At 43.1% G+C, this 557,217-nt stretch overlaps 11 protein-coding genes, 1 long non-coding RNA gene and 1 other non-coding gene across 19 annotated transcripts; 4 read left to right on the top strand and 9 right to left on the bottom strand.

Annotated features, from left to right (window-relative positions):
• Positions 1-1,973: 1,973 nt before the first annotated feature.
• On the bottom strand, positions 1,974-4,993 carry nrm (nurim). The gene is made up of 4 exons (XM_047605426.1): positions 4,804-4,993; positions 3,939-4,132; positions 3,687-3,863; positions 1,974-3,081 (listed from the first exon to the last, which is right to left on the bottom strand). Exons 1-4 carry the CDS (start codon positions 4,952-4,954, stop codon positions 2,773-2,775), a joined length of 831 nt encoding a protein of 276 aa, XP_047461382.1. The 5' UTR covers positions 4,955-4,993; the 3' UTR covers positions 1,974-2,772.
• On the bottom strand, positions 4,511-4,583 carry trnak-cuu. Its single transcript has one exon. It is a non-coding gene; the product is annotated as a tRNA-Lys (tRNA).
• Positions 4,994-5,993: 1,000 nt separating the features above from the next.
• limd1b (LIM domains containing 1b) lies at positions 5,994-7,927 on the bottom strand. 2 transcript variants are annotated; one of them, XM_047605589.1, is made up of 7 exons: positions 7,849-7,927; positions 7,616-7,720; positions 7,269-7,336; positions 6,692-6,754; positions 6,479-6,609; positions 6,257-6,308; positions 5,994-6,164 (listed from the first exon to the last, which is right to left on the bottom strand). In XM_047605589.1, the coding sequence occupies exons 1-7, from the start codon at positions 7,880-7,882 to the stop codon at positions 6,081-6,083; spliced, it is 537 nt and encodes a 178-aa protein (XP_047461545.1). In that variant the 5' UTR covers positions 7,883-7,927; the 3' UTR covers positions 5,994-6,080. The 2 variants fall into 2 exon arrangements, with proteins under 2 accessions (XP_047461545.1, XP_047461546.1); XM_047605590.1 differs by lacking the exon at positions 6,692-6,754 and having other exon boundaries at positions 6,479-6,639.
• A 2,777-nt stretch (positions 7,928-10,704) lies between these two features.
• cdcp1b (CUB domain containing protein 1b) lies at positions 10,705-26,433 on the top strand. Its single transcript, XM_047605730.1, has 14 exons — positions 10,705-10,773; positions 10,939-11,027; positions 13,699-13,923; positions 15,549-15,884; positions 16,098-16,313; positions 16,654-17,004; positions 18,254-18,469; positions 18,560-18,916; positions 19,909-20,268; positions 20,400-20,594; positions 22,028-22,384; positions 24,048-24,395; positions 24,494-24,575; positions 24,857-26,433. Exons 2-14 carry the CDS (start codon positions 10,973-10,975, stop codon positions 25,353-25,355), a joined length of 3,597 nt encoding a protein of 1,198 aa, XP_047461686.1. The 5' UTR covers positions 10,705-10,773; positions 10,939-10,972; the 3' UTR covers positions 25,356-26,433.
• Positions 26,434-26,889: 456 nt separating this feature from the next.
• On the bottom strand, positions 26,890-29,182 carry clec3bb (C-type lectin domain family 3, member Bb). The gene is made up of 3 exons (XM_047605729.1): positions 29,012-29,182; positions 28,727-28,831; positions 26,890-27,943 (listed from the first exon to the last, which is right to left on the bottom strand). Exons 1-3 carry the CDS (start codon positions 29,106-29,108, stop codon positions 27,540-27,542), a joined length of 606 nt encoding a protein of 201 aa, XP_047461685.1. The 5' UTR covers positions 29,109-29,182; the 3' UTR covers positions 26,890-27,539.
• Positions 29,183-30,970: 1,788 nt separating this feature from the next.
• On the bottom strand, positions 30,971-33,867 carry exosc7 (exosome component 7). The gene is made up of 8 exons (XM_047605623.1): positions 33,714-33,867; positions 33,461-33,562; positions 33,148-33,242; positions 32,456-32,621; positions 31,787-31,857; positions 31,542-31,665; positions 31,301-31,456; positions 30,971-31,132 (listed from the first exon to the last, which is right to left on the bottom strand). The coding sequence occupies exons 1-8, from the start codon at positions 33,768-33,770 to the stop codon at positions 31,028-31,030; spliced, it is 876 nt and encodes a 291-aa protein (XP_047461579.1). The 5' UTR covers positions 33,771-33,867; the 3' UTR covers positions 30,971-31,027.
• On the top strand, positions 32,621-49,374 carry zdhhc3b (zinc finger DHHC-type palmitoyltransferase 3b). Of its 2 annotated transcripts, none has more exons than XM_047605622.1 (7): positions 32,621-32,663; positions 40,273-40,604; positions 42,843-42,967; positions 43,682-43,778; positions 44,551-44,632; positions 44,824-44,954; positions 47,053-49,374. In XM_047605622.1, the coding sequence occupies exons 2-7, from the start codon at positions 40,302-40,304 to the stop codon at positions 47,209-47,211; spliced, it is 897 nt and encodes a 298-aa protein (XP_047461578.1). In that variant the 5' UTR covers positions 32,621-32,663; positions 40,273-40,301; the 3' UTR covers positions 47,212-49,374. The 2 variants fall into 2 exon arrangements, with proteins under 2 accessions (XP_047461578.1, XP_047461577.1); XM_047605621.1 differs by lacking the exon at positions 32,621-32,663 and adding an exon at positions 35,461-35,835.
• A 5,071-nt stretch (positions 49,375-54,445) lies between these two features.
• Positions 54,446-57,658, bottom strand: LOC125020535 (transmembrane protein 42). The gene is made up of 3 exons (XM_047605923.1): positions 57,329-57,658; positions 55,970-56,116; positions 54,446-55,680 (listed from the first exon to the last, which is right to left on the bottom strand). The coding sequence occupies exons 1-3, from the start codon at positions 57,503-57,505 to the stop codon at positions 55,534-55,536; spliced, it is 471 nt and encodes a 156-aa protein (XP_047461879.1). The 5' UTR covers positions 57,506-57,658; the 3' UTR covers positions 54,446-55,533.
• A 10,872-nt stretch (positions 57,659-68,530) lies between these two features.
• Positions 68,531-145,165, top strand: LOC125020161 (oxysterol-binding protein-related protein 10). The gene is made up of 13 exons (XM_047605455.1): positions 68,531-69,474; positions 83,701-83,876; positions 93,815-93,894; positions 99,219-99,287; positions 105,172-105,369; positions 116,526-116,757; positions 121,639-121,769; positions 136,498-136,647; positions 136,719-137,220; positions 139,709-139,895; positions 140,909-141,091; positions 141,203-141,356; positions 143,654-145,165. The coding sequence occupies exons 1-13, from the start codon at positions 69,185-69,187 to the stop codon at positions 143,696-143,698; spliced, it is 2,397 nt and encodes a 798-aa protein (XP_047461411.1). The 5' UTR covers positions 68,531-69,184; the 3' UTR covers positions 143,699-145,165.
• Positions 145,166-147,303: 2,138 nt separating this feature from the next.
• LOC125020030 (dolichyl-diphosphooligosaccharide--protein glycosyltransferase subunit STT3B) lies at positions 147,304-228,053 on the bottom strand. Its single transcript, XM_047605230.1, has 16 exons — positions 227,519-228,053; positions 193,283-193,391; positions 185,736-186,023; positions 177,649-177,714; positions 170,741-170,840; positions 168,151-168,249; positions 166,189-166,335; positions 161,726-161,774; positions 160,838-160,992; positions 158,718-158,929; positions 157,601-157,788; positions 156,021-156,192; positions 154,809-154,982; positions 153,370-153,483; positions 150,823-151,029; positions 147,304-150,364 (listed from the first exon to the last, which is right to left on the bottom strand). Exons 1-16 carry the CDS (start codon positions 227,806-227,808, stop codon positions 150,287-150,289), a joined length of 2,448 nt encoding a protein of 815 aa, XP_047461186.1. The 5' UTR covers positions 227,809-228,053; the 3' UTR covers positions 147,304-150,286.
• Positions 228,054-237,803: 9,750 nt separating this feature from the next.
• LOC125020371 (TGF-beta receptor type-2-like) lies at positions 237,804-256,671 on the bottom strand. 2 transcript variants are annotated; one of them, XM_047605696.1, is made up of 7 exons: positions 256,515-256,671; positions 253,716-253,860; positions 252,727-252,917; positions 247,121-247,887; positions 246,332-246,473; positions 240,050-240,174; positions 237,804-238,821 (listed from the first exon to the last, which is right to left on the bottom strand). In XM_047605696.1, the coding sequence occupies exons 1-7, from the start codon at positions 256,636-256,638 to the stop codon at positions 238,642-238,644; spliced, it is 1,674 nt and encodes a 557-aa protein (XP_047461652.1). In that variant the 5' UTR covers positions 256,639-256,671; the 3' UTR covers positions 237,804-238,641. The 2 variants fall into 2 exon arrangements, with proteins under 2 accessions (XP_047461652.1, XP_047461653.1); XM_047605697.1 differs by lacking the exon at positions 256,515-256,671 and adding an exon at positions 256,262-256,476.
• A 21,123-nt stretch (positions 256,672-277,794) lies between these two features.
• On the bottom strand, positions 277,795-531,252 carry rbms3 (RNA binding motif, single stranded interacting protein). 4 transcript variants are annotated; one of them, XM_047604581.1, is made up of 16 exons: positions 530,667-531,252; positions 528,730-528,918; positions 475,724-475,948; positions 422,147-422,304; positions 408,294-408,352; positions 394,815-394,906; positions 349,764-349,921; positions 343,489-343,568; positions 321,243-321,349; positions 313,370-313,413; positions 309,895-309,991; positions 306,780-306,830; positions 294,733-294,843; positions 287,487-287,576; positions 285,852-285,976; positions 277,795-284,555 (listed from the first exon to the last, which is right to left on the bottom strand). In XM_047604581.1, the coding sequence occupies exons 2-16, from the start codon at positions 528,901-528,903 to the stop codon at positions 284,552-284,554; spliced, it is 1,575 nt and encodes a 524-aa protein (XP_047460537.1). In that variant the 5' UTR covers positions 528,904-528,918; positions 530,667-531,252; the 3' UTR covers positions 277,795-284,551. The 4 variants fall into 4 exon arrangements, with proteins under 4 accessions (XP_047460537.1, XP_047460541.1, XP_047460538.1 ...); XM_047604585.1 differs by lacking the exons at positions 475,724-475,948; positions 528,730-528,918; positions 530,667-531,252 and adding an exon at positions 454,216-455,934 and having other exon boundaries at positions 422,147-422,301; XM_047604582.1 differs by lacking the exons at positions 475,724-475,948; positions 528,730-528,918; positions 530,667-531,252 and adding an exon at positions 454,216-455,928.
• On the top strand, positions 427,958-435,632 carry LOC125019667. The gene is made up of 3 exons (XR_007114106.1): positions 427,958-428,014; positions 428,952-428,956; positions 434,673-435,632. It is a non-coding gene; the product is annotated as an uncharacterized LOC125019667 (long non-coding RNA).
• Positions 531,253-557,217: the final 25,965 nt, after the last annotated feature.

The raw sequence follows: 557,217 nt of genomic DNA, 5'->3' as shown, positions 1-557,217 counted from the left end.
ATTAGTCACCTGAAAGTGATGAAATAATGTGAGTCACTTCTGGAGGCTTTAAACTGGCTTCTACTTTTGTTTTATTTAACATAAGTTGTCTAATTGATTCAGACTTTTTTTGTCCTGTAGTCTTTGTATGTTTCTTATATATTGAGCCAACAAATATGACAACCAAATGCGTTTATGCATTTATTTACTCATTATATTTTAATGAGTTCAACATCTCATATAAACACCACCTTTTCAAATATGAATATTCTCCTGTGACATTTTAGTTTTAAAGTAAAAGAACACATGAAATAACAAAAAAAAAACTTATTGTTGAGTTGGAACCCGGAGTTATATTAATAATAATTATTATAATAATAATGTAAATATCAGCACAAGTAAATCCTCACTACTTACTGATGCCAAGGTTCACCACTAGTTAAGAAGACATCCTTTGGTGGTGGTGAACCTGCAGGTGAGGGTCCTGGCTGTAGCGTTTCACCAGGTGAAGGCCCTGGCTGCTGTTCTTGGATGCACTGAGGCAGGGAGCGAACTGGAAGGCTACAGGTTCACAGACAAGATAAAAAAAAAAAAAAAAAATTGTAATACAACAGAATTCAACACCAGCACGTCATAAGAGACTTCAGATACCTTCTTTGCATGAAAACCACATTTACAGCTCTGTGCACCTCCAAACAGCGACATCTGTCCCCTCAGCTGCATTGGGCATTTCTCAATCTCTATGTTTGACAGCGAATAAGAAGGTGTTCCCTTTAAATATGTCATAGCTTTACATTTAATATGATGCACATATCACTCTGTCCAGGTTTACCTTCAGACATAGATCATGCCACTTCTTCTGCCGAGGTGCTGGTCTGTTTCCTGCCTCAGAGGCCAAACGCCTGAGGCAGCAAATCTTCGCAGGGATGTTTTTTTTGGTTTTGTTTGGAAGCCATCTGCTATTAACAGGAAAATGTTATTTATACCAATACAGCTTATATTTGCTCATAACACAAATATGAACAATGTGCACACTTTTGTAACTTGTTAATACACACGTTCTTACTTTGCATGCAGTCACACAAACAAACAGCTAATTATAAACTAACAGCAGTAGCCTACATATTATATATTTATGACAACAGAAGTGAATACTAGCTTATTATCAACTAGTAACAGCGGTGCATATTGAAGACTTTGGTTACAACAGAAGTGAATGTAGACAGTAGACAGATTTACTGCCTAACGTTACTGTTGCTTATTATTAACTGGTAAAAGTGCACATTCAAGACTATTGTGACAACAGAAGTGAAAACTATACAGATTTCATTCATACCGTTATGCTAAAAGTACATAAGAACATACACTCATACTATGACGTCATACTGGCATACTGGTAAGCAGTACGTTACAGTGATAGAGCGTAACTGTACGTTACCGGGGGTTACAGTAACGTATGTTGCTGCCGGAGCAAAACGGTCACGTTTGAACTACAGACTGTAGGTTTGAACACGCTGACGCGATGCAACGTCAAAGTCGTTTCTTTTAATAGTTATTTCTCTCTTTAATATATCATTAATATCTGCCTAGCTACCCGATAGTTTATTTTAGCGGTAACTTTGAAATTACAGTAAAGGTCTTCTGCGCATGCGCACGGGCCGGCCGGCTGAATTTTGGACAATGGCTACGGGGATTGGCCGAGAGCAAAGATGGAGACGGCGGGCGGCGATTGGTTCGCCCCGGCAATTTTGGACAATGGCTACGGTGATTGGCCGAGAGCAAAGATGGAGAAAGATGGACACGGGGCGACGTGATTGGAGGGGAAGATACAGACTCTACCTATGTTATTACAACGTAGTTTATAACGGGACTGTTATATTATAGATTACTATATAGTTTCACATCATTATTATCGCATATTTTATATTATATACATATGTATGTGTTTATAACTACGTATCGTACATGTTGAGCCAACAAATATGACAACCGAATGCGTTTATGCATTTATTTACTCATTATATTTTAATGAGTTCAACATCTCATATAAACACCACCTTTTCAAATATGAATATTCTCCTGTGACATTTTAGTTTTAAAGTAAAACAACACATGAAATAACAAAAAAAAAAAAAAATACTTAACGTTGAGTCGTATTTACACTTAGACCACAATGCTGACCTGAAATGAAATATTACAGTACTTTAAGTTGAAAACGGAATATGTATCTTGAAAAAAATATTGGCTGCCATGCCAGTGAGCTACTACGAGAACGACCAAGGTCTACGAACATAAGGCAGTCGGGAAAAAACCCACCCAGTTTGTTTGCATGTTCAAGTCCGACGTCACTACTGATGTTCACAGAAGAGGGAAAATAACTGAGGAAATACATTCAAAGTTTTTGTCAGTGTAAAATCTCAGCTCAAAGACAATTAAATCTGAAATTGGAGGAATACAGTGTATATGTACTTGGCACATGGAATGTAACAGTATATAATATTATTACAGTAGATATAAGAAAGGGTTCATTGTTGATGCATAAAAAAGGAACACCTGGAGAGTGTTGCTGTAAAACTTAGTGTATAAAATGAGTCTTAAACATATATTTACTCCCAGTTTGAAACCATTTTAAAAGCATCATTCGCAGGTAAATAAAATAAATTTCCCTTTTCTAACCACATTCAAAAAGAAACAGAAAACATCAGAGCTCAAGTTCACAGAAGTTCAGCTTTTAAAAACAGTATTTCTTGTGAATATTGAGGCAGAAATTCCCAGAGAACAGAGACGTGGACGTCACTTCTCCTTATGGTTGTCAGCCGCGGTGTCTCCGCTGCCTCGGTGTGGCTCGGCCAGGAGCTGCACCTTGCTGTTAAGCTGCACACAGAGGTACGCTAAATCCTGTTTGTCCAGAGAGTGCGCCAGGGCCAGGTAGGTCGACAGAGTCCCCGCCAGCAGGAGCCTGTCCAGGGTTAAGGCCGGCAGGAGCCACAGCACGACGCCCAGCTCCAGACACACTGGGTGGCGGAGGTGAGACAGGAGCCGCTGGGCGTGGGGAGACTTGTGAGACAAGGGGTCTCCTAAACCCAGACACTCGTAATACACCTGAGAGAGGAGAGTACGGATTTATGATTTATTCTATTTTCTTACTTTTTTTTTTATTTTTATGCAACAAACACCAAGGCAAATTCCTTATATGTACGAATGTGCTTGGAAATAAAGTCTTTTCTGACTGTGATTCAGACGATTAGACACTCCACCCATTTTCTCTTTCTATCAAAAGTCGAGGTCACAGTTCTTACAAAGGTAAACACATGTGACACTCTGCTCATTAGAAACTATATGGAATGTAATCTCACATAAAACACAGTTTATTGTTACTATCCTTTAATGTGCTTTTAGTGTAATTAATGCTGAAAGAGTATTAAAAAGAATCTGTGAACATAACTCTTGGAATTTCCCTCCTCATGATCACACCAGATCTGGTTGAGTAATCAGTCTAATTCCAGTACGTGTCATAGCATCATGCATGCTGTGTGGACTTTCTGGTTTGTTTAGTGTACTTATTTGCCACTCATTATAAACGAGAAAAAACAACAACAACATTTTCATAATGAATGAATGATAGTCATAGGATATTCAATGGCTTTTCAATCCCAAACGTACCTCTATTAAATACAAAACTACGCCCTTTAACCTGTGCTTCTTACCTGCTTTATGCCCAGCAGTTCTGGGTAATCGAAGATCATGAAGATGCTGAAGATGATGGCCCAGCAGAGGAAGTGCAGCGTGAAGCAGAGCAGAGGGAACCAGATACTCCAGGGCACATGACGCACCGACCACAGGCAGGGGGCGCCAGTCACCGGCTGCCAGCAGCGCATCAAGACCTAACACGGGTATGAGTGGTGAAATAACTAGTGGAGCTAAACCTTGCATATTTTCAGAGTGAGCTGTTGCAGTACCTGGAGGGCTAATGCTGTAGTGAAGCAGTACGCCGTCCTATTCAGGGGGCCCAGCACTGTCTGGAGGGCCTCTTTGACAGGCGACCAGGCGAGGAGACTGTGCTGCGTGGTGAAGAGGGCCAGCAGCCCCAGATCCACAGCAAGAGAGCTGAGGACGGAGCTGTCCCGTAAGGCTACGGACCATGGTACGGAGTCTTAGGAGAGGACGAATAAAGCAGAGAAAGACACATTACATTGCAGAAAGCAGTGTAATTATGCATTATAACAAGGGAGAAAACTAGTTTGACTACAGTATTGTTATGAATGGAGCCACTAAGGACACGCAAGTAGTGTTCACAAGCACTCGAGCGTTAAACACACACCACAGTGCTTATCATAGACATGAATGTGCGTCACTACAAGTATTAAAATAGAATAAAAAGGAATCTGAGCTTCTTGTGTTTCACACACTGTGACTATGCGGTCGCCTCCAAACGCTGCCTAGTTGATTGCACATATTTGTGTATAAAAATAGGTTTAAAATGCAAAAACGAAAAGAATTATGATCTTGAATCAATAATAAAAAGTGATGACGCCCAACGTGGGGCTCGAACCCACGACCCTGAGATTAAGAGTCTCATGCTCTACCGACTGAGCTAGCCGGGCGATATTCCTATGTTATTACAACATTATTAATAACGGTACTGTTATTACATAGGTTACTGTATAGTTTCACCTCATTATTATCGCATATTTTATATTATATACATATGTATGTGTTTATAACTAATCAGCATACTACATTTATTGGCTTTATTGATAACTCCTCCACCAAAGTTAGCTAACTTCTCCTGGCCGCCTGCCAGCACCAGTTACGGTTACTTACCTTCACACAGTGTCGTCTCCCCGGTTATGTTATGGTAAATGGCCCGAAACGACAGAAACCGGACGAAGTCTGCACCGGATATGAAAACAAACGCAACGTTTAGCAGGGACACGGTGCAGAGAGCGCAGCCACGTACAGTGAGTGACGCCATTTCAATCAGCTTATCTTCATTGACTACCACACAGTTCCGGGAGAGGGGCTGGTTGTAGTACCGGAAGGCGACACGTGGAGGCGCTGCAACCAGCAGGAGGAAGAGGACAGCCGCAGTAGGTGAGGAGGTCGTCCGATAACCGAAAGGTTGGCGGTTCGATTCCGCCCTGTCCCTTGTCTGTCAGTTGTGTCCTTGGACAAGACTTTGCACTTTGAGCATCTTAAAATGTAAAAGCGCAGTATAAAACCAATGTTTTATTATTATTAAGTTTCTGTGGGTCAGGATTTAGTCATCCCGTAGGAAACAGCATGATCTCTGGAGTTTGTGTTTTTCACAGATTATATGATAGGATTGTATTATAAAACACCTGTTTAAAAGTCCTACGCACCACAGTAGAAAGTAAAAATATGACACTGGAATCAAAGGAGCAGGAGATGCACCAGATTATAGTAACAAAAACACAGTAGGAATAATAACCAGGGTTGTTGGGATGGTGAAAAGAAGCGTTAAGGTGGAGCAAATTGCAAAAATGCAAATATATATATATATATGTATAAAGTATACAGTTACATAATTATCTCTCCATATAATTTTGCATCTGCATTAAAGCATTTTTTAAATACAAATTTTTGCCTTTTAACTCTTAATACAGGCAGCACAATAAACTTCTCATATGCACAGATAACTGTTTCTTTCTTTAATGGATTTGTTTTGCAAATTCACTCATACTGATGCTCACAACTTGTCCTCTGTACTTCTCCACACTATTTTCCTGGTCACGCCAGCTCATCAGACCCAGTTCAGTCAGTTTTTCTTGACCCCTGCAAAGGTCCAGGTTGTGCGCAATTTGCCCAAAAACTGCATGAAGTCTTCTGGCATTTTTGACAGTCAAATGAAAACCATGGTTTCCTTAAGCTAATCACCATTAATCTCATAATGTGGACCAAGCCCTTCACTTGATTTTCTTAATAAAAACAAGGCCTTCCATCATTGGTCATGGGTGTGAAACTCATTAAATGACTGAATCACACGACTTATATGAGAGAGAAAGCATTTAGGATTTTTTAAATCACTTTATTAAGATAAAAAAAAATGTGCAAAAACGTTACAGAGTGATAATATGTCTTTAAGTGAGGTTGACCTCCCCGTTGTAGCACTCTACATGGTAATTTCTGTTCAGTGATACCACTCGAATAGCTTCTGCAGACCCCTGGAACAGCAAGAAAGGGAGGAAAAACGTTACAAATGTTTGATATTCGGACAGTTGGTGTTGTTAAATGTATTTATGTATTTGAAGCTCACTTCAGTTGGCAGAATGGGCATCTTGCAGGCGGCACAGCGGTGGGCCTGGACCCTGAAACCGTGCAGACGCCTCAGTGAGAGGAGACAGAAACTGAAACATGAAGTCGTGTGGGTGTGACTCGTGTAGCCTGTTTGGCAGGGACTCACCCCCTTTTTCCCACGGGTGAGAACTAAAGACCACGGCTCGCTGTGATTTCTCCAGGCCCCGCGAGAGACACTCACCTGTGGAAGTCGCTGACGCAGTAAACCCTGGAGTCTGAGTCTACGGCGAAAGGCTGACCCTCCAGACTCCGTCTGCAGACGACACAGCGAAAGCAGGACGGGTGGTAAGGCTTCCCACGAGCCTGCAGGACCTGAAGAAACACACGCAGCGAGCTCACACGCTGTGTCACAAAACACACACACACAACAACAAATGCACAAATGAACACGTACCAAGTCTGTGATTAAATGCCCGCAGATGTCACACACTTCTGGGGACGGATGAGCTCCACAGAACTGAAGGAAACAACAAAAGTATTCACAAAGTACCTGAATGAGAATTACATGTTTCTAAGTTACAATTAGTCCAATAAAAAAAAAAAAAAAAAACAATGACACAAATTGTGACTTATCTGTTTGTCAGTGGCTAAAAACTCCATATCATATATTTGAGTAGAGCTACATGTTTAAATACTATACAACTATATGTTTTTCTATATTAAACTTGGGTCTTGTGCCATTTATAAATGTACATTATTATTATCATTTTGCATTCAATATTCAATATTACCCCTTATCTCCTTACTAAAATTATGTTATATTCATGTGAATGTGTATTTAACGTACTTTAAATTTGTGCTGTAAATTAAAAAATTATATACAAAAATGCCTAATCAACCAAAGGACCCCCTGTTGAAGACCTGTACATTAAAATCAAAGAGTCTGCGCTTCGAGCCGATGTTCATCATATTTGGGTAAACAGCTAAAATAACAATATTTTATATAACTCATTTAAACGTGGCATACTCACCAAAAAGTCTTCCTCACAGTAGATTAGTCCAGACAATATGTAAAACGTCTTTCCGCTCAGATTTTTATCTGACACAACACAAATTGTAAACCAAAAATCAAAACGTGTGGAGAGTAATGTGGATTTTGGAAATGTGTTAATATTTTAGACATGTTTAGATCCATGAAGCTTTACAAGAACAAGAAACATAAAGAACAAACAGAAAATTGTTAAAAAAATAAATAAATAAACATGACAACATGATGAGTCAAGGTAGAAGTAGAACAAAATATTGCAAAACGCCACTCACAGAAAATGATAAAGAGGTTTTTTGCGCAAGTGTGCACTTCCACATCCAGACGACTCACCGCAGACGCTGCAGGTGAAGCATGTGTTGTGGTATAAACATCCCATCGCCCGGCAGCCTCTGCCCGCACCACCGTGCACCGCTTTGCTGCATCTTGTACAACTTCCTGGAGACACACACACATGGACAAAACAGTGAGAAAGGTGACTCAGTCTGGAAACACAGCGTAGAGACTGACGCAGGCCGGATGATGATGATCTCTGACTAAAGATACTTTAAAGTTTACGTCCTCACCGAAGTAAAGAGTGGTGCTGTAGCTGGGCTCCATCTCCTGAAACACTTTCCCCTCTTGTCTGGAGTGAAGACTACGACCGGCCGGGGTCTAATTATATGTGCAGGGCAGACAGCTGTAAGGGGAGCCGCTGCTGTCTGGCCCCTCCGTCTCCTCTGAGGGGGCTGCTGAGTGAGGGGGGGCAACAGACAAGAACAACTGTGCTTAGTTTAGTCTCTATTATATGATACCTGCGTTATAATTATCAATTTTTTATGAAAAGAGTAGCACGTTAGCTGTAAGTTCTCAGTGTTAGATGCTTTAAATAGTGCTGCTTATCTAAATGGTGAAGCACCCACCATGAACTTATAGGAATCATATGTTTCTTATGTAAAATCACTTTTGTTTTACACTTTAGGTTTTTATTAAGATCTAAATCTCTATAGTCTTGAATTTCAATTTCAATTTCAGTCTTGAATATCGTCCATTTCATCCATTTTTCTTTGAATTGAGCTTCCTGTATCTTCTACAGTCTGTGTCTATTGATCCTGTGTAGGAGTGTGGGTAATAGTAATAGCTTTGTTTGTTTGTTTGTTTTTGACCAGCTATTAGTAATATCTTTACCAAGTATCTGTCCTTTCATTGTGTATTTTCTTCACAAATGTTGCATAGACACAGTACTGTACAAGACATAGACATCTTATAGCTGAGTATTTTCAGTAGTGAATCATTTAACATTCTCCAGAATTGTGTTGTTTTGTAAAATCACATTTAACAATTATACCAAAATAAAATTACTTCACTCACAACTGCATAAAACACTAAGTTAAAGCACCTTGAAATAGCAACGAAATATAATATTTGCGTAAGTGTGGTGTAAGTTTAGTGTCTGTGTCAATTAACTCTTAGAATCTAAATATAATTTTAGTTCTGTCAACAGGCTTTATTTCAAAATAACAAAATTATCCATAAAAATCTGAGCACGCTCTTAAAGGTTTTTAGATCATCTGATCTTTTTACTTGATAATCAAAACGTGTGATGTTTCCCAACGGCAGAGGAGAGGTGTAAACGTGGCGGAGAGTCGATAAACTTCGGCACATTTACCGTCAGCCGTGCGTATCTTAATTCAGTTTGAGGCTTCGCATTTTGAGGAGGATGGTTTAAACTTGTTAGTTCACTACGTTTATTTACAAATCACAGGATCGGTTCTTAAGAAGCCAATTATAGTTTTCCTACAGATTAAACAAAGGACACAATAAAAGAAAACTGGTGGAAAAGTACGTCCTAATCAACCACATGCGAGGAAAACATCGGTATTAAGCATTGATTTTAATTTTTAATCATTCTTCACATTGTATTTGTGAACCTGTTTCAACCACTGAAGGCAAAAGAACATTTGAAATGAATCAAATAGACAAAAAAATGGAATAAAATAAGAAAAACACAGATTCATTTGAATGTGACACTTTATTTATTGTACCTCAGCATCCACAGATTTCACAACCAGCTCAGGGTTAAAGGAACAACAACATCTGCCTTTGGACCAGTCAGTTTGAATTATGAGGTTATTAAATGAGAGCATGTATTTGTTTACTCTTTGTTCGTGTTTGAAATATTGGGCGGGAGCCATAAGACCTTTGCTCCTGGACGTCTCTCTTGAGTTGCTGCCATGCGACAGTGTAATAAAGTTCATCAAGCTACCAGATAACAGTGATAAACCGTTTAAAAGACATTTACATTTTAATGTCTGGTTCCTTGTCTTCTATCGTGGCTTGACTTTTATGTCTCCAAAGCAGGGAAGAAGAAAAAAACATTTTCAAAGTCCTATTAAGTCTTTAGACGTCCACAGTTTGACTCCATGAAGTGTTTAGAGTTTAAAGTGTCTCTATTAACTCTACCCTGTTCATAAAAGAAACCCCCTGCAGCACATGTTTGTCTCCACTGGAGCTACAGTTACATTGTGGGGTGGGGCGGTGGTGGTGGTGGTGGGGGCCCTGACAGCTGTTGATTCTCCACTGAGGTCCCTTGTTAATAAGGCACACTGAATGGTGCTGTCTGATTTCAACTCACCGCCCACTCCGCATGCTGTCAGACTGGTTCAACCAAAAAAAAAGTCACTTGTGTGTTTGGTCGTAAAGGTGTGTACGTGTTAATCATGCGGGGGACTGACACTGGCACTTACAAAAGCAGAGGGATAAGAAAGTTGCATGTAGGGTGAAAAAGTCTTAAGCCTTTGGATTTGACGTGAACTTTAGGCCCTTTGGATGTGAATAGGAGTCAAATATTCATTTAAAGCTTCGAAGCAGTGTTTCGCCACTGAGTTTGAGTTTGTGAGTGTTGCAGCCCTCAGGTATGTTTCTGTGGAGGAATGTTTGTGCAATGAGACATGTGGAGGCAGGAGAGAACCACTGCAAAGTCGTGACAGATGCACATAGTTTAGAAAGAGAGAGATACACAACTGACCTGGAACGGTCACATTTTTTTAAACATAAACACATGTTTTCATCTCTCATTAATGTTCCTCAAAGTGTCTGTAGTTCAGATTCAATTTAACATTATTGGTATGAAATGACCAATTTTGTATTATGCTAAAAGACAGATTCTTATATTTATTTGTATTTTTTCAAGCTGTGAGTTTAAAGCATTAAAATCTCTTCTTCTTCTTCTTCTTCTGAGATCTCTTTCCACACCCTTCATCTGCTCCGTTTTGGGGATCCTCAGCGCGGTGCCAACAATCCTCGGCATGTTTGACTGCTTATAAATAGGGCACCCATTGTGCCACACGCAGCAAGGGGAGTCTCACAAGGACTCGCGTTTCATCAACTGTACTGTACTGTATTGTACTGTACTTTACGCAGCGGCGGCGGCGGCAGCGGCAGCAACTCCGCGTCATTTCGACTCAAAGGCACACCGGCAGGGTCCGGTTCCTCCCGTCAAGTTTGGACAGGTAACCGTCACACCTGCGGTCCACGCCCTCCGCTGCGCGCAAGTAAAGTAGAGCAGGAAGTGTCTGTCAAGCGCCCTTGCTATTGTTGTGAGGCGATTGTAAAATGCAGCCGAGGTTTTGACAGAAAACCAAGTTTAATTTTTTTGCTTTTTCCATTAAAAACAGGGAACGGGGACTGTTTTTTTTTTCTTCAGTGAACATGCTGCTCTGCGCGCTCCTCGGACTTCTGTTTTGTGCTTTCCTGGACTCATCAGGTGAGAAAACAACCTACATACGTACACTTGCTGTTTGTTTTTACCTGCTTTCTTTGTTGTTTTCACGTGGGCTATATATTTATCTATACATAAAAAGCAATGTCCTAAAACGTCACAGCGCGTTCTCACATTGACGGCTTTATTTCCTTCTCAGTAGTTCCGTTTAAGTGCACGTTGAGCTCAGTCGAAAGCTAATTCAAAGATGCACTCTGGGTAAAACGAGCTGTTCTCGGGGCTGCGCGTCAATAAATTAGAAGATAATTGAGAACATGAATGCAACATTACGCATGATTGACTGAGCCACAGATGCAGGCTGGAGTGCATTTTCACCCAGAGTGGAGTAAGTCTCAGGCCTGACTTCTAGACCTCCATTTTCAAAAGGTTTATGAGGCATTTATGGAGCTTCCCGGAGGCTTGAATTCATCATCCGCAACTTCATTAATGATTGACCAGCAATCTGCCGCCGAGCTATGAATCTTATCATTCTTTGTGTTGCACATATATCGCCCATTTCCCCTTATTTTATCTCAACCGTGTTGGGGGAGAAAACCAGCAGAAAAAGAAGCTGTAGATTTAAACCACCTTTTCTTTGGTAGTGGTTGTAAAAAAATAACATCTAAAAACGTCTTGTGCATTGACTAATCTTTGAGCCTTGTGACATCCTCCACACCCCAGTTGACAAGAAGCCCTCTAGCCTGCATTTTATCTGCTGCTCTGTGTCAAGTTCTTGCAAGCTCAGGTTGAGAATTCCTCCTTTCTGAGCCTGTCTCTTGTAATGTTTTGACAGCAGGCATCATGATCATTGCTTTATGTCAGATTTATTGCAAGAAAAGAACACAAATATTATATTTTATGGTTTTATTTTGTGATTTAAATGCAAAACTACGTGTTGAGGGCCAGCTTTATTTTGAGCACCAGAAAATATCCAGAGGTTGTTCATTCCTCGGACTGATTGAACCGTTTCTGCAGTGACATTGACGTCACTTTCAAGAAAGAAATAAAGGTCCACAAATGTAGGTTAGCAGGGCAGTAAACATTTGTTTATGGAGGTATACAGTGTCTGTTGTTGGCATCCGTTTGCATGCAGGTGTGTGTGTGTGTGTGTATACAGTGTAATGTGTGGGCAGGTGGATGTTTCTCCGCTATACTTCCATTTGCTCATTTTCTGCTCATCTATCGAACTGACCAGTCAAGTGGCTACATGGAAGTACGGGTCTGGTGCTTCAGTTGATGTTCATAAGCGTAAAAATGCGACTCTGAGTCCAGATGAGCTGGTTTCGAGTGTTTGTGAAATTGCTAATCTCCTGTGAGTTTTACGTCTCTGGAGTTTACTCAGAGTGTAATGCCTTGTTGAGAGGAGACTAGCTCAGGCTTAAGTAAACATTTTTTTTTTGTAGAGAACAGAAAAGCATCCCAGGAAAAGCTTAAGATGGACGGACTCTATCATTAGAAGGTCGCATCCTCTCGTTGTGGCTGTTTGATCATCCAGTAATCGTCTTTATTTCTGCTAAGATTCTTGAGCTGCTATCAGCAAGAATCCTGGCTGCAGGCGTGGGAACGTTTTCTGAGCACACTTTTGGTCCCTTATTTTCAACCTGTCCTTATTTGAATGCCACGGCCTATCTGGGTGCGCATCTCTTTAAGGAGAGACTCTAATCATCTTGTATACATCTAAAACTGTTTTCACGAAACACAACGGCGTCCTTCACTAATCTCCGCAGCCTCCTCCGCAGGGTGACAGATTCGTCGGAGGTGCGTTGCTGCACTCCTGTCAACGTGAAATTTTCCAAAACATCTCATAGTAACAGTGATACAGTGATGCCCACCGAGAACGGTGGATTCTGGCTGAGATAAGACAGAAAATTTGTGTAACCGCTGATCCCCTGTGAGGGGGAAATGCAAATTGATGCAGCAGCAGCAGCAGCAGCACAGGGAGGTGATATTAAAAACCTTCTGTCGAATTAAGATAGTAGAAAGAACATATGTGGTATAGTATAAAAGCAGTAGCAATAAAAATTGAAATCTGTGCAGAAATACAGTTTATATATTATGTTCAACATCTTAGTGGGACACCTTCCTCAGTGGTACCAGGGTGTTTGTAATAAAATGGGAATCGACTGTGGACAGATAACATAGCAAATTTAATGTATATACATTTAAATAATAAGATTATAGCTTGGTATTACTCTTCCTCGCAATAGATGTGAATTAAAGCAGGAACAAACGCGTGAAGCCAACAGCAACGTCACAGAGGAAGACCTGAAACCATTTAGATCAGTGGTTGTAAAAAGGCATTGGTCTCTCAGCTGGAGAAGTTGCATAATCCCCAGGCAAGTGAGAAATTATTCACATCGAGTTCAGTTCCTCTTCGCTCACTCGATGACTCAGAATAATGAGATTAATTTTGGTCGGCGCACGGGAACAGGTGTGTCAAGTGTCCACAACACTCTGCCTGATCGGCTGAGTTTGTTTCTCTTGTAGGTTCCTAGGTGTGCATGTATCAGTTTTATTCAACTTCTGCCGAGCGTGAGCGTGCAGTATTTTCAGTTAACCCAATAAATGCTTCTGATGACACCATCACCATCCTCATAGCTGTAAACCGAATTAAAAAAAATAATCATGCGGAGATTAGTTTACAGCATATTCACACTCTTCGGTCTGTTTCCCTCAGAATGCCTGCAGGTGGTGGTCCGACCAGACAAAGGCTCGACGGTGACGGTGTCCACGGTGGGGTCCCCGGATCGGTGCGCCGTGTGCACGGTCAGCGGGGTGAATGACACCGACAAGTCCTGCCAGCCCTCTCTCTCTCTGGTGCCTGAAGTGGAGGTCAAGCTGCTGTTCAACTGCTCTGAGCCCCTCGAAAAGTCTTTCACCGTGACGGTTTCACGCGTCATTGGTGAGTTTACAGATGCTGAGTATTTGCTCCCAGCTCTCATTTGTTTTGAGAAAAATCAATTAGTGAGCTCCTTAAAGTGAGTGCTCACGCACATAAACCACAGCTTGATTAGTGCAAGGAGGTTTATCGGGAGACGGGACCTAAAGGAAACGGATGGAGGCACGAGATGTGTTGGGGTTAAGTGCAGAGATGGAAGATGACGCAAAGAGAGAGTGAGTTCCTGTAATAAAATACACCTTCATGGGTAAGCGTGGGAAACTAGACGGCATGGCAAGGTGTGATCTTGTCCCTGAACTTGTGCTGTAATAACTTTATTTATTCTTCTGACTCATAGCTAAGTAGGTTTGCCACAGCTCTGATCATATGCTGTAGTCTGATGTGCCACATCCTCACAAATGCCATGCCAGTCATGGAGCCACACATAATTATCCCCTCTGCTTAATGGACTTTTTATAGCTCATCAATTTTCAACCTGACTCATATTGTTTTCGCTGCAGCAGTCAGAGTCTGAAAGGAAAATGTACACAAGCTAATTCAGTAGCAAACAGCAGAAAAACACAGTTAAGAGACTAATGGGTGAACGCAGCGGATCATTTAGCAACTGACCAGCTGGATATGCAAACTAATAAATGCAGAACTAAAAGAGAGTGGACGTTGCACTCGCCGTAAACAAATCTCCGAGTGAGTGAATTAGATGCTGCATTCACGACTTGTTAACCACCTAATTCAAGACTGATCTTGAGTAATATATTAGGATTCTTCTTTCCACCCTCTTCTGAAGTTTTTAATAGACATGACTTTGTGATATTTGTCACAGCCTTGAGATAAAAAAATTAAACTGTAATTCCTGCCAAGGCATGATTAATATACACTCACATGCCACTTTATTAGGTACACCAAATAACTTTTCAGCCACATGGCTGCAGTTCAGTGCATTTGGGCATGTAGAGGTGATCGAGATGACTTCCTGAAGTTTAAACTGAGCATCAGAATATGGAAGAACAGAAAGAGGATTTAAGTGACTTTGAACGTGGTATGGTTGTTGGTCCGAGTAGTTCAGAAACTGCTGATCTACTGGGATTTTCACGCACAACCATATCTGGGGTTTACAGAGAATGGTCCAAAAAAGGGGAGGTTTCCAGTGAGTGGCAGCTGTGTGGATGAAAATGCCTTGTTGATGTGAGAGGTCAGAGGAGAATGGGCAGACTGGTTGGAGATGATAGAAAGACAACAGTAACACAAATAACCACACAGGCTCACCAAAATTGGACAATAGAAGACTGGAAAAACGTTGCCTGGTCTGATGAGTCTCGATTTCAGCTGCCACATTCGGATGGCATGGTCATAATTTTGCATAAACAACATGAAAGCAGTACAGTGGTGGATCCACCAGATCTCAATCTAATGGAGCACCTTTGGGATGTGGCAACTGCGTGATGCTATCATGTCAATATGGACCAAAATCTCTGAGGAATGTTTCCAACATCTTAGTTGTTGAAAGTATGCCACGAAGAATTAAGGCTGTTCTGCCACTTTACTAGCAAGGTGTACCCAATAAATTGGCTGGTGAGGGTATGTGCAGAGTTTTAAAATCATCTGTGCATCTTTTCTGTCTTGTAATCCAGAGTGCACTAAAGATGCCTGCAGTCCTGCAACGGTGGAAACTCCGTCCATCCTGACAGAGTTCAGCAGAACCTTCACCTGGGAGGTGCGGGCCCCTGAGAAGACCGTCGTGAGCCTGAACATCCTCGGGGAGGGACTGATGGAGACGTCTCAGCTGTGCTCTAAAGGTTTCCAGTATTCGGTGGCCACATCCAAAACCAGCAGCAAGGCTCCGACTCTGTACTGTCAGGGCGGTTCTGTGACGCAGTTTGACCTGCCCAGTCAAGGTGTCGTGTCCTTGCTGGTGAAACCAACGGCTAAGGTGGCTCCTGTGTTTCAGGCCAGCGCCGGACCACTGAGTAAGAACTTCTTTTTGCTCGGAAAGTTCTTAATAACAATGATACACGCTGGAGATGAAATAGAGATGAGTTGTTGATGCACTTTCAAGAGAAATTTGATGCTAAGCTAAAGAGACAGCAGTTATGTCTGTGGCTCTAAGAGAGACTTAAGTCTTCACACAACTGCTGGTGCAACCCTGGTTTATGACTAACTCTGAGTCTCACGTTGTTTAGAGGGACGAACAGTGGTCGTAACGGTTGACTCCAGCACGACGGTGGTCCTCAACCGGGACCTGGGTGAAACGGAGTGTGAAGTGTGCACCGCTGACGGCCCCACTCCCACCTGTAGCCTAAAAGAAAAGACGCTGACCAGCGCTAAGAAACTCGAAGTGGAGTTCAGCTGCCAGAAACCTGAGGACGTGTACAGTGTGAAGATACAAAAGAAAATAGGTGAGAGCTGCTACGTTGCAATACTTTGGATGATCTACAAACTTAACAGTCATTTAATCTGTGTCTGTTAACCATATATATATTTATGTATACATTTATTCATTTATATATACATAAACAAATAAAAATAGCCATTTAGAAGTGAATTGCCTACTTGGTTTAGTTATTATTTAGTTAGTACAAAATTTATAAAGTTAATCATTTCTTGATTTTCTAGATTTCACCACTTATTTATTTATTTTTTTAATTCTTCATAGGCGGAAGTCTTGGCTCTTTCCCTTGTTACTTTTGTGGAAAAAAAGCAGAGTTAATTTCTTCTTTCTTTCTCTCTTTTTCCAAGAATGCACCGAGAACTCCTGCACTCCCGCCGCAGCAGAAGTTGACCCCAACCTCTTCCTCGACTTCATAAGATCCCTAACGTGGCTCATCGGTGTCCCACAGAGGACTGTACTCACTTTAGAGTTTCCCGGTGGAGGAGTGAAGGAACTTTCTGCAGCAGAAAAGTGTAAAGATGGCTCTCAGTACTCGGTGAGCACGACTAAAAGTGATGGAAGTATCAAAACTAGCAACTACTGCAAAGGCGGGGAGGTGACCCGTGTGGAAGTGTTTGGATCCACAGCCGTGACTGCAGAAGTGCCCAAAGGAGGAGAAATGGACCAGACTGCATTCAGTGTAAAAGCAGCAAAAAGAGGTCTGTTTTAACTATTTATTTAAACCACATATAAAGACATATAGCAAGTTTGTTACTAAAAATCTTTATTTTGTTGCTTAGCTGCTTGCTAGTGTTTTTAGCTTCATTTAACATTGAATAAAATGCAGAAAAACTTCTTTAATTGCTCTAGACGTTAGCATAAAATCTAACTATCCGGTTAAATAACAGTAGTTTGAGAACAAAGACACAATAAATTTGTTTTCTAAGTTCATAAATGATGTCATAGGCCTACTAATATTTGTTAAAGTGCTGGGGAAACTATCTCAAAAACATTCATTTTCTTTTGGTAAGATAAAAGGGGATGGGTAAATACCCAACAGGCCTTCTTCAGGTAGAAGTGACGTTTTAAAGCGTCGTTTTAAGAAGGTGTTCATCACCTCACCTTTTCTTCCTGATCTCGATGGCTTGAATTTGTTATTTTCTGACTTAGTGACTCTAGCTCCGGTCCAGTTCTTAATGTGATTATTGATAAGGACAATTTTAGGTTTTGTTCTTTTCTTTTTGTGTTCTTGTGAGTCGACCTGATGTTTCCTTTTCGGGTATCTCGTAAATGACGTTGCATTTTTTTGAAGGGTTCAACTGCAGTGTGTGTGTGTTTTGTTTTTTGAAGGCTCTCTGTGTCGGTTCTGTAACTCCCCGTATACACGAGATGGTTGTGGTGTCCTTCTTTGTCTTTGTTTTTTTCCTTTTTTGATGGCCCATAGTGGGGGTTGGCAATGGATGAGTGTGTGTTGGATGTATTGTTATAATCTTCTTGTCTGTCCTTTGATACTGGCCCATTCATACAGACTTTTCACCACTGACAGTTTGTGGGCTGTGGTTTTATTCTCCTCTTCTCCGTGTGTGAATTTTAAATGGTCTGTTAGCTCTTGTTTGTGTCCTTTTTTTTTTTTTTTTTTTCCTCAAGAATCTCGTCCACATATCTTATCCAGGTATTTAAAGATCTTACCTATCCCCCTTTTGTCTTACCAGAAGAATCAATGAAAATGTGTGTATGTATTGGTAATTTTTCTACTTTACTTCTACTATATTTGCCCTCATGTTATTATCATGTGTAACTTAGGTGCTGCACACGTGTTTACTGTAATCAAATGTTTCTTCTTTATCCAGACACTTACTAGGTTGAGTTTCATTCTATTTATTACCAGAGACGCTGAATTCATAGAACCGTGGTTACATCTGTAACTTTGGTGTAAGCTAGATCCGCTAACTTCTCTCTTTTCTGTAGGTGGCAGAATGATGTCTGTGACCCCTGACCCCGACACCATCATTATAATCAAAAGGATGAACAAAGAGTCAGATTGTAGTGTTTGTGAGGGCAAACCACCCCAACAGAAATGCACCCCACAAATTCTGAGACTGACTTTGGCTAAAAACACCTCATTGGAGTTTACCTGTCCTCGGCCTCAGGACGTCTTCAGTGTGGAGATCAACAGAGAAATTGGTATGAAAATCTAAAATATATCTCTCAAAAGATGCGTAGTTGTTGGATCTCTTTGCGAAAACCAGTTTAAATGTGTTGCGTGTTCTCCAGACTGCACAGAGACCACCTGCTCTGGTGACATCGTTCAGGGCGAGTATTCGCTTTTCCCGGACTTCAACCGGACCTTCACATGGGACCTGAAAGTCGTCTCCAGTCGAGCTTTTCAACTGGACTTCCCTGAATCAGGAATGAGACAGATTTCCAAAGAGGAGACATGTCCAGACGAACACACATATTCTCTTATTACCTACCTGCGCACCGGGCCAGCTCACATCGGTACCTTTTGCAGAGGTGGAACCGTGACCACGATCCTGGCTCGCTACAAGGGTCGTGTTTCCCTTCAGGTGCCTTGGGACAGAAAACTGGACCCTGTTGACTTCAAACTTAAAGTTGGGCCTGAGACAAGCAGTAAGTTATTATTATTATTATTATTATTATTATTATTATTATTATTATTATTATTATTATTATTATTATTATTATACTTCAGTGTCACACCAAATATTTGTATTGCGCATATTCTATAACACAAAGTCTTCTCATAACACAACCGCAAAAATGAATTAATTAGTTCATTTGCCAGATAACACTGGATTACGTAAAACACTTTGGTTGTTGAACACTCTGAATTTAGCTTGGAGTTAGATTTTGGTCTGTTTAAAGATACCTACCATCATTTGTATAGTTCCTAGACTGTGATAGGAAAATTTGAAAAAAAACATAACAAAAACACAACAACAGCACAATAACAACACAACAAGAACCACAATAACAGCACAACAAGAACCAAACCAACAGCACCACAACACAACAACAACAATAACAGCACAACAAGAACCAAACCAACAGCACCACAACACAACAACAACAATAACAACACAACAAAACAACAGCACCACAACAACAATAAAAACACAACAAGAAGCACAACAATAATACAACAACAAAACTAGAACAGCACAACAACAATAACAGCACAACAACAAGAACCACAACAACAACAACAACAAAACAAAAACAATAACAACACGACAACAGCATCACAACAAAAATAACTAATAATAATTTGTGGAAGGCGTGGTCAGAGCGCTTCTATTTCACCCGGCAACAACAAATGCTACTTTCTGATTGGCTGATTGGTTGCTGATCTTTTTTTAAGCAGAACAGACTGTCTTCTCCTCATCTATTCATACTTTACTTATCTCTTTTAAAGTCTATTTGCGGCGAGTTTTATAATTTTTCCGTGTGAGAAATGTTTGTTTGTGGTGTAAGAGCTTATTGAAATGTGTGTGACTCGAGAACCCTGCTTAAGTAATTGACCAAGGACGTGAACCTCGTGATGGTGCTTTAAGGTCATTGCTAATGAAAATGTCTGTGTTCTGTCCTGGTTTTCTTTTCAGTGGTGGCCATAGTGAAAGTCAACCTGCCGAAAGGCGTCTCAGAAACGAGCTTCATCACAGCCAACTACCCGAAGGACTTCCCTGACAAGCAGCAGATGCAGTGGAGCTTCACTGTGCCCGACAAGCACAACTACACCGTGCACTTTCATGATCACACGGCCCCAGAGTGCCTCAGTGACGAAGTGGTGGTGAAGTACGAGAAGGAGAACAAGAAGGCGACCACACTGAGTCTGACAGATCCTCAGCCGCAGCATCAGCAGGGAAACTTCCAGATGATGCTGACGAACTGTGAAACCAACCGGACGCTACAGGGACTCACTTTGAATTACACGGTCTCTGTAGAGAGGAGTGGCATTCCGGGTAAGGTCCTTTTACCGTCCCTATATGTTAGTATGTAAAGTTGTGGTTGCATTATTACTGGAGGGAAAGCGATAAATGACAAAAATAAGAAGAGATGGAAACGTTCTATGTTGTCTTTCTTTCCCCTACAGTTCTCTGTAATGTGGACCTCACCAAACACAAAGGAGTGTCCCTGCAGATTGAGAAGGTGGGTTCTGACGAGTACTGTGAGATCAGCATGAACTCTGAGGTCAAAGACGTAATAAACATGGCTGCAGGAACTACAGCCCGTCTCTCCTTTCTTGAATGTGATAATATGACACGCCTGACTGCCAGCGAAGTTATTGGTAAGCCGCTTTTATTTTTTACTTGTTTTCTTATTACTGAAAAGACACTGTCACAGTTAACTCATTACTAGGACTGGGCGGTATGACAAAAAAATGTTTATCACGGTATATCACTGTATTTATTTTGTTGTTGTTGTTGTTGACAACATTTTCTACTAGTTAAGAAAGGGATTAATGCAGTAGATTGACTGATGATGGACTATTTTACTGTGATGATGAGTTAGTATTGTAGAATAATCAAACAGTAGTAGTAAAACAGGTTTGCATGGCCCCGTGTTAGCACTGAGCACTCCCTGCTGATGTGGAAATTTACAGCTCGGAGATAAAAAAAAAAGAATTAAATGACATATTTTGACGTATTTATTCATATTTAAACTGCTGTGTCTGTAATATCAATAGCAGCACGACCGGCTACTGTAATAACTGTACTCAGTGCGCAACATTTTTACTGTCATTCACAAAAGCTAAGTTAGGGATATTTTCGGGGACATCTGTGGCGGGTGCCAGGTAATCCAAAACGGGGACTGTCCCCAGAGATTGGGGACAACTAACACGGCACCTTTTTTTTTTTTTTTTTTTTTTTTTTTTTGCCACGTGTCATCTCGTTCTGCTGCCTCAGTTTTCTTTCCATCTTCGGCACGCCTCGCAGTGGCACAGTCGCACCATGCGTGTTTAGAAGCACTACGTTGAAAATGATCTGGTCTATTAAAAACATATTAAAATTCAAATCATAACGAAAAAACAAAAATACTGGTAATCGGTATGAACTGGTTTAACACCCAGCCCTACTCGTGAGAGAGAGAGACGTTAAAGCTTAGCAGCTAAGCATAAAGACTAATACAGGGTTTCTCAAAAAGTCTGAAATGTGATAACCATAATATAGGGCCTTAAAAAGTCTTAAATATAAGCATATTTTGCATTGTAGTTCTTAGAGTACATTTAATCACGTCATAAATCCTGACATCCATTTACCGCTTCATTTGCAGTATGACCTCGTCTGGCCTTGGCTTATTGTGTTTCTGTCCTGAGTTGATAGTTGAATTTAGTCCGTGCTTCGTGTAGGTCTTAAATTTAACCCATAATGGTCTTAAAAATAAGGAAACCCTGCTAATTGAGTACCAAATGACATGTTATATCTCCTTTTTTGGGACCAGTAGTTGCAACTTCCTGTCGGTCTTATTGTCACCACGCCCAACCAAGAATTAGCCCAGGGCTTATACTATTGTTAAAATACAATTCAAGGCTTTTATAGTTTTTGTATGGATCCATTCTTGGCGCTAAGCTAAGCTAATAATCTGTGAGCTTCAGGAACTTACAGTATTAACTATTCAAATGTCAGACATATCAGAGTAGTAATAAATAAATAAAGCCCATTTTAAACAACTATATCTTTGTATCACATCTGTGTGATTCTGCGTCTTTTAATTAAACAGGTTGTCAGAATGTGGCGTCCTGCTCTGCGAATGTAATCTCCCTCCCCAAACTGGCTTCCTGTCTGCCGATGCCACTGCACAGCTTCACCTGGCACGTCAACATCCCCAAGGATGCCACGGTGGATCTGGTGTCGCGCACAGGGAGTTTCCGACAGTCCCTGCCGGGCCAGGAGTGTAATCAGTCTGTTTTGCTGCACGTGGCCGAAGGCGACGGGTTTTCCGTTGGAGATTTCTGCTCTAACGGTAATATCGAGACAATTCAAGTCCACACCAACGTCTCGGTCACAGCCACAGCCCGGGACTTCAGCAAGATCGAGGAGCTTCTCTTCAATGCCAGCGTCAGTCAGGAGATCCGAGGTAAAAACATTATGAAATGATTATGAAATACTCACTAACATTACATTATGCAACTGTTGATCTCAGTTTACTGAATAATTATTCAGTTATAAAAAAATTGCTAAAGGCTCCAATCAGAATATTATGGCTTAAAATGTCTAAAACAAGATTTTAGTCAATTTACAATTTGATTTATCAGCAGATTATTTAATCTCTAAACTGCTTCTTTCTTTACAGTTTTAATGAATAGTAAGGTTATCTTACGTAAAGTTTGTATTGTGAAGTAAAATTAACTTGAGTGGATCCGAAGGTACAGTGGCATTAAATGGAGGGAAATCGAATTAAAAATCATCACATATAAAGGAGAAACTGCCACGTGAAACATGTTAACAGTTTCCTAAACTGGTGGTAAAGAACCGCAGCAGTTAAATAATGAAACAAAACCAAATTAGTTTATTCAGTGCAGTCCATTCTAACCACTTGACATTGACAAAAGACATTTTTCCACCGAACACACTTACCTTTCAAACACACACGTGTCTGATACAAACTGCCCTGACCTGCAGTAGTTGCAGTCGCTAAGGTCATTTGTAATGTTTGTGTTGTTCTGCTTTAACAAATCAAGAGATATGGTTGGATGTGTGACTTTTCCCCCCAATTCAAACACCTAGCATTTCTTTCCCAATATGCAACAACCACTCTTTGAAGGAGCCTTGAAGCAGCAGTAATGTTTGTTGAAACAGAGTATGTTGTGAAACTTATCACATTATCACACAACTTCTCAATACTAGAGAATTTAGTGTCTCTTAGATAATTTTATTTTTTTATATGGTTCGGTGAAGGGAGGTGCCCACTTGAAAACCCCAACACTGCCTACTGCTGTTGGCTACGCTAGTTAGCTGGTGTCTTCTTGTTGGTTGCTAGTTGGTAGCTGACGGCTAGCCTGCTAGTCGGCTTTTTTTTTTTTTCTTTTCAGTTGGACTGGGCTTCCATATGTGTCTTGCCCCAAATCTGGGTGTAAGGGAGAAGTCTTGGCTGACATGCAGTCGCATATCCCATCACTACTTAACCACTGCTGTTGGCTAGGCTATTTAGCTGGTATCTTCTTGTCGGTGGCTAATTGGTAGATCTTGGCACAAGAGATTGCAACATCTCATCCTGTGTAATAATTAACAGCTGTCGTCACTGTCGTTTTTGATAAAAAGAGGAATGATAAGTTATATCTCTACCTGCTGAGAGGCAAATGTCAAATTTATCAGTGGCTCCAAATGAAAGCTAACATTGCTAACACATTTCATAACGTCACAATACTCCAGTGTTGAGCTTAACAGACCATAATATAATATAGGTAACAGATCATGTTTGTTTCATTTGGTTATACATTCCTCTCCTTCACCTGACACCTGAATGCAACATGTTCAAACTTGCTCCCTGGCTGTTTGTTGGTATTGTCGTCATTCTAGGTTGGAAATCAAAAACAGTGCAGAGGATGAGAAGTTTTTAAGTTTGGAATAATAGTTGGGTAAACAAATAAATAACGTGCATGTTACTTAGTGGTAAGTGTAGGATTATTATGTTGACACTTTTAAATTCCACACAGGGGCACTATAGTACCATGGATAAATTTGAAATTATAAACCAGCACAGAGATGAGAGACTCAATGTTGTTTCCATCCCTTTTCAGAGACCATAATTTACAGAGTAAATCCCAAGACCTCTCAAACCCTGTTGGCCACCCCCAACTGGCCCGAGGGTATGAAGCCGTTCTCCACCATATCCTGGATCGTCACTCTGCCGAGCCAGTACCAGGCTCACCTCAGGTTCAACGTCAGCAACCCCAAATGCGGAGACAGGCACACCTGCGTGAAGGTGATGATGCTGGGGTACGAGGAGGAGATGATGAGCCGCAGGGAGGACGAGGAGGTGGAGGATTTAATGGTGCCATATAGTTTCTATCTCAACCTGTCCAACTGTCTGCCAGAGGAGGGACACTTTGGTGCAGTGACCACAATTGTTCTTGAGAAGAAGTCTAGTAAGCAACCATTTCTTTAAGGCATTCATGTAGTTAAAAAACAAAACAAAAAAAAAATGTAAGATGTAACTCTTCTGTGGTTCTTTTTCTCTTCGCAGACATCTTGGCCATCGCGCTCGGGATAGCAGGAGCTCTTTTGTTTTTGCTCATAGTGCTGGCTGTTGTTTGTTTTATTACAAAGTGAGTACACCTGCAGTGCAACTCATTTCACCCTGGAGATCCCTGTACTGGGACCAGACTTTGAGAAGGAGTGTGGAGAATCAGTGCTGTGATTAAAATAGACGTGGAAGTGTTGTGGATGGAGTTGAAAAGTTTGTTAAAACCGTTATTTACTGACCCATTTACTTGAATTAATGTAATGTAATGTAATGTTATTGTAAAAGTATTTCATAGAAGCCTAATGGGCATTGTTTATATTCTCTTGACTTTTTCTTACTGTTTGTTGTCATCTTTTTAAACAGGAAAAAGAAAAAAGGAAAGATGAACACAGAGTCGTCCATCTACATCGGCAAAGGGAATATCTTCCGACCGGGTGACGCACACTTCACCAAAACCCGATCTAACAACGAATCCCACGTCTACGACTCCATAGATGAGACGATGGTCTGCGGCCACCTGTTGGACAACTCCAACATCTACGGCAACAATGACCACTTTAATGGGATGCAGGTGGACTCCTATCAGACTTTCGTGGGACCCACTGACGGAGCTCTGCCGGTCATCAAAGAACCGGACCCGGAGCCTGAGATGGATCAGTTCATGTTCTTGGACCCCTCGGAGACATTCATCCCGTCCCGTCCGCGCACTCCAATCGACAGGCAGGACAGCCTCGGCTTCCAGGACCGCAGGATGGTCGACAATGAGCTGTACACGTTCAAGAGCATGGGGGACATGAACAACATCCGACTCTCTGGTGTCGATTTGGAGCCACAGCCGCCGATAACAGATGAGTCCTTGTAGCGCGTGAGAAATGTCTACACGATGGACTGCTGTTACTAAATCCACGTCGCAACACAAGCGTCTGTCCGCGGTACAGATGTGAACTTTCTGTGTCTCGATTACACTCGGGGAATCTGAGGTGTAATGCTTTTTAATGTGATGTATGTATGTTGTCCGAACTCGGAGCTTCGATAGTAGAAGTGATGAGCCGTTTTCTTCAAAGATTTGAGGCTATAATTGGATTCTTATTTACAAGAGCCAGAGGAGAAGATTGAAACCACTCTCATGTCCGTCTGAGAAAAATGAAGCTACAGACAAGAGCTAGTTAATCATGCAATTAAGCTTAATTTAAAAAAAAGAAACTGTAAATGAAATGAGCTAGTGTGGCACTATCCGTGTAATGACTTCCTGCAACCTTGTCGTGTCCAGGAAGTCAAATATTCTGGTACGTAACCTCCTGTAACCTCCTGTAAAACCTTAAAACATTGTGTCTATGTTATATTTTATCATCTATTAAACACACATGATGTATAACAGGGTAATTAATGAGCTGCAGAGTTGCTGTTACATGCTAGCTAGAGTTTCCCGTTTTCTTCAGGTTTTATCACGTTGTGCTAAGCTAAGCTAACCACATTCTGGCTGCAGCTAAAAGTGTGCAAACAGGACAGAGGTATCAATCTTCTCCTCTAACGTTTGATTAATTTTATTCAGCCTCAGGAGCAGGGACTATGGAGAAAATGAGCTAGCATCTCAGATTCTTGTTTTTAAGGTGTTTTTATATTGTTTACTTGTCTTTTTTCTGTACCTGTAAATACAATTTAGTTGTTCAAGGAAATGGTTTTGGTAAGGAAACAGTTTGAGGTAATGGCTGCCATAACACACTAAAGCTGTGACATTCAATTTTCCCTCTTACACTTAAACAGTGGCCTTTTGCCGTCTGGACACGGAAAACTATTTCAACCACAGGATTTCAAGCCATGAAAAACAGTGTGGAGGAACTGCACAGTGGCAGCCAGTGTTTCCCATGCAGTAGTGTGTTGTATAGGCCAGGTTTACATAATTGTGTCCCATTTCTAAATAAAATTTGCGTTTCTTTCAACAGTTTTGAACATTTCAATCAATAACACTTGTCTGCTTTCTCACCTAGAGGCTTGGTTCCATTTTCATGTCTTTATAGCTGCTTAGCTTAGCTTAGCAGCTAGCGTTTCCCATACAAAATGTAGCAACTAGCACCTCTAAATGTGGTTCTTAAATCCATACCATAAGGATAAACTTTGATTTTATGTGTTATTCGTGCTGTCTGTTACGTAAATATATATATTCTTTACATTTTTATTGATTAAATAAACCAAATGTAACATGTAAGGTCTCAGATAGTGAGCTTCAGAGGCGCTAATATATTGGTTTTAGCCAGCTTTATTGCACTGTTTCTATATTTTATGTTATGTTACTCTAAGCTAAGCTAAGCGAAGTTACATTAGGTGTTATAAATCTTCTCTAACATTCGGTTAAAAAAAATTCCCTCAGTGTTTCCTTAAAGAAATGACAAAAGAAGAATGGGTAATCATAGTTTATTAATGATATTGTTACAGGTTACATCAGGTGAAAGAGTGCAAGGTTACTCAACTGAAGATATATTGTTAAAACAAATGCAGTATCAGACATGATTGTAGCTTCATGTGAACCTTGTACTTGAGATATATAAGTTGTGAAGTTTATGCCAGTGGTTCTCAACCTGCGAGTCATGGGACTGAGATGTGGAAATAATGGAAAATTACTCCCAATTTTTACATTTGTGGACGGTGCATGTACCTGCACATACCCTTATTACAGGATTGTTTCATTCTGTCCAATATATCTATTTTGATATGATTGGAAAATTTGTTTTAAAGAAAAGATGTTGAAAAGCTTATACAATCACTGCAGGCTGATCGTCTCCAAAACTCTAATTTACTCTAAACAGTTCCTCTCGGTTGCAGTTGTGACCACAAGGAATGCTGCAAATGACACACCAGCAGGTCACTTTTGTCAAAGACTAACATCTTCCCATGGGATTGAGTGAGATTTCCAGATTAGGCAAAAACCAGCAGGGAACCAGTGGCTTAAACTCCTTTTGGAATAGCAGGCAAAGTGGCATCGCAGCAGGAGTACACACACAAAAAGCAGCTATAATCAATCGCAGAGTCTGTGATGAGACAAATGTGATCAGACGATGTTGAACTGGCAGATGGACGGCTTCTCATCACGACAATTCTCATCAAACCACTTCCCGTTCGAGGCCCCGGACAGGACGACACAATTTTGGGACATGCCGCCGTCCGGCTGGGTCTTGCCGTTGGACTTGTCCCAGTTTTTGTACGTGATGACGGAGTTGGTCTGATCCACCCAGCTGCCTTCGGTCATCATGTCGTTGATGCCCATCCAGACCTCCCCGTCCGGGCCGATGGTCTGGCGGATGTAGTCTCTGAGCTGGTCGTTCTCAGCACTGGTCGTGGGGGAACCGAGGACGCCGCCGAGGGAGTTACAGTCTTCACTGGCAGTGTGGTAACGCTTCCTCACAGGGTCGACCAAGAAACACTTGCCGTGGATCTTCACGCCTTTTAAACAGACTGAAGGCAAAAGGAGGAGCACATGGTTAGTCAGGAAATTGTAAAACAAGCTCTTCATTCATCATGATCCACATGATAAATAGGAGGCTTTGTATTTGTTGAGAGGGTTCTCGTTTGCCAGGAACAACTGGATACCATTTAATGTTCTGGACGACAGGTCACACATGGGTTTGCCATGTGGCATCCAGATTCAAAAGAGTACACATGTGTCCCCTCTGTCCTGATTTTGGCAACGAGCATAACTCAGACAACTCACTCCAGCTTGAATTCATATTTTGTTCCGTGAATTGTAATCCACAAGCTGGACTTCAGTGAAGTAAAGAACCTGGCTTATATATGTTGAACCAGGGGACAGAAAGCCAATGCTGGGCCCTAGTTGACTCCCTACATGCTCCAGTACCTCAATACATGCTGATCCTTAGCAGCAAATGCTAAGTGTATAACAAAACCACAATGCATAGTAAATACACACCACAAATGTCAAACCCAAGGCAGTGCACTTTAGAAATTATTAAGTCTAACAATAGCTTGTGCATACTTAAAGAATTGGCATGGAGTGTTCATTTAAGATGTGCGAAAGCCAATTAATATAATAAAAGTTTTAATGTAGATTTTGAGAAAAGGCCCCGCTGTAAGACAGGGACATGACATCATCTTTCTTTGACTGATAAGATACTTTTGGTGTTCAGTCACAGAAATAATTCATCTAACAACACGGTCCAGGTTTTGGGAAATCTTTCGAGGAATCCTTCACTCGTTGAATTTCACATCTGCTGTGTTTACCTGTTTGCAGGGCCTGTTGTTCTTTCAGAAGGTTTAACTCCTGGACGATGTCATTAATCTGCTTCTGCAGGTCCTCAATTGCGGTATCCTTTGTTGCTTCTGTTGCTAAACAAACACACGAAATAAAATAAAAAAAAATAAAAATTTAAAACCCAGTTCACATCTTATCTAATGTTGGAAAGATGCATTTCCCCCCAAGGAAACGTAAGTCCATGATGTTTAAATAATGTGTTGTTCTTACTACGAGTTGTGATGATATATATAAAAACATTTTCCTCCATCTACCTTTCTTCACTGGCTTCCTCCTGGTTGAACTCTGCTGAAGCGAGCAGCTCACGAGCAGCAGGACTCCCAGCAGCACGCACGCTCCTCTGAACTCCATGGTGTGACCTTGTTGAATGAGGCTGCTCCAACGTGGACGCTCACATTTATCCGCCTCCCTCTCACACCCTCCCTCTCATCTCTCTGAACAGGGGAAAAATTCAGACGACCAAAACTGCTGTTTGTGTGGAATAACAGTCCAACAGGTGGAGACCAGCAGACAGGGCGAGGCATTGTAAAAGCAGCCATGACGTAACTCCTCTGCAGCTCATCCAGGTGACGCCGACTCCTCTGTTGCATAAAAGCCTAAATAACTTGGTTACAGTTTGTTTTTTTGGCTCACAAGAAACTTTCTTTCCGAAAAGTTGGCCAGAAACGTTTTGAGAAGTCTTGAGCTTTGAGAAGCTAAGATTTTTTTAATTTTCCAAGTGTTTTTGGCAAAGACGAGACTTAAAAATCTCTCTCTTATTTATTATCAGTGCATAAAACAGATGAAGAGCTTTTTCAGTTTCAAACTCTGCGCCCGAAACTTAGGCCATAAATAGGAGTTTGTTTTGGACCGGTTTCCTCTCCGTCTCTGCACACACCCTGCTACAGACCGAGGAAAGAGTGGACACGATCCAGAGTCACATCTGGACTTTCTTTAAGACTTCCACTTCACACAATTGTCTCGGCTGACACGTGGCAAACACAACTGACCAGGCTGTTGCAGTGCTGCAGTGATAGTACACAACTGATTTCGGGTCTGGAAAGTCACCACTTTCAAGTCTATAAAATCAGTTTACTGAAATATAAAAAACATTATGAGAGAACACCAGGATACTGTGAAGTTTTACAAAATTGTAGGTTAAAATATGGAATTTGGTGTAAATATATAGTTTCTGTTAATAATAATAGGTGTTACCCAACTTTAATAGACCCCTTCACGGTTCAATGTGCTGTTTTTTTGAGGGGCAGGGCTTAACTGGATGCAACATATCTGAAACACTATAGCCTGTAAACAGCGGTTACCATATTTCAATGGACTGTTTGGTCAAGTATAAATAAAACGCATATTTTAGAGAATACACTCACTCCCTGAGACCGTGAGCGTTATTTCAAAAAGTTGACTCTGACTGATGAGACTGTATTCACTGACCCCTACACTCTCACTCACTGGATGGAAGATTTGACCAAAAGATTTGACAGAGGGGACGAAATCTGGTCTGTCTTTATCAAGTGAAGCCTCTCCAACAAAGATATCACAAGATGTAAGTGGAGCCACTGTGGAGGGAAACGTAGTAAATGCAACTTCTGCTTGGACACCCCTGAAACATGCAACCAATGTTGCGTTACCTAGTGGTTAGCATTAGCATATACATATGACAAGAATCCCCTAAATAAGGATTAACTTAACGTAACTGATGATGCATTACATATTAATCTGACCTGATATGAAGTGTGCTCGTTGTTGATGTCTGACTCTCAATCCTTTCTTTTAATCAGTGTTTTTAGTGTTTCTGATTTTTTCGGTTTTAGCACCGAAAATGTGGCAAGACGACATTTTCACAGTTAAAACTGAGTGTTAGCCTTTAGCGTCCCTCTGTTTTGCCTCCAGCTAACATTGTGACGTCACAGTGACATAGGCCATGAAGGGGTCTAGAATGAATATGTCTAAAATCATTGAGATGATACAGCTAAAACTTTTCCCATACAAGATATTTACACCCGACTCATTTAAGAACAAGGGTGCACTGTAAGGACAGGGAAACCAAGTAACTGTTGGGGGCGTCATTGAATAAAAATAATAAAGGGGGTTCCCTTTAGATGACTACCTACCTTTTGGGATAACGACGACTATAAACCCCCTTAAATCTATGCAGACTGTACAGTGTATTGACAGTACCCCCCACCCCAATTAAAAACACACAGACTCACATGGTGTACAAATTAAACACTTTATTAGAAAATTATACATGTAAACACTAGCTGTAAAATCAGCTAACCAAGAAAGCCGACTTTCTGTCTCTTGTTCCCCAGACTCTCTTCCTGCTGCAGCAGCTTCATGAGCGGAGCGTGAAGGGCCTTCCCGACTCGTTTTCCCGCCTGCAGACAAAGAAATACTGTCTGCAGCTTTTTCTCCAGATGAGATAACAACCTTTGTCTCTATTAGGTCAAAGTCAAATGCGTCTGTTTTTCAGTTAAGGTGACAAAAATAAAATCGTGCACGCGGTGAGAGGAGGCCAGATGGCTGAGGAGGAGGCCCCGACTCACCTCTGTCATTTCAAAGATGCTCTCCGGATCCAGGCTGCCTCCGCCCACCTTCCTCGTGCAGGTGACCGTGCCCTTGTGCGTGACAGAGATGATGAGGCTCGCCACAGAGCAGGCTTTCTCCTGCAGAGTCGCGTCCACCACGTGCCGGTGACCCACCTGCACGAAAAGCAGTAAGCCCATATGTGTTTCTCTTTGTGTTTCATAACAGTCTTCACTTCAGAGTATTGGCAACCGAGCTCACCTTGCACAAGGTCACAATACAGGGAACGTTTTCTACGTTGAGCCTCATGCAGTCGTAAGGGTCGTCGGACAGCTCGATTTCCTTCCCTCCTTCCTCGTCAGCTGATATGTGGACTCTGGGAATCCTGTCGGATCACAATTTCAGATCACAGAATAATTTAGTGTTTAAATACAACAAGCCATTCAGAGGAATGAAGGGACAGCTTTGATTTAGAGAGACAATCATACAACCAAACAAATACTGACTTTGTGTTGAAGAGAGCCGCCTTGATAGCGACCGAGATGGCATCGTACAAGTTTCCGTCGCACTGCAGGAGCTGCGGAAGCGTGACAACGTGAGAGTTATTTCAGATGAGTTAACATTTCTTATCATACAAGCTGTCATGTGTTGTATATATTTTCTTGTGAATTCTATATGTCTCATAGATAATCTAGGGATACAACTAATTAATATTATGGTACATTAATCTGTCAATTAGGCTCTCTGTCAATTAATAAGCACTGTGTTAATTCCCAGAGACTTAGGTTATGTCTTAAAATGTCTTATTTTAGCATCCTAAACAGAGATATATCACATTTATTACAGTAGAAGGAAAAAGACATTAAGGAGATGAAAACAGAATCTTTGGTTTGAGTTGAAAATCAAAATAACTTTAGATTAATTTTCTGTTTAATCAACCAACTGTTTTTGATGCCCTTAAAGGCCACGCTGAATTTATGATAAGCCTGGCATCATACAGTGAAGTGAAATTAAACAAACGATTCAAAAGGAAAATCACTTTTGATAGGTCATTCCTCAAATTCGTTCATGTATTTAAACGAACAAGAAGCAATAGTCAATATGTGCAGCATATACACAAAAAATGAGAGTGGGATTGTAGCTTTGTGAAGCCAGAATCAGATGCTACCGCTCACCAGTACATCCACGTACAGCACCCAGCAGTGCTCTCCAGCACTGATACAGAGGCTCTTCAGATCCACACTGTGTTTGTTGTTGAAGACTTTGTAGAGGGTGTTACTCAGCTCCGTCCCCAGCTCCTCGCCTCCTCTGCCTTCAAACTCGGGGGTTGCATTGGCCGAACTAGCGACAGAACGAGGGAAAGCAAGACGACCAACTTGTGAGGTGAGAGAGGATCATTTTGAAAAAACACATTTCTTCTTGCTGTAATGGGAGAGAAGTGAGGTAGAGGAGGTGGGGAAAAATAATCATGTTTTTTTGTAGTATCATAATATTTACTCCAACAAGGAGTCCACACCTAGTGGGATAGGTCGAGGCTTATACAGAGGAGACAATACAACAGCACCTCCTAGTGGCAGGGTATCCAATAAAAAAGTAGCACAACAAAGTCACTACAGTAGATGTGATTTTTACAACACTCTATTTTTTTGGACATTAGCGAAAATGTGGAAAATGTGGAAAATATCATCATACATCATGATCATAGATCACGTCAACACTAGAAAGTAATATTTATTATCACTAACTAGTTGTATACAAGAGTGCAAGTTGTTTTGATAACACATTTATGGCCAAGCCTATAAACTAAGCCCAGTTTCTTAAATCTACTCATTCTTATTTGACACAAGACAATAAACAAAACACCTACCAGTCAACAAAGAACTCCAAGTAGCCTTCGTTTGGCAGCATGGGCCTCGGTTTTCCAATCTCAGCCTTAATCCCAACTAAAACTGCCGTGTGCCCCTTTAAGAAATTAAAAGTTAGTCTGTCAGTCCTAATTATTTCACAATAAAGGACCCAGTAGACATTAAACAGGCTCGTATAAGTAATAATTCAGTGTATGTGTGTGCAGCAGGAGGCGTTTGACATGATGTGACAGATGTTTTTGAGCATCTTCTTTGACTGAAAACAAGCCAACATGTTGCAGGACTTCTTCTGCATATGCTGACGCTTGTCATTACCAGAGTGACTTTGGCTGATCCGTCTGTGTTGGACACCACATCAGTCTCTATTTCCATGTGTCTGTAGTCCTCGCAGCCCCTTCCATCCACTCGTAAGTCGTCCTGATGACCAGGAAAAACATACTGACACAGGATGCTAGTGCGAACGGAGCTAGCTTGGCACTAGCCTTAGCTGGAAGCTAAATGACTCCGGTGACATTTATAGAGAAAATTCAACAACCATCACTGGGTGGAGTATTTGTTAAAAACTTACCCTTATGCCATGTAAGATGTAGACTTTCTCTGCCTCGCTAACTTGCACTGTTGCCATATTGTATTAACACTTTTCCCACGCGTGTGTCTGTCGCTCGACTTCTACGTCATCAAAAGTAGACGACACAAAACAATCGTCTCCCGGTAGTTTTATTTAAAAATACACACTCGTTTTTATTGTTTTTAAATTAAACATAACTTATTCTGGCATATTTCTCTTCAAACATTCTACGTTTACATTTTCTTCCTCTAAAATACTGTCTGTCAATTTTATCTACGTGCATCTTGTACTGATGTATAAAGGGGGTTTGTTTGCTGCTAATATTGTTCTTTCACAGACCCTGGGCCAGTTTTAACAGATCATATACTACTTTCTGTCTTAAATATGATGGATTTAAGTGTGATGCTGCAGTGCTGCGATAACTGTGCATTGAATTATAAGTAAGATTCTGGGGATTAGCCCTCAGTTTAGACTTTCAGGAAGTTTTGACCATATAATAATTATAATAATAAGATTTTTTACAGATTTAATCCCCAAGGGGAAAGTATGTTCCCACTGTATGACCCGTCCATTCCTTCACGCAGTAGCATGTACAGTTGGGGTAGTGGGCTGCAGCCTTCGAGCAGACCATGCCTGGACGTGTTGTATATTTTGAGCAAGCAGAACTTAACTTGGTTATCGTGTGTCAAAAAGAGAAGCCCTGGTCTCATAATTGAACCCCGTCTGGTCATAAATCAATCAAATTTTGTCATACAACTACAGATTGTACCAGTGGCATAAATAAATAAATAATAACACAGGCCATGCTGATTGACTGAATAGGCCACACAGTGTGTCTAATTTTGTTTTTCTGACATTTCTCTGATAATGAAAACGTTTATTTTTCTTTTTTGCTGGTTTGAAGACCTTCCCAGGATACTTAATGCCTCCTTTAACAGTCAGACTAACAAAAAGACAACTGGACGGGTAAAATTAATAAATAATACAATAATAACAATCACAGGTTTTGATATGATTTGATTTGAAAGTAATGAAAGTATTAACATATGTTTATATTTAATAGAGCTTTTACCTCATAGCAAAACTACAGAAGTACATTGCTGCCACATCAGAAAAAAATTGTAATAATAATATATACACAATCATATTGATGGATAAGACCCAATACACAGATACCACACTATTTAGATTCCTTAGAAAATTATTATTATAGATAAATAAATGAATGAAAGAACCGTTAAAGAAACAGAATGATTTGGTATTGGCAAACGAAAACTACACCAACACACCCTTGCACATTTTGAAAGACATGATTGATTGATATGATAAGATTTTTATTCATCAACAAGCTACAACAGAAATGTGTTGTACACATTTCCTCGTGACCTCTACGTGTAAGTCTCAAAGCAAAAAAAAAAAAAAAAAGGTGAAGCAGATGGATAATCACCTCTAAGGATACAACTAACTCATATTATTGTGTGTAATGGCATAAGAGTTAATTCTGTGATATTTTATCTTGAGAATCATGGGCTGTCTCCAGCACCCCTAATATATATATTTATATTTTTTAAAGGTTTCTTTATGATAAGATGATATAAACATTCACATGTTGAGAATATTATGTTATGCTTGCTTTTTAGAAGTGGTGCAAAGAAGAAGAAAACAAGAGTAGTATGTTGGCTCATTGTGCAGTTTAATTGAAGCGCCTGAATGAAAGTGTACCTGACAGACCAGACTCAGGGCTTCAGCCTCCCTCAGACAGAAGGTGGTATCTTACTTCCTGGTTGGATCTGCGTTGTGTTGTCCTGCCGCCTGCAGAGCTTTCTGGATCTAACCGAGTACTAGCAACCACCGGAGCACAGTGCCAAGCCTCACCCGTCCCCCCCCCCCTCCGGCTTTAGTTAGCATCTTATTAAGCGAATTAACACCTCGTCGAAACCGAAGCGAAAGCGGAACCCTCGAGAGCGGCTGCCCGGATATCAGTGCGGTTAGCCGGGATTGAGCTAACCGAAGGCAGCGGAGGGGCGGACAGGAGCTCCCAGGTCCCTGAGTTTGAACTCCCTTAGGCTCAAAACTACGTGAGGACTTCAAGAAACTTTGGTTGACAGGCGGAGAGAGCGAGGTAGGCTGTCTAAACCAGTGGGAAAATGACTCTGGTTGTGTGTGTGTATATATATATATGTATAAGTGTTTTATTATGAGCATTTAAAGTGTTTCCAGCTGCCACCTACAAACATCCTGCTCTGCTCCAGCTGCCTGAGTCAACTTCCTGGTAGGCTTCATGACTTCTACAGTACACCTTCCTCCGGTTAATTTATTACGTCCACTTAATTAATGTTATAATAACTGCCTGTCATTGTGTTGACCCATCTTTAAGGAGGGAAGCTTAAAACCAGGCTCCTTAAAACTGAGTCCTGGACACATGTGCACAGACGCAGATCAAGTTATTCAACATATTCTTGTCTTCTTCTTGTTTGTGTGTTAAACTAAACCAACAACAACCACAATGAGTGATCTATTAATAACCTACACTGGGAACGAATCAGCTGCCATCTTTTGTGTCTTTCATCTGCCGATATTTGTCCAAGATTCTTTGTCTTCTGTGATCACAGCTCATTAACCTCTGATTTTAGATATTAGATTAGAGAAATCAAGACATTTTAGGATGTAAACATAGACTTTGTAGAATTATATGAGTATTTTTTACAATCTAAACTGTTTCAAACAATAGAATAGATTGTTAGTTACTGGTAAACCTAACTTAAAAATATTGTGTAACTAGTAGGAACCGATATATCTTTAATGAAACAGATGCGTCTAAACACTACAATTATATGTACAAAATAATGTATACATACATAAGTGTTTGATGCATCCGAAGCTATATTGGCAAAGGTTGAGGGTTGTACTGTGCTTTTAACATAATTCAAGACATATGAACTAACTTTTAGATATCTGTATAGAAATCTGTATATTTATACAGAATTTGCAGATAAGTAGCATTGAAATAAACCTTAACTCAAGTCACTTGTGAGTCGTTGCTATTCTAAGTTAATTTGTTTTGTGCAGTTGTATCACTTTAGACATTAAATTATTAAATAGATTGGCCTGAACAGATCTTAGATTTTAAATAGTTTAAATATTAATCGATCAATTAGGTTGATTGATAGTTAAAATTATCATTTGCTCACTAAAAATGACTCCAGGGCCGCAGCCAAAGATGATTTCTGGATTTTCTCTAAACATGTTTTTTATTGAATATCAAAAAATCTAAACGTTAGATGAATTAATTTACAGATTCGGCTCATATCTGTGTCTTCACTCACCATTAAATCAAATCACTTTCAGGTTTGGGCACCGGTTGCTCGTTTAACTTCCTGGTGATCTGGTTACGCAATAAATTCCTCTACCTGTTCAGAAGTTTCAGTCTCATTTCAAACTAAATGGTGGAAGAGTATCATTCATATCCATGTCAATCTGTGCCTTTTGTTGATTATCCTGTAGAGGAATTAACCGATCAAGATTAGCGCCAAAGTTAAACCACAGTATCTCCCTCACCGCTTATCTCAACAGGAGGTCAGATCAGATCTGTCCACACCTCATGCTGCCATCAGTTGCTGCCACCGCTCGCTCACTTCTCAAAGCAGCAGGGTATTGAACATACCCATAAATGATTGATTGAACGCGCTGCGTACATTTTACACCGAGCTCGCGGATACATTTTCACGTCTGTAATCTTAGATCGCCGTGAGGCCAGAACCTCTTCCACTTGTACCCTTTTTCTTTCAGTTGACTCATTTAGAGAAGGCGTTGCTCTGTGTATCTAAGCACAATCAAGTCAGACAGTGGGTTTCATTGTGGAAAAAAAAAAAAAAACAGTCATTCATTGGGATAAATCGTAAGAGTCGCTCTAAAAAAGAAGCCATTGACTTAATGAGGTCTGGTTCAGCAGTTAGTTTCACTCCAGGCCTTTCTTTAATATACATTCACTCTGGTTTCTATCTGCATTTATTGGTTAACACTGTTGCAGTTAACAATGACACTAGCAGCTTTTTTATCAAGCGCCGACCCCCCCACCGAAACTAGTTCGACTTGATCTCGGATGTGATGAGTCAGATGCGTACTAGATACAAACTGCGGGCGAAGACTTCAAAGTAAACACGACTTCAGTTTGTGCACCAACGGGCTGAGGGGGCTTCAGGTTATGGTCATTAACCATCCCACCAGCCTATAGGAAATAAAAAATGTGATCAAAAGCTACACGAAAACAGATTTTTTTTTTTTTTTTAACTTCACAAAAACTGACAGGAAAATCTTGTCATGTAAACATTATATTTTTCTGTTACCATATATTAATGTGAATATATTCTACTGTCAGGACTATTAATAGCTATCCTTTAAATTGTCTATCTAAATATATTAAATACATACACTATTTTCAAGAGGTACAGGGATGATGGAGGTGTTGGGTAGAACTAAATGTTAGGAGGACATTGCATTTATTTTTATTTATAATGCCCCTTCTTTTTTTTTTTGTTTTTTGTCTGTGTATGGGTGTACGTACTGTATGTGAAGTTGTACGTTTATATTACACATATATTTGTATATGTTTGTATACACTTATATATATTTGTATGTGTGTTTGTTTTATGGGTGGGCATTAGCAAGGACTTCACGATACGATGCGTATCACGATACTTGAGTCACGATACGATACATTATTGTGATATTATGATATCGCAATATTCTACTTAGTTCACAGAGAAATTTGAAATGCAGCTTACATGTACATCAGATGACAGTGGACAAACTGAGTAAAAAAAACAATAATAATCCAAATGATCCACTTCCAATTTATTGCACTTGTACAGAAAAAGTGGTGGTGGAGGTCCGGTCGTTTGCGATATGTTGCCATATCGATATTTCTTCCCACTCCTATTTGATATTATTGTGTTATGTGAATATGTAAATTAGATTTATCTTTATTCAATTCAACGTATGAAACTAAATCTAAGTCAAAATCAAAGTATCAGGCATTGTGTCTAGATATATTTAGACACGGAGAAGGCTTGGAAGTTTATAAATTATACTTCGTCCCACTCCTTCATATTTAAAATAAACTTAAAATCATGCAAAAAAACCCCCCAAAAATCAGTTATATTCATATATTCCTAGCCAGGATGTAATTATTTACTGTAGTGTTAAGAGATGCATAAATAAACAGCAATTTATGGAGGAGGAGCTCATTAGAAATACTGTATTTTTATTTATTGTCACATCAGACACTAATATAACAAAATAACAGAATAAAATAAGATTATATGTAAACAGACGGGGCATAAAGAGGCACCTGAACAATGCACTGACTGGAGAAAAACACACGTCCTGCAGTAATCCCTGATGAAAGTGGATCTCCAACATGGCCTCCCATGGCCTCCTCCCAACTCCCACGGTGCTTGATGGTGACAAGCGTAGCGAAAAAAGGTCAAGAAGCTACGCAGCAGTGTTCACGTTCACGCTCTACGTTAAGACATTAATCCATATAAAGGCTTCTCTCTCCCGGTTGTATTCATTTATTTTTGACTTCTTTCACTGATGGATATTCCCAGTTGCCACTGAATGCAGCACACTTAGCATGCAGGTATACGTACGTGATGCTGAACATTAGTTTTATGACGTCACATTGTTTTCATCCTGATGAAGCTCATGTCCTCTGGGACCACCACAGTCGTTGGCCGAGCCCTAATTTATGCAGACGCACTAGTGAAAGTGAGACTCATGAATGTGTTTCAGTAGAGAGAGTGGCGCCCGGGTCTAACCATCCTGCAGGAAGGAGCTGATTTTATTCCAGTCTGTTTTATGTGCACATAATACTCAGACCTTTTTTGTTTTTTTTTTTTTTTTTCCTGACATTTTGGCCCCTTTGAAGTCACATCATCTTTTTATCTACACTCGCTCAGACCTGCTCCATTGCTTATTCATGAGCCTCGTCTCCAGACAGAGGTGGATACACTCAATCCCAGTACAGTTCAGGACTGTTGCGTGGGGTGTTTTGTTGAATTTTTTTTTCTCCACTTTTAAGGCCGGATGGTGAATTACTCTCTCATGTCTTTAATGCGAGAGGAATCCAGGTGGATTGTTTGAACTTACGGGATCCGACCAGTCGTGTTCGTTCCTCCTCCCGAGAATTCACCCGAACCTTATTTGCTGATTCATCCCGTCTTATTAGGTTCTGTGTTTCTTTTTATTCCTTGAGGATCATGTAGTTGCTTCTGTTGGTGCGTTTACACCGACTCTTAATTGTTGTGGGACTCCGCTCTAGCTGCTATCAAAGCAACGCAGGCCGAGCTCTTATGTATCAGCCAAAATAAATCAATTAAGACATTTTCGAGGATATTTTCTGACGTTTTATGAACTGAATTTATAAACTGCAAGGTGACAACAACCCACGCACGATTTGGATCCTTATTCTCTAAATCCTTTTTTTCCGTCTTTCATTTTCTTCCCATCGCTGCGCCCCCCCTCCACCTCTCCATCTGCCTCTCGTCTCCCCTCGCAGCATGCGGTTGGAGCCACGGCCGCTGTAGGATGAAGAGCCCGGCGCAACGCACCAGGGACATCGAGCGGCAAGCTGGCTACCTGAGGCCCGAGCACTGCGCCCCCCCTCCGCCCCGCACCGGCGCCGACACCATGTGGTTCATCCGCGACAGCTGCGGCATCGTGTGCGGCATCATCACCTGGTTCCTGGTCTTCTACGCCGAGTTCGTGGTGGTGTTCGTCATGCTGCTGCCCGCCAAGAACGTGGTCTACAGCCTCTTCAACGGCGTCATCTTCAACGGCCTCGCCTTCCTCGCCCTCGCCTCGCACGCCAAGGCCATGTGCACAGACCCGGTCAGTCAGACTTTAACTAGCGACGGCGCACAGGCCGTGACACGTCTTTGCACAAACTGTTTGTTCATTTCACAATCTGTTCCTGCAGGTATTATCTCGGTATGATAGTGTTTCATTAACAGGTGTAGTTCAAAATTGCTGCTGCATGAAGTTCGTATAAACTGCAATGCATTTTTTTTTTGCAGCGATTTCAGTAAAAACTGTTTGTCAGCATTTATCAGCTCCAACTCTAACGTGAGCCATAATTAGAGACGATGGGAACACACCAGCAATCAAGTATAATTTAGTCACTTTAGTTCAAGAAACGTTGCTTTTGAGCCTCTGTCAACACCCATATAATATATGTCAACACCCATATAAGAAAACAAAGTGGACGCCGTGACGAATAAATGACATAGATCAATACGGATTAAGTATAAAGGGAGGAGCTGGGTGGTACCGTGGCTAAATATACTTTCATGAGACGCCTTGAATGACATAGAATAACTATGAGCTGCTGAATCCGGGCTTGTGAGTTTCTGAGTTTTGTTTTTCTGAGTGACTAAACAACAGCTCTGCTGGATGTGTACACCTATCTTGAGGTTTATCTTTTGGGAGATGACCGGATCACTAGGATTAAACAGTAGGGGTGGGAAAAATACCGAAATGGCACTATATCACGATACTTTTTCTTCCAATACACTGTTGGTTTTGAAAGTTTTAATAACAATTTTAAAAGAGAGGAGGAAAGGAAAAACCGGCATCACCACTTTTTCTGTACAAATGCAATAAATTGGAAATGTAGTGGTGCTTTTGATTACATAAAGGATCTCATTATTTCTCTTCATTTTTGCTCTTTGACTTGTTAGGTCTGCAGTTTATCTCTTCAGAAATGTACACTCACTGGCCACTTTATTAGGTACACCTTGCTAGTAAAAGGTTCCACCCCCTTTTGACTTCAGAACTGCCTTAATTCTTCGTGGCATACTTTCAACAGGGTGTTGGAAACATTCCTCAGAGATTTTGGTCCATATTGACATGATAGCATCACATAGTGGCTGCACATCTATGATGCAAATCTCTCGTTCCACCACATACCAAAGCTGCTATATTGGACTGAGATCTGGAGACTGTGGAGGCCATTGGAGTACAGTGAACTCATTGTCACGTTCAAGAAGCCAGTTTGAGATGATATGAGCTTTTGTGACATGGTGCATTATCCTGCTGGAAGTAGCCGTCAGAAGACGGGGACACTGTGCTCTGATCTCTGACATCAACAAGACATTTTCATCCACACACAACTAGATCAGCAGTTTATGAAATACTCAGACCAGCCTGTCTGGCACCAACAACCATACCACGTTTAAAGTCACTTACATCCCCTTTTCTTCCCCATTCTGATGCTCGGTTTGAACTTCAGCAAGTTGTGTTGATCATCACTACATGACTAAATGCATTGAATTGCAGTCATGTGATTAGCTATTAGCAATTGAACAGGTGTACCTAATAAAGTGGCCAGTGAGTGTATATGTCAGATTCTAGGTATTATTCTCCGCTTGGAGCCAGCACTTGTATGTAAGTTCTGACAGTATAACAGACAGAAAATTCAAACTTTTAACTGAGAATCCTGCCTCTAATGGCATAAAATATATATGTTTATCGCAGAGAAAATCACAGCAAGACTCCAGCTGTAAACAGATCTTCTTGTTAAAAGATTTTTCTTTTCTCCTGACACTTGTGAAGGACTTTTGCCAAGGTTGATGCAGGTCAAGGTTATGAGGAGCCGACTATGGGACATATGTTGTACATGTATAATACCAAGTGTAACTCTATACGTTATGCATCTCCTCTATGTATGTGTTTATGTCAAATAAAAAAAATTTGGTATATGTCAATATACATTTTCCTAAATTTCGACCCAGTCATATTAAAGTCTCAATTCCAAATCCAATTTTATTACCTTCAGTATTTGCGTTATTCTCTGCTGTTCTACCACGGGACCTTGTGCAAATTAAAGTAGAGCCATTCCAGTGTCATAAGTTTTCCACGCTGCTAGATTAATCCTGACTCTGTTATTAGTTTACTTTATGTTTTTTCTTTTTTTGTCTGATGAAGCTAAATGATGCATCGCACCAAGCTATTTCCATTTATAAGGACTCCCACGGCCAAACCGAGTGAAAAGCAAACGGTGTAAAGCATCTGTAGTGACAGAAGGCGCATCTTAATTCCTCATCGGCTTTTCTTTTCTCTCTCCTCCAGGGAGCCGTGCCTAAAGGGAACGCGACCAAAGAATTCATCGAGAGTCTGCAGCTCAAACCGGGACAGGTGGTGTACAAATGCCCCAAGTGCTGCAGCATCAAGCCGGACAGAGCTCACCACTGCAGGTACGGCGCAACGTGGGAAAGAGTGCACACTCCACACATTTTAATACGCTGAAGTCTGCTCCTTACGGGAGGAGAGTCCTGCAGCGAACCTCCCGCTGGGAACTTCTGTGTTTGTTCCTGCGCCGGCTCTCCTGCCTCCCCCCCCAGTGTGTGTGTTTTTTTGTGCCTTTTTTTAAAACGGCTTTTCCCTGCAGACTCTGCAGCTTGATAATAAGGAGTTCCCTCTGTGGCTGCTCGGTGGTTTCACTGGGATCTCTAGACAATGAAAAGTGCAAAAACACCGTGGAGTAATTGAATTGAAAAAACCAAGTGACTCACTTTGTCTCACAGCCACGCATGGGTGTCAGTTTGAATGAAACAGATGATTTATTTTTTTCTTTTTGCTGAATATCATGACTCATTCAGATAATACAATGCAGTGACACTTATCTGCAAAGGCTCGTAAGATCAATATTTTTTTTGGCACTGGCGGGTGGATTGTGGCTTTCTGCTTCGCTTCGTCATCGGATAAATTACAAGTTGTCTTTCTTTACTTGAGTTGTTAAACTGCTGCGGTTCTTCTAGATAAATACTCAGTGAATCATGCCGCTAGGAGCTGGTGTCCCATCTTTTTACGGCTGCGTGTTGTCACTTACTCGCTATATTACAGTATATTGGTGCACCTCTCTTTACACTTTTCCTGTTTGCCTTCATTGTGCGTCTGTTTCCTCACAGTGTCTGTAAGCGCTGCATCAAAAAGATGGACCACCACTGCCCCTGGGTGAACAACTGTGTCGGAGAGAACAACCAGAAATACTTTGTGCTCTTCACAGTAAGTCATGATCATATCTTATTATATAGAATAATGAGGTCAACACATGTGGGCGATTGCGTAAACTTGTTGATTTGCGTGGATTATATCGCAGGCACAGTAGCTTCATGGCACGTAAAAGTAACACTCTTAAAAACCACAATGGTTAACGAGAAGAAGTGGAAATGCGGCCACTCTGTGAGCTACCAGATGCTAATATTCGCAGCTAATCGCTAATCTCTCCCGGGTAGAGATGTGCATACTGTGTGTGGGTGTGTATCTGGACTGTTACACAAAGTTTTGTCTGATTCTTTTGGTGGTGTTCAGTTCCTGAGGGTCATCGAAGTCAACAAAGACTCTTTAGAGCCGTGCCTAATGGCTGCTTTGGCAACGCTGCTCTCCAGTTTGCTTTCCAACCTATTGATTCATAAAGTAAAAGACTATTTTAACATGTTTTAAGTGGATGAAACAAACCTCTGCAGATAAATAACACACCCGCTTTTCCAATTACAATCCACACAAGCCACTTAAGTTAAAAAATACTCACACACACTGTCTTTTATAATCATTTTTTTTTTTCATTCATAGATTTCAACGCCCAATATTTTGTTGGTTTAATAGTAAATATTGTGTAGATATTATGTGTTGCAGTCTTAACTATCAGGCTATCTTGTTTATATTTTACATAAGCATGAGAACAGTGACTTAATACTGTCTGACTTAAAAATAAGAGCCATTGCAGTTATGTATGAGGACTATACTAATGAGCATTTTGCTGTTTGCTTATTTCCAGATGTACATTGCACTGATATCCTTGCACGCGTTAATCTTGGTGGCCTTCCATTTCGTTTTCTGCTTTGAAGAAGACTGGACAAGTGAGTATCATCCTGTATTATAGCAGTTAGTTTAGTGTAGAGACCAGAGGTTGCTGTATTCCCTGTTCCTGTTTGTTTCTTTTTGTGTGACACCTAATTTTAATTTTTGCTTTGACCTGTAATACATTTGTTTTATTAGTGTTATAATGTTTTGTAGCTTCTATTAAATATATAATCTCTTCCTCCTCCAGAGTGCAGTAACTTCTCTCCACCAGCAACCGTCATCCTCCTCATCCTCCTCAGCTTTGAGGGTCTCCTCTTCCTCATCTTCACCGCCGTCATGTTTGGGACCCAGGTCCACTCCATCTGCTCCGATGAAACGGTGAGTACACGCAGCGTCGCACCTCTGTTCACCTCCTGAAAACTGAAAGTCAGGTGCATGAAAACCATTCCACCCCTACTACTGATTGCCTCTAAGCAAGTATGCTGGATAACTAACGGCTTTGTGGAAAATGTGCGGATAAGGACATTTTAGTTTTATCATCACACAAGCAACCGCTATTAATGATTTAATGGTGAAGTTTGTCTTGAAATTCGTCTATCTTTTTAACCATCTCGTTCAGGGAGGTTACATTTTGAAGTTTCAGATTGGTCTGTAGGTTGTGTGATGCAGCTGGAGCAGAAAACCAAAAAGCTGAATTTCCTAATTCAGATCATAGCTTAGGGACAACAAATTGTTGTATGCATGAATGGAAACTGATGGAATGATACTTATGTGGGGCAGAGACGCCGTAGCCTACGTATGTAGCTTAGCAGGTGTGAACCATTTATACTTGTCAGTTCCTTTGGTTTGGCTCGTTCTGTAAAAACTCTAGTAGGTGCTGTGTCTTTTTTGCCATTCGGGTTATTTTTTGTTTCTGCTTCCTGCTTCACTTTCAACAATGGCGAACAAAACTGACGCCTAAATTTCACCAAAGTCGAGTCTATTACTGCTTTCACATCGAAAATGCAGAGTTGACGAAGGATTTTCAAATTCTGGTCGACCCGCCTTTGGTGTGCTTTCACATCGACAGCAGTCCCGGGTCTGACCTCCTGTGTTTTCCTCCCTCTCATCGTTTTGACAATGTCATCATCACACATTTAAGTACGCCAAATCTCCTCTTCTCCATAGATGCAGAGTGGCTCGCAGATTTCACGGTTTTGCCAGTGCGTTGCCATGGTTGATAAATGCCATATCGCTATAGAAGCTGTATATAAATGCAACTGCGGGTGTGCAGTTCATATCATGATTCATAGGGCTAATTCACCTATGCGCTTCCATTAGCGATTTGTTTGATTGAAAGTGGACAAAAGAGATCGGTCTCTTATGGGAGTAAAGCAGAACGTTGCTTCTACAATGACACAGTCTGCCAGGTTGTCCAGTGACAAAATCAGAAAGTGAGAGGCGGGTACATCAACGTCATAAATGTAAATTAGGGGGTCGATGCGGCATTAATGTTGACATTGAAGCTGAGCCGATAAAATCCCAGGTCGATTGAAAGGTGTTTTGTGAATGAGCTGTAACTGTCGTCATGCGATACTTCACTTTGAGGAAGATGAACTTCAAACTCCTTCATCTGCGGTGACAGGGAATTGAAAAAAGTGTTTCCATTGCACTTTTGCAATAATCTTTTATATCTAGAGAGCGTGAAAGTGTTTTAGCATTAGATATTTGAAAGGTTTTTAGAAACGTAGGCGTTTCCGTTTCCTTTTTTTCTTTTTTTAATTGCGATATTTCGGTTTCGTGCATTTCTAGGGGTAATGGAAACGCAAGACGTGACAGCTCTTGCGCTCTCTGTTGCCATAGCTATGACGTCAAATTGACACAGAAGCATAAACCGTCTATCAGAGACTAACCACGTTGAGGAATCCAGTGGTTGATATAAATGAACTTCCAACTTCATCTACAATCAGTGCTTTTAAATGGAAAAAAAAAACGTGAAATTGGATTCCTTTTTTTTTTTTTAAATACTAAAGGATTTCCCAAAATAAAATTGTAATGATGAAGGATGACGGCTCTCAGATGGCGCTTGCTATTGTTCACCTAATCAGAGCACAGATATAAGTAGGAGCAGGTAATTCACTTACAGTCCCCCAGGTGGGATGAGATTAGTGCGCTTTCTGCTCAAACCACCCACGGCCATGACTCACCGTGTTATAACGTTCACTACAAAGATCATCTATTTCAGTCAATTTCAGTCTAATGGGGCCTGCAGCTATCGACCCTGTCAGTGTACATATTGTTTGTTTGTGTGTAGAGCTCATACTGAACATCAGGAAATGAGTCACAGATTAAGACCCGTGAGAAGAAAACTAAAGAATTCAAAGCATTAATCTTTTTTTTTTTTATCCCGTTGTTGTTGTTGTTGTTGGCACATTAATATTTAAAGGCAGCTATGTGCTCCCAGCTGACGCAGCCCATCGACTCTCCTTTGTTGCAGGGTATTGAACAGCTGAAGAAGGAGGAGAGAAGATGGGCCAAGAAGTCTAAATGGATGAATATGAAGGTGGTGTTCGGCCACCCGTTCTCTATAGCCTGGCTGAGCCCCTTCGCGACGCCCGAGCACGGCAAGGCCGACAAGTACCAGTACATCGTGTGAGCGAAAGCTGGAAACTAAGCTGAACTCTGCAGCTGCGAACACAGACTGATCAATCCCACTGTGGATCAGGAACTCCTCTTTACCACTCCTCCTAATTCCTTTCTGAATTCTTGATATTTCAGGGTGTTTTCATGTAAAGTTGTTTCTCTTCTTTCTTTCTTTTTTTTTTTTAAATGTTGTAATCTTATTTTCATTTTCCTCTCTTGGTGCTGCGCGAGATTACCTACGTGTAGCTGTGGAACAATCTCGACAACTCGACAAGAAGCACTTAACAAGAGTTGGCAAATACTACACACACACACAAACACACACAGAGACTGAGCTCTGCCATCACTGGAGAGAAAATTCCTGCAGTATGTCTGATCATTTCTGTACTTCCAAGACTTAACGTCGCACAAAAAGCGGCACAGCTTTCCGGTGCCAATACGGACGCCTGCCGTTGTCTTCCTCTAAACCCTGTCACGTGCTACGCTTCGTTTTTTTTGCCGTATTGTTGCAGTAGTATTTTTCAGATTTGCCTTAGAACAGTGCATTAGCGAACAGTGCTTTTCTTTTTCTATTTCTATTTATTTGCCTTAATGACATTTTGAGTTTGTTTCATCCTTTTTTTTTTTTTGATGCCAGACAGGTGGATTTGTTCAGGTCTCGGTTGTTTTGTGTCGATTGTAGTAAACCCCCGATTTATCTGGCAACACAAAGGACGCGAGAACAAATCGGGTATCAGGACAGTTTGAGACACAGAGAGCAGCGATAACGTCGCAGAGGCCAGTTTGAGTTATAATCCTGAAGATTTAATTTAATTGATGACTTACTGGCTACATTTAGCAGCTTTTCTTTTTAATCTGCAGCTGGACAAATAACCTAAAACATGAATCAAACTAACTACAGTCAGCTTCAGTGTCAAGAAATGACAGGAAATGACGTGATCATTATTCATACAGGTCACAGAAAGTCAAAGAGAAAGGCAGTTGTGTAACTGTTTACGATAAGACCGCCTACGTGGTTTTTCCCCTGGAGGAAACGTTGCATTAGGAGTAATTTAACACGCCACTGATTCAGCATCGGAGGAGTAAACAGGCTGATATCAGTGTGATAAAAGTGCATTATTGTACATTACACAGATGCATCATTTCCTGTGAATCCCTCATAAATGCATAAATTGATCTGAAGCTCCACCACCAGTCCTCTCTGATATTAATACTTGAGTTTATAGTGAATTTGGTGGAAAATTGCACGGGTGAACCAAATAATGGTTTACTGATAACACTTAGACCATATAAAATATATAAGAGATCATAGAAATCTTAAGGATTATAACTTTAAATCTCCAATTTTACACTTGTCCGGTAACCAAGATTTAACTTTTAGGCTCCGTCAGAGTTAAAACCAGCCTCTTTTACTTTTTTTTTTTTTTTTTTTTTGACAGCTGTTCATGTTGTTGTTCGTGCTTGACGACCGTCACCAGCTCCGACTGAACGTCAGGGAATAAAGCAATACAGCATTGCTCTCTGAATGCACTGACCCCAAGTGCAATTCACTTGCTGTCAATTGATGGAATCGACTCGTGCGTAATTCACTCCGTCACAGGTTTCCAGTTTTGAGCCTGACTGGTGGCAGGATGACGCCTTACAGGGTAAAAAAAAAAAGAAAGAGATGATTCACGTTAAATGTTTTAATGTTCAAGAGACCTGAAAGACTAGAAATGCATGTTTGGACAATAAAAGGCTTACGTTGGTTGAAACTACGCCTCTTCTGAGCAATTAACACTAAAAATGCCTTTGTCCTAATGTGTTTGGAAGCCTTAGTAGTTAATGACATGTTTATTTAGACAGTGAAAGGACTTGTTGCCAAATTTAAATCTTAACAAAGGGAGAGTTTGAAGGAGCCGTTTCAAGAGTGAAACACTGTAAAGACGGATGTTTTCTGAGGCTTTTATATGTTTTTAAATCATGACCGTCACGTGGGGATGCTACAGGTTTACACACACAGTGCACCAGCTTTCTTCTTCTTCCTCTTCTTTTGTTTAATGTGTTCTGCTCGGTCAGGTATGAAAAGTATGTGTTTGAATTGCTATCACCACATAACTTCTTTATTTTATTTTATTTTTTTCTCTTCTGCTTGGGTATTTCTTGAAAGGTGAATAAAATGAATTTATGAATATGACACAATGTTTGGTTTAGATTATATCAGGACATTTCCTTTTTTACTATGAATGAAATCTTAATTTATCAAAAACGGGAATGATACAATTTTGATTTGTCAGATTGAAAGAATAATGGATATTCCTCATTGTGGAAACATACCCTTATTATTGTTATAAAAAGAAGAAAATAAAGTCCAGTGTTACCATTAAATTAGAACAAATAATATATCCTATAATAAAATCTAAGGACGATTAAACCATATATTTGAAAAGATACTTTTACTTTTGTAGAACTACCATATTTGTCTTGATTTAATATTTTGCCAGTTACCATTAACTTAACCATAAAATCTAATTGTTCTGTGTATACCCTCTATAATTTACAGATCAGTGTCAGGAGAAATATTTTCACCATTAAATTCAAAATGTGCAAATTGCGCAAATGTGTCTTTTGTAATGTAGAAAATATATATACAAAGAAAAGTTGAAAGAATTAAAATTTAGATTCAGCATCTTTTTTTGAGAATATTTTTATAAATCCTGGATATTCATATATTTACTGTTAAAAATTTTGATTAACTTCCCTCTATACTTATATAGATTTTAATAACAGACTTTATCCATAATGTTAAAACACTGCAAGTACGGCATTGATGCCTTTTAATTTCTTCGTTATAAGGACAGCGTGTTCCTTCGATAGAAAGTTGAACATCCTCATCTAAATGTATCAATTTAACTCAATAGTATGGAATAAAAAGCCTTTAATGGACAACATTATATCCATTATTATCCTCCATGTAATGTTTCAGCCTGACTCCTTTTGTTTTTTTCATTTTAATGGAAGGCAGCGAGTCTAATGGAGTGTAAGGTTCACTGTAGATGGAGGAGCTTGAGGCCAACTTATATACAGTAAGCACCCTCTTCATTAGACGTTAGACTAGATGAGAACAACGTCTCCGCTTGTAGGAAAACACAGACCTCTTCATATACTCTGAACATCTTCCCACAACAACACCACAACAACATGATCGATGGACACGATGTTTGTCACATGAGCTTTTTATTTAATAATTTAACAGTGTTTCCTCTCTTCGTTGGAGATGGCAATTTACGCATCCTTTTAAAGTGTTTCCTATTAACAGAGTATATGTACACGTTTACACAAGTTCATTTCACACGATCTATAAGACATTTTATGAATAATTTATATCACAGCAAACAAAGTCTCATCAAACTGTCTCAATTTGCGTTTAAAAGAGTTTAAGTGACAAACTGCGCTATTATTTCCACTGTTTGCGAGCTCTTCTGATTTAATTTTCAAACTCTTAACACTGAAAAAACATCGTTCTCTTCTACCAATTTGAATAGTATTGATTTAAAACACGTTCTGATACATTTACAGATGTTTTTCCTCTCGTAAACGTGACAGGTCGAGATCTACATGACATTTCAGGGGTTTTCTAATGTCTCTGTGTACACCACATCTTACAGTTTATGTGCACGCACACAGAAATACATCACGCTCAGTGCCATGCTGCTATTGCAGAAGCTCTGACAGGTCACGTTACAGTGAGACTGGGTTCACAGGTGGGTAGTTTACTCTCGTATCATGCCATCAGCCGGAGAGAAGCCAGGCACCGAAACTTTTTCAGAGTCATAAGCAAACAGTGTAGATATTAAGTTTTTAGATATTAAAACGTCAGCATTCACTTTCTTGTTTAGAGTTAAATGAGAAGAACAATACCATTTGCGTCTCTATGGTTAATATAAACGCTAACAAACAGTTAGCTTAGTATAATAACTGAGCCATTGAACTATAAGTCAAAAATGTAGGTAGCTTTGTGCCCGATTAGTAAATGTTTTCCAGTTAGCTTAGCTTAGCACAAAGGCTGAAAACAACTGGAAACAGTGAGCCTGGCTCTGTGTGAAGAACCACCTCTAAAACTCACTGTAATTCACCAAAAATCAAGCTAGCTGTCTAGCTGTTTCCCCCAGTTTCCATGTTTAAGCTAAGCTAACTGCTAGCTCCGGAGCTAGCGTGAGAGGGTTTTGGTTTTAAATATTTACACACTAGCCTGGAAGCCAACCCAAATTTTCCCAAACTGGTCTGGAGTCGCTCCATTGGGAACTGAGAAGCTAAGAGTGATATTAATTGTCTCATCTAACTCTTGTCAAAAAAGTGAAGCAAACTTTCCCAAAGTATGTTACTGTTCTTTACAGTAATGCAACACACCAAAGGGAGTCTATAACATGGAGGCACAGTAACTGAATTCACATATGTTGCCGCGTGTACAGCCCTGCCATGAAACATCACCCAGCCGGCCTTCAATATGATATATCTTTATGGTGCAACCTCATTGTCACTGCAGTCACATTAACAGGGATGCATGTAAATTACATGATGCAAAACCTTCACAGCAGCAGTTGGAAGGACATCTCATATATTTGTGTGTTGCCGCCATGGGATATTAGAGCCAGGCTTTGTAGCTACCATTATGCATTTATATCATGATATGTATCAATACAAAGTGTCATCTCAAAACACTGTCCATTAAAGCAGCCTTAGATCTCATCTTAAGTCAAATCCCTGCATGCATACTCGGTTGATGTATGCGAACAGAAACATCCCTACTCATAGCATCGATTGACATTATTCATGTTCAATTATTAATGCTCCCTTTCTGTTAAACACATCACAGTGTTATGAGAAAATACAACGTTATTGCAGACTGAAACCTCCAGGGGATGTTGAGGGGAATTAAGCTAGGTGTCTGCGAAGACCAGAGAAATGGTGATGGATTATTATTCATAACGTGCAGCAGAGTAATATGAGATTGGAAATTCGGGGCACACGAAGCTCGACAGGCAATCACAAAGCCGTGAGATGTGTCTGACGCCGGAAAGTCAGCGGGGAGCCTCATAAGTCCCGAGTTTAATGAAGCAGTTCACAGGGATGTCGGTGCGATGTGAACGGATGCTTCGCAGTGATTTAGGCTTTGGTAGTGATATAATAAACACAGCTATCGTGAAATGGAAGATCATCAGCTGCCTCTGAATCAAAATATGTGTCGTGCTCATATCTTGAGGTTAAGGTTCAGGCGATCGCGAAAGGCAAATATAAAAAGTAAACCCAGGCAGAGAGCTCATCCCTATATGAGATGAGCCTTTCAGCGCTACATTAGTTGGATTATTACTTCTGAAAATTCAGTCTGATTACACTTGGTTAGCTAAGCGCCTCAGTCCAAACGTCGCCTTGAGCGTGCATAAAATGATATGTCAGTGTAGGATGTTTGCAGTGAGTGTTGTAATAACAAAAGGGGATGTGAGGGGGGATGCATACAGAGTGCACGGGCTGTCTGGTGGTGGCATCATGCACATGTGATGTTTGCTCATGAACAAAACCAAAAGCCCTCAGATCAGTCTAAAAATATATATATGTATATATATATATACATACACACATACAGTGGGGGAAAAAAGTATTTGATCCCCTGCTGAATTTGTAAGTTTGCCCACTTCCATAGAAATGATCAGACTCTGGTTTTTATGGTTGTTTACTGGTTATGGGTATAGACAGAATATCAATCGAAAATGCATAAAAAACACACAATCTAAAAGTTATAAATTGTTATGTATTTTATTAAGGGAAATAAGTATTTGATCCCCAACAATTCACTTAGAATTCAGGCTCCTACAGATTGGCTGGTGCGCATGTGGCACACAGCTATGCTCAGTCAACTAATTACCAATACTCCTGATCTTAACTCGTCATGTATATAAAGCACACCTGCTCTAAGAATCAGTTTCTTACATTCCAACTTCTACAGCACCATGGGCAAGACCAAAGAGCTGTCAAAAGATGTCAGGGACAAGATTGTAGACCTGCACAAGGCTGGTATAGGTTACAAAACCATCAGCAAAAGGCTTGGTGAGAAGGTGACAACTATTGGTGCCATTATTCGCAAGTGGAAGACCCATAAAAGGACCATCAACTGTCCTCGGTCTGGAGCTCCCCGCAAAATCTCGCCTCATGGAGTGAGGATGATGATGAGAAAGGTGAGGGAGCAGCCTAAAACAACACGGCAGGAGCTTGTTAATGATCTGGAAGCAGTTGGGACCTCCGTCACCAAGAAAACAGTTGGCAACACACTGCGCCGTTATGGATTGAACTCTTGCAGTGCCCGCAAGGTCCCCCTGCTCAAGAAGGCACATGTACAGGCCCGCCTTAAGTTTGCCAGTGAACATCTAAATGACTCAGAGAAGGCTTGGGAGAAAGTGCTGTGGTCTGACGAAACCAAAGTTGAGCTATTTGGCATTAACTCGACCCGCCGTGTTTGGAGGATGAAAAAACGTGAGTATGACCCAAAGAACACCATACCCACGGTTAAGCATGGAGGTGGAAACATCATGTTTTGGGGCTGTTTTTCAGCAAAGGGTACAGGGCAACTTCACCGCATTATGGGGCCAATGAATGCAGCCATGTACTGTAACATCTTGGACAAAAACCTTCTTTCCTCAGCAAGAACACTGAAGATGCCTCGTGGGTGGGTTTTCCAACATGACAATGACCCAAAACATACTGCCAGGACAACAAAGGAGTGGCTCAAGAAGAAGCATATTAAGGTCATGGAGTGGCCTAGTCAGTCTCCAGACCTTAACCCGATCGAAAACCTGTGGAGGGAGCTGAAGCTCCGAGTTTCCAAGAGGCAGCCAAGAAACTTGAAGGATTTAGAGACTGTCTGTAAAGATGAATGGGCCAAAATCCCTCCTGCGCTGTGTGCAAACCTGGTGACCAACTACAAGAAACGTCTCATCGCTGTGCTTGCCAACAAAGGTTTCTCTACAAAGTACTGACTTGTGTTGTGCTTGGGGATCAAATACTTATTTCCCTTAATAAAATACATAACAATTTATAACTTTTAGATTGTGTGTTTTTTATGCATTTTCGACTGATATTCTGTCTATACCCATAACCAGTAAACAACCATAAAAACCAGAGTCTGATCATTTCTATGGAAGTGGGCAAACTTACAAATTCAGCAGGGGATCAAATACTTATTTCCCCCACTGTATATATATATATATCCACTGTATTATCAGGCTCTTCCTTAAAAGGTTGTAGTTCCATATTTGAAGAAATGTGCTGTTTTTTCCGTTGTTGCTGAGAGTAGGATAAAAATATCGACATCCATCTCAAGTCTGTACAGAAAATATGAATCAGGACCCACAAGACAATTAGCTAAAATAGAATAAACAAAGAAAATGGGAGAATAGCTACCCCTGCTTTGTCCAAAGGCAACAAATGTCTTTGTTTTATCTGCACAAACAAAACAGAAATTGTGGTTTTACGGTTTTAAGATTTAAAGAAGTATACACACAGCCCCATAAAACCATACACTATCACTAGATTTCTATCTTTAGACAATATTATACATAAATCAGGTAGGTTTAATTGTGCATAAAAGCTGACTTTGTTCCCCTGAACAGAGCCAGGCTAATTATCCTCTGTGTTTGCAGTCTTCATGCTAAGCTAAGCTAAGCTAGTGGGTTACAGGGCTTCCCATTTACTGCACAGACATGAGACTGGCATCGCCTCTTTTATCTAGCATCAGACAAAGGAAGCAAAGAGATGTATTTCTCAAAATATCAAACTAACGCATTTCAACAAACCCCACATATTTTCTCTTAGCTCACGAGTTGTTGTGCTATTGTTGAAGTAACGTAAAGCTAGCGTTGTTTTTGCTTCTTTGTAAGCCTGTGGTCGGAGATGATTTCAGAGCATCTGGGAGGCTCGACCCAGGCTTCCATAAGCTCGTCTCCACGAGCCCGACTGTCGGACTGGCTAAAGGCCGACACCTCCTCTGATTTTTATAACAGGGCTGAAAAAAGGCTGCAACACCAGCTGAGCCTGCAGGCTTTTTGCAGACTGCATGGCGAGAGATTTTTCAGAGGAACTCAATTTTAGTTCAACTGATTTATTTATTTTTTTTTAACATGACTGGAAGACAATTTCTTCTTGTTCTTTAGCTACAGAGCATGGACACATTATTAATTCAGTATCTGTTCCACAGTTAAAGAACAAAGTACTTTTCAGTTTTCTTTACCCTCGCAAAAATCTGAGGAGACGTCAGCCGAAGAAACGCCACACACCGCAGCCCAGCCAGTGGAGACGAGGCATATTATTCATCCCTCTTGGCGGCTGCGTTCTGATTTCCATCCTGTGGCGAAACCCTCTGCAGTACCAACAGACCAGAGAAGGTCAAAGAGATCCCAACCCACCACAAGGTCATCTGGGCTTCTCCGAAAATCAGCTGGCCCAGGAAAGCCTACAGGAGGAGTGTGCAAAAGTTTAGACCAGAAAATCAACATTTTAACAGAGACAATTAGAACTATCAGACGTGGAGTTTAACAAGGAAGAAGAAGAAGAAAAAATCACAAGTTATTTCTGAATATAGTCCAGCCTATTCTCTAAAAATAAAGGAGCTTATGTAAGGGAGACAGGATGTAAGGTCACCCTGAAAGTAATTTCACTGAACGGCACTCTTGGCTCAGAGCACAAGAACTAATGCTAGAAATAAAAAAGAGACGAGGGAGTAGAACCGGGCCGCTACTTACGGAAGATACGAAGTTGGAGGCAGTGGTGGTCACAGTGGTTCGGGTGGAGGACGAGGAATACCTGAGTGCTTTGGCGAGGAAGGTCCACATCACAGCGTTGCAGGTGAAGAGCAGCCCGCCACACAGCAGCCTCAGAGGGATATGGAGCTGGAAAACCAGCAGCAGAAACTCATTAAAAGAACGGTCGGACAGACGGCGGAGACTATTTACATGAATCCAATCCCAGTTAGTGCCATCTGAGATTCCACCACACGTACTTACATTTGTGCACGCTTTACCTACACGGAAGCATAAATCTTGCTTTACAGCTGGATTTATGCGTTCGTGGAGGCAGATATTTGCAGAAACAACCACAAACAGCCTAACTTAAAAGCTCTGCAATCAGTGATGGATAATTGGTGGAAGAAGGAAAATTAGAGGTAGCACAAATCACAGTTACAGCCTACTATTATGAATGCTGTTTTAACAAGAAAGCAGCATTTTAATAGAGTAGCGGGTCACGCCTTCAGCTCATTAACTATTTGTGATTTTTTATGATGTAGTATGAACTAGCTTCAGTAAAATAAAACACAGAAAGGAAACAAACAAGTACCTAACACTAATTAATTGGAATACATTGTATTACTTTTATGACAGCCTGTAATATAGAAGTGGGACTGTTCTCACTGAAGATGGTTTATATACTCTGACAAAAGAGAAAACACACTGTAGAGCAATTCAATGCACCACCACCGAAATCTACAACCTCAGCAATCACACAGACACGTGACTGCACGTAAGGCTCCTTGTTTCGTCTTAAATCACATGTGCTCGCAATACAAAACGACATTTAAGTTGAACCTGAGCTAATATACCGAGAGCTTCTACTTCTAGATTTCGCATCCACCTGCATCTACTGTGACGCTTCCATCCTCTCAGGCTACACACAGCTGCCTGCAGATGTTTTGTGACATCACCGCATGACGTGTAGCGGACGGCGTGAAGGTCGTTCATAGAAACCTGACCCTTTTTGAGAAGGCTGCCAGCCTTTCTGTTCCAACAGGACACGCACCGAGCCAAGTTTCACGCCTTCAACACAGCGCGATAGCTCAACTCGTGCGAGCTGCGATGTCCTTCAGCACGCGGACAAGGCAGCAGCTGCACGGGGCTCCCCCGCGTGATGCTGCAAATGGTGCTGATGCTGAGGGAGTCGAGGAAGAGAGGAGAGGGGAGGATAGGAGAGGGGAGGCGGGCCGGGATCACCCCCTAACTTCCTCTGTGAGAAACCACCCCACACGCAGGCATGCACGTCGGCGCATGCATTAGTCACGGCCGGCCTCGCTGCGTTAATAATTCACTTCAACTGCGGAGATGCCTCACCCGGTCACACGCGGTAGTTTCGTCCGCTTGTCTAAATTTCCGCTGCTCTCCCCACGTCCGGAGTCCGGTTTCACAGACTCCCTTCAGGTAGTCGGCTCCGAGGGACAGTTTGGCCGACGACGACGCCACGGCCCCGAGGAAACCCGCCAGCAGTGCATAGAAAACTCCCGGGAACATGATGAAGACGGTGACAGCCGAGGCACATTATCCTCTAATCCATCCTTTTCTTACATGTCTGCTGCTGCCGGCCCGGGTCGAGCTGTCTGCATGGTTGTGCGTGCGTGTGTGTGTGTGTGTTGTCACTGAGCACGTTTTCCTGCAATTTCTACAGACAGCCGTCCGGTGGCAGTCACACAATACATGGTCAAGGTCCTGTGGCATTCTGGGTATTGTAGTCCCATGAATATTCCAACCTTGCATAAGTGAAAAGCATATAAAGTGAACTGAAACGAAACGACAATTTGAATCAGCTTATTAATTAGATATGCAATATACACCCAGGAATATAATGTTTTACAATATTTAGATTAAAACAGAGTGAGATTAACTTTTAAATGAAGTCCCCCCCCGAGCTATTATTAGTGGGTGGAGTAGGGGACAATCAATACTAATGTAATGTCCTTGAGTGTGGGTGGAGAGCTCCGTATGACTCCACTTTATCCAAGACTACTTGAACTGCAGGGACGGACCTCTGTTTCCCCTCGGCATACTGATGAGCTGCACTGATGCTCATTACATTAAAGCACGCTGGGGATAAGTTAAATAGACAGGAGGAGTTTGTGTGTGTTGGTCACACATGATCCTTCCGTGCCCTTTATTGGGAGATGGGTCCTGTCAGACCGGCGGAGCCAGAACAAGACTGAATTATTCTCCTAATTAGAGGTAGAAAGTGCAGTCAGCGTCTTCAGCGTAGAAGTCCGTAATGAGAGTATTTATCAGAGCGGCGTTGTAATGAAGACGGGGGACGTCCATCTCTTTATCAGACTCTGCGGCTGAATTTTGTTTGCAGGCAGAGCGGACAATGAAGAGTGAATGGCGGCAGCATTGCAACTGACTTAAAAACGTATTAAAGGGACGAGCATTAATCACTGCCACATACCAAAGCATTAAAGCCCACAATAGTCCGCAGTGCACGTCCCCGTGGGCCTTCTTTCCAAGAGACAAGATTCAATATGGTAAAAGACAAACAAAACACGAGTAAAGATACAATTAAATTATTTTTAGATGAAAACATTTTGCTTTTACAAATGATTGATTGCAGTAACTAAAAACAAATTTTGCACTTATTTGGGATAATCAGGTCAAAACAGCAGGATAAATAACCCAATTGAAGAAAGACGCTTTTGATTAAGGTAGTTTATCTAGCTTTATATGACATATACATTGTAAGAGAAAATAATAAATTAAACACAAATTAATTTGTTTATACAGATACCACACCCAGTCTAAAGAATGAGCAGATGACTGCTAAGCTAGGCTAGTAGAGGCTATGCTAGCTAAGCCTACAACTGTAATTTCTGATCAGAGGAAGCTTCTGTATTATAAGATAAGAAACTTAAATTAGAAGTTTCTTATAAAACATTACAAAATCATTACAAAGAGGAAACCATAAAAAGGGAGGGAAATGATAACTAACTTATCTTTAGCAGAGGCTAGCTGTCACTTTGTTAGCCGTAATCTGCCTGGCGAGCTTTATGTTTTATTTATTTACTTATTTTTGTCTTTCAAATTATTTTTGGCCCCTTCAAACAATCTGCAAACACTACCTACTTTTACTCAAACTAAACAAAACATTTTGGTGAACATGATATCTAACGTTGGCTAATTTGCTTTACTTATATTTCTATATAGATATATTCAACAAATAAACTGCGATGTGCTATCGTAGGTTAAGATAAGACAATACTTTATCGATCCCTGGCATTAATTCACAAACCACCCTCCACAGTAACTGGGTAGCCTAAGAAAAAGTCATTAATTTTATTTAATGGGATTTTCCCACATGTTTCTACGACATGACTCACGGCCTGCAACATAAGGCTTAGACAGTCCACATGAGTTTACAAAAATATGGGTTTAATACATCAAAAAGGCAGAAAGTAGGCAGCACTACTAAACACGATGTGCTTGAGCTTTATCTTGATGAAGGCAGTCAAGTTCATGTACCTCTATTTGTCTGGTACGAACATTTGCTCTGGTCCTTCAAAGCCAGTGGGGATGCAGAAGTGTTTATCCTGACATTTGCACTGCTTCAGGCTTTCGATCTCGCATTACCTAGTGTGTTTAACCCTCAGGCATCAGTTTAATTTACTACCCTCTTGAGTCATTAAGGCCAAAAACGCCCATTTCCAGATACTGCTTGAAAAACTGATTAAAGATTTTTTTTCTGCTTTTTTTTCAGAATAAATCTCTTAAACCACTTTAGCGCTTTACAAAACTACCAACAATTCAACCATTTTGAGGATTTTCAACCTTAAATTTTGTGCTTGTGTTTTTGAACGTAGCTCAGTCATTCAGTCAGTGTTCTGTTGACTTATTAGATTTATTTATTTATTTTTATTTCAAACTTTATGTAGATAGAGACGTTGTTACAAGAAATTGCCCCACAGTCAAATACATGGCTGGATGAAGATGAAAAAAACGACCTAATGGAGTAAAATGTCTCTATCCATGAGGGTTAAATGCAGTGGTGTAAAATAAAAAAAAAAAATATTTGTTCCTGTTTAGGAACAAATTTAAATATAAGACAAAGAAAACACAAGTAAACACAAAAGGTTTTTATTATTAAGGAGGAAAAAAAATCCAAATCTACATGGCCTTGTGTGAAAAAGTGTTAAAACTTAACTGTGGTTTATCAAACCTAATTTGTTTCAGTTCCTCTAACCACATCCAGGCCTGATTAAGAAATCTATCAAGAAATCACTTCAATAGGACCCGTCTGACAAAGTGAAGTAGACCAAAAGATCCTCAAAAGCTAGACGCCATGCCAAGATCCACAGAAACTCAGGGACAAATGAGAAAGAACGTAATTGAGATCTATGAGTCTGGGAAGGGTTATAAGGCCATTTCTAAAGCTTTGGGATTCCAGCGAACCACACTCAGAGCCATTATCCACAAATGGTGAAAACACAGAACAGCCGTGAACCTTCCCAGGAGCGGCCGGCCGAGCATAAATTACTCCCAAAAGAACAGACGACGACTCATCCGAGATGTCACAAAAGACCCCACAAGAACATCCAAGGAACTGCAGGCCTCACTTGCCTTAATAATGCAAACATTCATTTAAAACTGTATTTTGGGTTTACTTGTTGTATTCAAACGTGTTAAGATTATCTGAAACATTTTAGTGTTACAAACATGCAAAAAAAACAAAAAAATGAAATCAGGAAGGCGGATCCGCACTTTTTTACACCGCTGTAGTTGTCTGACTCTGCAGCGCACAGTCCTGACATTTTATTTTGGTTTTGTGTCTGCGCAGATTATCTGAGCTCCTCCTTCAAAAATAACTTGACATAATTGCATCAGCCAGCAGATGTCTCTAGTGTGCTTCAGAGCCGGAGACGCGTCCACACCACACCACCTGCCGTGGAGACGGTCTAAATCGGTACCTGCGGCCTGCAGATAGTTGGTTTGTGGCGACAATTAGTGTGAAACACAATCTGTTTTTCCTGCTGATGCTTTGGATGACTTGTTGCTACAGCTCCATATGGCTTTTCCATCTTGACATTTGCAAGCAATAAAAATTTAATTAGTCCATAAAGAAGCCATAATAGTATAATCACTGCTTTTAATGCATTTGTGCGCCAGGTTATAGTCTGAAGTGATTTAACTGAGAGGGAGTTCTTAGGCACGACAACAAGGAAGGTAATATAATGTGTGTGTTCGTATGGAAGCGGATACTAGAGGGGCAAGGAAATGGTAGAGGAGCAGTAAGGTGTCCTCTGCTGTGATCTCAGTGAAACAAGCTCCAGGGAAACGTTCGTCCTCCACCCGTCATATTTTGACACCGCTATCTGTAAATCCTAAAAATCAAGGGGAGCTGTTACCTTCTCCTCACTCCGAGTTTCCGGCCTGAAGCTCCTCTGACAAACACAAGTGTCAAGTTAAAGCACTAATTGGGGTCCTGCTACTGCTATTCAATTGGGCGATAATTGAGCCCACAGAGAGCTTTAATGACACTTTTGCTTAAGGTCTGTCGCTGGCTTCTTGTATTTTTTTGTCCACCTTTTGTTCCTTTGCTCCTCCAAGGTGATATAACGATGGGGGAAAAAAAGCTATTCTTAAAGCAAAGGGTTCATTAGCGGAATGACTCTGACCTTTAACTCTGTCAGTCACTCGAAGACAAAAATAGATTTTGACAAAATACAAATCAGAAAGAAATGTCGAGCGGTCCAGGTGCACTGATACACTGGGGGAAATGAAAGTTTTGGCCATTATTTTTAGCATGCACTTCTAGACCATAACATTTTAAAAAAAAACAAAAAACAAAACAAAAAAACAGTTTTGTTTATATAGTCCAAATAAAAGTACTCTCAAGGCAGTTGTCACACAGATCCTAAAACCCCCCAGAGCAATCACTAAGGCAGCCGTGGCTTTTAACAAGCCGAAGGCAGCTCATAGGGGGTTCCACCCGCTTGATACTGGCGAACAGAGAATTAGAAGAAAGCAGAAATAATACCTACACACCGCTGTCTTGTTCCCAGTTATTTTTTTAGCTCTGAGTCTACACAGAAACATAAAAGAACAAGAAACAAATTTCAGGTTCTTTTTTTTTTTTTTTTTTAGCAGCAACCAATTACATGATATTTTAAATGCTCTTTGGCAGCGTTCAACGTTTATCAGGCCAAGGACTCCCAAACTGATGGAGAGATTAAGTAGCCTACTATTTTGTGTTCTATATTAAACTCAGCCTAGTGCTATATAAATATACATTATTGTTATAATTTTGTATTCAATATTAAGAAATCCCTTATGCGTTTACTAAAATATGTTGGATACACGTTAAGGTGTATTTAAGGAAATTTAAATTTGTGGGGGTAAATTAAATTACCACTTATTGGCTTGATCGGGACAAACAGAAACATTTTAACCAGCAGCAAATGAAAATAGGTCAGGTCACAAACACAGTCGATCGTATCCTACGCGCGTGTCTTTAAAATATTTAGACGAAGATGACACGAAGACGAGTTTGCAGTGAGGTGCCTTTAACTCTTTAAGACCTGGACATAAAGACCTGCGCATAAAAAAGTTTGCGGTATTTGAATTACCGTAGCTCACCGCTGGGCAAATTTAAAAGTGTGGCTGAACGCTGGGAAGTTGCCATTACGGCAATTATGACGCACTGCTGATGTCGGCTGCAGGTTGGGGAGTGATGCCAAACCGGGAACAGAGAGTTGTTTGCAGGAATTTGTTGGTCAAAACGAAGTTAGTTAGACCTTTAAGATGTCACAGTGTTCAGTCACACTTTGAGTTTTGTCAATAGAGCAGACCACCGTGAGTTACGGTAATTCAAATGTGTTTTAACTCATCACCAGGGATAAGTTCAAGCTTCAAAGGGTTAAATGGTGATCCATTCACTTACAAATTATTATAGTTAAATTTCAACTGAAATAAATCTAATTGAACCAAACAAACTCATTTAAATCAGCGATGAATGAAAATGCCTTGGCCTTATTTTAACTTCACACTTTGCTATGACAGGATTTTGGCTCAATATAATGTATGTGGCTGAGTTTACGATCCTTTAAAAAGCTGTAATACTTTTATCTTGGTATTTCTTAACTGTTACTCTTACAGAGGTGTCCCGACCTTCTAATACCACCTCCACATTCATCTTCAGCCATCACACAGCCATAAACATGCCTCTATGAATATGCATGACCTAATCTTTCAGCGAGAAGAAATTTACAGTAAAATATGCACTCAGAGGTGAACACACACACCAGAAAATGCCCCTCCTGAGCTCTCAGCTTCTGTCTCCAGTATCCGTCTATCTTACAAACACACACAGCTAACCTTGTCAGTGTACAGGGTCAATAGCTGCTTCAGTCCATTAAGTGGTTATTGGAGAGGTTGCCGGTCTTTGTGAATAATGCAGGCTGTTGTGCAAACATATGCAAACTTCTGGCAGGTCTAGCGTCACCACATGTTATTTATACGGGCTGCACTCACTCATACACGGAAATACAGTCAGACCCGATGTGACCTGACACAGTTTTAGGATTATATTTGAGTAAAACCAAAAGTTTTACTAGTAACTTAATTTGCACGTCAATTTAGCCTCATTGCAGATAGAAACTTTTCATGGCGTCATCTTGGCGGCGAGCTGACTTTCCAATGAGCAGATAAAATGCTCCCCAACCAAACAGGCTCCACGATAATCTCAGTTCCCTCGGTTGCCTGGAACAATTAGACAAGGTGAAATGCTAATCTGGTCCAGCTGCTCTTTGCAGATGCAACGTCAGCAAAGCAGAAACAAATCAACTGTGGCGTCTTTTTGCTCTGTAAATTATTACCGTGTCTGCTTGTGTTTTGGACTTTCAGTCTGCTGAGGCATAGGTGCGCAGGGATATGTAGCTCTCTCGTATATATCTCTGGGACAAGGACAGGCAGTCTAACACAGACGAGCGCTGATAAGACCGCTGCTGAAATGCACTATTTCTTATTCAAATGCTGAACTAAACCCTGCCGCTCAGGAGATTTCCCAGTAACCTTTCAAAATGTGCACAGGCTAAACAATGATCGTTTGTTCAGACAAACTGTATCAACGGATTTGATTCTCCGCCCCCGTCGCTCACTGGAGTCGCCTGTGAGACACCGGGATCCGTGAAAAGCTGTGGCATATGTTGGGGGAAATAAAAACATTAGAGCTGAGAGATGAAGACGCGTGCTGAGGAAGGACTTCTTCGCTTTATCTTTAAAGCTGAGTCGTGGGCTTTTTCTCCGCTGAGCCTTGCAATCAGTCATCATCATCATCATCTTCTGAAAGGCTTTCAGAGATCTAAATGTCAAACGTGGAGGACGTCAGCATGCTTTGATGCATAGTGAAGTGTGCTGCCGCCACTTCTTAAAATATGCAAATGAAACCACTTTAAAATCTATGTGGACACCTTTCCCCGCGAGTGTTAATTGTCTCATTCCAAAACCACCGGCAGTTTATTCCTAAGTTTTGGAGCCTGGCTTGAAGTCGCCGTTCCAGTTCATTGTGGAGGTGGAGAATGACCACGCTGAGAAAACCTCTTCTTTGCGCACCTGGCTCTGAGTAATTGACACGCTGAGGCAAGAAACACAAAGCGCATAATGTAATGAAACATCCTTGCCTGGCATTTTGTGAGCTTGTATGACTGAGTCTGCAACTGTGGGAGTTACAGACTCAGTCATACAACAGTTAGCTTAGCTTAACATAAAAACAGAGGATGACATCAGTGTTCTCATCAAACATTCAGCACAAAAACAAGACATTTTACTTCCAAAAATGTCCAAAATGCAGTGCAGTGACAACTATACAAAACTGTATGAATTAAAAAGACATGTGTGCGTGTACACATAGTGTATTTGTTCTGTACACGAGCAGATAAAATATGCACAAAATGTTTTAAAATGCCTGTGCACGCACCATGCTGCCATTTTACATTTAACACTTCACATAATCAGTATTTTTTATGCATACTCGGAAGATAGTCACGAATATAAATGTAAATTTTTCATATAATTTATCCTGAATTCATGATGCGCTTGTAAACATGGATTATTGGTAACAATAAATGTGCTTAACCTCTGTTTTCATCTGAATTCTGCTCATGTAAATCTCCTAAAAACCCGTGTGAAAAGCAAAGAAACACACTCACATCCACTCTCAAACAAGAATGAGGTTCTTAGTTCCTAAACAGCTGACATTTGAGAGCTGTTAGACTTTAAAGTATCTCTTTCCAGGCCGTAATAGCTCCGGTGCTGGGAGCCGAATGCGAGGTGGAAGATGACGAGGGGCCCGCCTCGGGCGGCCTAAGCTGCCATAAATCCGACCGGGCTGATGCGGGACTGCAGCTGGAGGAGATTGGTGCGATGTCGGTGACTAGCCGGGGACACATGTTGAATCACAGCTCTGGGGAATGAGCTGTTTCATGTTTTACAGTGCTGAGGTGAGGAAACATTTATCTGCTGTGTCGGTATCACGATGGTGAAGAGGTGATGATTGGTTTAAATAGCTTATACCATGGATGATAGATGTGGTGACGAGGACCGAGGTGTGGAGGAGACCAAGGAGGAAGATGAAGATGAGGAGAATGGTTAAAGTATGGTGAAGTGAAATCAATACTATAGCAAACATAGGAAGATCAGTCGTTTTAGAATATAATAAATCTACAGGTTAATTTTGTGTTTATTATGTTGCAGCTGCTAGATGTCGGACTAATTTTAACTACTATAAATGTACTGTAGGGAATTTAAACATGTAATAATGCATCATAAAGTTATGTTTTGCACATTTTAATGTGGTAGAGTAAAAACTATAATCAGTTCCTAGACAAATAGTCGGCATCTTTACCAGCTAATGATCCAAAACATAGAAATCAAACATTATTTGTCCATTGGCAAAGCTAAAGTTAGCATTACACTACGCACTGCAATAACCATTTTTCATAAACAACAACAACAACAACAACTTTATTCTGTAATTCTGTGAGGGTTCAAAAAATGACCACAGAAGACCGTATTTGATTAATGTGGCTGTAATGAAAGGTCCACTTTGTCAAGTGAAAAGATTTTGAAGATGACAAAAAAAAGAGAAAATGAGATTGAAAAAAAATGTCTGTCCCATAGTTGGCAAGCCTGGCTGTATTTCAAATTAGCAGACCTATTTTAAAAATGATGGAGAAAACTCTGTTTGGATAAATTACAATGCATAAACCTGCCATCAAACTCCAGGATTTCTAACACTGACAGCAAACGTGTCACGACTAGCCAAATAAGACCTAGATTTAGCTCGATGGTGTAACTGATATTTGATTAAACAAACAGCTCTAGTAAAACTTAGTCAGTTTTTGCATAATCGCTACATTTATGAAATGCACCAGACTTAGTAGACACACACTTGTCAGTACTAACTGAGTAGCACATGTAGAAGAGTCATAAGTTAGCTTAGCTTTATCAAGGCGGTGTGTCTTATTATTATTATCATCACTGTGTAATCTAGTATTTACCCCAAGAAAAACTGAGGCACCAAACTTACTGCTAATTCTTCTACAATCTACAAATTTAATTTTAATAATACCCGTGTGTTAGCCAAGCTACCATGACCTCTCATAATGAAATGCAGGTGACCCAAGCTTGACTCACAGCCCATTCTCTTAACAAACCATTGACTCTCTGTTGCCCAGGGATGTTTTTTTTTTCCAACTCTCCTGCATTGATCCAAGCTTTGTGGCTGCCTCTGCTGACAAGCAGCAGAATCTATCTGCGCTCTGTTAAGTGTCCTGTGGAGATTCATCGGGCATGCCTTCGATTTCTCAGCGCAACCTTAGCCTCTTTGTAATCGCCTACAATGTTCCTTGGTCCTGATCTTCATTAACGCCTCCTTTTCATCCTGGTTGTCATGGTTATGATTGTGGGAGTGCATGTGTGAGTAGGTTACATAACACTTAGGGTAAAGATGTACCCAAGAGTCTTTCTGAAATGTTGCCAAACAGTTGATGTCTTAAGTTTCTTTCACCATATCTGGCGGTTATTTGCTCTTATGATTCTTTTGTCTAGTCTTTAACCCTTTTTCTCTTCATGCTAGCTAAAATCTGTCTGTTTGTTGATCTGAGGACTAATGGATAAATTTGATTTTGACTAAATTGTCTTGGTTGAACTGTCAAAACGTTTGGTTCAGACATTTACAAGCCCCTCAGAATAAAGTGTAACAGCTCTAATCTGATCTAATTAGCAAACGTTAGCATGCTAACATATGAAACTGTGATATTAGCATTTAGCACAAAGCGCTTTTTATCCATTTGTGCTACAAGTGCAAGCATGGTCTCCAACTCATGGACTGTGAAAACACCAAGGGCAGAAATGGAAATGGAAGTTTTATAGCTTTGTCAATGTCAAATATAAATAGCCTACAGGTAAATGTCACAGTGTATTCATGGCTAGTCAAACCAGTTTTGGATCCACGGCACATTGAAACTTTCCTTTCACCAACGTAAAAACCCAACGTCCAACGTGTCCCATGTTTTCAGTTTTCAGTGACAGTGTTTGGTAATTTGATGAAACACAACTTTATCTAATACTAAATGAATGTTATTCAAAGTTGGTAGGAACTTAAATGTTCTTGTGAAGCACATTTCTGAATGAAAACTGGCATTATGGACTATCAGGAATTATTAGGGATTATCCAAACCATTTTTTAAATGTAGGATCAAATTTTAAATGAGGAAATCTACCTAAGACTTGTGGAGCTTGTGGTTATCCAGCCGTACCTCTACAGAAACATGTGTAAGTAATGTGCTGCAGTTCCTTACAGATTTCATTTAAAAAAAAAGAAAAAGAAAAATCACCCCTGACAGGTTTGGCGCCTTGAAGGGAACACATTTCCTCCAGACTGATGTCTAAAAGATAACTCAACTGAAACTGCGCTATAACTTTCAAGGAAATGAAGATCAGAAGCTAATAAATGCACCTTGAAACATATCTGAGGCTGCTGCTTGGTGGACCGCTGCTGTTAAAAGCTTTCATCTGCAGCCAGAGAAGACGTTTGTGGTGGAAATGGCTAAACTGAACTAACAGTTGATCAAAATAATGTAAAAGACATTGATCTCTTTAATTTAACGTTGTTGCTCCCGATGACTTTTTAGAATATCGCTGTTTGTACTCTTACACCAATATGTTTATATTCTGATACTGTGCATTTGGGGTGATTTATACTAGTTCAGATCATTATTATTATTATTTAGAACTTTTTCTCTATGTGCTGCACATTTCCTTGTGAAAACTGACTACAATCGCCTTTTCGGGTCGATCTGCATATTTCCAACATATTTCCACACTAAGGTCGTATCCAGGTTGGTTTTGGATGGACTCTTGTTGACGAGTCATGGCCATGTGGCTTTGTGTCACTGGCTGGTTTCAAATCAAATCAAATTAAATCAAATCAAATCAAATCAAATCAAATCAAGCATTATTGTCATTTTGACATACATGCAGCAGAATGAAAGGGAGTTTATTTATTTCTTTTATTAGTGACTTTTATTAGTGACCCATTGACCTTTTTCTTTTCTTTCCTATGCCTTTCTGGGAGGGTTTTTCTTCATGCATCATCACTGTAATCTTGCTGCAGTTGTAGTTTCCCATAAAACAAGCCCTTGTGTATCTGCCGAAAACATGAGTCATCCGAGGCTTTTCTTGCCCCCTTTTTTCTTTTTTTATATATCCTCACTGCTTCGGTTATGATGTGGTGTATGATAGGATTGCGTTGTAATATCCGGGGGCTGGTCCAGAGTGGAGTGGGAGTGTCTGTGGACTCCGCTCTCCCTCCTACAGGAGACTCACACACTGCCACACCGCCGCGCACTGCAGAGGAGAGAGCAGGAGTCAGACACCACCGGGGAATATGTCAGCTTTCTCACGCACCGAGGGACGATTCCGACACCGGCGCAGCGCAGCCGATGCATACCCCCTGCCTCTGCTTTAGTTCCTCACTGACACATCGCTCCGTTTATCACTTATGCTCTGGTGAGATCTTCTCTATTGCTGCTGCTGCTGCTGCTGCTGCTCCTGCTCCCGGTCCATCCATATCCCCTCCTCCCGTCTCTTCCTGCTCCTCCTCCTCCACCTCCTCCTCCTCCACCTCCTCCTGCTCTCCGCCGTCCCGTCGCCAGGATGGACAAGGCGCTCTGCGGTCCGCATCCCGGGATCAACAAATCCAACTCTTCCTCCGCGGACATGCGCGGGGGCTCGTCGTCGTCGAGGAAGCCAGGCGGCCGGACCGGGTCGCAGAGCCCGGGCTCCAGCTCCCTGGGCGGCTCGACCGGGGCAGGAGGCAGCCGGGGATCCGTGCTGCTGGGGAACAGCATGAATCTGCAGCAGCAGCAGCAGCAACATGCGCGCAAGAGGCAGCTGGAAGGAGTGCTCAGCAAATACACCAACCTGATCCAGGGCTGGCAGAACAGGTAAAGACACGCGGCTGGAAGGAGGGGTAGAGGGGGGGAGCTGCTCGTGGCTGACACGGTTCACTCTCGGTTCGGGCTCCGTGTTGTTATTTGCCCCGTCCACGTTGCACTTTTACCACCACGTCACTGTGGAGGGAAGGAGGAGGAGGAGGAGGAGGAGGAGGAGGTGAGGGGGATTTAAATCAAACAAGCTTGTTGTACTGTAGGCCCGTTAATGAACCAGTTCGTGCACCGTTATTAAGTAAACACAGGCTAATGAGTGCAAATGAGGTTACAGAATGAACAGGAGGCAGCGGTTTGCGTAAAATCCAGCGGTCGGAAGTGTTGACACGTTGAACAGCTGTGTATTTTTGTTGCATTTGGAGCTGAAGATGCAGGTATTTGGGGTGTTAAAGTAATTTCTCGAGCAAAGGTTCCAGGAAAAACTCCTGTTTTTGTTGATAAACTAAATGCATTTAGGGTTTTGACTGATGATTAGAAACCGATCTGGTGTGCTGGGAAATATTTTTTGTTTTGCTATTTTGGGTCATTTTTATAGACTTAATAATTAACCAGATAACAGCATTCAAAGCTAAACTGAGCTGAATGAAACTCAGGAACTGCTGAATTCCCCTAAAGGATTAATCATTTATCAAAACTTTTTTGTTATCTGATAAATAACAACTTAAATGAATCACTGCAGCTTTTAAGGTATTGCTCACAATCTTTTAACAATGATTAAAATGACCCTGTTAAGAAATATGCTAAAAATCAGTTTGTCAGGCCAAATTCTCAAATTAACAACGCATTGTGTAAGGTATTAGAGTAAAACTGCAGCTGACAATTATTTTCATTATTGATTAACCTGGTGTTTGCTTTTTGATGAACCCTTTGACCTATGAGATGTCAGAAAACAGTCCAGTTCACAGCCTCTTAAAGCTCCAAACTGACATTTTGAAATAAATTCTCCCTTAAATATATTAGCTGATTGTGGTTCTCGTTTCCTTTGAATATCCGAGGCACTGCAGCCACTCTCCTAATGAAGCACAGAACATCTCGGCAACAACTGTAGGGATCACAGCGGTGCATTATCGTGCGACTGTACCTCATGCAGCATTTATGGGTTCACCGCCTGATTTACTCAACTCAGGCGCAGACGAGCACTGAGAGAGTTTGTATGAGGAGCTGCGAGTGAGTTTTTTTTTTTTGTAAATTGCTGCTCGAGCCTGCAATCGCCGTGCTTGCGAGCCACATGTGAAACATCTGGTTGTTGTTTTTAAGAGGAACAGAGAGCATTTTTTCTCGTGAATTTCTTGCCCAACAGTTAATGTGAACGAGGCACATGAATTATTTCTGTTCTGCAGCTCCACCTCTGTGATTTGGTAATGAAATTAGCTCTTCTTCTTTTTTCTTTTCTTTTTTTTTTTTTTTTAAACCGCACACAAAAATAACTGGCGCGCATTGTGTGGCTGTAGCAGTGCTGCAGAGAAGAGGGAAGCTGAGGCTGTGTGGCAGTGTGGCAGTGTGTATGATCTGGGCTGGGTGCCAGTGTATGTGAGAGGGGTGGGGTATAGGGAGGTGGAGGAGGAGGTGGTGGTGGTGGTGCGCTCCTATTAAACTGATGCACAGAACTTCATCTTGATGCAAGTGCATAGAAATACCTGCAGGAAAAAAAAAAGAGAAGACATTGAAGAGAGATGAAAGTGACACGATGTTTATTGCAATAAATCTAAGTCGTGTCTTGTGTTCTTGTGGGATTTGTCATGTGTCGCCTTGAACCCACATATGACAGGGTATCATGTGCGGGGTTGTGCGGATTATGAGATGTTATCACGAAAGGGATTAAGAGACCGGTTTGCTCTTTACCGTGATGATACCTTTCCTGTTTCAATTTGCCGAGAGGTCTGGCTTTGAATGAGAGGTTCCTTTCAGCTCGTTGACCTCAGCCGGCGCCGCGGCCTTGAGCCTCCTGAACCTGAGAGGCCATTCAGTATCTGCAATCAGATCCAGATACTTCTTCGTTTCTTCTTTCCGTTCCCTTTGGAAGGAAGTAAAAAAGAGTTCACTAATCAGGTTTGACTTTGCTCTGGTTGTTTCACGTACACTGCGCAGGTAGGATGTGACTAATCGAAGCTTTGATGTTTATCTGTACCTGAAATGAAGTTAGACTGGTGTACGTCCACTGAGATGATTCATGGAGTCGTTTTATTTGTATGCTGTGCAAGGCCGACGTGTCACACACAAATCCAGGGAAACTGACTAAAAGCTGCTCATCATGTGGATAATTTTATGCCAGAGGGACAAATGGTTTTAATATGAGTCAATAAAAGCCCCTTTAACCTCCTGAGACCTGAGCTTTTATTTGGCCTGCAGTTTTAATTTCTCCAATGTATTTGGGATCAGTAGGACTTAAGAAGTATAAAAACTAAGCATCATCTTTGAACAGGACGTAGTAGTTGTTAAAAAAATTGATGTCCTCATATGTGGACACTGGGATTCTTTCATTATTTATATTATAATAAAGTCACTAATGTGTGACAAAATGTAAAACTATTTATTTTAATACATGAACATGGCTTTGCAAAGACAGAATTGTGAACAATGAAGTCCCATCGTCCTCAAACGAGTACTTGCTTTTAATATAATAATATTGTAAATAAATAAGTTTTAACCCTTGCTGCCACTAGATGGCAGACTAAAGCGTCCACTAATGAGGACAACGTCCCCATATGAGGACCCAGGGTCTCAGGAGGTTAAAGCTTTCCTTTTAGGTTGGGTGATTTAATTTTTTTTTTTCACTAAATGTAACCTAAAACGGTTTAGATTTTATATAACTAGAGTCTGATTGAGAATTAAAGCCACAACACAATCGTTTTTAGCCTTATAAATAACATAAATCCCCCAAACGGCAGAAGAGACATGACTAATTTTGACATTTACCAATGTTTTTGAAATAACACTCACTGCTCAACTGTTCACGGGGTCCTTTGTTGTTTTATAATCTCAGTAGCTGACATGTCCGGACCGCAGACAGTTTGTTTTGACTTTTATCTTAAATTTGTGGACAACAGACTGTGCTCACTGACAGTTACTGTCAGAAGTGTACATGAGACCAGTTTGTTCTGAATGAAGTTCCTCCCGAAAGCTTGGAGATCACGACCATTATTTCTTGTTTTTACATCAGGAAAGACGAAGTCTCTTGGATTTCCTAAATTCTTGAGCTACCCTTGCAATCTTTCACAGATTAGAGAACTTCCCAAATCCTCTTTACCCTCACTGACATGAAATGAGGCCAATTAACGTAATTATTTGTGAGATGCTGTTAGACTCATCCAGTCTTTCTTGAAACTTTTCAAATGGTGTTTCTGGAAGGAAAAAAAATTCCAAAATCCAACATTAAGTTTGCTGTCTTTGTACTGTTTTCAGTAAAGTGAATGGCATGAATGATGTCCCAAAGCATTGCATTCTGTTTTTATGTCACATTTTGTTATTTTTACATACAGCCGTATCTTTGACGTCCGTATGAAACAAAATGAAAATACATCCTTCCAAGTAGCATCACTGTAAATAAATCCTAAATAACATCAGAAAAAAAGCATTTATAATTAAAACCGTAAGAACCTCTAAGTCTAAAAGTCTTTCAGTTTTCATTTCACCACAGACTGTGACTTTAAACGATATAATGGAGTTTTATATGATTCCCTGAGCACAGAAAAATCTTCCAGCCACAGAGGAGCCATTAATGGACATGGAGATGTAACTGGATTTTGAGTGGAAAAAAAAAAAGATGAAAAGGTTAGAGTATGACAGTTTGTTAAAGACGGGTCAAAACGTCATGTTGTTTTAAACCCATTAGAGGAAAACGAGAAGACTCTGGACAAGCCGCCGGTCCTTGTACTCTTAATTACAGTTAATATCTGTGAGGGCCGGCGGCCTTTAAATATAGAAACGTTTGAAAGGAGGCGAGGCCGAGGGAAGGCGGTGTTGGAGTAATTACGGTCGTCAGTCAGGTTCCATCACGAACGCCGCGTTGTGTGTGTGTATGTGTGTGTGTGTTTGGCAGGCTGTGTCGTGGTGGGCAGGAGACCTGAGTGGAGCTAATTCTGCCGTTGTGTGGGTGGCCATGTGTCAGCGTGAAGTGCTGCAATGTTGTGGTGGTGCTGTACGTGTTTGTGTGGAGGCAAGGTGCTAGGTGTCACTTTATTTCTATACGTACATATGGTTCGCATGCTATGCTTGTGAGGAACTATTTTGAAGCGTCTTCAGATCTACCCTTGAAGGATATCACAGTCTGTTACAACATGTTTATTTTTGTTATTATTTTTATAGTTTCCCTAATTTTTCTGTTGTGTAATAATAGAATGTAAGTGTGGTGTGACTTAAGCATCCTTTTAGAAGTGTAACGTGACCGAAACATTTGTCTGTAATGTAAAGCTGCTTCTGTAGTTTCAACACCAAGTTCAAATTTTAGAAAACCTGGCGTAAAATAAATGTATCGTACAAAAATGTTTTCACTACGTTTATATTCTGGTCAATGCATGTTGTCCCTGAGTCTATGGGAGTTTTCTCCAGGTACTCCGGTTTCCTCCCACCGTCCAAAGACATGCTTGTTAGGTTAACTAGATTCTAAATTGGCCGTAGGTGTAAGTGTGAATGGTTGTTAGTGTCTCTGTGTTAGTCCTGCGATAGACTGGCGACTAGGGGGAACTACGCCTCTCACCCAATGACCGCGGGGACAGGCTCCAGTCTCCTGTGAACCTCCAGAGGACAAGCATGAATGAATGAAAGAGCGAATATTCTGGTTTAAGATCCCAACTTACCTGTTGCATGGACGCAAAAAAAAACAAACCCAAAAAACCCAAAAAACAAACACCCTTTTCTTCCTTACTTTATTGCCAACTCTGAATATAGACATAGGTCTTCAATAGGGGGTCCCCGGTACTGCATGGGGGGTTGCAAAATTTTTGGTTGATTAGGCATTTTTTGTTTATATAACCCCTGTCAATCTAAGCCTGCACACATTAGGCCCCGCCCCTACCGCTGCTGAGCCAATCACGAGGCTGCATATTACACGTTGACTCTGTCAGGTTCCCCGCAATTGGCCGAGACCCTATTCAGCTCCCTGGGGAAATCCACAAGCACGCTACAATATTAGCAGAAGAGAAGCTAACAGTGCAGCTCGCTCCCAACAACATCCATTCATCCATTGTCATATAAGTTGTGTACTTCTGATCAGACATCTCACTAATCATGAGATGTTTAGGTTTAGGGCAGTTGGTCACCCCACTGTTGAACATGTTTGAAATTAAAAAAATGTATTTGAATAGCTTAATATTGAATGCAAGTGGGTCCCTACTTCATCTGTCTATCACTTTGGGGGTCCTTGGCCTGGAAAACGTTGAAGACCCTTATTCTTTTGCTCCACGTCTCTCTCCCTCCTGCAAATGTTTACCCCAACATGCAAAGGAAGAATGGATTTATCCCACCCACAGAGTAATACGTCGACACAATTAATAGCTGCGAATAATCTCCTTACTCAATCTGCGAGCGTCTTTCTGACGCGGCCGCTCTGTAGTGATCGTTGCTTTTACGCTTTTATTCCAATTATGAGCAGAAACCTAGTGTCTGTGTAAATGTAGCCAGTCGACCCGGTTGCTGGGATCCATCTGTCCCAGACATAATCTTGGCACAAAGCAAATTGCTGGAGAGAATTGTAGGATTTCTGTTTGCACAACAGTTGCACAACAGAAATCAGGAAGCACGGGTGTTCGAATGCCCACGTCGAGGATCAGGGAGTGTTTCCAGAGAGTCGCGCAGGTTTTAACAACTTCTCAGTTTAGTCTAAACTTCATTGGAAGAGGAATCTGATCCAACAACACAGCAACACTTTTCATTCTTTTTTTTTTTTTGTCCAAGAAGTGAGTGTATCATACATCCTGGGGTCCCATTGGACATGTATTCCTCTGTGTTGCATTGTTTGCAATAAGTATTGTAGACACCGGCCCAAGCTGCACCGTTAATCGCAAATTGAACAATGAGGTCGTCACTGTGTAATTTACACACTGATGGGTAAATATTTCATATTCCACCTTTGTGTTCGTAATGAGGAGTTTGCCAGGGCCGCTGTTCTTGCTCTTGATTGTGGATGGTGGCTCAGCGCTCGTTTCCAGGGTGATGACGGCAGAGGAAAAAAAAAAAAAAGATTAATTTCTAAAGTCCAGAGGTAAATGAGGTCTAGAATTCCACTCATACAGCAAATGTTGCTCTGCTGATGGCTCGCCCACAGTTTGTGCAGCAGGTGTAGGTATTTATATAACATTTACATGCAGATTACAGAACACATTTATGGCCCCCTCAGTATCCTTCGCCGTCATCTCGTTGCACATTGAGCGCTGCTGCTCGTGCGGATCCTAAATCTGGGTCTTCCTATGCGGTCAGAGGGGTGGGGAGCGCATTGTGAGGGATGAATCATTCCTTTGCAGATGTGCTCGGTGGAAGGGAGCACTGCTGTGCTTCGGTGATCAAAGTAGGGTAGTGCAGCTGGGGCAGGTCTCTCTGTCGTAGAGAAGAAGAAGAAGACGACTTAATGTGTCAGCTTGGCGTTTTTATTTTTTTTTAACGCCTTGTTAGTCTTTTGCGGCAAAGGATTCAGGTCGTTTGTTGTCTTTCATATCATCTTCTCTTTTGAAAACAGGGCGAACTTACTTATTTTCTCTGAACTTTTAGTTATAACTCACTGTTCTTCTCACCAGACTGAGTTATGGCTGAAAGCTCCAGAACAGGAAAGCAGACTTTTTTAAGTTTAGGGCTCATATCTGGAGAAATCTGATCAAAGGCGAATTAACTTTTAGTGATGTTCCCTAATGTCAGTGCTCTCGTCAGGCTATATATATATATATATATATATATATATATATATATATATATCTATATGGCCATGGATGTCCTTCATGCCAATGCTCCGTCTGTCTTCAGTTGAAAGCTCAGTGTTTAAACAATATTATGTCTCTGGCATCTGAGGGAAAGATCACAGGAGTCAAACCGTTACGATGGCAACAAAGAATGTTTTATCCACAGAGTAATAAAGACATGCATACAAGTTTATATAGCTTATGTATGATGTTGGGTATTTGTATATCGCTGTATGAGTCATTTTTCAATAATCCTGTGGATGTTTGGACTAATTTATGGGCTCAAAACTTAACAGTTTGGCTCCTTTTGGCAGCGTCTACTTTTGTTTAGGTTTGTTTGTTGTGAGCAATTACACCGATGAGCCATAACATTAAAACCACTGATGGGAGAAGTGAATAACCACCTTGTGACAATTCACTGTTCTGCTGGGAAACGTTTGGAGTAGATGTTATTGACACATGTACAATCCAACTAGATCAGACCAGGTAACCCCATCCCATAACAGTGACCCTCCTTGATGGCAACAGTCATCCCCAGCAGGATGCAGCCGGACACAAAAACTGTTTAGGAACAACTGAAAAAAATATGAAAAAAAATCCCAAACTGATCAAGTATCTGTAGGATGCACTGGAACAAACCCGATCCACAGAGGCCCCTCCCCTCAACCCACAGGACCCAAAGGCCCCCCACTAACAACATCCTGTTATCAGACACCACAGGACACCCTCAGAAGACCCATGTCCATTCTCTGATGAGTCACAACTGTTTTGGAGGCACAAGTGAGACCGACACAATATTAGGAAGGTAGTAACACAGAAATGTTTCTCGGCCCAAGTGTCACTTCAGGCAGCTGTTCTGAATAAGTAAACCATAAATACCACGCAACACTAAAATATAGGCAGAGAGAAATGATATTCTCTGTTTAATTTACCTTAGAAGTTGGAGATTGAGATCACACACACACAAGCTGACAAAGTTCCAAGTCCAAAAAAACCAAGATAAAACACTGAGGCTTGTTCAGATGCTAGGTTGTTGATAATGATGTCATAGCAACGTGCTAACAGATAACGGGTTGAAATTGAACAGCACCACATGCACGACTGATTTATTGAGGCTGTCCAGACTGGTGTGGTTAGGTACAAATTTCCTACTGGGAACTACCAGTTCTGTCTTCCAGTTTCCAGTGGTATGCACCAGCAACCCACAGCAGCAGCAAAACAGCCCAAGAGGACGAGTGGCTGTTGAAGAAAGCCAAACATTTACCAAGTGTATAATATTGTCGGAAGTTGGTGGAGAGAAAACTTGCGGCAGTTGAATATCATGTAATATTGCTCCAACATATTTGTCATGACAACAAAGCACATAAGCTCTTTGACACTACACATTTTTTATTAGTGAACAGATATCAGCCACATTGCCTGCCAATAACCAGTGTGATTTACAACCTCCTTCTGCTCTGACTTCCCTCTGAGCATTTTTCGGAGCGAATTGCCAAAACGGCGTAGAGGAGATTCAGATTCCGCTGACAAGCTACTTCCTGCACCATCAGCATTAATGCCATTAGGAAATGGCTGTGCTTCTCTTGATGTGGGCAGATGTGCTTGACTAAGCTCTTTTTACAGTGTAAATATTGTTATGTCGGTGACTTATACGAGCGATAACAGCAAAAAATGGATCAATTTTCAAAAGCTCTTGTGTTGTTACAGATGTCGCGTGGCGTCTCACAGCTGTAAGAGAAGGATAGTGGATATCTAAGATCAGTCCATACAAGTCTCAAGTTTGAGAAATGGAGCTGTGGGTTTGCAGGATTATCAGCTGTAACACTGCACAGTGGCTTGTGGGAGCTTATCGCGTCTTTGGTCATGTGCTTACGCTACAAAGTCAGCTATTAGGAATGTGAGCATGCATGTAGGGGACCTGGTGACACGGTGCCACATGATATAACATGGTGCAAGGTTCAACTCCGGCACCGTTTCACTTTTGTCCATGTTTCCGTGCCACCTCCAGTTAAATGAATGAAAGGGGAGGATAGTTTATTTATACGGCTAAAACTAATCATACATCCATAAGGAATTATTTCAGACTTCCTGAGGTACTGACAGGCTGGAGTAATAATGTGGTCGTATATTTTCTGGAGTAGTTTTCACTATCTTGTGTTTGTTTGACCCATCATTAAAGTCCCCGTGAAATCTAGTTTAATGTTCAAGTGTACAGCATGTCTATATGTCACTTTTACACCAGTATCTGACCCAACAGTGAATCGTTTAAATAGATTTTCTCAACGGTGTTTGAAAGTTTGTCACTTGCTGGAAAGTGATTCTAAAAATGAATAAGACGCTGGTGACTCATCTTGACTCACAACACTTTCTCCAGAACTCTGCCAGTCTTGGATCTCGGTTTCAACATGTGTAGTCTCTCTCGAGAAACAGGAAATATGCAAATATGTCAAAATCAAATGGATCTCTGCTCTGTGAGAACTTGAAATCAACAAACCGCAATTTGTCAGTGACATCTCCAGCCTGCTTGTGAGTCAATTAAAACCATTCATCATAAACCAAGTTGGGACAAGCTTAGGAGCTATGAGGGATTCATTGTGAACTAATTCGTAGTATGCTTGGGTTTTAAGCGGTGAAACAAGTGTTGTTCACAAATCCTATTGTTGGCTTAATTTTGGCCTGCTGCAGCCTCATGCCTTCAGAGGTGCAGAGTTCACTGGGCGCACAGTCCGTGGCCTGGCAGGTCAGGTTATATCAGCTGCGCTCTGACAGGAGGGTTTGTTATCCACCAACATCCATCATGTTAAAGGCCCGCATTGTTGTTTAGCTGCAAAAGCAAGACTGCCCGGAGGGGTCAGCGGTAAAAGCCTCCATTCTGCTGACTGAACATGGGACAAGACTCCACACTGTATGTGTGCTCCACATATACGGAGGGAAAGAGAGGACTGGATACGGACTGACGCAGGCAGATTGTTCCCTGGTTGGCTGTGGTCCACATAAATCTCCAGCTCTCCTTATGGAAGGGGGCGAGACCGTGAGTGGCGATCAATTTTCAGGCAGCAGTATTCACTGCATCCTCTCCGGGGGAACCCAAGAGGGTTCATGGGAAAATGCTTTATGTGAAGGATGAAGCACGGTAATAGAGTTGAAGGCTGAAGTCCCTCATGATGTAATCTTCTCCATAAAGGAATTCATCCATTATAAACTGATCATATGTCCGGCGTTACAGCGGGTTAGGGTTGGTGATTGTGATTACAACTAGCTCAGAAGACTGTCTTGGTCCGATATTAATCTTATTTTAATATCTTTAAAAATGGAAATCAGTCATTTTATGGAGTCTGGCCTGTGTCCCGTTCTCTTGCCTCCAACCTTAGACTATTACTTATGTTGGGTTCAGTTCTTTTAAGTTAATAAACAGACGCAAACATCATTAAATTAAACCAGAATAGATCCGGGGCCAGAGTTGCGATTCATTAAAAGAAGTTCTTTGCATTCATCTACCACTGTCATGCATTTATGTTCAGCCAGTTAGAAATGAGACCAGCTATGCTCAAAATTCGACTTTCTGGATGCGGCCATTGTTCCAGTTTACATGCAACGGAGAAAATCGAATAACTGATGGGAACATGACCTCTTCCTCATATGTCATATAATGAACAAGTGTTGTTCATGCTGCAGACCGGCATTTCAAGCAACGACCAGATGGATAATAGCACAGCCTTTTTTAATCTCGTACGTAATGTGTGCGCTACTTATGGTGCAGATCGGATGCTAAGATGGTTCTTCTACCATCTTTGTTTACCTTCTTCTTCTGCAACCGGCTTTCATGGATGTTTTTTTTTTCCAGGTTCATACACCAGTGCAGCGGTTGTGGAACATGCGCACACAAGTTGTCCCGTTAAAGTCCAATTAAGGCGTATACATGCCGGACAAAATTGATTTCCAGTCGCATTATCTGGGTGAAATTTTTAGTTTGAGTAATGTGTTTATGCACTCAGTTGTCCAGTTAAAGGGACTAAGGCAATAATTTTCCTTTTTTTCACATGCATGTAAACATACTGACTGACAAAACTGTAGATTGGACACATTAGTCTGATTCCTGATCTGCTTAATAAAGTCAAACTCACATATTGATCTGTGATGACAGATTTGTGTGTTTGTACATTTGCTGGCAACAGAATTTATACTGTAGTGTAATGAGAAATTAAAACTGTAGCAATTTAAAGCTGTGATTTTGTGTTCAGGAAATTTATGAAATTGAACAAAATGGAAAAAGTAACCAAAAATTTACTTGGATTTATTGGATCTGAATTCATTAGTTGATTCATTATTTTGCCTATTGACAGCCATTGATATGTATATAGCTGCTCACTTTTAAAGGTATGCTGCTTTTCATGCAGAAAGGAATTTTCATCTGGACTTGAGGAAACCTTCATGGTAACATTTTCACCGATAAGAAAGATCTTAAAGGCCATAACTTTCAAGGGATTTTACAAGAGGGAAGAAACAGCTTGACAATAAAAGACTCTTATGATGTTGGGGATGGCTAAAAGTGAGTTAGCTAATGGAACTGATTCTGAAACAATGTTTTTTTAGCACGGTAGTGGAAAAAAAATGTATTTACTTCACATATATTGATCCTGCCTTTTGAATGTGTGCATTCAGATTTGTGTGATATTTTATCTTTTGACATAAAATGAATCTGCAATAATTAAAAAATTATATTAAATCTAATGTTTTATACTGAAAAAATACTCGAGGTCCTCTCCTCGAGTAGTTTGTGCTGTGATGGAATTTGGACCATTCTCTGACATTTAATCAGTGAGTTAAGAGTGTATCCTGCAGATAAACTGATAAAAAGCCATAAATGTGTAGGAGAATAGTTTCTTTTCTGGTGTGCAGTGAACTCTCACAATACCTGTGAGATCTAGTGTACAGGTGACACCTTGAGATCCCTTTAATCGCCACATAAGGCCATGGTGTGGTGTTAGAGACTGGCTCCAGCTGCTTGCGGATCAATGCTTCTGTGACTGTGAATGGAAACACTGTTAACGTGAAAGAAAAGCGAGCAACACTGGGCAGTTAAACCAGGAGAAAAGACAAAGACGACTGCTGTTACCTCAGGCCACAGGGCACAAACACGGAAAGGTCATCCAGAGCTGCTCTCCTCAGCGTTGAACTGTGGAACCAGAACAAAGCGCTGAGCGGAGCAGACAGGCCGGCTTCTTGAATGTCATACACAATCCTCTCATGCCTCGGCAGAATGAAATGTGTCTGCCCCGGTGTGTCTTAGGTTATGCGCCTGACTGGCTTTGAATCTTTCAGTCGGCGATGAACGAGGCAGAGATTCAATTATGCACTGATTGAATGTGATTCATTAATCACAAAGGGGGAAATGTGCGGTTTAATTTCCACGCCTCGGGCGGTGAGTCCTGCTCGAGATGACCGCACTAATCACCACCTTGAGTAATTTGGAAGCGAGCTCGCTGCCTTGATTGTGCTGAGAGCGTGGGTTCAGGTACACGCTCGGCTGTTTTGAACGAGTCTGGTGGTAAATAATACCCTGAACATGCCGTTGCACGGGAGGTGAGATATTTGACGGCGTTGTGTGTTTTTATGGCGGCTCTCTTTGGCCTCATCTCACACCCATTCATAGTCCTCATCTGAAGATTGTGCAACAGGAATGTAAAAAAAAAAAAAAAAAAAAACCTTTGCCAGTAAACAAGATAATGAGAGCATAAAACAAAATGATGATGATACCATGGTCCGTGTATGTTTCGGTCATTTGATTTTCTGTTCTTACGAGGACCTTAAAAAACAAAAAAAATCATATTTGATATTCATTTTAAAACAAAAAATGAAATTCAAGAGAATGACTTAGCAGAACTTTCAGAACCGCTCGCTTTTATTTTTCCATTAAATAAATAAATAAATAAAATCGTTAGACAGAAACAAAAAAGCGCCCATTTTTCGACCGGAAGTTGTCGTTTTCAAAGTAAAAGCCCGTTTGAGGACGGCGCTGTGTAACAGAAGTTGATGATAATCAGTACATTATTTTTCGAGACAATGAAGGAGTGTGTCTCAGGGAAGACGACATGACTGCAGAAAAACTAAGCCGCATATTTCAGGTAAAAACTAAAAAGAACTACATATAATCAGGGAATAGTTAGCTAGCTAACATTACTCTGATATGCGTGCAGAGGTTTCTGCAGATGACAAGGCTTGTTTTTCCATCAGAGTGAGGTTGCGAAGACATTTTAGCCTGAGCTAGCTAGGGAAATCACAGATGCAAGTCATATGTTCGGGCGCTCTCGGCATGAACAAAGTACCGTTCTCATACGTGCTCTTACTTTGAAAACGTCCGGTTGCAAAATATGAAAAAACGGATGCTGTTTTTGTTTGTCTTCTAACAACTTTATTTTTTATTTTTAGAAACAGAAAATGAGAATAGGGTGGGTTTTAAAGTTTTGTTCATCCCCTTTCGACCCTGATAAAGAAAATCAACAACAATCTATGGCCAAAATCCAACATTAAAAGAAAAAATAAAACCCTAAATGTATCATGACATAATTGAGTTCTCACACAAAGGGTACACTTTGACCAAATAATAAGCCATAGGTTATTTTTGCCTACCCTATGCAAAACATTAGACAGTATGCATCAGCAGTACATAAGAATGAAAACTAAAGAAAAAAGAAAGAACCTGAAAAAAAGAAAATGGCTTCTGATTTACATTCACACTGCTGCATATTTTCATACTCCTTTATTTTATTTTTTTTACTTTTTAAGATTTTTTCTCAAAGTCACCAGTGAGCTACACAATTTCACTTTGTCATCTAGAGCACTCCTAGAATAGGAGCACATCTATAATTAACATTGGTTCTCACTTTGCGTGTTTCAAAAATACACAACCCTCTTGAATTATAATTTCCTTCTCTTAATTTGAATTGTCGTTGTAAACCCTCCAGAAGACTATTGTTCCTAATTCTATAAAAAATAATATCTGAGACTTTTAAGACACATTACCCTATGAATAATGGATTGGTAGATTCATGTTAAAAAGCTGTATTTATTAGCTTTTTTTCCTGACTTTTGATTATTGGATCTATATTTGTTTTATACACGTTTCCCTAGACCTCAACAGAAAATGACATATGTGGCATCATGAGTGAGAAATATAACATTTTTTGTTTAACAGATTTCTTATTTTATAAATAATAGCAACATATGCAGATATGGAGCTTCCAACACAGTTCGTTATCAATAATCACTCCCAGTTAAGGTTTCTTAACTTCCTTCTCTCGTCCTCTCTGTCTGTCTGTCTTTGTCCTCCCGTCAGGTACTTTGTGTTGGATCCAGAGCTGGGACAGCTGCAGTACTTCGTCAACGAGCAGGGGAAGAGCCAGAAGCCCCGTGGGTCCCTGCCTCTGATCGGTGCCTCAGTAACCACGAGTGACGAGGCCCCACACATGTTCATTGTGAACTCTGTTAATGGAGAGCTGTACAAACTCAGAGGTATGACCTCACGCTTGCCTCAGGCTGCACAAATACGATGAAGGACAAACACTAAGAGGAGTGGATTTGTGTGTGTGTGTTTTAGGCTTGATACACTTGGAGTGGAGTGTACGTACAGAGGTGGTGTGATGGAAATGTAAATTAAAGCTGCAGGGCTTTTACCTTAAAGCTGCTCTATAACGGATATTTTTATATTTACAGTAGATGAAATACGATGGAAGCAGAAAAAAATAAAATGCTTAAAGGAGCATTTTTTTCCAGGTCATTGTCTTTGCTTTATGGCGTCTAACTCTACTGTTTTAATTCACACTCATGTTGATCTGAAACACACAGCTGTCTTTAGTAAACACAAAAAAAATCCTTAATGGTCCATCTGGGTAGTGACACAGTTAGTGAGTAGCTGGTGAAATTTCCCCTCAGTCGTAGGTGGAGCCAAAACCAGAGCTAAAAGAGGGAAAAACAGGCCTCCATATGAACAAAAACAATGACCTGTTCATTTTAGATGGTGATGATTTAGCAGTTTACAGATCAAGGAGATGCCCTGAAGTAGCCACGGATTAAATTTTGTTTACATATTTGCTCTTGGTTCCTGTGTTCAAAGTTTGTTCCATAATGACCTGATGAAACCTTTTAGAAATACTTTTGTTCCCAAGGACTCATTTATTTCCACTTCTCACTGTTTGACTAAATCAACAGTTTTAATTATTTAAGTAAGTAATTATCGCACTTTTCCAACCTCCACTTATGGTAATTAACTAAAATGGTTGCGAACGTGCAGATAAAATGAGACATTTGAAGCTGAAAAACCTACGGGTTGTAATGGAAATCTGTTTTTAAAGAACTTTGTTTTGTTATGGTTCAACTTCAAGTGTATCCTAAATCTTAAACTGTCAAAAAGCTATGAGTGTATTTTTAGTGCACTTTGTTGTTGACCCTGTAAACATACAGTAAATAAAGGCGATGTAGAAATGTCTTGATAATCTTCAAGAAAAGTACTGCTTATATTAAAAACAATCTATGTAGCTACTGTACACAGAACGTTACTGTAGTTTAAAGCTAAAACAATGTGCAGTAATGAATAAAAATCGACCAATAGTAAATAATTATATATAGAAAATAAATAAAATTTCGAATTTAAACGCACAAAAAAATATACTAGTAAAAATAAAAATAGGTTAAACATATAAATACATAAAAAATCAAGAAATACACAAGATTTGCATATGTGCAAGAAATAAAAATGCATATACACTATATACACGGAAAGTTCTTGCTCTGCCAAGGCTTTATGCTTATTATTCAAGTTTTTTGAACATTATATAACAACCACAATGGTATATACATGAGTAGCTAGTATAATTTTGAGGTCAGAGTATGCGGAAACCTGAAACCTGGGAAGGGAAAAATCTCCTTAAGATGCGACGCTGCGCCAAGAGCCTGTAACCGACCACCGGGCTGAGGGCCTTCGCTTTGAGTGACCTGTATTCAATGAAGCGAGAGAGACTCCTTTATATTGTTGCTCCACTTGATCCGCTGGAATGTCCCCTTACGCTGTCGAGGGGGAGGCTATCGGAATAACTTGGCCTATATTCCCTGAATAACTCAGTGATACAGTGAACTGAGCTAAGAGGAAACAATTATGCCTCAGAGAAGAAGAAAAAGAAGAAGAAGAAGAAGAAGAAGAAGAAAGGCTGTGCAGCTTGCCGGAAGAGGTACTTCCATTTTCAAGAATCATTAAGAAACTCATTGAGAGAGAAAAGATATTGTTTCAGACGGGTGCAGAGGTCCTTAAATATTTGGATGAGCAACATTTGTACTCAAAAACTTCAATTTGCACAAACAGCGGGGAACAAACTGGCTCCCACGCGCTCCCTCTGATTAAAATTGGCCAATATGCTCAGATGTGGTATCTAGTATCAGTTGCCATGGGAACCCCCACCTTGAGGGAGGGAACGGGGGGGGGGGAACTTTCAAGTGTCAGGTGGAGGTCATTTTTCAGTTTTTCCGGCTCCTGCTTCTAAGCTGCACATAATCTCACCAATGGTCTTAGTCCAAAGTTTTAAATGTCACCTTTATTCTCAGGCCGATAACTTTTCACAAGAAAAGCTTTGAACGGGTTTCCTACCCAGTAGACACTGGATACACAGAATCTGTAGCTTTTCATGTGTCCGTGAACTTGTGACATGTAAAGTAACCCGATCGGGTTTATTTCTCACCCCACAGGGCTTCATTGTCAGATATATAAGGAGACTTTTTTCCCCTCTTGCCCAAAGGTGAAGAGCAGCTTGAATTTAATCACGCCCGAATGCTCAGATGGAAAATTAAGCTATTTATCATACGAAGCCTTTATGAGACAGTGTGCCAATGATCGGGTCGACTTGTTTTCAGCGGGATGTGAACCGGCTCATTAGGATGTCTAGCACAGTCTGATTAATTAAGGCACAACATTTTCATCTGTCATCAAGATTTATTGTCTGTATGGCTTCCTGTGATGGCCCCCGTTAGCTGTGGACTTTTGTGGCTTTTGAGATTATTCAGAGTATATTTGCCCGAGTAGTAAACTGGGGTCCATCGATTGCTTGCACAGTATGTGAGCAGATACGACAACCTCTGAGGCTGAGAAATAAAGTGCCAAAATCCAAAAGCTGCAGTTCTTCTAATGACCACTTGAGGCTCTCTCCAAAGACAAGTCAATCCCAATAGATAACCATTTAAAACACCCGGCTTTACTGCTGAAATAAACTTGTTTATAGCCTGAAACAAAAACTGCTTTGGTCTCTTTTGCAAATTTCCCCATTTATGCCCATTTGTTTAAATTATATCAAGCTTTAAATTCATCCGTGATCTCAAGTGGCATCGCTCTGACGCTGTAGGTGTCCTCACTTTGCTAGAATCACCCACAGGCCTCCAGTTCCACTCACTCGTCTTTGCCAGTTTTTTAATTAGCCAGAATTTGGATGGAGTGTGTTGCCTACACACATCGTTTAGAATTTCAACTACAGAATATTTTAACCAAACGTGAGGGAAGTGTTTCATCAGTTTTGTATTTTGGATAAATAGCTCAAAATGAACAATTAGCTTGGATTAGCGCTGACAGCTAACTCTCCTGACTGGTCTTAAAGGTGAAAACAATCAGCCTATCCACGCCTCTAAGCTTTACAGGTATATTTGCCTATTTTTATACTTGAAAAAAAATAAACACAAGTTCAAAGTGGTCTTTTATGGGTGATTGTAAAACTAAAGCTAATCTGTTGCTAGCTCTGGATAAACCACAGCGCTATAATAGTCAATAAGGTATTTTCTCAAATGTTAGCAAGTATTTGCTTAATTTTTAGGTAAAATAAACACATCTATTTTAGGTTTAAAGTCCTGAGACCTTGTGTCCTCATATGGGGACATTAAGTTTTAGGTTTTATTGCAGCTTATTCTGCTTCATTTAAACCCGTTGTCCTCGTTAGTGGACACTTTAGTCTGCCATCTAGTTGTAGCAAATGGACAATACACTAGTCAGTGAGAACATGATGTTTCTAGTTTGATACGACCCGCAAATTTAACAAATTTTATCAATAGCAACGAGCTACAACGTCGCTAATTAGCAAGTACTCATTTGAGGGCATTGGGACTTCATTGTTTGCAATTATGGTTTTACTCAGTCACGTTCAGGTATTAAAATAAGAAGTTATATATTTTGTCACACATTGGTTTACTTTATTATAATGTAAATGATGAAATAATCCCAGTGTCCACATATGAGGACATTTTGTTTTTTCAAAAACTACTACTACTACTTCTTGTTGAAAGATGCTGCTTAGTTTTTATACTTCATAGGTCCTACTGATCCCAAATACCTTGGATAAATTACAAATGCATACCAAACAAAAGGTCTCAGGAGATTAAGGTTGGCCCTACATTACATCTTTTGTAGATTTTTAGAAGATGTAATGTTAGCTATAAAAACAGCTAATTTGGAGATGATTTTCCATTGTCTGCACCTTTATAATTAATTGTTCCAAACTGTACAAGGACACAGAAAAGTGGTACATTTTGGAAAGGAAGGGATGGCCTCATCATTGACACGTTATTGCAGACTGACGCTTAACCAGCTGCCCACGCTGTGAAGATCCTGTGGCGAAAAAGTCTTTTGTAGACTTCCATAAACACCGATGGGAGCCATGTGCGTCCCCGGTCTGTGCTCTGAGCCTTGATCTGCCAGTGCTTGAAACTGTGGGAAACCAGGCATTGGCCTTAACATCTGTTTTTACTATTATTCTGCTTAAATATGACATTCAAGTCAATATGACATTTTGCACGAAAAGGGCGCAAAGTGCACCAATAGGACGAGGAGACATATTGAAAGCTATTTAAAATGGCAGCCTATAATTTAGGGGAACTTCTTTACTTAACGAATCATGGTTTAAATGTCAGTGTGCTGTTTTGATGGAAAACGGCTGGTTACTGTAATTGCACAGCAGCTCCTCTGCGTTTTCTAGTCCCTGTCAGCATGTCCATTTTCTCTCAGTGTCCTACTCATATTATGTCCCTGCACTGCTTCAAAGCTAATCACTGGTCCGAGCATTAATCCTCAGACTTACTGTTATTATAACCAATAACATCTCTCTCAGTGTTAATTAGAGTGGGTGTAATTAGATGATGTGGGCGGCGCTGTGATTGACTGGGATGGAGGTTTCTCTTCTCGCACGCTCGATGTAATTCAGACATCTGGGATGGATATTGACATTTAAATAAGACGTGGAGACACGGATGGCTGTCTATTGTTTCTCATTTTTAAACGGGCACACGGGCCAGCTTCTCATTTCGTTGTTAGTCTCCTCAGTTTCCAGCGTGAAAACCTCGAGCATAACCAAATTAATGGAGCTGTCCGCGTGTCACCTCCAAGTCTGCAGCTGCTGTGACACAAAAGCATTTTTTTTTAAAAAAATGTTCAGCCTTTTCTCCCTGAATGAGAGCAGCATGATGCGCTCTTACCTAAGTAGTATGTATATGGCTTGGATCACCATATGAACAGGTGCACATTAGCATAGCCACGCGCGGAGGCTGCTCCTCTCAATACAGACAACTAATTATCTTTAATCACAGGGAAAAATATCAGATTTAGACGCTTGCTCACTCTCTGGGTTAAGTGGTCCCTTTAGACCGACTGATTTCTGTGGATGACGACAGCAAGAACCGAGCCGGAAGCTTATTGCTCAAAAATCTTTTGCAGAAACGCGGCTCGGTACAGGTGTTTCTGTATGAATGTCGCGTTCTCCTTGCAGAGGCGAGAAACCGCTCCCAGTGGGAGAGCGCCGCACGCCTCGAATGCCGCACTTGTACGAACGTCTGATTCCCGCCGAGTTTCCTCTTCACTTCAAAAGAGGCTCTTTGTAGATGTTCTCATGACTGTGGCAGATGTCAGCGGCTCAAGTGACTGACAAGTGCAAATTGAATCCTTCCTACAGTGAAGTAACCTCTGTCGACACGTTAAAGAAACACTTAACTTCTATCATGACAAAAAAAAATGAAAAAGACTTCTAAGTTTTGTTTTGGTGAGGATGCAGTTCTTTATTTAGATCTTGTTGTTTCCAGTCATGAAATCTTTTGTGCAGTCTCTTGCATTAATGCTGTTGCGTATTGGTGGGAATCACTGGAGGCCCCACAATATGATGTAATCTAAATAAGCGGTCTTCAACTTTTTTCACACATGTGCAAGAGTCGGGTGGTGACTGACCGATAACGTCTTCTGCCTCCATTTATCCCTTTGCTAAAATGTGATGGATTCATGTTAATGTGTATTTAAAGAAATTCTAATTTGTGGGGGGAAATTAAGATAATCTACATACTTAAATCACTGTCTGATGTTATTATAACCGGTTTAAAAATACTGCAATAAAACGCTGTAAATTGCAATTTACTATTTCTCAAAGCCAAATTATGGCCCAAAGGAAAAATTACTGTGCTGCTGTGCTCAACCATACCAGTTACAAAAACCCTCGACCACACGAAGTTGGTGTTATTGTCTTTGCTCTCTCTGAATGGGGATGTTTTGTAAATTGTGTCCAGCGCTGATGGGGTTTTTTGGGGGGTTTTTTGGGTTAGCATTAGTCTTTCCATCTCTATGGTTCATGGAGTGATATTCCCAGGTTCTTTGCAAATCATATGACATTTGAATAGCTTCCTTGTTATGTGAAGTGAATAAAAACTAACCACCACCAGCCTCTATACAATGAGGCGACTCATCTTTTCGGATGCTTAACACAGTTGTGACTGTTTTGTTCATCTGTTTTGGAAAGTCTAGAAAATTGCCAGATGCTGCTTTTCCCCTTATTCTGATTTCCGATGCCGTTTCCGGTTTTGACAAACACGTCTTTTAAACGCACCGAGACCTTTTCTCTTCTTTCATTTCCTCCCCAGTGCGTTGAACGAGTGCTAAATGTTACTTCATCTTTTCACATGACTCTGAGTTTCTTAAAAGAATGAAAAACAAACGTCACTTATGCCCCTGTAGTACCTTTTTTTTTGCGTCTTTTATTTTAGTTTCAAAGCGTGTGAGCTGCTTCTGTCAAGATTTCGAGCTGTGAGGGATGGTCAGTTTCTGGCTCATTGAACACAAAACGCCCAGAGAGTCAAATATAGTTGCTTAGATGTGAAAGAAGCCCGAAGTTTGTGGCGGACCCGAAGCAGCGTTTAAGCTCTGATCTGTAAATAAGTCTTGTGGGCCTAATGTGCCCACTCATGTGAGCGTCTGTGAAGCCTTTAGGTGTCCCACTCCTGTTTTTTTTATGCTTCGTGAAGGTGCTCCCAAGTGCTGCAAAGAGGTCCCTGCGGAGGCTTTTGGTGAAGCTTGCATCTGCACAGACTTTACAGCCGAACTTTAAAGCTGTCTTCGGTGGATGTGTGTGTGAACAGTGAAAATACATCTAGAGATGTACAAAAATGAACAGAGAGTTTTACAGGAACACTGCACAAGGCAACTCAGTCTTCATGACGTCCTCGGAATAGCTGCAAGATAATGTTACAATATTACTGCGAAACCTTGTTGTTAAGGTTTATGAATCACCGAGACAGCAGCTGATAAATTTGCTGTATCTGCTGAATCTGATGTTTTGTAAATGAATCGTGTTAAATGTGTTTTTTGAGGAGAGGCCAGCTCAGAGAGGCATTTGGAACAAGGCCTTGGACAAACATCGTTACTGATTACAGCAAAATAATAAAAATAATAAAATATAAAAATAAAAAAAAATAAAAAAATCAAGCCCACCCTTACAGGGGGTTTATGCTTCTGCGTCAGTTTGATGCTGTAGCTATGGCGACAACAGAGAACACAGACTTTGACACCAAGTAGATTGGTCCACTTGGTAATAGCTTTAGTATTTCAATCTGCTTCTCTATCGCTGCAAACTTACAAATGATTGTTTCAGATCTATAAAGATAGAACAGATTTAGGAAAGGTTAAATGAGGAGCAGTGCTGACTAGTGTTTGAGTAGTATTTTTGCAGAGCGAGTATAAATGGCTCGCACCAGCGTAGGCTACGTGCATAGGTTACGGCGTCTAGTCCCGAGTATTAAATGAGCCTTAACGCCGTAGCCTGACGTGCACCTCCTCAAAAATGTAACTTTGTGGTGTGGTGACGCACACTGCAAGAGCTGTGATTGGTCCGCTCGGAAGTAGCATGTTTCCTTTTTAGTATTTCCGGCTGCTTCTCCATCTCTGCAGTTTACAAATTGATTGTTTTGAAAGCGAAGCAGGAAGTACAAACAGTACTTTAAATGAGCCTTTATCCTCACGTTTACCCGTCACACACATTCCCTTTTGTTACGGCCTGACATCGATCTTTAAAGGATACACAGTCTCTTTCTTTACGTGAAAACTGAAAGTGAAAAGAAGAGAACAAAGAAATCAGACAGAAATATTTCAAAACTCTTTTCTTCCGTACGTACCCGCGCTGGAGTTGACCTACAGCCTAAACTTTACTTTGTAGTCCCATCAAAGACATTGTCCTCTAATATCTAGTCAGTGAAATGGGATCGGAAGGATATTATTTTCCAGCCTGACCTTTAAGGGGTCAGCACAAACAGACAGTCAGCGTCTTCTTTAGCTGCAGGGCTCGCTGTGTTAGTCAGCGAGTCTGGGCTTCGGTTAGCTGTTTGTGTCCAAGATAAGCAGAGAAGTGGATCATCTGTGTGCCGAGGGGAGGGTGGCGGGGGGGAGAAAACACAGGCATGCAGAGTATCAAGCTGCTTCCTGCGCTGCTCACAAATTGACCGGACGAATTGCCCGTGTTTCTCGAATACTGAATGTTCAATTTGGCGTGGAGGAGAAAATGGAGAGGTTTACATGTGACACCAGCCCAGAGGACATTGTTCAGAAAGTAATGGGGGTCAGATATATTCAGGGAGGCGGATGGCAACTTGAGTAATCATTTTCCGGCAAATGGGATCAATGGCATCCAGCAGGTTGTTCTGTCTGATGTATCTCTTATCACCCTCTGTCCACAGCTGAACACATGTCTTTGTATCACAGCTTAAAGGAGACACTTGCTCTGGATCACTGATTACTTTACGAAGGAATGATTTGAACTTTAGGGGAATTTGTTTTTCCAAGAGTCCAGGCTGATAGATTAACTGATGGATTAAACAAATAAAATCTGTAAATTATGGAGCTGTCAGGTGAGGTGCCGATTCTCAATTTTTGACACTTGGTCTTTAAACCAAGACTAACTAGCTTTCATTATTTATATTAATATTCAGTTGTTTTCTGCATATTTCAGAGTTTTTCCTCTGCCTTAATGTCAGTTTCTGTCTTTTGAGACAAAGGAAGTTTTGGGTTAAACTTTTTTGAAAGCATCAAAGGGCTGTTCCCTAGAAAACAAAAGAAAACCACACCGTAAATGGAGTAAATAACCTTCCTCAGACGCTGTATATTGATGTGTATGCCCCATGTTTGGACTGAAAACACCTTCCATTGTGTTGGTATAGACTGGGTTAACCAGATATCATCATGTTGATGCTTGAACTATTTGTGTGTCCCACAGACTAACAGAAAAAAAGAGTAATCAGAAACTCTTAAGGAAGTATCCAATTTGGGGGGAAAAAGGGGTTACCGGTTATGAAATCAGTATTTTTTTTTTTTTTTTGGAGAGATGGTTTGACGCTTAAAATTGAAACCAACTATTTTCTAACATTCAACAAACCTAAACTTGAGTGAAATAATCTTGTAGTTGAACCCATGATCCCACCATTGGTGCCATCCTCTGTTAGGAAAGTCTTAGCAGATCCCGGAAGTAATAATAAAGTTTATAATCATTATCTTCATTCTGAAAATGACACCTTTTTCGTTAATTTGTCTAATGTATGTTTTCTCCCCACTGCCACAAACCAAACTCTTGATACGAAAAAGATTGAATTCATTCTTTATATATTTACGTTATTGGTAAAACTGAATAAACTCTGCTCCAACAATTAAATATCAAAAATATTTTTTTTTTTTGTTGACCAAAATCTATTAAGCGCCTAAAAGAACTTGAGCTTGAAAGAAATTACGGCAGTAATTTGTCTTTTGTTCTTTTAACCTTTGTTGTAGTTTTATAAATTCATCTGAAAGGGCAGTTTTACTTAAATAATCACTTGACAATTACATAGTTTATTGAATCTTCTTGCATCATCTCCACCTTGGGATTACTGGCGTCGTGTTCCTCCAGCTGCTGTTTACAAATCTGGATGAACCACAATAATTTAAAAGTTAATCTGCGGCAATGGAAGTCGCAGTACGATAAAATGAATGAATGGCAGCCCACTGGGGGATGAGCAGGCTTTAAGGCAGATGACTTTCTCGTAACTGCATATTGACTCGACTGTGTGAACTCACGAAAGGATTCATAAGTGATTCTCGATGTCACGAGTGAGTTACTCATTTTTTTGTCTCGCATGTGTGTTTTCAGCCTCCGACGCCAAGGAGCAGCAGTTTTGGATCAGTCAGCTCCAAGCATGTGCCAGACGTCACTCAGACAGCAGTGCCAAGGTAAAACCCCACACAGCGACGGAGTTGTAAACCTGACCCTGGTCCAAGCTCTTGGCACTTGTTCCTCCAGGAAGAGACGTGAGCGGAAAGCCTTGACACTTTCCCCAGAGATTCCTGTTCCCTTGTGTGTCTGTTTATAGAGGAGATAGTTTCCATTTCTATACACTCAGATTAGATTTGTGAGCTATTCTTTTCACAAGAGCTGGTCGTCCATCAGGTGAAACGCCTGCGTGCAGTAACAAAAGGAAGTCTTGTATTTATTTCGGTTTTTCCTTTAGTTTGTTGACTTTAAGTGAGTGTGAAGATGGCAGATATCCTCCAGACAATTTTTCATCCGTGTTTATATGTGGCTTAAGCTCCTTTGAGTCTTATTTAACAGCCCCTGCAGACTTTTAAAGTGTGCTTAAAGTGTTTCAAGTTATTTTTCTTTCAGTAAATCTGACTACCCCCTTGTTCTCATCTTGCTAATATGACCTGATTTCTAAATAAAGTTCTGTTTTGCACCAGAAAAAATTAAAAAATGATATAAACAAAGTATTTATAATTATTGTGTGCGGATAATTTCTTCCCAAATCCTTAGACCCAGTAACTTCCAGGTGTAAATGCTGCGCAGCTAGCTGACCCAACTGTCATTGCTAATTTTAGCAGCTAGCTAATAACTTTAGAAGTATAAAATACGGTTAACGTATTTAAACTATGCTAATGATAATACCGTTCAAAGGTAGATGTTAAAACATACATTTTAAAGCAACTATATTTATTAGATTAACGAGGGTTATGCTAATAACGTTGAACTCAGTGACGTCAGCTAGCTACTTTAGCGTAATAGGATATTTACCTCTCTTGTACTACAGAGCCTTTTCTGTCCATTTATTTTAATTGCTTTATCCATAGATTCATTTATGAAGAAAACAAACCAAACTAATCTCTGTTTTGTGTCGTTTAGCCGCTGAAATATTTATGCTATTTAGCTTGTGACACAAGCATAACTGAGTAATTTAGTGACTTTAGTTACAGTTCAGTGCCACACTGTTTGTTTTGTACCATTAAAGTCTTAACTAGCTAGTACATTTGAGTTTTTATCTTACAACCTGAATTATGGCTAATAAATAGTAACTAGCTTAGCTTTTCAGACTTAAGGAGAGTCTTAAATGTAGTGATAGATTAAAAGATAACAGCACACTGCAGATTTAATTTTTTTTCTTGTATATCAAAATTATATTTTAGATATATTTCTGTTTGTGGTTGTTTATTCAGATGATTTTTAAGGCATTTAAAAAAAAAAAATCTGAGATACATTATAGTATAGGCAAGTAGTAAATTCATGTGAGACTTCTGCAGAATCTCAGATCTCAGCAGAAAGCCGGTGCTTTATTGGCTATTGTATAATGGATACACTAATTAGTTGGTATTTTGGGAAACATTTGTGAACTTTTATGATGATGAAACCCAATGAAACAGATGGCAAGTAAGTAATATCACCACTGTGTCAGGTTTTTAATCTCAACACTCCGAAGTATGCATCATCATCTGCTTTCATGTTTTATTCAGAGGTTTCTTTCATTTCCTGACTCTCTTTCACTCTCTCTCCCCATGAACCCATATAGGAATGAGCAAATCGACAGTCATAGGCCTCAATGAATGTCATCCCAAGAAATGCCACGTCTCCGCAGACAAGTTCCTTAATGTTTCCAGATTAATTGTGCGCTTCTGACTTTTTAACTATTAGCACTACCCGGAGAAAAGGTAATATGTTTCAACAAGAGAAAATTAGGGGAATAAAACTCCAAAATAAACACATATAGAATGTTAAATGTCCATTAAGTGCAAATATATATACTCAAAAGACAAACAATTAAAATGGGATGGATTTAAATACCTTAAATAAAGGGTGTAATGTAAAAAATTCAGTTCTGACACTCTTTGGACGGCTTAGCTTCCATGTGCCATGTGAACTTGTCTTGCTTGTCTAATTCGAGAATATTTCAGACACTTCCATTGACATGAGACTCGGTGACTTAGAGAAATATGACACAGCCTGCTGCTTTAATTCAGCTTGCATGTGCAGCTCCAGTAAAAGTCCCTGGTGTATTCTTCATATCTCTGCGGGTTCTTTCCTGACAGATTACTCCATTGGACAAAGTATGACTACCTGTATCCACAACCAGTCATTTATATATATATATATATATTTAAATAGTTGGATTAATATGTGTGCATGTGCAATTTGCTTTTAGTTTAGATTGGGCTTCTAGGGATTAGTTAGTATCCTGTATGTGTGTGTGTGTGTGTGTGCTGACTGTATCTCTGCAGGATGTATCCCCAGTTGCCTGATCCAGTGGAGAATGAGGCTTGTTATAGAGCTCCTTCTGGAGCTCCACTGCCTCTGCATGAATAATAGAAATAATCCAGACTTAACTATTTCTCTTGCAAACTTTTCGTATTAAAGTTTGTTCAGAAGGTTTCTGCTGTAAAGACAGGTAAAGGTTTTTGTAGTATAGTTTTGAGCTAGCTGATGCTGTTTGATGCATGATTGTGATGTGATGTCTTATTGAAGCAGGACCAAGTTTGGATTCGAGAGCACATGCCATTTCATTGACTTTTGTACTTTAAATCCTGATTCTGTTACACTAGATTGCATTCAGTCAATAGCTTGAATTTATTCTATTTTCATACCCTCTATAGACTCCTTCATGGCCTTCGTCATACTGACGTCACAATGTTAGCTGGAGGCAGAACAGAGAGAAGCTTGAGGCAAACACTGTCACTTTCAACCATGAAAATGTCATCTTGCTGTATTTTTGGCTGCCAAAACTGAAAAAATCAAAAACACTAACTTAAAGTTTTATCACATCGCAGCATCTGCCTGTCGTAGACAACTTTGGTTTGGCTTGGTCGATTAAAAGAAAGGATTGACCATAACTTGCACACTTCTTGTGCCTGGAAAACTTATGGGACTAAATCGTGAAATCATTATTTGGGGGATTCTTGTCACACGTTAATGCTAATGCTAAATGCGAGCTAACACAGTGTTAGTTGCGTTTTTCAGGGGTGTCCAAGCAGAAGTTTCATTGTCTACGTTACCCTCTACAGTGTTTTCACTTACGTCTTGTAATATCTTTTTTGGAAAGGCTTCAACTTATAAAGACAGACCAGACTTTGTCCCGTCTGTGTCCTCCTTTCAAAGTGAAAGTGAAAGTGTAGGGGTCGGGGAATAAAACCCACGGTTCTCGGGAGTGAGTGTATTAGTATATTCTCTAAAATATGCGTTTTCCTCGACCGTTCTGCCTGAACAGTCCATTGAAATATGCTAACCGCCTTTTACAGGCTGTAGTATTTGAGATGTGTTGCATCCAGTTAAGCCTCGCCCCTTAAAAAAATGCCACATTGTTTATAAACAGTGAAGGGGTCTATAATTGAGATGGTATACTGCAAAAAATGGAATTTTTTTCAAGATGTTTTACAAGTTTACTTCTTTTTCTTAAAGCAAATTCTGAGTTTGTATTAACAGGCTGTAATGTTTTCCCCCATATTCTTTGGATTATATCTTATACAGTGGGGGAAATAAGTATTTGATCCCCTGCTGAATGTGTAAGTTTGCCCACTTCCATAGAAATGATCAGACTCTGGTTTTTATGGTTGTTTACTGGTTATGGGTATAGACAGAATATCAGTCGAAAATGCATAAAAAACACACAATCTAAAAGTTATAAATTGTTATGTATTTTATTAAGGGAAATAAGTATTTGATCCCCAAGCACAACACAAGTCAGTACTTTGTAGAGAAACCTTTGTTGGCAAGCACAGCGATGAGACGTTTCTTGTAGTTGGTCACCAGGTTTGCACACAGCGCAGGAGGGATTTTGGCCCATTCATCTTTACAGACAGTCTCTAAATCCTTCAAGTTTCTTGGCTGCCTCTTGGAAACTCGGAGCTTCAGCTCCCTCCACAGGTTTTCGATCGGGTTAAGGTCTGGAGACTGACTAGGCCACTCCATGACCTTAATATGCTTCTTCTTGAGCCACTCCTTTGTTGTCCTGGCAGTATGTTTTGGGTCATTGTCATGTTGGAAAACCCACCCACGAGGCATCTTCAGTGTTCTTGGTGAGGAAAGAAGGTTTTTGTCCAAGATGTTACAGTACATGGCTGCATTCATTGGCCCCATAATGCGGTGAAGTTGCCCTGTACCCTTTGCTGAAAAACAGCCCCAAAACATGATGTTTCCACCTCCATGCTTAACCGTGGGTATGGTGTTCTTTGGGTCATACTCACGTTTTTTCATCCTCCAAACACGGCGGGTCGAGTTAATGCCAAATAGCTCAACTTTGGTTTCGTCAGACCACAGCACTTTCTCCCAAGCCTTCTCTGAGTCAATTAGATGTTCACTGGCAAACTTAAGGCGGGCCTGTACATGTGCCTTCTTGAGCAGGGGGACCTTGCGGGCACTGCAAGAGTTCAATCCATAACGGCGCAGTGTGTTGCCAACTGTTTTCTTGGTGACGGAGGTCCCAACTGCTTCCAGATCATTAACAAGCTCCTGCCGTGTTGTTTTAGGCTGCTCCCTCACCTTTCTCATCATCATCCTCACTCCATGAGGCGAGATTTTGCGGGGAGCTCCAGACCGAGGACAGTTGATGGTCCTTTTATGGGTCTTCCACTTGCGAATAATGGCACCAATAGTTGTCACCTTCTCACCAAGCCTTTTGCTGATGGTTTTGTAACCTATACCAGCCTTGTGCAGGTCTCCAATCTTGTCCCTGACATCTTTTGACAGCTCTTTGGTCTTGCCCATGGTGCTGTAGAAGTTGGAATGTAAGAAACTGATTCTTAGAGCAGGTGTGCTTTATATACATGACGAGTTAAGATCAGGAGTATTGGTAATTAGTTGACTGAGCACAGCTGTGTGCCACATGCGCACCAGCCAATCTGTAGGAGCCTGAATTCTAAGTGAATTGTTGGGGATCAAATACTTATTTCCCTTAATAAAATACATAACAATTTATAACTTTTAGATTGTGTGTTTTTTATGCATTTTCGATTGATATTTTGTCTATACCCATAACCAGTAAACAACCATAAAAAACAGAGTCTGATCATTTCTATGGAAGTGGGCAAACTTACAAATTCAGCAGGGGATCAAATACTTATTTCCCCCACTGTATGTGGGAGAATAATGGAAATAACTGATTTGCAAGAGTCCTGTAGAGATTTTATTGGTTATTGACTAATTTTCATGATTCTTTCATATCATTTAGTATAAAAACAGCCTCATTTATTACTAAATGATAAATGTTCTCCTTGCATTTGTTTGTGTTCGCTTTCAGGTGAGGAAACTAAAGGGCTCTGATGAACACTTGAGTGTGGAACGAGCTGGTGGGGGTCAGGAGGTGGTGGTGAGTGAGCGACACATGAACACACACATGGGAAAAACTTCATACTAGATGTCTTTTAACTGTGAACTGCTCTCAAAAAAAAATATCATGTGTCTTTTTAAACAATTAAATACTACAGCCTCATTATGCTGCCTCATTGGTGGCTCGCTCATTCAACACTTCAAACCGCTGCACAGCTGGAGCGAGGGAAAAGTCCAATTACGCTGCTCAGCCAGGATGAGAAAAGCAATCAAAAGATGAGAGAAAACTGGATAAGCAGTGAGAAGTGGAAGGAGAAAACCGTCTATGCGTCTTTCTTCCTCCCGCCCCGCGGAGCCGAGCGGCCGTTTTTGTTCCCGTTGCGCGCTTGTCGGGCATTTCCCCGGCAGCAGCTGTTATTACTGTTCCCGCTGCTGTGGTCTAATCCCTCCCTGAGCCGCGCTGTCTGCCTCTCAGATCGTTATCACAGCTACTCCGATGATGAGGCTGCCAGCGGCCACGCCTGTGTTGCAGAAAAAAAGGTGTAGCAGGATTTATTTATTACAAGGAAAGGGCAAGAGTTCATTCTTTATAAGAAACTAAATAAAAGTGCTGACAGATTTTATTCTGGTGATCGATTCAGGGGCAGTCAAAGTTGGCTTTTATTTTGAACTATAGTACATACGGCAGAAGGACACATGCAAGGTATATTTGTGCTCTATTTTTCTCATTCCTGTACATTATTCTCACATTGAACGGTCATTTAATGTTCATGGGGGGTGGACTGCACAGTTGAAACACCTGTTATTGTATTTCAACCCATAACGTCAGTGAAAAAAGCAGCATTCAGGTGAATCTGCACTTTTTTTTTGACAGATAAGTTTCACAGTTTCAATTCATGTTACATTTGATAAAGCATAGAACTTGATCTTTGTCAGTACGTGAAGTTACAAATGGACTTATAGCATGTTCCTCCCCCAGGCTTACAAATGATAAAATAGACAGATTTCCATTCAGATGCAGCAAATGAAAAGACAATCTGTAAAACAAAACGCACATTGTCGTCTGAATAGTGACAGCCGTTAGGTCCCTTTTAACCGTTTACGTCAAAGAGCCTCTGCAGACAGAGACGTCGCCTCTTGTCGCTTGTGTTTGCTCTGAAAAGCACTCGAACACACCGCTGATTGAAAAAGGAGTCTGACTAAAGCGGTCAGGACTCACTGAAAAGAAGCAGGCGAAGAAGACATGAAGAAAGTAACACTTTCATGTGCGATTCTTGTATAAATCTGAGGATCATCTTACCGTGTAAATATAACCTCTTTGTGTATTGGTTGAGTGGAAGCCATTTAAATGAAATGCTTCATATATAGTACATTATAATTAACTTCATCACTCTATTTCCACTAAACTTTAACGCATTTCGAACGCATCAGTGCATCAACTCACCTCAGCCGAGTATAAAAGCTTTCGTTTTGGCGATTTTCTTCATTTCTCTGAAGTTTTTCACATTCATAAAAACAGGCGGATGTAAACTAAACCAACTAAAATATGCATTTAATTCATTCCAGGAACACTATCTATCTACGAGGCCTTGACTGTGTAGGCTCTGTTTAAGCTGTCTGCTGTGTCAGGTCTATAACCAGTTTTGGTTTGTTCTGCCCCACAGTTTTTTTTTTTTTTTTTTTTTTTGTCAAACTGTGTACTAATGACCTACTTCTGTTTTGAAGTTAATAAACAGTTGCAACAGTTGAAACACACGGGACCACGTTCAATCGATTCATGCACCTTGTAAATATCTCCAACTGCCATAACCATAACTCTTCAATGAGTGAGCAGAGACTCTTCTCTCTCCGAGCTGGAGCTCTCTATAGATCCCCAGAGTTTGACCTTGTTCGATGCAGTGCCGCCGATCTACCAGAGGTCACAGCTGATGGAGTCAGCAAGCTGGTTTCCTCTTTCCAGCCACAGCTGAGGCCTACATGTCGACGGTGGCAGCGTTTGGTGGTGGCAGTCTGAGTTTGTGTGTCCTGGTTTCGGAGTTTCGCAGTTAAATCCAGTGAAACGATACAAATGAGCAGTAATACACCGAATAATTGCTTCCTGCAGCTGGAGAAAGCGTAATCATACATAAGATTTTAGATAGGAAGTAATACTGGTTTTCTATCAGAGTACTGAGTAGGCATAGCAAAAAGATTACAATATAATGAAATTCAATGAGCTGAACTACACCCACATAAAAACGCTTTAATGGCCAGCTAAGATACTTCAGAGCAGTTTCACATTCATCCGGCCCCTCGCCCTGCACCTCCATTCATCGTGCATTATTCTGACTTTGTATTTTCCCTTTAAAACACCGAAGTTAAAGCTCCCACGTGGAACTCTGCCGTCGTTTTAGTTTTATAATTTACACCCACACGCTCAAGGCTCCTGACGTTATTTTCCTGTCAGGGTTGTGCCCTCCAGCCGTGGTGGTGTCTCGCCGCAGGGCGAGAGCCAGGGCCCGCTCAGCCAGGCACGGAGCGCAGCTGCATGCTATCAAAGTGATTAGCAGACTGATGAATTAGCCCAGCGCGCTCGCTGTTTGCGGCGTGCACGGCTCCTGACAGGAAGGGCAAAGAGTCTAACTGTGGACTTTGAGTCGGGCTGATGAGTGTTGTTTCGGCCGCATAGAAGATGTGTGTGTGTAATGCGACGTCTCTGCTGGTATGTTTGTTGCTAAGGTACAAATTACATGTGAATTTAAAGTTTCAAAAAGAGTAAAAAGAATATGCAAACCGTGTTATCAGTGCGCTGTAATGACGCTGATCAAATATTAAGATATTGTGATACTGAAGCTGCCTTCAAATACAACTCGTGACCCCGTAGTTACGACGTGAGAGGCCGTGTACGCAAATGTTCGTGTGCAAATATCTGCATTACGATGTGAAAAAGCCGCTGCTAGGTAGCAGCTGTAAATGCAAAACAGCCAGCAATTTAATGCAGGGAAGGCAAAATGAAACCACGACGAGGCCGCTGAAGTGTGAAGAGAACCCTACACCAGAGCTGTCAGACATGCCAGAGAGTGGCAAATTGTGAAAATTATAAGGTAGTAAAAGCAATTTTTCAATAAAGTTGGCACCCGTTACATATGACACAACGCTGAGACCCAGAATGATACAGCAGATGGCAGCAATGCGCCAGAATCGCACTTATTTTTCTTAATAAATTTTGGATTCTTTAAAAGGATTGGTCGTTAAATGTGAACATTTTCATAAAGTAGCTCACTGAACTGAAATGAAGGGAAAAATCTGGAGTTGTGGTCATTTATAGGTTATGACGCTATAACGTTACTTGTCCAGCAGCTGTCTTGAGATCAAGTTGCAAATCGGCCCCTGAACTAAAACGAGTTTGACACAAACAAATTAGAATGTAATAACTTATAATAACTATGCTTTGAAGCATTAGCGTATATGTCACAAGCTGCGAACCCGAACTTTTCCGCTTAATTTCCACTCATGAGGTCGTAAATACCACAAGATGGGACTGTTCACATGGAAGTTCTGTGAATAAAGTACACACAAGCCTATTGAAGGCATCATCTGAACCAGCATCCGGTCTGGAACTAGCAGTGTCCCATACGATGCCGCGCATATGTGCTTATGCATAACACCTTATGGCAACATAATGTTGCTCTCTTGGTAGCTGATCAGGTGGTAGAGATGTTCCTCCAAGCTGGTTGGCCTGCAGCCAGACCGTAGGCGTTGTAATCTCAGGTTGGCTTGTTGTTCACATAGGACTTCTGGGACTTGGCGCAGTTTATCTAAAACATTAAAGGCAACGTGTTTTAGGTTTCACCTCTGTCCCGAGTTCTTCACAGTAGACCTCAAACAAGTTGTCGCGCCAACCTGCTTGTACAGCACGTGTCACATCCTGGTGGCATTTAGCGTGATGTTGCAGCCTTTCATAGAGCAGAATCTGCATCCAAATATGAGCTCCCCGTCGATCCCACTTGGTCAGACGAGTGAGCTCAGCAGCACCGGTTGTGTGGATATTGAACTACTCTCAAACGCTCCATCTCTGGTTATTACTGAATAGCTAATTGCGTGTAATTAGTGTGGTTCCGTGCGGTGCGGAATATGGCAAGTCAGCAGCTGACCGTTGCACCGGCTTCCCACGCTGCCCTCACAAACACACAAAAAAGGGCCAAGTCCACCCACGGCTGGGTGACAGCAAAACACCTGTGAAGCGGCAGCCACTTCCTGGAACTTTTTATATCCAGATTATATTTTAAATTTTATGCCGTGAATGTCAGTGTTATGAGACTACTTATTTCTAAGTCAGTTTACAGCATTAAAAAGTATTTACTTGAAAACAAGGTTAATATTTTGCAGCATATTTTTTTGAATGACTTGCAGGAGTTCTCTTTATATACTATATATACTATAAAGAGAACTTTATATATAACCCTCTGCTTAATACTTTCCCCGCGTACGTCTGCCCACCTTCTTTGCACTCAACTTTTCCTCTCGGAAATTTCGTTCCCTTCCAGTTTGTTGAAATGCTCGGGGGCTCTGTGCCAGTTTTTTGGAGGACGCGTCTATCTGTTCACGCTCCCGTCTCCTTTTCTGCTTACTCACCGCTCGTGGCTTAAGCCTCGCAGCGGCACAACAGCGTTCCCTCCTGTAAGCTGATTATTTTCTGTTAAAACGATTACACAAGGACCGGCCTCCTGTAACTCGCCGTATCTAGTGTTTGGTTGCATCTAATCACCAGGAAAATATTCTTCGCAGCGACTTCTCGTATTCCACCGCCCACGCCTTCGTGCAAACTTGCGATCTCGAAGGAACAAAACAAGCAGTTATCCTCCGCTCATGTGCGTAATGTTATGTTACATCAGGAAATCCTAGCTGCAGATTGAGCAGCATCGCTTCAAAGCGAAGGCCGGCTCTTTCCCCCTCAGCGAGCCGGGGCTCTGAGGTGGAAGTTGTTGATTTGATCTATTTTATTTCCACCGCTGTGCTGACCAGACCTCCGTGCTCTTCTGAGGGATAAATCTCTGGCGCGTAGCCTCGCCGCGCCGCTGTAAACTAATACAAGACAGAAGAGGGAGAGATACTGGTCCGACGTCGCTGCCTGTGTCGGGTCAGCGAACCGAAGAGACAGAGAGTCACAGAGGGGGGAAGAGGAGGAAGCGGCCAAATGAAGGATGTGATGTGACTTTGCTCACTGAGAAACGAAACAGCGAAAGGATTATTCTGCCTTGTAAAACGCAGTCAAGGCCAAGTCCTAATGTCTCTAAGAGTCATTTGCTCATGTCAGGATGAAATATTTGTAAGAAACAAACATAATTGAGAGCAAATATTGAGTCAAACTTGAGTCAAAATATTGAGTCAAACAAACTACTGTAGTTGCATATTGAATTTGAGATTTGCAGTTTTTATATGCATTTATTTATTTTTAGCCTTTATTTAACCAGGTCTATCTGTTGAGATACAAGAGAAGCCTGGTCAAGACAGTAGCCGTGGAAAGTTGAGACAATTAGGAACAAAGACAATGACACAAATAAGATAAGATAAATAATAATAAATCAAATTAATCGCGCTGTAAATGAAAACGAACTCAATAATTTTGCCGGCATCGAGATATCGATCGATCGGCATCGGCCTCAGCACCAGGTCGTTTCATAAAGGAATGAATGGAGTGAGCCCTCCTGTCAGCTTCTCACCCTTCATCTCAGTACGGTGAGATTAGAACCAAACTGAGTTCGTTATAACCTCATAAATGTTGTTTATCTGATTAAAACAGTAGAACCACTTGATTCCTTATTGAACCGTTTCCTGCGAATATGAAGAGGATCACGCTCCTGTAACGGTTAAATTCCCACACGACTCATTCTCTCCCTTTCTGTGTCACCCCCTCCCTCCCCCTCCCTCCCTCCCTCACCCAGGGCTCCTCGTCCTCTGGTCGGACCCGTAGTTTCTCCCTCCTCCCCCACCTAACCCCATCCTCATCCCCGGGTTCCCAGAGGCACCTGGGCCACACGGCCTCACCCAGCAACATCGTCACCATCACCCACCACAAATCTCCAGCTGCAGCGCGGCGAGCCAAGAGTCAGTATCCGGGACGGCTGCTGGAGGTCAAAGAGGTGGGTGACTAGGACACATTTTAAATCGGTGGACTGTAGACTTGGATTTCAAAGCAGATTTGTTGGTGTGAGGTTTCTATTTTTTTGCTTTTTAGAAGAGAAAATGTGTAAGGAAGTGGTATTTTCAAAGACGAGATGACAACATGATGGGGGCTGTCATTTTTAATTTTGTAATCTCAGTCTTTAGTGGATATGATCGTATTTACTAACCTGTGTGATAATATTTGCGCCAAAATGGCTCGTTTTACATGGAAACTCAATCAGATGGAGAGGGTTGGTGTCGACCTTCAATAATCTGCTCAATAGAATCATGTTAATGCAACGCTTTCGCACCTAGTAACCATTTTTTAACACTTGACCTGATCCTTTTTCTCAGTTGTTGATACAATCCTTTCACTATGGTGGGAATAATACATTATTTGTGAGCTTTTTCTTTTCTGCTCCACATGTGGTTAACATCAGGAGATGTAGCTGGACTCAGCGTGGGCAGTAGCCTGTAGTAAAATGGATGAATTAAGTGTTGTCAATAAAGTTTTGGGGCGAAAAAACATCTTCTGTCATATGGCTGGGTGGTATGACCATGCATAATCAGGTGTTCACAACATTTTCTACTAGTTGAGAGAGAAATTAATGGAGTAGAATGGCTAAGGATGGACTATTTTACTGTCATGAGTAAATGTTGTAGAATAATCCCACACTAGTAGTAAAATACGTTTGCATGGCCCCGTGTTAGAACTGCAACTTTAGCCCAACAACACTTTTTTTTATTTTTTGAAACCAAGAAAAAAATTCCATCTTCCCCACACCTCACAGTGACACAGTCGCATCCACTGACTGTTTATACTATGGACAAACCCATCGTGACGTCACCCTTTGGATTCTGAACCTCAAAAATGAAGCCCGGAGTGGGACGGAGCCTGAGGTCGCCATGTTGGATGAGCTTTACTCCGCCCACATTCGGATACTCCAAATATGAACACAAGAGTCATATTGGAAGTTGAGACCCACCCACCCAACTCTCTGCTATGTTAGCTTAATTATGCAAACTTTTAAATAAAAAATAGACAAATGAGTTAGAAAAAATTCACCCTCTTACAGCTGTCTTGAATAGTGAAATAAACTATTGACACCAAAATATTTTTTTGTAATGGTTGTAAACATGCTGTAAAGTTTTGCATTTGATTACAATCAGATCACATGACCATGGAGATGTTTCGTCTATAACAGGCAGTTTGGATTGATTTAAGGTCCTTTGATAAATAGCAATGACAGACAAAACTACAGCAAACTAGATTCATCCTTCAAAGAGGAATTTTCCCAAAAGTCCCAAAAACCTGCCGCCCCTCTGCTCCAGTGTTTTCCGTGGCCTCTGCCTTTTGTGCACTGGTCTCAGGTGGGACACTGCAGCAGTGAGTTCAGCAGATATTTCTGGCACCCGGGCGACCCTGACACTGACTGCAGCGTTGCTCACTCCTCGCTGCAAGTTCGGGCTTCGTTGGCATTTTTTATTGCATGTATCGGTGCTGATTAACATGGCGGCCGAGGGACCGGGGCTGGTGTGTCAAGTGCGTGTGAGTGTGTGCAATAATCAGCACTCAAGATGTGGAAGTGACCGCGTGTGGATGGAAAGATAAATTGTGGAGCGGATGAAGTGAGGAGAGTGGGCGCCAGCTCATCCATATGGAACGTTTAATTTTCCATACCGTGTTGTCCTGCTAATCCCTGAATGTATGGAGCAGAGATTGTCTATTTTTACCGCGCTTCCTATAAGAGTTTGACTTCACAAACCTCCAAGAACATAGTGAGTTAATTAAAAATCTCTCCCCTTCAAATTTCCCATCTGTTTGGACTTAGTTTTGGATTTTAAATCCTCATTAATTCTCTCCGCCTCAGTCACCGAACCTGTCAGCTCTAGTTACCATTTCTTCCTCATCCGCTACGTCTCCTTGAACTCAGAACAGCCACTCGCTCCTCTCTGCTTATCTTTCTAGATGAAAATGTTTTCTCCCTCCTTGTCACTCCTCAGTAGCCCGCCTGCAGTTTTTTTTTTCTTTCCCATAGTGATTAATTGCAAGAGATTAGACCTAAAGTTGGGCCGGTGAAGTGAAGATGATAAAGACATGATGCAGACATGATTGTTAGCCTGGCTGGTGAACTGTGCAGCCATTAGCTGCAGCGTCCCTGCCTCCCCTCCTGTTTGTTTCAAGATGAAATCTGCTCGTCGGGATCGTTGCCAGGCAGCTGTGCGTCTGGCCGCTGAATTATGGAGATAAGATGACTTTGCAGTTGGGAAGGAGGTAGAAAACGTGAACGAGGAGAGACAAGAGGCTTTCTAAATGTAAAACACTCCTGTCCGTATAAACTGTTCGTACGGAGGAGGAGGATGAGAGCTGGCGGGGAGTCGGAAGTTGAGGAACATGTTGCTTGATCCCGGCGAGATACTTTCTCGCTACTTCACGTCCTTGAACTGTAAGAAGAGAAACTTAACCTGTATTAGTCGATATCCGTGGTTGTCATTCAGACCACCTGTATAATTATTTACATTTGCACATATTTCTTTAATTGATACATGTGTTAAAGCCGAACGACTCCTGACTCTGCATTTGAGCATGTTTCAGCTCATTGTTCTGTGTTTATTTACAGATTTAATTAAGTCCTACTGGACTAATCTCATCAGGAAGACACGAGCGCAATGAATGTTGCTCCGTGTCTGCTTCACTTGTAAACGGGCGGCCGAGTGTTAATTTTGCCATATCGGCTCAAAAGGTGTAAAATGTCAGGGTTGCGTTTGCGGCCTCTACGCTGAAAGAAACTAGTCGAGCTTAAAGGTTAGAAAGTGATTTTTGCTCCGTCAACATTGGCTGCATTTGCATGGACCGTTGTGTTCTGTTAATGATAGGAATAATTGCCTAATCTTTATAAAAATGAGCAGGCTGACTCGCTCTAATCCGATCATAAAAGGTTTTCCATTAGATTGAGAGGTGCGGTGCTACCTGCTGGTAAACATCAGGCGATGAGTTTCCAGAAGTTAAAGTGAGGATGGATGAAGTTGTAATCAACTTGGGAAGTACATAATAAATGTTTGCTGCCATGTTCTTAAATTAATTCAACCTTGTCAGTAAAGTTTAACAAGTCTTATTGTGAGGTTTTGAGGCATGTTCACCCATCAGCCATAACATTATGATGATAATATTGACCATCTTGTGATAATTCAGTATTCTGCTGGGAAACCTTTGGACCTGGCATTTATGTGGATGTTATTTAGACATGTAGCACCCACCTAGACCAGACCGGACACCCCCACCCCCTATAGTAATAACACTCCTTGATGCAAGCCATCCCTAACAAGATGCAACCTGACACACACACAAAAACTCTTTAGGAACAACTCACAAAAACATGAAAAACAGCCCAAGGTGTCAACCTGGCCTCCAAATTTACTAGATCCCAAACTGATCAAGTGGGCCTCTGTGGATCATCCCACAGAGGCCCCTCCCCTCAATCCACAGGACCCAAAGGCCCCCACTAACAACATCCTGGAGATTTGGAGGCACAAGGGAGACCTACACAATATTAGGAGGGTGGTCATAATGTTATGCCTAATCTGTGTTTCTATTGTTTACGGTCCATGTCAACGGTTAGAATCTGATCATAATGGCGTCAAATCTTATCAGATACAAAATGAGCTTGATTACTTCTTGATTACTTCTGCAACTAGACATTATTTTCATTATCGTGCAGTTTTTATCTCAGTTTTGATTAAATCCAAGAGCACAAAATTACCTCTTAGTGGTTTTGTGTTTATAGTATAATTGGATCCTGTTAGTGTAAGTCTGAGCACTGATTACCAGCATACTTTTCCATTTCTCCTTTGTTTCCAAGCGTTCAGGGAGCTGCCTTAAAGCTGGGACAAAGCAGCTCCGTTTGATGTGCGCAAAATGAGGCTTTCTTATCTGCTCTAAACAAAAAGGAAACATAAAAGCCATTAACTCCGAAGACCTCACAGTAAGATCCGCGCACCTCGTATTGTTATGTCACCGTTCCTAAGACACCAGGAAACCATTATCTAAACAGTGCATTAAAAACTTGCCATTTACCCAAACGGCTCCTCAGCCTGTCAGTCTGACGACACTCTTGGAGGAGCATCAATATTTCATACAAAGCCCTTCCTTTCATGCCTTTCTTGCTGCTTGAAGACACGGCTGGCTTCAAGTCGTTAAATTCCCCATTCAGATGCGCCACGCTGTGCGTCTGCCTCTCGGCACTAAGAATATCTCGTCTAAATGATTCACTGCGCGGCACTCCGCGAGAGCAACTAGTGATCGGTGCGGGTGGGGAATATTTTCTCACCTCTCAGGAGCGGGAGCGTGTCTCCCCAAGTGAACCTGGGACAGTCTGAGTAAATAGCGAGCAGATGGCATGATCATTAAGCAAAACAAACACTTGTCTGGTGCTTGCGTTTTTTTTTTTTTTTTTTTTCTTTTTGCCTCCACAGAGGGAGCAAACAGGGCCCTCTGTGACGCTCGATTCATGGTCTGTTTCGGCTTCACATTCTTTTAGTTCAGAAGAATTGGGTTGTTGTTTTCTGCGACCTGATTCGTGCCTGCCATCGTTTAGCTCCTCGCTCCGTCTTCCTCCGTGTCTGCTCGTCCATCTCGGGCCTCCTCCCGGCTGCCCTCCTTCCTCTTGTCATTTATTGTTTTCCTTCCTTTAATTCATAACGGGCCAATAAACTTGTCTGACGGGCTTGGCACAGATAAAGGCCGGAGGATACCGGCGCTGACAGTAAAGGAGCCTGTTTGCGCCGTGATTTATACGCAACTGTACACAGTAGAGACCAGAAAGCTGCTGCGTGCTGATTACACAGTGGATTTATGGTCGAACAGCAGCATCTGGGACGTTGTGTTGTGCATCCCATTTATTTTTCTGGTTCCTGGGGTTGAAAATATTCATAAGCGCCGCTCTCTTGTTTGCTGTGAGGGTGTCTCCCACCCTGCAACACATGCACGCAGTTGCGCATCAATGGCCCTTGCGTCTCGGCGAATCTTCACACGATGCGCCTCCTCAGCTCTGTCCTGTTTATCCCACGCCCCGCCAGCATTCAGTGAACCGTCCTAACAGCAGGCAGGAAGGTGAAGATATGCAGTGTGAGCCCAGCAGCACCGAGTTTTGAGTTCTGTAAATGTGGGATTGCTCTTATCTAATGGACCTGGATGTCTAAAAGAGGTGCAGCTCTGCTGGCTTTACACATGAAAGGCAATTCGTCATGTGACCACTTGAGGCTTGCTGGAAAAGGGAGTAAATCCACAAACTTTTGGGCGGAAATAAACCTTAACCCATGCATAAATGGAGATTAGCATTAGCTCAGGCAGACCAAAACGTCAAGATTAGGTCCCAGTCCCGGCTACTTCGGTTGATAGTTAATCTAAAACACAGCCCACGTCGGCTGACAGCTCATCATCCGCTGGTAAATCCCATTCAGAGCACCTCGTTTAAGCTGCTTTAGCCTTCCCACCTTCGCTGTTCCCTCCTCCTCCTCCTCCTCCTTGCTCCCGCTCACGATGCAGGTCCAGGAACGGAGTCGCACCGCCGAAAGCTTACTTCAGTTTTACTGCAAATGCAAGCGAGTTGCGGGTTCTTTGACTGAAGTGATCCTGATTGAGTTAAAGACGTGGCCAATTTCAGCAACTGGTGGGTGGCATAATGAGTCGCTAGCTGCGTGTCTGCCTGCCTCTGCTCCATTCACGCTTCACCTCATTTTTGAATTTGTTAAGGATTAGTCGGAGTCATGTGCAGCCGAGGTGGCGATGGTCGGAAAAGGCCTTCATCTTTTCCTCAAAGCTATTTGTGGGTCAGGATGTGCTCCAGCTTTTTGTAGAAGCTGACCTCAAAAAAAGAGACACCAAAGCCGCAGAGGTCAAGATATCCTGACTTTTTTAATTTTCCCGAAACGCTCGATCCTTCATATCCTGGTTAAAGATGAAGTGAACTGAACAGTGTATTAAATCACACACCTTTTCCCTTAAGCCGTGATTCTTAAAACAGTTTTCACAATGTGACTCAGGTTGTCTGGTTATTTCTTTCAATGCGTGCATCACTTAAACCCTCCCCTTGTTGTGTGGGCAGCAGCCGCTGTCTCTGAAAGGCAGAATTGAAGCACCAATATATATCGGCGAGGTCTTGAGTCGGATGTTGGGGCCAGTTTCACGCTGTCACCTTTCATCCGTCTGTCTGTCCATGCATGCATCTGTCTCCTCACTGGACGTGTGACGGTGGGAGTCAGACCACATGAGTGTCTCTCCACAGCCAGCTTGTCACAGGCGACTGATGTGAACTCATCAAACGCCTCGGCTGTCTGTGCAGCAGCACCACTGGGCACTTACACTTCCACGGCAGAGCCGGCTATTTCTGGAAGCATCGTTGGTCCTTTGGCTCTGGATGGCTGTGTGAGTGTGTGTGTGTGTTGAGCAGCCATTACTGTAAGCTCACTGAATTTTTATCTTCGTGTCTGCTTATAAACCAAAGAGAGCCACTACTACTACTATCAATCACTGTTCACACACAAGAACCTAAATTATTTCCATTTATTTTCTCACTCAGGTGATCTGAGACCGGATCTTTGTACTTTCATCATTCCCGACCTCATTTCTGTTTCCCCATTTTGCTTTAAATTATCCTTTATCCCCTTTTCTTTCATGTTGTGTTTATCTTATATTACCGTCTTCCTTGCCAAAAGCGTAATAACAATCATCTGCTACATGCTTTTTCCCATCTTTGTGTTTAAATGCCATGCTTTACTAACATCAAGAAATGTGGCTGCATCTTCCCGAGCACCATAAAACCCAGCGAGCTGTGTTATTTTTGAGCATGTTTTTTTCCCTTTCGTCTCCTTTTTCTGAGTTGCTTAAGGTCGCATAGCAACATTGTTCTCCAACTTGCATTGCAGCCCGCTAAAGGCTTCTTTAGTGAGCGCAGACCCCGAGGCAGATTCTGATTTCTGGCATTATTAGTGCAGCACAGAAGCAATTATCCTCATAAATCTCTGCTTTCATGTACCACGCTGTACACTAGAGCTACGATTATCCCGCAGCTTTAGCATCAGCATGTAACTGGTGGTAACGCATTGTAAATGTAACTGTTTAATGTGAACCACTCGCCTTGTAGACAGGTGGTTATAAAACTGACAAGCCTGTGACATGATTAAGCCTGGTGCACTTGGCTCGTTATGTCTTAAACAGTTGGCTTATTTCTGATTAGCAGAGTCTGTGTCACATGCGAGAAAATAAGTATCAAGAAAACTGCAGCACAGACATGTAAAGGATATGAGTAGTTCTGAAAGAGTGATGCCTTTGACTCCGTGTAACTCTCCACGGTGTCACTCAAAGGTTTCATGAAGAGCAGTGTTGAAGTTCGATGTGGGCGACACCGCTCATCATCATCCTAGCTAATTCTTGACAGATTCAGAAATAATCTCTTGTCTCATATTGTTGGTTTTGTCACGTATTGCGTGTCAAATCTCATAAGTCTCACTTTGCATGTTTTATGCTATTTGCCACATGTATTTTTATCTTATATCTAGTCTCATCTCATGTCGCATATCCCATGTCTCATATTTCGTATCATGTCTCATATCTCATGTTTTGTCACGTATCTCACTCAAATCTCATCTTAAATCTCACGTTGCATGTTTTATGCTTTTTGTCTTGTACCACATGTGTCTCATCTCATATCCCATGTCTCATATTTATTCTCATGTGGCAAATCTCATCTTATTTAGCATGTCTCGTATCTTGTCTCAAATCCCATCTTTAAATCTCATGTTGCATGTTTTATCTCATAGTTGTCTTGTATCACATGCATCTCGTCTCATGTCTCATGTCTTGTTTCATCTCATGTTTCACATCTCGTGTCTCATACTTCATCTCATGTGTCATATCTCATCTCATGTCTCATGTCTCTTTTCTCATCTTATGTCTCATATCTTGCCTCATATCCCATCTTAAATCTCATGATGCACGTCTTATGCTATTTGTCTTGTGCCATATATATCTTATCTTATATCTCACGTCATGTCTCATATCTCGTCTTACTTCTCATGTCTTGCCTAATATCCCATCTTAAATTTCATGTTGCATGTCTTATCTCATATTTGTTTTGTACCATATGTATCTCATCTCTTATCTCATCTCACAACTCATATCTTTTCTCATCTCTCATGTCTCATATCCGGTCTCGTATCCCACATCTTGTCTCATTTCACCTCATCTATCATCCTATCATAAATAACTAAATTCATCCCTGCACGGTATAACAGTATATTGCTCCTCTCTGTCATTCAAAACCGTCTTTGTCTTATTTTTGTGTTTGCCACTAAGAGCACTTATTGCTCTTTCTTAGTAACGCGCCACTCTCCTGAATTCTCCAGCTAGACACATTTTCTCTAACATGCAGCATCACATTCTGCTACAAACTGGTCCCAACAGCTGTAAGAAAATATGAAATTCCACTGTGAAATGTTAACACAGCGAGTCCTGATCGTTCGAAGGGCACGGCGAATATGATACGGTATGCTGAACACTAAGAATCTATTTATAAAAAAAGCATTCAATATAAAAACTTGAGCTCCGTCCGCCCGAGGCCCCCCCAACATCCGACCCGTGTAAACAGCTGAATAATTGGTAAAATAAAGTTCTGAATTCCCTTCACATAGGCGTCTTTGCCACATACAACCCCTGCTGCAACGGCTTTTCACTGTAACAGTCTCTGTGTGCTGAAGCGGAGAGACAGATGTGCTATTGAAGTGTGTGCGAAGGAAAAGTGTTTGTGAAGCCATACAATATTAATGAATACAACATTTCCAGGCTGATAAACAACCCGGATTCATTAGCCCTAGGAGAAGCTTGTTACCCGCCTGTGAACCGGCTTTGTTTTTGCCTTTGTCTTCTTCCATTTGTGTTACATTTAGACTAAGATAGGTGAGTCACAAAGAAATAAGTTTCGGAGTAGGAATTGTTGTGTGCGTCCGTGGGAGCGTGGAGAACAGCGTTGCTGGTTTGAAGAGTTTTAAAAGTTTTTTTCAAAAAATTTTTTTTGGCACCGTCGTCTTGGAGCAGATGGTCGTGTGGCTCAGTTGTTGCCTCTAGTCAAGACTGAGGTGATACCAAGAGATTTACTGCGAAGTTGTATCACTTCCTACACACGAGCAAAACAATGTGGATGTGTGGGAATACTTGTATCCCCGTTTTTGGATATATTTAACACAGTTTCTCCAAACATAATATAAATTAATTTCTCTCCTAGTTGGAAGAACGATGCACAATGATGCCACAGTGCTGCCATTTTCTGAGATAGAAACACAGTTGGTTTGGGGGTCCCTAACGATCAATGATCGGCTATAAAGTGGCCATTAATTTGATATGATGTGTCATCAAATCCTTAACTAAAAACCGCCAAACTAATTAAGTCTGCAATTCATGAGTCAGCAGCGAAACACTGAGGCTGGAGTTATTCAGTATTTTTCCTACTGTCAGCAAATCCCATTAAGACCGAAATGGTGCCACTTTCATGTCTCAGAATTTTCTTATGTCTCTATGTAATCTGTGTCCCCAGCTTTAAAACCGCTGGTTCCCATTTGAGACAGATATTCAAAAACTGGTCACGCATATAGAGCAGTTTCTCAAAAACAGGAATAGGAGGAGGTAGGAATACAGTATACATGAAGAACTAATAAGGGAAACAAGACACACTGAAGATGATTCAGGAAAATGACAATACATTTATAAGGTTAAATCATTTCCTTGGGAATATTTGGGAATTATTTTCAGCAGCAGATTGAACCACCTTCAGTGCTCTAGTGGGGATTTCCCACATGAATCCAATTAAACAGCAGTACTCATTGTGCAGCAGTGCCTCTCACTAATGTGTTTTTGTAGTTTTTAGACAATAATGGAAATCTGTGTTTGATCGACTGTATCGTTTGTCTGGTTTTGGTATTAAAAAAGGATATGAGAAAAAGAAAAATCTGTTTGTACCACAGGCATCAAGCTTTAACTGGTGAAACAGACACATTTCATGCAGTGACAAGTTTCAGTTCATAGCTTTAAATCCAGCTTCTGTGGAAAATGAAATTGAAAAACAGTTGCTTTTTCTCTGCTGCTGCAAACTCAGTGTATGTATTCGAGGATTTCACCTGCAGAGATAAGATGGTGTAGAAATTGTAGGTAGAGGTTGCGCGACTTCAAATTTTTTTAATCTCCTGAGACCCTGCATCCTCATATGGGGACGTTAAGTTTGTGGCAGCTTATTCCGCTTCATTTAAACTTTTACCCTCATAACTAGATACTAATTGGTATAAAAACATGATAGCGTGTTTTTAAGCTGATTCATTCAACAGAAGATCATGCAACAAAAGTGGACAAGGTTCAAAACCTTATCAATTTTCACAGTTGAAACTTGTTTGTTCATGCTTATTAACTTTTCTAGTTTACTTCTATCAACTTCGCTAATTAGCAAGTGCTTGATTGAGGACATCGGGACTTCGTTATTTGCTATTCTGCTTTTGCACAGCAATGTTCAGACATGGAAATGAACAGTTTTATATTTTATTACATATTGGTGATTTTATTATAATATACAATGAAATAATCCCTGTGTCCACACTTGAAATAAAGAGAAATGGAGAAATTTAAAACTGATGCTCAGGTCTCAGGAGGTTGTCGACTGTTATGTGATGAAAATCGAGTCGACACAGCGGTCACTGATGACGTAACTAATAAAAATGCAATAGAATGTAATTCTTTGCAATGTTGACATCTGTATTCTTGACTTGTTTACATATGCCGTGAGCAGACAGCTCATGCGTTACAAACAGTATGTATGGCCTGTATAAAACAGGCTGCAAGTCAGCACTATTAATAGGATTTAATGTTGTGTGTTATGTCTCTGCAGCGTTTAAATTGTCTTTTCAAATGAGTGTGCCTTGCAGTAGCACTTTTGTGGACTGACTTACATCTTTTGCATGTCACAGTAGTGTGGGCTAAGTCTTTAGTGAAGTATTTCTGCACATTTGATGGACTGCTGCTAGTGTGCTGCAATAACCCACCGAGACATCCATCGGCACGGAAGCATTATTTAATGTTTGTGGGTGTTTTTTGCAGGTGATGTCCCAGGCAGAGGGCCAACAGAAGAACCTTGTCCAGTCCATTGACTCACTACCTACCAAAGGCCCGCTCTCGTGCCTGGATCAGGACCTGCTGCTGCTCAAAGCCACGTCAGCCGCCACACTCAGCTGCCTGGGAGAGTGCCTGAACATCCTCCAACAGACTCAGAGCCACAGCCAGGCGCCGCCTCAGTCCCAGGCCTCCCAGCGCAACCACACCGCCCCCTCCGGTGAGTCTGCCCCGGGCCCCGTTCCAGTGCTGCTACTGGAGCCCCCGACCCCTCCATCTCCCCCACCCTCCTTGTCTTTTCAGTCCCGTCCTCCAGAGCCCAGCTCCAGCGTCAAGGCCCAGCTGAGGCTAGACTGCGGTTCTTGTCCCTGCCTGATGGGTACCATGAACTTAAACGTTTGTAGTAAATGCTGCTGAATGTCTCATTTGTCTGTTGAATTGTTTCCATTTATGTTTCTAGTTACTGGCATTGTTCTGTGTTGTTTTCCATTCGTTTTTGTGTCTCCCCAATGCCGTGAGTCCACTGAAATACTTCCTCAAAGTGGTAGTGCCAAGTGCAAGCATGAATGTGAAGCGTGTATGGAAACAAATCTGTCGTCAACATTGTTTACAGAGCCCTTGAAAGCATTTCAGAATGTCTCTCTACATGCATGTCGGTAAAATTCAGGGTTTATGTGTGAATGAGTAAAGCTAAATATAATGACTAATACTATGCACTTCTTAAATCTCCTCAAAGGATTAAGTCTTTGCCAAAGGAATCCACGCTGGTGCCTAGAATGTCAGACCTCCGCCATGTTTAACCCTCTCTGTGCCAGATCACAATGGATCCAATAAAGTTGTGTCGATTTAAAACCATTTGCAGCCTGAGGGTGATTCTATTAGCATAACACCAAGGATGAGGATTAAGGAGCAGTTCACGGTGGAAGGCAGACATGGACTTTAAAATAAAGTGGAAATGTTGTGGACTAATCTTATTTTCCCAAGTAAAGAGGAATATTTACAGGCCAGGTTGCTACAGAACCACAGCACCGTAAAAAAAGAGAAAAACCCGCAGCTCTTTTAAAGTCACACAGAAAATGAACACCAAACACCCCCGCAGGCCTGAAAGGTGGCCCGGACAATTTGCAGCTTGCTCAATTTGTGGAAGATGGCAGATTAATGGCATTCAAAGCAGTTGCAGTGGGACTCCTGCAGCATAGTCGTCTTCTTTACTGTTGACAAAACAGCCTCAAATTGTGGGTTCGTACTTAATGGTGCTCAATGACTAAAACACTTAATGTGCTACATCAAAACGAGGACTGTTTTGATGTATGCAAACGACAAAAATTTGTTTCTTGTGAACGGGTAGTTGGGCTCCCTTTAAAGTGTATAGAGAGAAATCAAGCTTTTCCTTCTTGCTATTTCTAGAATTAACCCATTTTCTGTCTGAACACGAGTTTAGAGATGTGTTAAAACTTCCTCAAGGAAGCTCGTAGGCATGGGGTACCCAGTTTGTTACGGGAGTTAGAGACACATGCAACGAGAAGGAGGGCCCACGAGAGGAATTTTATATCCTATCTAGGCCAAAAACACCTTGGGATTTAGAAAGTGTAAGAACTGTTTTGATACATTTTCCCCCAAAAAACTTCTTGGTTCACATTAAAAATCCACTGCAACTGCTGTGAATCCTAACTAATAACAGCTGGTGTCCTCGCGTAGAGCAAGCGAAACGTTTTCAGAGCCATCTTCACGCCCTGCAGGTTTTTACCAGGAGGTCGTGGTTGCCAAGTGGGGAGGTCGTTTGGTCTCTGGGTTTGGGGGGGGTGGGTGCAGGATCCGATTCTGAGTCTTCCAGTCCTCACCAGTTTGTTGGTCTTCTTTTTGCGGCAGCAGTCACCCTGCCCTGTACCTGTTCGTCAGACAGGGGGTGGTGCGGAGTGGGACCACCCGGCCGCAAGTACAAACCTCTTTCCTTCCGCTGCCTGGCTGATAAGTCCTGTGGCGGTCCAGCTGCTCCCCGCTTCCGGCATGTACCCCCCACACCTCAGTGAGGAGTTTTCGTTGTTAGGGTCTCCTCGGTTTGGCCGAGCGATGGGGTCGCGTGGCTCACCGGCATGGGCGGCATCCTGGTTTGATGCAGCTGATAAAGGGAGTGGCTGGCTGGTTGAATGGTATCGTCATGCCCTCACGAGAAAGCATTGCCGCTGCATGGGCGAGAAAACTCTCTGGTAGCGAGCCGAGCATGAGGTTGGACTGAGTTTTGCTGGCACGCTGGTCCCTCCAGGCTCCTGTTATTACAAAATCATATTTATTATTTATTTATTTTTTTTGGAGTCAGCGCTAGTTAATGGCAAAGAGAGTTTGGAGGAGCTTTGTTTAAACTCCCAACAAAAACCTGCCAGTCACAAACCAGACAGCATATTATCAGCTGGTGTCATGGAGGATCTTTGCTGCTCGCTCTCGCCCCTTTTTGGACCCAATCCCCCCTCCCCCTCCCCCTCATCCCTTCTGTCACTGCAATAAAGAGCTTGAAGCCTGACCCCCCCTCTCCTCACTTTCACCCGCGCACAAAGAACGTTTTCCTTTAAGGAAATGATAATCCATAAAGGAAATTTACTTTGCAAACGAGTCCCCTTGCAGCTTAACATGAACAACTTAAAGCAGAAGTGCTCTGATTCACCAAAATGGAGGCGCAAGGTGAATACGGCATGTCTTAGTTTGAAAGAAAGTAAGGGGGAGATAGAAGAGGAGCAAAGTCTGAATGTCAGGATGTCACTGCCCAGAAATGGAAAGCCATTGGAAACAACAACACTGCATGAATGTCTGTGTCTCCACTGTTTGAGCTGCGATAGCCTTTTGATTCACCTGCATGCCTCAGTCCAATGGTAATAACACGCCGCTGCTCTAGAGTGTCTCTACTTCTGGCGCTTCACTGTGACATCTCAGAGAAAGTATCCAAGTGTTTATATCTGTTAAAAAAAATAAAAATAGCTATAGAGGGTATACAATGACGTCACTGCCGCCCAAGGCCACGCCCCCCTGAGTGGCAAAAACATGGTGGAATGTATCAGTAACAGCGAGACCAGGAAAAATGTGGATTATCAGGTCAAATTAAGGACAACTGGGCTCAACAATGATCCATACGAACTAATGTGGATTTAGAAACGTGGACTGGCCTGAGTTTACGTGAGTTTAAGTTAGTTTTAGGTGATTTCAGTTATGATAAATGTAGCTAAATAAAAGATGCTAACGCTAAGTGCTTTACTGAGGAGTAACGTTAGCCAAACAATACTGTAAGCTAGCGTCAAACAGGACGTTAAAAGGATGACGAGGAGTGATCATAAATATTCTGTTCATTGTTTTATTGTTATTTATTGTTGGAACCGAAATAGTTGCTGTCGGGCGTAACTACGACAAAACAACTACATCCACAAACTTATCTGACAGCCCTCAAGGACGTAACTTAAGAAGTAACTTAAGGTAAGACTTCATAAAACAAAACAAAACGAACAAAAAAACCAAAAACAGCATAAATTAATATTACCTGACACCACAACACCAGGTTTCGGTGCCTGGATTGTAGTTGTGTCTTTGTAATGCAGCGATCCATTTACTTATCGGAGATATCTGTAAAAAAAAATTATATCTCTGACTGCTTTTTAAATCTGTTCGTACAGTCAGTCATACAACAGTTCTTCACATTTTTTTTAAATTAATTTTACAATTTAGACTCTATTAAAGCCAATAAACTAATGCTGCTAATCTCCATGTTCAACCGTTTAGCTTTTGCCACTCAGTGGCCGTAACCATGGAGACTACGCTGGCTGTGACGTCACGTGCATACCCTCTAATTACTTGTGAAAACTCATTCACAACATAAACACTATAACAATTCCCACATATTTTACCCATTAACCTCCTCCAGATGTCTTGAGAAAAAACGGTGTTAAAAAAAAAAAAAATCATTTTTCACTATATTTACAAGTCACATCTCACTGGCCTTCATGCTAGGTCTGCCTCCGGTCACGTCTTCACATTACAGGAGTTTCAGTAGAGGAGGTTCGCTCACACTTGTCAGGTTTCTGCCAGTCAAACTGTCAGATGACCAAAGCAGGAGTCTGGCCTCAGGGCTATTAAAGCACATTTTGTGGGGACAGACTCGCCTCGGGCCCGGCGGCACTTCGACCTGTGTCAGCACCGCTCACTTCTGGCTAATGGATTTCTGGGTGCATTAGACTTTCAACCTGATATAAGCGCTGGGATCGGACATGAGAAGGGCCCTGGGTACGGCTCTATTGAGAGCTGCTGCCGCCACGTGTATTAGAAGCTTTCAAGTGAGAAGACTTGCAGCTTGGTGTTAGATATTTTTATGTAGGTCGTAAATGGAGTTACTGATGAGTCTATTCATACAGGAGACGCGCCAAGTTTAGTGATTAGAGCCTTTCAGTTGCAACCTTCAGTTCCTCCTATAGGTTTCTCTTACATCAGCATGATTTCTTTTTTTATTTTTACCACATTACTTAATATTTATGGACACTCATGGGCCTACAGTTCAGCAAGAGGCCACTGCACAACTAGTGGTAGCTAGACATAGGGTTTAGTAATATGTTTGGACTCACTATCACTATATCATTTTGGTCAAATTGATCTCAAAAACAATTTGATGCTAATGTCACTCTGAATATAGATAAGTTCGACTACTGGTTCTGGTTCAGGACTTGTTTGCTGTCTCTCCAGCCCTTCACATGGTGCCTTTGTGCAACTTCTGATTCAAAGTAGTAGCCATCTTTTTGAGCATTTTGCAACATGGTTAGAAGTCTGAAAAAATAAAACATGACATGACCTGGAGTCAAATTGAATCGTCGTCCTTGTCTCCTCTGTATGTTTGACTGAGCTAATATGACAAATCAGATAAAAGAGAACAAATATCACATTTATACACACATCGGTGTCTGGTCTCTGTCAGCCCTGCACACACCTTAATACTGAATGTCATTTGTAAATAGGAGAGATGAGATTTTAACCCCAAAGAATCGATCTTTAAGTCCCGGCCAGCTCTTGTTCATTCTTGTTACCGTGAAGCCCCCGCCGCCGGCTCTGACGCTGCCTTGTCAATTTTCAGATGGTGTTCCTGTGTGGACTGTACCAAAGTCGCCCTCAGGGGAGCAGTTGAAGAACGGAGGTCCGACTCCTCTACGATCAGCCGAGCCCTCCCCGGCCCTCAGGAAAAGGAGTCTGTCCCATGGTGCTGAGGTGAGAAAGATGACGTCACGCTGTCGGTTATCTCCTCTCTGTCTCTCTTTCTTTCCACCCCCCTCCCACCGTCTTGGTCTGGTCTCAGAATGGAGGCTGAGAGCGCTGCACAATTAATCCAGGAGAGACTGAGTTATTGTGCGTTTCTGACAGATTTGAGGCAGGGGGTTCGGCGGATGGCTGTGAGGAAAAATCATTACACGTTCAATGCTTTGATCCAAAGTTCAGGCTGATGAAGCAAAGGATGTAGAACACGGCAGTTTGTGTATTGGATTGTGAAGGTGTGATTAAAGTGTGTATATTGTGCAGTAAAGGCCACTGCCTGTGATCTTTTCTGTTTGCTTATATTGGCCTTGTCAAAATCCCAAATTAGGTTGTTCTGCAACCTGTGTTTCTAAATAGCAATTCTAGATTTGCTTTCTTATTTTCCGAGTATTTCCTACAGCATGTTAGCAGACCTGTTAGTCAGTTGCCGAGTCACTTTTTCATCAAAGCATCTTCTCTTTAGTCCAGTGACAACTGTAAATGTTCTGTGTTGGTAGTAGAGATCGAACGATATGGATTCTTTAGGGCCGATACTGATGCCGATTTGAAAAAAAAAAAAATTTTGTAGGCGCCTTTCAAAACGCCGAAGGACACTGTACCGAGTAAGACAGTGTGCCAATGTTACGGATGTTGCGTGAAATGGGGCAGAACCTCAGTAATGGCCGATGGCCGATACGTGCTGCCGATTTTTCTGAGCTGATATTTGGAGCCAATACTGCTTTTTTTTTTTTTTTACCTCTATTTACACGATAAAAATGACACAATGATAGCAAATGTTACATCTCAATTTAACCAAAAATATAAACATTTACTGAACTCAAATAATATTTAACACTCTTATGCATACAAAATAAAAAATAAACTGGTAAAAAGAGGTAGAGCACAGGCATGGGCAAATCAAGGATCCGAACTTTGCACAGGGATAGATCTTTGTTTGGTAAGAGTTTTTAAAAAAACAAACAAACAACAACAATTTTTTTTTAAATAACCAAAAACTCTTATTTTTAGGTTTACTCCACATACCTATGAGTACAAGTGTTTTGCACTCTATTAGTCGGGGAGGGTCAATGTATGGGCTGCACGGGTCCGCAGCATCACCAGCAAGACAGGGCTGCCTGTGGATGTGCCTGTCTGTATCTGTGTCTGTATCGGCCGCTAATGATACCAGTAAAACAAATATCGGCCTGTCATACATCAGTCGACCTCTAATTGGTAGAAATCTTGCACATAGCAAAGATTGCAGCTATTCTACTGTGTTTGTGAGCTTCTCTTGAAATTATGCAAAGTAAACACACGCAGTATTCAGCCCATTTTCTCTCACTGAAATGTTTTCTGTTCAGCAACAGAACTCTTGAGCACTGTTTTCCTTTAAGTGATGAATTACACTTTGATTTTCTTCGACACTTGCGAGATCAGAAAACTGCGCCAGAGGAGCCGATCTGAAGATGTTACGATAGTGAGGATTTCTGCCTCGGTTTCTTCTCACTCTGTCGCCTCTGTTGCTCAGCAAAGGGAGACACACTCGTCTCTTCTGAAAGTTTTAACGGAGGTGCTGTCAAGTAAGTGGGTCACATAGTGTGGAAGTGGAACTGAGCCGCTCCCATGAGGCAGCTCCGTGGATTCTTGCCTGGTTGTCTGCTGCAGAAAGGGGCCGTCTGACTGTCTGCCTGGACCCCTCTGTATCTGTAACAGGAAATAGAGGCCGTGTGACTTTGACGTACACGAGCGTCAGCCTGGTGGAAAGAAAGCGGGGCGGGTGGAGATGGGAGGCTGTTATTTAGTTGCTTATTATTTTCCGCCCCAAAGGAAAAACTTGTCATAAATTGCTGCATTCATAAAAAGAAGCTGACTTTATTTTCTTGTAGTAATTAAAAGCTACGTTTTTTTTTTTTTTAGAGTTTTCTTAAAGATGTTTCACTGTCCTCACCCAAGTGTCTTCTCCATTTCTGAGTGACTCATCGAATGCTTTGCCGCAATTAGAGACTCTTGTTCAGATTGATGTCGTTTGTCTAAATTAGCTGCACTCCAGCGGCTCATTAAGAGCCGTAAACTCTCCAGACTTTTTGTTTCAAAACTTTTTATTTGAGTGTTGGAAGGGATCATATATAAACCATAGTCGTGTATAAAAAACTGCATTCCTGTATGATGGTGAGTCATCTTAAAGAAAACCACAACAAATCCTGCTACCTCTGTTTTTTTTTTTTTTTTTTAGATGTACCATGACCTGGATACTGAGAATCTTCACAGACATATTTTCACAAAAAAAAAAAACCCTATTGCTGTTAAGAGTAGCTATGTTTGATCTCGGTTCTATGAATACCTTGTAAAAAAAAAAAAAAAAAAAAAAAAAAAGGATGAATTGAGCTCACATCAAAGCACTACCAGCTGCAGCCACACTGGATTTGTTCTAATGGCAGAGACATTAATATCTGAGACGTATATTCGGCTGTCGCGAACGCGAGCTGTGAGTGTTTTACTTTCAGGATGTATGCTGGAAATGGCGGTGGTGCTGAAGGGGCTGCGGCTTCCCCTTAAAAGCAGGCGTAATAACGCCGTAATCTTCAATAACCGGTATCTTGATACGCATTAGTCCGGTGTTAAAGCGATTCCAGGGAGGCTGGAGTCTCTCTGTTGCACATGAACACACTGAGAGTGGTGGTTAGTTTTAGATTTCTGTTTGATGAGTGAGTCTTAGAGGAAACTTGAAGTTCAAACTGCAGCCTCAGTCATTAGGCAGGAAATAGAAACCTGAGATATAGAGCTCACGGTTAACAAAAAGCAAAAAAAAACAAAACAAGGAGTCAAAGAGTAAAAAAACCAGAAACCAAGTGAGAAATTTACATGCAAATAATATTTATATTTTTGTTATTTACAAGAATATACAGAATTATTTATTAAGTATTTTCTGCATGTTTTTGTTTTAATTATTCATATTTTTTATTTTTTAAATTTACTTATTTGGTATTCATTCATATTTCTACCTATTATTTACTTTTTATTAATATTTTTATGGCACTCTTAGGACCTGCCGATGTGGATGCATGAAAATCACACAATGGATTCATTTTCAAGAAACTAATAATGAATGAATTGAATTATTTAATCCCTTTGATTCATTTCTGTGTAAACCCACGCTGCACTTTATAAAAAGCTCTTTATTGATTCTTATTGAAACCTATTAAAAATGCAGCCACATGGGCTCTGTGAAAACAAAGGCTGGTTATTCCAGCACGGTGTAATAATGTGAAACTCAGCATTTAATAACAAGATGAAGAATAACGGTGTCATCTCAGCAGCATTTACTGCTACGCCCGCTCGTTCACATTTGACGAACGGACATTTGTCTTTACCTGTCAAAAGTCGACGCATTAAAAGAACTGCCTGTTTCAACACTAACCTCAGATCTCATAATGAGGCTGAAGCTCATTTAAAACTCACCACGCAGCAGTTTAAGGGAAGCAGAGAGGGAAATTTTCACCCTTGACGTGAGCCGTGCATCAACTTCCTGCCTCAGCGCCACGAGGGAGGCTGACTGTCGTGTACTCTGTCATGTTAATGATCATTTTCTATTGACACACGGGTGTAAAATGGGTATAACGGTGCTGCGGTGTCAACCCATTCGCGGCTAATTGTCAAGCTGTTCAACACACTTCACGGAGCGCAATTAAGAGCAGGGGAAGCGAGGGCAGCTCGTGGTGGTGGTTCGGCTCCTTTCAAAGACGCTGTGATGGCAGCGATGCCTCCGTCAGTGTGTTTCTGCTAATTCAGTACAGGCCCCAGAAATGGATAACGTCATTAAGGGACATTTATAAGTGTCCTACAAAATATCCTCGACAGAAGTACCACATACTTCTGAGCATTTTAGTGTCTTTTAGCTTTGTTTTGGTTTTAAGACCATTTGAAAGTTCAAATTTGGGGCAAAGTTAGCACCTGGCTCAGGTGTAGCAAGTATTTTCATTGAGCAAATCGTAGCTAACTAGCAGAGTTTTTTTTTTTTTTGTCTCTATGTAGGTTGAGACACAGTAAAATCCAGGTTACCAGGCTCATATTCTGATAAGAACCGAGCGTGGTCATGTCCGGCCACGAGGACTTTATCCTCACACTGTCACATTTAATGTTTCACCCTATTGTCAGACCAAAGGCCTGGTTAAAAATTAACTCGTTGTAAAAGTCTGCTCCGCTGCTCTCTGATGAGACCGTCTCTGTGGAGGGTTTATCGGTTTTTAAATGATTTACTAATGTTTTGAAAATGCGTCGGAGCTCGCCGCGGAGCTTTCGTTGGAAACTTTTGATAAGGCTCAACAGAAAATGAGGACGGCGTCACGTTAAAGCGTCACTACTCTCCTCGCTAATGTCTTCTAACCGGTCTGTTGGGGGTTAGTAAATTGTTAATCATTCATAATAAGCCTCACTTCATTAGTTGCCATTTGCAGCACAAGTTTTGATCCAAAAAGTGAGAACCAAAAAGTGGGTCTGTTTAAAATTTCACATATATATATATTTTTTTTTAAATTATTTCATTGTTGTAAAGAAAAGCTGAAGTCTCATTCTGAAAGTCACGGCTCCGTGATATTTCCCTGCTCCTCGTCTCTGCCCTGCAGCTCCAACCAGATTTCATTAAAGCCTTCAAAGAAGCCTGACAGTGGGTGTTTATTCACCCTTTAAATATTTCAACCATCATCCCTCTGAATGCTCCCTCCGTACTCCGACCGATCGGAAGGTGTTGTGAAGGAGGAGAGAAGGTCGGGCCGGAGTGAGAGATTTTTTAATGAAGGACAGAGATTGAAATGTGCGTCCAGGGTTCGGGGGGATTCGATGAGACAGTGAGTTTGCCATCTTGTGGCCGTGAAACAAATTGCAGATGGAATCAAATTAGACGCTTCACTGAATTAGGAGGTTTAAAAGTAGTGCTTTATGTTACTTTGCACCCAACGCTCATTAATAAATGAAAGTTCCTGTTCGGCTTCTCCCCACGTCCTACGCGACATCCTGCGGTGCAGTGAAGCTCAAGGTCGGCTCTTGTTAGTCTTGGTCGCTTGCCAGATGTGGACCAGTTTTCCCTGTAATCTCATGAGCGGTCTTGAGAGCAAGCAAGAAAGCACATTACCTCTGTATAATAAAGGTTTGCTGTTTGAATTATGTAGCACCGCGCCGGCATTTGATATTCAGTCCTTGTATGCAGCCAGCGAGGGTATGAGCGCGTGTGCGTGACTGTGGGGAAAATGGAAAGGAAATTGCAAGTGCTTGCAGAAATCTGGTAGCTTTAGGCACTTGCAGCAGCTCCAGCACACTCCCCGGCTCACCATTAGGCCTGTCCTCTGTGTAGCTATAGTCGAAGGGATTAATGACAGACCTTCAGTCAGCTCTGTGTTAACGATGCTTCTTAATTATGGCTCTATCCGCTTTTTTGTGCTGTCTGGTTCAGTTTCATGGTTTACCTGCCACGGACCTGAACCATCAACAATGATAATACACCAGTGCTCACCCTGCTGTGGCGAATCAAAATGTCTGCCGTGAAACGGGCTAATTAGGTTAATTTAGTTTTGATTCACAAGCTCGAGAATTGACGTAAAATAATGGAAATCCTGTATGCTGTCGAGTATAGAACATTATTTAATCTCTCCATATATTTGGGGTCCTCTGACTTAGAGTGATTCTGACTTTTGTGATAGAAACTTCAGAGTCTTGGCTTTCAAAAGAGACCAAGACCATGCACGAGCTCCAAAATGTTCATGAACAGCTTTCGGTTTACTGTGGGTATGTCCTAAATAGGCTTTTATTTTTTATTTATTTATTTACAACTGAGCTGGAATGACAAAAGGTTAAAACAAACCAAGGTGTGGGTAGAAACCCCAGAAACGGCAATAAAGGAGGGAAGGATTCTTCATGCAGGAAGAGCAAAGAAATAGAGAAATAAAAGATGTCATAAGTACAGAGCAGACTTTTATTACAATCATGAAAATCCACAACAGAGACACAGACATCAGAATAACCTGGCAGGTCTATTTCCTTTCTTAGCTTTATTCAGAAGTGAAATCTTCTTACCATCTTTTAATATCCGTGTTATTGTTGTTTTTTTTTTCCTCCAGCAGAGGGCAGCAAAGTCCTCTTCTGAATTCCCATTAGACGAATCATAAAAAACACAAAGAGTGACAGCGAAAAGTGTTTGTAAGTTTTTCAGGTGTCGCGCATGTGAAGGAAAAGCAAACCCAGAGGAATTCTGTTTGAGATTTGTTCTGAATTCACTCTTTAAACTTTAATAAAGTTTAACAATCTGCAGCATCAACTTTTTCCCCGAATTTTATTAAAAGACCTGTCAAAGGACCTATCAATCCCAGTGTCAAAAAAATAAAAAATAATAATAATGAGACTCACATTCGGTCTGTGGGGAAAATATCAACCCGTGACTCACTGTCTGCTCTGTAATCCATCCTTTATTGAACCTCCAGCTTTAGCTTGAACACGACACCTGCCTATTAGAGGCGTCCTCCTTCCCTGTCGCTCACCGCCGTCCTAAAATAGAAACCACCAAGTTTACTTTTTAAGTTATTAGCAATAATAGGCGTGAAAGTACTTTTTATTATTATTATTTACTGATTGAACTGATGAGCAGAATTTTCTCAGCTCCCTCTGAGGCCACACGTGACTAATTAACTTTTTACCAGTGAATATTCTCCAGCAGTGCAACAATTATTGTTTAAGTGGCTGAAAAATAAAGCGAATGTTTCTCTCATTGGCCTTTCAGCTGGTGTGAGAGTGGGTAAGCGTGTCTGCGTTAGCGCCTTTCTGACTCCTGAGTCTGCACCGTTGTTTACGTCCTCTCATTAGACGCTGCGCTGATGAAGCAGCTCATCGTGATTTATGCGCTAAAACTCAGCACCTCTCACCTCTCATTCCTTCCTTTGATGCTTTCCTCAGTGTAAAATTCTCGGGCGCATCTGGGTCACCTCCCACACCTTTTTCCCTCTAATTTCCCTGCGTTTACACGGAGAATTAAACCAGATCAGAGATTCCTGCTTAACAGTTGGACGCTAAAATAAAAACGGCGAAATGAGACTTATGTGTTCGCTTGGTTCCCGAAACGTCAGACCATTAAAGTAAAGTGGTTCACTGTGAAGCGCTGAACTCATTCAAAGGGAAATGTTTCTGTCCCTCGTGGAAACTATCGGCTCACGCTTGCTTCACGTCGTGCAAAACATGCACCGAGAGTATTTATTCCACCCGAAGAGAAACAATCACTTTACTTGGTTATTATGAGATTATATTTATCTTTACATCTCCCCTGTCAATCTGATTCTCATTGGACCAGTTATCATTAGTTTATTATGGTGGTTACGTGAGGCGTTTTTATTCAATTTGGTGTAAGATAGTCTTTATTCTCTGTTTTTTTTTTCTTGTTTTGCTGAAGCCTCTGCAGTCCAGCTAAACTTTAAACGCATTACAGCCTGCACAGACTTCAATTACCATAATTCACTGATGGACAACATTCAAAGTGTGGCTGAACACTGCAAAGTGGCGCTTTCTGGAAAAAAAAGCTGCCATTACGGTAATGATGACGCACCGACTGCAGGTTTGGGAGCGACACAAGACCGATGAGACCCAGGTAGAGAAGAGTTGTTTGGAGGAATTTGTTGGTTTAAACAAAGTTAGTTGCGCACTTGAGATGTCACGAAGGTCTTCCAGACAATAGAACAACTTCTCAGTGTTCAGCCACACTTTGAAGATTGTCAACAGCGCAAACGTTTATGAGTTACGGTAATTCAAATACCGCGTGCTTTCAAGGCTTTAACAGGTTAACAGCACTCAAGAGTAGTTAACACTGCTAATTAACACCTTGCTGCACGGTAATGTAACATATCAGGCAACACTTAAATATAAACTGAGACATGATACTGTCACTTATTGTGTCGAGATAAATGCCAAACCGGAGGACGCTTTTCAGTAACTCCGTGGCAGCTGACATTCAAAACATCCCTGACATTTAGCAAAGGAAGTGGAGCTCAGGGAAAAAAAACAACAACAACAACACAGTTGTTACTTTCGTATCAGTTTATTCCCCGTCTTTTAGGCAGCGCGTCTCTTACTTAAATAAAGGCTAAGTGTAAAGCACACAAGCGGGAAGTTCAGTGATTGTTTGGCTAAATGTCAGCGCAGGAGGAACTGTTAAGTGAGTCTGAGAGCGATTTATCCTGACGTGGCCGCCGGAGGGTTTTTTACCGGGAAAACACATGCAGTCAGCTGCAGTCATGATGGTTGAAAATACCAAGCTGATATAAGAGAGGTCAGAGGTTAACAGGAGGAACGCGAGCGCGGCAGCAAACAGCTCAGTGGTGATACCTTAATGTCATGTTCAAGTACTGGAAATTAACCTGAGATATAGCAGTGAAGAAGCTGTGTTGCATAAAAATGGATATGTTAGTTAAATCTCTGCATGTGTAAATTGAGATTAATGTCCAACTATGCCGGTGTCTCATTTCCTTATTCTGCTAAAGGGTGAACCTGACAAAGCTATGTAAATGAATGAAACAAGAAAACATCAGGAAACAGTGTATTAGTTATGAGCTAAATAACATTCAAATAAATCTTAAGAGTATATACAAATCAATCAGGCGTAACATTATGACCACCTTCCTGCTATTGTGTCAGTTTCCCTTGTGCCTCCAAAACAAACCTTCTGGCCTTTGGGTCCTGTGGGTTGAAGGGAAAGGGGCTTCTGTGGATCAGGGCTGTTTCAAGACTCTCTGGGGCCCCCCAGGCAAGAGGCACCTTGGGCCCACCCCACCCCACCCCACCCCCGACACTTAGAAGCATTCAGAACAAATATTTTATTTTAAGAAAAGAACAAGATTGACTTCCATTAATAAAATAGAAAAGACATTGGTCTTAATTACACATTCTCTTACAAAACTCTAGTCCTAGTGCATTTTTCTTTTAAAATTGCTGCTTGCAACCACTATGACTTCCAGTTACAGCACAGTTATATTTGTTGTTTGCTTTGATATTTTCATGTAAGCACAGTACTGTGCCTGCTGCACAAACGCTCAACATTTAAGATCTCTATGAAGTGGTTAATGAATAACAAATTTTCTGTTTCATGTAGCATTTATAGTAGAAGATTCATGGACATATATAATATCTTCCTACATCCCGCAGATGCTTGATCAGTTTGGGATCTAGTGAAGCTGGAGGCCAGGTCAACACCTTGTGCTGTTTTTTGTGTTTTTGTGCCTGTGTCAGGCTGCTGCCATCAAGGATGGTCGTTGCTATGGGGTGGGGGGGCCTGGTCTGGTCTAGGTGGGGGCTACACGTCTGAGTAACATCCACATGAATGAATCCCAGCTCCAAAAGTTTCCCAGCAGAACACTGAACTGTCACAAGACGCTCAACGTCATTCACTTCTCCACTGGTTGTAATGTTGCGGCTGATCGCTGCATCATGCACATCACCGCTTACTGCAGTGTCAAACTTCTGAGCTTTAAGTAACTTTCGCTTTGCTCCCTAAACAAGCTGATTCCTTAAACACTCAGCTCTGTTTCTCCGCGTCAGGTCCACACATCAGCCTCGTTCCTTCTCAGCTGCTGATCAGGTCGGAAAACGCTCCTCATACTTGCTGCGGAGCGAGACTTCTGCGAGGGTTCGGGGTCAATGTTACGCTCCGCTGTACGTCAGCGGAGACGCAGCAGGAAGCACATTCAGCCAATTAAAATCTGAGCCGGGGTGGAGACGTTTCACTCGCGTTTCCTTTTTCCTCGGTTTTTCTGGGGATTGTTCCCAAAGGGGGAGTAGATGGAGAAGAAGATGATGAAGGAAGAGGAGGAGGAGGAAACATCTACTTTAATATATCGACTTCAAAGGCAGAGCTAGGAAGAGAACACTTTTGTTGGAAGGTTTAGAGTCTCCCCTCTTATAAGACAACGAAATGGAAGTGAGGACGATGGGGGCTGAAGAGGACGAGCCCCTGAAAGTTGTAGCTTGTTGACGTTCTTTGAAGTGGGAGCCCGAGCCTCCTGTAGACACCCACACTCTCCCCTAATGATTTAGAGGAAACAGAGAGAGACTGAGGGAAGGAGGCGGACAACTGAGAAGTGGGAGGAAAAAAGGTAGCGGGGAGGGGAGGAGGAGGGGAGGGGAGGGGGGGACCTCGAGGAGACCTCGAAAGATGGTGATGAAACAGAATAGCTTGGATAGCATCAATGAGGAGACGAGGGGAAGGAAGGAAGGGAGGGAGGGAGGGAGGGTGACAATGCGAAGAGTGGAGTCAATTAAGAGGAAGGGAGTCAGGATGGAGTGGATGCAGGGAGGAAGAAGGGAGAAATAAAAGGAGGAAGAGGCGGAGGAGAGCGCGATGACAGACGTGTCCCCGGGAACGAGTCGACTGCTGTAGGTTTGCAGGAGTGAGGACGGGTTATTAAACAAGCCTCACACACACACACACACACACACACACACACACACAGCCCTGATGTATGCTCTAGATAGGAAGGAGAGGTGGGGGGGGCGAAAGCAGGGAAGCCGTGTCAGAAGAGGACAGGAGGGAGGAGGTAAAAATGGAAAGAGCAGGGTGCAGGGAAACACAGCAGAGCAGGGATGATGTAGAGGGAGGGTGTAGGAGAAATAAACGTCACCGGGACTTTCCTACAGCTTCTTTTTTTTTTTTTTTTCCTCCCTCCCTCCCTCCCGCCTCCCCTGTTTTTCAGAGTGGGTGGTGGGCAGAGAGAGGAGAGACGGAGGAGAGTCACGCTCACCACCTTCACTCAGCCGCTCTCTCTTAAAACAACCTTCCTTCCTTCAAGAGGGCTGCTCGCTCGCTCAGTCAGTCAGCAAATCCTCACGGGGGAAGGAGGAGGACGGTTTTTGTTTTCCCCCGTCAGAAGTCTCCAGAAAGCTCAGATTTAGACGGGTTTTCCACTCGGAGAACACCTCTTTAATTGGATTTCACGCCGACTGAAGCCTCGTGCTGCGGTTATCCTGTTTGTGGAGGCAGAAGCTTTAACTTAAACTCTTTTTTTTTTTTTTTTTTTGCTGGATTTTACTCTTGGTGGTGTTTACCCGAGGTCTCTCTTCTGATTTTCCTTTTTTTTTGTTTTTTTGTTTTTTGTTTTGGAGATGAGATCCAGTTTTATGCAGGTCAAGCCTGTAGCTACACAGCAGTGCAGTGTGAGTGATTACAATCAGCTGTTTGTTTGTGTTTTGTGTGCGGTTATCTTTTTTTTTTTGGATGTGAGGTGAGCAACGTCGGATGCAGACTCACTCACTCACTTACTTACCTAGCGTGTCTCGTTAGCGCCGATGTTGACTTTATAAATTATTGGCCGAACTCACCAGCGGGGGAACTCGTTCTGGTGGGAAACATTTTGAGCATCTGAAATGAAACGGAAAAAGGTAGAAGAACTTTTTCCTGTTCTCATTCATTAATTATGTGACTGGGATGATTGAAAAAAAAAAAAACAGCTACAACTCTGACATAAAAAAAAAACCTTGTTTCAATGATTGATGCTGCGTTTAGAGTACCGTGCCTCAGTGGGATTATCTGGTACTTTACCTGAGTGTCAAAGGATTATCATTTATAAGTTATAATATAAACAATGTACCGTTATACCTAACAGTATATAAGATAGATGAATTCATCCTCACATTTATCAGCTGAAACAGAGATATATACACCAATCAGGCATAACATTATGACCAGCCTCCTAATATTGTGTAGGACTCTCTTGTGCCTCTAAAGCAGCTGTGACTCATCGGAGAATGGACGTGGGCCTTCAGAGGGTGTCCTGTGGAAACAGAATATTATTAGTGGGGGGAGGATCTGGGTCCTATGAGTTGAGGCGATGGGCCCCTGTGGATCATTCCACAGATACTCGATCAGTTTGGGATTGTTTGGGGTCTGGTCTAGGTGAGTGGTACATGTCTAAGTATCATCCACATGAATGTCAACTCCCAAAGTCTCCCACCAAAAACATTGTGTTGTCACAAGATTTACGATGTTATTCACGTCGCCTGTCAGTGGTTTTAATATTATGGCTGATCGGCAACTTTAAGTACATCCCCGTCTTATATTCAGCTTTCACTACTCATTGACTTCTTGTTGACATCCTGTTCTCTCTTCTATTAGCTTCCATTGATTGAAATATTTGGCACATGTTTCAGCAACGGCACTCTTCTAATATTTTAAATTGGTATTTCTTTTTTTATTTAACGTTGTGATAGCGCTGCTATAAATCTGTCTGACCACTCTACAAAAGTCATCACAACAAGCTTAAATGCTCCGAGCCCCGAGTACATACATATATAATGTTATGTAACCCGTTGTTCTACTGCGGCTACTACTCCATAAAATGTTATAATAGGATTAATCTATTATTAATGAAACCATTAGCTGAACTTAATCATTTATATTTTTATGAAGTGTTCTCAGTAGATTCGCTCTTTTCATGAGAAAGGTGGTTTGTATTCGGATGTCTTTACATTTTCCTAAAAAGAACTGGAGCTTTGTCTACATGAATTAAATGTTCATGTAGCTTTGTATAACACAGAGTAGCGCTAGCATCATTTAGGGCAGAACAGCAGATGCTTAAAGGTTAAAATACCTCTAATGATTAACGGTAACAACATCTCTCTCTCTTTTTCTACCTTTTCATTATCAGACACATTATTATTCACCTCCGGACTAGTTAAACTTCCTCAAAGAAGTCTTAGCGTAGATGCTCTGACCTCTTCAGCAGTAATTTCCTGCCGCTGTCAGGAGCCTCTTTAATTAGTTAGAACCACTGAAATCATAACAGACCTCCCCCAACCTCGCTCTGTTTCCCTTTCACTTCTATATATATCACCCTGCTCTGAGAACCAACCGGCTCCAGGGACTCCTGTACACGTGTGTGTTCATGCGTGCGCCGTGCCCGTCTGCGCTTTTGTGCAGGATGTTTCGTCGGAGGGAGGTGCTCGCCGCGAGTTGGATGTGTGGGGGATATTGGTATGCATGCACGGGATGAAATATTCAGGCGACAGGCAGCCACTCTGGTCCTGGAAAGCTCTCGCATTTTCCCTTCTTCTTCTTCTTCTTCTTTCACTCTGCAGGATTCTCGCTCGGCACTTACGCTGCAGCAAAAAAAAAAGCTGAAATAATCGTGGAAAAAAATATAATGCAGCTCTATCTGGTATTGTTACTGTATATAAATGAAAGATCAAGAGCAGAGTGCCGGTGCGGGGAGTTGTTGTGGCCCAAAGGCTGGGAAGCACTTTCTGCATTATACATCAACCCCCTTCTTGTTTTTCTTTTTTTTTTTCTCCTCCCCGTTTTCCTTCCTGCCCTAAGTTGCTGCAGGAGATATCAAAGGCATCTGCTCTTCTTTTAACGTTGACTGGATCCGTTTCCAGATGAGTGACGGAACACAAATGAAGGACGCAACATCTGTCCGCTTTGACCAGCGCAGGCATTGTGGAGGCCAACGCTCGGAGCAAACAGGCGGCGCGCAAAGAAATGTACTCACGGAATGGATAGAATGGGGTTGCAAGGAAAGACCGGACTAATACCTGGTCGTGTTTAAGTAACATTCACTTCTTGGGATAATTTGCATCTTTTTAGAGCGGGGGTCTTCAACATATTTCAGGTCAAGGATCCCGAAACTGATGGAGAGATTAAGTAGGGACCCACTACCTACTATATGTGTTTTATATTAAACTCAGCCTTGTGCTATTTATAAATATACATTATTATTACCATTTTGCATTCAATATTAAGCTATTCAAATAATACATGTTCAAATTCCATAGCTAACATAGCTAATTGTAGCAGGGACAGTGAATCACCAAAACATTTTGGCCTCAGTAGTTGGGTGATGGGAGCGAACTTCACTGTTAACTTCTCTTCTGCATCGTGCAGATGGGAACTGAATAGGCTCTCGGCCAATCGCAGGGAACCCGACAGAGTCAGAGTGTTAATGTGCATTTAAAAAAATTATATTTTGGGTGTAAAATAAAAAAAAAATATGAAAAATGTCTAATCAAGCAAAGGTTTTTGCGACGCCCCTGTAGTACCCCCACTGACCTCCTAGGGGCCGCTGTTGAAGACCTATGTTTTAGAGGTTTGAACAAAATAAAAACAAGTGTCATATAATTGTATATCCTTCCTGACGACAGGTTATCGTTTTTTTAATCAAATCCCTTGAAAAGACCAGAATGAATTGATCCTGCTGCAGCTGATTTATTGTATTGTTCTGTCCAGAAATGGAGCGTGAAAAGCAGACGAGCAGTAGTTCTGGGTGACATGTTTATGCATCGCGATGAGCACGGCCATTAGCTCAGGCAGGATGTTTTGGTTAGGCCAGGTTAAACTGTTTGCTTGCTCAGTTCCACATTTATTATCTGCGCCGTCCTCTCTTCTCCTTTTCCATTTTTTTTTTCCCCCATATCTACGTGAGGCCTACAGAAACGGATCTACAGGGAGGCAAAGGTGTGCAGCTGCCCCCCTTTGCCTCCCTGCAGATCCACCTTGATGCACGCGCCGTTTTGCTGCCCTAAATGCTCACAGTCTCGTATTAATCTGCAGCTGAACATAGTTCCCAGCAGACTTTGGTTTATTCCCATTTGAGTGCCCAGCTGTTACCAAGCCTGAACTAATATAATGTGTATACAGAGTGTAGAAATTATTGATTCATTCTTTTTCCTTTTTTTGTTTTCCCAGCACCACCAAGGGCTGGAAGACATCAGCCCCACCGAGGAGGTGACGGACATGGAGGACAACGAGGAGGAGGACCTGGGCGTCCTTGACGACCAGCGGAGCATCATCCTCCACCTGCTGTCCCAGCTCAAACTGGGCATGGACCTCACACGGGTAAGAAACGCCGCCTCTCATGAGGGAGAGGAGACATCGTGCACCTTGTTTGACCATGCTATCTTCCCTAGGTGGTGTTGCCTACCTTCATTTTGGAAAAGCGATCGCTGCTGGAGATGTACGCCAACTTCATGGCCCACCCGGACATGTTCCTGTCAATCACAGCTGGGGCCACGGCGGAGGACCGGATAGTCCGCTTCGTGGAGTACTACCTGACCGCCTTCCACGAGGGGAGGAAAGGGGCCGTGGCCAAGAAGCCCTACAACCCCGTGTTGGGGGAGACCTTCCACTGCTCCTGGGAAGTGCCTCGGGACAGAGTGAAACCTCTGGTCAGGTCGAACCAGGGCTCGGCTCGGGAGCCGGGCAGGGCGGCCCCCAACAACGCGCAGCAGGGCGAGGATTCACCGGGGGGCTGCTACAGGGTCCGATTTGTGGCGGAGCAGGTGTCCCACCATCCACCCGTGTCCGGGTTTTACTGTGAGTGCCGGGAGAAGAGGATGTGCGTCAACGCTCACGTGTGGACCAAGAGCAAGTTCATGGGCATGTCTATAGGAGTGTCCATGCTGGGCGAAGGTGAGCAAACTTTTGACATGCCGCACACATGCAAAGTCAGGTATTTGATTTCAGTATCATTTACTAGCTCCAACTCCAGCAAGAGCCACTTAGCTTTAATGGATGCACACAGGTAATCACAAGTAAATCCAGATCAATACTAAATGATCGCTGAGATGTCTTCCTGTTAAGTATAGTCCGTCTTGTGGCGAACAGGAAGGAAACCTCGAAACTCCCCAAAAATAGACACTTTTTAATAGTGTCTCACCAGCTCTTTCCCTGTCACAGCTTGTGGGCCATGTGGCCGCGGCAATCAATAAGTCAGCGCCGTTACAGTACCTACAGTCAGGATGAGTCACCCCGAGCGGACTCGCAGGAAGTCCTTGAGCCCGATCGACTGAATCTGGATACGTGAACTAATTCAGACTTCCTGCCACCTGTCGGGAGGTTCTTGACGCAGTGGTTCGCCATCGTACGCGGAGGCAGGTGCCGCCGTCAGAGCGGGAACATGGTGACCTTCTCATCAGGATGTATTGATTGCCGGGTTTTTTCTTTTGCACAGCTGATGCTGTGTTCTTATGAAAGATACTGATTGGAAGTGAGTCAGCAGCAGAAATGGAACTGAGTCACTGCGGCCGATCCAGCCTGAGTAGATGATATTTAACCTGCGTGACATCGTGTGAAGTCCTTCGAGGGTCACATGTAGGATCCTGCACTAACTTAGAATTAAAAAAAATATACTTAATCAACTGGGGATGTCTATTAGTTAAAAGGTTGCTCTATTCTCCTTCTTGCTCAAAGGAGTCTTCTGCACACTAAAGGCCTTTATACACATTTCTAATAATATTTTTTGAAGGCAGGACGTTTGCTTCTAACAGAGGACTCCTGTATTGCAGATCTTCCTAAGGCTCTGAATGAGTCCGGGCCTATAACCTCATCAGACATGTAGCACAAGCAGCTCTTTCACCAACAATCAGAAGTCACACATTGCACCCTGACATCCTCTTTGCATCACTACGCACCATTGTTGTGACTCCGAATAAGTTTATCTCTCACCGTGTCAGCACCTCGGCATCATTACATGCTCACAGCGGTGTCACATGCAGTTTTCACCCTGCAGGCGTTGAAACGTAGCTGCAGCTCAAGTGCTCTCTTGTAAACATGAGGTCATGGGAGGTTCTAGTCTGTTCGGCGCCCTGGGCGTATTTTTGTAGGAATACAAAATACAGAATAATAGAATGACAAATAGAGCTCAACTGAGGGACGTGAGTGGCTCTTCATTCTGACGAGTAGCTGGTCTGAAATGCTTCATAAGTATATAAGGATAAATATACTATACAAGTGTCAAAGCACATGTGCTTTTATGCACAATTAAATACACATGTCATTATGCAAAATTCAGATTCAGGAAACTTTTTGTCCCCATGATGTAATTTAAGGCACAAGTAAAGCAACATGTGGTGCACGTGTGGACACTTTCATTTATGATGGTGTCATATCATAAATCAAAAGAATAAATAACGTGTTGGGTTGTAACAGGTTTTAGCTGCTACTTTGAACAGAAACTGTCGCCTTGTGTAAGAGTATAGCAGTAAAGTACTTATGCACTGTTTGTGACTTTTCATGACTTTTTTACTCTTCTTTACTTAAAATTTTTTTTTTTTTTACTTTTGTTGTGTTTGTAACTTTTCGTTACTTTCGTGATTTTCACAGCTTTTTGGTAATTTCTTAACTTTTCTTATTTTTCTTTTGTTACTTTCGTTTCATTACGTTGTGTTGTGCTTGTAACTTTGCTACTTATGTTACTTTTAGTCACCATCTTTGTTTTCGATAACTTTTCATTACTTTCATTACGTATGTTACTTTACATGACATTCGTTACTTTGTGTTACCTTTTGTTACTTTTGTAAATTTTTGTTCCTTTTCGTTACTTTTCCTTTCGTCACCTGCTGCAGTGACAATGACGACATTTTTGTCAGTGAAACAATCGGGTAAAAAAAAAATGTCTGAATGTTTGCTGAGAAATGTTTCCATAAGTGGAAGACAAATTGTTTCCAGTTTGTCTTCCACTTATTATTCACTTCCTAACGTTATAATGAAATTCCTCTGCATGAAGTTGTTAAGTAAGAACTGAGAACTATTCATAGACACGAGGCTGCAGAGAAAAACCAGAGAGGCCTTGTTTATGGTGAAATGAATCTACTTGAGCTCTAATTGAATGATGCAGATCATGCTGGGGAGTTGATCACGAGGTGCCTCTATAAAAGCCTTATTTATGGGGAAGTCGTGATTGGAGTTATGGACTGGTTTGCACATTCTTCACTGAGGGAAGTGATTATTGTGGTGGAGTTTGTCCCCTCTGAAAAATGTTAATTAACACTGAAATCTTCTCAGAGATCTGAGTCGTTAGTAACTTAATTTAACGCTTATATGGCCATTAAGTATTTAGGCGTTCCTCACCTGATTTTAACACTTAGAATAAAGGCGTTTGTCTCGTTTGTCCTCGCAGGCGTCCTGTGTCTCCTGGAGCACGACGAGGAGTACGTCTTCACGCTGCCCTGTGCCTACGCCCGCTCCATCCTCACCGTTCCCTGGGTGGAGCTGGGGGGCAAAGTCTCCATCAACTGTGTCAAGAGCGGCTACTCGGCCACGGTGACCTTCCACACGAAGCCTTTCTACGGAGGGAAGGTGCACAGGTGAGTGGCCGACTTTATACGTCAATGTCACTCTGAGAGCTCCTGGTTCGTCCTCCCTGTCCCTTTATGCATAAATACTTTACTGCAGATGGAAGAACATCTTTTATTCATCACAAGAGACATAAATGTTGCTTTCATTGGTCATTTATTAAATATTAATACCAGGGGGAGTTACGTCATCTAAGTTAAATACAGGATGCATAGCAGTTGACCACAATGTAAAGGACCAGTGTATTTATAGGTGTGGACAAACCAAATATCGACTCTAGAGAGGACGTTTTCATGTTTTATGTTGAAGTGGGGGCCCTCTGTGCTGCGAAAAAGAAAGTTTAGTAAGGTATATTTGTTTGACTGCAATCCTCAACTCCACCACTAGATGGTATTAAATCTTTCACACTGGTCCTTTAAGGAGATAAATTACATGAAATATTTTTTACATATTTGGAGAATTCAGAGAAAAAGTCCCACTGGGTAGATGTTCCTTTAAGGACTATTTATTATGATGACCCTTTGGCTTCATCAGGACATATTAAACTTGTCCAAGAAGGTTTATAAACAGACTTAAATTAGCTCCAAGGTCAAACTCCTCCATGACTTCAGTCTGCACACAATGCACACAGCCACAGTGACGCCATGTCCCGTTGGTATGTGGACTATTGTCTGGAAGCCTTGAGTTTGGCATTTGGCTGTCGACGTCTTGTTTTTCTTTTTGGAGACAGAAATGTCCATTTTTGGATGAGAGGGCAGGCTCACAGACATGCTTCTATTTGAGGCCTAATATTGTCTCAGATGTGCAGATTATTTATAAAGCACTGATCAGAAGGAGCAAATTTAACCAAATAACTCCTGGGAAAACTTTTATTGACATATTTCCTGAGACATTGAGAATTTTTCCAGTGTAGCAGCTTCAATGAAAAATAGATTTTTTTTTCTTTTGTTTCTTCTTCCTGTAAATGCAAAATCAAGGCAACAGTCGTCCAATAATGAGCAATGTCTCTATTTTGCTGTCGCAGAGTGACAGCGGAGGTCAAACACAACCCGACCAACACCATCGTGTGCAAAGCGCAGGGCGAGTGGAACGGCACGCTGGAGTTCACCTACAGCAGCGGGGAAACCAAAGTCATCGACACGGCCAAACTCCCCGTCACCAAGAAGAAGCTGCGGCCTGTGGAAAAGCAGGGGAGGACAGAGTCCAGGTGGGGAGAAAGAAACAAAAAAACAAAAAACAAAAATAAAATCAGCTTCCTGAACAGACGGGATTAGATTCTTTTAAACGGTTGTGCGTTTGTGCCCTGGCTCGTTCGCAGGAGGCTATGGCAGCACGTCACCAGGTCTCTGAAGGAAGGGAACATGGACGGGGCCACGGAGCACAAACACAGACTGGAGGAGTGTCAGAGAGCGGAGGAGAAGAAGAGGGCGGCTGACAACAAACCCTGGACACCAAAATACTTCACTAAAGAGGTATAGACGCACTGAATGACGCACCCAAGTTAGTGTCCAACGTGTTATTATTAGGTATCAGTGTCGCCGGAAATATAAAGAAAAGCAAATAGCCATGGTTAGGTTTGTGGGATTATAGTTAAGAAAGACACAAAATAACAGTCAAAACTGTTAAATAGTCACGTTGCTGCTCATTGATTGGGGAGTTTCTGAAACATGCGTCCTCACACGTCCCCTCCTCTATCGTCTCTGTTTAGTAGCCGCGTCCTGGTTGTCTTTATTGAGCATCATTTGAATTTTAAATAAACCATCAGCAGCTCCTCTTTAATATGGAGCGAACAGATGCTCCTGTAAAGCAGATGGAAGTAAATCAGTGGACTCATGCATTCATGTAGAAACGTGGTTCCCAGTCGTTGCTAGAGAAGAGAGACGTAAAGGTCTTCCTCCTCCTCTGTCCTTTCTTCCATCTTTCTTTCATCCTCTTCTGTCTCCTTCCCATCTTCCATTTGGTCTTTTTTTCCTCCCTTCAGTCTAACTCATTTTCGTCATCTCTTCCTCTGTTTACCCTTTTTCTTCCTTCCCTCTCCCGTCTGTTTCTTCTGCCTCTTAATTTTTCCACCTTAATTCTCCTTCCTCCTCCTCTATCTCTTCTTCTTCTTCTTCTTCATCCAGAGTCACTTGATCCTAAAGAAGTTTAAAATGAGCAAATCTTACAGCAAAAGAAAAGGTCGAGTTGTTCTGAGTAACCCAGATTTAACAGAACCATTTTCACAAAGATTATAACGTCACTAGAAAGTGATTCTTCAGAAATATCTCGGCCAGGTCCGTCCAGATGATGTCACTGAAGCTCAAATAATTCCAGGAACTGAATGAAATCACATGATCCACATGAAGAACTGAAGGTCGTGTTGGAGCCTTCCTGCCTGTGTTTATGAATCAAGCTTTGTCTGGTTCTCACTGCGTGAATAAAGACGTGACTTTAGTCTTTAGCTCTGGGATAGTTCCTGTGATGTTTCTTCATTCTGATTCGATATTTATTCACATGTGTCAGTAGTTTTCCTCCACCTTTACCAACAACGCTGAATTAATTCCACAGAAAAACACGACCAGGGTGGACCCGTGTTTTCAGAGGCTCTGGCCCATGTTTGAAAACACGAACAAACGATTCGTTGTTCTGCTACTTCCTTGTTTCTGCCTCTCCAGGAAACTCCTCGTGTCAGCTGATGTGCAGCCAACGTTGGTTAAACATGTGCAGGAATAATATTCCAGCCAGAGAGAAACGATCAGATCAAGACCTTATATGATTATTAGGATCCAATATCTATGACTGAGCAGATTGTTTACAGCAGCCCTCTGAATCCAATTTAAAACTCCTTCCCATCAAACCTGTCTGTTCTGATAGAGGAGGTTGTTTTAGGTCGATTTTTTTAATCTGATTGGACCGTTATTCTGATTGTTAGTGGACTACATGGTGTCCACATAGGGATGTGAAATCAGGGATGTCAAACATAGGGCCCGGGGGTCAAATTTAGGCCGTCCAGAAGGCTACAATGGATTTGCAAACTCCGAACTAAACAGCAGGTGGCAGCAGTGCACCTAAATTACACCTAAACACAATTCAGGACAGCTCATTAAATGTAAACTTAAATGTAAATATTCATAACGTACTTGTTCTTCTTTGCACTAAAACAAGGTGAATAATTTGTTGTGAATTTGTTGTTTATAGGTTGTTATTCTATTGTGTTAAACCTGTGTTGTATGTGGCTCCTAAACTAAAACAAATAACTACATTTAACCTCCTGAGACCTTTTGTTTGGTTTGGATTTGTAATTTCTCTTTATAGAGACTATAAAAACTGTGCATCAACAGGAAGTAGTTTACGGAAAACATTATGTCCTCATGTGTGGACACTGGGGTTATATCACTCAATATTATAATAAAGTCACCAATATGTAACAAAGAACCAAACTGTTAATTTTTATGTATGTAAATAATTAAGTCCCTCAATCATATAATTGCTAATTAACAAAGTTATAGCTCGTTACTATTAATAGAATTTGTGCGTTATATTAAACTAGAAAAGTTAATAAACATAAATGAACAAGTTTCAACTGTAAAATTTGATGAGGTTTTGTACCTCGTCCACTTTTATTGACTGCAGAATGAACCCGCTGAAATGTCCACTATCATGTTTTTACACCAGCTGAGTTTAAATGGAGCAGAATAAGCTGCAACAAACTTAACGTCCCCGTATGAGGACGCAGGATCTTAAATAACAGTTAAAAAAATGTTTTTTCTTTTGTTGCTGACATGTGCAGGGAGACGGTTGGATCTACAATAACCCGCTGTGGAAGTCGACCTGACATCAGAACAATCCTCTTTCCTCATGGACGATATAACGGAGGTCCTCCACCTTCAGACTCACTGAGCGACTCTGGAGAGACACACAGGAAACTAGCAAAGGTGCCAAAAGGAGCTCCACCGTTGTTAACTAACCAGGAGAAGCGGCTGTTTGGGACTCTCGGGACATGAAGAACATTTTTTTTATACATATATATATACAGTTAATAATAGTATTACTATTCAAAGTAGAGGATTTCTATTTTTCACCTTGCCAAGGCCTTTTTTTGCACACGCACAGTAACAACGTCCGCCACTGGTGTTTGTTTGTTTTCAACTAATCAGTACCAAGCTTTTAGTTTAGTCGGCACTAGAATGGATCCAGTCTCCTGTAACACGTTATACTGTAGCTGTTTTTTTTTGTTGTTGTTGTTTTTGTTTTGTTTTTGTTTTTTTTAAAAAAAAAAGCACTTTCAACTTAGAAATAAATCGACTATTTTATATTTGTGGCTTTTACCAATCAGGGTGGTCTCTCAGAGCTTTACAGGAAATAAGGTCACCCAACCAAGATTTAAGGATATCTCAGAACATATGTACTACATTTAGATAATGTGTTCGTATATATTATTATACAGTATATTACAGCAAGCTATTGGAAAGTCCTGATTGTTTTCGTCTGCACTATGAATGTATTTAGGCACATTTTTGCTTCTTCCCCATGGTGTAACTTCTTATTCTGCCACCTCTGCCAAACATAAGACCTCCATTGCTACCTCTCTTACTCAGCTGTCCCAGCCATGACTCATTGTTCCAAAACAAAACTCTTGGTTTCCTCTTCGGCTACACACTCTGCTAATCTGTTTTGTATTCGTGCCCCTTCGATGACACTTGTGTAATTAGGCGGCGCCTACACACACACACACACACACACACACACACACAGCCTGAGCGTCCTGAAGCCAACACTTCTCTTTAGGTCGCAGCGTGGTGATGAATATGGATGCAGGAAAAAAAAAACAAAAAACAAAAACACAGCGCCATGTTCTCACATCCGGGGGTCGCGGGAAGGTTTCCTGTGTGAAGACGAGAGGACGATCTGGGAGAATAACAATCGCTGGAAACAACAAACTGTTGGTTCATGCTGGTGTGTGCTCTCAGTTCAACTACACGGTCAAACTTTCTAATAACTCATAAATTCCACATTCGTTCCTTTAGTTTAATTTTTAAACGTATTTTTGTACTGGGTACTTTTAAGTCAGGTGGATTTACCAGATGCCGGTTTGTAGCCTCCGTCATTTCAGCACGTGGTCTTAATACATCACGGCGTATGTTCATTGCTTTATTACGACACTGGCCTTACATGAAACCATGAAACCAACAAGCAGCTACACACACAAACACACACAGAGGATCTGGACTCACTGAAGTAGATGGTGGTTGTGGATAAACAAAGAACTGTACATTAATAAAGACCTTCTACCTTTTTTAAACTGAATGACTTTTTCCTGATGTTTGCATTAAATTGAATTCTCTCTGCAGGTGGAGGACGGATAAAACTCAGTCACCCTCCTCTCTAGACGTGCCGTTAGCGTAGCTTCATGAAATGACTCATATGTGCCTGCTCCTTATTTTCACCAACAGCACATTTCACACCCACAGCCACATTCACTGAACACATGCTAACAGAATTAGCATCTTGTAGTAACGAGCTAAATTTTTTTTTGGACATATTGTCACGCTATTAGAAGGCTAACAGGCTAACTACTGCATGAAACACTAATTAGTGAATAATGCTAAACAAATGGATTTAACCTTACCCGGTGTGTTTTAATGAATGGGAGTTTTTACAAAAAAAAAATAATAATCAAAGTTTGGTATTTATGATTACGAAGTCGATTAAAAGATTTATGTTAAAAAAAAAAAAAAAAAAAAAAACCATAGCATATTAACATATACATTTTTGAAGTATACACCTTTGTCCCTTAATGGTAACAGTGCAACAATTTAGGTTAAACAATGTAAAAAAATGAGAATTATGTGATTTGAGTTTGAAATAAGTGTATGAAATAAAATATATTATAATAAAATATACATACCTTTGCCAAATATAGCAAAAAGAATAACTAAGTTAACTAAGAATAGCTAAGTTGTCAAAAAAAAAAATCCCAGAGCGCTGACATGTTAGCAACAACAGTGACACCTAAATACCTTCCAGTATTATTATTATTACCGTATTTTCCGCACTATAAGGCGCACCGCATTATAAGGCGCACTGTCAGATTTTGAGAAAATTGGAGGTTTTTAGGTGCGCCTTATAGTGCGGAAAATACGGTAGTTTATCGGTTACGAGAGGAAGGGCAGCGGAGCGGTGTTATTTATCGCAGGAGAAAAAGCTCTTTGGCGTCATCGCGGTGAAGAGATGAATGACTGTGGCCATCTCGCTTTGTTCCCTCGGGAACTCTGTTTAGTCTTCTTTACTTGGCGCAGGTCATCTTGTTGCTTCCTCCACTTCCGCACCATTGATTCGTTAATGTTAAATTCTCTCGCTGCTGCTCTATTCCCGTGGTTTACTGCGTAACTGATCGCCTTGAGTTTAAACTCTGCGTCGTAAGCGTGTCTCTTAATAGGAGCCATTTTGGGGTCTTTACATAAACACACAAATGGAAATATATCCCAGCGTGCACCGCGCGCTTCTTCTTCTACGGGGGAAAATGAAGTCGGCTGCTGCTTACCGTAGTTGCGAGAACTGTTGTGGCTCAATATTGGTCCATATATAAGGCGCACCGGATTATAAGGCGCACTGTCAGCTTTCGAGAAAATTGGAGGTTTTTAGGTGCGCCTTATAGTGCGGAAAATACGGTATATGTGCACTTGTGATGACAACGGTATAGTGTAGGAAAAGTTATGTCTTGCAATGATTAATAATAATAATTATTATTATTATTATTATTAAACTGCGTTATGGCATTTATCCACCAGAGGGCAGTGATGACTACATATTTAAAATAGAATCTGTAAAAAGGTGCATAATGGTGGTATGTTTTATATTTATTTAGACACTGTTGCTATGACATAAGTAATCCACCAGAGGGCGGTGACAAGTAAAACTTATTTTTGTGCATATAATGAGCATTTTTATTTTAGGAAGACAAGATATTCACTGGCCTGCCATCACTTATAATAATAATAATTATAAATAAGATTTTTTTTCTTTCTGGTGTGTTTGTTGCTATAAAAATATTCTATCTTTAGCAGTAAAGGTAGAATTTGGAGTTTGCCAAATATGCAGTCAGTTTTATCCTGCTCAACATGAAGTTTTCTATTAATGCACCTTCACTTGGAGAAACTGGAGGCACAGAGCTCCACTGTAGATAATATTAAGCTTTAACAGCTGGTTATTTGCTGAAGGAGAGATTTCACCCAGTGGATTCTCCATCCCACCACCGACCACTCTTTACTGGTCTTCTCTTTACATATTGTCACAGACTCAGACGTCTTCATCCACAGGCTAATGCTGCCATCAAGTGGTTCACTTTCCATTCACCTTGGTTCAATATCAGATCTGCAGAGGACACGTGATAACACGCTGTGATGCTTTGAGAAGAGGAGACAATAAGAGGAAGCGGCGTTTTCATTGAAGTGTATATTTAAAGATGGCCGAACAGAACAACAATGTAAAAATGTAAACTCTGAAGGGGACAGAGACGAGAAGGGAGGCATCAAACAATAATGAGACACACAGGACTGAGCTACTGAGAAATGAGTAAACTTAGTAGAGGAAGTAAGTGTTGTCGTTCTGGATTTAAAAAAAAAAAAAAAAATGAATAAAGAGGGCAACAAACTGTACATCACATTAAGGCTTAGTCTGAGCTCTGTCCTCTCCACAAACCGAAGGACGCGACGCGGCTTTTAGGCGGAATAACAAAGTGGCATCGTGTCGAAGGTCTGAAGCCTCGAGTGGTGACACGGAGGAGATCAAAAGCAGAGAGAACAAAGTGAGTCAAACATTTTTAAGAAGAGAGAGAGAGAGAAAAAAAAAACAACTTAAACCGATGCTAATAAAAGTCACTTTCTGTGAGATGTGACAAAACAAGTACAACCGTGTGATGTGGTAAGTCTTTTGATGTGTCACTTATCCGATAATAAAAAAAAGAACAAAAAAAATTATAATAATCACTGAAGCGTGCACATACAAAAACTCCTTTAGTTTTATCTTTTTTCTTTTTTTTTCTATTTTTTTTGAAGAAACCCAACAGAGAACAGTGCAGCGCCCTTAGAAGAAGAAGAAGAAGAAGAAGACAAAGGTTACTGAACATTAGAGCTGTGTCCCAACTGTATCCTGAATACTCAAACCATTACAAAGCACGATCGAGACCAGGCAACAATTAATGTATAAATCTGAATTTATCACGTTAGGTTAAGATTTAGCCTGAACCTCAACTATGGGAAACCTTTTACACCCCAACAATTTGATCCCAAAACAAAAATATAGCCACAAATACCATGAACAAACGAGATAGTACGTCCACTTACTAAAGCAGCGTGAAGAAGTGTGACAAAAAGCACTCTAATATTTGGATGTTTACAAAAATAAAACAGGTGCATACTGGGAAACATAGTCTCAAAAAGTCATTATCTTCACTGGACTGATTTTAAGTTTTAAAACTGTTAATTTGCAAAGTCTGCAATCTGAATATAAAATGGTGAGGATGCCCCTTTGAGACGTTTTACAATAAATGCTAATTCTATCGTGTCAGCAAATTAAATTAGAGTTTAAAGAAAAAAATCAATATCTGCAGTTTTCAGCTCCTTGAAGACTTAACACCATTTATAAATTTAATCTTTTCGAGACTGAAACAAAAAGAGGCGACTGAGTCTGCAGGAAACTGGAGAATTACTTTTAGAAAACAACAAGTAATGACTTGTTAATGAAATTAAGCGGCTGCTATTTGCGGCTACGCTTCAACTGTTAGTGGTAAATTAATATTTAACTTAGTGAATGTTTCTTGATTATCAATTTATACGGCAAAACGGACGAATTTATTTGCCTTTTAAATGTTGACAGCTTTCCGTTTTTGCATTCGCTGATTAATTTGAAGACTAAAACATTACATCTAAACACCAGACTCTGTAACTTGTGGGGTTTTACATGCACAGCTGTTACGTTTGCAGCAGCGGGCTGAGTAAACAGTATAGACTTGGGACGCAGCTTTGGAGACCTCGAAGACATTTGTTAGTTTGTCCGTTGCTCTCACGGATCAGTTCCAGGCAGAGATGGAAGTCCGTTACAGTCTCCTCCTGTCTAGTTTCAGTGCCTGTAAAGCAACAACTAACTACCCTCCTTCACAGTTCACCAGTCTACTTCCACACATTTAGGACATTTCCAGTTTCCAACGCGTCACTCTGCTCGAAAACAGTCACCCTGACTTACTGATACAACAATAAGCTCAACAAAAGTAGTCACAAATTCAAAAAAAATAAAAAAGAAAAAAAAATTAATAATATAACCAGCGATGAGGCACTAGGCTTTGCTCACTTCAACTCAGAGAGCTCCCCCTGCAGGAAGGGAGGCCTAATTTATTATCACTACTTTTTACACACACAGAAAAAGTTTCTTGCGTCCGTCTTTTAAAACCCTAGCAGCAGAAATGTACAATCTAATCCAATTTATGAAAAAAAGGTGGGGAGGTGTAAAAATTCACATTCATATTCACTCTTCCGACAAAATCTCAAGCCCCTTCTGTACAAGAATTATTGCATTCACTGTTCTATTTGCTGGCATACAAAAACAATCACACAGAAGAAAGAACAAAAAAAAAAACTAAATAAATGAAGAGGAAATCAAGAACTGCATATTTAAAATTCACCACAATAATCCAATATATTATCATCCTTTTAGACATTTTCTTTACATAATATATTTACATATCAGGCCAATTTCTTTGCTTAAGAATCTGTCGAAAAATAAGGATCAGGGAGCCAGGCATGATGATGATGATGGTGGTGATGATAGAAAGGTTAATATTACAGGTGGGTTGTGCCTAGACGGTGACGGTTCCTCCATACCGCATACTGTCCCCTGTACACGTGTCAGGAACAAAGTCCTCAGCGTCCTCACTCACACAGTTCGCATGTGCCACGGAGCAAGGTGGATGGGTCTTTGGTGCAAATGTTCCTAGTCTCCTCCCGATTCCTCCTTCAACCGATCCCTGTGCGGACAAGCAGTTAATTAACATACCACGAGAATTAATCGACGCGAAAAACAAAAAAAAAAACAAAACAAAAAAAAAAAAACGAGGAGAGCAGCCCTATGCCTTGCCACACATTCAAGTACGCAGTAAACAAACGGAAAATTAAAAGAAACGGAGGAGGGGGGGAAAAAAAACAAGAAAACAAAACAAGAAAAGAAAAGCAAGACGAACGTCCTCAAGATAAAACAGGACAACAATTCTGGAGCTAGCCCGATATGACACTTCCTCGACACAAGAGGGCGCCCCGACGAGAAGCGCTTTAGAGCGAGTGCCCGGTGAACGCCCCCGTGTTCTTCTTCATTGGTTGTTAGAGGTTTCTTCGCATTTGTTTGTTTGTTTTCCTAGAGTTCGTCAACGGCGTTATTTTTTGTTTTGGAGTTTCTTGCCCTTCTTCAGGACAAGTTTGTTCTTGATGTGTCCTCGCTTCCTCTTGGCGGTCTGGATGTAGAGACGGAGAGGAAATAATTAAATGAAGAACCAGTTCTGTAAGTTATGATAATTTCTTTTGTGGCTTTCAGTCCGCATCTAATCTCACGATGACTTGAAAGGAGCAGTTCACTTCAATATACTGGATATGGAGAATAAACAAACACTGTCAGTGATAAATTAACCTGACTCCTACACTGATCAGCCACAACATTATGACCTAAAGGCTATAATTTGACATTTTATAGAGGAAACACACATTAACTGTTATGAGTGGAAATTAAATGTTTCTCTTTTTTGTCGATCTGTGTCTAAAATAGTTTCAGGTTTCGGGCAAATCTTGTAAATAAAGCATGCTCAAATTAAAAATACACTTTTGGCTGAATCATGTACTCTCTGTGGTGCAACAACAAAAAATAACCCTCATAAAACCCTAATAAAATAAAACAAGACAGGGCATGTTTGTTTACCTTCTTGGAGGTGTACTTCTGCTTGGGCACTACACTGCGGAGCTTGTGGTCCAGCGGCTCTCTGTTGTCCAGGTTCTTCACCTTGTAGATCCTGACCAGCCAGTGCTCTGAAGTGAACGCCTCCTCCAGGTGCTTGAACTTTATGTCCTTGTTGCCGATCTCCGCGTTGCGCGTCCGGTCGAAGCCGGGTGGCGTCCTGAAGTCCAGCTAGGAAAGGAAGAGCACGGTTAGAATAGAATAGAATAGAATAGAATAGAATAGAATAGAATAGGGGGACATTCAAGAAGGAAGACTGGAAATATGTATACAACTGTATTAACATGTAAAACTATGTACTGTTGACCAATTTACAATTTTGTGAGTATTTTAGCATTTAAACAGTGGCATTAGTTAGTATAACAATTTTCAACAAGCTATTGCTCTAAAAAATAGTTGGAAGTAAAGGTCCTTCATTATATATCTTTTCAAAGTGTATTACCACTAAGTTCAGCCTTGCTCCTGAATTTGATCCAGTCTAAAGTTGCTCTAGTGAGAACAGGCCGCTTCTGCGTCTGTCCCTTTAAATGCTAATGAGCTGTGTTTGTCCACGCCCACTCCACGCCCAGCTCGAGGGGAGGGGGTGTGGCTTTTGCTGTCGTTACAATGCGCTAATGTTTACAGTGGATATATATGACCGTGGCCGGTAGAGACGCTGTTCGTATACCAGTTTGAACCAGAATCTGACCCAGAAGGAGAGGTTCCTGAAAAAGTTCTGACTCTGCGGCTGCAGCAGGACGTTTCTGAATGGTTAGTTTAAAAATATCTGATCAGTGTCTGAATATGTTACTTAGTTTGTTCATATGTGTTGCTACAGTTACTAGCATGTAGCTAACGCTAGCTTCCGCTAACTGTAAGGGTTATTTCTATGGTTCGTTTATGTAGTAAAATGGAGAGTGCTAATTTCCCCGCTTGACGTCAAGAAGAGAAAAATCTCAGATCCGCTAAAAAGTGGAGCAAGCAAGAGGAGCCTCAATCTGGGGCATATTACTGTTAGAAAACCTTTATAAAGTAAATTTTCCATAATGTGTCCCCTTTAAGCAGCTTGTTAGCTTAGCTTAGCATAAAGACAGAAAACAGAGGAGAATCTAGCCTCAACTTTTTTTTTTACTGCCTGAACTTTAGATGACGAGTTAAAAAATAAACAAGAAAATAGGAAAAAACATGTCAACCTGTTTAAATAATAAAGAAGAAAACACATTAGTTTGATAGCACTTGTATTACACTGCAGTCTGTCCTCTGACAACGATCCCATCGCACACCGTACGAGCCACTTACGACCTCTTGTCCCCATTATTCTGCTCTAAAAGCTCTTCATTGCTCATCCTTCAGACTCTTGATAGCGTTGATGTATCCTTTTCACATCTGTCACCTCTATTCTCAAAGCTGCAGCCTCCATCTACCTGGCCTCTATTGTGTGTTTTTTCCTCATCTTTCCTCCTGTTGTCAGTCTCCTTTTGTGTATCACCTTCTCACCGAGTGCGTCTCGTCCTCCCCCCACCTCCCCTCGGCCTTCAGGCGGCTTCAGGGGACGACGGGTATGAAACATTAGATTATTATTAGCCACCGAAGCGGAGTGTGCAACTATTACGTTGTCATTTAAGGACATACATGAGCTGGCTTTGGGGACGTGATGCATGGGTTGATTTTCTGTTCTGTGCTGTATTACAGTTTAATCTTCACTTACCACAACAAACTGCATCCCTAACGACCCTGTACTATGTTTCACCCCTCTCCACTTATTGTCTTCTTGATGTCCTCTAAGCCCCCGTTTCCTCGTCTGTCACATCTTGTTTCCATAAACCTAATCCGTTTCTCTTTTTTTTTTTTTGTCCCCCCCCTCCCACACTGGAGTGACTCCATCCCGTCCTTCATCTCCTTCTGTGCCTCAGCTCTTCACACAGAACCAGCGCTGCGAGCTACACACAGCTTTGGCTGCGTGTCTGCGGATGGTGGCTGCATCGACCCCCGCCCCCCCCCTCCACCCCTTCTTCTCTGAGCTGTTGGCCAGTCCACATATACAACAAGGATGCAAGCACCTGGCAAAAAAAATAAAAAATAAAAAGGGATTCCTCTCATGTCTCCTCTGCAGCCTGCCAGATGTGGCCGTGGCACATTTCAAAGCTTCCGCCAATCTTTCATATTCCCTCCGACAGCCTTTCTTTCCCTCCAAACTCCAGGAGATCCCCAAGGCACCTCCTTAAACCCCCCCGCCCCCCGCCCACCTTCTGCCCGTCAGTCAGTCTGCTCCTCTTTAAAGATACAGTAGCAGGAAATTGTACACCTGGCGGTGGCAGCTGCTCATTATTCCCTGGAAGGGCTGCGTGCTGCATAAAATGCAGTAGTGGAGCTTTGCACGTCCTTGGTGGTGACGGCAGGTGCTTGTTACTTTCTGATTTCGACACAGAGCAGGAACATTGTATTTGTTCCAACGCAGTGGATCATAACCTCCAAAGAAATCTCTTCAGTTGAGAGCAAGGAGAACAGTGTTAAACTGAACATTCGACTCACCTGCATTTCACCGAATCGATAGTAGGACATCTTGTACATGAGGCAGTTGAGCAGAGTTGGAGAACCGGCCTTATCCACTCTGAACTCTCCCTGAGGCGTGAAGTAGTCACTCTCCTAAAGAAGATAAGAAGGGAGGAAGCATGAGTGGAAGGTATTTAGCCACACCATGGATTTAAAGGTAAGAGCTCACAGGGGAAGAAAAACTGAAAAAAGCATGTTTGCAATAAATAATCGGCAAGAGGACAAAGAGAAGTCTTAAATATTGACATGTTATTTTGCAGCTCAACAGCACGAAGACCTCAGTCACACATGAAACTAAACGACTGCACTTTAGGTCTCGATTTGTGTTTGTATCTGTCACTGCTCTTTTTTTTATTCGGTTCAAACTAACCATTTATTTATGCAAATCTACTGGTAACTGTGGTAACATTAGCAAGCAAAAATGACAGTAAACACAAGTGTGTGGGTCCTGTTTCTGCAGACACTCATTAAGCACTAATCAGGTGACACACACAGCAGTTGTAACTCTTAATAAAATACTAGAAATAAATAACAGTGAGTGTCAGACAAATCTGTTTAACCCAGTTCTGGACATTATAACGTCCACGAAGGAAGGATTTGATGCAGAATTAGTTTTAGCTAAGAGTATCTAACAAACCGGCAATCAAGTGTCGATAATTCGATATTTCCATTCAGGTGCTTGCAAACGGTCCCTTAAATGAGTCACCTATGTGACCAGGAGGCTCATGTTTTACTGCTCTTGATCTGTATAAATTCAGTTGCTATGATTGAACCTATAAGTGACATAGAATCCAACATTTGCAACCTACTGCACGTTGATAAAAGTATATGCGGTAGTATTTAAGTTTAAGTGATGTTTTAAAGATCCCATTTTTATTTTTTACATGTCTCCTCAATATGTCCTTTAAGTTTCAGCACAGAATAGCTCACAGATGGTTCATTCCACCATGGCTACAGTCTCGTTCATGTTGTCTCTGTCTCTGTGTCTTTAAATGCAAATGAGTTCCTTCTATCGGTGCCCTCTTTCAGGAAGTGAGGTGCAGGCTTCCTGTCAATGCCAGGGATGCCCTTGTGAAAATAGAGACAGGAGAAGCATAAGGCTGGTCCCCCGCTGGTAACAAAACTACACATGTCCAAGCGTTTACCCTTGGACCAGTGATGACCGGGGCTTAGCCCATAATCATGTCTCTGAAGAGGTTATAAACATGAAAGAAAAACTCCTATTCAGGGAGAAAATACAACAAAGGAGATGGTCTTTTATCATATTTTCTGGACCTCTACACACACTTGAGATATAATTGTGTTCCAAACTATGAAAAATTGGACGTGTCCCCTTTAAGAGGAAATATTGATTCATCTACTATGCAAAAGCCTCCTGCGTTACTTCCTGGAGCTTCATTCACAGGTGATACACTCACCCTGATGTCCTTGGGGTGCTCTCCCTCCGCTATCCTCACCATCCACAGAAACTTGTTTATGTCGTCGCCCGAGTAGCCGATGACGCCGCCAAAGATGATGAGCACATAGTCCACGTCCAGGGACCTCATGATCTGGTACGCTGCGCTCTCATTGGAAGACATGGCTTTTCCCACCTAAAAACAGCCAAAGTCACTTTATTTATTTAGAATATATTCTAAAAGGAGTGGGAGGAAGTGAAACTAATCTAGTCCCATTCCTTCTCCATCAGTTGTTTAACTTGAATGCTTCCACAAAAACAGAATAACAACAACAACAACCACCAACGAGGTGAGGCAGTAATTCTTAATTTAGTGCGATACTTCCTGTTTCATCCATATCTCTCTTGAGTATTATATTTTTATACATTTTCTTTTTTAATTTCATCAGGTCTGAGGATTGCTTCAGATCTATCTGTAACCCACTCCATAGTGAACACCACACCGTGAAACACAAAAGCTTTTAATTCTTGTGCGCGACCTGTGAATTTTAAAATTTCCTCTAAAAAAAGTTTTTGGATCAGTAATGAATTATTTTTGGTCCTGTACATTATTTGTGCTGTAACAATGTCTATGAGTTTTACAGTAAAAACAACACTAAAGAATATGTTTGTGCGATTTCTAGTTGATCCTTTCATCTACTATGACACCAAGAAATTTAATTTGTTGAACAACATCCACATGGACCTGCACCTTCACAAGACACAGACGTGGCAAAAAGGGGGAATTATTAAACTCAGATCCATCATCCGTCCTCTGTAATTTTCCATTTCTTGCGGACACATGCAAATGAAGAGACAATAGGCGGCAGGTAGAAAGCAGGAGACAGGAAAGCCGGGGAGGCTTTAACACTCAACAAAAAAGACACAAACATTCAGCGGCAGCAGAAAGAAAGAAAAAAATAAATCAAACCCACAGAATCTGACAGCAATTAACTGAAATCCCCCTACAGTGCAAATTCAGTCGGAAAAGTTTAAGCAAATAAGATTATCTGGCTTGTTGGATGCTGCGGTTTTATACAATGTGGCAATTACATAAAAACTTCACATGGAGGGGCTTGCTAATCATGCAGCGGCTGGTGGAGCAAATCATTTGTTTCTCTGTATGTGGAGGCATTCGTGAGTAAACAATGAGAACAGAGCAAAGAGGCGAAGACGGGAAAGAAAGAGGTGGTACCAGCGCGATGTGACTGTTGTTCCACGTGTTGTTGTCGACTAGCGTGGTCCTGTTGGCCATGCCGGCTATTTGGTAACCGTAGTCCCACCACGACATGACCCGCGCGTGCTCGTCCGTGTTCTGCCTCAGCCAGTAGTAGGCCTCCCTGAAGTCATCCAGGATGTTACGCGTCCTAAGAAAGGGAGTAAAATAAGGGTGACATGTGAACCGCGTTGGCAGGATATTTGGATCAGAATCAGAATTACTTTATTGATCCCAGGGGGAAATTACTTTTCGTTACAGCAGCTCCAACCCAAAGTGTACCAGTATTACAAAGAGACAATAAGGATAAGTAAGCAAATGTAAAAAGTATAGGAAATATATATATATATATATATATAACAATATAAAGGCAACAACGGCTGAAAATAGCAGTGATGTTCGATACCAGCGATTTCCTTTACGATACGATACTGAGTAAAATTCAGGCTGATATCGGTGATACTGATACCATGTGTAAATACACTCTAATGTGTCTGGTAAATCTAAAGAAAAGTAGTGTATTTCAAATCATAGCTTCATAAAGCATACAAGACATCAGAGTAATTTATTTATTTAAAACTGAAGTATATTGAGGTAGTGGCAAAGCTAATACAACAACAGAAAAATATATTTGAAAATATAGTTTAAAAACATTAAAAACAAATAAGTAAAATAAGAACACTATTAAAATAAATTACTGTTTAACTATTAAGAACTACTATAAAATGAGAACAAGCATCTTAATTCTAACACTGTTCTCTTCTCTTCTGTCTTCCTCGTCATAAATGCCTCATATTCTGTGTTGTGGTTTAACCTGAGGTGTTTCACAAGGTTTGTTGCGTTGCCACAACTCAATAGTTTGGTTACTTTCTGTGTTCCTACATTACCTCAAATGTCTGAAGCATCGAAAGTATCGATATTTTGATTTGAGAGTCGATTTTAGAGCATAAAGATCCGGTATCGGAATTATCGATATTTCAGTATCGATCCACACATCACTAGATTATAGATCATCTGTGTAAAATGTTTGTGTCTTAAATTCACTTCGAGGAAGCAGACATGAAATGGTCATCACATTACGTCTGTGTTTGTGTATTTCTGCTTGCGTGTGTGGTTGTTTACATGCATTCAAACTAAACCGTTGTCTCCTGCGCCTTCATTAATACATGTATGAGAGCTTGCATCTACCATTTACAATCGGCCGTCAACATTTCCTCCTCAGTGCTCTGAGGGAATTATCGCTGCTGTAAAATAACCTCAGAAGGAATAATAAATGAGCCTTTTGTAAATTCAGATATGGTCCACAGATGTTTTATCTGATCTAGAAAGATAAACAGTGAAATTAAAGCTCAGAGGTTCAACTTATCAATATTTCCACACACCACTAATGAAATATACATTGAGGCACTCTATTCTGCGTGCACACACATATGTGCTCATTTGCATCCAAGGTGGAGGAATGCATTCTTCTGCATTATAAACAACTACTGGGGATGTTGTTCTCCTCTTTGCATGTCATTTAAAATCATCAACACAAGAGCGTTATGTGAAGTTCGTACCCGTCGTGGTTGTATGAGGCAAGCACCACGCTGGGGCTGGAGTAGGCGTTGCTGGTGACCCACGTGCAGTGCACGGCAAACATCATGAGCAGCATCAGCATCAGCATGGTGACTATGGACTTGATGTTCGGACCCAGACCCTCCTCTGCCCTCTCCTGCTCCGACACATGCTTCCTCACCTTGCCCGCCTGCAGGGGGAGACAAACGCTACGCGTGAGCGCCAACACAGGCCGAAGCTTTCCACGAACATGAATTATTGAGGGGGGATCAATTATTAACGGAACTTATTGAGGGAAGTGTTTTAGAGCATCCCTCTTTTATTTTGTTTTTGTTCTGTGCGAGGACGCATCAGTGAGGATTGCGAGACGAACACGGTGATGAGTTAATGTTCTTTTTATAGCTGCTGAAAATCGCAAACACTGAACTGCAGAGGAGGAACATTATTAACACACTCAGTTGCTTCCGTTCACACTTGAACCGCTGCAAAAGTAGATGAACATAATGAAATTATATCACCGCCATTAAAGAGATGTTAAAAAGGGGGGAGAGAACAACTTATGTTGGTCAGACCCTTATAAATAGAAGCACTATAAACCTAATTATAGGAATAAACGGCAAAACAAACCAATGATGAATGAAACTGCTGATGTTTCTACTTCATTTGTGAATCACGAGTGAAGACAGAAAAAAGACACAGTGATCTCAGTCAGATACACTGAATATGGAAAGCTTAATTAAGTGGGCCAGCTAATAAACTAACCAAATGTGACTTGAATTAATTTAGAGGGAAACGCGAAGTAAGCAAACAGCAGCTTCAGTCCCAAACATCTACTTTAGACATTTGTAATTTTGCAAGCATGTGGTTTTAACATGCATTCCTGAGCGGAGCTGTGATTTCATTTAGAAGGATATTCTAGGAATGCGAGCTCGACTGGAACCGCCACAGATTTACTCAGCGGTGACTAAAGTGAAGCGGCTAAAATTACAGCCGGATCAGCAGCTGAATCACAGTTGAATCACAGTTTACCCCAACTGGTGGGGAGTGACGAGGGAAGCTGATAAACACGCAGCTGATTGATCCAAAAAAAAAATGTGGATTCGACCGCTACGTTATTACCTTGTCGTAAAGATTCCCAGAATTCCTCTTGTCGTCCTCGTCGCTGCTGTCCTCGGCGGGCGGTTTCTCCCTCTTAGTGTCGTCTCCCATGTAATGCTCGAAGACGCTGGAGAACGCCACCGCCGACAGCATGCACACCACCGGGGTCAGAGTCAGCATGAGACGCACCATCACCCCGGCAAAATAGACCGCGCTGATGGCGTACAGGGCCACTGGAAGGTGGAGGGGAAGCAGAGAGCGGTGCACGGGGCAGGGAAAACAAAGCAGAGGCAGGTCAGTTAAGGATAACGACGGAGAGAACATGAAGGAGACGGTGATAAAGACGTGTAACGGAGCATTGGGCTGTTAGGGTTTCAAGCATAATTAGTCTAAGTTAGCTCTGCAGAACGCAAACACCTAAACAGAGAGAGCTCTGGATGCACTTTGTCCTTGGAAAGTGTCGACCCAGCTCAACAGGTGCATGGCTAATCAATAGCTGTAATTGGCTAATTAAGTCTGAGGGAGAAAGCAGACTGCTGAAGGAGTCCTTCTAGCTCTTAAAGGTTCTCTGCCCTTGATCCACCCCGTCTCTCCACGTAAACAGAAAAGTTTTTCCGTCTCGTTCAAAGCCGTTTTAAAACTGGAGACACTGACGCGGGTGCAACTCGGACCGGGAGGCTCCCTCATGTATGTGCAACATTGTTTATATTCAGTTTACAAAGGCTGCATATTAATCACAGATCATCAAATAAATGAGAGTAACAACAGAGTAATCAGCAATTAAAGGACCGTCCCAGGTGAACCTATAAATAATGAATGAGTTTCGATGATGAATGAGGCGTTTGAGGAACCTCTCGCGCCGAAACGTAAACGTCCCATTTATTTTCTCCCTGCGCAGCGCGAGGGTCGGGGAATTCACTAAACATTTATCTGACAGATTTGATAAACTACGTTAAAAATGGTGGAATATTATCTGACTTCTAAGATGCGTTTCAGGAAGCGCGTGAAATTTTGTTATGTGACACTTTTTGTTTCCATTCCCCCTAGAAAAGCCCAAAATCAAAATGTCTCAATAAAAAAACTGGTAAGGGAAACACACGTTTCACATTTTGAAGATCATCGCTAAAACATTTTTACGCTTTCATGAGGTGGTTTTTCAGACATTATCGATATAAAAGTGTATCGCAAAAGTGCAATGGAAAAAATATTTTTCGAATTTTCCAATTGTACTTTATTGAAATTTCAGAAATATCGCTATTATTTAGCAAAACACCTCCTTTTAGACTAAATCGCCTGCTGGTGAACATTGATCCAATAAACTACACTGCTCACGTGTTTTAGATTCTCGATTGTGGTTCGTGCATCTAAAATTCGACTGAACTGCTCCTTTGGGACCTTTGGGCTCGCTGCTTAAATGCAAACAACACATGTACTTGAACATTTGTCAAAAAAAATATATCTGATAAATAAAGCTGGTTGGATTTGAAGCACCGTGTTTTTTTGTTTTGAGAAAAGTTTCCTATTGTGGTATTCACAAACTCGACCGGTAATTTCCAGTAAGGTCAGAGTTGTCTGCAGAAACAACGTAGGTGTTAAAAACATTCAGACTCATCCTTTCATTATGGCTTTGCATTTCCCACGTTACGTTACTTGGTTGTTAGTTTGCAAAACTGTTTTCGCGACGTGTCAGTGTTTTCACGACTTAACGACTGATGTTATCACTCTAACAGGACGTGTGCACACAACTTCCCATGTTATAACCACCAGCTCTAAAGTTCCATATGAAGGCAGCAGTTTCTGTTTTTCACCATTAGCCCATTAGCATGTTGCTAACTGCTAACTTCCTTTTTTTTTTTTTTTTTGTAATGAACCAAAATATACATTGGGGAAATAACACCTACATGAAAAGGGAAGTGATCACTAATTATTTAAGTTTTTTTCTATCCCAAGGCAAATTGCGCAATAGCTTATTTACTTTGAACCAAGATGGCTGCTATACCCTTAAAAATGGTGGTCATATCGTGAACTTAAGATCATTACGTGGGGAGATCACAATTTGTGTTCGCTAGCTAACTCCATAAAACCGTAGAACTTGTGTTTTTTACACTCATACGCTTTACGCATTTCTTTATTTCTCCTACCGAACACGCGTTCATCGTTGATGTTCTTAATGCAGAACCACAGGCCTGCAGGGAAGGTGCAGACCAGGATGTGGAGGTCGAAGAAGAAGGACACCCACGTCGTCGGCTGGTGCTCCGACACCGACGCTATGATTGGGATGTGGATCTTAGCATATCTGCGGAAGGAGGGAGGGAGGGAAGGGAGGGAGGGAGTGAGGGGGGGAGGGCAGTGGGAGGAGGACAGAAACGGGGAGGAGGGCGAGACAGGCAGGATGTAATTCATGTCGAGTTGGGCGCTCTGGGAGTGTAGAGACAAATTATACAATAGATCCTCCTGATTAACTCCAGACTTATGAGGAAAAAGAGATAATTTAGCTCCCCCACATGCTTATAGTAAAATATGAACGCATTTAGCCCAACCAGTGAGTAATGCTCTTCTCTTGCAGTCAGTTTCTCATCTGTGTACTCCCTCTTTATTCACCATAGGCTTTTACACAGCAGTTTTTATGCATTCCTAAATATTTCTCTCTCAAGTGTTCTGTGATTACAGCTGGGAAAAAGAAAACACACAGCACATTAAGGAATTAGTATCGGCCTCGAAAGCGAAGGAAGGAAAAAAAAAAAAAACACCCCATACTGCTTCAGTCAGCAAACTGAGGAGGGGAGGGGCGGATTGATCGGGTGAGCTGGAATATCAAACATGTCGCGGTGCGTTTGGGAGAACACACGGTGCCTGGTGCTTTCTGGAAGTAAGACAATAGTTCAACACAGCCTGTGCTGTACTGTTTTTTCCCCCTGGGACGATGCAGCGGGGTATATAGCAGTCTCAGGAAACACACACACACACACTCCCTAGACTGAACAAGTGTTTCATCGTCGGGGAAAAGTGTGAAGGTCAGCGTGGCTTACCCGGTGTCCCAGAGAGAGTAGAAACGACCACTCCACGGAGCGATGTATCCTGGAGACAGAAAAGACGATCAATAAGGAAATGCTTGTCTTTTAATTCGTTCCATTTAAGACTCAGAAAACAAGGAGTTTTGGTTGGTCTGCAGAAAATTTGTGGAGCTGAGTTACTGTACAGAGCTAGTAAGAAGAAGATTATTGGTCACTGTAAAATATACTGAAAATACTTTAGAAAAATGTGATTATTTATACGGCAACCACAATTCAGCTGTGCAGCTCTGAATAAATAAAACTCAAAAAAGTATTATTATTCGACCTGCTGGCCAGGAAAAATGTGCAGCAGAGATTGCCTGAGGACAATACACTGAATTTCTAAAGTATAGCGTTACTATTTAATGTGCTGAGAAGTCCAGTATAACATTAGGATTATAGGCCCTCTGCGACGACTTTGCAGCCACTTCGGCCCCGACCCTTAGAACGTATGTGGTGAAGGTTCAAAGAGACACCGACTCTCATCGGTTAATTCTTGAGTATAAATGAACGCTCGCACCAAATCTGAAGACATGTCCTCAAGGCGTTCCTGAGATAATGCCTCCACAAGAAGAACGGGAAAGACAAATGTAAGTAGAGACAGACACCTCGAACACACAATGCCTCCAGCCACGGGCATAGCAAATGTGGAGGCACGCAAAGATGTATAAAAATAGATATAATGTTGTAGGGCCCCCGAGAAATGGTCTTTTCTTGGTTTTTCAAAATTTCTTTCTCCATTATACAATTATAATTAACGGCTAGATAAATTAAGAGGAGGTTCAGAATATGTGCTGTTGAAGGGTTTCCTCCATAGGGTGCATGCGCTCAGAGCTTAGAGATAACATGAGGCCGGAGGGAGCTAGGAGGGGGCAGCTGATGTGGTTGAGGGCATCTGTTGAGGTTGCATCCTGGGCTCCTCATTCTGGAGGTTTGCTGAGAAATGGCCGGCAGGTTTCTGGATGCTTTCAAAAATATAAATAATGATTCACTTTTCTCAATTTACAAAATGCAAAGTGAGCGAACAAAAGGAAAATCTAAGTCACATCGGTATGTGGTGTTACTACCCTTTGCCTTCAAACCAGCATCAATCAAAAAAGTCAGGGATTTTGTAGCATCGTAGACGCAGTTGTCAGCCAAGGAAGCTTAGTGCAGAAGATGAAAAACACATCAAGCTTATTTCCCTTCGAAATTGTAAGCTGTCCAGCAGAGCCATCAGCTCAGAACTGGCAGAAACCCGTTGGGACCCAGGTACACCCATCTACTGTCTGAACAAGTCAGAAGCCAGAAGTGGTCTTCATGGAAGAGTCAAAAATCCATCCTCTGACATGGAAACAAGACCAAGAGACTCAACTATGCATGAAAACATAGGAAAATGGCAGCAGAAAGTCTTGGCTGATGAGTCAAAATTTGAAATATTTGGTTGTAGCAGGAGGCAGTTTCAGCTACAATAATGAGTGTCTGCAGGCAGCAGTGAAGCATGGTGGAGGTTCCTTGAAAGTCGGAGGCTGCGTTTCTGCAAATGGAGTTGGGGATTTGGTCAGGATTAATGGTGAGAAATACAGGCAGATAATTATCCACCATGCAATACCATCAAGGAAAAGTATGATTGGCTCCAAATTTATTCAGCAGTAGGACAAAGACCCCAAACATACAGCCAAGGTCATTAAGAACTATCTGCAGAGTAAAGAAGAACAATAAATCCTGGAAGTGATGGCCTGATCTCAACATCATGGAGTGTGTTTGTGTTTGAAATGAGGAAGCCTACATCCACAGAAGATGTGAGGTTAGTTCTCCAAGATGTTTGGAAGAACCTACCAGCCGAGTTCCTGCAACTGTAGAAGAACTGATGCTGTCTCGAAGGTAAAGGATGGTCACACCAGATATTGATTTGATTTAGATTTCTCTTCTGTTCATTCACTGCATTTTGTTCATTGATGAAAATAAACTATGAACACCTCCATTTTTGAAAGCATTCTTAGTTTACAGCATTTTTTCACACCTGCCTAAAACTTTTGCACTGTACATCTTGACTGGGTCACCACGCTTAGCTTGTACACTGTGACTTTGGATACAATGAAAAGGTTTTGAACACTATGGTGTGTTTATATTGGGTTGCATTGTGAATAAATGGACTGAAAGTTTTACCATCTTCAACATCAAAAAGCTGGTCAAAAAAAAAATAAAAAGTTTTCACAACTGAACTGCATATAGCTCAAGTTCAAAAGTAAGAAAAATCCTCAGAGTATGTGTCAAAGCTGAAAACGTCATCTATTGACGCTACTTAATTACTCGGAATTGACTTGTTTATAAATGTAACTGAAACCGTTTAAGCTGCAAATGAATCTGCACGGGGCATTTTATGTGCGCATAAAAATGTGTTATTTTGGTTCGAGCTTTGATCTCGAATACATTTCAGCTCTGAACTGTTGCCTGGGGGATCTCGCAGCCACTCAGACACACAAACGCGCGCACAGCTCGCACGTGTCCGTAGATGACACAAAAAAAAAAGAGGAGCAACCTTCATATTTCATATTTCAGACTTAGATTGTATAGCTGTGTTACGTCCTCTTCTGCTTCATAAGAGACTGCGACTAGCGAGTTTATTATTTTGACACGATCAATAAAATATATAAGGATGAAAAACTGAAGACACTCTGAACAAGAAGTTTCAAAGCACTAAATCAAAGCGAGCAAGAGAGCGATGTGAAAAAGTGGAAAAAGGGAGATGTTCTGAGAGGTGATTTAAAAGATGAAACAGATTTATCAAATCGATACTTGGCTCTGTGTTTATGATACTGAACAAAACAACCATCCAGCTACTGTGTTGTAGACACTTAAACGACGAAAACCAAACAGCCAGACCAGAGTGAGGCTTTCACGGGCCTCGCTGTAAAAACTGGCATTTCACCAAAGATGGCTGATGGATCACGTTTACCAGATAAAGCTAGGATCCTCAACAGACTGGACTTCAATCAGTTCTAAAGGAAGGAGCGTCTACACCCAGTCTGAGAGCAGCAACATTACTAGTAAAGTAATGTTTCACCATTTCTTTGCACCGGTAAAATGCCTGACTGGAGCACTTCCATGATAAGAAGTGACAGAAAGTCGGGTTTCTGGTTACAGTAAGAAAATTATGAAAAATGAAGTGAAGCAGCAGTTATATACTTTATTAGGTTAATAAATTCTATGCTTGTTAAGCTGCAGAAAAGGTGCGCATATGACACCAAAGGGACATCGGCGCCCTTCTAAATAAGATTTTTAGGGACCAGTCTAAAGTAATACACCACTAGATAGAGGAAGGAAGCAAAGTCAGTGAGACGACATAAAGCCTCTGTGGTCAAACATCTTTAAAAATGAACGTTGTGTACCCTTGCAAAAAGTTGAGCAAGATGTTGAATCTGATTCGTCAGCAGGAGACAAATAAAATCAATAAACCGCAAGGAGCCAACATCTGAAACAGGCCTGAGCCATGAGCTGTGGCCACAAACCCGAGCAGGAGGATAATGGAGAAAAACACTAATAAGGACAAAGTTCAACCAGCTGGCTGCAGCTCGACACATTAGGGTTCAACCGGGCCACGAAAACAACACGTATGTAAGACCAGAAGGCATTTGGTGAAGCACAATCCTCCACCAACGCTCAACTTTTCCATCTATCTTTATCCTTCTTTCAGAGCTGCACCGTATTTGTTTATCATTCGCCTTCCAGATTTAATCTTCTGACTAACACAGCGCTGATTACTGGCCCAGTGGGGGGAGGCCTGGAGGTCGGACCAACGGGGGTTAGAGCACAAGCACATTGGAACTTTTGGCTAAACCAAAAAAAACAAAACAAAATCTAACATGGCTGCGATCCCAGATCTGGATCACCATCAACTGATCCACAGCACAAAAGGCTAGTTATCCACCAGATCTCAGCCAAAATTCAGGGTGATTTATTTTAGATGCTCTGCTGGGACAGAGCTGGAAGAACGAGGGGGAAAACATTTCCAACATTTTAAAGTCTAAGCACTTTCTTAGAGTTTGGTGAGTGAAATGTTCTTCTTAGTGGTTTGGGCAAACAAGTATTACACCAACTGTGGTACATTTGGTTTTGGTTTTGGAAACTTTTATTGTATAGTGCTGATGAGGAAATCATTTCTATAAACCTATCAAAAGGTTTTATAAAAAAGATCATTTTTTATTCCAACTGCATCTCTTGGGGGCATTTTAAATGGATGCAGCTTATAAATCATCACAAAAACATCTGACTCGGTTTCCCAGATCAAAGCCGGACGTCTCAGCTTGATTGTTTTGTCCAAGTTATTCCAAGTTAAAAGAGGGAAATTAAAAGTGAACAATCACATTCCGGCTCTGCAATTGACTTAACCGAGTTTAACACGACTTCTTTTCAGTTTAAAAAAAAGGGAGACTAGGTTCACAATTGGAAACACCGACCTGTGTATGTGAGATAAATGACGGTGAGGAAGACCACGCAGGCAGCCAGAGAGACTCCGAGGAAGAAAAGCGTCTGGAACTCCTGTCTGGTCAGCCTGTCCTTCAGGTACTGCAGGAAAGCATAGGCTTGGAGGAGTGCAAACACACCTGAGAAAAAAAATAAATAAAAGGCACAAGCGGAAAGAGAGAGAGAGAGAGAAAGAAAAAAAGAGAATGAACAAACAAAGAAAGGAAACTCGCGGTGAATATTTGAAGAGGCCTCGATTGATGCCGCCTCCTACGGGGTACAAAGCAGGTTTACACGGATAAGAGACACCATTGTCATTTCAGGGGAGATTCTCAACAAAGCGGTTTGCGGTAGCCCCCCTTTGGCTGTTCATGCAGATGCGAAAGACAAATACTGCAGGACAACATATTTCAAATGCATGAGGCAGATTCGTGTAAATAAGCTCTTCTCTTTCTCTTCCTCTCATCTTACTTTTGCAGCTCCTTTAGTCACACACGGTCCTCCACTGCTTTGCTCTGTCATTTCCTCAGAGCTGTTTTCTCCAGTGCGTCTCTTTGTTTGTCTGCTGAATGCGATATAAAAATTGACAAGAGAAAAGCCTAGTTTCACTCTTTTTTTTTTTTTTTTTTTTTTGGGTGTCGCTTTCCATTCTTTCACAAATCATATGTGAAATCTCCTCCGCTAGCTCACCACCACCACCACCACCACCCACAGCGGGTCTCACCCGTCTCCAAGGTTAAGCCCCCGCCTGTCTCCCGGAGAGCCGGCAACGGCTCTAACATGCCTGTCACTCCATCCAACTCCGCTTTCCCTGCCTCGGGGGCCGACATCTCAACGGTACCGACAGGTCCGCGGCCCCGTCACTCTCTCCCCGTCTCCCACCGTGCTCCACGAACGCTTCCACCAGATGTTCTAAGCAGCTGCTGCAAAAATCACACTTGCTCTCTGAGATAGCGGGGAACCGAAAACAAACAAACAAACCGAACCAAAAAAAAAAGATAATTTTTGGTGGTGCAGTCTTCAAAGCGTCTCATAATGCTGTCTGTGTCGCAGACAGCGAGGAGAAATCGGGGACACTTCAATATACACCTGGTGGAGCGTTCAGCGAAATCTCCAAAGGGGCCCCCGCTCAGCTTTCTAAAGCTGCCAACAACTGTGAATGAATACACGAATCACGCACATACGTACGCGCCCATCCGTGCTGTCAGGCAGCAGATGGGCCTACTCGAGAGGCGCAACTCAACAAGCTTTAATAAACTACCCACAAGCCAAAATGAAAAGTACTTAAAGTGCGAAAACCCATACGGGCGGCATGTGAAGCCGCTTACATATTTCTGCTTTGCCGACGTCGTGTTTCTCCTAAAGACGGAGCGTGACGACAACGTCCACACGAGGGGATACAATTCCCTCATGTGCACATGTAGGTGTTTTGGATATCAAGCTGGTCGGGATAATAACATCTTTTAGAAATGCAGCCTTAAACTCCTTCTTGGTACACAACATTTGGGAGGGTTAAGGCAGCTCTGCATCCATGTCTTTATAACTGTACAGAGCCTGCGCAATTACTTCATATACACCAATCGGCCATAACATTAAAACCACAGACAGGAGACGTTAATAACATTAACCATTAAAAACGGTTTAGAGGCACAAGGGAGACCGACACAATATGAGGAAGACTGTCATAATGTTATGTCTGATCTGTGTATAATCTGCAACTTATGTAAATCTAGGTACATGTGACACAGCACAAATGAACTCATCGCTGCTTTAACAAAGACAATTATCCTTGTTCATCTATTTTTATGACCGACTCATGGCTTAGAACATGAGCTGTGATAATTTCCAAGAACCCGCCGACTTCATCATCAGTTGGCATGACATTCCTCGTTAAATTTTCTGGAGGGGAACCTGTTCTTCCAGGAAGAAAGCGGAGCGGGGAGGGCGAGACTTACCAGCAGCAGCCATGTGCTCGCTGGTCCTGATTGGTTGGAAGCCGACGAAAGGGATCTGCATCGACAGTATGAGCCCCACGATGTAGAAAGTGCTGTAAGCTGTAAGAAATAAAGAAAGAAAGAAAGAAAGAAAGATTAGAGATCAAACAGTCAAACAAAAATATAGCAGAATCAAGCTGAGGGAAATCAACCTCACTGGAGGTATTTAAAGTCCATTGATTTCCTGTGTCGTTCCCTCTGAGGAAGTAAATACAAAATACCTAATCTAATGTCATTTAGTGGGAAAATGGGCACCGGCGGGGTGCAGTGTGGCAGGGAGGCCTGGAGTGGGACGAGGGCACTGAGAACAGCGCAACTCCCACCTTTGTAGCTCGGAGGAACCGATTGGTACGCGCGCCAGCTTAATTAAGATTTCATACTCTTCCCGACGAGCGTGCCTCGTTTTTGAAGTCGTTGTGACCGCCCTCAGCAATCTCTTTTCCCCACATCTGCTATTGACTCAAGAATGAGAGAGAGAGAGAGATGAATTGTGAGGGAACATAGACTGCGAGGCATTTTATTAAACCGTTTTTTTTTTTTTTTTCTTTCTCCCCCCACTTTTTCTGTATGTTCCTTCGTTGCGACTGAGAGACACCTGGCTCCGGAGAGAAGAGCGGGGGATATGAAGCGAGGAGGAAGCACGGTAAGCAATAGAGCAGGTGCTATGTCTTATCTTATCTGTCATCAGAATGTGTCTACAAATGTTCTCCTCCTCCTCCTTTCATTTGTTACCGAAAAGGTGCATTTGGCTGTTGCACAGACTGCAGACATCCTTGAGAAACAGTCAGTACGTTTACATGCATGGGGGGGAAAAAACTAAACAAATTACTGCCTTAATCAGACTTTAACTGGACAACTTAAGCGCGTGTAAACACATTACTCCGACTAAAATCGGAGTTCTCCTTATCCGAATTAGACAACCAGATAATGCAATTGGAAATCGATTTTCTCCAGCATGTAAACGTGTTAATCTGACTTGGCATGTAAACCTGCTCCACGACAGCTGTGCTGTGCACGCAACTTAACGTAAACTTGATTGATTGACTGATACATCGATACATCGGCCAATATTTGCGTTTTTTGCTGGTAGTGGTATCGGCTGTTACACAGATGTGTTCGCCCCGCCCCCAAGGCAAGATTTACAGACAGGCGCATCCACGGGCAGCCCTGTTCTGCTGTAAATGCTGCGGACCCGTGCAGCCCATACATTGACGCTCCCACACTTGCAGAGCTGGAAGCTGGAAAATGCGTGTACTCAAAGGTGTGTCGAGTTACCCCTTTTATTGTTATTTATTTTAAACAGCCACCGTACAAAGATCCATCTACTATATCACTCAACACCAACACATTACAGTCATTGATTTTTCTCTCTCTCTGGCAAACTAATAGTGCAAGTTGTCAATCAACCACTGTCAACAGTTTATTTTGGAGCTGTTGTGCTGTTGTTAGCAATTTGGTTGGAATATGTGTTGATGTTAAAGCCAAGGTGTAATACTGACTAATACTGACTGTAAGCTAAACATACTTGGCTAAAAAGGACCACGGGTCAAGGCAGACTCCAGCTCCTAGCTGTGATGTCCATTAAGGAAGTGATTGAGAGAGTCAAGCACAAAAAAAGTAATTGACAGATTTGCGTCTCTCAAGGTGAGGCAGCATAAACTAAAGGCTGCAGGGTCTGTTCAGTCCAAAAATGAGAGACATAGAATAAAATGATGTCTCTCTGGCAAGGTTGCCTATCTTTATTGACCTTCATATCTCATATTCATATCTTTTCTTTTTCTCCATTGCATACAAAGGGCAGCATTCAGAAAGTCGGATTTCGCGCAAAGCTCCATTAAGCCGTGCATGTAAACGGAAACACTGAAGGAAATTTTTCCAGCTCGTCTAATAAACCTTGGTTCGTTAAGTGGAAACACGTTTGGAGACAGAGTATAGGAAGGCCAAAGCCCTCTCGTTGTGAAGAGGCTTAAGTGCAACATATGCAGAAATTACTCTTGACCTGGTGTCATTTATCTTGACCAAAACAGAAGAGCCCGTGGTGAGCTCGGGGCTAAGCTGACGGCCTTATGTGTGGATGGTCTGCTCTCTCCAGCTCCAGCTCTCTAAGCCAACAGATAATGTGCCAGAGGGGTCACGTGCTCTGTGGGATATCAAGCCTGCCATCTTCGCTATCGCTCTAGTAGACACGAAAAAAAATAAATAAAGTAAAGAGTATCAGGTAGCAGGTGGTAGCATTTGCAGTTAAGTGGTGTGTGGGCGTGTGGATGTCTGCACCGCTGATGATGGAACGCTTGCTGTTGTGCGAGAGGAGCACAGGGCGGTGCAGGGCATTTCAGCTTGTTTTGGGGTCAAACACTGAGGCAACAATGCCGCGGTAGTCGACGTCCGTGTGTTCATTTCAAACATTTCTACTGTAATGAGGGGGGGAAACTGAAGACAGTCTCTTTGTCAGCTGCTGCATATGAGTTTCAAGACCAAGTCACACAGTGAGAGTTATTGTTGGTTTAATTGCTTCCGTCTGTGTTAAAGAAAGTGTGTGTGTGTACCTTACCGATATAGACTCTTCTGCTGTAGCGTTGCATCAGCAGCAGCACGAACACATGCAGAGGAATCAGGTTGATGATGAACACATAGCCTCCCCATGCTGACACCTGGAACACACGCACACAAAGATGTGTCAGTAAACATGTGGTGGATACTGAAAGTGGAAATAGTTTTTATTTAGATTTAGATATTTCACACCTTCAATCCTTGTTAAGATGCTACAGTAAAGAAATCTAATTCAAATGAGAAGAGATTCACTGTTTGCATCAATGAAGAAACTAAATCCACAGTTTTAAATATGAACTTGAATGATGTGATCTCTTCACTAAAATGTGTTGGATTCATGTTAATATGTATTTAAACAAATTTAAATTTTGGGGGGGAAACTATATGAAAAATGTCTAATCACCCAAAGAATTTGCATAACTGGTTACTGGTTTAAATAAATCCTCGTTTGTCAAGTGTGTTGTGCCATGCCGTTGTAAAGATGCTTGAGAGTCACTGTAGATTGTGATTTCAGCGCCGTTTGTTGCCCACAACTCCCGCAGAGGTGGACCGCCACAATCAATGTTTAACCCCTGGAGGCACCGAATATATGTGCACTGGAATCAAGCTGCTAGACGTTTCTTTATTTTTTAATTTAACCACTCAACTTCACATCATTTCCTTGCTGCACTCACTATTGCATCAAACTGTGTTTATCATCAATTATCCTGCCAATTACTTTGACTAATACTCAGCTAATTGCTTAGGCTATAAAACGCTAAACAATAGTCTGTGGCAGTTTCCGAGCGCCTAAGGAAACGTTTCCAAGTGGATGAGAAGAAGATATCTTATTAAAGAAAAGCACGCCGCTATAAAAAGACAAACGAACGTACATAGAATCTATAAAAACTAGGCAATAATACTTTACATGTTAGATGTAAAAATGTGAGATGCACCAATAACTTTAAAAGCTCCACTAAAACTGTACTTGAAGCGTTTTTGAGGTCTGCTAAGCATCACGGCCTGTGGATGGATGTGGATGTGTGGGCCATAAAACGACTCCACAAAAAACATCACTGACAAGTTTTCAATTGCCTGCACTTGTCTGCAGCAAAGGGCAAATGGAGGTAGTGAGAGCACCAGACAGAGAGACAGAAGAGGATGGCGTGAAAGAGAAAGTGAAAAGTGAAAGAGTACAGAGAAACCACGGTCTTCAGACGGCAACAGAGACGAGTGAAAAGCAGCTTTGTGGTAGAACGTGAAACCCAGATTGAGGCGGGGACAGCGGAGAGTGAATGAAACAGGAAAGTGGATTGCATATATACGAAAATGGTTTGATCCTTTCACAACAGTTTCTCACAAAGAGCCCAACTGCGCCTGAAAAGTACAATGAATGGAGCGTTTATTACACCACGGCAATCACAGGAAAACAGGGATGTCATGTCTCATTGATAAAAAGTAATATCCCACGTTAAGGTAAAAGAAAAAATAAATAAATGTAGATAAACTCCTTGCTGGTGCAATGATCTTCAGGCAGTCATTTGCATCTGTTCTCTCAGACGGTGACAGACAATTAGTAGCATGTGAACCGTAACTTGAACGAAAACCAGAGATGCCTTCGATTTTTGAGACCGCGCTGACACTGGGATGTCAGATCGAGCCTCCGTCAGTGATGTTCTGGAAACTAATTGAAAACATAACACACGGGAGAAACAAAGCGACAGCGGCTACCAGCTCCACAACAAGCCTAAACACACCATGTCTGGCTGCGATCGTTTTAGCAAGCGTGCGTCGAGTTACGCCAACCAGAGGATGCACTGCAGCAGGAAGTGGGGGGGAGTGCGTGAGAATTCCCCACTTCACAACATTTAACCAAAGCTAACAGCGATTTCCTGACAGCATCAAACGCACTTTATCTACATGAATCACTCTAAGATTTTTATCCGAACCTCCTAAATAGAAAGCAGTGCAGCTTTAAAGACACGTGGCACAGAAAGAAGATGATTTTCGTTAATTCCCAAGGATTATACCGCAGTAAACCTAATAAAACAGGCTCTTTGAAATATTGATCCCTCTGAGTTAGACTCCTTGACATTAGTGAGGTGCATTATTGATTGAGAAAGTCAAAGTTACATAACGCTTTTTCTTAGGTCCTTCGAATAGAATAAGGAAGGTCACTGAATTGGAGAAAGAGAGTAGAAAAGATCCCCGTCGCCATTATCCAAAAGTGTTCCTGCCACGGTCGAACAGCTCAACGAGACTGCAAGCATTTCCAAATATGAGCATGATTTAGTCTGATCTATTCTTCTGTTGCAGAGTTTTCCGTGTTTATGAGATTGTGGGTTTAATTCTGTAACATAGCGCCAAAAATCGACTTCTATTTCTAGAAGAAGAGTCGACAGCTACGCTAGCAGCTCTCCGAGACCGTATTTAGCCACAGCTGTGCCCTGAGCTAAACGCTAACGTCAGCATAATAATAAACACTCAGAGGCATAAAAGATCATGTATGTGTCTGGTGGGAATAATTTTGCCATGTTCACCATCTTCCGCTCGGTGCGTTAATGTTCACAATATTTGTGAATTTCGCTTTAAATAGGTAATAGGTAAAGATGATGCTGAAAGGAATCCGCCAACATAAACTGAAATGATAACAATTCATCCCCTGGGCACCATAAAGTGCCGACAATTTACATGGTAATACATTCAATAAGTGTAGATAGATTTCAATAAAACACTAAAATGTCAGTGTTAGAGGTAAGGTAATGGATCATCAGCGTATATAAGCTTCGTCCTCTAGGGATTTCAAATGTGTGTTGAGAAAAATTATGACAATGCAGTTAATAGTTTAGATATTTTAGTGAGTGAACGAGCCTCACAGCCGCCCCTGGGGTCCCACCCACAGTAAAATTGAAAATAAAATAAAATCCCATTCATAAATTCCTTTCAGATATCATCCTGCTAAAGTCAGAGGACGGCATCTCTGGCATTCAGCAAACCGCACGATGCAACTTGAACACACCTTTGCCCTCTGGTCACATTAGAGGATGATGCAAAGCTGAATGCCCATGACCAAAAAAAATAAATAAATAAATAAATCTCTGTGCGCAAGCATGAATGAGCCGTTTGAAATTATGGTTCTAACAGCGAGCCCTGTGCCCAAGCCGCAGGGTAACGGGAGAGGGCAGGAATCAGAAAATGTTTGGAGCCAAGTCTTTTAGCCGTTATCGCTCTCTGCATTTTATACCGGGCTTATCTGATGACCACAGGGCCACTTTGAAGAGGATATAGAGAACACAGCAGGCAGCAGGGAGAAGGGTTTTAGTGTGTGTGTGTGTGTATTTGCGTGCACAAGTGCTTGCTACATGCTCTGTTGTTGGGCATTGCTCGCTATTTACAGAAATTAATATGTATGTTTATACGTGTGACTATTTGTTGATTTTGTAGTTCATTAAGATGGGACGTCTTTAAATATTTAAATATTCTACATCAGGCCGTATGTCTAGATGGATCTGCCACATCGACATCATTAAAACCGCTCGACTCATACCAAGTAGGAGTCCCCTGTGCTGCCAAAACAGCTCTGAGTGGCATCGACACATAAGCTCTGGGGGTGTCTTGTCTTGCACCGGGATACTTGGGGGCCCCGTGGGTTGTTGAATGAAGCCTCCATGGATCGCGATTGCTGCAGTGCATCCCATGAATGTTCAATCGGATTGGGATCAGGGGAGGTCTGGAGCTCCTTGTGGTCCTTGAACATTTCCCGAGCAGTTATTGCTCATTGGCAGGAAGCACTGTTCTGCTAGGGGGAGGCCAAATGGATGTCAGAAACTAAAGTTTCCTGGCTGAACACTGCATTGTAATGTTCTCCACCTGTCAGTGGGTTTATTCTATGGCTGATGGCTGCACTAGAATATGAAAATTAAATGTGTAAGTGCATGGCTGTCTACGCAGCCAGGTGCTGCTCACTTCGGGCTACACCTTAGGCAAAGGCCAAACTTCCGGCTTGTTTTTCACGCTTCATTGATCCCACAATAATATTCCGCCGCACTTATGAGGTTATAATGGAATCCCGATACCGTGAATGTTCATACAAATTTAATGTCAATCCGTTCAGCAGCTGCAGCTGCAGAGATATTCTGGTGTGGGTGGAAGAGGTAGAGCAAACAATCCACCAACATCGCCATCCCCGCCACGCCATTAGCGCAGCAAAAAGAAGTCAAAGCAAGAAGCATCTTTTAAACAGAACTTTGTGTTCAGAACATTCGATCAATACTTGACCCCGATGTTATGGGTTATTCTGCTAGAGGCGGCAGTGGAAGGCTGAGTGAGAAGAGTGGAACTGGACGGGAACTGAACTGACAGGTATTGCAGCTGATCCCTGATGCATGGATCATTCTCCCCTTCACCCCAGCCTCACCAATTCTGGTGTCACTGGTAAGTAGTTGAAAAGAGGATGCTGAGCAGCGACCAGAAAGGTTCCTGTGGCTCCAGTACATCGGTAGCTGCGACCGTTCTTCTTCCACGTTCACACGTAGCAAAACAATCTTTTTCTCTCCGGGTTTCCTTGGCGTTGTGTCAAGAATTCCTCCATAAAGGTGGATCCATTGCTAGTTGTAGAAAGCCTGTAGTACATATCCCAGGGGAATGCATGGCACGGTTTCTGCTACAGAACTCAGGCAAAGAAAAGAAGAGGCGGAGCATGTGCATCAACCCTGTGGACCGTATACAAACATACAGTCTGTAATCCTTTATAGCTCATGGTTGTGGCGAAGCATCTATCTACTGCCCTGGCCGCCCAGCTAGGGTCAATATCTGACGCAGCACCGTCACAGGCCTGTAGTCCATCACTGATGTTGTTGTTGTTGTTATTTGACAAAAAGAATCCGCCGCACAGGCTCCGTATTTTCCTTTTTCACCCTGGGACCTGGATTCACGAGGGTGCGGTTCCAGTCACAGAACGTTCCGGATCCGTCATGGACGGACCCACAAAAATCAGATTTCTGTAAACGTGGCCTTAATCTCATCTCGTCACCCTGTCTTCTTCTTCCTCCTCCGATTATACCAGCATCCAGATGGAGGATCCTTCCTCCTCTGTATCTGCCTTACCAATGTGACATTCATCGAAGCCCCATGGGAAAACGCAGCCACGGCAATAACCTGATTAAACTGACAGTACAAAGCGGAAGGGTGGTTAAAAAATGCAAGACGGGTCAACCGGTGGGTGTCACATTCTGTGTGGTAGACCAAAAAGGAGACAGCGCGGCCTGTCAGAAACCCGGCGGAGTTGATGGAGGTGTGCGGTGCAAGTTTGTTGCTCCGCGCGACTCATCTGCAGATGTGGGTGGGCTGCAGATACAGCACAGAGAAAAATCCCATCATCCAGGAGAGGCGAAGAGCAGGTGTGAAGGAGAGGCAGAGGTAATAAGGAGAAAGCAGCGTGGAGACTCAATGTTCCCACTGCTCCCAACTAGGACAGTGTGGAAGTTACACATCACAATAAATTCCCTCTCCATCTCTTTGTCATTCAGGATTTCTCCCCATCTCTCTGCCCCATCTATCCTTCTCCTCCTTATCTGTTCATACCTCTCTGTCCCTCTCCGCTCTGTTTTGTCTGCGACTCTATTCATCTCTCGTCACTCCTCTGCCCCCTCCTCTCGTCTGTCTAGTCCTCAATAGACCCTCCCCCCTGCCCACACTCCCCACCCCCACTTGAATTCAGTGTGATCGATGAAGCTGGATTTCAGTAATCTGTTTCATTTGACATCTGCCTCACTGGCGGCCACAGAGATTTGGCCTAGAATGAGGAAGAATCTGGAGATTTTCATGGGTTTGCTCCCTCACACAATCACTGTGGCTCCTCTCTCTCTTTCTCTTTTTTTATCTTATCTCGCTCATCCACCCCCTGATGGGTTTGTGCCAGAATTCATAAATAATGCACAAAACACCGGCTAAACAGCTCCTCCCAGTTTTTTGTGCATTGCCATGTCACTGCCGGACAAAGGACAGCCGCTCTGACAGCACCATCTCGGGGACGGGTTTATTATAGAGGACTTGTTGTGAATCGGAACGAGCTTTGTGTAAAGTGGGAAGAAAAACGCATTTAGTTCCAACACCTACAGGCACACATTGGACCCTATGTGCTTTGGTACAGGGACTGTATAGTGTTCAAATATGGCACCACCGCTAGCATTTAACACAAGACAGCTGCAGGAACAAAATAATAACTTCATAGTATGGTAAGGCCTGAACAATATGATGAATGTGATGAATGATGCATGGTTCATTATCTTAGTTTGTTAATGATGGGCAATTAATTCTATCAACAATGAAAGGAAATGGGAAAAAAATATCTCTAACAAGTTCTGAGATGCATAGTTTTGTTTGTTCTACACAAAAATATAATACCAGAGGCACTGATGAATAATTATACGCTTTTGTTGATTGGCAATTCAATTAATGGAAAAGTTGTTACAGTTCTAAATTAAACCAAACCCCACTGAGAAGATCCCAATCAAAGGATTAATCAGTTCCTCAATCAGTCTAAATCGTGTCTTCAACGTTTTCTTCAAGGGTCTTCAACGTTTTCCAGCCCAAGGATCCCCAAACAGATTAAGTAGGGACGCCCTACCTTCTATATGTGTTCTATATTAAACTCAGCCTTGTGCTATTTATAAATGTACATTATTATTATCATTTTGCATTCAATATTAAGCTGTTCAAATAATACGCAGGTCCATTATTATCCACATTTATTTCAAAAGTGCATCAGTAGGGTGGCCGTGCCAGAGCCTTGTAGGGTAAAATTAAATAAATAAAATGTATAAAAAATGTCCAATCAACCCCCTGTTGAAGGCCTATGGTATAAATCAGTCGTCTGTTAGTGTGAACGCTGTGTGTTTGCGTCAGTGTTTACACGTGTAATATTCTTACCATGTAGAAATAGGAGAGGCAGCAGCCAATGGTCCAGAATACTGAGCCCGTCTTCACCGATTTCACCTTGAAGAGGAAACAGAAAACAGAAAAAAAATAAAAAAAAAAATGATTCAGGAGTCACAGCGGTGTGTGTTGTCCAAACATACTTCAACTTCAAACGTGTTGACCCACAGTTTGTCTTTTCAAGGACACTGGAAAATAAAGTTTGCTGCACACTGTCAGCAACCAACGACGCGGCTTCTCTCCTTCACCAACACCGACACTCTCACGTCAACTTATTTACAGTTAAAAGTGATAAAAAATGCTCATTTTGTTGATGTTTAGATGCGATTTAATATTCGCCGCAGATGTGAGACATCCAGCTGAGATAAGAAAGAAAGAGAAGAACCGTTCAGACTAGACCATCAACAACATCCTGTAAACAAGCTCTGCTTCCGAGCCCTCGGCTGATAAAGCAAGCAAGTGTACACATTAACATTTAAAAACCCACTTACACGCACGGACAAGAGGAGATGCCAAGGTGGCGCACCCCGACTCAATACCCGGCGAAAGAACCAACCTGCTGCTTTGTACTGTAGGTGTATGAAACAAAAATACTTGACGGGACAATTAAGCCTCGTTTGGCCGAATTATTCTTCTCTGAGGGTGAAGAGGTAGCTTTAATATTACATACCCTGCTCATTGATTTTAATCCTGCTCAGAGTGCAAACTGTAGGTCTGGCCCTTTTTTTTTATAAACTCATGTGGCAGCAATAATTACAGCAGCAATTACCGACTGTTTTTGGCTGGCGCATTGATTCTATAATTTAAGTCTAGTCAGGAGAGACACACTGCTTTTTAAAGGGGGAGTTTCCAGGTATCGAGCTGCTCTACAGGGCAGAGTTTTGACCAACACGGTGTGATTAGCAAAAACGAAGAAGAGGAATTTGTTAGCTCCATAAGTTACTTGACTTTAACTGAACATGTGAAAACGATTAAACAATTAATTAAGAAAATACCAATGGGGAATCATGAACATTATGAGAGCAAGACCCCAAAAATGAGTCTTCAAATGAGTTGTTCTGTTGACACATAACAATGATGTTGCAGGTATCATTACATTAAAAGCAGAAACACACAAGAGGCTGCCAGTATTAACATATAATAATATATAACGGCCAAATACTTGGTTCCCCCAGGGCCGGAGATTATAAGGGGATGGGAGGTGGTTGTCAGAAGTCAAACTGTAACTTTTCTATTTAAGTTTGGGGCCAGACTTGGTGTGGAGCCCTTTCAGATCACAAAGCTGGATTATACATCAGTACAAAGATGCTATCTATCTTTGCTACAACCAGTTTGAGCTCGTTCTCATACCCTTTCACGGGGCTGTCTGAAGGTTATGACTTAACCCTTTATAATTGAACGGATTACCGGAGATCCGTTAAAGCTCGTGGTATTTGAATTACCGCAACTCACAGTAGTTTGCGCTATTGACAAAATTTAGAGTGATGGCTGAACACTGGGATGTTGTTGCTTTTGTCTGGAAGACCTTCATGACATCTCAAGGGCATAACTAACTTTGTTTTTACCAACAAATTCCTCCAAACAACTCACTCTTCCTTGGTCTCCCCGGTCTGCAGCCAACAGCAGCGATGCATCACTTCCCAGTGTTTGAATTTTGTCCTTTCTTGAGTTACGATACTGCAAATACCTAACATTTTATTTTTTTTGAATGTTTAGGTCTTAAAGGGTTGAAATTAGACTAAGTTTGGGGTAAAAACTTAGACGAGACAGCTGAAATTAGGCTAAGGGGCTGGGGAAGGCTGTGCGTGTGCACTAGCAGATATAAATGGGCCGGACAAAACGCTAGAAATACCTCTCAGTATATTGCAATATAAATTTAACAGCCCCACAAAAAAAAAAGAGCACACACTTAAAGCGACACATCTCAAACGGCTCCAAGGCAAACTGAACATTACAGCCTTCAACGTGGATTTAATATAGAACCGCGTTAGTCCTAGATATACAGTATATACACCCCATAAAGTGGGACCTGAGGGCGCACAGCTAAAACGCAGAGCCACCAAAAACACCTGTTTCTACGAACGGTCCCGTCCTACGTCAGCTCCTTTTATTTCAAAGTGAAAACAAAGAGAAAGGGATGACAGCAGCTACTGTACAAGCCGCTGCGTCCTCAAACAATATTCCCAGTCACGCTGTGCCAAAGCAGCCTCGTGTCGACCATTCAGTGGCCGACGTTCAACTGGTGCCTCGGCCCCCTCTCTTCCGAACGCCCTCCCAGCCTCCGTTCGCCATTGTGAGGACACAGAAGTCACACAGTGCGACGCCAGTCCTTCTAATTAAATGTGAGCCGAGTGCAAAAAAAAGCCGAATTACTGTTACAACAATGTCGGCGCGGTGCACGAGGTTAAGAGTGGATGAGCAACCGGCTGCGCGCGTGGTCGAAGAGTTATGGCGTTAAAAAGAACGGCTCTCCCGTGTGCGGGAGGATTCAATTATAGATTGTGGAAGGGGCGCGCGAGTGTGTGCGTGTTTGTGGGGGGGTAAACACAGAGATTAAGGGAGCGGAGTTGAATGGGTTATTAGCGGATAAAATGAAGAAGCCGGATAATGAAGATTGGGATGAGACTTGAGAGAGCAGCTCTGTGCGTTCTACTTTTTTTTTTTTTTTTTCCCCTTCTGTGCCGTGTGGGGGAGAGGACGGGCGCGAAGAGGCGAGGGAAAGAGTGGAAGAAAGGAGCGAGCGGTAATGAGATGCAGGGAGGGAAAGTAAAAGGTGGGAAGAACAAGAAAAGAGGAGGCAGGACGCTGGAACACGGCGAGAGCGAGAGAACGGCGCGGACAAAGGAAGACAAAGACAATTAAAGGGAGACGAGATGGAAGAAAGGCGAAGGGGAGGAAAGGAAAATGCAAAGACAAATGTGGGTAAATGAGACTGATAATGGGAAGCAGTGGGGCATGGCCGGGATGATTGTTTTTCAGGGCCCGTGCCAAATAGAACAGAGGATGTGAGTGGCGGCAGATGAGCAGAGGGGGATTTTATTTTATTTTATTTTATTTTCTCCCCCGTGCCATCGCTCCACTGGTGACACGTCACCTTAAGAGGCAGCGATGGCTGCTGCGGAGGAACACCTGGCTCACTCGGAGATGTATTGTTCACGCATACAAGATGACAAGAGGCCATTATAATGATGCAGAAACAAAACAGACGACCCCTAATACACAGGCAGGGGTGAGACGAATGGTTATGGGTCTGCGGATGACTCCCTATAGGTCAAACGGCGACGTTATGATCTGGCACTGACTCATAGCTCAGATGAATTCAAAACACTTTTTCACTGATTAACTCAGGGGGGAGAAAAAAAAAGAACTGTGTCAAGCGTGGGTGATCATTTTTATTATTCAGCTGTTTATGCCTCAATATAATTCATTCAGATTCAATGCAAAGTCACAGGCAGCCTCTTATAAATATAACTCAACTGCAGCTCTCTGCAGAGTTTCAGTCCTCGCCTAACTAACCTTTCCCGTTCAATCTTAAATATGAGTTAGAGAAGACAAACTGTTTTGGTTGGGTTCCTCGGGAGCTGCCGTGGCTTTATGTTTCATTCGTTTTACTCAAGCATTTAATACGTGTGGCTTCCTACCTGTCACTAGCTTAAATTAACCCTTTAGGGACACACATTTTGAATTACGTCCCTGTGCCCCTCAGTGAGGTTGAGAAGCACGTGGTTTTCGTCCAGAGATCCAGAGAAGATCAAGGAAACATTCTCAGGTCAAATCAGGGTCAAATGTGGTCTACAAGGTCCATCTCTGCTTTAACACTGGAGGAACTGCTTTATCAGGTACCATGAAGAAGTGATCTAATGCTGTCTACTGTGGTAATGTGTATGTTGACAAATGCCTGAATTGGGCCTTAATGTTCTAATTAGAGATCAACCGATATGGATTTTTTTTGGACATATATTTTTCTTTTTTCTTTTTTTTACATTACCATTGGCTGATACATGCTGCCGAGGTTTTTGAGCTGATATTTGGAGCCGATACTGATTTTTCTTCCTCCATTTACATGATAAAAAAATGACACAAAGGTCACAAATATTACAAGTTTTTAAATTTAAAAACTCAGCTCTTATTTTTAGGGGTGCTTGAGTAAAAGTACAAGTACTCTGCTAATTGGGGACAGGGAATGTATGGGCTGCACGGGTCCACAGCGTCTACAGCATATTGACTGTATCCACCAGCACAGGGCCGTCTGTGGATGGATGCACCTGTCTGTAAATCTTGCTGGGGGGATAGATAAATAAATACATCGCATCCGTGTATCGTCCAATAGCCGATACCAGTAAAAAACGCAAATATCGGCCCAATATATTGACTTGCCGATATATCGGTCAATCTCTAGTTCTAATGGTCTAAATACATGTTGTTTACCACTTAAGGGCAATGAGTCATATATGGTAAATTCATTGACACTGATTTTATACATGGATACATGAAAAATGCTACAAAAGTAAAAGTAGAATTTATCATTTTTAAGCATTTCAATAAGTGCATTATGAGGTTAAAGAGATGGAAAATCTCCTTAAAACGTGATATAAAAACTTGTACTTCGTATGGATTTAATCTCCTACATCTCGAAGCGTGCACACATTTCCCCAAGTTGCTTGGCTGTCCCCTCGAATGGAAGCAGCAGCAGCAGTTCGGTTTCACTCTGCTGAGCCAGTGCACAGCCGCGGAGACACCGGTGTCCTATTTTGACTTTAATTGCAGACACAACAGTCGTGCCCAGGCAGCCACCTGGACGGCAAACCGGAGGTCACCGCCAGATCAGCGAGAGCGAGCGGGTTGAGAAAAGCTGTCCGCGAGCACACCCCCGGCAGTGACTCATGCTACCTTGAAACCGCACGCGGAGATGCACCCATGCACAATTTGACAAAGTGACACAAAGTGGGACGGCTAAATCCTCGGATGGATAAAAGGTCCCTTCCAAGCCGGCGGCAACTGCACTGCCAATCGCGTTACACTGTGACAAACAGCAGCGAGGCGCGGCATGACCTGCATTACTACCACCACCTGCATGAAAGCTTCCACCGCGCGGCACGTCTTCACACATGAGTGAAAAGTGAGATCAACAGCTTGAAGGTTACAAAAAATTTGAACAAACAGCACAAGAGCCACGGGTAATGCTTAAGACTGCCTGCGGCATGAATAATGAAAGCTATTTTCTGTCAACCCGCTGAACCCAACCGATCTCGGACAAGGGTAGTTAAAAGTGCCAGCTAATCAGCCTTTCTACCAATGGGCGCTGCAGCCATTCAGCAAATGGATCATGTGAAGAAAATCCCTGTAGGATATTTCCACAAGCAGATTACAGAAAGCATTTTCACAGCTAGTGTTTACTAATCATGATTAAAAAATAAAAAAGGGGATGAAAAACTGACACTGATCAGGAGACTCGTGCAACTTTAAACTGAAAATGGAAAATAAATGGCAAATGTTAATACGGCTGGCGTCTTCCGACTGTCTTTCTGCAGCTGCTATTTCCACTTACTGTCAAGCTGTGTGTACACCGAGCTTCATATACAAAACGACTCCAAGTTTAATATCAAGCCTTTTATAAATAGCGATAATCCTCGCGCACACACATCATGAACACATCAAACTCAGTTCCCATGTTTACCAATTAAGCATCTGCAGCGACCGGGAAAACATGTCTTCGCATTAGTTGCGCGGACAGTTTAGGTCCAACGGTAACCTGAATTTGCAACGGAGCGCTGTGCAGTAATTGGCTCGAACAACAACGAGCTGAGACGGAACATTTATCCCGAATGCTAATGCGCAGCGTTATACGGCCTCCAAATACATATCTGCATAATTGTGTGACTCCTGCAGGCCTCGCACTGTTTTAAGCATTGGCAGGATTTTTTTTTTTTATGAGCTGCAGGTGGTCACATTACACCACTGGTGTAATAAATAATATAAATAAATAATGGGTTATATAAATATGCTATATTTATTCAAGTCAGCTATGTTGGATGTGAACCAGCTTCCTACGACCACACGGCTACAGTCGGTCAATAATAGACATGTGGCTCCACGCACGGCTCCAATGGGATTGTGGCATTGGATCATGTAATAGAGAAATTGAGAGAAATTGAATGCACCTTGCTAAATAAAACCATATGAGAAACTCTAGCAAAGGAGTAAATCGAGGTTGATGTTTTAATATCTATATTTATTTTACGATCTTTACCATCTGTCTGTAACGTCTGGCGTTTTAAGACAAAAATAATGGCTGGTGACAAAATACCTATGTAGCATTAAAGCTGTAAGGCAGTCACGCCGGTGTTTACGGCCAATAAGTGATTGGTATTCTTTCCCTTTTCTATGCGTGTCTGGGAGAAATCGTCGCAGGTGGGAGCAGCTGGATCCTTGCAGCTTCAGCTTTAATAAAAACAGGCCCATGCGAGTCGCTACCGGCGAATAACTTCCCCGCAATCAATTTTGTATTTTGCAATATTGAATTTGCACTCACTTAAAAACGTCCCGTCGCATTCACATTCGACACCTGCTCTAGGAGAGGTTAAACATGCAGGTGTGGTAACTGCTTTGCTTTACCCTGCCACCTCTTTTTTTTTTTTTTTTCCTTTTACTCCATCACTGCAATCTACAAGAACATGAGCAATTGTGCTATTTTATGCATTTAGAGAATCTGCGGCTTTCCTCTTGGATTTAACCACGTTCCTCCTCCTCCTCCTCAAAACATTAGAAACTCGTGTCTTTCAAGTCTGGTGCACTCAATACTCTGGAAGTATTCTTAGCATAAAGCGAGACCTACATAATTCCATATTCCCTCCTTTCATCTTTTTTTCCCCCCCTCTTGTAGTTCTGCTGTGCTTTTTTCACACGTCTCTTAGCACCTTTTCATTCAATTCCGTCTTTGCGACTGAAAAATCATTTCTGCGGGGTAAATTTTCATCAAGTATGTATTGCCTCACTCCTAATCTATCTATATTGAATATAAAAGGCCGATATAATATCCCAGCCCAGCTCCTTAATGTCAAGATAAGGCTAGTGGATTACTTTCATTTCCATTTAACTGGAAATATTGACATTTTTTTTTATTATTTTATTTTAAGTAAAGAAAAGAAAAAAAAAAAAGCTACAGCTTAATATTTAATGAATAAAATATTCAATACCTGTCAAGGTCAACTAAACCGACGAGGAAGAAGGGCTTGCTGATAAAACAAGTTTGCAAAGCAGAGCTCTTCAGTTTCACAAACACACACACACACACACACACACACACACACACAAGGTGCATTCGCTGTGATACAGCTGGGGCGCTGGAAGTCAGCTGCTGATGCAACTGAAATAGTGGATGGAGTGAATTGACCGTTCCAGGCGTCTTCCTGCATGAAAAGCTACTTTCTTCCTATTTACTGTAGATGTTTTTAGAAATGAGTTACAATGCAGCTTGTGAAAACATCCAAACTGTATTCAGAATCAACAATTTCTCATCCTTGGAATCGCTGTGTTTGATAAAGGTCTACGTAGCAGCACAAGGATAACCTGGCCAAGTAACACTTAAATCGATGTTGGGGGAATGAAATAGGTGAAAATTGTGACACTGCAAACACAACAAGGTTAGATGATTTATAGGATAAAACAACTTTGTTTGCTTCGTGTATTTTAAAAAGGAGACGGTAAACGGGACGACTCTTTAGCCTTTAGCCTTTAACTGGCGATATTTTCCATTTTACGCTTAAAGGTCATCTTACTGTGAAGGTTTTGCAGGGAAGTGCGTCGTTTCCTGGGCTCCTCATTGTGAGCAAAGATGCCCAGCATGCCTTTCAAGGCTTTAGACAAATAATTCAACATCTGAGGCGAGACAAGTGAAATTGGACTATATTTCTGGCTATAATGAAGCAAGACTCAACAAGAGCTTATCCAGGACTTCAACTTTAAACACATTTCGAATATGCCCAGGAGGAAGCACGTTCGCCTATGATTCCGATTTATGGCGACACTTAAACCGCCGGCATAATTGCACATTTAAATAAAGTGGTGTTCGGCGCACGCACCCAGAGGTAGTAGGTGAACTGCAGGGCGAAGATGGCGATGCCCTCGTTGTCAAAGGAGCCGGCGACGGAGCGGGAGATGTATCCCGGGACGATGGCAATGAAGCAGGCTGCCAGCAGCCCTGCACCCTGATTCCACAGCTCCCGGGTCAGCAGGAACGTGGAGATGGCGGTCAGACCGCTGAACACCGGCGCCAGGAAGACGCAGACGTCGCGGATGTGGACCGTGATGTGGAGCAGGTTGAGGACGTAGTGGATGAGGCCTGCGGTCATCATCAGCCCCGGGTAAACCTGAGGGAAGGCACAAGGAGAGAAGAGAGGTTGTGAGAAATGACGGGTTATAGGGATTTACTTTGATTGCAATGTCAGTTTTAGATTGTCACTTTGGTCTATTACGGCAATCACTGGATGGACTGTCATGGAATATTGTCGAGGCTTGTCCCCCCGGAAGGGGTACCCCCCATCACAAGCAATCAGGAGGTTCCGGGATTAATTGCGGCACTCGATCAATATCGTCCCCCAGATGTTCGCTGCAGAGATATCATTGTAGTCATCCATGTTAACTCAGACAGACAAACGAATGAATCATCTTCTGAATGAGTTGAGGGTGTCCATTAACAATAATGTTAACTGGATTTACTGAGGGGAATCCATCTGTTGTGGAAAGCGGAGGGACCTGGTCGGCCTTTTTCCCCCCACACCAACCTCCCACTAGAGGAAAATGACACATGTAACCGTAGCAACTGAACATAAAGGCAGCCTCGGCGGAGTCTTTAAAAGCTTAGTCTACAGCGTCTTCAGAGTTTCTGGACTGAAACGAAAATACACTTGATCAGGTGCCAGAATTTACAGTATATCCCATGGCTTTAAAGTGGAGAGGTTCAAATGAGAGTCTCTCAGCAGCAACATGTCTCTTTTGCTGAAGGGATTCTCGTTATTTACCAAAGTTACACATCCCCCAGTGAATTAAAAAACCCAGTGTGCTGAATCGACAGATCAAATATGTTCCTTTCTAACTGTCTCGCTAATTAACTAACGCAACCAGTAACGAGTCAGACCGAATCAAGTGTAATTTTAAATCGGTCGTAAAACTGAATGTCAAGCTTCAGAGAAACATGCCGGGCAAAAACCCCCCCATGCAGTGCAGCTGGATGCTACAGGTTTGTAGAACAAAGCTTTGGTGAATACTGACATAAATATCACACAGTTCACTAGACGCGCTTGGGAAATAGGATCAAACATAAACGGCTTTAAAAGAATAAAAATACTCGTCGCTGGCGACTGTTGCTCAACATTGTTCATGTTACAGTTAGTTAATCAGATATTGATGTAGTGGTGGGATATTGTCAACACATATTGTGTTTTCCCTTGAGAAACAACAGAAATCAATTTGGTAACTTCCGAGACAAATTGTTAAACTAAAGGCCTTCAATGCTGCCAGAAGCTATTAGGAGCTCTGACTACGTTGAGGCTTTTAAAAAGCACCTTAAGACCCATTTTTATTCCTTGGCTTTCAACGGCATTTGATCTGTTTTCACGTTTTAATCTGGCCACCTTGGGCGTTAATAGCTTTTCATTTGTCGACACACTGATGCTGATCTGTAATTCACATGTTTGTACGACATGTTGAATGTGAAGCACTTTGGTGCAAAGGCTCTTTGCTTTTAAGGTGCTGTATAAATAAAATAAACCTAAACTTAAAACTTTGAGCATTAGAAAAACATGGTTTACATATAGATAAATGAGCACATGTTGCCAGAGAACCAATAGTATGTTGCATTTTAAGCAAGGCCAAAAACATGTCGGAAGAAATGCTTGCCAAAGTTAAATTGGACTAGAACTACCTTGTTTTAACATTTGTGAACCTTAAACTGCTTGTCTGGACAATTCAAATCCCAAAGATAAACAAGAGAAAACTAGGATAGGAAGTTTCAATGCACACACATTACAACAACAATAGGAGTATTAATCTGAAACAAGCAAATGTTTGAAATTTCTTGCTCACAAAGGACGAATCTGCTATTATAAAATGTTGGAATATATGGTTATAAATAAAAAAAAAAAGCCTCTACTGAATCAAAGCAAAGAAAGCGTAGAGGTTTCGTGCCCCTGTCTCGTCTATACATGACACCAGATCCAATTAGAGACTGCTGCAGTTCACTATGGCTGCCTGAACTAAAAAAAGAAAAAAAAGGTTTAAGGTTTAAGTGTGTGTGATCCCTAATGTGTATTCACTGTAGTCCATACTCTACCGCTAATAAACTCAGGTCTTCACGTCTCTAATTAGCCGGTACCAGGAGACCTTAGCTTTACCCAATCTGCTTCAATGAAAATCAACCATGTCTTGCTTCCTGGCTCTGAGGATTGGACTCAGTCTAATGGAGAGGTTTCATTCCATTTACAGCACCAGTCTTGTAATTATTTGCAGTTCTGAACTCTTTAGTGGAGCCCTTGTGGCTGCCGGGTTCCAGACGTGACTAAAGCTGCTCATCATAGCCATAAGTACACACCTTTCAGCCACAACATTAAAACCACTGAGGAGAAGTGAAAGACCTGGTTTAGAGCTGGCATCTGAGTGGATGTTACTTAGACGTGGACCACACACCTAGACCCAAATCTTGACTAAATTCCAAACTGATCAAGTATCCGTGGGATCCCCATAGGACGACATCCTCTTTGCCGCCCTCAGAAGGCCCATGTCCATTCTCTGAACTGCTTTGGAGGCACAACGGAGACCTATACACAATATTAGGACACAATGTTACGCCTGATCTGTTTATTTTGCAATGAGGTCACCAAAATCTCTCATAATATTATCAACACCAAATTGGCGTGCTCATTATGTCGTCAACTAAAATTAGGCAAAAGCATCACCATTACCCGCTTGGCCCATTGTCCTTATGGCAACCAAGAGTGGCTTATTGTTACTGACGGCCCGCTGTTGTTATGGGCTGTCACATTAGAGAAGCTTCCCTTCCTGCCTTATCTGTGGCTCAGGGGAAAGAGCAACTGACAGTTGTCCTCCAGGGAGTGGAGGGTGGGAAAAGGAAATAAAAAGGGTGAGGGCAGCCCGGACCAGCCGAGACAGAAAGGCACTCGACTGTCACATTAACTGATATCGGCTCATCCGTCTTCCAAACGGTGTGACCCGTCCGAGTGCTTAGAGACTTAATGCTATCATACACAATTAATGAGGACTGTCAGGATCGCCTGTCTGATTGTGAATGAAAAAGAGGAGGGGCAGGGTAAGAATAAAGGTTGGAGCAGAGAACAGACGCACGGCGGATGTGCGGGAAAGATAGTGAGACGTTAAAGGGAGGCCGAGGCGGACAGGAGAGAGGATATGATGAAAGATAAAAGAGGCGCAGAGGTTGGAAGGAAAGAGAGGCGAAAAAGTGAGTTATAGCCGCTCAAAGGAAAGGTGTGTTAAAAAGAGTGCGGGCGGGTAAAAGGTTGAAAGCAGAACACTCGAGTCTTGGCCTCAGCTGCGAAGGTGGTTTTATGAATTCTACCCGGAGCCGGAGGGGTCACAGCCCACCACTCAGCATGAACTGACACCCTTAAAACGTCATGTCCAGATCTTTGTTGAGTCTCTTTTCTTAAGGGAGGACGGTGTAATTCTCAGACCGTTTAAGTCTTCTAAACAAAGGCTATGGATTTGGAATTCATTACACCTAGACTGCACCACTCTGAGATAAACCTCGCACTCGTGCACACCGCTGCATGTTTTCTTTTTTTAAATTAAGGCTCAGAGAGAATAAAAGCTCTCACACTTTCATTTTATAATTTCAAAAGCAGTGTGGGAGTACAGTAAATGTCCTTCTGCCCAGAATCCTGTCTGTGTTCAGAAGAAAATTCTGCAGCTCAGCCAAGCAAACAAGTAGGATTTTGTCACAATTAGACAACACAGTAAATGAGAGTGTTATTTTAGCGTCTGCATTTGCATCGTTGCTTCTTACCTTTAACAATGTCAACCGCTGACTCCAGCTACCTATGGTGAAGACACGATTTTATTTTTATCCGGTCTGACAAAAGACAATTAGCTTGTTCTGTATAACTTGTTTTCCTAGTTTAATTCACAATTAAAGCATCAGTCATTAGACGCTGCTGCAGTTTAAATAGATTTGCATGTTACAGGGACACATTTACATTTAGTATAGCTAATGCTCTAAGTACTCCAAGGTGTCCGGGCAATGCAGGTTTTAACAAACGTCACGAGTCTGACAGGAGTAAACCGCGCATTAGTTGGGAACCATTTTTGGCTGCAAATTAATACCCATTTTGGAAGTTGGTGAGTAATTCCAACAGCAAGACAACACATCGGAGACCAACTCAAAATAAATAACGCTAATGGCTCCTGGTAAGGAAGGAACATCACCTAGTGCAACAGCCTGCAACAGTGACAGTTTTGTGCACGGAGAAATAAGTTATATCAATCTTTCTGTTCACATTCAGCACCTGCTAGTCAGACGAAGCCATTCTTTATTTGAGCGTGTTCAAGGGTTTTTTTTGAAAGCTCATCTTTCTTTCTTTGGAATTACTTCAGTTTGCTTTGCAAAGAAACACATAACACTGAATCCACTACAGTAGATCTAGAGCACACTATGTTTCTAGTAATAGACTCGTGCCTGGATACCAAGGGATGGTTCGATCCTCCCTTGGTATCAACGCGAAAACATTTTTAAAATGTAAACTAAAAATGGTATATAAGTAACCTGTCTTACAATGACCTGCTGACACTGTTCAAAATTATAACAAGGCTGCAAGGACAACATGACTTTTGTCATTACAGAGATAAAGACATACCCAGGGACCAAGGAAGTCACTCAACTAATTATAGGCAGTGAAATCATTTCAGTCGCACACTTCACAACCACACAGCTTCCAAGTGAAGGACGTCAGAAATCACACTGTCTGAAGGTATTTTCACTGACAGTAAAGTATAATTTGATGTCTAAATGTTTTTATGGCAGAGGATGGAAGTTCACAGCAGCATCCTTCATATTAAATGAGGACTGATGGAACAGACACAAGACAGTTGTACTATAAAGGCTGTTATACATGACTAATAATGGCACCCACTGTCAGCCAACGTACAAAACGCTGCTCTCATACAGTACAAGTTTGTGTGCGTTCTCCATTTGCAGACTGGCTTAGCTTGAAATGAGGCCGTTGGTGGTATTTAGAGTAATGTTCAACTGAACAGCGAAATTAGATTTAAGTTAGACTGAGAACAGATCTCCACAAATAATAGAAGGAATGACACGAGCGATCTCAGCTGGGTGCGCTCATCAGTATGCAGAAGACAATACGTTGTGCAGCTCAGGGACCTCGAAAATGTCATAAAAATTAACTTCTAATTCTGATTACCGGTCTAATCACGAGTTTCAGTTTTCACCCTCTGAGTACAAGACCTAACCCAAGTATTCATGTACCGCAACAGAACCAGCACATCCATTATTACAAGCTCAGCTTGTCATATGCAATTACCAGTGGCTGATGGTAATTGCACATGATGGATGACTGCTGATGGATGGGTTTTGGATTTCTTGTGCAGTAATGAAAACTATATTCAAACATCAGCATGTGATGTGGCAACAGGTCCTGCCCTAGACCATCTGCTCGGCTTTGTAATGATAGCAGCAGCTGACAGCAAAGCACAGCATTAACATCCATTGCTGTCTCAGCCGCGTGGTTGAAATACCCAATCGGTCTGAAGAGAAAAAGAATGAGAAGACAAAGTGTCGTGCTACGAGCACCGAGGGTCAGGGCCCGTCTATTCAACGGAAAAATGTTGGGAGACTTTTCCACGTGTATCTGCCACTGAGGAGCTAGATTATCTCTTCCTGATGCATCATTAGATGTGCAATTACAGCTCGGGGGTAACCTTGGTGTGTCCATGAAGCTTGGGTTCGGAGAAAAGACAGCAGGTGGGGTTGTTAAAGAGGAGAGGGAGATGGATAGGCCAAAGGTATTTAACTCACACAGGCCTCACGGCTCGCTGGATGCAGGGCTGAGAAGATGAGGTTGGGACGATAGACGCGCAGAGGTGGGGAAGCGGCGAACGGGAGATAAATAGTGTTGAATCAACATGCTGTATTTTTCACAGAAAGGGTTTAATGTTTCACCGCAAACCATTATTGCTGGTAAGCAGGGAGGCCGCGGCAGCCAAGGGGAATCAGTCAAGTTAACAGTTCACTCTTGCTACTGGATTGCGACTTAAATCCGCGTGGCTTGGCGAAGGCTTATAGGGCTCTGTGGTATCCCTGAGATGCCCTGCCTGACCCCAGATAACCCCTGAAATACTTACCTCGGTGCGCATAGGCAGGCTTGGAGGGCTGTGTGGATACATTCACCTATATCTGCACTCTGTTTCAGATGCCGTCAGCCGTTAAATCAGCTACTCCAAAGCAGTAACTGCAACCAGTTTGGTGTTAAAGTCGCTCTGATTGTCGTCTCAGTGTAATATGAACACATTTAGAAGCATTTATTATCCATAAATCTTTTCGTGACATCTAACTAGGTCAAGATGCCGTGCAAAGAGTGAGTGCCCAGTCTTCCCTTCCCCCCCCCCCTCCAATCACCATCTCGCAGGGTATCACAAGGAATTCCCATGCTAAGCAGGGCTAAATGTGTTCCCTCTAGCATGCCCTGGGATTTTAAAAGCACAGGCAACTTTATAAATATTGAAGCGGATTTGAGATGCACAGCTTCGCTTGCCTCTTTCTGACACTAAATTGTGGTTCTAATCCGAGATGCCTTAAGGTGTCTACACCTCACCCTATACCCAACCTGAGCAAAACTATGCAGAACAATCATTAAATCTAATCTGCTATCTTACGAATTAGATTTTAAGTTATTTGGTCAGCTATTCAGCTCCCAAGCTATATAAGGAGTAATCTGATAGAGATCTACAGCCGCATACGCTCACGTCCGACTCGTCTCGTTCACTTTATGGTCTGATGCAAAGCGAGCGAGTTCAAACGGGAAGACATTTTTCAAAATGCGGTGCTTCAATCCTGAAGTGGCCAAACTGGAAAGTACCTGCTGCACCTGATTCTGCTGTGAAAAACAGAGCAGATACACGGCGCCAAGGTGCAGCCCGAGGAATGTACTGGAGCTGGAACATTAGTCATATGTAAAGGTTCTGCTTTCCCTCATCACACATAACCAACAAATAACAAGTCACATCCGGCTTAAAGAAATCACATTGAGATGTAATAACCATCATTTTCATTGAGTCAGATATTTATAGAATCCTCTGCAGTATAATGACCTAATCTTTCAAGGAGAGGCTAAGCATCAGAGAGCTAGAGGACACGTTCTGTTCCTCTTTTCCCGGAGAGGGTGCGACCACCCGCTGTTTGCCGAAGCCCATCACCCACATCAGCTCATTGTATTCCTCTGAAAGGATTTTTGATGCCAACCTAAAATACGCATGCCAAGAAACCGTTTTTCAGCATCGTCTACCGGTGCTCTGGGAATGATTAAGAATAAAATAAATGGACAAATATGTAAGCACGGCAGTGTAATTTCAAAGAGACGCTTACCGTGCCGCCGACGATCCTGCCCAGGGGGTACCAGGCCCTTTCATCGAACCAGTTCAGGAACTCGTAGAAGCCATTGGTAGAGAGATGGTGCGTTGATCTGTAGTTGAACCTGAAGTAACACAATAGAATGAAAAATGTCTGAGCGTATGGCAAAATAACAACAATAACGGACACAGATCGAGCATCTCTTTCCATCTGTAGACCAATTTCATAGACGCTGACAGAGCAGAAGACCCCTAAGTCAAGGAAAGAATAGATTACATATTTTCAGACAGCGGTAGAGATTAAGAAGCTGCGGAGACTTTGTTAGAACTGTGAAGATAATGCCAGCATTTCGCTGTGAAAGCTGCTGCGCCGTTGCCAACAACTCTCAGGTCAGCACATGGTTCGGGGGGGGGAAGAAGTGGTGAGACGAAGGGCTTTCACACATGCTGTCGCACTTTTTCAGAGCTAACCCTGCTTATTGTGCAGATAAGCACAGTAATCAAGCACAACCGCTGGCATGTGCAGCGGTGACACGGGGTTGGTGTTGGAACAGAGAAACGACAGGCAAATACGAATAAATGTAATATATAAATATATAAATATAAGGAATATTATTATTGCAAACAGACCTCGGTTCACACTGCAGACTGCAGCCAAAAAAGAAAGAAACACGTAAATTATCAAAGGCAGCTTCTTCGCCACACGGATAATTAACGTGGGCTGCATTCATTTAACGGGTCATATACCTCCATTTAAACCAATTCACGGACAGAGTACCTACAGGAAGGCAAAGTAAGTAGTTTGTTAACGGAAAATTACCTGTTCTGCTCTCCTTAATTGAGATGTATACCAATGCTAACGTGATAACCTAATTTGTGTGACTAATAAGCTCTGGTACACAGCAGAAAAATCCTTGCTTTCTTATTATATGAAGTATAACAATGTTATGAGCCAGGAGAGACTGAGATGCTGCTAAATAAACAAAGCCTTTCTTTTTTTTTTTTTTTTGAGTGGCTCAGTTTTAATAACCTTAATTTCTTGCTTGCATCTTCACCCTAACGTCTTTACCAAAGATGTGGCTGTTGCTGCGGTAACAACAGACAAAACATTAATGTGGAAACTGAGAACATGTTGAAACATACATTAAATGATGAAAATATTACTATAAGTGCATTAATTCTTCTCTTCTTCTATGTTGTTCGTTAATTGTGTCCAGAAACAAAGTGTGGAGGCAAACGCACACCCAGCAGTGACAGCAGTGAAGAGGACATGGAAATTGCTGGCGTGAGGTGAAGCTCATTAATCATCACAAGGTGCACGGTGTGTCTACCTCCTCCACAATGCACCTGAAGCTGTAGCTTTTCTTTTTCCTCCTGCAGACCCTCCCGTCTCAGCTCTCGTTTCCAGTCAGCACGAGGTGACGAGTCATTTGAACCTTTCTATTCCCACTTCCATGTCGGCGTTAAGACCAGCTTGGTGTATGGTGCAATTCCAGTGACAATAATGCGCTTTTCTGCACCGATCGGCCATGACATCATGATCACTTTCCTAATGTTGCGGTATCTGGGAACAGGATGCTGTTACTGGGGGCCTTTGGGTGCTATGTGTTGAGGGGAGGGGCCTCTGTGGATCAGGTGTGTGTCATTGCATTGTGGTTGTCTGGTCTGGTCTAGGTGGGCGGTACAGATGTAACATCCACACGAATGCCAGTTCCAAAAGTTTGTAACAAGATGATCCGATGTTATCCTGTCATTGGTTTTAATGTTACGTCTGACTGATGGATGTTTGTGACATATTTCACTGCCATGTTTTACAGGCAGATATAAAACCATCAAGTCCAAACACAACTGACAGGCTACACTGAAACAAATGCTTGTGATTAGAAACTAATTTTCATTTACGAGTCAACATGAGAAAAAGGAAATGTCGGGCCACGGGCCTCTCCCCCAGCAACATTCACAGGCAACACCAGCCGATATTTAGTCCTGCACCGGTCGCCTCTCACTGTGGAGGGCAGTTGTCCCTCTCTTGCATGGGGCAGTGCATGGTGGTAGGACATTCTGTCACCCAGGTGCCTCCGTCGATGACATTAAATCAGCTGCACTGCACCTGAGCGACCGATACAGCTCTGTCTCCACCCTGGTCAATGAGGCAGGTGTAAATGACATAAAAAAAATAAATAAAATAAAATAAAAAAAACAGCGGTCAGAGGGGCTCAAAGAGGATTTCACGCGCTTCGTTGACATTCAGCTAGACACCAGAAAGCAAGTGATTGTTTCCGGTCTGCTGCCCCCTCTGTGTTTTGTCAATATTAAATTCAGTTGCCTCCGTCAGCTCCACATATGACTGAAGGGCTACTGTATGCACAGAGACACGGACTCACAGGGGACTAAAAGGCCTACTGCTTGGCTGTATAATAGGAAAACTAATCAAATTGAACACTTATTAATTTATTCCAACATTGACACATTAACTGAAAAGCTGGTTAACTACTTCATTACTAACAGCTGCCGTCAATATTTCAGGATACAAGGTGTTAAGATGAGATAGGGGAACAGGACAAGAGGGTGGATTATTAGTTCATGTGAAGGATGTTTAAACTGTAAATTAACTGAATAACCAGTAGAAATAGATAGTGAATTACTACTTCCCCTGAAATGTATTTCACTGTCCTTCAAATGTCCTTCCTCTAAAAATATATTTTATGATCAACTTACGATGCAGCGATTTTAAAAGGGAAACTATTCTTTAAGGTGATTTTAATATTAACTGGGATAATAAATCTGACTGACTGATAATCACAACCTTACTCACTTTATTCAGGGTCCAAAAAAACAACAACAAATGATTTAATATTCACGACTGTATCAGATAAGATCAGTGCAGTTTTTTGTCTGGGATCATCATTTCATTCTATGCTCATGAAAAATTAGAGTTAGCAGCTACCGTACAATACCTTAAAGCAAACAACTAAATCTGAACAATACTTTACAAGAGTATGACTGGTCCAGTGAAGTTGAGGAAAGCTGCAGCATCTTTGGTAAATGTGCTGTAGAAGTTTTGGATCACTTCACAAAAAAAGAAGTGGAATTGAAAAAGTGTAAAAAGGAACTACCTTGGGTGAAAGATCATGTACAGAAATTGATGAAAGAAAGATATAATGCCAATAATTTAACATAACAGGCAATGACATGCAGCTCCAGATAAATGGCATTCTGATAAATGACTTGGATATCACTGCTGGTAGCTTCAGCAGTTTTTGTTTTTATACATTCAATTGAGGAAGTGCCAATTATTTTTAAATGTTCAGACACTCCACACAACCCTCTAGATGACAGAAAACCTATTTTAAGTATAAGGGAAATAACTGTTTCTAACTGTTCCTCTTGGTTTGTTTTGACATCGTCTGTATCTGGTTCTGTAATTGTCTATTGTATGACGACGTACGGGCTGAAATCTGCGCCAAGTCCTCGCATGTACACCGACCGCTAATGCACCAATGTTGATAAATGTGCACCGTCCCAATTCAATAAGCAATGAATAAAATCGGACGCGATGCTCACTGTGCGTCCGATGTTATGGAAAACATAGAAACCCGAGATAACTAACGTGCGCTGGGCCTTTTAAAGTGATCTTGAAAAGCTATTAAGAAGCTGACACGAGAGTTTCCTCCTCTGTGATACTCTGGGCAACAACACCACTTAAAGGCCTGAGGCCAGAGAGTCTGAATCCAGGCCTGGAGCAGACCGGGACAAACAAACCATCCGGCTGGAGAGCACAGGAGCCACACAGAGACGAATACGCAGCTAAAGGACTTAGATGTATTTTCTTTTCTTTTTTTCTCTGCCTGGAAAAACTTAATGAACAAATCTGAATACGGCGCTGGCATCCACCACAGAGAATTTACAGTGGCTAACAAATGAAATCTGTTCAGAACATGTGCTCTTTAAGTATGTGACTATTTCCATATTTCCTTACATACTGAGGCGCGCGAAGAACCACGACGTTACAAAGTGCAAAGAGGCGGCCAGGTGCTCTCTCTGCAGAGGAACTCTGAATGTAGGCGGAACCGTGCGGCCACTTCTGCCTCATTGTTCTGCAGCAGTCAAACCGGCGAGGCAGAAACAAAGCAGGAGAAGTCAAAGAAAAGCCTTCTAAAAGACAACTCCGCGTGCTGCCGGGCCTTATTCGCGAAAACCCAATTTTTCCAATGATCTCACGGACAGCTGAGCGGAGTGCTACATCTCTGCCCTTGTCACTTTGATGGGGCGGATTAATGTAGCTCTGCCAGGCACATTAGCAATTTAATGCATAGCTGCCAATACGGTCTCAGCCCACGGAGCGCGCGAAGGCGAGCGGTGCCACCGCGGCACCTCCGACGAGTTTCAAGCTGATCAACCGCCCATAAGCCACCGCGGATGGATAAACAAAGATAAAGAAAACAACAAAAAAAAAAGCTTCTATAATACCTGAAAGCAAAATAGAAAATTGAAAGGATGGCACACTGTGCACTTTGGGATCACTTGGGGGACCTGACAGGCGTCATATTTCATTTCAATTCAATCAAGGTCCATCTCGCTGATTACCAGTATCCTGTTGAGACAGCGCCATCATCGTCAGCATGACTAAGTGGGCTCCACTGGTGTTTACAAGCCAGTAATGCCTCATTCGGTATCGACTGCATAATCAGATGCGTCGTTGCCTTTTCCCCACTGGTCCGCGTTCAAGTGAATTTCCGCACAGACATTTGGTTCCAGGGGTGTAATCACCACCTTGAGTAATTAGCCACCTCTGTGCAAACTCCAAATGAATGAGCCGTAAATGAGAGACTGCTTAGGAATCCAGACGGCAAGCGAGGGAACACGGAGAACATAAGCTTCACACAGCACGACACCCGTCACATAGGCAGGTTTGAGCACCGTCAAGGTGTCATGTTGTTTTCTAAGTATAAAGTTCCCAATGTCTGTACATGACATCTCATTACAGGGCCTGTCATGAAAGGAGTCCTTGGCAGACGCAGGTAGAAATGTTGGTGGCTAGGAACATAACATATGATGCAAAGTAAACAGAATACGTGCACCATGGCATAAAGAGACAAGAAAGAGTCTAAATAAGAGTTGGGAAAAGAGACAAATTATGACGCAAAAAAAAAAAGAGAAAGAGAACGCGTGGGCCGCTACGAGAGCGCCTGAGAAATCGATGCCAATGCTTCAGTGCCACTGCAACAAAGCGCGGCAGCCAGTCATTCGGAAAGTTAGCGGCTGGTAGATTTAGGGTCTAGTTAATTGACACTTGAGCATAATGGGCACTCGCTGGGACAGTACCATTCGTTAGAGGCGCAGTTTATTTCACCACTAGACCCACCTACGACCATAACGGTAAATTTACAACTCTGATTGGACATTTGAAGAATGGAAGCGCGGCCATCTGCGGGACCGGCTAAACAATAACCCTTTTAACATCCTCCCGATGAGACGGATTGGATTAGCAGACGATTGCAGGGTAGCTCTCAGCTCGCGCTGCACCACTTTCTCCACCTGCCCCCCAAAAAAGTGATGTCTCAGAGCTGGAGGGAAGGGTCACACTAACTGGCTGACTGGACAGCTGCCAAAGCTTTAACACCGCTGAGCGTCCAGGAGGGGCTGCCATCACCTGACAAGACGAGGCGCCAGGGCGTATAATCCAGGGGTGGTATCGCTTCATTTGGAGGGGAGTGTGTGTGAGGACAGATTTTTAGTAACCATTAGAATAGGGGGCATCTTCAGAGGCGTGTAAACGTTTAACTATGATAGTTAAAGTGCTAAAGGGGCCAGAGGATGTATTTCATCACCAAGTACCCAAGAGGTGCATCTGTGTGTGTGTGTGCTCTCGCTTGTTCAATGACCCCCTAATTGCATTGTGTGGATCCGCGATGGCATTAGTGTGCGCACACGACAAGGCTCGGCCCTTGTTAAGTGAAATATTCGCTGTAATTACCATCTTGCCGTACACAGTGGGTTCACAGTAGCTTCCGTCTCAGCTGATGTGGGGTTGTTTATACAAACTGGAGCAGCAAAAATAAAAAAATAAAAAACGAATGAAGAGTACCATTAGGAGATAAACACCAAATATGCAGCTAATTATTTTGCCAGGCCAAGCATTTCCCAAACTGGCAAAAGAAATAAATAAATTAAAAAAAAAAAAGATAATTATCCTAATTTTCAATGTGTGAACACTTGCTGACACCGCAGACAGGGCTTCGCCAATTGAATCTTGAGCGTGCGGCTCATTGTTTGAGATGAAGGGGTCCAGGGAACAGAGGTCCTGGAAGAGCCATTTAATCTTTACGCTGCCGGAGACGGGACATCGCTTTGAAATCAAACACCGCCCCCAAAGAATTTTGAATATTTTACACCGGCCCTGCGGAGTTGAAACATGGCAGTAAAAGTTTCTGACTAAAGCATTTATGAATTAAGCTCGTCGTAATCAAGTCAAGCTCGTCAAGAGCTCGGTTTATGGCCATGTCGAGGTAAACTTTTAGGTTCTAGAGATAGATGAGGAAGTCGATTGGGGTTCTTGTGTTGGACATGGGGTCTAAATGCCCAACAGGTCAGAAATATAGAAGGTGAGTGACTGGGGAGTATATATAAACCCTCTATACCACAGTGTTCACAAAGATAAGGAGAACATATGCAGCTAATGTGCAGATTTCATAAAATAATAGGTAAAATATACGATATTGGTGACTATTGTGAATAGTGAACACTGATATTTTTGATGCAAAATGGACAGATTAAATATGTATTTTGGCTAGTGATTAGCAATGGATTGATGCAAAAAGCCCCACTAATCTAAACCCCTCTAAACCTCATCATCCAGCTGGCACTGGAAATGCATCCAGATGGTTTGAAATTTTTGTGGCTAGGTGGGATATAAAAAATCTCCACGTCAGCATGAAAAATTACTGCCTTTTGGAACTAATGAATCAAAACTGAAAAATGTGCATTTGAAAAAAAAAAAATATATTGACATGTTTCGTGAAAGAAAAAAAATGCAATTTTTCATCTCTGAGACTAAAGCACAGTACAGCTATAAAGCAGCACTGTTTATTTGCTCCAATACCTCTGCATTTTTTGACAGCCGGGAACGCGGTTCCCACACACATCAGCGTGCTCGGTAAATAACGGCTGCTGGCAGAGTTATTCGCTTCTGAAATTGGAGCACGGTCTCATAAAGCCATTTCTTTGTCCAGATTCTGTTTGGTGAATGCATTGATGCGGTGTCTCTTCCAGTAAAAACAAACGCGTAAGGACACTAGAGGCTTGAGACCGGTTCAGTCTTATGATGCCGTTTCTTTTTTTTTTTTTGTGCTCCCTACATCAGACTCATAGAGATCAGAGTCCCCGCCATTGACGTCCTTATTATCCTTTGACGCAGACCTAGAGCTCTCATTCACACCTGTGCACCAACAGCTTCACAATCGCAACAACACAGACTTCTAACGCCTTGTGCGTCTAATGGAGCCATCGATCTTAAATTGAGCTATTTTCTCAGCCAAGTCAGACATGGTGCTTACACAAGCAGACAATGAGAGACGCTGGGAAATGCACAGTGATCCTGCACGCAGAGGATGCGGTTCAATAATAGAACAAGTCTGAATCAAGAATGCAATATATTGTCTTTCTTTCGGGCTTTAAGGATGAGGCTTTACATTCAAGTTCTTATGACATGAATTCTTGGGTTTATTTTTGGTTGGTGTTATAAAAAAAAAATAAAAACCCACTTATCCGAGGTCGAACTGCAGCTGCAACAATGTTAGCACATCACCCTGAGAAATACATTCTAGTTCCTCTTAGACTATTTCTACAAGAAATACATTTCATGGAGTACAACATTTGATAGAAATATATGGAAAAGCTCGGCTAGTAATCGTGCAACAATTCAGTACAACCAAGACAGTTAAAGAACAATGGAGAACAGTTTAGATACTCTGCACTACTCTACTCGTTCACTGGCAAATGTGAAAACTTTGAACAAGTGTGTCCAAAATATGTGGCACAAAGAGCAAGTGTTGAGCGTTTAACCTCCCAGCCTGAGGTGGAGGTCTGCCTACTAACTGCTCCCTGCGGAGGGTGCAGGGCTGCACGGGTCTCCGAAGAAATTTCAAAAGGGGCATTAGGTACACAGAATCATTTCACACTCCATAGCTTCCTACATCTTGAACTAAACAACTACACAGAGATTAGCGATCGGAACAAAGACGGGGGTTTCAGTCTGATCCGGCTGCTCTCTGTGATAGGACGATGAAGAATGTGCCTGGTCAGCTGCGTCAAATGAGGGCAAGCGAGACACATCAGAAAAAGCCGCCGCTTCCTATGTAGGAGAGACGCCTAAGAAAGATGTGAACAATGGCTCGGTTTTACTGCCTGGACAAAAGCACTGCAGACGGACCAACGCATATTTCTGACCGACATTATGGGACACTTCAGATTTCGGGTCACCTGAAGGTGATGGAGTAGAACAAAATGTTGTGCAGAAATAAAACTGTTATGTCTACGTTGTTCATATCACACATCAGAGCGACCTGGACAGCTTATTTGGCTGGGGAGGCTCAATCCCAACCCGCACCCTGCTGCATGTCATCGCATTACTTCATTGCAAAGATGGATTCAACGAATAGGAGGTTCTATTTTTGGCCACTGAGCTCGTAGACGATAATGGAGATGGAACACAGTGAGTTTAAAAGCTTAATTTTAAATAGCACCTCCAAATAGGTCGTATTAACAAAGAGAACAGGAGGTCAGTCTCACCGGAGCAGGTCGAACTTATCAGCACTCGCAAAACTGTAGGCTGAAGTGTGGGGGATTCATCGATGACGGAACCATTAGGCTACTGCGCCGTCTGTGTTCAATAACGCTGTACAGAGGTGGCCATGTGGCAAACAATTAACCAACTGTGGCTTCGTCTGTATCGATTAGAACTTACAGAACAAAGATGAGGAACCCAGACGCCAACAAGTATCGGTTTAATACCACAGCAATTACAGAGCAGCCATTACGGCGCAGAGAGGATTCTTGGGTATTCTCAGATTCTTCACATATTCCAGAAAAGACGTAACATCACTGACTTGCCTGTACCCTTTTTAAGCAGATAGTTAAAACAAGAAGTTTGACTGATAGTACCTTGATCAGTGTTCAAGCAGCTCCTCTCGTAGATGTAATATTCCTCCGCGAGACAGAGTTCAAAGCAAACTGGTCGTCTTTTAAAAGCTGCTCAAGTGATCTGTATCACCACGAAATTCCCCACATCTCGAAACCCCATCTCCTAAAAGCATCCCTGACTGAACACCGCAAGGACAGGAAATCTGGCAAAGCGTTGGGTGCGAAAGGATTCACACATCAGTCCCCTCCACAGATGGCACAGAATAGTTATCTCCAGCAATTAACACTCCCGGTAACTTACTGAACGTCCCTGGGTTATTTTTTTGTATTCAGCTCCACAGCAACTAATATTAAAAAAACACATTTCAAAATACAAAACGCACACACCCTCGCAAATGAAGTCTTGAGTGTTTAGCGAGCATTTCATCTGCAACAACCCATTAAAATTTCATAGGGAATAAGATTTCTGGGGTAAATCCATAATCACGAGCCAAAATACTACAGTTCAGAGACATGTAGCAACCGTAATCAACTTCGACTCCACCAAAGGAAAAGCTCTCAAAAATCCCGTCTGATGAATATGTTTGCTTGACAACTGATGGGTGAACTTCAATTGCAACAGATGTTTCTGTGACAGTCGCTGCACACTACAGAGACGCCAGATGGAAAATTAGAAGCGTGGTTCTTAGCGCTGGAGATTGAGAGCGCGCAGGAAAATATACTAACTGCAGTGTGCACACACTGGGTGGCTGCCACGTTGCAAGATCAATGTGTTATAGATTTTGTCACATATACTGCCAACTATAGTGGAAACTCTCATACATTTTTGCAATATTACAGGCTGTTGTAAAACGATTTTTTTCGTGGCTGATTAAATGTTGGGTTTAAGCTTATTATATAAGAGAAATTACATTCCTGCACACATAGGTGGTATTTACACACACTAGGGTGGAAAGTAAGTGCTAGCAGGGACTCACAATCATTGAATATGCTGAGCACATGCCCTCCTAAATACATAAACACAGAAAATGCAACTAGACTGCATAAATACACCAATCGGGCATAACATTATGACCGGTGTCAGAAGAAGTGAATAACATTGACCATCTTGTTCTGCTGGGAAACGTTTTGACCTGGCATTTGTGTGGATGTTACTTAAGCTTCTTTCGCACTGCGTGAAAATCCTGCATCGTCCCGAGTCGTCAGTTGGCAGTGGGAACAGGTTGCTGCCGCATTTCTTCCCAGGTCAAATGACCCTTCAAGCCACCGGGAATTTAGCAGCTCCGCTCGGCTGCTCACTCAGGTCTCAAGACAGAGCATACATACATACATACATACATGAATTAGCCTTACGTCCCACCATTCGTGGAATCCTGATGTGAACTACACATGCACGACTCTGTTTATATACAGCTTCTATAGCAATATGACACATCTTTTGTTGATGTCGATCACGGCAGCGCTCAGACATTTTCCCATCTGTGCTAAGTGTTTATCCTTTGCGCAACTGACAAAATTGCAATGCACAAAACAATTAAGTTCGACTCACTGTCAACTGTTAACCTTGCAGTGTTCAACTGCGTAATGATGACGTTGTCAACGTGATGACGTATGAGAGGTAGGGGAAAAAAAACAGGAACGCAGCTCTCACAGCGTGACTGCCGGCAGTCTGAAAGCCCATTAGCGCCCACCAAGGTGGGTCGATCCTGGTCAGAAAATCCCGCGGCAATGCGCTATTTCCAGAGCGAAAGCGGTATTAGTCATGTACCACCCACCTAGACCAGACCAGACGCCCTGACTCCGTAGCAATGACTCTCAGGATGCAGTCTGATACAGGCACACACACAAAAATGGTTTAGGAACAACTCCAACAACAAAAAAAGAAGAAAAATGGCCCAACGTGTTGATCTGGCCTCCAAATTCACTACATCCCAAACTGTCTGAGGGATGATCCAGAGAGGCCCCTCCCCTCAACCCATAGGACCCAAAAGCCCCCCCCACCATTCTGCTGCCAGACACCACAGGTCATCCTCAGAAGGTCCATGTCCAGTCTCTGATGAGTCCCAACTGTTTTGAAGGTGGTCATAATGTTATGCCTGATCTGTATATGTCTTTCTCCATAACTTGCGTTTCCATAAAGACGTACTTAATACGATGGAAAAACGTTTGGCTCGCAGTGACATCCCTCTAACAGCTTTTGGTCCCACCTCAGGGCTACACCTAATGTCAAGGGAAGGTTAACTTGCTTCAGTTTCCTTGAACATATTTTCAAAGCCAGTCATTCAGGCCTCAAACACATTTCCAAAACGGCTTTCGTAAATGTTGCAGAGCCGGCGAGACGAGGTGCACAAAAACACAGTTTTTTTTTTTTTTTTTTTGTATTATGCTAACTGTATCTGTTCCACGAGTGGAATTCAAAGGAAACTACAGATTTGAGCCCATTTAAAAAGCAAAAAGGGGAGGGAGATAAGAAATGTGACGCTCCAAAAGCACAAAGTCACTGAATTTCAGGCTGCAGCGTGTGAATCAAAGGAAGCAGATGAAAGGCAATACCAATTCCACATTTAGCCAAGGACTCCGCTGGGGCAGGGGGATTCTCTTTTATCGAGACCCCCTGTTACCATCCACCAGAAACGGGGGAAGGCACCGGGAGAGAACCAGGCGGAAACAGCAGGCGGCGGTGAATTCCAGAGATTGGGAGTAATTACTGGCACAGAAAGAGCTTTGCTGTCATAACGGGTGGCTAATCAATTGGATATCACAAACACAAACGCTAAGGACACACAGCGGCGAAAATTACAGGCGCAGCCATCGATCTTTTATCTCCAAAGAACTCGTGTCCGACGGATGCATCGTGTGGTCCCAGGTTTACTACTATAAAGCAACTACTCTAAGGTGTAATGTGAAAAAATAAAAAGTGTTGACAATGTACTTACAAAAGCACTCCACATATACACGTCATGATTGTGAAGGAACTCGAGGTGGTAATGCTCAGACAGGCCAACACAGGCATTTTGCTAAAATTCCCACTGTGAGGCTCTGGAGCTGAAAATCTTGCACTGAGGGTAAACTGAGGGCAGCTGTCATCCACAGCTTAAAAACCATCTCCTCTTCATACCAACATCCACCTGCCGCTGGAAAAGGGGGGCGGGCTGGGAGCTCTATTAAGAAGCTGCAATGACCAGAAACGAAACCATAAAACTAGATTTAAAAAATAAAATAAATAAATAAATAAAAAACACACCTGTGGACAATTACACCATCTACATGAAATTGGTTCCCTTGGACAAAGTGTTGTTATTGCTTTGCTTTTGAGTATAATAGCTTTGGTGTATGAGTTGTGGAGTCACTAAGAGACATAGAGAATAAGAGAGTAAGGCATTTACGCCTCATTGGCCTAAACATCAGCGCATTGGGCTCGGTAACACCCCGGCCGAGAAGATACGAAACACTTCACGCGACCGCTCTCTGCAAAAACCCGACAATCATTGCACACAATCAATCACGGTGTGCCTAGCGCCCACATCATAACACCGGTCACTGGCGGCCCCAAAGCTGCCATATCTGCGTGAACGGGCTTGCAGCCGCGGTTTCCGAAATCCTGAGGGGTCAGACTTTACCACCGGCGCAGGGTAATTATACACCGTCTTCTGTACCGCTGTGGTCCCTTCGTCATTATTTCCCAACACATGGCTGCCTCTGCTGTATCATGTTCCATCTTTATGAGATAATGGGACAGAACAGAGCCGAGCGCTTCTCTCTCCCTTTTCCTCCGCGTCCTCTCTTACCCTATAATGGTGAGAAATGTAATGCTTCATTTTTTTTAAAGAAAATTTCCCCACAGGGGAATCTTTGAGAAAGTTTAAATTCCCAAATTGCATTGGCTCTTATGTGAATAGAGAACAGACACATATAAGGTCTGTGCAAACTACTGCTGCTAAGTAGTAGCCTTGGGTAGGAGCTTTTTATTCCTACCCGCATGATAGTAGAGTGGTCGCCTTAACAGCTGGTTAAATGAATTAATGAACGAAGAAAATACAATTAACAGCAGAAAGAAAACAACCAAGAATTAGTGTCTGTAGAGAAGTAGGTAGAAGTAAAACTTATATATCACCACCTTATACATAAATGTAAATAAGAAAGCTTTTCTTCTTCCGTGCGTCTTCACATTCTTTTAAATTTATTTAAGTTTGTGCTTTAACCTTGAAGCATCCCTTTACCTTCACATGTCTGGACTATATCAGCAATTAACTGCATCGCTCAAATAAATAGGATGTGATTTTTGAAACGGCTACGACACAAAAAAGACAAAAAAGCCTTTTCATTTCCAGAATTGAGTCGCTTTAGGCTTTTGTGCGTCGCAATCACTTTAGGTTAATTTGGGTGCAGAGACGAGTAAACTATCTAAATGTGTGAACACACCTCTCGCTGATAAGCGGGGCTCGGCACAGGCTCGCTGTTAAATCAACAAGTCAGCTCTCTGTGCACACAATACAGTCTTCAACGGAGACACAACTGTGGTATGACGAAGTGTCATTTCTGTACCATCCCCACGTAGGCAATTAAAACCATTTACTGTGTCCAGGAATCCACCAAGGATCCTTAAAAAGAGTTGCAGACTACGGTTTAGTGATTGCACAAATAGATCGACTACATATTGGTTTTAGCCTGAGTTCATGTTGGATTTTTGTTTTGTTTGGGGCAAAATTAATTTGGTTAATTTAGCAGTGTGTGGGAATTGAACAGGAACATTGTTGCTGTTGTTGTTGAGGGCAATTAAACTGTGTTTGGTGGATGTTGTCCAGAAAAGCAACAGCAATTCCTTAGGAGCCACGCCAAAGATTATATGAGCATCCTGATCTTCTTAAAGCATTTGTCAAACCGCCTTTTGTTCATCTAGAGGCTGCAAGTCAAGAAGTCGTTAATGGTGAATGTGCTATTCCCCAGCATCACATCACACACCAACTACTGTAACTCTTGTTCTGTTTGCTCTACCCTCCAAATGTCTCCATAAACTTCAACCCGTCCAAAACGCGGCGGCTCGCGTCATCACCCCAACTCCCTCCATAGACCACGTCGCCCCAGTTCCTCAGCACCACCTTCCTATAAAATCCCGCGTCGAGTACAACATCCTGTTTCTTTCCTTCAAGTGCCGTCAGAACCGAGCTCCATCATATCCGTCTGAACTCCTCCAATTATCACACCGTCAAGCCATCCACCTCACCGCACCACCTGCCCGACTGTCTGCCGTGGGTTTCAGAGCATTCAGTCGCTCCGCTCCACATCTTTGGAACAATCCCACCTGACATCCAACACGCAGGCTCTCTGACAACCTTCAAATCCAGCCTCAAAACGCATCTTTCTTTTCACTCTTACTCCATATAACCAGTTTTGCTTTCATCTCCTACTTTTTTAAATGCGATTCTGTTGTTATTGCATTGTTTTAATCTTATGTTTTATGCATGGCTGCTGTTTTTTTTTGTTTTAAGGTGACCTTGGCACCCACAAATGAAATGTACTATTATTATTTATTCTTATTCTCTTCAGCTTGTTGCTTTTTAAAAAGATCTCAGTGTGATGTATTGCATTTAATGGAAATAGACTAACCCGTAGCCTTTTCTAAATCCGTTAAGCAGAACAGCAAACAGAAATAAATATTCAGACATCACAAGACTACGGACGATCTCAACACTGACTATTTACTTGAAGAAAGAACAAAAGGTGGCTGTGGTTAAATTTAACCCTACAAGCAAAGCAACATTTTGTGTGGTTGCTTAGCTTACTGAATAAACTAGGATAAAACAACAACAAAAAAAAATAAAAAATGGAAAAACAACTTCACTTGGGAGAGACATCTCATTAACATGTCATTTGCAGTAAACTGTGCGGCTTCGATTGTACCTGTACACACGCACACGTTAACGACCTTAATAAACCACTGAAACTATATATGAGCTAAAAGCCTCTCTGCATACAAAATATTTCACTCATCCCTGCACCCAAATTAGCCCAAAGTGATTGTGACACACAAAGGTGACTCAGTTTTGGAAATGAAAAGCCTTTTTTGTCATTTAGATGACTGAGGCACTGTTTCATGTATCTTAATCGGTTCAAAAATCGCATCCTATTTATTTGAGCGATGCCATTAATTGCTAATATAGTCCGCACATGAAAAGGTAAAGGGATGCTTCAAGGTCCCATTGTCAGATCGGGTTTCCTTTGTAGAAGATGGAGATGAACACAGACGGCGGAGGCAACGTGAACCCGGCGCATGCAACTCAAAGGGTGCTTGTTTGATGTAGGAGCCCCTTAATGATGCAGGCAATCTAATGAGCAACCACGCCAAATACAGATATCGCCACGGGGAGGCTTTTTTCCCCGACTATGTAAAACACAGAAAAGGCTACTCCGTCAAAGCTGCGCATGCATAATGGCACAAAAAGGAAGGGGACAGTGATTTGTGTTGTTGGGGGGGAAATTGCTGCGTAATTTCTAGTAGCGGAAAGACAACGAGACGATGAGCCTTTTGTTATTTCCCCAATTAAATGTCACCCCAGACATAGTGGAGCTTCCACGCTTTAGGGCTCCTCCGGTGCCAAGGCTGAAGCACGGCTCCTAGCTAAATGGAGAACGCTCTAGCTGCAATGCATTTATTCAGGCCAACGCGTCCCGAATGCATCTCTGCACGGGGGATGTGTTTTTTGTTTTTTTTTTTCCCACCGTCTGGGGCCGTGCAGTAAGAGCTCCTAATTCAGACCAAGTTAACACAATTTCATACACCTTTTGACATGCGGCGTCAGGTAAAACGTCTGTGTGGCCTAGTTTAGTCTCATGACATTAAAAGAAGAGTGTGACCATGAGAGAAAAGAGCTCCAGTTGCTGCAATGCTGAAATACACCTTTTTTTTTTTTTTTGCTTCATTATTGTCCTTCTCTATCTCCGTCATGCGGCTACAGCCTCAGGTTATCACTAAAGTAAACCACCGCAGCATACGAACATGGTCAACAACGACACAGTTTACTAAGAAGCGTGTGAAAGCCATTCTAGGGAAGCAGTAAACACCGTTATGATACGAACACGGTGCCCAGAAATGACCAGCGAGGAGCACACATCTTATCACTCATTCCACACTGAAAACCCACACTGGCCTTAATCCAACTCCAAAGTTAAGAAGAAAAAAAATCAAGTGGAAAGAGCTCTAACAGATAATGTATCTGTATGAAATGCGCAGTGATAGCATCTTAGTGGAGAACTGGGCTCCGGGCAGAGAGAATACATAAAAGGCAACAATGAGCTCATCCAGGATGGAGACTCTCCACGCTCTCTCCTCCACACCAGATAGGTCTGGAGTGGAGGGGGGGGGACGAGAGCAAAGGCTTCCGCTCACTCTCTTGTCTAGGTAGCAAATCTCCAAATCCCAGCCAGAGGCGGAAACAGATCCAGCACCCTATTACAGAGTAGCCGGGGAGAGATGGGAGGGAGCGCGCTTCTCTCGCAAACCAAATTCAGCTTTTGTCTAACTGGCCCCATCGCACGGAGCGCATCCTTCACTTGGAACGGCTTTACGGCAGATCCAGATGCAGCAATTGTGAGTAAGGTGAGTGGCTAGGTAGGTTTATGTGTGTGTGTGTATGTGTGTGTGTGTGTTAGATGGAGTGTGCAGAGAGAGACAGATGACTTTCTCAGCACTAGACTCCTGATTGAACTGCAGCCCAGAAATGTAAAAGTGGGGAATCGTTCCTCTGATTTCCCTCTGCAAGCGAATGACGCCGATGCAGACAACAAAGACGGATGTCACACGCCGTGCAGACCGGCATCTTAAACGAGACGAGATTTGTGCTCGTGTCAAAAAGCCCCTTTTTAATCAAGGAGATCCATCTTTTGTTTAGAGGTTTGGAGCACGATCCACCTTTTATCATTTAGTGTTTGTGGGAACGGTGAAAGTTAACACCGCGGTTACGGGCTGTGCCTTTCGGGAGCACGCAGTTCTGCTCGGGTTTAAAGGCTCATTTACTCTTATTCGGAATTAAATGAACTTACTAACACCTCAGCTGGGCTCGTGCAGCTTGGCGTGTCCCAGCCAGGAAAAAAAAAAAATGTTAATTGGGTTGAGCCAACCGTCCCTTAACAATCCCTCTGAGGAGTCCACTCAATGGAAAAACATCTGGCTAATGGCCACCTAGCGGCCCAAACTATGACCTCGCTATAATGCAGCCTTGGGCACCGGCGGCTCGCATGTATATTACATAGTCAAACATCAAGGACTGCGGATGAGGATTTCAGTTAAATCCATTTGAAGTTAAAATATGCACAAAAGCCAAGTGTGTTTAAAGCGAATGCTAACAAGACCTTCTGAGACCTAGATTGTTTTGTGTTTGCTTTAAATGGTGGAGCTTAACAGAAGAAGGTTAAAAAAATGGTAGAGGGAATCAATCTAGTGATTTTTTTTTTGCTAAATCTAAATAAAAATGCCCGTCTTAATTGTGTCCAAATGAAAACCCCAAATTTTATTATAGGTATAAGCCAAGGCGATCAGCCACAACATTAAAACCATGTCCTAGTGGGAAACTCTTGGACCCGACAAAACTTTTGCTGATGAATAATATAAGTTAAATCACACTCAACATTGTCTTTCCTAATCTTTCCTAATAAGGTCGACAGTGAATAAATCTTCCATGTCAAATATCATGTAGAAATATGTTGCTATGATTGTGTTTGAATTTGAAAGGTACAAAATTAAATAAAGGAAGCTCTGTTAATTATTTGGTGGTTAAGCAAAGGATTAATTGGCTGCTCACAAAACAACTGATAGAAATCACAATGGATTAATAATCTAATTAAAAGACGAACTGAGAGGTTTACCAACTGAAGAAAATAAATAACGTGTTAATTTACTGATTAAAATTGGATAAGCATTCACTAAAATAGCCCAAAAGATCACAACAAAAGAAACATTGTTTTGTTTTGCATAAATAATACATGCACATAAAACATAAATTGATAAATATTAATTTATTTTAATATGAAGTCTACCGAAGAGGAATAACGGTCTGAAGTGAATTCACACCAAATGAAGATGATATATATAATATTCCTTAACAACCTCCCTGGCACACTGACCGACCGCGGGGGCAAGTCAGGAGAAAATACACAAAACTGTCGAGACGACTGCGATCGTTACGACACAGAAAGGTTTTAACGCGGCGTCTTTTTTTTTTCCATCACCAGCTGAGGGATTCAGCTTCATGTGACTTTAGAAGCAACTGTGGCGCGAGCTACTCGGGGCCTCGACGAGTTCATCTCGCTTTGAAATGCAGCTCTTGAATAGCTGGAAGGGCCGAACGGGAGTTAGATCACAGTCTGAGCACAAGGCCTCGCTTTCTGAGCTACAATACCGCGCTCAGGGGGAAGAGAACAGACACACACAGGAAAAAAAAAAAGAAAGGAAGGAAGGAAGGAAACTGGCAAATATGAAATTGAGTATGACAGAGAGAAGAGCACCTCAGTCACTCTGGCACTCAGACTGAAAAAGTATGTTTCAAGGTCAAGATAAGCAGTCACGCTAAATGAAATTCTAATGACGGTGGTAATTGCCAAATTGCTGGAACTACAGTGAAAGGGAAGCGTCCAAGTCTGAGGTCACTTATCTCTCCTGAGTAAAATCATATCAAGTGCCTAATGATCTCCTTCATATATTCCAATGGAGCTTTAGGAGCGTTTTTAAATGGAGGGGCGCCATCATCAGAGCTGGATTCATTCCTTAAGTGTCGAAAATATCCCCCTTGATTTCGCTAACTAGAGAGCATCTAATTAAAAGGGAACCGCGCTTTGAAGGTCTGCATGTTGCTACGCCGAGATGAAACACCATCGCAGGCTTAGATTAGCTCCGCAGCCTTTGATTTTTTTTTTACGAAGGAAACGCAGAAAGGCAGCAGTTGTCATGAAAACACCCACGAGCAGATAAAAGCAAAACAACAGTCATAAATAATAAACCTGCTGAAGATCTCTAACTGAAACATTTACACGGGCGCTGGGAGTTTACTATACTTCCATCAGTGGCGCCAGGAGTTTAGTTGGGGGTCAGGAGCGATCCGGATAATTAACCGGAGCTGTATTTTTTTTAAAAGTCGCCGAGGAATTTCCAGAGAATTTAGTTTAAGAGACGTGCACTCTAAAAAGGAGTAGTCTAAAAGTGCATCCATCATCTCATATTTCATGCCGCAGGAGCCCTTCAACAAAGTACCATCAATTGGTTTCCACTGAAGCATGGCCGAGATAAAAATGGGACGGCGGAGGAGAACCACCGAGGCCCTGACTGGACCTGGTGTTACCAGGCATCCGAAGCAATCTGACCCCAACTGGCCAACTCTGAAAACATGCAATCACACCGGTCATAACGTGATCTCCCATAAGCAGCGTCTGCAAAAAAAACACACACAGATGATGAAGGAAATATCCTGGAATATCGGAGGCAACTGTGCTTCGCCGCACTTGGTTCATGTAAATGTTGCGTCCAGCTATAGACGTCCTGGTAAGCGAGGAGATTTTATTTATTTATTTATTGCCCTCCTCTAATCTGCACATAGCGTCTCAAGCGTTGTTAGCATTGTGCAAACAGCTGCTGTATCAAAACGATGTTCTAGTTCAGAACCACAAACAGTTCTGTTTGTTGTGTGCGTCTCGACATGGTGACATGAAACAGACTGTGAATCGTAATAAGCTGTTAAGTCCCTCTTGGTCACTGACAGCAAACAAGTTACTATTTATTTATATTTAACATGACGGTAGTTATTTCAGAGACCTGCACAACGCTGAGCTTCTTTTTTTACTTGTGTTCATTGTATTTCTTTGTTTAGAAAGGTTTTGTTTTTAGTTAGTTAACAGCCACGAGGACGAATTATTCTAAAATGTTCTCATGACTGATGGAGATATTATATGTGAATGACAGCTATCATTCACGTTGGTCTAAGGCTGCAGAGAGACAACTTTGAAAACTAAAAACAGCAACCGACGATCAATTTAGAGATTTTAGAAGATTTTTCTTTTACTCCAGGCCCTCCTTGATTGAGCCGATTTCTCTGGAACTAAATTCACGCTCGAACGAAGGGCATGAAATTGACTTGCCTGGGAAAAGAGCATAATCCTCCTTTCCTCGCATTCAAATCCAGATTAAACTTGCAGCACCCTAATGGCTGCACGCGCATGTCTGTGCGCCGAGCGTCTTTGCAGGCAGCCACCTCAAAATAGGCTGCACCTTCGCCATTATTCTCCCGACAAACCCGGAGAGGATGTGAGGAATACGCTGGCAGCGCCGCGCCGTCCATATGGCGCATGACTCAGACAAAAGTTTTTCGGCGCGGCGGCCAAACTGCTGCGGCGTCGGCCGAGTCCAAGAGCCGTTTGCTTTCCTCCTCCGTCATCGGGGCGAAGCCGGCTTCACGGAAAGGTGAAATGAAAGAGCTTCAGAGGATGAGGGCAGGATTGCGAAGCGCGACCTCCCGCTCAGCCGGGTCAGCGCACCTTCAGGTTGGAAAACGCAGGAGATCACAGCGGACGTGAAGGAGTGTGCAACCCCGAACAATGGTTCAAATTAGGAGAAGGAAACATCCTCAATTTGAGGGGTGTTACATGACTCGAGGACACATTAAGTCAAAGAGCTGGCTGATCCTTTTTCAATTTTTTTCCAATTTCAGAGCGTTTCTCTTCTGAAGACTTGACTAGATCAGGAGGAGGCATCACATAGAGGCGCAAGATGAAAGGGCAAGTGGTATGAGAAAACATTTAAAACTTTAGCCTGTTAAACGGGCGTGAATTGAAAGCTTGAAATTGTTTAGGTTTGACAGTGGCACACAGCAGGAGCAGAATAAAGGAATCACGCTAGAGCTTTGAGCGGCGCAAAAAGGAATCATGCGAGACACAGATGGGCCTCGTGGTCATCGTCTAAATCGTGTGGAAAGCCGAGTCCTTGTAGCAGCTGTCCAGGTGTGCAGCAGACAGAGAAGACTCTTCAACCTTCAAGGGTTTTTGTGAACAGCTCCCCTTACAGATGGTGAGGGGCGACGCATCACGCAGACAAGTAGAGGTCTCACACACACTGTAAAATACATTCATCTCGAGCCTCTCACCGCAATAATAAGTAGAGCTAAGAGCTATCGCATAGTTATTCGATTAGCTTTTTCCAGAATTTGAAAGGAATTGTCTTCATGACGAAAACAAACTGTTTACCTAATGGCCTACAAGTGCACCGATATGCCTGCTCTGAGTTGCCTGGAGCCAAAAATGAGTCACTGAATGCTCAAAGCACTCCTTGGACTTTTTATAGCTGCAGGTTAGGCGCATGCCAACAATGCCCACAGTTTCCATGAGGGGAAACCTGCTCTCAGCAAGCACTCACATTAGATTGTGCCTTCTGTCACTCTGGCTGGCAATGAAATGATGGTGAAAGGCAGGTGCTTAAATAATAACACGGAGCTAAAAGTTTTTCAGCGATAAAAAAAAAGAAAAAATAAAAAAAAAAGAAGAGAGAGACATCTGTGTGTCTCTTTCTTTCCGAGGACACGGCCAATAGAAGGTCACATTTTTTCCAACCGTATTTGCTGTGCGGTTTACAAGAACCGGTGAACAAAACGTTCCCACTGAACTCGCCTGAACAGCCCAGAGAAACGACTTCGCGGGGCCGATCGCTCGCAGAGGTGAAATCGTCTCAACGCCGGATATTAAATGCTTATAATGGATTTTTTTAGGGGCTTTTAACTTTCTTGATTAATTTGTTTCAGGTGATTAATCTCGATCGCGATTTCCTTTCCTTGTTCAGCAGAAATTTCACCTTTGCCACGCAGAGATCCAGAACCGTCATCGGTTTTTTAAAAGTCAGCAGAAAAAGGGCCGCGCGGCTCCCTGGCAGTAAAACCGGGGGGAAATCTTCGCGAGGGAACATCTGTAGCACACTTCAACAGTTTAATGGAGAACGATTCAAACATATAGTAAATTCAGAGCTAATTAAAAATGAAACTAGCTAAAAAGAAACCTTCGTTCTTTTTCTTGATCTGTACCAGGGTCTTTATTAGTTATGACTTCTGAGCTCTAAAAGCGAAACCTTTTAACCAATATTATCTACAAATGATCGTAACATCGGGTCCCGGCTTTTCTGGCACCCGGCGACCACCTTGTTTCCTCGCCGGTGTGGCTTTCCCGCTCTACCTGCTCTACTTGATAACCCTGACACTGATATGACAGCCGCCTGACTGGCTCGTTTTTTGCCAGTCACAGGTTGACAACCTATTCCAGCTGTCACTCCGTCCTGCCTGACACCCCTGCATTTCGTCCATCTGTCATTTCTTTTCCGCCGCGGGGAGCCCTCTTCCGCCCACTCATCCCCATCAACCACTCCTCCGTTCGTCTGCGCCCGGCGAGAACAGAAACGATCCGTGGGCTGCCGTCTCCTTGCCCGGCTGCAACGGAGAGAAGCGAAGCCGTGGCCTCGGACCGCGGTGATCTGTGAAGTCGCGCCAGGTGGGTGCCGGTGGCTAGGTTGCGAAAATATAGACATCCCTTCTCAAAGGGCCGACGAGAGCGAAAACACAAACACGACAGTCGAACAATGGATCACATCTGCGACGGAGAATGACGAGACGGGCTGCTGCCAAAATGGAAACGTGCCCGTTGGCAGATAACAATGGGCAGAGAGAAATCATACGGCCGACTAGTAATCTGTAAATAAAACGAAAAACCGTAGCAAATTTTGGAGATTTTTTTTTGTTGTGGTGAATCGATACCACATGGGGAAATTATTTTCTGCATTTTGGACAAGGTGTAAACTATTAGCTGCTTCTCTAACCACCAATACAGACACAACAATATGAAAAAGACGTGACTATCAGATAGAAACCACTTTTCTGCTCACTTTTTCTTACTGTTAGCCCATCAGACTCTTCAACTTAAGTCTGCTGTTTAATCCTTTATGACCTAAACATTCACAGAATAAAAAAAAAATAAGCTAGCAGTATTTGAATTACGGTAATTAGCCAATGGACAAAATTCAAAGTGTGGCTAAACACTGCTGGAAAGTTGTGCTTTCTGGGAAATGCCATCACGGTAATGATGCTATTGGCTGCAGAACTAATTAGTTAGTTAGTTTTACCCTTAAAATGTCACGAAGGTCTTCAAGCACAAGCACGACTTTCAAGTGTTCAGCCACACTTGGTTCGGGATAAACCATTGTCTGTTAATGGTAATATGAAAACCGTGTGCTTCAGTGTTAATATAAACTACAATAAACGGCGCCCATTTAAAGCGCATGTCTTCTTGCCTCAAGGGCTATTGCTACCGACTTCCTGACTTGTTTCGATTCCAATTCACAGGGTTTCAGATTTGATTTGATACCATATCAATCGAGATATTTTAGTTTCCAAACGCTTCACATAAAACTGAAGCTAATTTCGTCATCTGGGTTCAGAGGTTTGTGGTATTTCCACAAATCTCTCTCATTTTCACATCTTTCATATGTTATCGCTCTAGTACAGCTCTTCGCCGTCGTCATACTTTTTAATCTAATCAGCTCTCAGGCGCGACGGTGCTCTCGGAGACGTGGCTTCTGTCGTGCCGTGGTTCTTCCTCGCCGTGGACTTATCTCGCGGTGCGGCCTCACAGGATGTGGCACGCGAAAACAGTCCCGTAAGACAGCGACAAATGTCTAGAAAGAGGATGGATGATATAAATGTTTTAAATCGGAAAACCAGCCCTATAATGAGATTCACTAAAAAAAAAAAAATTACTTGAAAACTTTTTTGATTGATTTCCTCAGCGTTATTTCAAGTCCCCGCACAAGCCTTCAGGGATCAGCTCATGTTCTAAAGTTTTAGTTAAGGGCAGCAGCAGGAAAGTGTTTTAAATCCAAACTCTGTCGATGAGGAGGAGGAAACCAGAACAAACCCATGTAAACCCAGGGGTCACCACAAGAGTACATCAATATTCAGTGGAGGATGCAGCGCAACATCAACAGAGCAGACTAGTGGGAGAAGAGGCAGACGCCATATAACCCACTCTAGGAAATGCAATAACATCATCTCATCAGATTAGCGTTAGTCAAAAGTTTGGTTTATTTGCATAGTGATAAAAGGCTGAAACTGACTGTGCTGAAAGCAATTTGAAAAGTAAATAACTGATTCGTTCACACGAGATAACACAATTTACAAGGGGCTCATGTAAAAAACCTACCTTGAAACAAGGAAGAGCAATAAAAAAGGCTTCCAATGAAGACATAATAGACATTTAAGAGACACCAGACTGACTGCTAGCCAATCATTTAAGCAATGGGATACAGCAAATGGGCATAAAAAGTAGCCACAGAATTAAGCAGAGGAGTGTAGATGTCAAACAGCAGCGAGAGCTAAATACAACTCAATGGGGCAGAGAATCCACAGATCTTCTTTTACACCAATTGTCACACTGTAACTTTACTCGGGGCTTTATTTGATTAAGCCAGCCCCTACCTAGCTCCGCTGCCGATGCTAAACAGTGAATTTCTAGGGATATCCCGCAAAATGTTGGAGGGATTAAATTGAAAAGAGAAAAATTACTCAGGAATAAGCTGAGTTGAGCTATTTGAACTATTCGGTAATGCTTCGGAGATGCTTAAAGCAGCTGATCTTATTAAATGGGCTCTGGTGTAAGTAGTCTATCAGCTGCATAAGACATTCAATTTAACCCAAGGCAGAGGCCGAGACTCGGCGATAAATCAACCCTATCCTCCCTGCGTGCGGCACGGATATCACGCGGGTGCAAGAACACACAAATAAACCCCGGTGACGCAGTTTTTTTGGAACAATGATATCTTCTTTGGCTCCGCCACCAAATCCTCCTTCGGTTTCGATCGCCTGGCAGGCACTAATTTCTTCCCTTCCTCTCCGCCTCTTACCATCCTATCACCGTTTTCTCTCACTCCTCCCTCCTCCTCTTGTCTGCATGCAGGTGCGCTCGCCCACAGAGCAACACACCGACTCCTGTCAGCACGAGGACGGGGATGTATGACGAGCACAGATCCTCTCTGTTCCCTCCGCCCCACTTCCGGCCCACACCGTCCGGAGGACATTGAGGACCACTTCAAAGCCGACATGAAGGAGAAAGGGAAAGCAGGAAGACCGAGGCTGTATTCCAGGATTGTCTGACCCAAAACGACCTTAAACAACCACAAAACAAAGTCAGAAAAGTCGCATAACGAACACGTATTGAGTTTCCTGAGGAAGTATAACTCCTGTATTTTAAACCATCACAGCAAACTTTGTCTCAGTGGTGGCGGCGCTCGTGCTTCAACGCACGAAGACGTACCGCTGACCAGCTACACACTTCCACTACTAACAATCACTACGGGAGAACACAGAGTGCACTCGTGCAGGCGTTCGGAGGGAGCGCTGTCAATTACGGCCTCGCGTTTGTTAGACAGACACGTTGTTGCTTCTGTTTTTCACCCTCCTCCTGGACGGACGGACGGGTTCTGCGAGGCTGTGTGGTCACGGAACAACAAGCACATCAAAGCGGCCATGACAACGCAGAACAAACAGCTCCACTAGAGCTGCGAGAACCGCGTGTTTTAAGTCTGCATGACACACACACACACACACAACACTGTGAAGCTGTGGCATTTTTTTGTAGATGAGCTCTGCTATCCAGGTTTGTTTCTGGACGTACTCCAAGATCCGATCCAGCAGTTGATGCACTATTAGAAACGACTCTATTTGGACTAGAGAGGTCCTGATCGGTATCGGGCTGATCCAAGCATTTTTAAAATGACCTGATCGGTATCGGGCTTCAGCCAGGCCCTAATCTTTCGTGGTTATTTATCTGAGGTCAGCCATAAACCAAAAACCTTGTCCCTGTAGCGTCAAAACATCTTCGACCTCTTCTGTTATGGCGTCAGTTGGCGGCAGACAGAAAGAAAACAAAGAAGAAGACGACTTGTTCTGGTGGAGTTATTTTACTGAGGAAAATGTTAGAAAAGCTGGAACCGAGAGGAGGGAATTGCCCTAATTTGGACTTTTATATCTGGAAATAAACAATGCAACAATAAAAGTCTGTAATATGACAATATTAACCGTCTAGAGAAAGTACACATCTCAAACATTAGGGATCTGGTGAGTCAAGGCGTCCTGGTAATTAATGAACACAAACCTAAGCAGGAGAAAGAGTTTGTGAAGTAAAAATGTCTGCGACGTGTGCGTACTTCAAATTGGAAAAAACAGAAGCAGCCGCTTGCACTGGCTGCACTGCGGGTTTTAATGCAAGGCGGTATTAACAGTTCTGCCTTCAACACAAATACCACACGCGTTCCCCCCACACAGACTTTACTTGAGTGGGTAGGACAGGTTTATAAAGGAATGACCTATTTCAGTATTTTTTTTTTTTATTCATCCAAGAAACAAACAAAGTGAAGTGGAGAATCTGTGCTCGCTCTATTCCTCCCACATGGCCCTTTCTAATGCACTGCAGAGTTATTCAGTGATCAAACATAAACTCTTATTTTAATAAATTTAATGCAGCTACGTCCAGTGTGCTAAAAGATTACAAGTGAAGCATTTTCTGAAATATACCTCCTGAAGCACGCGCGCACTCTGAAAATCCACTTCACTACAAAGAAAATTACTTACAAAATCCCTTTATTAAAACGAGTCTTAGCTTTCCTCAAAATGACACCTTTCATCTGCATCAAGGAAACGTTTGATGCATCATTTCATTTCAAACACTTCCAACGTGAGGGGGAAAAAAATCCCGAGTAGCGGTTCAGTCTTGTGCAAACAATAAAGGTGTTGTATTGCAGCAATCACAAGCTGAGAGGAGAACACATTACTGAGCCATTAGCGCACATTATCTCCGGACAGTGTTTGGAGTTGTTCTTACGCGCATTAGAATACGAAAGTTTTTTTTTTTTCCCCAGTTATCTACTCTGCTCACACACGGGCTCAATTGGACATTGCACACATTTGAACGAATGGTGTAAAACTGGGCAAACGACCATCTGAACGTGGAGATGTTTAGCCTCAAATTAAGAGGGAATAGTTGGACCGGGGTGTTGGAGGCTTTCAGGGGACAGCATTCTTAAAATCGCATTAGCAAACAAAGTGCCAAAGCCTGCCTCCGCTGCGAGATGACTGCAGCCCGGAAAGGTGAGGCGGAGGACTGGCCGAGGTAATCTGTAATGAATAATAACTGAAGATGTACTGTGCCGTGCCTTTATGCACGCGGCGGACCGTGCTGGAACCTCACCCACAACCGTATAATTAAATGTAAAGTTAAACAAACACTTAACTGGCTGCACACGTCCCGTGAAGCTTATAATGCACGGGTGAGCCCACAAACACTTGAACGCATAGGAGAGGCAATTCATCACTCTTAACAAACTGAGCTACCTCACAGCCATTATACTCCATCAAGGCATCTGTAACCCGCGTGGCCTCTAGGTTTCTGCTGCTGCCGCGGCTGCTGCTGCTGGTGACAAGTGTCTCGTTACGTGGCAGTTTTGCCAACGTTTTCAGAGCAGCCCGAACCAGCCACAATGGCAAACCGGGGGACTGAAAAACTAGGGCATCGTCTACCTCAATTCCCTGCTTTTCACATTCATACTCTATCTTGCCTTTTTTTTAATTTACCGGAAAAGTAGACTTGAATAGCTTGCAAAGAAGCTGAACGTGCGTTTTTCATTTTTTTTTTTTTTTCGCGCTGTCCACAGCCAATAGGATAACCTCAGAAGAGAGGGTACGATGAAAGAGCAAGGTCACCCTGCTGACGCCTGAATTATTCGCACATTCATTACGCTGCAAACGTGGGTGCATCTAAAACAAACACAGAACCAGATAAATAAATGTGAAATGAGTTTGCCTGTCATTGTGTGAGCCGGTGGCTTCCTCTGCCAGAAGCTCATGCTCATCTACAAATGCCCCAGGTGCCCTGGAACAGATCTGTCACTCTCCATCTCACACACCCGGCGCACCTCATATTCACAGGCCTCCCTGCCGTGCCTGACACGGGTCCACGGGGAGGCTCCGCCTGGGAAATGGCACTTAATCATCAGGGTCCTGACGTCAAGTTTCCTGACTAAGAAGAAAGCAGTAAATAAATAAAGTCCTCCAGAGGAGAGGGAAATACAGAGGGTGGTTGTTTTCATGTGTCCTTTAAGTGCTGTGATGTAACTAGACTACAAAGAGGTCTGGTCTGCAAGGCTCGGACTATAAGTAAAGCCAAGAGTGAGAAGGCTCATAAGCCACTGAGGTAACTCCCAATTAAAACCAACATATTAAATAAGGACTAATATAGCCTTATATACAGCCATAACATTAAAACCAGTGACAGGAGGGCTGTTGGGAAACTTTTGGACGTGGCATTTGTGTGGATGATATTAAGGCCCCGTCTACATAAAAAGCCAGTTTTCACTGCAAACGGTAAAATATTTTATTATTTAGGCTCACGATCTTAACTGAGCCGGCGTTTTTAGAGCCCAAAACCACACATTTTCAAAACTGGCACCCAGGGCGCGAAAGTTTGACAACGCCAACCCGTGCAGTTTCGTCTAAATGTCGATCGCAAGTGTTTTTTTTTGTTTTTAGAGACGATGATGTCATAGCCCCACCATGCGAGCTTATGCGCATGCACCAGGTCTTCTTCTCCAGTGTCAGGGAGTAACCTTACAGCGCCACATAAGGCCTGGAAGAAGTACTACAGCTGTTTCAACGGTTCCAACTAGACGCTAACATTTTAGGAGCGGTTCAGAAAATAGCTGGTTTCAAAAAATACCATATTCACGTGCACATGGTATTAAATATGTGGCACCCACCTAGACCAGACCAGGCACCCCCAACCCATAGCAACGACACTCCTTGATAGCAGCAGCCATCCCGAGCAGGATGCAGCCTGACACAAAAAGGTTAGGAACAACTAAAAAAAAAAAAAAAGTGGAATGATCCACAGAGGCCCCTCCCCTCAACCCGTAGGACCTGAAGGTCCCCACTAACAACTTCCTGAAGGCCCATGCGTAAGTTCACGGCCCCAGACCACGATGACCAAGAACAGGTATCCACTATAAGTTTTTCCCCACTGCAGGTAACTGGACCCTGCTTCCACGTTGAATATTTCATAAGCTGTTAGACCGTGAGTCAGGGGTATAAGCACGGATCACAGCTCCAGCCAGATGCCTGGTAGGGAGATCAATCACAAACTTATTCTCCATTTTCCCACACTGCAGCACCAGCTCACACGTTGCTGTGCCAGCAGCCGTTCCTGGGATGGCCAAATCTAGTTGGAGATAAAAGTTGCTTTTTGTGTGCGTGAAAAACACAAAAAGCTGCCGGCCCCACTTATTTTCCGAGCTTTTTGAAAAAAGGCTGAGATGGTAACATAACATTGCTTGTTGGGAGATTTAGTTTTGACAGCACTTAACAACTTTCAGCAGCCAACAATGTGTTATTATAGCGGTCGCAGCATCCTCTCTGAGGTGCTAACTGATATCAAAGAGTCGTTTCAGGCAGAGGATTGTTCAAGGCATCTACGAAACGGTTGACGTTACAGGTGTGAAATAACACTTCCTTTGTTTTTGGAATTAACGCTGAAATGTGGGTGGGTATCGTTGGATGTGTCTTGCATGAATCCTGCTGCTGTTGTGGCGTTTTGCAGGTCTCCAGCCGGGGCTATTAATGATGAAAGGGGTAGCTACCGTTTTTAGGTTTCGTGAGCCCTGGAGGAGAAACAGAGCATGCAGGCAGGTACCTGTAGAGGATCATAGGAAGATTTTTCCCAACAGCTCTAAGACTTAAAATCTTCCCTTAACCTGATAATACCACTGTGGAGGGAGTGTGTGTGTGTGTGTGTGTGTGTGTGTGTGCATATGTGGCGCTGAAACCTTGCTGCAGCAGATGGAACAAATACTGCAATTAATCCCAATTATCTTCCATTGTAGCCTGAACATGACCGTTCAACATTGAGGACATACGGGTAAATCCATTATCGCAAAAGCACACAGATTTCTGCTTTGGCGCACACAAACATTAAGAGTTATTTTCATAAACAACTCATCGTTAGTTTATTAATCAATTTGTTTTAAAGGATGCGTGAATCTAGAAATAATGGGAAACGCAAGCTGCCAAATGACTTGAAAATCGAGCTGCAGCTCTTGGCAGCGTTCTGCATCTTCAGTAATGTGACCGATGCTCGGTAAATACAACTCCTTTCCAAATGTCAGGATAAAAAATTTGCTATTAGTTACATTCATTTTGTCCTAAAAGGTCACCATTTTCATTTAAATGCCGTAGAGAATTCTTGGTCAGGTGTTACTTCGTGTCAAAATCTCTCACCTGAACCTGAACAGCGCCTCTTTAATAAAAGTTACATATATTCACATCCAACAGCTGAAAACTCAAACCGTTCGATTATGTTTGGAGAAAGCAAAACAGTCAGATGATGACATTTACATGACTCGGCCCATGTCAGAATCTGTGGTATTTGCAGACGGGGAGAGCATCTGGAGTTGGTTTCTGTTCGCAGGGCAATCCAGACAAAGTCCTGACACACCCTCAGCACAGCACGCTTGCATGCAATGTTTAACGTTTGGATTTCAGAAAATCAGGATATAACAAACATCAAAATTGAAGCATCAGCACAGAGTGTAGGCACTGGCACGTATTGCAGTGTTTGTTTATTGCTGTACGCTAAGAAGGTGCACCGCTGCTGCAGGACACCTCCAAAAGAAAAGACGTGATCTGGAGGCATAAAATAATCCATTATGCATCAAGTCCTCTTAGTGGTAGTCGTATCGGTCTGTGGGTAATGTATGTTAACACCACAAACAAACAAACACACACTAACAAACCGTGGACCACCTCTAACTGGTCTCAGCTCGGCTGATTTGTCCTGGGACGGCGTGCGCACGCTGCGTTCACACCAGCCCAAACAAACCAACCTGGATCCACACAGGTAGAAGAATATCACTGGAGATTTTGTTTGAGTCTTTCAAGAAACGATTTTCAATTTCGCAGCCTGCTGTGGTGTTTTGCAGGTTTCCAACCAGGAATATTAACGTTGAAAGTGGTTGCTATCATTTTTCGGTTTTTCTGAGTGCGAGAAGGGAAAGACAGCGGGCCAGACGAAACGAAAAGGCGCAGAAAAAAAATATGACGCGCTTTGATAGCTTTAGATCCCGTTGAGCAGTTTTCCAATGGCTCTAAGGCTTAAAATCTTCACTTAACCTGATAACATCACTGTGGGGAGCGTGTGCACAGATGGCACTCAAACCCCGCTGCTCTACAACCCCTGCTTTCAGAACAACAACTTAAACCCTAAAACATTTGTTGGATTTATACATTAAATAGCAACTTTAGTCAACACAAATCACAATATTTGACTTGGGCTTCATCTCTAAGTCAAGATCTCTTCCTGCATCGGCTCACGCTGAGCATCCATCCAGGCCTGGAGAAAAGCTCCAGCAGCGAAGCAGCAGCACTCCTGAAGCCAGCACTTCAAAGGGGAGGCGAAGGTGTGAATAAGCGAGCGAGCAAATGTGTAATATCTTGCTGTATATGGGGAAAGGACGTTCGAGATTGCGCACCTGACAGAGGTGCTTCTTCCACCGCCACTCTGCAGCCAGGAGTGAGTCAGCTGTCTGGTATGACCAAAGTGGAAAAAAATTCGACCGCTTCCAAAGAAAACTCTGCTTCCACATGCGCCAAACAAACAAACAGCCAGCTGCATTTTCCTTTCACCAACTCAATAAGTTGGTCAGAAATATATTAAAGTAGAAAAAACTTGGGGATAAGGAATAAATCTTTTCAGCTTGGCAAAATATTTGTATCAGCTGCGTTGAAAACTTCCACTTGGACATGTTAAAGTCTAGTAAGCACTAAAGCATTAATTCAGAGCTGGTTTAGGAAACTGACATATAGTCAGGAAACAGCTATAGAAAGTTAAAGTAAGAGTAATCTCCCTTGAATTACAACTATTCCCCATTGACTTTTAAATAAACAGTTATTAGGAAAGCAAGAACGACGCGGCGAAGGAACAGGCAAAACTTGGACTTGTACACACACACACACACAAAAATCAGTACATCTCGTCGCATTAGCATATTTGCAGAATAAGCTTGACATTTCAGTGCCTGTAAAACCAATCTTGATACTTCAAATTGCAAGCTTGTTAAACATAATGCTCGGCTGCAGATAATTTGCGGCTCGGTGCAGACGGAAAATAACAGCGGCATCGCAGCGTTCAGATAACGGCGGCGCTAATCGCGTGTGTGTCCTCTTGTGGATCAGCATCCAATGTGCGTGCAATTGTAAAATGCACGTTCTCCGCTGTCAAAAAGGTGGCAAAGTTATGGTGGATTTTAAGAAGATAAAGACTTATCTCACTTCAGAGAGAACAAAGGACAAGGCATGCATGAATAGTTTTTTTTCCATTTAGCATTCTTGGCAAAATAACAGGTCATAGTGAGGTCAGGCTTATTGTTAATCCATACAAAAACTCTAGCGGCACATACACACTGAAGAATTCCCCAGAGTGTTAACTATTGTTAAGATGTAGGGCAAGCTGATCGGGATTACGCGCGGGGGTCAAAAACAAATATGGGGGCGGTGGATGTTTCGCGATTTATTAATAGTCGCCGAGAGAGTCGTTTCTGGCACAAACGTCAGTTTTGATGAACGTGCTTAACGTTATGAATGAATTTACCGCTTTGCATAATGAGCAGGTTGCACTTGAAGCGGTTGTTTTGTCTTTGCGGCCCCAGAGATCATAACAGATGCAAGGGGCTTTTAAACTTTTGAGAATGAAAGGATGTTTTTTTTTTTCTTTTTTTTTTTTTACAGTGTCAAAGAGATGTGCCGTTTCAGCTCTGTAACTGTGGAAACTGGTGCCACTTTACAGTTTTATACGGAGGGCAAAACGGCTCCCGCTGCTGCTGTGAAGTGCAGGAAAACACCACAGGTGATAAACCATACGTGGCAAGTCTTCGACCACCCCGGACGTTAATCGGATATATGGAGGCAGTTAAATGTAGGAGGAACGCAGCTTCAAATGAGTGTGGGAACGCTGGCTTAAAGGCGTTAAATTCAATCCTCGAAGTGAGATCAAGCTCATCTGAACCACGCGGGACCTCTAGTAGCCCCCCCCCTACCCTCCCAGAGCTTGGCCCCGTGGCTATAAAATGCAATCAAGTTATCAACCTAATTGAAGAGGCCAGCTTCGCCCTGAACAAAGATGGAGCACCTGTCCTTCAAAATTAATAAATGAATGCATCAGTCAGACGCCACAGAGCTGCGAGGGGGATGACAGTGCAACCAGACAGACCACTTGTGAGCCCATGTGACACAGTTACAATGAGGAATAATCCTGCATTGTGGTGACAGACATACCAAACCGGATCAGTTGGCTTCCGGGTCATAAACAGTCTGCAGTTTATGATGAGTGCCAGCTGCAGTCTGAGGCACACATTTATTTACTCACAATTTATTGCAGTTATGTTAAAGAGAGAGGGGGAAAAAAAAAAACATTCCAGTCTGAATCAATCACATCGACCCACGTGTAATTCATAGAGATATGAGCCTCTGCAAACAGCTCAGGCCGAACTGAGCTTTCAATTAACGCAAAACTCACACGTTTCTCCTGCTTCAATCTAAACAAAGTTGTAGTTGCGGCGGAAGGCTCTATTTTACGGCTCAGTGCCGCCACGGCACAGATTCACTGCTGGAGGTAAATCAACACTAGAGGAGGGGTTGAACCGGACTAGTTGGCATCATATTTAAATGTCAAGGTCCGACGAACAGTCTGCACATCACTCACCCCCACATTCAAGGTGTTTGCCCCAAGGACAGCGGAGGAAACATCTCCCAATGAAACAACTGTGCATTGAGCACGAGGTGCCAGCAAAAAGGACAAAAATGCAGCCGTTCAAAACTTCAACTCAACAGTTAAAGAGTTATTTTTGCACATAGTTAGTTACACATAACGTCGTGTTTGGCTTAAAAAAAAAAAACTGACCCCCTCCCCGTCTCCCTCCTTCCCTCCTCTCTTTGGGATTTCACTGCCATAACAAGCGAAATCAAAACCTGACTCCACACAGACCAGTCGGACAGCTTACCATGGATCAAACTCGTGGATGATGCTCTCGAACCGGATCACGGCGAAAAGTCTGGAGCTGAACCCCGCCAGGCAGGCCAGGAAAAGGATGCTAAACGAGAGTAAAGACTGCCACCCAGCCGGCTGTGTCAGTCCGCCAGACAGGCCTCCTTTGCCCCCACCTCCTCCTCCTCCTCCTCCTCCACCTCCTCCTCCACCCGAGGCGCCGGGTCGGCTGTTCCCGTGCACCGAGCCCCCGGTATTGGCGGAGGCTCTGTGCTTGCCGTCGCTGGCTGCGTGGTGCTCCGCCATTTCTGCGTACGGTGTTGGATTTTGTAAGAGCGTCCCTCCTCCTGCCACGCTCCCGTGTCTCCCTCCGCTCCGTGCCGTCCGCAAAACTCCCTGGATATCCTGTCCTCCGAGGGTGGGGGATATATATATTTATATACAATAATAATGATTCAGTGTCGCTACTCCGAGAGACGGCCGTCACACTGCACACTCACGCGCCGCATACCGAGGGCTGCTCCGTCCGGTCGCTCCGCTTCACGATTGAACGCCGGTGGAAAGGGGCGGGAATTGGGCGGTGGGCGGAGCGTCCGGAAGCATAGGCGACCTCTCATACGTCGACAGCCATGAGAGGGCGGGACTATACCACTGTAAACCAATCAGAGACGCGGTTGCTAGACCGACACATGGGTCAACCAATAGAAATGCAGCAAATCATGCTCGAGAGTGATGGAAATACGATTATAAAATTGAGTCATTCAAAATTCAAAGACTTTATTGTCATGTGCACAGTGTAGAAACATGTTTCCCTGTACAATGAAAATTTTCTATTGCCGTCCACCCAAAATCTAACAATAAATATCAGAAAATCGTATAAAAAGAAACATATAATATATATATATAAATATAAAATACCTACTGGAAATAATGATGCGCAAAACAAACAACTCAAAAAAGTCCATGATAAATAAAGTTGCTACTTATTTACATTTTCCTACGTTTTCTCTGTACATATTCGAGTTTTATTTTTTGTGTTATTTGTATGTGTGTCTTTTAAGCAACGAATCTGGTTATGTTCTCATAATGACATTAAAACATAAAAGTCAGCTCTTAAGGAGTCTTCAGTCTCTAGGTCCTACATGTCACACTCCTGTACGTCCGGCCTGAGGGTAGGAGTGTGAGGCAGATCTCCTGTGGGCTATAGTCCTGGTGATCTTCTCAGCAGTCTACTCTTCACCACACGCTGCAGGCGTTGGCGGTCCATGGGCGTAGTGCCACTGTACCACACGGTGATGAAGCCGGTCAAGATGATTCTGCGACAACTCTGACAATAAATAAAACCGCCATGAATCAATTTAAGCTAACTCTGTACAGATGGATTATGTAATTTAATGGAGAATAACAATAAGACAATGAACACACAGCTGAAAATGTAAAATTAAACAGCCAAAAAGCTTTGCGCAGGTGGGTGAAGATAAATGTTCTCTTTGAGAGCAATATTTCTCTTGCCCTTGGATGTTCTGGATCGAGTAGTGGAGTGGTAATAAAGATTGATGTGTCTCATCATTATGATGTCCCCCAGCAAAGACAAGAGCACGGCATTCATCATTCTCCTAAAATCAGGGTGTGCTTTGAACTACAACTTGCCCCCAAGCCTTGAAAACCTGTACTGAAACAACTGTTTTTTTGTGGGACATTTCAAATAAACACTCAAGTTTCTTTTTTTTTTTCTTTTTTTTTGACTCAAAGTACTTATTTAATACTGGTTAATATAGCCAAGGGACAAAGGAAGAGAACATTTGTGATTTATCTCAAATCTGATGCAGTTCTGAAGGAAGAAGAACAATATTTAGTTCTCTTATTTATTTTTATATCATTTTGTTGCATCTCATCCTGACTTATGCATTTATAGAGTTTGTTCATTGCACATTATTTCATCAGTCAATATTTTGGGGCATATTGTACAACATACTCATATGTTTGTGTAACGGTTTGAATGTAGGTTTTCTATTGACAATATAAAACAAGCTGTTAATTCTGTTGATTTTCATCATCTTAAATTCGAGAATAATCTCACAAAATGTCCTAAATTCCCATCCCCAATTTGCATCTGCACTGTTTACAGCCGCCCTGTCAACCATAAGATCACGATTTAAAAAAAAAAAAAAAAAAATGCAAATGAAATATTCATGTAGAAGAATTGGACTGAAGTTTTGAGCCGGCTTAACTTGGCTGTGGATCGAGGCTGTCTTCTGAAGAGACGGGGAGGAGATAAAAGGGAGATGAAAATGCAGCTTTGGAGAGATGGAGGGAAGATGGAAGGCTGATAATAAAGGAGAGTAAAAGGATGATTATGAAAATTGATGGGGGTCATCACGCAGAGTAGATAGACTGGCAGAAGTGGATAAGAGTTTGAGGTTCATGAAGAGATTCAAAGCTTCAGTAAAGACGGACACTATCAGGTGTATATGCTCACAGCATTCACAGAGACACGCGCAGGCAAAGTGGTGCAATACATGAATGTAAACATATGTAACCCTGCACACGCAAGAGCACATGCATGCTGATGAATGCATGTAGCCGCACATATAACGCGTTCTCGCATGCATACACATGCGTCTAAGGTTTCCATCATTCGTCAGGGCCTGCTTATGCCATCACAAACACTCTGCCCCCTTCACCCTTTCTACTCTACTTCGTAATTTTGAATGGGTGACCTTTGAAACAAATAGAAATGCAGACTGTGGAGATTGCTTCAATCGCATCCATTGTCAAAAGGCCAAGCCCAGATGAAAGCCAGCCAAAATGAGTGCCGTTGCCAGGCAGGGCAGCTATGCTTTCCACTGTCTCCAGAGGAAGACTTGAATGTTGGTGTTTTCTTGGTCTTTTCAATTATTTTTTTTACTCCCATGACCGCTGCCTACTTGCAGAGTACCTGGCCAAAGGCCAGTTATGCAAAAAAATAAATAAATAAAAGCTTAAGATGCCTGGCATGAGACAATCTTTGCACCTTCCTCGCTGTCATTCTGGTTGCTTTCCCTGCATGTGTGAGATGGAAAGCAAGAAAGAGAAAGGTGATATAAAACAGATATAGAACATTATAATCATTAGCCCTCATTTTACACCTTGTGCTTAAAGTGCTCTTTTTTGGAAGCAAATCCTGAAAGGTGCAGCGTTGTGTAGCTTTACCAGTTTAACTCAAGATGAATAATAAGCACTCGTGGTGTTATGTAACCATTCGGGGCAAAGCAAAGAATCCCCCTCAAACCAGCTGTCTTTGATGAGTTGCCACACACCTTTAAAGGAAGCCTCCAATTTAATGCATGGATGATACTGTGTGTGAAGCGAGCACGAGAGGCAAACTGACGTTGTAAATTGTTCTTAAGGCACCGCGTGGGGAAAAAGATTCATCTCATTCCTAAGATTCTTGATATCATTGCAACACACGTTGCAATGAAGCCGGGAAAATAGCAAACTACAGATTCATGTTTTTTTTTGTTTTTTTTTCTATTCACGCTTTTCCTTTTGAGGGTCATTACTGTGGGCTGGAGCCAATCCAGTATGCAATCACTGAAAGCCAGGAAAGCAACTTGATTGATTACCAATCCATCACGGTGATAACACAAGGGGCCAAACACGCTCATGTTTGATGTAGAGCCTTCAATTAGCCGGCTTCTTGTCTTCCCAAGGCTGAAAGAAGTGTTGAATTTTCTTTGTTATCGCCCTGTGTGCAACACAAGGGACCATCCTTCATGTAGCTCTACTGGAGAGCATGGCAGAACATGATGCCTGCCCAACGTGAGAATTGCAGGCTTCTAAAATCCCAGTGCATTCGTTTAAAAATCCCATTCATCCTGTTAAACTGAGTTAGCCAGTGCCCGGGGACAGCCGCCGCACGCGCACTGATCTGCAACAGGATCATTAACGGAAATGAGAGCACTTAAAGAAAATCACTCAGAGATGCTGCTTCCAACTGTTATGAACTATTTATTTACCTGTGGCCAACAGAGAGTTGGGGGGCAGTTTGCTTTATTGCTCCCTTAAAGCAGGTTTGGCATCGTTTGTCGCTATAATAAATCCTCAGTTGATATTAAAATCTATGTACTCTGGCTTTAAGAGGTTCCTGCGACGACAGTGTTTATAATGACATATCAAATGCAATTCTTATCAGAGGATGAAAAAAAAAACAGAGAGCACTGACCTGGGTTAACACCTACTGTACATGATGATGTGTGGCCTTTCATTATGGGCGCTGGGTTACCCGGCGTGGCCTCATCAGTGACATACCATTTCACGGTGAGCGTGACTCATTTCTCCCGCAGTCAATGGGGCACAAAGGGGTAGCTGAATCTACTAGGCTTCAACAGACTCCACTCTGTCCCCGGCGACACACTCGCGTGATACAACCACACAACGTCTTAATCTTGACTTTGATGGAAGGTGTGCAGGCAGAGGATCGGACACGGGGGTTCACCTTGTGTGATGGGACTGTTAATCTCCATCCACTGTGATTATCTATAGCACTGCATTACCTGTCTGTTTATATTCACCACGCACGCTTTCGCCCAAGCCTGGCCGGCGTCTATGAAGAAAATTGCTGGTTGTGACATAATACGAAGTAGTGATAAGCTCCTGTATTTTGCAACAGAATGTGGCATGATCAATCATCCCAGAGATCAGAGGGCTTTCGCTCAATTTATAAAAGCTGCATCTGCCTCAAGATGCTATTGCATTCGTAAGTCATTTTCCCCAAGCAGATGAAAGGTTATTTCACTCTAAGAAGCGATGAGCTATGGAGACAATGACAGTCCTTGATTGAAAATATCTTTAGTTTTTATTTTATTTCCAGTTTGTTTCGAAAATTACCTTCAACGGCGACACGTCCACCAACGGGGTAAAGCAATCGATGCTCGCCGCAGAAAATGTCCATTTTCGACAGCACAAGTCTGGTAAAAGTCAGATCTTTTATTTTACCCAGTAAGAACGCAGTCACGGAATCTATCGTTTAGATTACTAATCAGTCTTTTAATCATAATAATTATCCCATGAAATTATACAATAATTAGGCAATTATGCAACTGAAACATCCCCCTTTCATGTGCATGCACAGAGCGGGCCTTACATACAAATACGGAAAGAGACCCGTTCACTTAATCAATTTACTTATTTTTGACAACAGCTCCCAAAAGCACCTCAGCATAGTAACGAGCCCCGAAAACATCCACAGTTCACCACATTCACCAAGATTGATTTTGACCTGTCGACACAGCTGAAAGTGCCCGCAGTGCTGCTTCAAATAAGAAAGTTTCAATTGACGAGGACACAAAGAGAGCGAGACAAATGAGGGAGGGGGGCGGGGGTGATACTTACCTGAGCTCAACAGAGATATCAGCTGTCTGAAGATATCGCTTCAGAACAGCAAAGGCCGTATCAAACTTCGCCCTGGCTTTGGTCCGGTCTGGTCTGGCTGGAGCAGCCTCTGCATGGTGTCTTTTTGAGGGCACTTGTAGGGGACCTGTTCAGCTTGGTCTGACATGAGCTCAGTGTAAGAAGAAGAAAAAAAAAACATGACTCACATGTAGAAAACTGAAGTCTGCCTCCCAATTCTCCACCTGCCGTTGCTTGACAAATGACCCTTCTCTCACTTCCCTGAGTGGCCAACACAAGCTGTCTCAATTCAGAAGACGGCAGATTTATGTGATATTGCTCCAGTGACAGCATCTGAACCCTCGGCGGGAAAATTACAGCAGCAGCATTCAAAACAAGAGGAGCAAACGTGCAAGCCTCCTCGCTGACATTATTCTGCCGTGGTCACAAAGCATTTGTTTTTTCTACGCTGAGCCATTCTCATCTGCTGATTCCTTTTTGACATTTTTGTAATGTCACTGGGCGCTATGAACACCAAATTGATCCTTGTACACATTTGTTTTTAATGCCTTTTCGTATAACGTGCAAACGGTTTAAATTAAAGGCCAGCTCGGGTCTATTTTCTGACCAGCGTGCACTCTGGGAAGGCGGCTCAATACCAAGTGGCCCCTTTGGTCTGCAGCATGCATCTCTGAGCCGAGCCCGTGTCCAATCGATTCTCCTCCTGGTCGCCCTCGATCGGTCGTCTGACAGAACGCAATTCACGGCTTTCAAATAAAGTTAAACTTAGCTAGCCTTTGCGATGAGGACACAGACAGTGGGAGAGGAGGCGGCTTTACCGCGGCTCGTTTGCCGTATTGACGTGTAATGACATCGATATGAAGGAGTCAGAAGGCGCTTAGCTTGGTGTAATGACTGGAAACAGGAGGATGCAGCTAGTCAAGCATTTTCTGAAGTAAAAAAAAAAAAAAAGCTGTCTCCCAGCATGTCTAAACCTCATTAATGATATGAGCACATATACAAAAGGTCAGTTTGGGAGTTTTAGAAGTCCCAAGAGATTTCCTCAACCTACAGAGCCAGGCCACGTTTTCCTACATTCTGACATTACTAGTTAAAAAATTATTGCTGATGAAAGCAGAACGTGTGCAGAAGATGCAAATCAGGCAAATATCTGGGCCTTTAAAAAGAATAAATAAATAAAAAATAGTCCCCCAGATGGCCACTTTTCAACATTTTGCACTCACAACCACCTATGATACGACACCTAGAAAGTGCCCCACTTTTGGGTTTGCAAAGAGCACCAGCTGTTTCAGAATGTGAGTTGCAAGCACTTCTGTGAGTTTGAGCTTACATATTTAAATGCTGCGTCCCTCTCCTCACATGTTTGTGTGTGCATTTAAAAAAAAAAACAAAAAAACATTTTCATGATGTTTGATCACGCCCCCTGGAGTCAAGGTTCATCACTGGAAAAGGAGGGCGCTGCATTTTTACTTTTTAATTGCATCCTGTGTCTTACATCAACTCGGGCTGACCTTTGAGAATAACATCTCTGTAGTTGTTTAATGAATGAGTTGTCTGTGAAGTCACATCGGTCTCGATGCAGTCTCTCGCGGACAAGAACGGGAAGGCAGTCAGTAAATTATTTACATATAAACAAATTAATACGGCGCACAGTTATGCTGAGCCAAATGAGTCATCATCACACCATACGTGTAACTAGGAGATGATTGATGTGGGACTGCCACCGTCCTTAAGGGCTCCAGCGACCAGATCATTAAGAGTTGTCTCTTAATGACAGGTTAAAACGGTATCTTAATGTAAAGCCCCTAAGAGGAGAACCTTCATATCAAACACATCCGTTACCGTGCTACGCGGTGTCTGTCCTTGATATGCAGTTACTTTTCTATTAAACACTCTCAGAGGCTTACAGCTTAGCGCGTAATGACACAATAGTTCATTCAGGCACGAGGAAATGAGCGTAATATTAGAACTATTAAGGCCGCCGCCGGGAGGCAACAACAAAAAAAAAATAAATATCTGCCAGGACCAGCATGGGTACCAGCATCTCTCCATCTCTGGGCCTGAGCCGCCTGCTGCTCTTATCTCCCCAGGGACACCGTCCCCGGGACAGCCGCCCGCATGCGATCGCAGCTGAGGGCCTGAAAATGTCTGCGGCTGCTTTGTAATATGTCAAGTGAACATCAAAATCGCATGGGTGTTTGGAGTACAAAAAAAAAAAAAAGAGAAAAAGAGAAGTCTGTAAATGACTGGGCTGATGGGGGAGATTGGCCTCTGACGCTAACAGGACCCGCGGAGCTGAGAGGGGAGGCGACGTGGATGTATGGAGCAATTTGTACTCCTTGTCATCTCCTTACTGTAGCTTAAAAATATTGTTTATAGCTCTCGCCAGCCAACGCACTCCCCGGCAGCTTTGATTGATGTATGAGGCGTTGCCACGGCAACCAGCATGTGGGAATGATAAGTGACTTTGGCAGGAGAGTATCTCCTTCTGGATTATTAAGAAAACCTGAGGGTTGTGTGAGCGCTTGCCTGTTCGCATTAGGCGAATGATTGGGTTGTTTCGCGGCCACCCACTCCAAGCGTTAATCAGGTTAGGGGAAGAAGGACAAGCGCCATGATTGATCAGCTGACTGGGGACCACATGAGGCCACAGGTAGAGAGGGGTTTAACAGACATTAATGGAAAGCCGAGAGCAGCTCAAGCTTCGCGATGCGTTTTCACAGACAGATGACGGAGGGCGCTGGGAGGAGATGAAGAGAGGGCCTCAACTGAAAGAGTGAAAATTTGTTAAGTAATGAACAGCAGCCACCTGAATGCAATTAGGTCACGCCGGGACACAGCAGGAATCCTGCGGTTGGTGGCTGGTTAGTTCTGCTGAGTTAAGGGAAGAGAAAGACCTGTCACATCTTGACATCTTGAGCTGAGCCCATTCATTTTCACAGTGCACAGCTTTCTTTCTTTTTTCTTTTTTTCTTTTTTTGAATTCCTGGATTCTGCACTTCAGCACCTGAACTCAGTTTGTTGCAGAAGACACAAACGAAGCCTTTGTGTGCAGCGTCCCGTGGAACCACCGCTCCCTCTACTGGTTAAAAGGCTACATGCAGGTGATGGGCACATCCGGGCTGACATTTGTCTGCGGCGTTGCTTGCCAGTGAAGCAAACAAATGTGCACAGCCTCCCATGTTACCTAAATTAAAGCAAACACTCACATCGCAGACCTGGAGGATTTGCGATAATTAAACAGTAAAGTTCAACTAAATGACTGTTCTTTGCTATGCTTCTGCTTAGAGCCAAAAGCAAGTGAATTCATTTGCAAGCTACAGCAATATAACAGGATTAAACCTCACAGGCTCATTGGTGGCTAACTGTATGAGGCTGATGATTCATTCCGTATGAAATGGTTTTACACTTGTTGCACACCGTTAAACAAACCTGAGAGCACAGGCGTCCTCAGAGCGTCCTTGCTCGACGGCTCCTGCGATAAAATGGTGAAAGCTCACTTGACATTGCCATTGAAATGGAGACGTCCTTATCCTTTTGCTGACGCTAACAAACGTTCTGTCAAACACAAGCACTCCAGAAGAAATCTAGAGGCCATCGCGTTCTTTTAAACATGCACCTCCCTCTCGAGGACTTATTTTCCGCAGGACGATTGGCATCACGCGGTTCGACGATACTTAAGCGTTATTTTTGGAGGAAGACGAAGAGCAAATGGTGGTGATGCATTCATTTATAATGCAGAATTATGAATGTTTCATCATCCCGCATGTGCGATATGTCCCTCAGCGGTGTCCGACGAATCCGCGGCGCAGCCCTCGCCCACGCGGCATAGTTTGTGTAAACAGGGCATGGCAATCGTAGGAAGGACAATGGAACGGCTCATTTTCAGCAGAGAATGCGGCCTTGGTTGGCGCGTTTTTCGACGAAACAAAGGCCGTTTTTACATAACAGAATGAGCGCCGGGAGGGAGCAGCTCTCACGCGGCTTGACAGAAGAGAGCTAAATGTCCTAAAACACACTCATACCACTTGAATCGTAATTTTATTCTAAGCACTGATTCATAGTTTAGTCTAAGTAGCTGTGTTTTGCCAACAGCTTCACGGACGGTAGGTTCTGCGGCCCGGTGGAAGAATTGAAAGCAGCTGCCTGCAAAATGCAGACAGGCAGATACAGCGACACAGACAGGTAGACACGTGTTGTAGTCTGAGTCAGCAGTGGGCTGAAATTGAGAGGTCTATGGAACACGGCACAGACCCGCTGAACGCCCTGTGCTTCAGCCTTATCCAGTAAGAACACACACTTTTAGCGCCACTCCGCATGTCATTCAGCAGACAACTGCCACTTTTAAAACCTGTTGCAATGCAGAGATTTGTCACATTTCATCCGGAGTTAAAAGACTCTCGGAAGTCTCGGTATGATCATCGAATAAAGGATGAAATATCGTTCAGCTCTTAAAGGAGAACAGGGAATGTGTGTGCGCCAATATGTGCATGTGCTGTGTATTTAATGGATGATTGAATGTGCAGGTTCACATGCCAGAATTATGTGTATGGCTTTGCATGCGTGGCTAGAACTGATATGATTTAAGTTCGTGTCACGGTGCGCCAGGACATAAACTCCCTGTTCCAAGCCTGAGAGCAGCTGATGGGCTGAGAGTTCTCCGCTCCTGTGGTAAACGCATACGTGAAATAACGATATATAAGGAAGAAAAAAAAAAGAATTAATTAGCAATAAAATATTCTTCCGTCACTGTCAATTGAGCATGAAGCGAACTTACTAGGGCTTTATATGGGAGGGAATCATGATCAAAAACTACACAGTCTGTTGATTCTCAGCGGGAGAATTCAATTCAATTAAGACTAATAATGGTGGATAAACATCCCGTTAAGAAGCAATCGAAAAGTAATGAGTATACTGTAGTAACACTTTTAATAATGGCTTTACACTTTAATACAAAAAAAAAAATGATACAGATCATTTTCTGGGCATTAGATTCTTGGTCTGTTGAACAGACAAGTAATGCGCACGCACACTTTTACACACACACACACGCACGGACACACGCACACACACACGCATCCATTTCCTTTCAGGCTTATCTTGCTGTCTTTATTTTACAGTTCATAGTCCTTGAGATACGGCATCAGCTTTCCCTGCGTGTTACTGCCTTGGTTGGGGTCTCTATTTCTTTTGAGCTTTTTCTATTTGCACCATCTCATCCCGTCCCTTTGACCACCCCTCCACCTCTGGCAACCAAGTGGGTAGTTGAATGCACTACAATCGGGGGGTATTAGAATCATTAAGGGTCTACATATTTGACATTGCACCATTTGCCCCCCCGTATGCGTAGTGTTTTTGTGTAATATGTCTCATCCCTTTGTTTCCTATTCCTGATATGTGTTGTCCAAACAAGAAAGACACTGCACATATATATATATATATATATATATACATATATATATATATAATTTGGTGTGCATAGATATTTGTAAAGTGCAAATATTATTTGGATAAAAAGCTTTATAATGCAAATCTCCCTGTTTGTTCATGAGTCCATCCTGATACTTTGTAGAAGTAGTCCATCTTTGGTAACACTTCATGTGATTTTCCAGTTTGCCCCTGTGCCAAACATGTCCGTTCAACCGACCCACCCAACACGATGCGTCCACTGGGGCTCCTTTAACGTCCACGCAGCAGGTTTGTAATGCTTAAGCCTCCCTGGAGGGGGCGGTGTTTCTGCCATTGAGTCTACTTCTCATCCACCACGAAGATCTCTTCAGGGATCTTCTCCTCCGAGTCAGAGCGCTCCGACAGCTTGTCCAGGTACTCCATGCAGTCGAAGCGCTCGGCGACACACTGAGCCGTGACGCGGGCCTCCGGGTCGTGGTCCCAACACTCCTCTATGGAGCTGCACACCATCTGGATGCCCTGGAGCAGTGGACCACAGTTAACAGTCAGTCAACTGACTTCAAAATGACTTCGGGGGGGAAAGTGTGCATCATCACCTCAGGATGAAACTGCGCATGCTGTTGTGTATTCATGTGTGTGTCAAAGCAATTGCCTTTATGATTCAAGTGATCTTTAATTAAAGGCTAAAAAGCAAATCATATTATTTTTTGTGCTTTTAAAGGTTCTCTGCTGATTCAGGACTTTAACCTCCTGAGACTCTGCGTCCTTATATGGGGACATTAAGTTTTAGGTTTTATTGCAGCTTATTCTGCTTCATTTAAAACCTGTTGTCCACGTTAGTGGACACTTTAGTCTGCCATGTAGTGGTAGCAAAGGGTCAATACACTAGTTGGTAAAAAACATGATGGCGGGCATTTTATCGGATTCATTCTACAGGATGAATCAGGACAAAAGCAGATGAGGAATAAAACCCCATCAAATTCTATGGTTAAAACTTATTTATTTATGTTTATTAACACTTCTAGTTCGCAAATTCAACACATTTTTATCAATAGCAACAAGCTACAACCTCACTAATTGGCAAGTACTCGTTTGAGGACGTTGGGACTTCATTCGCAATGTTCAGGTATTAAAATAAACAGTTTTACATTTTGTCACACATTGGTGACTTTATTATAATATAAATATTGAAATAATGCCAGTGTCCACATATGAGGACATTGGTTTTTTTTTCAAAAACTACTACTTCCTGTTAAAGATGATGCTTAGCTTTTATACTTCTTAGGTCTGACTCATCCCAAATACCTTAGAGAAATTAAAAATACAGGACGAAACTAAACCTCGGGTCTCAGGAGGTTAAAGACCGTTTTGGTTTTGGTTACTTATGTTACTCTATTTTTGGTGCCATGACAAGAACTAATGAGAAATAAAGAGAGGAGAGAACGGTTTGAGAGAGCTAGTCAGTGAGGAAATGACTGTAATTTGCTATTTTTATAGAGTTTTCTTTTTACCCATTTCAATACTTCTGTCAATATCCTCCAATATCCTCTAAAGGACTGTCTGAAAATGTGCACCACTATCTAAAATCTTTATGACAAACACTTTTCCACTCGCCCTTCTGTGCAGCGTGGCTGTTCGGGAAATCTATACACTTGACGTTTGGACAGCAAGTCATCCAAAATAGTTGTCGGTTTCTGAAGTTAAAATGCGCTCTTTCTCGTGTGCAGTCGCGTGTGGTGCCTCTTACTGTGTGGTTGATCCAGCTGTTGGGGATCTCAGGTCTTCCTCTGTCTCGGAGAACACTGTCCTTCATGCTCTCCACGCATGGGTTTTCCCTCAGGTTCCCGAACGGAGGCTCGTACTCTTTCACCTCTGCACGTGGAAGCACACACAGGTACGGGAAATTAGGATGTGATACAGGTTAATCAAAGCAGACTCAGAGTGGAACAGAGAGATGAGATCAGATGGCCACGGCGCACGCATCAACCACGCCTCTCAAAGGATCCACTGTGCGCTCTGGACTAAAACTAGATGTTGCCAACTTTAAATAGCACACTGGCAGCACAAACAACTGAAGAACTCCTGATAGAGAGAGGGGGGATTTGCTGAAGAGAAACACTGTTATCACATTTTTTACCCTTGGCGTCAATGAGTTTAAAGTAGCTCACCAGTAGAGCTCTGGCTTTGTCCCAGCTTTCTTACGCAACAGAATCTAGAGCGATATTGGGTTTAGCCAGGATAATTAAGATCATTAAGAGGAGTGAGATCAGGCATAACATTATGACCACCTTCCTAATACTGTGTAGGTCTCCCTCGTTCCTCTAAAACAGCTCAACACCTTGTCCTGGTCTTCATGTTTTTTTGGGTTGTTCTTTATATATATGCTATACATACCTCTCAAACAATACGCCTACAAGTCAGGTGAGTCTTCATGTAATCAGCTACCTAGTAAAACACTCCCTACATACTGTACACCCAGACTGCAAACATACTAAATGCACACAGAACCTTTCTTTAAGGAACTCTGTGTCTAATACCACACATCAGACCAAAGCAGAACCAGTCGGTTTTCTCTTACAGAAAACTGCTCATGCTGACGAGTAAATAAATGTAAGGAATTACAAAAAAACAGTTTGCTGCGTTTACTGTAAGATGAGGTTTTCATTTCTTTCAAAACGTGTTTCAAGTAAGTCCACAGGAAGTTACGGAGCCCGCAGACAGGAATTGGAACCTTCTGGGACACGACAGAGGTCTCTTCTCAGAGGCAGAAACTTCCTCTTTCTGCTCACAAACTGCTTTTGGTTGGGTATTCATGCTTAAACATAACTACAGCCAGACACTGGTCAACATTTAAGAGAAAACCAGACAGATGTGAGTATTTTTTTGCTGTTTAGACAAGTCTTCAAATCCACTTTCTAAACTCTCCCCAAACAGCAGTTTCAAAATATATGAATCACGCTAGCGCTGGAACACTTTGCAGTGTAAACTTAAGTGTGTATTCCAGGATGGGGAAGATTACTCAATCCTGCCTTAAAAGGAAGGATGGTTTTGTAAAGGCAGACGTTAAATTAAACTCTGAACTGAACCAGAAGAAGCTAATGGAAAAAAAAAAAAAAAAAGACACTGGAGGAGTGAGGAATGCTGGGCTGTGCAGAAGTAACACACACTGCGCCCTGACAAGATTTCCGCGAAGCCATTTAACAAGTTTAGCACAGTAACAATGAGAAACTTACACTGCGCGTCCTTACGACAGCTGACACGCGGTGATGGGAATTTTGCAACCCTTGCACATATTTCATCCCTTAATGTCTATTTTTCTTGCCACTTGGCAGGCGTGCCTGCAGAAACTGCCTGGGAATGCGAAGCCGAAATTAAATTTATCGTATATAAATGTCTGCATAGATGGCATCATCTCGCAGCTTCGTGATATCCATCCATGACCGCGCAGTCATATTTCCGATAGCGGATTAGCGTTTTGTCTTTCACAGGATGACCAGTGTCGGCCCTTAAGCCTGCCTCGTGTCATCGCTCCTCCGACTTAACAATTATGTCTCATTATTTCCCCACAAGCCATAAAAAATGTCCCCTAAACACGAGTTTCATCTGATGTACTTGGAAATAAATTAGTGATGTGATCACAGGAACGCTGTCTGCTTCCTAGAGTCTGTGTGAGAGTCTGGAACAACGGCTTGACTAATCGACTCCCAGCCGCCTCTGCTGGTTTTCATTAGGCTGCGGTGGCTGCGACACTTGTTTTGTGTTGTAAAAGTCATACATTACAGATGTATGCTCGTACATTACACATTAGCCGAGTTTACTTTGGGACGCAAGGTCAGCCCTGGAGGCTTACCCTACCATTACATACAGCTGATAAATACCCCAACTATCAGCTACACCGATTAAAGGAGACCAGGAAACTATTTTTTGCTCTGAATGCAAACTTCAGCCGAACCAAATTTCAGTGCGCGCATTTTGTCGCTAATTCATCCCCGACGAAGCGGTTTAAGGTCCAAAAGTTGTCCCCAAATGTGCGCCATGGCGACGCCCGCATAAATGCGCACGTACATACAGTTCGCAAACCACACCGTTAGGCCGTCCCGCTCCGGAGGGGCTGATAGTCTGACATCTGGAGAGCAGCTGCCCTAACCTCTCCTCCTCTCCAGTCTAGCCCAGCCCCTCCCTCTAGGGAATGAAAGCATTTCTCCGTCAACTCCACATTCAGCGCCACTCCACTATTATCCCCTTAGTTTGCCCCGCCCGCGCGAGGAAAACGCCCTCATAGTCTTTCCAAGCCCTAAATCAGTACCAGTTAAATTATACAGGAGAAGCATTTTAGGAAACGGAGAGGGCCTGAGCCGTGAATGTGACTACTCTCAAAAGGTGTGTTGATCTCCCTCTCCCTCTTCCCCTACAGTCAGGGCAGATAAAGGAGGCTAAAGTGATGGCTCATGGCTGGCTCACTGACTCTGTCGACAGACGGCTGTGTTCTCTTTGCCTGGCAGATCTCAGATCAGACCGCGGCCCAGGGAGCTGTGACAGAGCGTCTATACGCCCGGCATGCGCCGATCAGACATCTGTCTTCGGCGCACACAGGCAGGTGGCATCAGAGACGAGAGAGGAAACCGGGGCTTCACCCCAGTCATTAAAATGATGCCCTGGGATGTGTCACTCCGAATATGTGAGTGTGTTTTCACGCGCTCGTGTTTTTTTTGTTTTTTTGTCTCGAGCGAGTCGAGCTCCGAGGGAGTCGTGGGTGACTCACCGACCTCCAGGGACAGCTCGGGCAAGTTCAGGGAAAAACAAGAGAACCAGCAAGCGCCAAAGAATGCGGGTCTTTTAAGAGCTGTCTGTAAACACATCAGTTTTACTCTCATGCCGCTCTGATTCAACGATCAATACCAGATTTTTGCTATGGCAGACTGTCTGGGAGAGGATTTTTTGTTGCATCTCATTTACACACCTTATTCTCTCCTCCTTTATATGAAAGTGGGAGACTGGCCGTGTTTATACAGAGATTTAATCTTTCAGCATGACAATATCTCCTAGGGGTTTTTGGCTTTAATGAAGCACAAATTTCATCCCAGTGTTTGTAGAGAGAGATTTTCCGAGCGCGGAAAAAAAGTGGGAAAGAGATACACAGAACACAGGAAAAGCAACAAGGCGTCTATCTTTAGCCCAGATGTCGGGGGGAAAACCCTCTGCTCTCCCTATCGGCTCAATCTATACGAGACCGTCCTCACTGTCTGACTGTGCTGGCGTGAGTAAACCTGGATGACTGTCAAGCGTGTCGTGTGCACTGCAGTTGGAGAATAATTAACCTCTGGCTCACATACTTCGAGGCAGGAGGGAGGAGACAGACGGAGAGGCAGACAGGGAGGAAAACGTAAAGTTGGAAGCAGCGTGTTTGGAAGTATGGAACGGCTAGGGAATGAATGAAATAGAGGAGGGTGTAGGGGGGATGAGTTAAGGATGTTGTTCAGTTTTTTCTTTTTTTTTTTTCCAGAAGACATTAGGACATCGACGTCCTAGCATAAAAAGACACATCCGTACTAACAAAGTTATCTCAAACAGTGTCTTGGGACTTGGCTCTTTGCAAAACAGGAAATAGTCTATTTTCTTTTCAAACATGCACCCATAGGGGCAAATATTCTTGCAGTTGGGAAAGGAAAAGCTAAAAGGGATTATGGGTCACTATTTTCTTCTTGGGCACTGCACTTCAAGGAGGCCTCCTGAGGGGATCGAGGGGCCAAAACAGGAAAAAAAAGCCAAAGTAGAAGCGTTTGAGCCCAAATCTTGCACTCAATCACTGCTCTGACACAATGGAGACAGACACAGGCCGGTGACAGAAACAAACAGGGCCGCAGAGACACTAAAGGGAAGTGAAAACAAACGACCGACTGTCGACATGAAATACTGCGCCGCGGTTCGTCTGCAGATAATCACCCATTTCTATTATTTGTACATATCCTGACCTTGTTTTCGCTGCAGAATGACAAAACACAAGTAACGGCGCATTAGTGAAGTGAAGGCTGATCCTTGAGACTTCCACAAGATGGATTGCGAACTCGACGGGCTCAGATTTTGTACCCGGCGTGACTAATGGGTCGCCGACGACTCACACATAAGTCCTGTCACACATCCAGCGAGCGAACCCGAGGTGGAGCTGGTCACTGTGCTCATAATTGGTGAAGTCAGTGTGTTTGTATTCCTTAGAGGTCAAGCGAGCTAGGTCATTTTTTTTTTCCTCACAGCGTTTCTGAGGATATTTACAAAAAGGCTTCGAAGGGAATTTCATCAATCAGCGCTCGCATTGATTTCCCATGCAATCAGCGACACAGGCTAATCTCTGATTTACACAGGAACTAGTGGTAATCTCTGTTATTAACTTAGGAAATGGTTAACATTGGTACAGTAAACTGTGATATCAGATACCAGACAGAATATTATGTGTTAAGAAGTCACCTTTAAAAAAAAAAGATGATTATAAACCAAAAAAATGGTGGATGTGAAGGGCAGCAAATAAAAAACAAGATATACACATAGCACATCAATTAGACAGTGCTACATCCTACCACCATATTTACTGCACAAAACCAAACCAAAGAAACACCTGTACCACTAATATTTCTGGTCTGTGTATGTTTTGGTCACTGAAAGACAGAAACATAAAAAAGTGCTGTTTTTTTTTTGTTTTTGTTTTTCAGATTTTGCAACCGGAAGTTGGCGTTTTCAAAGTAAGAGCACATATGAGGACGGTGCAAGAACGCCCAAATATGACTTCTGTCTGTAGCTTCCCTAGCCAGCTCAGGCTAAAATGTCTTTGGAACCTCACTCTGACGGGAAAACAAGGCTTGTCATCTGGAGAAATCGCTGCACGCATATCATAGTAATGTTAGCTGTTAGCTCACTGTCCCCTGATTACATCAAGTTATTTTTAGCTTTTACACGAAATATGCGCATTTTTTTAAAGTTGTGTTTATCCATTCTCGAGTCTGATGAAGAAAAATGCCTTGAATTTCATTTTTGTATTTTGGAATTTCAGAATGAGAATCAAATAACCACTTTTTTTGTATTTTAATGAACAGAAAATCCAATGACCAAAACGTACACTGGCCGTCTCTGAACCATGGGGTAAATTCTATCTTCTCCTTTATGTTGGAGGTTAACTGACTAAGTTATTTTACAAATCCACACAAAGCTCATATTATAACTCGGCATACATGCGGTAAAGTCAACAGTGATGTAGTGCAAGAAGAACTTGCACCAGTGAAAGAGGTAAATAAAGACCCCGGTCATTACTGAGACGGTGAGTCAGCTCTGCATGGCTACGTGACCACATGCTGACACCCAACAGAGATGAGAAGCAGGCAACTGGACGCGTAGTAGATTCAAGTAGCTCCCTCAGCTCTAAAAAAGTTTAAACATTGACGAGATACTCGCTTCTAGTTGGAGGAATCTGAACAACGACCCATTTATCAGCTCCGGTTTTAAGGTGTGAAAGCTCGTTAACAGACACTGCTCAGATGAAACATCTCCAAGAAACTCCACACGTGGAGCTTCTGATGTTTTATGCTAATTTTAAATAATCACATACTTTCAAAGCAACGTGGGAAATAGTAGCAAAAAGTGAGTCCAGGACATCAAATCTGGCCCGACCGATCGGATATCACACGCGCCCTGAATGCATCTCTGTACCTCACGCTGGCCCCTGATGATCAGATCACTGAGGATGCATGTTAAAACCAGGGCCTTTGGAAATAAGCGAATGAAAATGTGTCTTACTTCCCGCAGTAAGCCCGAAGTAAAACATTTACTCACATAATGAATCACAGACGTTACACAATCAGTAATACATGAATAATTAATTTTAAGCTCAAGCCAGCGGTTCACTTTAAAACTGCTCAGTCTAAAAAGGGAAAATATTTTTCATGGAGTCAGAGGAGGTTTTGATATCTCGCGGCTCTTTTGGATCAAATAATTATGTTCACAAAGAAGCAGCAACAGCACTTCTTCATCATCATCAGCTTACCTCCGATTGCACTGCACCTGGAGATGATCTCCCACAGCACAAGGGCCATGGAATAAACATCGGCCTGTTTGAAAGACTCGATGTTTTCTAGGTTGATTCTGGACTCCAGCACCTCTGGGGCCATGTACCTGGCTGTGCCCACCTGAGAAGGAGGAGAGTATCGTTTTATATGGCAAGAACGTGTTAGGGAAAGATTCTAGGTGGCAATTCTGTCCCGCGCGCTACATCACATCAGATTTATCTGCATCAAAACACGTCGGACGTGTAAAATAATTGGAAACACGAAGGTAGTACTGAGCTCATCAACGCGTTGCTTGTCTTCACGTAATTACCAGCTTTGAAAACGTGTTCGCCGGCGCTTCCTGAAAATGCATTAAGGACATTACAATGCATTAGGTGTGCTGCGCAGCGAAAGAGTGAGGCCTTTTCATAATGACTCATTCTCATAACGTAGTTTAATGTGGCTCTGTGGCCTGTTACATCAGTGTAATGAGCCCATTAAGAATCAATCGGGCTTGTTTATCTTGTGACCACAGAAAAAAAAATAAAAAAATAACAACCTAAGAACACTTTCAACGCCATTCCTATCGGGGTTATTCATCTGGGGCCGAAATAAAGAGAGTGCCACATATTTAGAGACTCTCAGTGACGAGGATCAGAAATGACTGATAGCGCCGCATTGTGCGGGGTTTCATAAATACCTTCGGGGAGTTCCACGGTAGGGCTCAGATCAACACAGAAGTGAGATTAAATGACCCCTGAACTTGAGGGGAGATTAGAAAGCCTTACCTGCCCACTGTTGGCCAGCTCGTCCACAGACAGCGAGCTGTCCAGCCGGAGCGCCAGGCCAAAGTCACACAGGCAGCAGGTCAGGTTACTTTTCACAAGTATGTTGGAGCTTTTTATGTCCCTGTGCGCGATGGCCACCTTTTGGCGTCCACAGAGGGTGCGGTCACTGTGAAGGTGAGCTACTCCCTGAGCCAGCGACCACCCCAGCAGCCACAGGTCGTGCCAGCTGATTACATGATGGGACAGGTACTCCTGGAGGTTCCCTTGAGGCTGGAAGGCCGTGATGAGCCAGTACTGCCTCTGCAACTTCCTCTCCTCCGCTGTGAGGAAGTGAAGCACGTTATCGTGTCTCAGGTCTGCGTCCGAGAAAATGTCCTTCTCGTTCTTCCAGGAGGCGTATTCCTCGTACGAGAAAATCTTCACCGCCACGGTCTCGAAGCCCTGCTCCTCGCTGACCGAGGAGCCCTGCTTCAGCTTGGCTTTGTACACCTCCGCGAAGCGTCCTTTCCCAACCAGGACGTCCAGCTCGATGGGAAGCAGCTCCGTGTTGTGGTTGAGGTTGTTGGCGTGCGTGGAGCTGCTGTCCGAGCCTTCGTCGTCCGTGATAATGGCACGGGACTCGCAGTCCAGGGGAGCGCCCTTCTTGCGCCTGGAGTGGGCTTGGCGCTGGCGGTAGACCCGGTAGAAGTAGAAGGAAGTGATGACGATGACGGCCATGACCAGCAGAGGCACCAGGCTCACCAAGATGACCGCCACCACGTGGGAATCTGAGGAGACAAGAAGTCAAAGGATTAAAATCATGAGAATGGAACTAGAAAACCCATTCAGGTGATGAAGCTGTTGAGACAATTCAATGTCCTGCTGGGAAACTTGTGGACCTTGCATTCATGTGGATGTTACTTAGACTTGTACCACCCACCTAGACCAGACCAGACACCCCCCACCCCATATCAATGATATTCCTTGATGGCTGCAGCCATCCCCAAGAGGACGCAGCATGTCACAAATGCAAAATACTGTTTAGAAACAACTCAAAAAACATGAAAAACAGCACAAGGTGTTGACCTGGTCTCAAAATTTACTAGATCCCCTGTTTTCACATGTGAAAAATGGTTCTTCTGACCATTTTATAGAAGAAGAAGAAGAAGAAGAAGAAGAAGAAGAAGAAGATTTCCCTCCAAACTTTACTGACAATGCTGATTTCACTCAATAGAAGATTTTTTTTATTTTTATTTTTACAAACACACTTTATACACGTTCACAGGGTACAATTCACACAATCAACAATAAAGTGCTGAAGTGCGCAAAATTTAAAATATGCCAGAAAAATAACCCACATTTTCAGCATAACTGCCCACGCAAGTTCCAGCTTTGTTCAGCTTCATAAAACTATTGAAAACAGTTGCTTGAACCGGTTCCACAGAAGAAAAATGTGATGTTTTTAACGACTGATTCATTTCAAAACTAGCTTCAAGTATTAATTAAGATCCTACAATCATTAAAATCCTACAATATTAACCATAAGTGAGCTGCTGTATTATGTTTGACGGCAAGAGAATAATAATAACTTATAGATGCTGCCTTTTTCCACTTGTCTTGCTGTTTTTTGGTCTAACCACAAACATTTTTGTTTTCCCCTCAATATAAAGAAATAAAACTCAAATTGCTTTGTGGCAGCTGGTATCGGCATCTAGCTGAGAGTGAAGTAATATTCTCAGAACAGAGAAACCGGGCCCGCTCCTTCCCTGTGGAATGTCTATAAGCATCACAAAGCTGAAGTTAGTGTCTGGGCCACAAATGCAATCTACTCCAAACCGTCACCCAGTCGACCGCATATTGTGTCTCTTTATGGTGTGCGTCTGATTCTTATATTTTAAGAGGCGCTGCGTCTGCCTCGGTTTTGGAGAACAGTGAAAGTTTAGGCTCGTGCTGCGTTTATGGTCCAGTTTTTTTTTTTTTTTTAAGACCGACCTATAAAAAGTGTACCGTCAGACAACAGGCCCCCAGTTGGATGAGTTCTAAATTTAATCATTTATATGCGATATTTTTCACATTTTCCCTATGACTTCAAAATCTAGTTTAGAGTTTGGTTGCATAATATATAAAGGCAAACGTGTCAGAGCAGTAATAAAGCTCATATTTTCCTTTTAGGAATTGACAAGAAAACGATTTTAGAGGCAAGTATAGACGCAGGGAGCAGAGTCAGGTTGAAATAAGGGAGGGCTGCCAATGGATAGGTCTGCCCAGCCAAACCCTCGGCTTCTCTCGATTTTCTCTCCTTTTTTTTCTAAACAGGAAACCACATGTCTGAAATCCTCTGCAGGGCCCCAGCCAGACAGTTTGTTTTGATTTTTGTAGAGTGAGAAGTTATTTCTCACAACAAACCTGTCACTGTGCCTCCCGGACCGTCTCAGCCAGATTCAGCCAGAACCCCTTGGTTCTTGTTCAAAATGTTGAATGCAGGAATACGAGTTAAATTTTTACTTTTCCCCTTAAGTTGAAAGCTGTTCATGATATTGTAATGTTGAAACTAAAAAGAGAAATGAGAAATGCTGTCAATTTTCTCTCCCAAGAGTATAATGAGGAGACTGACAACAGACTTACTGTGTATCAGCCACAACATTAAAACCACTGGCAGTAGATGTGAGACAACAATAATGACAAGTTAATGTTCTGCTGGGAGACTTTTCGGGTGTCGCATTCATGTGGATGTTACTTAGACATGTACACCCCCACCTAGACCAGACCAGGGCACGGGGCCCCCCCCCAGCTCATAGTACCCAAAGGCCCCCACTAACAACATCCTGTTGCCAGACACCGCAGGACACCACTCAGAAGGCCCACGCCCACGTTTTTGATGAGTCAACGCTGTCTGCACAAGGGAGACCTGCACCATATTAGGAAGGTGGTCATAATGTTATGGCTGAGTGGTGTATGATGTTTCAGATAAATAACAATCCAGTCTCCCATTATATCGCTCTGCTTCAATTAAGGTATAGTCTAAGCTAATATATAATATAATAATATATATTTTATATATATTTTTTGTGCCATTTCCAAAGCTTTTTGGTCACAATATGACTTAAAGCACCATTAACCTACAGTAGTGAGAAAAGAGAGGACTCTAATGTGACAAACAACATTCCTCCAACTTAAGTAATGGCTTAAGCGACTTTTAAAGTGTCCTAAATCATTTAATTATGGGAAAATAAGAGCGTAAACACAAGCTCAGTTAAAACAAAATACTTTCTTTTACTGCGGGCCTCTGGTTACCAACTAATACACCAAGATGTAAATTGACTTTAATTTACTGGTATTGTTTCAGCTGGAGCTCCTTCATTACAACCGTCTCGTTTCAGTCACTGAGAAGTTACAGAGAGAGCGCAGACATTCTCACCAGTGATCTCATGTGTTTCCATGACGTGCTTCACTCCGCACAGATGCTTTCAATTTGGCCTCCTTTGCAGACCCAGGTCTCGGAAATGTACCTCAGTGTTATTATTGCCGGGATGCTGTAGTCAAAATACATGTGACTCCAAGGGCCGGGGCTGCAACTGGAGTCTGCAAGACGACGTCTCCAGAACCTGTTTGTAATCGTGTGTCTTGGAGAGCTAGGGCCGCGCACACGTGTTAGCGTTCACGCGTGACGACTTACATGACAAGCTGATAGGAAGTGGGGTAACGCTGTAAGTGCAACCATGCCTATGACGTTCGCCGTGTTGTCCTGGTTATCCAGTGCCGATACATAAGCTCCTCTCCTTCCCTTTTATCGCAGAGCTGATCCGCTATAGAAAGAAAACCACTGCAGCGAGACGGATGAAACGGTTTTGAAAAAGTTTGTGCAAATCAAAGCTATGCTAGTTATTATTATTATTATATAAGGAACGGATCAGGTGACTGTGTGTAATGTGGAAGAGATGAACTCACGGAAAATTATTACCAGACAGGATATAAGAACTGGCCCAGATGCAGCTCACATTTACAGGTCTACAACGATCAGCCACAGCATTATAACCACCTGCGTAGTGTTTTCCAAGTCCCCTTTCTTCTACCAAAGCAGCTCTAACCGTCTGAGGCACGGACTCACCACTAAACCTCTGAAGACGCGTTGTGGTATCTGTGGTTCAGAGTTGTTTGTACAGTACATCCCACAGACACGTGACTAGACTGGAAATTTGGAGGTCCAGTCAGTATACTGAACATGATGTTGTGCTCCTCAAACAAGTCCTACATCTTGGAAGATCATCAGGGAAATATCATTTTCACGAAGCCTTCTTCGAATACTGTGTTCCTCAGGTCAGTTACACACAAACACCCAGAGATCCACGTTTTTGTACTTGAAAATATGATCCATCAGGCCAGGCCACCTCCTTCTACTGCTCCGTGGTCCAGTTCTAATGACCCCATGTCCCATTTTAACTGCTTGGTTGCTTTCACAGCACATTTCAGATCATTTGCCAACAATGCTTGCTTCATTAGGCTGTATCTGAGCAGACAGTACATCACCATACACTTAAGAATTTATTCAGCTGCTTGTGTCTTCTGGGTCGGTTACATCTTCTATAAGCACTAGTGACCCAGTGCCATTTGAAGTGCTCATGCATCAGACTGCCTCCACTGTGTTTTCTTAACAAGCCTACTCCGATCTTCACTTGAGTCTGCCATTTCGGCTTTTAATTTTCTCATTTCAAAGTCTAATTCAGACTTTATATTATTGAGGCTTACAGAAAAGGTTTGCACCTTGCGGTGAACACTCTGTACAGGAAATCGCATAGAGGGGCATGCATACAACTTGTAAAGTGTTCTTCACTTGGATATGTACAGTATGGTGATCCTTTACCATGGAAAGGATCCTGAGACCACCCACCGCCGTTTCCATCCCGTGTACACGCACCACCAGGGTGTTGAACTCCCTCTCGGAAAAAGAGTAGAGTACTAAAGAGCTATAAATCTATAAATATCTAATATATTTCATCAAATACACATTAAAATGAATCCAACATAATTTTAGTAAAGGGAAAGTTTAATATTGAATGTAAAATGATAATAATGTATTTTTATAAATAGCACTAGGCCGAGTTTATTATAGAACACATATAGTTGGTAGAGGGTCACTACTTAATCTCTCCATCAGCTTTGGGGTCCTTGGCCTGAAAAACGTTACATTAGACCCCAGCTAACAACCTTTGAGCCTTGTTTAGTTCATGCTCCACTTGCTGTAATTAATGTCAAGCCCACATTTGGAACACCCAGCACTTGCCGTAACCAACGTTCAGTCTGGGTCATGACATTTAGGCCTCGTCTGGACCACACAACACATGCTACAACTCTCCCTAAAGTGCCAATGGAGCAAATGGGTTCTCATTAAACTTGCCTCCATTCACAGCAGGGAGCTACTGTCAACAACCTCTGAGTAATCGTCTTTGCTTGGACAACAAAGCAGACAGTTTAGACTACAAAGTGAATACAGTTCAGCTTTTACCACAAAGGCCGATGCATCTCTCGCTTGTGGATGGAAATTGTGAACGGGCCAGATAGAGCTCAAAGTACAAACAGTGAGCTAACATCTGTACATCTAAATTAACACTAATGGTGGTTTCACATACTTGGGTTAAACAAGATGTTCTCGTTGCACTCATCCTCAGAACAGGAACAGATGAAGAAATCCGAGCCCATGCCCTTTATCTCCTTCATTTCACACTTGCTGTTGTTGTAGTCATCCAGGACCAGGCCGTACAGTGTCTGAGCTGGGTTGTGGCACACGGTATCAAAGGTGATGTTGTCGTCTTTCCTCCTCCTGCAAAAAGATAGAGAGAGAGAAAATGCTGGTTACGTTTGTGGGCCGCACTCCTCTTCAGCCTTTTCACGGTCTGCATTGTGTAAATAATGCATCTTTTCAGCGTTGCAGCGATGAAGCAGTCGCTGTAAATTGTCTCTTTCAATTATAAGCCGTCTAAGCATTATGCAAATGACTGCAACATCGAGGTCAAAGTTACAAACAGACAAATTTTGAAAAGCCATTACAAGGAGGGAAAAAAAAAAAAAAAAAAAAGGAAAAACCTGAACCCGCACAAATCTACATATTCAAATTGTGGATTCCTGCTGAGCGGCGCTGGCCGCGCGGTTATGAGAGACATTTTAAAGAGGTGCCGCTGTCCATGTGCCATTAGCTTTCTGCTAACCTCAGCTCATAACACGCCCGCCACATCGCTAATATAATGAGAAACAGCAGCGTGGATGTAAGCTAACACAAATCTGCTTCCTGCTGCTTGCTGCATTCAGAGTCACATTTGATGCTGATGGGTGGTTAGTGCGTGCTCGCCGTCTTAATCCAGCCGACTGGCTGCAGCAGGCCGCTGGCTGACAGAGTGGTCAAAGGGAAAAGGTCGTGTTAAGGAAGAAATTTTAGGGCTTCAAGTGAGAAACGGAGCCTGATTTGATTAATAAAACAGTATCCACTGAGCCCTCATTTCCTCCCTTCTTTGCGTATGTATGAAGGTTGACATCATAAAGGCATCATCACTAAAATGTTCAAAATCTTCACATTACAGCCATAAAATTTGATTTGAGAGCTTTCAGTTGCACGGACACTTACCAAATACTGACACACACATCGTCCGCGTGCGGACAGATAGAAGTGATCTCACAGTCCACCTTGCACCACCCTTTACCAGTGCAGCTGGTTGCCTGCACGTCACAAAACTTGCACAGTCTTCTTATCTTCATTAGGCCAGAGGCATCTGGAGAGAGACAGAGAGGAAGTGAAAGAGGAAAGACAGTGAGCTGTGTACACAAAAAAAAACAAAAAAACGTTGAGTCTATTCTCTGCAACCACTTAGAGCGGCCTCAGAGCTAAAGTTCACAGAATTGTTTACCAAGATCGCCAGCCTTTTTGCATTAAATGAACAATTCTTCTTATTTTTACACGATGTTCAACAATAGGAATATATATATAATTAAAAGTAAGAAAAGCTTTTAATTAAAGGACGGGGATCTTTTAGGAATTTGTCTGAAAGTAGAAGCACATACTCAACCACAAGAAAATCCAAACTATTTCGCGCTAGAGGGGTGGACACGTTTTTTTTTTTTTTCCCTGTGAAGTCTGAACAACAAGAGCAGTGTGCAGTGGCTTCCACCTCCTTTGGTCTTGTTCAGACTTGACTTTGCCAGCAGGCAGACATATATCACTGAGACAAACGGGATTGTGTGATGACTGCCTGTGGGTTTAATAATCATCTACGGAGACAACTGCCAGACAGGAAAGAACAACAAACAAAGGAAACGTGGGGGCATCTTCTCACTGTTAGAAGTCTCTAATTTGTCAATCAAATGAGTCGGCACCCCGTCTAGAAAGGTGCTGTGCGGCTAAAAAAAAGAATAAAAAAACAAACAAAAAAAATAATAAGAAAAAGTGAGACAAGCGATGAAATATTATGCATCGGTGTACGTCCATGAGTCTCAAGAGAGAGTTTTGCAAAGTTTTTGGGGAATCGAGAGACCTTTAATGATGTAAACCAGTCAGGAGGAACTAAGAAAAAGAAAAAATTCCCTTCTTTCAACCGGTTCTCATAAACGTACGAGTAGATCTAGAGGCTTTAAGGGTAGGACATGATCTTTAAAGAGGGATATTCCAAGATTCACAGGATCGACCCCTGATACTAACGTAGCTGAGACGTCATCATAAAAATATGTTTTTACGGGCTCGACCGGTTCAGGTTAGATGATGTGTAGTAAGGAGTATAAGGCCGCTTTCTGGGAGCCTACGGGGTAAACAGAGCAGGAGATGTAATGGCGATACTCCCACAACGCTTCTTGTAGGTGTTTATGCTGCAAAAAGCTAGACTGAAAGACGAAAAGCAAAACAGAGGAAGTTAAAAAGCATGTGACGGTGCTAGTACAGTACACCCACACAACCACACTTCAGCTGTGTGATGACTTCATGTGAGCCGAGAGCCGAACCTGCTCCTTGCATCCAGGTACGCAACGACCAAACCAAGAGAGACGGTTGTTTACTTTCCAACGACGTTAAAGAAGGTTAAAAAGTTTACACGAGACCTGGTCACGTGACCGCAAAGTCAAACGTTTTAGACTAGGGAAGTGACACCTAGTTTTTAGCGAGCAGACAGCCCGTTCAGTATCTGACTTTCACGCCACCGTGAGAAAAGTGTGTAGTGTTTGCTGTAGTGTTCGCTGCAAACCAGGCACAGGGATTCTACTGTGTCAGTTAACCCGTGCAGCAGGGCGGGGCTGAACCTGTGGCTTTGCAGCAGCAGACGTGCTGTACGACGAGCAGCAAACCTAAAGCACTATGACATCCTATTTGTGCAATCAGAGACACTTTCACAAGAAGCTGTCAGGATATTGCAGACAGATACAGATATTGCTTTCGGGCCCGGTCCTAACTGAGAGACTCCCTCGCAGATAAAAACATCAAAATATTACACCTGGGCTCCAGACTAAACAGAGCAATTTAGAAACTGTAGCCAGGAGCGGGGTGGTGAGGTGTTTTGAAGTAAATCAGCTCACATCCACAGTCCATGTCTGAGTGGTAGGAAGGTGGCTGAGCCGGAGTAATTATATAATTAGAGCGACTCCTCTGAAAGAGCGTGTCATTTAAAGCCAGTGGGCGGGCTATGGAAGGGATGAATGGTAGTAATTGTCACCCCAGGCTACATATAATTGCAGAGAGGGGGGCGCAGAGGATTAGGAGCATCTAAAGCCACTTGGAGCCGCTGGGGCTGAGTGTTAAACTGATGAAGGTAAAGTGCTCTTCCTCAGGGGGAGGAATGTGGCTGCACATCAGATGCAGATAGCCCATGAGGAGAGCTTTAAAGGAAGGTGATGCAACCTCCCCCCCCAAAGGCTGGCTTCACACTACAAGAGGTTCAGCACATGAACCTAAATGGTTTGACATTTCAGAGAGAATGAGAAAGGTGTGTGAAGTTTAAGTTTTAAATAAAGCTGTAATAACTCTACACGAGCAGTGCGTAAAACGGCGTTTTACGCGTCACACATTCGTAAAAAGAAAGCGGTTCGATTTTGCGTAGCGCTTCACACACTCCCCCGAAGTTACTTCGCAGCTGTGACAAAACTCAGCAGCGGCTCTGGCAACTTTTATGCAAGTTTTAGAGTCCAACTCACCCGCCTGCACGAGCGCGATACTACCAAAGAGTATCGTTCCACACCAAAAAGCGGAAAACCGAAGTAGCTCCATTTAGAACCGGAACACACACTCCCCTCTTTCTCATTAATTTAGCGAAGCCTTGACAGCGCGTTAATATCCAGACTCAGCGGACTTTTCTCCCCGTCCGCCTGTTGCTCCTCCAAAATGCCTCCACAGCGCTGGAAGGGGCAGGATAAACACGCCAGGCTGGGCTTGCCCTATATGACTCACGGTATGTGCGCTTTTCATGAAACAGGAAATCTTGTGAGGGGTTGGACAGTTTTTTTTTTCTCTTCTTCTTCTTCTTCTGCTTCTCCTCAGTCATACTCATGTGGCTCAGGGAGTCTTGAAGCATGTCATTAAGAGGCTGCAGCCCAGTAGGGCAAGGCTGGAAATGACATGCTCTAAAATAGCAGCTTCACCTATAAGCTACAAGTATGTGTAAACACCGCGATTTACTTATCACAACGTTTCACGTCTCATGGAGAGCTGTAAAAGGACACGGTTTATATTTATACTGGCTGGAATACAAATTTGTATTATTTTACAACTGTAGCGGCAGCAGCAGCTAAACTCATTTCCAGTCCATGTTTAAACTACATTCCTCTGGAGGGGATCCAGGGCCGCAGTTTGTCAAGGGTGACATAAGAAGCGGCGAGAGTCCCTCCATATCTCATCGTGGATTTTATTGAAGACACACAGAGGTTAAGTCCACTATAACACCCATAAATTACTCGTCTATTGCCGGAGCTTTGCAGACATGTGTTTTTCCTCCGCATTCTCGAGCAGTGATGTCAGGTTTCGGTTCTGACCCTGTGACCCTGTGGGCTTATAACTCTCCACGCACTCCTTCTTTTACCACCGGCTCCCCGAGCTTTATTAACTGCGCTTGTATTACGTGTGTTGAGCCCGTTTGAGGGCAGAGGCAGTGTAGCGTGGAAGACGCTCCCTATAACTTCCAAAGTTGCCCGAAACCCATCATGTTATCGAGGCATCTTCAGTATTAGTCGGCTGCACCTTCTCGGAAAAAGAAGCTTCTAATGGCTAATTGGGAATATTGTCAAACATCTGGTCTACTTTCTTGGGTGTGGATAGTTGGGTTTATTCATATACGTGTATGTCTTCTGGCCTAAATGCCATGCAGCTATCCAGCACTGCAAGATGGAGCCAAAGCCACAAGGTGGAGACCCGACAGCACAATGAGCCCAAAACAATCATGTGACCTGAGCACACGGTTCCCACAGGGTCCCAACATCCTGCTCACTGACCACAACATCCAATTTGTAATATAAACCGTAATATATGTCTTAATCTGCCTCAGTTCAACAGGAAACATTTAAACTGTTTCAGCGTTGGCTCATTCGCCTCTCACTCTTAGCTTCCCCTCTTGCACAAGTTGTCCAGTGTTCCTTTGCCTCTGAGTGATTTTTTTCCCCACCTCATTGCACAATCAGAGATAAACAAGCGGCAGGCAAACATCCTGAGTGGTATTATGCTCGATAGCAGGTGCTTGGCGTTCCTGTAAACCGCTTTGGTCGAGTGGAAAGGCAAACAGAGCAACCTGACGACAAATCTCTGGACACATGCCTTGAAATAACACAGACGGCAAACAAGCGCCGCATGCAGCGCATTACAAAAGTGCTTCAGAGACGTCGGCCGCTTTGCATTTTTCTCTGCGTCTCTGTAGGTGAAGTATAGCGGTAACACGTGCGTGTGAGTGTATTTCCCACAAGATTTTACGCATATAATGCATGCACATTTCTTATAAGGCGCCTCCCCCGCAGTGCCAGCTGGAGGTGTGCCACAAAGGGAGAGGGCATGCAGGAATATTGAATCATCACTCAATACTAAGCCGAGGCAGAGCGACTGGTGCAAAGTTGAGGGGGAATTGTTGGGGAATTGTTGGGGAATTAAATGACATTCGACTGTTATGAGGAAGTTCGGCTTGTTTTTTTTTTTAAATTGCTTTTCCTCATTGACCTGATCACATTTGATTTCAACCTTTAGGAAACTGTTACCATCAAAACTGTTTTTGTGAGAAGGGAGATCATCATCATCATTAACACACCTTGTCAATAGCAAAATCCTGCTTATAATAGAGTTCATATCTTAGTCATAGTGTGTGAATCTATTGGCAGAAAAACAAGATGGGACATAAAATTAAAATATGAACTTGTCTATGAAGGTTCTCAGTCATCAAGGTCATGGTAATCCAAAAGGCTTTGAACAAAGGCAACTGGACTTGTAGAATTTCAAGAAATTCAAGAATGTCCAGTCGGATTAAAATATGAACACTTGCATCCATTTGACAAGGAAACAGTTTGAGTCAGTGAGTCTTAACCATGGACTGTATGAATACAGACGGTGTGTCCACACTTCCTTGCATTGGCCAAACTGATGCTATTTTCCCAGGGATACGGGCGGCGCCATCTTGCCTCTTTGGAGCCAGACTCGGCACAGCACCGTCCAGGAGCGGAGCCATGTGGAGTCACGATAACAATGACCCGACCACACTTCCTCCAGACTCACTTACGTTTTCGTTCAGTTAATCCTTTGCTCCGCTCTACCTTCGGCAGTTACAAGGTAATGTTGGATTATATACTGCACTTGTTTATTTATTTATTTATTTACAACTCTCACGGTCCCACGGCTGCTTTGCGGAGCAGTCGGCACGGCAACTGGTAGTCGCCATTATGTCACATCCTGTTTCTATAGCATCAAATAACTAACTAAAATGAAACGTATCCAAAAATTGACACGTAAGCACGCATCAACATTATATTAACTACCTAAAATGACAAAAATCATCCTTTAAAAAAATATATATTTGATGTGGATTGTAGTGTTTTAGTTCGGCCCAAGTCCCATCCACTAACATGGAGGAGGTGGACCTATACAGCACCCAGCCACCAGGGGGAGCTCTGCTAGCTTTGACTTCACTTTAGAGGAGATGTTCTGCCTCTATATTTAAACAGTCTATGGTCTTAACCGAATCAATTCTGGACACTGGACTAAACAAATCTAAATCTAACTAAATCAGTATGTTTGCTTTTAAAGAGACTAAAAGGGGAGTAAATATAATGCCTCAAGATTTTCCACTCTTTGTAACGTTGCACACTGCCAGGGCTCACTAGTACTGGATATTAGCTACTCTAAAGCAGGTTGGACAGGTTATGTTTCAATAAAACCTCAAGTTCGAAGTTGTAAGAGTTGTCTGGAGGACAAGGTGTCGTCTCCTTCAGGTTACATTCAAGGTGACAGAGTGTACCCTTTAAGTAACTTGACATGTATCTTATCCGTGCAGCAGCTGCGAGGTGGCCGCATCACGCTGTCTGTCTTTGTAAACCACTTTCAATCATGACTTAGTTACAGGTTACATTTCACAAACACGGCCTGTGCCAAAGGTAAAACACGAGCCCCACAAGCGTAGACATGTGTATTTGCACAACAGAGAGAAAGGCAATACAACTTGCAAATTGCCTGTGAGAATAGTGGCACAAAACAATCAAGTAATTTTAAATCGGTGCCCTCTTCAGTTACACCGACGTGATTAAGGGGCCTGTCGACGCAACTGGAATATGAAATGACTCCCTTAGAATATGGAGGCTTTTTTTTATTTCTTTTTTTTTTTTCAAAGTGCTTCTTCTTGATGTCAATCTGTCAGGATGTGCTTCGTGAAACCTTCAGATACCTCGTTTGCCCCGGGGGCGTCCTCATCATCAATACTGTTACAGTCAAACAGCATAAGATGCAGGGTACAGTAGCTTTCAGGGGTCTTCTAAGGATTTAAGATGAGTCCAGGTTTAAGATGCCCACTCAGAATGAAAACAAGGATACTCGGAGCGGAAAGTGAAGGGTGAAATCAAGTGAGAAGTGTAGCACATTTGATAAAAAAAAAAAAAAAGCTCATTGGCTCCCTATCTTTCCACCCATCTATCTCTCCATCCATACATTTGCATGTGTTTGAACATTGCTAAATTAAAGTCCTATGCAAGATTAAATGCTGTTCAGATGTTGCTCTTGAAGCCAGAAAGAAACGTTGCCTGAGTGTTTCCATTTCACACAGATTTATACCTCTTCCTGTCCAAAGGAAAGCATGTAACTCCAAACGTGTGGGATTGTATTTGGGATAAAGTGAAGGATTATTTGGAAATAGGCTAAATAAACTATTCGTCCTCTCGCAGGATTAGCTGGAATTTGCGTCACAAAGATGAAAACCAACCACGAAGAAGATGACTTTTTGAAGATCCGTGTTTCTCACGAGACGGTGATGCTACAAACATGACGTGATGTCATTACTCTAGACTAAACCAGCCATAATATAAAGCAGTTCATATTGGACCAGCCCCAAACAGTTACACCAATAAAATACAACAACAGCAGCAGCAGTAGCATTAACCAGAAACATCAAATACATCGGCCACAACATTTAAACCACTGACAGGAGAAGTCTAGTCTAGTGTTCGGCTGGAAAATGTCGAGAGCAGACATGGCCTGGTGGTCATAATGTTATGCCTGATCAGCCTATAATACAGTGAGAGGAATCATTCCACTGCATGATGAGTACACTAATAGTTAAAGTAAATTTAGCTGATACTGACATACTTCTAATAAAATACAATGAAATTTTCAGTGCATGAATATTGCTTGTACATGTGTGGTCGTAGTACTTATTAGATCCGAATACCGACAGCAATATCATCTTTAGTAGTGGAGTACAGCCAAAGTCAGTAGGATTTACTCTCTGGAAAATATGAATGCTTGTCTGGAAGGAAAAAAAAAACGTTGGGACAGAAAGCCAGACAACACCATTCCTAAAGCTAGATAACCAAAAAAATAAAAACTGTTTTCACAACTGCAAGTCATCGGAGGACTATGACTTAATATGGCGTGCATGCAAAACACATGCGAGAACACCACAGATGTGTTAGAACCCAGGCCACTCACGGTTAAAGACAGCGCTGGACGGCACCGAGCTGTAAAGTTCACTGCAGGCACGTCGCCACAAATTCTGTGCTCGGGAAATGTGAACGGTGCTACGGTTGGTTTGTGAGCGCACTCAACCACCCAGAAACACAGTCATACACAACAACAACAACAACAGCAGCAGCAGCAGCACCACCACACAATGAACTGGCACAGTTTTTCTTGGTGCCGCTGGCAAATCTAGGGAAGCAGAAGTGGCCTGTGTGGACAACAACAGCGCCCCTCTGTCTTCTCCTACCGCTGTGGGTAGGCTTTGTCTCTCAGCATTAGTCAGACGCTGTGAAGGACGGGAAAGTTTATCTTAAAACTTCCAAAGGTTACAACCTTTGGTATCACGGCAATTTTAGCCCCATTGTTCTGAGCGGAGCATTGATAGGAATCCAAAAATGTTTTAGAGGGAGAGCGCTCGGTGTTGAGGGGAAGCAAACATGTGAACAAACGCATGTGACTCGGCTTTCTGTGTCACAGACAACATCCTGTTTCTGCGCGTGGATTCTGTGTGCAGATGCACTGAAACGTATTCTAGATGCTTATCTGAACCCGGGACGCTTATACTCATGTAACCTCGCGTTGTACAGAAAACATCAAAACGTGGCCTCAGATCACCCTGGGTTTCTTGTAAGGGTAGACCTGTTACGTTGCAGCCGGTGTGAACCTGAAAGTAACACCTTATGCTTAAAAAACAAAAACACGAAAGCCCTTAAGCAGAAATAACACGCCCTCTCATATCATTTAGAAACCATCTCTTTCCATTCCAGCGGTTTCCACCACAGATTAGATTCATGCACAAGCGTCTTAACAGCTTCAACAACAGCTTCGAGGGAGGCCGAGCTTGCCGGCCTGTAACTACGATCAGGATGATCAAGATGGTGGTCGAGCCGTTCACCACCAAACCCCAGATTACAGGGAGCGAACTGTTGAACTATTGAAGCAAAGAGGGGGAAGATTTAGTTTTCGTGGCCCCAATAAAATGCTTCAATATGGGCCCCATGCATGTCGCAGAGATGCAGTCACACACGAGCACAATCAAGGTGCTTCACGCTGTGAGGGAGCGTATCAAAGAATTTTATGCATGCAAAAAAGGAAACACATGTGCTTTCCGCAGGGAACACAGTGACAAAACAAAAAATTTAAAAACCAGAACTTAAGATGCTGCAAAAACACATTGAGACAAGAACATGAGGAACTGACCGGCGAGACAAGCAGGGGGTAACATCTCCAACTGAGAAGCTTTATGCACATGAAACAAATGTGCAGAGAAAGAGAAAATGTAAATAAAACGCAGCTTAGTTCAAGTCCCATACAAGATTACATATACAGATATACATATATAGGTCGTATATGAATAAGCCTTCTGTTAGGTCAGTGAAAGAGCTTCCAAAGCGAAGCTACAGAACTGAGTGTCAGCGGTCCTCTGATGGTTGTGATATACCAACAGCATCCACTGATGTACAGTCGGCTCATTGTAGGCCGCCCTTTGAAGACAGAAGAGATGGGCGTGCGCGTCGAGAGAAAACCCGGCTCACAACAACACGCAGCAGGGCCGCGATCCAAGCGCGCCCACGGGCAGGCCCAGTGGCCACGGTTTCCCAAGAAACCCGCTTCTAATAAACATTCAACATCACAGTGTTTGAAGGGCAAGTCCTCGCTGGTCTCGGTGGCCATGTGCATATTTACAAACATCTGCCGATTCCCTGGATGGGACCAAAGACGGCTCTGTGTGCTTCCCATGGGAAGGGCTGAGCCCGACACGGAGATGAAACGGCATTCTGGCCGCACGAGGTTTCCACAGACAGTATATTAATGGCACAAACGGAGCCCTCCCAGGCCGGAGGGGCTCTTTGGGGGTCACAGGGATTCTTGGAAGATTGTGACTCGTAAAATATCACTTAACCGAGAGTATATTAAAGCAAATCTTTTAAAAATAAGGCAAAGTAATGACTTGCAAGTTGAACATCGTCCAGACAATGTTCCTGTGCGAGAGCGCGGACGTTACAAGTTTTCATTATGTATTTATAGTAATGCACTGGTTATATAAAAATGAACTCAAAGCCACTGTCTGCACTTAATCTTAGGATTATGACTCATCATTGCAGATTTAAGTGCAGTTTTGATGTCTTGTGATCTCACATCTTTGAGGATAATCAGAATTTAAGGACCTTCGCTGGGTTAAATACCAGAAGAAATGAATCAGCCTTTAAATGAAATCCATAAACGCTCTCCTGTGATGACTGGACCCTTACTCAGCTGAAGGACTGAGTAACGCAACGCATGTGCAGACCCAGCACAGGCCCCGCACTCCTCCACGCGTCTTTGCCGCCACTCCAGCGCAACCCTAAAAAACAAACCATCGACCCAGGGAAGATGAAGCTGCTAATGGCGAACAACCATCTTGCAGCTATCTTTGATCTCGGGCGAATCAGATGCATGAGTTGCGCTCGCTGAAAAACATTTCAAACAACACTTCCCCCGACTGCGGAGCGGAGTGGATGGAGCCGGGAGTGGGTACATGCTGGGTGTGCCAGCACAGGAAGCAGCGCTCATCCTGTGCCACCTTCTGCTCTTGTTGCCGGCAGGAAATACCAACATGACCCGACACTGATAAGGAGAAGGAGCTGAACCGCGGCCACGTGGTAAACACTGGGAGACAATAGAGGAACCACATACTCTCTGTTTGTGTTTGCGAGAGGGAGGCAGAGACGTGCATTTTTGATTTTTAATTGTGCTTCATTTTGTGACTTTATAGCCCTACATGTATCAAAAAATTGTAAATGTGAGATGTTTCAGAAATAACTTCTATCCCAATGTTGCATATATTTCCACCCCCAAGAGCGTGAAATGCGTCCAAATGTGTTTAATATTACTAACGTGAGCTAAGCAGCCAGCCAACATCTCCATTTGGTCGTCCCAGAGAGAAACACGTCAAACATTTTAAGATGCAGCTGAGAAGCGTCGCTGCGACGTCAACAGTCCAAATGGATTTAATTTAACGCCTCATTCCATAAGCTTTTCCTCAGAGGAGGCAGTCATTTTCCCTCGCCGGTTGGTAAATTTACCGTGACTGTGAACATGCATTTATTTTTCAGCCGCTCCGTGGAAATCCGAGGCGAAAGCTCGGCTCTCGCGGACGACTTTGATCGCGGGGGAAACCTGCTCGCAATTTCTCCCTTTTTTAAACAAACTTCGCATGACACGGAGCGAAGGCTGAATCTTGGCGTGTTCCCCTCGCAGCATCAACGCAGCGTGCAGATGACAAGAAAATTACAACCCTCCCCTGAATGTGTCATTGCAGGCTTTATTCAGTACACCCACGGTATTGCAGTTGCATATTGTGCGGCTAATGAGGCTCAGAGCAAGGTGCAGACGGGAGAGCATATAATGTTTTTTTTTACAAATGTCAAAATTGAATGTCTGTTTGAGAGACTCCTTCCAGGTACAATGCTGTTTTTTCCATTTGGACAATGGCATCAGTTTGACACATATACTCATTTCCCCATCAGATCAAACAAAGTTCACTTTGGCTCGTGGGACCAATCTCTCCTTTTTTTTTTTTCTTTGACAGATCACAGTACTTATCCAAACAAAAGAGACTGCCAGCCTGCGCGCTGAGAGGAATTTCCTCACAGAGCGCTTCCCTTCCCATCGCCTCCCCTGACACCTGCGTGATTTAGATATTTCAGGAAATCAGACTTGTGCGATGCCAGAGTTTAGATTTATGAGGTATTTGTGGAGGAATTTCACCACAAAGTCCAGGTAGAAATATGATCAGATGAGTTAAAGTTCCTGAAATTTGGTCAAGTGATTTAGGTAAAACACGTGATCAACGACAGGTGGTTCCCACCTGAAACTTGCCACTTAGGACCAAATATGAGTTGTGGAGCATCTTCTAGTGATAGATAAGGCGTAGCTTTATACTGAATACAAAATGATAATAATAATGTATATTTATAAATAGCTCTAGGCCGAGTCCTTGGCCTGGAAAACATTGAAGACCCCTGTTCTAAGGACCTCAAGCGAGCAGAGCTACATTTTTTTGTTAGTTTTTTATATTTGCCACGACCTCCACAGACACATTTAGTAATGTGTTAGATGGGGTCAGAATAAATGAGGAATAAGATGGATTTCAAAGTGACACAGAGTTGAACTTACCTGAGCCTTATCGTCCAGCGAACACTGTTCAGTGACACCGAACTTTAAAAATGCCACATTTCCCTGTTTGGTTCTGCGTCTGCACCGTGAATGAGGGAAAAAGAAAAGGGGTCTTACAACACAATCAGCTGCTTCACGCACAATACGAACACTGTCGGAGATGTGTTGGCTTTTGTTGACGCGGATAACAGTGCTGGTCTTTTCCTTCTAAAGCCCAGCACTCTCAAGACGTTTTCTGTCACTTGCTGCAAAGATCAAGGACTTGAGGAATGTAGCTTTAAATGTTTTAAAAGAAAAATGTTGCTCGTCTGACAAGGAAGCGGTTTAGTGGCGTTTTTTCTTTTTTTTTTTTTTAATGCAAGATTAGGAAATCATCCAGCCGCTGATGGACGATGGAAAATTTAGAGCGACCGATATATCTCACTGAATATGCAACATTTATATTCCTCTTTTATGCCGCAGAGCAGCAGATCAGACCTCAGCCATAATAGATTAGCAGAGGAAGATTTCCTTAAATGTGCTTTGGGTGCGCTAAGATTAAACTGTGAGTGGGAGCAGGCCACGGCGAACCATTCGGGGCGATGTATTTTACGTTCGTAAACATAAGAGCCCATTTTCTCCACAGCAGCTCGTTTTTTTATTTCTGTAAACCGGCCCCGTTCTAAAAAATCTGCAGCGGAAATGGACCACATTGAGTTTATTTCCAGGACATCCTCTGTGGTCCAGCCTCATTAAAATGCATTGCCATTATGGCCCAACTTACACCTCAAGTTGCTGCCTGAGCTCTTTGTTTAAAGCACAGCTGCCAGGAGAGCTGGATTTTCCCTTCGCCTGACCGCTGCATGGAGACATTGTTAGAAGCACATGGGATGAAAAGGCTTCCAATCAGATAACATGACAGAGAAAAAGAGAGAATACGTGTGTGTGTGTGTTGGTCCATCTGGCCTTATCGTGTTTGGAGATTTTTCCGACCGATCCGACCCCGTCTGAATTATCTGACCGCTGGCCGGGCTACAAAAACAATGATAGCAGTGACTGTGTGTTGCAGGGTTGTTGTATTGTACTCACAGAAAAAAAAAAATAAATAAATAAAAAATGCTGGTCGTTGCTGTCCAGAGGAAAGAGTGCGGTCACCTGAAATCAGCCACAAAATTACAGCTCGCGCTCAAGGCTCGGACTGCTCAAGTGGGCCCATTGTGTCTGAGACAATTTGCGGTGTGCTCCAAAAAAGGAAAATGTTGCAACGAAGTGTGCAAAATATCATGAGAGAACGGCCCCTATGTCTATAAATTACAAATCCCTAATTTGGGACAAGTCCGTTGCACGAAGATGGATATAATTAAACACGGCTCTGCAAGAACGAACTGAGGAAAATAGATTTTATTTGCTTTCACAGTTCTAAAGGACAGATCAACGTTAAGTGTGCTCAAGCGAGTTGTAAATAAAAATTGATGTCAACAAGTTTTTTTTTTTTTATCAAGTCAAGGCCCCAGGTTTTAATCCACTTTCTGAGTTTTACGGTTCAAATAAGTCGATGTTTTCAAGTGGAAAATTCACAGATATTATGCAGGACCTGAACTTTTCTCAAGCTCTAGTTTTTCATTCTTTGTACGACTCCATCCATCATGCTCATAAACACCTGCGAGCATCAAATCTCAACTCTCACTCTCAATACCAAAATATCGATACTTCCGATACCAGGTTCGATTCTCAAATCAAAATATAGATACTTTTGATACTTCAGTAATCCCAGGTGATGTAGGGAAACAGTGGAAAGTAACTAAACTGTTGAGTTGTGGCAACACAACAAACCTTGTGAAACATCTGAGGTTTAACCACAACACAGAATATGAGGCATTTACAATGAGGAGGAGAGCACAGGGTCAGATGATGGATCTGATGTCGAGGTGAGCATAGGTTTGAATCCTGGTGTGCAAAGGTGTTTAACAATTTTCTCATGCGATACACTTAGATATCCCCACCAAGAGAATATGTATTGGTGGGATAATCTAAGATTGAAAGATACTGATGCATCCTATCACAGTGCTTATTTTGAAGATAAAATAAGTTACCCCAAGGCTGGCTTAAAATATATATATGTATGTGTATATATATATATATATGTCTTTTGAAAGGCTCTTTGAAAGTACTGGAGCCACATGATCCAGCTCCCTTCAAAGAGCCTTAAATCCCATCTCTAAATGCTAGCTGTGTTTACATGGCTGGCAATGAATGTTTCAGATATGAGGTTGATAGCTACGTTGTATAACTAAAAAAGAAGTTGTTGTTCTGTTCTGCGCTTCGCGTTGAACTCTCCAGCATCAGATGAATGCACAACGAGCTTCATATTTCACGGGCCGACTTCTGAGTGGTATCAAAGCCATCTGATCTCTGATCTCCAACAACTCTTGGCAAGAAAGAGAAGAGCGTATTCCTCCAGATGTCCAACTATAACTCCAAGACAAAACATTGTACAAATCGTTTTGTTTCAAGCGCCCCTCCGCCTTTGTTCCGTGCAGCCAGCGCGCAGGTTTTTAGTAATCTTCAGTACACGAGCAGTAACCAGTTCAACTTCTATCAGCAGCATCACATGAAAGCGCCAGAGACTCTGTGTATATATTGTATACACTTTGTAGTGACACTCCCTCGGCCTTCAGCCCTCGTCTTTCATCTAATGAGGCTCCAGATGTTCCTACCGCATCTGCTGCCAGCTGCATCCATCAGGTGCTGTATATCACCGCCACCCTCTCCATCTCGCTCCCATCTCTACTGTCTCTTTCATTTGCACGTGAAATCTTTTTGTAGTTTTCGTGGAAAATCAGTGTGGAATGTCCTGGCACTGGTACAGCATCATTAGCCACGGCGCAGACCTCTGCCAGCCCCAGCCTACACATCTTAATCTCCTCCGCTGTGTACACTTGTTGTCCAGCCGCTGCCATGGCAACGAGGCCGCTGGACCTTTGTTATGATGTCTGACGTTAAAGAGAGACACACACAAATTTGTGCCAGAAGGACAAAACCAGCAGGAGGAAAAGTAATAAAGAGAAGCATTAAAATGCCAGAGCAGAGAAAAGAAAATGTGACGGAGGGTAGGTGTGGTTGTTCTTCTGCGTGGGTCTTTTGGCCATTGTCTTTCTGTGATGCTTGGCCTTCAGCTCTCATTATTAGCCTTTCACAAGCTTAAGGGATGTAACATGTGTCAGAAGACGGGCCTGTTTAAACAATGAAATATATTACAGTCGTAACCGTGCGGTTAAATGCAAACCCGGTCGTATACGGTTGCACAGCTGGACCGCTACCCAAACACACGGAATAAAACTACAACGCACTCTTCTTCTTATAGAAACCCATCATTAGAGGAGCCAGCAGATGTTTTAGGCCCAGCTCCTGTGAGGATGGCGGTGTGGCAGAGAGATGTAACACAAGCTTCACATGGCTTAACCCACACATCCGTGCAGCTCATCCATTAGTCATTAGGGCCGGCAGCCCCGTCCACATGTCAGGACCTCAAAAACATATGCCTTAAATGAACGGAGCCTCAGTAGAGATACGGCCATTATCAAAGTGGAGGCAGGAGGTTACATTTAAAAACAATCCTTTGTTCTTTAGCAAATTAAAGGCTCTTGCTATTCTGAGTTTAGGACACGTGACATTAAAAAGTATGCAATTAAAACTGAGAATAACATGCCATTGCTGCTGGATTCATCGTCTGCTGCATCCAGGGAGCAGAAAGATGAACTGTTTCTGTCTTTTTTTTTGTAGTTTTTCCATCATAATCAGACAGAAAAAAAATGCATCAGAAATAAAGATTTATCAAAAATGTCTCAGTGTGTCTTGAGTGTGATCAGATCTGAGCTCCATACACTTTGTGCTAATAAACACGTAAATCATTTAGGAAACACACACACAGTGATGCCAACGCAAACGCCTGCTGTGAGACTGCAAAATGGAAATAAAAGGCTTAATAAACTGCAGCTTTTGAAGGGAAATTACTGAGTTTCTCCTTTGTTTTGGATGCAGCAGAACTGAAGCACAACAAACGCTAAATAGAATTTATTTATAGCGCTAGGAGGCCTCTTCAGTTAATGTGCAGATAGCGGCGAGTTAACAGTGTTTAGATACGGCTTCGTATCAACACAACACTTATGGCTGTGAAATGGGAAGTTATGTGGAAAAAATAACAGCACCAGGAATACCGATAGCAACTGCTGATACCCAGAGGCTACCGCGGCTAAGCGCTAACGCTAGCAAAGGCACATTACACATCAAAAAATGACTGATTAGCTTCCTCCTCTGCACTTTCTGAAACCGTGAGTCCATTGAAATGTGACCTCAGACATTTTACAGATTTTCCAGGAGGTGTTGTTCCCATGGACTCATTTAACATTCTTTCACAAAACAGCAAAGGTTGTGGGCCATAAAACCAAAACACTAACCAAACATCTCACGACACCGTGCCATTCAACTCTCAATGTTGTTGATCTGACCTGAAAAAAGTTTGCATATTTTGCAGAGGAAACCAGACCAGACATGTCCCAAGTCAAGATTCTGAACTGGTTAAACTGTGCTGATGGCTCTTACGCTGTGTTTTGTCCCCGGGCCTGATCTGCGGCTCACGCTCGCACACATACCAAACATAGAAGCACATACACAAGCACCGATGGAGGAGTCGACGCTTGCATACATTCGTGTGTATTAAAAGCAATGATTGCACAGTAAAACGCAGACACGCAGACATGAACGAGAGTTGGCACGTGCAGACGCCACATGTGGGAGTACTTAAGAGAGCCTGGGCCCCGTTCTGACTGCAGCCTCACCTATGTCGAGGCTCTTTGTAGTTCAGCGGAGGGTTAGTCCGCGGCAGCCATAACATGTGTAATGTACCAGAACTCTGCAGAGATTAGAAAACATTCTGCTGGTGTCTGGTGGTCAGAGTGTGTATGTGCGTGTGTGGGGGAAAAAAAACTGTACACCTTTGCAGTAGTGTATATCAACCTAAGCAGTGTGAGGAGTGTGTGTGTGTGTGTGTGTGCGTGGAAGGCATGGACCACTGACCCAGAATAAGCAGCTCTCATTTCTAGGCTCTGCTTACAGTCCACTCCCCTTCGCAGAGTCTTAAATCCAGGACTGCCTCAGTCAGTCAGCAGCGACCTTCCACAGACTCAGACACAGCACTTCTAATGTATTTATAGTCTGGTATTTCCGCCGCTTGTTGCCCTTAACCACGTCCACCTACCACCGTTGTTCCCGCTGCAGAGGGCATGACATTTGTTGTATATGCGCCATTCTTTCACTAAGCTCTCATTACGCGCAGCCTGATGAGGGCAAGGGGTTATCCAGATGACAGATGAAATGAACACCCAGTGGAGTGAAAAACAAGTGGCTGCAGCAGTGACATTTGCAGCAACGCCGTGTAACAGGAAGCACGCACGATAGGGGACGAGACAGAACGAGACGATTGTTACACACAAGCAAATGATTCGCTTATTAGAAAAGAAAGTGTAGTAGAGAAAGCACCGAATGCTCATGCAAACAAGTGCTAAAACAAATCGGGCACAGATCAGGCATAACATTATGAACGCCTTTCTGATATTGTGAAGGTCTCCATGGTCCTTCTGAGGGCGTCCTGTAGGTTGAGGGGAGGGGCTTGTTATTGTGCATCCAGTGATACTTGATCAGTTTGAGATCTAGTGAATTTGGAGGCCAGGTCAGCACCTTGTGCTGATGTTTTTTGAGTTGTTTTTTGAGTTGTTCTTAAGTTTTTTGAGTTGTTGTGTGTGTGTGTCTCTGTCATCAAAGTGGGGATGGCGTCATTGCTATGGGGTGGGGGTGCCCCCATGCTACATGTCTCAGTTTCCCAGCAGACCATTGAATTGTGTCGAGACGGCCAATGTTATTAACTTCTCCTGGCACAGGAAATCACTTATTATCTCATTAATTGTAGTTTGGTGCGACAGTATCTCAGTTTGTTAAGATCACAGATGATTGACCTGTGGATGCTCACGTAGAGACAGCTACAGATTCCCTTGCTAAAACTCGGTGCTTAGTTAAGATAATCACCTCCTTCATCTCTTCATTCAACTCTGTGAAAGAGAGAAACAACAAACTTACTCAAAAAGTTATCAGCTTTCTCTGGAGGAAGAGGAATCGGGTGTTGAGGTCAAAAAGAACGGCCTGAAAGCTGAGCACAAGTCAGTCAGTGTCATTTGTAGCAAAGGATGTTTTCCAGCGCTTTAGTAAAACAAACCTTGTGTTTTTTCCCATCATATATTTCTTTAACACATTCGGGTCACATCTGGGGGGGGGCAGAGGTGTGTTGGAGTTCCCCTGCTGCCGGAGCCCTGTTTTATAGCCTGCCATGTTGGTAGCTTACATGCAGTCCCATTACATTCCTACAAATCTGTAGCGCCGGGGCTGTGGGTCGGCCCCCGGAGCGTGTGTGGTCTTCCTCTTGTTTATCCACCTGCACACCGCTGCTTAGCCCGGAGGTGATAGCGAGCTATTAGAAGATGGTCTGAGCTGCTGCAGGGAGGGAAACGGGAGGTGAAGGATGACTCTGCCTGTCTTTTCGTTTTATTTTCCTTCTTATATTTCCCCTCTCCCTCTCACACTATCTCCCGGCTACACGGCAGTTCTTATCTTCTCCTTTCCATCTCTTCTTTTCTTTATGCTTTCATATATCTCCTCAATTTTACTTTCTCATCAACTTAAGTAGTTTTGCACTCCCTTGCAATAAATTTTGCATTGCTTTGGAATATTTTAAGTTGCCTGGCAATAACTTTTTCATTCCCCCGGAAACACAGAGAAAGGCTGAGTTGTTCTTGGATATACAGTATTTGTGCATTATGTAGTGGGATAGTGTGCGGCCCTACAGTCCATATAACCACAGCTCAATAGACAAGGAAAAGGTTCACACAGCAGTGCCTTCTTGGCCAAGATATAGAAGCGCTGTCATATCTAAAGCAAACAGAAATGCAGCAGTACTCCAACATTTGTGCATCATACTAAAAAACAAAAACAAAAACTGGCAGAATGTTATAAGTTGACTGGACCAGCACAGCAGCCGTTCATATGGGGTAGAAGATAAAAGATACTGTGAGGGAAAGGAAATCAATGAGAAGTGAACACAAAAGTTATTGCAAAGCAATGCAAAACTTCATGCGAAACTACTTTGAAGAAGCCAAAAAGTAGTTCAGATTCCCACCGTGACCCCCCGCGGAGCTCACGGCTCTCATGGCGTTCTGAAGAGTGAGTGCAGTTCATTTGAAACTCGGAGGAAACCGAAATGACTCGAGGAAACACATGTTTTCCTTCACGTGGACTTTCACCGTAAGTTACCTCAGAGGATATTTCTAGTTTGTTACCACTGGCAAGTATTTCTGTCAGTTATTGTTCTCAGCAAATTAAATGTCTATTTTTCCACAGCGGACGTTTTGACCTTATTTTGTATAAAACTAAAACTGAAATACGTCCAAAACCTACATGTGTGTCAACTACAGCAGGAGGCTCAGATTAATAACAATATGTTTTGTCGAGCTGAGTGGTTCACATGGGGGTGAATGACAGAAAGTGGCTTTCTGCGTATCCTCCATTAACACCTATTGTGATGGGTGTATTGAGAGCAGAGCTGGACCCTTGGCACAGGCGGCTGCCGTGCCACCTGGGGAACAATGCCTTGTGCGCGGCCCCCGAGGATCCCTTGGGATACAATTGTCCCGCTAAAGTCATTGAAAACTTCAATAGGCTTTGGCTGCGTTCCCGATTCCTGCAACACAATGATAATAATTCATCACGGGTATATTGAAAATGGAGCTGCTGTCTGAATGAGTGTGTTGCCACATGGGATTCCATTGTGGACAAGGGGCAAGACATCCATGTTACTCATTTGTTCTCCCGTTGGCTTGAGGAGCACATCTGGAAAAGGTGTTCACGCTGGGATTATTCATTATTTATAAACAGTCACCACAAGCTATGAAACTGTTTATTAACATACCTGAATATGGCTGAACAAAGACAGATGAAGTCCCAACATCCTCAAATGAGTACTTGCTAATTAGCGAGGTTGTAACTCGTTGCTGATTGATAAAATTTGTTAGATTTGCGGGTCATATCAAACTAGAAATGTAAATAAGCATAAATAAAAAGTTTAAACCATAGAATTTGATGTGGTTTTGTTCCTCGTCCACTTTTGTCCTGTGATCATTTGTAGAATGAATCTGACGAAATGCCCACTATCATGTTTTTATGGACTAGTGCACTGACCCTTTGCTACCACTAGATGGCAGACTAAAGCGTCCACTAACGAGGACAACGGGTATAACCCTCCTATTATCCTTGGGTCAATTTGACCCCAGTCAATGTTCATCATTTAAAAAAAATAACAGTAGAGGGAAGGTCAACTCACTGGTATCAAGGGGTTATTTATGTAGTCAACAAATAAAGAAAGTGCCTGACACAAAAACTTGGTCAACAAGTTTATGTAAATTGTTTTCTTGAGAGTAAAATTTGTTAGTAACATTTGAGGATAATAGGAGGGTTAAATGAACCAGAAGAGGCTGTAATAAAACCTAAAACTTAATGTCCACATATGAGGATGCAGGATCTCAGGAGGTTGAAACCAGAGACAGGAGAACTGAATTACTATGACAATCTATGTTCTGCTGGGAAACTTTTTAACCTGGCATTTAGACATGTACCTAGACTAGACCAGACACGCACACAAAAACGGTTTACAAACCACACAGAAGGCCCATGTCCATTCTCTGATGAGTCAAAACTGTTTTGGAGGCACAAACGAGACCTCAACAATATTAGGAAGGTGGTCATAATGTTATGCCTGATTGGTGTATAAAGAACATGTGAAGCTGATATCACTAACCAGATTTACCAACAACTTGCCTTTTGGACATGCAGCAGACACAGAACAACATTAGCATTCAGTCAGTGGATGTCAGTCTAATGTCACTAACTGTGCCCCTCAGCCTCGGCGGCAGCAGTGTAATATGTTTAATGAATTGTTTCTGAAAATGCAGTCGTATGCTGAAATGCTTTTTAGAGTTGATAGCAAAGCGTCGGGTTCTAAACATATCTAGGTTTGTCAGTGAGAACGAATCCTTTCACTTCATCAACAAGTCCTCCGAGTGAAAGGAGTCCACATGCGTGTTCGAAGCTAAATGAAACACAGCTGTTATTATATTATAATTTCATTTCTGCCGATAGATCCTTCTAAACCGCAACAGATTTACTTTTGATTAGTGAATCAAATGTATTCTACAGCCACAGATCAGCTCTTCCCTCTCAGTCGTGATCATTAATTCAAAGTTCAGCTAGGCGGCAAGTGTGAGGGCTATTCATCAGTCAAGCTGTAAACAAGCCAGTGGTTCGGTCAGACCATCTAAACCTCCACTTTTGGAGTTAGAACAGAACGTTAAGTGGTTAGAGTAAAAACCTAGCGGGCAGGTCAGGTAATAACTCTGTTATAACAGAATTATTTTCAATCTTATATCATCATTGGACTGATTGTATTTCTTTACTACCTGTAGACCCCTTCATGGCCTATGTCACTGTGACGTCATCATGTTAGCTGGAGGCAGAACAGAAGGGAACTTGAGGCTAACACGGTCTCTTGCTGTATTTTTGGTGCTAAAACCAAAAAAAAATCAAAAAGACAGGTTTTATCACATAGCAGCTGCCAGTCATAGACAACTTTGGTTTTGCCGATTAAAAGAAAGGATTGGAGTGAGACAATCAACAGATTAATATGTAATGCATCATCAGTTTCAGTCTGGAACATGTTATGGGTTGGAATAAATTGTGACTCAAATTATGTCAAGTTAATATTTAAGCAGTTCTTGTTATACGTTAATGCTAATGCTAACTGCGAGCTAACGCAGAGTTAGTTGTGTGTTTCAGGGGTGTCCAAGCAGAAGTTGCATTTACTATGTTACCTTCCACTTACTTCTTGTGTAGGGTTTGGTGAATATAGTCCCATCAGTCAGAGTAAACTTTTTTAAAATAACGCTCACAGTCTCAGGGGGTGTGGGTGTAATAATATATTCTCTAAAATAAGTGTTTTCATTGTCCATTCTTGTCAAAACAATCCATTGAAATATGCTAACCGCTGTTTACAAGCTAAAGTGTTTGAAATCTGTTGCATCCAGTTAAGCCCCGCCCTCAACAGAAAACATTGTTTACACACCGTGAAGGGGTCTATTTAACAAACTTACCGTGGAAAAACTTCTCAGTTTTGCTTCTCAACCTAATAAACCTAGAAAGTGGAAACATTTATATGCTGTAACATATTTCTTAACTAATAAGAAACACGTATTTACTTGCTCGGTGTAGCATTCACACATTTCTAGATTAGGCAAATAATAAATTCCGACTCCGAACACAACAACCCCCAAGCTCTTCCTCTGGGTATTATTTAAATTTCAGCTCAGCAGCACGGATACCCCTTTGGTTAATTGTGTCTCTCTTGGAGTAGACAGTTTAACACAATAATACGGGAGCACCAGGTGCGCTCGTGGTTGCTGATGATCACAAATTCTTGATTGGATGCAAAACCCGCTTGGACTGCATCTGGAAGCTCGGGGTCATTAAGGGCCCCGGCCCCAATCAAGCCAATTTTACCGAGTCCTCTGTTTAGATTGGTCTGGAATAAAATCAATTGTGTTCAAGCAGACCTGAAACCCTGTCACCCCAGAGGTCTGCGCAAATCATCTGTTGGAGCCAAAATAATGGATACAACTAATTACTGGCGCTTGTTTCACACCATGTGAGCCATGTTAATTACATCAGGACATTTTTTTTTTTTAAGAGAGCTGGGCTTGCAATCACGACACCCTGATAAGCTTCAATCATCAGTTTATTTTTTTTTTTTCATTTTATTTTCATCTATCTGTGTTGGTCCGATGAAAAAAAAACCTGACACTCAAATTATATTCAGTGTCAATTTAGGCATTTATTCCGCTGTGTACATAAAATCACAATCCTTCACATAGATGTGGCATGTCAGTTTGTGTCGAATTCACAGCAAAGCGCCTGCACTGACTCACCATCAGCTCCCTTATCGACACCAAATGAAGCATTCAGGATCCACCGGAGTGCATTTATCCCATATACATGCACATCAATCACACTATTTGTACCGCAAGTAGGACAGATATATTTTCTGCATGTCCCGGCTCTCCCTCCCTAATCCTCGTACGTATGTATATTCAGCAGATGGCTTGATGGGAAAGCTGGTCGTGTTGTCATATTGAACACCCTCCCTCGCCCCCCACTCCTCAGTGGAGATGTCCTTGATCTGTATCCAGTGGTGGTGGTGGTGGTGGTGGTGGGTGCATGTGCCTTGTGTGTGTATCTCGCTCCTCTGTGAAACACACACACACACACCCCACACAAGATAACATCTGTGTTGGTATGCTGCACCCTTGTGGTGTTCAGCTGCTACATCTCTATGAGTCCAGATAAGGAGGCTGCTTGGCTCCAAGGCAGCGAGATCAAATCTGTGGCATTTCACTCGATAAAGGAACCCAGTGGATTTTTTATACATATACATATATATATATATATATATAGCCGTTTCCCAGGCATGCAATGTGTAGTGGAGAAAACTATGGCACCTCAGAGGGGGGCTTCTCCAATAATAAAATGCTTTAAATTGCTGTAAATGCACCACATCAACAGTCATCCCTCGCCGAGCACCGGGGCTCGTCCGTATTATTCACAGATGCAACGAGTCCCGCGCATTCAAGTGCACGGACTGGTTCACCAGTCGATGATTGTTCTCCGTTGAGGTGCTTTGTTCTGGCGGGCCAGGCCTCGCTGCCTGGATCTCGGAGACGCCTCGGGCAGCGGCTCCCGTGCAGATGCGGTATCGACGGTAAAGGCGTCCTAGGAGGTGACAAGGACAGCCATTGATTGGGCCTAAATGAGAGTGAAGAGGAAGATTGATTGCCATCGATCCACTCCTTCCTCCAGCAGACTCCTCCATTTCTGATTATGACCACTTTACACCCAATCAAGTGCATGTGAGCAGTGATGGGGGGAATCCCATAGAGGGGCATTAGCTCCATTTGTGAAGGCTGTAATTATGAGAGGATGTGAGAGCCCAAGGTCAACATGCAGCAGGTGCCATCAGCCCGGATGATAATAACAGGGCTTCCTCTTGATTCCCACTGCAATTTAGTCATATAGATAAAAGGCTACGGGGAAGATGATGTGTTCTGTGTGCTTGTCAGAGGATGCTCGGCGCATAACAAATGTCTCGATAATTATAATAATAATAATTGCCTGAGGACAGGAAAACAGCTAGCTGTAATGAAACACAATCACTTGTGAGGCAGGGATGAAGGATACTCGAACTCCGGCGTGCTTTTCTTTTTTTCCATATTTTTTTATTGAAAGCTTCATCAGAGAGAGAGAGAGAGAAAAAAAAACAACTGATAAAACCCAAGTCAAATCCTAACATCCACAGATGTACAGATAATTTCTCAAATATCACACACACTGAGCAGCGTGTGTGAGGCGTGACCATGTCCTCCTCGGCGCTGAAACAAAGGAAAGAGGAAAAAACAAACAAACAGAAACAACCAAAAAAAAAAGAGAGAGAGAAAATTAACAAGAAATTAAAAACCGCTCTGCTGTCCTAATAAATAGTTCCTTTTTATCTGTTTCGATGAGTCACACGCCTAACACACTTTATTCACTGGCTATCTCGAGATAATTTGGTCGGCCGTTTCCTAGCGATGGTGAGATTCAGTATTTCTCTGGGAGACGTTTGAACTCCACGAGGCCTGCACTGGCTGGCTGGCTGGCTGGCTGGCTCCTGGGGTTGTGCAGCCAATCAATAGCTCTCATCAAAGGTGGACCGGAGCATCAATTAAAAAGCACAGGGCCTCGTGCTTATGGGAGGAATTATGTGCGTGGAGAATGTGCGAAATGTGCGACTCTGTGATGAGTTATTGAGCCACGGTTCTCCTTTACACTCTGCTGTGAGAGACAGTCTGCGAGAGTAACTCTGAACTGCTGTTTTTTTTTCTTTTTTCTTTTTTTTTTTACCCCAACACACAAGAATCAATGTGGAACGGCTCGCTCACAAATGATGAATCCACACGAGCCTCGCGACAGAGATATGACATGTAATACATCTAATGAGTTTACTCCTGTGACAGCGAGGAAGCCACAGCACATAAATGACTTTCTCGAGCGTGTCAGGTTCAGGGATGGCGGCAGTGATTTGTGAGAGGTGGTGAGTGAGGGGACGGATTGAAAGAGGAGTTTTTTTTTTCTTAAAAGGGCAGTGAAATAAGCACCTTGCCTTGAAAGACTAACGTTGGAGGAAATCAGGATGAGGGTGAAGTCTCTAGATTTGTATTTCAGGTAAGTTCACAGAAGATCAGAGTTACCTTGGAGAGAGTGCGGGAGAGATTGAAAATCAAATTTGGCTTAAATCTAAAATGCTTTTCCCTTCTTAATGCGTCAAATAGAAGAGGTTGAATTTCATCGGGGCATCAGATGAGTCATCTTTACTGCATCACACCATAAATACGACATCGACAGGTAAATGTTTAATCGCAAAAATATGTTTTCGGGTGAAATATTAAATGCTCGCAAATGATTGCATAAACTTTGACTTTTGGGGGATTATGGAAGCAAATAGTCTCCTCTGGACCTTTGAGCAGAGACAAGTGTTAAAGCAGCAGCAGCAGCAGCGGCAGCAGAGACCGGGTGTTCTCAGAGATCAGAATGACAACACAGACAGCAACCCTGCAACCCGCTGAGCGACAACGCAGCAGCTTCGTCTAGGATCCAGGAGCCTGTTTGTGTGCAGCCAACACTGGGTTCATCACTTTCCACAAATGAGGAGACGGTTATTTCACAAATTTGCAGAAAAGGCCAAAGGCTCTCTAAGGTGGACATTAAGGAAGATGAAGACCGAGGACTTAAACGATGAAAATGACAGCGCAGTAGCGACGCTGACTGCAACAGCTCTGATTCGTCTGAAAGGTATTTCTTCGTCCGTGTCTCTCACAAGACTGCAGAAGCACAGAAAACTCTCCCTCCCGGCATTACAGCGGTACAGACACACCAGCGTACGCAGGCTCGACGGTGGAGGCCGCTTGTGTAGGTTCTGCAGATCTGTTGCAGGAGAACAAACCAAACTCGAGGCATGTTGAATCCAAAACTCAGGACTGAGTAAGGTACGAAGTGATGAGCGGCGGTTATACAGGGGGAAGTGTCTGTGTTGCCGTGATGGAGTAAGAGAGGAGAAGAATGAGCTCCTAATTAGTGAGGGGTCATGCTGGTCACCTCCTGGAGTCGCGCACAGGGAGCCCACTGCTGCACCAAGACAGAAACTTCAGGGCCCCTTCTGCCCGGCAACAGGAGCTAATGATCTCTCTTTCCTTTCTTCCGCTTTCTCTCCCGGTATAGCTGCTTTGTGCTGACACATGGGCTGACTGGGAGCAGATTTCTGCAACAGCCTCCTTAAAATTGCAGGCATGCCTTCTGTACACTTTCGAAGACTGTATTTGTATTCTGAAAAGGTACATTATGCCATTGTGCTATTAAGAAAAAGCCATTTCTTTTTGTTGGGCAATCTCTCAGCTCTATAAGACATTTTGGTGGCGTGCACTCGGAGCAAACACCTGCCTCTTTTTTTTTCGTTCTTGAATCTCCATTAGCAAAATAGAGCTGACATTCTGTGTTGTGCATTTTTCCATAATCCCATGGCTATTTGTAACCCTATTTCCCATAACGCCATTACTACTGAATCCCACGCCATTTGTACGATGCTCTGCTCTCTGATGTGCAACTCCTGCATTATGAGTCCTATTAAGCTTCAAAATGTCTTCCGTACTCTATAAAACAACAACTGTAAAAGTCTAGAGGACTGGATTTAGCTACACTGTAGTTGAAACATTAAGAAAAACACGTCACGCATGCACACGGCCACACACACACACACACACTAGCTTAAAACTGGTAAAAGTTATCACGTAGCAGCTCTGTTGTCTCATCAGGACACTTAAAAATGGCCACGATGCAGGGACGCAATGACTTCACGTAACAAGTATGAAGAGATGAGCAGCGCTGGGACACCCAGGGAGCCCTAAAACCCAACAGTTGTTAGCTGTTAAAGATGTGGAAAAGACTTGTTCATCGGGAGATAAGAGCAAATCGTTGCCTTGGGGCGAGCGAAAGCAGATGTAGAGCTGCAGATTGGATGAAAGGGAAGGCGGCATGTGTTGATTTGATTGGACAATAAACAGCTGAACAGTCGCTGAGAGGCAGCCTGAATGACACATGTGGCTTCTGACCTCCGCCGACGGATGGAAGACGAGAATCTACAGCATTTAGGGTGTGAATGAGGAAAATTTAAATGAAAAGTGGCGCTCTGACGGGGCGGTTCGCTTCAGGGACTTGAAGGCAGACGCCCGGGACGACTTCATCTTTAGCACCAGAGAGTAGCTTCGATATTTCGTAGTGTTTCCTCAGCACACCCTCTTTAACAGCCTCTTCCGTACCGTTTGCCTTATTAACCACTACACAGATCCTTTGGAATCATTTGGAAGCTTTGTGAAAAGGCACTCGATACAAGCTGATTGTTAACTTACGAAACATCAACCAACGCCCGATGACATAGGCCGCCTGTACTGTGCGCGCCATCAGTGGCACTGGATTTGAATGAGTCACATGAACTGCAGGAGCTCAATTGCAATTGTCAGCAAACAAAAAGCTCCCTCTCTGTCTGGAAGAAAGGGGTCTTTTGAGGGACACTGGAGTGGATCCTATTGCCCCGGAGGGAGACAAATTGGGCCCGTCAAGCCTCATTGCGAGAGTGACTGAAATTGGTTTGTGGTTCTGCTTCTGCACCATCCAATAAAGAGAAGAAGCCTCAGAGAGAGAGAGAGAGAGAGAGAGAGAGAGAGAGACAGGGGGAGAATGACAGCCAGGGAAAATGAGAGCAAAGGAGCCTGGCTTGGCCATGGCACGCTAATAGTGCCAGTGAAGCAGGGGTCTTTTTAGTGCTGGAGAACCACGGTTGGGGCAGAGCGAGGAGGGCATGGGTGATCGGAGCGGACACACACACACACACACAGGCTGCTGTAATGCGGGCAGAGATGTCCGTTGTCCCACGGGGACAATTCTCAGAGATGAAGTCACTGAAAACCTCACGCAGCTCAGGGGGTGGAAAGGCCGGATCAGATGAGACGAGGGGTCGTTTGTGCAACCGATTGTGACGGCCGCGGGTGTAAGTGACAGCGGCGGGGTCGAGGAAGGAGCTGCCATCGGCGTCTCGTTACGGACGGTGAGGAGCCCGGTTAGGTCCAACAGGTGTGCTGACCTGATACTGAATAAACGACCATGGGTGCGTTCAAGACGGCCGGTCCTCAGCACACAGTCTTCCATTCCTCCTACGTGTCACAGTGACGGAATCCAGTGGAGAGGGTAGTTTTGCGATGCAAGCTGATAATGAAGCAAAGCTGCATTAGTTTAGTAGTCAGCTCTGCTTCTGTTTTAATGTCTTTTAAAGGAATGAGTGCAACATCTCTTTTGTTGCCTGTCAACTTCAGTTACAACAAAAGTCAGTGGTCCAGCACCTAACCATTATACAGTATATAATATGTTAGTTGGTGAGCTTTAGAGACCCTACCATTGGATGGAGCCTGTGCTAAGTTAAGCTAATCAACTGCTGGTTGTAGTTTTTTTTTTATTTTAACCATTAAATCCATTATGCCATTGAAATTCTAACGTCTAAAGTCTCTAACTGTTCATTTAAGTGTTTTATCGAGCTCTAAAAGTTATTTGAATGGGCTTCGGCTGCCAAACACACTGGGTAAGTGCCGGTAAGTGCCCTAAAGTTTATGCAATCATTGCTAAAGAATCCATTTTTTTTGTGACTTAACAACTTACCTGCATATACAATATGCAGCAAATGAGACTCATCTGGTATTCTGAGCACATAAATATTAAAAAAAAAAAAAAAAAAAAACGATGTACGTCGAGATGACACAGAGATTAACGTAAGATCAAACAGCAGCAGGGAGATTCCCACTGAAGCTTAGTGCACTGAGAAATAGTTGAGTTAGTTATGGTTGGATCAGAGAGATAAAGAGACAGACAGACAGACAGACAGACAGACGGGAATGAGGACAACGCTGGAAGCAATGCATCAACAACCACGGAGCGTAGCTAGCAACATTCCCCCATCTGTTTCCTAAAGTTATCCCTGCAGGATCTGAGAGAGGAGGAATGCTCCCATGTCGTGTGAAAGCATCACAGGAGGGACGAAACACAAGAGAAGAGAAGGCGAGGAAAGGAAAAAGGACTTTCGGTAGAACGGTTGTGCCACACGTTTAAATACTGTCTGAAGTGTGTGTGTGTGCATGAGTTAGTGAATGTTTGCATGTTCAGAAATGTGTGTGTATGTGTGTATGTGTGTGTATGTGTGTGTGTGTGTGTGTGTGTGTGTGTGTGTGTGTGTGACAGCTCGGACAACCATGAGAAATGATCTAAAACCAGGTGTGAGGAACATGTCAGGAAGGATAGTAAGGACTGGTCCGGCCATTAAGGTCAAATAAAAAAACAACAAAAAACCGACGACAACAGCAACAACAACATCAACAACAATATCAACATTAACATCATCATCATCAACAACAACATCAACAACAACAAAATCAAACTGAAAAATGAAAAGGAAAAAAAAACAAAAACAAAACAAAACTCTGTTTCAGAGTGTCTCTTCATCTTTGGTATAAAAATGGCCATCCATGGGCTGCATTTGATCCACAACTAGGAAAGACTACAGAAATTGTCAACAATTTCTTCTATTGCTTTTGCACTGATTGGTTTAAACCATAAGCTCCTACTGAATCTACTGTTTTTGTTCTACTGCCAGAATTATTTCTGAAGTGTATGTTTTTTTTTTAAAGTTTTATGATTTTTTTTCGTCGTCTTTTTTCGTCTTTTTGCGGAGTGACAAGCAAAGCGGGCTAAAAACATCTTAAAGCTCATAAAAAAGGTAAAATGTGGCAGATAAAAAGCACTAATGTCATTGACAGCAACTTTGCCATGTAAAATAATAATGATAATAAAAAACATGTTCAGCATTTTGCAACAGACTGCATCCACAATGCAGCATGTTTTCTTATGTTTACTTTTTTTTTCCTCATTGTGAAAAATCTCTTCAAAGCTTCATCCCCCCCGCGAGTCTTTTTTTTTTCCCCAACAGACATTTAGTTTTCTTCTGACACTTAGTTACCTCTGACATAATAATTATCAAAGTTTTCTTCTAATGAAGAAAAGAAAAAGCTCTTGTCTATTAAATCTGTACAGCTTATGTGATAGATTCTTTTTTTTTTTGTTTTGTTTTCCTCTTTAAAACAACTCATCCAGTGTCTTGTACCCTCCATGTGGTCCAAGAGACGGATTTTGTTTGCTCTTTTTTTTTCTCCCCCCGCCCCACCCGAACCAGACGTCAGACGTAACTCTGTAAAAAGTTTCTGGCGCCCTTCAAATTAAGGCCATGAAGATTCAAGAAAGAAAAAACACTTTGTTTTTGAATATATCTAGAAAACTAAGATTTAACACTAGAACATAAAAAAGACTGAAAAGAAACTGTAGCTTAATATCTGAGGAAGACAATCTCTGTGTGTATCTCAAACTTGACTCCCCTTTTTCTAATTACAAAATAAACTTCATCACCTACCTGCGCATTCAACCTTTTTTTTTTTAAGTTATTTTGTTATTTTTTCCTTTTTTTTCTTTTTTTTTTTTAACTTGGTTGAGAATTTTCTTTGAGAAACTTTTCAAGCTTCAGCCCAGCCCTTCAGCCAGGTTCCCAGACTAAACAATTTCACCTCTTTGCACTGTGCCCAGCAATTTCCACATTCCCTCCTTCCTCAGCACTCCTTGCCTCCTTGATTTTTTTTCTCCGCTTTTTTTTTTTTTTTTTTTTTTTTTTTCTCGTAGGCCAGGTAGGAAATGAAAAAAGTGTCTCTTTTTTGGTGCCTGGGCAATCTGGAAGCAATCTCTTTCTTTTCTCTTTTCCTCACATTCACAGTGCAGCCACCTTCTGTCTCAAGGCAACGCTGTCACAGGAACATTCGCTCAGGCCGTTGCTATCTGATGAAAGAGCAGAAAACAGAAACAAAGACAGAGACAGAGAGAGAGAGAGGGGGGTGGGGGGTGCAGTTGTAATCAAAGCTCAATTTTTTTTTACAAACTCAGAGGAGCAACAGAGTTGACAGCTGACAGCTCAGTCAGGAGACTGAGGCAAAAATGATGCACATTAAAGAGCTCTGATTAGGCCAGGATGCAAAAAAGTGCTGCCAAAAATGACGAGCAAACGTCAACAGGAGCCAGGAATAATTAGAGTCACTCCATAAAGGCACTACTGTGTGCTTAATACACTGTTTTTGTTTTATTTTTAGATCGGCATCAGTTGCATTTAACTGCCGTTGTTATTCAGAGTCATTGCACTAAATCTTCCGAATAATATCTTTTTCCAGAGTTTCCAGAGTTATGGTAATTTTTTCCTGCATGCGTGGTTTATTATAACGTCAGTATTTGCAGTTTGTGTTGAGGCAAAATTTAAAGTAAGAAGAAAAATCTCCTAATTAGCACTAAACTAGACAAACACTAGAATAATTAGAGGCACAGATAGTACGCTCTAAAACAGGGATGGAGCAGGGATCACTACTGTGTGTATATATTGTATAAAATTGTGTTTTATGTTAAACTAATGCCATGTATAATTCTACCTCACTATTGTGTGTTCAATACTAAGTTATTCAAATAATCCACAGATTCATATATTCTTGCTTTTTTAAACTTGTGCAAGATGTAGTGAGTACGGTGGTGTCAGGGCATCGGTCTTCAACAGGGGGTCCGCGACCCCTAGGGGGTCCGTGGAGGTACTGCGGGGGTTTGTAAAATCATTAAATTTTAAAAGTTTTCATTACATTACATTACATTAACATGAATCCAACATATTTTAGTAAAGAAGACATTACGGCCACCCTATCGTTGCATGTTTGAAATAAAAAAAAATTGTATTTGTACCTGTGTATTATTTGAATAAGTTAATAGCGAATGCAAAATTATGATAATAATGTAAATTTATAAATAGCACAAGGCTGTGTTTAATATAAAACACATATAGTAGGTAGGCTGTGCACACCTCCAGCCAATTTAGAATCACCAATTACCCGACGTGCTTGTCTCTGAACCTGTGACAGGAAGTGCAGCGCCAAATAAAACCCACGGGGTGAACATGTAGGTCCCAGCAGGACGTCCTCCCTGCTGCGAGGCGACAGTCCTAACCGCTGCACATCCACTGCCCAGAATTTGACACTTCCAAAAACGTTAACAAAAAAACAAGCAAAAAAAAAAACAGTCTTTCTTGCCTGCTGGACTTACTTGGACTGGTATGAGTAAGCAGGAACATGGTCGGCAGCACTGTCCACCTGGATCTGTTGCTGCTGGCCAGCCACCTCCTGTGATGAAGGAGCCACTGTCTGGGGTGAGGCGTCTGTCACCACTCCCTGAGGACACGCACAGGAGGAAACGTGTCTGTTTATGACATGATCGGTATGAGGCTGCACGTCCCTCTGTCTACTCTGTGTATTCATCTGTGGCACTGTATGCTTTTCAGTCCCGAGGAAGAATTCATCCTCCGTTTCTCTTCTTGGTTTTAGATTTTACTCTCAGTTTTTTAATCATGACATCAAGAGTCTGAGAACATGTTTTTGTTGTATAAACAAATAATACATCCAACAATACCAATATATGTTGGGATAAATTTAACCTTACACTCACAAACAGCTGCCTTGGATTTTGTGTTAAAAGAATATGTTTCCTTTTATGTAATAATTAGAGTGGAATCCTAAGAGGAATAGTTGGGGGAAAAAAATGTTCAATAAAATGCAAAACAGTGAATACATAAGCGACATCCTGTGATGTGGCCTCACGAACAGATTCATGCCCGGGCCGACACTTTGCAGAATTTTAAGCCTCTCTTTGGGGTGAAAAACTTCTTTAAGGATAGCCGTGCATGCTGAATCCATCACAACAACCTCTTAGCCTTTTTATGTGCCTGGCATAACCGATAGCCCCCGTCACTGAGTCATCTCAATCACCTTTAACAAGCTCTCAAGGATACTGCGCCTTGTCCATACGTCAGCCCCCCAGACTCCGGCTGATACCGTGATAAACGTCCCACTGCTGACGCTGACACTGAGAGGACAATGGTGAGGATGAAATAGGTAAGAGGCGCCGTGGGCTACGCTACAACTACATCTCTTTCCTTCATGAAGAGAACTGCAACTTTCTGAGGTGGGGTAGGGCGTCTAAGTGGGAGGAGGGAGGGGGGACTAATGGGTCTGTCAGGGGAAACTGTCATTGTCCGTGGCTGGTGGGCCTACCAGAGCTGCGTTGCTGATGGATGTGCGTGTTCCAGCTACCCACCAGCCCGAACCGGCTGTGGGGTGGGGGGGTGGGTGGGTGGTGGGAGACACAGCGCTGCTGGCACTGTGTCTCACTTCAGCTCCTGTCATCTGATACACGACTGATAGTCCATCTGAATACGACCGCGCTGTCAGCCGCCAGACAGCTGGCCCGCTCTTCTCACCGGCCCGCCCGCCCGCCTTCCTGCCCACCCGTCCGCTCGCCGTGTTCATCATTTCTCAGGCTGGACTGCCCGAACCTGCCAGAAGCTCAGACAGCCAACGAGGAAGTGAGAAGTTTGCGCTGCACTTCAAACGCCTTTCCCAAATACTATAAAACTTCGGACTCGCCTTGCTTCGCTTGCAGTTTTGATCCGTCGCTGTTTGCCACGGGCTACAAGGCCATTTGTTTGGAGAGAATAAGAGCAATTTGCAGCGCGCTTCAAACGTAATCAGTCAGTTTAACGGCTGTTTTATTCCACTGATGTGGAGGACAACTTTTGGAAATGGTAAAGAGAGTGTTTGTGGATGCAAATGAGAGGTCCATCAGCCTCCCGTTGACAGATTTTTGGATCTTGGTGAGTATTAGGTGTGAACGTGTGAGTCTTACTTCGACAGGGACGGCTGTTGGAGGCACAGGAGTGTACTGGGGAATGTAGGTCCCTTGCATAGGCGCGGCGGCGGCTGCAGCAGTCATGTACTGAAAACAAAAGACACACATGCATCAGAATCCTCGCAAATCCCTGCAACACACATTAAAATTACAAATCCCCATCTAATACTAGACAAGGAGTCACAATTCCCCGGAAGACTAATTCGCCGTAATTATTCTCTCAATTATTCTCAACTAACTTATTCAAACTATGGGGAATGGTGGATTGCTGTGCCGTCTGCAGCCTTTGGAGGGTGCTAAAAGAATGTGTGTGCCCTCTTAGGAGAGCAGAGTGGAAATCAGAGTATGCAAGGAAGACGGAGGAGAAAGAGGAGGAGGAGGAGGAGGAGGAAGGCATATCCTGCTGTCCCACCAAGACCTCACAGGCAAGCAAATGCACCGCTGAGAAGATTAAAAAAATTATTTAAAAAAAAAAAAAAAAAAAAAATGAAGCTAAAAGGAACGCAGGGGAGAGTGTGAGAGAGACGAAAGGAAAAGCGGGAGGTCTGTTGCCTGTGGCCTACATTCCTTTAGTCATGCCTGGCCCGGCTTTTAACTGGGGACTAGCTTGCTCCGTGATGGCCGTTTTACAGACGTGACACAGGTTTGGTTACACGACGGCCACAGGGCTTTTACATGCAATATGAATGAGGCCGCGGCACTTTGCGCGAGGCTTTCTCTGCAACTTGCCGTGAACACTTTGTGTGTGCGTGGCGGCGGTTTTGAACACGACTGCAAGCGCGAGCCTGAATTGCCAGTGTGTGTGCTTGTTTTTAATTAACACATGCCTATGCATAAAAGATGACTTATCACTCATTGTCTGTCCAACTGTGCATGTGCATGTATGGGTTCCCCTGTGCAGCTGTGTGTGGGATTCATGCATGCATATGTGTGTGTGTGTGTGTGTGTGAGAGAGAAAGAGAAAGACAGACAAAGACAAAGAGGCTTGGAACGATAATGCTGCAGTACAGCGCCAACGGATGTGATCCTAGATAAAAGCCACCAGGCTGCCTCTCTGCCTCTCCTCGTCTTCCTGCTGCTTTTCCGGACCAAAGAAAAAGGGAAGTGCAATCCCTTTCTTTCTGTTTTATTTTTTTTCCCCCCTCTCTGCCTCTCAGTCCCCCTGCCAGTGCTAAAAAGCGTGGCGGCAGTATGCAGTAGGAGGCAGTAATGGAGGGGCAGCGCCGGGCTGGGAAGCCTTTCTTGGCCGTGGGCCCGGCGGTGCTGGTGAAGTGTCATTACCGGCAGCGTTGCTAATGGATCGGGTACGGCTCCACCGCTCACCGCTAATGAGAGCAGCTAAAGGCCATGGACATGGGTGATTAACTCCCCCACCATTGCTACACATGGCCAGGAGGATGCCCTGGGATGGATGTTAGTGTGTGTCCGCAATGCGAGTGTGATTGTGTGGGTCGGCATACGCGAATTTAAGGTTATCGCACCTCCAGGGCTGTCACACTCAGGACGGGGTGAAGCCCCGTATCCAGACCTCCTGACACATTACCACATTACCTCTCTGTGTCATCTCTTCTTCCCTCTCACCTTCCCGTCACTCGCCCGCTCTCTCTCTCTCTCTTTCAACCTGCTATCGTCTAAAAGGGCCTATCAGATTGTTGAAGTGACCTTCTCCCTGGTGAATCGAAACCATGCATACCAATTTTGCTCAGGACTTCAGGTCTTCGCCTCTCCTCCCCATTAACTTATTCAGCCAGCTCACCTGTGAAGGCTGCATGAAAGTAAATGAAGGGAAGTGGGGGATAATTAGCAATATCAAAATCTCCCTGTCATACGGAGAATGTCCATTTGAAATGTTATATTTCTCAGCAGGGCTGCAAAGGGAATTTAAATTAGACTTAACAAGAAAATTTAATAAGATAAGTTTTTTTCCCCCTCCACCATAACCATTAGTTAACCTATTTAATGTGGCAGGTTGAGCAAGGCATATTTCTGCAGTCGCTGCTGTGGCAAGTCAGGGGGATGTCAAGCCCAGCAACAGCGAACGGGGTTGCTATGGTGATAAAGATGATTCTTGTCCAATTTCAACTCTTTTAATACTTCCCCCGTCCATGGTCTGGGGACAGGTTTGGGTAATATAAAGCATCCCTAATTGGCCATAAATGGTGTTTCACTCTCGAAGTCACACCCACAACCGCGCGTATACATCCACGCACATGCACGCACACACACACCTGCGCCCCGAAGCAGATGGCGGGTGCGTATGTTTGATGAACGGGAGGCCTGAATAGCTCCTTAACGAGGCTGATGTGAGTAGACTCCTTAAGTCTCTTCTCCACCATCACTCTCCATGACATACGCCTATAACTACAGTATAAATTCAGACCGCAATGCAGCAATGCCAGGACAAAAAATCCATAGCATAGAGAGAAGTACTCTGGTACCACAGTGGTTTGGGCCTCTGCACCGCAATGATGTATAAGACAATTTATGTTTGGTGGGTACAAGGATGAAGCGGCAGTTCAGGTTCCGCATTCGGTTTCCCACATCAACAAGAATTACTCCATAAATTGAAGGCGTGGCATCGGCGGAATGTGGAACAGCGCATTAGCATTTCTAAAACGTCCAAATACATCATCCGCCTCTCGCCGCGTCACTCAGTCGCCACGTCTATCTGTCCTCTCTGTGGTGACATGCCGTTCAGTTGTATAATCTGCAAGGTGAAGGATAACAGTTGGTCAAGGCAAGAGCATCCAGCTACTCAGTGTGGTTATTAATGGCAGTGCCGCGTGGGGGATGGGCTCTGATGGCTATTGATCTTGGCTGTGGGGCTCCAATATGATGGGAACTGTTGGAGCTGCACACCAGTGCCTTTGAATCACAGTGCTGTACCCCTTCACTGTTAAAAGCTCTTCATATTCTCGTCCCTGGGCTTTGTTAAGACCCTGCCTGCAGAGATTTATTCTGGCACAAATTCTTTAAACACATTCTTCTCCGCAGGATTTCACTGAATGTATTGTTTCTACTTTCATATTTAATTATTAAAGGTGCTGCGTTGGGTTTTTAACCACTAGCGAAGCTACGGAGCAGTTGCTTTTGAGTTTGTCCCAAGTGCACACAAAAAACATACACACATGCACACTTATTATTGACTGATGTTTGGTAAACCTCAAGCACATGCGTAAAGCATTTTAGCCTGAAAATAATAACTTTGGTTTGCGCACATGGAAACTGTGCAATGCATCTTTAATGTAGCTGTAATCTTGCGGTTGGCTCTTAAAGTGTTTCTGGGTGTTTCTGATTATCTGGACAAAATTTGAATTTAAAGCAGGATTCTCAAATTCTTGGCTACAATCCGGCTACAAACACATTCAAAACGTAATATTTAAGAACGTCCCAAAAGTATTGTTCCTCCCTTAGCCCATTACCTTTAAAACCAACTGCTCAGTGGGAGCAGGAGTCACCCTGGCGTCCACATGTGTAACCGTTTGAACGTGAAAACAGAGCAGAATGTGTACGCTCAGTCAACTTTCCTTTTGTGGGCAAAGGTTAAATATAACCACACGCACTCACGGAGATGTGGAGTCACATACAGTCCTTAACTGCCATGCAGAAAACCGAGGGAAACAACCCAGATAACAGAGTAAAGCGCCTCATACAAATCTGTCTCCCAGGGACAGAGAAGCTGTCAATCACGGCTGTCACCATGACAACAGAGACCTGGGTTCTACATGCCATGACAGGAATAGGATGGAGAAGACAGAGGGAAGGTCACCTCTTGTCATGTCAGACACTATGTCGCTCACGCACACAAACGCAGATCCTGACAGGCGCGCAAACACACACACACACACACACAAAAACCAAAATGACAAAGGGGGCATATCCGCATCCACACATGCACAGAGACTAACAGGCACACAAAGAATGACAGATCGACTCCTGTTAAGTGGTGAGAGCTCCAAGATGGTAAATAAATCAGTAAGTGAGCAATATGCAGCAAACACGGTAAAATAAATCAGCGAGGAGCATGGGATGGCATGTTTATGTGTGCCATCCATAAACAGTAACCCTGAGGTTCTTTAGCATTCTGTAATCAAGTTGTTCAAGGCAGGCAGACAACAAATAAAGCCGGGTGACTTGAAAACAGAACATTTTCTGGTGAAGTAGCTGAATTCCAAAGCAGTGACCGTCCGGAGGCACAGATCCACGCTTCCATGTTATGAGGCGAGGTTTTTCCTTGCCACTCCTTTTTTAAAGGGCCTTACCCTCCAGGCCCCCGATCCACGCTGCAAAATAACACAGAGTTCTCGGAAAGCTACGGTCACCGCACCAGTGTCACAGCATGGGCGGACTGGGAACATTCGGTTCTTTTCTAGGAGAGAACAAGGAAGCCACAGTCGTACACAAACAGCCGCAGCGAGGCCTGAAAACGGCCAAGATTATTCTGAGGTGTGGCCTCTCCTTCAGTGGCCAGAGACAGTCGTGATAAATTGTTGACTCTGGAGACGCCGCTCATTGCAGGTGCCCTTCTGCGGCGACGGCCGGGTCACGTGGCCGGCAGGGGCAATCAAAACAACCTCGCCACATGTGTGTACACTTGAGGAATGTACTCGAAGAGTATGTGGTGTCAAGTCCAGTTTACTACACGGGTAGTTAGAGATCCCGTAACCCCTCTTTTAACAGGCCTTCCCAATCAGGCAGTATGAAAGGGCTTCCACATCTGGCATAAGAATCAGCTTCCCAGGAAGGAAACATATCTCAATTCCCACAGATGATCAAGTGTGGCATGCCGTGTGTGTAGATCAGCCATAGTGGAGTTATGCTACACAGCGCGTTGCCCGAGGAAAGCTAAGGAGGCAGAAAAGGGGAGAGGCGGAGAGGCTAAAGCCGAAATGAAAGAAGGAGAGGGAGAGCCTTAACCCACTTTCTCCTATAATACAACCCATCAAACATCAGAAGCCATCATCGTAGATTAGCCTGCCTCTAATCCTGGCTGTTAGCACAGCTGGGGCAGATTAGGGAGGGGGCATTCCTGACAGAGCCAACATGGCGTCACAGTCGCTGACAGCTCACCTGGAAACACATGGGTAACTGTACAATACGGCACTGTTTCAATCATACACACACACACACACGCACAGATCAAACGCAGTGCTGGAGCAAAGCTGTCTGCTTGCTTGCCCTCGGGCAGTAGGGTTAGGGCAGGAAGTCAGGTTTCAGAACTGTGTGACACCTCTAAGTCGACTTGATCCTGAAACAGGGAAGGGGGGTGTGGGGGTGTGGGGGGGGGGGTGTGTGTGTGGGGGGGGGGGAGTTCACGGTTTAGGGGGCAGTGACTGTGCGGAATAAGGATAAAACTGATGGAGTGATAGATCTGATGTGCGATTTATAGAGTGAGGGAGACAGAAAGTGTGAGAAGGACACATAAATTAGAGGGCGAAAGTTGGGAAGGTGGAGAACTGAGAGCTCTGTCACACCGTTAAGCTTCAGAGGAAATCTGTTAAATGTGGAAGATCAGGGAGGAAATATGCTCTCTCGGAGCGCTGGCGGAGAATGCATGCAGTTTAAAACAAATGATACGGCAGCTCCATGGCTGAGCACATGTGGCGACGGACAAGGAGAAGGGTTGGCTTCATTGAGGGGAAATGTAAAATCCGAGTGTTACTCCGTGTGCACTTTTGTTTCTGAACTAAATGAATAATGTTCCCATAGATAAAAAAAAAAAAAAAACATCCAAATAGGTCATCGTGACCTGTAACAACAGTGACATGGACACCTGCCACTTTCTTTCCGCACAATTAATTTTCTGTTTCACTTCTAAAGAACAGATAGAGACTTTAGGATATTTTTTTTTCCTGGTACTGGTATTTTTAAAAGAAATAAAAGCAAGACAGTTGGACATAAAACTTTTTAAAGAGCATATCTGCAAAAGGACTTATTTTTATTGTCGTCAAAGACCAGAGGACACGATAAAAGTATGTTTTTGTTAACATTTTATTCACCAATTTATTCATCTAGTGTAAAAAAAACTATGATGAAGTTGTAGCTTTGGGATTTTAAGCTACAACTGGAGCTTTCCTAATGTAATTATACCCGGGAATGTGACTTTTAAACTATTTCTTTATAATTGGTAACCACATCAACAATCAATGGCTGATAAAGACAAATTAAATAAAGTGGATTTTTTTTCCTGATGAACTCATCAAACCACACGGAAAGTACGGACAATGAAAATAAACGTAACTGCCAAGTTAGACAAAATATCAAATTACCTCTCATCCGTCACTATTCAACGACCAGCCAAGCAAAGTCTAAATTATTAACACAGCAAACAGTTTCAGAACACTGAGAGCATAAATCAGAGCTAAATGTTTTGGACACATCGAAAAATTCTAACTAAATCTGCCCAATTTCTTCCCTTCAAAAGTGCTGTAATGCTGTCAGCAGTAATAATAATAATGTTCCTGAAGCATCCAATAAACATAGAACATGTTACACCAGTGACTCGTTCAACAGGTCCACCAGTCCAGGAAATATTTAAACACTTACTGCTCTCGCTAACTAAAATATGTTTATGGTCAGAAGTGAATCATGTTTGGTTTAATGTATTTGGCTGCACGTTTCATTAGAGTCTCGCTTGTCCTGAGTGTTTGCCTGCTGCTTGTTGGAGACGTTAACCATGCAGCCACCAGACAACAGCTGAGAGGAGTTTTCACAACACTGCTGATATAAACTAGCAAAGTTCATTCAAACAAGGCACTAATTAAGTGCTACGCCGACCTGGAAGCTGATTAATATTTTATTTAACATTTAATGTGTCTATTATAGTAAAATAAAAGGTGCCTGTTAATATTTGCGTGGTCATACACGGTGAAACATGTTTGTAGCTGTGCCAGCAGGGCTTGACAGGGAGTGAAACCAGCCGTGGCTGATTAAGGCTGATTTAGGAGAAACTTGAAGAAGAAAAGAAAATGCATAAGAGGGTGAAGTTTTTTTTCTTTTTGAACCTGAGTGGTGTGTCCATCTATCAAGGAGTGGAGCTCAAATGCACCATAAAACTCATAAAAAAAAAAAAGAGAGAGACTGCATAAATCTTTCTGCAGCTATCACGCAGAAATAACTGAAGTCGCCCCAGATAAGTGCATCAGCATTTTTTATTTTTTTTTGTCAGCTCGGACGATTATGGGAACTAGATGAATTTGTGTGCGGAGGTTCTGCGCGTGATTCATTGTGGCGTATTACTCACACTTCCTGTAGTGCCCAGGGACAGATGGTTCATCTGTTGGGTGAGAGGGCCCATCATGCTGGCAGGCTGCATGGACATAGTGTGGTCCATGGCTGGCGTGATCACTGCACCCTGGGGGTAATAGATAAGATAAGAGCAGGAGAAATTACTGCACATCCCTCTCTGACTCAATAAAAAAACTTCAAGCGATCCTTCCCATGGAGTTAAAACTTCTTCACTTTCACAAAGTGGTTGTAAGTTGACACATTGTCTACATTTTAATTCAATTTAGAGAATAGTGACAGAAAGGAAATATTTTGCACTTGATGTTTGACTTCTCAGAAAAACAGAGCAAGTGAAAGGGCACAATGTGTGTGATGTGGTGAACAGAAAGTGAGAGGAAGTGCAACAAGAGAAAGAGAGGAAGCAGGACAGAAAGAAGGAAAGTTGGGTAATGGACCAAAGTGAAACCAGAGGAAGAGAGGAGGGTGTAGTCCAGGCGGAGGGTACATGAGGACAGAACAGCCAGAGAAGAAGAAGAAGGAAAGAGGGACAGTATCAATAAACAGCAACAGGACACATTTTCCAGATCGATATACTGTCTTTGGTCCATCAAAACCATCAATATCTGCTGCTGATTCACGGGTTTGTGTGGTTCACCGGCCACTGAGAGAGGAAGCTTTCTCCGTCCCTCACTCGCTCAGCGTCTCTCAGCCACTCTTGAGGCCACCCTCCCGGTGTAATGCACAGCATGTTTTCCCTAAAGGGCGGAGGAGGATGCTGGAAACTTCTTTTTTCACGGTGCAGTGAAACATGAGGGAAAGTGATGAAACCATTGTTGCTCTTTCATCCCTTGTCATGATAGCTCCATTTCCCCAGCACTGAAGCCTTGGGACGAATGCGTTCAAACCCTCCCCCTTTAGTCTGCTCAGCTCGCCTCTCTTCTCACTTTGTGTCTGTACTGTAAGTGTGCGTGCGTTTGTGGGTAAGCCTATAACACACTGTGTGTGTGACAGCATTTGCGCACGAGCGTGTCCGCGTCCGTGTCTATTTCTGAGCAAGTCTAATAGTGTATGTTTGCGAGTGTGTGCATGTGTGCACCCCACTGGTGTCTCTGTGTGGGCCTATTGGAGAACAAACTGTGCAGACACAGCCTGTCAGAATCGCTCTGCTTGTCAACTCCCTGCATTCACAACACAGGCAGCTAGCTCTCTCCCTCCTCCCTCCTCCCCCACCTCTGCCGTCTCTCTTCCTATCAGACTCAATATGCAAGCTTCATGTGATTCTACTTAGAGTTACAACTCTGAACAGAAAGAAAGAAAGAAAGTTGGGAGGAATGTTGGATTGTCTGCTTGCAACAGTCCTTACTATGTTTTTGGAGGGTGTTTGTAGATTATTGCCCCTTAAAGCGTAAAAACTGGCTCAAATGCATAAATGAGCTCAAATGAAGCAGCAGTTAAAAACTGCTGATCCTGAAATGATCAATTGGGGATTGCTCCAAGAGTTGGCTCCATTCACATCATGCCACGTATTGGGTGGAGCCAGGCTCTGCTAAGAAGAACACAGTCAAAGCCAACACATGTAGCCTTAAAGCTGGTGTTCAGAGATCCTAAATTTGACGTCCTGCCTTTGTGTACAGTCAGTGGTGCTATAACAGCATTAGGCAGCGCCTTCAGCAGCCGACTGCTTCACCCACGCTGTGTGAAAAAACGTTACCGCAGGTCCTTCCTTCTTGCTGCTGTGAGGCTGTACAATCAAGTCGAAGTATAACAGTCGCTAGTTCAAGTCAAACATTGGAATCAAACATTATTTAAGCACAAAAACAACTAAAAAAACATGAAAAAAAGCACAAGGTGTGGATCTGGCCTCCTAATTCGTAAAATCCCAACCTGATCAAGTATCTGTAGGACACACTGGAACAAGCTCGGTCCACAGAGACCCCTTATTTCAACAACTGCATGGGGGGCAAATTTGTTTATTTTATATTAAGGTTTAAAATTTTGCATTATTAAGGGCGCTCCTGCTTTGAGTGACAGGTGGTAGCCTGAGCTAACAGCTAGTGGAGAGTTGGATTGGCAGGTCTCAGGCTGCATTAGCTCTGCCTCAACACAAACCCCCATGTCCATATTTGGACTTTGCGTGTGTGGGCGGAGTAAAGTTCATCCAACATGGCGATCATGGGCTCCGCCCACTTCGGGCTTCATTTTTGAGGTTCAGAATCCAATGGGTGATGTCATGATGGGTTTGTCCATAGCATATACAGTCACTGGTCCAGACACAGGAGGCCCATGTCCATTCTCTGATGAGTCACAAGGGAGGCCTTCACAATATCAGGAAGTTGGTCTTAATTTTATGCCTGATCGGTGTAAACTAGCTGCTCCTAGTGCAAGTACCATTCCATCCATGGCTGTGATTGGCAAACAAAGGAAAGGAGAGAGACGATTAAGGAAAGAGCAGTTGGAGGTCACGGGGAAGATAAAAATAAGGAACGAGGGAGGGAATACAGAGGCTGAGGGACACACAGAAAGAAAGAACGGGAGAAATATGAGAGAAGGCGAGGAAGGGAGAAGGAAAGCGAGCGGGAATCAGCGGGAGCTGTGGGCTACCTGTTACGGATTCAGCCTCTGACAATGCCTTTATAATGGGAAAGGGAGAGCAACGGAAAGGCTTAATTCACAGACGTGTCAGGGAGAGTTAAGCCGATTTGTGATTTCGATTTTCTGTGTTTGTGGGACCGAGTGTCTGTGAGAGAGGGGGTTTTAGTGTGTGTGTGTGCTCCCATGTCTGTCTGGTTGTATGTCTGTCCACTGACAGGCTAGAAAGCAAAGAAAATGAGACTGACACAAATAGTATACACTGCATGTCTTTGATTTGTCCTCTCTGCGTAAAAGAAAGAGAAAGATAATGGATGCCGCAGACGTCGTATCTGTTACAAATGTATGAGCTGATGTTTTTAGAGCTCCTCAGTGTATGCACGTATTGGTGTATGTGTGTGTGTGTGTCTGTGTGCAGCCTGCCTTAAGATTGTATTGATCCCGCTCCAGACGGGAGATGAGAAGATATCAGCCCCCTGCTTGTAAAATGCATTGATATACACTCAACGACCAGAGACAATGTACAGTAAATAAGAAATCTTGTAAAAAGTCTTACCACCAGCAGTTTTTTTTAATGACTACTCATTACAAGTAAATAGCGACGCTTCAACTGATGACAAGCTGATCGGTATCAGCTGGAATTCATTAGCCTGTCTTTACTTGTGCCGATCAGAAATAACAATTGTAAAACAGGTGAGGCAAATGCATAAATGTCACACAAATAGTGCTGGGTTTTATTGCCTGATCCATTATGGCTTAGAGGCTTCCATCACATGGAGGAGGCTCTTTAAGTAATTAACATTCTGGACGAGACTAATATAGACTCAAGTTGTAGTCAGCTGAGAAGTATGTAGTATCAAAGTGTGTACTTAAAGTCAGCCACACAGAGGATGAGAGTTCAGTTTTTGGGGCTGCAAAAGCAATATTAAAGTTAAATAATAAAAGTCAAAATGAACTGTACTTCTACTGCACTATTCTTAGGTAAAAAACAAGCAACACATCTTAACAATGAGAGAAAGTGCAATGATTTCACGCTATGTCTTCTGCAGAGGCTCCTAATAAGATCTTGTGAAGACCGGTATCACAGCGTCTGACTCCGATGACATTGAAACTGATCAGTATCAGCCCTAAAATCCCGATCCAACCACCCCTGCCTCACCTTTTTTTTTTTCTCATCTCTGTCTCTGCCGCAGGTTATATTATCCAACATTACTGCCTACTACTATCTACTCAGTTGCTTCAAACTGGTGTTGATATATATCGCTACCTCCGGGCAACACCCTTCGCTTAGTGGAAACAGCTTGAGGCCAGAAAAGATTAAGTTCGCACACATGATGCTCAACTTGCAGGTCCTGATGTTTCAATGCAAGAATGCATCAACTCAACTGTAACGACGTACACAAAATCACTGTTGTTAGCCCGGTGAGAAGCAAGCCCGAACAATGAAGTGTGTTTTTTGAAAATGAATGAGTTCTCTGTCAGGTGAAATTTGACAGGACTAGATTCCTGAGCCTTGGCTTCTCTACGTGAGGTTCTGTGGTTTGGATACTGACACAAGTGTTTTTTTCTTTTGTTTCGTATAAATGTGACACAAACACTGCGGGATAACTCCACCTATATACACAAAGCGTATTCATTCAGTCATTATTGGTCTGGAAAGCCCCGTGTTATAGAACATCTGCTGATGATTGAGTGGTAACTGTATACAGTGCATAATTCCAAAGGGACCCTGAATTCTACCACGACCACCTTTTCCAGATGCCCTCTGGCACGTTTCTATTCAGGTAAGCCCCAAAAAAGGGAGCCAGCTTCCTGGGTCTTTCGTACTAATCTGCAGCATGAATCCCTCCTTGGGGCTAACACACTACCAGGGTTGCCCTGCTATTAAGCACACAGTCTGTCTGCGAGGCACACCGTACCGTAGCGGGAGGCAGGAAGGCGAACTCCTCATCTGATCCAACTGAGGCAGCGGAGGAATAGAAGCTGATGAACAGCAATAATAGAGGCCTCACAAGTCGACAGTGATGTGGGAAGAAGCGGCTTATCTCGGTCTTTGCCTTCAAATTTAAAATCTAACTTTTTTTTTTTTATGGTTTTGAAAATCTTAATTGCAAACATAAGAAGGACCTGCAGGGAGAAGGGGAATCGTTACTGTGAAATTGAAGCAGCTAAGAGGCCTCAAAAAAAATGTATGTTAGCAGATTAACGTGTGGAGCCTGATGTAGATGAGGGATTTTGCACCTCTGGCTGTCATGTTTATCTAATGGGTATCTATTTGTTCTCCACAATGAAATGACTGCGAGAGGGATGAGGGATCATCCTCCTTCAAATTTATTGATTCATTTGTCTGTCCATCATGTGCAATATCTCGGGAGGAAGAGGATTGAATTATATCCAGGTAAACTGATGTGTTTTTATCATTGTGATTTAGAGTCTCTGAAATCACAGACAGAAATTGGGGACACAGCTAAGTGGCTGTGACTGAGATGCTGTTGCTTTCTCGCGCAGGGTAATATGTGTGCATGTGTAAAAAAAAGAAAAAAATAAGACTAACAGGAGCTCAAAATGCTCATAATAAATGTTATTATGAGAAAGATAGCACTAAGTTGTCCTCGTTGAAGAGGGCATGGTATTTAGATGGATTTACTGTGTCTGTGTGTGTGCACATGTGTGTGATAAGGCTGCTAGATGAAGCATGTAACAGTATTTGTCATGTCTTCGCGGGAGGTCCATTCCTCTCCACGGTCGGACTGCGCTCGTTTATCAGCCGTCCTCTGACCACTGTTTGTAGACAAATGGATCATTTCTCACAAGGCGATCTCTCCATATTACTCACCTTATGTACGAAGCAAATACATATATTTATATAATAATAAATATATAAATAAATAAAAAGGATTAGAAATCCAATTAAAAAACACAGCCAGCTAATAAAGCCTGCCTACCAAAGCATATCAGCTTTTGTCTCAAAAGGTCTTTTTTTTTGCCACTTTCGCAAAATTTGTTGAGGTAGTATCCAAAAAGATTAGAGTGAAAATGCGGTCGCTCAATCTTCCTGTCAGTCACCCTGGGGCTCTGCAACAATCTCTCTCTTATATGTATGAAACTTTAACCCTGAACAGATGATTTTTTATTTATTTATTTAATTTTTTTTTTTGTGCTGGCACCGGCACGGTAGCAGCAGTTGTACTCTGAAAGAGCAGTACAGAAGAGACAGGAGCAGGACGGATGAAGTGAGACAAAACTAGAGGGAGCTGTACAGGCAGAAGGAGAGAGGGAGAAAAGAGAAATGCAAAGATAGAGGACAGATAGAGGAACCCAAGGACGACTGCAGCCCTGTCTCAAATTCTGCTTCGCCCGTCAAATCCACGAGACCAACATAATGTTCCCCCTCTGAATCCGCGGAGCGTTTTTAATGTCAAGCGGGGAGATGGGTATCACACAGTGCACTGATTCACCCCTATCCGATGAGGGCGGATAGTTACGGTTCAGTTCTAAGAGGCCCAGCGAGCGTCTATTCAGAGGCTGTGCCAGGGAGAACTGGCTGGGGTGCAACAGAGAGGAATTCAATAACTCACCTCCAGTATGTAAGGGCCAGTGCACTCCAGCAAATGCATACTTGAAGCACATACAGTTCAGTGAGGAGGAGGGAAAAAAAAAAAAAAGGGGGATGGATAAGTCATGGGGAAAGACAGCAATGTTGCGCATGGCTGGTGCCGCAGTTACTCTGGCACTCGGCGCAGTGTGAGGTGAATTTGAGAGTCCGCGTGCGTGATTGATGATCTGCACGTAAGTGAGATTTACCATTGCATAGAATGTGTTTCTGCGCTCAAACAATATGTGTGTTTAGGCAGTTGTGCATCTCTTGTGCGAGCTGCACACATGCATTTTTCATCTGGGGCCTTTAGTTCTTCAGTTTTCTCCACATCTGCACAGTCTGTTGACTTGTGTGGCCCCCCTCCCCTCCCCCAGGAAAGAGAGCACAAAAGGGTGAGCGGTCATGCTGTTCTGACACCTAACGTCTAATTGCCAAAAAGAGCAAACATATGAGACGAGGAGTGTGATGAAATGATAAACTAAGAGGAGAAGAATGTCTGGAAGGAGAACAGGCTGCAGCCTCATTGAGCTGTCCACAAAAAAACAAAAAAAAAAATGCAGTCACTTTCCATCAAGCTCCACGCCGAGTGCATCATGCCCATTAATTGAGTAAACAAATTTTGAAAACTGTTCTCTACTCATTCTCTCTTTTACTGATAAATAAGTGCCGGTGCCTCTGTGGGATGAAGTCCAGTTTCGTGTGGATAGACTTGTCAAACTTAATCTACTCAAATTCACACCCCCCAAACACCATTTGTCGAAGCTGTACATGCTGCTGTGTTTTACAGCTGTTTACAGTGAAGCTGCTGTGGTCGTTAGCCGTCTAATTTACTGCCATTCAATACATCACGTGTTACGTCCAACAAATTACTGTTTAGACTTTAGGTATACAAAGGCGCTGGGAGCTAACACAAAATGAGCAGAGGCTAATTAACAAGGTTTTTTTAACAAAGCTGTTTTACCGACTCTTTAAATCGTTTCATTTCCAACGTGCTACATTTGCCTTTCTGCCAGCTACTCTGCTCAACACCATTAAGATCAGTCTAGAATTTCTCCCAAAAGAAGGCGTCTACATAATTTATCATTGCTGTTACCGGGGATGCGTCTCTTTTAATGTTCAAGTACAGATAACTTCAGATAAACATTAGAAGCCACGGCTTCCACTGAAATATCAGTTTGTTCCCCAAAAGAGAAGAAGAGTATTTAAGATACAGTAGAAAGATCAGGTTATGTTTTTCCTTTTAGGAAAGTTCAGCTCTGGGTTTTGATACAAAAAGGTTTACAAAAAGTGCACATTTTTTATAACACATTTTATCTGTCCCTTTGGCGCAATGAAAGGATGAACAGTACTATACATAGGCAAAGGTGTAACATTATGACCACCTTCCTAATATTGTCTAGGTCTCCCTTGTGCCTCCGAAACAGTTGTGACTCATCAGAGAATGGACATGGGCCTTCTGAGGGTGTCCTCTGGTGGATGCTTTGGGTGCTATGGGTGGAGGGGAGGGGCCTCTGTGGATCAGGCTTGTTCCAGTGCATCCAGTGCACAGATACTTGAACAGTTTGGGATCTAGGGAATTTGGAGTTGTTTCTAAAGCATTTTTTTTGTGTGTGTGTTTGTATCAGGCTGCATCCTGCTGGGGGTGGTCTTGGTAGGTGGTACATGTCTAAGAATCAGCTACATGTACCAGTCAGTCCTGTCAGGATATCTGGATCTGGATTATCTTCATGTCTTTAATGAATAGCTCATTTCTAGACACAAGCAGCTGGTTTTAGCTGAACATGAAGTTTCTAGCAGTGGTAGAGTCAGACAGGACTTTGTAACATGGTTACTGATGTTACTTGATATCAGCTGTTTTGACATTATCCATTTTGCTTGAGCAGTATCTGTAATTACTGCAGTAACAAAATAATTATGACAAAAGTTTTGTGGACTATGTTTTTTAATGTTTGTCTGGTACTAGTGTCTTTATTTTCCACTAATGAAGGATAATTTAATATATCTAACAGCTAAACTGGCCACAGACCCTGTACTATAAAACACAGTGTGGCTGACAATCTGTGACCTCTTCCCATTCAATGCTTGGCCGCCTCCATATTGCCCAGACACCAAGAGCACCGTCGTACAACGCTCCATTGGTTTAACATGCAACACAAGGAGGAAGCCGCCAAACTGCGGCACGATCAATTGGTTTTTAATGTTTTGAGTAGCCCCCGAGCATTTCGTGGCTAAGACACTTGGCTAATTTGATGTGATTCACTGATCTGGTGGCAGACTGTGTGTGTGTGTGTGTAAACGGTGGTCTGCTGTGCATGTAGCTGGTAGTTGGTAGATATGAGCTTTGGTCATAAAGAGAGACAGATTGGTAGCAACGATCCACTGACGGCTGTGACAGCTGGGGGTTAGCACCTAGCAGCCGTCTGGTGACAGAAAGAGCCCCTAGAACACAATGGGGACGGGTCCATGGGGACGGATATGGCCACATGGCTACTGCTGGCATGAAGGCATTATGAGATGTAGATCACAGTACAATGTGGCTGCTGCTTAGTGGCTAGTGCCAAAGGCTTCAAGAGGCCTCATGACATAAGGTTGGAAGACGGATGGCCGTCAGACATAGCACGGGCTGGTAGGGAACAACCGGTATGGACCACACATATGGCAATACATAACACATAGAGTGCACACAAACATGCATCGGGCAAATATGAGCAGCTACACAAACATGGATGACGAGGCCGTATATGTGCTGTGTTTATGTGACGACAGACGAACCACAACAATGACAGAAGACGAATAAAATGTCTTTTAAATATAGCAGAGTGTACGCACAGTCTGGATGCATGCACATTTGCCGATATATGTGAGCACACAAACCCTCGTACAAGCAATGCACGTAGACAGCGCTGCAACGCTGAGCAGTTACACAGTTAGGTCTCTGCCACGTCTGTCATTCAACTTGAATGCTGTCTCCTACCCGTGACATCTTCATTTTCGCAACAGGCAGACTCAGCAGCAGCAGGGAAAACAGGTAGCTTGTTAGCGAGCTTGCCTTAATCCAGTGTGAAACAAGTGCATACCTGACTGAGAAGTTAGCAAAAGCACAGGAGGGGAAGTGGAGACTGGGAGAGCTAAGATACTCGTAGAATAGGCAGGAAGTCGTGTGGCTGAAAGGCAAACGGAGTGCCTTTGAGGTTGAGGACAGCTGTAGCTGGGTGTGGTGTGTATGTGTATGTGTGTGTGTGTGTGTGTCTGCCAGGCTGGTGGCCTGCTGCGACCAGATTACATGTTCAACGTCCCGCAGCGGGAGTGGAAGTGAGATGGGTAGGGCCAAGTGGTAAATGGCCACTGTAGGGATCCACGCGGCTGGTTGAGCACTCCTCCAGCGAGCGAGTCCAGTGTTTCCCAATTTGTTCAGTTGTTGGGATACAAAGGATGTTGTCATCTTGTCTGACACCGACATGCTACTGACATGCTCTAGGCATAAATTTATTCTACATATGAAGTATCAACAGCTACAGCTAAGAAAAAGAAATGTTCATTTTATTCCCATATTTCTGGCATTTTTACACTTTTCTTTTGTAATCTTAAAATGCTCCTAAAGCATATGGCAGGGAGGCGGAGTTGTTTGTATTCAAATTTTTACTAAGTGCTGTGCAACATGCCAGAAAGGTAAGAATTCCTTTAATTAATATAATAACCTGATATCACAGGTAGTGGATTTTTGTAAATAATATTATTGAAACTGCCTTTATTCCTATTGCAATTTATTATGAGGCTTCCAGGTTAATATTTGGTTGTTTTCAGTCTACACCATACATATAGCTTCATGTACACTGTACTGCAAGATACTTCCAAACACCTTGGGTGATAAATTCTAATTGTAGGTTGCTACCTATGCACCTGCATGCATATTCATTTACTCATTAGCACAGAATAGTGAACTTTGATATTAATTCACGGTTTAAATTATGCAGTTGTGTGATTCATTAGACGTAACTTAAGCAAATAAATAACTCGAGATGCCCTCAGGGTGGTAATTTCCTTTCCAAACAGAAGATAAATTATTGTCTCAATAAAAAATGATAACCAAAGCTTGTTATGCACTGCACCGTAAAGCACTTCTTAGGGGTATAGCGCAGACTCAACAGTGCTTTCATGCAAAATAAAATGAAAGAAGTAGTTTTAAAAAGGATCAAATACTCATTGAATATATAATAAAGTTATATAATAATATATAATAATAAAGTATTAAAACTATTAACTCACTTATTCAAGCAGGATGATGTGACAATCAGAACATTTCGGTCAGTAACTGCCACGTTTAACAGACTCAGTTGGTGTTTTCATGCAAAATACATGAAATGAAAACTACTGAGAAATATATATAAAACTCAAATTATGTAGTTTTAGCCAAGAATCCTCACTTGCTGAATCTATGGCAAAACAAATTAAACTAAGTGCGATTCAAACGTATACAAAATAATTACGTTATCAGTAGGTAAATACTGAAAAATCATTGTGCTTTGAAGTCTCACCACCTTGTTGCACAAAACACACAGAGGACTGTCCTGCTTTGTCCCCAATATAAGAAAATCCATATCTCATATAATCTGCGTCATAGCTGCATTTCGTAAACCATCCACACTCACATTCAGACTCACGGCCAATTTAAAATCACCCAGAGCGAACCCACCAATACATTCCCTGTTGCAGGCCATTGTACTGAAGCAGTATGACACTAGTATAACTGTGGCTGTGATAAAATCTGCTGTTTTATAGTTGTAAAGAATCAAATATATTTTGCCCTTGACTGGTACCTGGTCTCATTCTGCGAAGAAAGAGCAAATGAAGAACAGAGTACAGTGAATGTGCTTCAGGGGCCACAAAAAGCCTCAAGCAACCACTAAGCCTCTGGCAGAATAAATAAAAGGCTTTAGGCAACAAAACAAGAACACGAACAGAGCTAGGATTAAAAACTAAAAAGCCCAATATTTTCGATCAAACAGTTTTCTACACCATTAACGTTCTTTGTCATTATAAGATCTGGAAATCTGTCGGTGAGCTGAACAAAACGTGAATCTAAAACAGAATATGGCGTCAGGGTGTTAGAGAAGTTAAAAGTTGAATCTCCCACTCAGTCACATTCAAGAAACTTCTTTCCTTTCACCAGTAGAAGAGATGCATGTTTTTGCCAATTATCAAATTATCCAATGACTCATTTGAGAACTGTGACTAATGCAAACAGGATTTGTGATCAGCCTGAAAAAAAAAAAAAAAGAAAAAAAAAGGATATGATGCAATGTGTCTACCTCACTGCAGCAGGCTGTGTTGCTAGTGAGCTAAATCTAATTAATAATAATTTTCCCCCTGTCTGCCGTCTGTGCTGGTAACCCTGAGCAACAGTCTGTCTCGTGCTGTGGTCTGGTAAATCACGCTGAATCGCTTCCTGGCACAACCAACATCTATAAAGTCCCAACTAAGTTTTTTTTTTTTAAATAAAATAAAATGTGTTTGATTGCTTAGGAAAATTGAACAATGTTTTTTTATTAATAGATCTCTGTATGGTACCAACAGGACCAGAAAGGCATAATCATATGCATGCAATTTAGCTGGTTTAACATTTGACCTGCAGCAGACGAATAAATGCCTTAAGCGTTTTTCCAGAGATAATCTAGTTTTCTGGTCAATCATAAGGAGCTAAATTTAAAAATGTGCCCATGTTGTAAACTATTTTCAGCTTGAAAATAAACCTCGGCACAACTGTCTCCCAACATGTCCAGTAGAAGGAAAGACTGGAGGAAAATCAAATATTTCAAACTTAAGGGTGGGGGCCCTTTGGGAGTCGAGGGCAGCTACTGCAGGTGAACGGTACTTACTGTAGGTTGCATAACATATTGTTGATGAGGCATCCATGACGTACTCTGGACCTGAAGAGAAGCACATAAAAGGTAGAAGGATTATAAACTTTCCACAGTCTCAGTCTGATCCAAGCAGTATCCCAAATTAAGCAATAAACGCTGTTCAAATATTTCACAATATGTTCAAATACACTTCAGTCTGGAGGTTTAAAAAATGATTGCACTCGTTTTAATACATCAAAACGGCCGAACTTTGCACCGATTAAGTTTTGCCAACGAATTACTGAAGGAATTTGAAAGTCTGGGCAGAGCAAATCTCCCTCCTGCCTTCTCATTATTGCCAACAGTATAACTTGTGCATAGAGCCCATAAATTAGGTTCCTTCTCTTTTATAATAATATTAACGCCCTACCCGGCGCTATTGCAAGAGGGGTGAAAGGTCTCGTGGGGACAGGCCGCAAAAAGAAAGAAAGAAAAGGCAGCAGGAGATTATTTCTATCTAAAAATTGAGGGAATTTGAATGTGGCGGACGGAATAAAGACATGCAAAGCTTTTACCAGAGGAAATTTTACACAGACATGCATATTTACGGCTCTAGACGAGAAAGTAAAAGAGATGGTGAAACAATAACAGCGGAAATGATCAAGAAACTGGAGGGACGGACAATGAACAAACAGCTTTTAGATATGCTGGAGAGAGGAATTAGACAGCTTGTAGCAGACAAACACACAGACTGGCCACTGATCCCGCTAAAATGATTAGATTAAACAAAGACAAACATGCAATAATCTGCTATAAGAGCAATCAATCCTGTGAGCCAACCCAAATGCGTGATTTGGACCCTCACCTAAACAAGCGGGATATTCTATAACGTGAAGCCAACTCTGCTTGTTTGTACATGGTAATGTTTGTTCTCCCCAGCTGAATGGGACAGCAGATAGACACAGAGGAAGCTTATCTCTAATCTCTTATCCACAGAATTTTCAGACTGAGATACTTCATGACCAACATGCGATCATTTAATAGAGAGAAAGGAGGTAGTCTTAAGAGTTAGACACTGCTCATACTGGTCTCTGGCTGAAATGGGAGAAGGAAATCCTTTGTCAAAGCTGCAACAACCTTTTTAGTGGTTCAGTGTGCATATGGTATGTACGAGTGTGTGTGCATGGCACTACATTCATTGCATAGAGAGGCACTGACAACTTTATTAGATCCATCTCAGAAAATGCTCCCAAGTGCGGCATATGTCATAAAAAGATGTACTTTCCAAAAAAAGGGGCCACAAACCAGGGGTCGTTTTTCCTTTTCACAACTACAGTAATTCTTAAAGAATAGTTATTTCAATTTTTATGTTCAGTGGGAGAGAACATCAAAATAGACGGGACCGAGAAAATGTACACAAACAAAAAAGCTCCCTACCTCTGGCTGAACTCTCCAGCCTGTGTTACAATTTAAAACAGCCTGTCAGCTATTAAGCCAAAGAGCGGTCCGGTCAGTCGATCAGCCAACAGGCAGCCAGTTGGCCCCCCGTTCAGCCAGTCACATGTAAAGCCAGTTAGCTAGTTAGCGCAGCCAGCCAGACGCATATTTAGTCAGTCAGAGAGCCAGTCTCTACAGCCAGTAATGTAAACAAGGCCACGGGTGGCTGGCTGGCTGGCTGGCTGGCTGCACTAACTGAAATCTTGGTAGTGATTTGACCTGGACTGGCTCCTGTCATGTGGATCATCAAAGCTGTGTTTTCCAGGACACTTAGCCAATCATCATTCAAGCTCACCGGAGCCAAGCTCAAAAGAACACCAGAACACTGCTGCTGGTATGGGTCATTTGCAGATTTGATAAATCAATACCATCAAAACTGCAGCACAGAAAAACACGGACTTGAGGTAAACATAAAAGAAGGAATAGCACAAAAAGTTGTAGGTTTTCATTACAAAGGCTATACTTTCCATCATAAAAGGAAGTGATTTCCTTTTGTCTGGCGTACGACTGCCCGGCTTGTCTCCTCCTTTTCTTTTTCCTGCGTCTCTTTGTACTTGAGCAGGAGATGAAGGACTCACCTTCCTGCCGTGACTGGCTGAAGGGCAATATTACAGGAAGCGGCAGCAGAGCTGCCCGATATTGAAACTGTGAGGATTAATATTCCTCAAAAGCCCGGCCATTGTTTTTGATAAATCAATTTGGGAAGCCTTCCGAGAGGGGATTAGAGACGCGCCCTGGCCCACTTTCATCCCTCCTCCTCTCTCCCCTGCCCCTCCACCGTAAGGTACTGGACCAGAGTTTTAATCAAGCGTGCCTCAAAGACGGGCACGGCAACCTTCAGCCTCCTCGGCCCACCCACCAGAGCCACCGCCATCACCGCCACCTGAACTATCATTCCTCCTCTCCCTAGACGTCTTTCTCTCCATCTGTCTCTTCCGTTTTCCCGTCCATCCTTCATCTCCTTCTCTCTCGCTCACCTCCTTTTCTGTGCATGCATAACAGAGCCGATGTTAAATGATAGTGTCTGGGCGGGAGGGCACAGTGGCCGTGCCTCTCCGTGTTTGGATTCACCAGAGGGCACCGCGTGAAATGTGCAGTGACGGAAAATGGTTAACGCTCCTGACATATCACAGGGCCAATTTTCACGTTCCTGTTCTGTTCTGTTGCATTACGCCGCAGATCACAGCCGTGAGGAATGTGGAAATTCGCTCGGGAAGAGGAAGGGGTTGTGTTGAAGTTGGTAAAAATAAAATTAAATGGAAAAAATTTTATTAGCGGCGGAGAGAGCACAAAAGAGGTCAGGAAACTGGGAGGGAGGGAACAGTTTGTTTTTCCTAGACACTTTCATCCTTGATGGGCGCGTTTTTTTTTTCTTTTTTTCTACGCCATCAGCCTTTCTTTCTTTTTTTTTTATCTCCCTTCTTGTTGCTTGTCTACTGATGCCTGTTGTGTTTGCCGCCTACGAAACAGATGTCATCAAGCACAGCTGGAGTGGTGAAGAAACAACGATAGAAGAAGAGAGAATCTCATGCTGTTTCTGCAGCACGCCCCCTCTCTCACATCCTCCTACATAAAGTAAACCCCCCCTATTACACACACACACACACACACAGACACAGACAATCTACCCATAAAGCAGTGCATTACGGCTCACCTGATATGTGGAAACGGGGGAAGCAGCGATGAAGGGCGTGATGGAGGTCTGTGCGATCATGCGGTTGGTGGCGATGCTGTAAGGCGAGGAGTAGAACCTGAGGACGGAAGAAAAGGAGGGAAGAGTAAAAATCAGGTAAAAAAGAGAGAGACGTTATAGCTAATTTGTATTTGGTTTATGTAGCTCATTACATAAATAATACACTGAATTAACGTCATACACTATCACGCAATACAACAGGGTCCAAAAGCCTGAGAGCACTAACATAGATACTCCTATTTTGCTTTGATTTGTAATTTAAGGCAGATGTTTTCATCATCAAACGTTATATCAGCGGAACAATATCAAAGAATAGAATATTTTAATATTTGGCCTGCTTTTGCTTCTAATGACAGCAATGCACTGGAGCTGCACGGACTAGATAATCCACATCATCCCGGCGTGATCTGAGCTTCTTGTGATGTCAAGATTGTTGAGTGACTTTCACTGTCTGCGAGTGGCCCCATCGATGTTCAGGGGGGTAAAGGTCAGGTGACGGCGGAGAAAAGTCCGCGGCAGTCAGCGCCCCCCTCCCTTTTATCGTCTTTGTTCTTCAAGTAGATCCTCAAAGCTTTTTGAGTTTGGGCTCATTATCCCGCTGCAGAATGAAACCTTCTCAAGCGTTGAGGAATGGAGTGCTATTTCTACTTGGTCAGGGTGGAGCAGATTTGGTGCGGCCTCAGAGGAGCTAAAACAAGTCTGGACTTAAATATTCCCATGTCTCACTGGGACTTTGATAAACGGCAATATGAGCCTCTCGCCTGTTCGCCTCCTCGCATACACCTATCTGTTCCTGCCACACGTGATACGTCGATCTAAATCTAAATAGGACCGTTTCAACTCCGTCCAAGTTGTTAAATTATTTGTACGTCTGAGCCCAACCCAAGAATTTGCCGTTTGTTCACCCCTAGAGAAGTGGTTTAGAAATCACTGCTCGTCCACTCAAATCACAACCAGACAGCATGTTTTTTTTTTCCTTAGCTGATTGAAGCGTACTCCATTTAGCAAATTCTGCATCTATGATGAAGTTGTTTTTCTTTCGGTGAACAAAGCCTGATGCATTAATCTCGTGATAGCGTGGCCATATTTGTTCTGCCCGATCGTGCTTTGGATACAACTGATCCAGTCTCCTCAGAATGTTTTAGAGCTCAATGCACAGTCCCCCTCCCTAGAGAAAGCCACATCCTTTACTCAGAATAACAATCTAACTTTGAACACTTTTGCACTGATCCTTATGTTTCCCACTATTACTGTTAGGAAGCCAAGTTCAGCTGGAAATGTAGCCGTGTTTACAGAGGCGAACAATAACTGCAAATTTGATTCGTAAATAGATGAAATCCAAAGTCAATGTTTGTTTCTGTGGAACGGAATCAACTCAACCAAATTTGACTTTTTGAACAAAGGAGTTAACATGGCCTACATGACTAATTTGATTCATGGCCTAAACGAAACCTAAATAATGGTTTCTGCTGTTTTTAAATGCCTCTAAATCTTACAACTTCATGTGAGAATATAACAGATATTTGATGTGATCTAAATCTTTTGGACCAGACTGTATACACAAAGGTTTCCTTGTCTACAGGAAAGACAATCCACTTGCACACCAGATCATACACACTTCCACACACACACACACACACACCAACACACTGTAGATTCATCCTGTAACCTTTTTCTGAAATAAACACTTGGCCATATATTGTATTTTGAATGGCACATGAAAGTTTCATGAAGTGCTCTCAAATGAAAAGCAATGTTTTTATCACATCAAAATGAGCTTTGTCATCATATAAAGAAGGAGGTCTGTATTTATTTTACACACTGATTCCAGTATTTGGCTACACGGTGCCCCGATGGCTACTGACTTAAGTAGCGCGCTTGCAGGCTGAGCTCGGAGGAAATTCAATGCATTTCAAGAAGCTGCGGTTTGACTTAACCTGCAGAGAAATGAGGTGGTCGGCTACGCTAGTTTATCTCACCGCTGAAGGTTTACAGCAAACGAATGTCACCGAGAATCCCCCAGGAGGCTAAGTGAAACGTCCAACAGTCGCTGGAACGGTAAATTTCAACACACAGCATCGACGTGGCGTGTTGTTTACGACATTTTATTTTAGCATTAATGTTCTAGAGACACCAGGTACAGACTAACAGCACACAGAACAGGATTTGACTGAGCACACGTGTGTAAAATCAATATACAGAATAACACACTGTAAAGCTTTCTGTATGTGTGTGTATTTTGTTCATCCGTATCCAAAATATATCTCCACAAGTATGTGTCATAACACTTTCTGGTCATTTTAGCCCTAAATTAGAATTTATGGCCAAGGGAAGCGTTACCACTTTAAACATTTTCTACAGCTCTACTTTTAATGAGGTCACAAAGTAAATAAAACATATATTTAAAGACAAAATTAAAGATTTCCTAGCACAAGAATTACTAATGAGGATGTTAAGCTACGGGGCTTGTTTTTAAGGTGGAATCCATTTTAATATAATATTCTCCTATTAAAGTATATACTTGAATTTATTTAAATATTAATGCAGACGAGAAAATGTAAATTCAGCCCCGAAACTGCATATATATGCATTTGATATGGGACATTTGCATTGCAATTATATGTTAAATCTACTAATCCATTTGTCACTTGAATATTCAAGCACCTTTATGCCCAATCTAAAGAAAGTGCATTTCTGTTTAAAATTCGAAGTTCTTTTGCTTTTTTTCCTCCACTTTGCATTACTTTGCTAGATGATCCAGCGAGTCCACATTGCATTAACACAACTGAATCTGATTACTTTTCCATTCTTTGTTGCTTAATCTGTGTTATTTCCCTTTTTTTCGGGACTATGATCACATCCCTTAATGACTCGATAATGAGGCCCTCCTTTCCTAGTGGGTTTGTTGATCTCTTTGGGATAATAATTTGTCAGATTTGCAGCATGACAGGCTGCGTGAAATGAGTGATGCTATTCAGTCAGTTTTTTTTTTTTTTTTTTGAGATTGACTGAGAGCCACTGGGGGATAAGTGGTTTAGGAAGCGGGGAGCGAGGAGCTTCCTGTGGATGACTGTGGCCAGAGGGAGATAGAGGGGAGCCCCAGCACTCTCCTTCCTGTCTCAGTACTTAGGGGAAAAATAAAACACGTTGCCGGGTCATTTATTTCCACAGCACCATTAAGCCGTGACACAAAGACACAAAAAAGGAACGTACGCATATACACGAGCTCACACTCCTCCCCTTTGCCATTTTTCACCTGACCCCGCCAATGAAAACCGATATTTGAAGCCCATATAGATTTCCTTAATCAAACAGTAACAAAGTGCAAACACTACATTAATCTTTATGTATGACAGTGGTATTGACTGGGGCCCTACGAGCCAAGAGGTGAGTGTGTTCAGCGGTGCCAAGGATGGATTGACTGTGAAGCTCTTACCCATTCTGCATTGCAGCAGGATCGTATGTTAACGCCATGCCAGTCTGAAAGAGGAAACATGCAGGATTAATCACAAATTAAGACATCAGTTAATTAGAACAACGTAATTAAAAAAAGAACAGAGAGCAGAAGAAGACAATGACATGTTTCTTCTTTGAATACCACCAAAGGAGCACATCAAAATGGTGGGAAATGTGCTTTTTGTTACTTTTTTTTGTTGATAATTACATGAGATGATTGTGTGTTTTAACAAACAGATCAAACAAACGAGGATTTAATGTGATAACCGGTGAGCTTCAGGGGCACTGGTTCCCAGAGCAGGCTAGCAGTTTCCTGCTTACTTCCTGTGTTTCTGCTAAGCTAACCGCCTTCATATTCAGAGTGGATTCGCTATTCGCTAGTGGTATCAATGCAACCAACGTGGCGAGGAAGCTGGTGTATTTCCTAAGAATATCTTTAAGTCCTACAGACAGATACACACATGAACGACAAAAAACTGTGACCACAAATCCGACACACTTTCTGCATCTTGTATTAACGACTTTTGTTTATCTTGTACTGGTGTGTTACGTGTCGCAGGCAAAGCCGTCGATACACATATATATATATATCCCTGCACCAATGTCACCAAGATAATATCATGTACGTTTATTGTACTTGGGGACTAACATGATTTGGACCTTGATTCTTTTTGCTGAAAATAAATTCAATCAAATTTAAATCAACTCATTTCAAATTGGAAAAACTGACAAAGTGACAAAGGCAATGCGGGAGAAAGCTTAGTCAATAGGACAAAGCGAATTAGTATTGAGGACGAGTCCTTTTCTATTGCAATCACGTACGATCATGTTTTTATGAATGAGAGGAAATGAAGAAATACCCTTTGGAGAGAGAAGGAGTGAGCAGAAGAACCGCGCTCCTTGTCTGGTGATGGTGTGAGACTGTGTGTTTGTGTATGTGTGTTTGTGTATGTGGTCGTGGTGGGGGCTTTAGGAGTTCAGGAGAGAAACCTGTACTCCGCAATCCTTCATCTGCATTCCTGAAGGTTCTCTCCCGGAGGAGAGCTAATCCGATTTCTTTTAACAGGGGGCTGCTGAGGACGGCAGATTTCATCAGCATATACACGACGACCACACACACAAGACACAACTTCTCCCTTCCTCCTTTCTCTTCAACACTTATCTCTTTACCATCTTATCTGATCTTAATCTACACCCGTCCTTTCTCTTTGCCCTTCTCGGCGCTAATATAACGTTAAACACTTCAGACAAGTGATCTAAAACCAAGACAAAACAGAAAATTTGAAATAACCTTCCGACATGTTTAATTGTCCTTCTTCAACATCTTGTTATCCTCCTTCCTCTCCTTACCATTCTCCCTTCATCCCTCACTCACCTCATCTCTTAATCTACACCCGTCCCTGCTTTCTCCTTTGCCCTCACTCCTCCTGAGGGCTGCCTACACTGAGCTATACAGTTAAGGGAACAGTGGCTCTCAGGACCGAGGGGATAAGTGAGTCTGGACCAAAGCCGCAAAAGTGAACAAAAAACAGAAAATCTCCTTGGAATGAATAAGCCTTCGCTGGAACAAGTGTGGTTGCAAGTGTGTGTCTTTGTGTGTGCTGGGAGGGCTTTGTGTTCAATTTGTGTGAGTGCATTTGTACAACTGCAGTGACCCTGGGCTATTTAATTATTTTCTTCTTTATTTGTATTTACTTTTCTTTTTCCCTGCACCGTCTATGAAATTCGCTGCATCCACGCACGCAGTAATGTAACGCTCTCTTCTCAGGAAATGTCAGGTCAAGAGATTCTCAGCATCAGCGTGTTTTTGTGTGCGTGAGTGTATGTTCACACGCGTGCTAATAGCAGTGGCAGACATGGCCAGCTGTCTGGTGAGGCTGAAAACTCCCCTAAGTGCTGCCCTTGGTTCTGAGCGCTGATACATTCCACAGCAGCGAAGCTCCTGAACGGGGACCCTGCATAGTCAACGGCTGAATACTGATGCAGTCAGCTTCTGGCTCCGTTACAGCAAACGGGAGAGGAAAAGGAAAAGACGCAGACAGTTTGTGTTTGTGTATTTTGTCAGAGCTTCCGCCAAGACTGGAAGAAAACTTGACTTTATACTGTACAGACCCCGTGAACAAAGCTCGGTCCTGGCAGAAGCTGCAGGGAACAGTCCTGACTTTCAAAGCTGAAGTAGATATTTACTTTCACTTTGCTTACTTCCTCACTTCATGCATTAAACAGGGGTTTTCTGCTCAGAAATTCTAAGAGTTTGCACAGCCGTACCCAAAAATGCGTACACCGATCAGGCATAACATAATGACCACCTTCCAAATATTGCGTAAGTCTTATGTTTCCAAAGCTGTTGTTACTCATTAGAGAACGGACATGGGCCTTTTGAAGGTTTCTACTTTTGTGGTGTCTGGCAACAGGATATTGTTAGTGGGGGCCTTTGGGTTCAGTGGGTTGAGGGGAGTGGCCTCTGTGGAAGCAGTGTCATTGTCTAGGTCTGGTCTACGTAGGTGGTACATATCTGAGTAACCTCCACACGAATGCCAGGTCCAAAAGTTTCCCAGCAGAACATTGAATTGTCACAAGACGGTCAATGTTATTTAACTTGTACTGTCAGGGGTTTTAATGTTGTGGCTGATCGGTGTATTTCCATAAGAGGCAGCATAGTGATGGCTGGATCCAAACTCACCAAAGATCTGTGGAGGGTGACTCAGTTGCATCTTTGTGCACTCAATCATTAATTCAACTTTAGGAAGTTGTGAAGAATTATTTTGCATTAATATCTTTCCAACTGTGCTCGAGGGCTTACAAAATGAATTTTGTCTTACTAATATAGTCTCAGTGTGATTGTAAATGTATTTTATCACAGCAATAAAGCAGCTTTTGTATGCATAATTTTGTTTACCACGGCGCGTAAAAACACACAAAAAAGGACAGCCTATATTAGCGACTGTGAGCACACCTGCTGTACTGTTGCAGGGGAAACCGAATCACACACACACGCACACACACACACGCACACACACACACACACACACACACACACACACACACACACACACACACAGCCTCACTCCCTCCTTGTATTTTTTTTTGTGCCTTTCGTACACAGATTTGCTCCCTGTTTTTCCTTCTGCCTGGTGGCCACACACACACACACACACACACACACACACACACACACACACACACACACACACACACACACACACACACACGCACACAGACATCTGTCAGGCTTTCACACAGAGTGGAAAGCTGAATGTTTTTTTCATTTACAGTCATTCCCCCAGAGTAGGTGCTTGAGAAGTGTGACTTTGAAAGTTTTTTTGTGCGTGTTTGTGTGTGTGTCGGTGAAAAAGAGTCAAGAAATAAAAAACTGGGATGGGGAGAGAGAAGAGAATCAGCACCCATGGGCACTTTGTGTTTGCGAGTGCATGTGGATGTGTGTGTGTGTGTGTGTGTGTGAAAGAAAAAAAAAAAACACGGTGACTAATATGTTTGTCAGCATGAGACAGTGAGAGACGACACTTTCTCCCACTTTGGGTAGTTTACAAGAAAATCTGTCATATATTTCTCAATCCTCACCGCTAGCCACCCTGCAGCACTCAACCCCTTGTAACTCCTGACTGATCATGCAACGTGTTCTCTCAGTCTCAGTGAGTCACTTGCTCTGTGTCTCTCCGCATGCTGCTGTGGGACCGAGGAAATCTTCAAACGTGGGGAAGAAGAGACGGGGAGGGACAACGCGGAGGAGACTATGAGAAGGAAAGGAGAGCGCGTTTAGAGACGGAAAGAGAGGAAAGGAGTGAGACGCGCGGTAGAGGGAGAGGGGGAGAAGGAGAAGGTAATGGATTGTGCAGGATGTCGCTCCCCTTCATCTGCCTGCCGCAGGGAGCGAGGTGAAGAATGGCCTCGGCTCTGATAAACAGACTAACATGCGATGGCTATCTCCAATCTCTCCTGCTTACAGCTGATCAATGATTGCATGCATGCACACACACGCAAGCCAATCTATATTTAGGAGGGCTTTTCTATTGACCAGTCTGAGGTAGATTTATGCAGAATTCTTTGCAATGTGAATGCTATAAGGTCAGCTGGACTGTGTCTGAAAGTGATCCGAGTGGCACGTTAAACACATGTGCAGCTGGTACAAATTAAAAGTTTTAAGAGAAAAAAAATTATAATAATCAAACTCAGCTATCTCCCAACTCATTCACTAAGTTGGATTTTCTTCCTTTGGCTTCAAGGGTGTATTGCTAAATGAAATCTTAAACCTAAGCTCAAGCCCTCAAGTTGCAATAATTCTAACATCATCCTGGATAAATCTCATCCTGAAATAATTCCTTCAAGGCAAATTGCCCTGGTAGGTAGACCAGCTAAAATAACACCAATTAGTGAAAACCTCCTCAGTTTGAAGGTCTAAATCTCAGCCTGTGTCTCTGAAGGATGGCAAAACAACAGCCCATAAAGAGAAAACTCACACACACACACACACACACACACACACACACACACACACACACACACACACACACACACACACACACACACACACACACACACACACACACACAGGAATAAATAAATAACTAACAGCACACGGGGGAACGCGCAGCTACATTCACAAACACTGCCTTGAACTCAGGCAGTTAAACCTCGGCCTTTCGCGATGTCGTCATGTCTTAACACGGGGTAATGAAAAACATCGCGGGGGGAGGGTACGAGAGGCAGAGACAGAGATGGAGAGGAGGAGAGGGGGGTGATGCGGAGGAAGGCACGGGGAAAAACTTTAAACTGAGACACACACAGACGTTCGACTTGAGCTCAGGGGTGTGTTCAGACAGAAAAGTAAGCAAACGTTCACAAGTATTTGCATTTATTTGCTCTGCAGGTACAGACCATAGCTGCAAGCTAGCAGCAACTGCATAAGTATGCCTCTATGTTTTTTTTTTCTGTTTTCTCTAGAAAGTCTGTCACCCTTCCTTTTCCCTCTGGCCCCTCTATGTTTATGAAAATTGTTCAAACTTTACTTCTTTGCGTCAACCTGAGAAAAAAATGGCATTTTAACGGCGTGCTATCTGAACACAGAACAAGCTGTGTGCTGAAAAAGCTGCGTCTCAATGTGCTTGGTCCTGGACTTATTCATTAACAGATGTGAATTTAAAAAAAGTCTCAAAATGCTGCACATCAAGAGCATTTTTTTGTAGCATTCAAAAAAGAAATACACTGCAATCAAAGCATTTATGGCGTTTGAATGCAATTTACTACACTCGACAATAAAACTAATTTACACCATATCCACTGTGTCTCAGTTGTAATGTGAGCTTATTATGTCAGAGTGGAAACAAACCACAGTAAATCAGGGAATTCTGGTGTCACTGCCAAAAAGTTAAGAGGCAGCAGGGAAGGTGCCAATGCCAGTGAAGAGGCAACTAATGAAGATTGTGATGGTGCTTCAGCTACCCACTTAAACATAATACCAGCAGCTTAGGGACCGACAGGGCTGGACACTAAAATAAAAAAAACATAATAGAAGACGGATGTGGAACAAAAAGGAAAGACAGACTGTTAACGAGCACCAGAAAAAACACTAAATAACAAAATCAAAGCCAAAATAACAAAATCAAGAATGTCAAGGCATCATATTCTTTGTATTATTTGTGGATCAACATGTGCCACTAAGTAAGGTGTTTGATCCCAAGCCATACGCAAGACATTAGCTGTAAAAAAGAAATAAATAAATAAAAAATCTTCCAGTCATATCCTGTCTTAGATTGTCTGGCAGCTGGCTCAAATGCGAAATGGCACGTGTGAGCTACAAAACAGAAAATAAATTAAAATAAGTGTGCAGGAAATTATTAAATTGACAACAGGTTTATGACATAATTTACAATGCAACAGATGTGCCTGGTTGGGATATCAAACACAAATACAGCAAACAACAGCTAAAGTTTATGCAACATAATTAATGAATAGATTTTTGCCCAAGTTCTTATTCTCTGCGTATTTACAAAGGTCAGAAAAGACCTAATTCACACATAAATTAAAGGTTTTCGATCTATTTTTTGGTAATTCTTTAAAGTTCCTAAACTAAATAGACAGATTTAAATCTCTACAGTGTTTGTTCTTGTAGTTCAAGCGATAAATCTGCTGATGTAGGTCGAGTCCATCCCTCGAAATGGTTTTTGCACGCTGGCTGAAATCCTATTGATAGCCAGTGAGTACATGCGTGTGTTAGAGAAACCATGTCTGCTGAATCTCCTACTCTGTTTAGCTTCATACTGTAAGCAAACACAGTTTCATCAGCGTTAAGATGACACTTAATGCCTGCAGTCCGTTCGCTTTTAGAGCTGTCCCTTCAATACTGAGGCAGCTAAAGCATATTTATGGCACACACAGTATATAGTTTTATAGTTATGTGTGAGCGAATCAAAGCACTTAGCAGAAGCGGTTGTAGCATATAAACACATTTTACAGTGTCAGCGTAACATGCTAAGCAGCCGTATTAAACTCAGATCAAAAATCATGTGCGCAAAACTAATGCAGCACAAGGGCAAAAGGGGTGTTTCCTCTCATTTGATAGCGTCCTCCATATTGCACCCTTCAAAAGAAAGACTCATACACTCGTCTCACTTTACTCTAAGTCAGCCCTGTCAATGTGAGGACCTGTGAGGGAGTGTAGCAGAGTGATTTAGGTTAAACACGCTTCACCGGCTTATAGGTGTTAGGGCTGCTGAACATGTGATGGACGGACACGAACAATCACACACAGAGCCAGTGTAGTTTCCACCTACACCGTCTCAGCGCACACATACTGTACCTCCACCACGCACACAGACACGCAGAGTGCATGTGTTCTCTGAAGGACAAATACTTGATGTCTCCCGGTCGCCGCTACCTTTGCCGTTTCAGCACAACTGTCAGCCTAACTAAGAGCATGTGAGCGCAGGTGCATGCATGTATTTTTTTTTTTTTTTATGCAGTCTGGTCTGAAGCACTCCTCTGAGTGTCTCCTCTGTGTGTCCTTTCCCTTATAGCAGGTCAGTAGCATAGGAAGAGATTTTAACCTTGTCTGCATGTTACCGCGCCGTATCCAGTTTCAGGTTTCCCAGCATTCTGATGTATGGCGGAAATATATGGGTTCAGTGAGGCGTTTGGCTTGAGATGCAATTTACATGACAGCTCATATACATCCGGGGGGAGTTTGATCGATATCTAGACTATTTTTCTTGTATTTTTTATTTTTTTTATTTTTTTTTAACAGCACCATACTTTAGAGTAAATACAAATGGCAGGCGGTAATGGTTTACATAAAACCAGATGTTATGGCCAACTTCTCCTGGGGCCTCAGGGTTGGACCTGTTCTCAGGAATACCATTACCTCAAAGGTAAAGCAAAACAACCGGCTCATTCTAAAATGGAAAGGGTTTAACTCGATTTTAGTCTCCTAATCGTCAATTCTACGTAACAAAAATAGTAATTTTTTTGAAGATGGATGATAGAAATTCCACAGAGGTGGCGCTGCAGTCATCACTTCTACAACTAGTCACAGGCTCAAAGCTCTTCTGGCAGCTCATCAGAGGAGAGTAGCTTGTTTATTGCGTGTGGAATATAAATAAACTTGTGAAGGTTAATTGTTAACCTTGGCAACAGCTGTTTGACAAAGGTTATTATCACAAGGCTCATCAAGTATGTAGCTGTGGCCATACGATAACAGGATCATGTATATGGGAAGTGGGTGGGTGGGTGGGTGGGTGGGCGTAGCTTCATCACACTTACTCCTGGCTGATGACTTTGTGAGGCGCTGGATGTATCATGTAGGATAAAAATTCATCTGCACCGGTGCAAAATCTTACCTCGCCTTCTCTGTGCCACGGCCTCCCGTTCTGAGGGTACTTGCTCTGGCTTTGGCGTTTCTTCTGCCCTCCGTCTGCAAATTTGCAGAGCAAAGGCTCCGTGGGAGCTGCACAGAGGAAAGGAGAAAAAGAACAAAATCGTGTTAGAAGGAGTGCATCGTGCGACCCCTCAGAAAGACAGTAACCCTTTTGAGACCCGCGAGTCTCTCCTCTCCTTCCACCATCACATCTCATTCTCCCCCTCCCCCCCCCCGCCTCTCTGCCGTACTATGGAGCTCTTAGACAAATTCCCAGACCAGCAATGTTGGCAGTCCCTCCCTATCCTCACCCAGCCTGGCAGCCCATGAAAGAGCAATGCAGGGTATTGTTGAAATAATAATCACAGTAATCGCTCTTGTAAATACCTCTGAGATGGTAATGCAGGACCGCTCTCTCAGCCAAAGCTTATTTCTAGAAGGCGTTCCTGTTCCTGACGCATAATCCCCGCATGTTTTACTATAACAGCCACCTCCTTGTTTATTTGAAATTTTATGTCTTTTTCCACTCGACAGTCTTCAGTGTAAGCACCTCACTGGGTTGTGTTATTTGAGTAAAGGCTGTTACAGAGATTAATTACGCCATTCTGAGGGGCAAACACTAGGGGCAGTCTAACCTTTTGTGCGACGACGGAGCCAAAAGTTAAGAAGGATTGAAAAATGCCCTCACTTTGGAGGCTGTCTATCATCAGCAGCATGAAGCATAACATGAAATAGCTCGAGTTAATCCAATTAAAGACTGAGAAAGGCGCAACCCCATCTAAGCCGCCTCCATATTATCAGCCTTTTGAATGCATAATTACCAATAGAAGGTCGATGAAAGTGTTGTGATGACCTATGCCGCTGTAAAGATAACTTCTCAAAGGGCACTTTCTCACACTCGAGCTGCAGGTGAGCAGCGAAACAGGCAAAAAATTGATTCCAGGTAGAGCACTCTCCTGATGAGATAGTGTAGAAAGGGAGGAAATCTGAAGAAAGACACTCGAGCAAAGACGGGGCAAAAAGCATGAGAAAACGAGTGGCTGGCTTGGCTGGGGATCTGGGGGTCTTTAAAGTGTCCGTCCCCTTTTCAGACTGCGTCAGCAAGATCGGAATCTCTTGAGAAGCAGACTGTGGAGATGAGTGAAGGGGAAAGGGAGCCAGATGTATAAACTTGTAGAAGCACAGGATTACAGAGCATAAAAACAAGAAACAAAGAAACTGCGGAGGAGATAAGCGAAATGGCTGACCGAGAGGGAACAAGGGAAGAAAAGTGTGAGCCTATACCGGGATCAAACACTCGCTCCCTGGGAGCACAGTTCAGCTATCGTGCAGTTCGGCCCGAGCCAGCGAGCTTGTCCAAACATGGAGCTGCTGCCGCCCCACACCTGGCGGTTTTTTCGGAGAGACCCGGCGGCTCTCCTGTCATCGCATTCGCATTACGGGCCTGGCAGCTCGTGACAGGGCTGCTCTGTGACGACGCGGGCCAAACGACGGGGCCCCGTCTGCAGGAGGCTGAGCAACGGGACCTTTCATCGCGCCGTGCCAGAGATGACACCCACAGAGAGAATTGTTGACGCTTTAATCTCCACTCCCAGATGTTAGAGGTGCTTGATAGTACCACAGGATCACAAGGCAGAAGAGAAGGAGACGCCGTTGAGATTGACAGTGATAGCAGCGAGAAAAAAAATAAATAAAAAAATACCTGGAGAAGAGTGAACTTCTTCATAACACGATGAAATTACTTAAGAATTAATCAGCTATCCACATGACTTGTTTATTTGTTCTCAGTGCTGCAACGGCTGCCGGATGCTGAGGATAATTATTAGTTTGTTACATGAGGTGTCTGACATGCAAATGAGGAAAGGCTTGTGGAGCTAACAAAATTGTGTGTATGCCTGTTTATGGCTAAAGGGATAGCATGGGGCCAAACATGCAAACAAATTTCTCTAAAAGAAAGAAAAAAAACCACAAACGTGTTAGTGTGTTTATGTGCCTTTAGGGTCTACTATGGGACCAAACTTTTCAGAGTCAGCCCAGGAGAATGTAGCTAGGAAGGGAGAGTGAGCAAGTGTTACAGAAGAAAAACAACAAAAGCTCTTCCAAACCTCTCCTCTGGCACTCTGGGAGATAATTAGCTATCGGAGAAATTTGGAGAATCTGACACAGAGCACGCTGACGTTCCCCCTGTGACTACATCCCCAGTTCCCACAGCGAACTAGCCAATTTGTTTAAGACTCCAGCCCAAGATCAACAGCTTCACACCACCCCACCCACCCTGTGAACAGACTCACCGCTCAGTAGCCCTGACACACACACTCACGCACACAAGACTCCCTCTGCCCTTAAGGTTTGCCCGCTACAACCCATTTAAAATACACAGGAATACTCAGAAAGTCGCACACATGCAACACGGATGCTTGCCAGTCTACAAACCATTCTCAGACCTCTCACCACACACCGTCATCGCTGGCACAGCCCGAAATAAACTAGGCCACAGACTGCACACGCTAGCTTGCTGATGCTGCATCTTGAGTACAACGCGTTTCACACTGGCCTCGTAATATGTGTTGCAGGGGGCCGCTTAAAAAACGGTTATGAACCAATTTGCTGTACTTTAATGATCCTAAATCATAGGAAAAAGCATAAAGTACTTTTGGTCGGAGGTCAACAACTGCTGCTAACAAGGTGCTCCATGGGAACTCTTAATTGTTTTTTATGTGGGTTGCCGTAGGAACTGGTAAACACGTTAACAAGGGGTGACTGCAGGCATAAGCACATGCATGTGTGCTTTGTAGTATGCACGCCACCACACTCGTGCGCACATATGCACACACCACAATGGAATAGTTTAGTGGGAGTAATATGCATGCACTTCTAGCCTCATTTCATCACAGCCTTGGCTCAGTCATACTCTTCACTGTGGATTTGGTTTCCAAAGAGATAGTCATGGTTTTCTGCTCATCAATAGACACATTACCACCCATTAAAATGAACAAAGAAAAGCGTGCAGATGTCCTCCTCTCTATAAGACAGTGCAATTACAATAGCAATTCAAATTGAAGCTTGTTGCAATTTTTTACTTATTAGCGCTGTGCGCATGAGTAATTACTGTAGCTCCAGTTGTTTCCTAGGGGCCAGCATCTGGACAAAATCAGCCCTTTGGCTACAGACAAGCACAGTGCCTTTTCCCTCTGGTATGTAGACAAAGAGGGCTTGAGAGCTCCAAGTTCCAACTCTATAACTTCTTGGTGTATGAATGCAAATCAGCACATGTGTTATAACACACCACTTTCAGCAAATCATATATTCATTCTCTGCTAGGAACAGGACTGTCCGTGTGTTTTGGACTGGATGATGAAATCAATGCAGGAATGCCTCCAGAGTTGCACGGGAGCTGGGTGAAAGGTTTTGCTATGTGAAAAAAGCCAGCTTTTCACCATCAAGACTGTTACAAAAGAGGCCTCTCAAAAGGGTTTGGAGTCAAACTGGGCTGGCCTTGCTTTGCTTTGCTCAGAGCGTCCAAAGCACTAAAGAGGGCAAACAGAAGGAACCGTTCAGCCACTTGTACCGAAATGTGTCAGTCTGAAAAGAGTCAGTGTCAGGTATCATTCAAATTTTACTCCGGTTAAAAGTTCTCGGTGGTTCTAGGCTCGTAGCTGCATGGGCTACGCGTCGCTTTAAAGTCTCATGCTTTGCTGTGTTTTGTTGTGTTTGAAGACAATGTGGAAAAGGAACAAAGAGGACTGTATTTTATTGGAATTCTGCTGTGCTCTGACACTGCTCTAGCGGATCTCTAATTGGATCAACAACTGTCTGATTCCCTTCAGCCAGCTTGACCTGTCTGCCCAGACTGAGGAGGAGTGAGTCTTATGGGAAAGACAGAAAATAAGAGTGAGAGGGAGAGAGACACACACAGACACACCAAGAGAAAGACTGCGAAAGGGACAGTGTTCTAGAAATAGATAAAGATGGAGAATATCAGGAATGATAGAGAAATATATGACAGGTGGAAAGGACAATGGGAGAAGGGTTACCGACCCAAAATACATCAGCGCTGCATATATGTCGCCATTTTCAGAGCCAAACAGATGAGCTCAGAATGGCTGCCAACCAGGAAACCAAGCAGCAGCAGCAGCAGCGGCAGCAGCAGCAGCAGCAGCTTTCCTACAGGGAGGGCTTTGACGGATCCCAGTCGATAGCTCTCGCAACTGCCACGCTGGCCTCGCATCCTTCAGCGCGGAAATGAAGACAGTCTGCCAGTCGTTTTGCTGACAGGGACGGCACACATGGCTCAGTGACACGGCCCAATAAATGGAGCAGGCGCATGGCAGCGAGCGACACAAAGAGGAGAGGGAGATAGATGGAACGACAGTTACAGTGTCACAGACGAAAACAAAAGACGCGAGGAGACGGAAAGAGACAGAACGGAGAGAGACTCGCTGAAGGTAGAAGTGACAAGCACAGACCAGATTTTCATCCCTCCAATCCATATTGGATAGTTCATGTATCTGTGTGGGATGAGCCCGGGGAGAAGGATGTCAACAACGCCTTGCTTCTCACTCTGCATCTCTGGTACACATGCTCCATGGCTATTGATCAGCTCCAGCTCAGACTTTGCCATAGAGGGATTCTGAATCACGCCAGGCGTTTCAGGCCTGAGATGATATTATGGATTACGGGAAGGGAAATGGAGGCAAGAGCCCTGGACGCGGGCGGTAGAAGGTTGATCGATGAGCTATTGCACACTTAATAAGAGTAATGCTATGTAGGGAGTCTCTGACATGCTAATCCATCTCCCAGACTCTCTGTCCATCTCGCCCTCCATAACATTTCTCTCTGTCGTGGTTGTCCATCCGTCTGTCTCTCTATCCAACTAACCAACCAAGCAGTTTTAGACAATAAGTAGGGCTGATGGATTAGATGAGCTGAGCTCCATGTGTGAGGCACTCAGACAGTCTGTAACACAAGCAGACAACTACAAATGATTGAGAACATCTTATGGGAATACTTAAACACGCAGTTGTCCAGGAATATGTAAAAATCAATGGAAAGCGATCTAGCATAGAAAGGTGAACAATATTCTGTTGAAATACAGAGGCGTCATTTTTTTTTTTTTAGCAGATGAAAATAAGGGTTTAATTGCATCTTCAAGTACTGACTCTGAATTAATCTGCTCATGCACTAAACTCGAGAGCTGCAAGTGCAGCGCGGCGCCAAACAGGCGGTTGGTTTCCAGCTGCTCCGCCAACTCGAGACGAGCTCTGAGGTACCAGTTAAACGAGAACTTAATTTTAGCTTAATCGGCTAATTCCACTTGCCATTCCCGACACCAGGGTTGCCATGGCGAGTAAACAGATAGCTAAAAAACAACGGAGCAGACAGACATGTGTGAGTGCGCAGAAATTAGGGTCTGTGTGTTTGCCAACTCCAATGACTGGCCCGCAATCCTGCATCCATATAGTGAAATAACATTTACACGGGCAGACAGTTCTCACCGCATTCATTCCAAAGGGCATAGCCGAGTGTCGCTGGGCCCTGCAGTCAGCTGCACTGTTGTGGCAGCGGCAGATGTTTCTAATGTTAAGCCACACATGCTTCTCCACGGTGCCAACTTTTGGTAGGTCTCAATATCACTGGTTGCTTTACACAGGTGGCCAGGGTGGCAATTACAGTACGAGTGGCTGCATTGTGGTCGGCATGGTACGAGGCTGAAAGCACTATTTGTAGGGTGGATTTGGAATAAGATCCCAGCTAAGAAAACGCCACGCTGTGCAGCAGGCAACGCGAGCCAACATGTCACAGATGAATCTACAAATAGCAGGCCAAACAGAAAAAAAAAAAAAAAAAAATGAACTGATGAAGCAAGAGTTCAAATGAGAGATTATTGCTTAAATACATAAACAGAGCAGGCATAACATTATGGCCACCGAGAGTACAAGTAAATAACATTGGCCATCTTTGTGTGCTGGGAAACGTTTGGGCTTGGCATTTATGTTAGACATGTACCACCCACCTAGACCAGACCAGACCAGACCAGACACCCCCACCCCATAGCAATGATGGCATCAGACATCCCCAGCAGGATGCAGCCTGACTCAGGCACACATACAAAAACCGTTAAGGAACTCAAAAAGGTGTTGACCTGGCCTCCAAATTCATTAGATTCCAAACTGATAGTATCTGTGGGATGCACTGGAACACACCTGATCCACAGAGCCCCCTCCCATCAACCTATTTTCATAATAATAATAATGAATTAACATAGAATTAAAACTACAAAACCAGGCTACAAATGAATGTTTCAACAGATTTGCTGTCTGCTGGCTGGAACCTGTGGAAGTGTCCTAACCGATGCGGCTGCAGCAAAGGGAGTACCTTGACTTTTTCTGCGGGGGTTGACTTGCGCTTTCATTGTCTATGTCACTGCCTGTGTGGGCAGACAGTGAGGCTTGCTCCGTTCCTGTTAGCAGAATATTATAACACTGCCAACGCCTCCAGTGACCCGTGAAACCTCCCATCTATAGAGATGAATCACACAGATGGGCGCTTTGTAATTCAACAGGACTGCCCATCTACTAGATCCAGAGCTAATGCTCCTCTGTATAACACTGCATCAAAGAAGGAGAACGTACGAGGAAGTCAATTTTCTTCAGAAAGCATCATTATTTATATAAAACATGAAAACTTGAATTTGCATTGGGTTCAGCTTTTATACCGTTTCCACGTAATGTTTCACCAAAAATTATTTAGGTTTATTTATCAGTGTGAGGGTTCTGCTGAGCGTGATATTTTTAAGCAGTGCTCTGCTTGACATTCACAGGCTTACACAATTTCACACAGCGCATTTCAAAGAGTCCTCTGAACAAGCAGACGCTGGGTGTTTTACTAAATAGCATTTTACTTTTCACAGAATTTCCCAAATGATCCTGGGAGTCAAACTTTTGATTCTCTTGTTATAAGAAGGGTTGTATAACCTTTAGGCTACCATTGCCTGAGAATTGATAGTGACATTTGAACAGAGGCAGAAACTAGAAAAATATGCTGCATTTACAAGAGTTAGAGACGCACGGCGAAGCACACAAAAAAGGCAGCGTGTCTGTTAACTAGGTTTCCACCGTAGGGGGTTCTAGTAACAACGGTATGGACAGAAAAGAAAATGAAATTACAGCACAATAAATGAATTATCAATAAAGAGCCCTCAATACTGTATCCGAGGGAGGATCAATATGGCAGAGCCGGGGCTGCAATGTGGGCCCAGGGCTGAGGGCAGGCCTGTAGCTGAAGGACCAGCCGGCTCGATAATGTCACTGAGGGTGATTGACGATCAATGCTACCAGTGACATTGATTTATGATCAATGAAAGCGGGGCACCCAACTAAACAGGGGGGAAGGGGGCGGATGGGTGTGTACGCGAGGGGGGATTCCATAGTGTCCTCTTTACTGTAACTGATTGGGGATCGATGAAGAGTGGCACCGTGGCTGATTAGGGATCAGGCGAGGCTCTGGCAGAGGAAGGCAGCTCTACGTGAGAGGATCTGGTTGGCTGCATGGAAACCAGCTTGTCTGAGCCGAGCAGAGCTGCAGAGGGCTGTAATTAAAGATGTGCTGAAAGAAGCTTTCCCCCGTTTGATAGAAGCTGCAGGTGCAGCTCTCTTTGCTCTTTCACTTTCAAAACAGCAGCCACAACACACACACACACACACACACACACACACACACACAATATATATATACAGTATACACTCTCTTATAGACACGTATACATACACACAAGCAAAGACAGAGGAAACTTTTCCTCCCTCACAAAAATCCATTACTCTCATCGATATCCTCTTTCTCATTTACCTTGTTTTCCAGTCTTTAGCTTAACTTTAAGAAATTATTATTGCTTTTAGTTTCTTGCTGCTGACCTAAACGATTTAAGTGCCATTACTGAATATACAGTAATGAGTTAAAGTGTAACCGTCGTTAAATTACCTTCTCTTGTTTCATTTTGGTAATATAATATTGTTAAGTTCCCACTTTTGGTACATTTCCTTTTTAAAATGTACATTTTACATTTGCTCTTCACATTTTTCACAGTTACTGTTCAGTAAATTGGCCGCAGGTGTGCCTGTGAGTGTGAACAGGTGTGTGTGCTTGTGTGTTATTATTAGGTGGTGAACAGTCAATCACAGGGCACTAGCTCATGACCATGGGTTTCCTACAGGATAAAAGGTGGATGGATGGTGTAACACTTAAATCTTACTCAGATTACATCAGAGCTGATTGGCTCATTAAAGAGCGTCCATGCGTCACATGTTGCTTTGCTGATCTTCAAACTATAAAGCCATAGTTGGGTCCATAAGTAAGATTCGCAACTCAAGTCATTTGTGCTGGCTTTGAAAGACCCGTGTACGTCTGAACTTCAAACAGAGTCTCAGACATTCCCATGGCTCATAATTCATTCATTTCTCACGTATTCTCTTTGTTCTCGAGCAGCGTTGACGCTAATTTTCCTGTGCCTGTCCAAAAAAAAAAAAAAAAGAAGAAGAAGTTGCTGACAAGAAAGTGGCATTTTTTTTGCATTCACTGAATATATCAAGTGTCGTATTACTACAGCTTTGAATCGTGTAGTGTAGTAAGGGTTGGGCTCATAAAGTGAATTAAAAATACTAAGAAGCCCAGCTTATGTTTTGGACTGCAAGTCAACAATGAAGTGCATCAATTCTTTGCATATTCAAGAGTTTTCCTCTCAATTATCCCTCAAAAGGAAAATATGAAAACGTAAAACATAACACAACCTCTGCTGGGGAAAAATACTTTATGTCCCTCTGAGGCAGAGATATCAGCGCAATAACCAGAGAGAAAAGTTGACCTGTGTAGAACTGAGTAAGTCCTTGCCTAAACATCTCAGATGTGATGAAAGGCTTTGTTTTTCTCAGTCTGTGTTAATGGGCCCCAATCGATGTGGGAGAGCTGTGTTTTTTCTCCACATGTCCTGACCCTTAGGGAAACACGGGAGAGGGAGGTAATGTGTGAGGGGAGAGATATTGACATGCAACATCAATATCACCAGGGTTCACAAATAGCAGCGCGGTTGAAGGTAAGTCCTTCCTTGAAGTTGAGGCCCACTATCTGGGACTCATCAATGCAGCGCTGATGATGGAGGTAGACTGGGAGAAGGCAACTGTATGCAAAAACAAATACCGGTGTTAAACCGGTGACATTCATCAGCACTTAGGACTTTCCCTTCCAAACAAGCCGCCTGTCACAAACACACAGAAATAACTGCATTCACCTAAACAATGTCAGGAATGTGAGGCAGCACAGCGCTGCTGCGGAGGGAAGCACACCACCGCGCTGGCTCTCATCTGTCACCAACAGCAACTAGCCCGCCAGCCGCCATGATGTGCAGCCTAATTGGAGGAGCTGATGAGGTCTGATGAGGCCAGTACTTATTGAATTCCCCGGTCTGTTATTTAGATAATGCTGGAGAAGAGCGGCCTCCCTCATCTTTCCCATTCTCATCCATTCACTGTCCCAGCAGGGGGCCGCTGGCTAATCCACTCTTGTTTATAATGGCTGTATGAACTGAGGGGATTTAGACACGGTTTCCCCTCGCTAGCACACATCCAACACTCCCCACTGTTGATTTTACCACATAATGGGTCTATTGGACAAGTTAACCAGACCCCAACACCCATCTCAACCCCCCTCGCCCTCCTTCTTTCTTTTTTTCCCTTATTCACTTGAGCAGGGGCGGAGGTAATGTTGAATAATTAGACTTTTGAAGTAACGTTCTGTTTTCTCTGCTTCTCCAAAAGCAATTACCAAATTTCAAATATGTGGCTGTTCAGTATTCTCTGGTTTACAATGCGTGTGTGTGAAAGAGGGAGAACAGGCGTGAAAAGGAAGTGTGAAGAAGAGCAGGAAAACAGCAGAGAGAAACAGAAGTTGCCGAACAGATGGCTAAATGACTGGATAACAAACTTTTAATTCTGCGCCTCAGACTGATGTGAAGGAGATGGAGACCGTGAAGCCACAGAGGGGTGCCAGGAGTGCTGCTCAGTATGGGATGGCACATTAAAATGCATTAGAACTGATGAAAAAGCCTGTGATTAATGCCTTTGCGCCACAGCACTGTAAAGGATGTCCCGGTTTGAAATGTGAAGCTTCTATGGAAAAAAATCTGCAACTAGGTGGTCGGATGTCCGTCAGTGCCAGCTGGAGTGTGGACAGGATCCAACAAAGCAAATTTACCCAGATGAGGACTGCTAGAGGAGCAACAAATACAGATGACTGCTATCCTCCAGCACAATAAGAAACAATCCCAATAGCTTATAAAATTCTAAGAACTGACTCTGATTACATAAAGTATAGATATGTTGTCTAAATATCTAAAGATGTGATGGTACGTTAGATTATAATATTATCAGTCTTAATGGCAGTGAAATACAACAGGTTAATCTCTGAAACACTTTTCTTAAAAGTGCGTACGATATATATTTTTCCCCCATTCTTTTAGTAAATCTAATAACATCAAGCGCAGCCCTTGCTGTAAAACGATACCTTATCCTGAACAAAACAAACCACACACACTTTCCACTGGGTACTAGTCCACGGAGAACACATCTATCTAGAAAAACAAAAGCCCATATTTATAGGGGTCAGCTGCTGCGGCCTTATAGATCAGGGACCGTACTGACGAGGGGGGCCATTAAGGCAGCAACATTTAAAAGCTTACATGGAGAAGGTACAACCAGGAGTTCACCAGGGGCACGGCGAATCAATATTAGCTCGACTTAGAAATCTGCTGTATAATCCTTGATCTCCAAGGCCATTTGCTTTGCTGCCTGAAATTGGATACACTCTGACTGCACCCCCGCCGCACAACCCCCTCCTCGCTACGCACAGCTCCACAAATAAGACATCCTGAAAAATTGATCTGGATGCATCTGTGGCAAGATTATGTCTCGGGCTAAAAGAGAGATATGACTAGCTCAAGGTAATTCATAAATCTTTGTGTCTATGTGTAAAAGGATCAGGACAGGGCCTGGTGAATAGGAAAACTTAGTGGTGGTGGTATTATCATCGCAGCATCACTTCTATCCATGCAACAAAGAGGACATAAAGGTAACATGCTGGGGTCCAGTAAAGGCCACACAGTGAAAAACTACTGTTATACACTCCATACTGTAGGTATGATTAACAGCGACTTAAAGAAAATGTGTCATTTTTGTTTATTTTGCCTGTGAGCAAGAATACCTTTTGTAGCATAATAGGTTTTCTTTGACAAATGACTTGAGCAGAACACAAAGGAATGGAATACCTTGTCTGTTTAAAATATATATATATATATATATATATATATATTATTCACCGAAAGTTGTTTAGATTTCTATAAAGCTGCCTTTCCCAGCAGGCCAGGTTTCTTTCTTTCCTCCACCAGGCAGTTTCAGAAGCTATTTACATCTCATTTGAATTATTCATGACTACCTACTTCCGTTGGCTACAGGTTCACCTCCAGCCAATCGGGAAACTACCTAATGGACAATGCAAATTTCAGAATAAATTTTTAATTTTTTTGGACAATGCTAGCTTTGCTTTAACCTCCTGAGATCTGAGCTTGGTCTGCATTTTTAATTTCTCCAATATTATTTGGGATTAGTAAGTATAAAAACTAAGCATCATCGCTGAACAGGAAGTAGTAGTTGTGGAAAAAAAACAATGTCCTCATATGTGGACAGTTGAATTATTTCGTTATTTATATATAATGAAGTCACCCAATGTCTGTCAAAATGTAAAACTGTTTATTATTATTTATTATTAATTGAACATGGCTGTGCAAACTATCTGGGAACAATGAAATCCCAACGTCCTCAAACAAGTACTTGCTAATTAGTGGTGCTGTAGCTTGTTGCTATTGATAAAAATTGTTCATTTTGCACGTCATAACAAACTAGAAACATTTATCATGAATAAATAAGTTTTAACCTTTGCCGCCACTAGATGGCAGAGTAAAGTGTCCATTAATGACGACAATGGGTTTAAAGGAAGCAGAATAAGCTGCAATAAAACCTAAAACTTAATGTCCCCATATGAGGACACGAGGTCTCAGGAGGTTAACACTTCTCGACAATAACAAAGGCGGGACAGTTCCCAAAGATGTCACCCCATCCTGACATGTCTCATTTGGCTTTGTGGTACGCATCCAAACCACTTTGTCAGGAATTTCTGCAGGAATTTCAGAATGATGGCTAATTAAGTCATTTTACAGAAGAGGAGATACACTCTAAGACCCTAATCCACCCCAAAACATAATTTCACTATTAAATCTAGCGACATTTTTGACCATAATATGTGGTTAACGTGATCTACACACTCGTATATGATATGTTTTCTGTGTTGGAGTGGACGGCCCCTTTAAAGGAGAGGGGTTTTGACGTCGTAGGTAGTGTCTTTGGCAAGAGGAATAAAGAAAAGAGAAAAATTGTCCATGTGTGCAATTTCCACAGGATACAGAAGAGATTGCGAATGCTTTCTGAAAGCTGGCACACAAAGAACTAACCATATAGTGAAACAAAGGCAATGTGGAGATTCAATCAGAGACTTGGACTGCTTGTATCTAACAATACCTAAAACAGATATTCGAGTCGAGATAGTTTGACTCCTTTTGGGAGCGGGTATTGGGAAGTATTATCCAGCTAATGATTCCGTTATTACATGTGCGTGGGCGATAGCTCTTATTTGAACTTTTACAGCCTTTCTTAAATGTTTTCTTATCTGACCCCTTCCCGTGCCTCCCGGGAGATGAGCCAAAACAAAACATGGCTTTCCAAGAGAGAAGCTGCACTCTAGTAATGGCACTTCCTACCATGTAACAAGCAAGACATGAAAAGAGTTTGTAGAAAGGGTATAGCTTTATCTTTAGGGGCCTTTTTTTTTTTTTTTTTTTTTGGTTTCCCACAGCAGTGTGTGTTGTTGGAGTGGCAGTTGTTGGACTCTCTTAGGCCTTTAAGCTCACTGTTTTCCTCCTATTACTTGTACCCGGTGGGGGGACAGACAGTTGCAGTGAGATGCGGTGCAGCTCGGTAGGGGTGTTCCCTAGATACCACAGATTCATACTTTCCACCTGACGCACAGGATAGAGAGAACAGAGAGCTGGCAATTACCAGACTTCTCTCTATATATACTGCAATCCCGGCCAGCTCTGCTCCGCTGTACTCCACTCTGAAGGCTGTCTCAGGGCCAAGCTGGAGGTAATGAAAGCAACACACTCCTAATGGACTATTGATGCGTGTGTATTTGTGTGTGTGTGTATGTGTGTGTGGAAGTATGAGAGGAAGAGAGAGAACGAACAAAGGAAAAGAAAAAAAAAGAGGCCGTAAGAAATCATTCTATTGGCGTGTTTGTGTGCTTTCCATCGGTGCGTTTGTCCGTCTATGTTTTTGCTGTGGCAAAAAGAGTGAGCACCCATGTCTTTAAGCTGCTGTAAATCATCTATATAGGCTGAGTAAAAGCAGCAGAAATAAACTACAAGTGTGATCCAGTGGCTATGATGTGCCAGCCAAGGAAAGAGACAGACAGAGAGAGAGAGCGGGAGAGAGAGACACTCTGTCTGAGACATGAGGTCACCGAGAACCAGGTGTGTTTCCATCGCTCTTCAGCTCGAACACTAGCGGGGAGCTCTCGTATAAATACACTCACACACAAAGAAAAAGACGCGCGTAGCTCCAGGTGTCAAAGTCACCAGAAACTTGAAAATGTCGCCGACTGCCACCCTCCTACGGTCCTCTGGCAGAGCATGTAAGGTCCATTTTTTCACATCTCTGCGTGTGTTTCCTAACCTGCTGGCAGGCAATCGGATGAATGAATGGGCGTCCACTCCTGGAGGTCCGGTGGCACTACAGAAATAACTCTGCTGACCACAATGACCTTTGCTTGTTCCCACACAGCCTGTGTCCTGTTCTAATGGAGGCCCGTGCTCTATTTTGGGGGCAGCAGCTAGATTTATCTCACTGCCCTCTGTGTCCTGGGACGGTGACAGTGACGTGGCCGGTGTAACTGATGCCTGCGTTTTTTTTTTTTTACCCTGCTTCCCTGACGCAAGCACACGCAGGATACAATCAGTCAATTCTGGGCAGTCAAATGACCTGGCTGGATCTTGCTATTTCTGTCCGGTGCACCTTTAAAAACGTGCCAGGAAATAGAAGCTTTGACGGACCAAAAAGTGGCACTCTAGAAAAGGAATAACAATAATAACCATAATAAAGGATGCAGGAGATGGAGAGAAGTTGACCAGTGAACCACAGAACGCAAGCCTGCTGAATTGGCTGCATACCACAGAGACCTCGGAGCATGATTATCCTCCTCAGCAAACTTAATCTTCATTCTAGAAGACGGGCAGGCTGGCCGGAAGGCTATGAGCTCAGTGACCTACTGTATCTGCTGAGAGGCTGAATATTATTTCTTTTGCAAAAGAAATACAGTGCCTCAGGTGCTGCATTAGATTAAGTTGACTGATGGCTAAAACCGGGATTCTATGGATCGGTGAAGATAATACACACATCACAAAAAAAAAAATCCTTACTGTGTTGGTGGAAGTCTGCTAGATAGAGAGAAGAATAAAATAAAGACTCTAGAGGCTTTTGGTCATGACTTTAAAATCAGCGCAGTGATTTTTAGAGCTTTGCAGAATAAATTTTAAAACTTCTGCTTCTAATAATGATAATTAGTATCTGAACAGTGTTTCAATGGACAGTGATGGGTATTGGACGTAACTGTTATGTCATTGTTGATGTATTAATCTAAGAGGAGGGTGACTTATGACAAACATGAGTTCTATTTCTACTATTAACAGTAAAAATAATCAGCATGTTAACTTTTCAAGAGCTGCTAAATCTAAATATATTATAAATTTCCATATTATATTTTGGATAAACCTCCAGATCCATAGATCTGTTAGTAAAATATACCTCTCAACAACAGAGCCCCGTGTATTGTTTTGCTACACAGCTTTTGAGCTATAAATGCTAGGTTGCTAACATGCTCACGGTGACAGTTCAGTTAAGCTGATGTTTGTTTAAAAGGTCAACCTCTGTCAGCAGACTACCATTTCTGATGATGGAGCTAAGAGTTAAAATCACATATCATCTTCTGGAGATCAGAAGTGGTTTCATAAAAACACAATGATACATCCAGAGGTTGTCAAAATTCTGGAGATCACCAGATGGATTACAAATCTTCCTCTGAGAAGCATGACTTTATCAAATGCTACAGCTTTCCATTCAAAGTGCTGGACAGACAGCTTTAGTGCATCCTACACCATCTTATTCTGAAATGAGGTACAACATGAAAGACTGGATCCTCAATAATTGAGTGCGCAATAATCTGAAGCACATTTTTTTTAACAAGCCCCAATTAGAGTTCAACCTTTTTGCAGCTCCACTTTGATGTATAAAAAATTAAAACCAACAGAACAAAAAACTTTTGTCTGAACTGTCAGATGTCCGCGTTGTCGGCGAATCCGCAGCACAAAAGAGAGACAAACACATCAATGAACAGGCTGAACGCGTGTCAGACAAAGAAGAGAGGGGGAAATTGTTCTTCATAAATAAAAGCAGCCTCCCGTGCTTGTTTTGCTTGCAGTAATATCGCGTCCACTCGTCTACATCCAGTAGCAACACATGAGCATCGGGGAGGTTTAGGCGAGAACGTGTGCGGTGCGCGTAGAATAACAAGCACAGAGGAGAGCAGCACATGCGGAAAGAGCGAGGGATGAAAGAGAGTGGTGGTGGGGCAGATAAGAGTGGGAGGGATAGACGAGAGCGGGTATAAAAGCAAGGACAACAAAAAGTGCAAGGAGAGGCACGAGCGGGATGAGAGGGAGAAAGCTAGAAGGGGATCAACATGGTGGACAGCTGGGCCGGGGTCACGCGGGTCAGGCTCAGGCGGCGGTCGCGCAGTCAAAGTCATCCTTTCATCTCATCTGCTGGAGATGCAGCAACCTAAACTTTACTGAAATTTAACCTTCCAAAAGCACAGGTTGATCCAACTTTCATTCCTCTCCACACCACCTATCACTTCCTTCCCCTCTCTGCCCTTTTCCATCTGCTCTCCTTTATCTTCCTCGCTTATTCCTGTCACATTTCCTCAGCCCCTAATCTATTTCTTTCCATAACACTCCCGCTTTATTTCTCCCCATTACTCTCCCTCGTTATGTACCGTTTTGTCATGGTGACTCTCCCTCCTCACATTAGATGTGGTTGAGTGGAGAGCAAAGTCAATCGTTCCTGTCTGAACCCCAACAGGAGCCGGAGCGCCTCTTCTCCGCCTAAACAAACTTTGAAGCCAATCAAAGGGCTTATATTATTTTCTGTGGAAAGGGAAGTGCGGCAGGTGAATACTTTATATCTCGGCGACGGATCCACTCACGGCGGCTCCCCTCTCCTCTCTCCTCCTCCCTGCTAACCGCTGGCTCTGCTCATGAATGATACAGTTCAGTGGCAAAACAAACAAAGCGTGACAAATCCAGATTATTGTCTGTAGGCGAGATAAGGTTATAATGAGAAAGTGCATCGGGGGAAATTGATCCTTTTTCAGGAAGCCGTCTGATTTACTGGGGATGCCAATAATAACTTCCTGTGTGTCCTTCCTCTAATGGGAGGCGAGTGAAGTCAAAGGTGGAGGGAGCGGAGGGGGCCGCGCTCAAGAGGACGGATCTCATTATGATGCAATATCCTGAGAAGTGCATTCGAAAGGGAGGTTTTGTGGCTAATTATTATCCGTGGCAGGGCGTACTGAAAATCTGTCCGATCGCCTTTGACGATCACAAACAGAGACAGAAATGTGGGCAGTTTACTCTGGGTGACAGCAGATGTAACCGAATTATCAATAGTTAGATTTGACCTTTTGTTTCTGTCTAAAAGGAGGAAGGAAAACGTTAGATACGCTCTTCGCGATTCACACATGACACACAGATGCACGACGGGAACTACGTGCCTCGGTGTACTTGGAAAGGAAGCCGCGTCTGAGCTACACTGACAGCCAAGCCAAACCTACTTGGCTGAATGTTAAATCTACACGCCATAGGGGAGAGAAATGGGCCTGCCGACAGGCCAGTTATTAGCCAGGGGAATGTGGGAGGGATGGCAGAAATTAACATAGATTACTCGAGTATGACTGACAGTTTCAGAAGGGCTTTTTGTGACTTACCAAGTGATTTGGGACTTGCCTTAATTCAGCGAGGGACGATTTAATACCGTGGGCTGTCTCTGCTATCTTGGCACCGTTGCCTTGGTGAGGATGCCAACAGGGAGGGAATCTTTTTTTTTTTTTTTTTCTTTCTGCAAGAGCACCCCCAGCTACGGCTCCCCCACCCTCAGCGGCGCAGGCCTCGTGCTCTACAAATAATGACGGCAAGTGTTGGCAGGCCAGCACTTGGGGTTCGAGGCTGTCTTTTGGTCTCCATTGTGTTTTATTTAAAGAGTGCATGCCAAATGGTGGCCCTCGTGAACTCGCTCTAGCATTATTCTGACAGATGTGGAGGTTTTTACAAAAGCCCGGGCATTTATGTGGATGTCTGGCAGATTAGAGAAATAAATCAGATAACTAGAAATTTGATCAGGATTAATAAGGGGACATTTCATACAAGAAAAGCAATGGAGGATGTGGCATTTAGGTCCGTATGATAAAATACCACGAAACTGGGAATTAGTGAGTAGGAGAGACCGTCATTATGGTTTAAAACAAAATTGCAAAAAAACAGATAAAGTTAAAAACAGAAATGCTGTTAGGACATGCAGGAAACCTTGTACATATTGCATGTTTCCGCTTGGTTCCATCTCCCAGGGCCACTGTGGCTGCTTCCTGATGTGGTTTTCATTATTTATCCAGCATCTATTGGACAATATTGGAGCCGACTCTCAGCTCTGCTGCCATATTGGCAGCAGGACAACAGAGCAAGCAACAACAACGGAAGCGAAAAGGAAGAAGCTGCAGTGTAACTGCACATTCAGTCTGAAACGAGTCTCTGTTTTCACAGTTAGACATTAAAGCAAAAGCTAGACTCAAGTCTGGAGCTGCTTTTTGTCCAATGCTCAATAATACTTATAAAAAAAAAATAAAAACTAACCTAACTGTTTACATAGGTGGAATATGATTATAGAATAATTCAGTCATCAATGCACAGCAGCACATTCAGAGTATCAAACAGTATCAGGTTTCTTTCTGCCACACAGAGTATGGTACGTACATGGGATTACTCACCTGACGAATTCAAACAATGGTTAATGTATCTACGGGTTTGAATTACATTTACCATAGGGTGTCATCTCTAAGCTGTTTAATGTATTGTGGGACGAAGGGCTTTAATCAGCAAGGCTCAGTGGAGCCAGCGGATTAAATCACGTTTTATCTGCGCTTCCTTTGACTTTCCCAGTGCTCAGGGTTGCAGTGTAAATCATAATGTGTCCCTGTTGGGCTCACTTCAGTATAGTTTATTGCCGGAGTCACATTTCATAAATTCCATTTATTTTGTGTATTGAGTAAATCCACATCCACTAAAAACAAGGATAACTCTTTATTCTCACCTCCAACTACACAGCGATATCATTCCATCCATGCGTGCACGCATGTGTAGCATATACCATGTAAATGTGTCGGAAAACTGACGTCTGTGTCTATATTTGACGCGGCGTAAAATATTTTCGGGCGTAAAGTGAACGCACGTCATCCACACGCGCGCGCGAAGTACGTGCACGAGTTGTACTTGTGTGCGCACGTATGCACGCCCAAAGCCGACCACGGCGTCAGAGAGAGCGGCTGCCGCATTGCACAGAATAACTAAACAGCTGTAGTGCTCCATCAGGGCTATCGATCATGTCCCTCTCTCTGAATCACAATCAGACGTGGGCAGAGCAGAGCGGCTGGAGCAGGCCTCAGTGACTGGATCGGTGGACGACGGGTACGCACATCTCATATCAACCCAGCCTCGCCAAACAAACCTGACCTGGATAGCTGATTAGATGCATCAATGTGCGAGTGTCATATTCCTGTAGAACTTGCTGGAGACTCAGACGAGTATTCGGTTCAACCTTGCGGTGTGCAACATGTTTTACAAAAAGGTGTTTAGAGGGTGTTCGGCGAGCAGAAGCATTGATAAAAAATGTATTCATATCCATATATAAAATTACATGTGATTCTGTAAAGATCCTAGAATAAGAGGAAAGGGGAAGCCATTAAGCATCATTAGCCCCCATCTGCTATCATCTTTCCACACTGTATATCAACTCAACATTTCAAGTAATCACAAGGAAGTTTGATGTTATTACATTAAAATTTAAACAGGAAGTGCATGGAAACTGTCTGCAGTGCTATTAGCTGCCATCTGTTAGCATCTGCACTATTCTCCAGTCTGCTATTCTCAGCTCGGGGAGGGTATCTGTATCTCAGCGTTAACTTCCTGCCACTTCCTTTTCGTTTGCTTTCCCATGGCCAGTTGAATTTAACAGATGACCTGCCACCTGACATCCAGATATTTACTTCCTGGTATGGGACAGCGAGGTTACAACTCAATATGCTTTTTTTTTTTTTTTGCATTGCCACTGAATACACCTGAGTAAGGGAGGGCAGCTATGACGAGACCAACACGCACACACACACACACGCACGCACGCACGCACGCACGCACACACACACACACACACACACACACACACACACACACACACACACACACACACACACACACACATCTCTTGACACAGTGTGTTTGAGTGGCTAAGCTGGAAATGCAGAGGCTTGTCAGATACGGGCTGGAGAGGATTGGTGAATAAGCTTGCTACATGGAAAAGTGCGTGTATAAGTGCGTGCATGCATGTGAAAGTGTTGAGCCAGTGCAGCTACTTTGTGCGCGCTTGTGGGTTATGTTGAAATGTTAAACGGTGGAAAAAAAAAAAAAAAAAAAAAGATTTCTCATTAGCATTGTATGGATATTGACATTCCTTTCAGGTCAAAGTTAGTGGTGCATGACCACATTTGTGCTTTTGTGGTTTGTGTGTGTGTGTGTGCCAAGGCTCGCACAGTGTAGTAGTCACGGCTGTCACACAAGCACACGCACAGCGTGTGTACGCACACACACACACTCACACAAGCTTCCACTGTGCTGTGTGTGTGGTGGAGCCCCCGGGGGGGTGCCGCTGAGCTGTCAGAGCAGGATGGATGAAGAAGCTGCCCTGCATAGCAAGGGGCTCTGGGGAAATACCACCAACATGACACACACGCACACAGAGACGCACGCACAATGACTGTGACTCTGTCAAAAAAAAAAAAAGTACGTACATGCACATGTTTTATAATGTGGATATTTGAATATGCACGCATGAATCTGAATGCAAATACAAATGCATTCAAAATGATTAACAATCGCACGCAACCACAGACAATCCACGAATGCACATCTACAAAAGGGCTATTTGCTTTATCTGAGAGGAGACAGCAGACACAGCCCTAGGGTACTCTGCAGAGGAACATCTAAGTATGAAAGGAATGTCCAGAACTCTCCATTTAGTGGACAGCAAGTCAGCATGGGCAGTGCTGACAAATTGGGGAAAAAGTATCAAGGGATGTTCATTGGCAGATTTTTTTTAGAATCTGAGGCACAGCTAAGGAGTTTAGACTCAATTATTTTATTATAATTGAAATAGTTTGGGACATGTTCAATTATTCTCCCAAATGAAGTATTCCAGATAATCTACATTTATGGTTATAAAGTTTATAACATGGTCTAATCTGCTCTTAATGCTTGGGTTTCCTGTTTTGTCAGACTTCCACTGGCTCCCAGATCTCAGCGGGTGCTTTGGTGAGCACAAAGCTATCATAACTGAGAGAAACGATGGTAAAAAGTACAAAAATAAAACCCAAACTGTAATAAGCGGTAAGTATTCTTTGAAGGAATTGATGATGGTGTGAATCACCTCAGTTCACAACTCAAGGAATAGCTTTTGCAACGAGTAGAGCGAGGAGAGGGAACTTTCATAGACCCTGTCTACAGAAGGATTTCCCCAATCAGTGCGGTAAATCTCCATGCTTGGCACAAGCCCGAACAATCCATTAACAATAATAAAGCCCCAGTGGCAGGGAGATAGACCCTTAAAGGGGAAGGTCAGCCTGATATTACAGCTTTAAAGGTTTCCTATTACGGCTCAACTTCAATATAACCACTCACCTTGCCTTTAATGGCTGCTGGCTATGCAGCGTCTGAGGCACATATGGAGATTCTAAAAATCCAGACCCTCTGACATATTACTGGACAGTGGAGAGCGATTTATGGTTCTGTTTCTGCACTCCTGGGTCGGAGGTGTGAGTGTTGTTAATAAAATTTCCATAGCGGTGAAAGAGATCTCCTCGGTATCACCTTATCTGGTCCGCACGTCCTGCTGGGATGCACCGGGGAGACTTTTGAGTGCTGCAGCTCCGGGGCCCAAAAATGCATAAACAGCACATTTTGTTCATCCAGGCCTCTCCCTCTGAGACTTTCTTTCATATCTTTACTCCCTTTCCAATTCACCTTCTTTCCACAACCACCTCTTCGAAATCTTATTCCCCTTGAGACTTGCTTTGTTCCTCAAACTTCCATTGCTTTGTCTACTTACTGTACTTTCTGAACTGTGATGTCTCTTTGCACGCCGCCCAAAAAGACAGAGCTAATACGAGATGAAGTACAAGCTTGTCTCCATTTTTTGACATTCTGCCTTTCACCCACTTGTCCCTGCTTGTTTTCTCCTTGGCCGCCATCTAGGGTGACTGCAGAAAAAGGGTGTCGGGAAGGAGAGAGGACGACTCTGCAACCGAGAGCTAAGAGCCGAAAGAGGAAAGAGGGGAGAGTGCGAGCTCTTAAGGAGATTGCAAAGAACAGCACAGAGGCATGAGTGTGAATATTAAGAGGGTTTTCTCCTGCCCGAGAAGTTCCGGCCTGCAGTGAGAGCACCACCAGGGAAAGAGGGAGAGATGGTGACAAAGAGAAGGCGAGACCTATAGAAGCATCAGCCATTCAGCCGGAGCTAGCTTCAGGTGTCAGAAACCGCAGTGCATACAATCTATCAAGCTGTCCAACAAAACTGAGATGGGAAATTACCATAATTGAATTAGAAAGGCTGTTTCTTATTGCTAAAGAGATGATATTTCCAGGAAAGATTGAAAAGGTGTGATGCAAGAGTAATGTACAGAAAAGGAGAGGAGAGACTCACCTGGAATGCCTGGTGGGGTTTTCAGGTATTTTCCGTTGAAATGCTGTATCACTACTTCACATTTCTCTGTAGACTCCATCCTGTAACAAAAAGCATTTACTGTGTTAATAGTATGTTCATATTAACTCCTTCTGCATTCAATTATTACATGACGCATGTGTCACTGCATTTTTATTTATTTATTTATTTGAAAAATGCGACTGAAAGAGTGGCTGCATGTCGCCTGTAGCTCCACGAAGAATTAGGTTATTCTGAATGTGTTAATGATTGTTTTTCTGTGCCTTGAACCAGTCAAATTGCTTTTGGTCGTTTTTGTCTGTTTTTATTTTTGTTTTTTGGCTGTATCATTGGTCGTTGGTTGTGGAGTTCGGCAGAGCGGTTGTTGTGTTCCGTTGGTGTGTTCCTGCGATCCTGCTAGCGGGGTCCACGTCCCCGGAGCTGCACGGAGTGAGGCCTGAGAGTCCCACTGAGTTTCAGGAGAAGTGCTGGGGATGCCAGACTGGAGTTGGAGGAGTGGAGAAGGAGAAGGAGGTTCAGGTCGGTGGTGCGGTCCTCAAGGGGAACGTGAGGTCTTTGGCGGTGGGACGGATGGACTGTGTGCGCTGACCCAGAGGGAGTGTGTCTTAAGAAGAGCTTTGGAGACCTGGCTCATAGGACCACAGCGTGTCTGTGCCCAGCTTCAGACTCTACGGGCGGACTCACTCCGTTGGCGTTTACAACGTGGAAACACTATTGATGAAAAACGCCATGACACGATCCATGCCGCTGTTGCTACGCAACTGACCAAACAACCATATCGGACACTGTTCTGCCAACTATTTTTGTATAGCTTTTCATAATTCTGTAAATTGCTTGATTACACTTGTTTTTTTTATTTCACTTTAATCTAATCTCATTTGATTTTATCTTTCTTGTGTTACTTTTATATGCAACAAAGCTGCGGTGACAAAGTAATTTCCCTCGTGGATCATTAAAGTCTGTCTAAGTCTTAGTCTTTCTGGAAAAAAATAGACAAAATAGCGTGACCGTCACTTTTTATTATCACAAGAAAGGTAACAAAACCTCTTTCATGGGAAGGCAACGATTTGTAAAGAAAGATAAATCAAGGTGAGGCCACAAGGTGCAACGGTTCAGTTGTCTTCATTACTTTTTGTTAAACAACTCATTGCCAGTTTCCAATTTGCACTGAGACCCTTCACACATGGAGCACAAGGTTAAATACTGCCACCGATGACACACTTACAACAACAAAGAATCACCCTTTAGACTGTGTCCTGCCGACTGGGCTCTATCAGTCTGCTCATTCTAAAAAAAAAAAAAAAAAAAAAAAAGTCCCACAAGACTATCCACAGTCTGTCTGTCTATCTGCTGCCAAACGGCTTTGTCTGCATGAGTCAGAAGTTCATAATGAAATTCAAGGCTTTCTGGGAAAGAGCTGTTATGCAGCTTTTCTGTGCATAATGAAAAAGACAAATGATAGAGAGACGGATGGAGAGAAGGTGGAAGGGATGTAGGTGATTAAGTAGGCGAATGTAGAGATGAGAAGGTTGAAACTACGTTCTTATGGATAGTAATGACTGACTTCCAGAAGCGGAGCAAGAATACAGGATGCGTCTGGATCAAACACGCCAACCAGCTGACCGTAGCGGTGCTCTGATCTTTTACATCACAGGCCTACAGACTCTAACGCCACACACACATTAGATCAAAACACATAAAACTGCACATTTCTGTTTGTTGGCATGCACACGCACATCTTTTATACTTCTATGTGGTGTGATAAGAAATTTCTAAAGGTAATTTGAGCAATTTTCAATAACTGTAACCCTTGGTTTTAAAGCTTTCTTGTCCCATGTACGTTGGTTAATGTGTTGGACTATTTATTGGCTGTGAGCAGCGACTTCCTGGAGTGTGGACTGGTTTCTCACAGTGACAACAAGACAACAGGAGATCACTGCAGTGGGCCACGAAACAGTGCAGCACGTGACTTGAACACATATGTTTTCAGTTTTCTGTTCAGTTATGTACATCGATCAGGCATAACTTTAAAACCACCATTTGGATCTGACATTCGTGTGGATGAACGACCCATCTAGAGCAGACCAGGCACCCCCACCTCATAGCAATAACACTCCTTGACAGCAGCAGTCATTCCCAGCAGGATGCAGCCTGACACAAGCGTACACACAAAAATGGTTTAGGAACAACTCAAAAAATCATGAAGAACAGCACAAGGTGTCGACCTGACCTCTAAATTCAGTAGAACCGAAAATGATCAAGTATCTGTGGGATGCACTGGAACAAGCCAGATCCACAGAGGCCCCTCTCCTCAACCAATAGCCCCCCACTAACAACATTCTGTTGCCAGACATCACAGGACACCCTCAGGAGACCCATGTCCTGACTTACACAATATTCAGAAGGTGGTCATAATGTTATGCCTTTTCGGTGTATAATAATAATTTATTGCAAATCTGCCGCAAAACTGCAAATACCTACCGGTGTAAAACACAAAACCTGATTACTATTTACTATTTACAGAGCAGGTTGGATGTTTCCCCTGTTACCTGTGTTCATGCTAAGCTAAGTTTAACTAAGCTAATAGAACAGAACCTGAGCCAAGGGCTGCATTGTGGTAATATGTATTCTGTATTGCAACGCTGGGAGAAAGCTGATACGGAGCAGGCTTTAAAAGAGGCTGTATTTGTGCACTTCCTCAGTCACTCTCTCTGGGGAGACACTGATCAGGTTGCACACACGAAAAGGGCCATAAGTTGACGCATGAAAAAAGACAGCTTGAAAGAGAAGTAGAATGCTAGTCTCCTCTTTCACCTCCACGCAGCAGGGCCAATCGTAGCATGAAGTGGGTGTGACCGCTGGATAGCTGTTTTCAGAAAGTTCAGCAAATGGTCGAACCCTATTTGACATTGAAAATGGGAGGGGGAGGAGAGCTTTCGGATGCTACCTGAGCATCCGACGTTCAGTTCAGGCAGTTCAGATGGGTCATAAATCCAGCTTATAATGCCTACGGGAGTGAATTCAAATTTATTGAACAGATATGACAGTGATAGCAATCTGCTTACGCAACCAGCAGCAATGCATTTCTAAAAAATGGCAAAAAAATAACTTCAAATAATTTCTATTCAGTCTGCGAGCTATGCACTGTTCCCATCAGCATGACATCTTATGTAAGGACTCGTAACTAAAAGGGGTCCTCATAAACGGCTGTGTTTGGACTTTTAATTCTTGCAACACAAGTGACAGATCTGCAAGAATTTGAAAACATCCACCAAAGTCTAAACTGTATCAATCATGCGCCTGTGATTTGCTTTTCTCTGCGCGCAGTGATTTCTATCAAAAGGTTCAACCGTGTTAAGTCACAGTAACAAATATCTTCATGCATGAATTTGCACACACTGTGCTGTATATATTTTCCAGATTCCCATGTAGAAAGGAATGACCATTTTTAAAAGCAGGCTTGAATGATTGTCATGCCTTTATGGTAATGTGCTGCTGGAATGTGCAGAATTCATTGCATTCCAGATTTTCATGCCTTATTCGCCCGAACCTCCTGAAATACTCATATCATCCTGTCAGCCTCTCTCTTCTCTGTCCTCTGTCTCTCATCCTTCGCCTATCGCTACCTTCATCCTTCTTTTTTTTTTTTTTTTTTTTTTTACCATAGCTTCTATATCGCTCTCTCTGTCCCATCCATCTTACTCCCGGCCCGTCTACACCTTTTCTTTTTGACGTCTCTCTCATTCCTCCCTGTCTTTCAACCTTGGTTATTTCCTCCATCTTTCAGCGTTACACTCACTCTCTTCTGCCCATCTCTCTCGCTTTCCGTGGCCTCCTTTCCTCCCCTCTCTGTCCATCTCCCCTTTGCTATGTTCTGCCTAATCCACACCAACAGCCTTCTCCATTTCCCTCTTCCCTCTTCTCTTTTTAGAATATATAATCTTTCACGCTTCCCGGCATCATCCATCTCCTGCTGACCCTGTATCCACCCTTCTACCCATCTCTCTTTCTCTTCCCTCTGTCCCCTAGGTGTGTGGGAAGCCTGAAGCTAACCCATAGGACCCGCAGAAGGTCCATTCTCTGATGAGTCACAGCTGTTTCAGAGGCACAGGGGAGACCTAGACAACATTAGGAAGGTGGTCATAATGTTGTGCCTGATCACTGTATATATCCCTGAACCACAGCTCATTCCCACAAACATGCTAATAACTGTTCCATAATGCTTTCAGTTTAAAAACCACCCAGAAACACAGTGCAGACCTGCATCACGAACAACTAACGTCTTTATCGCTTCTGCTCTCTTTCAGTTTATGAGTTTATGAAATAATGATTTATTCCAAAACAAAAAGCTTTTTTTTTTTTTTTTTTTGCATCCCTCAATACCATCCCTCCTTTGCTTTCTCCAGTAGCACGGTGCGTGGGTAGACAGAAAACGGGTCGGTATACGGAGCGAATGAGGCACTCGGGCCGTTAGGAAGTCACAGGGAAACAAAGCGGAGGGCCAGACGCTCTGTTGGTTGGTCAGGCTTTTGGGGCAGCCAGTCAGTCAAAGAGTCAGCCAGGTAGATACTGAGGCAGGCTGGCTTTTCTCTGTGTGCTCCTGGTTAATGGCATCAGGTGCTGCTGTCTGCAATGATTAGTGCTGGGGCTGGTGTAATGGGCTCTGATAACAGTAATGGATCGGCCCACAAACACTTAGCTCGGTTTACTCTCTCTAATGCCCCCTCACAGCCCAACCCTCAGCAGCTGTCTGTCTGTCTGTTGACACAGCTAATGGGACTTCTGCAATTCATAAAACACAATGATTTATTTATTTATTTCTGCGCTCGCTCTGGCTTCTTTTTTCTGACCTGCACCATGATATTCTTTTAGTTTTATTCCTTGATCCATTGAACTTGTCACTTTTTCTTCCGCCCGCCCACGCTCACTCATTTCATTTTCTATTCCTCGGTTTTCTCATGGTTGTCACCGCCTTGTGTTTCATATCTCCTTTCCCTTCTCTTTGTAATAACCTCTGTGATTATCTTTTTTTTTAACGTGACTATTATTTCACACTCATGTCTCTCCGGCTCCTGCTCTCTCTCACTCTCCCCTTCCATCATGTCTCCTCCTCCGCCCACTGAGGGCTGCTTGAACAGGTGGCCTGTGGCAGGTTGTTGCTGTGCTCTGCTTGTTGGTCTGCAGGAGGCTGCCTACCTGTCTGCGCGCGTGTGCGTCCGTGCGAGAGCGTTGCTTTTCGGCGTTTGCATATGCGCGCGCGCCAGCACACATGTGCACCTATGCACGGGGTGTGAAAGCATGTGTAAAGGTCTGTCTGTGCATATGCTTATATTTGTGCATAAGTTCCTGTTGGTGTGTGTGTTGATGCCTGTCTGTCCTGCTGTAACCCCCGTTAATAGAGCGGGAATAGGAGAGGAGTTCAGCCAGAGCAGGTGATTAAGAAAAATCCCTGCAAGATGGCGGTTCTGTGGCCGTCAGTGGCCTCCTCTGGGTAAACAGGGGAGAAATGTGTGGAGAGGAATGAGAGCCTGGTGGCTGCTGTCGAGGACAAGGACAGAACGGTTTATGACTTTGGGGGATTAACAAGCTGAAGTGGAAACTTTTCTGAGTAGAAAAAGGAATAAAGTGTTTAGTGATAGGCTTGGTCTTGGAAATGCGGCAGCAGTGACTACGTTAGAGGAATAGGGAGGGAGTAATTGTTGGTATCAATGAATGTTTGAGAATGCACAGGCGCACTGTGAGCATCCATTAACGGAGGATCTGAGCACATACACATACTGTCTGATACACTGGCTGGCACAGGCGGAGACAAACTAATCCTTTGGCACAGTCGAACAGGCTTGGAGAAGGAACAGATCACCTTTCAGAAGTTTCCATTACCTGCAAGTAGTGTCTGTTCATGAATATGATCGTGCATATGCGTGCGACTACATGAATTTGCACGTGTGCATTCAGCTAAACGCAATTATCAAGGGTTAAGAACCCAAGTAACATTTACTCATCACAAGGAGGACTTTTCAACTTGCCTACACAACTTTTAAGGCTCTTGGGGAGGTTTGAAAACATAAACTCATAACCGTGTGTCACTGGGTTTATCTCAGCTTACTCTTGAGGCGTACCGCTTTTAATATAAAGTCTTTGTTGAGATATGCCAACAGAAAGGGTCAGCTACGGAGTTGTATAACAGAAACCATGTGACCGGCTTTAAGAGTTCCACCCATACTACATGTCTGGACCAAGACGTCACTGCTGTTTACCTCGCGAAGCCGACTCCTCTGCTGACCCCATTGGCATCCCTCAGTATCCTCGTGGAGATGACGTGACCCAGAGGCTTCAGCATGTTCTCCAGCTCCTGCTCATCCATAGACACTGGCAGGTTGGAGATGTACAGGTTGGTGGGGTCCTGCTCTTGTTGCTGCGGCACCAGGATGTCGAGGAGCAGACGGTGCATAGAAGGTAAAAGGAGAGCAAAAAGAAGCAATGATGGTTAAGAAATAAGGCATCACTGTCACCTTGTAGAAACTGTAAAATAATGCATCAGCTTTGGGTCAGGAACAATCACACAACCTGCTGCAATTCCGTCAGCTGTGCAGTCAAACTCTGGCTAACCTCACATGACATTTGGCCTTATTGACACTCACACATTCAGCTGCTCATCTGCAATATGAATACGTCAATAATTCAGTGTGCCTGTGGCTGTCTCTCTCTGACTGTGTACGAACAAACAGGCGGGCAGGCCACATTATGGATTCGTGTGAGTAGAAATAATAAGCACATATTAACATCTTGCATTCTAGACATATTCAGACAATATACGGAATCTACTGAGCGTGTCTCCCCAAACAGATTCAAATGGTTAACGACCAAGAGAAAGATGGGCTGTGTGTTGTACAACAGTGTTTAGGGTGTAGTGCCCAGGGGCTACTGCATAGCAAGCAAAGCTGCACAGCTGGTGGTGTGTTGAGCCTGAGGTAGCAGAGGGGCCGCTGAGCTCTACAGTAGAACAGCTGGAAACAGTCCCTCCAGTCAATCAGTCACAGGGCCCAGGCAGGCGGTTACAACGCAAGTCACCAAACTACGCATCCATCTTTCAAGTCAGTCACTCTCTAAATTAAGCATGAAACCGCATTATGCCATCCTGATCTCCAATTACGTGCTTTTATGTATGCACGCCGCATCCGCATTGGCATCTACTTTTCCAACGCGCCATCCTTCTCTCCACCAGGTAATAAGCGAACTATCCAATCAGGCAGCCGGCCAGAGTTTCATCGGTTTCAGACTCACGTCTCCAGACCTTTCATTCAGCAGCAGCCAGGACCATCATGAGTTAAATCTATCAAGGGCAAATGTAATATTACAGCTAGCCACGTATAATGTTGTTACCGCCCAGTGTAATGTAATGAGAGAATGAATAAGATTTACATCCAATTATCTGTAGACAAAAGTCTACATTAAAAATGTAACTATTTTCAAGTCAGTTTCATGCTACATTGAATAATTAACAGATGCGAATCTTTTGGGCAGTCCCAGCGTCTTGAGTTCATGCAATCTTAAACTGCATTTTAAATGCATATCTCTCTATCTCCTGATTCGTAATAACAGCCTCTCTTAGTAGTTCGGATCAATAATACGAGGCACAATAATAAGAGGCATCACAATGTAGAGAGGCAATAACCTGTGTCATGTTCTGCAATCTAATAATAAGGAAAGCTATCCTGGATAACAATAGACAGACAGTACATTCATAAAAAATTAGGAAGTGATATTTGTAAATACAAATGTTCCATTAGTCTTGAAGTGGATACGTCGCATCGGCCAAGTCCGGCCTCAAACACTGGCAAAGAGACAGAGAGAAGTAGAAAACCAAGGGCAAACAGGAGAGCAGCTAAATGAATTTAACTCCAAGGAAATGAGGACATTCGGCTAAAATGTAGCTTAGTTCAATATGTTTTATTCTTTTTCTAGAGCTGGACTAATTTACTTTGGAAATAGTTGAGCTGGCTTCAAACCAATGCCTTGGAAATATATACCAATTCTCGGTAACATATTTCATAAGCACATGTAGTACTGTCAACAACAACTTCAGCAGAGGAGTCTGTCATCTTCTCAGCTGGAGGTTGTGGAGATATTTCAGCTGTGCTCTTTGAGAATCTTTGCAGAGTCTGTGATCCAGCCAAGACAACTCAGCCATGGCCCTGTCTTGTCTTTCTGTTGTGGTTGGAGGAGGAGGTGAAGGAAGAGGAGAATAAGTGCCTCCATCAGTGTCCTGCCTCCATCTCCCCATCCTTCAGAGGAGAGGACAGGTCCCTCTCCTGATTAATTAGCTGCCTTATCTGACAGGACATGTTTGATCTGATTAAAACCTTTGGGAGGAAGCCGGAGCCCTGAGATCAACTCTTATTCTCGTATAACGGGGAACTCAATTATCGGACTAAACTCCTCCTCCTCCTCCTTCTGCAGGTTAGTCACATTCGGGCGTTTCGAAACGCGCGAGGAAATGGAGTTTGCATAACGATGGATTTGGCTGTGAATGAGGCTTAATTAAATCTGCCTGTAAAAACCCACTGTACACGTGTCACTCTCCTTCTAAGCCTCCTCGGTGTGTGTAGCCCCGCAGCTCCGCTTTCCTTTGAGTTTCACTGGTAATGTGAGCCAGTGTTTTTCTGGATTATGTCAAATAGGACTCCATGTACAAATGGAGAAAGGAGGTGTGGATCAAAGAGTTAACCGACTGACTAAGTTGATGGGCTAAGCCAACGATAAGAGACTTTATACGTGTGTGTGTGTGTGTGAGTGCACTTGAATGAAAGCACTTTCGCTTATAAGCGCAAGACAGTGCACACGGTGAAAGAGTGTGATGGGATGTGAAGCAGTAATTTGTGTGCGTAGGCTAATGGTAGAGGGCTCCGTTCGCAGGGGGGGATTATAGCGGGGAGGCCTCGTCTACGCACGGCCGCCTCGCTAAGTTTTCTCTTTGATGACGTTCCGCACCACAAAGCATTAAAAAACCCAGATGAGAAGGTTATGGAGAGGAGTGGAAATGGGAGTATTTTGACGGGAGGTGAGATGGGCCGGCCCGTTCCGAAAGGAGATTTAATTTCCTTTAATGTCAGCCTTCGCACGCGCCCCGCTGTCAGGCTATGAATGAAACGGTAATTGAGGTGTGTGCGCCTGACAGTAATTATGCGTGTGTGTGTTTGTTCCATTAAAGCGACGTACGTACGTACGTACGTACTGTACACCTGCGGATGTATCATCTTTGCTTTAGCGTGCGCGCGTCTTGTGTGAGCGATAGCTGGTCGTGTCTGTCCCCTCGCGGTTGACCAGTGTTGTGAAAGGTTAATGGAAAGGCTCCGGGCTGCGCTGGAGCTTTGGTGAGCATAATTCCTTCACCTTGCCACCAGGAGGACAGGAAGAATCCAACTGTGTGTGTGTGTGCGTATGTGACAGAATAGAGGGATACGGTGGAAGGGTGTGGGTGGACGACGTGTCATTTCCTGCTGACGGATGGCCCCCTCGCCAGAGCTGACAGCCCTGTAGCAGTTATTTCATTTCGACACCCTGCTCTGTTTACCTCACTGTAATTTTCTGAGAACATTACCATGCTACGAGGGGGAGGGAGATTATTATTAGTAGAGAGGGAGAGAGAAAATATGGCGAGGATCTGGGTTAGGGGAAAAGAGAGAGGAAACGGGAGCCGCGGATTATGTGCAAAAAGGTTAAATAATGGAAAGGGGAAGAAAAAGAAAGCTGGGGAGAAAGAAAGGGTTGGAGGCACCTGACATGACAGGCAGATACAGCACATGAAAGGGAGACCTTGTTGCCTTTTGACAACGCTTGAGGGAAAAGAGACGTCATGCGTTAGAAGTTTCTCGTTCCGCCTATGGGGCTCTCAGGGCTGTATCCATTTAACTGATAAAAGTTAGAGAGTTAGATATGTCTCTTGACTGGGGGCACTGCATCTGAGGCTGTGCAGAGGCTGCCCTCACTGTCCTACCAACAGAACCAGATCTTTACCTCGTACCACTTGCAGGATCCGGTTTTTCCAAAACTTTTGTCCTCGTATTTCAAAATCAAATCAATCATGTTTGTCGCACCTTCCCCCCTACTACTGCCACCTCCTCAGCCCTTCGTCTTTACTTCTTTCTCCTTTCATTCTTTATCCATTCAGTTTGCTCAAGAGATTAGAGCGCTGTGTGTAATTGGCACTACAGGGTTTCTTGGCTGCACCTCTGAGCGCGGACACACAATCTACGAGCATACACACTTATACACACAACGCAGTGTTTGCTTCCCTCAGGTATGCCACTCCGGCCTATTGCGTGACTAACCATCAGCTGGAAGGAGCGCAATTAAAGCTAAAGACAATGGGTTGTGTGTTGACTAGTCGGCGGAAACTGCAAGGAAGGAGTAGTTGCCGTGTTTGTGCTGCTGCGAGGATGTGCTGCTGACAAGTTTGCAGATGCCGCAGGGAGCGTTCCTGTTCTCTTGTATATAGGTTGAAGATCCGTACTCAGATCTCTCTGTGGGAGCCTGAGTCTGCGAAACGCGAGCGAAAGGCAAGCGGGGCCGACCGAATGGAAGGAAAGGAGATGTGAGAACGCGGAGAGGGGAGAAGCATACGAGCACATCAACTCACTTCAAAAGCTCCAGCTTAATTTGTGAGGAGCAAAGAGAATTCAGAGACAAAAAAAAGGTAGCACTACAAAGGACCTATCATTCTGTCAGCTGGCTAGTCAGCTGGTCGGACAACAGCAGGCAAAGTCAGCCGGGCAGCTTGCTGCCCTTTGATGAGTGCTTCCCCACATTTTCTGTTTCCACTCACGAGCGGATGACTGGATCATTCTACTTCTCCCTTTTGTACGGGCTGTTGTCAAACGCTTCCTCAACACTCTGCCATTCTGTCTGTTATCAAGACCTTCTGTGACACTCGACTTCAAAGCCCCATCCACTTCCAAGACTTTACATTACAGCGTGTCCCCATCACAGTCTGTCTTTGTTCGCGGCTGCCATTTACAGCGCAAGTAGCTGGAGACAGAGCGAGGCCACGAGGCATTTTAGGAATTCTACTTTCCAAGGGCTTCTTCAAAGAAATTGCAACTTATTTATCTATGCTACTCTATATTTGTAAAAGCTTCTGCTCAGGAAAAATGTCAGGTTCAAAGAGTGGCCTCAACAATGACTACATGTTTTTTTTTTTGTTTTTTTAATCAAAACCAGCGTCTACAGACAGATGGTTAAGCTTTGCAGACTCTATCTGATGAATGACACCACCCACACAGACAGACATATGCAAACGCACATTATAATCCAACATATGCATAAATGTCTCCATCCTGGAGACACTCAATCACAGAACAGCATGTTACAACGCAAAAGAACGAAGACAACGAGAGCACAAGCTGGTAATGCATGAGGTCCTTCTGCTGCTCGCTTCTGTTGGAAACAAAGGGCTGAGACAGAGAAGATGTGCGCCTCCACCCAGGGCAGCCATGTTCAATCCAGTTACTTATTATGTCTAAACAAACACCTTAAAAACATGGTTTTAATGGAGCTGCAGTAGATGATAAACACAGCAGCACATTTGGGAATAAGAAATAGATTTAAACCTACGTTTTTCCTATGAGCAGATGTTAGCAGAAATATGTACATGATGTCTCAACACTGAAATGGCTACATCTGTTTTTGTTTGTATTATTTTTCTATTTTCATGTTACTTGCATAAGAAGAGCCTAAACACACACTATCTAAAGTTGCAGTCAGCGCTGTTTGGTTTTGCATCATTTCGACAGTAAAAGTTACAGCAGTGCTTTCAGCCTCATATTGTCTTTTACTGTTCAAATAAAGCCAGAGAGCTGTACAGTTCTCTTTTTTTTTTTTTTTATTAATGCTCTGTTACTATCACCTGCAGCTTTTCTGATAACGCGCGCGAGAAACATTAGGCGATTTTCTGTCAGACGTGACCTTACATACTCTGCAGAAGTTGTAGTAGTCAAAGACATTAACTTCTCTTTTCTCTGCGTTTCTTAATAGGCAGTGGAAAGATATTTACTGCAAATGTAGCAATCCAGAGAGCCTTTTTTTTTTCCTCCCCGATACTAACTCACATTCCTTCACAGTGTGATCACATTTTGCATAGATTGTGTCCCAGTACTTTCTTTTTCTGGAATCACTTTGCAGCACTGAGAGGACTTGTACTGTAAGACTGTGTTGAAAGTTAGTTCACTAGATTTAAAAAATGACAAGGCAGTGCAACTTTAATAGAAATGTACTGTACCAAAATGTAAAGTTCTCACCCCATACAGTATGTATACAACATTATAGAGTAAGTTAAAATAATATATGTTGAAAATATGTACGTGCCAAAAAGCCCTTTTCTGCTTTTCTGATCTGTAGTCATCTTCACTGTAAGTGACCAAATGCTCACATCACTGATCAGACTCAGGAGCTACAACAAGATTATCCTCTCACCAACAGATGGCGGCTAAGAAAATACCCATTAATTAACCTCTGAGTATAATTTTCACAGGAAAAAAAAAAGTAATTTGAAGTTTGTCACAGGGCGCAGAGTTTTTAAAAAAGATGTCCTCACATGAGATACAAAAGATAAAAAAGCGGAATATAAAGCTCAAGGGCGAAAGATTAGAGGCTCACCTTGCTCACGCGCTGTTCCATTTGGCTGGAATACAATGTTGCCTGATTAAATAAAAAAAAATCTTACAAATTACCATACGTTGCTGCAGAGCAAACCTTAATACATCACATTATTCAGCCACAGAATTCTTCCCTTGAGTGCAATCCAAGTCAATGACAACTAAGTGTGTCCTAGCACCCTCAGGCGCTGAGGTGTTCAGTTTGATTTTCACTTACATAATTACACACAGGGCTCCTGCACGGAGCTGCACACTCATACGTGCAAAGTCGAGCACACACAAGTGCGCACACATTGTCAATCTCTGTCCAATTACTGCTTATGGAAAATGGCTTTCTAGCTACTCTTTGTAATGCTGAGATGATAGATGTTGTGTAAGGAAACAAAACTGGGTGATACATTATTGAGCCTTAGAGCATGCTAACACAGTAGCGGGGCTTTGTTTTACCCTCTGCTGGTGTAGGTAATAAAATATTCATCCAACACAAGGCGCAGTGGCTGCTGTGGTACTAAACTGGCTTTTGTGATGCCCTTCCATGAGTAGAGAAAAATTACGTCTTGATACTTGACTTGATATAACTTAACTTATAAAATGTAAATTGAGTCTTGGGCCTTTTTGTATCGTGTCTACACATCTAAAGACCTGACATCCCAACCAAAAGCTCCATATCCTGTACATTTTTTATGCACCAATAGGCAGTTTATGTGTCAATTTGACGGTATAGCTACGATGACAGTGCAGACAGTACCAAGACCCTAACACTGCAGCTCATGTGCAGCTCCCCAGAAATGGAACTACGCGTCACGGAAGAGATGCGATTGGTAGTAGTGCATTTCTGCTTTAGTATTTCTGTCTTCTTCTCCATCTCCGCTGCTTTTAATGTGATTGTTTTGGATCAATTAAGATGGAAGAAAGACTTAATGTGAGGTTTCAAAGGTACAAGCATTTGCACGACTCTTCTTTTGTGAAATTGCCGTGGAATTTTTAGTCGCCATTGTTGAATGTGAACCAAATAGAAACAATGTGTATGGCTGTGTATAACCTAAATCATGTCAGCTCTTGATGAATTAATTGACAGATTTTGTATTGTTTGTCATCAGCCACATCCTTTAACATTTCCAAGCATCTAAGAAGCCTCTCTTTTTAAGGTGTGCGATTGGGGATCACACCTTTACTTTGCAAAACAGACATAACACCACTAAATTATGTCTGCCGTCAATGTCACGGCTCATACATTTTGATGCTGGGTTAATGTGAATTTAAATGGGTCGATATGCGCTTCACCCGCTTAATCACGACCCCCTGATTTGATTTTGTATCTCCCTCGGTGAGCTAATATTCCAGAGATTAAAATTTCATGTGGAGCTCATATCAAAAATCCATTATTAACATGGGAGATGGGCACGCCGGCTGTAACCCCCGTGCTCAACCAAAAAAAGAGGCGAAACCTGTGTGCACAGAAGTGGGGAGGCACGCATGCGTGTAAATATACTTTTAGGGACTGGTCCCTGAGGACTTTGAGACAAATTCATCCTCCCTTTGTAGTGATACTGAGGATTTTCCTTATAAGCTGCGGTTACGTCCTCGGTCGTGCGCCCTCAGCTCAGGAGTAGACAACATTCGCAAATGTCTTCCTGGTTTCATAATGCATTTTCATCGCCGTAACCTTCGTATTTTTCCATTATGGTGTTTGCAACAACAGCTCATTGTGTTGTCGCCAGGGTAAATGCATTTTTCCGTCTTATGCATCATTCATGATATCATTTCTGAGATTGAATTCCTCCTGGCTGACATCATGTGGAGGCTGAGAGTGGTGGTGAAGGTTTTTGGTTGGGGGGAGGCTTTTTTTTTTTTTTTTTTAAGGAAATGGTGGTGAGTGGTTTGATTTCCACTATTGATCTGCATGAGGACTACTGTTGATGGATGAAGGGAAACCTACTCCTAAATTATGGATGACTTTTCAGTTTGTACAAAAGATCATCCTATTTTCTCCCCTGCCTCTTTTGTCAGTTTGTCAGAGCTTTGCCAATTTTCACTTCAACCCCTCTCTCTCAAATCATCATTACACTGTTTCACACATTTTCCTCTTTTGACGTAGATCCCACATTTGAGAACCTTGGGGGATTGATTCTGGGCTGAGATCAAACTGAATATTAAATTAAACACATGATATGCTCTATGTTATGTGTAGGGCATTTACCAAAAATTAGCAAAATAATGATAATTGGTGAAAGAAGCTCTCGTCAGTCATGTGGAAAAAAACAACATATTTTAAGTCCATGGAGAGCTAGTTTGGCTCTAACATTGCAGAAGCACTTGATAGCCCTCTATTATGTATCTGGATTTTGAGAAGATCATGAGATCCTGTGAGAATACATCTTCCCATCATTAGATCACAAGTCAAAGATGCGCCCTATGAGAAACAACTGGCTGTTACATGCATGTTTTACATGTGGAAACATCTAAAAGCAAAGCCAGAAGCGACTCATTGATTGAAGTAGTAGCCTGTGATTGACAGCGATAGACAGACTGTTTGTCCAATCACTTGCCAAGGTCTTGACAAAGCGCTCGTCTGCTCACAAACCGTTTGCAAGCACAGCTTCTTAGACGGTTCCTCTGTAACAAACCATCCGACATGTCAGGTGAAGCCGCACAGAAACACATTTCATAGAGAGAAAATGCTCGGCTCTGTTGTCTGGGCGCATTCATTTTATTGAGAATAAAAGGGGAAAAAACATTTTTGCTGGCCTTTGTCTTTTTTTGGTAATTAGCAACTTCACACCCATCAGCACAATTCCTGAAGGGTTCCTCTTCCAAATATGAGGAAAAGTGATAATTTATATTCTTGTTTGTGTGTTATCTTGTGTAATAATGAATGCTGGTACTCTCTGCTCCTTGAGGACAATGGCTGGAGGACGGGCTTACCTGACCTGGAGAAGTGTTGGCTGAAATGTAATCACATATCCCTTTTCCTCTTACCTTGAACAGACATTCACTGTCACAATAAGCAAAGTAATGCACATCATGAAAAGTCATAACTGACTGCTGAAAGCAGCTTACAAATGGATAAAAAAAGAAGGAAGAAACAGAGTGCAAACATCAACAGTGGAACAATAACTAAGCCCATATGTCGGGAATCTACCAAGCCACTGTGGTTTGTCTGCTAAGAAAAACAAGTTAACAATCCCTTAAAGGTATCAATGAAACGGAACAATGGGTCACAGTTGAACTGCGCAGTGCTGCTCTAAGCTGTGGGGGGACTACCCGACATAAATGGCTGGAAACCGCTGCTCTAGGTTCACAAGGTCACCGGTACGCCGCACGTTGACCCTCGCTCTTAAAAAATCTCCTAAAATTCTCAAGTGTCTCCAACACAGCACAGCCTCCTCTCCACTTCAAAGGCCGTCTTACGCTTTCCTCACAGCTTTCAGATACGTCCCCGGGAGCCGTGCTCAACAGGGTTTACCGCATCGTAAAAATTGCCATACACGTTAACTCCACGGCGCATGGGTCAAATGAGGCGTGGCAGTGGATGTTAAGTGACTTCAACAGGCTCCACATGTTTGGGTGAGGACTGCTTTTTGCCACCCCCGATGGGTAAGAGGATCAAAGTTTACAATAGATAGATAGGAAAGCGAAGTCACACGCATGCACTTCAGCATGCGTATGCAACGACGCTCTGCAAAGCGCTGGCACACAATTGCGTGCAGCCCCAAATCCTTTTCATCGTAGTTTTAAAAGCAGACACATACAATATGTTGACAAGTCAGATTCAGTGTTAAGATGACAGCTAGGACGTGTGAGCCTTTCAGCGGAGTGGCACGGCATCATCAGAAACCACGATAGTGACAATCTCTTTGTTTCCCTCCACACTCCATCACCTGCTCTCCAAATGGAGGCACAATGCAATTTTCACTTATGAATCTACTGCAAAGCAAATAGCATACGCTGTTTGCCTACTCCACAAACACACCCTGAATAACTACCCTGGGTCATGGACTCATTTGTTATTCCTTAATGTGCCACTACTCACCAGGGAGCACTAAGGCTGCCACGTGAAACTACACAGCGGTGCCGAGCATCATATGTCTAACTGCAGCAGGAACGCTTCGCCTTAGCTCTGTCACACCTGTACGGAGGAATGAAAACACAGTGGAGGCGAGAGCCGCGGAAAATATTGAAATATATATTAAAGAATTATTTCTCAATGGAAAACAGCAACAACAAAAGTAATAAAAAAGCAATAATGGAAGTGTTGCGAGGGGAAAGCCACTCAGAACAAATCAACATTTATGTGACATCAGTCAGGTTCAGCGGTGGAGCCGATGCAATGATTTTCAATTACTGAACGGAGACGTGGAGTATTAGTTCCCTTTCAATCACAAAACATGGGTCCTCGTGAGCTGCTGTTATTTACTGATTAATTCCTGATTTGAACACTTTTCTCCGCAATCACTGGTTTTAATGAGTTCTTACAGATACATTAAACTTTTCTTCAAGTTGGCCAGCACAAAACTTTGATTAGCTACACATAGAGTGCGCTTAATTGCATGTTGAATGCTGGGAAAACAGTGCAAAGTGTGGTCCTTAATTACTTTCTGATTTTAAAATCCTACCTCCATTACAGAATATTATTTATTTATTATTTAATGGCAGATCAGGGAGCACCTAATGCACCTCTTGATGTGATCTTCGCAGAAATGGACGTGGACAAACTGTAATGGAAATAATTTACACAATCATTACAGGTGGTTCAGATGCTGCTTTAACCCGTCTTTTGTGGCCTGTGACTAGGAGCTAGACAGATATATAAAAACACATCTATACTGTGTGTTTGTTGCTCATTTGCCATTCTCAATGCTCGATGCTTTTGTCTGTGCTGCGAGACAAAAGCAGTGGTTGGATTTCTTATTTTTTTCAACGGGCCAGTCTGGCAGGTGGAGGTAAATGCACCTGCAAGCCGGCCTGTCAAATACAAATCAAACAAGATGAAGGAGGAGAAGATAATGATAATGATGATAAAGAAGAAGATTAAAAAAAATACGACAGGATAATGATGATGATTTTTCAGGATTTCAATAATAATGCTTATTCAATATAACTTTTGATGTTAATTATATTTTATGTATAGTCATATCATAGTTGTTTCAGGCTTAAGCAGTGAATCAGCGAACGGAAATATCTCTTAGTCATCCAGCCACAACAACAAATGGCTGCTAATTTCCCTCCCTTGCTAAGTGATTCTGTTGACCCATCAAAAACAGAATAGTTAGTTTCCAAAAACCCAAACCCAGAGCCCTGAGTGTGTACTTCAGTGAAAGTGTCATTAGCAGCAGATGACCTACATAGTAGGGGCCGCTGCTTGTTACAGTCTAATTATCACCCTAAATGGCCTGGAAGAGGGGTGGTACAGCGGGAGATAATGTGTTTGTTATGGACACTAATGATACACTGGAAGCAAACTAACGACCCACCCTGGGTGTCCCACCGAGTTCAACGGCTTCATGACTCTATGAAAACTTGGAAAAGTCTCTTCTTAACTGTTTCCTTTTTCCGGAGCGGGGAGGGAGGGGACGCAGTAAAGGCACGAGAAACCGAAAAGAGACGGGGACCGGGGGGTGCTGGTGGAAGCCACGAAAGGGAGAAAGCATAATAAAGTCACGCGGAAAGAGAGGAAGGAGAGAAAATAGCTCGGACACTGGTAATAAAACACGCAGTAATAACAATAACAACTAGCGCTTTTATTGATGTTCGGATGGAGTCAGGATGGAAGAAATAAGCCTGTAAACGCCAAAGAGCAGCGGCGGCACAACGCATGAATTTATGAATAGAATGTTAAAACAAGTGAATCTAAAACTGGTGCGACTGCATGCTGTTTGGTTTTAAACAATGTAAGCAAATTATCAAAAGAGGAATTGAATTGTTTTACATGTGCAAAAGAGAAATTTTCAATATGTTTTATAGGAAAGAGAGAGAGGAGGCATTTAGGAGGAGGGATTGTAAAGGCGGAGGCAAAGCAAGAGAAATGGCTGCTGGGTAATCAGGACGTGGTTTGTAAGCCACCGGCATAAAAGCGTCTAGACGGATGTCATGGGTCTTGGCAGGAGAGACAGGGACATCAGTGTCCACATGACAGCATGACGGAAGGGAGTGAACCCGAGACTCTGGAGGAACAGGGAAAAGGGAAATGGAGAGAGAGGGATGCGCGCCCTGCAAGATGGAAGAAAGTCACCTCATCTGGAGGTCATCGCGGGTGGAGAGTGTGAGGAGAAGAGGGAAATCAAAGATTAGGCGAATAAACATTCGATGTCAACATCTGCTTTACGCCTCCAGGCAATTAAGTTTCCCCCGCAAGCCTGCGCCTCTATAATCACTACGTCATTCATCAACTCCATTCAAGAGGACATTATCGTGGTCAGTAACACTGTCATTACGGATCATTTGTGCTTGTATTGAGTAAGTGAGACCATACCAGAGTTCAATCAAAGTGAGGCAACGCTGAGCCGCGCCGCACAATAAACACAGCGGCATCGGCAAGGAAATATAAATCTCTTTTTAATAAATCCATCAACAAACCATGTTCGCTCCCCTCCTCGCATGTGCGGCATCTAATGACCCCTCAATTTGAAAGCATGATAACATGGCCCGTCGTTTGATGTCACAGCTGTCAAACGAGACTTTCATCCTGACACGAAGACAGGAAATGCATGGTAATTGTGTGTTTGCTCTTGAATATGCATGCTGATTTCTGCATTTTATTTGTGCGGAACAAACGTGACGTGGAAATAGGGGTAAAAAAATAAGAAAACGCTGCCGGGAATGCTGCTTAGGCACGGGTCTGAAGGAGAAGGACTAGTAGAGGAGTAGAGGCACACAGAGGCACAAAGGGGGTCAGAAAGTCTTACAGAGAGAGAAATGTGTTTACCATCTCTAAACAGGTCTTTAAAGACAGGGCAGGCCAGCGCCCTGGCATCTCCTCTTGGGCAGTCAGCTGTGAAAACCCTCATCATGACCCGCAGCACTGTTAGCTCAGTAGCATATGAGCGGTGCCATTCTGTGTAATGTCATCAGAGATTGCTACAGGGGCCTGCAGGTGTCAAACATGACTTCAGAGAGGCAGGAGGGATTTGTTATACAATGTCCTTTTACAAGACAAACCAGGGGGATTAATGTTCATCGCGTCATAGTGTGATTAACAGCAGCCATGTCCTTCTATTAGCCTGACCTTGTTAAGGATGTGCAGCGTGATTACATGCTCTGTAGCTATCATGTGTTCTCACCATTACGGACCATTACGGTGTTTGCTGATGTCTTCACAGCTGTTGCTCTGATGTTGTAAGTGTTTTTTGTTGTTGGTTACCGTTGTTGTTGCCATCAAAGTGACCTTAAGGCTGCCTGGCTACACTTGCATTTCTAGCCTCTTAAGTGTGAAGCCTCGCCATGGTCTACTCCCTACTTACTCTACTTTTCTGCCCCCCTCTCCTTCCCTCTCTCTACCCCCTCGCTCACAACACTGGCTGCTATAATTAGAGTAATTGGAATCAGATGATGCTGGCTTAATTGGAAAGGAATGCAGACGGGGCTATGGGGCTTTTCCGCACGGGAAAATCAGCTGGAAGAGAGAACACGAGACAGCAGAGAGGCATGGCAGAGGATGAGGTCTGCAGTCACGCATTCGGCTGCTCTGGATTTAATAAAATCGTCAGGATTCTGTTGTAAACACACAAACAAACTACAGCGTCTGACGGAGTCTGTATACTGTCTGAATGCTAGCTAAGGTGGAACATGTGAACCGGGTTTGGCATTCAAATTACAAGAGAATGATTAATATACAGTAATGAGTAAAAGCTAAAATTCACTCTATAAGACAGTAGCTTGGGCTTTGGGCAGAGCAATGCGCAAACATTTTATAGTGAAGGTTAAGGGGCCACAGGGTGATAACGACACATATTGCATGATGAAAGTTGGATATACACTTGCCAACAAAGGGCCAGAATATTAAAGGTTAGAATCCATCGGTAAGAGGGCAAGTTTCATTTAAACTGCGCCAGAAGCAAATTCTTCTTCCAAGTTGAAAGAGACCATAGGACAGAAGCTGAAAGAGAATGAAAGTGAGAGAGCAAAAGAGAGAGAGGCAGAAAGGGAGGAGAGGTTGGTTTCATTCAGCTCAAAGTCACAGTTGAAAGTCAGCCTGATTGTTTGCTGTTTGTGCGCTGTGGCCACTGATGCGTGGGAAGAGTGTTAGATTCCCTGCAGGCACTGGCAGCTTAATGAAGGAATGAGACACTCTCCCGCTTCAAAAGCTGGGACTTCCTCATTTACACCAAACCCAAGGAGATCAAATGCTGCAGCTGCCCTCCTTAGCAAAAGGGGGCAGTGTGGCATGTAAAGTAAGTCTTCTATGCGACTAACAGTGTGTGCGTGTTCTTTGTTTGCCTAGTTAAAGAACTGGAACTGCACGGAGTCAACAGAGGTTGATTCAATTATGTTGACAATCCCACCGTCTCTGCACAACTCATTTCCTACCACCCAAGTTTGCACCCAGTCTCTGGCGAGCCTAATAGAGAGGCTTGTTTGTCAGGTTCAAGCTCTCTATCTCCGGCTACATCTCATTACACTTAACATGGGGGTGGCAACTGGGGAAGGCTTGAAGAAAACTGTAAGCATGCCTCCATCTCTCTCTGTCTCTCGCACTCATTGGGATTTGTCCGTGCGGGCTCAAAATGTGTGCATGCAGCTCTTTTGCTTTGCCTGCTGCTTGCTGCCGGACTGCTCAGAGCCTTTGTCTTCCTCCGATGCTCCCCAGATCTCAGTTCGTTACAGAGCGTAATTAGCGTGGCGCGAGTGGGCTCCCCAGCCGACACACAAAACTCATTAAATTCCACTAGCCTGCTTTTCGCTGGCACGCTCTCCTCGCCCCATATTAATCTTCCTTCCAACCCAAACTTTAATTCTCTGAGAAAATGTTTATGGGGGAATAACTGCTTCCGCCCTCACACGCAATTACGTGCATGTTTATTGTGTTTTCTGTTGTTTTTTACACTCATTTAAAGTCAGTGCTGTTTTGCGATGATGCGATCCAAGGTCGGGCCTAATGAGTGTCTGGCTAATCAGATGCAAGGTGCCACAACGCCTCCCTGATGAGGAGGGGAGGTCGGATTTGAGACCGGTGCACTTTCTCTCCGTCCCTCTCCTCGTCTTTGTCTCCGCGTGTGTTCCCGCTTGCATCTCCAGACAATGACCAGACTCATTTCCAGTCTCCCCTCGCTACTAACAGGGCCACACAAACAAGGTCATTCGGACGTCTGTAAGAGGAAGATGTATCATTTACTGGGAGATGGATGACATGATGTCTTTCGCAAAAAAAAAAAAAAGAAAAAAAAAAAAAAGAAGCTTTCGTTTCGTCCAAAAGTAAAAGTATTACTGCAACCCTCTGGTTCGCTTCACCCTGACACTCTAATTGAACAAAGAGGCAAAAGACAACTGCCACTTGAGCTGCAAAGGAAATTGCCTCTTCAGTGTGGTGGAAAATACACGAAGCATTTCGGTGTAGAGATTGGTGTATTTGTTAAAATTGGCGTATTTGTTCAACAACCTGGCCTTAAGAGCACTGAAGACAGATTGAGTAAATTGGAGATGGGCATCCTCTTGATGACCTATCTGGCCGGTGGTGCAAAGGGCAGCGAACCTCCCCACAGTACTTCACTTTAAGTTTTCTCTCACTGCTACACCATATTCTTTTTTTAGGGGCAGCAATACAGTCTGTGTTGAGCCCGTAAAGTAAGCAATCAAGAATGTATTTATATCTGAAACATACGCCAATCAGCCACAACATTAAAACTACTAAGAGGGGAAGTAAATACTGTAGCATTAACCATCTTGTGACAATACAATGATACGCTGGGGAACCTTTGGACCTGGCATTCATGTGGATGTTACTTAGACATGTAGACATGTTAGAGCCAGCAAATTCATCATGTGCTCATCCAGTGCAGTGGAGAACTGTATAGAACAGTATAGCGATGTGTGTGGCATGACTTTTAGGTCTACATCAGTGCTTTTGAAGTAGAAGGAGTAGTGATGTAGCTGAGCAGAATGACAGCTCCCGCAGGGCTCTGGGGCCAAACGAGCGCAGCCGAAGCTCCCGTGGGTCCAACACCTGCCAGATACAGTGGGATGTGGGCGGGTGACAGTGGGGGTATCGGGAGCCTCGTACCCTCTCTCCACCATCCCAGAAAGAGAAACCTCGCCAGGGCGCGCGGAGAGAGACAGCCACCACTGGGACTTCCACACCGCCGCCTAGCATTTAATTTAACCTGCTTGATGGGTGACTGGCTGCATTAACTTGACATTTGCTTCTGCACATCATGTCAGTTGGCGGAGGATACCGGCAAATTAGCAGAACCGTCATAGTGTCACAGACTTCTGGCATGAGTTTCTGTAGTCTATGCATATACATTTTTAATAATATTATCTTTTCATCACGGAGATAGTGTGCTTTTAATTAGCCGAAGAATTTCCTCCATCGTGAGCAGTGACCTTGGGAGGGCAGAGGCCGACAAAAAAAAAAAAAAAAGGAAAAAAAAACTGGAAACGAATTAACCAGAACAGAATAGAGAAGTAGAAAGTAAACACTGCTTAACAATGTACTCGGAGTGGAGCCCATCATTATCTAAGTCTACATCAACTGAGACATCAAAGCAAATATTTGAGGGAAAAAAAAAAAGAAGTCCAGACTCCAGGATATGAACTTCCACGGCTCCCATGGCTCCTGCTCCCAAGTCAAGTCCGTTCAGTCCCATTAGCAAACTGCAAGTTTTGCTAATGTCTAAAGCTATCCAGGCAGGTAGCAGTCCCCAGTTATGGTAATGGTTTCACCCAGCTCTTTGAAGGCACACTGGCCGTAATGGCGTCTGAAGAGAGCGATTGCAGGGTACTACCCTCCAGGGACTCATTAGTACCGAGCTATTTGAAAAAAGCCGGGTATAAAAGAGAGGAGGAAGAAATTATTTATTTATTTTTTTCCTGGACATGTTTTTTTTTCTTTTCTTACTACTGTTTTCCAGGCAACTGGGAGAAAACTGGTTCACTGTCCTTCGCAAGGGCTGTTGCTTGGAATACTAGAGAGCTTGCGTAGCACCATGGGCCACAGGAGGAATAGAAGGAATTTGATGTGTTGGCAGGGAGCTGGAGATGCAGACACAGTGAGTGGGAGTGGGGAATAACCATAGGATGCCGTTTCTCAGCTCCGGCAGAAGCTCACAGCGGAAATCTGAGCAGGGTGCCGCCATAGATGCGCTGAGAATGCGCGTGTTGACAAGTGCGTAAGTCTTTGGTTCCTGTTACTTCAGCCTGATCCATGACGACCCAGTAACAATGACGGAGGCGTACTGCCCGCCACACGTGAAGTCCCACAAGATTATGAGGCACACCGATCAGGCACAAAAATACGACTACCTGCCGAATATTGTGTACGTTTCCCGTGTGACTCCAAAACTGTCATCAGAGAATGAAAACCTTTGCACTGAAGGTGCTGTGGTGTTGTTAGTCAACCTTTGGGTCCTATTGGTTGAGGGGAGGGGTCTCTGTTGTTCATGTTTGTTCCTCAGCTGTTTTTGTGTGTGTGTGTGTCTATGTCAGGCTGCATCCTGATGGGTAGGTAGTAGGTGGTACACGTCTGGGTAACATCCACATGAATGAATACCAGGTCCAAAAGCTTCCCAGCATAACAATGACTTGTCACAAGATGGTCAATGTTATTTATCTCTTCTGCTAGTGGTCACAATGTTACGGCTGATCAGCGTGCAACAATGTTTGCCCCAAAGAGTTTTTAAAATAATAAAACAAGATGCTGTGATCTGCTGTAACGTTAAGTAATTCAGATGCACCCCTGGTACGAATGTTTGCTCGCAGTCAAGCCTCACACCACTGCCTCACCTGAAAAACTGTTTAACTTCACACAAAATTTCAATTGACCAAAATCTGTACAAAAGACTAAAAAGACATCCTCAAATCAATTTTCATCCCCACTTTGTCACATGCAAAGGAAAAAAAAAAGTCAGCAGTGCAGAAAGTGCTGTAGCGTGAGGTGTTCGTTAACTGGAAGATCTCTTCCTTTTTTTTTAAAAAAAAAAAAAAAAAAAAAGACCCCCAGCATTTACATTCCCCTAAACCCTTCCCTTTCATGCCAAGCCTGCTTTCAATATCAAAGCTCCTTTTGAGAGCCTCTGGTGGAATGATAACAGAGAGAAGGGGACTTTAGTGAAAATGTAAGATCTTGAAAAGAGGGAGAGATGAGGAGAAGAGTGGAAGAGAGACGGGGGAGGGTGGGAGCCGGGAAGACAGCATATCAATCGCCCCTTTAACTGACACAAGTATTCTTTAGCGAGATGTTTTTTTAATCTTTTTTTAAACATGCCAGGAAATGTGAACACAATGCCGAGAGTGTGATAAAACACCATTAGGCATCCATGAAAGAGGCTCTGAGTTTTGGTGACAATAGGATCCTTCTGTCAGATATGGTGAGGATTACACACATTGGCAGTGTGAGATGTCTTGTTAAGGGAGAAGGAAGGTTTTTTGTCCCTTCGATGACACGTGTAGACTTGTGTGTGTGTGTGTGTGTGTGTGTGTGTGTGCTGGTGTGTATAAGCGTGGGATTTGAAAGCGAGTGTGCATGTGTACAGTATGTTTTTGCATCTTACAGGGATGTGTGCCAGCTGACTGCACCTGGAAGCTGTTTCAGATAAACTCAGGCTGTTAGGGATTACTTGAGACAGTGCAACACGCATGCCAATCTGTCTACACGTGTAGGCACTTGTGTGTCTGTGCATGTGTGAGTGTGGCCTGCGCAGCTTCATTTGTATGTGCATATGTTCAGGTGTTAAAAAACAGAGACATAAATAATAGAAAACAAGTACATAACCCGTTCCAGGAAGCGGAATAATTGCACGGTGCTAATGTTCCAGTCAGGACATGTTATAACTGATTGGGGCAAACTAGTTTTGGATGATGCGAAACAATCCTGATCCAAACTCGAAAGTAAATAAATAAATTTAAAAAGTCTAAATATAGAGAGTTCATGTTTACTGTCTACACTGATGAAAGAAAAATGTGCTTTGTATTACATTATAAATGTAACCCAGCGTCCTGTGACTCAGAAGACTCGGGAAGACAACTGTTGGACAGCTATCCAGCCATGTGGCTTTGTTTTGCTTTTGGTTCTGTTTTCTCCGAACTTTGTTCTATCGGTTTCTGTCTGTTTTGCTTCACTCCAGACAGCGTCGCTCCTATGCCGCTCCCGCTCTCTCTTATTAGCCAAGTTCAAGTCAAATCGCTTTTATATTTCGAGCCTCGATTCTCGGGGGACTCTACAATCTGCGCAGCATGTCACATTCTCTATCCTCAGAGGGTTGTGTCGGATGAAAAAAGAAAACGTCAGAGCGAGAACGGAATGACAGCTCCAGGCGATACTGGAGGTTTAGTCAGGTCAGCAGGGGTAGAAATACAGGATGAAGAAACTTAAGCTTGAACTACCAGAATTTTGACATCTTGCTTTAGGTGAGCACAAAATAATACAACAGCATTGCACAGTATTGAATCATAGTTGATAAAGCTTTATGTAGCGCTGATATGTACGGACACTGAGCGTATAAAACAACAAAAAGAAATATTGACTGTACTTTTAGCTCTGCTTCATAATTGATTATTATTATTAATCATTTCTCTCATTCCTGTGCTGTGATCTCGGTTTAATAGCTGAGCTAAATTTGTCTGTGTGTTATTTGGGGATGGGATAGTTTGCATATTAAAAGTTTTTTATTGATGAGAGCCGCTTGCTACAGCCAAAAATGAACTACTTCTGTGTGTTTTTCACCACTCGCTACCCTTTTTAAATAAAAAAAAAAATGTAATCTGGTCTCGTGGAATAAAACTTGGGAGTTAAATATTAAAAATCTTAGTGCAATAACTTTGAGAGCGTTAATCCTCCTGCAAACGCGCGAGTTTCGTGTTTGTCGCCGCATGACCTCTCCGCTGAATTCGAAGCAACACGGGGCGCGACGGAGGAAATGTGCCCTCCCTCCCTGTCTCCCTCCATTCTTCTCATCATCACTCACTCCCACGCTGTAAACATCACCCTCTAGGTTGTGACACTGATGAGGGGAGCCCCCTACGAACCAGAGGAAGCCACCGCAACAGGAGACAAGGCGTGCGATGGTGTGTGTGTGTGTGTGTGAGAAAGAGGGATATTTATTTTAGAAACATGCTCTGTTTGCACACATGTAATGCAAATGTTAGGAAAAGGAAAACACCTCAGTCTAAACTTGCATCCATCTTCTTTCATTTCTTTTCATTTGCATGACGGTTAGATGGAAACGCATTAAAAAGGGGGAAACATGATGAAAAGAAAGTGAGTACTGTGTCAGCGGTATGGCGTCGTTCCCTAAACCCAAAATCCAAGCCCAGCAAAATGCATCCAGTCCTCCCCTGGAGAGTTCTAGATAGGACCTCCACACAGATAATGACTTCTCCTGCCTCTCCTCTCCTTCCAGCTCTCTGTTCTAAAAGTTACTCTGCCAGCAGAGGTAGTTTGACCCCAGCGTGGTCCCTGGCTTCCTCAATACTTCCTGGAAGGCCCCACATAACCAGCAGGTCTGGAGGGCTCCGGTGTCGGTAGCCCCGCAGGCCTTTGAGATACTATCTGCTCCTATTTAGAGGTAAATCAGTGAAACCTACCCCGGCTGCAGTTTAAAAGGACTTTTCTCAGCTCCTTTCTTGTAATTTTCTTTTGCCGTTCTATTTGCCTTTCTCGCTCTCACCTTCCTCTGTTATCTGAACCGTGTGGATGCTTGCTCGAGGACTTAACATGTGATTTGAAGTTAAGACCGCCGCGGCCTCTGTTTTTCCTTCACCCTACACCTACAGCTTTGGCTTCGCACGGACACAGTCAGCGGGCGGGAAGCAAAAATCACTAGAAGTCTGTCAATTTTCTGCAAATAATACAAACAACAGAACATCAGAATCAGACACGGCACCTCCCGGAGCAATGCGATGGCAATTTTCTCCTTTTGTGTTTCTGACAGGCCTGTGCACCCAGGAGGGAGGGAAAAAAAAAATGAAAAAAATTGAGGTTTCCCTTTGGGAGTGAGTTAACGACATGCTGAGGGCTTTTCAGAGGGAGGGGAGCCTTGGCATGTGCCACTGTAAACAAGCTGAAATGCTGGGAAGTTCAGTGAGTGAGCGGTGCCCCGAGTAAAGCTGTTCCAGCGTGACACAATGCTTTTGATGTGTTGGCCAAGTTTGTATTCTCAACCACTGTGACACTTACAAAGTCAGTTGTGCGCAAACTCTGCTACCCACACAAGAAAACACACGGGCACGCACAAGGGCCGTCTGAAATGCGAGAGGACGTACACACCGTGGATACGCAGCTCCAGTGTGTTTATTCATATAGGTGACAGGACGCACTAAACAACACAGTTTTCCCAAGCACAATCACTGTATCGCCGCCTCTCCTTCAGACCCATCAATCAACACTATTCTCAGTGTTCCTCCACCCCTGGCCTGGCAGGCAACGCCACTGACATCTTAAGTGAGTGTTTTTCCATGGTGCCACCAGTTCATGCTGCGCTTTCTGTTTTTTTCCACTCTAGAATGGATGGTGGCGTGTTGAAGCAGTGACACATTTTATATTACACAGCTTGGTGGTGAATATCAAAACGTTGTAGTTACAAATCGGAGAAAGTGCATTAATCACAAACGTAACAAAGGCCGGATGATCCCACTCGTGGAGGGATTCGGCAAATACATCACCGTGGCAGGTATCAACCACTCTGGGATTTATCCAAACTAAACAACGGGGCTCGGAAAACTGCTGGAGGTTGCATTTAATGTGTTTTCTCCACCATCTATAGCATCTGCCCCCATCCACATCCTATTCGCCTCCCCTCTGGCTGCGGGTATATCGAAAAACTTGCCTCGACCAAAACATGATGAGCCTACAAATCTCCTGCGCCTGACAGAGGGAGATGTCTGGCATCCCGTGTAGGAGGAGACCAAGATTTGATTACACTCTGTCACAGAGCACTTGGATGAAAAACACAGACCTCCGCCAGAGCCAAAATGGCGTCCGGGGCTGAGGGGAACGGGCCTCACGTTGTGATTTGTGGCACAATCCGTGGCATAGTAATGGAGAATCCAAGGGTGGTGGGCCTTTCTAAAGAGACATACTGCATCAGACTTTCTGTGTAAGAATGCAACCTATGACCTTTCTACAGTAGCCATGGTAAAGTTTATGCTTTGAGTATTGATAATTAGGGAATGGGACCTATATTGAGTGCATTGCACTGCAAAAAACAGCAGATTTCTGAGGTTCTAATGCTTTTCCTGCATTATTACAAGGACTATTAGGGTCTAGTAGGGTTGTAGTAGTATCAATTTACACCTATCTAATGATCCTAGCGACCAAAATGCTGTAGAAATGAAACTAACTGTTGTATGAAAACCCCCTTACAGATTTATTTTTGTATTATTTTTTTACTTTTGAAGAAAACTAATCGTCTACATAACTTCTGGCAAAGGCGATTTCTGAACCCTCCTAACCCCAGACTTGACATGTAACGTCTCAGACAGACACGCAGACAGACACAGTGTGTAAATCATTTATGCTTGTACAGATCATTTTCTGGCGGCTACGGGCAGACTGAGAGCAGTGACCATCTGGTTTCCCTGTGTTTACTTCTCTCCGGGTTCAGTTTAAGTAGTGCAGTCAGATTTCTCCGGGAGACACCGCAGAGAGGCCGGCCTTAAATCTCTGCATCTGAGCCTAACGTGAACACATGTGCGTGTGTTTGGTTGTGTGTTTGCGACGCGCGTTAGCGTCCATGACAGGATCCAGAGTCAGAGGCCGAATTTTGATTAAAGACTGTTCTTAGTTCTAGCAGTGAATGGCTCAATCCCACATCTGTTGACTGAGAATTTGCATGGACTTCTGGTCATGACTTTCAGAGAAAACACACACATTTCTTCACTTTCGTGGACAGATACGTACACACAAACGCACATACCCATAAATCATCCCTGCTCTCCACAGTTGGATTGAGTTAGCGGGATTAAAATACATCATTTGGTAATTAAAATAGCAGATGTTTCTGCGGCCCGCTACGCTAGCTGGATTAGGCGGGCTGCAGTGTGGATGCAGGAAGTGCAGTACAAGGTCAGCCTGCCAACCTGCCATGTGATGTGATGCCTCTGCCTGACAGCGGATGATACACACACCGAGCTGTTAGGGTGCGGCAGGCAGTAGGGAGGCGGAAAAGGAGAGAGGATGTGAAGAAAGGGAGGGGGGGGGAATAAAAGGGTAGTAAGTACGAGGCCAGATGGAGACGAGGAAAAAGCCAGATGATGAATGGAAAACAGACAGTGACGAAGGTGGAAGTAAGGACGGAGGTCCCTAGTTGCAAATCTGGTGAGGCAGCCTAATAGGAGGTTCTAAAACGTACAGAAATAAATAAAAACAAAAATAAACCATTAGTGGGAGGCCAAGGTCAGAATACCGCATCGGTTCTGCAGGGGGGGGGTGCAGGTGCAGCGACGTAGCTTTAACAGAGCTGTCCTGGTGACAAGGTCACTGATAGTAAGAACCTTGACATGACAACAGAGTGTAGAGAAAATCTGATGAATGAATGCATTAGAATGCGTGACCCCATCTATGGTGGCAATGGCTACCACACTTCCAGGCGGCACCGCACTTCACACGGACCATAATCTTAGATTTATTCAGGATGATATTAAAACAACTGTCAATGTAATTTTCTGTTATCAGACATATAGGAGTCATCTAGATATGTTCACATGTTGTGTTGTTACACATGTGTAGGAGACTACTTGCTGTACTGCATGTGTCCTACACACACACACAAAAAAACTGGAACCCTGCAGAATTTTTTTTCTCCCGTATTTTAATTATTTCAACATATACAGGATTATTACAGAATAATGACTCAAATGGCTGGGACTTTGTCCATAATCATTAATAAGAACCAGGTGGAAAGGCTGTAACAATGCTCCCTTCCTCTGAGGCGTTTTACAGAAGTCGAACCTATTCTAGCAGCAGCAGCGGCAGCAGCAGCAAGCTGCATTGACATTCTTGTCAATCAGAGAAAATGAGCGACTCAAAAAGTCGGGAAACGATAATTCGAGCCACCAGAGCAGCACCAGAGGACCTGGTAAGATGGCATTGGCCGCAGAGGCCTAATAATTGGTTGGGCATGACGGAAAGTCGGGACCCTGCCAGCCTGTCAAATGATGAGGTCATGGGATTGGGGAGCTAGTGGGCAGCCAGTTAGTCATGATCTTGGCCCATCCATCAAAGTTGTTAGGAGAATAAATCTAAACTGACAGCCATCGTAGCCTAGGTTGAACAGCGAGGGACGGGGCCAGAACAGACCAGGCAGTGAGGTGTGAAAGGTTTAGTGCGTTTAAGGGAGAGGGGGTCTGGACATGGATGGCCGTATTTTATACGGAGCAATAATTCCAGTTAAAGGCAGCCAATAAACTTCTTGTTTATTTACTGAGAAAAATTAAGATAAGATTAAGAGGCTTCAGCTTCCACTTTTATAGGTTTTTACCATCTGCCTCTTCCTCTCCGTTTCTGTGTCACTGCTGTTTTTCTGTCGCCCCGTTTCTCTTGTTGCTTTCTGTTCTATGGGTGAGCCTGAGGGTTTCCACCACACAAACCATAGCCGCCCAGTCTTCAGAATCAGGACAGCAGCTCTTTGAGAGATAATCGCTATAAAACTCCACAGGGTAAGGTCTCTTGTGAGAGTTCACCAGCTTCTGAGCATTCAAGTGGAGAATGCATCATTTATGGATGGTGCTTAGGAGGCGTTCAGCCCTCTGAAGGCCATTAACGTCTAAACAAAGAAGATGAGGTGCTGGCATCCCAAAGGACGTATGACAGTGGGCCCTTCTACGCCAGCATGTCATCTGCGTGCAAAGTGTTGTCTATAAAGGTTGAAGGCTTTATCAGCACACAGCGAGCTCGGGGGAATTGAACTCTCAACCCCTCTGGTAATTTTGTGAAGTATTCAGCGCGATGACTGTAGCGCGCAGACCAAAAATGTCACCCTGCCCTTTCCTCTTGTCAGAAAGTGCCTGTCAGAGTCCTGGGGGCACCAACTAATTACTGTTCCCTGTGCTGGGTAGGCGATGTGGAGGGTGTGTGTGTGTGTGTGTGTGTGTGTGTGATATGTCTCAATGTTTTCTGTGAAGTGTGTGTAAATGACAAAGCACTGTTTCTGTAAGGTCAGGCTCAACTTGTGTATCAGCTCCTTAGTGAGATGACAAGCAGAAGCACAACAAACAAGTCAAGAAACAAGCCCACTCACTAGTTGTGATGGAGGGGACAGAGTGGAGGCATGGCGAGGTAAACAAGGTGTTGTTTAATTTTAAGGAGGAGATACTGAAACATAATATAGAACAATAACTGCCACCTTGGTGCTTCAAAACTTCAATACTCATTCTATCAGTTCATGGATTGTATAACTGTATTATCTTACAGATGTCTCCAGGTCAAGAGGCAAAGCTTCCGCCATTAATACTATGGTTCACTTCCTCCCTCATCTTCTCTACATGGTGTGGCTACTCTTTCAGAGGCTATAAAATGCTCCCGTTGGCATTAATGTGACGTATGCAATATCCTCCTCTGTATTTATTGTTGATCATGACGCCTTACGTTCAACAATAAAGTTATAACTGTCTCACATTTATGTCGTTTCTTTCTGCCGAAGCTGTCGGGGCTCTAACACAGTCGTCAAGGCAGGTGCAACGTCGCTAAAACGCAGAGCTAACGAGGGAATTTTTCAAGCTTCCCTTTCAAGCAAAATAAGATGCACGCGCTTACTGCATTCTAGCTTATTGACTTGTTTTTAACTTGACATTTTGTCTTGACTTAATGGATTTATTTGTCACTCTCCGATTGAAAATGGCATTCTTCCTGTTACCCCGGCTTGGATGTTGTTCACTTCACAGCGCGGAACAGAGTGATGCATGCAGAGAATTGTTTTTTTTTCTATATTCGGTTACTGAAGGAGAACGCTTTATCTCTGAAATTTACATAAATGCGATGTTGAAACTGGAAATCCTCAGTTGCCGTACACGGAATAGGTTACTCGGTGAACTAGGAGACATGATTCCCATTTTTGCCCTGGATTTGGAAATCCTACCTATAATAATACATACAGTGAAACATACAGGGAGGTGTTATTTTTAGCAGGTTCACTCATATGTCCTATAACATGTGTAGAAGAAAACTAGTCACCGCAACAAAATAGTTGTGAATCTCCGGCATTACGCCTCTACAGGTCAATCTGCTCACTACATGCATACTTGTACTTACTGTACTGCACTACCGGTTGCCAAACTGCATTTCATTGTTCATGTGCAATGATTACATGTGTAACGACAATAAAGTTTAATCTAATCTAATCTTAGCAACTTGTTGTAGTGGATCTGTTATCACACACAGTTTTCTATTTAATTTAATACTGAATTTTCTAAATATTTTCAGTAAACTAATAGATAAAGTGTTGACAAATGATGGCACGGTGTGGACTCACTAACGCAGGTTTATGCAAGAAAAACACACGCACACACACAAGACTCTGGGCTAATAATACACAGCCACCGAAGGCTACACCTGCTTCGGTATTCAACTGCGCCTGAGATTTCTCTGGCAGACATATTGAATCATCAGCAAGTTATGAGAATATGTGGACAGAGAGCTTCATTAGCGCAAACACTGCATGCCAGCTAACGCGGCATAATTTTACACCCCCTGAGTGTGTGTCAAGGTGCATCTTCAGATGTGTGTAGGTACAGTGTGTGCGCAGGAATGACGCTGATGGATCTAATCTCAGAGACCTTCGCATATGCGGAGGAAAAAAAGAAAAAAAAACTTGTGGTTTTAGCATGAAATAATTAAAAGTGCACACCACAGTGTGTCATACTAAACACCTGTGGGTTATGGAAGGACATTCCTGCAACATAATTTAAATAATTTAGTCTGTTGATAACTGGACTGAATTTATTAGTTAAATAATTTGTGCAGAGTGATGTTTGAATATGACTCACTGGTGGGTGCAGGGGTGTGGGTGGCTACTGTATGCCATACTTTAGCTGGAAGGCCAAGGTGATTGTGTGTGTGTGTGTGGGGGGGGTGCATGCGTGTGTTGCCGTGGGAGAGCCGTGCTATAGTCAGCAGAACAGGGCTGTGGCTCAGTGTTTGTCCCTGCAATGTGTTTAATGGACCCTCCACACATAGCACCTCCCCGGTGACGATGATGCTAATTACTGTACAGCACCTTGCCACGCTCTCCCGCTCCTCCTCCTCGCACACAAACACACACACACCTGGACGCAGGCGTGCACGCGCGCAACCCGTTCACGCACAAAGCCGTGCGCACAAACGGCAAGGGAGACTCCGAAGATCCACCCGAGTAAGCAGGCGCCACGCAAATGCAGCCACAAGCAAATAAGCTCACCCTCAGTTGGGTATGCACGTGCCTTCATAAACACACAGAACACACACACGCACCAAAAAAAAAAAAAAAAAAAAAGAGGACACACACTCAGCACATTTCTGCCCTCGGCCCACTCTTTCATTGCTCTGCCATCGCACTTCATTATGAGCTCCTTTCTCCTACATGGGTTCCTCTCTTTTTCCGTCCCTCCCTACCTTCATCATTTGTCCTTCTCAGAAACAAGTGCCAATCCCCCCCCCCCCCCCCCCCCCCCCCCCCCCCCCACATTTTTCCCACCACGTCTCCAAAAGTCTTTTCCCACTGCTTTCCTCGTGGAGCGGAGTCTGACCCATCAGTAAACTTCACCCTCATCACCCTCGGCGCTGACACGGCCCCCGGGATTATCCTAGTTCACAGGTCATGCCTGCGCATTGATCCGGAGGAAGCGGATCAACATCTTCAGTCACGTTAGCTTGGCTCCTTCACAATGCTGCGGACTCGAAGTTGAACCAAGCAACCCATAAAAGCTTCTTATTCAAATGGATGCAGTGAGGCGGACTATGTGGGCTTGAAGGGATAGCTGTGCGTGTATATGGGTGTACTATAAATGGATGCAAAACTGTGTGCGCGTGCGTGTGCATGCGCATTATATGATCCACTGAGCGTTTGGAAGTGTGAGGGTCAGAGAGACACATACACACGCTAATAGGATGCAGAGCGTGGTACGGGCCTTTAAGAGAGGGTATGGGTGAGTGTGCGCTGTCTACGGCTGCAATCAATTACAAAGCGTTGGGGCTGCATGTTCTAATCAGAGGCATAAATGTCAGCTCCTTTCCCCCGCACACGCCTCCATTTGCATCCATTAATGCAGGGGGAGAAAGAAGGAGCGTGAGAGCAAATGAAAGAGAGAGCCTCGCGTTTCATACGGAGGACTTGAGAGCAGTCAGGATTTTGAAATGCAGGGCAGGAAAACAGGCATTCAAGCAGCAGAGGCAGCGATAACCCGTCAGCCAGGTAAAATGGAGGCAGGTTATATGGCCAGGAGTACTCGGTTAATACTCCTTGACACGGAGCAAAGTCCGCGAAAATATTTCTTTTTCCAGCTTCGGTGCGGAGGAACTTGAATAGTCTGCCCACAGCAATGACCTCAACCCCCATCAATCACATTTTAAATGAACTGCAAAGGCAAATTCGAGCCAGCCTTCGCAAACACATTTTACGAGCTTACACACAGGTCAAAAAATGGTGGAAGCGTCATGTTTAACAAAATCTTTGTCGCTTGCAGACTGCTAATAAGTTGCAAGGAGTCCAAATGCCGACTGTGTCACAAGTATGGTATTTGTTTTAATAAAAGAGGAATTGATCTCGCGTTTCAAACCACAGCTCGCAGGCTATAAATTCGGTGAGCCCCAGGCCGTAATACCCAACATCAGTGCTCCAACTCATTAATGATTTTGAGGTTGAATGCAAACTGAAACTCATGTCAGACGGATGGGCGGAGGGCTTCGAGTAATTTGGATGAAGTCACTCTTTCAATTCTGCTGTACAGTAATATCTTTCTGCATCCGTGTATACAATTTTCTAAGGTATGAGAAAGGACAGCTGGGCGAAGGAAAAATACAGAAAATAAAATTACAAAAAATAAAAGAACAGTAAGGCCTGAGGGCATTATTTTAGAGCCATTACTAAAACCTCTCTCCTTTCCATGGAGCATGGAGAGCGGATGAAGTAGCCAGTGTGATGCTCAGACAGACAGGCGATGGAGCTGCAGCTGTGATAGCAATTAGACTTTTATGTATTAAACATACCTTTGTATAGAGACGAGAGGAGAGGGGGGAAATGAAGAAAAGAGGCAGGGTGAACAGTAGCCAGAGGAGCAACAGAATCATATCTCTTCCTCGCTTCCTTCCTCTCTCCTGCCTCCCTAAACAGCAAAACAGCGAAAGCTATTCCCCCTGATACTGTACAGCGTCTCAGCGGTTCCGAAGTGATTAAAAGTGTGACAGAAGACACTTGTATACATCCGCACAGCAAGAAAACAACCGACTCTCCCTTGTACTGCTTATGCCGTTGCATGCCTATAGCCGAGAGAAGGCGCTGGGTTCACACAGCTCTCAGCTCGGCGCCTCTCCATCCTCTTGAGGACTAATCGACCCTTCACTCGATTTTAATTGATGTGGCATTGGTGAGCAGTGCCTATTGGATTATTCAGTCAAAAATGTTTAAATGGTTCCTGGCTGGAGGTTGTGAAATCATCCAGACGGCTTTTCTTTATAAAGCATAAGGTTTTAGAGACTTGAAACACAGAAAACATATTAATTATTAGTTTCATTTGTACCCATAGTTTCCTTTTGTGCTATAAAATCCATTAATATATACACCAATCAGGCATAACATTATGACCAGCTTCCGAATATTATGTATTATGCCTCCAAATCAGTTGTGAGTCATCAGAGAATGGACATGGGTCCTCTGAGGGTGCCCTGTGGTGTCTCGTAACAGGATGTTGTTAATGTGGGCCTCCTATGGGTTGAGGGGAGGGGCCTCTGTGAATCATCCCGCAGATAGTTGATCAGTTTGGGATCTAGGGAATTTTGAGGCCAGGTCAACACCTTTTTTGAGCTCCTAAACCATTTTTTTTTTTTTTTCTTTGCCTGTGTCAGGCTGCATCCTGCTGGGGATGGCTGCTGTTAAATATCTAGGCGTTGGTATTCAAGGCCACCGTCGCTTCCTTCTTGATTGACACCCTAATTCACACGTGCTGCCTTGTTTGCACCATGCTTGATGGAAGGGCCATATGTTTTATGAGGGGAGGTTATTCATAGGTTCTTGTGTTAACCAGGAACACTGTTGAATCTGTCACTTCCTCTTGAGCTGACGAGCCTTATTAGAGAAGGGGAGGGACGCTCCTGCCTATTCATCCGCGGCCGACGGCACGTGGCATGTGTCGCACCAGACCCACCGCGCATAAGCTCGTTACGTTTGTTCAACTGGTGCCGTATTGGTACAATGGCTTTAGTCAGTCAGTTGTGATGGAATCAGATTTGTTCCTGAGAATAAGTGCGTGGGAGAGAAGGGACACATGCCACAATATTATGAAAAGGCAGATTGCCAGCAAAAAAAAAAAAAAAAAAGGAAAAAAAATGGGAATGCTCACTTATGACTGCGTGCTGTGGTATCACAACAATAAGCCTTTTTTTTTTTTTACGGACGCCTGCCTGTCACCCACAAATAAGCATATGGCTGAAATTATAAAAAGAACTCGCGGAGCATAGGCGCACATAGAAAGAGACACATTTCAGAATTCTCAACATACTCTGTTTGGCTGTTGTTTTTGTCAGTTTACGACCTAAACCCCCCATTGTTGAATTAACCGCAGGGAGAGGGGTGGGCGGGCGGGTGGCTGGAGCCAGAGTGCCAAGGCTACGCTGGCCCAGAAAAAAGCCACAACACAAACTAACTCTTTGCAGGAGATGGAGAGGCAGTGTTTTTCCAAAAACTGATTACCTTCCCTCTCCCCAGTGGTCCCCCTCTCTCTCCCACTTTCTCTCTCCGAGCCAAGCTGTTCCCTTGGCAGCTGTTTCGACAATGCAGATCCCCTGAACGCAGGGGGGGGGGGGCCAGAAAGTGTATGTGTCTGCGTGCGACCACGTATAGGGATGGAAGGAGGTCACTAATTCAGGAACGCTCCAAATGCAAATCGATACGGAAACACGACAGGCTTTTTCTCACGGAGGCCCTGAGATGCTGAAACTGAGCACGATTAGCACTCAACGCCGGTGTCAGACGCTGGAAACCCTGCTTTTTTTTTTTTTTTGATGGCCTCGCTTTCTGCCGGAGACCCGTTCGTTCAACGGCGGGCTCCTGTCATCGTGTTTTTCCAGGTGTGAGTCGGTTTCAGCGCAGTTACTCTAGGTTTTATTGGCCTCACAGGCACCACGCTGGGTTATTAGGAATAATCTCTTGACAATTGGACACAGTCAAAGTTTGCTGACGTGTAGATGTGTCACCGGATCATATTATATTCCATATAGACACCGTATGTATTGAAAAATGCCATTAGGAGCAAAAAATAACAACATGACGTTAACAAGGCTCTCCAGGCAGAGCTCATTAGAGGACAGACGATACTTCTCTACCTAAAACATGAGTCAAATGTGCAGAGAGCCCATGGGCAGGAAACAAACACATCATAATCTCCCTCTGTAATTGGGCAAATGAAAGATGTTGCCATTGGACAATGCCACTGTAGCAGATGAAGCAGAGAAAGGCAATGCAAACGTCCCACTCCCCCTGGCTCGGCTTTCTCTTTTTTACAGTACTGCTCCGAAGGGTAGAGAGATGAGCAGCACTTCAGCGACCCTTTCAGTCTTACACACATCAACACGCACACAACAGCAGAAGTGAATCTCTCTCGTCTCCCATCAAAGCACCTTTTTTCCTCCAAGACCACCCACCGAGCGCGCTCGCTAAGAGCCCGCCTTTGAGCCCCTAATGCACAGGCAATGAGATTAGGGCCGTCGATGTAAGCCTTGAATTACTCACGTTATGACTTGATTGGCCAATAATTTGATTGGAGTCACATCTCTACTTCCCCCTGGTTCTTCAGATCCCATCTTCTCCCTGTCCCTCCTTCTCTCCCTTGTTCTTCTTGTTGTTCTTCTTCTTCTTGTCTCCCTTTCACTTGAGGCAACGAGGAGAAGTCGGGCTGTCAGCTTTTGAAGCAGGGTGTGACCGTTTCCATGGGGATCGCAAAACGGATTCATTAAGGGGGAAGACGTCACCCCGCTGCGAGTCAGATGCAACCTTTTAAACTATTAATCAAAAACATCTGATTCTCTCGTGGCAATGATTAGCCTTTGTGTTTCTATATCGCCGCAAAATGAATGCTCAATATGTGGTTTAAAAACAAACCGATACTGATGGACGGCTCAAACAAGACTGCTGGGTACTGTCATTGAAAAATAAAGTCGGAATACGTGTTCACTGTGAATTAATTAAAAAGACAACAAACTTGTTAAAAACAACACAATAGCGCTGCAAATAACAACGACAAAAGACAAAGAGAACGCCTAACGCGATCTTTAGTTCGCTGATCCAATAATTAAGGGTTATTGTGTGGTACGTCGTCAGACCTCACAGGGATTAACACCATTACAGACAGCGGCAGCAGGTAATTTACATTTTCATTTCGAGTTCTGCATCTGTGAATTTATGTAACAGCTAATGGTGGGTGGCATAAAGGCGGAAACACTGGTAGCAACACATTGTAAGTACAAATCAGGGCAGAGGTGTATTTTTGCCCGTGCAGCTTTTACTGGAATGAACAAGGAAATGATGAAAGCGAACGGAAATGTGTCCACACCTGATTTCTAAACTGTTCAGAGATGCTGCAGATGCACAAATCTGGTAATGTCAGAAATGTGTTCAGCTTAAAATAAGGTTTCCTAAGCAAGTGCGTGCCCTTCGATAAAAGAACAAAATGATAAAATGATGACGTTAAAACAGCCTCTCCAGATAAAGTGACTTTTCCAGGGCTTTTAATTACAAGTGCTCCTGTTTCCATGGGCCCTGTCGGACCATTTTTAGGTCACATCAAGTGGCACTCAGTTCAGACAGAGAGTGATGTGATGCACTGAACAATAACATCCCTATATGTTAACTTAATCTCAGAGAGGAGACTGACTGATTATTATTCCATGTGGCAGTGCCTCCCCACCAGCTAGCTCGTCAAGGCTGCCTCTTCCTCTTCCTGACAGTTATGAGGTGTATGTACCTTCTTAATAAGTGACTACTGACTCGCTGCCATAGCGCAGACCATAGGAGAACATACGGCATACAAATCTTGGACGTGTTCTCACGAGGAATAGCAAAGGCTAAGAAGGCCAAGCCGCTTTCCGTTCAGATATCCAATAGAGAAGCCGTGTCATCAGAGGGAGAACTTCACTGTCAAACCAATGAGAGGCAAAGGGCAAGAAAATGGGCATTAGCAGATCAACTGATGTGCAAACAGCCCGGAGTATAATATATTTAAGGGTTTTCCAGTCTTATTTCACTACGTGGAGCCAGAAGAGTTGATTCTGTTTGACTGCTAACTTCAAAACGAATCTGTGAAGAGTGCGCTGTGCAAATTAGCCTGGGAGATATTTTGTATCTGTGTCACACACCAAGCAGAGAGAGGGATGCGGATGGATGCTCCCTCCACTGAGCGCATGGTTTGATGGTAATCACATGCCTGGTTTTTCCTCCCATCTTTAGCTCGTCTACCATTCCGAGTTTGAGTTGGAGTTGTCACACTCCTGAGAAGAAGGCAGCCATCTGCTATGAATCATACCGTGCTCTGAAGCAAATGTAACAACACAGACTTGCAGCCATGTAAACACAGGCAGAACGCAAATGATGGCAGCAAACAAAGATATCACTGAGTGCTAAACGTGTTTGACACATATGAACATTTACACTTCCAAGAGAACACAGTGAATCATGCACAAAATCGAAAAAGCACGCGAGTAAGGGAGGCACAAAAAAAAAAAAATCCATGGCAGCTGAAAGGAGCTGCTACATTTTAAAGAGTATTTTAAAATTCTGTCCAAGAGAAAGGTCACCACCTTGATGGTGAAATAAGATAACCAGGGGACAACCGTTACCGATACAACCCAAAAGATAATGCAGCGATAAAGCCAGAGATGGCAGCAAGATACCTCTCTCGCAACGCAGCCGCAACACCAGCACGGCACGGAAAGTGCGGAGATAACGTGGAAAAACAATGTTGCACAAGTAAAGCACGACTAAAACCAGCACGCGGGCCAAACATCAAGCGTGGAGTAATAGAAGGAGACAGACTAGCTGCTTTTAAGGGTGGAGTGGAGGAATAAGAAGCAGTGACAGACATAACAAAGACAAACGGAGATAACAGGAAAGAGAGAGAGGCAACACAACAAGTCAGCGCACAACAGACATCAGAGTGCATGCAGAAAAAATATTGACACTGTACACAGACAAAAAGGGCAGCAGAGAATTTTGAGTTGTGTATAAATACGTGTGCAGAAAACGCAGCATTTGCATGACCTTCTAAAGGTGACATTGCTCATTAAGACGGATAAAAGTGTGATGCTAGAAACACGCCCGGTGTTTTTTAGGAAGCCGCTGATGCGATGTTTTAAATAATTTTGGAGTAGAGGCAGTGATCTGATTTCAGATCTGTGGCCACCTCCTTCTGATCTGCTCCCTGGAGTCAACCATGCAGGTAAAAAGACCCCCCCCCACTCAGTCCCTCTTTAGGTTCTATTGCTTTTCCTTTCTCTCACCTCCAAATGCACCTCTTCTCCTCCCCTGCAGAGTAACACACTGTGTGTGTACATATACCGCACATTATGTGTGCGCCACCTTACAGTCTGAGGTCTTAAGGGCTCGAGCACTTCTGAGCGGAGATCAACTACGCCGACCTTATGTTTTCCAAGATCTTCCTTTCTTTCTAAGCAAAGTAAAGAAGATCAGTAGTAAAAGACACATCATGTGAAAATGCACAAAAATACACGCTAAACTAAAACGAATTATTTCATGCACACAAGAATATTCTTCTATCTCAACAATCATGTCTTGGGTCAATATATAATTTTGAGACTTATTGAGTTTAACATAATTGGTAGGTATCATAGTTGATCACATTTTGGCTGTTTTCAGACCTAAAACCAACATGGCTGCATATAATCGAACATGGCATTTTTTCTAGCAATATTCTTCTAAATATTTTATATATATATATATGTGCGTTTGTAATGGTTAACTTAGTGATTTCTTGGACACAGATACAATTTGTTATTTTCCGTATAAAATTTGATATATTGCCAAAAAGGAAATATTTGTCATGATTACCTCAACTTAACAAAAAAAACACAGTCAAAACTAATTTTGAAAAAGCTCATTTTATTATTGTTTAGCTAATTAGAAGCTTGGACAGTTATCTAGTTGACATTTTAGTGATATCTAGTAATTTCTAATTAATAAGTGATTGTTTCCAGAATTAATAATTATGGATTTTGTAAAGATGTGAGCATAATGAACATAACATTTTTTGCTTTTAATAAAAATATATGCAAGGTACAGCCCATGGACTTCAAAAGTCCCTCAATTATATATTGACCCTCTTCTTGTATGGCTACGTCCGCACGCAAAGACTGAGAGTGAGTGCCAGTGAGAAGTAAAGGATGAAAAGAGAGCCTTTACTCTGGCTTTCCTCTTCCTCATTAGCAGCTCTGTTGGTGTCAGAGAGCTGGCTCATCAACTCCAGCCCTGATCTGCCCTGATCAGCTCTGGCTGGACTCGCGGCTCCCTCTTACTACAGACACATATGATTGAAGCCACCTGAAATGGAAACAGTTGGTGTAATTTAACGTGGCATTCCCGGAGAATTCATTTAAAAAGGAGATAGAGAGGGAGGCAGCGAGGGACATGGGGTGCTGTGGAAAAAAGAAGGTGAGGGCAAAGGAGAAGAGGGGGGATTACGAATGTGGGAAAGCAGCGGTTAAAGAGAAAGGAACAGGCATTGGCAGGCATTTTACTTAAGGGAAACTGACGTGAAACGGCTGACGTGAAAATAAAACAGCAACTAACAGCAAAGGACAAATAGCTGCAACAATAAATAACTAGGAAATCCACTAATTATTGCTGGAACATTTGCATATGTATACGGTATATACAGATGCACGGGGAAGCAAATAATTGCCTTGTTCTTTTTTTTCTTTTGCTGACACGTGCAGCGCTGTGCGAACAAGTGTACACTAGGTTACTGGTCCATCTGCATTAGTGCACCTAGATTATGTCTGTTTAAATGTTAGCTAGCTCTAATCTGAGTGTGTTGCAATCCGCAAGCAAAACGTCAATTTAGTATCACCTGTGTGAAAGTGACACAGTGTGAAGGGATTGTGAATTAAATGTGTGAGCAGTTTAGAGGACGTATACACTCGTGCTGCTGTCATGGATGGGTCATATTAATCAAATGTTCTGACTAAATTAAAGACGCATTCAAGACCCTTTAATAGCCACTGGCCACTAACTAAAAGTGCGTTATAATATTGGGAGATGTATATTTCGTCCCAAAATACGGAGAGCACACTAATAAAGAGAACATCTATATATTCTCCAATGCTAATCTTAGCAGGCATTTTACTTATTGTTTTTTTTTCTCTCTTGACTACTCACTCTTTATTATAGATAATGCACAGGAAACATATTCCTTTGTTATTCTGTGATACTTTGGAAAAGTCACTTTGGAGCCACTGTATCAACTCATTTTGTTCAGTGTGCGATGCGATGCTATAAGACTGTACCTGTCAGACAAAAAAATCTGCCAAGTTTCTGCCAGTACTGCACGTCTCTGTAGTTTTGCATAAGTGAGGTGAATATATGAAGAGACAAAAAAAAAAAAAAAAAAAAAAGGAAAAGCTCCCAGTGTTTGCTCAAAAAATGTATAGTAGGAAATTGTGCACCCTATGCAAAAGCACACTCATTTCCGTGTAAATTTACTGAATGATCTTGGCGGGAGATGAGTCACGATATTCAATTTTGCTGCATTCATGCATGCGTACTGTGTAACTCAATCAATGCAAATACACTGTGCAATCCATTCTGTGATACCGTGTGTATCTTTGATCTAATACCTTTACTGCTTTTAGATAAGGTTTAAAAGTGTGTGTGTGTGTGTGTGTGTGTGTGTGTAGGTAGATACAAATGTGCCCTCAATCCCTTGAGTTTCCAGTACATTTTAAAGTGTCATGCTGGGGGCTTTTTTATTACAAGTAAAAATGACAAAGTGGGATTTATGGGAACAAGTCAGGGTAAAATTACAGTTTTCCAAAGGATATCAAACATTTTTGAAACATAAAATTCAATAAAACAAAATCAATCGGTGCGCTCTGTTTAGATACATCAATGGTACATCCGCTGCAGGACGACCGCTGAGAGTCAAAATATGACTGTTGGGGTTGAACTGGAAAGACTTGAGCGGTGACAGCAACTTAAAGCAGAGGTAGGGGTGAACGGAGTGATGGACGGAGGGAATGCAGAAATGGTGGTATATAAGCAGGAGTGGAGTAGCTGGCGGGCTGGCATTGAGGAATGCAATCGCTGAGTTAATTGGTGTGACTGATGAAGACAAATTGAAACGGGTCAGCTGAATCGGGGGATAGAGGGGAGGGTTAGAAGTGAGGGCCCCACGGTGGAGATCTGGCCGTGCATTCAGAAGCACAAAGAGACAAAAATTGTGGACTGAAACGTACGGATTGTAGGGCGGTGTGGACGATCCCGTTTAAGCTCATGGCTGTGGGAAATGGGCTTCTACTGGTTAAAGAATGCACCAAATATTCTTGGTGAAAGCTCTCCTTAACACTGAAGCTGCACCATTGATTTTCCAATATTCCCATCTATTCGCAGGTTGTCTTCTCAGGGCCAGCTGAGTAAATGAATGCAAAGCGTTTCACCTGGCTATGTGTGTCAGCGCTGAGTGTAGAGGCCCGGTCCTTTGAACACTGTCTCTGTGGGCTCGCTAATTGAGCCAGATCAATTCACAGAGACAGCGAGCAGGTTGGCACAGTTGCCACATCAAAGAGATTCTAATAACTGCACAGTGTGGCCATTACCAAGCCTGAAAAAGCCATATTTATGTTTGCTTCAAAGCAAGCATGGCGGCATTGAACATAGCGATAATGCAGGGCCTCCGCTATTCTTTTTCAAGCCAACAATTTAGACACAAGGCCACTTTGGAGCAATTTGGGAAAAGAATAGGCGCTATTCACACATACATAAATACAACAACTCCAAATTGTACTTTAATTGGATCCATTGTTGCTTTGAGAGTGGAAACCAATAAAATACGCATGCAAAAACAACCTAATGACAGAATGATTTTCTTAAGAAGAAATTGCAATAATGCCCAAATGATTCTTCTGTGGCTGCGCTGAGTTTCACACAGCAGCAGTCATGTACATCTGTTTTAGTGCTGGAATGTTGAAGGGGACGGAGATAAAGAAATAAGATGAAAAAAACGCATGCTGTAATGGATACATCTTACACTTTGTCTGCAGAAGCTGAAACAACTGATCAGTTATGAGAAATAACCAGCACCTCGGAACATATTTGGAAAAATAAAAAAACAAAACTATAACATGGCTAGTATACACGATGAACACAATTCATATCAAACCATCCAGTTTAGTAAAACTCCACTCAAGGATTCATTTTTGACCGCTTCTACTCTGCATCTGCAGGATTAGTCATGCTGACGCCGTCTATTGCCAGTTATCCCATTCCTCTTCCCTTCCCTCCATGCATCCCTTCAACACTCCCCCCTCTTTGCCTGATAAGTGATAAGTTTGTAACTTTGTTCATTAGTGCTGGCCTGTCTCCTGCTGTACTGGCTGTCTGAGGTGACATTACGGCTGGCAAGGCTCTCACTCTCGCCTTCCAGCGCTCTTTTTCCTGTTCTCTCCCTCTCAGTTCCATTATTCTCACACAGTCTTTCCTACCATTTTTGCTTAATCTTGTTTTTTTTCTTTCTTCTTCTTCTTCGTTTTTTTTTTTTTTTCTTAATTTCAGCTCTCACAGATTCCTACTTTGTTTCTGCGCCTCTGTTTCTCACTTTCTCTCATGCTCGCAGCTCGGCACGTCTTCGCGCTGCTCCGCGAAATAATTTACCACACGCGGCGCTCCCGCGAATGATTGAAGCGTAATTAGACGGCAGAGACAGTGGATGCCAACAGAGGTGCTTGGGAGCCAGTGCTTGTCAGATGGTCCGTCTCACTCTCACTGGCTTTGCCCTTCAAAACTATCACTTCCGCGGGAGGAACAGGAGGGGACTGCGAGCCACAGCGGAGCTAACTAGCGAGCGACTGGAAGTGTTTTCATGAGTCATATTAGCTCACCGCACTGCAGATCTTTTATTTATATCGCTGCCCCTTTGAGGTATTACAAAGTCAAAATTATCATGGAGAAAAAAGTGAATGAATTTGTTTATCATCACTTATTCTTTAGCGGACGTTAGAAATAAAACTTTAGCTTACACAACACACCGGTCGACGTGCCATTCTGCTGTAGGTGTATGGAAAGCAGCATTAGCACCTGAGAGCTCCACTGTCACTTGGTGTTAAAGCCACGCAGGCTTAAAAAAAGACTAAAACCATACTTAGGCAATAAAAGAGTGAGGTTTATGCTGTGCTAACGCACTGACAAGCATCATGTAATATTTAAATGTGGTGCATAGTAGGCACAAATATAGAGCTGCTGACTGAATATAATCATAAGGATGCCCCTGTTGACGGCAGCCGCAGAGGGAAAGTGCTGATCATCACACTGACATCGCGTTCAATGTGGTGCACAACGAGCAGAGAGGTGAGTGATGCTCCTGGTTGAGCACCTGTATCCCCAAAGTCTGTTCAATTATCCCGACGCGCACCCGGCCCCACATCTTCTCCAGATTTAATCCATGCAAGTGGGGAAGCTGGGCTCCGCTAGGCTAGCTGCTGTCAGCAACCCGCTGTAACAGCGTTGTCAGCCGTCCCTTTGATTATCGCCCGGAGGTCACCCTGTGTTGAGGCGAACCGTGGGGTCCAGGATGTCGGCGGAGCTAAGGCGTCAGAGGAGTCACCTTTAAAGGATAATAAGAAGACTGCTGACTGACTGCAGACCACCCAGAGGGGGATCCGTGCTTTTCACATGAATATAAATGTGATATTGACAGGAAATCTTCCCCAGGAGAGAGAAAGGGAAAAAAAAAAAAGAAGACAGCAGAGGAGAAAGAGCAAGGGAGATCAGGACGTCTGAACACTCCGGTTCGTTTCACACCGTTAAACCATCTGAAGCATCCGCCGGTGACTAGTGGTCGATGGGCCGGCGCGTGCACTGTGTTATCATAAACGTTGGGGATTCACTTCATGGAGGCACTTTAATGATGCTTTTAGCATAATTCCCCCACTATAATGTGAAGCGAAGGGCGAGCAGCGCCTCTCAGTCTGCCTGTAGCCTATGTGAACCTTATAAATACTGGCTATTTGAACACAGGAAGGATGGAGACACTCCTACGGGGCCTCACCCTCTCCAACGACAATTTTTTTTGCATAATATTTTAAAACACTGTCAGTGCAAAATTTTTCAGATTTTTTTTAACTCTTTCTTTAAAAAATCAAAAGTATAAACCAGATTTTTTTTTTCTGCAACCACCTTCACGATATCATATCATTCTGATCAAAAGTTTATATTAGCCCAGTCCAGCAAAGTGGGCTGTACATTGTTAGACTTCATAAGGTGTTAGAGTTGTTGTTGCTAATTCTAGGCTGTCCACACTGAGAGGAAAAGGAGTGAAAAAAGAAAGTACAAAAAAAAAAAAAAAAGGACAGCTTTGTTTTCACCCGAGCTGTTATCAGTGGAAGCTGACTGCAGCGAGAATAGGGAGGGATGATTTCCATAAAGACTGGCTGTTGTCTGAAAGCAAGCAGCTGTCAGGCGGAATTACCTCTCCGACACAGACACCACAATCGAGGGCGCCCTTCCCATAATTCAGTCTGATTGGCTCAAGGGGAAAATGGCAGCCTGTGGAGAGCGAGGCGAGCGGCTGGTTGACAGGTTTGCATCTGCGAAAGCTCGACGCGGCGTTTACCTGTTATCATTCTGTCTGCTCGACGTGTCAGTTTTCTCAGTTCGGAAAGCTACCTGAACAAAGTGGCATAGAGAATAGAGTCCGCGGTGTGAGGAGGCGTGTGTGCGCTTCACACTGACACACACAAACGTAGTTTTACTTCAATAATAGAGGGAACAAATAATCGATACCACAATGAATCCTGTTAATGTTTCTTGTAAATGATTATCAATCTATTCTCTTTAGGTGCAAAACATGTATCTTATTATCTTTTTTAAGTTAAAACTACAATTTGTTAAACTTCACAAAGCAGACATAATACGTAAATCTTCATAAAGCAATTGGTTATGTGCTTTATCTTTTTACTGCTAACAATGCATCACTTTGCATATCAAGTAGTCAGTTAAATTGCCAAATCTACACTGATAAAAAGAGACACACACAGTATTTGCTAAAATTCATAATATTTTTTTTTCTTTTTTTGGTAAATGGATTAGATGAGAACATCAAAACCAGTCTCCTGTTTTTACTCCAAGCATTGAGCTAGAAATAAGATGAGCTTCTAATAAACACAAGTCCTTTAGAAGGTTTACTCTTGTTTTATTTGTAAAAGTATTTCTGAACATCAGTCCTAACGTTAGTCTAGGTTAAATGCCTCCTGCCTTTTATATTTCAAATAAAAAAATCATTTAGAATTAGATAAATTCATCTATTTGTACCCTTGAAAACACGTATATGAAATTATACACTAATAAACGTGCATTTCATTGAATTTCCAGAGCGTACTAAAATGCTTTGCTTTTATTAGTACACACGTAACCAAATCTGAAGTGTCAGGTTCATGCACAAACTTGCACATACACACCCCCCCGCACATTCAAAAAAACCACACAAACACTCCACACCTATGCTAAGTGCTCTTATCTGTGACTTGTGTAGAGGTGAGTGACAGGAAGGGAGGCGCAGGGGGGAAGTGTCCTTTAGGTGTCTTAATTATGGCTCCTCTCCTCCCTCTCACTGTCACCATCCCCAGGGGAGGGCAAGACAAAAGGAAGGCAATGTTTCATCTCTGCGCTGCCTTGGTATTTCAAATTCCAAGGGGAGCAAGAGGAGAGAGACAGCGGGCTGTTACTTTGGTTGCAGAAGAGGGAATCAAGTGACGCTTCCTTTTCCTCCCATTTCTTACCTATTTCGCAGCTGTGCTTAAAATTAGGAGCCTCAATGAAAGGGCTTTAAAGGCGTGAAGGCAGGGAAAAAGACGCAACTTGATTACTGTGACAGTTTTATTTAATGAGCTCAAAGCCTCTGGCTCTGACTCGCTCTTGGTTTATTACTTTGTTGTGGGGAGGGATCTGTGTGACAAAGCGGAGCGGAGGGAGGGAGAGGATGAAGCCGGATGCTCTTATTGTGGAAAATCGTCCGTGGCGTTTCGCAATCGTCGTCGTGATTTACACCTTCCTCAACGCCCACCTGCGTTTTCACCCAGCCCCACCTGGGGGATTTCTGCCCCTGCCACGAGAGAACGTGGGTGGGAGAGCGGAGGGGGTTTACAAGAGACACCTTGGCAGGTAGGCTGACACGGAGACAGCATCCTGTTAATTATTGATGGGAATAAATTGCACCCATTGGATGTTTGGCAGGGCAAATTATGGTGGATGTGAATACAAATGTCTGCGTGAACGTCTGCGCGCTGAGGAATAAAAGGACGGTGGGAGACAAAAGAACTGAGCGAGAAGAAAATGGGTTAGTGAGGAGGAACGGGAGGTGAGGTGGAGGCGGTAGGAGGAGGAGGAGCTGGTAGAGTGATGGTAGTGATACCTGGTAAAGAGACATTAGAGAGATGCAGAGGGAGTCTATAAAAGCAAACTACTCCTTAATGTCCCTCATAAGTGTGATAAAGGCATAGAGCCGCAGCACAGAACGCTGCTCCTTCCTTTTGTGAGAACAGAACGAGGGAGCATTCAAAACTAAACTATTACGCACGAATGCTAATAGAAAATGATTTTGTGAATGTACCGACTCACGCAAACACACACACACACACGCGCGCAAACAAAGATTCTTAAAAAGGTCAGCTCTTTTGTTTTGGGACACGGGACCTCTCCCGTGAAAATATTGACAGAGAAAAAGGGAGCGATGAAAAAGTGAGGCCTTAAAACGAGCGCGGCCTCTTATCTGTATTCAGAGAGCCTGCCCTCTTATAAATATTGGAAGAAGGACACTGGTGGGGGGTGTGGGGGGGGAAGGAAACGGCCAAATGGTGCATTTGAGAAATGGCACACCTGAGCACCACATGGAATATCATCTCCTCCTGTCAGATCTCATCCCATTTGATCAAAATAATTGCCACCTTCATCGTTATCATCAATTCTGTCATCTTCACTGGCGCCACCGCCATTCTCCATCTCATCAGGCCTTCTTTGCCTTCAAGGAGGTGGGTGGGGTGGGGTGGGGTGGGGGCTTGGATCAGATCAAATGCGTACCATCTCATCTGAGAAAATCACTCATGGTGTACCCTCATAGTCATCACCATATTTATTGCTCCAACGCTCCTGACATTTTCTTCACCTATTTAGATTTTCTGACACCACCCAATCTTTGACTGGGACGAGAATAGCCCGGTTTAGTCACGCAGGCTTGTCTATCATAGATGTCCGGAGAGAAGTTCCCGCTGTGCTTCAGTCTGCGCTAAGCCCGAGCAGCCAGTCAACGGGGAAATGACAAAAAATAAAATACAGCGCGGAGATAAAAACGAGGACGGGGTGATCTGTGCTAGCCCGAGGGCTGATTGACAAACAATAGCAGCTAAATTCATGTTCTGGTACCACAGTTATTTTGTTAGACAGCCAAATGTTGTTCTGTTTACATGAGGTACACGATTCTATAGTTGTGGTTAATTAGATTGTAGCCCGTCAGTGTGCAACTATACCTCTTTATGTGTGTGTGTGTGTCAAGCCAGCGCTTTGGTACATCAAGCCGAGCCTCGCTTTGTACTATTGAAGCAGTTTGTCTCATCTGCTTTCACTTTAGCGGGCTAATAATGCCGCACAACACAGCACAAGCGGGGCCGGTCAAAGCTCTGTTAGATCAGGACCGGCTCGCACACTGGCAGCCACATCGCGCACTCGCACACACACACCAAGCCCACAAAACCACTTGAAACACTGAGACTGCAGCTTTGTCCTTTCGCGGTGCCGCTGCGATAAAACAGACCCACACGCACGACAGTCTCCTCCCAACTTGTCACTCGCCAGCTCAAAAGCAGTTAACAGCCGTTAACGTTGAAAAGTCTCCTTATATTAGAAACAAGTTTGTCATTAAACAGTAAAAGCACTTCCTATAAAAATGTGTTTATGGTCAAAAGCAGTTTGGATGTGGGAGCTCTCGTGTCCGTCTATGAAGTGGGTTAAATGTGCAATATTAGAGCCCCGGAGGGCGCCGCAACAAGGTGCTAATGATGATGCACAGTGAAGTGGAGACGATCGCTTGTTTTTAAACACTCCTTACCTTGGCCATTTGGGCCTGCACACCAGTGGCTTTGAGAGACGACACGGCCTTCTGTGCTGCAGCTGGGCTGTCAAAATCCACAAAGCCATAGCCTGGGGAGAGGGGAGGAAAAAAAAAAAAAAGAAAGGGAGAGAAGGGAAGAGAGGAAAACAGACATTAGTTAAGAAAAAAATGAAGGCTGATGACTAACAAGGAGAATGACAGGCACTTGGTAATTGTTGCAGTAATAGGTTGGTAACATGACTACAGAGGCTGCCAGTTCTCATATCTGGTGAGCACTACATTGTTTGATAATTAGCGACACTGACGTTCATAGGGGGATGCTATGCATCTTAATTAGTAGCATGGATGAGCGATTTAGTAATAACAAACCCCGGCACCCTGCCCACCTCCACCTCCACACACACATCGTCTGAAGCACTGCACGCATCGCAAACACACACACAGAGACACACACACACACTTGGGAGCAAACCAAACAAAACCACAGGGAGAGCGTAAGGGTGAATGAGAATGTTGCTGATAGTTTGTGGTTTAATGAAAACTCACACGCCTTCGTCGAAACAAGCAGAATAATTAATTTAATTGCAATTCGAGAAAAGTCCATGATTAAAGAATATTACACACACGCGCACGCTCGCGTGACGCGTCAATTAAATATTCAAAACATCACTTGTTCGGGGCCTTTGATTTCTGGAGACTGTGAAGCTGGCTGGCCCACAACGTGTTCCTCAACACCCGGCATATTAACACAACCCCATTTCACAGCCTCCATAATCCTCTCCCCGGTAACAAATCTCTCAAAGGTTGACAGCATACCAGAGCTGCTGCCATTTCTCTCTCACGCCAACTCCGTCTCTCTCTTCCACACACATAAAGACACGCCATTTCTCACAATTTAGCCTTTCTGTTCATCTTCTTACCGACTCCTTCCGTCGCCTCTAACACACTCTCGCTCTCTCCCTCTCCCGTATTTTTCCTGACATTAACAGCCACCAGCCTCCATCTGGAAATTCATCAGCGGAGGAAAGCGAGGGGAATGAAATCTGCGGCTGTGATTTATGAGTTATTGTGATCCCGACGTTCTCCGGGATGTATCGGAGACGGGGGTCACGTCTGTGTTAATTAAAATTTGGTGGCGGATTAAAAGCAGTCAATGGTGCCCTCTGATCCGGTGTTTCAGAAGGAAAGTGTAATTAGAAAAGGATAATGGCTATGAGATGGAGGAGGGGGGGGGGGCTCACCATCACGATTACCCCATCAACTTCCCAACGATCCTGGGTACCTTAACACCTTACTTTCTCAGCAGGGCCCTCGTGCGGGTTATATAAACAGAAAACATCTCACTTTTCTCTACAGTTCGAGGCCTGTGCGTTACGGTGGTGCTGAAGTGGGTGAGCGCCGGGGCCATTTTCACGTCGGGCAGCGGCGAAACACTGTGGAGTAATGTGAAAATCATAACCTGTGGCAGAGGAGAAATCGAGCGCGAGGACTGATTAATGGCCAGCTGTTAGAGCGGGGCTGGGAGGGGCGGCTCTTTAATTGTGGAAATATGAAGAGCCGGAGTGAAATGTCCAGACTCAAGCACAGGCGATAATCAGAGAACTGGACCTTTCCCTTACAAAGCAAATGCTATCGAGGATTATTTAAGTAGATGCGATTAGGAGGTGCAGAAAAGTGTTTGGTTATATAAGTAAACCTTTTAATTTTGTTAAATGAAGGCCTAGCTTAGCTTAAAAACGATTTAGGTGGTGAGTTTGGCTTAATCGTACGTATGTTTCGAGTATTTTTTTTAATTTATTTATATTTTTCAGTTTTGATTAGTGATTCTCTAACACAGGGTTTATCAACTACATTTGTCCAATTATTTGACGTATTAATTTTGCTTTGAAATTTACTATACTGCCACTAGTGGGCCATTGCGATATTTTAGGCTTCATAGGCTCTGGATGTATTAACAATATCTGCACCAATCAGGCATAACATTATGACCACCTGCAGAATTCTGTGTAGGATCAGTTTGCTTCGTCTGCAGTCAGTGAAAGGTGTTTCCATTGTCTATTAAGTGTATTAACTCTTTTTTTATTATTATTGAAAAAAAAAAAAAAAACGTTGAGCTTTTTAAATTCCCATTTTCAACATTGTCAGCACCACAAATAAAATTTAATTTCCCTCCTCTGTAGTGCGGTTGTAGCAGAAAAAAATTTTTTTTTTGGTCATTTGTCTGAAATGAGCCTTTAAATGGTAGCAAATTCTACCTATTTCCATTCTTTAGTACCTATTACCAGCACATTTAGAGAACCACACATAGTATTACCCAAGCCCTTTGGGCAATGGTTGATTCTCTTTAATAATCAGAATATTCCAGCGGTGGATACTTGGAACCCCAATTACAAATTTAATATTCGCCACACTACCACCTGGAGTGCACTTATCAAACTTTTAGCAGGATGAGGATTTTAGAGAATGCTGACCTATATTACAGCCGCTCTGAATGGAGGTAGAGGAGCGAGGAAGGCGCAGAGGAAGAATACAAGAGAAAGGGTGTGTACAAAAGGAAAGGCACTGTGAGGAAAGGGGTTATTTGGGGTCGGCCGAATGCCCTGAATATGTGCGAATTAACGGGCCGCCTCCAGTAATAGATCCAGTTCGCTCTTTCCCTGTGCAGTTATTGTGGCTGATATATGCATAATGATTCCGTAATGTGGGATGTTTGATCTGTTGCCACAGGGTAAAACTGTTACAGGCTTGTTTTGCTGAAAAGGAGAATTGAGAGATATGGAGTCATTTTAAGGCTCTTTTACTGCCTTTATCCAGCAGAATGGTATGAGGCTACGGAAAGTCTTTCCTGTGTGTGTGTGTGCTTGGATACTGAAAACTTATATGAGCATATAACTTATATGTGCATATTTTTCATTCTCGGTAAGTAAATACCAAATAAAATGTCAGTTAACTGACTAAAGTATTCGTGGCACAGTGTTTCATCCCCCTTTTAACCAAATGTAGAAATAGCAGTCAGGCATCATGCTAGGCCTTTCAGTCAATAATAGCACACTAGCTAGCCTAACTTGCTAACTGTAGCACAAATTACCCGACTGCAGCAGAGGAACTTCCCAAGTAAAAGTGTCTTTTTTGCAAACACAAATGAGTTTTTGATGAGAAAGTTTACTCATACTCTGTATACTTTTTTTTTTTATATACTTAACTATGCTGAGAATTATTATGCCTACACGTGTGCAAGTTTGTGGGTGGAACAACTCGCTGTCACACTGATCCTCGGCGAGTCACTGAGCTGAGGAAAAAAGTCGATTAAGTTGTGAAAAAGCAGCAGGGTCAAGAAACACTGTCACACTCAATTTAAGACATCGCATTCCACACACTTAAACATCACACACACACACACACACACACACACACACACAGATGCAGCCAGAGGTTTTCCTGAAGAATGAGTTTCTGGAGCCAAGTACATGCTGCACTGCTACTGTATTCAGTGCGGGTGCTCTAGAGTTACAACCTCAAGTGGGATGCAGAGGGCAGGGTGTTGCTTTGAAGCCTCCGCACAAACACAAACACCCAATCGATAGCTGTCACTTAAAAGCAGCTCAAAGTGACTGACTACATGAGTGGTTGTTGATAATGCTGTGCAGCTGCACACTAATATGCACACGCACACGGAGTTGCTGAAGGACACATATATCCATGCAGCCACACTGAGATGATGACACACACACACACACACACACACACAGACACACACTCAAACACACACACTGTACGGACACATAGACCATCTCTCTGAGAGGAATAAAGAGAACATGAGCTGCCATATCATATTTCCTGGCCTGGCTCTAACTGGGAGACTGTCAAGATAAAAGGACCATCTTCAATCAGTTACTACAAGATAGCGTTATGCTACATTGCTACCCTGCTCAGCGGCTGTGCTCGCTCGCTTGCCCGCGCGATTGTGTGCGCACATGAGGCTTAAACGCAGTCCCCTTACGGAGGTGTACAACTACCTCTGGCTACGCTCCACACAAAAGTCTTCGGCGGAGAGTGGAGATAAGGGAGTCATTACGGCGCATGTATCGACGTATCAATCAACTATGCATCATTCATGCATTCACCGTCAAATTATGCTAATCCTAATTACTTTTGGGAAAATGACTATTCTTTATCTGCTAATAGTCAGGATTGTTTGGGGTTTCCTACCTACAATATCCACCGCCATTTCCCCCCGTTTTGTCCATTTTTCACATTCTCATATTCAGCACTAATGATCCCGTTTTGCACCGCATACAATGGAGTAATAACGCCCTAAGTATGAATAATGAATCAACGACACGTCACGGCGCATTACAATGGCGCGCAGGACAAACAGCGTAATTGTTTACGTCCTTGTGAGAAGAGTTCTGAAGCTGTTTATGCAGATGGATGATTAATCATTGCCGTTACATGTATGTTAATAATTCCCACTTTGCATGTATTAAAGTAATTACGGTTAATGGCGGAGATATATGGGCCACTCAGTGGACAAATATTCATAACAATGCTGTAATACGATTCTTGAGATTAATGGCGTCATGGCTGAAGTACTGCATCACGTTCCCTCCTACTATTGCACCAGTGCATTGTAATCCATCTATCGAAACATGTTTGCATGGGACTCGTACCTGTTGTGTTTTGTGTAATAGCAGACTGAATGATTCAAATTTTGCAAATCAAGAACAGACCAGCTAGTCTTTATACCTTTGACTAAAACAGTGACTAGCATTGTTACTTTATGCGCATGAATAGAAGCTTTTGAAACGTTTAATTGGTTTTATATTTATAAATGTCTTTTGTCCATTTTCGCTAGCCCTTCTGGCCTGGAGGGAGCTTGGTGGTGGTGGTGGTGGTGGTGGTGTCGGCGGGGGGGTGGTTTTGGGAGGCTGCGGTGAGCCGTGCAAACACTGAGTGAGAGGACAGTGGTTTTAAACAGCGAGATGGCATCCATGACTAACTGTGGCCAAGCCTTGGTCACACTCCAAACTCAGAGGAGAGCATCCTCGCTGGGACTGCATTCCTCCGTCCTCCTCCATTTATCCTGCACCACCAGCAGCTGACTGATGATAAATTTTGTGGCTTCCCTCCACGAAACCACACGGCGGTGTGTGTGCGTCAAAGAGTGTCTCTGTGCCTGTGTGTTTGTCGAATGGGTGTGCACAAGTGCTCGCGTGTGACCTCCAACTTTCTTGTCTGAGTGTGCGTGAGTAAACAGGGGATCATAAATCTGTTCTTCTGGTGAAAGAACCCGCAGTGAAACATCTGCATTGTTTTTTTTTTTTGTTTTTTTTACTGTGTATTAAAATGTTAGTTTTAGGCCACGAACTTTTGCCCACATCACTGTCATCAGAGTTTTAACACTGCATAGACGTGACAAGTCATACGGCAACACTTCCCCAATAATACTACTGTCTCATGTGCATTCGGTGTCCTATGAAATGCACTGCCATGTTTCAATCTGAAAACAAGAAGTCAGAGAAGTTATATGAAACTGCAGCTCTTGGAGGCACTGGAAATAAAGATTCCTCATTTACTTGTCGAGTGTCACCCTCCTACTTGCCGTGTGCTCGGAGACAATACCAATTTGTTGTAAAATAACTCTCACAGAGGGCTCTTTTATATTAGACACTGGTGAAGAGATAGCAGTACAGGCAATTAACTTATCAACCCTGCAACATGGATTTATAGCCAAGGCATTCGTCTTGGGCTGAAGCAGCCAGCCTATTGGCTGTATTGTATTTCTTGTCATCTTCTCTTGCAGGTGTAGGAGTGTCCTTGTCAGGGAGCTGCAGTCGGGATCTGCAGAGGGCAGAGTGCCAGGGCCGTGGGCCAAGGAGGGCACTGGCAGCTCATTGTGCTGAAGACAAACTGAACATGAGGTTGAAAAAACAAAAAATTCCTCAACCAATATCTGTGAAACTATTACAGATGAGACTTCAGGAACAGCTAAGAAATTATTTATTTATATTTATTTATTGGAGATGCACAGAATATGCATGGAACTGACATTAAAACGGCACTGATAATAGCACTGATAATTCTTTTTTGCAACTCTTTATGAAGTATAATTATTACAGCACAGACATTTTTATTAACATGATATCTTTGCATGGAGACAATGTGCAAAAAAGTACAATTTACAAACAACAGGTCAAATATACATATGGTTTCACACCGTCTCCTCTCTATCTCAGCATTTCTTTCCTCTTCATTTGTCTCTATATCATTTTCTCGCTTTCTTTCCTGACTATCAATTCACACTCATTAGCTGCAGCACAGCCCCATATGGCTCCTACTACATTTCAGGCTCTGAATTCAGTTTAACTGTGGAGACACAATTTACAATATATGCGTTTGCCGGAAGAGAAGCCTACAGCGATATTACAATGCACACTGTGTAGCTGAAAAATGGTATCAAGACAAATGGAGTTCAGAGTTTCTAGCCTTGCCTTTGTGTTCTCTGGCAGTACAAGTCTATGTTCATCAAGCTGAAAGGCATTCAAGAAGAAAAGGATGAATGCTAAATCTGAATAAAATCTCATTGCTGCCATTTACTGATTTAAAGTGGAAGAACATTTCGCTGGAGAAATAACAGCAGCCTTCTAAACTGCACGGGCACATTGCTGAGCTCTCCGCTAGCTTCATCAGCTTGCTAACTTAATAGCGAAACCCTGATGTGTTTGGTGCAACATGTGAAGGGCCCTCGAGAAAGGTTTGAGACCTGAAGGGTGTTGATTACTTGTCAAGAGGTTGTTAAAATGAGACCCACGGCAAAAAAAAAAAAAAAAAATGAGTGGCTATACAGAACCCACACGTGGGTATCTCAAGGAATATACACACGGACTCACATATGCAAAGCGCTAATGCTAACTCTGAGCACGGACCCTGACGAGCAAACTGGTAAATGCCAGCATGCACACACGTGCATGTACTCGCACGGCCACTCGTGTGAACATATTGTGTATTCAGAGCAACACGAGTGCTCCCACACTTTCACACACACACACACATTCAGGTTACAAAGTCAAACAACCTTGAAGAGCTACTCATTATGGCACCCGTTGATGTGAAAATGCCACGAGCGGTATAAGCACATTTCAACACAAAGAGGAGGTGGAGGCCTTCCTTCACACTTTCTCTTTCGCTTCACCTGCGGTGTCTTCTCTCGACATTCTAACAATCTTACGTATTCAAGCCGAGCACCAACTTCTGCGGCAACATGTTATCCCCAACTGACGGGCAGTCTGCAATAAGCAACGCAATCACGTCAGGTACGAGCTGAGATGAGAGGACAGGCTAAATATTTGAACAAAGCCAGATCAATGGAAAGCAAGTGCCCTCAGAACTTGGAGGAAATCTCCAGGTAGAGACAAACATTAAAATATGGACAAAGACAAACTGTCGCATTCCTCTGGACAAGTATGCAGCCCCGTTTCCTTTGTCCTGCATCTGTTAGTCATTCATGAGGAACGGCCTGGCCGCCCCCAGCTAGCCTTCCTCTTCTTTGCAGTTATGATTTATGCCTTCCTTAACTAATCAAGGGTGTGATCATTAGTCAAGGGATGTGCAAGGGGCCAGTGCCTTGGCAGGTCAGTGGAAAGCCGTATCTCACATTGGAGCCCCCCCCTCCACACTCCCCCCCATCCAGGGGTTAGCTCTGGTATAAGAGATGACTGGGGTTACGCCTCCTCACCATCCACCAGTGCCCGCTGGGGCATTTGTCAATATAGAAGACAAGTAAAGAACCTATGACGGCATCACGGTAACAAAAATCTGCAACAGATTCTCGAGACCGTGTCCGGGCTTTGTTTAAATTTATAGCAGATATTTCTGTGTTTGTTTAGGCGCAGACAGTCACAATAACACAATGTAACAAATTCCCCAAATTTGTAACGGATCAGTTTTGCGAAAAATGCTCTTGGGAAACCTTGCTCTGTTTTGATCCATGATTCCCCGGCTCCTGGGTTTCACCTCACCGCGACCTCCGCTGTGCACACACCAGAATTAAAAATAAAAACACACAAACGGGAGACAACCACACTGCATGCAAAAACAGCACAGGAAGTGGAAGGGGTACAAACGGTCAGAGCTCAAGGAATGCAGTGCTCATGGCCTGACTGCTTCTATTTATGACAAACTTGGCTAATCAGTTGTCTTCTTGGTAAATGGCCAAGTTGGAACTTACTGGAATGCAGACTGAGATTGAGGCAGGCAGAGAGGAGTGCAGGGACCAGAGGTGGGGAGGGGGGGCAATAAAGATTTTTGTGTGTGTACAGTATGTGAATGGTTGTGAGGAGGGGATTCTATATGCCCAAATCAATGTGATTATCTCTCAGCTATTGCTAATTAGAGCCATTAATACGCAATGGAAGCAGGAAACCACGGGCTCCTTCCCTCCTTTTCTCCTTCGGCTGATCTTGCCCCTTTTCTGGAATGGCTTTAAGGGAGCGCAGGCATTTGGAAAAGGTCCGTTGTTGGCCACACTTCAGTCGAGATTCTCATCTGCACATAATTCACTTTCAAAGGGCAGAGGGGGCGGCAAAGAGAATCCTTAATTGCACCGGCACAGTGTACAACATAGACAAATGTTTGTATCTTGGCCCTCTAATGAGAAACCAATAGTGGATGCAGAAAGCACTCTCAGCCCGCCCCCACCCCCCCAAACCCACCCCAAATACACACGCACATGACAATGAAAAACAGGCCATTTTGGTGAGCGTCACGTCATTCATCAATAGCCCGTAGGCTCAGAGTCATGCAATACTCCACTTAGGCACTGATGCAGTAATAAATCTGTTTTATAGAATGTAACGCTGCCTGTATTTCTACATTAGGCTCATCTTGTGGTGAGGGCAAAGGGATGCTACAGATTGTAATGGTCAAGTTTCTTGATTTGCACCGTGTAGAGGCTCTGATTCACAGAGTTTACATTTCTGAAACAGTATGCAGGAGCATTCTGCTGGAAGTGTATACTAATTACATTTTTTCCAGATGGGTATGCAGCGAAATGCTGCTTTAAAGCTTCACAATTAAATGTTTGAAAACTTCAAACATGATTTAAATCTGTAGGAACAAAGTAAGAGGTTAGCATGTTTTACATCAAGTCACCCACATAATAAAGTGAAGGCGACGGTAATTCTTTCAAGATGTGAGTTTATGTAATGCCCTTGTGAGTTTTTAGCATCCTCATGTAAAATGGATGGCAAGTTACAGTGCAAAGAAATGAACAACAACAAACTGCCGAACACACAGCCACGAGAGACTATCTCCACATCTCATCTATCTCCCACAATTCAATGCGGTGGGCCGTCGCGGCAGAGCGCCAGTCGGGCCGGTGAATCTCTGCGCGCTCTTATCTCCCAGTGGCGGAGGAGGAAACGGAGGTCCTTTAAAGGGCTGAGGTCATTTCCTCTGCCTCCAGGCTCTGGCAGGAAAAATAAAATGTCTCCATTCGGTCAGTCCTGCTTTATTTCAAATGCCGCCGCTGCCTTTTAAGAGGCCCTTGTGGGCATGGATGGCAAATGAGCGGTTTTGGGTTCTCACAATCTATTCCTTTTCACTCTCCCTCTGCCACTCTCAATCCTCCACTCCATCGGTGATCTAAACCCCAAATCTCTGCTGTATTTCTACAGTATATGTGAAAGTGGCGAGACAGATATATAGATAGAGTATGAGAGGGAGGAAAAAAAACAAAGAAACACGGAGAAGCAGGGAAAGATGGAGAGTCCTCTTACCCACGGCACTCAACAGTCTTAAAGCCCTATCACAACTTCTTGTTCCTCTCTGAACTGGGCTACATCCAAAGCGTGCAGGTGCGTTTTTTTTTTTTTTTTTTTTTATCAGAAAGCACAGTTTATATGCAACTGATGTGCATCCTTGTAAGAGCACAGGTGTGAGTGTCATGAAGTGAAGGAGGGAGGGAGGAAGTGAGTCAGCGCTGGGATGATAGAGAGACTCATTGAAAGGTCTGCGTGGTGCGGTGGTGGAAGAGAGCAGCCAGAACAGGCAGGCAGGCACACATGCTGTGATGTTAGGAAGAGGATTGATAGATCTATTGCGTGGCCACTGCTGCTGCAAGAGCCGAACACACCTCAGGCAGATGGATGGGGAGTTTGTGCAGAGGTATGATTAGTCTTTGTGTGTGTGTGTGTGTGTGTGTGTGTGTGTGTGTATGTGTGTGAAGTGTGCCCTTTGTGTTTGACTGCGTGGGAGAGGTGTAGTACATGGTCTTGGAATGTAGTCTTTGTGAAGCGGTACTTCAAGCGGGGCTTTACAGTACTTTATGCCACACACACACACACACACACACATCCACTCAGGGCAAACGTATAGACAGATGTATGATCGCTGAGAGACAATGTGTGGCCATGTTAGTGCGTGGGCACCTTTGCTGGTTTATATTTGTATGTGCGCTAAACAACGCGCTTCCCGAACAACTGACCTGGGACTAGAGAAAGCGTCTGCTTTTCCACAACAGACAGCCTCCACTCCCACACTCGCCAATCCACCTCACGTATCATCACCACTCCATCTTCTATCAGTGCTCCTATGCAAAATTCCATTATTGTTCCAAGCATATATATATGTATATATATATATATCTAGGCACAGAAAGGCATCAGTGTGCACACGACATTAAAATATAATGATATTCTACATCATAAATATGGGTATGCAGGCAGCTATAAACAATTACTTTTCAATTAATGGATTTTATTTTCTTTTGGTTAACTAAATAATAATCTTGTTCTTTCATTCATTAGCATTTTCTCCTAATAACTAATCTTAATGTGAGATGAAAGAATAAACCCTCCATAATACTACTATTTATCACTAAAAGTTTAATTAGGAAATAAATGCTATACTATATTCTGCCATTAATGAGCATACATAGGCTGTAGTTGCTTGTCGCACCTGTACTATTTAGCTGCAAAAGGCCAATGATTCAACAAAACTGCTTACAACTTGCAAGTGCACTACTAAGCAGCATTGTCACACTATTCTTTAGGATTCTTTATTGAGTTCTTGTTTGAAATAACACGTACGGTCACAATGACAATAAAGAATCAGAGAAAACTCATTGTGATAGTCCAAATATTAGATTCCTGTAAATGCACAAGGGCGTACGCTGACAGTAATAAACCTTGCAGACACAAATAAACAACCTGCAGTTCTATCCAACTCGCAAAACCCGCACAATGATTATACTGTTGATGTAAATCAACCCACATCTGTGCAGCTTTTTTTTTTTTTCTTATGAATTATGTGACTCACTCTCACACTTCTTCCCTCCCTCCCTCCCTCCCTCACTCACTTTATGACACTCGCACTTGTGCTTTTACAAGGGTGCACAATAGTTGCATATAAGCGGTGCATTCCGATGGAAACACACCCGCATGCTTTGGATGCAGTCCAGTGCAACACTTCATGGATGAGGCATCTTCCCACTGTTTAACATTTTTTTTTTGCTGTATGTGAGCCTCGCATGTAACTGTTCCAGCGTTCTCTGGCTTTGAGCCACCTGCTGGCTCAGATGGATGATGTGTTTTGATGCAGTCACCCATGGAAATGCGTCTGTAAATGCTTGATTGCATACCTACATATTTGCTGCTTTCTAACTATTTTTGAAGAAATGATTTTCTCAGTTGATAAAAATAAATAAAAGTCGTTACATTATACGTTCTCAAATGGCGGATTGTTCTATCTTACTCTATTGTCTCTTTTAGAGATAACCGGTCTTGAATTCTTCTCTGGCCTATTTTTTTGTTTTCATGTTGATCTGGCGGCGCACTCACTGAGCTCGACCAAAAACAAATAACAAAAGGGAGACGCGAGATGGAGGAGGAGCAGGAGGAGGAGAGGGATGCTCGCTGTGCAGTGGTGCCAGAGTGATGATAAGCCACCGCCCTGACATTTAAACAAGTGTCAGGGTCACGGGGGTCATATGACTTGAAACAATGCGTGACTACATCAGGGCGATGAGCTGATTTCACTGTGTTATTGAGAGCGCGCGCCAGCCCATCAGGCTCCAGTACACCTGCTTGTCTACTTTACACTTTGATACCTGCTCACCTTTCAAGAGATACCGAGATACATATGGAAGAGCTTTAAAGCCGCAGCAGTGGAAATTATGTTTTTGTGCAGTTTCGCTTCACCTCAATTCGTCTTTCAAACGCTAAAGAACTGTAATTTTCTTTTCAAGGTTACTAAGCCCTTCTCCTCACACTCTTTCTTCCCCTCTCTTGCTCCCTGGGTGCAGAGCAGAACCATCCTTTCCACTCATAAAATACGTCTGCTTATATTTGCTTCTTGGCATCTCAGCTGCGCCGCATTCCAGGAGGGTGAGTTATGGGAAATGTTGTCTCCCACACAACACAGTGCTAAGCTGGGCTGATTTTTTTTTTTTTTTTTTTTTTTTGTGTGTGCCGGGCATAACTCAGGTCATCTGGACTCAGGCAGCAATATAATTTCTCCTGTTTCATCAATCGGTGAAATTCAAAGAGGTTGGTCTCTCCTCTTTAATCCACTCTGTTCTGTGACCCGCGGATACATCTTCCCTACTAACACGCATTTGCTGTTGTCTTCAATAGCCGGTAGGCCTGTCAGGATAATCGGCCTTTTTTCTACCCTCTAAAAGGCAGAGGTTCTTTTCCTCAACATTTTGACCCAGAGCATGGCGGGCAGGGGAAACTCATGTGTGCAGCGGGGTTAAGAAGGCAGCTTCACCTTGAAAGGCCACACTTCAGAGCCCGGGAAACCACAAAAAGCAATTAAAAGTATTGATGGAACTTCAATAGCTCTTAAACAGTGCTGCCAGACACCTCGGGGCAAGTAGCACACTACTCCTTTTTCTTCTTCATCCCTCTATCTTTCCTTACAACATTTTCTCTTTAGGCTTCTCTAGGCTGATTGGAGGGCGACAATGATGATAATTTAAATTTATCCACTTCCAACTAGCATGTTAGTCCTCTAATTGGTCAAGTGTGCGGAGGTGCATAGGTCTGAGCGTGTAATTGTGTGTTTTGTGTGCGCTTCAGTTGAAATTTCAAATGAACCAGTGATGTTATTGTTAAGATGATGTGTGCATCATTTACTCTGAAAACATGAACGGGAAACATCCTTCCCAAAAGATTTTTGTCCTTGTCCATACAAGAAAACAGGAAATGAAAGCGGACACAGGGAGGGTCCAAGGCGGCGGCTGCTCCTCTAAACAGGGCAGCACCATCCAGCAGCAGGTTGTTTACCCAAATCCTTCCTGCAGCGTTGAGCCAGCTACTCACTAAATCGCTGATTTACGGCGCGCAGCTTCCTCGGCTGATGTCTAAATTTACGAGAGAACTCGGATTGCTGTTCCCGTGACAAGACAGTCTAAAGAATAATAGCCGGCGCACTAAAACAAGGTGGGCGTAAAAGCCACAAAAATGAATCACTCACCTTTGCACTGGTTAGTGTTCTTATCCAGAATGGCCTTGGTTGACACTATTTTTCCATACCTGTAAAGACAAAAAGATAAAATTTAGCGATTTCGACACTAGAATGACTCACCAGCCGTTTGACTGATGGGGCACTTCATTCAGATCACCGTCCTGTGGCTGAAGCAGATATTTTATTTTCTATAGTCTCTGCCATTCAGTGGCAAAACTAGTAATTTGCAGACTCAATAACGCAACAATTTGCACTTGTCAGAAGCTGCGGGGAAGAGAAATCACCTGAGGTTAATAACATTACGTGTATGGCTGATTTTAAATGAAAGTGCGGCCCTTTGACATTTCAGAGAGTCACTGGACATTTTCAAAAGGTCTAAAAGCAGTAGTACAGCAGAGAGTACAGTAAGCGATACAAGTATGTAGCATCAAATATTAAATTCTAATGAATTTCTTTCACGTACAAAAAAAAATATACACAATGAAGAGAAAACAGAAAGCGAGTCAAAGGAATACTGATGTAACATGATAATTAGTGAGCTGTAGAGCAGTTGGTAGGCGTGTTATGTAACCTTTAGTTTGAGGCTAGTTGCTCACACTGTTTCCGCTATTTACGTTAAGCTGAGCTCCCTCTCTGCTGCGTCCAGCTTCATATTAAAGAGACAAGGAAGAGATATTAAAGGAGATTTTATTTAAATCTCAGAAAAGACGTTATGATACTGTTGAATATTTGTGATGATAGGTAAGTTTGGCAAACCATGACATGCACCACACCAAAACTGTAGCTATAGATCGTGGTGATGTACACCACAATACTTATGACTGGTCCAAAATGCATCGCTTGTTCCATTCTCCTTGGACGTGCTGCGGCGTAAAAACATTAATTAGCTCCAACTCCAACAGGAGCCGTTCAGAACCGATCGCCACCGTTTGAGGCACACAGAGGAACTCAACGCAGGCAAACATCCGCCGACGAGCGTTCAAGGCTGCATAATTACAGAACCACGATGACACACCCGAGCGCAGTATAAATTCGTACATCGGCCTACACCGCTCACGCGAGCATAAACCGAGCTGTAGCTTGTGGGGCTCTTGCTGAACTGATGTCAGGGTGTTGAGGGAATTGCTGGAACAAGTCTGACTTGTGGAAGCTTATAAGACTCAATTTACAGGACTTAAGGGATCTCCTGCTTAGGTCTCGGTGCCAGATACCACAGATCACTTTCAGCTCCAAAACAAGTGCAAAACAACGCATGAGACATGTGTGGTCATAATGATTTGGCACTACTCTCATGTAGCTCTCGGGGAAAAAGGAACTTTCCAAAGTAATTGAGCCATTACAGAAAACTTGGCATAGACAGGCACAATTAATCTCTAATAGTATGCCAAGGCATTTTGAAAAAAACAAAAAAAACTTAGTTTAGAGAGTATTCTTTTTACCCAATAACTAAATACTCACATTTCAGCAAATCATCACATTTCTCTTTTCTCATTGTTCATACACTTCATTTGTTATTTGACTTATTCACAGGAACAAAAGATGTTTACAGTGCAGCAGTGAAACCCAGCTCACAGCAGAAGTTGATGGATAGGAACCGAAGACAGCCACGCTCATAATCTAAGATGTTGTTGGCGCGGCTATTATAAATCTTTATTCCAGTCCTGTATGCATACTGGGTTGCTACGAGTTTTTTGGGGAATTGAAAGGCTGACCTCACTGACTGACTGACAGTGAGTTATTCTATCTGCTTGTATCAGCTAAAACCGCGACGCGCCGCATTGTGTGTCGCGCGACAGTACAGTTTGCGCCCAATCTGCATGCGTGGATGCGCTGTATGTATTTGTATGCGTGGGCGGGTGCCTGCGCAATTACACTTGCGTGTGTGGAGCGTGCATGTCTGTGTATAAATATGTAAGTGAGAACAATTCCCCGTGTGTCGAATGCACATCACAATGACTGAACAGAGGGAAAACAACCACCCCGCGCACACACACACACAAACACACACAAACACAGACGCACACACATTCTGTAGGGAAGAAGCAGTGGTGCATCCCGGCCCATATTTCACCAGCAGGGGATAATTGTGCCATTTCTCAACGAGTGGCGGAGACTCTATTTACTGCACGCTGCGGTGGGATGGGTGGTGGATATGAACTGATGAGCTCCGAGAGGAAAACTACCAGCTCACACACACTAATATAGATACCACACGGGTATGCCCACACACACGCGTACAAATATGCACACAAGGAGACAGCACTCACCAATCAGTGGATTGTCTCTCTTCAGCAGATAAACAGGCCATTTTAGCTATAGGGATCCATAATCTAGTGCAACAGAACAGGACTGAGGTGCGGTGTTTGATCATACTGAGTCACTCTCGAGCGTAAGTACACAAGATGAACATGGAACAGGCAGCGTTCATTTGATTAGAAAACATGCAGAGCTCCAGTGGCAAGCGCAGTAATTGAGAATCGCTCAGATACAAACAGGAGGGGGAACTTGCATGTAAATATTGCCAATGTGAGTAAAAGCTGCAATCACTTTGTAGCAGAATTCGGTACCAAACCTATATTGCAGTCGCTGGCAAAAAAACAAACAAACAAACAAACAAAAAACTAAACCATGATTTCAGATGTGTCAATTGTTGGGAAATCAATATAATATACCGATGCTGTGTTGATATATTGCCCAGTTCTACTGTAAGTAAAGGAGATGGAATATTTGTTTTCCTGCATCTAGGTGTTCGCCTTTCTTCAGTACAGGAGAGACACATTTAGTATGCTTTCAGTCTGGGAAACAGTTAAAAAGCTCAGTGCTTTTGGCACAAATTGGAGGAAAGTTCTCATTAAAACTTTGTTTGGACTCTGGGGAAGCAGAGACAGTAGCTTCCCAATGCCAACTCATCACTGCTTGCCTCATTAAATGTTAAAGATGGCTCATCAATGCATCCTATCCGCGGTCCAAATGCACACCACAAAGACACTGCAGGGGGATGAAAAGGCAAGGAGGAAGGAGCCAGCTTCTCGGCCATAATGGAGACATGTTTGAGAAGGATGGGGAGAGTGTGTGCAGCATGTTCATGTATGTGGTTTGTGTGTATGTGTGTGTGTTTTTTGTGTGTATGTGTGGCTATGGATGACCCTGCTGGAGGCTCCTTCGCCTCTGCCAGGCAAACCTAGGGAGGCTTTGATGTGACAGAGGCAGTCCCTGTGAAGCGCAGGTTTAACACTGTGATGCTGTGGCCGGGATGCAGAGCCTGTCTCCACTAATCCGATTTCAATCACTCTTGCAGCCTCATATCTCGGACTCTGCCGGCCTTCGGCCCCCCTCCCCTCACAAATCTTCCCCTCCGCCTCGTTCTAACGTACGGTATCTCCACCGCCCCTTTCATTTCTCTTTCCCGCGCCCGTATCCGTCATTCCCCTCCTTTTGTCTCCCTCTTCCCCTCGACTCCTAATAGGAATCCTGTGGCAATCATTCTGATGCAATATCGGATCAACCCAGAGAAAAGACGCCACCAGAAATGAAACCGCTAATAAAAAAAAAAAAAGAGGCTTTTTAGAGCTATTTTAGGCTGATGAAAATGTACAAATTGTGGCGGATGTAAAACATGTCATTCGTCTGACAGCTGCCTGAGCCCTGAAACGCGCTAAAATTTAAGCTCAGCCGAAAGCCACGTTTTCTAAGAGGGCAGCTGCGTGCGCATGAGTGACACCCGAGCGCTGCGTTTCTTTATTTCTCCCTTCTCAGATGAAAGTATCCAGGCGTGTTTCATTTCCGTCATCTGGGCTGGGAAAGTGAAGTGGCTCTCTGGGTGTGCGTGGGCACGGAGGGAGCCGGCCAGAGCCACAATACGTCACTGTGGTGTTGCTGGTACGTAGGAAAGCACCGCGCTGGGAAGGAACGGACGGACCACCCAAGCGTCGCGCTTCAGACCTCGCCTTCAGACTCCAAATGGGTCCGATTATGTGTTTGTGCGATTACACAACGCGGCACTTGTCTCGAACAGCAGGTGGGTGAAACCTAAACTGGATTCTCGGACCACCTCCTCCATCTGTACTCTCAGGATGCCTTTGAATATACAGTATGCCTGGCGAGGTGTGAGAGTGTGTCTGTTTTCCTGTGGTTGGGTGCAAATCTACTGTATCTGCGTATGACAGCCCATCTGTGCCCGCAGAGGAAGACTTGAGTAGATGACGATAAAAAAAAAAATATAGAAAACAACCGGAGAGGCTGAAACACAAGGGTTACAGCGAGCTTCCGTGTTTTTCAGCTGTTAAACTGAGTTGTACAAAAATGGAAACCTCTGCTTCAAGCCTGTTCAGCACCTCTGGAGCACCTGTGTGGGGGGATGGGGCAGGTGCAAAAGGCGCACGACGAAGAACAATAACTGGATTTTATCACCTCTTGTAGGCCTTTACAAAAACATAATTAGCAGAACGTAGATGCAGCATGCTAAGCATTCTTCTTGTGCACGAGCAGGTGCAGCCGACATCCAGATTTATTCTTTGCAGAGAATATTACCCCGAGGGTTTTTTTTTTTTTTTTTTTTTACTCGTATTACAAAAATGCAGAACCACTACATTAGTAGCCTTATGAGCAGCAGCTCAAGAGAAGCAGTTTCTTTCCAGCAAACCACTGTGACGGGTATGAGCCGACTATAACGTCCTCGTACACAGCTGGCCTCTTCTGAATCACGCTGATCATTTGGTCTGCAGTTTATTCAATCTAGATGATTTGATCTGGTTCATGCGGTTGTCAAAAATTATTTGTGCATTGAACATTCAAATTAGACGAAGATAAGAACAAAAAGAGCCTTCTGTTCTCTTGTCTTCTTGTGTACTGGTTGGCTAAGCTGAATGGGCAATCAACGTTATCTCTGCGAGCGACTCATTTCTCCAACCTCCGAGATTAACAGATAAATTGCGGAAAAGCACAGTCGCCCAACTAGTGGTGACGCTGTGGGACACAAAATGAAAATAAGGCACATGGACGCTCACCATCGGCTTGAGTTTTTAGATTTCATATATATATATATATTGAAAATGAAACCTACTGCAGTCGAACAATGAATTACCTAAAGTTTTATACGATGTATTTCTTGTTAAGTCTTTGATGCTAATCCAAGAGACAGGTGTCGCTGCGGCAGAGACACAGAGGGGGCAGAGAGGAGAGGCAGAAAAGAAACATGCCTTCTTTATACTCTTATATCAAAGATAAAAAGGAGAAACGGGATGTAAGAAGAAGTCAAATACAAAAGAGACGGGCGGATAAAAATGGAAAATCTAAGACAAATATCACATACGAACACTTCAGCATTCACAGACAGGAGTGAGTAAAATAAAAGAGCGTATATAAATATAAGCGCGTACGTGCTTGTGAGCTGTCGCTGAGAACCAGCGTGAACCCCGGTGTAAAAAGAAGTGTGTGGCGTGTGCCCTCGACTCTCGTCTCCTGTCATGCGCCGCGTAAATAAAGAGTCCCAAAACTCGCACATCTCCGATGCTCAGACACAGCCTCCTGTTTACTGGGCATCTTTTGGGGAGAAGTATTAAACAGATGCTCCTGTGAAATGCTGTCACTCCTGCACCGTGAAGAAACAGAAAAAACTGTTTCCAATCTCAGTGAAATTACTCTTTTATTACTTTAGTATTAGTATGTTCGTAATAGTCAGAAATTAAAAATTTAAAACCAGCGTCGTCTTATTTTATGCTTGAATGGTATTTGTTTTTTAGCTTAACAAAAAAAAAAGCTACTATATATGTCAATATACTTATCTAAGGACAAGGTATTAAATTCACTTTTACAAAAAAGACTATGGCAAACAATATCCCAACACTTTTTCTGGCAAGCAATCACTATTTTTTTCTTGGCAGAATGTCATTATGTTTTTATAGGAGCTGGGATTCCCCCCTGTTCCGTTAGCGGGTTTGCAGTAAACTGGCAAATGTTTACTTTCAAACCTTTAGCAGTTCAAAATGTGGGAAGGATCTTGGAAGGGAAAGTTAATGCTTAAGTGGTTCTTTTATTTCCCCCCCCCCATCCACTTCAACAAATGTCAAACTCTTGGGGTGAGAACCTCTAACACATAAGTGCACGGTTTAATAACTTGGTAAATAAAATAAATAAATTCTCCTCATTTTCAACAGAACCGAGCAGACACTGCGCCCAAGCCGCTGTGTGTCATTACATCCATCTGTTGAGTTTGGCTGCGGTCGCACACTGCGGTCATTAGCTGTCGTCAACGATTCTGATTTCAATTTTTCCTCATTTTCCCGCCGATGTGATTTCTTTTCATGAACATTCTTTTTACCTGGCAAGTCCAAAATGGATGACAAGTTGATTAGAACCATTCAAATTTCCCCACCTCACTAAATAATAGAAACGGATTATGGCTGCAAGCAGCAGCGAAGCCAGCGGGCTCCAGGCAGATAATTTATAAAAGGGAAAAGAAGGTAATTTAAAAGTTTTAGCATGAGTTCAGAATTCATTGTTTGAGAGTTAAATTTAAAACAATTCCTTTTTTACATTGAGGGATTTTTAATGAAATCAATTTTAAATTCAGATAGTCATAGAGCCTACGCTAGGGAAATTGTCCCCACAAATCAGCCTGTCACTTTGGATGAGACTGGATCAGCTTAATAGGTTGTGTCCACTGGTATTCCATTTATGTGTTGCCGTGTAGATCTCTCAAGAATAATCAATTGCTTTTTGATTTATTCAATTTATACACATAATTTTTTTGCCAAAATCGTGCATTCCAAGATAAATGGAATTAATTTGCAACACTTGGCAAATCCTTGACATTGCAAAATTATAATTTATATATTTTAATTTCAGGGTGGAAAATAAACTAAAAGAAACCTGAGAATAAAACTGTGTAAATTGTGCATAAAGTGAAAGTTGTGATTTTCAGCCGACTGTGAATCAGTTCAGGGCAGAGAGTTTTAGCAGGAAAGAAAAATAAGAAAAGCAACGATAAAAAGATGAGAAAGAGAAATAAAGTGAGAAACTTGAGCGGTATCCTCCCAATAATAAGTTCAGCGGTACAGCGGTGCACAGTTTAAAACCTTGGTATGAGGCGCGTGGCATACAGCTCCAAACACAAACGAATTTCGTGTTTTCTCAAAGGTTGTCGCACCTATTTTAAAATGCTGCACTGTGATGAATTGCTTGTACATCTACTTCAATTCAAGGTCTGTTTGTTTTCTAAAGAGAGGCCGGACGCGAGGCAAGGCACTTTAGACAAGTGTGGTTAAACATTTCTCTGGAAGGCTGTTTTACCTGTGGACGGTTTCCAGTTTTATGCTAACCAAAACAAACCAGCTTCTCCTTGAATCCTTCATATTTGATGGACAAATTCAAGAGCAAATATATAAATCTTCTCATTTAATTATTGAGAAAAAAATAATCTGTCTATTCCATGATTATCTCCGAACAACATAAAGGTCCGTAATGTAATGTACTTGGTCCTGTCACCCGTCTGGATCTTAGAAACTGTAACAGCTCCTCAAAAGTGAAGCCAAAGCAAGTATAGCTCCCCCTGGTGGCTGTATGCAGTATAGGTCATAAGCTCCACATCCTCCATGTGAGTGACACTCAAATACACATCAAATAATTGTTTTTCATGGGTGGTTTCTGTCAGGTACTTAATATAATGCTGATACATGCTCAAGTGACAATTGTTTTGGATACATTTTAGTTATTTGACATTTTAGATGGCGCCACCCGTATCCCTTGGGGGAATAGGATCAGTCTGTATTCTCGTCACTAACCAGGAAACTCCAAATGAAACTGGATATGTAAGATTAATAGGTTCAAATAGTTGCAACAGCACAAACATTTACCACAGAGACTAGATGAACCAAAGGCTACTTCAGGTTGTGCTTGGGAATTGTGGACAACCGGTCTGTGGCGTGTGTAAACGGAGATTGCACAGCAGCCAAAGACAAGAACAACAGTAAGTGACAGCAGGAAGCATTAGCCTGTTGTTCTTAGTGTTGCTAGTTACCGTGCCCCTGTCTCACACACATACACTGGTCTTCTTCAGAGCCAGCCTTGCAAAATCGCCTCTGTTTGTTTGGAAGTGTCCAACCTGTCAAACCCACATGCCATGCACTGCTGTCTGACACGCACAAATGAACACATCTCATCTGTGCCGTTGCTGTTTCTGCTTTCTAGATACTGCTTCAAAGGGAAAGTCAGTAGAGGGAAATGGAGAGAGACGAGAGGGGAGGAAAGGGGGAAGAGTCCAGAGATCTCAGGTTTTTGTCCCTCCCGTCAATCAGTCTTTTTGTACCATAGACTCCGCTGCTGCTGCTGCTTCTGTCGGAGCTTAAAAACTCCCCACTGCTGTTTTGGCTGGAGTCAGATAAAATGCAAAGCACGGGGAGTTGGGGCCACACAGACCACCATGTTTCATCCACAGCTGGATTGGTTGCCATGGTTATTGGTTTGCTGCGAGTTCCACAAGGAAAATTTAAGTGATATACGGCTAAGCACTAAACTTGACATTTTCAAAGAACGTATTTTTTATATAAATCCAAGTACTAAATTCACTCTAAATAAGCCCCTAAATAAAACTAAAAATGCAAATCAAGCAAATAACTGGACGAGTAATAAGTGTCAACAGAGTCAAACGAGGAAGAGTGGGTCTCTTCGGCCTCTAAATAGGCAAACTGTCGACGTGTCATATATACAGTAATGGTGGGATAAATAATTCAAAAAAGCAGCCTAGGGCCAAATCTGCCTCTCCTGCTCCCCCTCGCTCAGAAATCGATGTATGGGGAGGAAAAAAGGCAAAGTATTTTAGCCAGTTTGGCGCAGCCACTGAAATGTCTGCGTCCCCTCTGTTAGAGAAAGTGGAGAGCTGAACATGATGAAGGGATGTGAGAAGGTAGACTAAAGGGAAAGAGGGAGAGAGTGACAGAGGATAACATAGAAAAATAAAGACAAGGGAGGGGGGGAGGAAAGAGGATTGTGAAACAGAAAGAGAGAGAGAGGAGTGCTTTTACACAGAAAACGTGGGTATGGAGGAATTTAGTTCCAAGAATAGCAGATGCTTCTACTCAGTGTGAAGCTGTGGATGTAGGAGTAGTTGTTTAAGCATTCCAATGGTTGTATCACTACTTTTTCTGAGGTTAAGCATCACTACATTATCGCTTTATGCCCTGAGTGACGCACAACCTAACCCTGCTGATACACCAGAATGGGACGTACTGGAGCCAAGATGGTAAGAGGAAGATAAATAAATATAGAAAGGAAGAAAGAAACAATTCAGGACGAAGTGAATCAGAGCATAACCAATACTGAGGCAGAGTTAAAAAAAAAAAAAAAAGGTATAATGCAGGATCTCTAATGTGAACCATGCTACTCTTCAGACATTCCATTAAGCTAAAGCAGGTGTTGTTTGCCAGTGTTTGTGTCTGGCTCCAAAGTACTGATGGGCAGAGTGACGAGGGAAAATTCTGACTCCGAGGTGGTACTGGAGAGCCTTTGCTCACACTTCTTATCCTAACTGTCAGTTTTTTGAAACAGAGCCATGGGATGGGCCAGCTCTGATAGCGAGGCAGCTAATGTCAACACTGGACCTCTGAGAGCCATTAGGGATAATGTGGCGCTGCTGCGTGCCTGGGCCTCGGCTCCATAAAAAACAGGTGGTCCCAGGGTCACCCGTCCTTTTCTCCCATCTACTCCTCTATTTAGCATACCTGCTGGCTCCCTCCTTCCCCACCATTCCCTCTGCACACACGGGAAAGGTTATTTGCACAATTGGTGGTGATTAGCTCTTGATTTGGCTCGGGCTATTCCTGTGATCAGGTCAGAGCATGGATGCAAAAACCGGTGCAACTGAGGGCACAGCTGTGGCTCGGCCTTGACTGGAACTGACTGAGAAGAACCAGAAGGAGAAAGGGGAGAGGGGAAGAAGGGATGAAAAAAAAGAAGTAGGGTTGAAGGTGGAGAAAGCGTGGAACAAGGAGTTTGGGGGTGGTTGCTGGGGGGGTTAAACACCTCTACGGTCTTTGCTTTTTTGGCAGTTCGGTTTCTGGCATTGGGCTGCTGGCGGAGAGAAAATATAAATAGTTTGTCTCTGTTATTCCAGGTGTAGGATCTCGTAAAATAAAAAAGAAAATCAATTACTTTCTTCCCTTCAATTCTTTATCCATCAGCCCCGCTTCCACTCATCTCTCGGGGTGGGTACTTCCAACAGGAAGAATGTGGGCGCCGCTTCATATCTGGGTTTGTTGGCCAGGTTGGATGCGCTGGCCGCACCACTTGGTTGGTGTTGGGCTTAGCGTTGGCCCGGCGCCTCAACGTGGCCCGTTAGGCCAAAGAATTTTTCTCACATCCCTCCATCCATCCACTAATGCAGCTAGCCAGGCAAGTAGGAAGGCCTCTCACGATGTGGGTGTACAGCCAGCAAATCCCCACTCCACTCCTTTGGCCTCTCCTCTATACCCATATATCAGCCTGACGGCTGCGGAGAACCCAACATCCAGCCAGCTGAATAAAACAGAGATTAAGCACCCACCCAAATCCATTTAATTACTCATTCAGCAGCTCTCGGCATGTAACTCTAACCGCTGTGAGAACTTTGGTGTTCCTCAGTGTTTGCTTTTGCTCCCAGGGACCTCGGAGTGGTGGGAGAAGGTGGCTGATCACAAAGAAATCTGGGCCTCGGTTACTCAAATAATCACATGCGCAGTTTTTCTTAACTGCATACTTGTGTCTCGGCAGCGTAGGGCTGGGTTACCAGAGTGCGTAACCCCAGCGGTGGAAGTCAATTGAACCACGAGCAAGAACACAGAGAAGACCACATCCCTCGCCATCTTCTGACATCTGACACTCAGCATTTGAGGGTCTGTATCATCAAGAAACTGCAAACCAAAGCAACAAATTAGACTGAATAAAACAGTGGACTTGAGTAGATTTAAGAGCTTGATGAGGATTACCGGACCTGAACGTAACACAATCTTGGCAATAAAATATTAATGCTCACGAGGACAGGGTTGCAATCATAGTGGATGGCTTTATCTTCTTGGCATCTCTCAGGCACGTTCAGTGGTCTCAACAGCAACATTATGGCCTGCTGTCAAGAATGAATCAGTGGAGCAGCAGCAGCATGTTTGCCTTCGAGATAGTGGTGAACCAGATCGGTCAGAGCCGCTTGTTTGTGACACGGCAAACCCGGGTCCAAGTATCAGCTTTGACTCCTCTCACTGGCAGCACACACTCGCTAGAGGAATGGGAGGCTGGCGATAATGATGAGGAACGATGGCTAAGCTAGTATATGGTACTAAAATGCACCCATTTTTTTAATTTATTTTTTTTATTATTCACCTCAAAATACAGAGCCATATTTAGTGAGAGTTTATGTTTAACATGGAGTCTCCCGGGGAGGGTTGATAGGGCCAAGGGCCAGGAGAGGAGGCGCTTTGTGCTGCAGGGGTGACGGGGCATCTGGGAAAAAACCTGAGGGGAACCCAGGGTGCTGCAGACTGCAGAACAGTTGCATGACCTTTTCTAGGATGCTGCCACCCGCCTGCCACTGAAACACAGTCTGGCTAATTAAAGTTTCAGTGGCATTGAATTTTCACTGGCACAGCACACCTCGGGCAACCTTGGGGGCACTTAAGCAGGCGATACACACAGAGGGGAAGATGGGAGATATAAGAAAAGAGGCAGAGAGCAGCAGAGGACGCGGCTGAACAAGAGGACAGCCACTAGAGGACAGCACGGCAGATCCAAGCAATAACACACAAAGTCGGCAGCATCCCACAACACACATGAGAAAAGCTATACATTAGAATGCAAATCTGCATTCTGAGACATGCCCAGTCCCTGGGTATTTTACATAAGCTCCGACATGGTTTGCCCTTCCAAATAGTTACGCTGAAAATATTCAAGATCATATGGAATTAGAAATTAAATTGAAACTGTCCAACTCTGTACAACTGGGTGAATGCAGGAGCTAAGCGAGAGATATCCAATGTCAAAATGCTGAGTGCTTTTCCAAATCTTATCGGGCCGCCTCTCAGGCTAATGGAATCTTGATGGTTCAGTTTCAAGAATGAATGCATGACTTATGACATGGCTACCGGGAGAATTACCAAATATACTGGACGGCATGTTCCTTTCTCCAAAAGATCATTAAATAATTGGCAACGTTTGACCAGGACATTTCGGGAAGTATGGCCAAGAAAAGGTTATGCAACCAGACAGACTCGCTCATGTCCTGTATTTCACAATATGCTGGTCTTGTCTCCATTAATGATCTTGACCCAACCCCCCCCCCATTCACCGTTTTAGAAGTGAAAAAGGCTTAATGCAGCTGAACAAAGCTGCTTGTGTGTGTCTGTGCGTGCGTGTGTGTGTGAGAGAAAGAGAGAGTGAGAAGACAGGGACAGAGGGAAAAAGAAAGCCCATGTCCATGTGACTGTGTGTTACAGCTTGATGAGGTCTTGGTCTGTCATTCCTAGGGGAGGTGGTCCAATCTAGGCTTTATTAGGCCTTATTGAGCTGTGTGGAGACAGGTGCATGTGTGTGTTTTCGCTATCAAGAACATTTGGAAAAGCCTGATGAGTACCTAGGTGTGTGTCCTGAAAATAGACTGAGTTGGTAGCAATTTAATGGCCTGCCGAAGATATTGTGCTTGGACCTGTTTCATGGCCTTTAATTTCCTTCATGCTGGTGAGCGTTAGAGTTTGAGCATATGTGTACGGCAATGTCTGCAATAACTGTGGGTCTAAGCATGTCTATCATTAAGAAAAAAACAAAAAAACAAATAAATGAATAAAACTGTTCAGAGTATTTGTATATGTCTTACAAGGGGTTTTGAATGCTCAGTAGTCTACTGTGCACCAACTATATATTCTACTTTCCAAGAAGGTTTCTGGTATAGTTACACAAATGAGTAATTATGTGACTGCAAACACGACAACCAGTTCAACCAGTTGTGTGCTAGCACACTGACAACTGGACCTTCTACTGGTATCATGCTTGGCTATTAGTTTCATGTTTTAATGTCTGTATGTCTGTCAGCTGTGAATTCTCTACATTATCTACAGCGTCTCTGGTATGTCGGCTTCTCAAACAGTTACCAAGCTGTTAGCTTCTTAAGGACATTTTTATCACGATTGTTTCACTGTTTAACAGTAAAGTTTCCATGCATACAAAACATGTCATCTTCGTATATAGAATATACAATTTCCAGCTCAATAAAAGTGACAAAAACATTCCTTCCCTAAAAGCTTGCATTATAGTTGTATATTTAGCATACACCGGTCAGCCATAACATTATGACCACTGAAAAGTTAAGAAAATTCACCATCGTTGGACCTGGTATTCGTGTGGCTGTTACTCAGACGTCTACCACCCACCTAGACCAGACCAGGGCCCCACAAACCATAGCAATGATGGCAGCAGCCGCCCCTAACAGGATGCAGCACGCACACAAAAATGGTTTAGGCACAACTCCAAAAAAAACAACATGAAAAACATCACAAGATGTTGACCTGGTCTCCAAATTCACTAAATCCCAAACTGACCAGACATCTGTGGGACGCATTGGAACAAGCCTGGTCCCCAGAGGCCCCTCCCCTCAACCCACAACACCCAAGGGCCCCCACTAACAACATCCTGTTGCCAGACACCACAGGACACCCTCAGAAGGACCGTGTCCATTCTCTGATGACTCACAGCTGCTTTAGAGGCACAAGGGAGACCTAAACAATATTAGGAAGGTGGTCATAATGTTACGCCTGGTCAGTGTAGGTACGTTTTGTGCTGCTTAAGATATTGTTATATCCCATCATAGACAAATAAAGATTAGATTTGAAGTATATGACTGTACTCACGGTTGGCAGAGCTTGATGAGGTCCTGGTCGGTGGTCCCAGGTGGCAGGCCTCGAATGTACAGGTTGGTCTTACTCAGCTGCTCCGCCCCTCCCTGGCTGCAGCTGTTGGTGCTGGGGCTGGGAGGAGCCATGGGATGAGGGGGTGGAGCATAGGGCTGCTGAGAAAAGAAGGTGAGAAGAGGAGCAATTTAACACAATCAAAAATAGATTTCTTGACGATAAGTGAATTAGTTTAAGAGACACTGAGAGTTGAGGTGCGAAAAAAAAATTATTCCAAGACTGGAGGGGGGGAAGAAAATGTGAGAGAAGGAGATCAAAATATAGCTTTTGATGACACAGCAGGCACCGCCAGTTCAATGTCAGCGCAATTATGAGACGAGACATTTTAGGGCAGCTGTGAGAAAAAGAGGAGATGAGAACGGGGTCTCTGAGAGATTTTAAAAAAATATATATAACGTGGGAGCACATATTAGTGATTCAATTCTGAAGCAAACAACCACAGTCTGAAATAAAAAGAGTGCACCACTGGGACACATCTCCGCACAGAGAATAAAGCTCTCCAGATGAGTTCACGCGAGACACATTCTGAATTAACTTAAATGATTTTCTTGTCACCTTGTGCCCACCGATAGCTTTAAATTTCATAGGATTGAGGTCGAACGCATGGAGCTCTCGTCTTGTTTTGCTTTAAGTAAACGTTTCACCAAGGAGACGACGTGAAATTAGATGTCACGAGGCTTCCAGCAGCTTATAAACTGCTCTAAATGATGGAAACTTCCTGCTTTCTACTAATACCCTCAAAACCAATTCCATTACGCAGTGAAACATTTGCACCTCCAAGGTTGGGAGATGCAATAATCCACTCCAGCCTATTTAACAGACATCTCAATATAAATGTCTTTACAGCATAATGGCCGATCCCAAAATGTTTTCATATATATTAGAATTGTGATTGTTTTTCTCCTTTTCCTTCCCGTCCCTTATGAGCTTGTTGTGCTGTTAGCGTAGATTTATGGTATAGGAGTCAGGGCCCCGTGCTCACAGCCCATTTATATCTCTATTGCAGGGACACTGCACATGGTGACAGGGAGAGAGCAGGGGCCCTGTGGGCATGAGCGGAAAGAGAGAGAGAGAGAGGCAAAAAGATGGGGAGAAACACTAAACGGGAGTGAACGAGGAGGTGAGAGAGAAGATGAGAGAAAGAGGCGATGCATGCCGCAATAAAGTAAGTGAGTGATAGATGAAACAGGGGAGAGAAAAATGGTGAGGGGATGACTAACTACCACCACCAGCTCCAGTTAACCACGTTAACCCTCACCCTCCCCAGAGAGAACCTCAAAAACCCATGCTGTAAGACCACATACACAAAAGCACACACACACACACCCCCGCGAGCACACACCATTAGCCCTCCAATCTGCCCCACACGTTAGCAGCAACTGCCGGAGCATGGCTGATTTGATGCGCTATTTTAAGCGTGTGTGCCATGCCAGCGTGTCGCCTCCCACTCCTCAGACAAAGAGCCGGGGTCCCTGGAGCGTGAAGAGGGAGCCACGTCCATCAATGGACGGCCAATTACCACGCTGAGCTAAGTGGAACTGATGGGCAGCCACTGTGCTGGACTCGCGCGCGCGCGCTACGCACACACGTCCGCGGCGGCGCGCGCTAACGCACACACGCGTCTTTTAACACAGAAACACCTTTCCCAAAACAGTCCAAACAGTCATCTGCTGCTGAGTGAATGTAACACGCGGCACTTGACTATTAGAGCTCCGTGTCTGAGACAGCTCAGGGTAAGAGCTCTGAGGCCGGCAGTCGGAAGTCTGAAAATGTTGGGTAGTCAATAGGTGTCTGTGATGGTAGTGATGGAGATTGAAAGTGTACTTCACTGCCACTAGTTGGACGTCTGGTGGCAACTTCTGAGCTAATTAATATTAAAGCATCTCATCAACTATGCAATCGTTTCCGATCCATATTTTGAGAAAGAAGAGACCATGTTAGTCATTAGGATGCACAGGCCGATAAGTAAATATGTCTGATGTGTAGCTATACTCGTCTTATGGGGGTTTCCCCTTTTGAAAATGTATTAAGCTACGTCTTTAGGAAATCGAGTAACACGTTCAAACAAGTTTTAAACGTTAGCTTTGCCGCCCTGATCGCCGCAGACAAATTCCGCTTCATCTTCTCCTCCGGCGGATTGTGCCTCGTATTGCTTTGGTAACCTTGGTTGCACAGGCTAGAATGAAAAAAAAGCAAAACTACTCTCCCGTCATTCATGTTTCCACGCTATGGCAGAAGTATAGAAGAATCTTAATCTCTCGAGTGCTCCATGGGAGTTATTTTCTCCCTCTCAAAGTCACTGGAAAAATGCACAGCTGCGGTTCAAGCCTCGACTTCGAGGCTTTCACCTTGTGCCCTCCCCTCCCCTCGCCTCTTTGTTTTATTTTTCCCTAGTCCACTGTAGTTTCAATTACACACAGAGTACTTAACATACTGCGTACAAATTCAACCTAGCACAAACAGGTGACACTACACAGAGTTGCCGTTCATCCTGAATGTTAAAGTCCCTCCGTTTCTCCAGCTTTCGTTCTCTGTTCCAGCCCTTTAGTGTTACACGCAGCCCTGCGCCTCCTCCTCCCTGGGCTCCAGGCTTGGCTTGCATCCTGGTCTTTGGAATTCGTGTGTCCCGCCCTATCGATTTGCTTTCATTTTTTAAGGTCAGAAGCTGAAATCTTACACAATGAGGCATGGAGGGTCAAAACCGGCCCATTACTTACAGCGCTGGGTGAAAAGGCAAAGAGCAAGGTTATCCAAGGGGAAATAAAAAAAAAAAGTAAATAATAAAAAGGCTGGAAGACTCCTCTGGGATCAGGAAGGCGCTGGGTGCTGAAGGTCTCAGAGGAACGGTCGACTGTTTGTTGGATGGTATGAGGGGGTGAGTGGGTTTAATGGTGGATTCTTGGAAACATAACGGTGTTTATTTTTTCTTCTTCCTAAAAATGTATTTCAGTTGAAGAGTGCAAGAGTTTGTAGGATCAACGGAGAAAAGATAAGGTTTGACGGATCACACCACCACCAATTTCCTACGGAAATAAGTGTGCGATAAGTTCGGTCCAGTATTGTGTAGTGTGTACATGTGTGTTTTTTAAGTACATGTGCAGGGGGAAACAGTTGTAGGGAGTTTCAACCAACAAAGAACTGGATTGGTTCTTGTTCACAAAGCTGATCTGAAACTTTTGTCCTAAAATAGGTCGGTTCAGAATCTAAAAATAGTGATTATGCTGAAGGACCAGATGCCAGATCTGAAGAGAAACAATGACAAAGTCAGCGCCACGAGTCGGTGTGGATTAATCCAACGAAAACAAACACGGAGGAACACGGAGAAGACGTGTGGTAGAAAATTCTGCAGAATTTCACAAAATGTTGATCTCTTGCTCAAAAAAAGAAATGTTTTTTTGCTGACTTTAGCCGTCAGCTGGACTAGAGTTTAAAACTAGAACTTGCGAGCCTAATTAGTGGCTACAACATTCCCTTCAACACACACATACATGACCACTGAAATGCTTCAGCCCTTTGTTTTCGGTCCAGTTCTCTTCTGGCTTCAGATCGTCACTGGAGTTTAACATCCACCTTCTCAAATACATAATAAATACAGGGTTCGCGTGTGTGATGAGAGACGAGCGCTGAACACGGCTCTCGACAAAGGGTATTTTAGTATTGAGGGGAGCGAATCAATGATCGGGAGGGGGGAAGAGAGGGAGTTGAAAGGAGAAGAAATGGAAGAGTGTGGGAGAATAGCTGGTTATGACACTCCAAAAACCTCCAGGTGGTAAATGAGAAAAACCTCCATTCTCCCTCCTCCCTACCCAGCTGTGACATGCTGCTACAGCGGCTTACTGGGGATTTCAATTTGCCGCTCTGTATTTTAGACAGGCAAAATGGTTTACACAGGCCCAATTTACTGAGCCAGCCGTGCAGGGGGGTTCACAGCCTCTGTGACATGCCAGGGAATGTTTATGAGTGTATTAAGTGAGGATGATAAATCTAGCGTACGTTACATTGGCTGAGGGCACACGGCGTTGCGCTGTATATATATACACGCACACACTGGGGGTATTGTATTATGTATGTTTGCGTTTTGCATGCACCTTCTCGTGATACGAAATGAAACGTCCTGTCTTCACTTTCCCTGGAAACCATATGTCTAAAATGTCATGCAACTGCACTGCCTGTGATCTAGATGATTTTATGCGTAAAGAGTTACTTGTAAAATAAAAAACGATAACAACGAAAAAGAGGAAATAGTGCTCCACACACACAGAGAACAGAGATGGTAGGCAGCCCTGGCGGTAATTGGAATGAAAGCACGGCTATACCATGCCTGCCTTTCACTCCTCCTCTCTGCTCTGTAGGACAGGGCTGTGACTGGGGGAGAGGCGCCTGTGTACCAGCGTGGTAATTGGCCCTGATTTATAGGAGGCCAGAGCGAGCCAGTGAGAGCTAGCTCAACATTGGCACCGGGCCAGACAAGGCCATGCTGTCAATATCAGTAAACCAGCCTAAACCCAGCTCGAACCCCCCTGCGGCTATGACACCGCTACTGGAGAGCAGCTGTCACCATGCAGGAGGGTGCACGTGTGCGTACGTTCCTCTATGGATGCATATTCCCCCGTCCTGTGCGTCTGTGTGTCTCTGCATCTTGAGAAAAAAAAAAAAAAAAGCTGCCACCAAAAATGACAAGCAGTCTCCTTAAATTGAAGAAAAAAAGCCTCTCAGCTCTTTCTCCATTAATTCATGCTGGCAAAGTCTCTGCAAAGACTCTTAAAGACAAGTATAGTCCCAGAGGCAATTCCTTCCAAACTGCCAGAACTAACAGCTAGCTCGGCGGCCGGCTGCATTCACAGAAGCCTCTAAGCATGGGTGGAACACAAATCCCCCATCCATCCTGGATAGCTGCTTCCAGACCTTTAGCCCTTAAACATGTGTTTTGAGAACCGCAGCTGCATCTCAATGCTGAAAGAAGAGGGAGGGACACTCTAAGATACATGGGAAGAGAGCTATTGCCTGTCCTCCTCTCGTTTCCCCGCTTCACTCTTTCTCTCTTTGTCTACGCCTGCCTAGGTAAACCCATAGCCAGAGGAGTGAATAGCAAATCATCCCCAATTCACCTGGGAATGCAGCGCTGCTGATTCTATATCCAAATGTATCCTAATAGGGAAGACAGAGAGCGTTCTGTATGGGGGGGGGGGGCAGTAAAGAGAGGAGATAAGAGGGGGGGGGAAAAAGAAGAAGCAAAGAAGACATATAGTTACAGGTACAAATGAAGTCGCAGCTAAAGAAAGACATAAAGGAATAGCCAAAACAGAGACAAAGGAGAACAAAGGGAAAAAGAGGAAATAGGAAAAGGAAAGAACAAATGAAAAAAAGACAGCTTTAATTACAGGCATTATTCAGACAGTCTGATTCTCTCTGGGCTCGACTAAACCGAGCGCCCTTCTTCTCCCTCGCTAAAAAAGAAAAGTTCAGGGACACCAGTAAGGCAACGCCGCTGCGGACAGTGACGCAGGGGGCTAATTTTAAAAATGCTGATTGCGTCCATCCACGGCTTCTTTCGAAGCAGGAGATGGGGGCTTCTCCTCGCTTCCGTTTTCTCCCACTCACCTATCGCTAACTTCTTATTTCTATTTTCTCTCCCTCCCTCTCTTCTTGTTTTCACTTAAGGCAGATAAGAGGGCAACGTTGCGTCGTGTCAGGGACCACGCACCGAGATACGGAGCCCCGGAGTTAAAATGCAGACCATATCTTCTGCGGGGGTGAGAGATAGGATGCATACATGCTATCTGACGGAGAGGACAAGGAGCTGCGGAGGTAAACAAGAGATGTTTTATGCGCCGCTGTTTAAAAACACTGTTTTAGATGCAAGGGAAGGACAAGATGGGAAAATGGTGTTAAACATCAAAAATACTGAAAGTATTTACAATTACAACTATAATATCCAAGTGTTACCTTGCTAAACTGTTCTTCTAGATGCTAACGGTTGCACACAGGTGCTGTTATTGAGACTAACAGGTTGCATTACCACTTGAATGTCAAGCATTTCGCGTCCATGACTTCCCACATCGCAGGCAGACGCTTAATAGCTCCATCCAAGTGTCGCATTTGTTACAAATAAAGCCTTTTCGAACAAGACGTTTTGACTTTTCTAAGTACAGGAAGCACCGGCGTCTAACTGACGGCTGCCTCCCACTTGTGGAGGCCTTACTTTTTCGCTGTGATGGCTTCATTGGACACTTAATGGAACTGCATCATTAACACACCTCCCTACCGTGACAGATCAAAATGTCTGCCGTGAAATGGGCTAAGTGACAAAGATAAACTCGGTGGTGCGACGTGGGCCTGACGCGATGCTACACTTTTTACTCTCGCAATCGGCACTTTCGCCTCAAATTGGGGGGAAAAATGTGTTATATGTTATTTTAAAACAAATCATGAATGTCTATGAATGAATCAGGTTGTTAAAAATTGTCAAAATAAGCTCTTAAATCATGTTTCCAATCTCAGAATTCAACTGGATCGCTGGACTGAATCCTAAAGGGGCATCGTGCACTTTGATTTTTCAGCTCCAGTCAGAATCGTCAGTCCAAACTATTTACGAATCCATTTCCTACGTGCTACTTCAATCCACTAACCATCTCAGTGATGTGCTCAATCACTTCTGATTCTTGTTTAGCTTTAGCAAAGTGAGCAGAACCTGTCCCAAACTTGCCAGGCCACATAAAAGTCACAGTGTTCGTTCTTTCTGCAGAACAGGTTGGTCAACAAGCCCACACAACAATCTACATAAGGACAGCGTAAGCCTCTGTGTTTACACGGCTCCTCCGCCAAACCATAAACCTGGTCCTCCACGGACATTAACAGTCAGCTGGTGTTTAGGTGACATAACCGGGACCAAAGTGTGTTTGTGGAACGCGATTATGATGGTTTGGCTCCGGCCGCCGCGGAGGGATCCGCATAAGAAAGGAGAGAGCGAACGGCGAATGGAGCCGAGGTGAGGCTCGACGGACGTAAATATTTGGGCTGATTTGTCATCATTACGGCCAGCTGGGTCTGTTTGCAAGCTAGCCAGTGTGGGAGTGGAGACTGGAGGATGATTGGAGCGAGGGAGTGGGAGGACAGAGACAGTCGTTTAAAGAATCCGAGAGAGAGCCAGAGGAGAGAGGGAACGTTCAAAACTTTGGTCGACCTAAACCCACAGGCTAAAAACAGAGCATGTGTAAAAAAAATAAAAAATAAAAAAATAATAAAATGTTGGGAATCAATCCCCTTCATTCATTTAATCCTTATTTCGAGATCTTTTTAAACACAGGAAAGCAGCAAATCCTCACATACGAGAACAGCTGGAACCAGGAAATGTTTAGCATTTTGACGTGAAGTGATAAAGTATCGCGTTTCGTCATTTTGCAGAACATTGCCCAAGAATCTCTGCGAATTTAAACATCACGCTGCTGCCTGGAAAGCTCTCCCTCACCAGAGCTCTAGACCCACAGGATCCTTCGGCGTAAAGCCCCCGTCTCTGTGTCAACCAACAGCAGACGTTAGAGAGAGAGCGGCAGCAGCCACAGCGACTGAAGCCTAGCCCCTCCCTCCACCCTCCGTCTCTAATTGGGCACATTCTTCAGGAGTCAGTTATGTTTTTCACAGGAAGCATAAGCACAAACACCGGACTGTGGGAGATGTGGAGGGGGAGGACGTGTCGCTGGTCTCCTATTGAGACGAATGTCTAGCAGCGCGGTCGTGCGACGTCCTCACGGGCTGCGTATGGGGTCCAGAATGAGGGATGGAATATCAAACATGCAGACACAAGCCTCTCTTTCCGCCCCCCCTCCTTCAACAGCACGCTTAGATATACCTGCATGGTACAGTAGATCCTTTGTTTGACAGACCAGGAAGACCAATTGGTTGACAGGCTGCCATTTCTGAATGAATGACTATGGATGGCCGACCCGCTGATGAGAGTTACTGCTGAGGTGTGGAGGATGCCAGAGGGAGCGGAGGTGGTGGTGGTGGTGGTGGTGGGAGGGGGGGGAGACAGGGGACAGATTGATAGGGAAGAGGCTTGACCGTTTGTTACGCCGCTCTCCAGACAAACAAATTCAGGTCTCCTCTTCTAGAAGGTCAACTGTGTTCAGATTCATAAATAAGGCTGTAATTGGCGCAGGAGCAGCAAAGAGGCTCATAGGTTCCCAACAGCTTAGTGCATGAGTTACTGCCTGACGCTGACCTCAGTGCACACGTTTGACTGGCTGCCCGCAGCCATACGTTAAAGGAAGTGGGTGACGTTTGTAACCTGAGCGCAATGACAATTAAAGCTCTTAATTAATGAGCGGTGTTCACATTTGTGCTTTTACAAATAGCAGAGTAAGATAGCAGTAATTATATCCAAGAATCAAGTGAGGACATACAGCGCGTAGACAATAACACACTGTTCTTGACTCAGTTTAAACATCTTCAATTATTCGTATGCTAATTTTATGATATATCTTGGGAGATGAGATCTTGCGTTACCTGGTTTTAGGATTAAGCTGTTGTTAATTCAAACTGCGAATCTAACGCGTAACAAAAGTCAGAGGAACACATAATACCGAGATTGTGCTCTCTTTATTCTTTCTCGTGATTTAATTTCCCCACGCGCCCGTCTGCCGGGCGAGCAGTCGCCAGCGTTCACCGCGGCACGGTGCGCGTCCTTTACCATTATGCCGCGTGCTGTTGCGTACATATGTTAATGTCCTCGACGCCTTCCGGAGAAACTCTCCTCAGTTCGGCTCCAAGATAATTGGCGTGGACGCACAAAGCGTCGAAGTTGAGACATATTTGAAGAGCGGCACAAAGAAGACGATAAAAACCCACAGAATTGCAGATAGGTATAGAAATATGCAGAGGAGAGAACTTCCTTTTGAATATTCAGTTTCTTTCACATGCAAAGCAGTTGCACCGGGTCTGGAATGTCACTTTTGGCACCCCTGAGGAATACACTCAGTGAAGCGTCTCTGACTATAGCCAGACTAAATACTGGCACTAAACACCAGCCGCTGTTGTGGCAGGAACGTTTGAGACAGCCATAACAAATCAGCTAGGGAATGGGGAACGCTCGGGTTTGTGGTAGTTTATAGGGTTATTTTATGACGTACATCTGAAAAACATATCCCGGGAGTTCGCACGGGGATCCTAACCAGCCAGACTCGAGTTCCTTCTTTATCCCAGCCAGAAAAAGCAGGTGTAAAAGCAGTAGCAGGAGAGTGGTGATGCTGATGTTTAAACACTTGGAAATATGGAAGTACCAGATATTTATCATAGATATTTGGCTCGTGTTCGCGCAAACTGTGCAAATGTTCCAGCTGTATGGCCGTGATTTAAGTGACGTACGTCACAACTGAAGTATGCGGTTATTAGTCTACACGATGACTGGGGGGAGAAAAAAAACAAGCCATTATAATGTGAACTAGCTTTGAAATGGTACCACTGACTAATTGCAAGGCGAGCTGTAAATGAGATTTTGATGGAACTTCTGGGTTACTTTGAGAAAAGGTCACGTAGCAGCAGGCGATCAAACCAGCATCTTTTTTGTAAATGAAGGGGAAACAAATAGCACAATGCAAAATTAAAAAAAAAATGAATAAATAAAAACTTTAATTAATATATTTTCAGCCTGAATGTGTAAATCAGTATCCAAATATTAGTGAAAATCAAGCTATGGATTGGATGTGTGATTATCTATTTAATATCTACTCAAGTAATCCCTGGAAGATCACACAGTTAAGAAATACTGTTCTGTATTTGCATACATCAGGTACTGATATATACAAAATGAAATAAATGGAGGCCAAGCACACAGGAAATTCCCCTTTGATATTTCTAGCGGCAACATGTGTGGTGTTAATGATACATGTCTTATGTATCCATCATGTCAAACTATTATTATAAACATCGCATCGGTGCTGTAAGAAGAGATTTTACATTTTGACAAGGCCTAAAAGATTCCTCTCAACCCAGGTAGCTTGTTTTACCCGCACACGACATATTGAACTTTCCTCACTCCCGCGGGCCGTGTCCCTCCCTCCCCCTTTCTTCCCTCTAACCCTCCATAACTGAATCCATCCCCCTCCTAGTCCCTCCATCCATCCTCTCTTCACCTTCCACAATCCGTTCAGTCGGCTCTCATCTACCTCTAAATCCATCCCAATCCTCATCTGGCTGCCTGTCCTCCATTTCTCCCTCCCGCTCGTGCTCTCGTCTTTCGTCTGAATCTCTCTCCTCCCCGTCTAAGGATCATCGGGGAGTTTTTACATAGTGTTGAGCAGAGTTTACTAGGCCAAAGACGACGCTGTGCCAGATTCTGCGCTGTGAGTTAAGCAACTATCCCCCCTTGAAGGAATATCAGCATTACTCAACACAAAAAAAAAAAGAAAGAAAAAAAAAAGAAGCTGTATCCGCCCGCCTCCGTGGGCCTATGCGCACATACTGCAAAGCTGCTGTCAGCTGCAGACAGTGAGGCTATGCAGGGGATTGTTTTACTTGGGTCAATGTGAGCGAACAATGCCGCATTGTAAAAATCCGTGGAATCGCCGGTTACTTTCCTGTCTCAGTGCACCTGGATATGTCATACCGAGAAAATGCCTCGCATCAAAGAAAGAGATCAAACCCTGTCACTTTTCTTTTTGATCAACACATGCGTTCGTCCGGTTTGCAGGTACGCTTTCAGTATCTCTGTTGGCGTATTTAAATCGGTGTTTCTGACCAAATTCAGAAGCGCTTCTCTGGGTGATTTAAAGGAGGAGAGTCGGCCCGCTGTGGGCAGACCATCCCGGGCTGTCAATCTCATGACTTACTGGAAACCAAAGGGGAATGATCTGTGCTTCCCAGCTCTCACAAGCAGAGTTCAATCAGTTCGGGTGCGCAGCCATATCCAAAAGTGTCACAATTGCGTGATAAATAAAGTGAGCACTGTCGGGCAGCCAGCTACAACGAGAGATATAAGAAATAAGACGGGAGGGAGGTGGGGAGAGACGAAGCAGAGGAAAGAGGGGAAAAAAGAGGCAGCAGAGGGAGAAAGATGAATAGGGATGCAGACGTCTGCCAAAGGAGAAGAGGTGCAGTGTCTGAGTTGTCCGGACCTTGGTAGTTTGATTTATTCATGAGATAAGTCACCGTGGCTGTGGAACAGGTGAGTGTAATGGTGTAATGTTTCCCCGTTGCCTGACTGCTTGCCTCAGTGACTCTGGCCTGCTGTGTTTCTGCCAGGCTGCTGGAAGAGTTTAATGCATGCAACACTTGGACATGGGAAGGGATCAAAGGAAGTGTAGATAAACAGCGGCCATCTGGGTTAAAACAAAGTCAGCAGTGACGCTATCGGCCTTTCTGTATCTTCAAAGGTAGCTGAAGTTGTTACTTCTGTCCACTTTGCAGGAGAATGACAGAGACGAAAGTCAAGGTTTGCAGTTTATTCATACATTTTCTGCCTGAGTTCATATATAATTAAAGGCAGTGTGTTTCTAGTAACAGCGCGCTCTCTGCCTCTATCTATTCATACATCTTCTCTGGACTCTAGTGAAGCTGAGTGGTCATAGATTTTATATATTGTCTCATATCAGCAATCAGCTTTAGCGAGCTGCTTCATGAATAAAAGCGAGGGATTGTGTTTCTTCCCTCTCACAGTCGCGCTGAACTTTTAGAGGATCCCACAGTGAGATTCTCTGTCAAACAACTTTCTGAAACACAGCAAATTAAATTCAGGCTATTTGGGCTTCCTATTTTTTTTTCCGCTTCTTTTTTATTTAATGATGTCACTCCCTGAGCCTAATGCACACACACTTCTGCAAGACACTGAAAGATGGTTTCTGCTTATGCTCCAGAATCCTCTCCCCGCTAATGAATCTGACTGCTGGCTTTTATTTCATTTTAAATTTAAATCTTGCATGACGAAAATGATCCCAATTCATTTTTTATCCGCTACTAAAAAGCCCTCACAGCTCTCCTTCAAGGTGAAATACAATTGAGCTTCTATGTTTTTTTTTTTTTTTCCCCTTCTTCTTTTTTTCGCAGCACTCATTTTCAAAAACCAGGGCAAATTGAGAGGGAGACATCAAAGATGAAAATCAGCGGTGGTCTGGCCTATTGTACTCGCTAAAAGGTTTCTAAACTATTTATTTACCCTCCAATGGAGACTTTTCATAAGATGATAGCAGCGGTCTGTTATTGTTGTGGTTGTGTGGCCTTCTATTTTCTGGCTGAATGTGTGCGGCCGGGCTCCGGGAGAATAATGCGCACTCTGCCGTACCGACGCACAGATTACCACATGAACAGGAAGCTCCTCGTCTCAGACGCCCGCCTGCAGCAGACCACCTCTTAAAGGTCCAAGACAGCAAAGTCATTGTAGGACTGAACATGAAGGGGTTTGCCTACGACCGTGGATGGACTATTACCATGACAATAACCTCCCGTGCTGATTTTTTTTCCCGTTTTATTTTAGGGACCCAGCGGAACAAGGATGGGAGGCTCGCCACACACAGAAAGCACTCGTCAAGGATAAAGAGGCACTCCTTCATTTTTTGGTTGAGAAAGAATGTGCTGGAAATGCATAATTAATTAGTTACGGGCTGTTTCATGTCCCACAAGAGGCCCCGAATGATCTTACTACAATCCCATCAGCCCTAGAATATTTTAAGACTCATCTCGAGGGTCATCGATCTGTTAATCGGCTTCAGCCGCTTAAGCAGAACCAGGCTCCGTTTCTCCGTTTCAATGATATTTCATTAAACGACCCATAGTTAGAAACTTCTCCGCTGTAGGCGCAGGCTGTCAAGGTTAGGCAAGGCAGACAAAACAAAACACTGTCAATAAACAGTTAGTTTGTAGTGAGGGTTACAGCTGGGTGGCAGCTGTAGAAAGGGCCGGAGATAATGAGGCTGAGTCACGATGGAAAAGTAAACAACTCCTGACTGACAAGGAAACGGCGCTTTGTAGCTCCGACAGGCCGCTCCGCTTCGAGTCTGGTCCGAGTTCTGGCCAACTGTCTCCAGACCTGTGCGCAGAAGACAAAGGAACAGGCCATCCTGGAGAAAACAAGGATCTCAATGTAGGTCGAGTGAAGAAGAAGCAAAAAAAAAAAAGAAAGATTATGGTGCAGGCAAAGGGAAAGCTAGTCAAATATCTGATCAGCCGTCTTTGACACTAAATCGTACAATTTCTGCACATCTAACGGAGTCTATTTTTGTTTCCCGCAGCTAAATTTAGAAAGCAGAAGTAGCCAAAACTTTGATTACCGACAAAAAGCTTTACTCGCAGGCAAAGAAGACAGGATTTCTTATCGGAATCAGAAATGTTGTGGTCGTTCCGTCACACAGATCTTGGGGTATCCAGGTGAGCTAACACACGGGGCTATAATACTCAAGTTGTGCAAGTTCAACACAACAAGTTCATAATTGTGACGTTTAAATTGCATTATATTACCATCACTGTCGCCTTATTGTTATTATGCCGGCATCAGAGTCAGAAAAAGCAGCGTACGTGCATATTTGCCAACGCTGTGGAAACATGGTGGTTTGTGAAATCCCGAGGGAGAAAGAGAAGGTTAAAATAAAAAAAAAGCCAAAGAAGACAAATTGAACGTCATTTTTTTTTGTGCATTCTCTGGATTTGAGCATAAGCTCGGTATGACATGTCACTCTATATGTGTTTTTCAGACAGGGAGGCACGCGGTGATAAATGAGCGAAGCGGCGCTCTCATACGAGCGTTAAACTATTTTTGGTCCGGCTGTTTTTCAGCGACTGAGAAGAAAACACAGAACCTAATGCCAGCTAAAGGGCACTTAAGCTATTTCAGTGACAAACAGGACCATGGTTAATGTATATTACCGAACAGAGATTGAACCAGCCATTACTGAGTACAAGCGAGCCGGCAAGTAGGCAGTCAGGATCTCTATTTAAAGACATTCGAGAGACCGGCATTTTCTTCTCGCATCGTTCCCTGCAGCAAAACAATAAATAACAAAATCACAAAACACTTAAAAGCCCCGCCGGGCCACAATATCCACATATATCCTTCTCCCTATAGTCCCACTCCTCTCTGCTTTAAATTATTTCAATTCTGCGAGATGGAGGAAAAAAAAAAGTCATTCACATAAAGAAATCAGTCTTGGGCTCACTCATTCTCCCTCCGACAGGCTTATTTGACAACTCTGCTACATTAAACAGCCCACTGGCGAAAAGAGAGAAGGAAAAAAAAATAAAAGGAATGCATCCAATTATTCATGCATAATGATAGCTGTGTTATCCAGAAAGGCAGGGGCTTCCACACAAAAGCAGTTCCCCTTCTCCATCTAATACATCGTAAGTACTGACAATCGCCAGGAGTCACATTTGACGGGCACCTAATTTCGCGGCATTCTCGTCATTCCTCACAAGTTACGGCCAATTGGCACCATCTCAAAGGCGCGCGCGGTATTTATGGGCGAGATGGCGGTCCTGGGAACATTAACTCGGTGTTCCCCAAAACAAGCGGGCACATTAGCAGGCCTTGGCCGACACTATCGCGGGGTCATGTTTCAGGCACTGGAGCTGTCTGGAGGCCTGAATAGAGAGTTAACAAGCGGGAACCCCCCCTACCCCCTCCTCCCCGTCCCTCCCCTCTCCCCTTCCCAGTATATGGCTGTGAAGACCTTCTATGTCGACATGAGCTCAAGGTTCACAGCACCTCATTGCCTTAGCTACTACCAGGCAATAAATTCTACAGCGGGGATGAATTGGTTGACCTCGAGGGTAGACGGTGTTGCTAGTTGCAATCTAATACCGTACATTATCCTATCTGTCTCTTCTTTTCTTTTCGTCTTTCCAGCCATGCATGGAATAAATGCTACATATATCCAATAAAAAACAAACAAAATAAAAAAAACAAAAACAGGAGGAGCTTCACACTGCGGAGGTTATTTGTACTTTTAATTCTAATGGCACGGGTGCAGTATAGACGGCTTTAATAAATGCAGCTGCGGTGCTCAGGTGGCTCGTCTCTTTCTCCTGCCCTCCGTCACCGCTCCTGGTCGATGGCGCGCTCTTAATAATTCATGGGCTGTAAGGATCGGCATGTCCTAATTGGTGGGCAGGCTTAATACTCTCAGCACTGTTGGGACCAAAAAAACAAAAGCAGCTCCCGTATCCTTTTCCTTTTTTTTCTCTTTTTTAAACTAACCAAATCGCGAGAGGACCGACAGGCCTTCCTTCGGTTTCAAAGTTAAAAGGCCTCTCCTGAAATTCAAGAAGCACCTTGAAGCGCACCAGGCTCATCCAAGTGGGAGCAAACAGTATGAGCACTCAAATCAGACTACCTTTTACTTGCTTTGAGAAGTGAAGGGGTGGCAGGATACATTCACCCCAACTGGCTCCTGCTCCCCTCTCAGAGGCAGGAAGCGGCGTCGCTGGTTGTCGAGGTAAAAAGGGCACTTCAAAAGCGTATCGGCGGCGGTGATGATGCCACTGCATAATGCATCGACGTCTGTTCGGCGTTCAGAAATCACAGGTTGAGGCTTTAGGGAGTACATTTTGCATTGTATGCATTATGGAAATGTATTCTACATTTATTTATTAGTACAAGATGGTGCATCAGACTCTATATATATGTATATATATATAAAAGAAAATGAAGCAAAACAGGTGCCCTGTTTAGGATCAACACCTGCTGACATGACTTCACAGAGCTCAGTTAAACACACACAAGTATTCAGTTTTTAATTTAATTGATTAGCCAAAGTAAATAAATAAATAGATTTCTGGATAAGGTCCTACATGACCATTTATACTATATATATTAAATTATGCATTTTGTGATATTTTGAGAACATCAAGCATGTGTGACATTCCTCAAAGGACAAATTAACCCACCACCCATGAATTCACGCACGTAAACAGATGTCAGTGCTTTTTATTTCAATTGTGTCTGCACTATATTTCCTCCAAGCTGCAACTAAGTGCCTTTGCTCATCAAAACATTTCCCATTTAGCCATCCACCATTTTTTTTTTCTAATCTCTCCACTGTTTGACTCTAATTATTTTGAATTCTCAAGTTGCCAGTCATTGTGGAATTAGCAACAGAGTTAACTATCTGCTCTCAGACGAATTAGACTGAAGGCTCTCAGCAGGTTGCTGATGTCTGATTGTAATCTTCACCGTCTTCCCTTCCGTGAGATCCAAACACAATTTCTCCGGCTCGCTTTTAATTGTGTTGTACTGGGGATAAAATGCTCCCTGATCTCCGCTTTGCATCGGGGTCCTTTGCCTTTTTTCCTTTTTCATTGTTCTCATTTTGAACTACCCTGATCCTATTTTCCTTCTTAAAGATCATCCAGCTTTTCATATGATATCAAATTCATGCTCTTCCCAGAGGCTCAGTTGTGTGCTGTGTCCCGTAGCTCGGGCTCGAATAAAGACGCACTGAGGAAGCAGGTGCTGGATTGTGGTAGTAGGTAGGAAGGTATACGCATAAATAAAAAGTGAAAAGACGGGATGACTCAGAAATAAGAAGAGAGACCTTCACCTGGTGCTTTTCACCTTGAAAGGCTGCTGACGATCCACTCTGAAGCCGCTTCATGTGCCTTCTGTCCCCCCGCCCGCTTCGTATGCCTCCCTGCATTCACGTTTATTGAATTACAGGGATGCAGTCTCACTCTGTGCCACGTTTAAAATGCCACTAATGCATCTCAGCGTGAGGCAGGGTGGCTGTGTCATAGCCGGAGTATTCCAGACAATTACCACCGACGAGATCGGCAAAAGGACCGAATGGAAAGGAAACAAATAGGTGTGGAGAAGCACTCCTCTGGATGACTCATTAAACAACCAGCGTATCAGTCCCCCCCCCCTCCCCATGCAATTTCAGTTTCCCGCATAATGCTTCAACAGTGTCACTCGTCTGTAGTCATCGATTTCTTCCTCTCTGCCTTATAACTGGAAGATGAGCAAGTGTAATTTGAAACCGCGAGATGAGGGCAGACGTTTTTAGATGAAAAAAAAAAAATCATCCCTCTTCAAAAACCGCTGGATCTAAAATGATAATTTAAGTGTAATTCAGCGATTCACGTATTCCGATTGATTAACTTACGTTTGATGCTTCAATCACTTCGTTAAACCCTTCATATCGATCCAATATATTACCGGAAGTAAGCTTTGTATTTTTTACAATTCTTTTGTAAAGACAGAATAAAAAATCTCCCATCTCCACCCTGTCAAAAGAGCAGGAAGGGCCTCATGTGATTAAACAAATGTGCGATTGCCACCTGTGAGCCAAAAAACCCTTCTACCCCGGGTCAACAGGGGTGAAAGCAAACCACGTTTTATTGAACGAATGATAGACACTTTGGGTGACGGAGGGGGGCAAAGTTATCAAACCAGACCGCTAAAACATGCACCATATCCTTGTGAGGAGATTGGATTCCAACTGCAGGCTCGGGGCAGCACCGCCGGGGTCATTCCACAATCTGCACGGGTCAGAGCCGAGGCAGCGCTACAAGCTGGTTTGACGTTCTCCATTAACTCACCCTCTCTAACCCACAACATAAACCTGAGCCGCCCGCTAAGGGGGAAAAAAGGGAGAAACGGCGAGAGAAAGGGAAAGGGAGAACAAAAAAGTGAACTGCACACAATCGAAAAGAAGTGCCGTTGTGAAACCGTGTTTTAGAAATAGTGTGCGAGGAGAAAGGCCCGCAATGGGAAAGCAAAAGGAACACAAATAAAAAGCGCACAGAGTATCATTGCACAACCTTGAAGCCAACACTGGCAGCGTTTAAATCTACATTTAACACTAAACACATTTAAGTTCTGTAAAAGAGATACTAACAGCCGCTGCTTTCCCTCACATGTCGGAGGTTTCGGCTTAAACGTCCACTCACAGGCACGGGACCTGACGTTAAATCTCCAGACTGCACGCTGTTTGGAAACATGATCGCAAAAGAGCTTATTTGGCACAGCCTGCGCCCCGGCCAGCATATACAAAGCATATAGAATCAGCTTCGCTGCCACAAGCCACAGGCTTTATTTAAAAACTACACCCAACCTCAAATGACTTGTGGAAGGAAGGTTATTCGGGGTAGCCGAGCACTCAGAACATCTGAAAACGGCATTCCAGCCAACAGAAATGTCATGCTTACAAGCGGGAAAAACACGCAAGTGGGCCCGGCGTTAACCTCCTCCGCTCCGAGACTGGTGCGCAAAAGCGAAAGTTAAACACCGGTGACGATTTAAACGTCTCACCGCAGCGATATTGGCAGCTGCAAAATTTTTTGTTTACGTTTTGGAACGACATCGCTCGTGTTGCGGCTGTAGTACAGGTGTAGCTGTCTCTCGTGCTTCTCTCTGCATTTCATTTCACCGCTTTCTCCGTTTCCGGGGAAATGATTTCACTATAAATAGCTGCAATAAAGAAAGTCTGCACCTCGGAACTTCCTATTTAATATCGCAGCATTCATCTTGAGCTCAAAGGTATCCATTCTTTATGATATCTGGCCTACAGTCGTTTTATAATCACTGCTCTTTTATTTTTTTTTTCCCCCCGCTCCATCTTGACGGCCGGACCTCACAGAAACAGTGTTTGCGAGCTCTGCGATGGAGACTCGTGGTGCCTGCAACAGCCATCACCTCTGTCGGAGACATCATGGGGGCTGTCGGTGAGCGCCAACAAAAACAAGAGGCCGTGCCAGCGCAATTATGCGCGTCCATTTTAACATAATATGGGGAGAACATGAGATGCGTGGGAGCGAGAGGTGACTGTTGTGTCGTGGGGGTGGGAGGCTCGTGTGTGTGTGTGTGTGCTCGCCGAAGAAGGCGTCCATATCTATATATATATGGGTGTGTGTGTGTGTAAGGCTGACTGAACACTGGACGCCTGTGTGACAAGAGAACAGGAGCCGGGATCTAAAGAACACATGTTTAGGGTTCTTTTGAGACCACTGCTTTGAGTTGACAGTATTGTTTGGGTTTGGGTTGGTATTTCAAAGAGCTGCTCGGGATAAAAGGAAAGTCTCCAGAGCTTACGGTGGCTACACATTTTCCATTTTAAGCTTTCGTAGTAATCAACTTTGAGGGATCGCCGTGTATTGCTTTTCACACCACACCAAAGCGCCACACTCAACTGTAACGCGGATACTTGTCAGGGAGACGGAATTCATAATGCGTAAAGTTCAAGATAAGTTTCAGGCTCTCTCCGACTTTGACGTGAATTATTACGCTTACACCCTAGTTCTCATGAATAACCTTCTCCAATATCCTCCCACCCTCCTCCAATGACAAACACTGCATTAATAACTTCCTAACATTATATTGTTTGCAAGTAAAATGACAATATAATTCATTCATCCTTTTTTCTGGCTTTCTAAAAGTTAACTTTTTTTTTTTTTTTCCCAAGTAAAACTGAGGTACAAATATGAGTTCCCTATACCCAATAATAATTCTTCACTGCACAGGAAAACAATAAGTTGGGATGAGTTTAAGCGTATGTATTGTCAGGCTCCACTTCTTTTTTTTTTTTTTTTTTTGCATTAACTTGTTGTACAACTTGCGAAGGCCCCGACTATGGAAATAAGACCTGTGTTGTAATAAGCAGCCCCATTCTTCAAAGTTTGCAAGGCCATTTGTAAAAGCTTTATGATCCTTGAGGATGCATAAAACACCCTTTGTAGTCGTACAGATGCATGACCACCAATAAGGAAAACCTCCTAAGTCCCGCAGATGCTTTCTCAGAGATATAAGGTTTTAATGTGACGGCAGTGGAGGGATGGTGGGAGGCTGGCTGGCAGGCAGGATCAGTCAGTCAGGGTGACCTCATGTGTTTGGCACAGGGAACGCCTATCAGGTTTCCCTGTGTGCAGATTCCAGCTTGTTCACTCCACACCATACCCAGTACCCAACCCCCTGAGGCATGTGTGTGTGTGTGTTTGCGAGGAGAAGGAGATAATTGTATGTGAGTGTGTGTGTGTGTGTGTGTGTTTGAGTGTGTTGGAGTGAATGAGATAGAGGTGGGGAGATAAATTATATGAGATAAATTATTCAGATCAACCACGGTTGAGAGAGAAGGAGAGTCACTCCGGGAGGGTGAGCTGTGTGTCAGCCCCCTCCGGTGAACTCGGCGAACTCCAGCGGGCTCCCACCCTTCCTCGCATACAGCTCCACCGCCTCATTCCTCAGCGGCAGACGTCTGGTCCGCTCAGGTTTTCTCAGGCTTGTTGCTCGTGCACATGGCGATAATGTAAGTTATTATATACGTTGGGGTATTTAAAGTGTGTGAATTTTCTGTTTCTTTTTTATTATGCATGCAACAACATCAAGGGTTTATGGAAATGTTTGGGGTTGAAAATCAGAATTGAATAATTCTGAATTCCTTATCAGATCTATTTAGGTTTAAATAAAAATCTATCAAATAATTAAATTAGCTCAACAATAACTCAAGTTAGCGCTAACACTTAAACGCCAACAAAAAGTCATTAAATTATAAAAGACAATATCATGACAGGTTACAGGTCATTGTTTAGCAGACTAATATAATACAGGTGCTGGCCAGTAAATTAGAATATCATCAAAAAGTTGAATTATTTCAGTAATTCCATTCAAAAGGTGAAACTTGTATACTGTATACTTTCCTTCCACACATAGTGATATATTTCAAGTGTTTATTCATTTTCATTTTTATTATTACAACTGACAGCTAATGAAAACACCAAATTCAGTATCTCAGAAAATTAGAATATTCTGAAAAGGCCAATGAAAAAAATGTTTTTTTTAGAAATGTTGGCCAACTGAAAAGAATGAACATGAAAAGCATGCGCATGTATAGCACTCAATACTTAGTCGGGGCTCCTTTTGCCTCAATCACTGCATTAATGCGGCGTGGCATGGACTCGATCAGTCTGTGGCACTGCTCAGGTGTTATGAGAGCCCAGGTTGCTCTGATAGTCGTCTTCAGCTCCTCTGCATTGTTGGGTCTAGCGCATTGCATCTTCCGCTTCACAATACCCCATAGATTTTCTATGGGGTTAAGGTCAGGCGAGTTTGCTGGCCAATCAAGGACAGGGATACCATGGTCCTTGAACCAGGTACTGGTGGTTTTGGCACTGTGTGCAGGTGCCAAGTCCTGTTGAAAAGTGAAATCTGCATCTCCATAAAGTTGGTCAGCAGCAGGAAGCATGAAGTGCTCTATAACTTCCTGGTAGACAGCTGCATTGACCTTGGACCTCAGGAAACAGAGTGGGCCAACACCGGCAGATGACATGGCACCCCACACCATCACTGACGGTGGAAACTTTACACTGGACCTCATGCAACGTGGATTCTGTGCTTCTCCGCTCTTCCTCCAGACTCTGGGTCCTTGATTTCCAAAGGAAATGCAAAATTTGCTTTCATCAGAAAACATAACTTTGGACCACTCAGCAGCAGTCCAGTCCTTGGCCCAGGCGAGACGCTTCTTACGCTGTTTCTTGTTCAAGAGTGGCTTGACACACGGAATGCGACAGCTGAATCCCATGTCTTTCATGCGTCTCTTCGTGGTGGTTCTTGAAGCGCTGACTCCAGCTGCAGTCCACTCTTTGTGGATCTCCCCCACATTTTTGAATGGGTTTGTCGTCACAATTCTCTGCAGGGTGCGGTTATCCCTAGAGCTTGTACACTTTTTTCTACCACATTTTTTCCGTCCCTTCGCCTGTCTGTTAATGTGCTTGGACACAGAGCTCTGCGAACAGCCAGCTTCTTTAGCAATCAACTTTTGTGTCTTGCCCTCCTTGTACAAGGTGTCAATGGTCGTCTTTTGGACAACTGTTAAGTCAGAAGTCTTCCCCATGATTGTGGAGCCTTCAGAACAAGACTGAGGAACCTTTTAAAGGCCTTTGCAGGCGTTTTGAGTTAATCAGCTGATTAGTGTGGCACCAGGTGTCTTCTATATTGAGCCTTTTCAGAATATTCTAATTTTCTGAGATACTGAATTTGGTGTTTTCATTAGCTGTCAGTTGTAATAATAAAAATGAAAATGAATAAACACTTGAAATATATCACTATGTGTGGAAGGAAAGTATACAGTATACAAGTTTCACCTTTTGAATGGAATTACTGAAATAATTCAACTTTTTGATGATATTCTAATTTACTGGCCAGCACCTGTAGATTTACCTGTTAGAGTCGACAATGTCCAACGTGTGCCCACAATACTGACAACTATCACTAGAGTCACAATGCAGCACATACTGCCAGCAGCCCTCTTGAAAAAGCCTCAACAGGGTAAGAGGCTTCCCATTTCACAAATCGCTGTGGCTACTACCGTGTAGACCCACCAGCAGAGAAATGTACAAAGCCAAACACACACACACACACACACACGCACACACATGGGTTAAACAGATGTGACACGCTAGTTAATGCTGCCGGGAGAGCCAAGCGTCCTCCATAACCCATGAGTGGGGATTGATGGAGCAAGGGCTGCCTGCTGTAGCTCTGGCTGGCTGTTAAACTGCTATCTATAACTAAACATATCTCACGCGCTACAGGAAGTCTCCATAACTGGGGCACGGAGTTCCGAAGCATTTCTGAGAGAGGGCGAGCGTCGCCGGCCGTCTTAACGATCGCACCGGGTCTGCGGCGGGAAAACGTTGGCTCGCCGTTGCCCGAGTGTTTATCCAACGTTCACGGGAAGGCGGGGCGATGTCAGTTTTGTGATTAATTGCGGGCCCAAAGTGCTGAGGACACAGAATCTGCTCTGAATGGCGCCGACTGCAGCTCCTACAAGGGTTTATTGCTTTATCGGCTGAATCCTAATGTGACCCTGTTCCCTCCCCCCTCCTTGTGATGGTTCCAGTGGAGAATCCGAAAATCCTCGGCGAGGTGCCACCGCGGTTAATTGCCCAGTAGTTTAAGTTCTCACTGTTGTGGGAAGTTTCTCCTGTATTTTGCATTAATGTTCCTTTTAGGAAACAAACTCAAGAACAGCGTATCTGCGCAGGGGTGGATACAAATCTCTGTGGGTGGATATAGAGTTCCCCATACAGCATGATTCCTCCCAATATGTCGGGAGAAGCACAACATATGGCGGTTACACAAGCATGCAGCTGTTGTTTTTTGGGGCTAGAGATAAATAATGGATATGAGTCTTCCACAGGGTACTCAAGACAGCTAATGAGAGAGAGAAAGCAGACAGGGAATTAGTAACTGTTTTTCAAAGGCACCGTTTTCTAACATTTTCAGAGCCCAAGGACAAAAAAATACAAGGAGATGAAAACATCAATATTCATCAACAACATAAGTACACAAATGTTAAGATTTGCATTTTTTTTTTTTTTTCAAAATCTGTACCGGCAATATTGTGCATATTTAAGTAGAGGCACAAAGAAACGTTTGTCTTAGATGCATGTGAAGACGTTGATTTCTCTGTGCATCTCCTCTCTCGCGCGTCCTACTCCTTCTCTCTGAAATGTGGGTGACCTTAATAATTTAGGGGGGAAAAGGGGAAAGAGAGGAACTAGCGTTTGCCTCCGTGCAGACTGTGCAACGGGAAACCAGAGTTCTGAATCAAATCCTCCAAACGAATAGGTTTGTCATTTTCTGGCGTTCACCTGCTATAAACTGAACCTTTACCCTCTCCACGGGATGTCTGTGTGGCGACGTGATTAACTACTGAAAAGGGAGAGACCCGGCATCTGGTGTGGAGACCACATATCATAATGACACTTTTTAATTCTGTTGCCAATGGCTGTTTATGTGCTACTAATTACTGGTGAAGAATAATAATCTCCCCTCCTATTGGACTCTATCACGCCAACGGCTTTCTCCTTGCCTTTTCATTCCATTTATCCTGGTTGTAGCACCACTGGCTTCGGCTTGCTCCCCGCATCGGTGTCCTTGCAATCTAATTCATGCCGCCTACCTGTCCCACTCAGTGTTTTTCCATACGCTGACTAATGTGCGCACGCGGTTGCCTCGGAAGCAGCTCGAGCGCTGGAACAGCCTGCCAAAAAGCCATTCAGGCAAAATCTAAGAGGGTGGCTTGAGTCGTTTAACTCAAATAAAGCCAGGAGAAAGGCCTGTTTGCTCTTGGTAATCCCCCACTTGCTCGACAAGGCTTCGCAAGGTTCATCTGCTGCGCTAAATTGGTGCACGTATTCTTATTTGTATAGGAGCTCATTGTGGCTGGATGAGAGGAGGAATCTGACAGGACTGGCACCCATTCAAGCCCTCATGCCTATTTGCTTATCCTCATTCATGGCAGAATTGGCTTTTTCCGGAGCCATTTTTCAAGCTATGCGTGACACGGTATTTTCATTGAGCCTGCCACTACTAATGCAGCTGTGTGGAGTAAATGTTACAGGCAGCCGGTGCACGTGTTTAGGAAAAGGGGCGACTGGGGGGCCTCCTACCGTAATCACAGCGGTAAGGCAACACTATCATTTGCATGTCTGCGTTTCCATGTCTGAATATCCGGGTGAAAAGACCAGGTCACTGCTTTCTGCAGCCGCAGTGAAATGCAAATTCCTCAAATGAGATGTACGCAGGGAAAGCGTTTTTAGGTCAGACAATGACGTCAGTGGATAAATGACCGGGTGAGAAATACTGTTGACATTCCCATCTTAACTCCCTGGCCTTTTACACAGAAAAGCAAAGTATATTCTGCTTTTTTGTAAGAATTTCCAGGAAATCTCTTTGAAGGAATCCACGATATCGTCTACGGAACAGATTGTTTTGCTTATGAATTCATCACCATTAGGTGCTCTCCGTTTACTCCAACATGTGTCTGGTTATGAGGCAGACCACAGACTAGGACTTGGGCCCAGTACTAAGCCGAAACCATATGACAAAACTGTCTGTGCGGCCTCACTTTTCTCAGCACAGTAGCATTAGTATCAGCGTGCGAAAAGAGCCTTAAGGGGAACTTCACACGCATAAAGGTTTAGCGTAATTAACGTATTACATTCAAAACACCACCAATCACGACAATTTGATTACGGAGAGGGACGGAAAGAACCTCCCACTGCATGAAGAGACAATGAGGAGACATTTAGTTCTGATTAGGTGTGACTATATAAAGCAGGCCTTGCCCTCCCTCAGATGCTCTCAGTCAGGAAGGTTGAAGAGGCAGCTCTGCCGCACTAGGAGCCATGCAGAGATCCTCTGGTGCGGCGCTCCTCAAAGTGTACGCAGCAGCCACTCGTTAAAAATGCAGGAGCAATTACCCTGGCTGAGTCTGAGTCAGTGAATGCTACCACGCCGAGCTCCCACCTCCACCTCCTCCGCCTCCTCCTCCACCTCCTCCTCCTCCTCTTCCAATGTCGCTGCGCCAGCAACCTGAGTAATCTTCATGTGAACCGGCATGCCAAAGGTAGGGCAGCAGACGCAGCAGACACAGAAAGCTTCAGTTACACTAGAGCAACAAAAGCCCTTCTCTGCTTCACCGCCTGTCTGTCTCTCACGAGGTGCGTTTGGTTACCCCTCCCTCGCCCTTCTCAAGCACGTGGCTGCCATCCTTCAACATCAGCTCGCTCTGCCGTCCTGACCCAGCTCCTCTTTCTGCCCTTTATGCTCTCCGCAGTTCTACCTTCATTTTTAGTTTTCCGGGTTTGTCCGATACTTGCACCACTCTGAGTCCACTTTTGACGATAAACTGCAGCTCAGTCATTTACAAATAAAAAAACAGTCAGTTCCTGACTAAATATGTTCACTTAACAATTTTCTCTTTGTAAAAAAGATATTGACATTTTTTTCCTATTCACCAAACTCACAAAAAAATTGGATTTCCTAACTTGACGTTATGTGCATTTTGTTCACACTGCATCGAATTCTTCTGTATGTTAATATGAGCCGTACGTATTGAAGGGGTCCACACAGGAGGCTCCTCTCCAGCCAGTCATGTCATCCTGCACAGATGGCAGGACACCAGGCCCAGCAGACAGCAGGGGCTCCCGGAAATAGACTAAGAGGCATGCAAAAGCGATGGGAGATGGGGAAAGAGTAATTACAAAGGGAGGCAACATGAAAGAGAATTTAACGATGAAGGCAGTCAAAAAAGTAGGAGCAAGGAAGAGTGATTTGCACAAAAGTGAGGGGGATACATAAACAGTCGAAGATGAAAAGGGGGAAAAATATTTGAGAATGTACCCCTCCGTCCACGGAGGCGAAGGGGGACGCGGAAAATAGAGCGTGAAAACGCCAGGCAAGACCCTTGCCAGTGAGGCAGGAGACTGAAACAGTGGGCCAGACTAGACAGCTCCAGGCAGATAGCACGTTACGGAAAGAAGTGCTAGTAAAAACAACAAAGAGGGAAAAAAAGCAGGTGTATTTGTAGAGTCCTGCTGCACTGGTGGGTTTGAGGGGGCACATCTTGTGTCTCTTTTCATCTGGCTCTCAATCTGAAGCAACATCTTTCCTGTCTTGCTTTATGCTGTCTCTGCATGCTCCTTTCTCTCGGCAGGAAAGCGCAGAAAGCCTATCCCATCAAAAATGTGTTTCATTTGAACTGCTCACGGGGAAGAGAGTCACATTCTGAGAACAACTCAACTGCGCCGAAAAGTGTGCGTTAATTCAAATCTCCATAACCTACAGCTGCGGTTACAAGTTCAAATCCACAATTAATCCGATACACTAATGACGGCAGTAAAGTTTGGTGTGGGTGCATAGTGCGGATTGAGTGTCTTAACCGTACGTGGCCGGAGGAAACTCAACCTATGCACTGCACCACCTTTCGACCCATACGGCGCGTTTCACCACACAGGTAGGAGTTCCTCTCTGTGCAGAGCCGGCTAGAGCCGACACTTATTTCCAGATGGTTGGGGGAGGAGAGTTCAGAAACAAGATTCCCAGAGGCGAGAACTCCACAACCAAGCACATCATTTTATATTTCAGGCATTTATCTTGGACACTCTTTTTCACGGTAACCTCCACTGAGTGAGCAGGTACTTTGTTCTGTGATTCGCTCAAGGACACTTCAATACGACTCAAGCCCATTGTGGAGAAGAAATATGTGACCTGGTTTTGAGACCTTCACTCTAAGCACTAGACCATTTACCAACCACGCGGTCTGTCACAAACACAGTGCTCGTCCGCAACCTGTGACCTCTAAAAGTTCAACATCTCAACTTCAAACCACGCACGGTAATATAAGCACATATTTAAAAAAAAGCTTTGATGTTTATAAATCACTGTAAACTCCATACACTCGCATAGAGCAGGTTCATTTTCTCAATGCAAGCAGGATTTTCCCTATGCTTTATACGTTACTCAGTTCTTCTAAGAAAATGGATATAAATCTTGGGCAAAGGCACAGCGGCTATAATGAGATGTGGATTACAGCATGCAAAGGGCCGGATCTCGGCACCACGCTCTGCGGTGTGCTGTATGAGAGGCCACGAGAAGAAGTAATGCAAACACAAGCTTAATATATGGGTGTGCAGATACGGCTTGGCTGTCAGTTGATAGATGAGAAGGGTTAAGAAATACAACCCACTGTAGTGTTTTGTCTGGGTGTGCATTCATGTAGACAAAGGCCATAGCGAATAAATGGAGTTGTCTGCCCCTCTGACTGACACCGAAGCATTTTACAGTTGGTTAAAGAAAAAGGCATTTGGCGAATAAGAGCAAGAGATATGAGTTTATTAATTATCAAAAAGCTCCCCGACCCTGTGAGGTGAAGGTTAGGGAACACATGAATAAAAGAGCGCAAGCTCGAGCTCTTGATAAAAAGCCTGCCAGTTAGAGTGAGTTAAGAGCAAATGCGTGATAGGTTAATTTACAGCAAAGCTTGGACAGTGTGTTTTTTTTCGGGCAGTTGCTTGTCAAGTGCATATTAAGAATTACAAGTGGGGAAATGAGCTGTAATACCCCCGGTCTTAAGAGGAACATACTGTCCCGGACCCAAAATAGGGACAGGCTTTAGTAAATGTAATATAAAACGAGTATTTTTTCAAGCCCTAAAAACTCTTCAAAGTGCATCACAATCAGCAGAGACAGAAAAAAAAAAAAGCTACAAGCAGAGTTTAATGCCACTGAAGCTGAGATAATGAAAGACTTTGGAAACAGGTCCATTGTTTCTTCCTTTGATTTTGCTTGCTCCTCTATGTCTCTGGAAATCTCTCTCCCCCTTGTTGTCTCTATGTTTCTCTTTTTCCTCTATCGGGGTATTAGAGGAGGATTTAGATGGTTCTGTTGTTATTTCTGTAGCACAATGGATCAACTCGTATAATGTAACCAAACCCTTTTCCTTGCTTTTAACCAGCCCTCCCTCCTCCCCATAATATCCTCGCCTCCGCTCTGTCTCTTTCTTTCTCACACACATGCAACCCTTCCCTCCACTGCTTCCCTCATTTGTAAAGAATTAGATTGGGTATAAATGGTGCCTGTAGAAGGGGCAGAGACAGACACAGGTCCTCTGAAAGGGCTCCATTGACTGGTGTTTACTTAAGGCCGGGGACATTAGCCGCTGCTAAATCTACCTCAATCTGCCCCTCTCGGCTTCTCCGATTCTGTGTGTGCTGCCCTGACTATAGCATGGAGAGCGTGTGTGTGTCTGTGTGCTGTTTGTCTGTGCGGGTGATCGTTGACATGATTAAGCATGTAATGACCCGGCTCTATGTGGCGCAACAGCGCACGGGTACGAGTCTGATGCGTACAGTTTGGGAACCGTAAGGAAAACTCAATATAGCGACGGGGCAGAATCTACTGCAGGTATTCGAGGCAAATTATCCGTAATTTGAGAGTTCCTTTTGAGAGTTGTGTGTTTAATAATGAAAGCGGGAACCGAAAATGCTCGTCACAGAGTGAAAATGAGATGAAACACACGCTAACAGGCACTTAGTGCACAGATTGAGTCGAAAATCATATTCACCCCTAAACACCATCATGAAACAACAATAATTGATCTGTGCGCTGTAATTGTTCTCGTGGGTGAGGGGAGGGGCCTGGCCGGGGCCTGCATGAGGCATTTTACTGTAATTTTCTCATTTATGATGCACATCTATTACCTATCATTAAAGTTGAATGCACAGCAAGCTGTGAACAGCACTAACCATCAAGCTCACGCGGAAAGACACAGGCTGAATAAAGGCTGAATTTTCGGCAAATGATTCCATGGACTGATCATCCGGGGAATAGACAGAAATAGGGCCTTTAAAGGATCCTTTCATCAAAGCAACATCCTGCCAGCTCCCCCCAGCCATAACCTCTTATAAAAGCCACACACACACACACACACACACACACACACACATGCAGACACGCTAATGTGCACACACAGACACACAAATCCTCTTTCAGGAATCAATAATTCAGCTAAAGAGAAGCACATGCTACGCCCCACTGCACTAATCAATAGAAAGCCAAATGTTATTGTTTCATCTCATTCTCTGACTTTCACATTCTAATTTGGGCTGACTAGCACATGCCGGACAGCATCAAAGAACTCTATTAAATTAGAACATAATAGATACATACATAGGGGACCCCGAGTTTAACAGACGCCCCCGTTTATTTTGCCACCATGACAACACCGAGCTCCCTTCTTTACAATAATGTCATCAGCTGTAACCGAACGCAGATGTCCGATGCATTGACTGAAATGTGTGTTGTAAAACAGAGGCGAGAGGAAGAGACTTGACTTTTGTATGACTTCCTCCCCTTTCTTATCCTAACAAGATAGACATGCGTCCTCCCATTTGTATCTCTTGAGAGAGGAGGCCGCGCACTTACAACGCACCAATGAAGATGAATGGAGAGACTTGTACGAACTGAATGAGCGTCCAGAAAGGTGAACTTGCAGTTGTGTGTGTGTGTGTGTGTGTGTGTGTGTGTGTGTGTGTGTGTGTATGTGTGTGCGTGCAAAAGCAAAGCCAAATTGACAGCCATGTGATTCTGTCGAGTGGTGTGAACCTGCCAGCTAAGACCCTTCTCCACTCTCTGTAATCGAGCTATCAATGATCATTAATGAGAGCGTGAGATTGCTCTCCACAGCCTTCCTGGCCACACTGCCCAACACTCTGGCCTCTCTCCCAGCCCCACCCCACCCCACCCCCATTCTCCTGTTGACCCTATCTGTGGCTCTGTCACACAAACCTGCGAGGCCACTGGCTATGCTAACTAACCGTGAAAATGAATATGAATGTCGGCAGCTGATTTATAAGCAAAAATGCATGCTCTTCCCGCCCCTACACATCCCACTCTCAGTCTCATTTGCATGACGCAGGACCCCAGCGGCTCGCTCAAGGATACATCAAACGCTGACGGTGGCAAGATCGGATCAGGGCCGCGGCGAGATCGGATCTGCGCTGACCTTGGGAGTGAACTGCAGCACAGGCGAAGGAGGCAGGGGGCCCTGTTGCAACAGAGCGGGGAGGCAGAAAGCGAGAGGAGCGAGGAAAAGGGGAAAAGAGAGGCAGGAGGGAGGGACGGGAGAATTGAGGGGCATGCCTTGATTGAGAGGCCCCGAGATGAGCAACTCTGAGATATGAGAAGGGGGAGGGAGGGAGGGAGAGGTGGGGGGATGATGGAAGGAGTAGAGGCGGTGGGGTGGGAGGCAGAGGGAAGCCATATGGCAGCAGTACAAATGTATTAAACTATAAATCAGGGTGCGCGCTAGTGGACTGCCAGGTGGGGCTGCAGTCAGGTCCTCCCAGCTGGATGTGCAATGCTTCACAATCCAGCTCTACACGGAGAGGGATGAAAACATTACTGGTATTTTGCTTTATCAGTTTTACAGAAACACACATTTCTTAGACAGCTTTTCTTTCTTTATTACTGCCTTGTTACACATGGGGGAATTTTGAACTTTCATTTTTCTAGCAGAGCATGAAATATCTGATGGAACTTTATTTTTTGGACGAAGCTTAAAAAGTGCATAGTAATTTCCTAAACTTCTTGTACTCTGAGGGACATCGGGCTGAGGACATGGCTTGGCTGACAATCCAACATTAACCATTATTAAATTCTAAAGTATATCAGACTGCGAATTGGTAAAAAAATAAATAAATAATATTAATAAAAAGAGAAATCCATGTGTTTTTCTCTTTATATCTAATACTAAATGCAGCTGTACACCTGCAGCACGTTGTCCTGTCATTGCCGTCATGATAACGGACTTAAATTAGTGCTACGCATGTGGGAGAAAAATAAATAGATTAATCCCCAAAAGGCTCCCATTTTAATCCCTTGATGATGTCTAGGTACAGTGCCCAGCCAGTGCCCTGGCAGCCATCAGGGCCCGAGCCTGGGCGTCCATCCCAGAGGCACTGATGCATACTACAACGAGAACAAACACGGGCAACCTTCCCCACGCCTGCTCTGTGTCAGAACCATACCATCACCCTGGAAAAAGAGGGGTCCACAACTTCTTTGTCCCCTCATTGCAAGGCACGACAATGAGGCTTTTGTGATTTAGCAACCTCATAATTGTTGGAAAAGTGGCATAGAGATGTTTAAACAACGGCCTACATTCAGTCTGCAAACACCTCATTAGTAAATTAAATCTGGATCCTAATACTTTCCTTTCATTAATGTCCGGTGGCATAAAAAGAGCAATCGATTATTTTCGTTTTTCTCTAAACGACATCCACTATCTGTACCATTTTATGTCTTCTCATCAGGAGCTTAGTGGTTTGCAGGTGAGGGATGGATGGAGGTGGACAGTTCCCAGCTACAGTTCACTAAGCTGGACTAACAGCAGCCCAGAGCTCCAGCCTTGATCTCTAATCCTTGATCATTCACTCAGTGGACACACACACGTGCACACACAAACACACTGACACAGACATCCAAGCTCCGATGAGGTATCTGCCATCTGAAACCATCACGGCCAAGGCCAGCTATCCACCAGATCCCATCTCCACTCGGAGATGACAGGAGGATGTGGAGAGGAGGAGGAGGAGGAGGAGGGGGGGGTAGAGAAGAGGGGGAGTGAGGGGTGGTGAGGATGAGTGAGGGTGGGAGGAGAGGGGGGGGGGGGGACGGGGCACAAGTGAAGGAGTAGGGCAGAGTGGGCTTGACGGAAGAAAGAAAGAAGCCCAGAAGAGCGGCGTACCTTGGTCTGGAGATAGTGGGGGTAGTAGTAGGTGTACTGAGGGTACATTGGCTGCTGCTCCAATCGCTTGCCCATGTAGCTGGAATCCTTAGCACTGAGGCAGGGAATGGTGACACGGGGGCGGGAGCTGCCAAGAAGCTAGCAATGGGATAGAGGCAACAGAGGAGCTGTGCAATTCCTGTCTTTGCTGTCCGCTGTGTCACTAGCCGGTCTCCAGGGAGAAAGCAGGGTCAGCGGCCGGGAGAAGGTCTGCCTCTCACGAAACTGTGCTTCGCCGGGTCCGGAGACTCGGAATCAGATCAGGCAGATGCTCACTTCAGTCTCTCAGTGCCGGATCAACGGAAATATTTCCACAAGTGCTAGGACCAGGAGCGGCGTGTTTTGCCGGCGGCTGCTATCAGATAGTAACGCCTAGCGAGGGTGAGGTAAAGGAGGAGGAGGAGGAGGAGGAGGAAAGAGAAGACGCGAGGAGGAGGAGGAGGAGGAGGAGGAGGAGGTGCAGGTGGCAGTAGCTCTGGCAGTCCTGTGAATGTTGGAAAATGGGAGAGGAAGAGGAGGAGGAGGAGAGGAGGAGGAAAGGAATGGTAAGGAAAATGGGAGAGGACGTATAGGTTCACTCCTCTATTTAAGCTGTTTCACTCCAGTCTTTAGCCTGAGCTTTAATCTCTCTCTCTCTCTCTCTATCTCACTCTTTCCCTCTCTTACATGCACACACACTTTCTCTCTCGCTCTCGCGCCTCTGTAGTCTGATTCAACGATGCTGTCCTGTTTGACAGAGGGGAGATATCCTCAGTGCCGGCTGCCGACAGATGCACTTTGTGCGAGAGAAGGGGGTGGGTGGTGGTGGTGGTGGTGGTGGGGTAGGTGGGTGAAGAGGAGGGGGTGAGGGGGGGGAGATAGAAATCGCAACACGAGAGCTGAACACAGACACAGAAAGCAAATCACAGTCTGGAGCCGTTGAGCCAGCGAGAAGAAGACAGATGACAGAGAAATTATCCCAGTTTCTAAATGATGTGGCACGAGCGTATATTTGAAAAAAAAAAAAAAAAAAAAAAGAAAAATCCACTGGTTGGTTAGTCAATCCACTGAGTTCCAGATAGTAGACAAGTGAAAAAACACAGTGACTGTGTCCCGGGTGCCCAGTGGAGAAGGAGTCCCTCGTCTGCGATCCTTCCTCTTTATGCTCTTGTAAAATGTGTTCCTCGTTTCTTCCTCTCACTCCTCTAAGCAGCCTGCCTCCTTCTCTTTCTGTCACACAGCTACTCTCGCTCTCTCCTTCTCCTCCACACTGACAGGGTGGTAAAGGGGGCTCGTCCGAGGCTGCGAGCAGAGCAGACTGCCTCCTCCTCCTCCTCCTCCTCCTCCCCCTCCTCCTCCTCCTCCTACCCCAGCCCAGCCGGTGGGAGGGTCTTGAGCGGCTCTGCGCGAGTGAGGGATCCAGACACAGACCAGCGGGCTGCAGCGTTTCCACAACCTGGGAGAACGCGGGGAAGAGGAGTGGAGACGAGAGGGGACGGCGCCAGAGTGAGCAGTCGATTCCCCCTACTGGACGCACGCGGAGCTGCCACCCCGAAACACAGCGTCTCGACACAACCGCTCCTTCACCCAAAACTGTAGCCTGGTTAACCCCCCAAAACCAGAGGAGATGCATGTCAAACGTCTGCAGCTGCCTGCTTTATGCACAGTGAGAATTATTAAAAAAAAATATATTTTTCATGAAAGCACGACTTAAATCATGGATGAGCTGTCAGTGTTAACAGCTGCAGCACTTCCAGATTTTGCATTGGAGAAACAAATCAAAATGAGACTCCTTTTTTTTCATCTCACGCACTCCCTGACCCGCCTGAGTGAGCAGTGAGAGACCCAAAGTCCTCGCGGGGGTGTCTCAATGACACCAAGGACACAAGTTCAGGAGCCTCGTCTTTCACTCAATTAGCAAATCAACTCGGTTTTCATTTAAATCACTCCTGCCTTGCAAACTGAAGCAGCCAAAAAGTACAACATGAAATTAGTCGCCCGAAAACAATTAAATCTTGGCAATTTCCACGTGTGAAAATAGACCCCTGACTTTGATGAGTTCAGCTTTGTGTTTCATCTGTTCCACTTGAGAGCATTACACAAAAAAACCCACAAGGCTGATGTCTCCCTACTCAATAATAACAGCCTAATTACATATTTCTAGTGCACTCAAGATAAGTGAGCTCAGCTGTAGAAAACAGAAATCTTTCACCACGCAGTATGATGAAAATGACTGTATGTCATGTAGCGTAAGTAGTATTGCTATCACTATTTGATTCAATCAGTCACAGGGAAATTGATTAACATGCTTTAGCTCACATTTCGGGTATTAAGACACACAATGCGGTCCTAATGCCACATATGTTTTTATGAGAGCTGTGCGTACAAAAGGCCACAGCGCATGTGGTCGCACCTAATCAATACCAGCAGAAGAATCCCAGGGTCCAAAACAAAGCACAGAGGGAAAAGGCAGCTTTTTACAGACAGAGGGGAAAATATAATTATCAGATAGGCCACTTTTATCTGAAGGAGAGAGATGAGGTTGATATTGATCGTGGATTACCAGATTAACTGCCTTTGGTTCAGCTAGACACAAGAATCACTCTCGGTCGTCTGCAGAAAGTCTGACAACACAGGTGAGGCAGGTACGGGTAAGTAGAACAGAGCAGCGGGTCAATTTTCACCCAGATTTAATCCACCAAAAGCGACCAAAAGCCATATTGTCCGCTATAAATGACGCCTCTTTGGAATGTGGTGGAAAATATGTTGAATGAGCACAATAGGGCAGCAAACAGACTAAAAAAAAAAATAAGTATTTGAACTGCATGTTTGCACTGTTCCGTCTCAATCAGAGTCTGACTCTTACTCACGGTTCTGCGTATCTTTTAATCAAAGTCTTAATCAAAGTCGACCAGCAGCAACTAGTGGTTTAATCAAGGCTGAATCAACAAAAACTATTTTGATAATGATTCATAATTTATGTAATTGCTCACGTAAAAATAACAGTGGAACTCGCTGCTTTCCCGTTTCATATTTTTCCTTGGGACATATAACTGAACATTATTTTGGGTTTTGCAAAATGTATCAAATGCAACAAGAGCCAAAATGGTCTGCTCATTATGTTTGGTAGTGGCAAATGTGGAAAAAAATATTTTTAGAAACAAAAAAATCTGTAATAAATATAATTGCTAGCTACAGTTTGCTGCTATTTATGCGACATGCTTTTTCTAAAATGCATTCAAATGAGTCGACACAGAATGGAAACACGGGAGAGTACCATTACACGGACAGTGGTCAGCTAAACCATTAATATTCATCGGTCAAGCCATTAAGAATTAAGAGCTGGGAATTGAGACTTGACTCCTGAAACTAAGGAACTTGACCCGCGGCTCCACAGACAACACCAGAAACTACCCTGAGAGCCGGCCGACATGAACTTTCAGCCTCTTCCCGCGAGCTGGAAAAAGGCTATTTTACGCAGGCAATTTGGCATCGAGTGGCCGGAGAGCAGCACCACACGCTGCATGTAAATAAACGTCAGCGCTGCGTTTGGTTCCGTGGAAGCAGACCTTGAAGGCTCGGTGTGTGTTCTTCCCGGTGATGGAAGTGCTCTGGTGTGAATCAGCGAGGCTGACGTCACAGGGAGCTGATACGCGGCCAGATATGCTTTCACAAGGAAGGAGAGTAAGACTTTTATTAAGTTATAAATACTGCTGCACCACATTCTCATTGAGCATCATTTCCGCAGGGTTGTGGGAAAGTACAACCACATCTTATTATTATTTTTTCCAACAAAGAGATGACCCATTAACATTTTGATTTGTTTAAACCTGCTCTGTGCACCAGTCACCAGATCTGAAAGCTAATTTCTCGTGTTGAATGTAAAATTGTGCTTTTCCGCTGGCTTACACAGAGAATTATTTGATAGTACTTGCACAGCGCGGCCTGCTCTAACATTTTCATAAAACAAAGCAGAAGCCATCTGCTGCTCTTCTGTTCTGAGGTCTTCCTCTGATGCCCGTCGATTCGCCTTCTAAATTGAGAGCATGGGTGAGTCATTCACAACAATTTAAAAGAGAAAAAGAGGAAGACAGCGGAGCGTGTAGCATGTCTCCGAAGGTGTGAAGTGGTGACAATCGCCCCTTAAAGAACCAGAGGTGTCCATTAATAGAAACCCTCAGCATGATCACAGCGTGACCTCTGAACAGGACAAGAGAAGTTCGAGAAAGAGTTTAAGGGGATTTTTTTTTGTTTCTGTTTTGTTTATTGCATGCCATGTTAATTCTATTAACAAAGAAAGAGAAGCACGACTGTTAAATGGCTGCAGTTATACCGAAGTCTCCAATTAAAAGGCAGATAGAATAGGGGATATGCTGCTATACAAAAATAATAAAAGAAAATATATGCATCCCTCTTAACATAAAAACAGTAAAGAACTACACAATGGTCTACACAAAGAATTCCTAGAAAGTCCACAATGGCCTCACCCTACTGCCCGACCCCCTTCCTCAGAGCCGCTACTGGCCTTCTTCAAGCTGCTGCAGAAACCAAGAGGCTTTGTTTCCTGTGGTTTGCTGGACAGTCCCGGGGTGGGTGTTTCCCAGAAATGACCAGATGCATGGAATGCAAAAGAACTCTGGCGCTGCGCCAGTGGGAGGGTTGGTGGGACAGGGGTGAGGAGGGCTGGACGAGAGAGAGGGAGAGGGGCGAGGAGGGAGTTGGGAAAGAAGCGGGATCGGGTGTTCTCGGAAAAATCCCCTTTGTTTTAGGAAGCCGCTCCGCTGGGAGATACCCAAGGAGCAGGGGATCATCCTTCATCTTTTTCGTGAAAACTAACTGACGTAGCACGATTTAACGTTGAAGTGGCTGACGTGCACATGCTGATGTAAAACAGACACATAAATCTACATCAGACTGTACTTGGGTTACCATGGATTACGGCACAAATCCTGGCTGTAGTCAATGGTTGGAGATAATCTGAGGAAACAACACTGAATTATAGATGATAGCTCAATAAACAGATGCTGCTTGAAAATCAATATTCTTCCACATACCACTGAAGACCACTTAGTATAGGTGATGAATTGATTTGTCTGTGGTCAACAAGGAAGCTGTAGAGTTTTCCACTTTCTTTAAAACTGGAAAGAAAAAAAATCTGAAATAAAAAATTTAATTTGTCTGTGAAAACTCTCAGTTATTGTCTTCCTGGTATATCTCGAAAACAAAGCTACAACAAAGGCAACTGATCTTATTGAGTTTTCTTGAAGTCATTAAACTACTCATCCAGGTGTCTTTAATACTACATGTCTGGTGGTTAATCTATTATGTAACAGATGTTAACGGGTTGTTAGGGAACCATTTGCAATGCAAAGAATTTACTACCTAGGTTAATGTGAATTACATCATCTAATTCAGGTGGAATTCAGACTCGTGCGTTTCAGCTGGGCACAGATCGTCCTGATTAAAAACCCAAACCATCAGTCATTTAGAACTGAGGAGGCCAATTAGATGAGCGGTGAAATGCCTTCGAGAGAAGTCAAACAAGTCCAGATGCCTTTGTTTTGAGAGAGTATCAGAATCCGTTTCTTTTAGTCTCGTCATTCACGGTGCAGCCACGAATTTGACTGCGTGATTTACATGATCTGAAATCACCTGACATCACGGCCGATCTTCACGCACCAATCAGGCAAAACATTTTGACCACCTTCCTAATTTTGTGTAGGTCTCCCTTGTGCTTCCAAAACAGTTGTGACCCATCAGAGAATGGACATGGATCTTCTGAGCTGTCCTGTGGTGTCTGGCAACTGGATGTTGATAGTGGGGGCCTTTGGGTCCTACAGGTTGAGGAGAGGGGCCTCTGTGGATCAGGCTTCTACCAGTGTATCCCATTAATTCACTAGGATCTATTTTTCATGTTTTTTGAGTTGTTCCTAAACCTTTTTTAGGGTTTGTGTGTGTGTGTGTTTGTGTGTGTGTGTGTTCTTGTACAGCTATCTCTCTGAGAACCAGTTTAAGTTTTATACCAACAGATTGAGGACATTTTGGCCGGTCCTCACTTTTTGGCTGTTTTGAAGGTTAGTTTTAGGGTAAAGGTTACAATTAGGTTATGGTTAGGGTTAGGCATTTAGTTGAGATGGTTAGGGTCATGGTAAGGGGCTAGGGAATGCATTATGAACAATGAGTGTCCTCACAAAGATGGCCATGCAAGAATACGTGTGTGTGCGTCAGGCTGCATCCTGCTGGGATGGGTGCTGACATCAGTAAGTGTCATTGCTCTGTGGTGGGGATTCCTGGTCTGGTCGAGGTGGGTGGTAAATGTCTAAGTAACCTCCACACAAATGCCAACAAAAACTTTCCCAGCAGAATGTTTTATTAGTTCTCCTGCCAGTGGCCGTAACGTTTTGCCCAATTGGTGTACAATCACAATAAGTAATTACGTAATTTTGGGGAAAAAAAAAAAAAAAAAAAAAAAAAAAAAGTAGTTGAATTTAAACCACAGTGTCTGTCTCCGGTAAGAAGCACAAGTGAAATACATAGGTCTATTTGTTTATTTGTAAACTAGCATTCATAGAGACATTCTTACTGAATCTGCGTAATTGAAGATGCTGACCTGAATTATGGAAATAAAACAAGTGTACAGTCTCTGACATGTCTAAACTCTGTGCAGACATCTCTTAACATTGTGTGTACACTCTTATTAGTAGATCAGCGGATGACAGTCTGGGGTAATTCAACACATTGCCCCTCTGAGAGTATAATTTTCCACAGAGCAAAGAGCAGAGTCAAGATACCATTGCAGGGTGTGTCCTTCTCTTTATTATTATTTATATATATATGTGTACTTTCAGTAATATATATATTATCTAAAATCTCATGATAAATTGAAAAAAGGGGGGGGCAGACTGACTGTAGACCACCAGTTCTGCACCAGGACATTTGATAAACACCAGGCAGATTTCCAGTGAGTCATTAGCCTCTATCACAACACAGAGGAGAGCCATGCCGGCCTAATGGGGAGGAAATATGAAACCAGACATGCATGAGTAAAAATGACGCACAGCACTGCTCACTACACCCAACCGGGGACAGGCAATAGACCTAAAAGAGTTAATTGCAGTCACTTACTAGATCTCTATTCCAAGTGTGTAATGTATATACAAGTCATTCCAACTGACTCATTTCCTGCGACCGTGATTCTGAGGAGAGATCAGAGCGGCTGCAAATTATTTCGTACTGGGAAAAGAGGCCTTCAGTTAGGGTGGATTTTACATGCAATTGAATGTGCAAGTGTGTGTGGGTGCAACCGAATGTGCTTTGGTGTGAAAGTATATTTAAAGTCAGGTGGTCTACAGCTGTGGCAGCTCAATGTGCGCTGGCATGAGAGTCAACTATGACTGTTCTTTCTCGATGTGAAAATAATAAGTAAACCGAAATATCTCTCAAAAAACTCAGATAAGAGAAGGGTCAAAGTTTTAGTGACAGCTAAGGTGGAGACGCTTGAGTGCAGCTCTGCAATTAGACTTCCTGTGTGGCCTAATGTAAGATATATAAACAGCAGCTGAGTGCCTCGATGTGCTTCTGCAAAAACGAACGGTCCCGCCGTACGGACGCACAGCCACGTCTGCGCAAGATACAGAAGACGCAATGCCAAGAAAATCATAATAAGGATTTAAGTGCTACCCTGGCAGAGAGTGTGTGAGTTTGAACAAAAGAGATTTTCCGTGTGGGTGTGATGAAGTCCACACTGTCTGGAGAACGAACGAGGCAGCAAACCCCACAGAAGAAAAACAAATAAATGCTAAAATTATTCAGAACTCACAACGCACAAATCTAGAAAGAGGCCTATCAGAGCTGTGTCACAGCACTCACTCTGTAGCATGAATTGTATTGTGCATTTTGTTTTATTCATTGTGTTAATACACAAAATAGAATGAAGGGCAAAGTCTCTTTCTTTGAGTTATGCATACCTGACAATTTTACTCAAATATTCTTCAATTAATCGTGTAAACCGTGAAGGAAGAAGACACATGCGTACTTGTAGCTTTATGAGAGTATGTGCGGCAACGCAGGCAGCACAGTGGAAGATTAAAATTGCGAATCAATAGATAAAAGGTTCTGCCCAGAGCAGAAACAGAAGGGAGATTGGGAAAAGAGTTATAGCTGCTGGGGAAAATATCTGTATTGGCCTATGAAGCTCAACGCAGCCTGCAATTGAGCAGGATGGGATGGGAGGACAGCAGCAAATTTTTAAAGCACTGCTAAGCCATCCTGGAATGATGTGAAATGACCACATGTCACAGAGATGAGAAGTGAGAGGGAGGGCACCGGCGGAGTAAGAAAGCACGCAGAAAGTGAGGAGAGAGAGAAAACAGAGTGTGTCGTTCTAAGAGGAATATTTCAGGGTGGTAAATGGAGCAGAACTCCATTCCAGCTCCTCTCTTAACCTCCCCTGGTGTCTCATCCTGTGCATGCAAAGTATGAAGCCCAGGAGACAAAGAAAACAGAGGGGGAGAGTTGAAGAGACAAGCTTCAGGACTAAATAACACTGAATGAACAGACAAGACGCGTTGCTTATGCATTTGTTTTGTCACAAGAGGAAACACGTAGACGCGTACAGAAGCTGCAGATTACTAGTACTATATACAAATGACATTTTTATCGGTGAGAAGGTTGAGGCCGTAGATTGTGCTGTCGGGATGTGTGCTACATTACCATTGACTCGCTCAATTATTGCAACAGGTTCTATTTTCCTAACACCGCGTGATTACTTGTGTGTGAAAAGTCTTGCGGGGGTGAAGGCGTTAAATTTGCAAAAAGTTATCTGCAAACGCGTCAGTGCCTCTCAGCTCATTGTTTAGATTTTCAAACTCATAACTTTACTGTCATGTGAATTTTGTTAATTGAAGCGGGAATAAAAACGTAAAGACTTCGATCACTCTACTTAAGCTGGACTTTAAATAGGCATGGGTTTCCCTACAAGTCAACTTAAAGGTTTATAATACTTCCCTTCATTTACAATTCCCCTCCGGATAAAAATACATTATTGCAGATTCAAGTAACATAATCAGTTATTAATAAATCATGTTTTACTGACCCTAAAAAAAGTCAATGGGTACCAGGAGGAACCTGTTGCTGCACACGAGAATGTCCTTTTGTTTTATTTGTCTTTTATTAAACCAGTTATTCTCTGAATTGTCAGAGATGAAATTAACTCTTCAGTAACTTGATGCATTTGTCTATTTAACTTCATGCATACGGTGAAACAAATTAATTCTTAAAGACTGCTGCACTATTAATAGCTGCAGCAGGGTTATATAATCTAAACAAAACCGACATGCCTTTAAAAGATAAAATTGCAGTTTCGGGAAGAGCAGTGCACTCTGTTTAAGCATACTTGACATTTTCGACATTCATCACAGCGCGACACTAAATGTATTTCAGACATACAGTACATTATTTCAAACCAGCGTGAAACTGGCAGATGGCACCGAGGCACTAGAAGGAACGTAGTGGATGATTAAGAACATTCACTTTATGGCGAAACTCCACTGGGTAACATTTAGATATCAGTGCGTCTTTCAGGGCAATGCACTTGGAGAATGCCTCCTTGGCGGCGCCTCTATAATTACTAGTACTATAGTCATTAAAGTGCACCAACTAAATGGACCAAAACAGCTCCAACAAACCTTTCACCTTCCAAAGCACCTGGTAGAGGATATACATATATATATATATATATATATATATATATATATATATATAGAGAGAGAGAGAGAGAGAGAGAGAGAGAGAGAGAGAGAGAGAGAGGGAATGTGTAATACACATGTTATATATTTCACACGTCAATAATAATTCACTGATGAAAACAACGGGATACTTAAAGCAGATAATTAAAGCAGCAGCTATAGGAACGAAGTGACACTTGAACAACCAGGTGATGCTCACAACACGGTGATCGTCTTATTAGTTTTGTATGTATTTAATAGTAACAGAACATGCAATAACATACTAGCCTGTGTCTGTCGGTGTAAGTGGCTTGATGGAGACCACGTAGAAGTGAACCATCAAGCTATTTCCTACAACAGGACTTGTTTAAGTGCTGTGACTCCACAGCCAAAACAACACACGCTGGAACTTTCAAAAACAACACTGCTGTTAAATAAATCAAAAACACCCCGGCAGCTGAGCTCAGCGGCGAAGCCTGGCACAACAGCTAAATCATGGATTCAGCTATTCTATCCGTTAATATTCTATTTTCTTCCCGTGCTTTAAATTTATGCCCTTAGACAAGAAATATCGGAGATTCAGAGACGCGGATAAAGGTTTATGGCTGTTGTATAACTAACCGTGGTGCTATAATGATTAGTACACAACATAAAACGAACTATTGTTTTGGATACCTGGTCGTGTTGTTGAATAAAAGAAGGATTTATGATCGGCAAGACTTTTTAAACAAACGGAAAAATGGTGATTCACCAGTGTGATTTTCTGTTATTCCAACTGCTGAATATCAAAGTAAAATCAGAGGCTATTACATTTGTTATGTCATATTTAGACATGGTAAAGCAAGAAAGAAAAGGCGTAATTCCAAATACTACTGACTGCTGGATAGAATTTAAGTTCAAGCCAATGTCGGCAGCACGAAAGGTCAGGGACAGCTAATACATGAGGCTAGTGAGAATGTATACAGCATGCAGTAAGTTATTTAACACACAGGACACAGGTGTACTGAAAAAACAAATACGGGCACCTGGTGGACACGTGAGGAAAGGCGAAGTCAACGAGGTGGGACTGGGTATCACTTCAGCTGCACATTTTCAGCACATAGAGCACTAGAAGGCAATTCATCATCGCATCAGAGGAGTGACAAGATATTAATTAAGCCAGGTCAATTTGTCGTAACCACAGACGTTGGACCTCAGATTTTGCCTTCATATCACCAGCTTCCATAGAAAGACACAGCGAGCCTTGAACACAATGAAGGTTCTTTCAGGAATATCTGTAATGCACTAGACGGGAACTGGTACTGAGAGAAGAACCGAGAATGATGCAGTCAGGAGACAGGAGACGGAACAGAGCATGCTATAATTGAAGTTTCTGTCAAACAGGGAAAGAGGCCATCTTTCTCGGTTCTAACTGTAGACAGACAACAAAGGACAACCTTTGTACAGATCAGACACCAGTGAGAGTGTTGTTACAGTACCAAAACTATGGATATAGACTGGTTTTCATATTAAATGTATGAGTGGTTGGGAGTTTTGTCCTACGAACACCTTGAATACTGCATAGAAATCTCGAACCTCCAGAACTTAGAGGTAGAGGACGAAGTTTGAGGAAGACCTACAAGATGCCTTCCACCCACGTGGGTTTGAGACATGGCCAAATTTGGGAAATTAATTGGGTACAAGTCTTTTTTATGACAGGTATTTTTGGAATATACAGAAGAATACTGAAGGCAACGGATCTGTGAACATTAGCTTAGAACCCCATAATGGTTTAAATGAAAGATTAATAATCATATACAGTTCAGCAGGTCACAGTTTGGTCAAAACTCCCATCTCCATGTTTCAGTCTTGGCGCTGTGCACTCCCGTCCAGGTGCATGCCAAACATGCTGGACCCAATCTGATCCAAACAAAACTATTGTGGTTTCATCTGACTAACAACTGCGTTGCCAGCATTCATCAGGTTCCTTTTCATGTTCTTTGGCAAAGTCTAATTGTGTAGATGCGTGCTGTTTTGTGAGAAATGTTTCTTTCCTTCTGGACGCCACCCGTTTCATGAATTGGCCAAATTTGAGAAGGCTGTTCAACTTGTTCGTGTAATTATTTTAATTGGAAATAAACGTGACACTGTATGTATTCTCACTATTGTTGCATTCAGGTTGTTCTTTGCGGTTCCGTATTTTCAATGAAATTTGTCTCACCAGTTGTTTTACATTAAATCAAGTACCCTAAAAAACAGCACGATCCTTGCTTCTATGAAAATATTTTTAAAAATGATTGTGTCAAATTAATGCTTTAGTCTGTGTTCCAGCCCTGGGCCTCACAGCTCATTTCATCAGAATCATAGAGGCCTCATCATCTCCTCCTTTCCCATACGGTTCATGTTCAGGCATTGCTCATGCCCATATTGCATGATTGCGCTGAAGGACCAGTATAATCAGCCATAATGCTTTACAGATGTTATGGGTGTTTTTAAAGCCAATACTACGGCCCCAGGCAGCCATATATGAAAACCCATCTGTGTATGGATGTCAATGCGCGAGAGCGTGTGTGTACACAAACGCAAAAAAAAAAAAAAAAAAAAAAGCATGGTCACATTGTAAATTAAGGTCACATCTACAGCTCAGGTTGTGTGATTTATGTTTCCTTGCCCTGCTCTGTCGTTGACTAATCACCTGAACAGAAAGTAGCAGGTGCAAACTGATTTGCTGAAGAGTGATTTTACAGATGAGACGCTGCGAATTTGCCATTAAACACTACCGAGAAAAAGCACTAAGCCGGCAATGACATGTAAATATGACAGTCTGCATGATCTGAACAAGAGAAGACACCCGTTTAAATCCCTGTAAGATCTGCCAGCACCCTTCCTAATCCACCCCCTAACATCTCCCATTGTGTCCAACATCTAATATCAACCATGAACCGCTGCTAAATGAAGACTGGTGGCATACCGCAGCAAGGAATTCGCATGGACCGCCCGCTCTTGTGAAATAGGAAATGAAACATACGGAGGCTTGGAATCACTGTCAGATTCTGGATATTCCTGTGGTCTGGCGCACAGGATCCTGTGGCCCGGGCCTTTAATTCCTAATGGTGGGGAAAGCCAAGCTCTGGTCACGACAGGAAATGCCTTCTAGGTGAAACATCCACCCAAAAAAACATTCATTCAGAAGTGTCAAATACACACGGTTTCCCCATGAAGTGGATTGGCACACTGGTAAACAATGTGCTTTGTCATCATGACTATGTTATTGAGAATCCAGTCAGCTGCAGTAGCATTTCAAGGGAAATTCATTTACCCTTCTGCAGTTTAAGATTCGGGGGAAACTAGGGATTTATTTAAGCTGCAAAGCACACCAGTTAGAAAAGTGCAATCTTCAGGGTTTACGCTGTAGATTTCAACATGTGAAAATGCAAAGAAGGTGTGAAATTTGTACAGTGTGTAATTTACACATCCCTGAGTGTTTTTACAAGTTTTCACTGGTTCTGTCAACCAGGACACATGCAGCCCCAAAAAAGCTGATTAAAATGTTTTTTTGTGTATGAGCATCACAAATGAGAAAGGCTGGACTTTTGCAATGATGCCTATCATATCTTAACGTCTAAACTGGAGACACTTGGTTCAGTTTATAGTAGAAATGCCTCCAGTGTGGAGATAAGTACTGTTGTTTATATTTTGCTAGTAACTATTTGCAGAAACCCATAAAACACTGGTGTTGACAGCAGTTTGAGGGCTGGATGCATTTTCCTAAATAAACAGAAACAGGTCGTTATGCAAAACTGACGCAGAGGTACCGATGCCGTCAAACTGTGGGTGTGTGTGCGCGGCAAACGCTGCAGTGGTCACAGAAGGGTTGAGCTAGGAAGTGTCGTCAGAAGTAAATGCACATTCATACAGAGAGACACACTCATGACACTCAGTCACTCTGCCTTAGTGTGCACTGTTGAAGCAAATTAAGGGAGCCTTGGCAGCCTTTTAATGGTCTGTCACAGTCTAACAGGTTTAGAGCGCTTACAATGGACCCAGGCACTAAGCCCGACAGCTCGCACTTAATTGTTCAGAACCTGCGTGCGTGCGTGTGTGTGTGTGTGTGTACTGTTAGAGCCGTTCTGTGCCTGTGACTAAAGTCAATGATTCTCATTATGAGGACAGATAAGATAGACACTTCCTGCCTGTCAGACTGTCGCTCTGACTGGTTCAATAAAACGACTACTCCAGCTTGATATGTTATGACAAATGCGGTGCCAATATCTGTGTTTCCAACTGCAGTTTGAATGTTATTGTGGAGAAAGTGATCCTAAACCTATTCATGTGCAGTTACGTTCAGCTGAGCGGGGAGTTAATTGTGCAGCCATTTTCCATGAAAAGTAAAATCCTGAAATTTCTCCGCGTTTTCAAATAAACCAACCTCAGACAGAGACACAGACATGCGGGGCACAAAGCCATAAGTGGATTGAGTTATTGACTCAAGCAGCCAATAATAAACAAAACATCTAGTGTCTCAATTTTCAAGCGGTGCCTGAAGAAATCAACAAAGCAAATAGAGCCATTTGTTTTTCATTCTGTAAGCCACACTCTGTCAGCCAGCAAAATGGTCAACCAAGGACGAAGTGGCAGAAAAATCCCCACTAAATAGTTGGAGTTTCTGAGCTCCGTGACCTAGAATATGTTTGACAATCTTCTTTTAATTAGGCCTTGAAGACACGACTCATTCCAACTGCTGTCCCGAGAGCTAAATTAATTACTGAGACAAAGCCCATTCTAGCTCATGGCAAAGATGAATGATTGCAGTATTTGGGGAATGAGCAATGCTCTTCATTCAAGGGCTGATGAAAGAGACTCAGACTCTAAAATGTAAGCTAATGTACTTCATCACAAAGCCTCCCTCAGCTATGCCACACATCCACAGAACACAGCGGCATCTGCTGCCTCCGCTTATAGGAAATTGTTAAGTATTCCTCTCTTGGACGGAGCATTTCATTGAGGGACACGTCATAAATTGGCATTTCATGACAGTAGATCCGAATCGATTTTGTCCTTAACATCCGTGCCCCGCCCTCCACTTGCTATTTCCCACAGTTCTTCTTCACTGTCAATGATCTGACCGCTGTGCTTTCCTGGGGGATCCGCAGATAACTGATGCCAGTGCAGTCGACTTGTGAAGGCCATCACCAACTGCCAGCAATCAGGCCGTTCATTGAGCTCAATGACAGTATCATCTGTCATCCTGTATAAATGGGTGTTTGTGAGTTACGCCTAATTAAGCTAATCACAACACCAAGAGATGTGCCAGAGCTCAGGCCTCGCTAAGACAGACAGATGACAAGGTGAAGTGGAGCGATGGAGTTATGTCTCACCTCCACCTGGTAAATATCCGTAGATCCAAACAATTAAGAAACCTAATTTTTCACTGACATCTTTGCTAACATACTCTTGAACAGACAAATAAACCAATTATTATGGGTAAATCCTAGACTTACAGTAATCGCCTGTTAAAGGACACAGAAAGGCAGCAGTTTTTCTATCCCTCTCCCTGTCTCTCTGATCATCACCTATTCTCCCCAAATCTTGCAATTTCTCTTTCTATCTCTCCTCAGACTTTTCAGACATTGTAAACCTGGAGATGTGCTGGGATACCAGCAGGTTTGCATTGACTAAATGATTGGCCAGAGTGTGCTCGGCAAGTCTAATGAGGCAACAATCAAAGTTTACTGGGGCGACACCTCCAGATTAAATTGAAGGCTTCACAGGGACGTCCATGTTCACACATAAAAAGAGTGACAACCAACCCGAACGTTTTCATTAGCGGAAAAGGCATCATGCTATCTAAGAACAGAGGAGGATAACGTATGGAAATGTGCTCCAACGGTTCTTATAGCAATTCCCCAGCAGTGTATTTGTTATCCAAGAGGGCAAAGCCACTTTTGTCCTCTGCAGCACATGTGTAGGTGTGTGTGTGCGTCTCCATCTGTATGTTATGAAGAGAAATGATCTTTGCAGCAGAACATAGACGCAATGCGGGCTGGTCCTTGAGTTGAAAATTCATCCACAGTCTTTCTGCATGTGACGCACCCACCCTCGAGAAAGGGGCTTCAGATTATTGTTTCCAGCATATGCACATTTTATCTGCAAGAACTCAGTCTAATACTAATACTACATTAGTGTTACTACTAATACTGTGTATCTAATTAGATTTAGTAGATGATGGTAATGCCATTCCTCCCAGTTGTGAGCTAAACAGTCCAATGCAGCTAATAAGGTTTACCAAATGCGAGGACAAGGTGATGACGACACAATGAGGAAACATACCATCACAAACAATACGGCTCTTGATTAAGTGAGAAAATGTGTTTATATAAGAGAAGATAGTGACTGAGAACAGATGTCCCACTATCGCATGGTTAGGTAGCTTGTAGCTCGAGTATGCCTCTCTCAAGATGTTGAATTTGGCAGAGAGCATTATTTCCCTTCCCTTTTCAAGCAATCCAAAATTCAACACTGAATCCAAACTGCTGGCGTTCCATCGGCACCATCATCAGGTTTAATTTGTCTGAGCTCCTGTGGGAAATGGATACTCGCACAAAGCCATGTCTGATTACCTCGGCAGCGATTGCAGTCAAAATAAGGGTTAGGTGTTCAGTTCACACACACATTAACGTGCACCAATAATTTGCTTTCAAAGCATGTTAAAAATTGATTGGGGACACCATCACTGGAGGATGGAGGAAATTAGTTTTTCAAAAGGTGACACAGGTCTTCTTCACTAGTGAAATTTTAAACCCCTTGGCAAAGGAAAATCTCTTTGTTGTTGTTACTAACCCCCTTAACGAACCATTACTAAATAAACAGGATTTACAGTAGACAAAACAATCAAGTAGTACAGCAACTAAAATTGCTATGGGGTTTGGTGTCCTTGTGCATGCACATTATCAGCTCATTCAGCTCATTATCCCAAGAACAACACCCGTTTACAATATACAATATCTACACTATACCAGACAATGTATGTCCGCCATTATTACCTTTACTCTTAAATGGGCTTTGTAAGTGCAACTAGTGGCAAGAATCTAAACAAAATGTTTCCTTTTCTTTTTCCATTGCTTGTGACCAATTCTCCATAGACCAGAAAATCTATTGTGTGAGGCTATAGGAGTCTTTGCAGCACACATGGCTTTAAGTAAGGAATCCAATAACACCACGTGCAATCATTAGCTTGTCAGGTTTTATTTCACTAAGGTAGCCGGAGGCTGTTCCACTCACCGTGGCTGTTACCTAACCTCTTTAGCTGTTAGGTTACAGTATACAGGGAGAAGAGAGGTTTGATGTGAGACATGGTATCTTTCCCTTACTTATCGTCCTCTATCCTGCCCTATTTGCCTTTCTTTTCCTGGTAGCTCTCTCTCTCTCTCTCTGTCGTGTCTGTCTCTTTGGGTTTGGGGATTTATTGGTAGGGAATGTCAAATTTAAATTATAGCAAATGTCTTTAAAATCAATGACTATGAAAAACATACAATAACAAAGACATTCTGCAAGACTGCATCTGGTTCAATGGTACTTAATGGTGCTAATGCCACTATGCTCTGTTCACAGTGTGACATAAGTTATGTTTTTAGTCATTTGTTTTTCATGTATCATAACAAATTAAAGTGCAAAGCCGAGTCGAATGCAGGCCCTTTTGTGCGGCTAAAAGAAAAGCCAAGGAAGTCCAGTATGATTGTAATTCCTGAGTTAATGGGAATTTATCAAAAGGTTGTCAAGATATTTCACTAAACGCCAAGAGCCATAATTCCTGTCAACTTAATGGTGGAAATGGCCAATAAATCCAGGTATCCTCAAGTATTTGTATGGAAATCCATTTAAGCCTGGACCAAATCAAATGGACAGACTTATCTACACTGTCATCTAAAGCAATATTCTCTTGGAACGGCTAAAAGGTAGACGGCATGTGTTTTCTACTTTTTTTTTCAATGTATAATCAAAACCAAGGTTTCCAGTACTCAGGTTTCTATTGTCTTATATTATGAACAACCTCAGTGACCTCCCTATGACTTCAATGTAGTGTAAGGATGTTATATTTCTAGACTGGAAAAATAAAAATAACACTGCCGGTGAACATAATCCAGGCAGGAATTATGTTTCCACAAAAAATGTATCTGGCAAGGCGAATATATACAAAAGTATTTTGTAGTTAGACCTGCATATTCACAGGAAATAACACTTTCTATCTCTCTGACTTTCTTTTTCTAGTCACATCTCCTGACTTCTACGCGACTTTCTCCACCGCTGTTTTGTCATACCATCTTCCCCCGAGGGATCTTCATCCCGCCATATTAAAAGTGGAAATGTATCCGCTTCCATTGTAATTACAAACCCACTGGAGGCAAAGTTTCTTGATCTCCGCTGGATCCGCACTTGCTTTTCTTTTTCCCTTTATTTACTCACCTCTTTCAGCCGAGAGGACACACACATGCTGAGCTATCAGTTCTGTTTTTCTTCCCTTTCTGTTAGGCATTCTTTGCATCTAATATGCCTGAAATTACAATAGCATTTAGGGAGGCAATATAAATGTCGAAGTGAAGGGGGAGGGTGTTTGCTAGAGAGAGATTGTAAAAAGAGAAGGGGTCTGCTTCAGACTGTTTGTGAATTGTGGGATTTTGGTTCTTTACACAGTGCAGAACGTGTTACATACGGGGAGCCGTAAAAATGCAGGCTCAAAAGCTGGAACCATGCCTCTGTTTGCTTTTAGCGTCTGGATTAGCCATCTCTAGGCACTGAAAATCCTCCTCGAGGCCAAACTGTCGACTTGTAACAGCACTGAAGGAAAGGCATGGTAGTGGGGGAGAAATTGCTTTCCACAGGGACAAAATGAAAACTCCTCAAAAGAAAGCAGCCATCCCCGCTGTCCCATGAAACCGGGCCAGTCAAAGCCAGCGCCGTCTGCAAAGGTTTGAGGGTAGAGGGTCAAGATGAGGGCAAGACTTTTGTTGCTTCATGGTGATGTGTCACTGAGGCCTGTTAGGTGGTCACTGTGAGAAGTGTGGCTCACCAAGATGACTCACAAAAAAAAAAAAAACAGACACATGCAAGATGAATAGTAGAAATACAAAAACAAGACGGGGTGCGTCTGATGTGAAATTCTTCATTGTTTCCATGAATGTGTTGCCTGTTTCAGAACTTTCCAGGATATCTCTACAATAACAAAGTCTGAACCCAGCAATACAAAGACATTGCAAATGGATTAACACACTACCTTCTTCTACTACATAAATACGGAAAGGAAAAAAGTCAGCATTGCTTTGTTTCTGTCAGGAACTTTAAACATCTGTCTAATCTGACTTGGAATAACGCACTTCACGATTACTTGCTTTTTTTTTTTTTTTTTTTTTTGCAAAACCCGGACTCATTTCGGTGAGCCAACTCAAATAGATGCAGAACATATACGCACAGATGTGAGTGGAGAGTACTCGATAATAACTTCCTCACTACAGTAGGACACAGTCTGACCCTACAGGTGGTTGGCAGTATTTTATTTTACACAAACATCAACTCGGTTTCACACTTTCTTCCTCCAGACAGAAATTCAGTAATCATGCTTAGTCAGAAAAGTGTCTTCATGTTACTGTAGTCCAAGCAAACAAAAGGATAGTTAGCATGAAAAGAATTGAGACAGTCCTGGGTCTTGTCTGGGGATGCTGCTGCTGCTGCTGATGATGGTGATCGTGCTCCCTCAGGGGCAGTGTGTGGCAGTGGGAACAGAAAGGACCGTAATGTTCGCGAAAAACTTGCTACACATGTGACAGGGCGCCACCACAGCTGTAGCCACAGCCGCAGCATTTATGTCTGTCATGTGGAATGTTCTGTTTTTGCTTCCTGTTTGCGCACACATGGTTTAAAAACAACAGGGTTCCTCTTCGCCCAAGGTGGCTGCACGAGCAATGACAGCGATAATGGCGGCGTTTGTTAGCGATGGCGATAGGCGTGTGAGACGAGGGAAAACAGTGATTATGACTGGAATGACGCGGCAAAATGGTGCACACACTAGGGCCTGGTCTAAAGAGTAAAGCATCATAGCTCCTCTTCAATCAGTGTATTTGTCCATTGTTTGCCTCGTGGTGCTATTAGACATTATAGTATATGTATAGGTATATGAAATATTCCAAACCTAATCATTTAATAGCGAAAAGACAGAGTTGGAATATTTGCTATACATATAGATATTTGATATCAGGCAAAACATCTCCTGTGGTTTTAGTGGGGGGTGAGGGGAGGGGCCTCTGTGGATCAGGCTTGCTCCAGTGCATCGCACAGATTCTTGCTGCATCCCGGCAGGAGTGAGGAGTGTTATTGCTATCGGGTGGAGGTGTCTGGTCTGGTCTAGGTGGGTGGTACATGTCTAAGTAACATCCACACAAATGCCAGGTCCAAAGGTTTCAGCACAACATTGGATTGTCACAGGATGGCTAATGTTATTCATTACACCCACCAGTGGTTTTAATGTTGTGGCTGATCAATCTAGAACTGCATTGCTTTGAGGTGGCCGTGTTAGTTGTTGAGCTGCCATTTGAAAAATTCACACTCTACGCTTAGCTCATCTGTTCTAATGACATGGAAACACATAACTTATTTGATAGTGTCAGTTTTAACTATTGAGTAAATGTGAATTACCTTAGACCTTGTAGCCTCTGGGTAGGTTCAAAGTTGTGTTTTCACATACACCTTGTTCTTCCTGCTCCTATAATAACAGATTAATCCTGAAGGGCTTTTCCCCCTTGCGAGAGCATCATTGTCAATTGTCTGACCAATGAGAATGTGGCAGGACGAGAGCACATCACCGAATCGATCGCCACGCAACCCTCCGGGACTGCAGCCCGAGCACATACAACTCAAAAAGAATTTCTTTGCTGCTCTCTGCAGAAAATGAATGAACGCGTCCCGTAGTATCACAGGAGCAGCATAAAAGGAATGTTCTGTGCAACCAACCTACAGTGATGATTATCATATCTAAATCCAATCCAATTTCTACACTCGGTGCATGCAGGCGCTTCGGGGGAGTCTCAACATGTAGGCAAACAGGCAGCTGGGAATTTAAGTGGCGCATATGTAAGATGAGAGAATGTGAGGATGTTGTAATGGAAAATAAGGGAGAATGAGAGAAAGATCCAGTGTGCGGCCTTGTAAATACATTTATTACAGGAAGAAATGCAGAGAAATAAAAAACCTGCCAAATCTTTGTTTCCACCTCTGTGACTGTGACAGCAGCAGGACGATAATAAAATTCCTCAATTTGGCTCATGACTTAGTTCCAGTCACACCCCGGACGTTAAATTAGAAAACCAGATAGCAACAATATAGTCAAATCAGACGGATTGCAGAGCAGCAATTAATTCCAGAGATAATGACGAGGGAAGCCATCCAAAGGTGTCTGTGCCTCAATTAGTCTCTCAACGCAGTGATGATGCAGATGAAAGCAGAAATAAAAAGTAAAAAAAATAATAATAATAATAAAAAAAACAAGTTTAGAGAAGGAGAGAGAGGAAGGAGAAGGTCAAAGGAAGAAGTGTGAGAGGAAAGAGGTAGGTAAGTGAGTAAGTGACAGGGAAGATTGAAGAGCAAAAGTTGTACGAGGAGATGGAGAAACAGAACAGAGCAGGCTCTGTGCTTTCCTGACTGCAACTAATGGACACCAGAGAGTGTCAGATAGCAGAGATCTATTCTAAGAAATGAGCTCAACAAACAGAAGAGACAAAGCTGACTGCTGTACTTACAGCTGCATGGGCCGGGCAGTAGGCGTAGCTTGTGTGCGTGGACTGAGGGTGGTGATGTGGGTGCTGTTGGTGATGGGATATGTAATGCTGCACATTTGTACGGGTGAAGGAGGGGCCACTCCAGGTACCTTGGCCACCACTGCTACCAGTGGTCCTATTCGAGCCGAGGCCGGGACTCACGGCTGCCGTCTTGCTGCTGTGGTAACCTCTCACTGCCGCACTGGGCTGGAAAGAAGGGAAATGGAAAGAGGGACCAGAAGGTTGGGGTGGAAACGGAAGGGAAAGAGGTTAGTGTGGGCTAGAGAGACAGAAAAAAAAAAAAGAGAGGAGCTGTGAGGGAAAGCGGTGATAAATGTTGCCGTCAACAGCACCACTATCATAACTGCAAGCTCCCTCCGCAAGCACCGACAACCGACTGCCCGCTCGCTGACCTGCATCGAAAGCGAAAGCAGGACGCGGTGTTGATCCAGAATCTCCATGCCAGACCATCAAGATCGTTCTCACACTTTCTTTTCACGCTAACTCGCTTTCTCCCTCCCTTTCTCCCCTCCGTTTCCCCCTCCGAGCACCAGATGTTGTGAAACCCCCCCCCCCTTCTGTCACGGTCGAGATGTGTTCTCGCTGGAAACGCGCTGATTGGTTTGATAAGATGCTTGCATTACAAGCTGGCAAAGGGCTTTCCAGTGCGCCATTATGCCGCGGATATCAACAGGGTCCACAAGGCTCGGGCTCGAATGTGCTGACAGTCTGGCTTATGCTGCTCTGAGAAGGGTTACCTTGCCTGTCACGGCCACTGGAGCACGGACGAAAATACAGGGCACACAGGGCACACATGCCGGTGCGTGGCATTTTAACAGGACCTAGGGCAAATGCTCTCGTACTTGCAGACTCCGGTCAGCAATTCCTTTTTTTTTTTTTTAACCGTACAATAAGTTTCTTAGCAACAAGTTTTGACGAATCAAGTAAATAAATGTTTCTGTCAGTCACAGAAAGGAATTGCTTTCAAAGAAAATCGTGTACCTTTTAAATTCGATGGTTTAAAATTTTTCCCAAAGCTTAAAAACTGGTATTTGACAGGGCATCAAGAAAATGCATTAAAAGTTACGCTTCCAATGGTAAATTATTAATATTACTGAAGCTAGGTTTGCAGTGGTACATTCCTGTAACAAATACATCGATTTGCAAGGAATATGTTGGCTTTTTCAGCATCCTCTGCCAGGGATGTTTTAAAAGAAACAAAATATAAAATGAAATAAAAAAACAGAGACAGAATAATACATGAGCACTTACAAAACTAACAAAAAAACGAAACATTCTCCGACTCAAGTACAACGAGAGAGCCGTGAATTTTGTGATTTGTGATTCTTTGTTGTTGGCGTGTGCCTGAAAGTCGCCGTCACATTCTCAAATTCAACAAAAACTCCTTAGAGCAACTTCTAACAGCCGGTTACGCTGCTTTGAGGTGCGCTTGCAAGCTGAAAGCGGTTTGTTTATGCACATATGGGCGTATAAGGCAACCTTTTTCAGATAACACAAGTGCATTTTCAAATGTTACTGTGAGAAACAAACACGATGAAAATATTTAATGCAAACACCTGCAAACAATTTCTCAAGAGTTTTTCTCTAGTTTGCATTCTTATGAATTAGGAAAAAAAAACCTTCTGGGTTTTGGACAGCTGGTTTGAGGCAAACTTTCTTGCTCCACTCTAGACAAAACAATTCATCACTAATAAAAATCCTCCATATTTGTAACTTCAACTACAATCACTAGGCTTTGTATATTAAACAGAGATACTAGAATAAAAAAATACAAATAATCAATCCTCCCAAGTACTAAATGGGTTTTATTAGATTATATTAGCTATTCTGATCTTTCTGATTCGTATCTCATTCCTTTATTGAAAACATGTAAACTATGTCGCAATCTTAAGACCTTCTGTCACGATTTTTTTCTTTGCGTGTGTGAATTGAAGCACAGCGCAGGGCATTAACAGTCCCCTTTAGCCCCAGTCGAATTTCCACTGAGGTCGGAGGCCATCCCACACAGGGGTTAGTGGGAGAGACCGATGGCTGTAATATAGAACCACAGCTGTGCTTAGAAAGCTTGCCAGTCCCGTGTTCTTCATCGCTAAAGAACCGAAGGGGGAAAACGTGAGCCAAAGTTCAGGCTAATACATACAATGTATAATGACAGGTTTAGGGTTTATGATAATATGAAACAGGAGGAGTCCATTTCCCCCCGAAGTGGGATAAATGCATTTATACAGTACAGCACATAGTCCATAGTGGGGGGAAAAAGGAGGCCCACTGGCGTAATAAAATAGTATGTTGTGGGGGGAAAAAAACGGACAAATAAGTGAAGCACAGATTGTGAATCACTGGGTTTTAAAGCATGTCAAAAATGGAAACTTCTGCTGGAAGAAAACACGCACGTTTGTATTTTTTTTTTTTTTTACACTTTTAACGAACACACGCTAAACGTGCTGAGCTGTTGTTTTTCCTCCCAGGGCTTAAATGAAAGGTTTAGTCATAGGGTCAGAATCTGGGAACTGTGTGTGGGAAGCATATATTGTAGCAGCAACAAATCAGCATTTAGTGCTGTATCTTACCGATGTAAGTTATTGACCGGCATAGAGACATACGGACACTTTTATACCACCGCTGCTAAGAGACATTGAGCTCCATGGCCAGAGACGTTAGTTTAACGCGAGTATTCATCAGTTCATAGGGTTTAAGTACTGCCCCAAGTCATGCACCAGTCTCCACTAGCCTTATAAAAGAGCATAATTCACCCAAAGAGGAGCCATTTACAACTAATGCATGTATGTATTATCTCGAGTGAGTGCTAAATTGTAAATATGTTTCATCCACATACGTTACATGCAACAAAAGTAATTGATGTAAACGAGGGCTGCGTTTTAACATGAGGCTGAGGGCGATGATCTCGACATTCCTTGACTGGAACACATGATTGATCCCCAGACTGAGGCTCACGTCAAAGACCTTCGGAGGCCTGTCAGAGGGCGGCAATCTCCCCATATTTCCCGTTTCATAAGAAGGATGTGGTCAGAGTTATTGTTCCTCCTTTAAGAGGGAGTGTTTTACATACTTGAAAACCAGAAATGTGCGCTGGCTGGTGCGCCTTTTCATGTGGCCGTTGCTGTTTTTAAATGGAACTAGAGCTCAATGTATGACACTGGAAGTCGTGCACGCCAAATCCTTGGTTTTCGAGCAATCAGTCATGCGCCATGAAAACGCCACTACTGGGTAACTGCTGGTGTCTAGAAACTATAGGGGCTAACGACAAGGCAACTTAATGCAGGAAATGTAAAAGCAAGTGGAAAATATGAGGAAGTGTTACTCAGACATATTATGAAACAACAAATCAAATAGTGACATTATGTCAGTGGTCATAATGTTGTGGCCGATCAGTTCAAACAACAATATACCAACTCGACATTCACCTCTCGGCTCGTATGTTCAGACTTACACCACTTCCGCGTGCCCGTGTGTGAATAACATAAGAAGGAAGCTACTAGAGGAGGTTGTGAACAGAATATACAAAACCCTGTTTGGAGGCAGCATTAGACACACCTCAATATCTGGACTGATTGACTGTCAATTAAATTAATTCAAGGCAGCTAATTAATTTCTTTGCTGGTGATAATAATAATAGTGTTTCTTTCTGGGCATTCATTTACATGAAGTTGGCATTTCATACATGACACGTGCACTGAACTGCATCATTTAAAACGTGCCCCCACTGTGCACACATCACAGCAGATGTAACATAGACAGTGCATACTCAAAAAAATCAATATTGGATTATCACAATTAAATTCATTCTCCTATTTGATCTGCTAGTTCATGTTTAAAAAAAAAATAATAATAATAATAGATTTTGTAGTGAGATTCTTTTCAAAACAAATCAAAGGCTGAGGATCAACCATTCAGTCTCTATTAATGTGTCCTTAAACGTATATTATATACATGGATGGTCGTTGACACAGCAATATTTCTTCCAGTATGTTAACCTTACATCATATTGCATGCCACAAAAAAATGCGCATTATTTTGTTTGATGGAATAAATTCGTCTGAAAAGAAAAATGTAACCACTCCAGAAAGTCACGACGTTATCACCTCCATTTATTAATGAAAATGCAAGTCAAGGCAGAATAATGCCTCAACTTCAGCGGTGAAAAAGCGAGAGGACGTTGTGGCTCCATTAATACGCGGAGATGAACCAGAGCGTAGCACCTCTCCCGAGTCCATTTTTCTCCAGTTAAGTGATTTCCTCCCCTCTCCTCTCTCTTCCCGGTGACATGTGCATGGTTAGGGGGGTCAGGGGATGGACCTTTGTGAATCACAGACCTCTCACTCTTCTGCTTCTCTTTACATAATGTGCTGCGGTAGAAGGTAAGGTCAACTTCTGCTCAATTCGGCGCACACAAAAGGTTGTTCTTCTTGTGGTTTTTTTGTATCAGTCAATGAATGCGCACAATTTGTTGCTATTAAAGTGCAGATTTAGACTAGAGTAAGTTAAACCTCACATGGTTTTGATGGTCCTCGGAAATGGAAGTGTACTCTAACCTTTTTCACGATTCCTAATCTACGGAGGAGAAAGGTGCTGCTTCCTCTTTCACTCAGGTAATTCCTCCGTGAACACAATGTGAACCCTTTAACAGTGATGAAATGTGCCCTCTAAGGAATAGCATGGTTATACTGAACAATCCTTTGCTGTCCAGGAAACATTTCCACCATGAAATCTATAACAGAATACAGTAAAAAATGAGCATGTGCTGAGGAGGCAAACATCGGCCTATTGCAGAGATCAGATTTATTTTCTAGTACTGAAATTGAAGATCATACACTAAAGCAACAGATTATCACATTTTAAGGTGTAATCTTTATCCCAAAGCGCAATATATTAGGATAAAAATACTGCTACATAATATAGTGCTACGACTAGTCAAATCATGCGCCGGTGACATTCCTTAATTCCCTAAGCTTTAAAAAAAATAAAACACTGTACTGTGATTATCTGATCATCCTGAACGTAGTGTGCCCCGCAGGTATTCCTGCACAAATACAAGGCCGGAGCGGTGATTTCCCACAACACGGATCCGAATCAAAATGTCCCGGTGTCCTGGCGGACAAAACTGCGCTTTGTCTTGGCCGTGCGCTTATTTTCAAGAAGACTGGAGGGCTGCCAAAGGGGCCCGTTTTCCTCATTTCATCTCTGTATTCCTATTTTACACAAAGCCCACACTGAATAACAGATGACCACTGGCACCGTCTCACTAAAAAAAAAAAAAAAAAATTTAAATGAGGTCTCTAAAATATGACAACAAACAGCTACGTGTGCAAGTGCCAGAGAATTTCTGAAACGAATGATTTGAGGACAAGAAGCTCAGGGACAATGAAAGTCACCCCAGATGGCGTTAGTTAAGGGATATTGTTTTGTAGAGGGCTCACTACGCTTGCTTGGTCCGTTTGGCCAGCTATGAAAGAGATGCAGCTTTCCTTTGGCATCTCTGATGACTGACTTCCTGGAAGCTGTGTAGCGTGAAATGGCCTCCTCTGTACCAGTCGATCTACTTTGCCAATCCCCATCCCCTCACACAAGTCTTCTTGCTGCTTCCCGCTGCCAGACACGCAGGCTTTGACTGTCACTTCTGGCAAAACGTAGCATACCGAGGTACGTCAGGCTCCGCGGGTCACCGCCGGCTCCACCTAGTACAGTCACAAATGGCACGCCTGCTCACTCACCCTCCATCTTCCTCAAGTGCTCAAGGACCGAGTTCAAGCGTAACCAAGGCAACGCGGTGGCAGGGCATGTGTGGATTTTTGGCACGTGGGAAGTCTGACAGGTTTCAGGCTGCTCTCGGTCGAAGCAGGGAAGAAATAAATGAGTGAGAAGTTATCCCTGGGGCCTCCACGATCACTTGCACGGGGGCAAGGAGGGCTGGCGAGGCCAGCGCCATACACTCTGTCGCTGCTTTGCTCTCTTTCTTCCTCTTTTTTTTTCCTCTCCGCTCGCTCTAATAACGCTCTAAGAAAACACTTCTGCGGTATAAGATGAGAGTCCGGAGGGACGGGGAGTGGGCGGTAACCAAGGCAACAGGGTCAGGGGGTGACATTAAACCCGGGATGCCTGACAGCCACTTATAGAAGCATTACAATACTGTACTTGGGGTCCATTGTGCTCAGTTTGGAATGTGGCTTATACTATTAAGATTTCTGCACTGACCTCATTGTGACTGTGGACCCTCTACTGAGGCCCCAACACAAACTGTCATGACCCAACCTGTACAGAGGCTCCGCTCTGGTCTCAAGAGACAAAGTGGATTCACAATGTACCTCTTCTCCTGCACTGTTATTTCACGGTATAATGTAGCACAATGCGCTGTTTATGTATTCCAACCTGTTTTCATACAAAATAGAGTCTCTGGAAAGACGGCAGTGTAACGTGGAGGTGCTGAGGAGGCACAAAGAGACAGAAAAAAGAAAAAAAAAGAAAAGAAAGAGGACCGAAGCGGAGATATTTACTGAATGCTTCTTTGACCTCTGAGAAGCTTTGAAGAACAATAATATGACCCTTTCACACTTGGAGCTTTAAGTAAACCTCACAACATTCTGTGTCTGTTATCCATCTCCCCAAATATTTTCCTTGGCTTGACACATGTTTATTCTCTGATGAACTTTGAGCCGGCTGCTGCTGTGAAGCGGATGTAGAGCCCTAACTTTGCATCTTGACATGCTATGGGAAAGCAAATGGAAAGACACGGGGGCGCGATCAGGCTCACAGAGATTATTGTTAGCCTGCACTGAGGGCTCCTGCTTTGGGTAATTCATACGCCGGGATGACAGACAACCACTGTTTGCAGATTCTTTTTACCTACTGAGCTTTTCTAGTACACAGGGGTACTTCAGGTAGAACTGAAAGCTTAATGGTGTAGGGCTGGTGCAGGGATCCGTTTGACACCGTTGCCTAATTATATTTGCACCGACTGTAGATCAGGCTTGGTGAGGTCTTCTACAGGTCAGAAACAGACCTAGCTACATTTCTAACTTTCTACTACTGAAGACGTTTAATCTTACACACCACAAAGCTTAAAGCAAGCTGACACCAATCAGGCATAACATTAAGACCACCTTCCTAATGTTGTGTAGGTCTCCCTTGTGCCTCTAAGACAGTTGTGACTCGTCAGAGAACAGGATGTCGTTAGTCGGAGGGCTTTTGAATCTTAAGGGTTGAGGGGAGGGGCTTCTGTGGATCATCCCACAGATATTTAATCAGTTTGGGATCTAGTGAATTTGGAGGCCAGCTCAACACCGTGTGCTGTTTTTCATGTTTTCGGTTGTTGTTCGTAAACCGTTTTTTGTGTCTGTGTCAGGCTGCATCCTGCTTGGGATGACTGCTGCCATCAAGGAGTGTGGGTGGGTGGAATATGTCTAAGTAACATTGACGTCAATGCCGGCTGCAGAGGTTTCCCAGCAGAATATTGTATTATCACAAGATGGTTATGTTATTTAATTCACCCGTGATAATTTTTTGGCTGAGGAAAAAGTAAGAAAATAACTCTTTATACCAGCAGGTGGCAGTATTCTGTATTCATGATTCAAAGGAGGAAACCGAAAGAGGTACCATTAGCTGGGAGGTGTGGACAATAGAAATAGCTTCCAACTGTTGTACGGATGAGTTGTTCTATATTTCATTAATTCTAGATGATGCCGTTGTCAGAAACGTAATCGGGTATTTGAACGTTCAGATGAGGTGGAGATAAAAAATGAATAGACCCGCCTGCGTGTGCCCTCTTGAGTTCGCCGTTTTGTTTGTTTGTACTTTCAGCACTTCTTTTTGCACGCAGATTCACTTAGTTGAACAGCAAGTCAAGAGGGATCTTTCAGCGACTCGCTCCACCACAGATTCAACATGCTGAATCTGCTGAAAAGCTGCAAACTACGGTCTGGCTGGTGACAACAGTGCATGACACACTGCAAAAAACAGGGTCACAGATGCTCACTGACAGCCCAACACTGGCAAATAGACAACGCTTTGGTTGATGTGTCACTGTCACTGTCAACCATACGCAATGAATTATAAATGAACTATATTGGTGAAGTTCACAGATCAGCCACAACATTAAAACCACTGACAGGAGAAGTGACTAACATTGACCATCTTGTGACAATTCAGTGTTCTGCTGTGAAACTTTTGGACCTGGCATTCATGTGGACGTACTTAGGCATGTAGCCCCCACTTACACCAGACCAGGCACCCCCACCCCATAGCAATGACACTCCTCGATGGCAGCAGTCATCCCCAGCAGTTTGACAAAGACACACACAAAAAAAAAGTTTAGGAACAACTGATAAAACATGAAGAACATGACACGGTGTTTACCTGGCCTCCAAATTCACTAGATCCCAAACGTATCTGTGGGATGATCCACACAGCCCCCTCCCCTCAACCCATAGGACCCAAATGTCCTCCAGATACGAAACCCTCATAAAACCTATGTCCATTCTCTGATGAAGCACAACTATTTTGGAGGCACAAGAGACCCACACAATATTAGAAAGGTGGTCATAATGTTATGCCTGATTGGTGTATACTACTAATATTCATCAGTTCAGCCGTGACAGTGTTGTATAAGATGCATTTACTGTATGCTTTTATGCTGTTTTGGAGACATGAGATATTCGGTCATAATGTTATGCCTGATCAGAGTTTACTAGTTATTAAGATTGTTTGCTGCCACAGATTAGACTATACAAAGGTAAGCCACTGTAAATGGAGATTTGTCCTGCTGTCGCAAATCCACCCACTCATCCTGAAACATCTAAAATACTGAATACAAGTTCTGAATTACAGGAATCCAGGACGTGATGCAAAGTACTTCAACACGCTAACAGCAGCGCAGAGACAGACTGTTAATGTCTGCTGCTGAACTATGATTACAGCTGTTTACCCACTGGGGCAGTCAAGCTGTGTCTGACTGTATCACACCTCCAGACAAATGCTTTCACGCTGACATTTTAGTCCTCTTCTTATGTATGCTTTTTATACACCCACTTCTCTGGCTCCGTCACTTTGTCCGCTCGCCTCGCTCTATCAATGTCTGCTTTTGTCTCTCGCTCCCTCTTTGTCTCTGTGTGTCTTTCCGCCTCTTTCTCTGTGTCTCTCTCTGTCGGACTCTCTCTCCCTCCATCACTCTGTAAACTGTGGGGATGATGGATGCCTCTGATTGCCCCGAGGCCTCTGAGTCCAGCACACTAAATCCCCGGTGCTGTATGGAGCTCTGTGCCATTAAAACAACACCTACACAACGCAGAAATAGCCATATGTGCTCGCTAAGTAAACACAGGTCTGTGTGGTCAGAGTAAGCTGGGAAGGGAGACACTGCAGAGCATAAGTGACGCTAAATCTACAACAAACACTTGTTCTACCAGATAATTTTTGTTCAGTGAAGCTGTACATGTGATTTGCAAACTTCTCTGCATAGTCTTGTTATCGTAAAGTTCTGTGAGCCAAAGGGAAACTGCTGCAAATACCTTTGGGTGATGTAAAGGGAATTAACCAACCAATGATCCAGCAGCCCGGTGTCTGTATCTAACAGGGCTGGCCGGTATACCGGTTCATACAGAATAACCGATACAGGTACAGATTTGAATTTTTCATGTACTGCACCATTTTCAATGTAGCGCTTATAAACACACATGGCGCGACTGTGTCTCTGCGAAGTGTGGAGAAGTTGAAAAGGACAGAAAAAACAAAACAAAAAAAAAGGAGTCATGTCAGTTATTTGTTTTTTGTTCTTTTTGTTTTAGAGTGACTAGATGTTCCCAATTTCTGGGGACAGTCCCTGTTTTGTTTTTTTTTTGTTCTTATTTCCTTTGAGCTGTAAATGTTCCCAGATTCCCACATCAGCAGCCAGTGCTAACACAGGACCAAACCTGTTTTACTACTAGTGTGGAACTATGCTACAATATTTACTCAACATCACAGTAAAATAGTCCATCCTTAGTCAATCTACTCAACCTGTAGAAAATGTTGTGAACACGTGATTATCCATGAAAATTAATAAAACCTTAATTAATAACATTTGTGGTCATACCACCCAGCCCCAGTATCTAATCTTACTGCAATTTAAACAAGACAAACATCATGAAATCCACGCAAAGTATGTTAAATATTAGAAAAAGCATTGGTAGCATGGATAACTACAGAAGGGCTGCTCACAGTGAGACAAGGCAGCACTTAAGCTTAGCTGTCACTGACACTGTCCCTGCAGCCCACAGCGAGAAGACGGGAAGAGGAGAGGGGGAGTAAGATGAGAGGAGACGAGTGCGGCTTCGAGGTGACGTAGAGTCTTCCATGGCAGATGCCTGTCTGTTCGTCAGGGGTCAAGTCTGACTCCCTCTCTGTTAGAGTGTCTGATTGGGAGAGAGGGAAGTGAGAAATACACTGCGAGGGGAAGACAAAAAGAAAGAAAGAAAGGTCCACTGAGGAGGGCTTAGCATGGCATCTCCCATTCTCCTCCCCCATTCTTCTGCAGTGTCCTTGGCTCTGTGTTGTCTCCAGATGGGCCTCGGTTGCTGCAGCACCTCTCAGGATGACATGGGCCCCAGCTGCATACGACTGCAGCTGCTATTTCTAGGCCTGTACACCCTTCCACCTCCAAGAAACCTGATGCCACCTTCAAACGTGCACATCTGTCCGGCGTCATGGAGCTTACTGAGGATCAGAAGTGCACCTACCAAGAAAAACGTGTTTACTTTTGCGGACGGTAAATGAAAAACTACAAAAAAAAAATAAAAAATTAAACAAAAGCTCTTGTCTGTAACATTTTTGTGTTTATAATGTAAAAGGGTATCTGTCACACTCATTTATTTTCCCAGACCACAGGCCGCTGAGCACACGGCACAAACCTCACTCACAAATAGAAAACACTAAGTCATGCAGGCATGCACAAAGGGTCAGGGTCAAAAGACATAAAATGCAATTATTATCTGCACAGTTACTCTTTCCTCCTCTCATGCCCGAAATCTATTTTTTGTTTCGTTGTCTTTGTCGGATCCCTGCGGTGGCTGGAAATGAAGAATTAAGACAAGGGCGCGAGAAACCAAACCAAGTTCCAACCAAGTCAGCGAACACCGCGCTCCTCCAATAACAACACTTCTTGATAAAAGTCTATTTTCTCTGCACACTGTCTCCACATGATGTTATCATTTTTCCTTAAATTCAATAAAGTCTTCTCTCTCCGCTCAGATGAAAACTGTATAGCTTTTGATATGAGCACACAGTTTTGTGCAAGTTTCCCATATGAGGCTGTTGCCTCCTGTAAAATGACTTGTCAAAACGCAGAGTTTGTACTGCTGTGAGATGCCATTATAAACACAGATCACTATTCATTTCCATTGAAGAACGATGGACAATTCTCCTCTGACTTAAAAGATAACGCTTTTCCTTTAGTTAATTGTTTGAACAAGCTTTTATAATTTCTCCAAATTTCCCAAGGTTTGTTCTCAGAGAAACACACATCACACACTGTCTTTATCTCTGCCTATATTTGCAGTGTTGGGTGAGAACCAGGTAAGTGACCTTAAGGCCCAGGTAGAGAAAAGACTCGAGTTGCCCCCAAATGTTTTGGACGACCATGAAGAGGCCGGATTCTCATCTACGAATACAACGTTTGTGGTAGTTTTAAAAGAAACTATGTATTTATTTATTTTTTTCCTGAATTTCGAAGGCCGAGCCACTGTTGTGAAGTGTTTATCCTCCTTTTAGCAGGATTCACAGCCAAACAAAAAGTTTTCACATTGGACTTTTTTTTTATATATAAATGCAAAAACGTTCAAAGAGGAGAACGATTCCACAATGTCTCATATCTTCTGTTCCATCTCCTCCTTCTCTATCTCTCTATTGCACTGATTCGGCGTGTGAAAGACGGGGCATAAGGGACTGTGGTGAAAAACAGAGTGATCCTGCCACTCTGCACCCCGGTGGAGCAGAACAGGGTACACATGTAGAGTCATGACCACATTCCAGCTGCTCTCTAGACCGCTGGCACGGGGACATGTCAGAACAGTGGCTCTTGGCCCCATGAGGAAGCCAGACAGGAATACTGTCACTGTTCTGAAAGGACTGCATTGATATCCGCGCACCACCACCTGGCAGAAAATGTGCCTTTTCATTTGTGTTGTTTCCTCGTGTGGGAATGTTCTATCGGTCCTGCTCTTGAAGAATATCAAAATTTAAAAACGCTGGTAAAGATCTGTAATAGTTGGCTGCAAGACACTTGGATACCTCCTTTTCACACAGGCTCTATTGAACTAAACTGTTATGCAAGAGTCAGTTAAAAGCCAAAAAAAAAAAAAAAAAAACTAATGTGAGAAAGTAGCTGTGGCACTTCAACTTGTGAACATTTGGTAATTAATGAAGTTAATTAAATGCAAGCACCCATGTGCCTGTCCCGTGGTTATGGGGTGTTAAGTGAAAGTTTTCTGCTCAGTGACAGTCAGCTGGACCTAAGGCCTTCCTGTCTCTTACCGCCCTCACATGGGAACATGCTTCTTTGGAACAGCAAATGACAAATAGCACTTAGCCACAAACACAAATCACAGGGCATGTGAAAATAAATGGCATGGACGATGTCGGGAGACATACATTACTGCAGCCAAACACAACGTACAGAGTTCGGTTTCTGCACCACACACACAGTAGTGACAATCAACCACAGCAAATGCATAGTATATAATATAAAACAAGTTATTTTAGTTGTTCTTTTCTGTCAGTAATTTCTGCTCAGTGCATTCTGTTCTACGATACAACCCGGTTTATTTTAAGATTATTTTAAGTTAACATCACGTCGTGCACAGTGGTGGAAAAAGAATGATGTGTCAACTAATGAACATCGCGTTCTGCTCCTGTCGTCATTCCTCAGGAGCCACATGATTTGGTGCATACTGAAGTGTTCAGCAACATTCAGCAAATGTCCAAACTAACAATAAATCAGAAAACAGCTGGGGGGGTACGCCCAGGACCACTGAGTCAGCTCGAGCAACTTCATGATTTATGGCGGTTGGAGCCATCAATCTCTGTAATTCCGTTAAAAAAAAATAATAATAAAAAAAATAATAATACATTCATAGATTTCCAATCCATGCCGCAAGTTTTCCTTCTGTTCATAGGATCTAATGAAACATCATTTGAGGTTTAGGTTTATGTTTTGTGGTCAACGTTTTCAGTGGCAAGATGCATTTCTCTGCACTGCACAACACAAACCCTCCTACTGCAGCGTGTCTCCTCTGCGGCTGAGAGAGGCCAAGCAGGGAACTGCAGATGGAGGATCACAGTTTCCACATGTTCCATACCCTGATTTTATATAGCCTTGCAAGCTGCTAAAGAGTAAAGCAGTACGCTGCCAAACTGCCTCTTAACTCACAGCACACACAGTACCGAGGATATATTGTTGACATTCATGTGTAGACCCCCATGTGCTGCACTAAAGCTTTTCCCATCTCGCCTTATCATCCAAATCAGACCACAGTGCACACTCAAGACATCTTTTTGTGCATCCCGTCTCTCCAGCAGATAAATCAGTGCGATTTCTTTTGACAGCTCGGGTATGGAAACGGAGCCACGGGCCAAGAGAGGTGACATGATACAGACAACAAAGTCAAGCGAAAAGTCTGGGGGAACAAGGAGCCCCTAAAGTGAGATCCAAGCGGAGGACTCTCCGTGCAGATGATCTGTCAAAGTGCCAAAAGGAACTGACACAACACAAGAAGGCATCAAGAAACACAGGGAAAATCCAGATAAAGACACGTTATATGCATACACAGAGCGTGCATTTGGATACAAAGTCACTCTAAAAGTAACATGAGAAAAAGTGTGCTTCTTTGCAGTAATAGTACGGCCAAACTAAATTAACTTATTTAGTCACTGGACACATCAGAGAGCATAGACAAAAAAACGGTATGCTTTCTTTTCTGGTGACAAAATGACACAAAAAGAGCGCGCAGTAATTGCCTTGCACAATGAAAACTCTATTAACATCTTATTCAAACACGTCCACTTGAAGACATTGGTCAGAGCTGCAGAACCACAAACATGTAACATGAGCTGGCTGTCAGCACGGAGCTCCTCCAGAAGGGCAAAGGTTTGGAAGTGCAGGCCAGGCTATGAGCATGTCAGGCACTCGGGTAAAGGTTGAGGTCACAGCATGAGGAAACCCAAGACATCCATTTGATCTTCCCAGCATAAATGTAGGAATCCATGACTTGTGCTTCACCGCTTGAGCATCAATGACAGCAGCATCAAAAGAAAAATCATGAATCATTAAGGGCAATAATGGTGAAAGGGTTGAGACGGAGAAAGGACGTGGAACAGATGCTAATTTCCGGGTTTATTAAGCAGCTGAGAGTTCAGATTTCCACAGCATCTAGGGCATATTATTCCTTGATAGAACCAGTAGGAACCCTGTTAACAGAAGTGGAGTTGGGATATATGACAGCTGTATTGGATATAGCTAGAAACATTAGCCTCCCATTCAGCTATGAAACCTCCTACTGGTTGAGCGGGATGACTAAGGACGACAGGGATGCCTAATGTGACTTTCATTAACGATATGCTACAGGCTAGAGGCTGAGGCAGGCCAAGCCCAAATTGAAAAGTGCTGAAGCATAACTGTGTCGGATGCCCAGTTTCCTAGCCCCATAGTCTGACTGATTGAATTCCTGCCTCGCCCACAGAAGGAATTCCTAAGCTGCGCTCATTCCCCTATCAAAAGGGTGGGTTTGGCTGGTTGGGGTTCCAGCTAACCTGCCGTGATCTGGCTCTGTCATGGAAGAATGAATGGACGCTGGTATGAATATGAAGAAATATTTAATATTATTTAGTCAGCCATGGGTGCAAACTTTTCTTAGGATCTCTGCCATGTAAATCCATGGTTAAATTCAAAGTTAAAGGCAGAACAGACAATGAACTGCTTTATTAAGAAGCTGGAATTCAAAAAACTTCAAAAAGTTACCACATGACGTAATCTATCTTTCCCATCTCTCAGGTGTTGGTGGATGTTGTGAATTTACACCCTCAATTAGCACCACTGTCCTTTCATTTTGCGAACTAGCTACTGTGTTATATAGCCGTTCACACATCAGCTCCTCAGTGGAGCGAAAGGTCAGGGCGTGGAGGTATGAAGATGTAACACGATGAAATCCAGCTCAGCGCTGAAGAGCTAAATAAAACAGTTTGCATACATGCAACGACCGGCGGATCTAAGGTGTCACGCCGTAGGGGAGGACTGCGGCTGCTAATTAGAGGAAAATTCTAATATAAAAGACTCTCCAGCATGGAGGGCCTTGTTAGCAAACAGTCAAACCTGAGTGCTCTGCCTGGCTGCTGGAGAGCAGTCTTCCTTCACTGACATCGATAGGGGCTCCACAGGAGGGTGAGGAAACAATGGTGTTGACAAGCACTATCAGGCCTAGCAGCGTGAAGGCAGGGCCAAACGATTCCATTTCCTAGCCAATTCCATTATCAGGACACACAGACTTTACTAATGCCTGAAAACAAACAATACACAAGCATCCTTCTAATTAAGCCCTTGAGTAGCGCTGCTTAGTGCACCGGCATATCTGTGTTGGATGCCTGCAAACAGCCTGATTGGATTCATCAGCACTTTTAATGTGTTCCTGTTTCCTCCCATAGGCCTCTAAAAGACTACTGGCTGATTTCAATGGCCCATCCAATACACTGCATGCATAAAGCCCTGAGAGGCAGATTGGGATATTGAGGCTGTCAGTTATTATACACAATCTCAAGCAGCCCGTGTTGATTACAATGCCAACTAGGGAAAAACAAGCATGTCAAAAATTATTATCTCTTTTTATTGTGATGCTAAATATTGTGATTAGGATTTTATGATAATACGATTTTAAGCAAGTAAATATACAGTATCTTCTAATTTTTTTTTTTTTTGCCCAATAAGCACTGATGCCTCAAAACAATAAGGTTCTGGGTTCGAAGCGTGATGCCTTTCTGTGTGGAAAGGGTCTGCATTGGTTCTCTCTGGATACTCCAGCTTCCTCCCACCATCCAAAGACATTTGGATAGTTTAATTGGGTAATCTATTATATTTGGCCGTAGATGTGTGTGTGTGGTTGTCTCTCTGTGTTAGTCCTGCGATAGACTGGCGTGAATGAATTAATGTTTTGGGTTAAGGTTATAGTAGCAGAAGCTAAATAAGCTAAGCTAATGTTTCGTTCTGCTAGTATATCTTCCTGACCTTGGAGCAAACATTGCACAAGCATTTTGCATTTTCAAATCCAGCACAATTCACATGACACACAAATGAGACTGTGCAAGAATGTTTTTTTTTGTGTATGAAACCCTGCAAAATAAGCTAAAACCCAACGAGCAAAACTAATAACCTCTCCTCTATAAACACCTGCAAGGCTGCTTTTTTATCTGCTCTTTGGTTCATCGCTGCCTGGGCCATGTAAAAGGCAAAAGACACATTATGTTTTAATTCTACATGTATTCCTACTAGGATAGGATATCCTCCGTGCAAGAGCGTCACTTTACCAAAGCTATTGAAAAATAACTAGCTATGAGCATTTTCATTTTCAGAATGACAATGTTCAACAGGATGTTAAGCTCAGCATGTTTCAGTTTCAGTCTCTTTTTTAACTACTTTTTAATTCTAAATTGCACTAAAATGACACGCACACTGTACGCGCCTCCATCCATCTATCATCTCCTTCACAGTTGCAAAAGGCTGAGGCATATGTGAGCTAACACTGGGAGCAAGCTACAGCTAAGACAGCTTCCCAGTTCATCACAAAATTTGAAGTGTAACCTTGGTTACCAAAATATGCTGCTATTTATTTGTTGCTTATTGTTCACATGCCAGGGGATGGTCTTAACTGTAGCTGTTTTGCTGCCACACATCAGAGTTTGATGATTGCCACATCTATTCAATGCGCTTTTCTTCCTCAAAGTACGTACAAGCAACTTCAGATCAGTAATTAACCTTTCAATCGTGCTTATGTGCACAGATTACTGTCAGTATTTTCTACAATTAGGTGATGCAAGTCTGCTCAGTTAATGTCATCAATATTATCGGATGTACTGAAATTATACTTGACACCATGACAAAGTAGAACAATCAACACAATTTCAAAGTCAGTCTGACATAATTCTGACTTTCATTCTCAAAAGGTTGAAGCTGAGAGTAACGTGTTATCATTCCAGAGAGGCTCTCTGTGTTTTCCCAAAGATAAAGATGTTAATGACCAAGGGCAAAGAAAGATTGAGTGGCAAGTAAGAGGGGTGAACAGAGCAAGAGAAATAACCTAAAAATGGTCATTTAGTGAAGTGGAGCCATAATAGCCTGAGGTGGACAAAATTAATTAAATGTTGCACGGCAACACACTCGTAGTGTCCACTGCTTTTTTTTTTTTTTATTTTATAAATGAAGCACATTACTGGGGTACAAAAAAAAAAACAACAACTAAGAACCGTCTTTGCATTTATTTCCAGATTGTCTCACAAAGTCGTGCCTTTCATGTGTGTAGGAATTATCTGGTTGCACTCATTAGCATTTTGGTAGACAGTGCATATCTTTAAATCAATTTTAATATTTGTAGGTGCAGCAACAGTGCCTTTGCACTAAGTAAGTAATGTGAAAGTGGACTTGGAACATTTGTATACAGTGAGTTAAAATGGTTAATTCAATGCCAAAGAATGCTCTTCATCACTGGAGAGCCCACTGGATGCAGATGACTTACTCCTGCAACCATCTATTAAATGAATGTCACAGACGTGGAAAGAATCAGTACTGCACAGTTCGCTCCAGTGACATTGGCTCGTCACTGGAGCGTGCTGCTGTAAATTCCTACTGATGATGGTCGTGTTACTCAAGCAAGAACATCCCTGTAAAGATGAGCTCACACAGGAAGAGACTTGCAGCAACGCAGCGACAAGAGGCCGTGGAATGTTAATGAAAACAAAATAAACTGGCAATGTGAAGTGGGCCGGTGCTAAGAGTTGAACTAATCTTAACATTGAGGCAATGATCGATGGGAGCAACTGCTACGGTTGACTGACATACAACGCACAAACTGTTCTGCATCGTGTGAGTTTCCCAAATGTTCAGGACAAGGAAAGCATCCACGACTTTGGTTCCTACTGCATCGATGACATCAAAATTAAATAGTTCATTGCAAAAAAAAAAATCTATATAGTATATATAGTTGCACTCACAGACATTCTCCTTGAGTATACATGCCAAATTACACAGATCAGGCATAACATTATGACCACCTTCCTATTATTGTGTAGGTCTCCCTTATGCCTCCACAAGAAACAGTTATGACTCATCAGAGAATGGACATGGGCCTTCTGAGAGTGTCCAGTGGTGTCTCGGGGAATATAGGTCCTGTGGGTTAAAGGGAGATCCTTGTGCTGGTTTTCCTAAACCGTTTGTGTGTGTATCTGTACCTGCTGTCATCATGGAGATGGGGTGGGGGTGTCTGGCCCGGTGTAGGTGAGTGGTACATGTAACATCCACACGAACGCTCATAAGATGGTCGGTGTTATTTACTCCCGTCAGTGGTCATAATGTTATGCCTGATCGGAGTACACTACAGCTACATGTGAAGTAAAGTTCATTTTGTGTGTGGTTCACCAACAAATTCACAGGGTGCAGAAAGGGGAATTGCACAGCAAATGTTGTAAAAATCTAGATTTTTACATTAATTCAAAGAACCAAGCGCGCCTTACTGGCTGATACATACAAAACATTTCCGCTCGTAGGTTGCAAGGTCAGATGTTTTTGTTTTCTCCCAAGCGAATGGATGAATGAACGGGAGAATGCTGGAGTCTGTTTAAGAGCTCTGTCAGAAGCACATTTTTACGAGCATTATATTAATCTCTGTATAGTGGATCTGGGAAATGGGCATGCTGTGTGTAAGCATGAATACTGTGAGCAACAATTCATAAACACTCTAATGCACAATTGATCAAAATTGTTTACAGAGTAGTTTCAACATCGCATTATTTGCATGCGGCTCACATCGCTTCAGAAACGCCGGCGCCATTAAAGGCCGTCATCATTCATTTAAAGACAACTTAACATGAGTGCTATTGACCCCGATCGAGTATTTCAGCTCCTGTCATTTTTTCCTCAAGTATAAAGGAGCAGCTCCCACTTCTATACGTCTTCTTCCTCAAGGTTTGTCCTCAAGTTCAACAAGCCTCTCCAGCACATCTCAGCACAAAGGGCAGAGCAGAGGAGTCCACTGTGTGCGAGTCGTCATGAGTAGAGCTATTGTTCGATGGAAGAGCACCCCACTATGAGCCAACAAAATCCATCCATCAAACGGACTAGTTCTGTTTTATAGAAACTGTGTATAATAGCCAAGAACATTCCCTTGAGGCAGAGTAAAGGTTTTGATTGAAATGATACACATACACAAGGATCCACACTAAAAATAAAACTGAGCGAACAAAGCCCCCTGAAAGCCTACAGGGGCAATTAAACGGAAATACAGTATGTGGAAAGAATAAATCTTTGGCAGCACATTTTTTGATCTCAAAGAGCCCCACCACTCAGTCGTTTCTCCCCTCTCAGCCGATCATTTTCTTTTATTCCAGTTGATAACTGTTGAACCATAGCCTTAAATGCTCCAATAACACTTGGTATAATATGATAATATGCTGAAACCTGATCGTACATTCAGGGATAAGGAGCGAGTGCTGATGACAAAATTGTTTCTGAATCTCCTTCCTCTTGTTCCCATCATACACATACAGTATAAAGTTTTTTTTTTTTTTTTCCACCCAGGAATGTGGAGATCTAGCCAGAGCCTGTCCCAGTGAAAGCTCGTGGTTTACTTGGAGTTCACTGTTTAACGGTGCGTCTGTGCTGCGTACGCTGAAACGGAGAAAAAGGCTGCCAATTTCCTCTCTCAGTACTAACATAAATCTTCTCAGTAATGGAGTTGCCTACTGCACACTGAATGTAAGGTGGGATTGGATTTTAGTTCTAGGTAGGCGACACCAATTTAACTGCATCTCACGTGTGGCGTACATATTCAATCCAACAGCCCCCGAAACGTTTTAGCACATCTATTGACTCGCCTGAGGTGCCTGTGGACTGCAGGCAGAGAAGGATATGGATACTCTTGTGCTGTGTCAGATACTGTGTAGGTTAGAGTGATTATGTTAAAGGTCAGGGTCTTTTTGCACCATGGTGAAAGGGGAATGTGATAACAATACAAATTCGCTACAAGTCCACACTGGCCGTAGCGATGCTGTGCGCATTCCTCCTTCAAATAATTCGAAGTAAAAAGTAAAGAAAGAGGGTGGGAGGAACAAATTTTTACCTATGTGCTCGTTGTAGCGTACATGAAGTTCAACACAGTGCAAAAAAATAAATAAATATTCTAGACTGATTGGTTCACTTCTCAGGTAGATAACACCGATCAGGCATAACATTATGACCAGTGACAGGAGAAGTATAGTGCTCTTCTGGGAAACTTTTAGACCTGACATTCTGGTGGGTGTTACTCAGTCATGCACCACCCACGTAGACCAGACTTGGCACCCGCATCTCAAAGCAGTAACACTCCTTTATGGCAGCACCCATCCCAAGCAGGGATGGGTGCTGCACAAAAAACGGTTTAGGAACAACTAAAAAACATAAAAAACATCACAAGGTGTTGACCTGGCCTCCAAATTCACTAGATCCCAAGCTGGTCAAGTCTCTGTGGGATGCACTGATCCCCAGAGACCCCTCCCCTATAGCACCCAAAGGCCTTTACTAACACCTTCCTGTTGCCAGACACCACATGACGCCCTCAGAAGGCTCACGTCCATTCTCTGATGAGTCACAGCCGTTTTGTAGACACAAGGGAGACCTGAACATGGTCATAATATTGTGCCTGATCGCCGTGTATGTGTTGAAGGTCTCCTCCTCCACAGAAACAGAAGCCACAAAAAAATGTGCACATTTCCCTCTCAGACTAAAGCTATGAGGGATCACGCTGGCCCTCCCTGCTTTGCCGCTTCCTCCTTTTACTAGGAGAGAGATAGTGTAGATAAAAGAGGGCGTTTAAGCTGTGCCACTTGTGGAGAGGTCTCATCTCCAGCCTCAGGTGGTGTTACAGCACACAGCCAAGATTGAAGGCGAATCATAGACTCCGCTCAAGGCCAAGCTGCTTTCTACAGCAGTACTGGTGTTATACACTTCAATGCGCACAGGCACACAGGAAGACGGAGAGAAACAGACAGGAGACACGGAGCAGGAGGGCACTAAACAAAGGGAAGATGAGGAGTAGGAGTTTAAGGAGGCGGAGGGAGGAGGAGACAGTATCATTATACATGATAACAAAGACAAAAATGCTGAGGCTTCATGGAATGCCTCCTTAGAGGCTAAGATGTGACACACCGCAAGCAGAAAGAGCAGGGCATCATAAAGAAACAAGACTAATACATAACACGCAGGCAAAAGGCTAACTCCCTCACATTCATCAAGGGGCTCAGATTTGATTTCAAGCCAAACACAAGTCTCTATTCCTTCCTTCCCCGCTTGTTTCCTTCCTTCCAGACAGACACACAGACAGATACAGTCTATCTCTTCATTCCCAGACTTGCATCCTGCTGGCCTCTGTGCTCTCTGCAAATCTCTGACACACACACACACACACACACAAAAACATAGGTGCCAGTAGTAATTCCATTGCTCATTATTCTTCATTACAGAAGAGAAAAGCACCCACGGCTAGATCATATTTGATGTTAAATAAAGTTTGGGAGACAATTAGCGCAGGTTGTTAAAATTAATCATTGTTACAGCCGTAATCTCGCAGGCCAGCGTAAGCTCCGGCATTTACGGTTTGTTTATTTGAACGCCTCCCGTGGATATCGACCCGGCCCTCTTGTAAACAGCAGGATAAGGCTTTCTACGATCGTTGGGTGGATTTACTTTCTGCACAGGGATGAGCCATCCAATTGTGACCTAGATTAGCCGCAGAGTGGGAAAACAGAAGCTCTTCTCTTTAGTGATTACAGTAGGTTTATCTGAACAAACTTCTTATTATTTCCGTATTGAATCATATGACTGTTTCAACATTTTTTCCTCTGCGTTGTGAGGATAATAGCTCTGTTCTACGTGGGGGAGGGGGGCAGGACTGAGCATTTCAGTCATTTCCTCATCTTGAAAGCCCTTATAGAAGCATTCTTGTGCTTTTGTCGCTTGTTGTCATTCAATTGATGAGTGAAGAGGAGGCTTTGTAGACAGATCTAAGAGGACTCTTTTTTAGTCTTGCTGAAACAAGCAGAATAAAACAGGCCTCAAACGGACTAAAATGGGCTAAAATGGAAATATGACTTCTATGCATTAATTGTTCCTATTAATATTTTTTTTTCTGTTCTGGCTTTGTGGGCAACTGGATCCTACACGGCTTAAATTATTGTCCAACTTCCCTTTTAGCGGGTCTTATGGTCTGCCTCTTAGCAGCAACTAGAAACTAATAGCTCTGGTCATGCTGCATGGCAACTATATAAACATTCCTGGCCCGTTTGACAGAAATATATACTTGCATTTCATCACTTCAGGTTTTTTCCATTTCTGCTTTCTCAACTCATGCGATGGGCACTTTCTCTTCAAAGGCACGGCACTGCAGCCGAGACCATGATACATATTTATGTTGTTACGCTTGGCGGTTTATGGTTGGTAATTTGCATTAAACCTTTGCCTAGTTTTCTTTTCTGTGGTGTTGAGAGACGGGACACCTGAGAGATGTACGGCAGGGAGCTCTGCCGATATAATAGCCCAAACCTGAAGACATGCCACACATGAACTTGCCCACACCCACGTGTGATTTTCAAGACCTGGCTTAGGCCTCTGAGGACTCTGGTAATACTCTGTATAATACCCCACATCACTTACTGAGAGCATCTGCAGCAGACAGGCTCATTTAGAATGGATGTGCTTCAGGCAGCTATAAGGAATTCTATTATTGTTCTAAAAAAAAAAACAAGTATCTATATGGAAATTTTTTTCTCTGCCTAATGCCGGGATCGGCTGGGTAGTTACATGATAATTCCAGTGTAATTAATGGTTTCTCTGGAAAATGGATGATTAATGCACGCTCAGGCATTGAGCACATATGAATTTTAAGTGCTATGTGAATATTTCGTGGACCTGCAGGTGAACACATCTTGTCTCCCAGGCGTATTAAAGACCCCATGCAGTTTTTTTGTTGTCTGCAAATATCTAAAACAAAGAATATTTCAGAAGAGTTCAGTCCACATTATGGTATACCCAAAAACCCAGAGGCCCCTGGACTTATTAGGTTTTCTTGAAGACGTTTCGCCACTCATTCAAATAGACTCTGGTTTTGGTGGGGAGCTTAGATTTTTATTGGGAACACTGGTAGGTGGTGCCAACCTAATTAGAGGAATTAGTTTTGGTATATTGTTTTTAATAGTCAATGACGAGCGATTATACTCCATGAACCCAAACAGAGCAAAGATCCACAGAATTCCATAAAAGGAAAAAAAGCAAGGGTAATAAACCCATCAGAAAACAGACAATTTAAGGTAGTTATAGTAAATAAATACTTTCACAAGGGAGGAGGAAGAAAAGGAGAAAAAGACGCAAGAATAATTAAATCGTGTTTTCATAAGAATTTTGAACCCGAAAAACAATGAACGATAGTCCGTGCATTCAAGACAGCCACCCAGTAAGAGAACAGCAATGCTGCCAGAGTATGGAAAAGCTGAGATGCAAAAGAGTCTGTACATTTTTGTTTCTGGTTGGGCAGACTTAGACCCACCCTCCCACCCACCCGTCCATTCTCTCCATTTTGTCATCTTACCCACCCCCTACATCTCTATCACTCCTCTTTCTCCGTCTGTTATTAGCAGTTCTTTAATAATGAACCCTACAGGCGTCCTCTTCATTAGGCAGGCGGGGAGAGGGAGGCCAGCGAGCCAGGCTGACCCCGCTACGCTCTCCTCATTGGGGATCTGGCACTGGAATTTTAATAGGAGAGCAACGCAGGCAGGCAGGTCAGTCCTGGAGACACGCTGTGCATGCCAATCGGAGCTGACCAACCGGCGTGAACGCAGCAAGTGTGCTGTGCTGCTAGCCTGACAGTCTGTAACGAGTGTGAAGGAAGGAAGGGAGGACAGTGGAAGGATGACGGCAAGTGGGAAAGCGGTGGTAAGGGGATCAAGAGGGACAACGCTGAGGCACCGAGCAGCCATTCAGGTGAGAGGAGGGGAGGGCGACTTAAGGCCAGGGTGACAAGAGCCTGGGAGCCAGCGGAGACAATGTTTGCAGTGCTCGCCATACTAATAAAGCATCTGGGCTCTTGTTAATTGCCTTTTATTTATACTCAACACGACATGTGTTATGAGCAGGAAAATATAAAAATATGGATGCAACATGAAGCTTGTTAGTTGTTATCTGAGATTAAAACTGCCGCTGGTCAAATTGTCCCTCAGGAAGCAGAGCGAGCTGCAGTTTATGTCCCCTAAACCAGGCAAATAGGCTAAATAAAAGGTAGGAGCTTGCAGTGGGATTTTAGAGCTACTCTATTGGGCTGGCTAATGCACCATTCATTCTCTGTCTCCATGCTTAAACAATCTGCCTCTGAGCTACACTTTATATAACCCTTTTAAAAAATTCCCTGCCCTAAACAGCACAGGTGATTTGTTGTATATTCACCACGGGGGCAGTGGATTTTCTTTTTTAGCTTCTCCCCGCTATGGTAATTGCCACGTCGACCTTGATGCAGACAGGATAAATGAAACATATCCTCTGTCAGGACTCTACCGTTAGAAATGCCACTGAATTACCTAATTTCCTCAATGATCTCTGTAAACATTTGTGATTCTGGGCATGCCCGTCTGGTCTACAATCCTTTCCATGACTACCTGAGAGAGCCCTCACACTGGGCCTCACCAGAAAATGCTGCATTTGCACCTCGCTGAATATATTTCCGCAATAAATTGTATAAATGCAGCTTCCAGACAAAAGTCAAATAGCTCTTTGGGAGGAAAACTGTGACTGTTTGCTAAACCAGAATGATCCACTGAGAAAAGACCCCCAACTTTTGCAACTACAAAAACAAAATATAACTGATAAATGTCCAAGGAGCCACTTTAAATTCTTCGACATATATATCAAATCCATATAGTGGCAGACAAGCGGCTTCAAATTTCTACCTGGGAACTGCTGAGACATGGAAATAAAAACAGCTTTTTGACATATTTCCGTCTGGGTTTATGCTTCAAACCATCTGTCAGCAAGGTGAATTTGGGGGTGCCAGAGTCAATCCGCTGTATTAGTTGCTAATATGAAGTCGTAGCCTCAGTCGCTTCAACTTACTTATTTCTAATAACATTAATGGACTCTTGTTGCCCCATCATCTTTTCCTGAGCGAAGGCCTATTCACAAAATGTTTGGCAGACGCAAGCTGCTGAAATTACCATTACGTCTGCTGGCAACCTAAACAACACAAAAGATGTAAAGTAAGAGTCGATATATACTCCACGATACTTTGGAATTTCAAATAGCACTTGTTTGCTACGGTACTCCAGCCAGATGTGAAGCCTTTTACATCTGTTTAACCACTGGAACACCACTCTTGCTCCAACTACTTCAACATGTGCGGGGCAGGGGTCAGTTTCCGTGATAGAAATGCGTAACCTTGACAATTTTTCCTTTTCCAAGTTTCTTCTTATATTTAACAGGATGCAGCGACGACCAAATAAACCACATTCCACACTTTCAGAGGCGAACAGTCCCGTACCCGCCTCAGCACCGCTGCTTTTCACAAATACCATATTCAGATTATGTCAATAAATCCACTGCAGAAACAATAACAACACACACACAAAGAAAGAAATAATAAAAATAAATCACCTCTCTCTAAACAAATTCTCTTTGACCCTGTTCCATTACCCAGCATAGACTGTGGTTTCCATATCAGAATGTGGACTGTGGAAGTGGAGCTGTGGTGATGCAGTTCTATAAGGTGCGTTTTCAGCACTGGCGGCAGATATAGTTTAGACTGGATCACACTGTAAATCCATAAATACATCACTTGTAATTGTCCACAGCCTGTCAATGCCAAAACCACTATCTGCTTTGTCATGTGTGGAGGACAGACGCTTTAATGAAGAGCGCAGCACTGGGCCTTCATATTGTTCTCATTTCTTGCCCTGTCAGCTTTCCAAATTAAGAATGATGTTCCTATTTGTCTTGCAGTTTATTTGTTGCAAAATGGTTGATTTACCTCAAACTCACACATGGTCTGCAGCTCTTCTCATTAGTCCCAAGGCAGTGAACACTGTAGCGAAAGCTGGTTTTGAAAGCAAGGAATGGGAAGCAGGTGGACAGAGACGAAAACATTGAACGCCTTCATTCTTCATGAGAGATCTGACATTGGATCAAAAATGACGGCTACTCTTTCAGAGTGACTGAAGGCACAGATTCAAATTCTAGTACTTTCAAAGAACAACAAACACTCAACCCAAAGTCATCCACTCTGCATTTTAAAAGTATTAGTTGGAACACTTTCTTTCACATTTCTTTTTTGCATAGCAAAGGCAGAGGTGCTGCTGAAATATCCCCAACTTATGATTCACCCACTCTACAGTATCAGTGTGCAATCAGCAATGTTATCCCGTGGTAGTAAGGTCATCTGAGACTTTGAAATCTTTGATATCCTTGCCAGATGATGTAACTGCAAGTTATCCATTACAAAAAGCTGTGACATCACTCCTGAGTGAGCTCATGGCATCACCATCAGCATGAAGAGCGCATTTTCTCTCCCCAGTAGTTTGTAATTTTGACAGCGAGAGAACAAACCCTCACTTGTTGGGTTTACACACTGTAGTACAAAGAAGCGCCTTGGGTACTTATAGAAAGATATTATTATTATTATCATTATTATTATTATTATTGTATGGAGGTGTCCATTACTGCCTTTCCGCTCCGTAAACTGTGAAACTGCTCAACCGTGTAAATATAGATATCCTCTCTATAGTTATACGCCTTTCAAATGATTTCATCTCCCACTGTGTACAGTTGGCTCTTTCTACTGTATGTTAATGATTCATATCTGTCAAGAAGCAGCATTAAGTAACCGCAAAGAGGACGAGACACTGTTTTCTTAAGGGATATTCTTTCACACAAAGTGACACAAGATGTGAAACTCGCATTTGTATTAATATGCATGCGCTCTGACATGTCCAAAGAGCATGGGTGTGTGCTCAAGTACATATCGTCCATGTGTCTCATATCGGTTGTGATGCATCAGATTACCCCATCAGAGGCTGCTCGTCCAGCGGGGCCATCAGTCCGACACTAATCCTCCTTTGATGAGTCTAGCTTCACAGGAAAAGCACTGACATTTCGCACTAAGGCCTTCTCCCTTTTTTGCTGCCACGCACGGACGGAACTCGGCTCCGGTGAGACGCACTTTCATCCCGACCTTGGTGAGATGAGGGTCTGGACTCAGATGACTGGTGGATTAGATGGCAGCTCACAGGAGACCGAGAGACTGATGTCTGAAAGGGAGACTCGGGAGACGCGGCCTCAACACCTCGGCAAGCTGCTGTCCTGAGCCAGAGCTAGTTAGTAAATTACACCGTTCAGGCTGAACATTATGACCACCTTCCTAATATTGTGTAGTTATGAGAGAATGGACACGGGCCTGTGGTGTCTGGAAGCAGATTGTTGTTAGTGGGGGACTTTGGGTCCTATAGGTTGAGGAGAGGGGCCTCTGTGGATTAAGCTCATTCTGGTGCATCCCACAGATACTTGATCAGTTTGGGACAGAGGGAATTTGGAGGCCAGGTAAAAACCTTGTGCTGTTTTTCATGTTGAGTTGCTCCTAAACCATTTTTGTGTGCATGCTGCATCCTGCTATGGATGTGTGTGTGTGTCATTGCTGTGGGGTGGGGGTGTCTGGTCTGGTCTAGGTGGGTGGTACATGTCTAAAAAAACATCCACATGACTGTCAGGTGCAAAATGTTCCCAGCAAAACACTGTATTGTCACAAGACGGTCAATGGTAGTTACTTCTCCTTTGTATTTGTTGTGCAAAATAAAGAAAGAAACTAAAAGTAGATTGTCTCTGGATGGTTTTAATAAAACCAGCTAACAAACGTTAATATCTTTGTAAATAGTGATGTATAGTTTAACTTGAAAACTCATATTGTCACAACAACTATTAAACCACTACTCTGCTTTGACCAGCATTATACAGCAAATCTCTCCTCGGTTCTGCAAAGAACTTCAGACATCAGACATGTTTAGTCACGTTCCTTCACAAATAATCATAATATCGGTTTCAGACATCAGATATCGAACACTAACCCAAAAATAAAGCAGAAGTATTTTTATTTTTTTGCCAACCTCATTTGCAACACTAATCAACTCAAAAAGAAGAACATTTCACATCGCCTGCAAACATGCACAGAAACAAGACGCTTATTCCAAGCGTTTATGTTTATTAGAAGCAACAATTGATTTATAAAACATATTAGTAAAGGTTTACATTACCGTTCTCAATCCAACACATACAGCTTTTTTATTCTGATTATTACAAGGGCAGATAAATGCAGAGAACGATCACTGTCTTTTTTGAATGCTACTCAAACACTAATGTTTGGAGATATGCTGTTGATACTATATTACTACATGCCAACTAAAAAATAAAAAATAAAAAGATTTTCCACTAGACTACAAAACAAGAACATGTCCATTATATGTTAGCTAGTTAGCTTTGCAATTTAAAACGCATTAGGGAGAGGCACTTACCATCAACATGCATAGCACATTAAATTACCATCAAATGGAAATCTATGAACACAGTGTTAACCAATGATCACATCTGTGTCATTATATTGAGAGGAAGCTGTTGTTAAAGTAAATAATGAATGCTTCTTGTGAAATCAAATGATGACATGAATCTTTAATTCGTAGGATTAATGCGGCTCACAGTGCTATTTAAAGTCACAGTAGTAGCTTACACTGCTTCATCCATCCTTTGACAATTAAATGTTCAGCAGGCACACTAGACGATATCCACACTCACAACAGTAAAACTTTGATGGAAAGAACATGCAACCTTCACTGATTACAGTGTTAAAACGAGCAAAGAGCAGTCTGAAGAAAAAATGTCTAATCAATGCGACTGTGGGTAGTGAAGTAATACATTTTAAGCTGCTATTATCCCATTATTAATGTCCTGCCGAAAATGGAGCACAGACAAAATGCTGGGGCTACAAATTGTACTAGAAAGGAGGAGGAGAGATCAGATTTCCCAACACCGACTCCCTCTGGGTTTTAGAGTTGTTTTCAAATCCTGCTGATTACTTATGAAGCATTGAATGGTCAATTTCCTGTTTAGATTACTGAGCTTTTACAGTATGTCCCCATATCTCACCGCTGTGAAACTGTAGATCATCTGAGGGGGGACCGACTCTGATTCTTCTTATAACATATCTGTGTTTGTTCAAAATGTACCAGTAGTCTACATAAAAGCTTGAATGTTTCAGAATTACTTCTCGAAATGAAAGAAAAACACATATTTTCTCCTTCTGTTAAAAAAAAAAAAAATAATGAAACTGCTGCAGAAATACGGATAAAAACTAATTACGGAATTCAGTTCCCTCTCAGTCCGACTTCATATTTAATGAGGATATCACAGTGCTGTATGGTAAATGGTACAAAATGTACAGAAGAGGGAGAGTGAAGTAAACTCTTAGAATAACAAAGACAAAGTTAGAATTCTGTTTGTTTTTTACAGCGGTTTTAATCATCTTGCTTAAAAATACATTCTGTCAGTGCATGAAAAAATATGTTCAATTACAAAAATGAAAAAATATATAGTAGTATATATAATATATAAAAATATATTATAAAACAAACGAAACGGGAAAAACATTCTCAGAGGGAGTAACAATTTCAGCCTTTAACTAATGCACTAACCAGGTAGTCACACTGTGCTAACTACATTCACAGTAACACCACTGCTGCGTGTGCTGGAATACAGAGTGAAAACCCTTTTGCTTTCAGAGCCCACGATCAATATCTTCATATACAGGTTTCAAAGACATGTTAGTTTTATGAACTAAAAGCTCTACTGTTGCTTCTGCTTCTGCTACCGTAACTTTGCTCTGCAGGCTTGACTGATTTAAGAAATAATAAAATCCTAACAGCTGGACTACTGGATGGCTATCGATTTCCCTCAGCGGTGGCAGATCAAGAGGTACATTTATGATCAGCCTGGGTGCACGAAATTATACCACGGCACAGACCCACTATTGATTGGACAGAAAGGTGTGAACTCTTAAAAACTTAACCACTGTGTACACAGCTTTGCCATGTTGGTGGCAGGAGAGGAGAGAGACCGGAGGAACTTCCTCTGGTACGTAAAGGGAAATTCAATCATTTAATCATTCCGTTAATGTTAACGAGTCCTCAATCAATTAGAAATACTGCACTCATCACAAGGCAGTAATTTAGCTTGATTTTTCTGTTTTTATTTGCATAAAAATATGCACTGCGTGATAACTCCCTGAGGGGGAAATCCTGCTGAAAGGCTGAGGCGCTGCATCTGCACACAGCTGTAAACAGGCTAAGTAGGACATCACAAGGAGACGCAAGGATGGACAGAGGAGAATGAGATAAAGAAGAGACAATATTTCACACTATATTATGACGTTAATAAAATGTGAAATGATTTTAGTGTATGTGGCGATCACTTCTAAATCATTGATTGTCTTATAAAAAAAAAACACATTTTTGACTTTTTCATAATGTTTCTATGAAAAAGTTGCTGTACATGGTGCAGTAAAGACCACAGTCTAATTGGTAAAGACAAATAGAGTTAAATAACAGACAAAATTCTAAGGCTCAGAGAAGGACCATGATTGAGGCATAAACTAAATTCCTCAATCTCAATATTCTGTTGAGTTACCCGTTTGCCTCTGTCACAAATTTTGGACTTTTTTGTTGAATGATGAACTCAAACTTAACTGGAATATTTCTTACCCATAACAGTTAATTGCGTTTTAAGAGGTGATCACATTAGTTTCCATTAGAGCTACTGAATTGGAATCAGAGTAGTTACTAATACAATCCATAACGTCCCTTACAATAAATACTTTGACATCTTTTATTTTATGTCTTCACTGGACATAATTATTTAAGATATTACTAATTCCATTCTCCTGTACCAAGCCTGATCCGTATATTAATTACCATTATTGATTACGTGTTGTGTTTTGCAAATTAACACAAATACTCTCCTCATAAAATCGGCTTGTATGTATATGATTTCATGTGGTTTCTCTACGTTACGCCATCTCCCAGGATGTGGCTTCAGCAGGAAGCATGTAAAGATATGGATCCTCTCAAAGAGCCATTTCATTATGACTTTAATATTTGATAAAGCGCAGGCTGCAGTAGCTGTATGCCAATAATGGCGAAGGACTTTTGCAATGATTAAAAGTCAAATTACTCTTGTGTCCTCCGCAAGGAACTGAAACTCCAACATGATAAACACAAAGTGATGTTTTGCACGGAACAAGATTGACTTGTTTGGTTCATTAGCCAAGTGAACAGGTGAATAAGGGATTAATTGAATGAACAAATGACTTTGGGTTGGAAAGGAGTCCTCAAATGCCTCCTGCCACAGGAAAGGTGTGTCACTGCCTCCCTCTGGTACTGCAAGGAAGCACACACCTCACTAAGCACCAAGCAGCAAGAATCCCTCCAACACCATCCTTGCTCTCTAGGCCAAATGTCACTTCAGTCGCTATAAAACATGACAAAGAAGAAAGTTTTGCTTTTTTTCCCAGTTGTGTTAGAATTAGATGAGATTTCATCCCAAATGGACAGACACATGGTCTGTTTTAGGCTACTTAACAATTAGTCTCAGCATCAGTCTGCTTAAATTTTAAGCAGAGCTCATCTACAACTGTAGATCAGGTAACTTGAGTGAGACACCGCGTGGTAAGCTGAGACGAGAAACTGACTGTATCTCTGCACTGCCAGTCTTCTCCGAGGCATCTAGTGATAATGTTGTAAAAGGACCCATTTATCCTTAACACATATTACATGACCAAGGCGTGATGACGTGAATCGGATATCGGATGCACAAGAGGGAGGCAAAAGTGGTTGAACGTGATACCAAACAAAAAAGCTAATCACATTTGCTGCCGGGTTCACTGTGGCACTGACGCAATGGGTATGATGTCATTTAGCGGAGCCTATCAGAAATATAATAAAAAGGCCGAATAAAATTCCCGTGCGGATATGTTTGAACGCAATTAAAATTTATAAAACAATAATCACTGTGCGCTTAATCACATAGTCCTTATTCACCCTCGCTAATCCAACAAGCTACCTCCACCACTTCCTCTCAGGTCCCATGTCTCTCCTTCAACCCCCTGCTCCGGCTCTGTCTATAATGACATTTGGTCACTGTAAAGAGCCATGATGGTGCCGTTAACTGCGAGGAGGGAGGCGGTTGTCACGGATACCTGATGCAGCATGGTGCTGGACCATCTGCCATGCAAAAGACAGCTCCCTGCTCACTGCTGTAATTACAGAAAACCCCAAGCAGCCAGCGAGCCTTGGCACACATGAGGACAAGAAGTGTGTGTGTGTGAGTGACAGAAAAAGACAGGGAAATAATAGGGAGTGCGTTCCGTGTGTGTGTGTGTGTGAAAGAAAACTGGGGGAAAAAAAAGTTTAAACAAAATGGTGACATTTATGTTTCACAATAGGAAGTCTGAACGCCATCACTGCAGATGAAGGCATTTCTAAATGGACGCATCCGTCGCAGCCACACAATATATAAAGCATGCTCCGCTGCTATCCCTTTGTTTGTTGGTACCCATTGTGTTCTGCATAAAACAGCTGCCAAAACCTCCCCATTGAGCTCTATTAAAACACTGGAACTGTTTCCTAATGCACAGCGGATTGAGCAAGGCAACCGTGAAGGGCACAAACAAATAAACAGCAGCTAGAAATTTCAATTAATAACATCCACAGTGATTAGCGAGAAAAGTTGCTTAAATTATCAATTCGGTTCACTTTGACTAGTGACATTTTGCGGGTTCCACATATCTCTGTGTGAAAAACCGCATTTGAACTCACTGCTCGTGCTGAGAATGACACACACTGCGAATAAACACTGTACACGCTGCAACGAACGTGGTATTTAGTGCACAGGTTTTCATTTCTTGCATAAATGGACAATAATGAATGTATGGACACAAAGTTAATACTGAAGTGGATGTTCACAGATCAGCCACAACATTAGAACCACTGACAATTAAATGCAGGGAAATCTTTGGACCTGGCATTCATGTGGATGTTGCTTAGACATGTACCACCCACCTAGACCAGACCAGACACCCCCACCCCACAGCAATGACACTCCTTGATGGCAGCAGCCATCCCCAGCAGGATGCAGCCTGACACAGACACACAGAAAAACAGTTCGGGAACAACTGAGAAAATATGAAAAACGGCACAACGTGTTGACCTGGCCTCCAAATTCACTAGATCCCAAACTAATCAAATATCTGTGAGATGAACTGCAACAAGCCTGATCTCTATCTTTCTACGAGTGAGCCTTCAAACCCAAACAGTAATAAAATCAGGACATGAATTTATTTATTTGACTCTTTGTAGCCCATACAGGACAGAATATCGCTACCATCTGTGACAGATGAATCTATTTTGACGAAGAAGGCTGTTGAATAACCATGTTTGAATTCAAGTCATATTGTTTAGTTTTAGCAGGTTCATGAATCATCTGTTATTCATCTACTAAACTTATTAGACTTGGCTCCAGCACCACACCCTTTCTACTGTATGATCTATTAAATATTCCACACATGTAGCACAGAATAAGGCTCAGTATCGATTGGCAACCCTCCCTCTACATGCAGCCTATTGATTATTTATGGGGCTGTTTTTAGGAAGATTTAGAACACTTAAGTATTTGAAGTATATAAATATATTGTTGATGGAAAATAACTAATAAAATAATTTTGGTTTGAGGGTTAGACCTGGCTTATTTATTGACTCATGGTCCTATAGGAATGAATGCAGCAGAGAGCCAGCCGATGTAAAACAAAAATAAATGCAACTAGAATGCTATACATCATATTTCTCCATACGTGTGTTCTGTGACTGGGTGTGACTCACTGGTTTTGCGCATACAACCTTGCGGCTACAGTATGCAGAGCTTATTCCTCCCACAAACCCATCTGACTATTTTTTTTTTCCCAGCTCCATGACATAGTGACATATTGTCCAGAGCATACATGGCATCAGATAATCCGACAGTCCATCACCCAACCTGAGCCGAACGAGTTTCTTTATATTAAAATATCTTGTTTCAGGCTCAATATATGCATGTTATTAAACAGTGTCATATATATTCAGTCAGTATTCAGGTGAAAATCACCAATATGTTCAGTGATGTTGATGGGGACAACAACAAGACTGTATTTGTTCATATCAGCTGCTGAGCATGTAAAAAAAAAATAAAATAAAATAAAATAAAAAAATGACGAAACCGACAGCAGCAGCAGAATATGACTTTAGCTGCCGCTCAACTCTTTGCCTTCTTGTTTTTAATGTCCCTGCCTCAGCACATCGTGAGGCAGAGCGCACTAGACACTTTCGAGCAAGGATCAGAAACTGTCCCTGTGGGTACAGTTACCAAGGGCAACAGCGTAGGTCAGATACTGGTATTACTACGCTGCATTGACCAGGAAAAGAATTTGGTCAACTTGTGCAGCAATTTTTTTTATAATAAAAATAAAAATAAATAAATAAAAAAAAGCAATTAAGACCCAAATGTGGTTCAAATTGCTTGGTGATCCAATTAAAACTGAAGCCCTGCCGATAGCAGTGTGCTTCTAATGAGGTAAAATTAACAGCATTAGCATTGCCTCTTCCCAACTGTCGCCCATATAAGAAATTCCTTCTTTTTGTCTTTTGATATTTTTCTTCCTGTGGGCATGTCCTGTTCTGAATGTCTGCAGAAAATAAATATGTGTGTTTGGAGTTATTATCGCTCTCTAATTTACCGTAATGAAAGTGCTAGCCGGTGCTGGCGGATGAGCCATTTTAATTTAAGCATCGAATGCAGGCCTGCATATTAATGACCTTATTTGCATAAATCATGTCACTCCACTCGGGATTCCAATTAAACCCTTGATTAATTGCTCGGCTGACCCGTTAAATAGAATCCTTTAAGTGGTTCAACAGGCCACCAAAGCCTGTTGACACACACACGTACACACACACCGTTGTAGACTCACACATGGTTTACTTTGACTAAAATTAATCAGAAGAAAGGGATCTACTAATTTTGAAACGAGAACATGCTCTGAGAGGTGAGAAACCTGCAGGATGAACAGCTAATGCCTTGGAGTGGAATTAATGACATCATTTGCTGCGTTTCCATTGCGCCTAGAAATGCGCAAAACCCAAATATTGCAACATCTCGAATATCGAAACACCTTTATTTCATAAAACCTCTCAAATATCGCCAAAACACTTTTACGCTCTCATGAGGTGGTTTTTTTTTCAGACGTAACATGTAACAGCTTATCGCAAAAGTGCAACAGAAATACTTTTTTCCCCGTTGCTAGAGGGGGGTCATGTGACCAGTTCATTTGAGGTCCATTTCCTCAAAGTAAAGCCTCCATGAGACTTTACGAGAGCTGCAGTTCATTTGCAAAACACCTCTTCAATGTAAACACATATGCAGAGCAGTTGTACTTTACTGAAATTTCAGAAATATCACTTTCATTTTGTGAAAAATTGTAATGTAAACGCATTTTTTGTTTGGTGTGCAAAACACAGTATGAAGAATCATATGTCAGGGGAAAGAAAACATCAACAACTGGATCACACAGACTGAATTGTAACATAAATACCACTTATCTTCAAAATATATAACATGACATAATGTAAAAGACTAAATAAAAAAAATACAAACAACAAAAATACAAAAATCACAAACTTTTAACACAAGCCTGCTTTCCAGTGTTTTTCATCAACTGTAGAAACCTCTATACTGTGTACAGGCCAGAGAGAGGTCAGAGGTTCAAGTACTTATAACTTCTCCTCATGTTATCCAAACACTTTTAAGTGCTGCTTTGCTGCAGCTGCACTGAAAACACAACCACACACACCGTCCAGAAGCACTGCACTGATAAGAGATGTTCAAAGAAATGATTATTATTAATAGAGGAGAGGAGGAACATCATGATTGTGGCACAGGCTGACCAGTCAAACACACAAGCTGTTTAACAACAACCAACAGCCTCCACATCCAATAACGACATTTTAATGAAGAGATATTCTTAGACCGTCTCCCTGCTGCCCACCAAAAACGCATACTGTTATCACCACAGCAACGACAAGTATACGGGAGCATTGTAAACCCGCCTGCTGTTGGATGTCGTAATTTCTCTGCGCATGTGACTTGTTTACAGTTTAACTGTGCCTCCTCAAACGTAATGTAACTAATAACATTTGTGTTGTTGCATTAAACAGACAACCATAACTTGTGCAGACAAATAAAAAATTTTTTTTAAAAAGTTTTGAGAATTCCATTTCTCAGCTAAATAAGACATGAACTAATGCGACGCATGACTGATTGAAGTGACAGTACAAGGATACACTTGAAGCTTTTATTTGTTTTCAGGGAAGCAGGGTTTAATCTGGTGTGTGAGGTTAGGCTGTGAATGTCACATACTGGCTGGAGCAGAGCTGCATCAGCACTGTCAGCTCTGCGTGCCTGCTGTCTGTCACTGACTCTCAGGTCACAGAGCTGGCCTCTGGCAGCCTGACTGATAGGAGAGGACCGTGTGTGTCTTCAGGAAGTGTGTGTGTGTGTGTGTGTGTGTGTGTGTGTGTGTGTTCCAGTGTTGTGATTTTACTCACAACGTCTAGAGGCTCATCTCAAAGACAATATAACAGTATCAGTATAAATGTGTATACGAGTAAATACTTATTCCAAACATCCACTGGTGATTTTTAAATTTGTTTATTTGGAGAATTTTAAAGAAAATGCTTTTATTTGGGGGATTTCACCAGAAAGACTTCATAATGCACCATTGGTTGTGTTAGTTAAAGCTCTTAAAAAATGTCCTTAATAAGGTTATGAAGTCATATGACGTAATCTGACACTTTTGTGTACCTTTTGTGTGTGTCTTCTTGTGTGAGAAAGAGGAAAAAACGGGAACAGGAGTGTAAGGTAGATATGCCTGACCCCATGCTGTACCTGCTGGATTTGGCAGGAACACGCGCTGTCATCTGACCCCTCTTCTATCTTCCCCTGGCTTAAGGCCAACGTGCCCCGGCCAAGCCAGGCACATCGGATTAATATCTGCTGGACTGTTACGTGGCTCTGTCCTTACATCACTGCCTTCTTCTTACTGTACAATGAAACACAGGTGTTCGTGCAGAGGGAGGAGGTGAGCTCCAAGGGACGCCGCATTTTGAGCAAAGACAATTTCTTGGAGACTCGTCTTTCAAACATAATTATTAACTCAGTACATCAATCTTATGTTCATTCTCCATGAAGTTTCCCCATTATCAAGATATTTACAGTGCAAATACAGTACATGAGAAGTAGTGCAAGCCATACTGGCGTTAAGCCATGAACTGCAGGGTGCGTTTGAGAATCATTAAGTGAAAGACATGAGTGATTGAGAAATCCTGTAAAACAGACTCAGACCTTTGTGTTGGAGGATGTGGGAAAGGTAGAATAACATCAAAATCTAATTTACGAGTAACTGTTATTGCAGTGATAGTTAATTTAATCAAGAAAAGTAAGAAAGTAATAACTATTATCGGAAACTATTTCTTGATGAGCCTCGGTTTCCTGCTGGGAATAAAGACTAAATCGAGATTTGAGTTGTTGATTAAAAAGTCAAAATAAAGTGTGTTTGATTAAAGGAAATGAAGAAATGATAAGAGCCTTTCCAAAAGTTGTTGAGTTCTCCTAGAATCAGCTTGGCCTGGATGTGCTTGTCATATAAGAAACTCCAAAAAATTATGCACAACAGGACCCTATTCCTTACCAGCCAAAAATGTTTTCACACGACCCTTTTACACTTCCTCCATTTAATTTCCATCTCTATCACTCTCCGAGTTCACTTACATTTGTCTGTGCATCACCATGGCAGCGGACACTGGCCCTCGTGTCTGACTCAGACATCATCCAGAGCATTTCTGCTCTGAGTGTGAGTCATAATGAGTCCCACACTCCACTGCTGCGGCGCTGAAAATAGGCTCACTTTCGTCCTCAAGATTTCTCTCGGGAGAACGTCTGTGATCATCTCTCAAAACACCCCTTTCATTCTGTAACAAGCACGTCCAAAAATAAGAAAGGGCTGGGAATGTAGGGATAACGCCAAGGCAGGTTTGTGGAGCCATCAGTTACAGATAAGGAAGGAGAAATACAACATATTTACACGAACACAGCCTGCACATTAACAACACAGACCTTCCTGCTCTCTGCTGCTCTCAATATAAACTACAGTTCAAAAAGTTTCATGTGATAAACCTCTGAATTTACAGAGAGAATGAACAAATGTATTTTTTTATTATGTAAACGTGATTTGCATTTTGTGCTAATATCTAAAGCAATACAAATAACATCTAAGCTGATACAACTTTGACTTTAAAGGTTTTAAATACAGCACCATTCATGTTACACTCTCTTTGCTACATATGGCACCATCATTAGGAAAAAAAATTATATTTCTATTTAAAATTCATATGAACAGTTATTGGCTTTGCAATGCAAGTTCACAGAGAAGGACGTCTGATACCTTGGGTCAGGCAGTTAATATCATAGTTAAAAAAAAAAAAAAAAAAAAAAAAGCCTGCAGGCCCACAATTCTGCTAAATAGGAAGCATCCTTTCTTTATTGCGATGGCAGGGGAAGACAGAAGGGATACGAGGAAGGAGGGATGTCTCCCTGTGTGAAATTTGTAAATGAGATTCGCTAACCTTGGGGACGACACTCGTTCTGGGTCCTACGTCTGGGGAAAATAGACAATTCTGCCTCTTCTTTTTCCTTTATCTCTTTAATCTGTGAGATAGATAATGTGGCACCATCACTCATCTACTCAGCTTACCTGGCGTCACCTTGGAACAATTCTTGGCCTCTTTCCGTAGCCTATTCTCAGAACTAGAGGCTGAACTTTACATTATTAATAAAATTCTGATATCAATTAAGATACTGCCCGATATCATGTTTGCATATTTTCCAATGGCCCAGCTGCAGGCTTTCCATAGAGCAAACACAGCCTATCATGTAATATAATCAAAGACACACAGAAATTAGAGAGGTGTTTCATTTCCATTTCATTTCCAAGTCTATTTTATAAGGCTATTGTTCTGTGAGTAAGAAATGAATAGCGCTACACTGTTTCTTAGAAATTGTAATTGCTCTATAAATTGACACATTTTTTATTTATTATATTTTAACTGAAACTGTAGCAATTTGTGTTGTTTATCATGCAAAAGAGACGGTGGTGGCAACGATGAGGAAATGGTGTGAATGTAGTTGTCAGCGCTGGATGTGAGGTTCAAATTATTTGAGATTCTAATTTTACACTTAATAATGTGGACTGATTCGAGTGATACAGACGACTGTCTGGAAGTGAAATGAAACAGAGATGAGATTAATTACGGCAATTACTGACAGAAAATGAATCAGAAGTGAGCCTTTTATAATTATTCATGTAAGCAATTCATCAAAAGCAGATTTGGTAAATAGAAAATGTGAATGTTTTTAATCATTGTGGCCTCCATTCGTGACTGATTGTTTTAGCTGGTGTCTTATTCGGCAAGTTTCAAACTCTACTGAGCTCTGTTTTTTCTGATTCTGATTTACTTAACATAAGGAGGGATGTCATAATCCGGTCTGAAAGAACAGGTTTGGCCTCAACAGGGTTTTCCTGACTGCATCGGCTTCAATGAGCACAGAGCGAAATGGTAGCAGCTTAGCTGCATCCAGTACTAATATTCATATGGCTGTTAGTTTGTTTGTTTTTTGACGCCGTGTCAAATTCACACTTATAGCCCCTACTTGGGAGGGACACACAGGTATATCAACAGTATATTTGATAACCAATTTTTGTGTTTATTTTTTTAATCATCCGCGACACCGCCATCCACAAACAGCTAACTAGTGCAGAATGTCGGCTTGCTCTTCTCCTCCTGTAAACTGTAAATCTTAGTTCTGCTGTTACATACTGTATGCCCTGCAGAGAAACACACAAACACAGACGACATCTAGTGTGATGGCAGAAGACACAGACACGATGGGTTTTTAACAAGCACAGAAAACCTGCAGGGTTTTGTCGAGTTTATCACACTGCACATAGCTGCTAGTCAATGTAGACTCCTCATGTAAGTGGATATGTTGTAATGTTAATTCTTTAAGTCTGGTGCAACTTGTTTGTTCCTTCAATCATGAACAAAGATTCAAAGGGGCTCATCCCGAGGAGTCTCAAAGCCACTGTTATCCAGAACTATTACCACGACACATTTGGAACTCTAAGAGGAGGAAGGTTGAACAGCCCGACTGGTGCGAATAGCTTCCCCATTAACCCGTGCTGCTGTGTGCAGCCGAAGCAGTAAAGAGAGGGTCAGAAGGAGAAAGCTGTGGCTAATGAAGAGAGTGATGAAGGAGAGGAGGAGGCCAGGGGAGCCAATTCAGGCAGAAGTTATCGCCGCCCCACCCCACCCAAAACCAGACACCGCCATAAATAGAATCTAACTCTGTAGGAAACACTGTAAACCAGTGAGTTCATTACAACACACAGGAGGATATTTTTAAAAGTAAAAACATAAAAAAAAAAAAACATTGGATCAGTTTTCAAGTTGGATTGAGTGAAATATTTAATTGAAGACTCAGTATCAAAGGATACTGTATTAAATTAACATTAAATACTTAAATGAGGGTGATCCCTGCATGCATATACAATGAGGGAGCATTTTGCCATTATTCATTTTCCCAAATCAGCAAATGTCTCATTTACAATAATTTAAAATGAGAGCTTCAACATATTATATTATATTATATTATATTATAATATATTATATCGGCCAATTCACGTTCCTACTCTTTCAACTTGTAGCCTAAAAAATATGGCTTCAAGATATAGCAGTTCAATAGGCACACTTGCATAGGCTTAAAAAATGTTCAGCGGGAAATAAATGCTACACAAAGCACAAGTGTGCAGCAAAGAGTTATCCATCTGTACAAGAAAACCATCCCGCTTGCTAAAAATAGGTCCATTCACAACAGCGTAGAAAGAGGATCTGCTACAGCTCTTATGGCAAAAGAGGCTGTGCTCTCAATCCAGCCCTGTGCTCGTCTGATGGGATTTGCTAACGTGACCAAGTCTCCTTGCTTTCTCCTTCAAGACCTGTGAGGGGCTCTTAAGACAGTGATTAACACCATTACCAGTGCTGCATAAATCAGATGATATAATTACATAGTGTGATACATTTTTAGAAGTCAAAGCTTTGTTTTTTGTAATGCCTTAGTCTCGGATCCTCAATTAATACGCACGCCTTTATAGCCTTTTTTAAATTGACTTTAAAAGAGAGAGACTGCATGAAACAGCAAAGAACTAAAGGAGTCAATGGCTGGATGATCAGGATTAGAAGGCAATCTGGATTAGTCGGAGGATCTGGGACTCATGCTGCTGCTACTGCAGGCATCAGATGACACAGTACAAAAATGCAAAGTCAGGCTAAGAGCCTGAGACAAGGAATGTGTGAGCACAACCATGTATGTTATTTGCCTTTTTTTCCCTCCAACTAATTTTTCCGAGTCTTGCAATTTTGCAGGCTGACGTCCTCCGCTGTGATATTCTAATTTCATCGGACAGATGAAAGAAGAAGACAAGATATATATTGCACGCACTCAAATTATGTGCGTAATAGCTTTAATTTCTATAAAGTTAACAAAGCACTGGCACAAAGTCAAATATGTATTCTATCATTTCCAATACAATTGGCCCACATAACAAGCAGACTAATACTTGAGAAATAACTTAATTACAGCTCACTCTCCACTGCGCTCTAATTATAGCCTTTACAAAAGAGCAGCAGTAATGCACTTTTAAGTGTAATGGGAGTTTACCTAATTAGGCCTATCACACACAGGCATGCACACACTCTTACACACTGGTGAGAAAACTGTCATTCAGTAATTAGTGGTGGTGATGAAACCTTCTATTACCGTTTCATTTACACGCCATCACAGGGCACAGTCGGCTGACCTGTGCGCTTGCACACAGCCAATCTTTGCCAACAGCTTTTAAAACAGTAATATCTTTATGACACAATTGTATAACAGCACAGCATGATCCATTAGCTGCTTTGCCTTTTTATCAGTTAAAAGCGAGTACAGTATTTTACCGTTATCCACTCTAGTAATGACTGTCTTACATGGCCAGTGATGGTGTTAATCAGTGGGCAGGCCAGGTGCAGTCTATCTGCAGCAACTAATAGGGGTTGGTCACACATTCTAAAAAGGTGTGAATATACATACATTACAGGCTTCAAGGAACATATTATAGGTGTTTGCTCTTGTCATCACAGAGCTGGTGGGGCGCACTAACGATGCCCCTTTGAGTTAAGCTGCCAACCAACCAACCTCCCACCCATCCAGCGATCTCACTGTCAGCGCTTTGTGTTAACCCTCAACACATGCACAGATGTACCTCGCTTGGCCTGGACTCCAGTTGTGTGTATGAGTTTATGTGAGATCAGGCTCCAGGCTCCCCGTGGTGACAGCAAGGTCTATAATATATGGAGACCATTTCTTTTCCATTAAAAATGACTCTACATCTGGTGTGTAGAGAAAGCCTGAGGTCGAAATGAGACAGTTATCATACATCCACAACTTTTGCCCAATGTAAGAACTATTTGCTTTCACCTCGATGAATGGCATGCAGTGCTATTGCCAAGTCTTTTATTACCTCATAAAGTACTTCCTTTATGTGACCGAACAGGTGAGCGAGATGGAGATGGCATGCTTTTAAGAGTAACAATACATGCCAATGCACACGCTGCCCACTGGCATTCCTACTATAATGACTACTCATCAAACTTCTTGCACATTACAGCACGTCCTCCAATAACAAAAGACCCCGCTAGTTTACACTCAAGTATAAAACAAATTATTTTAAAACCAGTGAAGCATATGTATAGCTTATTACATCTTTATTGGAACTGTCACTTCAGGCGATCAGGCGCTTTAAGCTCAGAATAACCTCCGTGCTGTGGCCTGTGGACTGACTCATAAACCTCTGATTTTGCAGCATGCTAATGCTGATGGATCTTGTGCAGTGCCAAAATATTTGTGGCAAACTTGCATTCTGCATTTTCCGGGGGTCCACTGACATAATCAGAAGTCTGACAGTGTCTGTTTTGTAGAAAGATAAATTCAACAATGCACACCAAATGGTTTTCTTATAAATCTATACCCCCAAACTATTCTGACTTCCATTTCAATAGAGGTTAAGTTCTGTAATTTGGAAAATATGAATAAGCTGCACCCATATTTAAAAAGAAGATATTGTCACTGGTGCTATTTCAAGCGTTTCGTATTTATGGTCATTTGGGCTCTCAGTAAACCACGTGTCTCACCAATATCTCACCAACACTTGGTCATAAAAGCACAGTCGTCTGTTTCCTATCATTACACCCAATAAAATGCAGTGAATGTGTAGACATGCAATTTTCCTTCACACAACAGACAGATTTAATAAATTACAAGTTTCAGATCGTGTGGTTTCTATTTTAGTTTTTCATTTGTTTGGGATTATAGCAGTGTGAAATTTTCAATAGAACACTAAAGCAGAAAAAGGGATCATATTGCTCTTACGCTCCGTCAAGATGTTATGAAGGCTGTGAGCCAAGTCTCATCTAAACACTGGAACCATTCATGCTAAAAGCTTGATTATAATTAATCAAATGACACTTCAGAGTGGAAACAGATTGTCGAAATGGAAATATCTGAGCGCATGTGTCACAACTAAACGGCGTAGCATCTGTCAGAATGGACATAACAGAGCTGAGGTCATCCTCCCATGAGAACACTCTCATCTTGAAGAGATCTACTCTGAATAATAGGGATTTTCTGTCGGGCCATGTCTTGCGTACAGTGACAAGACTTTGTCATTATTATTTTACAAAGCTAATGCCTTCTTGTCTGAGGATGGATTATCTTTGAAGTCCATGCATTGAGAAATAAATCCATACACAGGCCATTAGGAAATAATTATAAAAGTAGTAGTTATAATGGCAGTAATAAATTCTACATATACTAGGGCTGCAAATGTTTATTTTTCCATTGATTTTTTGATTAGTTAATTGGTCTATTGATTCATCATTGGTCGACCACAAAATAATAAACAGAACTATCATTACAAAATGTTTCAACAATGACTGAAGAACTCATTTCAAACTTGAACTTTATTGGAGTGTAACATTATTGGAAATCTACATTGTTTAATTTTATAAAACAAACTATTTACAGCATGCAAATGCAATGGAAAGCAGCGTTGCCATACTATCCATTAGCATCTGTTCTTGAGAGCCTTGGGTGAGTTCTTGTCTGGAAGCAATAATAGCTCCCTGGCCCTGAACGCCAAGCTAGAATCAGACTAAATCCTCTGTAACTGTCCAAATGCTGACACTGCTGTCTCAATGTTGTGGTGTCGGAAGACATCATCTTGCAAACATGCATAGTTTGTGCTTAGTAGGTGTACAACCTGGGTTGAATTCCTTCACCTTTGATGGTTGGGACTTCCAAGGTCCAGAAAAATAAATAACTAGCTAATAAAGGACACAGTTGGCTTATTTGATAAATCCTTTCATGTATGTGCACCTAAAATTAAAATATCCACAAACTATTAACAATCATGTAACCTGTAAAATTAAAATTAATGTCATTAAGTTTTATTAAATTGTATCTAAATAATATCAATAACGATCTAAGGCAAGTCTCCATAATTATACATTAAGACAACCATCTCTAATACAAGCAGCAGAGGGGAACCGAATTTCCTTTTGGAAATGGAAACAGATGAATGACTGGAATAATACTTCAAAATATGGGGGACATGAAAATAAAGACTTAAGTTTACCCAATACCTACTAAGGCTCCGTTTGTGACTCACAAGAGACACACAACAGACCACACGATATCAGAGTTAGCAAAACATAATCCACCAACATTCCCCTTGTTACGCACCATATAATTATCTGTGATTCTATCACAATTGTTAGTGATGTCCATCATTTTGAGACTTAAAGAGCCACACGATGATCCAGTTTACAGCCAGAATATTAGAAAGTTGAAAGAAAGCAACACATAAAAACTCATTGGATAATTTCACCCTGTGAAATCCAAAACTAACTATTGCTACTCTAGTACATTTGGCAATTCTGCACAAGTCTTCCTCGACCTTTCCTTTGCTGCCAAGTCATCACAAACAGAGTGAACAGTTTCCAGCGTTGACACAGAGTCAAACCACTAACAACACACATTCTACAGTGTGGCAGACACATGGCAAACTATCCATGGGGCGTGCAATTCATTAAAAAATGCGAGGCGGCTGTTTTTTTCTTTTCTTTTTTTTTTTTTTAATCACAGTAAAGGATTTTCCAGATGGCCTTCTAAATAGGGTATTCTCATGCTTATGTTAGCATTCCAAATTGCTGGCCTTCTTTTTATTTTTAATTCATGCAGTTAATGGTTTTACAAATTCTCATGGAAAAATGTCTGCTTTAATATCCTGCACCATCTTACATTATCTTTAGAAAAGAACTATTTGATTTCATTGAACCATTTTCTTTTTTTTTACAGACATGCTCATGTAAGGCAACCTCCACCACAGGTTTTTAAGCCGACTTATTTGGACCCTGAACAGCTGTCAACTAAAGCCTGAAGGATGCTGAAAGGCTATTTCTGAGTGTAAAGGCCGAAGGTCAACTGGATGGGATGTTGGGAGACGAGCAGTACTGGAGTCATGACTGGTCACTCTTAGGTCATCTGTGTCGAGGGCGGATTAGGAGCGGCTTGTGATCCCATCAAAGCAATGTGTCACCAGCACCGTGTCTTACCACTGAGCCACACACTCCAGCGAGCACTGATCCCTTTAACTGACTCTCTCAACAGCCCCGGGAACTAAGGCGAGCTGACAGCGGGGCTATTTTCGGGCAGAAATCACCCTGCTTTGGACAGGGCCACAGATAGAGATGGCCGGGGCCCCATGCCATCGCTCTCCATTAGAGAGAATGAAAAACACAGTGAGGAGCCCACTTTGCCACTTTGCAGCACAGAGCAACCTTTTGCTCACGACAGCTCCCAGAAACAGATGAGGGATAAATGTGTTGTGACAGCAGCTAATAAGGTGGCTGTGATCTGCTGGTAGTGTGTGTGTGTGTGTGTGTGTGTGTGTCTGTGTCCGTGTGTCGCCTATGTTTATACTAAGTGTATGCTTTGAATGGTGGAGTGAAATGCACTGATGAGAGATAAATACAGCTGCTAAAAGAGGCTGTGGCTTGATCATCTCCTCTTCTTTTGTATGACAGATTAAAGAGGCTGGATTAAAATAGTAAGCAGGAACACAAATAAAGTCTCTAGAAATAGCCAGAGCCAGTCGTAAAACGCATTAACCAGTAGGCCTACACCAGTCCCACTGATTTCCATGCAGTGTGGCTTAGGGTCACTGCAGAGTTTAACGATCTAAAGGAATGTTTCATTAATGTTATTCAGCATTTATTTATGTCATTTTGCATTTAAGTGCATATCACTATCACTTCAATGTGTATTTGCTAGTTACATTGATCAGCCACAACATTAAAACCACTGACATGAGAAGCAAATAACATTGATCATCCCCAGCAGGATGCAGCCTGACACAGGCACACACACAAAAAAAATGGTTTAGAAACAACTCAAAAACATGACAAACATCACAAGGTGTTGACCTGGACTCTAAAATCAAACCTCCCCTCAGTCCATAGGACCTGAAGGACCCCACAAAGATTGTTCCCAAGGTCCATGTCCATTCTCTGATGAATCAGACCTGTTTTAGAGGCACAAAGTAGACCAACAATGTATTAGGCAGGTGGTCATAATGTTATGCCTGATCGGTGTACACTTAGAATTCATGCATTGATCAAAAATGGAGCAAAGGATTCAAAAATCAATTTGTAATGCTCTTCGATCTCCTTGCTAATGATCATCTGTCCCTAATACATGAGATCATGGACTAAGGCTTGACCTTGGTGACCAAACCAGGAGCTGACCCAATTACCCTTCGCTCTGGACACTCTGACCAAATTGGGACAGACACAAGTGTGTCTGAGTGTTGAGACAGGAATATGAGGCAGCCTTCCCGGTGTGGGAAGATAAAGGGTGTATGTAATGAACACATGGTAAAATATTAGATATTAGAGTCTGTCTGGTTCCTCTTCCAAGTTACATCCCTCTTCCCTTATTTAGAACATGCTGACCATGTGACCGGCCATGGCTGACCACACTTGGGGTTACTGAGACAGCGTGAGAGTGAATCAAAGTGCACAACACTCTGACCCTGAAACCAAAGGAGCCAAATGGAAGTTTGCCATCCTTAATTTAATTATTTACACCTGTGCTTTTCTTACTGTGATGATGTCAAATTGTCCTCTTGTTATCAAATGCTGTGCAAATCCTTCCAACTATTTCTTTCAGAAAGTTCATACCGTCTCTTGATCTGCATAACATATATGTGACAAAATGCAAATAAAATACATTTCTTGCAATACATGTTTTGAGGGAAAAAAGGACATCTCAGACTAAATGAATAAATATGAATGAAATAACAATTTAATTTAGTGCCAAAATGACTCCAGAGCAGCAGACACAACAGTGACAGGGAAGCTAAATGAGATGCAGCTATTATTGATATTGTAATTAAACTACTGTGCAATATTTGGTCCTTTCTCCACATCTTCCACTAAACAGTAAAATAAATACTACAAAATAATGTAAGACTAAAAAATCTTGACTGTTCTGATATTTTTCTTTGCCCAGTTCTCCAAAGCACAAGCAAGATAAAACTGTGTAAAAACTTGTACCTTTAAAAACAAACATGCTTCCAATAAGGCTCATGACCACATTACAGTAATGAGACAAGATACAGACTTGCAGTCGTACCATTTCTGTCTGAGCTTCTCTTCCATCACACTCAAGTAACATGGCACCTCCCCGCAAAGCAGACGCCGCCACACACATCTTCCTCAAAATAGTTTGGCACATGACAGAGAATATCTGTGCTGTCAGAGGATTAAAACATCAAGCTGTCTCTTAAAACTATTACAGCTACAATTGTCCCAATTTATTTTACTTTCCCTGACACGGCTGAGCAGAGAAGCCATTAATTTTCCTCAACAAAACTGAGTAGTAAGGATTTTTTTTAAAGGTCCCTACTATTGTGAGGACTTTAAATTGCTGTGCTGGACTCTCCAAACACGGAGCAGAAACCATTATACCGGTTATAACAGCTTCTATTTGTTGCAGTAAAAAAAAAAAAGAAGAAGAAGAAAAAAAAACAGACAGCCATTTGTGTGTGTAAATGTGCTGCATTTGACAAGGTCCCAGTTCTCAATTTGTCCTCTTGCAAAGAGCACATTATAATCTGCAGTTTATTGTGCATATTACAGCCTTTTACACAACGTGCTGTTTGCATGTTCTGGCATACTGGCAATTGATTAAACTGTGCCTTAGGAAACCTGCAAAGGCATCGGGCAGACTCTGCTCCCTCCACCACCATCAGCCCACCTCCACTACCCATTCATATCCGGAGGAGAGGTGTGGGATCGATGGCATGCCGGGATGCTATTAAAGCTGAGGCAGCCAGGCAGCCACAACTTCAAAAGCAAAGTGTGGGAGGAGAAATAACACAAGGTAATTATCTGGGCCCCGCTAGCTACCACCAAGGTAATCTTTAGAATGGAGGACGAAGGGGGCCGCGGAGGTGGTGTTCAGGATGTCTGTCCATATTTACCTCAACTCACTGCACTCGCTTCAATCCGGCAAATGGCGACAGAGGAGACAAAAATGTTCCCTTAAATCTTCACTAAATTTTTGTGCATTTCTATCATTTTGTCTTGACTTTATTTATTCAGAATATGTTCAACAAATATGAATCAGCCTAACCGTGATGTGAAGTTGGGAAAAATAGTGCCGTAAAGTTTTAGAGTTTACAGGCAGCCAATGTTCTTCATATAAAGACAAAAATGAAGTGATTACAGTGAATCACATCCTAACCTGTCACACTGCAGCTGAAGCCAAATTACCGCGCAAGGTGAGATGCCATCTGCTTTTCCAGTTACCTGAAAAATCATGATGAGCAAGACGCCATTAGGCAAATGCGTCAAGAGCATCTGGACAACAAGTCATCGCAAAGTCAAGAAAGTTCCACTTATCGGTTTTGGGTTCATCCAAGTTGATTTTATTGTCTAACAAACATGAATTTCATTCGAATCCTGACCGAGTGTAATCGGCACAGACTTTAATTTCCTGATCACTCATTTGCAAGTGCACGCAGATTCAGTCTGTGTGAGCAATTTAATATAATTTGCTTCCTCTGTACCCTGAATGTCTCTCATTTGTGTAATCAAATATAACAGCAATAATCACTGGTTCGACTATTCCACTCCACGCTTAAAAGCTCTGTCCCTAATGACTCATTTAATGGAAAGAAAATACAAATTACCACAGCGAGGAATAGATTCTGTTTTTCAAACATATGAGAGACAAAATAAACCCTGTATGTGGAAATGGAGTGCATAAGCATAAACATTAACACACTCACTTAAACGTCCCTCTTCAGAGAACTGCAGAGAACAATTATAAAAACTGCAGGATCAGCAAGTTAACTCCTACGTGCGGCCATAGGTGGTGCGCTTGCAGCTTGACTTATTTCTGCTTCCAGTGCAGTTAATGAGTTAAAGGTCAGTAGGTTGTTATGACACCAATTAGTGCAATATTTCAAATCAGCACTGGAGCTCATCAGCAGTGGTGGTCGGCTGATGCTCTGAGATTTCAACAAAGCTAATTGCAGAATAATCAGCAGAAAATGATGCTATCACGGTGAGGGATGCAACTGGATTAGTCCCTCAGGGTGGTGTGGAAGTCATGTACTGAACTTGAGCTGGTGTCACAGATCAACACGGAGGTCGGGATGCAGCAGTAATGGTGGGGGTCATGTCGGGGTTAAGTGCAGGGTCAGCTTTAACACATAAAAGAAGAGTATTGAAAGAAAAACTAACTGATCCTCCCTGAAGTTTTTTCCAACAAACACACGATAGCTGAGTTGAGGAAAATCAGACTATGATGATTTTAATCTAAATAACACATCACGAGATTTATACTTTTTTCAGTGTGTTACTCCAAATATTGAATGCAGATGGTGTATTTGTCATCAGCTAACAATACCTAGGCTCTTTCCTATAGCTATACTTGATGGCGGAACATCTGATTGGTCTATTCACACAAGTAGTCAGTTCCATGTGATGTGCACAGGCTTATGAGAGGGGAAATATCTGGTGAACAACTTCATGTTGTTTTTAACCATTGGCCTGTTTCACAGAATACAAACACCCCAGAGCCGGGTCTGTAGTCAGCAGATAGCATCACAATCCAGAGCACCAGGGAATTAATTGGTACCTGAAGGGTACTTAATAGGTACATTTGTACATTTCTAAGAGTAATATGAATTTAACACCATGCGTGACTCCATGCATTAAAAATTTACTTCCACCAGCTTCTTCACTTTTATGCAACAGCTGACTAAACGCGTAAACCACAGCAGCACCGAGCCCACAGGTCAAAATGTGTCACCTCATTCTCTATGATGTATCACTAATAAACAACGGGCCAAGCAAGAGGCACACACCCTTTAACAAGTACAAGAGCAGCGGCCCACTTCCGCTGATGACACCTTGATGAATTAACACTACGGAGCAATCGATGGATCTGCAGCAGAAGTAGTCAGCTCGCCAACTAGTTGTTCCGGCAGTGTCAATGGGAACCCACACTCCCTGCGTGACCTTTATTGAAAATGCACAGCACACTACTGTTGATCTTTCTGCTAATTAACAAAGAAAAGGAAGAAAGAAGAACAAACCAATGAAGAATTTTCCCTCTCTCTGACTTCTGCACAGAACTTGGTTTAATGACAGGGACAGTGGCTTTGTTGCCCTTTTTTAGGCAGTGTCTGCTACTTGGGTGCAAAATTAAAAACAAATGTTAGAAACCCTCCGCTTTATAAAAATCAAGAATCTACTGCCTTTGAGTTTCAATGCTTACCAGTGCCACAGCAAAAACCAGGCACTCAAGCTCGTGCACAGGCAGCGGCCATCTTTCAAGGTTTTATTGTAAGTATACAAGGCGATGTATATAAGTCAACATGGGCTTAAGAGGCAAAAGCAATTGTTGGAACTAATTTCATAAAGTTAACCAGGAAGTTGTGTGTATGTGTGGACGTCCTGTTTGTCTTATCAAGCCTTTTATCCAGTTGCGTATTGCGTTTTTTGAATTTCCCAACAAAATGTCTGAGATAAGAGATTCCGATGAGCTGATGAATGAGCACTGTGCCACTATTTCTACATGAATTTATCAGACAAAATGCTGTGCAAGCACTAGCATATGTACTGAATGCTTTAGCACAGGAATGCATGCTGCTCATTAACAAATGAGATTTCTGTGTGCACTTATTAATTATCCTTAATACCAAAACAGAAAGACATCATTTGTGAAAAATGTATTTAGTATCTAGAAATGCCACTCCAAGCTGAGTTGCATATTAACGTTAAAACATATAAGGAAAATATGTGACATAAAAGACATAATATACCAAGCCAGACTGACACCAAACCTGCAATTATTACTTTGTTTTATACACATAAGACTTTCCGATGTTAGCTTAACACTTCAGAAGCATCTTTACCTCGCCAAGCTGAAGACCCTAAAGGGTAATGTTGATTAATGTGTTCCTTCATAGTTGGCTCAAAAGACTCAAAATTGATACAGCAAGCCATGACAAGCATCCCATTCAGAGCTGCCAGTAGCAGTCAGTCCAGTCATCTAGAGAATGTTTTCGTATATCTGTTGTGTTTATTCTGCCTCTATCTCTTCTCTGCTCCGAGGTGTACAGAGCCTCACGGGCTGATTGACGGAAAGAGGTTCTGGCTCCTGCCATAGAAGCATGATTGACGTCCTTGAGATGGAGCACAGCCAGGGAGGATTTTACTGTCACTCCTGGACGTGCAGAGGGCTCCAAGACAGCAGACGGTTGATATGTTTGAGAATGAGCGCTTACATGTGGAGACTGCACAAGCCACTTCCAGTACAGTAGGCTTGCATGTGATAATAAGCTATTCTAAATGTGCATACCATAGCTGTGGTTTGTAGCTCACCCGGACTGGTTCTCATGGCAACATAGCAACACATTACCTACTTCCTTTTAAACCGCTGAGGCAAAAGACCAAATGTACCTACACTTTCACTTTTTCTTGCAACAGCACTGGCGTATAAAGAGGCCCTTTCAGCACCTACGTCTTTGCAGTTATCCGCGCTCCTAACTCCTATCTGTTTCAATATGCTTGACATCACTCATGTCATTACTACAAAAACATCACAAAACATGCAAACCGCAATGCAGCTTGACTTTTCAGCACTCCAAGAAACAACACAGTCAATGACTCAGGGTGTGAAAGTAGAGAAAATATCACCTAAGAATAGCTCGGCAGACAGACAGGATCTCATCACTCATCGCAAACACACATATAGACACACGCAAACAGCACAGCATCTGCAGATATGGGAGCCTGCAACTTACTTTTTTGTCGTCTTTCTGGGTTACCGGCTGCGCATCCTTGCTGTGGTTGTCGGCGGAAGGCCTGCCGCCGGCGTCCGTCTCCCTGTCATCCACTTCGTTCTGCTGATTGGGCCCAGACCGAGGAGAGCCCAGAGGGCAGGGGTCTGGCTGCTGAACACCACTTTGGACCTCCATCTTCCTCTTTAGTCCCTGAAGATACAGCCGGGAGGCGGAACACAACGCAGGACAAAAGGGGGCGAATTAGACAGGTTGACGGCAGATCAGGATTTGATAGATATGTTATCCCGGCATTTTTCGAAACATCAGTGTGGGCCATCTGTGACTTATTTCATCTGTGGCGGGAAGAGGGCAAAACAAAAATTTTGAAAACAATGGCTGAATTTTTGCAAATATGAAGTTTTCATTTCAACACACAATTTATGCAGTAAAAAAAAAAATCATATTTTTGTTTTTACCTTTTTGATATTCAGGCCTGTCTACAGATGCAATAACTTCCTACTGAGCACCACTTGCACTTCTTTATGTACGCATGGTCTAATAAAGAAATACGTTACATCACATTTGTCAAAGCCCAAATCTTTAGAACAAAAAGCTCGATTGCTGTTGTTGTCACTGGAACAAGAAACTACGCGAGAGCAATGTTGCTTTCTTTTAACAAATGATGGCCTGCCCTTGTCCACACATATCACTGCAACTATTGTGGTATAGATTTGTTGTCTCAGCAGACTCCAATCAAGAAACCCACAATAATGGGAAAATTTAAGGAACATTAATTACTCTGGCTGTAATGCATGTTAGCACACTGGCACGGCTACACTTGATATAATTTAGCCGTTATTTGTGAAAGATTTCTCTCGGTACAAAAATCCCTCAAACAATTCGCGTGCACCAAAGAAACAACCTTCCAACACTGGGACATTGTGCTGCAGCAGATCCTGACCGCTGACCTCAAATCTGCATGTGTCAGTAATTTTTTTTTTTTTTCTTCCAGGAACTTCTTTCATGTCACGTCCCTGAATGAAGGATGAGAATGCTCAAAACCTGTTTTTGTTGAGAACCTAAGTGCAAAAAATTTTTTAAAAAAATCCATAAAAGTTTTAGCGTGAAACAACATGAACAAAACAAAAAAGAAGAAAGAAAGAAAAACACGGATCAGAGCTTAATAAAGTCTTGTATATAAAGAAAGTTGCATCAATACAAGGGTACTGTGCTCCGAGGTCCCCGAACAATAAGACTGAGACAAACAAGAAAAGTGACCTTGTCTGGAGGACAGACAACAATAATAAAAAATAAAAAAAAAATAAACTTTCCCTGTGAAATGAGCATCATGATGCAGTTATTTCATTCTGCATGCTGGTGTCATTCATAAGTTATTGGGTCAGCTGGCTGTTCTCTAAACTGAGAGGTCTCATAAATACATGCTTTTTTCGGGAGCATTAACGCAGCGGCAACGCGAGAGCGAGGAGATGGAGCCTCGCGCATGGTCATCACAGGTGAGCGCACCTGTTGGTTAATTAGCTCCATTATCAAACATAGACAAATGCCCAACAGTAGTTAGGACTAATAGTGATTGACTCTGAATGGACTACGTGCTATTTATGAACTTCTTCGGTGTGCTGCACACCTGCAGCACGTGAGGCCCAGGTGCAGCTCTGCATTATTCAGTTGCTAAAGTTCCTCAGTTGCTAATACCTCCCCTCCGTGCTCACAGGCTAAGACAGCTGCAGCGACTAATGGAAAAAAAAAAAAAAAAAAAACTCAGTCAACCTCTACTCTAAGGTGCCCCCGAGTTCGAGCGACTTCTAAACACAAGGGTCTGAAGCGGCTGACAGGGCTCCTAGCGCCGGCTGTTTTAAACGCGAAAGCCCCCCCTTCCGCACAGAATACATGGCAGCGGCACACGAACGTGAACAAGTCCCAGAAGAATGCTGAAATACCTCTGTCACTTCTCGGCTCCTCGTTTGCTATATCAGAAGCATATCAAGAGGAAGATGCGGTAGTGCAACTTGCTTTACATCTCTGTTGCTGCTCTGGCGCGGAAAGCCACAGCAGTCTGAGGCAGAACAACAGGCAACCGCTTCATTTAGTTGTGTGAGAAGTTATTCCGTCAAAGGACTGGGACTGGGAGGCTGCGAGACACTTCGGTCACCGCCGAGGAGGGAGGCAGTGTGCGCGGTGCCAGAGACACACACACACACACACACACACAAGCCGCTGCCGCCGCCGCCGTCGCTGCTGCTGTCACGCGGGCGTGTCCCCCCGAGCTGTCACACACTCTCCCTCCGCCTCCCGGTTGCACGGAGCCCGTGTCAAAAAAATGGTGCCTTCAGGTGCGCTTCGAAATATCCCGTGTGCCAAATGTCAGAAGCTGCTTATGCTTGCAATCTGACAAGACATAAATTCGCCCATTGCATTTGTTTATTTTTATTATTATTATTATAGTGTAATTTTACACACATTCACTTGAAATCATACCGTCGCATATGCCAGATTATATGCCTGTCAAGAGAATAAATAATAACAAAAAAAAAAATAAAATACAAAGCCCGCACCTACAACCAAAAGCCAGTATCCAGGTACTGCGAAATATGCTAAATAAGCATTCTCCCTGTTTTAATGTTCGCTAAACACAAAATTCCCACGGTATTTAAAAGCAGCAAAAGCTTTGTTACGGTGGGAGGGGCCGTGCTACCGGCTGGAGCCAGGCCAGTAACAGCTCAACAGGCAGTGCAGGTGGAAATGCATTAATTATATAACCGAGCACAGTGTAAAGCCTCAAACATGATAATAATCATACAATAGAATAATAATAAATATATGCTTATCATGCATTTTATCATATGCAAACGAATGTAAGTTAATGTAATTTACCTTAATACGTGTAATAGATCTGATACTTTCAATGAGTCCTAACCTCCTTGTCTTAGAATGGACACAAACTGTGGAATCCGAATTAGATTTTTCGTCACATTGTTTTATTATTTTTAATCTGTTAACATATGCCAGGTAAAACCTGAAAGTAAAAATCTGACACATTTACTTTTTCGTCGTTTCTAAACACCTGTTCGGGCACCAATTCCCCGAGAGTCGCTGCTGAAATAATTAGCAGGCTTCAATGACGGCCACAAGGTGGCAATATAAACTCAAGAAACACTGAGTGGAACATGAAGAACAGAAGGTGCGTTTGAAGTCTCAGTTTGGGATTTTGAAGACATGAAACTGCTAACCAAGTGACACTTTCTTGAGTGAGATAAAGTAATTGGGGCGCACGTTTGCAATGTTATCCTGCTGATGTCAGTTTGTACAAGGAGACGAATCCTCCAGGAGCTGCCATGATGTGCATGTTTTATTCTGCGGTGGGGAAATAGTTTAAAATCCTTCTTTGTTCTTTGTTTACCCTAAAGACGGGACCTTCCCATCTGCTTAGCCGCGCTATAGCACAAGGGAGGCATCACATGGGTGTTGGCCCATTGTGCCATCTTCATTGCCTTCCTGCCTGCCTCCGCTTAGGAGCCATACTGTTACACTGTCTCATCCAAGCAGAAGGGATTTCACCCAAACGAACAACTGCTCTGACAGGCGGACCCTCGTCTGTTCTGACAGAGCTGCCGCTGCCAGAGAAGGCAGACAGGCGGTCGGGGGAGACAGGTGGATCGGCAGGCGAACAGGCGGAGGGTAAGGCGCCCGCGAGGAGCAAGGGACTGGGCCTTGTAGTCTCGGGCCCCTCAGCCATATCCAGGCAGGCATGTGTCCTCCACGTTAGCCAGCAGGGACGCACAGTCAGGCGCGTCGATGGCCCCAGCCGGCACAAGCAGATGTTTTCTGGGTATTGTTGTTCCGCCTCTCTGGTAATTGTTTTCCTTCAGGGCCAGCCAGCGGGACAAGGTGCCAGGTTGTGTTGTGGGAAGGAGTTATGGAGAGAGATGGAAAGACAGAGTGTATTATCAATCAACAGTGCTTTGGAGGCTGCTGCGCGCAGGCTGCCCAGCTTTTCCTTTGTGCTCCATGTGGCTTGAATTACAGCACTACAAACCACGTTTAAGTCCGTTCGCTAAAACGCCTTAGGAATTTCTTAACAGGAGAATTTAGTGTTTCACAACTAAACACTGCATTACTCGAATATTCTGCATTTGCTGGCGTTATACGTAATTTTCCCCCTGTAGGTTAGTCTCAAAATTAAAATGCTTTCTGCAGTTTACTACGGTGCAGATGTGGTTGCTTGATTTTGCAGTATCTTGGCAATGCGAAGTCAGTTTACCCTCACAGACACTTATCAGTTTGTTATGTTACAGACAGCAGCTAATGCACTCAAACTGTGCTAGACACTGAGTGTTATCCTGTGATCCTGTGTTGAAAATGCCCTCTTAATTAGCACCGTGAACTACTGAGACCTTATTATAGGGTCAGGTGGTCTCCAGTCCTCTCTGAGAGCAGAGACGGAAAAGACCCACTAGGGGGCACTTTGAGACTTTGGATCAAAAGCACAAGTATCAGAGCCTCTTTTTGTGAAGTGTTTAATAGTTTGGGATTTATTCATTTTAAATTTTGTGTACATTTTTTTTTTGGCCCGAGTTATGTTCCACCACCCGCCTTTCACTGTGAATCGTAATCGATGGAGCTGTTGATTGCTTTCCGAAGCTTTATTTTTGGGGACCCGTGGATGCTTTTATGAGACCGGCTCCAGTTCGCTAGTTTGCGCCGTGCCTCGAATTACGCCATTCAGGCACTTAGTTATTTCAGTGTTGAACCCAAAAGCTGTTCAGCATCCACTCCCTGCGAGGAGCACCAGCTCAACAGAGGGATCTTAAAGGTACGGTGCTCTTCTCCATGGCATGCCACACTCCTGGGAAAGCCGCGGCCTTCACTAAAAGCCAGTGTCAAGATGTTAAGCTTTTTTTTTTTTTTTTTCAGACTGATGCAAGATGTAAGTAATTTGGTCCAATCATGTTTTTTATTTTTTATTTTTTATATATATATATAAATATATAATTGTAGGTGTTAAGAGCGCCGCTAAGAGCATGTGGGGATGGCAGACAGAAAAAGCTTCAGCCATGGAATCTGCTGTTCACGAGCAGAGCATTGGATGAAGACTGCATTTCACAATCTGTCTTCGCTGCCAATAGATGCAAGTGAAAATAGAACCGATGTCACATCTGCCTTTTTTTTCCACTATTTTTGACGCCGCACCGCATCCGTTTCGCGTAATCCCATTGTGAGCGTCATCCATGTCAGACGGGGCGTTTGGACCTCGCCACTCTGCGTGTGTGTGCTCGTGTTTGCCTCTGTTTTCTGTTTGTTTGGTGTTTGTTGGGCCTTCCTGTAGCCGCCGCCGCCAATGCGCCGAGGCAAAACTGGAGAGAGGCGCCTGAGGCCCCGTGGCTGCGCGGGTCACGCGGACGCCTTGTGAAGCTGTGGCAGTTACCAGCGCGCCTCGCCGCACTGCTGGCAGGATGGAGAACAACAGTCCGGCCTGATTACAGAGTAGCACCTTAGGCCGTCATATTTCTCACACCCAGGATGAAGGAGTGACAGCATCAGTGGGATAAGGCTGTGTTTGGATGAGATGGATTTGCACAAGGCAGAGTGGGTAGCATACCTGAGCAGAAAGGCAGGAGGATGCAGTGAGAAAAAAAAAAAAGTGGTTATATATAAAATGAGAGATTATATAAGCATTTTTTTTAACCCTTGCACGGTGGATGACTCAATCTGCAGGGCAACAATGTGTTTCTCTACGTGACCTTATTTTATTATCGCTGTCCGCAATTTTAATCATTGCAAAGCGCGCACTCACTCGTGCGCGCGCGAGGCCGGCTTCGACGCCACTGAATCATACCTGTCAGAAACATATCGCCCGTGACTCAAACTCAAGCCCGCTGCTGGCGAGATTGACAGCTCAGGCAAAGTTCAAAAACCACACTCCAGATCATCACCAAAATACAGCCGTGTGAAAGCCTCTGAGTCACAGGACGGGGACCTTGAAAAATCTTAGTCACACATTGATTTTTGTCATCATTGTTCACTGGCAGATGGAAAAACGAAGCAGTTTAGGTCTCTGAAAACTGCAATTATCCAGACATACCGCATTTTTATCTTGAGATAAAGAGAGAGCTTTTAGATATTTTAATAGCAAATGTGACTCTCATCTCATTTACATCGTGCACACCGGGGACAAAAGCATGGTGCGTTCCAAGAGTAGTGCTTGCGCTAAAACTAGCAAGAGGACAAAAGAACTGCGCCTGCTGATATACCATGTGTCAACTACCCTGTTTGTGTGTGTGTGTGCGTGAGTGTGGGTGCCTATGAGCAAGCACATACATACATTTGTGTCAGCCGCACAGAGGTGACAATTTTTTTTTGTTTTCATGGGTGTGAACTGCAAAAGGAAAAAAAAAAAGAGAGAGAGAGAAAAGAAATGCAGTCCAATTAGTTTTATTACGTTAAGTAGTAGAGGTCTCAGAGAACGGACCGGAGCGAATGTCGAACAGAGTTTAATTGATGCAGCATAATGCGTCATAATTAATCAAAAAAGATTATCCAAAAATTAGTTGAAAATATTCAATTTTGCACCCTGTGGGTATTGTTAAATTTTAGTTAAACGCTTAAATAATTTCATATTCGTGCTGCTCTGCTTTGCGCCGATAAAAACACATATACACCTCACCAGCGACCCCATAATTTAGTTCTGAATTTTCGAGTCCGGTTTAATTTTTTTATCCAGTTTTCAGGATGTCCTTCAGAGCGGCTGCACATCAGCGAATCCAGTTAACCAGTTACTCCCTGTAAAAAAAAAAAAAAGCTGCGTGCCCAAGTGTTACTTTGTGGTTGTTGATGTTTCCAAGCTGGGTTGAATCATTAGGAAGTGATTCTCTCTAACAAGGGCTAAGGAGCTGTCAGGAGACATTCACAGGCAGGTTTCGCCATGGAGAGTGTGAGGAGTCTTATCAGGGTCTTAGCTGTTTTGCTGCGCCTGTTTATAAAGAGCCTGCTTTATTTGGAGTGAATGCATTCTAGCAAGGTCTCTACTGTTGCTGTGCGTTGATTAAAAGTGTTTTCACGATTACCCGTAGTGAGTGTATTCCAGCCTAACAGGGTTACTAGCAGTTTTAATGAAGGGGAGTAATCATTACATGTGAAAGGGGTTTGCCGGGGTCTTGCGCTGTCTTTCTCTGTCTCGGGGAACTTTGCCTCCGCTCGGTGCGGTCCTCGCGTCGCTCTGCAATCTGCTGACGTTTTGCATTTTATTCAGGAAAAAAGAAAAAGAGAAATGTTGACGGCGCTATTACTGTTATGTCATTATTATCAACATCCACGATAACACCTCTCTCCTCTGCAAACGGTCACTTCTATTAAATCTGTACAAATTTTTGCAAACTGTGATGACAGTCTTATCTCTTTATTTTTGTCTGTGTGTGTGTGCGCGTGTGCGAGTGTGTGTTTGGGTGTTCTGCATCCCCCTTCCTCTTCTTCAGCTACAGTTGCCCACTTGCTACGTGGCTTTTTTTCGCCCTGCTCCTTTACTTGGCTGTGGTCAGCTTTTGCATTTGCTAGTGTGAGTGAATTTCTCACAGCTTCTCGTGAATGTGTTTTTTGAAAGTCCTATTCAACATTTGGTGCAACTATAATCGGCACTAAGCCACTACGCTCATGCAGACGTGTCTGTGGATTCACACTTTTAGGCTTTGAGAAGTGTTGTGCCATTTCTTTTTAATTTTTTTTTTTTTTTTTTTTTTTCCAAGTAGCAACTTAAGAAATGTTTTAAGTTGATTAAAGGACGAGGCTTCGACGCGCAGAGGCTGAAACGTTGGATCTCACCGTGTGATCAAAGAAGATTTAATAATAAAAAAAAAAAAGCCTCCCGTGAATGGCCTCCTTTGCCTTTGAACTGCTTTGGTTGAATAGCACATGTGAGGGTTTCTAAAAGACAAAGTGCTTCAGAAATATATTTTTTTAAATTTAAAAAACATAATTTAGCGAATCAAAGCAACAGTTTAAAAAGATTCAACTCCCGCGCAGTCCTCCGACCCTCCCGACAAAAGCTAAATATCAATATTAATTAAATTGACACATGCTTTAGATTAAATACTTCTACTTTTATTGCATCCACAGTTGGTAATAATTGAAGAAGTGTCGTTTAGTACCAGTGAGGTTCCCCTTATCAACAACCCACCAATGGAACTCTCACTTCTCTTTTCATATTTCTATATATACATATATGTAAAGAAACCGCTCATTTAAACAGTGGCTCAGGCCCGAGCTCCGGCTATTTGCGTGCGCTTTGACAATACGTCCCGTCCCCAGGCACATTATCAACTTCTGTTATCAAATCAAACAATTACATCTGCAGTCCTTGCAGCAGAAAATTGCATCCTGACACAACGGTGCACGTATGATTAATATATTGTAACATCCGGCGCCTGCGCTCCACCGTTCTCTGATGGGGCCAATAGATAATAAATGGGCGACTTGTGAAGCTGTAATGAAGTGGCTGTCTTGTTATCGACAGGGGAGCCCCCGGTGCTTTCGGTGCAAAGTAGGGCTTCCAAGCGGGGGCCCTCCGGTGCGCGGGATTATTACACTGGCCGTTAAAAACGAGCTAATGTTCTGCTGCCAGTGCCCGCCACCCCGAGGAGGAGGAGGAGAACCGAAGTCCCCTCGCACAGCTGCAAAACAGAGGTGTAAATTAAAGCCAAATAAAGTAAAAAAAAAACAAAAAATGAAATTCTAGGCAAAGCTACAGTATTTCTACGATTATAATGTGGGATCTTCTCATTTTGACAGAGAAGGCGAAAGGATTTTCCCTTTCAAGATGATGCACGTTTGCTTTTGTGCGTTTTTTTTTTTTTTCATCTGCTCTTTTGTGTGATTGCGTTTTACTTTCCGTTTGAGAATGCATTCCAGTGTCAGGGTTTGTATTTGTTACAGTTCTACTCATTTCCCCGCTGTCGTCGAACGCACCTGCGTTCTGTTAATGTGTGCTGCACCATGTACGTACAGACGAGAAGTTTAAATGAGGAAAAGCGGGCTCGCCTCGCAGCGGGATCCATAGCTGCTGTTTACTTCCCAGTTCCGAGGTGCCGCCGCTTCCCCCAGGTACTTATTAGCAACGACAGGCGATTTCTGATTTGACAGGAGCGGGACAGGTGTAAATTTCACACGCGCAATCCAGCTCCACACATTAATCCAATTAATTCCGAGCACGGCTCTCCTCGTTTCGCTCTCAGCCGCCGGAGCGGAATCGAGGCAGCTTTGGAGGAGGGAATTGATTTCCGCCCGATATTTTCATTCATGAATTTAATTTGTACCCCGACGTGGGCCCTTTCATGAAGTGTCATCCTACAACACATGCTCGGTTAAAACATCGACGGCAGGCATCGCAGTGAAATCTGAGCATGACAAAAGGAGATTATATGGTTGTTAGAGGGTAAAAAAAAAGAAAGAGAAGCTCTTCGCGAACATTAAGGCATCTTTGGGGGTGGGGAGTTTGGGGGTTAGGGGGATAACAGTGAAAAAATATTCCACTTTGAGAATGTGCAAGATCTCATGCAGTTGCCTCTCTCTCACTCCCTATCCCTCCTCTCTGTTGGCGCTAAATCACACGTTAGTACAGCCAGTGGATGTGTTGACAGTTTTACAAACAGAAATGTAAAACGCCATACTCAAGGGGGTCTAAGAGATAAGGGGAAGGGGGGGGGGGGGGCTGAACAGGGCAGGAAACAGGAACAAACATGGCTGGGAGAAGCGGAGAATGCCACGTTAGAGCCACTCGGCTGGGTTGCTTTAATTACGCGGTGTAGTGTGTGTGCCACGCTATCAACTATAGCCCCAAGTGTCGTCAGCGTAAAGCCTAGAAGAAGAACTCGTCGCCATTGCAGAGCAGATATAAGTTAAAGGAACGTGTTGCTCCATTTGTCCATTTGACTCATTTGTTATCAAAATATAGGATTCAGACTTGTCCCAACACATCTCTCGGCTGACTTAACATGTTTCCATTACCTGCAAAATGAAACTTTTGCCATAGTGATTCCCCGCTGTCTGGAGCGCACTTTGAATGAGTATGGCCAGCAGAAGTGAGAGACGTTCCCAATGGATCGTTGTAGCCTGCTGAGAACGAAATAAGGAGGTTTGGGGACATATAGACGCAGCCAGCAGTACCCTTAGGGGAGGGTTGAGGGAAGGAGGAGGTGTGGGGGTGGAGGTTGGGCAGCTGTAGAGGGATTCGTGGAGTACAGATATATATATAGCTGCTGATATAGGCTCAAAACGTCTGGCAGCATTCGTGGACCTGAAATTCACAGGCTTGTACGAACATGTATGATTTTTGATTTGTATGATGGTCTGACGGCCACATACTCTTCCAAGACACTAGGTGCGGCTATGCCGTCCTTTAGGTCATTGCTCAACCCGGGAAATTGTGTCTGGCCACGTTTACCTGGAATTTTTTTTGATTTCAGCTGTGGAATAAAAGCATAGGTCTTCAGCATCAAATCTTTGGTTGATTTGACATTTATATATATATATATATATTGCAGTGCATATTTTTTTTTTTGTTTTTCCCACAAATTTAAATTGCTTTCAATACACTTTAATGGGAATCCAACATATTTTAGTAAAGGGATGAGGGATAGCTTAATGTTAAATGCAAAATGATTTTTTATAAATAGCACTAGGCCAAGTTTAATATAGAACACATGTAATAGGTCCCTACTCAATATCTCCATCAGTTTAAGGGGCCTTAGCCTGAAAAAAAAAACTTTGAAGACCGCTGGAATAAAGGTATAAAGCAAAACAAGTTTCAAATACCATGTTTTCTTCAGTGATTTAATTTAACAGATCAGAAAGAAAGCGCTTATGCGGCAGTAATCTTCAAGGCATGGGAGGACTAATTTTTGTTTTAATATTCATAGACATACATTTCCAGGGTGTCGTGCAGTGAATGAGTGAACATATTTTATGTTTGCTAAATGCATGGATTTTTATCAGATGTAGTGAAGCTGGAGTGAGAGTAAGGACTGGCCCCAACTGGTCCCGGTGCTGGTAGGACACAGGCCTTGCCTCTCTGAAAGGCATCATTAGAAAGTGACAAAACTGCCAGGGGCAAAACTGGCCCTCGCACAATGATCAATTCGGCAGACAGGATTGAATTATAGCGGGAGGGCGGGCTTTAAGAAGGGCGGATTGGAAGGAGTTGGTATAGTACAAGGCCCCCTACTGCTTTAATTACTGATGTGTGCGTCTCCCCATTAACAGAGCACCTATGCTCCACTGGCCGCTCCGGGACTGCACAAAGCTGGAGAGGAGAAAGAACATTCTGCGGAGACGCGGCCCGAGAGAGAAACGCGGAGGCACACAAACAGGAGTGCTCATTAGCGAATGGTAATCAGCGGTCGAGAGGTTGGGCACCCACCTCACAAAACGCCACATGTCAATTTGTCCCCTTCCATTCATGAGACCTCTCTCATTTTACCCCGCTCCCTCATGCTCCCTTGTTGAGGAGAATTGGATGGAGCGCCATGGGGGGAAACACTCGAGAGGGAAACGTAAACACAGGCCTGGAGTAGGGACTCCTGCCTCGTCAATGCAGGAGTGTGACCACGCTCCTCAGATGTGGCCCCTTGGCTTCTCCTTGCCAGTCGCCCTCCCTCTCGCACGCTCGTGAGACATCCACCGCAGTTACGTTCGCCTGCATGTCCTCATTTCGCATTTCATCCATGGTGCTTTTACACATGTCCTCTGAGTACCGTCCTGGTGTTTGCAGAACATAAAACACAGTATGATATAGTGTGATGTGCAGTCTCTTGACACTTTCGGTATCAGAATGAACATCATTAGCAGCTGTGGCCTTAAGTCAGTCTAAGTGTGAATCCAGCTAGCTGCTGTCTTATAGCCGTATGTTCTTTAATATCGGTGGTAATTGTGCAGTAAAAGTACATCCTCACCGTGTTCGAGTAGCCGGTCGCCATACCGTTCAAAAGCGTTACACTCACGCATGGGAATAGTTTGAAGCTAGGGAAATTCTCTGTCTGTGGTGGAGAACTCAGTACTACTCATTACATACGAGGGTACAACCAACTTGTCCTAAAGACGGAAGCATGAGAAAACATCTGGCCGCTTCCTTCATACTTGACGAAACTGCAGGTGTCAAATGTCACAATGTAGTTTTCAGATGAACTCTTCAGGTTTATTTTTGACGAGTTTATTCGTTGAACGTTTTTTCCAAATTTGGAGCTCAAATTCTTTAACGCCAGATTTTAAAGTGAACATGAGTTTTCACGTGAACATGCATGCTACAAACCAGCAAACTAAAAAGGAGAGCAGGCTGGGGGACGGGGGACTGTCGCAGATAAATTATGTCTAGGTTAACAGAACACTTGGATGGTGAAAACGCAACAGACTGATATATCGAGTTAATTGGTGAGCTTAAGAGGTGCTGACAGACAGATTTATGAGCTACAGACAGAGCCGCACACACAAGTGTTTCTTCTTCTTCGGTCGTTACGCTAAGCTAAGCTAAATGAGAGTGGAACTGATCGTCTTGGCAAGATTTTTTGTTCTATTCAGCGAGTCTCTCTTTCGAAATCACTCACATGTACATCATCTGCATAAAAAGGCGTCTGCATTTTACAGAATGCAGGAGAAAAACATGGTGGGTGTTAGGCTAAATAAACGTTAGGCTAAATACACACAAAAAAATGCGAAACTGTTGCTTGAGTGCATTTTTTGGGGTGGTAGGTCGTAGATAGGGTAGATCTGCTACAGATGGAGATGTCATGGAGGGACATATTTAAACTAGGCCATGCTTTTGCTGTGGCATCATGTATGGGCATGCCCTCCAGCTGTGCAGGTGCATGTGACACCAACCCTGTATTCCTTATAGCTGTCACAATGTGACAAAACCCTACGCCCAAGCACGGTCCGCTGGGCAGCGAAAGAATATCTAATGCGCGGGAAGCCAATTTCATCCGTGCTGAAATTGGGAAGGGCTAGCTCACACTCTCACATTCAAAACTTAAATCAGATCTCCTCTCAGTCGAGTGGAATCAATGCAGCCCTCCATCTTACTTTGAAATGAGACCTAGTCATCCTTGTGGATTATAGGTGGCTCATCACGGGATGACAGCGCTACTGGATATCTCTAGAGATCCATCTCCGTCCGATTCCTTCTGATCTCCATTTATCTACCAGGCTACCACTCAGTCTCCATCCCTTCCTCCCTCCCTCTGTATTCGGATGAGCCGTAGGGTGGTGAATGAAGTCAGATAATCCACATCTTAATCAGTATGAAGTATGAATTCGAATGAACCTGCACACGTATTCTGAGCAAGGCATTCCATTAAATAAAAAAAAAAATCCCTTCAGACACGAACAGTCAAAATTCGCTGGATAAATATTGCTAAAATATTCCACTTACATCCTTAAACATATGTCAAATAAATAAAAGCACAGCACAGCTTTGATGTGTTCAGCTATTCCGCATACTTTGCACCTCCATTTTCTCATCATGGCAGCTCCAACAAGGTTTAATTGGTATGGAAATAGAAGTGGTGAAACATGACGGGGACAAGCCTGGCTATTTAGACCCTTTATTACTGTATACTGTCCTTCAACCAATTATCGCCAATCTACTGCTCTGCAACCCCCTACCAACCTCCTCCCTCATGATTTAACCAAGCTTCAGGCAGCTGCAGAGAGGTAGCTATGGGTCAATAAATACAACCTGTAATCCAGCGTGGTGCAAATTGAGTTTCTATTGGAGAATAATAGTTTAAAGAGCTTGCTCGAGATTTCAGACCCCCTGCCTAGACTGCCCCGGCTACCGCAAGCTACCAAATGTGCTATAAAAAAAAAAAAAAAAAAAAAAGACGCACATCCTTTAGTCTTAACTTTGCCAAAGGTTGTATCACTTTCCTTGCATTATGTGCGCGACTATATTTCATGGGAAATTATGCCATCTCCTGCACAGACACCTACCTCAGCCTTTGTTTGTGACAGTGTTTCTGTGTGCGCTTTATTTGCACATAGCCAGGAAATGTCACCTTGCAAAGAAAATTCACAGCTCAAGCTGTGTGTGTTTGCCACATAACGGAAAATGACTGGACCTCCAAAGAAGCAGATAAAAAGATGAGAAGTTACATCTGCATAAACAGATTACTCTTTCACATCAATAACAAATACGTTTGCCGGTGTCTGCCGGTGTGTTTGTGCAAAGCTGGGCATTACGGAGAGCGGCAACCTGGATGGAAACCGGGTGAATATTGCAGCTGAATCTAAATACTACAATGCAGCAGTCGTGCAGCACTGTTACTCCTCCTGCAAGAATCCGTCCCTGGCATACACATTTGGCATTGCCTTCCCATGGACCAGCTTGTTGTCTGGGCCATTGTTAGCCCAGGAGGTTGGCCTGAGCCCTGAGGGCTTGGTCAGCGTTTAGGGTGTTTTGCAGGGTGGGGTGGTGAGGGAGGGCTGGGTGAGGTGGAGGGGGTGGGGGGGGGAGGCTACAGAGATGGGTGCAGGCCAAGGCTGGGCAGGGCCCGCTGCCAGGGTGTCAGTGGGACACCCTTCTTTCTGGGAGCCTGCTCAGCCCCCTCCTGGGGCCCCAGCAGGGTGCAGGAATACATGGTCAGTGCAAGACAGGTCCATCTGCCCCACTACCTCTGTCCCACTCATGCCAGCACCTTCCCTGTCACCTGCTCCATCGGCACCTTATGGAAATGACCTACTGCTGCCTGACCTAGCTGACACGCATGGCTCACCTTCAGCATATGCCACCATTGTCCCTGTGAATTTTCTCTTTATAAATGGCTGACAAGGTTCAAGTCGCCCGTCCCTCCGTTTCTCGCAGCAACACACAGCTTAACTGAATACAAAATTTAGCGCACGTCGGACTTAAAAAGAAAAAAGAAAAGACACGATACACTCTCAGTTGATTGGTTCTCAGTTAGACAAGAGAATTTTGTTCTCACAGTACAAATGTGTTATTCCTTTTGTTGTTGCTGAGATGTCATCCGTAAAGCTAACTGTAAGTGAGTTTATGCACATGCATATATAGAGCAAAGTGTGCCTCTGATGTGGTATGTTGTCACAGTGGAGGGGCTTTCCTTGTGCGTCCTTAGGCGCTAGATGTGGGGTTGAGTGTTGGCCATCACAGTGGCACACGGAGCAGAGTTTTGCACGTGACTGATGTGCTACTTCACTGTAAACCCACTGAAATTTACAGCACAAAACACACACATCTCACAAGCAGGGGGGAAAAAAACGTCGAGTTGAGTTCTAAAAATAAGATGTCCTGTATTTGAAAAGCTAACACCTTCATCAAAAAAGCTCTGGTGTGAAACAGAGCACTGTACTTTAGGCGACTTAAAAAGTTCTGAGCTGTTTGCACTGTTTCTGAGGATGGCAATACAGCCTCTGTCTTTCTTGAAACGTTGCTGTTAAAAATGTAGCGAAAAATCAATTCCCAAGAAGTTGGTTTGACGTAATTTTGTCCCGGCTACAGACGCACGGAGAAATAAAATATAAACCGTTTGATGCAAGTTGCATGTTTATCCTTTTTTGTGTTTCTTCTTACATTTCCATTTTTGGGCAGTGATGCGAACTTTGCGTGTGTGACTTTCCATATCAATTTCTGTCTTTCTGGTTTGGGGGGGTGTAAAACAAAGCTGAAAGCAGAACTTCAGCGGCATTTAGAGTTGTTGTTTTTTCCACTCTGAAAAAAATAAAGTAGCAGTAATATTTTCTTTTAACTGGCATCATTTAAACTCATTTAATCGTCTGCTCGTCTGTTTCTTTTCCACAAACTCTTTTCTTTTGGCCTTTTGTTTCCTTTGCGTTCAAATGAAATATTTTTTAAATCATATACTGTTGATTCTTTTTAATTTTTTTTGTCAGAAGAAATCCCATGACGTTTAGGCATATTTCTGGTCACAGACAGACACAGAATTGGACCTTTATGATGGGACTCATTTAAAACACAAACAGAATGAGGTCTCTTTTTTTTTTTTCCCTCTACGAGCGGGGCAGGCTGCGCGGCCTATTGTGCTGCGAAGGCTGCTGCCTCGCTGAATGCGGTGAATAGAGAGCAGTCGTGCCCTCTGTGTAGCCCCAGCTGTCTTTGACTGATAGGATGGAGGAGTAGGAGGAGGGGGGACGGGGGGGGGGGGGGGGGCAGCGAGGTGTAAGGAAGTTCAGGAGGCCTGTAGATTTACAACAGAACTGAACAGACTGTCGCGTTAGTCATCCCGACTAACCAACCAACCAACCAGCCAAGCAGTGGGCTGCGGCGTTAACACCCAGCGCCGCGGCTCAGAGAAAGCTAATTAATGCAGCCAAATGAGATCAGCAGCAGAGGCCCAGGCCAGGGCCATATTGCTAAATAGCTTCCTTCAGTATGGGTCTGTGTGGTGTAATTACCACCAGGCCGCCGCACAATGCCGCTTTTATGTCCCACTGAAAGTGATTTCATGTCCCTCATTCCCCCATTAGCGGCATGTTTTTCAAATGTGATGAGAGAAGCCTGTCAATGGTTATCGTGTGTGTGTGTGTGTGTGTGTGTTTGTGAGGGAAAGTGCCAGTTTGCTTTGTAGATAATGGACAGATTGGTGTAGGTATTGAAGTGGGCGCATGTTCATCTGACGCAATGAATTTGAGGAAGCAGCCCACCAACAAACGCTGATAGGAGCTCAATGAGCTGAACCCGTGTTTGAACACTAACCTCTGATTTGTTTTTAGCGTGAGGAATACAATGCCAGCGTATTATAAAGACCTACATGAATGGACGCAAATGGAAGATGCATTTGTGCTGAATTGAGGGCGCACATTTCTGATCACCCCCTAAACCGTACAAATAATAACTTGTGAATAGATGGAGGAACCTTTACTGTGCTCACAAATGCTGCCAATAATTGCGCCCAATCCACAAATCTAAATAACAACGTGCACTATCTGAGGTGTAATCAGTGCTTTGCCTAAAGAAAGTTTGTTAACTCACTACAAATTGGGCTAAAGTTCAAACTTTGCCTAGGCTCGTTCTTCTTTCTTTGGAGTTGTTTAGACTTTGACTAATAGAAAGTCACACTCCAGTCGAGGTGCTGGGAGGACTCCTTGTATCCTGTGACTGCTGCAAAATTAGAAACTCGCTCTCGTCTGTACTCTTTTGGGTTCTGTCAGTTTTGACAATAATGAAGACGTCCCAATAATGAGCTTTTTTCCCGAATTACGCGCGATAAAGCGAAGAACAACTGAATTCCCCAGTTCGCTGTCTCCTCTTTCCCCCTCACCGTCCATATGCCGCGGCTTTCATTCCTCATAATCCCTCGATTCAAGTCAGCGTGAGTATAGACACCAACAACCATTTGGTGTCTAATGTAGCAGAAGCCTCTAGCTGTCCTGCCACTATAGTGCCACCCTGACACTGTCAAAGGTGCCACGTTTAGCCCCAGGCACTACTACTCAATCGCTGCTTGGTTCACAGGGGCCAGCACACCAGCAGGGCCGACTAATGCTTTACTAACCCTCATCACCTCCGCTCCTCCGTCCGCCTCCCGTCCGCGGATGGGCAAAGCCACCAGGGCCCTCGTGCGCACGGAGCCCATCCCTACGGCGGCCGGGGGCGTGTAGACGGGTTCGTGTTCCTGTTCGGTCCCCGAGCAGCGGCTCACCGCTCCGGACGGAGGGTCTCAGGGCTGGAGCGTCACCGACTGCTACTGGAGGCCCCCTGACAGGACATGTGTGGTAATGGGCTGCTAGGTCCCAGACCTGTCACCGTGGAACCCTGCAGGGTGCGCTCACATGTGCCTCAACCCCATCTGCCGTAAAAAAAAATCAATATATTTTCTAAGCTGTGTACAATTTTTATGAAAATAAATGGCATTAAATGAAGATATCCATTGCTTCTCTGCTCCTCCTGCAAATGTGCAGTTTTTTTTCAGTAATATGTAAAAAAAAAAAAGAAAAAAGGTGAAGATTTGATGCTTAGCGATATAATAATGAGGTGTAAATATGAGGAGAAACGGCGACGGTGAAAGACAAACTTAGAACAGAGGACCTTACACAAATAAAAGTACATAAAAAAATAAAAATAAAAACACAGAGTGGAGAGGCATGACAGAGCCGCACAGATCAGATCCAGAATTCACAGGTCCGGCTGGATGGGAGGTGAGAATCCAGGGTCAGGCTCCGACACGACTCCCTGACTTCTAATTTGAAGATTCTCATTTTCAGCTCCCAAACCGAGGGCAAGAAATTGTACCTGTGAGAAGCCTTCAGGCAGAACAGGGAGAGGTGTGGAAGAATCTGTTTCTGTCGGAAGACGAGGCTGCTCAGCCCCTCGTCTTTGTTCCGTCGGCGCGTCGGCTCAGTCACAGTTTGGAGTCGTTACCGTGTGCACTTGGGGAAACTTGTGGCTGGGGCTCCGCACATTCGGGACTCGTGCATGATCAAAATATCACCAGACAGGAGCCTGACGCTGCCAACGCTGGACAAAGGAGTGGTTACATCTACATCTATTATTGTTAAAGGAAACAGAAACCAACATTACATCTCTACGTACAAATCTGCCCCGTACGCACGGACACTGAAGTGGTGAAAACCCCAGCGACACTTGCCCGTTATTTAGACTGACCCCGATGGAGGCCACAAGCTGAAACATGCGGGTCTTAGAAGTGTTTGTACTTATTTTCCATCCTCAGTATATGTTTTGCAAAAAGTACCGCTCCACTTATGGACCACGGTTGTTTGGAAGACAGATGGTGCCAGAGACACCAACTCGCGTATTCACGTTCTCGACGATTGAGGACATGGTGAACCGGTATCAAAATAAAATACGCATTTAAGGTCGTAGTTAATAATTAGACTCACTTCGCGTGTGGCCCTTTTACAGTTCAGCGTGGCACCTCATCTGCACTCGTGTAAACAGATTCACAGCAAAAATGTTTGCAGATACGCTGTAGGTCCTTCATTGGATTGTTGCGGGTTCACACCAGCATCATTAGATCCTATGTCCTGGATGTCTGAAGGTACCAGATTGTTCTTTACTCAGTTAAAAAGCAGCAGCAACACGCTCAGTGTAGTGATAAAATAGAGAAGGTTAACTACAGGCAGATCAATTCTCTCTGAAAATTTGAAAAATCCGGCAAACCCCTTTATCTATCATTTTAGTCAAATGACGGGTTGCAACTAAAATTTGGGTTCTTTCAGCTCTAGGGACGTCGTTGTTAACAACCCTCTCTGCCTTCCTACAGCCTCTAAAGCAGCTTCACAACTTCCTAAAAATGACTGTTTAATGAAAGTGTGAGAGACACATTAACCCTAACCCTAAGACACTTTTAGCTTTTCATATGACTTGTTCGCGAGATGAAATCAGCCTTCATCAAGGATCTGGCAGCGTAACGTGACACAACTGACAAACATCTATTCATCTTCAAACAAAATACGTTTACAATAGGAAGAAGGTATTCGACTACTTTTGTCGTTTTCGTGTTATTCACTTCAACACCTTGAAGCGAAGCACAGTCATTCTATCAAAATGGTTCGCTGTTGACCGCACACACACACACACGCGCACACACTTTGTCACGTTCACATTTGGGCACAACACAAACGTCTTCATCGTGATTAGCTGCGTGCCATGACACACTGGTACGCCCGTGCGCCCCCCCACCACCTCGCTCTGACGAACTCTCACGGCCTGACTCAACCTCCCGAGCCTCCGACTCCGTCGCCCGACGGCTCCTCCGCTGACGAGGTCGACTCGTTGGGAGGGACTGGCGTGACCTCTCTCTGTCAAGGCCTCGCTCCAAGGTGATCCAGAGCCCCTCTTTTCACTTCTGCATTTCTGTCTGCGCACATTCGCAGCAGGCGTGGCTTATTATTTCCTGTGGCTGCTTTCGAGTGTTTGTTTGCAGATGCCCCGGCGGTGCAGCGTTTGGGTGTCTTTAATTTAAAAAGTGGTGGTCAAGTCGCATGCGTTCGCGAGGGAGTGATCCTTGCAGGCCTTTGCATTGTTTAAAGTGATGCGGGATGTTTGCTTTAAAATGCAAACGCCAGCAGCGAACGAATGCGTCATCCACTGTGGTTTTGATCGTACGAACCACGGCGCACGTCTATAAAAAAACCGTGGCAGAGAAATTTAAATGAAGCTGAATGCAGCTCGGTGCAAGTGCATGCGTCATACTGACTCTTGACACCTTTCTTTATTTTACACTTTCAGTTCGCTTTAGATTCAATTGCATTCTCCCTTTCTATTTCGTCAGTACCATTCCACATCTTAACGCTGGCGCTCATCGTCTCAGCGGGTGTCAGGGGGGTTCGGTTTTGCCTTTGCCCGGCTCGGGAGGACCTTCCGCCGCGCGAGCCGAGGTTCACTGAAGCAAGGAGACGACATCTCCCCTTTCCACCGAGATGCACCGCGCCTCTTTCAAGAACCTCAAAGAGGAGATGCACAGACGCACGCACACGCGTGTCCCTAGCCAAACACACACACACTCTCTCTCTGACCCCTCCGCCCCAAACTCCGTGTACTCCCCGTTCCCTCCCTCCACCTCCTCCACCCTGCGTTCTCCCAGGAAAGGGAGCGGTATTGAGCGGGAGCTTGAAACCATGCTTGTATTGTCGAAGGACTTGCCGGCACTTACCTCCACTTGAACATTTAGTGCTGTCTTGCTGAGCCCGGACAGAGAATAGCACTATAGGGTCACCAATGAATTGCTATTTCGGGACGAGGGATAAACACACTGCTTTGTAGGGATTTATCTCTCCAATCTGCGGCTGCGAGCGCTGAGATTTATCTGTTTTTTTTTTAACATTTTCCCTTTGTTGTTCGCAGATTCATTTTAGACCAACTTCTGCATATGAGTTCCAGTGTGTAAAGGCATGACCAATGTGTCAACCAACTAATGTGAGTAAATTAACTGTTTATTACGTAAATGACCGAGTTCCATTTTAAATGGTGGGTGTTTCTACATCTGTACTGAGTGTGAACTTCAAGGCAGATTTTAGCCCGCACTGGGTACTGAAACCGGCCGTGATCTGAAATTTCTGGCGGCAGTGATCAATTATTTTTAAAATCGCGTATTATAAATAATCTGACCATCAATCAGACGTCACGTGACACACTTCCTGTAGATGTTGCAGCCGCTGTTTCGTGAACTCCCATCAACCAGTGTTATTTGGTGCTGATATTAGATCACTAGAAAAGGAGACCTTACACATTTTCCATTAAATAAACCATTATTTCTGCACATTTACCCTTAAAAATAGTACAATTCAGTGATTGAAATTCAGTGATTCTTTTGTTTTCTACTAAATTTACTACGCCTTTGACCATGCTTATTAATTGACTGGTGGTTCACATTCGCTTGTCTTTACTCCAAATGTAGAAGTTGTCTTGACTCCTAAACCATCAATAAGAGTAATTTTTTTCTCATACACATTTTTATTAAATGCTTTCAATCGATCTAAACTGACTTTAATTTATAATTATTGGATCATAAACATCATAAACATCTGAATACACCCATGCATAACACTGGGAGAAGCCATGCAGAGTAGAATTAGATTTTGATACCAGCACCTGAAGAAGCTTGTGCAGGGAAATTTCTGAGACTGTTTAGCTACGAGAGCAGAGCTCAGGAGTTTGTGAGACGCCCTAAACATCTGTCACTGTGCGTGCGTGCGTGCGTGCGTGCGTGCACATGTGGTTGTCTGTGCGTTTTAATAATCAGGTGTTGACTCTGCCCTCTAAGGCTCACCTGTGGGGATTCCCAATGGTTTGTTTTTCGGACGTGTGCTCATTAACGTGCTTGTGTGTGTGTGTGTGTGTGTGTGTGTGTGCGCGCGTGTCACTTTGGGAAACACATATCTGTGCACTACGGCGCAACACCTGCCAGAGGCTGTGGCTGTTTACGACGGAGGCTGTGCGAGCTGGAGAGGACACAGTGGAGCGCTGCCAGCCGCGTGCACACACATGTTCGTACACGCACAAAAAAAAAAAAAAAAAAAGCGTGCCCAAAAACTGCTGTGATTTTTTTTTTTTTATTATTGCAATTATTCATATTGCACAAATGCGAAATTCACACAAGCAAACGCTTCTAAGTGGCCAGACATCGCACCTAGACGGTAAAGACTGCAGACGCACGCGCGCGCACACGCACGAGTAAATGTAATAACCGCGGGGCCGGTGTGATCTGTGTCTCTCTCCCTAGGTCTCGCTGGCTGTGCAGGTCCCCAGCAGCTCCTATATTACAGCAGTAGGCAGGGGAGCCTGGCAGAGCCACCGGCCTACAAAGTTCAATATAAACGAACAGTGGGATCTCCCAGGGACCTGGCAGGGAAAAGCTTAGCAAAGTTAAAGCCTCACCAGCCCTCCCTGGCTGCCCATGCCAATGGAACAACACACAGGCACAGTGCATATGGGCGTACAGGGCTGCACACACACACCGGCTGAAATGAGGTCTGATGCTTCGCTGCCGTGGCAATGGGCCTATCACTTGTTCAGATTATGTCCTTTGTGTTAACGCTGGGTTTATACTTGGGCAATTTTATGACAACAAAGACGATTGTCCCATTTGAAATACACGAGTAAAGGTTAAGAGGATGACAGGTGCGCTGCGTATAATTATTAGATAGTATCATTTACTTTGTACTTAAGAGGCTAAATTACAACCTAAATTAGTGTCCCACTGTTTGCCTTTATTTGCTACATCAACTTTTTGAGCCTTATTGAACAGCGAATGGTAAAAAGTGTAGGAGACGATGTCAAAGAGAATAACTGTGTGATCTTTTATGGTCCGAGTGGGTTATTATCAAGAACATAGCTGCGATGAGATGATGCATCTCCTCTCAAAGAAAAGGTCTTTTCCTCTGTTGATTGTCTAAATCTCTGTGTAAAAAGAACAGTTAAACATAAAACCCGTCTCTGATTCTGTTCTATCCTCCTCCTCCTCCTCCCCTGCACGCTCTCAGCCTTTGCTTCGCAGGGTTGCTCCCCTGTTCAGATGGCAGCGGACGCAATAATGACCCAACAGATGGGTTTATTAGAGGGCGGTTAAGGCAGCCAGTGGGTGGTTTGTTCAGAGGGAACCGGGAGCTGAAGCGCCAGGAGCCCTGGGTGACAGGAAGCAAGCGACTCTGCCTCCATCCAGTTGTTGATCAGCCTTTTCCGTCGACGTGTTCTCGACCCTTAGGACCGCGTCACGCCATCAACACATATGTGCACTCTCATCTTATGAACTGCGTCCATCCTTTGCATCTGTGCATTTCGGTGCATGTGCCTCCACACGAAGCATGTGCACGTCTTTTGACATGTAAATGAGACGCCGCCGGCTTTGTTAGCTACCTGCGTGTCAAAGCTTGTTTCAGATGTCATCTGTCTCTCTTTTTGCCCCCTCCATTCAGCGGGGCTGATGGCATGCTTTGTGTGCCCCCAGCCCCAGGTGTCGAAGGAGGTTCTTCAAAACCCTCGTTAGTGTCTTGAAGCGGGCGCGCGTGTGTGTCTTGCATGTGTGCGTGCGCCCTGCTGGAGCACGCCTCTCTACATCAGCAGACAATATGGACCGCATCAGATCATACGGAGACCTCATTATTCTCCTTGCACTTCCAGGTCTCTCCAACACTTGTTAGCTTCCGCCGGTCAATAGGGTTGGTTTAGCAAAATAAAGGGGTAATAAGTGGGACATTAACTCAAGCATATGGTGGAAATCCTGCCTTCAATAGGAAGGAAATTTGGAAATTAGCCTTTAATTGCCAAATTTAAAGATTATATGTCTTCTAAGTTGCCTTTTTAATAGATGTTTTTAGTACATATACAAGTAGATTAATAATATAAATAAAGACGTGCTGTCCTCTTTAATTACCATTCATAGAATATTACATAATTGAACTTAAATTTGCGCTGATAATGCAAATTTGTAGCATTAAGTAACAGTTGTTCTTTGAATTTAAGACACTCTTACATATTTATTGCAAATTATAATTTATCCCCTCTAAATTTATGTAAGTATTTTATTATATTTACTTACTTTTGTGCAGACGATCTTATATCTTATTGATCTTTTGATTCTGATTTACTTTTCCCTATTCCCTTTCCTCTTTTTTTTACATTTTTGGTAAATGTTACACAAATAGTTATCTATGTCAGCGCAATAACTTAAATTCTGTTTCGGTTCACTCAAAGTAAAAATCCTAAGTCGGCTGACTGGTGGAGGGGTTATCTCAGACAACGTTACGCTGCTTAGAGACCACTCATCTGAGGGGTGTAAGGCGCGTGACACCTGGAGGGAGAAATCAAACGCTTGTTAGGACCCTTCATGGTCTCTCACCTCTGAAACCTCAACCCAGGACCCCCTCCCCACCCCCACCAACCCCACCAACCCCACCCGGATCCTGTTGACCCCCCTTGCATCTTTCAGCCGCCTCTTCAAAGGTCATTCATTCCTGGCCACCGCCCCCCTCCCCCCCGCTCCACCCCCCCGAAAACCGGTATGAACACTGAGCTTTTAGCCCCTTTTTCCTCTCTAGGGGTGTATCTACACTCCTTTGTTGTCTCACTTCAGCAATGTATACACTCTCCATCCATCATTCATGGAGACGTCATGCAGAATGACGTCACGCCTCACTCCTTCTAGTAAAATGAGAACGTACGCAACCCTCTCATCTACATTATGAAACGTTTCAGTACCAGTTTCATGCAAACAAAAGAGTACACCCACCACTGCACACACACACACACACACACATGCGCTCATCCAGAACGATACACCTTATGGGCACCCCTGCACAGATTCAATTCACCCATGTCTGTAATCCTCCTAATCTGTCTCCATGACCCAGGGTAATGCCATGTCACCACAAGTGTTTGGCTTCGCTTCCAACTCAGCCATGTTGACACCCCCACGTCTCCCTCAGAAACTCTGCCTGACCCGGGCTGCGGCCCTCTGGCCTCCCCAAGGCGCGACAAGGCGGCTCCTTCTGCCCTGTCTCGAGCGGCTGCATCGTCTCAGCCACAGTTTGGCCCGGGGCTGGCACCGCCTGCCGCGCGGCGACCCTGATTCAGGTGGTGTAAATGTAGTCCGGCCTGACACCGGGTGGACGCTGCGTGCACCTGAGATGTAAACAAACTTAAGCATCGTCAAAAAAAAAAAAAAAAAAAAAAGAAGCCTACAGCATCGCTCACAAGAGCTTACGGTATCCACCCTTGACGAAAGCCGATGCCGGAATCTCTCGCACCTCACTTTTGCCTCTACTCTGTCTTTCCCTGACGTGAGCGTTCGCGCCGAGCGCCAATTGGCATGACAGCGTGACCCCCAACCTTTTTTTTCTGCCGCTTGTCCCCGCATCCCTTTCCCTCTCGTCTCCTCCCTTGCCCCGTCCCCCTCATCTGATCGTCCCCGCGTCACCCCTCCCCTCTTTGCGCTCGCCCACACCCCCTTCCCTTGCTCTTCCCCCGGTGACAATATCCTGGTAATGGTGGCCTTTGTTTTTCTTGGCCCGAACGCCTGGATTTGTCAGGACGCATTTCCTGCCTGCAGACTGAGGGGGCTGCTGCTGCGTGGCAATCTGGGCTCACTTCTCAGGCAGCTAAACCCTTTGACACTGTGCTTTTTAATTAAAATTACATTATGATTAATCAGGCAGAAGGAGGGGCCCTCCCCCTCACTTGCACTCCCTCCACCTCCTCCTCCTCCTCCTCCTCCTCCTCCTCCTCTGCCTCCTCCTCTCCTCTCTCCTCCTGCTCAGTTTGCAGGCAGGTTTGATTACAACCTGTGACGGACGTTCCTCACTGCCAAGTCGCTAAAGATGTGCTGGCAGATGCGGTGGACTGGCCAGCTTGTCAAGCCCCGGGGTTGCGGGCGGCCGGGGAGAGCGGGACAGAATGACAGAGGACGGGACCGAGTGGGGAAAAAAAAAATAAAAATACAGAACAGAAGGAGAAGAGATAGAATGGCATGAAAGTATGTGACAAGGGAAGGAAATTAGAAAGAAAAGAGAGGAGACTTTAAATCTTCCAGACACTCCAGAGACCGTGACAAGCCATCAGGCAGACTGACACAGCTCCTGGATGAGAAGTATTGATCTGGAGAGCGTATGCACTCCTCCCCAAGACACAAGAGAAGGCAGGGAGACATGAAGCGGGGGGGATCCTTTCTCCCCCACAGCCCTGCAAGGTGGCTGTATACAAGCACCTATACTTAACTCCAGAGCCTTGGCTGGGACTCTGGGTCCGTTATTTTACAGGTAGGAACGTAACCTGGGGCCCTGGTATGCGTGTTTGCTTACTCAGGCTGAAACGGTCGTGTTAGAAGTATGTCGAGGCCAGTGAACAAAAGGCAGTGAGGAGCATGTCAGTGACAGACCACAACAGGCGCCCAGCGACATGAAATAAAACAGCAACACATGGGTACTTTCATGTTGCACATGCGATGCTGCAGCATTTAAAAAAAATCACTTTGGATGCAGGAACGTCCTCAATGTATTTGTAGATCTCTCCTCAGTATACTCTCTGTAAATGAGGTCAAATGACTGTCAGCCAACGTCAATGCTGTTTTCAATGTGTATATATATATATATATATATATATATATATATATATATATATATATATAGTATATATGTATATAGGCCATCTGTGCGTGTAGGTGCATGAATATCATAGGTACGTGTGTGTGAGGCAGGTGAAACTGGATCAAGCACAGGGCAACTACTGATTATTGAACAATACACAAATAAAACTACACGATTTCAGTCCCAAACTTGTTATTTTGTTTTAATTTTCCAGTCTCTCGAGGGGGTAATACCTGCGAATAGAGAAGCTGTTGAGGATTATGAAATTTGCTTTTAACAAACTGATAAAGAATCTCAGTTGTTTTACATATTAACGATGATGCAAACACCCATTTGTGAAAGAAAAAATAAAGAAGAAAAACTTTTATAAAATGCTTTAAGGAAAATCAACCGAAAGCATTCCAACAGTCTACATGTATTTACACTTTGAATTGATTTACGAATCATTTCGGACTAATCAAAGCCTAAAAAGGTGCTCTTCATTTACAAGCGAAAATGAAGTAGAAACCATTAAATTATGCATTTAACTGCACAATCCCCTCTTTTTTCTGTGTCTGTCCGCTTCCGCGTGGTTTTTCGCCCACTCGTCCCCCTGAGCTAAACAGGCCTGCATTGAATGTCCCGTGGCCACATTGACAGGCAGTATTAAAAGCCAGTAGGTGGTCTTTCACTGTCACCGGGCAGAAGCCCCTCGTCACAGCACATTAATTACACACTCTCACCGGCTCAAACGAGCCTCGCCTGTTCATGCATGAGACGGATTACGAACCGTGTGTGCGTTGTTTTAAAAAAAAATTAAACAACGCACGCACGATTTCCTCCAACTCTTGGCCTCGTGTCGCTGCTGCAAATTCTGTTTTGCGACTGTGCAGCGGCGATGGTAGCGAAGGGAAGTGAGCAGTCACTATTTTAAAATGTGAAAAGTAGTTCAAATTCAGTGGACCCTGTGATGTTTTCGCGATGAGTGGGCTGCAGCGAGTGTACAATCTGGTTGTATTTGCCTTTTTTTATATATATATATATATATATTAACTCTATAGATACCAGGGTTGCGGCCGCTTTGAGTTAAAGAAAACGCCTTTCCTAATAATAATCCATGCACGGTGCTGTCTCTGTTCCATGTCCACACATGTGCGTACACAAAGGTTGCCACAAGCACCTGTATGTACGAACATATGGGTACGGCAGGTGTGTATGAATCTGTACATATTGCGTGCGTTTGTGCACGTGACATGCGTTCTTGCGCGGATGGTCACGTTGCTCCCCCTGACCTGACCCAGACGTGAACTCTGCTGCCCTCGCGATCCATACGTATCGTTTACCCGCTGCCCTCCCCGCTGTCTCGCCTAATGCACGGAGGCGTGAAACACCTCGTAATGCTCAATCACAGCAGGGCACGGCATGCTAGGAGCCATCCAGAGTGACAGCACAGGCCCGGCCGAGGGTAAGAAATGCCACGTTGCCCTCGGGGGGGAAAGGAAGAGAAGGGAGGCGAAGGGAGGAAGGGGAGAGAAGGGTGAGGCACAAGAGGGGTTTGGAGGCTTGGGGGGGAAGGAAGTAGGGGGTACAAGTGGGGGTTGAAAATGCTTAAACATTTTGCACGTTTTGACAAAAAATTTTGAGCGTTTTATATCAGCCCCCCAAAAAACAATAAATCTACTACTTTGTGTTGGCAAACAACAAAAGTGAGCATCAGTCGCATACTGCATCATCTATTGATTGGACCGAAGTTGATTGGATAGACATTATTGACACGCCTTTGTTGGGTCCCAGCAGGTTCTTTTCTGCTGCCATTGTACATCTGAGAACACGGTTCAGGTGTTAACAGTGACATCTTGATCACAGAGAATCGTTAACGAGGAAAAAAAAAAAAAAAGATTGTGTATTATTGTGCGATCGGTTGTACATAAAAACAGGCGATTCACTGCAGACCTG

This window comes from Mugil cephalus, chromosome 14 (assembly GCF_022458985.1).
Source record: "Mugil cephalus isolate CIBA_MC_2020 chromosome 14, CIBA_Mcephalus_1.1, whole genome shotgun sequence".
In the NCBI taxonomy this organism is placed as follows: domain Eukaryota; kingdom Metazoa; phylum Chordata; class Actinopteri; order Mugiliformes; family Mugilidae; genus Mugil; species Mugil cephalus.
Note: the sequence above shows the minus strand (reverse complement) of the source record. Positions and strands in the feature narration are given on the sequence as shown.

Excerpts from the sequence above, each read along its gene's own strand:
- nrm (XM_047605426.1), bottom strand. The coding sequence starts at position 4,954 with ATGGCGTCACTCACTGTACGTGGCTGCGCTCTCTGCACCGTGTCCCTG. Across the intron at positions 4,133-4,803 it reads GGAGACGACACTGTGTGAAG|ACTCCGTACCATGGTCCGTA; the intron begins GTAAGTAACCGT and ends TCCTCTCCTAAG. Across the intron at positions 3,082-3,686 it reads AACTGCTGGGCATAAAGCAG|GTGTATTACGAGTGTCTGGG; the intron begins GTAAGAAGCACA and ends CTCCTCTCTCAG.
- limd1b (XM_047605589.1), bottom strand. The coding sequence starts at position 7,882 with ATGGAGCCCAGCTACAGCACCACTCTTTACTTCG. Across the intron at positions 7,721-7,848 it reads CAGCACCACTCTTTACTTCG|GAAGTTGTACAAGATGCAGC; the intron begins GTGAGGACGTAA and ends GTGTGTCTCCAG. Across the intron at positions 6,610-6,691 it reads GGCATTTAATCACAGACTTG|GTCCTGCAGGCTCGTGGGAA; the intron begins GTACGTGTTCAT and ends GTGTTTCTTCAG.
- cdcp1b (XM_047605730.1), top strand. The coding sequence starts at position 10,973 with ATGCTGCTCTGCGCGCTCCTCGGACTTCTGTTTTGTGCTTTCCTGGAC. Across the intron at positions 11,028-13,698 it reads TGCTTTCCTGGACTCATCAG|AATGCCTGCAGGTGGTGGTC; the intron begins GTGAGAAAACAA and ends TGTTTCCCTCAG. Across the intron at positions 20,595-22,027 it reads GACTGCCAGCGAAGTTATTG|GTTGTCAGAATGTGGCGTCC; the intron begins GTAAGCCGCTTT and ends TTAATTAAACAG.
- clec3bb (XM_047605729.1), bottom strand. The coding sequence starts at position 29,108 with ATGGAGTTCAGAGGAGCGTGCGTGCTGCTGGGAGTCCTGCTGCTCGTG. Across the intron at positions 28,832-29,011 it reads GAGGAAGCCAGTGAAGAAAG|CAACAGAAGCAACAAAGGAT; the intron begins GTAGATGGAGGA and ends GTGTTTGTTTAG. Across the intron at positions 27,944-28,726 it reads ACAACAGGCCCTGCAAACAG|TCTGTTTAAAAGGCGTGAAG; the intron begins GTAAACACAGCA and ends TTTTGCCTTCAG.
- exosc7 (XM_047605623.1), bottom strand. The coding sequence starts at position 33,770 with ATGGCAACAGTGCAAGTTAGCGAGGCAGAGAAAGTCTACATCTTACAT. Across the intron at positions 31,457-31,541 it reads GTATTGTGACCTTGTGCAAG|GTGGGTCACCGGCACGTGGT; the intron begins GTGAGCTCGGTT and ends CTTTTCGTGCAG. Across the intron at positions 31,133-31,300 it reads GCATCTTTGAAATGACAGAG|GCGGGAAAACGAGTCGGGAA; the intron begins GTGAGTCGGGGC and ends CTTTGTCTGCAG.
- zdhhc3b (XM_047605622.1), top strand. The coding sequence starts at position 40,302 with ATGAAGAGCCCGGCGCAACGCACCAGGGACATCGAGCGGCAAGCTGGC. Across the intron at positions 43,779-44,550 it reads AATACTTTGTGCTCTTCACA|ATGTACATTGCACTGATATC; the intron begins GTAAGTCATGAT and ends GCTTATTTCCAG. Across the intron at positions 44,955-47,052 it reads CCATCTGCTCCGATGAAACG|GGTATTGAACAGCTGAAGAA; the intron begins GTGAGTACACGC and ends CCTTTGTTGCAG.
- LOC125020535 (XM_047605923.1), bottom strand. The coding sequence starts at position 57,505 with ATGTTCCCGGGAGTTTTCTATGCACTGCTGGCGGGTTTCCTCGGGGCC. Across the intron at positions 56,117-57,328 it reads AAACTACCGCGTGTGACCGG|CTCCATATCCCTCTGAGGCT; the intron begins GTGAGGCATCTC and ends CTGGTTTTCCAG. Across the intron at positions 55,681-55,969 it reads CCTCCAACTTCGTATCTTCC|GCTTTCCTGGGCCAGCTGAT; the intron begins GTAAGTAGCGGC and ends CTCCTCCTGTAG.
- LOC125020161 (XM_047605455.1), top strand. The coding sequence starts at position 69,185 with ATGGACAAGGCGCTCTGCGGTCCGCATCCCGGGATCAACAAATCCAAC. Across the intron at positions 93,895-99,218 it reads ACTCAGACAGCAGTGCCAAG|GTGAGGAAACTAAAGGGCTC; the intron begins GTAAAACCCCAC and ends GTTCGCTTTCAG. Across the intron at positions 139,896-140,908 it reads TACGGAGGGAAGGTGCACAG|AGTGACAGCGGAGGTCAAAC; the intron begins GTGAGTGGCCGA and ends TTGCTGTCGCAG.
- LOC125020030 (XM_047605230.1), bottom strand. The coding sequence starts at position 227,808 with ATGGCGGAGCACCACGCAGCCAGCGACGGCAAGCACAGAGCCTCCGCC. Across the intron at positions 154,983-156,020 it reads ACAACAGTCACATCGCGCTG|GTGGGAAAAGCCATGTCTTC; the intron begins GTACCACCTCTT and ends GGCTGTTTTTAG. Across the intron at positions 151,030-153,369 it reads ATCGATTCGGTGAAATGCAG|CTGGACTTCAGGACGCCACC; the intron begins GTGAGTCGAATG and ends TTCCTTTCCTAG.
- LOC125020371 (XM_047605696.1), bottom strand. The coding sequence starts at position 256,638 with ATGCTTCAAGACTCCCTGAGCCACATGAGTATGACTGAGGAGAAGCAG. Across the intron at positions 252,918-253,715 it reads GATGTGTGTGTCAGTATTTG|GAGGAGGAAAGACGACAACA; the intron begins GTAAGTGTCCGT and ends ATCTTTTTGCAG. Across the intron at positions 240,175-246,331 it reads CAGGTGCAGTGCAATCGGAG|AGGTGAAAGAGTACGAGCCT; the intron begins GTAAGCTGATGA and ends TTCCACGTGCAG.
- rbms3 (XM_047604581.1), bottom strand. The coding sequence starts at position 528,903 with ATGGAGGTCCAAAGTGGTGTTCAGCAGCCAGACCCCTGCCCTCTGGGC. Across the intron at positions 475,949-528,729 it reads CCCAGAAAGACGACAAAAAA|CCCAGTGCGGCAGTGAGAGG; the intron begins GTAAGTTGCAGG and ends CCTTCTTTCCAG. Across the intron at positions 287,577-294,732 it reads CCCTGGGCACTACAGGAAGT|TACATGACTGCTGCAGCCGC; the intron begins GTGAGTAATACG and ends TTTTGTTTTCAG.